This window comes from Pseudophryne corroboree, chromosome 12 (assembly GCF_028390025.1).
Source record: "Pseudophryne corroboree isolate aPseCor3 chromosome 12, aPseCor3.hap2, whole genome shotgun sequence".
Classification (NCBI taxonomy): Eukaryota; Metazoa; Chordata; class Amphibia; order Anura; family Myobatrachidae; genus Pseudophryne; species Pseudophryne corroboree.
This window is the reverse complement of record NC_086455.1, coordinates 121,532,636-122,109,351: the sequence shown is the minus strand read 5'-3', so window position 1 is coordinate 122,109,351 and position 576,716 is coordinate 121,532,636. Positions and strand designations below refer to the sequence as shown.

Genomic DNA, 576,716 nt, shown 5'->3' with positions numbered 1-576,716 from the left:
GGCTCCTGGGACTAGTAAGTATAAATACCTGGGGGGGCGGCTGTTTGCGGTGCAAGGGTAGTCCCGATGGGGGGGATTTCCGGCGGCGGTAGTGACGGATGGCAGCACATGCGCAGAAGGACATCAGGGTATTTTTTTACAAAACATACCCTGTTGATGCTGCGCAGAGGCATCGCAGGGACAGAGCTTTCTCACAAGCACTGTCCCTGCATGCAATAATTGATACATCCATGCAATATACTCAATTACCGCATTGCGAGTTTGGCTGATATCACCTGTCATCCGCATCATCAGATGCAGATGGTGATAAATCAGCCCCCAAGTCACATAAGCAGCAATAGAGAAGAGCAGCGGCACTTTCAGTTCTTGTTGATGTGCCACCAGACATTACAGTGATGGATTAAGACCACATGGACCCTGGGGCTAAAGATTATCAAAGCCTATTATGAGAAGCAGAGGAGACGTGACCACTGCTGTGTGGGTGTGTCCAGTGTTATGTGGGTGTGGTCAGTGATGTGGGCATGTACATATGTGGCACCCTTGGAAATTGTGTGCGCCCAGGCTTTAACAGTGAAAGAACAGTGTTTTTGTACTCTGGAGAGTGTTATGCTGGTACAGCAGGAGCAGGGCTGTTTCTAGCCAATTTGGCTCCCAGTGCGAGATTTAAAAATGCACCCCCCATGACATAAAAAATGTGCCTCCCCCCCCCCCCTCCTACACACACACACACCTGGATGGAAAAAAAAAATTTGCGCGCGCACCCTGCTCCAACAGATCACGACCACCACAGGAAAAAAAAATTCTACCATATTAAGCCCCACACCGCAATGCCCCCTGCACTATATTATGCTACACACCGCAATGCCCTTGATACATTAAATCCCCACACTACGGCAGGCAAGAGTCCCCATTTCACACATTACGGCAGGTGTCCCCATTTTACACATTGAGAGAGAGAATACTTACAGAGGCGATTACCGCTCTTCGGCCCGCCTCACCAGTTGCTCCTCGCGCTGGCCTTTCCCTCTTCCTAACTTGGATCCCCCTCTGTACTCCGCTGGGGGGGAGGAGTTTTGCGTAATTCCGTGAAACTCCGCCCCCCGAGCGAGTTACTCGGGGAGAAATACGAGGGGGAAGCAGGGAGCCACAGTTAGTGCCGCGGCGGGCGCCCAGTGCGGTTGCACTGCTCGCCTGCCCCAAGAAACGGCCCTGAGCAGGAGGTAAAGGATGGACCAGAGTCAGGTCACGTGTCCTTTACTGGTGCAGTGGGGAGAGCAAATTAGACAGAGAAGAGAGAGAGAGCAAGCAGAGCCTTGTGGGAAGAAGAGGGAGGAGTTGGAGAGAAGGCATTGTAGGAGATGGACGTGTTATGATGAGCAGAGTGGTAGAAGCTGAATCAGAGCAAAGCGGGTGGTCATGCAGGGTGGTGGAGAGCTAGAGCAGCTGGGTGCTTCCATGAGTGCGGAGAGCGGGCATGAGATGTCACAGCCGAGGACCAGACCTATGCAGAGGCGTGGGCGTCGTGGCCATTTTGAGAGGCTGAAAATCTCTGAGACAGGTCCATCCAGAGAGCGGAACAACCTGAGAGGTTTAGAGTGAGTAAACAAAGACTGTTAGTGTTGCGGACTGCAAGCGGGTGAGTGCTAGACCCAATTGTCCATTTGTCACACATACTGCTCACGACTGCGTGGAAAGAAGGGGTGCTACCAAACCCTTAATAGAACATCCCTGAGAATAGCTGCTGCTTGAACACAGTTACCAGGACAGAGACATTATTTGTGAAAGGAAGTTGCGAGAGACATTGAGTTGCTTTAAAGAATAAAAACTGAGTTATTTGCTCAAGGAAAGTTGAATTGCTAGAGATTCTGAGAAACCTTTGCTATTTACATTCTTTTTGCAAGACTAAAGAACAGTGACATGTCTGCAAAATAAAACCCAGGATTAATATTGCTTCACAAGTACCGTTACCTGTCCATTGCAATACTGTGGCACTGTAGGATCTCTGGGGGTAATACAGATTTGATCGTAGATGTGCTAAATTTAGCACATCTACGATCAGTAACTCTGACATGCAGGGGGGACGCCCAGCACAGGGCCGGTCCACCCCGCATGTCAGGCCCTACTCCCCCCCCCCCTTCTCCCGACTCAGGTACAAAAGCACCACATGGCGGCGATGCTTTTGTACCTGACAAGTAGCTCCCTGCCAGTGAAGCTCCTGACACGCAGCCACCTTGGCCCCCTCCAACAGTAAAGACACGCCTCCAATGTCCGGACCGCGCCCCAGCAACGGCACCCCCCCTCCCACCCCACAACCGCCTCTGCCTGACTGACAGGCAGAGGCGATCGCACCAGTGAAATGCTGATAGCATCTCACTGGCTGCACATGCGCAGTGCGCCCGCCATGCAGGCGTACTGCTTATAGTAATTCAGACTGCGATCTCTGCTGCGATCCAGTGTGAATTACCCCAGCTATCCCTTGTGCAACAAGGACATTACACCACAGCCCTATTGCAACACTATGGCACTGTCGGATCGAAGAGTTCAACACAAAATTGCCGGTGAAGAGTGTGACATTCTCATCAAAGATAGTTAGCAAAGTAGTGATTGTTAGTGAAACAGTATTCTTAATTATTTTCTTCATTGTCCTCATTATTGTCTTCTTTTCTTGGAAGATGCATTTATATGTTATTACATCAGTTAAACCACATTACAGAACATTGAGATGAGGGGGCAGCACAATATAGAACACACAGATGAGGGGGCAGCACAATATAGAACACACAGATGAGGGGGCAACACAATATAGAACACACAGATGAGGGGGCAGCACAATACAGAACATACAGATGAGGGGGCAGCACATTACAGAACATACAGATGAGGAGGTAGCACAATACAGAACATTCAGATGAAGGGGTAGCACAATACAGAACATACAGATGAAGGGGTAGCACAATACAGAACATACAGATGAGGGGGTAGCACAATACAGAACATACAGATGAGGGGGTAGCACAATACAGAACATACAGATGAGGAGGCAGCACAATACAGAACATACAGATGAGGGGGCAGCACAATACAGAACATACAGATGAGGGGGTAGCACAATACAGAACATACAGATGAGGAGGCAGCACAATACAGAACACACAGATGAGGGGGTAGCACAATACAGAACATGCAGATGAGGGGGCAGCACAATACAGAACATACAGATGAGGGGGTAGCACAATACAGAACATACAGATGAGGGGCAGCACAATACAGAACATACAGATGAGGAGGTAGCACAATACAGAACATACAGATGAGGGGGCAGCACAATACAGAACATTCAGGTGAAGGGGTAGCACAATATAGAACACACAGATGAGGGGGTAGCACAATACAGAACATTCAGGTGAAGGGGTAGCACAATACAGAACATACAGATGAGGAGGTAGCACAATACAGAACATTCAGATGAGGGGGCAGCACATTACAGAACATTCAGATGATGAGGTAGCACAATACAGAACATACAGATGAGGGGGCAGCACAATACAGAACATACAGATGAAGGGGTAGCACAATACTGAACACACAGATGAGGGGCAGCACAATACAGAACATACAGATGAGGGGGCAGCACAATACAGAACATACAGATGAGGAGGTAGCACAATACAGAACATACAGATGAGGAGGTAGCACAATACAGAACATACAGATGAGGAGGTAGCACATTACAGAACATTCAGATGATGAGGTAGCACAATACAGAACATACAGATGAGGGGGTAGCACAATACAGAACATACAGATGAGGGGGCAGCACATTACAGAACATGCAGATGAGGGGGTAGCACAATACAGAACATACAGATGAGGGGGTAGCACAATACAGCACATTACAGAACATGCAGATGAGGGGGCAGCACATTACAGAACATACAGATGATGGGGTAGCACATTACAGAACATACAGATGAGGGGGTAGCACATTACAGAACATACAGATGAGGGAGCAGCACAATACAGAACATACAGATGAAGGGATAGCACAATACAGAACATACAGATGATGAGGTAGCACAATACAGAACATACAGATGAGGGAGCAGCACAATACAGAACATACAGATGAGGAGGTAGCACAAAACAGAACATACAGATGAAGGGGTAGCACAATACAGAACATACAGATGAGGGGGTAGCACAATACAGAACATACAGATGATGAGGTAGCACAATACAGAACATACAGATGAGGGAGCAGCACAATACAGAACATACAGATGAGGAGGTAGCACAATACAGAACATACTGATGAGGGGGTAGCACAATACAGAACATACAGATGATGAGGTAGCACAATACAGAACATACAGATGAGGGAGCAGCACATTACAGAACATACAGATGAGGGGGTAGCACATTACACAACATACAGATGAAGGGGTAGCACAATACAGAACATACAGATGAAGGGGTAGCACAATACAGAACATACAGATGAAGGGGTAGCACAATACAGAACATACAGATGAGGGGGTAGCACAATACAGAACAACCAGATGAGGCGGTAGCACAATACAGAACATACAGATGAGGGGGTAGCACAATACAGAACATACAGATGAAGGGGTAGCACATTACAGAACACACAGATGAGGGGGCAGCACATTACAGAACACACAGATGAGGAGGTAGCACATTACAGAACATACAGATGAGGGGGTAGCACAATACAGAACATACAGATGAGGAGGTAGCACAATACAGAACATTCAGATGAAGGGGTAACACAATACAGAACATTCAGATGAGGGGGTAGCACAATACAGAACATACAGATGAGGGAGCAGCACATTACAGAACATACAGATGAGGAGGTAGCACAATACAGAACATTCAGATGAAGGGGTAACACAATACAGAACATTCAGATGAGGGAGCAGCACAATACAGAACACACAGATGAGGAGGTAACACAACACAGAACATACAGATGAAGGGGTAGCACAATACAGAACATACAGATGAGGGGGTAGCACAATACAGAACATACAGATGAAGGGGTAGCATATTACAGAACATACAGATGAGGGAGCAGCACATTACAGAACATGCAGATGAGGGGGTAGCACAATACAGAACATTCAGATGAGGTAGCACAATACAGAACATACAGATAAAGGGGTAACACAATACAGAACATACAGATGAGGGGGTAGCACAATACAGCACATTATAGAACATGCAGTTGAGGGGGCAGCACATTACAGAACATACAGATGAAGGGGTAGCACATTACAGAACATACAGATGAGGGGGTAGCACAATACAGAACATACAGATGAGGAGGTAGCACAATACAGAACATTCAGATGAAGGGGTAACACAATACAGAACATTCAGATGAGGGGGTAGCACAATACAGAACATACAGATGAGGGAGCAGCACAATACAGAACATACAGATGAGGAGGTAGCACAATACAGAACATTCAGATGAAGGGGTAACACAATACAGAACATACAGATGAAGGGGTAGCACAATACAGAACATACAGATGAGGGGGTAGCACAATACAGAACATACAGATGAAGGGGTAGCACATAACAGAACACACAGATGAGGGGGCAGCACATTACAGAACACACAGATGAGGAGGTAGCACATTACAGAACATACAGATGAGGGAGCAGCACATTACAGAACATACAGATGAAGGGGTAGCACAATACAGAACATACAGATGAGGGGGCAGCACAATACAGAACATACAGATGAGGGGGCAGCACAATACAGAACTTACAGATGAGGAGGTAGCACAATACAGAACATACAAATGAAGGAGTAGCACAATACAGAACATACAAATGAAGGAGTAGCACAATACAGAACATACAGATGAAGGGGTAGCACAATACTGAACATACAGATGAGGGGGTAGCACAATACAGAACATACAGATGAGGGGGCAGCACATTACAGAACATACAAATGAGGCGGCAGCACATTACAGGACATACAGATGAGGGGGCAGCACAATACAGAATATACAAATGATGGAGTAGCACAATACAGAACATTCAGATGAAGGGGTAGCACAATACAGAACATACAGATGAGGGGTAGCACAATACAGAACATACAGATGAAGGGGCAGCACATTACAGAACATACAGATGAAGGGGTAGCACAATACAGAACATTCAGATGAGGGGGCAGCACAATACTGAACATACAGATGAGGGGGCAGCACAATACAGAACATTCAGATGAAGGGATAGCACAATACAGAACATACAGATGAGGGGGCAGCACAATACAGAACCTTCAGATGAGGGGGCAGCACATTACAGGACATACAGATGAGAGGCAGCACATTACAGAACATGCAAATGAGGAGGCAGCACATTACAGGACATACAGATGAGGGGGCAGCACATTACAGAACACACAGATGAGGGGGTAGCACAATACAGAACATACAGATGAGGGGCAGCACAATACAGAACATACAGATGAGGGAGCAGCACAATACAGAACATACAGATGAGGAGGTAGCACAATACAGAACATTCAGATGAAGGGGTAACACAATACAGAACATACAGATGAAGGGGTATCACAATACAGAACATACAGATGAGGGGGTAGCACAATACAGAACATACAGATGAAGGGGTAGCACATTACAGAACACACAGATGAGGGGGCAGCACATTACAGAACACACAGATGAGGAGGTAGCACATTACAGAACATACAGATGAGGGAGCAGCACATTACAGAACATACAGATGAAGGGGTAGCACAATACAGAACATACAGATGAGGGGGCAGCACAATACAGAACATACAGATGAGGGGGCAGCACAATACAGAACATACAGATGAGGAGGTGGCACAATACAGAAAATACAAATGAAGGAGTAGCACAATACACAACATACAGATGAAGGGGTAGCACAATACTGAACATACAGATGAGGGGGTAGCACAATACAGAACATACAGATGAGGGGGCAGCACATTACAGAACATACAGATGAGGGGGCAGCACATTACAGGACATACAGATGAGGGGGCAGCACAATACAGAACATACAAATGAAGGAGTAGCACAATACAGAACATTCAGATGAGGGGGTAGCACAATACAGAACACACAGATGAAGGGGCAGCACATTACAGAACATACAGATGAAGGGGTAGCACAATACAGAACATTCAGATGAGGGGGCAGCACAATACAGAACATACAGATGAGGGGGCAGCACAATACAAAACATTCAGATGAAGGGATAGCACAATACAGAACATACAGATGAGGGGGCAGCACAATACAGAACCTTCAGATGAGGGGGCAGCACATTACAGGACATACAGATGAGGGGCAGCACATTACAGAACATGCAGATGAGGAGGCAACACATTACAGGACATACAGATGAGGGGGCAGCACATTACAGAACACAAAGATGAGGAGTTAGCACAATATAGAACAAACAGATGAGGGGGCAGCACAATATAGAACACACAGATGAGGGGGTAGCACAATACAGAACATACAGATGAAGGGGTAGCACAATACAGAACATTCAGATGAAGGGGTAGCACAATACAGAACATGCAGATGAAGGGGTAGCACAATATAGAACATACAAATGAGGGGGTAGCACAATACAGAACATACAGATGAAGGGGCAGCACAATACAGAACATACAGATGAAGGGGCAGCACAATACAGAACATACAAATGAGGGGGTAGCACAATACAGAACATACAGATGAAGGGGCAGCACAATACAGAACATACAGATGAGGGGTAGCACAATACAGAACATACAGATGAAGGGGCAGCACAATACAGAACATACAGATGATGAGGTAGCACAATACAGAACACACAGATGAGGGGGTAGCACAATACAGAACATTCAGATGAAGGGGTAGCACAATACAGAACACACAGATGATGAGGTAGCACAATACAGAACACACAGATGAGGGGGTAGCACAATACAGAACATACAAATGAAGGAGTAGCACAATACAGAACATTGAGATGAAGGGGTAGCACAATACAAAACATACAAACGAAGGGGTAGCACAATACAGAACATTCAGATGAGGGGGTAGCACAATACAGAACATTCAGATGAGGGGGTAGCACAATACAGAACATTCAGATGAGGGGGCAGTACAATACAGAATATACAGATGAAGGGGTAGCACAATACAGAACATACAGATGAGGGGGTAGCACAATACAGAACATACAGACGAGGGGGAAGCACAATACAGAACATAAAAACGAAGGGGTAGCACAATACAGAACATACAGATGAGGGGGTAGCACAATACAGAACATTCAGATGAGGGGGTAGCACAATACAGAACATACAGATGAAGGGGTAGCACAATACAGAACATACAGATGAGGGGGCAGCACAATACAGAACATACAAACGAAGGGGTAGCACAATACAGAACATTCAGATGAGGGGGTAGCACAATACAGAACATTCAGATGAGGGGGCAGTACAATACAGAACATTCAGATGAAGGGGTAGCACAATACAGAACATTCAGATGAGGGGGTAGCACAATACATAACATACAGATGAGGGGGCAGCACAATACAGAACATACAAACGAAGGGGTAGCACAATACAGAACATTCAGATGAGAGGGTAGCACAATACAGAACATTCAGATGAGGGGGCAGTACAATACAGAACATTCAGATGAAGGGGTAGCACAATACAGAACATTCAGATGAGGGGGCAGCACAATACAGAACATACAGATGAGGGGGCAGCACAATACAGAACACACAGATGAGGGGGCAGCACAATACAGAACACACAGATGAGGGGGTAGCACAATACAGAACATACAGATGAGGGGGTAGCACAATACAGAACATACAGATGAGGGGGTAGCACAATACAGAACATACAGATGAGGGGGTTGCACAATACAGAACATTCAAATGAAGGAGTAGCACAATACACAACATACAGATGAAGGGGTAGCACAATACTGAACATACAGATGAAGGGGTAGCACAATACAGAACATACAGATGAGGGGGCAGCACATTACAGAACATACAGATGAGGGGGCAGCACATTACAGGACATACAGATGAGGGGGCAGCACAATACAGAACATACAAATGAAGGAGTAGCACAATACAGAACATTCAGATGAGGGGGTAGCACAATACAGAACACACAGATGAAGGGGCAGCACATTACAGAACATACAGATGAAGGGGTAGCACAATACAGAACATTCAGATGAGGGGGCAGCACAATACAGAACATACAGATGAGGGGGCAGCACAATACAGAACATTCAGATGAAGGGATAGCACAATACAGAACATACAGATGAGGGGGTAGCACAATACAGAACCTTCAGATGAGGGGGCAGCACATTACAGGACATACAGATGAGGGGCAGCACATTACAGAACATGCAGATGAGGAGGCAGCACATTACAGGACATACAGATGAGGGGGCAGCACATTACAGAACACAAAGATGAGGAGGTAGCACAATATAGAACAAACAGATGAGGGGGCAGCACAATATAGAACACACAGATGAGGGGGTAGCACAATACAGAACATACAGATGAAGGGGTAGCACAATACAGAACATTCAGATGAAGGGGTAGCACAATACAGAACATGCAGATGAAGGGGTAGCACAATATAGAACATACAGATGAGGGGGTAGCACAATACAGAACATACAGATGAAGGGGCAGCACAATACAGAACATACAGATGAGGGGGTAGCACAATACAGAACATACAGATGAAGGGGCAGCACAATACAGAACATACAGATGAGGGGGTAGCACAATACAGAACATACAGATGAAGGGGCAGCACAATACAGAACATACAGATGAGGGGGTAGCACAATACAGAACATACAGATGAAGAGGTAGCACAATACAGAACATTCAGATGAAGGGGTAACACAATACAGAACATACAGATAAGGGGGTAGCACAATACAGAACATACAGATGAAGGGGTAGCACAATACAGAACATACAGATGAGGGGGTAGCACAATACAGAACAACCAGATGAGGAGGTAGCACAATACAGAACATACAGATGAAGGGGTAGCACAATACAGAACAACCAGATGAGGAGGTAGCACAATACAGAACATACAGATGAAGGGGTAGCACAATACAGAACATACAGATGAAGGGGTAGCACAATACAGAACAACCAGATGAGGAGGTAGCACAATACAGAACATACAGATGAAGGGGTAGCACAATACAGAACATACAGATGAGGGGGTAGCACAATACAGAACAACCAGATGAGGAGGTAGCACAATACAGAACATACAGATGAGGAGGTAGCACAATACAGAACATACAGATGAAGGGGTAACACAATACAGAACATACAGATGAGGGGCAGCACAATACTGAACACACAGATGAGGAGGTAGCACAATACAGAACATACAGATGAGGGGGTAGCACAATACAGAACATACAGATGAAGGGGTAGCACAATACAGAACATACAGATGAGGGGGTAGCACAATACAGAACATACAGATGAGGGGCAGCACAATACAGAACATACAGATGAGGGGGTAGCACAATACAGAACATACAGATAAAGGGGTAGCACAATACAGAACATACAGATGAAGGGGTAGCACAATACAGAACATACAGATGAGGGGGTAGCACAATACAGAACATACAGATGAGGGGGTAGCACAATACAGAACATACAGATGAGGGGTAGCACAATACAGAACATACAGATGAGGGGGTAGCACAATACAGAACATACAGATGATGAGGTAGCACAATACAGAACACACAGATGAGGGGGTAGCACAATACAGAACATTCAGATGAAGGGGTAGCACAATACAGAACACACAGATGATGAGGTAGCACAATACAGAACACACAGATGAGGGGGTAGCACAATACAGAACATACAAATGAAGGAGTAGCACAATACAGAACATTCAGATGAAGGGGTAGCACAATACAAAACATACAAACGAAGAGGTAGCACAATACAGAACATTCAGATGAGGGGGTAGCACAATACAGAACATTCAGATGAGGGGGCAGTACAATACAGAATATTCAGATGAAGGGGTAGCACAATACAGAACATACAGATGAGGGGGTAGCACAATACAGAACATACAGATGAGGGGGCAGCACAATACAGAACATAAAAACGAAGAGGTAGCACAATACAGAACATACAGATGAGGGGGTAGCACAATACAGAACATTCAGATGAGGGGGTAGCACAATACAGAACATACAGATGAAGGGGTAGCACAATACAGAACATACAGATGAGGGGGCAGCACAATACAGAACATACAAACGAAGGGGTAGCACAATACAGAACATTCAGATGAGGGGGCAGTACAATACAGAACATTCAGATGAGGGGGCAGTACAATACAGAACATTCAGATGAAGGGGTAGCACAATACAGAACATTCAGATGAGGGGGTAGCACAATACAGAACATACAGATGAGGGGGCAGCACAATACAGAACATACAAACGAAGGGGTAGCACAATACAGAACATTCAGATGAGGGGGTAGCACAATACAGAACATTCAGATGAGGGGGCAGTACAATTCAGAACATTCAGATGAAGGGGTAGCACAATACAGAACATTCAGATGAGGGGGTAGCACAATACAGAACATACAGATGAGGGGGCAGCACAATACAGAACACACAGATGAGGGGGCAGCACAATACAGAACACACAGATGAGGGGGTAGCACAATACAGAACATACAGATGAGGGGGTAGCACAATACAGAACATACAGATGAGGGGGTAGCACAATCCAGAACATACAGATGAGGGGGTAGCACAATACAGAACATTCAGATGAGGGGGCAGCACAATATAGAACACACAGATGAGGAGGTAGCACAATACAGAACATACAGATGATGGGGCAGTACAATACAGAACATTCAGATGAGGGGGTAGCACAATACAGAACATACAGATGAGGGGGTAGCACAATATAGAACATACAGATGAAGGGGTAGCACAATACAGAACATACAGATGAGGGGGTAGCACAATACAGAACATACAGATGAAGGGGTAGCACAATACAGAACATACAGATGAGGGGTAGCACAATACAGAACATACAGATGAGGGGGTAGCACAATACAGAACATACAGATGAAGGGGTAGCACAATACAGAACATACAGATGAAGGGGTAGCACAATACAGAACATACAGATGAGGGGGCAGCACAATACAGAACATTCAGATGAGAGGTAGCACAATACAGAACATACAGATGAGGAGGTAGCACAATACAGAACATACAAATGAAGGAGTAGCACAATACAGAACATACAGATGAGGGGGTAGCACAATACAGAACATACAAATGAAGGAGTAGCACAATACAGAACATACAGATGAGGGGGTAGCACAATACAGAACATACAGATGAGGGGGTAGCACAATACAGAACATACAGATGAGGGGGCAGCACAATACAGAACATTCAGATGAGGGGTAGCACAATACAGAACATACAGATGAGGGGGTAGCACAATACAGAACATACAGATGAGGGGGTAGAACAATACAGAACATACAGATGAGGGGGTAGCACAATACAGAACATACAGATGAGGGGGTAGCACAATACAGAACATACAGATGAGGGAGTAGCACAATACAGAACATACAGATGAGGGGGTAGCACAATACAGAACATACAAATGAAGGAGTAGCACAATACAGAACATACAGATGAGGGGGTAGCACAATACAGAACATACAGATGAGGGGGTAGAGCAATACAGAACATACAGATGAGGGGTAGCACAATACAGAACATACAGATGAGGGGGTAGCACAATACAGAACATACAGATGAGGGGTAGCACAATACAGAACACGCAGATGGGGGGTAGCACAATACAGAACATGCAGATGAGGGGGTAGCACAATACAGAACACGCAGATGAAGGGGTAGCACAATACAGAACACTCAGATGAGGGGGTAGCACAATACAGAACACGCAGATGAAGGGGTAGCACAATACAGAACATTCAGTTGAAGGGGTAACACAATACAGAACATTCAGATGAGGGGGTAGCACAATGCAGAACATACAGCTGAGGGGGTAGCACCAGGGCCGGATTAACAATGGGGCGGGTGGAGCTGCAGCTCCAGGCCCGCCCATGAAATTAGGCCCACAGGACTCCCTGCAGTGCTGTGAAGCCAGTATTGACAGGAGAAGAAAAATCCTGTCAACAGCAACAGCCCAGCTCTCCTCCCAGTTGCCCTACTCACCCTCTCACCCCACGATCAGCAGGAGATGTCAGTTCTACACACTGAGCAGTCTGAAGCTCTGCCCCCTGACTGTCTGAAGCTCCGCCCCCTGGTTGGCCGTAGCTCCGCCCCCTGGCTGTCTGAAACTCTGTCCCCTTTGCCTGAGGCTGTGACATGCCTCAGTTGGCTGAAGCCCATTCACGGCCCCTCCAGACCTCAGCCTCTGAGTTTAGTTAGCAGCAAGGCACTAATGGTGTGATAGTAATTGCTGCTGTGGGTGGAGGCTGGAGCACAGGAAGGAGGAAATACAGTTATCACTGGCTTTGCAGAAACCAGCAGGCATGCCCGAACTACCTTCCCACAGGTCAGTGTAAGATCTCGCCCCTGTCTATTTATTTGCATGTATCTGCCCCATAAAAAGGCATCAGTGCGCCCTGTGCAGCACACGCCCCCTGAGCGGCACCCTTAAATCTGTGCCCCATGGGGTGGGTGGGTGAAAGTGCCTTCTAAGGTGCAGAGGTTGTGGCAGCGAGTGAGCCGGGAGTAACTCCCACCCCCGCCGCCACTGCGGAGGCTTGGAGGCGCAGGGCTGCGAGGGTGTCGCCACTGATTCAGAGCAGATTCTGCAGCGAAACGCGTCAGTTGTTTGAATCAGGATCACCTTCATCAACTGGAAGCTGCACTTGCCACATCCGGACCTTAAGTGGACTTTCACAAAAATCTGCAGAAAAACAGGCGAACAATTTGCCAACTGGTGACACAGCCTTGCCACTCAGCATTGAGGACTCCGCAATCTGGTGAGGATACAGGATTCCAACGGTTCTACCCACTTAAAGGGACGCTATCCAGAGAACTCCCTCCTCCAGCGGTAACTAATGTGGTAATATTGCCATCAGGACTGTGCTATCAGCCCATATTTTACTTCATTTCATCACTTTTATTTATAGTCCACGTAAATTAAGGAACGGATACTATGATCGAGGCAGCTCCATGGTGATTCTGTTTGTCGATTCATTTTAATAATTTTTCTTATAGATACATTGTATGTATTTTTTATAAATAATTGTTCTTTTTCACCTTTAATCCATTCAACTCCACGTGTCTTAATCTCCACCACGATCATTGGATTTTTTATGTTGATTATAGCATTAATGTACAGCGCTGCTACTTTGTTTGTTGTTTATTGTTTCTAGTGTTTACAGGATTGACTAGACCTGTTCTATAGCAGCTGCTATAATTAGAACACCAGCCCACTTTGCGCCTGATTTTAACCTTGGTTAAAATCCCTTTCTTTACCCAGTGCATGAAACCTTTGGCAACGAGCATGACACCCAGTACATGAAATCCCTGGCAACAAGCATTACCCCCTGGCATCGAGCTTGACACCCAGCGCATGAAACCTCTGGCAACAAGCATAACACCCAGCGCATGAAACCTCTGGCAACAAGCATAACACCCAGCTCATGAAACCCCTGGCAACGAGCATAACACCCAGCTCATGAAACCCCTGGCAACGAGCATGACACCCAGTACATGAAATCCCTGGCAACAAGCATTACCCCCTGGCATCGAGCTTGACACCCAGCGCATGAAACCTCTGGCAACAAGCATAACACCCAGCGCATGAAACCTCTGGCAACAAGCATAACACCCAGCTCATGAAACCCCTGGCAACGAGCATGACACCCTGAGCATGAAAACCCCTGGCACCGTGCATGTAACCAAGATCATGAAACCCCTGACAGCGAGCAGGTAATTTACTTAATGTGTAATGGGCATTGCGGTGTGTGGCATAATATATAACGGGCATTGCGATGTGTGGAATAATGTATCACGGACATTGTATGTGGTATAATATCTCGGGCATTGTAGTGTATGGTATAATGTATAACGAGCATTGTGGTGTGTGTCATAATGTGTCACAGGCATGACAGTGTGTGGTATACTGTATCACGGGCATTGTATGTGGTATAATATCTCAGGGGCATTGTAGTGTGTGGTATAATGTATAACGGGAATTGTGATGCGTGGCGTAATGTGTCACAGGCCTTATGGTGTGTGTCATAATGTGTCACAGGCATGACGGTGTGTGGTATAATGTCTCAGGGACATTGCAGTGTGTGGCATAATTTATAACGGGCATTGCGGTGTGGCATAATGTGTCAAAGGCATTATTGTGTGGGCATAATGTCTAAGGGACTTTGCAGTGTGTGGCATAATGTATAAGGGGCATTACTATAAGGAGGAATAATAACAAATAATGTAAGGGGCATGAATCAGGATTATTATTTTTTCCTGCGGTCGCCAATGTCTCGTCGCGCAGGTTGCAAAACTGGGGTATAAGGTAGTCTTTTCCTGTAACACCATGCCACTTTCAGTGAAGCCACACCCATTTTAATGAAGCACCAACCCTTTTTTTGGCTTGGATGCGCGTAAATTCTTCACTTTGTTAGTGCCAATTATGAGGGGGGGGGGGGGGGGAGGCGCCAGAGAATTTTTTGTCTGGGGGGGATAAAAATTTCTAGTTACGCCACTGCGAGTGAGTATAGCTGGCTCTGCAACACGGTGTGTGACCACATTGTTTAAATACACACATACATACATAGACACACAATTGGAAGGGTACAGGAGTTTAAGGCACACAAGTGAAAAGGAGGTTGGACAGTATGGAAGGCGTTAGAAGCCCTCCCAACACCATATAGAGTACCTGAGCACCTCCTCTGCGCTGTGTGATGTTACACACCACTGCACCCAGCACAGAGGCAGAGTACCTTCTTACTGACTGAGACCTGTCACCTGATAGAGTTGAAACTGAGGTAAATAATCTGAATTCTAGTCATGTTTTTTTGTCATTATAATATGCGGCGTCTGGAGGGTAGATTAATGTATATTTATGCTGTATTTCTCATATGTTTTTATGTATATATATATATATGTATATATATGTATATGTATGCTGGGGTGTAAGGGACGGATGGGGTATGTCACCCAGGTGATGGAGAACAGGGTGGCTGGGAGTGAGCTGCGGCATATAGGTGACGTGGACCGCGGCTGGTCCTGCCTTGGCTCTGCTTCACTACAGTACAGGCTCGGTGTGTTTGTGCTGACACTGGAGTAGATGTAAGATTAGTCGTTATGGGGGAGAAGTGGTATCAGGGCATGTTATGCACCCTGACTCCGCTTCTCCCCCATGTATTACTGTGGAGATGTGTACTGCGCTCTCCACAGGATCTGTTCCCGCTCTGTGGGTGTCGTGGACACACAACAGTGGGAATAGCCTGGTGCGCCGGGATTCCAGCTGTCGGCATTGTCTGCATTTCACCGTCTGTATCCTAAACGCCAGGATCTGAACAACCGGCATTTTAACTGCATCCCATTCCTGCACGATCCATGTCAGAATAATACATCTCCCCCACTATCTCTGGAGCACACAGTATAAAGGGAGCCAGGAGGACAGAGGCGGGAGTAAAGACCAGAGAAGGGAGGCGGGGCTGTGCCTGGTGTGCCTTGTTTATCCAAGCATTCTTCCAGTGAGGTGTCTGAGCAAAGCCACTGCCAGTGCCCAATGCTAAAAAGTGTGAATTCCAATAATTTCCAATTATAGATAGACACGGTAGATATACTTGCAGTCTGATTTATTTAATTCCAGATCACAGGCAATAGTGTATGGCTGTGATGTCTTCTGTATTTTGTGGTGGTAGTTGGAGTTCTCTATTTGATATGGGACTCATTACAATGTTCTTTGTATTGTATGGAGGTCACTTGGATGCTCTCTGAATAATTTGAATGTCACTGTAATGTTCTCTGTATTATCTAGCAGTTACTGTGATGAGCTCTGTATTATATGGCATTGACTGCTATGCTCTCTAATTTATATGGCGGTCACTGCAATGATCTCTGCATTATTAATTTAATTAATTTACTGCTGTGGCTAGGTATGAGGGATGAACACTAATAGAAGGATCGAGATACCCATGGCACAGGCCACACCCCCTACATAGACGACACCTGCACATCACTAGTCATATTGCCACAGCGCTAGTCATATTGCGGAATGCAATAGGCCTTTCCTGATTTCCAGCTCCAGGCCCATATGGACCTTAATCTGGCACTGGGTAGCACAATACAGAACATACAGATGAGGGGGGTAATTCTGAGTTGATCGCAGCAGCAAGTTTGTTAGCAATTGGGCAAAACCACATGCACTGCAGGGGGGACAGATGTAACATGTGCAGAGAGAGTTAGATTTGGGTGTGGTGTATTCATACTGAAATCTAAATTGCAGTGTAAAAATAAAGCAGCCAGTATTTACCCTGCACAGAAACAAAATAACCCACCCAAATCTAACTATCTCTGCACATGTTATATCTGCCCCCCCCCCCCCCCCCCCTGCAGTGCCCAATTGCTAACAAACTTGATGCTGCGATCAACTCAGAATTACCCCCAAGGTCGGGAGCACAATACAGAACAGACAGATAATGGGGTAGCACATTACAGAACACACAGATTATTACTTGACCCCATTTACCTTCTTGAGATGTTTTGTGGTTAATATATTAAATAGCCTTTCTAGTAACATTATTATTACAATCATAACATGTATTCTATGCACCTGTGTGTTCATTTAAATACTGTATTTGTGCCTTTTTATGTTTTGTTTTGTTTATGAACAACCCTTTAGAATGAGCTACCACTGTGTCAGTGTTGGTCAACAGCAACAACTCAAACTAAGAAGCTTCTGTGTAATACATCTGGCGGGAGGAGGAATGAATAACAATTGGTCCACTGAGAGGTAGGGCAATTTAACTAAAAAAAATAAAATGTTATACAATTTTCTTCTGATTTTTTTGTCAGATCTTGAAAAGGGTATTTGTGTCTGTTATGTGGTCAGGGCATGATGGCGAGTGAGGGGTCTTTGTGTCTGTTATATGGTCAGGGCATGATGGGGAGTGAGGGGTATATAAGTGTCTGTTATATGATCAGGGCATGATGGCAAGTGAGGGGTATACAGTACGTGTGTCTGTTATGTGGTCAGGGCATGATGAAGAGTAAGTGGTATATGTGTCTCGGTTATGTGGTCAGGGCATGATGAAGAGTGAGGGGTATATGTGTGTGTTATGCACACCAGTGCCAGCAGGAATGTACTGGTGTCTGAACGGTGAGGGATGCAAAACAAATGAACTCACAGACAGACTGGGGAATATGACATTACATACACAGAAGGTGATAGGGTAACAAAATAAACACAAAGTGAACAGAGAAGCCCAAAGGCTAAGAAACTGGGTGTCTCCCTAGTATTAGGAATGCTCAGATGGAAAGAAGCGAGATGTAGTGATTTAATACGTAGAGAACCCGAAATGCTGTTGCTAAGGGCAACAGCAAAACCCTAAAGGGTTACCAACGGGTGTGGCAGTAAACTCCTTGGTCAGAGATGGAATAATAGACACAAGGAGAGTCTCCACAATCCTAGTCCTCACTTGCAGTGCACTGGTTCAGCTTACTGCCACTAAACTGACACCTGAACACCTTGCACAGTGAGAAAGGATTTTGGCAGGCAAGTCTGAGAATACAGCCGCAAACTTGCTAGGTTCACAGAGTAGCAAAAGAACCCCAGCAGGTTAAACGACTGACTCCAGTCTTACTGCTAGGTCTGGATTGGCAGAGTGTAATACCAAATCCCAAGGCCTATTTGCAGTAAGCAACAAACAAATACAAAGTTTACACAGTACTAGCTAGCTTTCAGGAACTGACTAACCAACAAAGATTCAGCAGCATCTGCCTAACCTGAGAAGAGGGTTTATATAGCAGGTGCTGTCCATGCCCCACTCAGACCTCACAGACTGTGAGCACAAAAACCAGCACCGGATCCCCTGCCGTGCACAGAGCCTGTAACCACTGCACAGCAAAAGACCCGAACCGGAGTATCAGCTACGCTCAGGTTACTCCGCTAGCACTTGTCTCCCGGTTGCCATGACGACGTGGCAGCACAGAGCAGGAGACCCTAACAGTACCCCCCCTCTGACGAGGGGTCAAAGAACCCCTACCACCGGGTTTATCGGGGAACTGCGAGAAGAAAGAGCGTAACAGTCTGGGGGCATGAAGATCACAACTACGCACCCACGACCGCTCCTCCGGGCCATACCCCTTCCAGTGCACCAAAAATGACAGCCGACCCCGAACTATCTTGGAGTCAAGAATCCTTTCAACAACAAACTCCCTCTGGCCACGTATCAGAAGAGGGGAAGGTCTTCCACTGGAAGAAGGATTACTAAATCGCCCATTTTAAAAGGGAACAATGAAATGTTTTATTGATACCCAAAGAACGGGGTAGATCTAACTGAAATGCCACCGGATTGATAACCCTAGTGATCTTATAAGGACCGATGAACCGGGGGCCTAACTTATGAGATGGCTGTCTCAACTTCAAATTCTTGGTAGACAACCAGACGAAGTCTCCTAATTTGAAGCTGCAGGGTCTTTTCCGCTTATCAAAAACCCTTTTGGTCACTAATGACACAGACACAAGGGCTTTCTTCACTTTCCTCCAAATACCTCTAAGGACCGAAACCACAGAGGAACCACCAGGCGTGGAGTCCAGGGGGTCAAAAGAATTGGCCTTAGGATGATGCCCATACACACAAAGGAAGGGAGAGATCCCTGTAGCAGAGTGAGCCGCGTTGTTATAGGCAAACTCCGCCATGGACAGATGAGCAACCCAGTCAGTCTGACACTTGGAGACATAACACCTGAGGAACTGCTCCAAGGACTGGTTCACCCTTTCAGTCTGCCCATTAGACTGCGGATGGTAGCCTGACGACAAGCTAACAGAAATCTGGAGATCGGAACAAAATGCCCTCCAGAATTTGACCACAAACTGGGATCCGCGGTCAGAGACCACATCAAGTGGCAACCCGTGGAGGCGCACAACATGCAGCATAAATAATTCAGACAGGCGTCTGGCCGATGGCAGCCCAACCAATGGAACGAAGTGCGCCATCTTCGAAAACCTGTCAACGACAACCCAGATGGCTGTCATCCCCGAGGATTTGGGCAAGTCCACCACAAAATCCATTGAAATGTGGGTCCATGGCTTAGATGGAATAGAGCAGGCCTGGCCAACCTGTGGCTCTCCAGATGTTGTGAAACTACACATCCCAGCATGCCCTGCCATAGTTTTAGCATTCCCTAATAGCAAAACTGTGGCAAGGCATGATGGGACTTGTAGTTGTACAACAGCTGGAGAGCCACAGGTTGGCCAGGCCTGGAATAGAGAGTGGATGTAATGGGCCAACAGGAACCCCTCTAGGAGTCTTATTTCGGGCACAGATGTCACATGCCCGGACCCACTGATCCACATCCCTAGCCACCGAGGGCCACCACACCGCCCTAGATAGCAACTCCTGAGTTCTGGCAATACCCGGGTGACCTCCTGACTTCTTGGCATGGAATTCCAGGAACACTCGCTGTCTTAACCTAGGAGGCACAAACAAAAGACCTACCGGAAGGTCTGGAGGAGCCTGCTCCTGTGCTCTAAGGACTAATGACAAGAGGTCCTGGGTAATGCCCACTTTAATACATGATGGGGACACAATGGGCAATGGCTCCTCGGTGGTCTCCTGGATTGGAGCAAAACTCAGCGAGAGCGCATCAGCCTTGATGTTTTTTGACCCAGGGCGATATGTTATCAAAAAATTAAAGCGAGCAAAAAACAAAGCCCATCGTGCCTGCCTGGCATTGAGGCGCTTCGCTGACTCTAAATATGCCAAATTCTTATGGTCGGTGAGAATTGAGACCACAAACTTAGCCCCCTCAAGCCAGTGTTTCCACTCCTCGAGTGCATCCTTAATAGCCAACAATTCCCGGTTACCCACGTCATAATTCATCTCGGCAGGCGAAAATTTACGGGAAAAGTAAGCACAGGGATGAAGGCGATTATCAGACACCCCCATCTGAGAGAGCACTGCCCCAATACCCATCTCAGAGGCATCCACCTCCACCACAAAAGGACGCTCTGGATCTGGGTGTCGCAGCACCTTGGCCGAGACAAATGCCCTTTTGAGACGGGCAAAAGCCGCTTTGGCCTCACAAGACCAGTGAGCAACATCCGCCCCTTTCTTAGTGAGTGCCACCAAGGGCGCCACTATAGACGAAAATCCAGCGATAAATCGTCTATAAAAATTTGCAAAGCCCAGAAAACGCTGAAGCGCCTTCAAACTAGTGGGCTGCACCCAATCCAGGACTGCCTGTACCTTGGAACCCTCCATTTGGAAACCTTCTGGGGAGATAATATATCCTAGAAATGCGATTTGCTGAACTTCAAATTCGCACTTCTCCAGCTTCGCCCCAAGCCGGTGGTCTCTGAGTTTCTGGAGGACTAAGCGTACATGCTTCCGATGTTCCTCCAGGGAATGGGAGAAGATTAGGATGTCATCTAAGTATACAACTAAGAATCTATCCAAATATTCCCTGAGCAGTGAGCACATCGTTCATGAAGTCCTGGAAGACTGCCGGGGCATTACAGAGCCCAAAAGGCATCACCAAATATTCATAATGCCCTGAGTGGGTATTAAAGGCAGTCTTCCATTCATCCCCCTCTCTTATTCGGATTAGATTGTACGCACGCGTAGGTCAATCTTAGAAAAAATGGTGGCAGTACGAAGCTGGTCAAACAAGACCGAAATGAGAGGCAGTGGGTATGAGTTTTTAATCGTGATACGGTTCAATTCCCTGAAGTCGATGCAGGGTCACAACGAACCGTCCTTTTTACCCACGAAGAAGAACCCCGACCCAACTGGAGACTATGAAGGTCTGATAAATCCCTTAGCCAAGTTCTCCTGAATGTACTCTGCTATAGCCTGAGTCTCAGGACATGACAGGGAGTACAAACTGCTCTTGGGAAGCTTAGCATTCGGCAACAAATCAATGGCACAGTCATAGGGGCGATGGGGAGGTAGTACCTCTGCAACTCTTTTGGAGCACACGTCCGCAAAATCTGCATAACATCCTGGAATTCCTGGCAAACTTAGCTGTGAAAGCCTGACTGGAAGGCTCAAGCAACTCCTGAAACAATCAGTACCCCAACTAAGAATCTCCCCAGAGACCCAGTCAAATTGAGGATTGTGGGCCCTTAACCAGGGTAACCCCAACACCAATGGGGCAAAAGTACAGACAGTCACATAAAAGGACAATTTTTCAGAGTGTGTGGCTCCAATAAACAAAGAAATCTGGCTAGTGCAAGGGGTAATTTTACCCTGGGATAATGGTTCCCCGTTTAACCCACAAATCTCAATTTCCGATGCCAAGGGTACTAAGGGAACAGAGTGTTTCAGGGCGAATTGGCGGTCCATAAAAACCCCATCGGCCCCACTGTCCACAAAGGCCTCAGTCTTGACAGTTTGACCGAGGATCTTCAAGGTCACCGGAATGATAAAAGTCTTCTTGGGAAATTCTGACTTCTGGCCTGACAGGATATTTCCCATCACCCTCAGGCCCTGAAGTTTTCCGGCTTTTCTGGGCATGATACTACCACATGACCTTTATTCCCACAGTACAAACATAACCCCTGCTGTCTCCTCCGCGTCTTCTCACGCGAGGAGAGGCGGGTAGCCCCAATCTGCATAGGCTCTTCGGAAAATTCCTCAGAGTCTGAGGTTCCCTTGGGAAAGAAGGAAACCTCGGTCTCCCTTTCAAGCCTGCGCTCTCTCAGCCGTCTATCCACCCGAATGGATAACTGCATGAGCTGATCCAAGCTATCAGGCAAGGGATATTGTACCAGTTGGTCTTTTAACTGGTTAGAAAGACCTCTTCGGTACTGGTGTCTCAGGGCTGGGTCATTCCACTGGGTATCATGGGCCAACCTCCGAAACTCCGTGCAATAAACCTCAACTGGCCTTCGCCCTTGCTTAAGGATCGAAATCTGAGCCTCGGCTGAGGCCGTCTTGTCAGGGTCATCATACAACATGCCCAGTGCCGTAAAAAAAGCATCAACATTTTTAAGCGATGGACAGTCAGGCTGCAACCCATATGCCCAGACCTGTGGGTCTCCTTGTAGCAAGGAAATCACTATGCCCACCCGCTGAATCTCCGACCCAGAAGACTGAGGCCTAAGCTGGAAATATAGCTTGCAGCTCTCCTTGAAACAAAAGAACTGCGAGCAATCTCCAGAAAAACGATCCGGGAGATTTACTTTCGGCTCCTTAACCCCTGAAGGTACTGCTGCTGCGGGAGCTCCGCCAGCGGCCTGTGAGGTGTGCATTTTTATGGACAAATCATTAAATTGTCGAGTCAGGACCTGCACCTGATCAACCACCTGTTGCAAAGTATTTTGAGGGGTATGCTCCATATTCCCACAAAATTTCAACAGGAGTATTTGACTGCTGAATATGTTATGCACACCAGTGCCAGCAGGAATGTACTGGTGTCTGAACGGTGAGGGATGCAAAACAAATGAACTCACAGACAGACTGGGGAATATGACATTACATACACAGAAGGTGATAGGGTAACAAAATAAACACAAAGTGAACAGAGAAGCCCAAAGGCTAAGAAACTGGGTGTCTCCCTAGTATTAGGAATGCTCAGATGGAAAGAAGTGAGATGTAGTGATTTAATACGTAGAGAACCCGAAATGCTGTTGCTAAGGGCAACAGCAAAACCCTAAAGGGTTACCAACGGGTGTGGCAGTAAACTCCTTGGTCAGAGATGGAATAATAGACACAAGGAGAGTCTCCACAATCCTAGTCCTCACTTGCAGTGCACTGGTTCAGCTTACTGCCACTAAACTGACACCTGAACACCTTGCACAGTGAGAAAGGATTTTGGCAGGCAAGTCTGAGAATACAACCGCAAACTTGCTAGGTTCACAGAGTAGCAAAAGAACCCCAGCAGGTTAAACGACTGACTCCAGTCTTACTGCTAGGTCTGGATTGGCAGAGTGTAATACCAAATCCCAAGGCCTATTTGCAGTAAGCAACAAACAAATACAAAGTTTACACAGTACTAGCTAGCTTTCAGGAACTGACTAACCAACAAAGATTCAGCAGCATCTGCCTAACCTGAGAAGAGGGTTTATATAGCAGGTGCTGTCCACGCCCCACTCAGACCTCACAGACTGTGAGCACAAAAACCAGCACCGGATCCCCTGCCGTGCACAGAGCCTGTAACCACTACACAGCAAAAGACCCGAACCGGAGTATCAGCTACGCTCAGGTTACTCCGCTAGCACTTGTCTCCCGGTTGCCATGACGACGTGGCAGCACAGAGCAGGAGACCCTAACAGTGTGTCTCTGTTATGTGGTATGGGCATGATGGAGAGTGAGGGGTATATGTGTGTCTGTTATGTGGGCAAGGCATGATGGCGAGTGAGGGGCATTTGTGTGTCTGTTATGTGGTCAGGGCATGATGAAGAGTGAGTGGTATATGTGTCTCTGTTATGTGGTCAGGGCATGATGAAGAGTGAGGGGTATATGTGTGTCTCTGTTATGTGGTCAGGGCATGATGGAGGGTGAGGGGTATATGTGTGTCTGTTATGTGGGCAAGGCATGATGGCGAGTGAGGGGCATTTGTGTGTCTGTTATGTGGTCAGGGCATGATGGTGAGTGAGGGGTATTTGTGTGTCTATTGTCTTGTCAGGGCATGATGGCTAGTAAGGGATATTTGTGTGTCTGTTGTGCGATCAGGGAATGATGGTGTATGAGGGGTATTTGTGTGTCTATTATATGGTTAGGGCATGATGGCGAGTGAGGGTTATCTGTGTATCTATTGTATGGTAAGGGCATGATGGCGAGTGAGGGATATTTCAGTGTATCAGTTACAGGGTCAGGGAGTGGTGGTGAGAGGAACTACACATGGTTAAATATGGGGTTAGGGAGTGGTGGTGAATGAGGGGTATTTCAGCATTTGAGGGATGGTATCTGTGAGTAGTAGTATTTGAGAGCTTCTGTATATAGCATTGATTGATGGGCGACAGGTATTCAAATGGGTGGTGGGTAAGGTAGTGTAGCACAGGCAGCAATACTTACACCTGTGCATGCACAAGGGTAGTGCCATATGGTCCTATCCCCATAGGTGACTACTGTCAGGCTGCCAAAATAGGATTTTAATTACCTGCCGGTAAATCCTTTTCTCGTAGTCCATAAGGAATATTGGGGAGACTTAGTATGATTGGGTATAGACGGGGTCCAAAGGAGCCGGTGCACAATTTCTTCACTGGGTGTGTTGGCTCCTCCCCTCTATGCCCCCTCCCACAGGCAGTTATAGGTAAAACAGTGCCCGAAGGAGAAAGGACATATATGAGAGAAGGAACATAATAACAATGGGCCTAATTCTGAGTTGATCGCAGCAGCAAATTTGTTAGCAGTTGGGAAAAACCATGTGCACTGCAGGGGGGACAGATATAACATGTGCAGAGAGAGTTAGATTTGGGTGGGGTGCATTCAAACTGAAATCTAAATTGCAGTGTAAAAATAAAGCAGCCAGTATTTACCCTGCACAGAAACAAAATAACCCACCCAAATCTAACTCTCTCTGCACATGTTATATCTGCCCCCCCTGCAGTGCGCATGGTTTTGCCCAATTGCTAACAAACTTGCTGCTGCGATCAACTCAGAATTACCCCCAATGAGTGGTGAGATTTATATACCAGCACACGACTAACATACAACAAACAGCAACAGCTGATCAGGTAACCACATAAAAGAGAACCTGCAGAAAAGTCAACGCACTGAGGCGGGCACCCAATATTCCTTATGGACTACGAGAAAAGGATTCACCAGTAGGTAATTAAAATCCTATTTTCTCTAGCATCCATAAGGGATATTGGGGAGACTTAGTATGATGGGGATGTCTCAAAACTTCCAGAACGGGAGGGAATGTGCGAAAACTGCTGCAGCACTGCCTGCCCAAACTGGGTATCCTCTTTGGCCAGGGTATCAAACTTGTAGAACTTAACAAAAGTGTTCTTCTCCAACCTGGTAGCAGCTCAACTTAGTTGCAAGGCCGAGACTCCATGGGCAGCCTCCCAGGAAGAGCCTACCAACCCTGAAGAGTGGGCCTTCAGAGACTTAGGAACAGGTCTTAGGAACAGGTAAGGCTGCCAACACATAGGCATGTTGGATAGTAAGCTTAAGCCAATGAGCAATGGACTGCTTCGAAGCAGGACAACCCTTTTTCTGCGCATCATAGAGCACGAACAAGGAATCCGTCTTTCTGATCCAAGCCGTTCACCTGATATAGACCTTCAAGGCTCGCACAGCATCCAATGTCTCCGGAGGAGCAGAAGTGCTCGAACTTGACGGAACCACAATAGGTTGATTCAAGTGGAAGGCAGAGACTACCTTTGGCAGGAACTGCTGCCTAGTCCAGAGCTCCGCTATGTCCTCGTAAAAGACCAAGTAGGGACTTTTACAGGATTAGGCCCCCAATTCTGAGACACGCCTAGCAGAAGCCAGAGCCAGTAACATCACCATCTTCCACGTGAGGTACTTGTCTTCTACCGTCGTCAGGGGTTCAAACCAGGAGGACTGTAGAAAATCCAACACCACATTTAAATCCCAGGGTGCCGTAGGTGGCACAAAAGAAGGTTGTAAGTGGTGTACACCCTTGCAGGAATGTCTGAACTTCTGGCATCACTGCCAATTTCTTCTGAAAGAAAATTGAGAGATCTGAAATCTGGACCTTAATGGAACCGAGACGTAAGCCCTTATCCACACCAGCCTGCATGAAACGTAAGAAACGTCCCAAGTGGAACTCTGCAGGTGGATACGTGCGTTCCTCGCACGAAGAGACATACCTTCTCCAGATAGGATAGTGTTTTGACGTCACAGGTTTCCTGGCCTGAACTATGGTAGAAATAATCTTTTAGGAAAGGCCCTTGTGTGCTAGGCTGTTCTGCTCAAACTCCATTACATCAAACGCAGTCGCCCTAAGTCTGGGTAGATGAATGGTCCCTGTTGAAGAAGATCACTTCTTAGTGGTAGAGGCCTAGGGTCTTTGACGAACATGTCCAGAAGATCCACGTACCACGCCCTCTGAGGCCAATCCGGAGCAATCAGAACTGCCTGGACTCCTTGATTTCTGATTCACTTGAGCACCCTTGGGAGCAACAGAATCAGAGGAAACAGGTAGACCAGCTGGTAAGGCCAAGGAGATGTCAGTGCATCCACTGCCCTTGCCTGAGGGTTCCTGGTTCGTGAGCAATACCAGTGACGCTTCTTGTTGAGTCGAGAAGCCATCATGTCTATCTGTGGACAGCCCCAGGGGTGGATGATCTGCTGGAACACCTGATTGTAGAGTCTCCACTCCCCCTGGGTGGAGATTGTGATGATGGAATGAAGATTGCAGACAATGCTCTTGCATTTCTTTCCGCCCAGAGGAGTATCTTTGACACCTCTCGCATGCAGGCTCTGCTTTTTGTCTGACTGAACTTGGATTGCGTGATCCGTGAGTAGAGGAGAGGCCTGAAGCAGAGCATTGTAGATCGCCTGAACTTCCAGAATGTTGATTGGAAGGAGGGCTTCATGGACTGACCACCTGCCCTGGAACTGTGCCCCTTGGGTGACAGCTCCCCATCCTTGCAGACTCGCATCCGTCGTGAGGAGGGTCCAATCCTGGATTCCAAAACTCTGGCCTTCTAGGAAATTGGAGGACTGCAGCCACCACAGTAGGGAAATCCTGGCCTGAGGTGACAGCTGAATCATCCGGTGCATCTGTAGATGTGATCTGGACCACTTGCTCAGGAGATCCAATTGAAATGTTCTGGCATGGAACCTCCCATATTGGATCACCTCGTATGAGGCGACCATCTTCCCCAACAATATGATGCAAAGATGGATGGACACTCGAGCAGGTCAGAGCACCATGCGGACCATCTCCTGAAGTGTTCTTGCTTTGTCCTCCGGGAGGAACACCTTCTGGGCCACCGTATCCAGTAACATCCCCAGGAACAGGAGCCACTGAGTTTGCTCCAGGTGGGACTTCTGTAGATTGAGAATCCACCCATGGCGTGAAAGAAGTTGGATAGTGTGGTCGATATGGAGCAATAAAAGCCCCCTGGACCTTGCTTTTATCAGAAGATCGTCCAAGTAAGGGACAACATTGACCCCCTGGACCCAGAGTTGGAACATCATCTCTGCCATCACCTTTGTGAATACCCTCGGAACTGTGGACAGGCTAAAGGGTAGTGCCTGGAACTGGTAGTGATCGTCCAGTAGGGCAAACCTCAGATAAGCCTGATGAGGTGGCCAAATTGCAATATGAAGGTAGGCGTCCTTGATATCTAAGGAAACCAGGAATTCCTGTTCTTCCAGGCCTGCAATCATTGCCCTCAGGGATTCCATTTTGAACTTGAAAACCTTTAGGTAAGGGTTCAAGGACTTTAGATTCAAAATGGGACTTATCTAACCGTCTGGCTTCGGTACCACAAACAGTTGGAGCAATAACCCCTGCCTCATTGTGTTATTCGTACTGGAACAATGACATGGGACTGGACCAACTTTCAGATGGCCTGTTACAACATAACTTGCGGATCCTCCAAAGCTGGCAAGCTTTATTTGAAAAATTGTTGGGGAGGAGCACCGTCGAACTCCAGCTTGTAGCCCTGAGATATTAGATCCCTTACCCAGGTATCCTGGCAGGAGCTTTCCCAGATGCGGCTGAAGTGACGCAGTCGAGCTACCACCTCCAGATCTCATCGGGGTGGGTGGGCACCGTCATACTGAGGACTTAGTAGAAGCAGAACTGGTGCTCTGTTCCTGAGAACCGGTGGTTGAAGGTCTTTTTGACTTACCTCTGGTGCCTCTATTTGCATTGGAGGCACCTCTAGCCCTAGATCAAAATCTGTTAGACCAAAAGGACTGAACAAACGGATCCGGGTAGGAACGCCTAGCCGGCAGGGCCCCAGAGGGGAGAAACGTGGATTTCCCAGCAGTGAAATCCATGTATCTAACTCAACCCCAAAGAGCCATTCCTAAGAAAAGGGGAGAGATTTCACACTGCGCTTGGATTCTGCATCCACTATCCACTGATGCAACCACAAAGCCCTGCGCGCCGACACTGCCATGGCAGAAGTCCTAGCATTAATATTGCCCATCTCGAGTGAGTCACACAGGATGCGTGCAGTGTCTTGAATATGCTTCAGGAGAGAGTCACCGTAGTGACCAGAGGCATTTTCCCGGAGAGGCCCTCCTGAATTTGAGAAGCCCACGTGTGAATGGCATGGGTCATCCAGCAACCCGCTATGACCGGTCTCTGTGATACACCAGCTGCCGTGTGGATAGACTTTAGGGTAGTCTCTATTTTTCTGTCCCCAGGGTTTTTTATGGTAAAGGAGCCCGGGGTAGGCAGCACCGCCCTTTTAGACTGTCGAGAGACTGATACATCAGCTCCTGGGGGTTCGTCACAGAATTTCCTACCTTCAGGAGCAAATGGGAGAGTGTGCAAAAACCTCTTTGAAACATAGGGTGACATGTAATAGGATGAGATTTTTAGACTTTTGAGACTTTTAGTCAAAAAACGGCCTAAATCGCCTGTTTGAGTAAATCGCAAATGTAAAAGGATGCAAATTGCACTCTAATTTGCATTTTTCCCAGAGAAAATTGCATATTTTCACCTGTCAATTTAATTTCGCACTTCAAATCGCATCCAAATATTTTCCCATTCAAAAGTATGCAACTCTCAAATGTAATAGGATGCAATTTTGTAAATCGCACTTAAAAATTGACTAGAAACCGCACACAAAACAGACCAGGTAGAGATAGGTGATTTGGAGTACTTCCACCATCCAAAAAAAACAAAGGGTTACATTTTGCACAGGTGAGACATACTTTCATCAGAAACACCCTTACAAATACCCCTACATCATCCAGGGCACCTGTGAGGGATTGAGCAATGGAGTTTTTGCAATCCGGAGTTGAGCTGTGTGTATATGATATTGCACGTTTGGAGGAGCTGCGGAGGAGGACGACACAGGCTGCGCACCAGATCCAGGTCCCCAGACCACTTCGTGCTTCATGTAGGTACCGTGCAAAGGTGTACCCGGACTCCCTCTCAGATCAAGAGGTAGTGGAGATGTTTCGGCTGAACCGCACAAACCTCTTGAGTTTATATGAGCAGGTGAGACATGATTTGGAGCCATATGGCTCTGCCAACTGTGCAGTGTCCGGGCTGCAAAAATTAATGTGTGCCCTGCACTTTTTTGCCACAGGCACCAATCAGTCTGTGGGCTCTTGGTCGCTGGGGGTTACAAAAGCCACTTTCTCAAGGCATTTAACTCAAGTGTTATATGCCTTGAAGAAGCTGTGGTGCACATATATATCACATTCCCAAGTTCTGAGTCCGAGTGGCAGGACTTCAGGTGGCATTCTATCGGCTCTCAGCATTCCCTAATGTGCTGGAGGCCATAGACTGCACCCACATTGGGATTCGGGCACCACATGTGAGGGGGTATGTCTTTGTCAATCGACATGGGCATCACTCCCTCAATGTGCAAGTGGTGTGTGATGCTAACCTTAGAATTCTCAGTGTGGTTGCAGGTTACCCAGGGTCTTGCCATGATGCCTATATCCTGCATCACTCATCCCTTTGGGAATGCTTCCAGCAGCACACCATGCCGGAGGGATGGCTACTTGGTAGGTACATTCAAGCTATCTTTTAATGTGTTTCCTAATATGTCCTTTTAAAAGTACTGTTTTAATGCCTAACAATGCAGCATGACCCTGACCCATAATGGTGTGCTTATTTGGTCAGCAACACACCTATTTGTGGCATGAAGTCAACTTACATTCATCTAATGATTGTGCTTATGTGTAGTAATAACTGACTGTTAGGGTCTGGTAATTAAGTATACCTTAGTGTGTAACAAATACCTGAAAACAACTGTTATTAATCATTTACAACCACAACTGGGGATTCAGGGTATGGGTGTCTACCATGGCTCATGACACCTCTGTGTAATCCACAAGGTCTTTCACAGCACCAATATAACAATGCACACATTGCCACCCGCAATGTTGTGGAATGTACCATATTAGTTCGGTGGTTATCCTTCCCCAGAAGCCAATTAAAAACTGGCACCATTGCCCTGACTAGGGCACAGTTTTCCTCATGGGAGAAACGCACATGGCAACTACTGGAAGTACATCCTGGCATAGGACCTTCCTCACCCTCCTCTGTGCCGCCTCATCCTCCTCCTCCTCAAACTGGCCCCCATCACCCTCCTCCTCCTGCCTGTCGACGTCACTAAGGAGAGGCTCCTCCAGCACTTCCTCCTGCTCCCTCTCAAAATCCTCCTCCTCTGTGTCAGTTTGCCTGCTTCCAGCACCAGCCTCCTCCTGCTCCTCATGCTGAGCCTGCTCCTCCAGTCTCCTCCCAGCCACTGCCCTCCTAGCCACCATGCTGCCTATCTCCATGCTGCTCTCTCTGCCTCTCTTGCTCACTCTCCTCTCCATCTTACACTCCTCCCAGCCTAACAAAGAGCAAAATGGCGCTGGAGCCCTTCATATAGGGTGTGTGATGCAGATTCCAGGGGACTTAGCTCGGCCAATAGGTGGGGTTCTTTGCTTGTAATGGTGGTGTTGTAAATCGCATTCTGGTTGGTCAGAAAAGTGCACATTACCAGGTCATAATATCGCGACAAATCGCATGACATCGCATGTTTCACTCCTGAATTCGCATCCTATTACATTTGCGATTTTGACAAAAAATGAACGCTTTCAAAACATGCGATCGGGGGCGATTTCGGAGTCTTACTAAAAATCTTATCCTATTACAGGTCACCCTTAATATTTTTTGTCTGGATTTTTCCAGGCTAATTTAAATAGGTCATCTAACTCTGCAGAATCAGGGAAAGTGACATTAGGCTTGTTTTGTGTAAAGAAAAACGACTGCTGTGATGCAGCATCCTCTAGAGGGAGCTTTAACACATCCTGTAGAGCCAGAATGAGGGGGTCAATACCCTGAGCAGAAGTGTAATCCCCACTAATGGGATCCAAGTCATCCCCATCCTCCTGTATTTCCTCATCTGAATCAGAGAGTAGAGCAGGTAAACCACGATTTTGTGGTCCGGAGCTAGAGAGGGGGGGCTGTGTAACATCTGCCCTGGCAGCTAAATCTGCAACAGCCTGTAGCTGAGTTTTCTGAACATTAGCAGCGAGTTGTGATGACATATCAGACATCATAGTCTTAAGAGCCCCTAACCAGGAGGGTTCTGGACCCTCTCCCCCAGCCCTCTCACTGAGTTGTGAAGATTGGCTGCATTGTTCACATGAAACAGATGATAAGGGATAGAATCTGGTGTGGCAGACACTGCATAACTTGTGTTTACCCATGTTTACAGTAATCACAATGACATACACACTGACAGTAATACTGATCAAGCCTGCCCTTACTGTATGTGAGAGGAGCCACACAGAGAGAGACACCAGCACACCCCTGCTGTACAGCCCCAGTGAGGCAGTCAGCTAACTATATAACACAGTGAAACACTAATGATTTTTGTCCTGTATGCAACACAGATTGTGTACAATAGCAGCTCTCCCCCTTTACTATACCCTGTACCAGTTTTCCAGCGTGTCTTGTGAGTCAGGAAGAGCTGTGTGTGCTTGCTGCTGCTGCATTAAGCAGAGGAAGGCGCCAAAATGCCTCTGGTGCCGCTCTGAGGTAGCTCCGCTCCCCCTTATGGCGCCGGAGTTACAGTGATTTTTAGAGTGGCAAAGTCTCCTATTCTGCTTAAAAACATCACACAAGTGCTAGTTTAAGCTATTCCAAGCTAGTTTACATGGGGGGCTCTAGCGGGTCCCCCCCAGGAGGGTCCCGTATGCCGTGCCCAAATTCAGCCGCACTGTGAACCAGGGGACCCCCTTAGCGGGGCCCCCAGTTTGTATTCACCACAGACATCACCTTCAGGCATATGTTAGAGGTGTGCGGCGTGCTGCGATTGCGACAGCTAAGACGCAGTGCCCCGCTGAACGAACAACCTCTTAGGACAGTGGTCCTGCAGTGGGGAAGTGGCTCTGATACCTCGCAAGGCCGGTGACCATCCCCCACTTACTCCCACTGTGTAAGTATGCTGCTGCCCAAACAGCATATCGAAAATAATAAAAGTTTAAAAGAAATTGAAGAAAACTCTCTGGAGCTGCAGAGATGTGCATCCTCTCCTGAGGGCACTTTTTTCTAAACTGCCTGTGGGAGGGTGCATAGAGGGAAGGAGCCAGCACACTCAGTGAGGAAATTTAAAGTGCACTGGCTCCTTTAGACCCCATCTATACCCCATTGTACTAAGTCTCCCTTACGGATGCTAGAGAAAATATGTATGTGGGGGTGGGGGCATACATATATATATATATATATATATATATATATATATATATATATATATATAAATGGACATTGACTTGGCTGAAGGTAGGTGGTAGCCATGCCCATCATGGTGCTAGTCACACACCCTGTACGGATCGTTCCCCAAAGCACTAGTCATGCCCTCCACATCATTGGTACTACCCCCATGACACTGATCAGACCCCTTATGGTGGCACACAATAGGCCCATCATAAATTTAAGCTCCAGACCCATGTGGGCCCTAATATGGCACTGGGTACATCGAACAAGCTACGAGGGAAATCATCTTAGGGAAAGGGTCTGGCACATAACCAAGAACACCTGTGATACCTCTTCCAAACACTTAGACACACCTGGCAACCCCGGGGTGTTACACATGCACTACACTATCAGCCCCACTGCTTCCCTAAATGCAGAAATGTAGAAAACTTGCACCATTTTGTGAGGGGATAAAATTACAGTTTCTAATAAAGCTTTATGGCCGAATGTGTGGCCAGCTGGTGATGGGCCCATTTTTATGGGTATGGGTCGTTGGGTCAACTCAACTTAGGTCGACAGTCATTAGGTCAACCACTGAAGGTCGACATGGGCACTTGGTCAACATGTACTAGTTCGACATCAGTTTTTGGACTTTTTTTGGTGTCGTTTTTTTCTTAAAGTGACGGGGAACCCCAATTAGTGCACCGTGTCCCCTTGCATGGCTCGCTTCGCTCACCATGCTTCGGGCAAGGGGGGTAATTCCGAATTGATCGCAGCAGGAATGTTTTTAGCAGTTGGGCAAAACCATGTGCACTGCAGGGGGGGGGCAGATATAACATGTGCAGAGAGAGTTAGATTTGGGTGGGTTATTTTGTTTCTGTGCAGGGTAAATACTGGCTGCTTTATTTTTACACTGCAATTTAGATTGCAGATTGAACACACCACACCCAAATCTAACTCTCTCTGCACATGTTATATCTGCCTCCCCTGCAGTGCACATGGTTTTGCCTAACTGCTAACCAAATTCCTGCTGCGATCAACTTGGAATTACCCCCAAGGTGCCTCGCTTCGCTTGGCATAGGTTACCGTTCCAATCGTAGTCCACGTGGATCGTCAAGTATGGGAAAATCCAAAAAATGTAAAAAAATATGAAAAACTCATGTCGACCTTTTGACCATGTCGACCTTCAGTGGTCGACCTAATGACCGTTGATCTAACCTGTGTCGACCTAACAACCGTATCCCCATTTTTATATGTAGCTTTTCATTAGCCCCATTGTTAATCTGGCCCTGAGCACATCACTGGGAATTGTATTACCCTCTTAAAGTGAATTGCCCTGAATAGAGAGGTAATTCTCCCTAAAGTTCACTTGCCCAGAAGATAGACAAAGTTGCATTGATTTTTTTTTTTTTTATTGAAAGTTGAAACCCTGAACACTGAAAGGTACTGAAGGTGCATGATGAGAAGAATGGTGCATATCAGGCTGCCACTGCCAGCATTTAAATACCGTGGCAATGTCAATTCCCACCCTTCGCCCACAATTGAATTCCACCTATATCTTACCCCATTCTCCAAATGACACCAATAGTCATGCTTACTTTTCATACCTACCCTTTACATCTTCTAAATGCTAGGTATAAAAAAGTATGATTTTAGTAGGAGCGTAGCTACCCCTTTGGGGGCCCCATAGCACAATTTCCACGATGCCTCCAGCGCACCCGCAAACCCCGCCCCCTCTCCCCGCACTGAACAGCAGAAGCGGCGCCCGTGGCCGGAACTTACCCACCAGCAACACTGCACACCCAGAAAAGTGCCAAATGCACGCTCGGGGGCCCCGCGATGCAAGGGGAGATTGGGACTCGTGGAACGGTCAGCTGCTGCCTGCCCTGCTGGGACGTCACGTCTTTGCCTCCTCCCCCAGACGTCTCTCAACAGAACAGCAGCACCGCATGAAGCAGTGACCAGTGTCTCTTCCACGACCTGGCTGCTGTGTGCTGTAGCATGACAGGGTGCAGGTGAGCTACAGGCCCTGCAGGCTTCTCGGGGCCCCGTAGCAGCCGCATCCCCTGCACCTATGGTAGCTACGCCAGTGGATTTTAGTTTTCTCTATTAAAAATTTACTATTTCCAAAGTAGATTTAAACTTATTCTGAAATAGCAGTACATTATTACATTTATTGGTCTTATACAGACAGAATGCACAGCGGTCTGTGACAGTGGAGTTGTGTATGGAGCAGGGCAAAAATACGCCATAGGGAAGTAAAAACAATTATATCCAGGTCCAGTTCTTTGTGTAGCATTTTCATTATTATTAAATAAACAGACAAGGGGCCTAATTCAGATTTGTACAAAACCAGATGGTGTGTGTATAAATCAGATTGTTGGGGGTCTGCACATGCAAAAGTCCTGCTTTGCACTTGTGCAGAATGAGTCCTGCGAGATCACTTGCAGTCCCCCCTTAGCCGCAGCATTATTGACAAACTGGCTTTTGGGGAGAGGAGTGTGAGCAGCAATCGGGTCTGTTTTACAAAGTGGGGGCTTGTCATTCCCATTTTGTAGGCTTGCTGGGCCCAGGATCTGCATCTTTGAACGCATTCATCCTGGACCCAGCTGATCGGTTCCGATGGACAGTCTAAATAAGCTACCACTCTGATGGTGATCCAATGCTGTGCCTTCGGACAGAGCATTCAGATTGCAGAAACATGCAGGAGGCGTCTATTACCTCAAGGCACCTCCTGCTGCATTAGCATTTTATTTATAGTATGGTATTGCAAAGTCACTTTGTATTTTGCTATTGGTAGAGGTCAGGGCCGGCTCTAACATTAGGCAGCTTTAGGCGGCTGCCTAGGGGCGCCAGTCACTTGAGGGCACCACTGAATTCATCTACCAAAAAATTAAAGTGTGTCTCTGTATGCGTGTTAGTAATCAACTTACAGATGGGTTTGAACACAATAAGAAGCATACAAATATATGTATGTGCGTAAATATTTATGTACACGCATACACAATTAAATGGACAGCCGACATCCCGAATGTTAGTATGCCGGGGAGGGTTAGGGTTAGGCTGTGGGGAGGGAGGGTTAGGGTAAGGTTAATTAATTTAATTCAAAATGTCGGTATTATAGTGGCATCCCGTACCCAGACCTACCGTATATACTCGATTATAAGCCGACTTTTTCAGCACGTTTTTTTGTGCTGAAAAAGCCACCTCGGCTTATAATCGAGTCAGCGTTAGGAGGGACACGGAGAGCGCAGCGCGCGGCTCTCCTGTGTCCCTCCTGCATCTCCGGCGGTGTGCGTGTTAAAGGAAGTGCACGAACCGGCACTTCCTTTAACACACGCCGCTGCCGCCGGAGACGCAGGAGGGACACAGGAGAGCCGCGCACTGCGCTCTCCGTGTCCCTCCTTCAGAAGACAGCGCGGGAGCGACGGAGGGTAAGTATCTAGCACTGTGGGGCATATCTGGCACTGTGGGGCACATCTGGCACTGTGGGGCATATCAGGCACATCTGGCACTGTGGGGCATATCTGGCACTGTGGGGCATATCTGGCACATCTAGCACTGTGGGGCATATCTGGCACTGTGGGGCATATCTAGCACTGTGGGGCATATCTGGCACTGTGGGGCATATCTAGCACTGTGGGGCATATCTGGCACATCTGGCACTGTGGGGCATATCTGGCACTTTGGGGCATATCTGGCACTGTGGGGCATATCTGGCACATCTGGCACTGTGGGGCATACCTGGCCTGTGGGGCATATCTGGCACTGTGGGGGCATATCTGGCACTGTGGGGGCATATCTGGCACTGTGGGGGCATATCTGGCAGTATGAGGGGATATCTGGCACTGAGGGCTGTGTACGGCTAGAGCTGCATTTCCCACCCTAGGCTTATACTCGAGTCAATAAGTTTTCCCAGGTTTTTGGGGTAAAATTAGGTGCCTCGGCTTATATTCGGGTCGACTTATACTCGAGTATATATGGTAATTAAATATCCACACAAGACCCCATATTCAGTATTATACATTATATAGAGTACAGATGGACTTTTAAAGTAAAAGTATATTGTGAACAAAGTCACTAAATTTTGTGACATGTTTATAATATATTTATCATTTTAAAAGTCCGTGAATGTTGTCCATTTTTTCTGTATATGTATAATGATGCAGCTCACCCCTGCCCACCTAGTGGCCACCTGCATCTCTCCACCAGGAGGTGGTCGTGGGTGGGGTTGTAGGTTAGGGGCACTAGGCTGAAGATTTGCCTAGGGTGCAGAGAGACCTTGCACCGTCCCTGGTAGAGGTTTTGGTAGCGGTATTCAAGCAATTAAAAAGGGTACAGGCATTGGTGCACTCAGGAGGGGTTTCTGATTGCCTGGAACTCAACTACCCCCCCCCCCCTTCCATCTCCACTTGATTAACCAAAATTGTTTTAGATGAAGACAGTTCTGTCTCCGTCTTTACACCAGTTGCAGACATCCGGAGCTGCTGCATATGCATGCAAACTCCTTGGACCCAGAAGCGGGTGGTAAAACAGTAGCAAGATAAAATGATCGACCTGCTGTCATGCTGACAGAGTGGCCGATTAGGTAAGCTATACACACTTACCAATCGGCATCTCAACATGTCGGTCTAAACATCACAGCTGGGCAGGCATTTGAATTTGCCCTCCTAACTGTGACATCATTGTTGGCGGTTCGTGCCACCTACATATGGGACAGTGGCCAGGTCAGCTGTACACACAGCTGTGCTGCCGTGCCGTCCTGATATGTCTGTCATATATCGGATGTACTCACTTGCTGATGCATTAAAGATATATTCTTTGTTGATTTAACGAACGAACATCTTTCTAGTGTATAACCATTTAAGTCTGACGGAAAGATGGAATCATTCCAGTTCTACAAGGAATGTAACAATAAATGCAAAAAAGAGATTAGAGCAGCTAAAATAGAAAACGAAAAACAAATCGCAAAGGAGAGTAAAACAAATCCAAAAAAGTTCTTTACGTATATAAATGGTAAAAGGTTGAAAAGGGAGAATATTGGGCCCTTAAAGGGTAAGCTGGATGTCTTGATTAATGATGATAGGGAAAAAGCAGATTTAATAAATTCTTTTCATCAGTATTCACGAAAGAAGACAGGTTGACAAGAATAGAGCATAACATAAATAATAATAATGACCCACTGCTTGGTACTTGCTTAATCGAGGGAGTAATCTGGGAGAGACTGAGTAAAATTAAGATAAATAAATCTCCTGGGCCGGATGGACTCCACCCCAGGGTTCTTATGGAACTCAACGTAGAGATATCGAAACCTCTATATTTGATCTTCATCGAGTCAATTAGATCAGGAATGATACCAAAGGACTGGCGTATAGCAGAGGTATTCCCAATATTTAAAAAGGGTATTAAAACGCTCCCCGGGTACTATAGACCGGTTAGCTTGACATCTATAGTGGGGAAAATACTAGAAGGTATATTAAGGGATAGCATTCTAGAGTACTTAGATACCTCTAACGTTATTACTAGGAATCAACATGGATTTGTGAAGGACAGGTCATGTCAAACTAACTTAATAAGCTTCTACGAGAAAGTGAGCGATAATATTGATAAGGGTCAAGCAGTGGATGTGATCTTTTTAGACTTCTTTAAGGCTTTCGACAAAGTTCCACACAGGAGACTAATCCTCAAACTAAGAGAGCTTGGGGTGGGAAATACTATCTGTACATGGGTGAGAAATTGGCTGTTTAATAGGGAACAGCGAGTGGGGGTTAATGGGATGTACTCTGAATGGGCTTCAGTACTCAGTGGAATACCGCAGGGCTCAGTACTCGGGCCATTGCTGTTTAATATATTCATTAATGACCTAGGTGAGGGACTGGAAAGCACAATGTCAATTTTTGCAGATGACACTAAATTATGTAGAATAATTAATTCAGACAAGGATGTTGAGTCTCTACAGAATGACTTAACTAGACTGGAGGCCTGGGCAGACAAATTGGAATGAGGTTCAATATAGACAAATGTAAAGTGATGCACCTTGGGACTAAGAACAATCAGGTAGCCTATAAACTAAATGGGGAAAATGTAGGGATAACGGTAGTTGAAAAGGATCTGGGTGTGCTCATCGATAATAAACTTGGTAGCAGTTTGCAATGTCAAAATGCAGCAGCAAAGGCTAATAAGGTGTTATCATGCATAAAGCGGGGTATGGAGACAAGGGATGAGAGTGTAATCCTGTAACTGTATAAATCATTGGTGCGACCACACCTGGAATATTGTGTACAGTTTTGGGCACCATATTATAAAAAAGATATCTTAGAACTCGAAAGGGTTCAGAGGCGAGCCACCAAACTGGTTAAGGGGTTTGAGGCATTGGACTATGAGGAAAGACTAAAAAGGCTTGATATGTTCACACTGGAAAAAAGGCGACTGAGAGGGGACATCATTAATATTTATAAATACATTAAGGGACAATACAAGGATCTATCAAACGATTTGTTTACCAAACAAACACTACATAGGACACGAGGACACCCACTGAGGTTAGAGGAGAAAAAATTCCATACCCAACGGAGAAAAGGATTCTTAACAGTAAGAGCAGTAAAGATTTGGAATTCTCTTCCAGAGAAGGTAGTAATGGTGGACACAATCAATAAGTTTAAAAATGGATTAGATAAATTCATAGCTGAAAAAAATATCCAGGGATACAGCATTTAACTAATATTTAAAAAAAAATAAAAAATAAAAACAATGTAATGTACAATAGGTTGAACTCGATGGACATTTGTCTTTTTTCAACCTCAACAACTATGTAACCAGCATAAGGATGTCTGAAGGCACCTGGAAAAACAATTTACATTGCCACATGCACGGACCATCAGGAAGACTCATTATACATGGGCCACTGCAGTAGTCATTTTATCCAAGGAAGCTTGTGTTATATCTGTTTCACTTGTAGTTTCCCCATTACTGTGACCTCTACTGTCAATCACATCCTCTTTCTCCAATTTCACTATGAATGATCAATCAATATATCTGCATTCTGGCTCAATACACCTTCATTACAGTTCTTGGTGACAGTGCTTGTCTTATCTCTTATTGCAATATATTGATTTGTTTTGTCCTATTTATTCTCCTAGTATTATATACTGGGTACTATTCAGTCTAACCTATCAACGTTCTCTGTGCCATATTCATGTTTGTACACACATGGTTTTCTAGGCTACGGAACAGCTAATGTTAGCAAGTGGAGCTACCACCGTGACATAAAAAGAGCCGCCCACCGGACCCATCACACGCTCATTCACAGCTGTGTATACATTCAGGGCCGGTTCTAGGGCTTTTTGCGCCCCGGGCGGGCAATAGGGGCGTGGCTTCATACAGGGGGCATGGTCAGTTACACCCCCTGTACAGTAGTAGCGGCGCTGAAATGATATGCGGTGCGCGATGACGTCATCGCGCACCGCACAGCAAAGGTCCTCTCCACGAAGGGAAACTAGACGCTACTCGTCTAGTTCCCTTCGTGGACAGGAACTTTGCTGTGCGGTGCGCGATGATGTCATCGCGCACCGCACAGTAAAGGTCCTCTCCACGAAGGGAAACTAGACGCTGCGCGTCTAGTTCCCTACACAGCGGGCAGCGGGACAGAGCGGGCAGCGGGGGGCACAGCAGCAGCGGATCTTGCCATGGTGCGGCGCCCTCCGGAAGGCGGCGCCCCGGGCAAAAGTCCTGCTTGCCCGTGGCAAGATCCGCTACTGTATACATTCACAGCCTATATGCAAGACAGAGGAACAACGCGTGTAAGGGTAGATCTACGCAGACTTGCCGTGGCAGTAGCGACACTGGTGCCATGTTTCTCGATGTACATGATCGCAGCTGAAGACAAATACACACCCCAAAAACGGCCAAGGCACGCCTGTGTTTTCTCCGCCACTCCCCATTACCTCCCCCAAACAGTCCCTTCCTGTCAGTTGCGATCGCAAAACATGCGCAGTCTGCTGATAATCGCTTCATTGCGAAAACATCGGCATCGCATACAAACATGAATTAGGGCCTCTGTGCACCAAACATGGCTGCTTCACATCGGTAACTGTGTTTCTGCATAGTGACATGTTCGGGTGATCCCAACCTCCAACAGAACTGGCAGCTGCCACAGTGATCGTAAATACTATCATTAATTAAACTAAAATGGAATATTTTAGAATTATGCATAATCAGATTTAGGGACTACAAGCTGCTCCACACACAGTAGATTTATTAGATTTACTATGACTTTCCTTCCTATTGCTATGTTGCTGTCTGTAGGGAGCATTGTTCATCACTGGGTACATATCTTTATGGACATTGGTGGACAGATAAAAAAAACAGAGAAAATGATTGGGTATCACGTGAATAGAAAATTTTAATTATTACACCCAATATAAGTGTAAATATGGAGAACGAGCCTCCGGTTTTCACCCACAGCATCCCCTTTTCCCATGAGTACAGAGTACAATTAACAGCGATGCACAAGGGGGTGGAGATGTATGTGGGTGGGTGTGGGGGTGCTATGGGGAGATGGGGGGGTTTGAATACCCAGAATCTGCCCTGATGGACTACTTTTTTTATTTTCTGTGACAGAAACACTCCTCTCTGACCCAATCACAGCTCCTCAAACTCTAGTTATAATAATGAGAAACAGAGGGCCCAGCTTGAGCCACAAGTCCCCATGCACTTGCGGTACCACCAAAAAGCTGCAAATCTGGGGCTGGAATAGACTGGAATGGGCTGTGAGGGGAGCGAGTTCAGCTGCAGTTGCTGGTGTTTCCACACCGATGCAACGGCAATTCGTTGCCCTCATATATAACTGAATTGATCCCAGACAGTTAGATCAGACAATGAGCACTTGATGATTAAGGGGCCTATTTATTAACATTATATTCACTAAAATAATGTGAAAAAATGTGTTTTCACACCCATTTCACATTATTTTAGTATCACTGAATGTATTAGCCCCTTCAGTGGTATGCCCGGAAAATATCCGGGGCCAGCTGAGCTGTGCAGACTGGCATCCCCGGAAATTTTCCAGGGCATGCCACTGCTCCCCCTCCCTCCTCCTAGCACTCGATCAGCCGGTGGATTTTGAAGAATAACGCGATCGCCCGCCAGCAAACACTACACAGGGGATGGCCATTGGTGGGTTATCCATCGATGGACACCATCGATAGATAACCTCGATGGTGTAAAACCATCTGGAATGGATCCATCAATAGTTTTACCCATCGGTGGTCATCCCTGCTTTACAGTATAAATGGGGGCGTGGCTTAGTGAGTGTCAGGGCGGAGCTAAGCTCCGTGCCCTGACACTGAGAAAAAAAATAATTCGGTAGCACTGAACCATCGAGGGCAGGAAACCATCTGGTATTCAACATTGGTCATAGACCATCAATGATTTTGAATAGTCGATGGCCATCCCCAGCTACCCCTGGGCAACGAGCATTCCCTGTGACAACGAGCGTGGATCCAAGCATAAAACCCCTGGCAAAAAGCATGACAGCGCATGAAACCCCTGGCAACGCGCAGGTAAAAAAAATAAAAAACCTGAGAAAAAGAAAAAGCTGTGCAGGAACCCGGGAGTGTGATCAGCTCTGTGTGTCCGATGGACACACAAGCTGATCACCATTTAAAAAAAAAAGTAAACAAAACCCCAAAACATACTTACCTGTCCCAGGAACTGGTTTCTGCTACTCCAGTGAGCGCTGCCAGGCTCCGGGACCTTTATATGCTGCGCTGTGACCTCTGTGCAGTAAAGTGACGCTGCAAAGCTGCAGCTCACTTTACAGCACTGGAGGTTACAGCACAGAAGGCGGCTCCTGGGACTGGTAAGTATAAATTGGGGATGGGGGGGCTTTTTGCGGCGCGGGGGCAGTCGCGATGGGGGGAGGATCCCGATGCTGCTAGCAACTAACGGCGGCTCATACGCAGCAGGACATCGGGGTATTTTTTACAAAAATACGGAGAGGAAACGCGGGTACAGAGCTTTCTCGCAAGTTCTGTCCCTGCATGTGATAATTGATACATCCATGCGATCAGAGGCGGATTGGCCATAGGGTTTACAGGGAAGATTCCCGGTGGGCCGACGCACCTGCGGGGCTTGTTTTGTTTGAGGACATGTGGTCCTTTTTATAGACATAATGAATAAGATGCAAAATAATTTGCATATATGAAAATTACTTTGCCGCGTAGCCTGTGATTGCAGATGATCTAGTGTATGCTCTGTCTGCCTGCTTGGCTGACGTATAAGATTGAGTTGAAAAAAGAACTCCGCTGCGCAATGAAATTGGAAACATGAACAAAAGCTGACGTATGCTGAGATAAATTATAAAGGAAAATAGTAAAATACCCTGTAGTGGATATCCGATAAAACAAGCACTTGTGGTGCGAGCGGTAACAATATGCAACATTTGTATCCAACAAGTAGAAACAATATTGTATCCTGGATATGAATGAATTGTTAGAATGTGGAGTAATTCATAAGTTTTAAACTGGTAACTGCAGTCCCATGAATGTATTAATGGAGCTCCTTTATGTAGAAATGCTCCGATGTCAGATAAAGTCAAAATTACCTCTCCCGTGGGCTGGTTTCAAACCGAGCATCCTCGGTTAGATTATCCTGCATTGCCCACCACGTAGCTGTCACTGGGAGGGAGTGCGCAAAGCTTGCACCGGGCGCAGTCCTACACGGAGACGCTGCTGGAGGTATGAAGGAGCCGCTATGGAGACTGAGTTGCCAATACTGCTCGGCAGGCCTCGATGACAGCTGCGGCGTGCAGAGAATAATATGCCACTGCAGGGGCTGCAAGGCCAATATCGGTCTCTTAGTATAGATGAAAGTGCTTGTCATGCAAAATGCTTGTTAGGCAGAGTGTAGAAGTCCAGTAGATAAAAAAGAATTGAGGAGTCCTAGACGGTTTCGTCACGCTCCACGTGAGAAAGTCATGTGGAGCGTGACAAAACCGGTTAGGACTCCTCAATAGTGACAGCTACGTGGTGGGCAATGCAGGATAATCTAACCGAGGACGCTCGGTTTGAAACCAGTCCACGGGAGAGGTAATTTTGACTTTATCTGACATCGGAGCATTTCTACATAAAGGAGCTCCATTAATACATTCATGGGACTGCAGTTACCAGTTTAAAACTTATGAATTACTCCACATTCTAACAATTCATTCATATCCAGGATACGATACTGTTTCTACTTGTTGGATACAAATGTTGCATATTGTTACTGCTCATACCACAAGTGCTTGTTTTATCTGATATCCAGTACAGGGTATTTTACTATTTTCCTTATAAGGTTTAAGTCCAGACTATATGTTTTATTGTATGAAATTTCATTTATTGTCATATTCATTTTTCTTTATAATTTATCTCAGCATACGTCAGCTTTTGTTCATGTGTCCAATTTCATTGCGCAGCTGAGTTCTTTTTTCAATCTAGTTTCCTTCAATTAGGCAAATACACAGTGCGTACACAGCAGCGCATTGAAATTGGGGAATTTTTTTCAATATTAATTTTTATTATTTTGTAGATGAACATAAATAAATGGGAATGAGGTACAGAATAGTAAAAAGGGGGGAGGGACGGGTTGGGGGGGGGGGGTACACAAACAGCTCGACAAGCACATTATTACATAAAGAAAAAAAAGAATAAGAGAATCCACTAACAATAGGTCCATATGGAGCTGAATTCATCCAACAATAACTGCAAATCAGTTGGTTGAACTAAGTGTCTCTGCGTCGTGTATCACACCTGGCGGGCGGTTATGCCAGTAGGTGGTCCATGAAAGCCAGTGAAGAAGAGGACAAGATGCAGTGGAGGCATAAGCCACCGCTGCGGTTTCGAATTCACAATGAGACTGTATAGTCTTTTCTATCACAGTTATATGGGGGACCCCGGGGGAGCACCATTGACGGGCGATTAGAAGTTTGGTGGTGATAAGTATGTGACCCAAGATATATTTATCGCCCGGCGATAGGTCGCCATAATAGAGGTGTAGAAGAGCTAGCTGTGGGTGTGGAGTTAAACGGTGGCCCAACACCAAGCTTATAAGGTGAAAAACAGAGTTCCAAAGTTGGGCAATCGTTGGGCACTCCCAGAAAACATGCAATAAGGTGCCAACATTACCACATTTGTGCCAACATAGATTAGACATGGAAGGGTGCATCGCATGCAAGCGGGAAGGGGTGAAATACAAACGGTGGAGGAGTTTATAATATAATTCCATATGTGAAATACATTTAGATATTTTAAAGCATATTTGGAAGATAGTCTCCCATTCCTCCTCCGAGACGGAGCATCTAAGATCCGTCTCCCATTTCAGTTGAAATGGAGCTTTCTGTAGCGGTTGAGGGTTGATAATATAATTATACCATTTAGTGATGCCTCCCCTGCCCTCCCCGGTATCAAGGAAATTCTGGACAAGCTTAGGCAATGGTGATATAACATGGGGGGAGCTGGAATTCCCGTGAAGCCAGTGCCTAAGTTGCAAATATTTATAAAATTCCCTATGCGGCAATGAAAACTTTTCTTGTATCTGAGCAAAAGAAAGCAGGGTGTTGTCCACCATTACATCATGGAGAGACAAAATTCCCCTGGATATCCAGGCATCGAATCTCAGATCGGGAATCAGGGAGGCTATGCCCGTCAGCGAAAGAGTCGAGGAGGGGAGGACAATACCCATCCCTCTAAGCGCTACTTCCAGCCAGGCCTTCCGAGTAGACTGGACCGTGAGGGATCTAGAGATTAACATTTTGCCCTCATTTTTCGGGAGCAGCAATATATCTGTCAGGGAGAGTGGGGAAACAGGTCCCTGTTCAAGGTGAACCCACGGTTTACGGACAGAGTGTGAGTACCAGGCACCTATTTGTGCAAGTCGGCTTGCTAATTGATAGGCATGTATATCAGGATAGGCCAGGCCCCCCTCTCGTTTGGGCCGAATCATCATTTTCCTAGCTAGTCTTGGTTTCCTACCTTTCCATACATAGGAACTAAATATAGCATTAAATTTGGATAGGAGATAGTTAGGCAGGAAAATGGGGATGGCCCGAAATAGATACATAAGCCTCGGAAGAACCGTCATCTTCAGTGCGGCTATTCGTCCTAACCATGATACATGTTGCATCATCCAATTGGAGACCAGGTTGGTGAATTTACGCAATAATGGGGGATAGTTTGCAGAGATCAAATCATCTATCTTCTGGGTGATATGAATCCCCAGATATTTGAGGCTTCTATCCTGCCAGGAATACGTATAAGAAGCTTTCAACGTGGATAAAAGGGGAGGTGGGAAGTATATAGGTAGCGCTTCCGTTTTGGTATTATTGAGTTTATAATAGGATACCGCAGAATAGTCGGTCAAGAGTGTGTGGAAAGCTCGCAGAGAGTTAGTAGGATCAGTAAGTGTTAAGAGGACATCGTCCGCAAAGAGACATATCTTATGCGATTGTCCTAAATAGTCCACGCCTTTAATTAGGGCCGTAGATCTGATTTTTTCAGCTAGAGGCTCTATCGCAAGAGCGAATACAAGCGGGGACAGGGGGCACCCTTGGCGTGTACCATTTGTGATCCAAAAGGAAGGAGAAAGGAGTCCATTCACACACACCCTTGCCGAGGGATTAGAGTATAAAGCTAAAATGGAGGTGAGAACTCTGCCATCAAGGCCAAACTTACGTAGCACAGCTTGAAGATATCCCCAGTGGAGGCGATCAAACGCCTTCTCCGTGTCCAACGAAAGCAATAATAAGGGGTCGTCTGAGGCGGAGAAGGCATCCATCACATTTATTACTCATCTAGTATTATCGGGGGACTGTCTACCGGGGACAAATCCCACCTGATCACAATGAACGAGAGAGGGAAGGAGAGGGTTGAGTCTGTTGGCCACTAGTTTTGCATAAATTTTGAGGTCAGTATTTAGTAGTGCAATGGGGCGATAGTTAGGCATCATAGCGGGGTTCTTCCCTGTCTTGGGGAAGGCAACTACACGAGCCTCCAACATCTCTACCGGAAAGTTCCCGACGGAGGAAGCGTGATTATATACTGAGTCTATAATCGGGGTGAGGGAGCTTTTGAAGCATTTATAAAATGTATTAATGAACCCGTCAGGGCCTGGCGCTTTATCCAACGGGAGTGAGTCAATCACTTGATCTATTTCCGTAATGGACCAGGGCTGGTTTAAAGTCTGTAGAGAGTCAGGGTCAAGTGAGGGGAGGCGCATGTCTTTCAAAAAGGCCGCAATAGAAGCTGGTGTGGGTTGTGGAATAGATGAGTCTTCTTTCAAGTTGTAAAGGGTGGAATAGTACGCGGCAAAGGCGTCAGCAATTGCAGACGGGTCTGTTAATTTGATGTTATTTAAATCGACAATCGATTTTACCTTCTCCTTAGCGGTCTTCCCCCTCAGCTTGCGGGCAAGCATTCTACCAGCTCTATCCCCTTGCATATAAAACTTTTGTCGCAATCGGAAAAGGTTTTTGTGGACTTCAGTTAGGGCCGAAATTGGGGAATTTTTTTTAATTTTTATTATATAGAACAATTTATTATGAGGCGCTTTCAGCAGTTTTTGTTTGTATAAGATTGAGTGAATAGTGATTGGGATACGGTTGCTGTAATAAGCAAGAAAATATCTTTCTAAAGAATGATATAGTTCCCTAAATTCTGAAGGTGTATCATATAATGGGCTCATAATATTTAATTTTATTTCTTTTTAACTTCCCCCTTGATGCTGGACATGCCCACTATCTGGAAAGTCTTGGGGGGGGGGGGGGGCTGCTGCCATGCCCATGGCTAGACCTTACACCTCTGGTGCTGTCCATGTGGGGCCACTAGTACAAATTTTTCCAGGGCCGCTTTTTGTTCCCAATCCGCCCCTGCATGCGATGTACTCAATTATCGCAGTGCGAGTTTGGCCGATATTATAACATCCACATCATCAGATGCGGATGGTGATAAATCGGCCCCTAAGTCTGAGCAGTAGTGAGTGACATACTGAGACTATATTGTTGTGGGCTCTAAGTCTGACAATACTCATTTTATATTAGGCACATTTAGCATTATTTTGCATTAGTAACAGGTATATATTGGGATATATTCCAGATTTTGCTAGAATAAAAGGCAGCGGGCACTGTTCATTTTTTGCCCTGCCCAAGTGAGAAACAGTAACCCATGGAAATGATATTTATGGGAAGTTTGGCATATACTTAGGACCTTGGCATGATACAGTAGGTCACTGTGGGCACATGAGAGAACACCAAAGACTCTTGTATACATTCTGTCACGGGAAGATCTATGTTTGGAAAATAAATTAAGTAGTACATGTCAAGCATTTCTCTGAATGGAAAGCTACAGTATAGAAGACAATATGAGGAACACCAGCAATTTACTGTCACTTAACAGTTAATGATTAACTTCAGACAGTCGTTAACAATCAAGTCTATTGAAGAGGTTTTCAACGGCCATTACAGAGGAGACATGACAGCAAATTGTTCAAGGGCTTTAACTGAGAAGTCGTCATGGTCACAGTATAACACCCTTGTGGCTCCTGGCTTGCACAGAAGTCTATTTAATTCACAAAGCGTCCTTTAAGCATAGTGGACTATGTAGAGGTATATTGACCTCTTCAGTCAATTAAACTTTTTATTAAAGTCTGAATCATAAGGCAATTCCATAATTATACTTAATATAACTGGGTTTTTTTTATCCTTCATAGGAATTAAATAACAGACTCCCCTTTCCACTCACTGCTGATATCTGGCAGAGGTGTACTATAATATGGAGAGGAGCAAAGGAAAGCGGGGAGAGAGGAAAGTGATTGCGGGAATTGTGGGGAGCTTAACCCCACCCCCTGCAGCGCAGCATGTTATCTGGCCCGCACCCCAGTGACCCGACCACAGGGGTCTATGTACTAGGTCTTAGAGAGATTGGTTGGTACTTTTTCTCTCTCCAAGGGTTAGTAAATATAGACCCCATAGTCCAGTAGTCAGAAGGGGTCTTGGAAGAAGTGGTTAGAGGAGCGAGTGATCTGTATATGACCATAGGCCAGCATTCTTCATACAATGTCATAGATGGCTAAATTATTGGTTGGCCGGGCCCTGCAGTACGAAAGAACCGGCATCAGGAATCGGTGTCCCACATGGAGTTCCGAGTCTCCCATGGTTCAGGAGAGGATGCCATCTTACATGGGGACTTGGGACAGGAAGGGAAGAGGTTCCAGGTTCAAGTAAAGTGCAGATGGAGTAAGGAAATTGCATTATACTTACCATATACTGAAAGCAATGTGCAGGAAGACGAAGGACTAATGTGATTGCCCAATGATGTTACCCTGCGCTGCGGAAAACGTACATTTTCCGTATATGGGGAGTGAACACTATGGGGGAAATTCAATTGTTTTTATGGGCGTCTAAACTAATGGGCACGTACCAGAGCAATTCAATTATGGCTCCAATCAGACGCCCATTAGCTACAGCAGACACATTTCAGCTCGAAGCCCCCAGAGGTGGCAAGCTGAAATGTGCAAAAAGTCATCTTTTTGGGTGCCCAAACTGCACTTTTTCCCGTTGCTCCCATTAGTTTAGTCGGGTTTTGCTGCTTTACACGGCTAAACCTTGTCTAATTGGGAGTGAGAAGCTAGATCATTAATAGATGCCCAAAACAGTTCAATTGTAACAATAGGCAGCCATTAATTATCGCTGCTTTACAAACCATTGAATCACCCACTCACCCCCATAATCACTAGAGATGTGTGCAAACCCCCTGTGTTTTGGTTTTTGTTCTAATTCATCATAGTGTTTTGGCAAAACTATTCTCAAGTGTTTTAGTTCAGTTTTGGTTATTGGTTAGGTAAAAAAAAAATACTATTAATTTGATAATTATTGATAAAAATAAAAAACAGCAAATTTTTGCAATAAAAAAAACAAACTTCAGATTTAAATTGAATTCTGAACCACAGGAAGATCTCAACCGGGACTCAGTTCAGATCAGATCTCCTCGGGAGATCTGACTTGGGTTTTTGGTTCGGTTCGGATACGCAAAATTTGGGTGGATTCAGATTTCTTGAGAACGGAACCACAGATTTCTAATAATGACACCAGAAACTGTGTGGGCACCCATATTTGAAAGAGGGGAACCACGCTTTCAAATCATGTGGCCCAATAGCAGCTATTGCTTGGTGATCATCTGACAATATTAGCCTGCGCTACAGAAAACTATGTTTTCAGTAATGGGGTGGGAGGGCCACCCAAGTGCTTTATCACGCCCATAATTACATTGGTAAATGTACAGTCACTCACATATGAAAGAGGGGAGTCATGTGGCACTATACGTCCCAGAGGGACATGATTTCCAGTTAATTCTGGCACTTGTAAATCTGCAAGCACCAATATGCTCCGACAGCTATAGGCATGCAGGCACTTGTAGTTCTTCAAGTGGTAGTATACCCAAGCAGTTCATTACTGCCAGAGCTTGCTGACACCAGTAGTGCAACACATTAAAAATATGATTTCTGCAGCGGGGTACACTGGTATTCCACAGGGAATAACATCGGGGTGTAGAGTAGGATCTTGATCTGCGGCACCAACAGGCTAAAAGCTTTGACTGTTCCCAAGATGCTCAGCGCCACCTCCTCTATAATCCCACCTCCGTGCACAGGGGCTCAGTTTGTAAATTGGTGCCTACAGTACAGGCAGCTAACAGGCAGGGCTGCTCCAGTACTTACCAATAAATCCCTTTCTCCGATTCCGTAGGGGGCACTGGAGTATACACAGTGGGGTATAGATTATAGACAGGTGATGAATGGAGCCTGGTGCTTTACATTTCTTTAGAATTGTAGTTGGCTCCTACCCCTCTGTACCCCAGCAGACTTCAGTTTCAATTAATGGACTGAAAAGCGAACAAGACTACAACCACCAAGATGCAGAAGACAATTAACTGCAACGCTCCAAGTTAAAACTGCAGTTAGGAGCAGCTCTGGGAGGGTGTCCAGTGTCCCCTATGGATTCGGAGAAAGGGATTTATTGGCAAGAACAAAAATCCTATTTTCTCCTTCATCCAATAGGGGACACGGGAGTATATACAGTGGGGACATCCCAAAGCTGACCTCCCGGGTGGGAAGGTGCTGAGAACCTGCAGATCCCTACGACCAAATCAAAACAGTGGTTGCAAGAGAAAGACAGAATTTGCAAAGGAAGCAAGACCATAGACGGCGACCAACGGACCGGCAAAATATCCAACACTCTGGATAACAGGGAAAGTCGAACATGGGACCTTCACTATTCAAAGAAGGAAGTAACACCACTTAGGCCAAAACCGTTGGCCCAAGAACATACCAAATGATGGACCGTGGAACGAGAAGCCACACAGTAAAAGCGACAATACCCAAAGCCCTACATCTGCCAGTCTAGAAAGGCCCCACAGAATATATAGAAGGAACAGACTCAGAACAAAAGGAAGGCCAACCCGCAATTACATAAAAGACAATAGCCAGATGGCGCCACCTGAAATGGGGCTGCTGGGGAGCAGGCCAGCTAGCTCCAAAGGTCAGAGAGAGCAGAAACAAGGAATCTGAGATGTGCATGCAAACAGTAAACGAGACCGACTGGAAAAGGTCAAACCACATCCGGAGACTGTGAAAATAAATAAATAGTCAGCTGACAAACAGAAAACACGATGGTTGTATGGAAGGCAGGAGCCAGCAGTAGTGAAACTGCTAGTAGGGTGTGAATCTTAGCCCGACCATTAAGAAAGGGAGAGCGATAGGAAGGACCACCAAGCTCTGAAGCTCACATGATACCTGTCTTCTAGGACAATAGTAGAGATTTATGAAGACTAAGGAGTCAAACACAACCTAGATGAATGAAGACAACCCAAGAGTGATAACTCATGATGGCCATAGAAGACATCAAAAGTGACTAGGCTTTAAAACCTACCAGAAGAACATATGAACTTGGTAGCAGGGCCAACTGATGACAAACAGGAGATGGATAAAGCAGCTATCTGCATCCTGAGCGAACTTTGGCGAAGACCAGCACATTACTCCTTCTGCTCTGACTTGAAATGTAGGAGGAAAACAGCCTCAGGGATAACCTGGTGCTGCAGGAACATAGGGGGTCATTCCGAGTTGTTCGCTCGTTGCCGATTTTCGCAACGGAGCGATTAAGGCAAAAATGCGCATGGTTCGCAGTGCGCATGCGGTTAGTATTTTAACACAAAACTTAGTAGATTTACTCACGCCCGAACGAAGATTTTTCATCGTTGAAGTGATCGAAATGTGATTGACAGGAAGTGGGTGTTTCTGGGCGGAAACTGGCCGTTTTCTGGGAGTGTGTGGAAAAACGCAGGCGTGCCAGGGAAAAACGCGGGAGTGTCTGGAGAAACGGGGGAGTGGCTGGCCGAACGCTGGGCGTGTGTGGGACGTCAAACCAGGAACGAAACGGACTGAACTGATCGCTATTTGTGAGTAAGTCTCGAGCTACTCAGAAACTGCTAAGAAATTTCTTTTCGCTATTCTGCTAATCTTTCGTTTGCAATTCTGCTAAGTGAAGATACACTCCCAGAGGGCGGCGGCCTAGCGTGTGCAATGCTGATAAAAGCAGCTAGCGAGCGAACAACTCTGAATCACCCCCATAGAGTTAACAGTCATCCTGGAAATGAAGACATTCCAGCCAATATGGTAACCAACCACAGGCTGTCCACAAGAGTGCAGAAAAATCTAGTGTCAATGACAGGTAAGACAAAACACGAGCTCTGAGGAATACTGCTGTGGTTAATGTGATATGTCGGAAAATCTAGGATTACCGGACACCAAAGAGAGTCTGTTGTATAATGAAAGAGATCTGTGTAATATCTATCAGTACAGATATGAGTGTGCTCTCGCACGGTCAAGAGTTTTTACTACAACCCAGAAACAGCATCAGTATGGCTTATTATTTAATCACTTAAATGTGATCTTGGGTGCTAATATCCCACCTAGCTCACATTGCAAATGTGATTAATGATAAATAGGCCCCAGTGGTGTGCTTCGCAGCCACACAGCCAGGCCACTTGTGAGGACAAATCTGTCACCTAACTGACCAGTCAGCGTTGGGTCAATCTGAAGTACAGGGTCAGAGAGTGCCAGCAGCACCCTGCTGTCCTGCTCTACTATCTGTGTTTGCTTGGGCTAGCTGGCAGCTAAAGACCTGAGTAGCATAGCCTCTGGGGACCAGTCACCAGATGCAGCTTTCCAATGCCCATCTGATGGCTGACTTATTTCCGGGTGTCTGCAGCTCTGCTTATGTGCATATCACTAGGTAAAATGACATGGATGGCAGGAGGATGCGGTTTCAACGGTGTGGTGTTAAAAGAACAAGGGTGGAGCTAAACTTAATAATGTTAAAAAATATAATAAAACTAAAAGCTAATCAAACCTAATTAGATAAGCTTGTTTTCAGCTTTACGAGTATCCAAATGTCCTTTTTAAAGGTTTGATGACACTTTTCTGTACAAGCATAACAGAAGGGAGAAACTGCATCTCATTAAAACACTTGTCACAGGGCAGATTGATTGTGTTCTTGTGCATAAAGTCAAGTGACGCAAGCTTTGATTTTCTGTCCTTAAACTGCTGGAATGCATTTGGAAAATGCAGCTCAAGGTATGACCAGGCGTGAAGTCATCTGTGCTGACAATTATCCGTGTGTCAGCAGCACAGTGCACTAAGGTAATGGACAAAATAATGGGGTGATACCCACAGCCCTATTATTTAACTATACAATGTGCTGCACTACCATTGTAGTCACTAGCTATAATGTGTGTGTATATATATTTGTAAAAAAAAAAAAAATAGTATATATATATATATATATATATATATATATATATAGTTCCAAATGCCGGCACTCACATCTATCAGTAATAATGGCCCAGGTGCCCTCCTCCGCCACCTTTGTGGTACATGTATCGTGAGTAGATTAGGCGGCACTCCTAGGACTTGGCATAGTCCAATAGAAATCAGGTGACTCGCACCATATGAATTATCAACGTTTCAGTTTTAATAAATAAAACTTTTGTCAGGATACAGAGCAATAAATGTGTCTTACCTTTATAGTAACAGGTAACCCCCCTTGAGACAAACACTACGTGAAAGCCGGCGGCCGGAACGGGAATTACGTCACACTACTGCGGCGGGCGCTCATCTGCGCTAGTCCCATCAGCTGCATTGCCAGGCAACAAAGAATACAAAAAATACATTCACAATCCCTCGTTGTAAGCATCAGAAGGAACGGCCAAGATACAATGCCACAGATTGAGTAGCAAAAAATATATACTGTTTCAATTCTCAACTATACGTGTGGCTGTAGTGTGTGTGGCAATATAATTACAAATACAGCACCTATTACATAAAGCTCAACACGTAGTACATCCGCATACAGGTGCTCAGATCCCCATTAAATATGTTATTTCACATAGCAGCAAGATTGTTATTTATTTTATCCGATGTCCCTGTGGCCTTTTTACGTGGGGAAAACCACATGTACATTAAAGAAAGACTGGCCACCCATAGAATGTCCATCAGACGGCTATTGCCGTTAGCAGTGGGACCCACCCGGGGTTGCCATGTACCCTGTGGGCATGCATGCAGCAGGGTAGTGTTTATGTAATGCCTCATACACCTGGGCTGCCGGCTGGTGCAATACTAGGTGTGACACCCTGTTACCAACTGCGCCCCATTGGCTGTACCACAGCAGTACAAAGACTATGCAATACCATGTTTTCTATCTAATAGTACCTGAAGCGATTATATTGTCCCCACTACACCATAGCCCCAGCAGCACCAGGCAGCCACCACGCTGTGTGTACAGCAGCAACCGGCTGAGCACACTGGAAACCCCACCCCCATGATGTCACCGCTGCCCCCAGCAGCACCAGGCAGCCACCACGCTGTGTATACAGCAGCAACCGGCTGAGCACACTGGAAACCCCACCCCCATGATGTCACCGCTGCCCCCAGCAGCACCAGGTAGCCACCATGCTGTGTGTACAGCTGCAGCCAGTGAAGCACACTGTAAAAACCCCGCCCCCGTGATGTGACCGCCGCCCCCAGCAGCACCAGGCAGCCACCATACTGTGTGTACAGCAGCAGCCAACGGAGCACACTGGAAACCCCGCCCCCGTGATGTCATCACTGTCCCCAGCGGCACCCAGCAGCCACCAGAGCACAGTGGAAGGCCCGACCCAGTAACGTCACCGGCCGCCACTGTCAAGCCATTGGCTGCGGCCGACATCCATTCCTCGCATCGCTGCTTCCGCACTGAGTTCTCCACCGGGATCTGGGCCAAGCATTGGTGGCACAATGCAACTCCGCTGCTGCCCTCCGCATGCCACACCCAGCAGCCACCGTCATCGTCCCCGGGGAGGGGATGGGGAGCCGGGCTGTAACCCGCAGGTAAGCAGCTGTCAGCAGCGTGACATATGGCTGCAGCCTGAGTATGTGGCCCAGTGGCTGTGTAACCTGTGGAAGGGGGGGGGAGAGGAGAGGAGGGAAGGGAGAGCGGCACTGTAACCCCCCCCCCCCCCCCCCCCCCCTCTTATGGAGCTGTCACCACCGCTGCATATGGCTGCAGCCTGTGTATCTGGCCCAGGGCTCATAATGATGAGGACCTGTGGGAGGGAGAATCACAGATCTGGGCAAATATATAAGAAATATATATTTAAAAAAAATCCAAGTAGAGTTCTGTTTAGGATCACAACTTTAGCAAGTCATATCAGTATAGTCACCATTATACATGATAGCTTTGATCTGTAGGGGTACATGAGCTAATGGGGGTAATTCCAAGTTGATTGCAGCAGGATTTTTGTTAGCAATTGGGCAAAACCATGTGCACTGCAGGGGAGGCAGATATATCATGTGCAGAACGAGTTAGATTTGGGTGGGTTATTTTGTTTCTGTGCAGGGTAAATACTGGCTGCTTTATTTTTACACTGCAAATTAGATTGCAGATTGAACACACCCCACCCAAATCTAACTCTCTCTGCACATGTTATATCTGCCTCCCCTGCAGTGCACATGGTTTTGGCCAATTGCTAAAACAAATCTTGCTGCGATCAACTTGGAATTACCCCCAATGTTCTAGATGGGTACTTTACAGATTTCATGGGTTTACACCTTTTAGCTACTTCCTGCAGAGTACTACATGAGATGCTACATGATTACGGGCTTAATTCAGATCTGATAGCTGGGCTACGTTTTTTGCTGTCCTGCAATCAGATAGTCGCCCCTTACAGGGTGAGTGTATTTTCGCTGTGCAATCGCATGTGTAGCAGAGCTGCTAAAAATCAGTTTATGCAGTCTCTGCGCAGCCCAGGACTCACTCTTCCAGTGCGACTGATTCCTGCTGATCGGGGCCTGAGCCGACGTCAGATACCCTCCCTGAAAACGCTTGAGCCCACCTGCGCTTTTCCGGACACTCCCTGAAAACGGTCAGTTGCTACCCACAAATGGACTCTTCCTGTCAATCACCTTACGAACGCCATGCGAATGGATCCTTCGCACCATCACGTTGCTAACCACCGATGCCCATTGTAGTCATCTGACGCGTCTGCGCATTGTGTCTCAGATGCATGCGCAGTACGGATCTGATCACCTGCTGTGCAAAAATGCACAGAAGCGATCAGATCTGAATTAGGGGACAAATTCAGAAAGGATTGTAAAAATTACAAATTAGCAAAAATTGCGAGCAAAAGCAAAATTGCGAAAGCACGCCCAAACGGAAAAACTGCAACACTAATTTAATTTAACAAAAAGCAGGTGGCCTTGTGAAATGTGCAAATATTGCGAAAACCATCCTAGTAATCGCAATTTTTGCGTACATGTTTCTGATGTTGCATTTTTTGCTAACAACAGTGTTTTTCCCTTAAAAATTGCACAACCAACTTTCCTGCACCCAAATTAAAGAAACTACTCAACAATTGTAAATCAATTTAATCATCACTTAATTGGTCAAATGATCTTGTGATAATTTAGCAATTGTTATCTTAAAGACACCATAGTGTTTTTCTTCAAACATTGACTAATGCCCATAACTGTGTTCAAATATATTCAACTAGAGAGAGTGTGAATTCTAGCCTCTAAACCCTACACAACAGCAATTATTGGTATATGTTTTAACAAACACACTTTTTTTGGAGTCAAAATATTTTAATTCGGAAACAGTAACATTTTTATTTAAAAAAAATAGTGTTTTTTTGATTGTGAAGTGGTCAAACATTACATATTATTGTTTCTTTGCTTCTATTTGCATACCTTACTTTAAGGAATTATGTGTAAATATTTGTTTCAATAAGTATACAAATGGAGCAGAATTTGCAAAACTTGAAAATATCAAATAGTGTGGTTGTCAAACCTCGATTGTTAGTAAGTGTAAACACAAATCGGTTAGTAACATATATTTTCACAATCAACATGTGTTACAGAGTTAAACAATACCTTACATGTTTCTAAAGGGCCCTACACATATAAAGATCCGCCGCCGAGGTGCCTGACGGCGGAGACGGCCGACGGGCAACCCGGTGGTGAGGGAACAGTGACGGGGGGAGTGAAGTTCCTTCACTCCCCCCGTCACCCGGCACCATAGAAGCGCAGGCAAATATCATCCATATTGGCCTGCATGCACAGGTGAAGGGGCACCAGCGATGAACGATCGCGGGGCCGCGTATCGTTCATCGCTTGAGCCTCCACACTCAAAGATATAATCGTTATCTCGTTCAATAATGAACGAGATCGTTCATATCCTTCAGTCAGATCGACGAGTGTGTAAGGCCTATAAGTTCCAATACAGCTGAATGAAGTGATTTGTGGTCTGAGGCGTGAACTTCTTCAGCTGGGTGTAATGAAGCAATGATTGCAGTATACAGGCAGTCTACAACTGAGGTCAGCTTGTGCAATTTTTGAGGTAGACCTGTAGTCACTCAGAAACTGCACATCAGAAATGTGCGATCTGTTGTAAAAATTGCATATGCATCACCCACCGACCATCAGCATATGCCCTTAACACGCCCCTGATCGTAGTTTTTGCGAGTCCAGCCCTTTAGTACGGGGCGCCTACTTTTCATAGTGCATACGCAGTTTTTGCTAAGTCTCAGAAATTGCGGGTTTTTTCTCAGTTTTTGCTATTTAAGTTGCAGAATTTGCGTTTTTATGCTTTTTTTTTTGCTAATTTTGCTGATTTGCGATCCTTGCTGAATTAGGCCCTAAGTTTTGCTAACAACACTGTAACAGGAACAACTGTGGTTGGATTTCCTATTATTTACATTGCACCTTGTACAAACTCAGGGCCTGGTGCATGTGTGTACTGTAAGTAAAACAAAAAAGTACACAACTGGGCAAAACCATGCTGCACACAGTTCAATGTGCAGAGAGACTTCGATTTGGGTGGTGTGTGTTCATACAGAAATCAAACTTCAAATGTATAAATAAAGCTGTCTAACATTTGTGGGCTACATGCAAAAGCAGCCTGTATTTACCCTGCACAGAAACAATAAAACCCACCCAAATCTAAATCCCTCTGCACATGTTACATCTGCCCCACCAGCAGTGCAACGTAGTTTTGCCCAGTTGCTTGATATTTTGCTTTACTTACAAACATAACTGTAGGAGAAGACCTGAAATACTATGGGCCTGATTCATGTTTGTGAAGAATCAACATACATAAGTGGGTTATAATGCCCCATAATATTTTCATTATCAGTGCACAAAGGTAATCTTCTATTTGTAACCTACTTAAGGGTATGTGTGCTACCTCTGAATGTCGTGCCTCCACCTAAGTATCATTGAACAAGCTTAAATCGGCTGGGCCTACCAGGGGAAACCCAGATACTTTGAAATAACCTCTTGGAATACTAAGGAATTTGTGGTGTGGATGACACACTACACCAAATTTATGAAGTCACTTACTCCCCCGTATCCTGCTTAGCAATGGGTACTTTTATTTTCTCAGGCAGGGATTAAACAACTTAAGTTGACAATTCACATACAGTATATTGGAAACAATATCACAGAAGAACTGAATTTACCACACACACACACTCTTAAAATATTACCAAGACTGTAGAAATATTACTATAATGATACTTATACTACATTTTTAGTTGTAACATTCACTGTAAAAAGAGTTACACTTATGACCTTTATATATGTTTATATATGCATATATAATTGTCCTTGGTAGTAGCAACTAAACTAAGATGCTCTAGATGCCATATAATTTATGTTGGTAAGGGAAGGCTTATCTGGGATGAATATGCAAATCCTTGTCCTCCAGGAAAATAAGTAATCCTTAACTTCAAGTAATGATGCTGTTTATATTACCCTGGTCGTCATTTGTAATGGAATACGAGTAGATGCTGTACCTCTCCTTTAGAGTAGCTTTCCTGCTTTATATTTACTGTCGCACTAGTTCTCCTTTCCTACTTAATCACTTGTCTGGCATGGTTGCATCAGATGTGACCACACCAGCAAGTGCTCTATCCAGGCTTGGACTGGCCCACAGGGGTACAGGAGAAACCACCGGTGGGCCCCACTGCCTGGGGGCCCACCTCCTCCTCTAAGAGTCAGGTTCCAGACTGTGCACTTGAATTATATATTATACATACTGTATGTTGGAGAAAGAGAGATGCAGATGCACACTCTTAGCATCTCTCTTCCTCCAGCATAGTACAGGTTGAGTATCCCATATCCAAATATTCCGAATTACGGATTTTTTTTTCGTGAGAGTGAGATAGTGAAATCTTTGTTTTCTGAAGCTCAATGTCCACAAACTTTGTTTAATACACAAAGTTATTAAAAAATATTGTATTAAATGACCTTCAGGCTGTGTGTACAAGGTGTATATGAAACATAAATGAATTGTGTGAATGTACACACTGTTTAATGCACAAAGTTATTAAAAATATTGGCTAGAATTACCCTCAGGCTTTGTGTATAAGGTGTATATGAAACATAAATGCATTCTGTGCTCAGACTTAGGTCCCATCACCATAATATCTCATTATGGTATGCAATTATTCCAAAATACGGAAAAATCCCATATCCAAAATACTTCTGGTCCCGAGCATTTTGGATAAGGGATACTCTACCTGTATTAGAAGCCTCAGCATAATAGCACCTCTTGGTATCTTTAGTAATAAGATGTGCAGTCCAGGTCCCCCCCCCCCCCCCTTTTTTCACATACTGTATGTTACCTTCTACTGCACAGGACTATGGTGTATTTTCTACAGTGCATTGCTGTTATTAATCTGGTACATGATCATGTATGCAGAAGCCTAATTGACTGTATATATTTATGAAGGGGCCCAGATGTTGCACTATCTAATGGTTAGTCAAACCAATGTGGTGGCAGGCCACACCCCCTCTGCAGACTGGCCACACCCCTAAACAGGGGGCCCTACATGCCCCAGTCCGACACTGGCCTCTAAAACAACAGCAATGGCTGCGCTGTGTGTCAGCAGTTATAAAAAAGAGAGAGGAAACGTGTAATATATAGATGTTGTAATTTAATAATAAAAATACAAGTAAAAATTTACATTAAAACAATTCTGGCACACCTATATCTGACTCAGGTGATCACTGGCTAATTTAGCCGTATGATAGAGAATGGCTAAAAATAAGGACGTTCATATTCCACAGTTCAAGAGGAAAAGAGATTAAGTGTCGTGCAATTCCAAATAATTATCTCATAGACGTCACCATATGAGTGGTTGTGAGCATATAATACCTCTTCCGAATGGGCTGGTGTAGAATAGCCGAGCGTCCCCGGCTAAACACTCCTGCGTTGCCCAGTGTACTGCACAGTGGAGAGGGAATCTGGATGCTGCCTGTTAATAGACACTCGCCACAGTGGAGAGGTAAACGGCAGCCTCCTGCAGCGGTAAAAGCTGTTCCACGGTTGTCACCTAGTCGCAGCGGTGAGGTAAGCAGCAGTCTGCTAAGACGGTGAGCCGGTCAGTGGTGGCGATGGCGAGACCAGTATGGATTGCACGAGAGTGTATCACCTGGACCAGGTGTGCATAGAGGCGGAGTCCTGACACGTTTCATCACGATCACGTGACTATCACGTGACTTTGATAAAGTAACGTGATCGTGATGAAACGCGTCAGGACTCCGCCTCTGTGTGTGCCAGAATTGTTTTAATGTCAATTTTTACTTGTATTTTTATCATTAAATTACAACATCTATATATTACACGTTTGCTCTCTCTTTTATATAACTGCTGACACACAGCACAGCCATTGTTGTTGTTTTAGTTTGTCTATCCATTCCTCACATAGTGGTCACGGCAAGCGCGGTGTCTCAGCAGTTTCTAATTGTTGCTCATTGGATTTAATTCATTTATTAGTGAGGCGCTGTATAAGTAGTGTTTTTGTTTTCGACACTGGCCTCTATCTGCCCTGGTCGCACAGGATGCAACCAGTCAGATAGAGAGTGTTTGCAGCTGCAGAGAGGAGTAACTTTCCTCTGCTGCTGCACTCAGAGGGACTGGAAGGAAGTAGCATTTTCTGGGTAATTTGGCTTCTAAGTGATGACAGTGTTATTAACAGGGGCACAATGTTGGTACAATATAACACACACCATATAAACACCCATACATATTAATAATGGCTCACTGCTTTTGTTGTGCCAATATTAACTTACTGTAGCTGGAGATTGTAATGCCTGTGTCTTCTAATACCATTACTATGTAATAATCACCTTCAACTTAGCGATCGGTAGTGTCATGAGAATGAGCCCCACTGGATAGGTGAACAGTGCATCCAGAAAGTATTCACAGCGCTTCACTTTTTACACATTTTGTTATTTCATTTTTCCCTCAAAATTCTACACATAATACCCCATAATGACAATGTTAAAAGTTTTTTTTAGATTTGAGATGCAAATTTATTAAAAATAAAAAACTAAGAAATCACATGTACATAAGTATTCACAGCCTTTGCTCAATACTTTGTTGATGCACCTTTAGCAGCGATTACAGCCTCAAATCTTTTTGAATATGATGCAACAAGCTTGGCACACCTATCTTTGGCCAGTGTCGCCCATTCCTCTTTGCAGTACCTCTTAAGCTCCATCAGGTTCGATGGGAAGCGTCAGTGCACAGCCATAAAGTCTGGGCTCTGGCTGGGCCACTCAAGGACATTCACAGAGTTGTCCTGAAGCCACTCCTTTGATATCTTCGCTGTGTGCCTACGGTCGTTGTCCTGCTGGAAGATGAACCGTCGCCCTAGTCTGAGGTCAAGAGTGCTCTGGAGCAGGTTTTCATTCAGGGTGTCTCCGTGCATCGCTGCATTCTATCCTGACTAGTCTCCCAGTTCCTGCCACTGAAAAACATCCCCACAGCATGATGCTGCTACAAACATGCTTCACTGTAGGGATGGTATTGGCCTGGAAATGAGCGGTGCCTGGTTTCCTCCAAACATGACGCCTGTCATCAGGGGCGGATTGGGAACAAAAAGCGGCCCTGGAAAAATTTGTACTAGTGGCCCCACATGGACAGCACCAGAGGTGTAAGGTCTAGCCATGGGCATGGCAGCAGCGTACTATTCCACCCTTTACAACTTGAAAGAAGACTCATCTATTCCACAACCCACACCAGCTTCTATTGCGGCCTTTTTGAAAGACATGCGCCTCCCCTCACTTGACCCTGACTCTCTACAGACTCTAAACCAGCCCTGGTCCATTACGGAAATAGATCAAGTGATTGACTCACTCCCGTTGGATAAAGCGTCAGGCCCTGACGGGTTCATTAATAAATTTTATAAATGCTTCAAAAGCTCCCTCACCCCGATTCTAGACTCAGTATATAATCACGCTTCCTCCGTCGGGAACTTTCCGGTAGAGATGTTGGAGGCTCGTGTAGTTGCCTTCCCCAAGCCAGGGAAGAACCCCGCTATGATGCCTAACTATCGCCCCATTGCACTACTAAATACTGACCTCAAAATTTATGCAAAACTAGTGGCCAACAGACTCAACCCTCTCCTTCCCTCTCTCGTTCATTGTGATCAGGTGGGATTTGTCCCCGGTAGACAGTTCCCCGATAATACTAGATGAGTAAGAAATGTGATGGATGCCTTCTCCGCCTCAGACGACCCCTTATTATTGCTTTCGTTAGACGCGGAGAAGGCGTTTGATCGCCTCCACTAGGGATATCTTCAAGCTGTGCTACGTAAGTTTGGCCTTGATGGCAGAGTTCTCACCTCCATTTTAGCTTTATACTCTAATCCCTCGGCAAGGGGGTGTGTGAATGGACTCCTTTCTCCTTCCTTTTGGATCACAAATGGTACACGCCAAGAGTGCCCCCTATCCCCGCTTGTATTCGCTCTTGCGATAGAGCCTCTAGCTGAAAAAATCAGATCTACGGCCCTAATTAAAGGCGTGGACTATTTAGGACAATCGCATAAGATATGTCTCTTTGCGGACGATGTCCTCTTAACACTTACTGATCCTACTAACTCTCTGCGAGCTTTCCACACACTCTTGGGCGACTACTCTGCGGTATCCTATTATAAACTCAATAATACCAAAACGGAAGCGCTACCTATAAACTTCCCACCTCCCCTTTTATCCACGTTGAAAGCTTCTTATACGTATTCCTGGCAGGATAGAAGCCTCAAATATCTGGGGATTCATATCACCCAGAAGATAGATGATTTGATCTTTGCAAACTATCCCCCATTATTGCGTAAATTCACCAACCTGGTCTCCGATTGGATGATGCAACATGTATCATGGTTAGGATGAATAGCCGCACTGAAGATGACGGTTCTTCCGAGGCTTATGTATCTATTTCGGGCAATCCCCATTTTCCTGCCTAACTATCTCCTATCCAAATTTAATGCTATATTTAGCTTCTATGTATGGAAAGGTAGGAAACCGAGACTAGCTAGGAAAATGATGATCCGGCCCAAACGAGAGGGGGACCTGGCCTATCCTGATATACATGCCTATCAATTAGCGTGCCGACTTGCACAAATAGGTGCCTGGTACTCACACTCTGTCCATAAACCGTGGGTTCACCTTGAACAGGGACTTGTTTCCCCACTCCCCCTGACAGATATTTCTCTGACGTCCTAGTGGATGCTGGGAACTCCGAAAGGACCATGGGGAATAGCGGGCTCCGAAGGAGGCTGGGCACTCTAGAAAGATTTATGACTACCTGGTGTGCACTGGCTCCTCCCACTATGACCCTCCTCCAAGCCTCAGTTAGATCTTGTGCCCGGCCGAGGTTGGATGCACACTAGGGGCTCTCCTGAGCCCTTAGAAAGAAAGTATAGATTTAGGTTTTTTATTTTCAGTGAGACCTGCTGGCAACAGGCTCACTGCAGCGAGGGACTAAGGGGAGAAGAAGCGAACTCGCCTGCTTGCAGCCGGATTGGGCTTCTTAGGCTACTGGACACCATTAGCTCCAGAGGGATCGACCGCAGGCCCAGTCCTTGATGTTCGGTCCCGGAGCCGCGCCGCCGTCCCCCTTACAGAGCCAGAAGCAAGAAGAGGTCCGGAAAAACGGCGGCAGAAGACATCAGTCTTCACCAAGGTAGCGCACAGCACTGCAGCTGTGCGCCATTGCTCCTCATACACACTTCACACTCCGGTCACTGAGGGTGCAGGGCGCTTGGGGGGGGCGCCCTGAGCAGCAATAAAAATACCTTGGCTGGCAAAAATACCACAATATATAGCCCCAGAGGCTATATATGTGGTAAATACCCCTGCCAGAATCCAGAAAAAAGCGGGAGAATAGGCCGCGGAAAAGGGGCGGAGCTATCTCCCTCAGACACACTGGCGCCATTTTCTCTTCACAGTGCAGCTGGAAGAAAGCTCCCCAGGCTCTCCCCTGTAGTTTTCAGGCTCAAAGGGTTAAAAAGAGAGGGGGGGCACTAAATTTAGGCGCAATATTGTATATACAAGCAGCTATGGGGGAAAATTCACTCAGTTATAGTGTTAATCCCCACATTATATAGCGCTCTGGTGTGTGCTGGCATACTCTCTCTCTGTCTCCCCAAAGGGCTTCGTGGGTCCTGTCCTCAATCAGAGCATTCCCTATGTGTGTGCGGTGTGTCGGTACAGCTGTGTCGACATGTTTGAGGAGGAGGCTTATATAGTGACGGAGCAGATGCCGATAAATGTGATGTCGCCCCCTGTGGGGCCGACACCAGAGTGGATGGTTAGGTAAAAGGTATTAACCGCAGTGTCAACTCCTTACATAAAAGGGTGGATGACGTAACAGCTGTGGGACAGCCGGCTTCTCAGCCCGTGCCTGCCCAGGCGTCTCAAAGGCCATCAGGGGCTCAAAAACGCCCGCTCATTCAGATGGCAGACACAGATGTCGACACGGAGTCTGACTCCAGTGTCGACAAGGTTGAGACATATACACAATCCACTAGGAACATCCGTGACTTGATCCCGGCAATAAAAAATGTGTTACACATTTCTGAAATTAACCTCCAAAAATGGGTTTTTATGTTTGGGGAGATAAAGCAGGCAGTGTTTTGTTCCCCCATCAGATGAATGAATGAAGTGTGTGAAAAGCGTGGGTTCCCCCTAATAAAAAGTTACTGATGGCGTACCTTTTCCCGCCAGAGGATAAGTTACGCTGGGAGATATCCCCTAGGGTGGATAAGGCGCTCACACGGTTGTCAAAATAGGTGGCACTGCCGTTTTAGGAACGGCCACTTTTGAAGGTACCTGTTGATAAAAAGCAGGAGGCTATCCTGAAGTCTGTATTTACACACTCAGGTACTAGACTGAAACCTGCAGAGCGTGCTGCTGCAGCGTGGTCGGTGACCCTGTCAAACATACTAGTTTGCTAACTTGAGAACATATTAAAGACGTCGTCTTATATATGAGGGATGCACAGAGGGATATTTTGCCGGCTGGCATCCAAAATGAATGTAATGTCCATTCTGTCAGGAGGGTATTAGAGACCTGTCACTGGACAGGTGATGCTGACCTTAAATGGCGCATAGAGATTCTGCCTTATAAGGGTGAGGAATTATTTGGGGATGGTCTCTGGGACCTCGTATCCACAGCAACAGCTGGGAAGAAATATTTTTACCTCAGTTTTCCTCACAGACTAAGAAAGCACTGTATTATCAGGTACAGTCCTTTCGGCTTCAGAAAAGCAAGCGGGTCAAAGGCGCTTCCTTTCTGTACAGAGACAAGGGAAGAGGGAAAAAGCTGCACCAGTCAGCCTGTTCCCAGAATCATAATTCTTCTCTCGCTTCCTCTGAGTCCACAGCATGACGCGGGGGCTCCACAGGTGTAGCCAGGTACGGTGGGGGGCCGTCTCAAAAATTTCAGCGATCAGTGGGCTCGCTCACAGGTGGATCCCTGTTTCATTCAAGTAGTCTTCAGGGGTACAAGCTGGAATTCGAGATGTCTTCCCCCCGCCGTTTCCTCAAATATGCCTTGCCGACAACTCCCTCAGGCAGGGAGGCTGTGCTAGAGGCAATTAATAAGCTGTATTCCCAGCAGGTAATACTTAAGGTGCCCCTACTCCAACAAGGACGGGGTTACTATTCCACACGGTTGGGGTACCGAAACCGCATGGTTCGGTGTGACCCGTTTTTATATTTAAAATCCTTGAACACATACATAAAAAATTCAAGTTCAAGATGGAATCGCTCAGGGCGGTTATTGCAAGCCTGGACGAGGGGGATTACATGGTATCCCGGGACATCAAGGATGCTTACCTGCATGTCCCTATTTACTATCCTCGCCAGGAGTACCTCAGATTTGTGGTACAGGATTACCATTACCAAGTCCAGACTCTGCCGTTTGGACTGTACATGGCACCGAGGGTGTTACCATGGTAATGGCCGGAATGATGATACTCCTTCGAAAAAGGGGAGTTTTAATTATCCCGTACTTGGACAATCTCCTTATAAGGGCGAGGTCCAAGGAGCAGTTGCTAGTCGGGGTAGCACTATTTTGGAAAGTGCTACAACAGCACGGTTGGATTCTAAACAGTCCAGAGTCACAGCTGGTTCCTACGACACGTCTACTGTTCCTGGGGATGGTTCTGGACACAGACCAGAAATAAGTGTTTCTCCCGGAGGAGAAAGCCAAGGAGCTGTCATCTCTAGTCAGAGACCTCCTGAAGCCAAAACAGTTATCGGTGCATCATTGCACGCGAGTCCTGGGAAAAATGATAGCTTCCTACGAAGCAATCCCATTCGGCAGGTTCCATGCAAGAACTTTTCAGGGGGACCTGTTCGACAAGTGGTCCGGGTCGCATCTTCAGATGCATTAGGCTGATAACCCTGTCTCCAAGGACCAGGGTATCTCTACTGTAGTGGCTGCAGAGTGCCCATCTTCAAGAGGGCCGCAGGTTCGACATACAGGACTAGGTCCTAGTGACCATGGATGCCAGCCTTTGAGGCTGGGGGGCAGTCACACAGGGAAGAAACTTCCAGGGACTTTGGTCAAGTCAGGTGACTTCCCTACATAAATATTCTGGAACAGAGGGCCATTTACAATGCCCTGAGTCAGGCAAGGCCTCTGCTTCAAAACCAGCCGGTCCTGATCCAATCAGGCAAAATCACGGCAGTCGCCCATGTAAACCAACAGGGCGGCACAAGAAGCAGGATGGCGATGGCAGAAGCCACAAGGATTCTCCGATGGGCGGAAAATCATGTGTTAGCACTGTCAGCAGTGTTCATTCCCGGAGTGGACAACTGGGAAGCAGATCTTCTCAGCAGACACAAAAAGCTATAAAAGATATTGCGCCAGGTCAAGGGACCTTCAGGCGATAGCTGTGGACGCTCTGGTAACACCGTGGGTGTACCAGTCGGTTTATGTGTTCCCCCCTCTGCCTCTCATACCAAAGGTACTGAGAATAATAAGAAGGCGAGGAGTAAGAACGATACTCGTGGTTCCGGATTGGCCAAGAAGAGCCTGGTACCCAGAACTTCAAGAAATTATATCAGAGGACCCATGGCCTCTGCCACTCAGACAGGACCTGCTGCAGCAGGGGCCCTGTCTGTTCCAAGACTTACCACGGCTACGTTTTGATGGCATGGCGGTTGAACGCCGGATCCTAAAGGAAAAGGGCATTCCGGAGGAAGTCATTCCTACGCTGATTCAAGCTAGGAAAGATGTAACTGCAAAACATTATCACCGCATATGGCGGAAATATGTTGCTTGGTGTGAGGCCACAAAAGGCCCCAACAGAGGAATTTCAACTAGGTCGATTTCTGCATTTCCTACAAGCAGGAGTGTCTATGGGCCTAAATTAGGCTCCATTAAGATACAGATCTCGGCTCTGTCGATTTTCTTCCAGAAAGAATTAGCTTCAGTACCTGAAGTTCAGACATTGTGGAAAGGAGTGCTGCATATTCAGCCCCCGGTTGTGCCTCCAGTGGCACCTTGGGATCTCAACGTGGTGTTGAGTTTCTTAAAATCACATTGGTTTGAACCACTAAAAACCGTGGATCTAAAATATCTCACGCGGAAAGTGGGCATGTTATTGGCCTTGGCTTCGGCCAGGCGTGTATCAGAATTGGCGGCTTTGTCATATAAAAGTCCTTATCTGATTTTCCATATGGATAGGGCAGAATTGAGGACTCGTCCCCAGTTTCTCCCTAAGGTGGTATCAGTTTTTCACTTGAACCAACCTATTGTGGTGCCTGCGGCTACTAGGGACTTGGAGGATTCAAAGTTACTGGACGTAGTCAGGGCCTTGAAAAAATTATGTTTCCAGGACGGCTAGAGTCAAGAAAATTGACTCGCTATTTATCCTGTATGCACCCAACAGGCTGGGTGCTCCTGCTTCTAAGCAGACTATCGCTCGCTGGATCTGTGACACGATTCAGCAGGCGCATTCTGCGGCTGGACTGCCGCATCTTAAATCAGTGAAAGCCCATTCCACAGGGAAGGTGGGCTCATCTTGGGCGGCTGCCCGAGGGGTCTCGGCTTTACAACTTTGCCGAGCTGTTTCTTGGTCAGGGGCAAACACGTTTGCAAAATTCTACAAATTTGATACCCTGGCTGAGGAGGACCTTGAGTTCTCTCATTCGGTGCTGCAGAGTCATCCGCACTCTCCCGCCCGTTTGGGAGCTTTGGTATAATTCCCATGGTCCTTTCGGAGTTCCCAGCATCCACTAGGACGTCAGAGAAAATAAGATTTTACTCACCGGTAAATCTATTTCTCGTAGTCCGTAGTGGATGCTGGGCGCCCATCCCAAGTGCGGATTGTCTGCAATACTTGTAAATAGTTATTGCTAACTAAAGGGTTATTGTTGAGCCATCTGTTGAGAGGCTCAGTTGTTTTCATACTGTCAAACTGGATATAGTATCACGAGTTGTACGGTGTGATTGGTGTGGCTGGTATGAGTCTTACCCGGGATTCAAAATCCTTCCTTATTATGTCAGCTCGTCCGGGCACAGTGTCCTAACTGAGGCTTGGAGGAGGGTCATAGTGGGAGGAGCCAGTGCACACCAGGTAGTCATAAATCTTTCTAGAGTGCCCAGCCTCCTTCGGAGCCCGCTATTCCCCATGGTCCTTTTGGAGTTCCCAGCATCCACTAAGGACTACGAGAAATAGATTTACCGGTGAGTAAAATCTTATTATTGCTGCTCCCGAAAAATGAGGGCAAAATGTTAATCTCTAGATCCCTCACGGTCCAGTCTACTCGGAAGGCCTGGCTGGAAGTAGCGCTTAGAGGGATGGGTATTGTCCTCCCCTCCTCAACTCTTTTTCGCTGACGGGCATAGCCTCCCTGATTCCCGATCTGAGATTCGATGCCTGGATATCCAGGGGAATTTTGTCTCTCCATGATGTAATGGTGGACAACACCCTGCTTTCTTTTGCTCAGATACAAGAAAAGTTTTCATTGCCGCATAGGGAATTTTATAAATATTTGCAACTTAGGCACTGGCTTCACGGGAATTCCAGCTCCCCCCATGTTATATCACCATTGCCTAAGCTTGTCCAGAATTTCCTTGATACCGGGGAGGGCAGGGGAGGCATCACTAAATGGTTTAATTATATTATCAACCCTCAACCGCTACAGAAAGCTCCATTTGAACTGAAATGGGAGACGGATCTTAGATGCTCCGTCTCGGAGGAGGAATGGGAGACGATCTTCCAAACATGCTTTAAAATATCTAAATGTATTTCACATATGGAATTATATTATAAACTCCTCCACCGTTTGTATTTCACCCCTTCCCGCTTGCATGCGATGCACCCTTCCACGTCTAATCTATGTTGGCGCAACTGTGGTAATGTTGGCACCTTATTGCATGTTTTCTGGGAGTGCCCAACGATTGCCCAACTTTGGAACTCTGTTTTTCACCTTATAAGCTTCGTGTTGGGCCACCGTTTAACTCCACACACACGGCTAGCTCTTCTACACCTCTATTATGGCGACCTATCGCCGGGTGATAAATATATCTTGGGTCACATACTTATCACCACCAAACTTCTAATCGCCCGTCAATGGCGCTCCCCCGGGGTCCCCCATATAATTGTGATAGAAAAGACTATACAGTCTCATTGTGAATTCGAAACCGCAGCGATGGCTTATGCCTCCACTGCATCTTGTCCTCTTCTTCGCTGGCTTTCATGGACCAACTACTGGCATAACCGCCCGCCAGGTGTGATACACGACGCAGAGACACTTAGTTCAACCAACTGATTTGCAGTTATTGTTGGATAAATTCAGCTCCATATGGACCTATTGTTAGTGGATTCTCTTATTCTTTTTTTCTTTATGTAATAATGTGCTTGTCGAGCTGTTTGTGTACCCCCCCCCCCCCCCCCCCAATCCGTCCCTCCTCCCTTTTTTCTATTCTGTACCCCATTCCCATTTATTTTTGTTCATCTACAAAATAATAAAAATTAATATTGAAAAAAATTCCCCAATTTCAATGCGCTGCTGTGTACGCACTGTGTATTTGCCTAATTGAAGGAAACTAGATTGAAAAAAGAACTCAGCTGCGCAATGAAATTGGAAACATGAACAAAAGCGGACGTATGCTGAGATAAATTATAAAGAAAAATTAATATGACAATAAAAGAAATTTCATACAATAAAACATATAGTCTGGACTTAAACCTTATAATGAAAATAGTAAAATACCCTGTACTGGATATCAGATAAAACAAGCACTTGTGGTATGAGCAGTAACAATATGCAACATTTGTATCCAACAAGTAGAAACAGTATCGTATCCTGGATATGAATGAATTGTTAGAATGTGGAGTAATTCATAAGTTTTAAACTGGTAACTGCAGTCCCATGAATGTATTAATGGAGCTCCTTTATGTAGAAATGCTCCGATGTCAGATAAAGTCAAAATTACCTCTCCCGTGGGCTGGTTTCAAACCGAGCGTCCTCGGTTAGATTATCCTGCATTGCCCACCATGTAGCTGTCACTATTGAGGAGTCCTAACCGGTTTCGTCACGCTCCTTGTGACTTTTTCACGTGGGGCGTGACGAAACCGGTTAGGACTCCTCAATTCTTTTTTATCTACTGGACTTCTACACTCTGCCTAACAAGCATTTTGCATGACAAGCACTTTCATCTATACTAAGAGACCGATATTGGCCTTGCAGCCCCTGCAGTGGCATATTATTCTCTGCACGCCGCAGCTGACATCGAGGCCTGCCGAGCAGTATTGGCAACTCAGTCTCCATAGCGGCTCCTTCATACCTCCAGCAGCGTCTCCATATAGGACTGCGCCCGGTGCAAGCTTTGCACTCTCCCTCCCAGTGACAGCTACGTGGTGAGCAACGCAGGATAATCTAACCGAGGACGCTCGGTTTGAAACCAGCCCACGGGAGAGGTAATTTTGACTTTATCTGACATCGGAGCATTTCTACATAAAGGAGCTCCATTAATACATTCATGGGACTGCAGTTACCAGTTTAAAACTTATGAATTACTCCACATTCTAACAATTCATTCATATCCAGGATACGATATTGTTTCTACTTGTTGGATACAAATGTTGCATATTGTTACCGCTCACACCAGAAGTGCTTGTTTTATCGGATATCCACTACAGCAGTGGTTTCCAAACTTTTTGGAATCACGGCGCCCTAGAATATCAGAATATTTTTCACGGCACCCCATGGCCAAAAATTTCTTATTGAGAAATTTTGAAAGAAATATTACATTAAGTAGATCGCGTTTATGTCATCCTTAGGGTCAGTTGTGTTGTGAGGGACAAGATTTGCTTCTGTTTGGCCACATATTTTATGACTGGCAGCCACCAGCACTGGTTTTGCCTATTATATTGACCATGAATAATTTGAATTGGTCCTGGACCACCAACCCAGGGCACCCCTGCAAGTGTCCCGAGGCACCCCAGGGAGCCTCGGCACACAGTTTGGGAACCTCTGCACTACAGGGTATTTTACTATTTTCCTTTATAATTTATCTCCGCATACGTCAGCTTTTGTTCATGTTTCCAATTTCATTGCGCAGCGGAGTTCTTTTTTCAACTCAATCTTATACGTCAGCCAAGCAGGCAGACAGAGCATACACTAGATCATCTGCAATCACAGGCTACGTGGCAAAGTCATTTTCATATATGCAAATTATTTTGCATCTTATTCATTATGTCTATAAAAAGGACCACATGTCCTCAAACAAAACAGGCCCCGCAGGTGCGTCGGCCCACCGGGAATCTTCCCTGTAAACCCTAAGGCCAATCCGCCTCTGCCTGGCATTCACGCCAAAGAGTTCAATCTTTGTCTCATCAGACCAGAGAATTTTGTTTCTCATGGTCTGAGAGTCCTTCAGGTGCATTTTGGTAGACTCCAGATGGGCTGCCATGTGCTTTTTTACTAAGGAGTGACTTTCGTCTGGCCACTCTACCATACAGGCCTGACTGGTGGATTGCTGCAGAGATGGTTGTCCTTTTGGAAGGTTCTCCTCTCTCCACAGAGCAATGCTGTAGCTCTGACAGAGTGACCATTGAGTTCTTGGTCACCTCCCTGACTAGGGCCCTTCTCTCTCGATCGCTCAGTTTAGACGGCCAACCAGCTCTAGAAAGAGTCCTGGTGGTTCCAAATTTATTCCATTTATGGATGATGGGGGCAACTGTGCTCATTGGTACCTTCAAAGCAGCAGATATTTTTCTGTACCCATCCCCAGATTTGTGCCTCGAGACAATTCTGTCTCGGAGGTCTACAGACAATTCCTTGACTTCATGCTTGGTTTGTGCTCAGACATGCACTGTCAAGTGTGGGACCTTATATAGACAGGTGCGCGCCTTTCCAAATCCTGTCCAATCAACTGAATTTACCACAGGTGGACTCCAATTAGGCTGTAGGAACATCTCAAGGATGATCAGTGGAAACAGGATGCACCTGAGCTCATGGCAAAGGCTTTGAATACTTTACAGTACTTTGAATACAGTACATGTGATTTCTTAGTTTTTTTTATTTTTAATAAATATCCAAAAACCTAAAAAAAAAAACCACCCCAAAAAATAAAAAACTTTTTTCACATTGTCATTACGGGGTATTGTGTGTAGAATTTTGAGGGGAAAAATTAATTTATTCCATTTTGGAATAAGTCTGTAACATAAAATGTTGAAAATTTTAAGCGCTGTGAATACTTTCCGGATGCACTGTATGTGGGCTCACTGGCAGACTAGCAGGTTTCTTCTATACATTATCATTCATGTTCTTTTCTCTTAACAGTGCAGCTTTGAAGTCTTGTTTTAGTGCTGCAGGTTTGCAATATGATGTTAATAAAAAAAAATCAATTATTTTACTAAGTTCTGTGCTAAAAAAAAATAGACAGATTTAAATGGACATGTACGTAAGCTGAGGGGTGGAGCAATATGGCAGTTACTGGAGAACTGCACGGTAACAACCAAGGTTACACATTACAGTCAATCAAGGGATACATGTTAGAACACAGTGGCCCTAATGTAGCTGTGATTTGCAGGCAATGGTGAGATTTTGATATAGCCGCTAGTTTTGAAGTGGCTCGAATCAAAACCAGGGGTTGGGTTTGAGACTTAGGGGGATATCCTATTAGCCCAGGTAAAACATCAGGTGTGAAAAACATGTTTTTTGCAATTTTTCCCGAAGTTTCACCAATTTTTATTTTTTTTATTTTTTACAGGCTATCCTGATTGATCACCTGTAAAAAAAAAAAATGCCCTTTCTCCCGAAAACACACAGGTTCAGTGAAACCTGTGTTTTTTCGGTAGAAACAGCCCTGTTTTCGCACGAAAACGTGGCTGTGTCCGGGGATTTGGTTTCGCCTGCCTGAGGCAGGCGAAAAAAATCCCTGATGACCGTGGACAACCTGCAGTGTCCCATTCCCGCTGCAGTAGCAGCAGCACGCTGGGACTACAGGCATGGCACCGCGGCCTGGAAGCTGCCACTCGGCAAGGTGACCCCTTGCGGGGAAGCTGGGGCAGTTCCGTGACCCGTATCCCCCCCTCTCCCCACCAGCGGTCACATGACAGGGGAGCACCCATGTGACCCGGGGGAGCTGGAGGAGCAGCGCTGCACCGGGAGCTGTCAGTAGCCGACACCCAGGGCAGCAACAGGTAACCCCCAATAAGCCACCGCTCGTGCTGACTTATCGGGGATAATAGGGTATCCTCACAGAGGACTGACCGAGATACTGGACAAAGCAACCATCTTAACTGTGTTGTGCTGCTTTCATTAATAGGTGAAAGACAAAGACTTAGGGGGAAATGTACTAAGCAATGAAAAGAGTGGAGAAGTGAGCCTGCGGAGAAGTTGCCAATGGCAACCAATTAGCATTAAAGTAGCATTTATAATTTACAAACTATACATTTATACAGAGCACCTGATTGGTTGCCATGGGCAACTTCTCCACTGGCTCACTTCTCCACTTTTATTACTGCTTAGTACATCTACCCCTTATTATGATAACCAGGGGCGGATCCAGGACAAAATGACAGGGGGGGCACCATGACAGGCAAAAAAGTGTGGGTATTATTTTTTCCGCACATAAAGTAAGAACGCCCCTGGAAAAGTAGTCCTGGCCTTGCAACAAGGGTATAACCTCTCAAGAAAGGTTGTGGCCTCAAAGGGAATGCAGTATCCATATAACGTGGAAGAATGTGGTGCCATGAAGTTGCAGAGGATGATAGGACAGAGAAAGTGATTGGGAGATAGTGAAGCAGGGGAGAGGCAGTGGACGATGGGGATAGATAGTGGGAGATGGAAAGGCAGTGGGTGATAGTAAGAGGCAGTGGGTAAACCATGGAATGGGTGACAAGGGGAGGCAGTGGGTGATGCCAGGTGAAATCAGTGGGTGATGTAGAGGATGATGGTGAGAGGCAGTGGGTGACAGGGAAAGATAGTAGGAAATGGAGAAGCAGTAGGTGAGGGAAAGAGGCAGTGAGTGGCAGGAAAGGGGGATGGGGAAAGGAAGTAGGAGACAGAGAGAGGCAGAGGGTGACAGTGAGAGGCAATGGGTGAGGGTAGGGAGTGACAGGGAGAGGCAGGGAGTGACAGGGAGATTGTGGATGACTGGGTAGGTAGTGGGTGACAGAGAGGCAGAGGTGACATGGAAGCAGTGGGTAACAGGGAGAAAGTGGATGACAGGCAGATAGTGGGTGGCAGAGTGAGGCAGGGGTGAAAGGGAAAGGAAGATAGTGAAAGGGAGGCAGAGAGTGACATGGCGGCTGAAGGTGACAGTGAGTGATGGTATAGGGTGACAGAGAAAGGCAGAGAGTGACAAGGAGATAGTGGGTGACAGGAAGAGGCAGGGGTGACAGGCAGATAGTGGATGACTGGGGAGCCAGCTGGTTACGTGGGTGGCAGAGGTGATAGTGAAAGAAAGAGGGTGACAGGGAGATAGTGGGTAACATGGAGGCAGTGGGTGATAGAGAAGCAAGGGTGACAGAGATGCAGAGGGTGACAGTGAGATAGTGGGTGACTGGGGAGGTACTGGGTGACATGGAGGGAGTGGATGACAGGGAGATAGTGGGTGACAAAGAGAGAAAGCGAGAGAGACTGAGGGTTACAGGGAGATAGTGGGTGACAGAGACTGAGGCTGACAGGGCGATAGTGGGTGACAGAGACTGAGGGTGACAGAGAGAGATACTGATGGTGACAGGGAGATAGTGGGTGACAGAGAGAGACTGAGGGTGACAGAGAGAGATACTGATGGTGACAGGGAGATAGTGGGTGACAGAGAGAGACTGACGACAATTCCCGTGGCCTGAGCAGTAAGGATAGCGGTAGTTGAGACAGCCGGGGACGACCGGCTCTCAGAACTATGCACAACATCAAGACACTGCTCACTGCAGGGGGAGTCTCTGACCTAATTAAGGTAGCCCATTCCATGTGAGGGCTAAGTGGTGACCGAACACACAAGCGGAACAAGCAGCAATTCCAACTGGGGCTCCATACGGGCAGAGCGGCAACTCATTCATATATGTGATAATAGCGGGACTGCTAACTGGTGCTGTATGTTGATCAGCTGGTAATACAAAGTATATTTATAGCCCATATTTACAGATTTACAGCTCATTCCACCCAGCCGGAGAGCCGTTGTGATAAGATACAAAGTGTCTGGACATCCACACAGTTGTTACATTCGTAAGACTGACACTCTGCAATATAGTTACAATTTGGCAACAAGTTTGTGCTAAAACTATGTGCTAACATTTGTGCTAAAACTATGAATTGGATATATTGAAGTGATGAATATATTCAGATATAATCAATTCCTTTTATAATTTGTTGTAATGTATTTGTATGTGTTTTTTAAACTGTGATAAAGCACAAATAATTCTATTGAAAACCACTGACATTTCTACTTTTTAGTACTATTATAATTCAATATTACACTGCGTGATCTTTTTTGGGTAGTAATTTAGAGACTGAGGGTGACAGGGAATAAGTGGGTGACAGAGAGAGAGACTGAGGGTGGCAGGGAATAAGTGGGTGACAGAAAGAGAGACTGAGGGTGGCAGGGAGTAAGTGGTTGACAGAGAGAGAGAGAGACTGAGGGTGGCAGGGAGTAAGTGGGTGACAGAGAGAGAGACTGAAGGTGGCAGGGAGTAAGTGGTTGACAGAGAGAGAGAGAGACTGAGGGTGGCAGGGAGTAAGTGGGTGACAGAGAGAGAGACTGAGGGTGGCAGGGAGTAAGTGGGTGACAGAGAGAGAGAGACTGAGGGTGGCAGGGAGTAAGTGGGTGACAGAGAGAGAAACTGAGGGTGACAGGGAGTAAGTGGGTGACAGAGAGAGACTGAGGGTGACAGGGAGTAAGTGGGTGACAGAGAGACTGAGGGTGATATGGAGAAAGTGGGTGACAGAGAGACTGAGGGTGATAGGGAGAAAGTGGGTGACAGAGAGAGAGAGAGAGAGAGAGAGACTGAGGGTGACAGGGAGAAAGTGGGTGACAGAGAGAGAGACTGAGGGTGATAGGGAGTAAGTGGGTGACAGAGAGAGAGAGACTGAGGGTGGCAGGGAGTAAGTGGGTGACAGAGAGAGACTGAGGGTGACAGGGAGAAAGTGGGTGACAGAGAGAGAGAGACTGAGGGTGACAGGGAGTAAGTGGGTGCCAGAGAGAGAGACTGAGTGTGACAGGGAGTAAGTGGTGACAGAGAGAGAGACTGAGGGTGACAGGGAGTAAGTGGTGACAGAGAGAGAGACTGAGGGTGACAGGAAGAAAGTGGGTGACAGAGAGAGAGACTGAGGGTGACAGGAAGAAAGTGGGTGACAGAGAGAGAGACTGAGGGTGACAGGGAGTAAGTGGGTGACAGAGAGAGAGACTGAGGGTGGCAGGGAGTAAGTGGGTGACAGAGAGAGAGACTGAGGGTGGCAGGGAGTAAGTGGGTGACAGAGAGAGAGACTGAGGGTGACAGGGAGTAAGTGGGTGACAGAGAGAGAGACTGAGGGTGGCAGGGAGTAAGTGGGTGACAGAGAGAGAGACTGAGGGTGGCAGGGAGTAAGTGGGTGACAGAGAGAGAGACTGAGGGTGACAGGGAGTAAGTGGGTGACAGAGAGAGACTGAGGGTGACAAGGAGTAAGTGGGTGACAGAGAGACTGAGGGTGATATGGAGAAAGTGGGTGACAGAGAGAGAGACTGAGGGTGACAGGGAGTAAGTGGGTGACAGAGAGACTGAGGGTGATAGGGAGAAAGTGGGTGACAGAGAGAGAGACTGAGGGTGACAGGGAGTAAGTGGGTGACAGAGAGAGACTGAGGGTGACAGGGAGTAAGTGGGTGACAGAGAGACTGAGGGTGATATGGAGAAAGTGGGTGACAGAGAGACTGAGGGTGATAGGGAGAAAGTGGGTGACAGAGAGAGAGAGAGAGAGAGAGAGAGAGAGAGACTGAGGGTGACAGGGAGAAAGTGGGTGACAGAGAGAGAGACTGAGGGTGATAGGGAGTAAGTGGGTGACAGAGAGAGAGACTGAGGGTGGCAGGGAGTAAGTGGGTGACAGAGAGAGACTGAGGGTGACAGGGAGAAAGTGGGTGACAGAGAGAGAGAGACTGAGGGTGACAGGGAGTAAGTGGGTGACAGAGAGAGAGACTGAGGGTGACAGGGAGTAAGTGGGTGACAGAGAGAGAGACTGAGTGTGACAGGGAGTAAGTGGTGACAGAGAGAGAGACTGAGGGTGACAGGGAGTAAGTGGTGACAGAGAGAGAGACTGAGGGTGACAGGAAGAAAGTGGGTGACAGAGAGAGAGACTGAGGGTGACAGGAAGAAAGTGGGTGACAGAGAGAGAGACTGAGGGTGACAGGGAGTAAGTGGTGACAGGGAGTAAGTGGGTGACAGAGAGAGAGACTGAGGGTGGCAGGGAGTAAGTGGGTGACAGAGAGAGAGACTGAGGGTGGCAGGGAGTAAGTGGGTGACAGAGAGAGAGACTGAGGGTGACAGGGAGTAAGTGGGTGACAGAGAGAGAGACTGAGGGTGGCAGGGAGTAAGTGGGTGACAGAGAGAGAGACTGAGGGTGGCAGGGAGTAAGTGGGTGACAGAGAGAGAGACTGAGGGTGACAGGGAGTAAGTGGGTGACAGAGAGAGACTGAGGGTGACAAGGAGTAAGTGGGTGACAGAGAGACTGAGGGTGATATGGAGAAAGTGGGTGACAGAGAGAGAGACTGAGGGTGACAGGGAGTAAGTGGGTGACAGAGAGACTGAGGGTGATAGGGAGAAAGTGGGTGACAGAGAGAGAGAGAGAGAGAGACTGAGGGTGACAGGGAGAAAGTGGGTGACAGAGAGAGAGACTGAGGGTGATAGGGAGTAAGTGGGTGACAGAGAGAGAGACTGAGGGTGGCAGGGAGTAAGTGGGTGACAGAGAGAGACTGAGGGTGACAGGGAGAAAGTGGGTGACAGAGAGAGAGAGACTGAGGGTGACAGGGAGTAAGTGGGTGACAGAGAGAGAGACTGAGTGTGACAGGGAGTAAGTGGTGACAGAGAGAGAGACTGAGGGTGACAGGGAGTAAGTGGTGACAGAGAGAGAGACTGAGGGTGACAGGAAGAAAGTGGGTGACAGAGAGAGAGACTGAGGGTGACAGGAAGAAAGTGGGTGACAGAGAGAGAGACTGAGGGTGACAGGAAGAAAGTGGGTGACAGAGAGAGAGACTGAGGGTGACAGGGAGTAAGTGGTGACAGGGAGTAAGTGGGTGACAGAGAGAGAGACTGAGGGTGGCAGGGAGTAAGTGGGTGACAGAGAGAGAGACTGAGGGTGGCAGGGAGTAAGTGGGTGACAGAGAGAGAGACTGAGGGTGACAGGGAGAAGGTGGGTGACAGAGAGAGAGACTGAGGGTTACAGGGAGAAAGTGGGTGACTGGGGAGCCAGCTGGTTACGTGGGTGGCAGAGGTGATAGTGAAAGAAAGAGGGTGACAGGGAGATAGTGGGTAACATGGAGGCAGTGGGTGATAGAGAAGCAAGGGTGACAGATGCAGAGGGTGACAGTGAGATAGTGGGTGACTGGGGAGGTACTGGGTGACATGGAGGGAGTGGATGACAGGGAGATAGTGGGTGACAAAGAGAGAAAGCGAGAGAGACTGAGGGTTACAGGGAGATAGTGGGTGACAGAGAGACTGAGGCTGACAGGGCGATAGTGGGTGACAGAGACTGAGGGTGACAGAGAGAGATACTGATGGTGACAGGGAGATAGTGGGTGACAGAGAGAGACTGAGGGTGACAGAGAGATACTGATGGTGACAGGGAGATAGTGGGTGACAGAGAGAGACTGACGACAATTCCCGTGGCCTGAGTAGTAAGGATAGCGGTAGTTGAGACAGCCGGGGACGACCGGCTCTCAGAACTATGTACAACATCAAGACACTGCTCACTGCAGGGGGAGTCTCTGACCTAATTAAGGTAGCCCATTCCGTGTGAGGGCTAAGTGGTGACCGAACACACAAGCGGAACAAGCAGCAATTCCAACTGGGGCTCCATACGGGCAGAGCGGCAACTCATTCATATATGTGATAATAGCGGGACTGCTAACTGGTGCTGTATGTTGATCAGCTGGTAATACAAAGTATATTTATAGCCCATATTTACTGATTTACAGCTCATTCCACCCAGCCGGAGAGCCGTTGTGATAAGATACAAAGTGTCTGGACATCCACACAGTTGTTACATTCGTAAGACTGACACTCTGCAATATAGTTACAATTTGGCAACAAGTTTGTGCTAAAACTATGTGGTAACATTTGTGCTAAAACTATGAATTGGATATATTGAAGTGATGAATATATTCAGATATAATCAATTCCTTTTATAATTTGTTGTAATGTATTTGTATGTGTTTTTTAAACTGTGATAAAGCATAAATTATTCTATTGAAAACCACTGACATTTCTACTTTTTAATACTATTATAATTCAATATTACACTGCGTGATCTTTTTTGGGTGGTAATTTAGAGACTGAGGGTGACAGGGAATAAGTGGGTGACAGAGAGAGAGACTGAGGGTGGCAGGGAATAAGTGGGTGACAGAGAGAGAGACTGAGGGTGGCAGGGAGCAAGTGGTTGACAGAGAGAGAGAGACTGAGGGTGGCAGGGAGTAAGTGGGTGACAGAGAGAGAGACTGAGGGTGGCAGGGAGTAAGTGGGTGACAGAGAGAGAGACTGAGGGTGGCAGGGAGTAAGTGGGTGACAGAGAGAGAGACTGAGGGTGACAGGGAGTAAGTGGGTGACAGAGAGAGACTGAGGGTGACAAGGAGTAAGTGGGTGACAGAGAGACTGAGGGTGATATGGAGAAAGTGGGTGACAGAGAGAGAGACTGAGGGTGACAGGGAGTAAGTGGGTGACAGAGAGAGACTGAGGGTGACAAGGAGTAAGTGGGTGACAGAGAGACTGAGGGTGATATGGAGAAAGTGGGTGACAGAGAGAGAGACTGAGGGTGACAGGGAGTAAGTGGGTGACAGAGAGACTGAGGGTGATAGGGAGAAAGTGGGTGACAGAGAGAGAGAGAGAGAGACTGAGGGTGACAGGGAGAAAGTGGGTGACAGAGAGAGACTGAGGGTGACGGGGAGTAAGTGGGTGACAGAGAGAGAGACTGAGGGTGGCAGGGAGTAAGTGGGTGACAGAGAGAGAGACTGAGGGTGGCAGGGAGTAAGTGGGTGACAGAGAGAGAGACTGAGGGTGGCAGGGAGTAAGTGGGTGACAGAGAGAGAGACTGAGGGTGACGGAGTAAGTGGGTGACAGAGAGAGACTGAGGGTGACAAGGAGTAAGTGGGTGACAGAGACTGAGGGTGATAGGGAGAAAGTGGGTGACAGAGAGAGACTGAGGGTGACAGGGAGAAAGTGGGTGACAGAGAGAGAGAGACTGAGTGTGACAGGGAGTAAGTGGTGACAGAGAGAGAGACTGAGGGTGACAGGGAGTAAGTGGTGACAGAGAGAGAGACTGAGGGTGACAGGAAGAAAGTGGGTGACAGAGAGAGAGACTGAGGGTGACAGACAGAAAGTGGGTGACAGAGAGAGAGACTGAGGGTGACAGGGAGTAAGTGGTGACAGAGAGAGAAACTGAGGGTGACAGGGAGTAAGTGGGTGACAGAGAGAGAGACTGAGGGTGGCAGGGAGTAAGTGGGTGACAGAGAGAGAGACTGAGGGTGGCAGGGAGTAAGTGGGTGACAGAGAGAGAGACTGAGGGTGACAGGGAGTAAGTGGGTGACAGAGAGAGAGACTGAGGGTGGCAGGGAGTAAGTGGGTGACAGAGAGAGAGAGACTGAGGGTGGCAGGGAGTAAGTGGGTGACAGAGAGAGAGACTGAGGGTGACAGGGAGTAAGTGGGTGACAGAGAGAGACTGAGGGTGACAAGGAGTAAGTGGGTGACAGAGAGACTGAGGGTGATATGGAGAAAGTGGGTGACAGAGAGAGAGACTGAGGGTGACAGGGAGTAAGTGGGTGACAGGGAGACTGAGGGTGATAGGGAGAAAGTGGGTGACAGAGAGAGAGACTGAGGGTGACAGGGAGAAAGTGGGTGACAGAGAGAGAGACTGAGGGTGACAGGGAGAAAGTGGGTGACTGGGGAGCCAGCTGGTTACGTGGGTGGCAGAGGTGATAGTGAAAGAAAGAGGGTGACAGGGAGATAGTGGGTAACATGGAGGCAGTGGGTGATAGAGCAGCAAGGGTGACAGATGCAGAGGGTGACAGTGAGATAGTGGGTGACTGGGGAGGTACTGGGTGACATGGAGGGAGTGGATGACAGGGAGATAGTGGGTGACAAAGAGAGAAAGCGAGAGAGACTGAGGGTTACAGGGAGATAGTGGGTGACAGAGAGACTGAGGCTGACAGGGCGATAGTGGGTGACAGAGACTGAGGGTGACAGAGAGAGATACTGATGGTGACAGGGAGATAGTGGGTGACAGAGAGAGACTGAGGGTGACAGAGAGAGATACTGATGGTGACAGGGAGATAGTGGGTGACAGAGAGAGACTGACGACAATTCCCGTGGCCTGAGCAGTAAGGATAGCGGTAGTTGAGACAGCCGGGGACGACCGGCTCTCAGAACTATGTACAACATCAAGACACTGCTCACTGCAGGGGGAGTCTCTGACCTAATTAAGGTAGCCCATTCCGTGTGAGGGCTAAGTGGTGACCGAACACACAAGCGGAACAAGCAGCAATTCCAACTGGGGCTCCATACGGGCAGAGCGGCAACTCATTCATATATGTGATAATAGCGGGACTGCTAACTGGTGCTGTATGTTGATCAGCTGGTAATACAAAGTATATTTATAGCCCATATTTACTGATTTACAGCTCATTCCACCCAGCCGGAGAGCCGTTGTGATAAGATACAAAGGGGTAAATTTACTAAGATTCGTAATTTCCGAAAAAAGGTCAAAGTTCAATCACGAATGACATCGACAGTGTAAAACTGCAACTTTTTGAATTGATTACGATGGATTTACTAAGCTGTCGTATTCGGGTTTTTCTTTTCTTCCGATGTCGATGTCATTCGTTTTTTTTTACCTATTTTTACGGCAGTGATTAGCAAAACACTGCCGTTTTTTTTTTACAATCAATCTCGGCCGGATCTGTGTGATCCGTGCTGGGGTTCTTATTTTTTTTTTTTTTAATTAAACAATGTAAAATCCCAAAAAAAAAATGTGTGGGGTCCCCCCTCCTAAGCATAACCAGCCTCGGGCTCTTTGAGCCGATCCTGGTTGCAGAAATATGGGGACAAAATTGACAGGGGTTCCCCCATATTTAAGCAACCAGCATCGGGCTCTGCGCCTGGTCCTGGTTCCAAAAATACGGGGGACAAAAAGAGTAGGGGTCCCCCGTATTTTTAAAACCAGCACCGGGCTCCACTAGCTGGACAGATAATGCCACAGCCGGGGGTCACTTTTATACAGTGCCCTGCGGCCGTGGCATCAAAAATCCAACTAGTCACCCCTGGCCGGGGTACCCTGGGGGAGTGGGGACCCCTTCAATCAAGGGGTCCCCCCCCCCCCAGCCACCCAAGGGCCAGGGGTGAAGCCCGAGGCTGTCCCCCCCCCATCCAATGGGCTGCGGATGGGGAGGCTGATAGCCATTTGTGATAATGAAAAGATATTGTTTTTAGTAGCAGTACTACAAGTCCCAGCAAGCCTCCCCCGCATGCTGGTACTTGGAGAACCACAAGTACCAGCATGCGGCGGAAAAACGGGCCCGCTGGTACCTGTAGTACTACCACTAAAAAAATACCCAAAAAAACACAAGACACACACACCGTGAAAGTATAATTTTATTACATACATACACACATACATACATACTTACCTTATGTTCTCACGCAGGTCGGTCCTCTTCTCCAGTAGAATCCAAGGGCTACCTGTTGAAGAAATTCTACTCACCAGATCCAGTGGTCCAGGCTCCTCGGCAAATCCAGGGATAATCCACGTACTTGAATAAAACAAAAAAACGGTTGCCCGACCTCGAACTGAAAGGTGACCCATGTTTGCACATGGGTCACCTTTCCACGAATGCCAGAAACCCACTTTGCCTTCTGACTAAGTGGGTTTCTTCAGCCAATCAGGGAGTGCCACGTTGTAGCACTCTCCTGATCAGCTGTGTGCTCCTGTCCTCACTGACAGGCAGCACACGGCAGTGTTACAATGTAGCGCCTATGCGCTACATTGTAACCAATGATGGGAACTTTCTGCCCTGCGGTTGACCTAAAGTGACGTCACCGCTGAGCAGAAAGTTCCCAGCATTGGTTACAATGGAGCGCATAGGCGCTACATTGTAACACTGCCGTGTGCCGCCTGTCAGTGAGGACAGCAGCACACAGCTGATCAGGAGAGTGCTACAACGTGGCACTCCCTGATTGGCTGAAGAAACCCACTTAGACAGAAGTCAAAGTGGGTTTCTGGCATTCGTGGGAAGGTGACCCATGTGCAAACATGGGTCCCCTTTCAGTTCGTGGTCGGGACACCGTTTTTTTTTATTTATTCAAGTACGTGGATTAACCCTGGATTTGCCGAGGAGCCTGGACCCATGGATCTGGTGAGTAGAATTTCTTCAACAGGTAGCCCTTGGATTCTACTGGAGAAGAGGACCGACCTGCGTGAGAACATAAGGTAAGTATGTATGTATGTGTGTATGTATGTAATAAAATTATACTTTCACGGTGTGTGTGTCTTGTGTTTTTTTGGGTATTTTTTTAGTGGTAGTACTACAGGTACCAGCGGGCCCGTTTTTCCGCCGCATGCTGGTACTTGTGGTTCTCCAAGTACCAGCATGCGGGGGAGGCTTGCTGGGACTTGTAGTACTGCTACTAAAAACAATATCTTTTCATTATCACAAATGGCTATCAGCCTCCCCATCCGCAGCCCATTGGATGGGGGGGACAGCCTCGGGCTTCACCCCTGGCCCTTGGGTGGCTGGGGGGGGGGGGACCCCTTGATTGAAGGGGTCCCCACTCCCCCAGGGTACCCCGGCCAGGGGTGACTAGTTGGATTTTTGATGCCACGGCCGCAGGGCGCTGTATAAAAGTGACCCCCGGCTGTGGCATTATCTGTCCAGCTAGTGGAGCCCGGTGCTGGTTTTAAAAATACGGGGGACCCCTACTCTTTTTGTCCCCCGTATTTTTGGGACCAGGACCAGGCGCAGAGCCCGATGCTGGTTGCTTAAATATGGGGGAACCCCTGTCATTTTTTTCCCCATATTTCTGCAACCAGGATCGGCTCAAAGAGCCCGAGGCTGGTTATGCTTAGGAGGGGGGACCCCACGCAATTTTTTTGGCAAAAATAAGCACTTTCCCACCCCTTCCCACTGATATACATGCACGGATCTCATGGATCCCTGCATGCATCTCAAATCACGGGAAAAAAAAGCAGGTCTGTTTTTTTTAGGACTTTTTTACGAGTTGTAATTTTTCACGGCAGTGTTTTGTGTTTTTTTGCTTTGCACTTCTTAGTAAATGACCGAGATTCATATCTAAACAGGCGTAATTTGACCGATGGTGTATTCATTCGTAATTTTTTACCTGAACTAGCAAAAAATTACGAATGCCCTCATCACTGCCGTGATTAGTGTTTAGTAAATGACCGAGATTAACCGAGATGACACTTTGAAGAAAAAACGGCATCTCGGTCAAAATCGGGAGCTTAGTAAATATACCCCAAAGTGTCTGGACATCCACACAGTTGTTACATTCGTAAGACTGACACTCTGCAATATAGTTACAATTTGGCAACAAGTTTGTGCTAAAACTATGTGGTAACATTTGTGCTAAAACTATGAATTGGATATATTGAAGTGATGAATATATTCAGATCTAATCAATTCCTTTTATAATTTGTTGTAATGTATTTGTATGTGTTTTTTAAACTGTGATAAAGCATAAATTATTCTATTGAAAACCACTGACATTTCTACTTTTTAATACTATTATAATTCAATATTACACTGCGTGATCTTTTTTGGGTGGTAATTTAGAGACTGAGGGTGACAGGGAATAAGTGGGTGACAGAGAGAGAGACTGAGGGTGGCAGGGAATAAGTGGGTGACAGAGAGAGAGACTGAGGGTGGCAGGGAGCAAGTGGTTGACAGAGAGAGAGAGACTGAGGGTGGCAGGGAGTAAGTGGGTGACAGAGAGAGAGACTGAGGGTGGCAGGGAGTAAGTGGGTGACAGAGAGAGAGACTGAGGGTGGCAGGGAGTAAGTGGGTGACAGAGAGAGAGACTGAGGGTGACAGGGAGTAAGTGGGTGACAGAGAGAGACTGAGGGTGACAAGGAGTAAGTGGGTGACAGAGAGACTGAGGGTGATATGGAGAAAGTGGGTGACAGAGAGAGAGACTGAGGGTGACAGGGAGTAAGTGGGTGACAGAGAGACTGAGGGTGATAGGGAGAAAGTGGGTGACAGAGAGAGAGAGAGAGAGAGACTGAGGGTGACAGGGAGAAAGTGGGTGACAGAGAGAGACTGAGGGTGACAGGGAGTAAGTGGGTGACAGAGAGACTGAGGGTGATAGGGAGAAAGTGGGTGACAGAGAGAGAGAGAGAGAGACTGAGGGTGACAGGGAGAAAGTGGGTGACAGAGAGAGACTGAGGGTGACAGGGAGTAAGTGGGTGACAGAGAGACTGAGGGTGATAGGGAGAAAGTGGGTGACAGAGAGAGAGAGAGAGAGAGAGAGAGAGAGAGAGACTGAGGGTGACAGGGAGAAAGTGGGTGACAGAGAGAGAGACTGAGGGTGGCAGGGAGTAAGTGGGTGACAGAGAGAGAGACTGAGGGTGGCAGGGAGTAAGTGGGTGACAGAGAGAGAGACTGAGGGTGGCAGGGAGTAAGTGGGTGACAGAGAGAGAGACTGAGGGTGACGGAGTAAGTGGGTGACAGAGAGAGACTGAGGGTGACAAGGAGTAAGTGGGTGACAGAGACTGAGGGTGATAGGGAGAAAGTGGGTGACAGAGAGAGACTGAGGGTGACAGGGAGAAAGTGGGTGACAGAGAGAGAGAGACTGAGTGTGACAGGGAGTAAGTGGTGACAGAGAGAGAGACTGAGGGTGACAGGGAGTAAGTGGTGACAGAGAGAGAGACTGAGGGTGACAGGAAGAAAGTGGGTGACAGAGAGAGAGACTGAGGGTGACAGGAAGAAAGTGGGTGACAGAGAGAGAGACTGAGGGTGACAGGGAGTAAGTGGGTGACAGAGAGAGAGACTGAGGGTGGCAGGGAGTAAGTTGGTGACAGAGAGAGAGACTGAGGGTGACAGGGAGTAAGTGGGTGACAGAGAGAGAGACTGAGGGTGGCAGGGAGTAAGTGGGTGACAGAGAGAGAGACTGAGGGTGGCAGGGAGTAAGTGGGTGACAGAGAGAGAGACTGAGGGTGACAGGGAGTAAGTGGGTGACAGAGAGAGACTGAGGGTGACAAGGAGTAAGTGGGTGACAGAGAGACTGAGGGTGATATGGAGAAAGTGGGTGACAGAGAGAGAGACTGAGGGTGACAGGGAGTAAGTGGGTGACAGGGAGACTGAGGGTGATAGGGAGAAAGTGGGTGACAGAGAGAGAGACTGAGGGTGACAGGGAGAAAGTGGGTGACAGAGAGAGAGACTGAGGGTGACAGGGAGAAAGTGGGTGACTGGGGAGCCAGCTGGTTACGTGGGTGGCAGAGGTGATAGTGAAAGAAAGAGGGTGACAGGGAGATAGTGGGTAACATGGAGGCAGTGGGTGATAGAGAAGCAAGGGTGACAGATGCAGAGGGTGACAGTGAGATAGTGGGTGACTGGGGAGGTACTGGGTGACATGGAGGGAGTGGATGACAGGGAGATAGTGGGTGACAAAGAGAGAAAGCGAGAGAGACTGAGGGTTACAGGGAGATAGTGGGTGACAGAGAGACTGAGGCTGACAGGGCGATAGTGGGTGACAGAGACTGAGGGTGACAGAGAGAGATACTGATGGTGACAGGGAGATAGTGGGTGACAGAGAGAGACTGAGGGTGACAGAGAGAGATACTGATGGTGACAGGGAGATAGTGGGTGACAGAGAGAGACTGACGACAATTCCCGTGGCCTGAGCAGTAAGGATAGCGGTAGTTGAGACAGCCGGGGACGACCGGCTCTCAGAACTATGTACAACATCAAGACACTGCTCACTGCAGGGGGAGTCTCTGACCTAATTAAGGTAGCCCATTCCATGTGAGGGCTAAGTGGTGACCGAACACACAAGCGGAACAAGCAGCAATTCCAACTGGGGCTCCATACGGGCAGAGCGGCAACTCATTCATATATGTGATAATAGCGGGACTGCTAACTGGTGCTGTATGTTGATCAGCTGGTAATACAAAGTATATTTATAGCCCATATTTACTGATTTACAGCTCATTCCACCCAGCCGGAGAGCCGTTGTGATAAGATACAAAGTGTCTGGACATCCACACAGTTGTTACATTCGTAAGACTGACACTCTGCAATATAGTTACAATTTGGCAACAAGTTTGTGCTAAAACTATGTGGTAACATTTGTGCTAAAACTATGAATTGGATATATTGAAGTGATGAATATATTCAGATATAATCAATTCCTTTTATAATTTGTTGTAATGTATTTGTATGTGTTTTTTAAACTGTGATAAAGCATAAATTATTCTATTGAAAACCACTGACATTTCTACTTTTTAATACTATTATAATTCAATATTACACTGCGTGATCTTTTTTGGGTGGTAATTTAGAGACTGAGGGTGACAGGGAATAAGTGGGTGACAGAGAGAGAGACTGAGGGTGGCAGGGAATAAGTGGGTGACAGAGAGAGAGACTGAGGGTGGCAGGGAGCAAGTGGTTGACAGAGAGAGAGAGACTGAGGGTGGCAGGGAGTAAGTGGGTGACAGAGAGAGAGACTGAGGGTGGCAGGGAGTAAGTGGGTGACAGAGAGAGAGACTGAGGGTGGCAGGGAGTAAGTGGGTGACAGAGAGAGAGACTGAGGGTGACAGGGAGTAAGTGGGTGACAGAGAGAGACTGAGGGTGACAAGGAGTAAGTGGGTGACAGAGAGACTGAGGGTGATATGGAGAAAGTGGGTGACAGAGAGAGAGACTGAGGGTGACAGGGAGTAAGTGGGTGACAGAGAGACTGAGGGTGATAGGGAGAAAGTGGGTGACAGAGAGAGAGAGAGAGAGACTGAGGGTGACAGGGAGAAAGTGGGTGACAGAGAGAGACTGAGGGTGACGGGGAGTAAGTGGGTGACAGAGAGAGAGACTGAGGGTGGCAGGGAGTAAGTGGGTGACAGAGAGAGAGACTGAGGGTGGCAGGGAGTAAGTGGGTGACAGAGAGAGAGACTGAGGGTGGCAGGGAGTAAGTGGGTGACAGAGAGAGAGACTGAGGGTGACGGAGTAAGTGGGTGACAGAGAGAGACTGAGGGTGACAAGGAGTAAGTGGGTGACAGAGACTGAGGGTGATAGGGAGAAAGTGGGTGACAGAGAGAGACTGAGGGTGACAGGGAGAAAGTGGGTGACAGAGAGAGAGAGACTGAGTGTGACAGGGAGTAAGTGGTGACAGAGAGAGAGACTGAGGGTGACAGGAAGAAAGTGGGTGACAGAGAGAGAGACTGAGGGTGACAGGAAGAAAGTGGGTGACAGAGAGAGAGACTGAGGGTGACAGGGAGTAAGTGGTGACAGAGAGAGAAACTGAGGGTGACAGGGAGTAAGTGGGTGACAGAGAGAGAGACTGAGGGTGGCAGGGAGTAAGTGGGTGACAGAGAGAGAGACTGAGGGTGGCAGGGAGTAAGTGGGTGACAGAGAGAGAGACTGAGGGTGACAGGGAGTAAGTGGGTGACAGAGAGAGAGACTGAGGGTGGCAGGGAGTAAGTGGGTGACAGAGAGAGAGACTGAGGGTGACAAGGAGTAAGTGGGTGACAGAGAGACTGAGGGTGATAGGGAGAAAGTGGGTGACAGAGAGAGAGACTGAGGGTGACAGGGAGTAAGTGGGTGACAGAGAGACTGAGGGAGACAGGGAGAAAGTGGGTGACAGAGAGAGAGAGACTGAGGGTGACAGGGAGAAAGTGGGTGACAGAGAGAGAGAGAGAGAGAGAGACTGAGGGTGACAGGGAGTAAGTGGGTGACAGAGAGAGACTGAGTGTGACAGGGAGTAAGTGGTGACAGAGAGAGAGACTGAGGGTGACAGGAAGAAAGTGGGTGACAGAGAGAGAGACTGAGGGTGACAGGGAGTAAGTGGTGACAGAGAGAGAGACTGAGGGTGACAGGGAGTAAGTGGTGACAGAGAGAGAGACTGAGGGTGACAGGGAGTAAGTGGGTGACAGAGAGAGAGACTGAGGGTGGCAGGGAGTAAGTGGGTGACAGAGAGAGAGACTGAGGGTGGCAGGGAGTAAGTGGGTGACAGAGAGAGAGACTGAGGGTGACGGAGTAAGTGGGTGACAGAGAGAGACTGAGGGTGACAAGGAGTAAGTGGGTGACAGAGACTGAGGGTGATAGGGAGAAAGTGGGTGACAGAGAGAGACTGAGGGTGACAGGGAGAAAGTGGGTGACAGAGAGAGAGAGACTGAGTGTGACAGGGAGTAAGTGGTGACAGAGAGAGAGACTGAGGGTGACAGGGAGTAAGTGGTGACAGAGAGAGAAACCGAGGGTTACAGGGAGTAAGTGGGTGACAGAGAGAGAGACTGAGGGTGGCAGGGAGTAAGTGGGTGACAGAGAGAGAGACTGAGGGTGGCAGGGAGTAAGTGGGTGACAGAGAGAGAGACTGAGGGTGACAGGGAGTAAGTGGGTGACAGAGAGAGAGACTGAGGGTGGCAGGGAGTAAGTGGGTGACAGAGAGAGAGACTGAGGGTGGCAGGGAGTAAGTGGGTGACAGAGAGAGAGACTGAGGGTGACAGGGAGTAAGTGGGTGACAGAGAGAGACTGAGGGTGACAAGGAGTAAGTGGGTGACAGAGAGACTGAGGGTGATATGGAGAAAGTGGGTGACAGAGAGAGAGACTGAGGGTGACAGGGAGTAAGTGGGTGACAGGGAGACTGAGGGTGATAGGGAGAAAGTGGGTGACAGAGAGAGAGACTGAGGGTGACAGGGAGAAAGTGGGTGACAGAGAGAGAGACTGAGGGTGACAGGGAGAAAGTGGGTGACTGGGGAGCCAGCTGGTTACGTGGGTGGCAGAGGTGATAGTGAAAGAAAGAGGGTGACAGGGAGATAGTGGGTAACATGGAGGCAGTGGGTGATAGAGAAGCAAGGGTGACAGATGCAGAGGGTGACAGTAAGATAGTGGGTGACTGGGGAGGTACTGGGTGACATGGAGGGAGTGGATGACAGGGAGATAGTGGGTGACAAAGAGAGAAAGCGAGAGAGACTGAGGGTTACAGGGAGATAGTGGGTGACAGAGAGACTGAGGCTGACAGGGCGATAGTGGGTGACAGAGACTGAGGGTGACAGAGAGAGATACTGATGGTGACAGGGAGATAGTGGGTGACAGAGAGAGACTGAGGGTGACAGAGAGAGATACTGATGGTGACAGGGAGATAGTGGGTGACAGAGAGAGACTGACGACAATTCCCGTGGCCTGAGCAGTAAGGATAGCGGTAGTTGAGACAGCCGGGGACGACCGGCTCTCAGAACTATGTACAACATCAAGACACTGCTCACTGCAGGGGGAGTCTCTGACCTAATTAAGGTAGCCCATTCCGTGTGAGGGCTAAGTGGTGACCGAACACACAAGCGGAACAAGCAGCAATTCCAACTGGGGCTCCATACGGGCAGAGCGGCAACTCATTCATATATGTGATAATAGCGGGACTGCTAACTGGTGCTGTATGTTGATCAGCTGGTAATACAAAGTATATTTATAGCCCATATTTACTGATTTACAGCTCATTCCACCCAGCCGGAGAGCCGTTGTGATAAGATACAAAGTGTCTGGACATCCACACAGTTGTTACATTCGTAAGACTGACACTCTGCAATATAGTTACAATTTGGCAACAAGTTTGTGCTAAAACTATGTGCTAACATTTGTGCTAAAACTATGAATTGGATATATTGAAGTGATGAATATATTCAGATATAATCAATTCCTTTTATAATTTGTTGTAATGTATTTGTATGTGTTTTTTAAACTGTGATAAAGCATAAATTATTCTATTGAAAACCACTGACATTTCTACTTTTTAATAGAGATGAGCGGGTTCGGTTTCTCTGAATCCGAACCCGCACGAACTTCATGTTTTTTTTCACGGGTCCGAGCGACTCGGATCTTCCCGCCTTGCTCGGTTAACCCGAGCGCGCCCGAACGTCATCATGACGCTGTCGGATTCTCGCGAGACTCGGATTCTATATAAGGAGCCGCGCGTCGCCGCCATTTTCACACGTGCATTGAGATTGATAGGGAGAGGACGTGGCTGGCGTCCTCTCCATTTAGATTAGGAGAGAGAGAGAGAGATTGACCTGAGGCTGATACTGTAGAAGAGAGTGCAGAGTTTAGTGACTGACCACAGTGACCACCAGCAGTGCAGTTGTTTTATTTAATATATCCGTTCTCTGCCTGAAAAAAACGATACACACAGTGACTCAGTCACATACCATATCTGTGTGCACTGCTCAGCCCAGTGTGCTGCATGCCTGCATCATCTATGTATATATTATATATCTGACTGTGCTCAGCTCACACAGCTTATAATTGTGGGGGAGACTGGGGAGCACTGCAGTGCCAGTTATAGGTTATAGCAGGAGCCAGGAGTACAAGACAGTCACATACCATATCTGTGTGCACTGCTCAGCCCAGTGTGCTGCATCATCTATGTATATATTATATATCTGACTGTGCTCAGCTCACACAGCTTATAATTGTGGGGGAGACTGGGGAGCACTGCAGTGCCAGTTATAGGTTATAGCAGGAGCCAGGAGTACATATTATATTAAAATTAAACAGTGCACACTTTTGCTGCAGGAGTGCCACTGCCAGTGTGACTGACCAGTGACCTGACCACACTGACCACCAGTATAGTTAGTAGTATACTATATTGTGATTGCCTGAAAAAGTTAAACACTCGTCGTGTGACTTCACTTGTGTGGTGTTTTTTTTTTTATTCTATAAAAAACTCATTCTGCTGACAGACAGTGTCCAGCAGGTCCGTCATTATATAATATATATACCTGTCCGGCTGCAGTAGTGATATATATATATTTTTTATATCATTATTTATCATCCAGTCGCAGCAGACACAGTACGGTAGTTCACGGCTGTAGCTACCTCTGTGTCGGCACTCGGCAGTCCATCCATAATTGTATACCACCTACCCGTGTTTTTTTTTTCTTTCTTCTTTATACATACATACTACTACATCTCTTTATCAACCAGTCTATATTAGCAGCAGACACAGTACAGTACGGTAGTTCACGGCTGTGGCTACCTCTGTGTCGGCACTCGGCAGTCCGTCCATAATTGTATACCACCTAACCGTGTTTTTTTTTTCTTTCTTCTTTATACATACATACTACGACATCTCTTTATCAACCAGTCTATATTAGCAGCAGACACAGTACAGTACGGTAGTTCACGGCTGTGGCTACCTCTGTGTCGGCACTCGGCAGTCCGTCCATAATTGTATACCACCTAACCGTGGTTTTTTTTTCTTTCTTCTTCATACATACATACTACGACATCTCTTTATCAACCAGTCTATATTAGCAGCAGACACAGTACAGTACGGTAGTTCACGGCTGTGGCTACCTCTGTGTCGGCACTCAGCAGTCCGTCCATAATTGTATACCACCTAACCGTGGTTTTTTTTCTTTCTTCTTTATACATACATACTACGACATCTCTTTATCAACCAGTCTATATTAGCAGCAGACACAGTACAGTACGGTAGTTCACGGCTGTGGCTACCTCTGTGTCGGCACTCGGCAGTCCGTCCATAATTGTATACCACCTAACCGTGGTTTTTTTTTCTTTCTTCTTCATACATACATACTACGACATCTCTTTATCAACCAGTCTATATTAGCAGCAGACACAGTACAGTACGGTAGTTCACGGCTGTGGCTACCTCTGTGTCGGCACTCGGCAGTCCATCCATAATTGTATACCACCTAACCGTGGTTTTTTTTTCTTTCTTCTTCATACATACATACATACTACGACATCTCTTTATCAACCAGTCTATATTAGCAGCAGACACAGTACGGTAGTTCACGGCTGTAGCTACCTCTGTGTCGGCACTCGGCAGTCCGTCCATAATTGTATACTAGTATCCATCCATCTCCATTGTTTACCTGAGGTGCCTTTTAGTTGTGCCTATTAAAATATGGAGAACAAAAATGTTGAGGTTCCAAAATTAGGGAAAGATCAAGATCCACTTCCACCTCGTGCTGAAGCTGCTGCCACTAGTCATGGCCGAGACGATGAAATGCCAGCAACGTCGTCTGCCAAGGCCGATGCCCAATGTCATAGTACAGAGCATGTCAAATCCAAAACACCAAATATCAGTAAAAAAAGGACTCCAAAACCTAAAATAAAATTGTCGGAGGAGAAGCGTAAACTTGCCAATATGCCATTTACCACACGGAGTGGCAAGGAACGGCTGAGGCCCTGGCCTATGTTCATGGCTAGTGGTTCAGCTTCACATGAGGATGGAGGCACTCAGCCTCTCGCTAGAAAAATGAAAAGACTCAAGCTGGCAAAAGCAGTAGCACCACAAAGAACTGTGCGTTCTTCGAAATCCCAAATCCACAAGGAGAGTCCAATTGTGTCGGTTGCGATGCCTGACCTTCCCAACACTGGACGTGAAGAGCATGCGCCTTCCACCATTTGCACGCCCCCTGCAAGTGCTGGAAGGAGCACCCGCAGTCCAGTTCCTGATAGTCAGATTGAAGATGTCAGTGTTGAAGTACACCAGGATGAGGAGGATATGGGTGTTGCTGGCGCTGGGGAGGAAATTGACCAGGAGGATTCTGATGGTGAGGTGGTTTGTTTAAGTCAGGCACCCGGGGAGACACCTGTTGTCCGTGGGAGGAATATGGCCATTGACATGCCTGGTGAAAATACCAAAAAAATCAGCTCTTCGGTGTGGAACTATTTCAACAGAAATGCGGACAACAGGTGTCAAGCCGTGTGTTCCCTTTGTCAAGCTGTAATAAGTAGGGGTAAGGACGTTAACCACCTCGGAACATCCTCCCTTATACGTCACCTGCAGCGCATTCATAATAAGTCAGTGACAAGTTCAAAAACTTTGGGTGACAGCGGAAGCAGTCCACTGACCAGTAAATCCCTTCCTCTTGTAACCAAGCTCACGCAAACCACCCCACCAACTCCCTCAGTGTCAATTTCCTCCTTCCCCAGGAATGCCAATAGTCCTGCAGGCAATGTCACTGGCAATTCTGACGAGTCCTCTCCTGCCTGGGATTCCTCCGATGCATCCTTGCGTGTAACGCCTACTGCTGCTGGCGCTGCTGTTGTTGCTGCTGGGAGTCGATGGTCATCCCAGAGGGGAAGTCGTAAGCCCACTTGTACTACTTCCAGTAAGCAATTGACTGTTCAACAGTCCTTTGCGAGGAAGATGAAATATCACAGCAGTCATCCTGCTGCAAAGCGGATAACTGAGGCCTTGACAACTATGTTGGTGTTAGACGTGCGTCCGGTATCCGCCGTTAGTTCACAGGGAACTAGACAATTTATTGAGGCAGTGTGCCCCCGTTACCAAATACCATCTAGGTTCCACTTCTCTAGGCAGGCGATACCGAGAATGTACACGGACGTCAGAAAAAGACTCACCAGTGTCCTAAAAAATGCAGTTGTACCCAATGTCCACTTAACCACGGACATGTGGACAAGTGGAGCAGGGCAGGGTCAGGACTATATGACTGTGACAGCCCACTGGGTAGATGTATGGACTCCCGCCGCAAGAACAGCAGCGGCGGCACCAGTAGCAGCATCTCGCAAACGCCAACTCTTTCCTAGGCAGGCTACGCTTTGTATCACCGGTTTCCAGAATACGCACACAGCTGAAAACCTCTTACGGCAACTGAGGAAGATCATCGCGGAATGGCTTACCCCAATTGGACTCTCCTGTGGATTTGTGGCATCGGACAACGCCAGCAATATTGTGTGTGCATTAAATATGGGCAAATTCCAGCACGTCCCATGTTTTGCACATACCTTGAATTTGGTGGTGCAGAATTATTTAAAAAACGACAGGGGCGTGCAAGAGATGCTGTCGGTGGCCAGAAAAATTGCGGGACACTTTCGGCGTACAGGCACCACGTACAGAAGACTGGAGCACCACCAAAAACTACTGAACCTGCCCTGCCATCATCTGAAGCAAGAAGTGGTAACGAGGTGGAATTCAACCCTCTATATGCTTCAGAGGTTGGAGGAGCAGCAAAAGGCCATTCAAGCCTATACAATTGAGCACGATATAGGAGGTGGAATGCACCTGTCTCAAGCGCAGTGGAGAATGATTTCAACGTTGTGCAAGGTTCTGATGCCCTTTGAACTTGCCACACGTGAAGTCAGTTCAGACACTGCCAGCCTGAGTCAGGTCATTCCCCTCATCAGGCTTTTGCAGAAGAAGCTGGAGACATTGAAGGAGGAGCTAACACGGAGCGATTCCGCTAGGCATGTGGGACTTGTGGATGGAGCCCTTAATTCGCTTAACAAGGATTCACGGGTGGTCAATCTGTTGAAATCAGAGCACTACATTTTGGCCACCGTGCTCGATCCTAGATTTAAAGCCTACCTTGGATCTCTCTTTCCGGCAGACACAAGTCTGCTGGGGTTGAAAGACCTGCTGGTGAGAAAATTGTCAAGTCAAGCGGAACGCGACCTGTCAACATCTCCTCCTTCACATTCTCCCGCAACTGGGGGCGCGAGGAAAAGGCTCAGAATTCCGAGCCCACCCGCTGGCGGTGATGCAGGGCAGTCTGGAGCGACTGCTGATGCTGACATCTGGTCCGGACTGAAGGACCTGACAACGATTACGGACATGTCGTCTACTGTCACTGCATATGATTCTCTCACCATTGAAAGAATGGTGGAGGATTATATGAGTGACCGCATCCAAGTAGGCACGTCACACAGTCCATACTTATACTGGCAGGAAAAAGAGGCAATTTGGAGGCCATTGCACAAACTGGCTTTATTCTACCTAAGTTGCCCTCCCACAAGTGTGTACTCCGAAAGAGTGTTTAGTGCCGCCGCTCACCTTGTCAGCAATCGGCGTACGAGGTTGCATCCAGAAAATGTGGAGAAGATGATGTTCATTAAAATGAATTATAATCAATTCCTCCGCGGAGACATTGACCAGCAGCAATTGCCTCCACAAAGTACACAGGGAGCTGAGATGGTGGATTCCAGTGGGGACGAATTGATAATCTGTGAGGAGGGGGATGTACACGGTGATATATCGGAGGGTGATGATGAGGTGGACATCTTGCCTCTGTAGAGCCAGTTTGTGCAAGGAGAGATTAATTGCTTCTTTTTTGGGGGGGTCCAAACCAACCCGTCATATCAGTCACAGTCGTGTGGCAGACCCTGTCACTGAAATGATGGGTTGGTTAAAGTGTGCATGTCCTGTTTTGTTTATACAACATAAGGGTGGGTGGGAGGGCCCAAGGACAATTCCATCTTGCACCTCTTTTTTCTTTTATTTTTCTTTGCGTCATGTGCTGTTTGGGGAGGGTTTTTTGGAAGGGACATCCTGCGTGACACTGCAGTGCCACTCCTAAATGGGCCCGGTGTTTGTGTCGGCCACTAGGGTCGCTAATCTTACTCACACAGTCAGCTACCTCATTGCGCCTCTTTTTTTCTTTGCGTCATGTGCTGATTGGGGAGGGTTTTTTGGAAGGGACATCCTGCGTGACACTGAGGTGCCACTCCTAAATGGGCCCGGTGTTTGTGTCGGCCACTAGGGTCGCTAATCTTACTCACACAGTCAGCTACCTCATTGCGCCTCTTTTTTTCTTTGCGTCATGTGCTGATTGGGGAGGGTTTTTTGGAAGGGACATCCTGCGTGACACTGCAGTGCCACTCCTAAATGGGCCCGGTGTTTGTGTCGGCCACTAGGGTCGCTAATCTTACTCACACAGTCAGCTACCGCATTGCGCCTCTTTTTTTTCTTTGCGTCATGTGCTGATTGGGGAGGGTTTTTTGGAAGGGACATCCTGCGTGACACTGCAGTGCCACTCCTAAATGGGCCCGGTGTTTGTGTCGGCCACTAGGGTCGCTAATCTTACTCACACAGTCAGCTACCTCATTGCGCCTCTTTTTTTCTTTGCGTCATGTGCTGATTGGGGAGGGTTTTTTGGAAGGGACATCCTGCGTGACACTGCAGTGCCACTCCTAAATGGGCCCGGTGTTTGTGTCGGCCACTAGGGTCGCTAATCTTACTCACACAGTCAGCTACCTCATTGCGCCTCTTTTTTTCTTTGCGTCATGTGCTGATTGTGGAGGGTTTTTTGGAAGGGACATCCTGCGTGACACTGCAGTGCCACTCCTAAATGGGCCCGGTGTTTGTGTCGGCCACTAGGGTCGCTTATCTTACTCACACAGTCAGCTACCTCATTGCGCCTCTTTTTTTCTTTGCGTCATGTGCTGATTGGGGAGGGTTTTTTGGAAGGGACATCCTGCGTGACACTGCAGTGCCACTCCTAAATGGGCCCGGTGTTTGTGTCGGCCACTAGGGTCGCTAATCTTACTCACACAGTCAGCTACCTCATTGCGCCTCTTTTTTTCTTTGCGTCATGTGCTGATTGGGGAGGGTTTTTTGGAAGGGACATCCTGCGTGACACTGCAGTGCCACTCCTAAATGGGCCCGGTGTTTGTGTCGGCCACTAGGGTCTCTAATCTTACTCACACAGTCAGCTACCTCATTGCGCCTCTTTTTTTCTTTGCGTCATGTGCTGATTGGGGAGGGTTTTTTGGAAGGGACATCCTGCGTGACACTGCAGTGCCACTCCTAAATGGGCCCGGTGTTTGTGTCGGCCACTAGGGTCGCTAATCTTACTCACACAGTCAGCTACCTCATTGCGCCTCTTTTTTTCTTTGCGTCATGTGCTGATTGGGGAGGGTTTTTTGGAAGGGACATCCTGCGTGACACTGCAGTGCCACTCCTAAATGGGCCCGGTGTTTGTGTCGGCCACTAGGGTCGCTAATCTTACTCACACAGTCAGCTACCTCATTGCGCCTCTTTTTTTCTTTGCGTCATGTGCTGATTGGGGAGGGTTTTTTGGAAGGGACATCCTGCGTGACACTGCAGTGCCACTCCTAGATGGGCCAGGTGTTTGTGTCGGCCACTAGTGTCGCTTAGCTTAGTCATCCAGCGACCTTGGTGCAAATTTTAGGACTAAAAATAATATTGTGAGGTGTGAGGTATTCAGAATAGACTGAAAATGAGTGGAAATTATGGTTTTTGAGGTTAATAATAATATGGGATCAAAATGACCCCCAAATTCTATGATTTAAGCTGTTTTTTAGTGTTTTTTTTAAAAAACACCCGAATCCAAAACACACCCGAATCCGACAAAAAAAATTCGGTGAGGTTTTGCCAAAACGCGGTCGAACCCAAAACACGGCCGCGGAACCGAACCCAAAACCAAAACACAAAACCCGAAAAATTTCAGGCGCTCATCTCTACTTTTTAATACTATTATAATTCAATATTACACTGCGTGATCTTTTTTGGGTGGTAATTTAGAGACTGAGGGTGGCAGGGAATAAGTGGGTGACAGAGAGAGACTGAGGGTGGCAGGGAGTAAGTGGGTGACAGAGAGAGAGACTGAGGGTGGCAGGGAGTAAGTGGGTGACAGAGAGAGAGACTGAGGGTGGCAGGGAGTAAGTGGGTGACAGAGAGAGAGACTGAGAGTGGCAGGGAGTAAGTGGGTGACAGAGAGAGAGACTGAGGGTGACAGAGAGAGAGGCCGAGGGTGACAGGGAGTAAGTGGGTGACAGAGAGAGACTGAGGGTGACAAGGAGTAAGTGGGTGACAGAGAGACTGAGGGTGATATGGAGAAAGTGGGTGACAGAGAGAGAGACTGAGAGTGACAGGGAGTAAGTGGGTGACAGAGAGACTGAGGGTGACAGGGAGAAAGTGGGTGACAGAGAGAGACTGAGGGTGACAGGGAGTAAGTGGGTGACAGAGAGAGAGACTGAGGGTGACAGGGAGTAAGTGGGTGACAGAGAGAGAGACTGAGGGTGGCAGGGAGTAAATGGGTGACAGAGAGAGACTGAGGGTGGCAGGGAGTAAGTGGGTGACAGAGAGAGAGACTGAGGGTGGCATGGAGTAAGTGGGTGACAGAGAGAGAGACTGAGGGTGACAGGGAGTAAGTGGGTGACAGAGAAAGACTGAGGGTGACAAGGAGTAAGTGGGTGACAGAGAGACTGAGGGTGATAGGGAGAAAGTGGGTGACAGAGAGAGAGACTGAGGGTGACAGGGAGTAAGTGGGTGACAGAGAGACTGAGGGTGACAGGGAGAAAGTGGGTGACAGAGAGAGAGACTGAGGGTGACAGGGAGAAAGTGGGTGACAGAGAGAGAGAGAGAGAGAGAGAGACTGAGGGTGACAGGGAGTAAGTGGGTGACAGAGAGAGACTGAGTGTGACAGGGAGTAAGTGGTGACAGAGAGAGAGACTGAGGGTGACAGGAAGAAAGTGGGTGACAGAGAGAGAGACTGAGGGTGACAGGGAGTAAGTGGTGACAGAGAGAGAGACTGAGGGTGACAGGGAGAAAGTTGGTGACAGAGAGAGACTCTGAGGGTGACAGGGAGTAAGTGGTGACAGAGAGAGAGACTGAGGGTGACAGGGAGTAAGTGGGTGACAGAGAGAGAGACTGAGGGTGGCAGGGAGTAAGTGGGTGACAGAGAGAGAGACTGAGGGTGATAGGGAGAAAGTGGGTGACAGAGAGAGACTGAGGGTGACAGGGAGAAAGTGGGTGACAGAGAGAGAGAGACTGAGGGTGGCAGGGAGTAAGTGGGTGACAGAGAGAGAGACTGAGGGTGACAGGGAGTAAGTGGGTGACAGAGAGAGAGACTGAGGGTGGCAGGGAGTAAGTGGGTGACAGAGAGAGAGACTGAGGGTGGCAGGGAGTAAGTGGGTGACAGAGAGAGAGACTGAGGGTGGCAGGGAGTAAGTGGGTGACAGAGAGAGAGACTGAGGGTGACAGGGAGTAAGTGGGTGACAGAGAGAGACTGAGGGTGACAAGGAGTAAGTGGGTGACAGAGAGACTGAGGGTGATATGGAGAAAGTGGGTGACAGAGAGAGAGACTGAGGGTGACAGGGAGTAAGTGGGTGACAGGGAGACTGAGGGTGATAGGGAGAAAGTGGGTGACAGAGAGAGAGACTGAGGGTGACAGGGAGAAAGTGGGTGACAGAGAGAGAGACTGAGGGTGACAGGGAGAAAGTGGGTGACTGGGGAGCCAGCTGGTTACGTGGGTGGCAGAGGTGATAGTGAAAGAAAGAGGGTGACAGGGAGATAGTGGGTAACATGGAGGCAGTGGGTGATAGAGAAGCAAGGGTGACAGATGCAGAGGGTGACAGTGAGATAGTGGGTGACTGGGGAGGTACTGGGTGACATGGAGGGAGTGGATGACAGGGAGATAGTGGGTGACAAAGAGAGAAAGCGAGAGAGACTGAGGGTTACAGGGAGATAGTGGGTGACAGAGAGACTGAGGCTGACAGGGCGATAGTGGGTGACAGAGACTGAGGGTGACAGAGAGAGATACTGATGGTGACAGGGAGATAGTGGGTGACAGAGAGAGACTGAGGGTGACAGAGAGAGATACTGATGGTGACAGGGAGATAGTGGGTGACAGAGAGAGACTGACGACAATTCCCGTGGCCTGAGCAGTAAGGATAGCGGTAGTTGAGACAGCCGGGGACGACCGGCTCTCAGAACTATGTACAACATCAAGACACTGCTCACTGCAGGGGGAGTCTCTGACCTAATTAAGGTAGCCCATTCCGTGTGAGGGCTAAGTGGTGACCGAACACACAAGCGGAACAAGCAGCAATTCCAACTGGGGCTCCATACGGGCAGAGCGGCAACTCATTCATATATGTGATAATAGCGGGACTGCTAACTGGTGCTGTATGTTGATCAGCTGGTAATACAAAGTATATTTATAGCCCATATTTACTGATTTACAGCTCATTCCACCCAGCCGGAGAGCCGTTGTGATAAGATACAAAGTGTCTGGACATCCACACAGTTGTTACATTCGTAAGACTGACACTCTGCAATATAGTTACAATTTGGCAACAAGTTTGTGCTAAAACTATGTGCTAACATTTGTGCTAAAACTATGAATTGGATATATTGAAGTGATGAATATATTCAGATATAATCAATTCCTTTTATAATTTGTTGTAATGTATTTGTATGTGTTTTTTAAACTGTGATAAAGCATAAATTATTCTATTGAAAACCACTGACATTTCTACTTTTTAATAGAGATGAGCGGGTTCGGTTTCTCTGAATCCGAACCCGCACGAACTTCATGTTTTTTTTCACGGGTCCGAGCTGTCGGATTCTCGCGAGACTCGGATTCTATATAAGGAGCCGCGCGTCGCCGCCATTTTCACACGTGCATTGAGATTGATAGGGAGAGGACGTGGCTGGCGTCCTCTCCATTTAGATTAGGAGAGAGAGAGAGAGATTGACCTGAGGCTGATACTGTAGAAGAGAGTGCAGAGTTTAGTGACTGACCACAGTGACCACCAGCAGTGCAGTTGTTTTATTTAATATATCCGTTCTCTGCCTGAAAAAAACGGTACACACAGTGACTCAGTCACATACCATATCTGTGTGCACTGCTCAGCCCAGTGTGCTGCATGCCTGCATCATCTATGTATATATTATATATCTGACTGTGCTCAGCTCACACAGCTTATAATTGTGGGGGAGACTGGGGAGCACTGCAGTGCCAGTTATAGGTTATAGCAGGAGCCAGGAGTACATATTATATTAAAATTAAACAGTGCACACTTTTGCTGCAGGAGTGCCACTGCCAGTGTGACTGACCAGTGACCTGACCACACTGACCACCAGTATAGTTAGTAGTATACTATATTGTGATTGCCTGAAAAAGTTAAACACTCGTCGTGTGACTTCACTTGTGTGGTGTTTTTTTTTTTATTCTATAAAAAACTCATTCTGCTGACAGACAGTGTCCAGCAGGTCCGTCATTATATAATATATATACCTGTCCGGCTGCAGTAGTTATATATATATATTTTTTATATCATTATTTATCATCCAGTCGCAGCAGACACAGTACGGTAGTTCACGGCTGTAGCTACCTCTGTGTCGGCACTCCATCCATAATTGTATACCACCTACCCGTGTTTTTTTTTTCTTTCTTCTTTATACATACATACTACTACATCTCTTTATCAACCAGTCTATATTAGCAGCAGACACAGTACAGTACGGTAGTTCATGGCTGTGGCTACCTCTGTGTCGGCACTCGGCAGTCCGTCCATAATTGTATACCACCTAACCGTGGTTTTTTTTTCTTTCTTCTTTATACATACATACTACGACATCTCTTTATCAACCAGTCTACATTAGCAGCAGACACAGTACAGTACGGTAGTTCACGGCTGTGGCTACCTCTGTGTCGGCACTCGGCAGTCCGTCCATAATTGTATACCACCTAACCGTGGTTTTTTTTTCTTTCTTCTTCATACATACTACGACATCTCTTTATCAACCAGTCTATATTAGCAGCAGACACAGTACAGTACGGTAGTTCACGGCTGTGGCTACCTCTGTGTCGGCACTCGGCAGTCCGTCCATAATTGTATACCACCTAACCGTGGTTTTTTTTTCTTTCTTCTTTATACATACATACTACTACATCTCTTTATCAACCAGTCTATATTAGCAGCAGACACAGTACAGTACGGTAGTTCACGGCTGTGGCTACCTCTGTGTCGGCACTCGGCAGTCCGTCCATAATTGTATACCACCTAACCGTGGTTTTTTTTTCTTTCTTCTTCATACATACATACTACGACATCTCTTTATCAACCAGTCTATATTAGCAGCAGACACAGTACAGTACGGTAGTTCACGGCTGTGGCTACCTCTGTGTCGGCACTCGGCAGTCCGTCCATAATTGTATACCACCTACCCGTGGTTTTTTTTTCTTTCTTCTTTATACATACATACTACTACATCTCTTTATCAACCAGTCTATATTAGCAGCAGACACAGTACAGTACGGTAGTTCACGGCTGTGGCTACCTCTGTGTCGGCACTCGGCAGTCCGTCCATAATTGTATACCACCTAACCGTGGTTTTTTTTTCTTTCTTCTTCATACATACATACTACGACATCTCTTTATCAACCAGTCTATATTAGCAGCAGACACAGTACGGTAGTTCACGGCTGTAGCTACCTCTGTGTCGGCACTCGGCAGTCCGTCCATAATTGTATACTAGTATCCATCCATCTCCATTGTTTACCTGAGGTGCCTTTTAGTTGTGCCTATTAAAATATGGAGAACAAAAATGTTGAGGTTCCAAAATTAGGGAAAGATCAAGATCCACTTCCACCTCGTGCTGAAGCTGCTGCCACTAGTCATGGCCGAGACGATGAAATGCCAGCAACGTCGTCTGCCAAGGCCGATGCCCAATGTCATAGTACAGAGCATGTCAAATCCAAAACACCAAATATCAGTAAAAAAAGGACTCCAAAACCTAAAATAAAATTGTCGGAGGAGAAGCGTAAACTTGCCAATATGCCATTTACCACACGGAGTGGCAAGGAACGGCTGAGGCCCTGGTCTATGTTCATGGCTAGTGGTTCAGCTTCACATGAGGATGGAGGCACTCAGCCTCTCGCTAGAAAAATGAAAAGACTCAAGCTGGCAAAAGCAGTAGCACCGCAAAGAACTGTGCGTTCTTCGAAATCCCAAATCCACAAGGAGAGTCCAATTGTGTCGGTTGCGATGCCTGACCTTCCCAACACTGGACGTGAAGAGCATGCGCCTTCCATCATTTGCACGCCCCCTGCAAGTGCTGGAAGGAGCACCCGCAGTCCAGTTCCTGATAGTCAGATTGAAGATGTCAGTGTTGAAGTACACCAGGATGAGGAGGATATGGGTGTTGCTGGCGCTGGGGAGGAAATTGACCAGGAGGATTCTGATGGTGAGGTGGTTTGTTTAAGTCAGGCACCCGGGGAGACACCTGTTGTCCGTGGGAGGAATATGGCCGTTGACATGCCTGGTGAAAATACCAAAAAAATCAGCTCTTCGGTGTGGAACTATTTCAACAGAAATGCGGACAACAGGTGTCAAGCCGTGTGTTCCCTTTGTCAAGCTGTAATAAGTAGGGGTAAGGACGTTAACCACCTCGGAACATCCTCCCTTATACGTCACCTGCAGCGCATTCATAATAAGTCAGTGACAAGTTCAAAAACTTTGGGTGACAGCGGAAGCAGTCCACTGACCAGTAAATCCCTTCCTCTTGTAACCAAGCTCATGCAAACCACCCCACCAACTCCCTCAGTGTCAATTTCCTCCTTCCCCAGGAATGCCAATAGTCCTGCAGGCAATGTCACTGGCAATTCTGACGAGTCCTCTCCTGCCTGGGATTCCTCCGATGCATCCTTGCGTGTAACGCCTACTGCTGCTGGCGCTGCTGTTGTTGCTGCTGGGAGTCGATGGTCATCCCAGAGGGGAAGTCGTAAGCCCACTTGTACTACTTCCAGTAAGCAATTGACTGTTCAACAGTCCTTTGCGAGGAAGATGAAATATCACAGCAGTCATCCTGCTGCAAAGCGGATAACTGAGGCCTTGACAACTATGTTGGTGTTAGACGTGCGTCCGGTATCCGCCGTTAGTTCACAGGGAACTAGACAATTTATTGAGGCAGTGTGCCCCCGTTACCAAATACCATCTAGGTTCCACTTCTCTAGGCAGGCGATACCGAGAATGTACACGGACGTCAGAAAAAGACTCACCAGTGTCCTAAAAAATGCAGTTGTACCCAATGTCCACTTAACCACGGACATGTGGACAAGTGGAGCAGGGCAGGGTCAGGACTATATGACTGTGACAGCCCACTGGGTAGATGTATGGACTCCCGCCGCAAGAACAGCAGCGGCGGCACCAGTAGCAGCATCTCGCAAACGCCAACTCTTTCCTAGGCAGGCTACGCTTTGTATCACCGGTTTCCAGAATACGCACACAGCTGAAAACCTCTTACGGCAACTGAGGAAGATCATCGCGGAATGGCTTACCCCAATTGGACTCTCCTGTGGATTTGTGGCATCGGACAACGCCAGCAATATTGTGTGTGCATTAAATATGGGCAAATTCCAGCACGTCCCATGTTTTGCACATACCTTGAATTTGGTGGTGCAGAATTATTTAAAAAACGACAGGGGCGTGCAAGAGATGCTGTCGGTGGCCAGAAAAATTGCGGGACACTTTCGGCGTACAGGCACCACGTACAGAAGACTGGAGCACCACCAAAAACTACTGAACCTGCCCTGCCATCATCTGAAGCAAGAAGTGGTAACGAGGTGGAATTCAACCCTCTATATGCTTCAGAGGTTGGAGGAGCAGCAAAAGGCCATTCAAGCCTATACAATTGAGCACGATATAGGAGGTGGAATGCACCTGTCTCAAGCGCAGTGGAGAATGATTTCAACGTTGTGCAAGGTTCTGATGCCCTTTGAACTTGCCACACGTGAAGTCAGTTCAGACACTGCCAGCCTGAGTCAGGTCATTCCCCTCATCAGGCTTTTGCAGAAGAAGCTGGAGACATTGAAGGAGGAGCTAACACGGAGCGATTCCGCTAGGCATGTGGGACTTGTGGATGGAGCCCTTAATTCGCTTAACAAGGATTCACGGGTGGTCAATCTGTTGAAATCAGAGCACTACATTTTGGCCACCGTGCTCGATCCTAGATTTAAAGCCTACCTTGGATCTCTCTTTCCGGCAGACACAAGTCTGCTGGGGTTGAAAGACCTGCTGGTGAGAAAATTGTCAAGTCAAGCGGAACGCGACCTGTCAACATCTCCTCCTTCACATTCTCCCGCAACTGGGGGTGCGAGGAAAAGGCTCAGAATTCCGAGCCCACCCGCTGGCGGTGATGCAGGGCAGTCTGGAGCGACTGCTGATGCTGACATCTGGTCCGGACTGAAGGACCTGACAACGATTACGGACATGTCGTCTACTGTCACTGCATATGATTCTCTCACCATTGAAAGAATGGTGGAGGATTATATGAGTGACCGCATCCAAGTAGGCACGTCACACAGTCCATACTTATACTGGCAGGAAAAAGAGGCAATTTGGAGGCCATTGCACAAACTGGCTTTATTCTACCTAAGTTGCCCTCCCACAAGTGTGTACTCCGAAAGAGTGTTTAGTGCCGCCGCTCACCTTGTCAGCAATCGGCGTACGAGGTTACATCCAGAAAATGTGGAGAAGATGATGTTCATTAAAATGAATTATAATCAATTCCTCCGCGGAGACATTGACCAGCAGCAATTGCCTCCACAAAGTACACAGGGAGCTGAGATGGTGGATTCCAGTGGGGACGAATTGATAATCTGTGAGGAGGGGGATGTACACGGTGATATATCGGAGGGTGATGATGAGGTGGACATCTTCCCTCTGTAGAGCCAGTTTGTGCAAGGAGAGATTAATTGCTTCTTTTTTGGGGGGGGTCCAAACCAACCCGTCATATCAGTCACAGTCGTGTGGCAGACCCTGTCACTGAAATGATGGGTTGGTTAAAGTGTGCATGTCCTGTTTTGTTTATACAACATAAGGGTGGGTGGGAGGGCCCAAGGACAATTCCATCTTGCACCTCTTTTTTCTTTTATTTTTCTTTGCGTCATGTGCTGTTTGGGGAGGGTTTTTTGGAAGGGACATCCTGCGTGACACTGCAGTGCCACTCCTAAATGGGCCCGGTGTTTGTGTCGGCCACTAGGGTCGCTAATCTTACTCACACAGTCAGCTACCTCATTGCGCCTCTTTTTTTCTTTGCGTCATGTGCTGATTGGGGAGGGTTTTTTGGAAGGGACATCCTGCGTGACACTGCAGTGCCGCTCCTAAATGGGCCCGGTGTTTGTGTCGGCCACTAGGGTCGCTAATCTTACTCACACAGTCAGCTACCTCATTGCGCCTCTTTTTTTCTTTGCGTCATGTGCTGATTGGGGAGGGTTTTTTGGAAGGGACATCCTGCGTGACACTGCAGTGCCACTCCTAAATGGGCCCGGTGTTTGTGTCGGCCACTAGGGTCGCTAATCTTACTCACACAGTCAGCTACCTCATTGCGCCTCTTTTTTTCTTTGCGTCATGTGCTGATTGGGGAGGGTTTTTTGGAAGGGACATCCTGCGTGACACTGCAGTGCCACTCCTAAATGGGCCCGGTGTTTGTGTCGGCCACTAGGGTCGCTAATCTTACTCACACAGTCAGCTACCTCATTGCGCCTCTTTTTTTCTTTGCGTCATGTGCTGATTGGGGAGGGTTTTTTGGAAGGGACATCCTGCGTGACACTGCAGTGCCACTCCTAAATGGGCCCGGTGTTTGTGTCGGCCACTAGGGTCGCTAATCTTACTCACACAGTCAGCTACCTCATTGCGCCTCTTTTTTTCTTTGCGTCATGTGCTGATTGGGGAGGGTTTTTTGGAAGGGACATCCTGCGTGACACTGCAGTGCCACTCCTAAATGGGCCCGGTGTTTGTGTCGGCCACTAGGGTCGCTAATCTTACTCACACAGTCAGCTACCTCATTGCGCCTCTTTTTTTCTTTGCGTCATGTGCTGATTGGGGAGGGTTTTTTGGAAGGGACATCCTGCGTGACACTGCAGTGCCACTCCTAAATGGGCCCGGTGTTTGTGTCGGCCACTAGGGTCGCTAATCTTACTCACACAGTCAGCTACCTCATTGCGCCTCTTTTTTTCTTTGCGTCATGTGCTGATTGGGGAGGGTTTTTTGGAAGGGACATCCTGCGTGACACTGCAGTGCCACTCCTAAATGGGCCCGGTGTTTGTGTCGGCCACTAGGGTCGCTTATCTTACTCACACAGTCAGCTACCTCATTGCGCCTCTTTTTTTCTTTGCGTCATGTGCTGATTGGGGAGGGTTTTTTGGAAGGGACATCCTGCGTGACACTGCAGTGCCACTCCTAGATGGGCCAGGTGTTTGTGTCGGCCACTAGTGTCGCTTAGCTTAGTCTTCCAGCGACCTTGGTGCAAATTTTAGGACTAAAAATAATATTGTGAGGTGTGAGGTATTCAGAATAGACTGAAAATGAGTGGAAATTATGGTTTTTGAGGTTAATAATAATATGGGATCAAAATGACCCCCAAATTCTATGATTTAAGCTGTTTTTTAGTGTTTTTTTAAAAAAACACCCGAATCCAAAACACACCCGAATCCGACAAAAAAAATTCGGTGAGGTTTTGCCAAAACGCGGTCGAACCCAAAACACGGCCGCGGAACCGAACCCAAAACCAAAACCCGAAAAATTTCAGGCGCTCATCTCTACTTTTTAATACTATTATAATTCAATATTACACTGCGTGATCTTTTTTGGGTGGTAATTTAGAGACTGAGGGTGGCAGGGAGTAAGTGGGTGACAGAGAGAGAGACTGAGGGTGGCAGGGAGTAAGTGGGTGACAGAGAGAGAGACTGAGGGTGGCAGGGAGTAAGTGGGTGACAGAGAGAGAGACTGAGGGTGGCAGGGAGTAAGTGGGTGACAGAGAGAGAGACTGAGGGTGGCAGGGAGTAAGTGGGTGACAGAGAGAGAGACTGAGGGTGACAGAGAGAGAGGCCGAGGGTGACAGGGAGTAAGTGGGTGACAGAGAGAGACTGAGGGTGACAGGGAGAAAGTGGGTGACAGGGAGAGACTGAGGGCGACAGGGAGTAAGTGGGTGACAGAGAGAGAGAGACTGAGGGTGACAGGGAGTAAGTGGGTGACAGAGAGAGAGACTGAGGGTGGCAGGGAGTAAATGGGTGACAGAGAGAGAGACTGAGGGTGGCAGGGAGTAAGTGGGTGACAGAGAGAGAGACTGAGGGTGGCAGGGAGTAAGTGGGTGACAGAGAGAGAGACTGAGGGTGACAGGGAGTAAGTGGGTGACAGAGAGACTGAGGGTGACAGGGAGAAAGTGGGTGACAGAGAGAGAGACTGAGGGTGACAGGGAGAAAGTGGGTGACAGAGAGAGAGAGAGAGAGAGACTGAGGGTGACAGGGAGTAAGTGGGTGACAGAGAGAGACTGAGTGTGACAGGGAGTAAGTGGTGACAGAGAGAGAGACTGAGGGTGACAGGAAGAAAGTGGGTGACAGAGAGAGAGACTGAGGGTGACAGGGAGTAAGTGGTGACAGAGAGAGAGACTGAGGGTGACAGGGAGTAAGTGGTGACAGAGAGAGAGACTGAGGGTGACAGGGAGAAAGTTGGTGACAGAGAGAGAGACTCTGAGGGTGACAGGGAGTAAGTGGTGACAGAGAGAGAGACTGAGGGTGACAGGGAGTAAGTGGTGACAGAGAGAGAGACTGAGGGTGACAGGGAGTAAGTGGTGACAGAGAGAGAGACTGAGGGTGACAGGGAGTAAGTGGTGACAGAGAGAGAGACTGAGGGTGACAGGAAGAAAGTGGGTGACAGAGAGAGAGACTGAGGGTGACAGGGAGAAAGTGGGTGACAGAGAGAGAGAGACTGAGGGTGACAGGGAGAAAGTGGGTGACAGAGAGAGAGAGACTGAGGGTGACAGGGAGAAAGTGGGTGACAGAGAGAGAGAGAGAGACTGAGGGTGACAGGGAGAAAGTGGGTGACAGAGAGAGAGAGAGAGACTGAGGGTGACAGGGAGTAAGTGGTGACAGAGAGAGAGACTAAGGGTGACAGGAAGAAAGTGGGTGACAGAGAGAGAGACTGAGGGTGACAGGGAGTAAGTGGTGACAGAGAGAGAGACTGAGGGTGACAGGGAGTAAGTGGTGACAGAGAGAGAGACTGAGGGTGACAGGGAGAAAGTTGGTGACAGAGAGAGAGACTCTGAGGGTGACAGGGAGTAAGTGGTGACAGAGAGAGAGACTGAGGGTGACAGGGAGTAAGTGGTGACAGAGAGAGAGACTGAGGGTGACAGGGAGTAAGTGGTGACAGAGAGAGAGACTGAGGGTGACAGGAAGAAAGTGGGTGACAGAGAGAGAGACTGAGGGTGACAGGGAGAAAGTGGGTGACAGAGAGAGAGAGACTGAGGGTGACAGGGAGAAAGTGGGTGACAGAGAGAGAGAGACTGAGGGTGACAGGGAGAAAGTGGGTGACAGAGAGAGAGAGAGAGACTGAGGGTGACAGGGAGTAAGTGGTGACAGAGAGAGAGACTAAGGGTGACAGGGAGTAAGTGGGTGACAGAGAGAGAGACTGAGGGTGACAGGGAGTAAGTGGGTGACTGTGGAGTGGATGACAGAGAGGCGGCAGCAGCAGTCTCCTTACTTCAACCTCTGACTGACCTTTTTGCTGTCTCTAAGTTCAACCCCACCCGCTCCACACCCAGCACTGCGACTCTGCTCCTCACAGCACCTCCTCCCCAGCCCTCAGCAGCAGCAGACCTCCGTCCTCATCCACTCTCCTCATCAGCAGCCTCTTAACTTTCACATCTTGGCCCTTCTCCCTGCACAGAAGCACTGATACTCCCCAATCCCAGACTAATTAAAGCAAGGCCAGGGCATCATCTTCTGATTCAGGTCAGTGCTCACCTGGTGGCCTGCTGAGTGCTCACCTCGTGGCCTGCTGGGCATACGGATCGTGGCACCGGCATTGTCGTGATCATGGTGGTGGCTGACCTGGCTGGAAGTCCCTGCTGCAGCGCTGCGCTGCGCTGTCCCTCAGCAGCACTTGGTCCACCTCCTCCGGGCCCCATGTGATGACTGGGCTGAGCTGTCACTTGCAGAATGGCATCCGCGTTGTGGCTGCTGAGCTCCTCTGCACTGCACTGCACATCACGTGTGCACTGTGCAGGTAGCCAATCTAGATCAAGCCTAGCCCAGCAAGCAGAATGCTGGAGGCAGAGCTGCTGAAAACGGAGGGCTGACAGCAGCCTAAAGTAATGAAGCTGTCCGCAGTATAACAAAAAAAAATATCTCTAAATGACAGGGGGGGGGGGGGGGGGCACGTGCCTTGGTGCCCCCCCCCCCCCCCCCCCTTCCTGTATCCGCCACTGATGATAACTAAAGCAGTGAAGAGTAGAGAAATTGTCTATAGCAACCAGATTCTACCTTTTAGTTTATGGAATGTACTTAATAAATGCTGTTAAGTACATTCTTTTCACTGCTTGATACATCACCCTTTCTGCCCTTTGTCTCCTCTCAGTTCCCAATACTGCATGTGGCAGTTAGCTTTTGACTATAAAGATGGAGATTTATCAAACCTTCTATAGAGGCCAACTGAAGGTGTTGTCCATAACAACCAGATTCCAGTGTTACTGTAATTTTTAATGAATGTACTAGATGATAGCTAGAGTCTGATTGGCCACTATGAGGGCAATGCCCCGCTTGTCCTCCGTAGAAGATTTGATAAATCTCCCCGAAGACCAAGGCTGGCCAAACCGGTCCTCGAGATCTACCAACAGTTCATGTTTTCCAGGCCTCCTGGAGATTTGTAGAATTGTCAGTTAGGAGTGAATGCAGCACATCTTAATTAGTAATGACTACACCTGTGCACCAGCTAGGTGGTCTGGAAAATGTGAACTGTTGGTAGATCTCAAGGACTGATTTGGCCAGCCCTGCCGTAGACTGTTTAAGGACTGCAATGTATAGAACACGGAGAACGTCTGCCTGAGAGGCTAGACTGGTAACTTGGCCAGATGAGGGCTCAGCGCTGGCCTGTGGCACATAATAATAGGAATGGACAGGTGGTGCAATTTACAAAACACCTAGCAATTTCTGAAGTTCAGTCTCATTACAAAGAAGTATTGCACTTAGGGGTACATTTACTAAGAAGTGATAAGAGCGGAGAAGTGAGCCAGTGGAGAAGTTACCCATGGCAACCAATCAGCACTGAAGTAACATCTATAATTTGCATACTATAAAATGATACAGAGCTGCTGATTGGTTGATGGGGAAATATCTCCACTGGCTCACTTCTCCGCTCTTATCACTGCTTAGTAAATGTACCCTTCAGTCTGCAGAAGCAAGCTCAGTATCAGCACAATTATGATAGTCTGAAGAGTATATTCAGTGTGTGCTCTGCCTGCGATATAATACACACACAAACACAGAATGAAAGAATGTCAGCTGGTGTCCATAATACGTGTCCCTATGGCCTTATATCAGACTTCACCTATAAGGCCACGTTTCGGCAAAACTGGTGCATTAAATATACAATTATAGGTCAAAGTACAAATAGAATTAGCGCCGTCTTAACAGCAATGTAAGCCCTGAGCAAAGCCATGCACTGCGGCCCCTGCTGTCAGCACTCTGGCTCCAGCCATCCTCCAATCAGCATGCTGACAGCCATTCAAGGTGTACACACGGTGAGATAAATCTGTAACATTTTGACAATATAATCAAAATCTTAAGGAAAGTTAGCGCACATCTCAAGGCAGAGCTGGCCCTAACCAATATGATGCCTTAGGCAAGATTTTGGCTGGTGCCCCAGAGCACCACCGCTAGTTCCGCCTCTGACCCTGCGCCCCTTTCCCAGCACCCCTCATCCATAGCAGTGCTTATTTTGGTGTTCCTACCCCCTATATTTCAAATAGGAACAGTGCACACATCTCAAAAAGGGGCGTGTTCTTGCTGGGAAGTGGCATGGCCACACAATAGTGCCCCCAATTCAAATTACGCCACACAGTAGTGCAACTTTATTCATATCATGCGATAGTGTCCCTTATTCTCGTTACATCACACAGTAGTACCACTTTACCTTATAAATTTTACTCCACAGTAGTGCCCCTTATTCACATTACATCACACTGAATTGCTCCTTATTCACATTACACCACACCATATTGCTCTTTATTCACATTACTTCAGTGACGTGCGGTGGGGTGAGGCAGGGCCTTTCCTGTTATACTAACATTTGTGCCAGAGTTTTTACTGTATAAAGTATATGAAAAATACAAATAATATGTTTGAAATATCTTCTTTGCATTATTCTAATCATTTTTATAACCAAAACTCCGGAGTAAAAAGTCTATGGCAGGGGATGCAGTGCCTCACCTGGCTATCTTTTCCACACATCTCTGATCAAAACTCACCAAATTTCCAGGAGTTTGTACTGCTGCCCCAGTGTATAATGCCCAGATGTACGCTTTGGCTCATATATTGTGTGTAAATCTGGCTCTGGCGCTAGCCAGTGCCTCCTGAGCCATTTAGCTCACCGCACGTCCATGCATTACACCACACAGTAGTGCCATTTCTATACGTTACGCCAGAGTGGGGCACCTTATACACATAATGCCACAAATTAGTAATGCATTTTTACACATAATACCACACAGTAATGTCCCTTACACATATGACACACATTATTAATGTCCTTATAAACATAATGCCAACCTTTATTAATGCCCTTATACACATAATGTCCCTTACACATATGCCGCACATTAATGCATTTATACACATGACTCACATAATGCCCCTTCCACATATGCCGAACACTACTGGACAAACAACCCACCCACACACAGCACTCACATGGCTGCTAACACTGTGACCTCTGCCTCTGCTTGAATACAGATGTGTCCTCATACATCTTGCCTCAATACGCCATGCAGCAGGAGATCAGGAGATGCCTGGCTTGAGTCATCTGGCAGCTCTGCTAAAGTTGGGTTCCTTTTTTGATGCAAAAATGCATCTTATTTGCATTGCTATGTGGCTAGGATGCACAAGCAATGTCTGCTGATTAAAATGATATGCAGCATGCCTATATTGTGTGTGCGACTGTGGCTGTATCTGCATACGAAATGCTACATTACAGTGATTTCCAGGAATATACTGTAACATAGCATTTCGCATGCAGATACAGCCGCAGTCACACACAGAATAAAGGCATGCCGCATATCATTGTAATCAGCAAAAGCTGCTTTTGCCTCTAGGCATACTAAATGCCCTAGGCATCTGCCCAGTTTGCCTATGTCTAGGATCCGCTCTGTCTCAAAGTGTTATGACGCTTGCGATACCGATTCAATCTCGATGCGCACTCCCGTGGGGTCGGTATCGCAAGGCTAGATAGACTGTGCAGGCAAGTCAATCTTGACTATCTAGTGTACTATCTAGCACAAAGTATAGTCAAAATTGGCACTTAGTCAAAATTGTACATAGACAAAATTAAAAGTACAGATGGTCAAAATCTGTGCCATCTGGGCTCTGGGGGAGTTCAAGGGAAACGCATAGTCAAAATCGGGCATAGCACCTTCACTGTCTGGCTGCAGGCTGAGAGGCAGGTAGAGAATGCCGCCTGGTTTGTGTGATGTGTGACCATCAGCATACCCTGCTGGAAGGCCCCTAGAAGTGTGGGGCCATGGCAGCTGCCCAGTGTGCCAGCCAGTGGTCCAGCCCTATATTTCTACACCTGCATGCGTCATATGGGCAGAAGTGTTGGTGTAGCTCCTCCCCCTTACCTCCCAGTGTATGCAAATGAGTCTCTCTCCTTTCATTGCAGGTAATTACAACGGCCCCATGCAATTTTGGTCTATATAGAAAATTCATACTACAGTGCAAATATATTATATTGGGTAATTACACCAATAATATTTACATCAGCAGTTATTATTGTATACTAGGATGATACTTTATTTCAACTTTCTAAATTGTTGGTAATCTGCTATCAGTGTTTATGCTAGTGGAGTTTTCTTGCATCCTCTGTAACTGGGGGTGGGGTGATAGGCCTTGATTGGAATTATTGGACACACATGGATAGAATCCATTCTTAAGGAGAGGTGCTGGGCTGATCAGGGTTGTTTAAAAGGGTTAAGAAATATTATACAAAACAACCCCTGTCACTTGGTGATGTCAATCTCCCTTGTCCTGAAGACTACTCTCTAGCCTCCAATTATAGATATGCTCTGGATTGGATAGGGAATGGTGACAACTTTGTTAATTGAGCTTTGGAACAAGCTTTCTCACCTCAACATACTTTGGTACATATATTGCATTTCGCCAATGACCCTCCTCAACATGACCGACCCCACAATCCATAGTTATATGCTCCATGTACGGCTTGGCGTATACTTAGGAAATGCTTAGGCCTTCCCCTGACGGATTCCTTATTTCAGCCTCTGTTGTGTAACCCACAATTTCAGGGTGGAAAATATAATGAGATTGAGATTCGTGGTTGGCATCTCCATGGCCTTTCTTTACTATATACATTTTTGAATGTGGAATGCTCAGCGATCTTGACTCTATCTCAACTAAAAGAAAAATGCCCCACTCTTCATTTTCCTCTTTTTGCCTATTTCCAAGTCTGCAGCTTTATTACTAACAAATTATTGTGACTACGCTCCCCTGATCTCACTTTTCCCGTAGATGGCCTGGTGCGGCGGTGCCCAGGAGCCCCATATAACACTTCTTTAATTTATTTTCATACTAGACGGAGGTTGGATCTATCTAATCTCACAACTGGGATGGCCAAATGGACCGACACCCTCCCTGACACTGATCTTCCAACAGTGATTCTGTGGCGTAGCTTGCTAAATAAACAATTAGTTTCATCTTTCTATGCAGAGATGCACTTCAAAATACTACATAGAGCATATTACACCCCCAGACTCCGGTTTCTTACTGGAGTATCTGATAATTCTCTATGTTTTAAATGCAATTCTCCTGAAGCCGATATTATCCATTGTCTCAGGGCGTGCTCAGTGGTACAAACATTCTGGACTGCAGTCCAAACATACATTAATGTGGAACTTCATATTTCTTTTAATATTACTATGGTTTGGGCTTTTTGGAACTATATAAATGCTCAGGATCCCCCATATTCCAAAGGGACAAAATTATTGCTTGCCCGTGTGGCCGCTGCCGCTAAGAAAACAATCTTATCCCAATGGATACACTCGGAACCGATACCCCTTTCCCTTATGTTACCACGTTTAACCTACCTCTATCAAATGGATTGGGTAGATTGTTCCCTAGACGTAGAGTCCCGTTCCCCGAAATTCTTTGCCATTTGGTTACCCTACCTGCTCACGCTGCCCACTGCCACCAAGGACCATGTGCGCAAAGTAGTTAGATTAACAACATGGTATAATACGGAATCTCTCACCCTAGGCTCACCACCCTTTTAAATTTTAAATTGTCTGACCGATATTACATCTTAATAATTGAACTGTATGGTTGATGGCCCTCATAACCCTGTTTATGATATTCCAAACTTTTTGTTTTGCTCTTCTTTTGACGATTTCTGTACATTGCAGTGGTTAATGTTCTTTTAAGCATTATGACTTACGACTGGTACTTTTACTGTGTATTCCTTCTCAATAAATACATATTAAAAAAAAAATATATATTATACAAAGGACTTAAACAGGACGGAAACAGACAAACATTACAGCAAAGAAACAGACATGCAGCATGCCTTTCAGCCTTATGCAAACTCATCTTTCCATTTAAACGTATGTACATATGTTTCTCTCTCACATCCTCATGCAGTCTAGGAACAGTTGTTATATCATGATTTGCTTGCGACTTAATACCTGGGTTTGCAATCTTTGCTTAGCTATGTATAGTCAATAAAAGCATGCTGGCCTGGTGTTTCCATACTCACAAAATACTCACTTTCACCTATAACCAACTAAACTTTTGCCACACTGGTAGCCTTTATTCATTTACCAAGAATTCCTTTAGATGCAATCTACAGTCAGCTGTGCTGATCAAATTTGCCTTCACATACGTAAATTATTCATAATACTAAGTGTTTGTAAATGAACAGCTAAACAACACCAGTAAACAGGTATTTGAATGTTTACATTTAAATATTTCAACATTTTAAACTCCAAGCCTAAAGAACTGCTCTTTTATCTGAAATGAACCATGTACCACAAATTAATTTTCTTCATAGTACTCCATAGTGTTTTCTCTAAAACAATAACATCCTTCATTCTCCCTGCTACTCGCCCCTCTGTACACATTGCTGGCTCAATTATTCACTCCCCTCTAACACTCATGAGATTTTTACTTAACTCTCTACTATGACAATAACATCCACAACTGGACAACATAAAAAACATTCACAAACCTCTAACTTTATTTATCTCTCTCTCCTGCTGCTTTTAGCTGGTGACATTTCCTCAAATCCGGGACCCAATCACTTGCCCCACTCACACCCACCTGATTCGCAGCAAAATAGAAATTCAGCCAAACTCAAACATCACGTCTCCTTGCACCCTCCAAATCACTAAAATGTGCCTTATGGAATGCATGCTCCGTTTGTAACAAATTAACATCCATACATGACCTCTTCATATCTAACAACTTCAATCTGCTTGCTGTAACAGAAACATGGCTCACACAATCAGACACGGCCTCCCCTGCAACACTGTCACACGGTGGTCTCAACTTCACACACACCTCCAGGTCTGGTAACAGTAAAGGAGGTGGGGTTGGATTGTTACTTTCCCAATCTTTCACATACACAGTTCTACCACAAGTACCATCACTCACATCATTTGAAGTACATTCCATCAGGATATACACTCCTTTCTCTCGGCGTGTTGCAGCTATCTATCGCCCACCTGGGTAACCCAAACAATTTCTGGAAGATTTTTCTGCCTGGCTCCCTCACTTCCTATCCTCTGACATCTCCACCATCTCCATCATCATGGGTGATTTCAATATTGCTATTAATAGTCCAAAATCTGCTGCTCATGCCTCCAAACTACTCTCTCTAACCTTCTCGCTTGGCCTCTCCCAATGGACTGACTCCTCTACTCATCAGGAAGGCCACTGCCTTGATCTAGTATATACCAGACTATGCTCAGTTTCTGAATTCACTAACACCACTTTCCCTATCTCAGATCACAACCTTATCACCTGAATGCTCTCCACCATTACTTCAAACTCAGAAGCATTGAAGTCCTCTAATCATCCTCAAACCCGCAGAAATATTAACACAATTAATTTTCAAGGACTGTCCACCTCTCGGCAACAACTGCTCTTACCTATTTCTGCATTTACTACTCCTGAGACTGGTGTATCACACCTGAACCAGACTCTAGAAATAGCCCTTGACCAAGTGGCTCCAGCTACCCATCACATTCCACGTAGGTCAAGATGTCAACCATGGCACTCTAAATTAACAAGACACCTACAAAAACTCTCAGGCAAAGCTGAACATCAGTGGCGTAAATATCATATTCCTAGCGACTTTCCCACATACAGTATAAGACTCTCTACCACTCTTATCGTAATGCCCTGGACTCTGCCAAACAAACATATTTCCAAACTCTCATCTCTGCTCAAACCTCTAACCCCAAATGACTTTTTAATACATTTAAATCACTTCTGAACCTTCCCTCACCCAACCCACCAGCCGCTATCAAAGCGCAAGATCTTGCTTCCTATTTCAAGGACAAGATTGATGAGATCCAAGATGAATTGGTATGCTCTTCCTCAGCCATGACCTGCTCAAATCTCTACCTGAACCCTCTGGCACCTCCTCCTCATTTCATCCCACAAGTGTAGATGAAGTTTCCACACTCTTCTCAGCCTGCTACTCTACTACCTCTCCTCTTGAGCCTATACCCTCACAAGTAAATGTCTGTCTCCTGTGCTCATCCCAACCTTAACATCTGTAATCTCTCTACTGGTATCTTTCCTTCACTGTTCAAGCATGGACTGAATACTCCCATTCTGAAAAAACAAAATTGTGACCCTAACACTCTCTCATACTACCGTCCCATCTCTCAGTTGCCATGCCTCTCCAAGCTACTTGACACTTGCCTACACTCGCCTCACACACTTAAATCATACAATTTATTTGACCCACTTCAGTCAGGCTTTCGTTCCCAGCACTCCACAGAGACAGCACTGACTAAAGTAGTGAATGATCTGGTCACTGAAAAGTCCAAAGGCCATTACTCACTTCTTATTCTTCTAGATCTCTCTGCTGCTTTTGACACTGTTGACCATTTTCTTCTCATACAAACACTACAATCCCTAGGTCTTAAAGACACAGTCCTCTCTTGGTTCCTATCCTACCTATCTAATCGCTCCTTCAGTGTTCACTTCCCTGAATCCACCTCTTCTTCGCTATCTCTTTCAGTTGGAGTATCACAAGGGTTGGTCTTAGGTACTCTGCTTTTCTCAATCTAGACCTCATCTCTTGGGAAACTAATCAGCTCTTTAGGATTTCAGTATCACCTGTACACAGATGATACTCTAATCTACCTATCCTCCCCAGATTTGTCACCATCTGTATTGGTCAGGGTCACTGAATGCCTTTCTGCTGTTTCATCTTGGATGTCATCTTGCCACATCAAACTTATATTTCCTCCAGCCAGTAGTAGTTACCAACCTGATATCTCTATCACTGTTGAGAACTCAACAATCAATCCTACCCCTCAAGCTCGCTGCCTGGGTATTATACTTGACTCAGAACTGTCCTTTGCTCCGCACATTCAATCTGTCTCAAAATCATGTTACCTGCATCTAAAAACATATCCAAAATAGGACCATACCTTACACAAGACCCTGCAAAAACTCTAATCCATGCTCTCATTATCTCCCGCATTGATTATTGCAACAGTCTTCTTACTGGTCTTACCAAAAAGAGACTCTCACCACTACAATCCATTCTGAATGCAGCTATGAGGCTAAGCTTCCTTGCTAGACGTTCATCGTTTGCAGATCGACTGTCAGTCCCTCCATTGGTTACCTGTATTCTACAGTATTCAATATAAAATACTTTTACTCACACATAAGGCCATTAACCATACTACACCAATATACATCTCTTCTCTCATCTCAAAATATCTCCCAAACCGACCTCTCCACTCTTCACAAGATCTACGTCTCTCATCCACACTCATTACTTGCTCGCATGCACATTTGCAGGACTTTCTTTGGGCTGCACCCAACTCTGTGGAATGCCCTACCACGCACAATAAGACTCTCCCCTAGTCTCCAAACCTTCAAGCGTTGCCTGAAAACTCACCTCTTCAGGCATGCTTGTAACATTCCAGAACCGCTCACTCAACCTTCATAAGCTTTCCTATCCGATTATATCCCCACTGTACAGTCCGCACATATCCTCCACATATTTTCTCTTTCTTCACTTTCCCTTCTTTCTGACCATGGTTCATCATTGCTGTGATGTGATATCATGCAACCCACCTAGAACCTTTGCAATCCGGTGGACAAATATGCAATAGATCGTGCCTTTCCTTGTGTATCAATGCCTATTTCCCTATAGATTGTAAGCTTGCGAGCAGGGCCCTCCTACCTCTATGACTGTTTGATTATTACCCAGTTTTGTTTTATCATTGTGTCCAATTGTAAAGCGCAACGTAATTTGCTGCGCTATATAAGAAACTGTTTATAAATAATAAGGAACATCGACAATGGATGCACACTCACCAACATACAGGGAGCATTACAACATTCAATTTTCCATATCTTGGATACATTGTAGCAGGTATATAATCTGTCCAGTTTTAATAATATGTAGCTGTCAACATTTAAATGCAAATGTATCTGCCATTCTACACGTCAGATGTTGTGAACTGGGGCTCTATTTGAAAATGCATTGGAAAATAGGCTCTCCACTGCTTCATTCCATGCATCAAAGGGTTAACATAGGTCAGCACTTACTGCCATCCTCAGACTTCTATGAGGACTACAGAATTAGGCAATTCTCTAGGTAACACCATCTTAATATGGTGACACCTATAGCATACCTCCCAACATGACCCTCTCCAGGAGGGACACAGTGCTCTGCTCCTGGACTTTTCTCTTAATATATGATTGCCATCACCTGTATTGAACAGGTGAATGGATAATAAAGGTGTTTCACCACAGGTGAGGGCAATCATGCATTAAAAGGGTATTCAAGCAGCAGATCATTCTGTCCCTCCTGGAGAGGGTCATGTTGGGAGGTATGCCTATAGCCAGCAATGAGGAAAGGCAAGGCCGGAGAGACTGCAATTGATTCCTGTCATGTTAAATAACTATGTATGTGTCTATTGTCCATGCACACTTGATATTAGTCTTCAGGCTGCCAGTAACCGAGAAGAGGACATCATGGACAAGGAATGTAACAAGAAGGTAAGTCTTGATGCTCACAGGTATTACCAGAATATGCATCATTAGAAGAAGGCATATAGTGGGAGCCAGTTCAGCACAATTTTCTGAAAAATGGGCTTGCAAAATAAACCCCTTAACCACTTGCAATGCCTAGAACAGGCATTCCCAACCTCAGTCCTCAAAGAAAAAAATGTATTTTGGTGTGAGGAAAAAAGAAGACTCTATACTGGGGTCACTCTTAACTATAATAGGAAAAAGAATCCAGAACGGTATCAATGTTGATCAGTCTAAAATCTACTATTTATTAAATATGCATTAAAATAAAAGGAACAACACATACACATAAAGAAATTCATGCATATCTAATAAATAGTAGATTTTAGACTGATCGACATTGATACCGCTCTGGATTCTTTTTCCTATTATAGTTAAAAGTGACCCCAGTATAGAGTCTTCTTTTTTCCTTGCACCAAAATCCTGTGAGGAGACCTGGAAAACATGAACTGTTGGGGTTACTTGAGGATCAATGCTGGGAACCACTGCACTAGATCAGTGGTTCTCAAACTCAGTCATTAGAGTCCAGGGTTTAAGGATATCCACCCAGATGGTTAATATCTCAAACTCGGTCCTCAGGACCCCACACAGTGCATGTTTTGCAGGTCTCCTCACAGAATCGCAAGTGAATTAGCTCCACCTGTAGGCTTTTTAAAATGTGTCAGTGAGTAATTAATATACCTGTGCACCTGCTGGGTTACCTGCAAAACATGCACTGTGTGGGGTCTGAGGACCGAGTTTGAGAACCTGTGATCAAGGCTTATCATACTATCCCTTTAAACAGGGATGCTCATGGATTATACAGATTCTGATTAAAGCCAGGTGAAATGCAGGCTCAAAGTCAACCAGCCATTAACCACTTTCCTGGCATGGTCGCATCAGATGCGACCATGCCTGCAAGTGCTCTATCTGACCTGGTCGCACAGGATGCGACCAGTCAGATAGAGTGTGTTAGCAGCGGCAGGGAAGATAAACTTCCCTCCGCTGCTGCTGTCAGAGGGACCGGAAGGTCCCTCTGCCTCCCCGCACTCTCCCCATGTGTCTGCCGTGCTGCCAATCACTGCTGATCAGTCAGCACGGCAGTATCCCCCTCCAGCGGCTGCAGACAATGGCAGCCGCTGGGGAGAGTAAATGAACCCTCCCAAGCCACCCTCAGACCCCCCCTGTATACCTTCAGGCTGTCCCGGCTTTCAAAATGAAAGCCGCGATGGTCGCAATGTTCCCGATCGATGTTTCAATGTTTGAAAAAATTAAAAACAAGAAATTAAAAAAATATTTTTTTTCCTTTTTTTTTTTACTAAAATCATTTGGAATAGGGTTAAAATCATGTTCTTCACCTAATTCACTCATTAAAAAAAACCCGACAATTTCGGAGCAGTTTTCGGCTACATAAATAGAAAGTTAAGTGGTTAAAGGGATAGTATGGTAAGCTAATGGGCCCTATACACATACCGATCCGCCACCGAGCTACCCGATGGCGGATACGGCCGACCCGGCGGCGGGGGGGGGGGGGGGGGGAGTGAAGTTTCTTCACTCCCCCCGTCACCCAGCTCCATAGCACTGCAGGCTAATATGGACAATCTCGTCCATATTGGCCTGCATGTATAAGCGACGGGGCACCAACAATTAACGAGCGCGGCCCGCGCATCGTTAATAGTTGGTGCCTACACACAGAATGATATGAACGAGTTCTCGTTAATTTATGAACGAGAACATTCGTATCGTTCTGTTTTATCTGCCAGTGTGTAGGGCCCATTAGTTAAAGCACATTGACTGAGGTACTATTTAATTCACCTGTGCTTAAAACTGTGGATTGCCTTAATAAAACCTGGACTGTAATAGCAGGATTTAAAAAAATAATAAAAATAAAAAAATGCTCGAAAACATGGGGGTAACTCAGCAAATTGAAGCCTCTAAGATAATATTTTATTTCTGCTGTTTACAGCTTCTCTCAGTTGAGGCAAACTTGGGCTGCATAATAATGCTGACGCAATGATATTCTGTGAAAAGCATTTGGAAGTTATTTTTAACACTGTTGCTTCTAAGAGGACTCCCTCTAGTGGTTACTTGGGACATCTATAAAAATTACATATTAGCAAAATAAAAAAAAGGAACAACATTTTTTGCAAATACCAGCACTTTTGCAAATATAGGGCCTGATTCGCACGCACTGCCGATGTCAGACGTATTAAGTGATTTACTGAAAATGTATTGGGTTTTCTGGGCATGGACAGGGTAGTGGCTTAGTGCAGTGGTTCCCAACCTCGGTCCTCAACTACCCCCAACAGTTCATATTTTCCAGGTCTCCTCACAGGATTGCAAGTGAAATAATTTGCTCCACCTGTGGGTCTTTAAAAATGTGTCAGTGAGTAATGAATACACCTGTTCAACTGCTAGGTGACCTGGAAAACATGAACTGTTGGGGGTACTTGAGGATCGAGGATGGGAACCACCGGCTTAGTGGATGCATGGAGAAGTCCATCTTAAAGGCATGTTATGGTAGTGCATGCTTGCCTACCTGACCCTCTCCATGAGGGAGAAAATGCTCCGCTCCTGGACTTTCCTGGTAATGTATGATTGCCATCACCTGTGGTGAGCTAGTTAATTGATAAGAAAGGTGTTTCACCACAGGTGATGGCAATCATACATTACCAGGAAAAGTCCAGGAACAGAGCATTTTCTCCCTCATGGAGAGGGTCAGGTAGGCAAGTATGTAGTAGTGTCGCAGGTGTGTTCCCAGCCATGTTAACATGGTTAATGTATAAACACCCACAGCTGTGTGTGCAGAACATTTTCACTTCATGGACCAATGACTAGAATGCAACATACACAAGAGGCTACATATTGTAACAAACTCTGACACTTGTCCTGTACAAGTCTTGGTGAAGAACAAAGTGGAGGGTATTGTTCAGATAACATTGTGCATGGTTTCTGTATGTTTCATTGCATACATTAAGCCAATGGTTTAAATTCTGTTTGCAGCAGCAATATTCCTTACTTCATTATGGGAATAGATTGTGATATTCGCTGGACGGCGTTTTCTTTCCCCTGTGATCACACAATAAGCTGTCAGCGTTCCCTCATTCAATAGGAAACATGGCACAATAGGATAAGATTAGGGTCTGTGGTCAGTGGTGGTTGTCTATCTGCTCCCTGCGTGGTTCCCTGCCCCAAACAGGAAATGCAGATATGCCCCTTATCTGTGCTCCCTGCCCTTCCTCCAAATGCTGAACAGTCCATCATTCCATTACATAAACTTCAGGGACAGTGCCTGGGAATGTCCTTGTTTTTCAATGTTAACCAACTGTATAAAATATATATATATATATATATATATAAAGGTAAAAAAGCTGCGCATTCAACACACTTTCCTTTAAAATACTTTAAGTCCTTGGTTGATATCCTAGGTCCCGTTTTCTATGCGATGTACGCTGCCGCTTCCTCCTTTAGGGAATAGAGCCACTAATCCCAAGGTGCATGTAGTAAAAGAAGAATGGAGGGCGCAGGTATAAATACACAGGTTCACAATTCCATTTATTTAGAACATATGCTCACATACATCTTGGTTTAAAACGGTGCACTCAGTCCTCCGGTCTATCCAGCATCGGACCCGCTTTCTCCCGTCGATGAATCTCCTTCTACCGCAGGGATCACGGATACCGTCTGCTCTGCCACCGGGACCAGGATCAAATTCAGACCATCTGTCCTTTGCTCCACAGGCGACGCCCAACGCGTTTCGTCAATGGACTTCGTCAGGGGGTCCATTGACAAAACGCGTTGGGCGTGGCCTGTGGAGCAAAGGACAGATGGTCTGAATTTGATCCTGGTCCCGGTGGCAGAGCAGACGGTATCCGTGATCCCTGCGGTAGAAGGAGATTCATCGACGGGAGAAAGCGGGTCCGATGCTGGATAGACCGGAGGACTGAGTGCACCGTTTTAAACCAAGATGTATGTGAGCATATGTTCTAAATAAATGGAATTGTGAACCTGTGTATTTATACCTGCGCCCTCCATTCTTCTTTTTATATATATATATATATATATATATATATTATGCTTATACAGTAATGTGTAGAAGACATACGTACAAAATACCAAAAAGCAGGGACGTGCGGTGAGCTAAATGGCTTAGGAGGCACTAGCTAGCACCAGAGACAGATTTAAATGCAATATATGAGCCAAAGGGTACATCTGGGCATTATACACAGGTGCAGCATTATAAACCCCTGGAAATTTCGTGAGTTTTAATCTGAGAGGTGAGGAAAAGATTGCAAGGTGAGGCACTTTTTACTGCAGAGTTTTGGCTATAAAAATGATTAGAATAATGCAAAGAAGATAGTTCAAACATATGCTTTGTATTTTACATATACTTTATACAATCAAAACTCTGGTGCAAACGTAAGTATGACAGGAAAGGCCTGCCTCACCTCACCGCACTGCCAAAAAGTTATACATGAAAACGTCATGAATGCTATTATTGTGCTCCACTGGCCACTGAGACAGTATTGTGTATGACAGGCTCAGATCCACCAGCAGGTCCCTATTATGAAGTGTTAGCAACTATGTAGAGCACAGGTTCTCAAACTCAGTCCTCGGGACCCCACACAGTGCATGTTTTGCAGGTAACCCAGCAGGTGCACAGGTGTATTCATTACTGACATTTTAAAAGGTCCACATGTGGAGCTAATTATTTAACCTGCAATTCTGTGAGGAGACCTGCAAAACATGCACTGTGTGGGGTCCTGAGTACTGAGTTTGAGAACCTGTGATGTAGAGAGACATAACTTTTCTCATCCATAATAGGCAACTACTTTCAGGCTTCGCGAGAGAGAAGATACTCGTCTTTTGGTGAAGACAACAGTGTCTTGTGCTCTAATGTACATATAGGGGTATATTCAATTGAGGTCGGATCCATTCTGACATGCACTGGTTGGAATGGATCCGACAAGGGCTATTCAATGCCCATCTCAATTCGACTTTAAAAAATTAAATTGAGATGAGGGACCGGAGAGGGGGGAGACCAGCGGGGAGACGGGGGACAGCCGCGGGCACACGGGGAACAGCAGCGCTGCAGGAGGATGTGGCACAGCCGCCAAACCTCATGGCAGCGTCCACCCAGCGGGACCTCACTTGCTGGAGCCGGGTGCACACTGCCGTGAGTGGCGGCTGTGCCACATCCTCCCGCAGCGCTGTGCTGTAGCACTGCTGTCCCCCGTCTGCCCGCGGCTCTCCCCCCTCTCAGGTCCCTCATCTCAGTCCGACTTTTTTTTTTTTTTTAAGTAGGACTGAGATGGTCGGAAACGGGGCCAAAACCTGTCGGATTTGGCCCCGTTTCCCTTAGAAGCACATGAATCGGCAGCTATACCGCCGATTCACATACTATTCGACAAGTCGAATTCCCCGACTTGTTGAATAAAAAAGCTGGAGACTGAGTAGGTCGGAACCCCTTCCGACCTGAAAAAGTAGTCACTAGACTAGAGCCCTGACGAAGCTCTAATATACAGTGAAATGCGCATAGGGATTAGTCGCGCGCCGTCGATCTGAATGGAAATGTTATTATTAATGTATCAGAATTATTATTCCACCGCTGCACCTGGCAACCTTACCTTTGTGACTAATATTGCATGCATATTAAAGTCTCAGCCACAAGCGATATGGCACTGTGAGACTTTAATAATACATATCGCAGACAGCACTTGCTACTCTACCTGTGGCAGTGAATACAGCAGTTCCCAGATTGCCTATAGTCTATACATATGTGAATAATGTGGCGCACAATGTTTATAATAGCATATGATATGCATAATCGTATATTATAAGACATATTATTTGGACTTTCAAAAGGATAAACTCGAACAATATATCTATTAAGTGTAAACACATTATTCCATTGGCGGACAAATAATGCACAAGTGGTAGGGAATATACTGCAATCAAGCAATGTCACATGTACCTATATACATATGAAGGACCTTATATAAAAGAGACCACCATTATATTTCTCTATATATGACAAAAGGTTATTATTAAGACAATCACTAAATCCTAACTGGGAATTATTTGGCCATATTACTACTATATACGCATGAAATATAATATTGGAGCATAGGTTATACACAGCCAAATAAACATACTCCCAGGAAATCATACATTGGAGAGACTGCAGATCTCCAATGGTATGAGGGCACAGTCTTAATATAGTAAGACACTTTGTCTATTAAAGCAACAAATGTTTCACTTTAATATCCTGTTTAACACAGAATGACATCATATGTATCATTCAGTAATGATTGTAACACTCAATAGAGTAGACACATAGATCAAGGTGGGAATTATTATCCTCATTAAGCAATACAATGTTTAAATTCAATCAAGATATTGTTTAGTATTAATTAAATTAGGTTGCGACAGGTTCATAAAGTAACCTAATATTGACTAGCGATTGTTGCATCATTATAGATCATATACATCCTAATCATATCGTTCCAAGTAATATATGAGTGGTATATAATTCATGCGCACAATATATACAATCTGAAAATAACAGGCGACACACGGCGTTGTTTTTAATACTTTATTATTTTGCACTAGGACAAAATAAAACTTTTTCTTTTTTGTCCATTTTTCTAATTCACGTCCAACTATCTTATTTTTTTATATTTCACTGTTCATGGCCCTATAAAGGGGTCTTAATACTTCATGTGGGATACTAATAAAGTTGATATATTCCATATGGGTATTGGTGTATACTACAAATTGAGTGTCAACTCATATATATATATATATATATATATATATATATATATATATATATATATATATATATATAAAAAGAAGTATAATGACACGAATATAATACCAAAAAATGTTGGTGTTAGTGGAAGTGAGTGCACCCAGAGAAACTGGTCCCTGTTTCTTGTCCTTTTCTCGTATATGTTTTAGGATCAGTGGGTAGCACCAGTCTAGAGCTTTGTATTTGTATGATATACAGTTATTTAGAGACTACATCCCTGGAATAGTTATTTATTAATAAAGTCTGGTGCGGGACTTCCTTGTTTCTTTTCAAATTAGAAAAAAGTGCCCTCAGGAGAGGATGCACATTTCTGAGCTCCAGAGAGTTTTCTTAAATTTCTTCTTAATGTTTGTTATTTTCGGTATGCTGTTTGGGCAACAGCATACCTGCACCGTGGGAGTTAGGGGGGAAAAGGGGGGTGAGGGTCACCGGCCTAGCGAGGTGCAGAGCCGCTTCTCTGCTGCAGGACCACCGTCCTGAGGGGTTGTTGTTCAGCGGGGCACTGCGCCTTGGCTACCACAACTGCAGCACACCCCTAACACGTCGTCTGTGGTGAGTACAAACCAGGGGCCCTGCTAGCGTGGTCCCCCAGTTCAAAGTGCGGCTGAACATGGGCAAGGCGTAAGGGACCCTCCTGGGGGAGTCCCACTAGGTTCCCCCATGTAGACTGGCTGACAATAGCTTGAACTAGCACTTGTGTTACGTTTTTGAGCAAACGGGAGACAATGTCAGTATAAATATTCACTATAGCTCCGGCGCCATTGGAGGGGGCAGAGCTACCTCAGAGTGGGACCAGTGGCATTTTGGCACCTTCCTCTGCTTAATGCAGCCACAGACAGCACACACAGCGCTTCCTGCCTTACAAGCCATGCTGGAACACTGGTACAGGGTGTAGTAGGCAAAGGGGGAGAGCCGCTATTGTACACTATCTGGGTCCTCTACAGGACAGACATTATTAGTGTTTACTGTGATGTAATCAGCTGTTAGCCTCACTGGGGCTGTACAGCTAGGGGTGTGCTGGTGTCGTCCTCTCTGGGTGTCTTCTCTCACATACAGTAAGGGCAGGCTTGAGAATATTACTGTCTGTGTGTATGTGTATGTTATTGTGCTTACTGTAAAACATGGGTAAACACAAGCTGTGCAGTGTATGTCACACTAGATTCTCTCCAGTATCTTCTGATTCTGTTTCTTGTGAACAATGCAGCCAATCTTCACAAATCAGTGGAGGGGCTGGAGGAGAGTGTCCAGAGCCCACATGGCTAGGGTCTCTGAAAAATATGATGTCTGATATGTCATCCCAGCTCACTGCTAATGTTCAAAAAAACTCAGCTACTACAACAGGCTGTTGCAGATGTAGCTGCTAGGGCAAATGTTACACAGCACCCGCCCCCGCCCCCCTCCTCTCATGCAGGACCACAAAAGCGTGGTTTGCCTGCTCTATCTGACACAGATGAGGATATACAGGAGGATGGGGAGGACTTGGAACCCATTAGTGGGGATACAGATTCTGCTCAGGGTTTTGAAACCCCTAATTCTGGCTATATGGGACGTTTTAAAGCTCCCTCTAGGGGACACTGCGTCACAGCAATAGTTTTTCTTTACACTAAACAAGCCTAATATCAATTTCCCTGATTCTGCAGAGTTAGATGACCTATTCAAGTTGGCCTGGAAAAATCCAGACAAAAAAATCCAAGTGTCCAAAAAGTTTTTGCGCACTTTCCCATTTGCTCCTGAAGGTAGGAAATTTTGGGAGGAACCCCCAGGGGTTGATGTATCAGTCTCTCAACTGTCCAAAAAGGCGGTGATGCCTGCCCCAGGCTCCTTTACTATAAAGGACCCTTCGGATAGGAAAATAGAAGCTACACTCACATTTACATAGCAGCAGGAGTCTCGCAACGGCCGGTCATTGCGGGTTGCTGGATGACACATGCCATTCATTCATGGGCCACTCAAAGTCTGGAGGGCCTCTTTGGGGCTATGCCTCTGGTCACTATGGTGACTCTCCTAAAGCACATTCAGGACACTAAACGCATCCTCTGTGATTCCCTCAAGGAAATGGGGAACATCAATGCTAGGACCTCTGCCATGGTAGTGTTAGCGCGCCGGGCCTTGTGGTTGCGTCAGTGGATAGCGGATGCGGAATCCAAATGCAGTGTGGAATCCCTCCCCTTTTCAGGGGAATGGCTCTTTGGGGTTGAATTGGATACATGGATTGCCAAAGTTACAGCTGGGAAATCAGCGTTTCTCCCCTCTGGGGCCCCGCCGGCGAGACGCTCCTACCGGGGGCCGTCTGTACAGTCCTTTCGGTCTCACAGATTTTGATCTAAGGCCTGATGTGCCTCCAATGCGACTAGAGGCACCAGAGGTAAGTCAAGAAAGCTTGCAAGCACCGGCTGTCCGAAACAGACCACCAGTTCTGCTTCCACTAAGGTCTCAGCATGACAGTGCCCGCCCACTTTGAGGGGATCTCGAGGTGGGAGCTTGACTACGTCACTTCAGCCGCATCTGGGAGGCTTCCTGCCAGGATACCTGGGTCTGGGATCTCGTTTCTCAAGGCTACTAGCTGGAGTTCGACAGTGCTCCTCCCCAACGATTTTTCAAATCAAGCTTACCAGCTTTGGAAGATATGCGGGTTACGTTGCAACAGGCCATCCCCACGTCATTGTTCCAGTACCAATACCACAACGAGGCAAGGGTTATTACTTCAACCTGTTTGTGGTTCTGAAACCGGATGTTTCAGTAAGACCCATTTTGAATCTAAAGTCCTTCAATTCTTACCTGAAGGCGTTCAAGTTCAAAATGGAATCCTTCCGAGAAGTGATTGTGGGCCTGGAAGAACAGGAATTCATGATTTCCTTGGATATCAAGGACGCCTACCTCCATATTCCAATTTGGCCACCTCTTCAGGCATACCTGGGGTTTGCCCTGCTGGACGATCACTACCAATTCCAGGCACTGCCCTTCGGCCAGTCCACAGCTCTGATGGTGTTCACAAAGGTGATGGCGGAGATGATGTTCCATCTCCGGGTCTTGGGAGTCAATAATGTTGCTTACCTGGACGATCTTCTGATCAAAGCAAGATCCAGGGAGCTTTTGTTGCTCTATATCGACCACACTATTCAACTTCTGCCATGCCGTGGGTTGATCCTCAACTTACAGAAGTCCCACCTGGAGCCAACTCAGTAGCTCCTGTTCCTGCGGATGTTGCTGGATACTGTGGCCCAGAAGGTGTTCCTACCAGAGGACAAGGTGAGGACACTTCAGGAGATGATCCGCATGGTGCTTTGACCTACTCGAGTGTCCATCCATCTTTGCATAAGATTGTTAGGAAAGATGGTCACCTCATACGAGGCCAGGACTTTTCAGCTGGATCTCCTGAGCAAATGGTCCGGATCACATCTTCAGATGCACCGGATGATACGGCTGTCGCCTAAGGCCAGGATTTCCCTCCTGTGGTGGCTGCAATCCTCCAATCTCCTGGAAGGCCGGAGTTTCGGGATTCAGGATTGGATCATCCTCACAATGGATGCGAGTCTGAGAGGATGGGGAGCGATCACCCAAGGGGCGCAGTTCCAGGGCAGGTGGTCAGCCCATGAAGCCCTCCTTCCGATCAACATTCTGGAACTTCGGGTGATTTACAATGCTCTGCTTCAGGCCTCTCCTCTGCTCAAGGATCACGCAATCCAAGCACAGTCTGACAACGCCACAGCGGTGGCGTACATCAATCAGCAAGGAGTAACAAAAAGCAGAGCCTGCATGCGAGAAGTGTAAAAAATACTCCTCTGGGTGGAAAGAAATGCAAGAGCAATGTTGGCAATCTTCATTCCGGGTGTGGACAACTGGGAAGCGGACTTCCTGAGTCGTCACAATCTCCACCATCAGGTGTTCCAACAGATCGTCCACCGGTGGGGCTGCCCGCAGATAGACAAGATGGCTACTCGTTTCAACAATAAGTTTCACTGGTATTGCTGACGAACCAGGGACCCTCAGGCGAGGGCAGTAGATGCAGTGACGTCGCCTTGGCCTTACCGGCTGGTCTACCCATTTCCTCCTATTCCGTTGCTCCCAAGAGTGCTCAAGCACATACGAAATCAGGGAGTCCAGGCAATTCTGATTGCCCCGGATTGGCCTCGGAAGGCGTGGTACGTGGATCTTCTGGACATGTCCGTCGAAGACCCTTGGCCTCTACCTTTCAGAAGAGATCTTCTTCAACAAGGACCGTTCATCTACCCAGACTTACAGCGACTTCATTTGACGACCTGGAGGTTGAGCGGAACATCCTAGCTCACAAGGGCTTTTCCAAAAAGGTACTTGCTACCATGGTTCAGGCCAGGAAGCTTGAGACGTCAAACACTATCATCATATCTGGAGAAGATAAGTCTCTTGGTGTGAGGAACGCACGTATCCGCCTGCAGAGTTCCACTAGGGACGTTTCTGATGTTTCCTGCAGGCTGGTGTGAATAAAGGCTTACGTCTGGGATCCATTAAGGTCCAGATTTCAGCTCTCTACATTTTCTTTTAGAAGAAATTGGCAGTGTTGCCAGAAGTTCAGACCTTCTTGCAGGGGGTACTTCACATACAATCTCCTTTTGTGCCGCCTATGGCACCCTGGGATTTGAATGTAGTGGTGGAATTTCTACAGTCCTCCTCGTTTGAACCTCTGATGACGGTAGAAGACAAGTACCTCACGTGGAAGACTATGATGTTACTGGACCTGGCTTTTGCTCGACGTGTCTCAGAATTGGGGACCTTATCGTGTAAAAGTTCGTACCTGGTCTTTTACGAGCAGTTCCAGCCGAAGGTTGTCTCAGTGTTTCACCTGAATCAACAAATTGTGGTTCCGTCCAGTTCTGATACTTCTGCTCCTCCAGAAGCATTGGATGCTGTGCGTGCCTTGAAAATCTATGTCATCTTAACAGCTCGGATTCCTTGTTCGCGCTCTATGATGCGCAGAAAAAAAGGTTGTCCTGCTTCGAAGCAGTCCATTGCTCATTGGATTAGGCTTACTATCCAACAGGCCTATGTGTCGGCAGCCTTACCTTTTCCTAAGTCTCTAAAGGCCCACTCTACAAGATCAGTGGGCTCTTCCTGGGCGGCTGCTTGTGGAGTCTCGGCCTTACAACTATGCCGAGCGGCTACCTGGTCGGGGAAGAACACCTTTGTGAAGATCTACAAATTTGATACCCTGGCCAAATTGGATACCCAGTTTGGGCAGGCGGTGCTGCAGCAGACTCCGCACATTCCCACCCATTCTGGAAGCTTTGGGACGTCCCCATTGTACTACTGTAGATTCCCCAATATCCCTTATGGATTCTAGACAAAATAAGATTTTAATTATCTACCGGTAAATCCTTTTCTCGTAGTCCATAAGGGATATTGGGCGCCCGCCTCAGTGCGTTAACTTTTTTGCTGGTTCTCTTTTCTGTAGTTACCTGTTCAGCTGTTGTTGTTTCCAGACGTTGCTGGTCATTGTATGTTAGTGGTGTGCTGGTTTATAAATCTCACCACTCTTTGTTGTCGTTTCCTTCTCTCATATATGTCCTTTCTCCTTCGGGCACGTTTTTACCTATAACTGCCTGTGGGAGAGGGCATAGAGGGGAAGAGCCAACACACCCAGTGAAGAAATTTAAAGTGCACCGGCTCCTTTGGACCCCATCTATACCCATCATATTAGATTCCCCAATATCCCTTATGAACTACGAGAAAAGGATTTACCGGTAGGTGATTAAAAAGTGTTTTATTTACCTACCGGTAAACCCTTTTCTTGTAGTCCGTAGAGGATACTGGGGTTCCATTAAGTACCATGGGGTATAGACTGGTCCACTTGGAGCCATGAGCACTTTAAGAATTTGATAGAGTGGGCTGGCTCCTCCCTCTATGCCCCACCCACCAGACTCAGTCTAGGAAACTGTGCCCCTGGAGACGGACATACTTTGAGAGAAGGATATAAAGGATAGTGTTGAGATTCCGAACCAGCACACACAAACCAGAGGAAAGCTATGCTAACCAAACTTTAAACAGGAACAGCAACAGCTGAACCAACAATATTTAACCAAATAACAGTGCAGGAAGAATGAAGCACCGGGCGGGCGCCCAGTATCCACTACGGATTGCGAGAAAAGGATTTACCGGTAGGTAATTAAAATCCTATTTTCTCTTATGTCCTAGAGTATACTGGGGTTCCATTTAGTACCATGGGGATGTACCAAAGCTCCTAAACTGGGTGGGAGAGTGCTGAGGTTCCTGCAGAACTGATTGACCAAACTGAAGGTCCTCAGAGGCCAAAGTATCGAACTTGTAGAACTTAGCAAACATGTTTGAATCAGACCAAGGAGCCGCTTGGCAGAGCTGTAAAGCAGAGACACCCTGGGCAGCCGCCCAGGAAGAACCCACCGACCTAGTACAGTGGGCCTGTACAGATTTAGGAACCGGCAAACCTGCCGTGGAATTAGCATGCTGGATAGTGAGCCTGATCCAGCATGCAATAGACTGCTTTGAAGCAGGACACCCAATTTTATTGGGATCATAGAGAAAGAACAGCAAGTCGGATTTCCTGTGACGAGATGTCCTCTTTACGTATACCTTCAAAGCCCTCACAACATCCAAAAACTTTGAAGTAGCAGAGGTGACTGTGACAACTGGGACCACAATAGGTTGGTTGATGTGAAACGCAGACACCACTTTAGGAAGAATTGCTGATGAGTTCTGAGTTCAGCTCTGTCCGCATGGAAAATTAAAGAGGGGCTTTAGTAAGATAAGGCTCCCAGCTCCGACACACGTCTTGCTGAAGCCAAGGCCAACAGTGTGACGGTCTTCCACGTAAGATATTTTACGTCCACCTCCTGTAACGGTTCAAACCAGTCCGATTGGAGGAAATGCAGCACTAAGTTGAGATCCCAAGGTGCCATGGGGGGCACAAAGGGAGGTTGGATGTGCAGAACAACTTTTAAGAACGTCTGGACCTCCGGGAGAGGAGCCAATTGTCTTTGAAAGAAAATGGACAAGGCCGAAATCTAGACTTTTATGGAGCCAAGGCATAGACCCACATCCACACCTGCCTGCAGAAAAAAACAGGAAACGTCCCAGATGAAATTCCACCGCAGAATAATTTCTGCTCTTACACCAAGAGACGTAGTTCTTCCAAATACGATGGTAATGTTTAGACGTTACTCCCTTCCTGGCTTGGATCATAGTCGGGATAACTTTGTTAGGAATCCCACTTCTGGCTAGAATCAGCCATTCAACTTCCATGCCGTCAAACGTAGCCACGGTAAGTCCTGATGGACGAACGGGCCCTGTTGCAGAAGATTCTCGCGAAGAGGTAGAGGCCACGGATCTTCGAGGAGCATCTCGATAAGGTCCGCGTACCAGGCCCTTCTTGGCCAGTCCGTAGCAATGAGTATTGGTTGAACCTTTTCCCTTTTTATTCTTTTTAGAATTCTTGGGATCAGAGGAAGTGGAGGAAACATGTACACCATCTGACCCATGGAGTCGTCAGAGCATCTACCTACACAGCCTGTGGGTCTCTCGACCTGGAACAATACCGTCTGAGCTTCTTGTTGAGACGAGAGGCCATCATGTCGATTTGTGGATATCCCCATCGACGTGTCAAGCACCTGAACACTTCCGGGTGAAGGCCCTACTCCCCTGGGTGCAGGTTGTGTCTGCTGAGGAAGTCTGCTTCCCAGTTGTCGGCTGTCTTCATTCCGGGAGTAGACAACGCCACAGTGTTTTTTTCTGCCCAGAGGAGAATTCTTGACACCTGACATTGCTGTTCTGCTTTTCATTCCGCCCTGTCAGTTTATGTATGTCACTGTCGTCACATTGTCTGACTGGACCTGAATGTCCCGATTGTGAAGATGATTTGAGGCCTGCAGAAGGGCGTTGTATATGGCCGTGAGTTCCAGAATGTTGATTGGAAGAATGACTTCCTGACTTCACCATGTTCCTTGAAACTGCACCCCTGGGTGACTGCTCCCCAACCTCTGAGGCTTGCGTCAGTGGTTAACAGAATCCAGTCCTGAATTCCGAACCTCCGACGAGGTGAGAAATCTGTAGCCACCACAGAAGGAAGATCCTGGCTTTTGGCAACAGACGGATCCTCTGGTGCATGTGAAGATGCAATCCAGACCATTTGTCCAAGATATTGAGCTGGAAGGGTCTTGCGTGAAACTTTCTGTATTGAAGCTCCTCGTAAGAGGCCACTATTTTCCCAGTAGGGGAATGTATAGATGCACCGATATCCGGGTTGGCTTCAGGACATCCCGAACCATTGACTGGATTACCAAAGCCTTTTCCAGCGGAAGGAACACTTTCCGCGACTCCGTGTTCAGTATCATTCCCATGAATAGGAGCCTCCGTGTTGGCTCTAGGTGAGATTTCGGAAGGTTCAGAATCCACCCGTGATCCTGGAGAAGTTTGGTTGAGAGGCCAATGCTGTCTAGCAACCTCTCCCTGGATGGCGCCTTTATCAGAAGATTGTTCATGTATGGATTATATTCACTCCCTGTCTGCAGAGTATAAACATAATCTCTGCCATCACTTTAGTGAACACCCTCTGTGCCGTGGAGAGACCAAATGGCAGGGCCTGGAACTGGTAGTGACAGTCCTGCAGTGCAAACCATAGATAAGCTTGATGAGGCGGCCAGATCGGAATGTGAAGGTACGCATCCTTGATATCCAGAGACACTAGGAATTCCCCTTCCTCCAAACCTGAGATCACTGCTCTCAGAGACTCCATCATGAACTTGAACACTCTTAAGAACGGGTTCAAGGACTTGAGGTTCAGAATCGGCCGTACCAAACTGTCCTGTTTCGGTACTACAAACAAGTTGGAATAGTACCCCTTGTTGTGCAGATGAGGTGGAACTGGAACAATGACTTGAGTCTGTACCAGTTTTTAGATGGCATGCTGTAAAGTTATACTTGCCTCTTGTGAAACTGGTAAACCTGATGTGAAGAATCGGTGAGGTGGGAACTCTTGGAACTCTCTAGTAGCCGTGGGAAATAAGATCTATGACCCAGGGATCCCGGCACAAACTTAACCAGATGTGACTGAAGAATTTTAGCCGGGCTCCCACCTGACAGCCCTCCAGGCATCGCGGTCCACCGTCATGCTGAACGCTTTGAGGAAGAAGAGCCTGAGTTCTGTTCCTGAGCACCTGCAGTTGCTGGTTTGCGTGGTTTATCTCTTGCGCCTCTGGAGGCCGCAGAAGCACCTCTGGATTTGACCTTAAACTTGACTGTCCGAAAGGACTGTAAATTTGAAGCTGAAAAAGCTTTCCTGGCTGGGGGAGCTGCGGAAGGAAGATACGTAGACTTACCCACAGTAGCCTTGGAGATCCATTTGTCTAGTTCATCTCCAAACAAGGCCTCTCCTCTGAATGGTAGGCCTTCCATGCCTTTCCTGGAGTCCGCATCAGCAGTACATTGGCGTAGCCACAAGCCCCTGCGTGCTGACACTGCCATAGTGGTGGTGCGTGCATTAGGCAAACTTCTCTCTTTTATGGCTTCCACCATAAAGTTCGCAGAGTCCTGTATATGCTGCAGGAGTAAACATCCCCCCTAGACACGGAATCTAACGCCTCAATTAGGTTACATGACCATTTAGCAATGGCTTTTGTGATCCACGCACATGCAACAGTGGGTCTCTGGGCCACCCCAGCAGCTGTGTACAATGATTTGAGTGTAGTCTCAAGTTTACAATCAGCCGTGTCTTTTAGGGAGGCTGCACCAGGGACAGACAATACAATTTTTCATGACAGCCTATAGACTGATGCTACCACTATCGGTGGATTTTCACATTTTTTTCCTATCCTCCAGAGGAAAAGGAAAAGAGGAGAGCAACCTTTTAGGGGTTTGAAATTTCTTATCAGGATTAACCCACGGCTCTTCAAACAGGGTATTCAATTCCTTTGACGCAGGAAAAGTGACTGAGGACTTTTTTTTTTTTACATTAAAATAAGATTCCTCATACTCCTCTGACACCTTATCAGGAATTTGCAGAACATCTCTGATAGCCTCTATTCCCTGTGACAGAGTAGCATCCGCCTCCTCCAAATCCACCTTGCCCTCCTCCATGTCTGACCCGTCAGCGTCAGACTGCAGGATATGGGCCAGAGATCGTTTTTGCGGACAAATGGGAGGGGATTGAGACGCTGGTTTGGGGACTGAGTATTCATAAACTCATCCACAATCTGTCTGAAGTATTGCGTCTCTTTCTCATTGAATTAACCCACTCCGGCTCAGCCCCGCTATTCTGGGAAGGTGCACTGCCCGAGTACACAGTAGTGAGCCCCCTGGTGAAGAGGAACACTCCACTGTACAAGAAACACACTCTCTGCCTGACAATGTAAATGTGACCGCACACACAGGAAAAGGTTAAGCACAATTAACCCACAAAGAGCGCTTTAGGGAAACACTGAGTTATTTGGAGCCAGCCCCCACCGCGCCCTTATCGAAAGGCCAAACTTAGCCGGGCCACAGACTAAGTACCCTGATAGGGGACTTAGTACACTAATAATTGCTCACCCCCCTGCTATGACACCCAGGTACCGCTGAGGTAATCTGGAGCCTCTTTGGAGTAGCTGCACGTCCCGGTCAGTCAGTGTCTGTGTCCACGGCCGAGGGAAAATAGCGCTGGTGAGCTGCTGGATACGCTCATAGTGAAGGCACCGCCCCTTCAATGACGCGCAGTCTTCCCGCTTTTTTTATATATACTGGCTGAGGTAATCTGATGCTTAAAATGGAGAGAAAACCGTTTTAATGCTGTTTTTGCTAGTGTGGGTACTGTGTACTGAGACACAGCTGTGTACAGTGTCTGGAGACGCATTCCGCCCCGGTTAGAAGCTGTACATCTCCGTACCCTCATGCGGCCATAATGGCCGGCGCCCCACTAACTGGGACGCCGGCATAGTACTCACCACTCTTCATTCTTTTGGCACTGTTAGGGGTGGCGGCGTGCTGCTGGAATGTACGCCCGGCGTGGTGGGACTTGCGACTAGTTCCCTCAGGAGCCATTCCCCCCCCCCCCCCTTAGTCCCACAAAGCAGGCAGGCTGGTGCCAATCAGCCCTGCCTGAAAATAACAAACATATAAAATAACTGCAGAAAACTCTTCAGGAGCTTCCATAAGCGTGACCGGATCCTCCGGGCACATTTTCTAAACTGAGTCTGGTGGGAGGGGCTTAGAGGGAGGAGCCACCCCACACTATCAAATTCTTGAAGTACCCATGGCTCCTAGTGGACCCATACCCCATGGTACTAAATGGAACCCCAGTATCCTCTAGGACGTAAGAGAAATCCTATTATCGCACCCATAGTAATCAGGTTTAGCTGTGTAACGGGTTGGGCTCCCACGCTACCACAGGGATAGCGAGCTGAAATGATTATACCACGCACGTCAGCAAAAACAGAATGGGTGTGGAAGGGGGTGAAAATAATTGAATACCGTCCATAATGTCAATTCTGCAAAAAAACATCACCATGTCTGGTAAGTAATTAAATGTACCATGGCAGAAGATATAATCTAGAACCAAATAGTACTCCGCCTTTTAATATGCTGGTGTTACAGTTATAAGCCACGTTTTGTTGTGTAAGTGTAACATGGCAGATGCGTAATGGTTACGCGTGGGCAGGATGAACACTATGGGCCGGATTCAAATGTTAGCCTGTCCCTCCTGCGAGCGCCGGTGGTATTCTAAGGTTACTTCAGATGGGCACAACAGCTTCATTTCAGTTTGCTACCCCAGGAGATAGCAAGCTGAAAACGAGTTTTATGGTAAGAACTTACCTTTGTTAAAACTCTTTCTGCGAGGTACACTGGGCTCCACAAGGAATGGACGATGGGGTGTAGAGTAGGATCTTGATCCGAGGCACCAACAGGCTCAAAGCTTTGACTGTTCCCAGAATGCATAGCGCCGCCTCCTATATCACCCCGCCTCCCTGCACAGGATCTCAGTTTTTAGTTAACCAGTCCAATGCAGTAGCAGGAAAAGAGACAACGGTTAGTAGCCACAACACCGCATTCTCGCGACAGGAGACGTGTCAGCGGCTAATGCCATACCAACCCAAAGAAGCTAAGTGCGTCAGGGTGGGCGCCTTGTGGAGCCCAGTGTACCTCGCAGAAAGTTTTAACAAAGGTAAGTTCTTACCATAAAACTCGTTTTCTGCAGCGGGGTACACTGGGCTCCACAAGGAATGGACAATGGGGATGTCCTAAAGCAGTTCCTTATAGGAGGAGACGCACTGTAGCAGGCACAAGAACCCGGCGTCCAAAGGAAGCATCCTGGGAAGCGGCAGTATCGAAGGCATAGAACCTTATGAACGTGTTCACAGAGGATCACGTAGCCGCCTTGCACAATTGTTCAAGGGTCGCACCACGTTGGGCCGCCCAAGAAGGTCCAACAGACCGAGTAGAATGGGCCTTAATGTGATCAGGAGCAGAGAGACCAGCCTTCACATAAGCATGTGCAATCACCATTCTAATCCATCTGGCCAGAGATTGCTTGCGAGCAGGCCAGCCACGTTTGTGAAACCCAAACACAACAAAAAGAGAATCCGATTTCCTAATAGGAGCAGTTCTCGTCACATAGATACGGAGAGCCCGTACCACACGCAAAGACCGCTCTTTGGGAGACAGATCAGGAGAAACAAGTGCCAGAACTACAATCTCCTGATTAAGGTGGAACGAAGAAACCACCTTAGGTAGATAGCCGGGACGAGTCCTAAGAACAGCCCGGTCACGGTGAAATATCAGATATGGGGAACTACAGGACAATGCACCCAAAACCAACACTCTTCTAGCTGAAGCAATAGCCAGCAGAACCACCACCTTAAGGGAAAGCCACTTAAGGTCAGCTGAACCAAGAGGTTCAAACGAAGACTCTTGTAACGCCTCCAAAACCACGGACAAGTCCCAAGGAGCCACAGGCGGGACATAGGGAGGTTGGATACGCAACACGCCCTGAGTAAAGGTATGCACATCAGGTAAGGTCGCAATTTTTCTCTGAAACCACACAGACAAGGCAGATATTTGAACCTTGAGGGAGGCCAGACGCAGGCCTAAGTCCAGGCCCTGCTGAAGAAAAGCTAACAACCGGGCTATACTAAACTTGGAAGCGTCATAATCGTTAGATGCGCACCAAAGTAAGAATGCCAGACCCTATAGTAAATCCGAGCCGAAGCCGGTTTCCGGGCCCGCAACATAGTTTGAATGACCGTCTCAGAAAACCCTTTAGCCCTTAAGACGAAAGCTTCAAGAGCCACGTTGTCAAAGACAGCCGGGCTAGGTCCTGGTAGACACAGGGGCCCTGAACGATGAGGCCTGGGCGTTGTGGAAGTAGAAATGGACGCTCCGATGATAGGCCTTGCAGGTCTGAGAACCAGTGCCGTCTGGGCCACGCTGGAGCTATGAGAAGCAGAATTCCTTTTTCTTGCTTGAACTTCCGAATTACCCTGGGCAGGAGTGACACCGGAGGGAACACGTACGGCAGCCGAAACCTCCACGGTACCGCCAGCGCATCGACAAATGCTGCTTGAGGATCCCTTGTCCTTGCTCCAAAGACCGGAACCTTGTGATTGTGTCGAGACGCCATCAGATCTACGTCTGGAAGGCCCCACCTTTCCACTAGGAGTTGAAAACCTTCTGGATGGAGGCCCCACTCGCCGGCATGCACGTCCTGACGACTGAGAAAGTCCACTTCCCAATTCAGGACTCCCGGAATGAATATTGCCGATATGGCCGGTAGATGGCGTTCTGCCCACTGTAGAATCCGTGAGAATTCCTTCATTGCTAGGCAGCTTCGAGTGCCGCCTTAATGATTTATGTAATCCACTGTGGTGGCGTTGTTCGACTGTACTTGAACAGGACGGTTCTGAATTAAATGCTGGGCTAGGTTCAAGGCATTAAAGACCACCCGCAACTCCAGAATATTGATCGAGAGGAGGGACTCCTCCTTGGTCCACCGCCCCTGAAGGGAGTGTTGCCCCAGCACCGCGCCCCAACCTCTTAGACTGGCATCTGTTGTCAACAGGACCCAGTCGGATATCCAGAACGGATGGCCCCTGCACACTTGTTGGTCCCGGAGCCACCAGAGCAGCTACAGACGGACCTCCGGAGTCAATGAGATCATTTGGGACCTGATCCGATGAGGCAGGCCGTCCCATTTGGATAGAATCAGCGTCTGGAGAGGGCGAGAGTGAAATTGAGCGTACTCCACCATGTCGAATGCTGACACCATGAGGTCCAGCACCTGCATCGCCGAATGTATCGACACTTGCAGACGAGATAGGAAGCAACGAATCCTGTCCTGAAGTTTCAGGACTTTCTCCTGAGACAGGAACAACCGCTGGTTGTGAGTGTCCAATAGTGCTCCCAGATGCACCATGCTCTGAGCAAGGATCAGGGATGACTTCTTCCAGTTGATGAGCCACCCGTGGGCTTGCAGAAACCGGACTGTCACATCTAGATGACGCAGGAGAAGTTCTGGGGAATTTGCCAGGATTAACAAGTCATCCAAATACGGCAGTATCCTAACCCCTGGACGGCGGAGTACCACCGTCATCACTGTCATGACTTTTGTAAAGACTCGCGGAGCCGTTGTTAAACCAAAAGGTAACGCCTGAACTGGTAATGGCAGTTGCCAATCGCAAATCTCAGGTATTGCTGATGAGACACTGCTATAGGAACATGCAGGTAAGCATCCTGTATATCCAGGGAGACCATGACGTCCCCAGGTTCCAAGGCCAGAGCTATAGAGCGAAGGGTTTCCATCCGGAACTTGGAAACCTTCACAAACCTGTTCAATGCCTTGAGGTTGAGAATGGGCCGAGAGGAACCATTCGGTTTCGGGACTAGAAACAGCGGAGAATAGTACCCCCGGCCCCTCTGCGCAAGAGGCACCTGTACTACGACTCCTGTATCCAGGAGGGTCTGTACCACCGAATGTAGAGTGTTTGCCTTTGTCTTGTCCAACATCAGTCTGGCAAAATCGATGAGGGGGTTGGTTTTTGAAGGCTATGGCGTAACCTCGTGTGACGACTTCCCGTACCCAGGCATCTGAAGTGGTCTTCAACCATTCCTGGGTATACCCTAGAAGCCGGCCCCCAACCCTGGGTTTCCCCAGAGGGAGGCCCGCCCCATCATGCGGCAGGCTTATCTGTCTTGGAAGCTGGCTGACGGGCTGCCCAGGCTCTTTTGGGCTTAGGCTTACCAGGTTTGGAAGTGCGGGCCTGCTTGTTGTACGCCTGACCTTTTGCTTTACCTGAAGAACGAAAGGGGCGAAAGGAAGTACTTTTAGCCTTCGACACAGAAGGAGCAGTACTTGGCAGACGGGCAGTTTTGGCAGTAGCTAAGTCAGCCACAATCTAATTTAAATCCTCCCCAAACAGAATATTTCCCTTAAAAGGGAGTACCTCCAGGGTTTTTCTAGAGTCCGGATCCACAAACCAGGATCTCAGCCACAATATCTGACGAGCCTGGACTGATGTAGTAGAGGCCTTGGCTGCCAGGATACCGGCATCGGAAGCCGCCTCTTTAATATAACGAGAAGCTGTGACAATATAAGACAAGCATTGTCTAGCATGGTCAGAGGAGATTTCAGCATCTAACTCCAAGGCCCATGCTTCAATGGCCTCTGCAGACCAAGTAGCTGCAATAGTGGGCCTTTGTGCAGCACCCGTGAGGGTGTAAATCGCTTTCACACAACCCTCCACACGTTTATCCATAGGCTCTTTTAGAGACGTGACGGTGGTGACCGGTAGAGCTGAGGAAACCACCATCCTAGCCACATGCGAGTCCACAGGAGGAGCCAGCATCTTCTTTTGAGGCACAAACTTTGTACCCGGGTTTTCCCAGGGTTCCTGACGTATATCAATTAGGTGGTCAGAGTGAGGTAAAACTTGTTTAATCACCTTCTGACGCTTGAACCTATCTGGTTTCTTAGGAGGAACGGATGGCTCGGGATCATCCGTAATCTGTAAAATTAACTTAATAGCCTCCAAGAGATCAGGAACATCCACATGTGAACCACCCTCCCCATCAGCAGTACCTGAGTCAGAACCTGTGGGGTCACTGTAAGTGCCGTCTTCATCTGACGAGGTGTCGAAGACAGCAGTGGATTGTGAGGTGACAAGCGCTTGCTTAGAGGACCCCTTGGACATAGGCGAGCGACGGTCAGACTTTTTAGTAGTTTAGTACTGGTTCAACTTCTTTATTTGAGCAGATAAATCGTCCGCCCACGGCGGGTTAGCTGCAGGGACCACAATCGGTTGTACCGGCATTGGGGGTCCCATAGGGGGTGTTAGTTTATGAACTAGCATATGCAGAAGCGTAGAAAAAGCGGCCCACGGCGGGTCATTATTTGCCCCCGTCCCACTGGGGGGCAAGGAGCCCCCAGAAGCAGAGCCCAAAGCTGCTATATTCTCCTCATAGGTATCTGCGGCTTCAGCAACACTGGCAGTGTGTTCAGCCCCAGAACCGTTACCCTCAGAAGCAGACATGATATAACTTGCAGTATCAGGTAACACGGTATAATTTGTCAGCAGCACGATACCTCTAGCCCAAACCCCTGCGCAGTGTAGTCAGCACCAGCAGAGATAAAGGAGAGATATGGTGACTAAATCACAGAGAAAAATACGTAAAACAGTATATCTTTGTGAAAATCCTATATTAGATAAAACCTGACGCACCAAGCCCCCTCAGGTTATAGAATATAGGGATAGAAGGTTGAGTGAAAGACACGAAATGGACACCACTCAGCTATCAAATGCACACACAAATAGTAATAACCTCTGCATTGTACAAACTGTGACTAACAATAATACTGCACTGGACTAGCATATATATATATATATATATATATATATATATATATAATGCAGAACGACCCGGCACTCCCAAGTCCTTGTTAAATTAATCGCTGCTCATGGTGCCTTCCCTCAGGGCTTCTCAGCCAGTAATATAAACTAACAGATCGGGCGGCACTCAGAGACTTGGAATCAGTAGTCAAAGTGCAGTGACTTTATTGTCATCATCAAATCTACGTTTCGGGGTCGCAGCCTGACGATGGGGCTGCGACCCCGAAACGTAGATTTGATGATGACAATAAAGTCACTGCACTTTGACTACTGATTCCAAGTCTCTGAGTGCCGCCCGATCTGTTCGTTTATATATATATATAGCTATGTAGTCAATAGATATAACAGTACACAGTAAGAACTGGATGTATATCACAGGGTAATTGTACTAGGAAACCCTGACTAAATGCACTCTCTCTTAATTAACACTGACTAAAAAAGGCAGGTAGAATACTTAAGTGTCTTGTAAAGTCACAGCACTGACAACCAGGTGGCTTTACATAGGAGGATTTGCCCAAGCATTCCCAGGAACAGTGAGCTGAGGGATAATGGCGCCGCAGACACTGCCAGGGAGTGAGGGAGAGACAGATATGCAGCTCCAGGGCGGAAACATTTGCAGAAAATGGCGCCCTGGGGCTGAGGGAGGGGCTTCAGGTCCAAGCTCTATCCCCCTGCTGGCAAAACCACCGGGTACTGCGGGCTCTAATAAAATGGTATATAGAGAAAACCTGACCTGTCCCATGCCCTAGTGATCTAGTGGGATCGCTTGTACTGCCAGTGTCCACCGCCAGCGCGCGCGGCCCGCCTCCCACTGACCGCGCCGGATCGCGATAAAGACAGGGTCCCGCAAGCGGGACCCACTTACCACCTCCCGAAGCGCGGCCACGCGATCCCGGAGAGCCCCCATCGTGTGTGCCTGACAAGAAGAAAACCGGAGCCTCCAGCTGTAGTTACCCGGCAACCAGGGCTCGGGAGTGTACAGCGCCGCTGGGGAGAGCCGGAGCAGCAGCCGTGAATGTCCACTGACATGTAACACTGCTGCTGCCCTTGAAGTCTTCACTTTTTTCCTCAGAAAAAAAGCTCTTCTTAGGGCTGCCTGGAGCAGCCCCTCTGTTAAGTGCCTGCTACTGCAGCACCAACTACAAAACTGAGATCCTGTGCAAGGAGGTGGGGTGATATAGGAGGCGGCGCTATGCATTCTGGGAACAGTCAAAGCTTTGAGCCTGTTGGTGCCTCGGATCAAGATCCTACTCTACACACCCCATTGTCCATTTCTTGTGGAGCCCAGTGTACCCCGCAGCAGAAATGCGTGTAAAGAGACTCGTTTGGGCGCCCAAACGTCTCTCTTCACGATCGCACCCCTTACTTTAGTCGGGTTTAGGCGCTTGACGCACCTAAACTAGACTGTGAGCGCGAGCAGCGCAATAGTGGGGCACCTTTGAATAACGCCGCTCTATCTCTCGTCACTTTAGAATGGGGAGAATTAAATGTTATCCCACCGGCAGCCACTAAATGGCCCCCAAACAGAGATATTAAATTGCAGCTCTGCCGGCATCTGCATTTCAGCTTGCACCTCACCGGGGGTTACAAGCCGAAATGCGCAAAAAGTGACCCATTTGGGAGGACAAACTTTTCCATGAACGTATCCAGTACTTTCGTCAGGTTTAGATGCTTTACGCGGCTAAACCTGACACTAATGGGCGTGATCAGCGCAAAATAATTGTTTTTTTTAATTGCGCCCTGTGATTTCCCGGCACTTTAGACCGGAGATCAGGTGTACAAAACAATTGAATTCCGCCCGAAGAATGCCTCTTTCAAACTGAAAAACTAAGAAGAGTAAGACAAACCTTTAGATGTTACCATGGAGTAATCTATAAACAAAAAGTACTACACTTTCTATGTTACCGTATGGTATACATTATTCCCATTTTATTAATTTGTTATGGCGTAGTATAGCTGTTATACAGTATCTACATTCAAATTAAATTGAGAGGTACCAAACATATTTAAAGCAAGGGCTTCTACACAAGTATAGGTCATACATAAGCCCAGTGGTCCCCAAACGCGGGCACTTCAACAGTCCAAGTTTTAGGGATATCCCTGCTTGTGCACAGATGGTATAATCAAACTGACGGAGGTACTAATTAAGTCATCTCTATTGGGGTGCCTTGAGGACTGTATTTGGGGACCACTGCATTAAACAAATATCACAGAATGGTCAGTAACATACTACCCTGTGTTGCCTGTAATGATGACTAGAGGAGACCTGTGATTCCTAACCCCCTTCGCAGCTGGGATTTGCGCAAACCTGTGCTGAAGCCATTTGTTTACATTTCCAACATCAATTTCAATGAATTTTTATTATGCAGTAGCTACACAAATTATACCATGTTTTGTTTTCCCCAGAATACTTTGTACTTTAAGAACATACCATCAGTCTTTTTTGCTCAAACTCAAATTAAATTTACCTAAAATTTGCAATAACTTTTTTAAATTGAAATTTAAAAAACTGAACTAAAAGCAAATGTGATTTTTTTTAAATATATAAACACAACATATACATATTTTGCAGTTCTTGCTACAACATTAATCCTATGTATTCACAGAAAAACTGCAGCTTTGATTTGATTTGAGAGCTATGTGTAGGAATTTTATCGCAGTCCAACAAGGCCTATAATGTTTTATACCAGAAAACCTACACTAAATGTGGTGAACTTTTTTTTATTTAACACAATATAAAGAGAGATCTGGCCTTAAGATACCAAACCAGAGCATGTGTGATTTCTCTGTGGTGACAATCCTCCCATCACCAGAGCATGTGTGATTTCTCTGTGGTGACAATCCTCCCATCACCAGAGCATGTGTGATTTCTCTGAGGTGACAATCCTCCCATCACCAGAGCATGTGTGATTTCTCTGTGGTGACAATCCTCCCATCACCAGAGCATGTGTGATTTCTCTGTGGTGACAATCCTCCCATCACCAGAGCATGTGTGATTTCTCTGTGGTGACAATCCTCCCATCACCAGAGCATGTGTGATTTCTCTGTGGTGACAATCCTCCCATCACCAGAGCATGTGTGATTTCTCTGTGGTGACAATAATCTCATCACCAGAGCGTGTGCAATTACTCAATGGTGACAATGCTCCCCCATCACCAGCGCATGTGTGATTCCCCCTGGATGACAATCCTCCCATCACCAGAGCATGTGTGATTTCTCTGTGGTGACAATAATCCCATCACCAGAGCATGTGTGATTTCTCTGTGGTGACAATCCTCCCATCACCAGAGCATGTATGATTTCTCTGAGGTGACAATCCTCCCATCACCAGAGCATGTGTGATTTCTCTGTGGTGACAATCCTCCCATCACCAGAGCATGTGTGATTTCTCTGTGGTGACAATCCTCCCATCACCAGAGCATGTGTGATTTCTCTGTGGTGACAATCCTCCCATCACCAGAGCATGTGTGATTTCTCTGTGGTGACAATAATCTCATCACCAGAGCGTGTGCAATTACTCAATGGTGACAATGCTCCCCCATCACCAGCGCATGTGTGATTCCCCCTGGATGACAATCCTCCCATCACCAGAGCATGTGTGATTTCTCTGTGGTGACAATAATCCCATCACCAGAGCATGTGTGATTTCTCTGTGGTGACAATCCTCCCATCACCAGAGCATGTGTGATTTCTCTAGGGTGACAATACTACCATCACCAGAGCATGTATGATTTCTCTGTGGTGACAATCCTCCCATCACCAGAGCATGTGTGATTTCTCTGTGGTGACAATCCTCCCATCACCAGAGCATGTGTGATTTCTCTGTGGTGACAATCCTCCCATCACCAGAGCATGTGTGATTTCTCTGTGGTGACAATCCTCCCATCACCAGAGCATGTGTGATTTCTCTGTGGTGACAATCCTCCCATCACCAGAGCATGTGTGATTTCTCTGTGGTGACAATCCTCCCATCATCAGAGCATGTGTGATTTCTCTAGGGTGACAATACTACCATCACCAGAGCATGTGTGATTTCTCTGTGGTGACAATCCTCCCATCACCAGAGCATGTGTGATTTCTCTGTGGTGACAATCCTCCCATCACCAGAGCATGTGTGATTTCTCTGTGGTGACAATCCTCCCATCACCAGAGCATGTGTGATTTCTCTGTGGTGACAATCCTCCCATCACCAGCATGTGTGATTTCTCTGTGGTGACAATAATCTCATCACCAGAGCGTGTGCAATTACTCCATGGTGACAATGCTCCCCCATCACCAGCGCATGTGTGATTCCCCCTGGATGACAATGGTCCTATCACCAGAGCATGTGCGATTACTCTGGGGTGACGATGCTTCTATCACCAGAGCATGTGTGATAATTCCCCCCATCACCAGAACACTCACTGCATGAACAGATAAAATGTGTGATTAAAGCTTTGCATAGTCTTAAGGGGTGTACTCACGGAGCGATATTCTAAGCAATCTGACCAGATTGCTTAGAATTTAAGCATTATCGCTCCGTGTGTACCCCCTACAGCGATAGCGATGCGCAGCCCCGCGCATCGCTATCGCTGGTGCTAGATTGGCCTGCATGCAGGCCAATCTAGCGGGTCGCTCACTTCACCCGCTGGGTGAAATGAGCGCCCCCCCCCCCCCCCCCCCCGCACGCTCAGCACACATCGCGCTGTGCTGAGCGGGGGGAGAGATGTGTGCTGAGCGGTTCGCTCAGCACACATCTTTCCCACAGCGGCCCGTCTATATGGGCCTTTAGAATTATCCCTTTGTTTGAGGATTGAGCAATCTTGTACTACACCTCTCATTTACTGTCCAAGTATAAAGGGGACATAGTCCCGCGGTAACATCTGCTAACCAGAAACTTTCCCTTCCCAGCTTTGTTGGGTCACTATACACCACTACAAAAACACAAACTGGATTAGCAACAAAAAAAACAGGAGTGTTTTATTTGAGGTTGAAGTCAAGAGGCATCTACTCCCAAAGTGGATATAAGTAAAACAGTGTACAACGTCTGTAATAAAAGGATATATTTGTTACATCATCTTTATCATAGTTGATTCTTCTGAATAAATCTGTATTGAACAAAATAGGATAAAAGGTACACTTCTTTACTGCATCTTTAGGAATGTAGAGATCTAAATTTCCAGAATTTTTTTTTTATTCCATTCTTTTACTATAAAACTAAACTGTCTGCGGAGTTTCTTTTGTTTGTGTATTGTTCTGCTTTAAATCAGTAGTTTAATAAGCATTAGAAAAGATGCATCTCTGTTCAGTGTTTCTGACAAAGTAGAAAGGGTGAAGACATAAATAAGGCTTTAATTTTGGCAAAATATAATTACAATGCCTTCCACTACTTCCAGAATGGAGTAATCCCTTGGTGACTTCATCCTGTGGAGAGATAGGAGATTGGATTATTTATTAAAAGCGTGCAAAGTAATTGTAATAATCCACATGCCAACATTCAAGATCTACCAATCAGTAGAGAGCTTTCAAAAAATGCAAGCTGCACTACTGAAAGCAAACCTCTCAGTGGATGTTGTGTGCTACATTGGGTTTAGGCAACATGGCCCTCCACAGATGCTATGCCAGCGAGTCCTGCCAGCCTTGATATTGTATTCTCCATGTGCTTTGTTAGCGGATTTATACAGGACAAGATACACGCTCATCAACAAATGTCCAGGGTTTATTTTTAGTCAAACAATTAAAATCCAATTGTGAATTAAATTTAAATAAATTTAGTAGAAACAAACACAGCATTGGCAACAATGGGGTAACACCATCCTCAGATGGCGATAGCTGGGGGAGGGCTTAATAATGGGGATGTGGCTGGAGTTGGGAATGGAGGGATCGCAGAAGATATGGGAGATATCACACTCTAAATATATGCGCTTACTTCCTGAAAACAGGTCTTTTGTCAGGGAATAAGCCACAAATATATAATGATAAACAGGAGTAAGTGTACGGAGCTCGGTACAAACTCCTTGCACCAATGATTATGTCCAATGCCCCAATAAATCAGTCAGCCCCTGCACCCCCCCACCTACCAAATACGGAGTTTATGCTGATCTAATATCACACCCAGCATTACACATTACAATTTGCTCCCTGACCAATTTTATTTGTTCAGGGATTCAGACAATCACCATATACATCATCTAGATTACCACTGACAGAAATGATACTTTGGTAAACAATGATAAAACCTGCGCACAAAGATTTTCTTTTTGTTCTGTAAAAACAATACCTTTCATACCTATTATCTGAAGGTTTTCTCGTCCCTTTGTGAGCTGCTGGTTTACTGCCTGCAGACACTGCTGTAATTGCGTCACATTCTGGCTTAAACTTGGAAACATCTTCTCTTTCCTTTCCTGCTCCACCTGGAGTAAAGACAGGAGTGTAAGGCTGGCAGATCACTTGCATTCACATTTACAAGTGGAACCTGGAAAACTGGTAAATAATGATCCTTATGAGAACCACAACCAGGAGACAATTTTGTGATTGGAAGTATTTTACACCCTAATGATAAGACCAATCATCATAACATCAGCGCCCTACATTTTACTTATCCAATAAAAACCTTTATCTGTGTGGTTTTGTTTGTGCTGCGGTGATATCTGGGCTTACTGTACTAAGGGGTACATTTACTAAGGAGTGATAAGAATGGAGAAGTGAGCCAGTGGAGAAATTTCCCCATCAACCAATCAGCAGCTCTGTATCATTTTATAGTATGCGAATTCTAGATGTTGCTTCAGTGCTGATTGGTTGCCATGGGCAACTTCTCCACTGGCTCACTTCTCCAATCTTATCACTAAATGTAAATGTACCCCTTAGTTAATAGGAATTTAATAAATACCGGTAATTCCTTTTCTCCTAGTCCGTAGTGGATACTGGGGTCTTGTACTTTAGTACCATGGGGTATAGATCGGGTCCACTGAAGCCTGGCACTTCAAAACTTTTATAGTGTGTGTCTGTGTGTGCTGGCTACTCCCCTCTATGCCCCTCCTACCAGACTTAGTCTAGGAAAACTGTGCCCGAGGAGACAGACATAATATGAGAGAAGAACAATACAACAGTGGTGAGGCAACAAGCCAACACACAACCATGAACGAAAGGAGGGCGCTAACAGAACAGAGGATAACAACACCAATCTAACCCGGATAGCACGGCTATCCCAACAACATAATGGGACCGCAACGTTGGTCCAACTAAATACTTACACAGGTAAGTAGGAACGAAGCACTGAAGCGGGCGCCCAGTATCCACTACAGACTAGGAGAAAAGGAATTACCGGTAGGTATTAAATTCCTATTTTCTCTTACATCCTAGTGGATACTGGGGTCTCGTACTTTAGTACCATGGGGAAGTCCCAAAGCTCGTAAACAGGCGGGAGAGTGCCGAGACCACTGTAAAACCGCCTGACCAAACTGAAAGTCATCCTTGGCCAAGGTATCGAACCTATAGAATTTAACAAATGTTTTCGATCCAGACCAAGTTGTAGCATGGCACAATTGTAGGGCCGATACACCCCGGGCAGCCGCCCAGGAAGAGCCGACCGACCTCGTCGAGTGGGCTTCAATAGACGTCAGCAAACGCAGAGCCGCCGAAGTATAGGCCTGTTGAATGGTGAACCGGAGCCAACGAGCAATAGATCACTTAGAAGCTGACTGACTAATCTTGGAGGCATCATAAAGGACAAACAGCAAGTCAGAATCCCGATGACGGGCCATCCTTCTGACATAAATCTTCACAGCCCTGACCACATCCAAGAACTCAGGACCCACGGAAGCGTCAGATAACACCGGAACTACAATAGGCTGATTCACATGAAAAGCTGACACCACTTTAGGCAAAAGTTAAGGACGAATCCTAAGTTCCGCCCTGTCTTCATGAAAAATCAAATAAGGGCTCTTACAGGATAAGGCTCCTAATTCAGAGACACGCCTGGCAGATGCCAATGCCAATGACATTACCGTCTTCCAAAATTTAAACTCCACCCTATGTAAGGGTTCAAACCAATTCGACTGGAGAAAGGAAAGAACCACACTGAGGTCCCATGGAGCCGTAGGAGGTACAAATGGCGGCTGCATATGAAGAACACCCTTCAGGAAACTCTGTGCTTCTGGTAACATGGTAAGTTGTTTCTTAAAGAAAATAGAGAGCGCCGAAATCTGAACTTTGATGGAAGCTAAACGTAGGCCCATATCCACTCCCGCTTGCAGGAAAAGTAGAAAACGGCCAATTCTAAAATCCACAGGAGAAACCTTTCTACTTTCACACCAGGAAACATACTTTTTCCAGACACGATGATGATGTTTAGACGCAACTATCTTCCTGGCCTGGACCATGGTGAAAATAACCCCGGAAAGAAGACCCCTTCTCGCTAGAATCTCCCTCTCAACTTACAGCGGCTACGTTTGACGGCTTGGAAGTCTGGATAGACGAACGGACCTTGCTGAAGAAGATTGTCTTGGAGTGGTAAAGGCCAGGGATCCTCCAGAAACATGGCCAGGAGGTCAGAGTACCACGCCCGTCAAAGCCAATCCGGGGCAATTAGAATTGCCTGAACGCTTTCTCTTCTTAGCCTTTTTAGTACCGTTGGCATCAGCGGTAGATGAGGGAACAGGTACACAAACTGGTATATCCACGGTGTCGTCAGTGCGTCCACTGCTACAGCCTGCGGGTCCATCGTTCTGGAACCGTAACGGCATAGCTTCTTGTTGAGACGGGAAGCCATCAGATCTGTCTGCGGACAGCCCCACCGGCGAATCAACTGTTGAAACACCTGGGGATGTAGGCCCCATTCCCCCGGATGGAGGTCGTGCCTGCCTCCTGGAATGAATATGGCTGAGCTGGCCCTTGCGTTGGCCTCTGCACAGAAGAGTATTTTTGAAACATCTCTCATCGCCGCTCTGCTTCTTGTTCCCCCTTGTCGGTTTATGTACGCCACCAACGTGGCGTTTGTCTGATTGAACCTGGATCGCCTGACCCTTCAGGAGATGGGAGGCTTGCAGAAGAGTATTATAAATTGCCCTGAGTTCCAGGATGTTTATCGGTAAAGCCAACTCCTGAACTGACCATAACCCTTCGAACTGGGCCCCTTAGGTCACCGCTCCACAACCCCGAAGGCTGGCATCCATTGTTAGTAGAATCCACAAGTGGATATTGAAGCCACCATAATAGAGAAATCTGTGGTATCGGAGATAGGGACACTTCCTGATGCATATAGAGGTGAGAACCCGACCATTTGTCTATCAGATCCAGTTGAAATGGCCGGGCACGAAACCTGCTGTATTGGATTGCCTTATAAGCAGCCACCATCTTGCCCAGTAAGCGGATGCAAAGATGTATGGAGACCCTAAGAAGACTGAGCTCCGAACGGACCATAGCTTGGATAGTCAACGCCTTCTCCATCGGGAGAAACACCTTTTAAGATACTGTATCAAGTATCATTCCAAAGAATTGAAGATGCAGGGTCAGTTCCAGGTGAGATATCTGAAAATTTAGGATCCATCCATGATCCGTGAGTATGCTGATCGATGCTGTGCAGAAGACGCTCCCTGGGCACAGCCTTTATTAGGAGATCGCCCACATAGGGGACTATGTTCACTCCCATCATGCGCAGCTGCAGCATCATCTCTGCCATGACCTTGGTAAAGACCCTGGAAGATGTGGATAATCCAAAGTGTAAGGCCTGAAACTGGAAATGGTTGTCTAAGATGGCGAACCAGAGGTAAGCCAGATGAGGGTGCCACATGGGAATGTGAAGGTAAGCATCCTTGATATCCAAAGACACCAGGTACTCCCCCTCCTCCAGAGCGGACACCACCGCCCGCAGGGACTCCATCTTGAATTTGAACACCGCAGATACGGTTTTAGAGACTTTAGGTTCAAGATGGGGCGCACTGAACCATCTGGTTCGGGAATGACAAAGACTGGAGTAAAAACCCCGGTTGCGTAATGGAGGTACAGGAACTACCACCCCTGTCTGAAAAAGTTTTTGAATAGCCTCTAACAAGGTAACTTTTGCTGCGGGTAAAGCTGGTAAGCCAGACTTGAAAAACTTGTGAGGAGGGAGTGCTTGAAATTCCAGCCAGTATCCGTGGGAAATGAGGTACCTCACCCAAGGATCCCGGAAGGACTCCGCCCACACGTGGGCAAAGTGTTGAAGGCGAGCACCTACCTGAAAGTCGTCTTGTCGCTGGGGCCAACAGTCACACGGAAGGCTTAGCGGCAGGAGGTCCGGTGGTCTGGTCCGGGGAGACAGCAGGTGCAGGTTTACGGGACTTACCACAAGATCCTCTGGAAGTGGTGGAGACCCCTCGGCCCCTGCCTCTGAACCTTGCCACACAAAAGGACTGCAAGGAGGGTCCGGTGTAAGAACGTCTAGCAGGTGGCACAGCTGACGGCAGATAGGTAGACTTACCCATCGTTGCTTGGGAAATCCACTTGTTTAATTTGTCTCCAAACAAGGCATCACCTGTAAAGGGAAGGTTTTCTACACCCTTTTTGGAATCGGCGTCTGCCGCCCATTGACGTAACCACAAAGCTGCGTGCTGAGATAGCCATAGCAGTAGTGCGGCCATTTATCTTACACAACTCCTTAATAGCCTCGCTCATAAAATTTGCAGCATCCCTTATATGTTGCAGCAGAGTAACGACCTCATCCCGGGGTAGAGTCTAAACCATCAATAACATTATCAGACCACTTTACTACAGCCCTGGAGATCCGCCCGCAAACTATTGTGGGGCGTTTTGCTGCGCCTGCTGCCGTATAAATTGCCTTGAGCTTGTCTCAATTTTATGGCCAGCTGGTTTCCCAGGAACAGGCAGTACCAATTTCTTAGACAGTCTGGATACAGATGTATCAACCAACGGGGTTTTTTCCCAGACCTTCCTATCCTCAGCTGGAAGGGGAAAGGTAGATAAAAACCTCTGAGGAATTTAAATTTTTTTTATCGGGGTTTAACTAAGCCACCCTGGCCAGGGAGTTTAACTCTTTAGACACCAGAACGGCAGCTGAACTCTTAGGTCTACCATTAAAGTATAACTCCTCATCTGGTTCCGCCTCCTGATCTGGTGTGTGTGAGGATCTCTCTTACAGCAAAAATGAGAGCCTCCACCCTAGGGGACAGAGAGCTGTACTTGTCCATATCATCGTCCACATCTGGCTAATCAGAATCAGAATGGAAAACCTGTGGCAGTGAGCGTTTATGTGAAGCCACTAGTGGGGGCTGAGAAGCCTGCTTGGAATCTGCTGCTTTAGCCACACAATCAATGGAGTGTTTTAACACCTGTCTCTCCCTTTTAGCTGCTGCCAATTCAGAATTTACATTATGAATCATCCTCTTAAAGCTATCTAACCAGTCAGGTGCCTGTGAGCTGGGCTCTTGAGGAGATAAGGAACATTGCTCACACGAGTGACCTCACTGAAGACAGGGTAGAATTACAAGCAGCACACATAACCATGTCCACAGATATTATACAGGAAACTATAGCGCAGTCTCTTGACCAACACCCCACAGACCCTAGAGAGCTCCTGTAATGACACTGAGGAGCGGACGCAGCACACAGAACACAGCAGCACAAAGTGTGGGAATAAGTGTATGTGATATAAGTGCAGCAAAGCTACCGCGCTCCCCCCTCCCCTGTCTATGACCCCCAGGTACCAGCTTCAACAGTCTGTAACAGTGTGGGTCCTGGAGGAGCAGCGTGCATGCAGCCTTGATGATCCGCAGTAGCAGGAAATGCGCTTTCCCGTCACTGGTCCCGCTCCGGGAAGCCCCGCCCCTTGCATTGGCGCGCGGTCCCTCAGAAAGATTATACTGGCCACACTAGTAAAACACATGAGAAGTGCATTAAACAGCCCACACAAAGCCTTAAAGACAGTGAACACTGCAGGGCAACAGCCCTGAGCCAGTTCGTTTGCGGCGGGCACCGCAGCTCCGGGCCCGTGACCGTCGCGTGACATGCCGCCTAACTGCACCAGGGACCCGGTGTAACACTCACCGCACCTGGGTCTTCGGCATCTGTTAGAGGGCGACGGCTAGCTGCTGGCGTGGGCATACATACTGACTATGAGAGATCAGCACCTCAGGAGCTCAGTGTCCTGTCAGCTGGGATTACGAACCATTAACCCTCAGGAGGTTGGTTCAGTCACCCCTCTAAGTCCCACGAAGCAGGGAGTCTGTTTTCCAAGCAGAGCTACCTGAAAATAATAAACTAAATTAAATTTAAAGAAAAATCTCTGGAGCTCCAGAGAAGTGCACCCGGCTCCTCGGGCACATTTTTCTAAACTGAGTCTGGTAGTAGGGGCATAGAGGGGAGGTGCCAGCACACACATACACACACTAAAAGTTTTAAAGTGCCAGGCTCCAGTGGACCCAATCTATACCCCACGGTACTAAAGTACAAGACCCCAGTATCCACTAGGACGTAAGAGAAATAGAGGCTATTTTCAGCACTAGAGCTGCAACTGCATCAAAGCTCTGTCCCCAGGGAACTTACTGAATACCAGCGTACATTATTGGCTCCTTTGGTAAAAAGACCATTACTTACCAGGACAATAGTTTTTGCTCTGTAACCACTGTGCATGTTCTTTTGTTTTAAATAAATTTGTCTTTATCGGTTTCTAATAATAAACATACATCAGATACACATGGCTTTGAAATAAAAACAGGTATTATTTTCCATTTCTTATCTGAAACTTCTAAAATACACCAGCACTGCAGTGCAGGAGAAACTGGGTGTCATGGTTACACAAATGACATCACCAAAATGGCCGATGGCTGGTACAGACAAGTACAGACTTAATTTGTTTGTTGTTTACATCACTCCTTAGCCGAAGCTGCTGTGTTAGCCATGCTCGTCATTAAGCAGCGCTAAAAGCAAAAACGTTAACATTTATTTTATGAACCAGGAATTATCGTCTTAAAAATTTTATGCATCTTCAATGAAAAGTCACATTAAGTACTGGTGTACCGTTATCCTTATTCAAAAACATCTGCTAAAAAGGAAACGCCATTTCAGTCAACAGCAAATTTACAGACATTGCTGATAAATCTGATCTAGCAAAGTCACATGTGTGTTTGCCTATACCCACCAATCTGCATAGAGCATTTCTGTTACCTAGAAGACCGTAGTCACACCCAGCGCTTGTGCTCCTCCCTTTCCCCATTTCAGTATAATGTAATAGAGATATACTACCCTCCTATACAGTATGTGACAAATTGTGGTAGCATGCTGGACACATGAGGCTAAATAGATATACTTCTGTTGCATTACAGCTTTGAAATGTAAATGTCCAAACATGACTTTAGCGAGATGGTTGATTCTAGGTCAATCCATATTTTGTGCTTAATGAGTGATACTGTATCTCCGGTATTATCGCCATGGACTCACCCCATCTGGAGAGATGCCGCTGTTTTCTATGACATTACTATCACTCGAGCCTTTCAGTATTTCTAGCTGAATAAGGTCCAGAGATTTCTGAGCCTGGAGAGAGGCAAGTATAGAAGAACAGGACTGAAAAACTGTTTTGTGGAAGCATTCAATAGGTTACAACTATACACATTCTAATCAAAAGAAGTAGCTGTACTAATATTATCAACGTAATCTGGATAATAGGTCATCAGTACAAAGGTCAACAGTCAATACAACCACTATTAGTTAACGTGCATTAGGTTGAAATGGACAAAAGGTCGACATTGTCAAAAGATTGACCTGACAATGGTTGACATTAGTTACTTACCATGTTATTTTTTCATTTTCAACTTTTTCATACTTTACCATCATCGTGGACTACGAGTGGGAATACTAACTTTCCCGCAGCAAGGGGACGTGGAGCACTAATTGTGGTTCCTGGTTATTTTACAGAGAAACGGCAGATAAAAAACCCCAAAGAAAAACAACCTCATCTCAACCTTTTCCTGTGTCGACCTGGTGCATGGCGACCTTTTGGGGTCGACCTAGATACTGTCAACCTTTTTCAGGTCAACCCAATGATCCACACCCATTATCAACAATCAGGGAAACCTATTGCTCACGGTTCTAGAAGTCATCCACTCAAATAGGTCCTCTCTTATATGTGGATCGGGTCCACTACGATATGCCGGCGGTCGGGCCCCCGGCGACCAGCATACTGGCGCCGGGAGCCCGACCGCCGGCATACCGACAGCGTGGCGAGCACAAATGAGCCCCTTGCAGGCTCGCCGCGCTCGCCACGCTACGGGCACGGTGGCGCGCCACGCTATTTTATTCTCCCTCCAGGGGGGTCGTGGACCCCCACGAGGGAGAATAAGTGTCGGTATGCCGGCTGTCGGGATCCCAGCGCCGGTATACTGTGCGCCGGGATCCCGTCAGTCGGCATACTGAAGACCACCCATGTGGATCCTCCCCCCAATAACATTCATTTAGCTTATGTCCACCCCACCGATCCAAAGATGGCTCTTTTATTGGTCTCCAACTGAGCGTATGCAAAGCTTCCCGCACCTCACAACGTCCTATGACAAATCATTCTGTATGTTACTCAGCCACATTTTCTAAAAACCGGATGGTCTATCAAATGCATTCAAACTCCAGGTGTTGCTGTCCATCAGACCCCACTGCTAGCAATATCTGGAGAACCATGATAGCATAGTACAGACACTCTGGGATCTGGTAACGGCAAGAGAAGTGTCAAATACACCACAGGTAGAATATAGCACACCCATCCAAAAATAAATAAAACCATGAAATAAAAATAAGAAGTGTAATGCAGCCAAACACTTTGCATACTGCACAAGAGTGGAATATCAATGTCTGGGCCAGTTCAGACATCCACAATCTCTGGCTTAGCAATGAAGCTATGACTCTCCCACCTTGCCGAGATATATGCAGTTTACTAACTGCGATTCCATCAGTAACAAAGCAAAAATAGGATTTTAATTACCTACCAGTAAATCCTTTTCTCGTAGTCCGTAGTCGATACTGGGAATCCATTCAGTACCATGGGGTTTAGACTGGTCCACTAGGAGCCTTGGGCACTTTAAGAATTTGATAGTGTGCGCTGGCTCCTCCCTCTATGCCCCTCCCACCAGCCTCAATCTAGGAAACTGTGCCCGAGGAGAGGGACATACTTTGAGAGAAGGATGGATAAAGAAAGTGGTGAGATTACGAACCATGCTTAGCCATGCTAACCAAACTTGAAACCATGAACAGCAACAGCTGAACCAACCAGAATACTTAATTAAGTAACTGTGCAGGAAGAAAGAAGCACCGGGCGGGTGCCCAGTATCCCCTACAGACTACGAGAAAAGGATTTATCGATAGGTAATTAAAATCCTATTTTCTCTTACGTCCTTGGGGATACTGGGAATCCATTTAATACCATGGGGAAGTACCAAAGCTCCCAAACCGGGTGGGAGAGTGCTGAGGTCCCTGCAGAACTGATTGACCAAACTGAAGGTCCTCCGAGGCCAAAGTATCGAACCTGTAAAACTTTGCAAACGTGTTCGAACCTGGCCAAGTAGCTGCTCGGCAGAGCTGTAATGCCGAGACACCCCAGGCAGCCGCACAAGAAGAACCCACCGACCTAGTAGAATGGGCCTGTACAGATTTTGGAACCGGCAATCCTGCCGTAGAATAAGCATGCTGGATAGTGAGCCTGATCCAGTGTGCAATAGACTGCTTTGAGGCAGAACACCCAATTTTATTGGGATCATAGAGAACGAACAGTGAGTCGGAAATTCCTGTGACGAGCTGTTCTCTTTACATACACCTTCAAAGCCCTCACAACATCCAAAGACTTTGAAGTAGCAGAGGTGTCTGTCACAGCTGGAACCACAATAGCTTGGTTGATGTGAAACGTGGACACCACCTTAGGAAGAAATTGCTGCCGAGTTCTGAGTTCAGCTCTGTTCTCATGGAAAATTAAGTAGGGACTCTTGTGAGACAATGCCCCTAGCTCCGACACACGTCTTGCTGAAGCCAAGGCCAACAGTGTGACGGTCTTCCACTTAAGGTACTTTACGTCAACCTTCTGTAATGGTTCAAACCAGTCCCATTGGAGAAACTACGGCACCAAATTGAGATCCCAAAGTGCGGTGGGAGGCACAAAGGGAGGCTGGATGTGCAGAACACCTTTCAAGAACATCTGGACATCAGGGAGAGAAGCCAATTGTTTCTGAAATTAAATAGACAAGGCCGAAATCTGGACTTTAATGAAGCCTAGGTGAAGGCGCACATCCACTCCCGACTGCAGAAAAAGCAGTCTCACACCAAGAGACATACTTCTTCCATATATGGTGGTAATGTTTAGACGTTACCCCCTTCCTGGCTTGGATCATAGTCGGGATGACCTTGTCAGGAATCCCTCTCCTGGCCAGAATCAGCCGTTCAACTTCCATGCCGTTAAACGTAGCCGCGGTAAGTCTTGATAGATGAACGGGCCCTGTTGCAGAAGATCCTCGTGAAGAGGTAGAGGCCGCGGATCTTCTCGAGATGTTTATCGACCCTTCGAGTCCAGTCCGGAGCAATGAGGATTGCTTGAACCTTTTCCCTGTTTATTCTCTTTGGAATTCTTGGGATCAGAGGAAGTGGAGGAAATACATGCACTGGCTGGGAGACCCACGGAGTTGTCAGAGCATCTACTGCCACTGCTTATGGGTCTCTCGACCTGGAACAATACCGCTTGAGCTTCTTGTTGAGTCGAGAGGCCATCATGTCGATCTGTGGATATCCCCACCGACGTGTCAACTACCGGAACACATCCGGGTGGAGGCCCCACTCCACCGGGTGCAGGTCGTGTCTGCTGAGGAGGTCTGCTTCCCAGTTGTCTACTCTAGGAATGAAGACCCCCGACAATGCCACGGCGTGTTTTTCCACCCAGAGGAGAATACTTGAAACCTCTGACATTGCTACTCTGCTTTTCGTTCCGCCCTGTCGGTTTATTTATGTTACCACCGTTACATTGTCCGACTGGACTTGAATGGCCTGATTCCGAAGCAAAGATGAAGCCTGCAGAAGGGAGTTGTAGATTGCCCTGAGTTCCAAAATGTTTATTGGAAGGACGACTTCCCGACTTGACCATCTTCCTTGAAACTGCACCCCCTGGGTGACTGCTCCCCAACCTCTGAGGCTTGTTTTTAGCAGCATCCAAGTCTAACTCACGAACCTGCGACCCCCGACAAGGTGAGAAGTCTGTAGCCACCACAGAAGGGAGATCCTGGCTCTTGGCGACAGACAGATCCTCTGGTGCATGTGAAGATGCGAATCGGACCATTTGTCCAACAGATCCAGCTGTAAGGGCCTCGAATGAAACCTTCCGCACTTAAGCGCCTTGTAAGAGGCCACCATTTTCCCCAGAAGGCGAATGCACAGATGCACCGAGATCCGGGTTGGCTTCAGGACAGCCCGAACCATCGACTGGATTACCATAGCCTTCTCCAAGGGAAGGAACACTCACTGAGACTATGTGTCCAGTATCATTCCCAGGAAAGGAAGCCTCTGCGTTGGTTCCAGGTGAGATTTTGTTAAGTTCAGAATCCACCCATGATCCAAGAGTAGGCTGGTTGAGAGGCCAATGCTGTCTAACAACCGCTCCCTGGACGGTGCCTTTATCAGAAGATCGTCCAGGTACGGAATTATGTTCACTCCCTGTTTTCGGAGTAGAAACATCAGCTCTGACATCACTTTGGTGAACACTCTCGGTGCCGTGGAGAGACTAAATGGCAGGGCCTGGAACTGGTAGTGACAGTCCTGCAATGCAAACCGTAGATAAGCCTGATGAGGCGGCCAGATCGAAATGTGAAGTTACGCATCCTTGATATCTAGAGACACTAGGAATTCCCCCTCCTCCAGACCTGAGATCACCGCTCTCAAAGACTCCATCTTGAATTTGAACACTCATAAGTACGGGTTCAAAGACTTGAGGTTCAAAATTGGTCTTACCGAACCGTCCGTTTTCGGTACTACAAACAAGTTGGAATAATACCCCTTGTTTTGCAGATGAGGTGGAACTGGAACAATGACCTGAGTCTGTACCAGTTTTTGAATTGCGTCCTGTAAAGTTATACATGCCTCTGGTAAGCCTGATTTGAAGAATCTGTGTGGTGGGAGCTCCTGAAACTCCAGTCTGTAGCCCTGGGAAATAAGATCTATGACCTAGGGATCCTGGCATGAACTTGTCCAGATGTGACAGAAAATTTTTAGTCGGGCTCCCACCCGCCAGTCTTCCAGGCATCGCGGTCCATAGTGTTCACTCTAGGCTGTTTTAGCAGGGCGCCGCGACATGCCCGTTTTTTAGCAGGCAAAACTCGCCCTGCCCCTTTTGCGGCGCCCTGCTAGAACAGCCGCCCGCTTCCAGCCCTCCCGGCGTGTATAGATGCCGTGCGCATGTGCGCGGCATCCATTCACGCATTGGGAGAGAGCTGGGGGAAGCCCAGCACCGACGGAGGTGCTGGGCACGCCCCCAAGAGTGACGTCGCCGGCCACAAACGCTCTCTATAGTAGCGTCTGTGGGCCGCACCGCCCCCTAAAATGACGTAGGCGTGGCAACGCCCCCTAATTTGCGTGGCCGCGCCCCCGGAGTCCAGCTCCATGCCCCTTTTCACTCCTAGAGTGAACACTAAGTCCACAGTCATGCTGAAGACTTTGAGGAAGCAGCGCTTGAGCTCTGTTACAGAGAACTGGCAGTTGCTGGTTTTGCGTGGCTTACCTCTAGTGGCTGTAGAAGAACCTCTGGTTTTGCCCCTAAACTTGGCCGTCTGAAAGGACTGTAAATTTTAACCTGAGTAAGCCTTCCTGGCTGGGGGAGCTGCGGAAGGAAGATGTGTGTACTAAACCGCAGTAGCTTTGGAGATCCATTTGTCTAGTTCATCTCCAAATAAGGCCTCTCCTGTGAAGGGTAGGCCTTCCACGCCATTCCTGGAGTCTGCGTCAGCAGTCCACTGGCGTAGACATAAGCCCCTGCGCGCTGACACTGTCATAGTAGTGGTGCGTGCATTAAGCAAAACTATTTCTTTTATGGCTTCCATCATAACGTTCGCAGAGTCCTGTATATGTTGCAGGAGTAAAATAATCTCCACTTAAGGCAAGGTATCTAACCCCTCAATTAGGTTACCCGACCATCTGGCAATGGCCTTAATAATCCACCCACATTCTATAGTGGGTCTCTGGGCCACCCCAGCAGCTGTATACTAGGATTTGAGTGCGTTCTCAATTCTACGAACAATTTTTCATTACAGCCTGGATACTGATGCATCCACTATCGGTGGATTTTCCCATTTTTTCCCCCTATCCTCAGGAGGAAAAGGAAAAGATAATAGCAACCTTTTAGGGATTTGAAATTTCCTATCAGGATTAACCCACGGTTCTTCAAACAGGGTATTTAGTTCCTTTGACACAGGAAAAGTGTCCGAGGATTTCTTTTTTATATTAAAATAAGATTCCTCACTCTCCTCTGTCACCTTATCAGGGATATGCAGAACTTCTCTGATAGCCTCTATTTCCTGTGACAGAGAAGCCTCCCCCACCTCTGAGTCCACCTCCCCCTCCATCATCAGAGTCAGACTGCAGGATATGGGCCAAAATACGTTTTTGCGGACAAATGACAGGGGACTGAGATGCTGGTTTGGATACTGAGTTTCTTTTCATAAACTCAGTCATCGATTGTCTTAAGTATTGTGTCTCTTTCTCATTGCGGGACAATTTATTAGAAATATTGGAAATCATTCCCTTAATGGAGTCCAGCTAAGCTGGCCTGCCCCGCTAGCCTGGGAAGGTACACTGCACTGAGTACACTGTAGTGAACCCCCTGGGGAAGAGGAACACTATGCCTTACATGAAACACACTCTTTGCCTGACATACTGTGACAGTACACATACACACACAAGAAAAGGTTAAATGCATAATTAACCCACAAAGAGCCCTTCCAGGGAGACACAGAGATAGTATGGAGCTAGCACACGGCGCCCTTACCACTAATGCCAAGCTTAGCCGGGTTGCAGACTAAGTACCTAGATTAGGGACTCCGTACACTAATAATCGCTCTCCCCCTGCTATGACCCCCTGGTACCGCTGAGGCAATTTGGAGTCTCTCCGGAGGAGCTGCGCGTCCCTGTCAGTCAGCATCTGTGTCTGCTGCAGAGGTAAAACGGCGCTGGTGAGCGGCTGGATCCGCTCATAGTAAAGCCCTGCCCCTTCAATGGCGCGCGGTCTTCACGCTCTTTTTTTATACTGGCGAGGTCATTTTGTGCCTAAAATGGAGTCAGTCCCCTTTTAAGTCTCTAAATTGGGACCGACTCAGTTCGCCCCCTTAGAAGCTGTGTGTCTGCACTGTGTACTGAATCTGGAGACTCAGTCGCCCCATATAGAAACCGTGCGTCTCCGTACCCTCATGTCGCCATAATGGCCGGCGACCCACTAACTAGGACGCCGACTTAGTACTCACCACTCTTCTATCTTCTGGCTCTGTTAGGGGTGGCGGCGTGCTGTGGGAATGTACGCTCGCCGTGGTGGGGCTTGCGAATAGTTCCATCAGGAGCTAGTGTCCTGTCAGCGGGGAATGGGACCATAAACTCTTCAAGAGGTTGGGCCATTCCCCCGCTTAAGTCCCACGAAGCAGGCAGGCTGGCGTCATCCAGTCCTGCCTGAAAACAAGAAACAGATAAAATAAATGCAGAAAACTCTTCAGGAGCTTCCAGTGACGTGACCGGCTCCTCCGGGCACATTTTCTAAACGGAGTCTGGTAGGAGGGGAGTAGAGGGTGGAGCCAACGCATACTATCAAATTCTTAAAGTGACCAAGGCTCCTAGTGGACCCATCTATACCCCATGGTACAAAATGGATTCCCAATATCCCCAAGGACGTAAGAGAAAAATTCTTGGTGTTTCAGTAAAAGAATAAACCACATTGTATTCTGTGCAAAATGCAGCGTGATGTTCCAGCCCGTGGGGGTGATTCAGACCTGATCGTAGATGTGCTAAATTTAGCACATCTAAGATCAGATTCTCTGACATGCAGGGGAACACCCCTTCCACCCCCCACGGCGATGCTTTCGCACCTGCCAAGTTCTGGAGCGCAGCGGCTTCGCGTGATGTCACACAGCCGCCACGGCCTGCCCCAGCAACGATACGGACACGCCGCGCATTTCACTGGGTGCGTGCGCACTGCTCAAAGGGCTTCAGGCTGCAACGGCAGCGATCGGGTCTGAATTAGGCCCCAAGTTACATAGTGTGGTCTAAAGAAAAACACTGACAAGCAACAATAAACAATTGCAAAGAAGAAACAAAACAGCCCTGGCACATGGAGGGGAATGGAGGTGGCATACTAATAAGAAACTAAGTGGAACTAACGTTACACCAGGCAGACAAGGAACGCCGCTCAGAGACAGAACACCCAGCACATATGCGCACCATTGCTCTAAGCAGCAGCAGGTATACATTGTACTACACTGTGAGGAGGAGGCAGCACATAACTGGCAGTAGGGATGGTGTAATGGTTAGCATTACTGTCGCACAGCACTAAGGTCATGGGTTCGAGTCCCACCATGGCCCTAATTGTGTGGAGTTTGTATATTCTCCCCGTACTTGCATGGGCTTCACGGGTGCTCCAATTTACTCCCACACATTAATTGGCGCCCAACAAAATTAACCCTAGCTCGCAAGTGTGTGCATGTACATGTGTTAGAGAATATAGATTGTAAGCTCCTCTGGGCTAGGAACTAATGTGAATGGCCAAATACTCTCTACAAAGCGCTGCGGAATATGTGTGGGCTATATAAATAGCTGGTAATAGCATTCAGGTTCTCAATGGAAATTGCAGTTCAACAAGACTGATGTGGCATTTATTACACGTGCTTCCTTCAGTTCCACTAGACTACATAAAGATGACATTTCATACCTCATGCAAGTCACTTGCCATTTTCTGCCTCTGCTTCTGTTCCCCCTCCAGCTTCTGCAATGTTTCATTCAGTTGAGTCTTCAGCTATTGGTATTAGAGAAGAATACAAATTTTTTTTTTAAATTCTATACAAATAATTTTTTTTCCGATATTGGAATGTCAACAAGAACCATATAGATTAATAGTGAAAAAATCCTCACCATACACACAGTATATAGATTTTGTTAATAGAGTATTGAGCAATTGGGTGGCGGGGAGTAAGACATCCTGCAGAACAGTCACATTCCTGGACACAACATGCATGACTGGCTTTTTTTTTTTTAATGAAACTTTGTATCTGTATTAGAGACCTCTTCCATAGATCTGACCATCTAACTAACTGCTAGTTACAGCTGCTGTTCCATCACAGGGAGCTTCTCTTTAGGTTGCACCTGGGCAGTCAGATCTGGGTTTGGCTCAAACTACGTAGTGTGATTGGCTGACTGGGAGATCGGAATATAATCCAGCAAATCACAGTACAGAGAGGGACCAAACTGCCAAAGTCATACACACATTATATACACACACACTAGAAGTATCTCCAAGCCACCATAGGTCTCCCATAGCTTAAAGCAACGTGATAAACAGTTATATTTTCAATACAACAACATAATATCAATAAGCAATTGCTCTTTTTGTCTTACTGGGTTTAAGCTTTTCCTCCCTAGCAGTAAGAAGGCGGCTTCTCTGAGATGCCCACTGCATCTGGCCAAGCCCACTCTGATATGACCATGTCCTCAGAATGTAGCAGCCACTCCCCTCCCGCAATTCCTGATGTTACTGTACATTCAGAAAGGGCACACGCTTGGCTTTCTGACTGCTTCCACAGCTTTACAGATTGGGTAACTTGAATGCACACTTCTTAAAATGCATTTATTTGTAAGTAAAACCATTATCAGCCGTCTCTGCTGATACAGGCTGCTTGTCGTCTATAAAAACTGGTTATAATGTCTGGTACATACAGAATACGTATAGGTCTGATAAAGTTTGAGGAGAGTGATAATCATGGTACTATATATTTCTGCTAAATATGGCTGAGTGCAGTGAGCAACATCTGAATGTTTCTTATAAAGGAAAAAGCTGCACTGAATTTCTTACCAAGGTAATATACAAATTAACTTTCGCTAATACAAATAAAAATACTTCACGTTTAGGTCCACTTCACATGATTAGACGTCAATAAGTTTGAGTTGCATGCACGCACATTCCAGGGTGGTAAATAGAACTACTTTTTCTATCTTGCATATCCCTGTTTAATGCAGGTCCTGTTTTTCCCTTCTGTAGCTGTGAAGCACTGTCGCAACTACAAATCTACGATAACAGGATTTTACTTCTTTCATTACATCAGAAACCGTTCATGGGCCAAAATATATACAATCTTTGACATATGTATAGGAATGTGTCACTTATCCATAAGATAAGACATAACAGCATGTTAGTCTAGCCCAACAATTTCGAAGTCCCTTTCCAGCATAAAACAGGATTAATGCATGCAACGTGATTCTCATTTAGGTGAAGTAAGGAAGGAAAGCCCGATACCGTAAAATGACATATAAAGATAAAGAAGCAGAGGCTGAAAGCCTGGCAGAGGGATATAGCTCCATATTACACCTGACAGGAAAGAGTAGCAGACAGGTAGCAGTGGGTGCTCTAGGTACACAGAAGAGAGACAGCTTCTTACCAAGGTCAGCTCTTCATTCTGCCTTATTGCCTCTGAATATGAACCGTCAAGCTTTCTTTGCAATTCAGTCAACAGATCTTTCAGCTGAAACGAAGTTCAGAGTTTTTACAGAAGCCGTCCTACCATAGGTACAGAAGGATTGGCGACATGCCGCCTTAATAGCCTCTGCCAGTCAGCACATAAACAGCCCATCTGAGGATCACATAGGGCCCAGTAGGATTACTGCAGAGCTATAGCACTAGCTCCTGGATGGAATAAGCGATCGCCACCAACATAATGGCAAATAACGCTTTCACTTAAGAAACGGTAGCCATGATGTAGGTACGAAAAAGACACACCTGCAAAGTATGCTGAGTATTAATGCAACAAAATACATAACACAAAGGGTTGGGGCAGACACCTGAACAAATACCTTTCCGTGTTGTCTTAGGGGTAGATTTACTAAAGCTTCTAAAACAAGACAAGTGAAGGTGATGCACATAGCAGCCAATCAGATTCTACTTATTTATTTGTCTATTGCAGTGTTCCCCAACCTCAATCCTCAAGGCACACTGTGGGGTAAATTTACTAAAGCTTCTAAAACAGAGCATTGGTGAGGTTGTCCATAGCAACCAATCAGATGAAGTCTATCATTTTCTAAAAGGCAATTGAGGAATGATAGGCAGCATCTGATAGTTTGCTATGGGCAACATCACCAATTCGCTGTTTTAGAAGCTTTATTAAATTTACCGCTAACAGTCCAGGTTATAGTGATAGCCTTGCTTTAGCACAGATGGTTAAATCAAAATAACTGAGGTACTAGTTAATTCACCTGTGCTTAAGTATGGCTATCCTTAAAACCTGGACTGTTAGTGTGCCTAGAGGACTGTGGTTGGGAACCCCTGGTCTGATTGCATTCTAAAAAACGATATACAGAATCTGGTTGCTATGGGCAACACCTCTTAGACGTTTTAGTAAATCTACCCCTTAATGAGAAATGCTGCAAATCCGACTGCAGTACAGGTCACTATATCAATATACAGTTTGCTATCTACCTACCTCTCGTACTTCAGACACATAAGTGGCTCTTTCCAGCTCTGCCTTTTCCAGCTCTGTTTCTATATGTTCCTTCTCTTTTAGGAGCTGATCATAATAAAAATAGAACAATGATGAATACATAAGGTCAGAACGCACTCTTCCTTTCTATGCAAATATGCTCATGGTAAAGCACACAAAGCATACACGGTATAGGGGTAATGCACTCCGTACTGTAAATAAGAAGCGTATTATAAAGCTCCATGTCTGTAGTAAAGCTTGGGGCTATAAGATTAGCGGTTTTATATCAGCCACAGATTTCCGAGCAGACTCCTAACATGCATAAGGGTTTACAGTAAGGGGTGCATTATCCCTTATACTACACGGGTGTCTCTGTCCAACGCTGAAGTGTTGACATCCGAAAATGTATACATATATTCTGTACAGACCATTATGTGTTGTATTCTATTGTATCATCTGCAAAGTGCAAGCTAATACCATGCTAATCGCAGGCGCAGAATATTAAAAGTGTAGAATGAAATGTTTGTTGAAAGCAAAATCACTGAACTAATTTCAATACTCCTCCTCTAATTATCGCATTGCTTCATCAAAGTGGCAGAAAAGCAGGTCTACGCCATAATTTGCAGCTGGACACCGTGAGCATGTGCTCCTTGCTGCTAGCCAGTGCACACTTCTGTTCTCCGTGCACCCATGCATACATTAGGCCCACTGTACATAGTAGTTTGGGAGATGTGTGTGTATAGATGCTATGTGGCTGATGTGATCATGCAAACAGCCATTCAAAACCATATGTGGTTTACATACCGCCCGTCGGGATCCCGGCTGTCTCAATACCGACACCAGTATCCCGACTGCGGTACTATACCGCCACCGGAATACCAGCGAGGTAGGCAATTCCCCCTCTATGGGTGTCCCCAACATCCATGGAGGGAGAATAGAACCTGTGGCCAGTAAAGCTCCCCACCAAGCCAGCGTTGTGGCGAGTGCAAGCCCTGCCGGCATACTGGTGCACGGGATGCCAATGTCGGTGTTCTGACATTCGGCATCCCGTGCGGTGGTATCACAGACCGATCCCATTCAAAACAATGACAATGCCAACAAGAAGAGGAAGACGGCTAACAAAGGGCAACTCCGAGCCCTGCCCAACACACCTCAACAATTTCAACACCTGAAAGGAGGACTCAAGTCTACATTAACAGGTCGCATCCTAGCTGGTTTATATAAAAATATATATAAAGCCACTTTGTCATGACTGGTTTGTTTACACATATACAGACTTACACATTTCATCGTAGTGCAGCATATGAATAATGGACTGCTTTAAAACACACCCTGGGGACGTGTGACATACAGTAGGTTTTGTACTGCATTACATGCCAGCAGGAAATGTGGCTGGAAACTTACATTTTCAGATTCCTTGTTTCGTCTTTTCAGTTTATCCAACTCCTGTTCCAGTAAGTGAACTTTAGATATTACCTGGATTCAAAATATAGACACATACATTTAATTAGGAAAGCAAAGAAGGCACAATTACCTACCAAAAAAACAACAACATTTAAATAGCGCCTCTGAAACTAATATTCTATGTACAAACACTTCCAGAAAATAACTCCTCCTCCTCCAGGAGAAATGTAGAGCGCACACCGGCTAGATCAGACAAAGGGTGGAAGGCTTTGCAGTGGGTAATATTCGCACTTGATTACCAAGGTTGTGAAATTCATGTAGAACTAGTATGGGATTTCTACGCTTACAGTAAATCCTATTCTCTATATCCAATGTAGGACAATGGAGGATGGAGCCACCATAATGACTGACACTTTAAATATCATCCCCACTCTGCTATATCCCCACCAATCAGTGAAGTCCATTATTTTCTAAACAGAACCCACAGAACGGAACCAGCGAGAACCAAACTAATAGAGACACAACAACTGACTCCACCTTACAGATGTGTCCTCATACACTATTATAGCAGTTGTGCCACACAGACTAGTCCATGGCCTGTGCGACTCCGCTTGCGTCAACCCACTTCGTCATGACTTGTTTGCTGGAATGTGCATTTTATTAGCAATGTGATACAGTAAAACCACGTCACAAGACTAGTGATTAATCAGATATGCGACATTTCTGTAGCAAAGGAGTCCGAATCTGCATAGAAAGTGCTACAATGCAGCGCCAAGTTCTGTTGTACCGCATCAGCAACTTTGTACATATTTAAAGCTAACTCCTGTGCTGTTAAAGTGGCAGCCCGATGTCTCTGGTACAGACAGAGCGGTGTTTTGATGCATCTGCGGTGCAAATAAAGGCACAAATTTACAGAGAAAGTGGCTTAGCCTGGTTTACTCACACCACGAGTCTCATACCTCATGGCATATTGAGGCTAGATGTATAAGGACACATCTGTACCTTACATATTGTACACATCTGGTACGCATACTTAGCAGGAGAGAACTTATATTAGTATTGCACTAATTGGGTAAAGGCATAAAACATCTCATGGCAAATTTTGTTTCCATTTTATTCTGCCTGTTTTCCTCTGCATAATGCACTGGAAATAAAACTTAACGCTATCACTATGTAACCAAAATAAAGCCGTATTTGCCCTAACACAAAGCCATGCTGAATGTAAGGTACACAAAGCACTTAGAAATGGATTCTCTGCATAACAGACAGACATGTAGTTTGGTCACAGAGGAATAACGCGTGTACGGTTACAATGGGGGTTGCATGATATAGAAGGACATATAGTTCTAAGAGATATGCAATATTGGATCAAATTGTATTTTAGGTTTGTTCACACATCGGTCCCTTATTAAGCTTTAAGGTACACAGTTCATAAATTCACCTATATATTAACGGGAGGCATTTGATATGCCGGCTGTCAGGATCCCGGTGCTCAGCATATCGGCGCCGGCATACCGACAACTATTCTCCCTTTTGGGGTATCCACGACACCCCTGCAGGGTGAATAAATAAAGTGCCGCACGTACCGCGCCACCACGCCCGCAGCATGGCGAGCGCAGTGAGCCCCCAAGGGGCTCTTTTGCGCTCGCCCTGCTGCCGGCATGCCAGCGGTCGGGATCCCGACATAACATAGTAGACCCATATTAACATCACATTCTAAGAAAAATATGTTACGTAAAGCATAACAGCATTTTAAGATGCCTTATCAGTATAATCTGTCTAAACCAGTGGTTCCAAACTGGGTGCCTCTGTGCCCTCAGCTGGTGGTCCAGGACCAATTCAAATTATTTATGATCAATGTAACAGGCAAAACCAGTGCTTGTGGCTTCCAATCATAAGATATGTGGACAAACAGATGTGAATCCTGTCCCTCCCACATAACTGACCCCAGGAATGACATATAAACACAATGTACTTAATTGAATATTCTTATCTGAATTTCTCGATAAAAAAAACTTTTGGCCTATGGGTGCTATATATATATATTTATTTTTTATTTTTTATTTTAGAGATGTGCGGGTTCGGTTTTACTTGGAGCTCGAAACGGCATCTTATTAGATCACGGATGTCACGAGTATGTATATATATATATATATATATATATATATATATATATATATGTTGCGATTGGCTGGCACTCTAAACTAACACCAACTCCCACGGTGCACGCAAAAGGAGATTTAAACAGCAAACAAATCAGGGCACTCGTGGTGTATAACTCCAAAAGAACAACTCTGTAAACAGAAAGACTTGCTTTGACTTGCAACGTTTCGGGCTTTAATTGCCCGTCGTCAGGCAGAAGAGACAAACAAGAATACAGAAAAAAGTTTACCTTTTAAGTCCTGCAGAGACCGGGCCGTTCGCGCCGGTCCACCACGCTCCCCCGCTGTCTTTCTGTTTACAGAGTTGTTCTTTTGGAGTTATACACCACGAGTGCCCCGATTTGTTTGCTATATATATATATATATATATATATATATATATATATATATATATATATATATATATATAAGACTCAGATTGGTCGGCACTCCGTGTTAACAGAGTCAACTGCCCCGGTGCCCTCCTATATAAATTGTACAGTCACTATGGTCCCTAGGGAGAGTTGGCACACTCCCAAACAATAAAAGAACCAGGCGGCACTCTGGGGACTTGATGCAAAAGATGTGAAGATTTAGTGAAAAAAATCACATACAAGATTTAGTGAAAAAAAAATCACAGCATACAGCCTTGACAAAAGCGTCCTGCGCGGCGCTGAAACGTTGGCAAAGCTATGCCACTTTGATATGTGATTTTTTTTCACTAAATCTTCACATCTTTTGCATCAAGTCCCCAGAGTGCCGCCTGGTTCTTTTATTGTTTGGGAGTGTGCCAACTCTCCCTAGGGACCATAGTGACTATATATATATATATATATATATATATATATATACACACACATTATATATATATATATATATATATATATATATATATATATACACATATATACACACACACACACACACACACATACATACACACACTGCATCTGCCACGACTGTGGAGGGTGCACTCTCGCCGAGAATCAGTCCATAAAGTATGTTCGTAGTTCAACTTCTTTAATAAAGTTCAAGAATAGTTTTTAAGTCGACGTTTCGGTCCAATTATGGGCCTTTCTCAAGACATGCAATTCATAATGTCTACAAAATAGTAAAATGTCTAAAACAGAAAACGAGTGTTATCCTCTGGTGTAAAGTCTATTTAACTATCTGATGTTTCTATCCATGGTATGCACCTGTTATTCATCCTAAGGTGGTGGTCTCATTTGACCTTTTTGTATATTAGTCACTCGTTTTCTGTTTTGGGGGCCTGGGAGGCACTGGTGAAGGTAGAGCATGTGACCATATATTTTAATGTATTGTATTCTTATGGCATTATTTTACTATTTTGTAGACATCATGAATTGCTTGTCTTGAGAAAGGCCCATATTTGGACCGAAGCGTAGACTTAAAAACGGCACTATTCTTGAACTTTATTAAAGAAGTTGAACTACGAACATACTTTATGGACTGATTATTGGCGAGAGTGCACCCTCCACAGTCGTGGTAGATGCAGTGTATTTGTGTGGCCCTACAAGGACACTGGTAGCACCCGCATTTCTATTCAGTTGAATTGATGTGAGTGCAGGGCTCTCTGTGGAGATAGATAGATAGATAGATAGATAGATAGATAGATAGATAGATAGATAGATAGATAGATAAAGATAGACAGATAGATATAAAATTAGCCTTTGCTTACTGGCCGAGTTTAGTACATTCAAAGTCACAGGTGGCCAGCTTCCAGACACGGGTAACTTTGGATAATGAGGCCGTTGAACATGATGGGAGCGCATGTATAAGCTGGGATAACTTCTCCCACTGTAGGGTATCATTTTAAAGTTGTTTATTGCGCCAATGAGATAGTCAACTATTGTAACTGCATGCAATCACTTTATGGTGACCTTGCCTGTCCATACTGTCCTGTGTCAGCTCACTGTGCTCTTATCAAGTATGGAGATAATCACTATTAAGTGATTAAGATGTTGTTTCTTAGTACATGAGGCAACTATGCCAAATACAGCAGCAAAAACTAGAAACGTATTAAGATGCCCTACATAGAGCAGATGTTATCGGAAGTTAGAACCTGTAGACATAGCACTGTAAAGCTCCCTACAAAACAGATTTTGGAGACCACAAATCTCAGAGACATATTCCCCATGGTTGGAGCTTAACCAGAAAATTCCTTGGCTGTGGTACATGTGTGAGGGATGGGTGCAGGGGAGGCTTTGTGTAGATTAGGAAGAGGTACAGAAGTGTCCCCCCACTCTACCAACCTCTCTCTGCTCATCCTGAGACTCCTCCAGTTTCAGCTTCCACCGTCCCTCCTCTTCTTCTACGCTGCGCTGCAGCCTCTGCAGAATTCCTTCCGTTTCCGCAAGCACAGATTTGTACTTTTCACACTCCATCTTCAGCATAATGTGGACTTCCTCCCCTTCCTTCAACTTCTGCTCCAGTACCTAGGAAAGGAAGATTTTCTGCCTCATTAACACGGACACAGTGATGTTGTGTCGCTCAGGTGAATTGAAGGGATTTCCAAATCTTGGTGGTAATACAAGGATCTTCAGCAGGACTATTTCATTACAGAACACGGACTTGTTCCACGTTGTGGGGAACATTCGGTACCAATAACTATGGAGTAGGCCAGTAAACAGGGAGAGACTAAGCGGTCTATTTACGAAGCCTTGGAGAGAGATAAAGTATCAGCCAATTAGCTCCTAACTGCCAAGTTACAGCCTGCATTTTAAAAATGTCAGAAGCTGATTGGTTGGTACTTTATCAATCTCCAAGGCTTAGGAAATAGACTAGTAAGACCGCCCCTCACCTTCACTTCCGCATCTCCTTTTTCATTCAAACAAACTTTTGCCAGCTTCTCAAATTCCTGAATCCATTCACCGTGATCCTAGGGGAGAGAACAAAATGTTTATTTCACAATTTAAAGCAATATTGTGACCATTACTGTGGAAAAAAAAGACACAATTCTTCTGAGAAAAAGGAAAGAACTCCCATCCCTGACTTATACCCCTTTCACATCGCACTAAAAACCCGGTATCGACACGGCATATTGCCGTGTCGAAACGGGTCCGTGTGCGATGTGAAAGGTCCTTTGGTAAATTAGCGGGTCGCCTGACCCGGTAATTCAACCCGGTAAAAAAGAAGGGTTATTACCGGGTTGATTACCGGGTCAGGCGCAGTGTGAATGGGAGCCGTTCCAATGCGATACGGCTCCCATTCACAGCAGAGGCGGCGCAGGAGATGAGCTCATCTCCCGGCGCCGCCTCCACCCCCGCCCCTGCTGCTGCTGCGCCCTCCGCTGCTATGGCAACCGACCCGGTATATTGCCGGGTCGGAAAGCCAGCAACGGAGCGCAAATGCCGGATCCCACCCGGTAAGTAGACGTTTCTCTTACCGGGTAGGATCCGGCATTTGCGATCTGAATGCAGCATAGGGTAATACACAATTGGCCATAAGATTTTTGCGCAGGATTAATGCACTCTTTTTCCTATTGCTGCGGCTACGTACGCTCCAGATTCTCACGCTACCCAATTGAAAATAACTGGACACAAAAAGTCTTAAGGACGAAACGCGTTGGGATTCCTCCTACTGACCTCACAATATCTTAGATAAGTTACCGGTATGCTCTTTTTATCTTGAATTTTTTACTTAATATGTGTTTTTAATTGCTAAAAAAATTATTTTTTACATTTATCTTAAACTCTGTAACACTAATAAATATGTATTTTTATTTTTAATTATTTAGTACTCCTCATCTATTTATATAGTTTTTTGAGACATCCCCTGTCAAAGTATGACACCATTGGTCCCTTGAACCCTTATTCCCAATCTCTATATACGTTCACAGTATCCTACCAACACTGTATATTTACAGAAAGTTGGGAGTGTCATTGTCATCTAAAAATTATAGTGTTATATCATCACAAGTGGTGCTGCATTTCTCTGTTTTTCACACACATACATATAATATATATATATATATATATATATATATATATCCATCTATATATATATATATATATATATATCTATCTATATCTCTCTTTTATATATATATATATATATATATATATATATGAGATATATATATGAGATATATATATATATATATGAGATATATATATATACACACACACACACACACACACATCTATATATATATATATATATATATAGAACAGACAGTAGAGGCACTCTCCAGAATTCATAAAGATGCAAAAAGGTGAATTTATTTATACGTTACACAATACACTCGAATGGTATTCCTTGATATGTCCTCAAGCGCTTTCGGCCCACAGAGGGCCTTCCTCAGGAGGCAGTATGTAATAATTCCATCAGAACATAAGACCAAACACAGGGTCTACCCGGATATCCAGCAGTAAGCTGGGTTATGCCTGACAGGCTCTATATACACCAGTGATCAATTAGAATTTGGCGCTAAACACGCCCCTAATATGACCTCATATCAAATGCGACATAATTATACAAACTAACATCTAAAGCAATCAGTACAAAATAAATACCAAAATTTCCCAACCAAGAAGGGGTAATGCAGGACACACTTATACTTAGCGGCCAGGCTCCATGTGACACAAGTGGGCAAAGCCCGTCCGTTGTAAACACTAATAGCGGACATTCCCCGTCCACAGCTGCTGAGTACAGACGGACCGCAGTGACGTGCGTAACTAGGCAACAAGCCGCACTTCCTGTCTGTGAAACGCACGTGTCACAAAGACGGAAGTAAAGCTGGAACGCATATCGGAACTCTCTTAGACAGAATAAAGACATCCAGTCTGTCAAATCCAAGTAAATTCTGAATTAATTCACTCCAATACGGAATCTATATTAAATAACATGGGACCTAGCCAGTTTAGTGTGTACCTCATTCCCCGGTGTAAAGAGCCAATCAGCTGCAGTTAAAAACCCCAAAGTTAAAGATAATAAACACACAATATACAAACCATAAGGGAATATACAAAAAATACACAAAAGAATTTAGTATTGATCAGACCATACAATGGGTACCCACTATTGCTGTATTATCTCTATGCAAAACTTGATATATAAATAAATAAATAGGATACCTCTTCATACAAAGATGAAGAAAATCTTATGATCCAATTAGTGGGTAACCCCAGTCGACCAATATTAAATCAAAAAAAACAAAAGAAACAGCCTTAGCTATAAAATATCATAATCACCACATATCCAGACAATAAAAATTCCTACATATGTATATACATATACCTATAGGTGTCGGTCAGAGCATATCACTACCCCTAATCAAAGATATTTTTTTAAAACAAACATCTATACGGGAAGATATGTATCAAAAGTGCTATTGCACAATCTATATCCACCATAGTCAACGTAGAAAAAAATTAAGAGGGTTAGATTCATTAAGTCCATAGGGGGACACTGAACCCAGTCTGTGGATCCACCTCGCTTCCAACTTCTTTAATAGGAGTGATCGATCCCCACCCCTCTTAGGAACCGGAACCCAGTCAATGATCCGGCACTTCAAGGACGCCACTTGATGTCCTAATGTTAGGAAATGTTGGGCCACCGGTTTGTCAGTCTGTCCTGTCAACAATGCCTTGTGAATTGAACTCCGATGGTTCGCCATCCTCTCCCTAAAGGTGCATGTGGTCATTCCCACATAGGGGAGGCCACAAGGGCAGAGGAGCATGTAAATTACATGATCGAGTCGGCAATGCAGCCGAAATCTAATATTAATCATTTTCCCACTTCGGGGATGCGGAAATTTATCTCCAGCCAACATGGAACGACATGTCACGCATCCAAGACATTTTACACAACCCTTCTTTTGTGGTTGCAGCCAACCACTTTCTTCCTTGGTGAGTCGCTTCGCTGGGTGCATGAGGAGCTGTTTCAGACTACGGCCACGTCTGTATGCCATCATGGGCGGTTGTTCAAACAGTCCCTTTAATTTAGGGTCAGACTTCAATATTGGCCAATGTCGTCTTAATGATGATCCAATGTTGGTGGATTTACCATCAAATTGTGTAACGTATATCATACGTGCCTCCTTCGGTGGTGCAGACCTTATGCATTTTGTTCGTGCCCTCATCAAGCAGGTATCAATAGTACTCTTTTTGTACCCCCTTTCCAAAAAGCGGCTCTTCATCTCCAGAATCTGTGTTTCAGCTTTTACTGGATCAGTATTGTTCCTCAATACCCGCATGAACTGGGAGATGGGTAAGCTTGATTTTAATGCCGGTGGGTGGTTACTTGTTGCGTGTAAGATCGTATTCCGATCCGTCTCCTTTCTGAATAGGGTGGTTCCTAATTTATTCCCCTTACGAAAGATTGTGAGGTCCAAAAAATTGATAGAATCCCCACTAATCTGACCAGTGAAGCGTACTGTGGATTCTAAACTGTTTAAGTGTTCCAACATACAGTTAAATTCAAACTCAGTGCCGTCCCATAGCATAAATATATCGTCTATAAAACGCTTATAATAAATGATTTTACTGCCATATGTAGGTAAGATATTAATCATCTCATATTGATGCATAAAAATGCCTGCATAGATAGGGGCCACATTGGAACCCATAGCAGTTCCTGAGCACTGTATGAAATAATCATTTTGGTACATGAAATGATTATTCAGCAAAATCAATTCCAAGAATTCCAATAACCCCTCAATGGGGATTGACAAAGTCCCTACTGTAATAAGTAGCTCCCTTACTGCTTCAAGACCCAGATCATGGGGAATTATAGTATATAATGATGACACATCAAGTGTCGCCAACAGAGTTCCTTCGTCTAGGTCACCAAGTTCCATGATTTTAATAAGGAAATCCCCAGTGTCTTTTAAGTAGCTAGGGATAAATGGGGTCAGTTCCTGTAAAAAAGAGTCTACAAACATCGCTAATGGTTGTAAGAGAGACCCTCTGGCTGATATAATCGGCCTTCCCGGGGGGCTGATCAAGGACTTATGAATCTTGGGTAGAGTGTATAGTATAGGACAGATGGGCTGTTCAACCTTCAAAAAAAGGGATATCTGTTCAGTCAGCCACCCCTGGCTGACCGATCTATCAACCAGAGAGTCAACCTTCTTTTTAATAAATGGCATCGGATTGGTATCACATTTAGTATAAGTATTCACATCGGATAACTGGCGCCTGACCTCAGCATCATAGCTCTGAAAATTCTGAATGACTACGGCCCCACCTTTATCGGCGGGCCTGATGACGATACTATCATTGTTACGTAGATCATTCAGAGCCTTGCGTTGCTCAGGCGTCAGATTCCCAAATGTTCTATCAGGCATGTTATTGAAATCGTTCTCAGTCATTCTCAGGAACGTCCGTATGCTAGCGCTACAGGTCGGTGGATCAAAGCTACTAGGTTTCTTCAGAACAGCAGATCTAGTTGTCCCTATCTCAAGATTCCCTGTTTTGTCACTGAAAAACTCTCTCAACCTTAGCTTCCGGCCAAATTTATATTGGTCGACTGCCAGGTTAAAGTCATCATGTCTGGCTGTTGGCACAAAAGATAAACCGAGAGCCAAGAGGGAGGTCTCATTAGTAGTGAGATTATAATCAGAGAGATTAAAAATATTGGTTAAACTTTCTTCCTTCTCCCGCTTCTCTTTAAAACCGCCTCTTCTTGGGTGGGGTCTTCTATTTCTACTCGGTTTTTTGCTGCCGCCACCGGTCTGCCTCTGCCTAAAAAACCACTTGGAGGTCTAGATCCCAGGGAATCTGAATCTGAAGCTGAGTGGGATGTCGATGAGTCTGCACCCGGTTGGTATCTATTACGGAAAGGTCTATTTTGTCTAAACCGTCTAGAATTACCTGTTCCACCCGTTAACCATCTGTATACCTGATGGGTAGCATAGTCATGATTCACCGCCTGTAGCTTTTTCCTTTTAAATGTTACCAATTCGTCTTTAAACGTATCAACCTGTGTTTGAATCTTTTCACACCAGGTATCGGTTTTATCCGATTTCAAAGTCTGGTGATGGGTTTTTTCAAATTTGACAATTTCTTCACGAATTTTCACCAACTCCAAACCAACCTCTTCAATAACTAATAAGATGAGATCGAGTGAGCACTTATTTAATACTCCACACCATTTGGTGCAAAAAGCAGCGTTGGTTCTACCAATGGTGGGAGTATTGCTCACCCGAAATCCTCGTGGTATTTTTTTGGAGCGGTGATATTCTGAAAGGAACTGGCCATGGAGCGTAAGCTCAACCTCCCGACGTTTCAAACGAGTAATTCTATGGAATAAATCAATGGACTTCTCAGCAGGTAATGATTTAAATTCAAGGTGATCAAAATACACTTTTTCTGCGTCATCATCTGTTAATGAAACTACTTGATTTTCAGCTGCTAAGAGGAGGCCTTCATCAAAAGAAGGAGTACCTGATTGGGTCATTCTCAATAACCTAACAACATATGGTGGCTAAGGGGACTAGACTCTGAAGTATAGCCCCAAAACACCTAGATCTTTTACAGACAAAATACAATCACATATCTCAAAGCAAAGAGCCTGAGCATACTATGGGACGACACTGAATCTTCTGACCGACACCTACAAAAAAAGTGTATATAAATACACAAAACATCAAAAAAAGCAAAATTAGACCATAAACATAATTAAAATTGTTAAAATTGGGGAAAGAGATAACTGCCGTAGAGCCCACTCATACGGCTCAAGATATCCCAACAGGTAAACTTGAAAATGAGAAAAAAATCAGGTGATGGGTGTCCAACCAGAAACCAGTTTTATAGAAAAAATTTTGGATATATATATATATATATATATATATATACATACACACACAGATTGAGTATCCCATATCCAAATATTCCGAAATACGGAATATTCCGAAATACGGACTTTTTTGAGTGAGAGTGAGATATTAAAACCTTTGTTTTTTGATGGCTCAATGTACACAAACTTTGTTTAATACACAAATGTATTAATAATATTGTATTAAATGACCTTCAGGCTGTGTGTATAAGGTGTATATGAAACAAATGAATTGTGTGAATGTAGACACACTTTGTTTAATGCACAAAGTTATAAAAAATATTGTCTGAAATGACCTTCAGGCTGTGTATGTAAGGTGTATATGAAACATAAGTGCATTCTGTGCTTAGACTTAGGTCCCATCACCATGATATCTCTTTATGGTATGCAATTATTCCAAAATACAGAAAAATCCGATATCCAAAATACCTCTGGTCCCAAGCATTTTGGATAAGGGATACTCAACCTGTATATATATATATATATATATATATATATATATATATATATATATATATATATATATATTTATTTATTTCCTCTCTCTCTCTCTATATATATATATATATATATATATATATATATATATATATATATATATATATATATATATATATATATATATATATATATACACACTGCTCAAAAAATAAAGGGAGCACTTAACACAATGTCAATCACACTTCTGTGAAATCAAACTGTCCACTTAGGAAGCAACACTGATTGACAATCAATTTCACATGCTGTTGTGCAAATGAAATAGACAACTGGTGGAAATTATAGGCAATTAGCAAGACACCCCCAATAAAGGAGCTGTTCTGCAGCTGGTGACCACAGACCACTTCTCAGCTCCTATGCTTTCTGGCTGATGTTTTGGTCACTTTTGAAAGCTGGCAGTGCTTTCACTCTAGTGGTAGCATGAGACGGAGTCTACAACCCACACAAGTGGCTCAGGCAGTGCAGCTCATCCAGGATGGCACATCAATGCGAGCTGTGGCAAGAAGGTTTGCTGTGTCTGTCAGCGTAGTGTCCAGAGCATGGAGGCGCTACCAGGAGACTGGCCAGTACATCAGGAGACGTGGAGGAGGCCAACAACCCAGCAGCAGGACCGCTACCTCTGCCTTTGTGCAAGGAGGAACAGGAGGAGCACTGCCACAGCCCTGCAAAATGACCTCCAGCAAGCCACACAAATGTGCATGTGTCTACTCAAACGACCAGAAACAGACTCCATGAGGGTGGTATGAGGACCCGACGTCCACAGGTGGGGGTTGTGCTTACAGCCCAACACCGTGCAGGACGTTTGGCATTTGCCAGAGAACACCAAGATTGGCAAATTCGCCACTGGCGCCCTGTGCTCTTCACAGATGAAAGCAGGTTCTCACTGAGCACATGTGACAGACGTGACAGAGTCTGGAGACGCCAAGGAGAATGTTCTGCTGCCTGCAACATCCTCCAGCATGACCGGTTTGGCAGTGGTTCAGTAATGGTGTGGGGTGGCATTTCTTTGGGGGGCCGCACAGCCCCCCATGTGCTCGCCAGAGGTAGCCTGACTGCCATTAGGTACCGAGATGAGATACTCAGACCCCTTGTGAGACCATATGCTGGTGCGGTTGGCCCTGGGTTCCTCCTAATGCAAGACAATGCTAGACCTCATGTGGCTGGAGTGTGCCAGCAGTTCCTGCAAGACGAAGGCATTGATGCTATGGACTGGCCTGCCCGTTCCCCAGACCTGAATCCAATTGAGCACATCTGGGACATCATGTTTCGCTCCATCCACCAACGCCACGTTGCACCACAGACTGTCCAGGAGTTTACGGATGCTTTAGTCCAGGTCTGGGAGGAGATCCCTCAGGAGACCATCCGTCACCTCATCAAGGGCATGCCCAGGCGTTGTAGGGAGGTCATACAGGCACGTGGAGGCCACACACACTACTGAGCCTCATTTTGACTTGTTTTAAGGACGTTACAGCAAAGTTGGATCAGCCTGTAGTGTTTTTCCACTTTAATTTTGAGTGTGACTCCAAATCCAGACCTCCATGGGTTAATAAATTTGATTTCCATTGATAATTTTTGTGTGATTTTGTTGTCAGCATATTCAACTATGTAAAGAACAAAGTATTTAATAAGAATATTTCATTAATTCAGATCTAGTATGTGTTATTTTAGTGTTCCCTTTATTTTTTTGAGCAGTGTATATACGCATATATACACACACACACACACACACACACACACACACACACACCGACCCAATCGGCAGCACTCCGGTCAAAGAAACTTCACTTGAGGCTGGCTCATAAGCAACGTTTCAGCGTCTTTTATTGACGCTTTTGTCAAGCAGCATACATGTATGCTGCTTGACAAAAGCGTCAATAAAAGAAGGGAATCTGAACAGTGATCATCCAGAGGCTCATCCATAGGCCTGCAGAAAATCCACAGAACAACTAACTAGGATAATAGGATTTTGGTACTTACCAGGTAAATCCTTTTCTTTGAATCCATAGGGGGCACTGGAGTACTCTTGGGATATGGACGGGCGTAGCCGAACAAAGGCACTGAATATTCAAATTTAGGACTCTCCCCCCCCTCCATATCCCCGAGTACCTCAGTGTACGACCTCAGTGTTTTTTACTGAGCGAACAGGAACGATATAGAGAGGTTGACAATGGAGAATACCTATAACATAACGGACAACACAATGTTGACCCATAACCTTACTGTCAACTAAACAGTTGACACCATAACCGATAGAACTTTATAATTTGAACCAATCGGTGAAAATGTGTTACCATAAGCTCCTCTGAGCTTAATATCAATCAAGTAAAACTTGTTACCCTAAGCTCCCTTGAGCTTAAAACAACCCAGGTAAAACTGCTCTGGGTGGGCGTCCAGTGCCCCCTATGGATTCAAAGAAAAGGATTTACCTGGTAAGTACCAAAATCCTATTTTCTTTATCATCCACTAGGGGTCACTGGAGTACTCTTGGGACGTACCAAAGCTTCCCTCGTGGGCGGGAGAGCTGTTTGATACTTGTAACAGTAGGCAGCCCAAAGCTAGATGCTGATGGCGCCACCATTTATAACGTGTAAACGTGCACAAACATGGTGCACATGAAGGCTATATAGCCGCGTTTTAGACACTCCACGACCCACTGGGTCTGACATTCCCACAGAACCTGTGGGATGAGCTATTACTGACGTAGGCGATTGTAACTTAGCCTTAAGGTAAACCTGACTTGTAGTCATTATTATTACCCAACTGGATAATGTCTGCTAAGAAACTGGCTAACCCCAGTTGGCAGTATCATAGAGAACAAACAACGTATTCATATCACGTACTGTTGACGTCCGGGACATATATAAACGCGTAATGCGTGTACCACATTCAGAATTCTAAAATGTGCTGTCCACACAGGAACCCCTATTGGTATATTGATGTGAAGAATACGAAAGCGTGATTCGTCCGAAGATCTGCTTTGTCATGAGAAAACTCAAATACGGTGCCTTGGAATACAAGGCACCCAAATATGAAAACAAAACCCTTGCCGAAGCCAAGGCTATAAGAAAATTGTTTTCCAAAGTGAGAAACTTAATTCCCATTTGTTGAAAGGGTTCAAAATATGAAAACTGTAAGAAAACTGAACCCAACCTCAAGTCGCCTGGCGCTGTAGGTGGGATAAATAGTCTCTGAACTTTGATGACACCTTGTAGAAAGATGTGTACAGACGCAAATAGAGGCAAACGTCTTTGAAAATAAGTTTACCACACAGATACCTGCACTCTTAGTGCAGATTAACGCAGTTTTCCATGCCACCCCGTTTAACAGAATACGGGTAACTTGAAGGATGATGTTGGAAACTTCCAAGGTTTACAACCTATGTAAGCACACGAAATTTTGTAATAATGAGCTGCCTTAAGCGGCTTACTAGCTCGTAACATGGTTGGTATAACCGATACTGTAATGCTCTATTTCGTAATAATGAGCTGCCTTAAGCGGCTTACTAGCTCGTAACATGGTTAGTATAACCGATACTGTAATGCTCTATTTCTTAAGAGGGCGGTCTGAACCCTCACCCCGTCAGCCGCAGCTGCGGTACATAGATAATAGGTACCTAGGTAACTATGGGTAAACGAACGTTCCCTGATGTAACAGGTTGGACTTATTATGAGCGGGCCAAGATCGTGTGCCAGTATTCCTTTAAAATTCGAGAAGCAAACTTCTCCGAAACCCATGAGATACCACCAGTATGTTGTGACGAACTGTCTTATGATCCGTTTTGGCAACGGAGAGAGCAGTGGAAAATGGTAGAGCCAGATACCCGATGCTGAATGACCACACGAATGTGAGAGACTCCACCGCCACTGCCCTTGTGATCTGTTTTGTACCCATACTGATCTTTTCTAATTGTGGCGAGATGCCATCCTGTATACTTGAGGGTAACCCCCTTCTGTGGACTCACATATGACACACCTGTGGATTTAATGTCCAGTTTTCAGGATCCAAATCCTGACGGGTGAGATCCTCTGTCTAACAGATGTCCACTCACGGAATGATCTCTTGACATTTTCACATAATGGTGTTCTGAGCCATTGAGGATTTGAGTCACATGCCGCATTGCCATGCGGCTTCTTGGTTCTCATGCCGCATTGCCATGCGGCTTCTTGGTTCTCACTGGTTGTTGTGTATGCAACTGCCGTTGCCTTGTTTGACTGCTTAAGGCCAGCGTGAGGCAGGCATCAAAAATTTACATGAAACTCACGGTTGTTCCCCTCCACGGAAATCTTTAGTAAAAGGCGAAAGATTTATTCGTTCTGAAGAGAAACCAGAGTATATCCCTGGTCAGACTGAAAGCGAATCATGTATTGCATTGTAAAATGCACAGAGTTCTAGGACATTTATCGACCGCAATCTGTCGTGTTTTAGAACCTTTGTCGCTGATTTTAACTACAAATCCTGACCCTCTGCGACTGTAGTCCAGAGTATATGCACCCTTGTTCCTCTGTGGGAAACGCGAGTGAAGGGTGGCGAACTAAATTGAAAACACATCTTTATTCTTAATAGGTGAATACACCAATGTACCGCTAGTGTGCGTGTTTTGCACTAATTACTAGATGTACATTTGTTCTTGCTGGTGTAGTAGGTAAAAGTCTTTGATTTACCGTATTTATAATCTTACCTAGGAATTGACATCGTTTAGACGGAATTAGATGCGATTGTTTTCGAACTTGATCTGCTACCGCAGTATACCTTAGTAGCGCAAGTTAGAGGAACTTTGTTGAGACAGAGTTCTTATGTGAGATGAGCTATCATCCCAACATCACTTTGGTAAATACCCAAAGCGATAAGCAACGGTAGACATGAAATGGTTAATGGTTGTGGCGATTTGCAAACGCTAGAACCTGTGATGAACAAACCGGACTGGGTAAATACGCATTGTGAAGATCAAATGCAATTATGCAAATTTTGTGGCTCCAATAAGCAAATACTAACCGCAGAAAATCCATTTTCTAACTGTAGTAAATGACTTGCTGACTGATATTGCGACAGAGCTGTTTGGTTTTGCTCAAACAGAAGGGAATAAGTAACTTTGACTCTGTTGGCGTACTACTGCCTGGTTTATAAACCAGCAAAGACTAAATGACAACCTGCCAACCGTTCGACAGAGACAGTTTTGTACTTTAAGCTGTAAATAGCTGAGACATGTATGAGTTGAAGTCCTGAAACCTCGCAAATGTAACATGTAAAGACACGCTTCCCCAATTGTAAAAGAGGTCATCAAACCACTGGCTTGCTGACTGTAACGTCATGTCGTCAACGTCAGCGTGACTGTTTCTTATAAAGGGATAAAACGCCGTTACAAGTATGCGCTAATGGCTGAATAGCCTAAAGGGATAAAATGCCGTTACAAGTAGATCAAATGTATGAGCAAACAAGCTCTGGCATTGTCGCGCTTAACTAGCGACCATGAAAATAACCGGCGTTAGCAGAAGCTTTACAGATATGCTCTGCAGCTTATTTTAACAGTGATCGGCATGGTTTCATACATAGATTCTAGTGACCCACATGTATCTGTGGTTTTTATAATGTTTGACAGAAACACATATGTACCCTTCTCACTTGTAGTTATCGGTGTGAGATTTGACATAGAATCGTGCATTAAATTATAAGACCAGTGAAATAAACACTCTGGTACCCAAAGGAAAATTGGCCCTTTGGAAAGACTGTCTTTTGTTAACGCTGGCGGAGTCATTCCGAGACTCCGATTACCGCTGTTTTAATTTGAATTGCCAATGTTAACAATTTTAGTCTGCACTAGAGCCTTATTCGCTATGTAGACAGACATCATAATAGGCAACAAACAGACACTTGCACGACTTAATAAAGTTATTATATGGCATATATATCAATATATATATGTTATTGCTGAACAGCATATTTATTAGGAAACTAAAGTGTTCTTTATGTGAAAAGCAGTTCACATGGGCATGAAACCCGAACCAAATTCCTACTAACACCCCTGCGCCTTCTGGTGGCTTAAAGATGTAGGGCAGGAATGTTCTAGAATCATCCTGAACTAAAAATTCCCACTAACACCCCTGCGCCTCCTTGTGGAGTAAAGGTGTATGGCCGGAATGTTCAGGAATTATAAGCTGGAAAAACAGCAATGATTAAAAATGGCCCTTATGCTTTCACTGAAAATCACAGTACAGGCAGTGTTAATATAGGCTTAATAGCCTTTTATACAGGTAATATATGCTTAATAGCGTATATGTTATTACAGGTCTATTATACAGTAAACCCATACACTTAGTTAACTTCCAGTTACTCTAAATCCAGCCTGCAGTGTATATATTATATTGCAGCCTTAACCCATTCACTGCTTAATAAACTGAACAGCCTTTTTGTTAACCCATGCTGCCTCTGCTGCTATGGGCATTTACTCCCCCCTCACCCCCCCTGCAGCTGCGCTGCTTGTGAGGTAACTTCTATCCTATGTTACCTGCAGCGGATTGGAGCGGGTGCAGGGAGAGCGTATCAGCCCCTTGTGTCCCGCGATTTCCCCCTGTTCAGCCGTAGTGCTGTCCCCTCTTACACCGCAATAGCTAGCAGAGGGGTGCCGGGGAGCCGGATAGCAGCGGGGGACGGATGTAGGAGGCCAGCGGCAGCAGCCTGTCTGTCCGCGGCTGGCTGTATAGCGGACAGCGGGAGCCGGCCGGAAGATCGTGGGGCGCCGGATATGAGCGGCGTCGCTGGCTCTCTGCAGAGTAGCTGGCTCGGGCGGCGCTTTGTACAGCGGTGGCCGGGTACCAGCGTTGGGAGAGCGGCCGGCGTCTGATTGACGTGCGGCCGCTCGGAGCTGTGTAATCTCAGTTACCACCCCCTAGCTATACTGCAGTGTCCAGCTTAGCGATGGGAGAGCGGCCGCCGTCTGTGATTGACGTGCGGCCGCTCGGAGCTGTGTCCTCGCTGGGAGAGCGGCCGGCGTCTGTGATTGACGTGCGGCCGCTCTGCTGCTTGGAACGGGTGCAGGGACATAATTCAGCGGGGCATGAGCGGCGGCTGTAATCAGCTGTGGGCAACAGAAAAAAGAAACACTTTCCCCACACTGCAGGGCGGCAGCGTGAGCTGACCGCCCTGACCCCACCATACCTTGTGCTGCAAGCTCCGTCCAGCTTGAGACGGGCTTCTGATGCTGGCTGTGACGGACTTCTAAGCTCTGTCCAGCTTTCAGATCATCATCTTGGCTGTGCTATCCTGGCTGTGACGGAGCTTCTTCTGTAAGCTCCGTGCAGCCTGCAGGAGACAGCTGCCTGTGGCTGTGAGGGTGCTCTTTGTGAGGACCGACACGCCATGCGCTGCCTTGCAGCGCCTGTGGCTGTGAGGGTGCTCTTTGTGAGGACCGACACGCCATACGCTGCCTTGCAGCGGCACCATCCCGGACCCCTGTTTTTCAAGAAACTGGGGAAGGGAAGTGTAAAATAAAAAGAAAAATAAAATCTCAAATGTGGGCTCTTCCCACAAGCCTTGATGTTCGTGCTGTGAGCACCGAAAAAACACTGAGGTCGTACACTGAGGTACTCGGGGATATGGAGGGGGGGGAGAGTCCTAAATTTGAATATTCAGTGCCTTTGTTCGGCTACGCCCGTCCATATCCCAAGAGTACTCCAGTGACCCCTAGTGGATGATAAAGAAACCACCGGAGTCACAAACGGAAAGGCCCGAAGGACTATTGCCCAGGTGAACCCGGAACCTGGAATCAACCAAAAGCAATAAGTCCAAGCCAGTGCAAGGACCCGCCCTGTCCGTAGGGAACAGTAGCAAGAGGAAAAAGGTCCACCAGGGGAGCCAGCGCAGCTGCCCTGTGTCCAATGGGTCAAAAGGAGCCGAGTGGAGGACCCTAGGAACCTGGGACACGTCCCCCAGAGAAACTGGGTGTATCAACAAAAGCCAAACAGGAAGACATGCCTGATAAAGGATCAGATGACTGAGAATTGATCCTGCTGACATTGAAAAACGGACTGACAAAGCCTAGACCCTTCTTCAAGAAGATGATCTTTGTAGACCCATGTCCACAACTGGCTCGGGAAAAACCAGCAGGCCTGAAAACCTGAATGAACAGGGAGCAAAACCTTTGGGAAATTCTTAAATAATAAAGGATCACCAAAGGCCTGACAACGTCAGGCCGAAGCAGTCTCCCAGGCTCTTTGGAAAATCCCTTGACTGTAGGACGGTGGTCACCAGAGCCATCCCATAAAAGAGAGACAGTTTTGACCAGGATGCCGACCAAGGCCCTGAGAACGAAGTGTCGGTCTCAGAAAAAGGCTCAGTGGCGCAGCAATAGAAAAGAAGGCCAACAGAAAGGCTCCGGAGATCCAGACAGCCCAGCCGATGAGGCAGATCCAGAGACAAATCGAAACGTCCTCTATCTGCTTGAACCTATGGATGCCTACAGAGGGATGGCTACTATGGGGGTCACTCAGACCTGGTCGCACGCAGGCGTTTTTTGCACTGCTGCGACCATGTAATCATCGCCTACAGAGGAGGGGGTAATCGCTGTGCAGGGGTGCAATCGGCTGTGCAGTGAGCCGCACAAACAAAAGTTTGTGCAGTTTCTGTAAAGCCCAGGACTTACTCACCCGCTGCGACGATCCGGGCTGATGCTGACGTCAGGAACACTCCTCCCGAATGGCTGGGCACGCCTGCCTTTTTACGGACACTCCCTGAAAACAGTGAGTTGCCGCCCACCTTCATCCTGTCAATCTTCTTGCGATCGCCGGTGGGATCGCTTTCTTTGTAAGTTCTGTCGCTGCTCGGCGATCCCCGTCACCGGCAGCCGATGCGCTGTTCAGACCCAATCGCACGGCTGCGAAAAAAGGCATCATGCGAACAGGTCTGAATGACCCCCCTGTGTGAGAGACGAACGGGGAGAAACTCATGTAAGTCATCGATGCAATTACAAGAATAGGTGCAGGATCTCAGCATGGGAACTGGAACTCGGCACCCAGCATCTGCGAGACCGCATCACGTCCATTCTAGAAAGGTCCAGACAGCCGACAAGCAGTTGAAACCTTTCCGTGTGCGGATCCCCTAGAAAAGAGACTAAGCCAAGCGCTCAAAGAGTCTAGAGCCCCAGCCTTGGAAGGGGAGCTGGCGAACCAGAGGCGTCCTGCGTCCGTGGTACCTGTGACCATAGGAAACTTCTGCCCCAGCGCTGAGGACTGGCATCAGAGGTGATCAAGTCCCAGTCTTGAATACCGAAGGGCAGGGACGGTAGTCCAGGCCGTACTTGAGACACTATCCTGTAAAAGAGTGGAGAATCCCTTGTGAGGTGACCAGGATCCTGAATTGTATATGCCAATAAAACCTGGTCCAAGCTTAGAGGACAAGGGAGGAACTGAACAGATTCCCTCCTGTGAAACATGGCTACTACGGAGCTCAGGGTCCACATGTAGGTCATGGATGAACACTCTCTAAGGACTGAGGATAGCCCGAAGTCTGGACAGCAGGGCTCGCAACCAGTCGTACGGGAGAAAGATCTACTGGACAGTTAAACTCTGTAACGTAGCCTATCTTGTGAAGGTGTGAAGACAAGTCTGCTCCTCGAGCTTCTAGTCCCTAGGCTGAAGAGGCTCCACCATCTCCTGAATGTATGCTATCAAACACTCTGGAAACTGAGCGCAGAGAAGGAGGTCGACCAAATGTGGTGACATCCCTGTGATGCAGATGTGCAGCCACAACCAAACACGGATGTCGTTGGCCTGAACAGCCATGTCTTACAAGGTAGTAATGTACCTGTAAGCCAAATGGAGAACATAAAGACAAGCAAACAGCCAAAACTGCATCCTAAATGCTTTGGGATGCCATATAACCTCCTGGTGCCCAGACCTGCAGTAAGGGGCACAGCAACTCCCCACAGAACTGGGGGAACTGAAGACCCAGTCAACAACTGGAAATGGAGAATAAGACGATAGGTGCCGTGCACTGTAGAACCTGACACAGGGATGCTGCAAAAAAACCCTGTAAAAGAATGTGGAGTCGGGACAATGACTCTGGAATACGAGAGGGAGTCCACTGACTCCTGATAAACTTCAGCCTGTCCGCGATCCCACGGAAAACATAAGCTGAAAACCACTGAGGGGGACTTTGCCCTAAAATTTAAAGTGAAGCCCTGAGAGACTCCCTCTCTGACCCAAGTGTCCAATGTGGCCCCAATCCGCTGCGGAGACGTAGGTCTCCATTCCTGGGAACCCCCAGAGGAAGACCTGTCAGTCACATGGTAGGGCTGTAAGCTGGTCTGGTAGCTGGATGTCCGGTTACCCAGGGCGCTCAAGCACAGGGCTGTAAACCACCTGGCTGGAGCTAGCTACCTGAAAAAAACCTGACTCTTAATCTTGCCATACAGGCGGAAGAAGTTCAGGACCGAGCTGGTGCGGCTAAAGCAGAAACATTGTTATGGAAGTGTCAAAGTCAGAAAAATGTCTCAATGCACGTTGCCATATTTGCACCGCACACTGGTCCGCGCTGCGCGTGCGTACGCTCTCCCGTGGAAGCGCATACCCGCAATAGCGTGCACACGCAGGCGCGGTATGCGTATTTACGGTAGAGTTTATGTGGTCGTAGCGTGCGACTCATTCGTTACATATTTTCACAATTAATGTAGTTTATAGATCATGGTCCCTTTGATAGATTCTGAAAGTTTGGTTAAAATACAATGTCCCAGAGCTGAGGAATCCCTCTTTATATCGTACGAAGGGTCTAACAGGAATCATATAGCAGTGTTTGGTACCCATCGGAAGAGTATTTAATTAGCAATATTCCGGTGTTGGTTTGGAGCGTATTAATCGCTCGTGCGAATAGTTATGGACATAAGAAGTTTATGTCCATTTCTATTATTTACACATACTCAGGTATGCGGCGGGAAACCCAGTTTCCCACCCACCTGAGCTGTTGGAAATCGTCACAGCCCACCTGTATGAATCACCCTATGACCTTTTGTTATGATGCAGGGCCGAATTCCTTCGGCCAATGGACAATGGGATTGTAGGACCAGGAGATTGCATTGTGTGTAGGGCATAAATAGGCAGGCCGACCACATCCAGCTCTCACTCTCTCATCAACGGTTATCTGCTGATAGCCGGGAGCTGGATATCGAGGCGCAGGCGATCATACCCTTTGTGCGTAAGTTTCTCTCCGTAATCATTGTCTTTCTGTGAGCCAATTTCTCTCCATCTCTCTCTCTCTCTCTCTCTCTCTCTCTCTCCTCTTTTCTCTTATATCTCTCATAGTATTATAGTATTGTACTGTATTGCATTTAGGTCAGTGTAGTATTGTCTTTTTGTATTTATTGTTTAGTTCTGTGGTTAGGAAGTCTCTGTTATATTGTAGTGTATCATTTGTACTGTTATCCCCTTTTACAAGTATATTAGATATAATACAGTTAATAGGCTTTGGAACCTAAACCAGTATCTGTGCATTTTCTATAGTGTTAAGTGTTCACTTGAGCGTCGGTGACGCTCAAGCAGCTTTGTAGTTAGTCAGGTTACACAAGGTTGCATTTACACCCTGTACTCACATTAAGGTATTCAATGTATTTCAATGGTATAAGGTTTTAACATAAAGGTATAGTGTTGTGAGCGTCTGCATCGCTGGTGACCTCCTCGTGGTCTCGAGCGTATGCTACGCCATAGCGAATCATTCCCCTAGACATAGCCAATAACGTGTCCTGTGATCACTGGGCCGTGAGCGAACGTGACGCTTGAGCGTCTCGCCTACGGCTGAGCGATCGCTACGCCAATAGCGTACCATTACGGTACTTCTTAAGTAAACAGCGTACAGTGTTCTTAGCTTCATAAAGGGTTGTTTATACGACAAGGAATTTAGCATTGTCAATTGGGGGCCTCGTCCTATACTTCTCACATCTGCACTAGGTAGATCAGCAGACATTATCCCCCAGCAAAGGGTGGGAGATTGTCTCATAGTGCTGACGGGATAAGCGTCTGCTTCGCTTAGATAAAGAGTGCTGAAGGAACCCGGTAACCGGAAGTAAGAACAAAACGCTTGTGTCTTTTAAAACTGTTTATTTTTCTTTTGTCTTGCGTACGCACGCATATATCTGCATTTCTGTTTCATTTTCGTATATCACTATTCCTGTTTGCCAATTTTATAGTTGATAGAAAGTGCTAAAAAGAGATTTGCTGTTATTTCATAGTAGAGGTAATAGTTAAAGTATAGAACAAACACACGGTTTGTCTGAGATACAAGGCAGTCAGTGTGGATTGCGGTAGATGATCAGGGATCATTTACATTGATAAAAATATATTGTGTTACGGTGGATCTTTATATTGCGTACACGTGTCGCTAACAAAGACTAGCGTACGCAATCCAAAGGCAGACGCACGCAGCGTTCATTACGCAACGCAGCGTCCGGTTACGCCCACGTAGCTCAAGCTGTGATAAAGTGAGGTAACGCAAAGGCGATAATTAACGCACAGCGGTAGATAACGCGACGCGGTAAATAACGCAAATCTATTTTTGACAAAAAAAATCTGAAATTTAGTTTAACAGATCCTGCTCCTAATTGGTAACACTTTTGGCCTAAAGACAATTTCTGCGCAGAAATAGATATAGAAACAAAAGTGTACATGTGTTGAGTGAGTGTGTTTTGTATACAAAAGTTTATATAACTTTAAGGTGGAACCAAAAGGAAAGCCGGGTACTCGTCAAGGGACATACGTGTAAGTGACATATACGGTGGCTAGGGAGGCATCCCTGGTTAAATAATATTTGAGCATTAGAGTATAGCGGACCATAAGGAACAAGACCAGGAGGTCATAAGGAACAAGACCAGGAGGTCGTAAGGTAAAAGGTCCGCTATAAAAGTCCAGTGGCACAACGCCTGGGGTGTTGGTGCAGAACCCATATAGGCCATAAGCTCTTGCTGAAGGAATCGCGGCCGGAAACATCGATTCCATTGGTCTTTCAGTACATGACAAGTAGTGCTCGTGTACTGAACGATTGGACCGCACGTAATTGTGTGCAGTAGTTAGTAATCTGACCTAATACCATTAGAGTAAAGTGGTCACAAACGCTATTTGTACATTCTGACGTGATTTGTGTAATTTTTTATTTTTGGAAGGGAAGTTCGCTGGTCACTCAGGAACTATCTAACAACCCCACCTTTACTGGAAAGAGTAAGTGTCCTGCGGGTAACCCTCATATGTTCCAGTAAACTGAAGGTTCCATAGGGGCCCTGTATCGAGTACGCCAGCACCACGTCGGTGTGATCAGGTCGTATTGGTCGAGGTGGGCGAGTGAGTGGGGTACTCGGTAAACCGCCACCGCCGGCCTACTGTGGAGTAATTTGGTTGTCTGTAAAGGCTTGCTGAAAACCTTGATACAGAGATCCAAGGAGGACTAAGCAACACCTGCAGACTATGGGGGCCAGTTGCTCAGGTAGGGGGCGATCAACCCTGGTTCAAGTTGATTCTGTGAACCGACCAGTTGGGTCGGCACGATATGTAATGTGTGAAAAATACGGTAGTCACACAGAGGTTTTATGTGATGAATGGGAGAGAATGACAGTACAAGACAGGGACAAATTCCCAAGAATAGGTAGCTTCAGTCCAGAAGTGTTACAAAATTTAAGGAGGAGGATATGTCTCGTAAAATCAGCAAAGAGACGAATTCAGCATCATGATTATTTACAGTTATGGCACCAGGAAGGTGAGATACAGAGAGGTTTGGCTCTGGCGGCAGGATCTGGGGCAGTCAGGAAGTTGATTGCCACAGCTCCTCCCCCACCATACATTGCAGGAGAGAAGTTGATTGCGGAGAGAAACGCACTGGGTTGTAAAACACAAACTCTTAGTAACACTGTAAATGTTAATGATGTTAACCAAATAACTCATGCAAGTATTAACCCGTGCAAGTTGTACCCTGTTGTGAACCTTCCTCAGGAGTGTGATCAAGAAAACGATTCAGCAACAATTTCAGCTCTCTCTCTTGCGGCCACCATAGCAGAGACCACAGTAGGCACAGCGACACCCACGAGATTAGTGAAAGCCCCTAGCGGAGGGATAGGTGAGGTCGTGTCAACGGGTAAGTACGGCACCATGCACTACACTGAAACAATTGTACCACAACAAGCAGTAGAATCTACACAGGAAGAGGCTGTTAGAATTGCTCCTGTAAGGGTAATAGCAGTTCCCAATGGAAAAACAGATGTGTCTGGAGCCACTCCCATAAGGAACATTGCCATGTACACTCCATTTTCCAGAATGGAATTAAGAACAATAGTGTCCGAATTTCCTGACCCCAGGAAGGATTTAGTTGCTAGCCAAAAATACATCAGGGATTTAGGTAACACTGTAGAACCCAACAACAAGGATTGGCAGATACTGCTAAGAGCTTGTTTACCTTCCAATGTTGATGCAACTCAATTTTTAGCTGATTGTGCATTGGATAAAGATGTACCGCTTACAGACGTGTACAACAAGGATAATGTAAAAAGGATAAATTTACAGCTAAAAGAGTATTTCCCAGCCGTTGTTAAATGGAATAAAATATTTTCCATTAAGCAAAAGGAGTCCGAAACGGCAACAGAATATTTTCACCGGGCACTATTAGAAATGGCAAAGTACACTGGTATAGAAGACATTAAGACCAACCCAAACCATCGAGAAGTAGCAGTATCTGTACTGATGGATGGTTTGAAAGAAACATTAAAAGCTAGGGTACAGACCACGCAGCCATGTTGGCGAGGTCTGTCAGTGTCCACCTTGAGAGAGGCTGCTATTGATCACGACAGAAATATCACTAGGCACAGGGAGTCGCAAAGTGATAAGTTGATGTCCGTAAGTATACAGGCGCTGACCACAAGGCAGCCTGCGTATGTACCACCGAATCCTGTGGGTAAGGCAAGTGTAATAACATGTTTTTCTTGTAACAGACCGGGACACTTTGCACGAGAATGTAGAACAAAGAATGTACAAAGATCTTTTCAACCCCCTAGACAACAACACAACACACGACATTGGGAGCAGGGTCCACAGAGGCGGAGTTTTGAGCCACATACAGGGGAAACAAAAAGATATCCCCCGAACAGAGATTGGCATGCCTCTGGTAGTTCCCAGCTAACTCCCCCACAAGTAGTTGCTGCCAATGGGATTCAGGGAGGTCAGCATACCCAATAGGGGTGTGGCCATACCTGTAATCTGCAGCCACTTAAGTTGATTGCCAGTCTTGGAAGCGAACCAGAGATTGCAATCAATGTAGCTGGTAAAACTTTAAACTTTCTTGTAGACACAGGGGCGGCCAAGTCAGTGATAAATTCGACAGTGGGCATGAGAACCACTGGTAGGACAATTCCAGCCATGGGAGTAACAGGAGTAGTCCAGCACTACCCTGTTAGCAAACCAGCCGAGATTACAATAGGGCCTTTGCATACCAAGCATTCCTTTTTGCTGGCTGCATCTGCACCAACTAATCTCCTGGGTAGAGACTTACTATGTAAAATGGGTTGCGTCATTTATTGTACTCCTGAAGGTGTATTCTTGGACATCCCTGAGAATCACGCTCAGGAAGTACGAGACATGTTAGACTCCCCATCAAAATTAATGTCACATTCCATTATGACAAATAGGAATCCATCCCAAGTAGAAGAGATGACATCTCAGATACCAGAGTCGCTTTGGACAAAAGATGGACAGGACACTGGATTAATGGCAAATGTAGCTCCAGTAGTTGTGCAAGTAAAAGATGGTAGGATAGCTCCAAAAATCCCACAGTATCCTCTGAAGCCAGAGGTGGAGTTAGGAGTTTTTCCCGTAATAGAGCGCTTGCTACAACAGGGCATTCTAGTAAGAACGTCCAGCACAGCAAATAGTCCCATCTTCCCTGTTAAAAAGAGTGGGGGGAGGGGTTACAGGCTAGTGCAGGATCTAAGGGGGATTAACAAAATAGTTGAGAGTCAGTTCCCCGTAGTGCCTAATCCAGCTGTCATCCTAATGCAAATTCCTCCCACTGCCAAATTTTTCACTGTTATTGACCTCTGCTCCGCTTTCTTTTCGGTACCTCTGCACCCTGACAGCCAATATTTGTTTGCATTCACATACAGAGGAGTCCAATACACGTGGACTCGGTTACCCCAAGGTTTCATAGATAGTCCAAGTATATTTTCTCAGGCTTTGCATGATTGTTTACAGTCTTTCCAACCGGAAAGTGGATCAGTGTTGATACAGTACGTGGATGATCTACTACTGTGTTCTGATTCATTGGAGGCATCCCTGAAGGATACGAAACAGCTCCTGTTTCATCTTTCAGACACAGGTCACAAGGTCTCCAAAGACAAGTTGCAATTATGCCAAGCTAAGGTAAAATACTTGGGACACTGTCTAACACAAGGACTGAGACACCTGACCGCTGATAGAATCCAAGCCATTAGAGACATGACACTGCCACAAACCCAGCAACAGATCAGGACGTTTTTAGGAATGTGTGGGTATTGCCGTAATTGGATCCCAGGGTTTTCCATATTGGCGCTACCTTTGCAGGAAATGGTCTCCTCAAACAAACCTGATCGGATTTCGCATACAGACGAATCCGAAACAGCATTTGAGAGACTCAAACAGTGCCTAACGCAGGCACCAGCACTAGGTATGCCAGACTATGGGAAACCCTTTGAACTATACGGAACAGAAAGTGCTGGGTGCGCAGCAGGTGTACTAACACAAAAACACGGTGATGCCAGCAGGCCAATTGCATACTACAGCGCTCAGCTAGACACGGTAGCGCGATCCCTCCCCACATGCTTGCGTAGCGTTGCGGCGATAGCATTGCTAGTGACAAAAAGCGAAGATGTCGTGCTAGGCCACAACCTCACAATCCATACACCGCATGCGGTATCTGCCTTATTGAATTCTGCCCAAACCAGACACGTCTCATCAGCAAGGTTTACAAGATGGGAATTGGCATTAATGGCCCCCGTAAACATCACCATAAGGAGATGCAGTGCATTAAACCCTGCGACATTTCTCCCAGGTGTGCCTGGTCAGGCACAAAGGGTGGGAGGTGAGAGTGATGGGGAAGGAGGATTTAATGCAAAGGAAGATGCACATGATTGTATGGAATATTTGACCCAAAATTTTACCGCAAGGCCTGACATCAGTGACAATCCACTAGAAGATGCAGAACTCACGTTCTACACGGACGGTAGTTGTCACAGACAGTCAGACTCGGGAGACTTGTGTACTGGATACGCAGTCGTAGATGACCAAGACACCATAGAAGCGGAACCGCTAGGCCCACCTCACTCAGCCCAGGTTGCTGAACTGGTCGCCCTAACCAGAGCATGTGAATTGGCTAAGGGCAAATCAGCCAATATCTACACCGATTCTAGATACGCGTTCGGGGTAGTCCATGATTTCGGAGCGCTATGGCGGCTCAGAAATTTCATGACGGCGGCTGGTACACCGATAGCGCATGCAGCTCACATAAAAAGGCTTCTAACAGCGATACAGGAACCCGACAGAGTGGCTGTTATCAAATGTAAAGCACATACATATAGTCAAGACCCAGTATCCCTTGGTAACAGCCGAGCAGACGAAGCCGCAAAGCTTGCAGCTGCTACCCCCACACGGACAGACACCACACAGTTGATGGTATTTAATACCATCAACACACAGAAGTTGTGTGAGATGCAGAATTTGTGTTCCACACAGGAAAGAGCAGTCTGGAAGGCAAAGGGATATGGCCAGGAGTCCTCAGGGCTCTGGACGGATGGACATGGTAAACCAGTGGCCCCCAGGGCATACCTTCCATGTCTGGCTGAAGCAGCTCACGGGCTGACTCATCTAGGCAAGGAGGGGATGTGCAAATTGGTAAGAGCATACTGGTGCGCCCCAGGATTCTCCTCTCATGCGGGTAAAAGAGCAATGTCATGCCTTACCTGTCTGAGAAAGAATATTGGAAAGGCAATACCTACAGAACCATCCCATATCCCACCTGCCGGCGGCCCTTTCCAAGTAATACAAATTGACTTCATTCAATTACCCCCATGTAGAAATTTGAAATATGTACTTGTTTGTATAGATGTTTTCTCGAATTGGGTCGAAGCTTTTCCAGCAGCTACAAATACCGCTATGTTTACAGCTAAGAAAATTGTGCAGGAATTTGTATGTAGATATGGTATCCCTAGAATCATTGAAAGTGATAGGGGTACCCATTTTACCGGTGATGTCTTTCAAGGAATGTGTAAATTGATGGGAATTGATAGCAAGCTGCACACTCCGTACCGTCCACAGGCGAGTGCGAAGGTCGAAAGAGTGAACAGCACTATTAAAAATAAATTGAGTAAAGTAATGGCAGAGACAGGATTGGCGTGGCCAGAAGCTTTACCCATTGTTTTGTATAGCATCAGAACCACTCCCAGGTCCCCTCTTAATCTGTCTCCTTTTGAAATTCTGTTTGGTCGACAACCGCATGTCATGATTAACCCTCAGGATGATTTGAAATGTAACAATGAAGTAACTGTAAAATACTTGATTAACATGAGTAAACAGTTGAGGAATCAAAATGATAATCTGAAGTTGGTGATTCCTGATTTACCAGATAGTAATTGTCATGACATTGAACCTGGGGATTATGTAATGATACGAAATTTTCTACGCTCAGGTTGTCTTATTGATAGATGGGAAGGACCATACCAGGTCTTATTGACTAGCACCACAGCATTGAAGGTTGCTGAGAGAGAGACTTGGGTCCATTCATCCCACTGCAAGAAGGTTGCTGATCCAGAGAAGTCCCGTGATAAGGAACAGACGGTAGAGGTTGTATCACTAGAGTGTCTGTTCCAGGAGGACTGAGGCGGCACCTGAGCCTTGAAGATCGAAAGCAGCTGTCGACTCCCCTCTCCCTTTTATTGTTTTCTCCACTCCCCATCCCCTCTCCCTTAAAATTTCTTTTTCCCCCTTCTCATTCTTCTCTATTTCCTCCTCAAAGATGGACTTGCCCCAAGAGACTGTGATCCGGATTTTGATGTTAACCATGATGTTGACCAGAGCAGTCTGTTCCGGCGAGAGTACCATAGAGGTCGAGAGAGGTTCTGGAATGGGTTCCGATTATGATGATGGAGGCGTAGTTTTCCAAGATCAACCAAACCAACAAGCAAAGGCGAGTATCAGAAAACGATCCGATAGAAGAAATTGTGATGGATTGTTAGCTGAAGAAAATTGTATCTGTAGGCTCTGTGATAATCTGGTTGAAGATGGATGCATAAAGAAATGCCAATCTAGTTTTAATATCCATATGGACCGGCATCCATTGAGTGACTATCACTCCTTAGTGGGTAACGTGTTAAACCAAACAGATTGTTGGGTATGCTCTCAAGTACCTCAGGGTCACAGCAAATCAGGGCTAGTACCATTTCCTTTAACGTTAGGGGAGGTACTTGAGCTAAGTGGTGGGAGACCGGTGGACCGGAGGTTTAACATCTCCAGCCCTCCTAGTTTGAAGCTCCACCAATACCATGTGGATAGGTCCCTCATATGTTTTAACATCTCCAATCCCAGAAAACCGGGAAATTGGGAAGTGTCATGGAGCAACCTTACCATGACCTTTTCACATAGAGCAGATAGAATGCCTACAGATACAGAGCTCGTACGCCACATAGCCAGTAGAGGAAAATCTTTTCGGTATCGATATACCTTAGGAAATAGGATTACTAGAGTTGGAGAGGTATCACCAGGATACTGTGCACATATCGTACAAACCGATACGTGCATTAGGCAGATGGAAGAATTAGGGTCAGGAGATTTCACCTGGAAGGTTTGTAACATGGTCATGTCCTTCTCCGTCCCATATGTTCTCCCCGATGATGCATATTTCATATGCGGGAGAAAGGCGTACAAGTGGCTTGCCCCAAACTCTGAAGGATTGTGTTATATTGGAAAAGTATTGCCTGAAGTGATGACTGTTACACATGACAAAATGAAGGACATACACCGTGGTGCCCAAGCTCCTTATACTCACACTCATTACGAGCACCGAGTTAAAAGACAACTGTCAGAAAGGTTAGAGCATCCGGCCTCTGATCTTATCCATGAATCCACCGGGATTCAGGTTCTGGTAGCGTTAGATTTCACTCGCACCGCTCGAGGTGTGATGAATTATAGATACATTTCCGCACTCGCCAATTTGTTAGATAATATCACTGAAATGTATGATGACACGTTTAGATACACTGGAAGAGAACTTCAAGCTTACAAAACAGAACTAGTTCAGCATAGGATGGTTCTTAATTATCTTACAGCAGTAACAGGCGGATATTGTGTTACATTGGCAACACAGTACGGCATAAAGTGTTGCACGTATATCACAAATAGCACCGAGGATCCGGTAGAGGTCATAGACCAAAAGATGGACGATATTCTGCAATTAAAGTGGGAATTTCGTCGAAAACACAATCTCACCCTTGCTGCTGTAGGTAATGAGCTGACTGGTTGGGTGTCATGGTTGAACCCGCGAAATTGGTTCTCCGGTTTAGGAGACTGGGCTCAAGGAGTCATAATGGATGTTGGAAAGTTTCTACTATGTATCTTGGGTGTCGTTATATCGATTGGATTGATATTTAGATGCGGGCAGGCTTTAATGAGGTGCAAACAAAGTACAAAAGTGATGAGCTTGAGGAGCGAGGAAACCGTAATTAACCTGGATTTGATTTATGACCCAATGATAGAAACCAGAATGTGATGAAAATGCGATTATACGGTCCGTTTCTTTCACCTGTTTTTTCTGCTTTTCTCCAAGATACAAAGACCCCCTTGGACGAGGAAGCTGACGAGACGAGATGTATACAGACAACGGATTGACCAAAGAAGAAGATTTGACAACTTTAAATATGGACACTTGATGAACTTTGCCATGGATCCCCAGTTTCCCTAGTACTTTTAAACTCACGCTAGCCCAACATTTTTTGTAAATCTGATGGCTCAGACAAAGCTATTTGCTCATGCCCAAGGAGCAATACAGCGCAAAGAAGACGACTCTCAACAGATACCGAAAACAACTTCGACGACAGATGTACATTTCCCTGACATAGAATATCATTGCATTTTTCGTAAGTGTTCTTTATCTTCATCTCTACAACCCCCAGGTAACGACACACATAGACGATAGGGAATACAGGCACAGATAGCAGCAACCACATACCTCCCCCATTCATGTATCATCAACTAAAATGTGCATCCCCATTTTGTTACAACCACAGCCGAAATGAGCTCGGTAGAGTTTGACAGCCCATCCACAGACCTGTACCACAGGACAAGAAGGAATTCAAATATATACTTCGCAATACCTCGAAGCTTGATTTACCACACGTACGGCACGATGATACATGACCCTCCAAACATGGACTCATACACACATGCTTCTACTTTCTCACTAGGTCATACCCTCTTCACACCTACTCCACTCTTCTCCCCTACCCAACCATGGAAATCAATTAACCCCTGACTTACATTTTTCTCCTTAAATGTTTTGTGGCAGTTATTTTTGACTGCCAAAGGGTGGACTGTCAAAGTCAGAAAAATGTCTCAATGCACGTTGCCATATTTGCACCGCACACTGGTCCGCGCTGCGCGTGCGTACGCTCTCCCGTGGAAGCGCATACCCGCAATAGCGTGCACACGCAGGCGCGGTATGCGTATTTACGGTAGAGTTTATGTGGTCGTAGCGTGCGACTCATTCGTTACATATTTTCACAATTAATGTAGTTTATAGATCATGGTCCCTTTGATAGATTCTGAAAGTTTGGTTAAAATACAATGTCCCAGAGCTGAGGAATCCCTCTTTATATCGTACGAAGGGTCTAACAGGAATCATATAGCAGTGTTTGGTACCCATCGGAAGAGTATTTAATTAGCAATATTCCGGTGTTGGTTTGGAGCGTATTAATCACTCGTGCGAATAGTTATGGACATAAGAAGTTTATGTCCATTTCTATTATTTACACATACTCAGGTATGCGGCGGGAAACCCAGTTTCCCACCCACCTGAGCTGTTGGAAATCGTCACAGCCCACCTGTATGAATCACCCTATGACCTTTTGTTATGATGCAGGGCCGAATTCCTTCGGCCAATGGACAATGGGATTGTAGGACCAGGAGATTGCATTGTGTGTAGGGCATAAATAGGCAGGCCGACCACATCCAGCTCTCACTCTCTCATCAACGGTTATCTGCTGATAGCCGGGAGCTGGATATCGAGGCGCAGGCGATCATACCCTTTGTGCGTAAGTTTCTCTCCGTAATCATTGTCTTTCTGTGAGCCAATTTCTCTCCATCTCTCTCTCTCTCTCTCTCTCTCTCTCTCTCTCCTCTTTTCTCTTATATCTCTCATAGTATTATAGTATTGTACTGTATTGCATTTAGGTCAGTGTAGTATTGTCTTTTTGTATTTATTGTTTAGTTCTGTGGTTAGGAAGTCTCTGTTATATTGTAGTGTATCATTTGTACTGTTATCCCCTTTTACAAGTATATTAGATATAATACAGTTAATAGGCTTTGGAACCTAAACCAGTATCTGTGCATTTTCTATAGTGTTAAGTGTTCACTTGAGCGTCGGTGACGCTCAAGCAGCTTTGTAGTTAGTCAGGTTACACAAGGTTGCATTTACACCCTGTACTCACATTAAGGTATTCAATGTATTTCAATGGTATAAGGTTTTAACATAAAGGTATAGTGTTGTGAGCGTCTGCATCGCTGGTGACCTCCTCGTGGTCTCGAGCGTATGCTACGCCATAGCGAATCATTCCCCTAGACATAGCCAATAACGTGTCCTGTGATCACTGGGCCGTGAGCGAACGTGACGCTTGAGCGTCTCGCCTACGGCTGAGCGATCGCTACGCCAATAGCGTACCATTACGGTACTTCTTAAGTAAACAGCGTACAGTGTTCTTAGCTTCATAAAGGGTTGTTTATACGACAAGGAATTTAGCATTGTCAGAAGCTGCCAGCGTGGAAACCATATTGTCCAGATCCTGTTGCAAGAGTATTTTCTCCTGCTCTGCAGGTAGCGCAAGGAGGAACCATCCAAGTTTTGGTAGGGGTGGAGTCCATATGCCAGGAATGGAGGCACAAGGTGCTCCCGGTCACTACCATGGAAGCCAACCCCCCTCCAGTGTCCAAAACCTTACAGCACCTGGTATGCCCAGGTGGTCTCACATCCAACCACCAACCAGGCCAAACACTGCTTAGCTTTCAAAAACAGATGAGATTGGGCATGCATAGTGTGGTGTAGCTGTAGGGCCTGGTTGAACTCACCAAGTAGGTGAATAACTTTCTAGACGTAAACCCAGAATGAGAAACTCTGTCTTACTGGCCTCAGACATAAGTAGCGCCCGTGTTACCACTCAGCTACAAATGTCCCCAACTACCTAGGCCCTTTAAAAGAGGGAGTGGAATAGACATAAAACCTGGAAGGACAGCCTGTGTTTATGAGAGGACCAGAGCAGTGCTTCCTGAAACCTTGAAAGGAGTGGGCAAGGTCTGTACCCTATGTTAGAATTTCCACTGACTCAGGTCTGGGGTCCCTACTTCTGTCTGAGAAGAGCAGTCCTCAGAAAATATGGCTGATTTCCGTCCAGTGGATTTCTGAGGGACCAAGCGTAGAAAAAAAGCTCAACCGAAGCCATGAGTAGTCCCATGCACTGGGCACAACAGAAGGAGTAGTCCATCCCCACCCTTCGGGAGGAGTACCGGTGCAGAAGCATCCTGGCTGGCCTAGCTGTATCATGCCACAGCTGTACAGAGGTGGTTCAGCAAGTATCGTGAGAAGAACTGCCTCCACAGCAGCCACCCCCTCCCCCCGTACAATATACACAGGGCCAACGCGAGTGTCAGCCCCATGGCTGTGGGGAGGGGGGCTGTGGAGGGGCCAGGTGAGTAATTAGCTGCACCCATACCTATGCATGTTAGCCCAAGCCGGTCTCTGAGAGGAGATTGCGAGGCACTAACATCCCTGGTAACTGGCATCTGAAGACATACAACATAGTGCCAAGTGTCAGACACTAGAGAAACAACAGAGTGCATGACAAATTAGAAGTACAAGAGAGTAAAGCATACCTCAACAACAGTTAATGGGGTAGCGGCAGGATATCCATAGGTTATGTACAAATGGATAATAACTTTTAGACCCTGGGTAATTTCCACCCAAGCACGGGAGTACATACAAACGCCCCACCATCTGAAAGTGCACAGGCACACAGAACTCTCAATGCACAAATAGTGGGCAATTATACTCAACTGTCCAGCTATACATAGAAGGAAGGAGTGACGCAAGGACCAGGAGCAAGGTACAGGGGCGATAGTGCCCAAACCTCCCTCTCCTTTTGTGCTGGTATAGCAATGTGGTAAAAATCCAACAACACAGCACTCCTGCTAACACAGTGATTGTAACCTACAGCAACCTGGTATTCCCAGGTGGTCTCCCATCCAAGAATTAACCAGGCCCAACACTGCTTACCTTCCAATAACAGCTGAGATTGGGCATGTGCCGTGTAGTGTAGCTGTAGTAAGTATCAGGTGCAGGACACAAAATGAGAGGGAGGAAAAGTAATCCTGAAGCAAGCCTCAGGGGCGCGGGAGGGGCTACAGGCTAGGCTTCCCTAACCGCCAGGTGCAAAAACCTTTAGGGACCCAGCTCTGACCTGTGGCAAATGCCCTGGTGGTTTAGTGGAAAAAAGGCAAAGTTTACCCGGGCCTTCACTGCACCTGCCGTCACCGTCTCCCACTAGTGTGGGTGATCACCGCCATGTAGTGGCTCAATGCAAACAGGAAGCCGGTCTTACTCACCGTCCTGGCTCCGTTTGCAGCTGTGGGTGCTCCAGAGGTGTGCGCCGTCATCCTGGAGGTCCGTGGCAGAACTCACCGACCCGGTCGCTGGTGCTGTTGCCAGGGGCACCAGGTGTCAGAGCGGGTGCGCGGGCGCTTGCAGTGTCCGCCCGCACCGCTGCTCATGTTGTGGTTTAAAAGAAAATAAATAAAAGGAAGTAAATCAGGGCTCATATAAATCCCCTTCTTTTAAAAGGTGCCTGCTCCTGCCTGGCATCAAAGAAAACACTGGTGGGCCTTGGGTCGGAGGCGGGATATAGGGGACAGGGAGGTTGAGGCATGCTGGGAAGAAGAAAGTAACTCTTTGGTGCCTCCCTCACTACCTATCAAGCCTATACCTAGTGTAATGACTCCTGTGCCCCCTAGTGGACGAAAAAGAAAATGAGATTTCACGGACAACTGAACTCTTCTGCTGATGTACCTGCCTAGAATTTACTATGCTTAGAAAGCCAGACATTTTATGGGGGCGGAGTCAGTATTATTGAAAATACAACCAAAGCAAAGCAGCCCCCTGCTGTAAAGTGAGGGCTGGTAATATTTAGATTTCTGTTTTCACCAGCAATATACCCACTGTGTAGGGTGGCAAATCCCAGGATCGGGATCGGCGAAATCCCGAGATTTGGGCCCAAAAATGCCGGGATTTGTATCCCGGGATTAGAGCCTCCAATCCCGGGATTCATACATTGCGCATGTGCGGGAGGGTGGGTGTAAGTAATACTACCTAGTATTAGGCGGGCGGCAGCCATGGACACACGCTGAACACGATTGGCACTTCAAATGTAGAGCTGGCGGACCGGCAGCCAATCAGGGAAGCTGCAGCGGCAGCCAATCAGGGAAGCTGCAGCGGCAGCCAATCAGGAGTGACTGCTGCAGCCGCTTCCCTGATTGGCTGCCGGTCCGCCAGATCTGGTTGGCTGGTGGCCAGCGCTTCATTTGAAATGCCGCCGCGTTCAGTGTGTTCATGGCTGCCGCCCACCTAATAGTAAGTAGTATTACTTACACCTACCCTCCCTCCGTGCAGTGCTCTCTAACAGCCTCCCTCCCACGCCGCTACCTACACCAAACCCTCCCTCCCTCACCGCTACCTACACCCTCCCTCCCGCACCGCTACCTACACCCTTCTCCACAGCCCTTCACTGATCCCTCCTGCAATCCCAGGAATCCCGGGATTGACCGTTTTTCAATCCCGAATCCCGGGATTGAAAAAACGGCCCGGGATTGGCCTCCCTACCACTGTGCCTTGCTTGAACTATACTATGGTCCAATATGGCCAATAAGGTCTCCAGATAAAACCACAAAGCAGTGGAGCCCACACTAGTGCTGAAAATAGTCTTTTCAGTCTATTAGGTAGTGTGGGTTCTCAAAAGTCTAATAATAGTTATATCAGTAGGATTAGGTCCGGTTTTATTTAACAGTACCCTTTGGGTACCAGTCTCAAGTATCTCTGGAGTAACAGACTCTGATGTGCTTCTGGTACCAGCATATTCCCTACAATATCGCTAATATATTTAAAGCAGCAATTAGTTGTAAGACAAAACAAACGTAGCGGCTATATGGTCAGAAACGTTGTCTGGAGTAGACCAATGGACTGCCTATTCAGTTTGGGGCAATTTAAGTCCTTATATGATACACTCACTGTGCTTCTGTGTAATTTACACCCGACACAACAGGGTGAGAACTTATCCAATGTAAGACACGGGTGAATGAGAACCTAATTATTTCCCGGTGGATCTCTTACCAAACTAGCAGAAACAGAGACATCTGGGAATATCTTCTGCAGGATTTCCCGAGCTTCCGTTTCCCCCGTGCGCAGGGCTTGCTGCTTCTCCTAGGGAAAAGAAAGGATCTCCGTTATGTACTGCATTACCACAATAAGTGAGAGATCACGTTTGTGGACGTACATGGGAGGGGATTAACTACACAGAGATGTTATGTTATGTGGGGTGGGAAAATCAAACATACATTAGCTGGGTACGACTAATTACATATCAACATGCACATGGACTATCTAATCAACACAGAGTAACATCTCCATAAGAGGTCAGTCCATTCACTCTGGCACTCCAGATTAACGATGCAAGAGATTATTTGCATTCTTAATTGGATATGGTTACATAAACAGAAGTTTAGACATAAACAAACGCTGCCAATTTTCTAGAAAGTTTTCATCGCAATGGTACAGAACTCTGCGGTCAATCTTTTAACTTCCAATATCACCTCTATGCTGATGACACTCAAATCTACCTTTTCTCCCCTGATCTCTCCCCGGCTCTCCTCACTCGTACCTCCAACTGTCTCTCTGCTATCTCTTCCTTGATGTCCCAGCGCTTTCTAAAACTCTACAGGTCCAAGAATGAGCTGATCATCTTCCTTCCCCCCTGCATAACCTCACCGCCCACAATCTCATTATCCATTGATGGCACAACTATCTCCTCTAGCCCCCAAGTACGCTGTCTTGGCGTAATCCTTGACTCCTCCCTCTCACAAACCTGTAATTTTCATCTCAAAAACATTTCCAGGATCAGACCCTCTCTCACCCAGGATGCCACCAAGATCATTACCCACTCATGGATTATTTCCAGACTGGATTACTGTAATCTCCTCCTAACTGGCCTTCCTGACAATTACCTCTCTCCACTCCAATCTATCCTCAATGCTGCAGTTCGGCTCATCTTCCTCACCAAACGCACTATGTCCACCCCCCCTCTCCTACAAGCCCTTCACTGGCTTCCCTTCCAGAATCCAACTCAAACTTTTCACTCAATTACAAAACCCTCACCCACTGAGGGCGTCTGGCACTGATCAAAATGGTTGCTGTCAGAATCAACACAAATAAGAGATAAGACAGGCTGTCTCCTAACACAGAGGGATGTGGCAGTCTGGGCACTGAAAACATGATGCTTGGATCAGAGTGAGAAGTGTCAGAATCAGCAATGCTATGTTAGCACTCCTGAAGAACACAGGAAGTCTCCTTCATTACCACTGTATTTCAGACTATTCGTGCACAAGTTCTCCAACACTCACAAATCATATGAAGTATAACTTGTAGAAATTCTAAAATGAGTCAGTGAGTAATGAGTACACCTGTGCTCCTGCTGGGTGTCCTGGGAAATGAGTCAGTGAGCAATGAGTACACCTGTGCTTCTGCTGGGTGTCCTGGGAAATCATTCAGTGAGTAATGAATACACCTATGCCCCTGCTGGGTGTCCTGGAAAATGTGTCAGTGATACCCCTTTCACACCAGCACCTCTGAACACGGGTTATTGGCACATGAATGCGCATAACCCGTGTTCATGTGCGTTATGAAAAGGTGCCGGGGTTGAAAACCGGGTCCAGTGAAAGAGGTATGAGTAATCAGTACATCTGCTAGGTGACCTGGGAATTGTGTCAGCGAGTAACGAGTACACCTGTGCACCTGCTAGGTAAGTAATGAGTACACCTGTGCTTGTGCTAAGTGATCTGAAAGATGTGAGCTGTTTGGGTCCAAAGGACCGAGCGGAGAACCACTGTATTGGAGAATGTAACACAATTGTTTTATGAAATTTAGCACCTACAAATTCTAATATTATTGTATAAGCTGTAGTGGTTATTGTCAGCAGCCAACTGATTTCAGATGCATATACTACGCCCAGCAAGAAACCCAAATATTAAAATGAAAAATGATTAGCACAAAAGTTATTAAAGTTAAAAAAGCTAGCAAATAAAGGGAATGAAGTCATGTTCCTGGCTGTTGGGATCCCGGCGGTCAGGATACAGACGCCGGAATCCCGACATCCAGTGACATACCGGCAGTCAGCATCCCGACCACCTCCCAGACTCCCCACTCAGATGGTGGTACACGCTACCACCTGAGGGGTAGAAGAACCTAAGGTTACCACCTGGCCCAAAGCATGGTGAACATAGTGAGCCCGAGAGAGGACACGCTGTGCTCGCCACCGGTATTCCGGCTGTCGGGAACCCGGCTTCTGTCTCCTGACCACTGGAATCCCGACTGCCGAGATATCCTACTGAACCCAAATAAAGAGTGTTTAGAGTTTGAGATCATATTTCATGAACAAGACAATCGGATAGCAAAAGTACTCCTTGTAGCAAATGATAACTATAGTAGACAGCACTGAAGGAGATGAACGCCATTATCAGTCACCAATAATTTATAATCCCATGGGGGACATTAGGCTCTGGGGCTATAAAGCCTCCTATAAACACTGATACTTTACATACAGCACTGAAAAGTTCTCAAGCTCCTTCCTTTTCCGGATGACCGTACTGCAGGACAGTTTGTTGCGGCTTGTTTTTTAGACATTTTATTTTTTACAGTGCCTAATGTACTTGAATTTTTAAAAAGCAGCAATGTGTCTGGGATTCCCAGTTTGATTATAATTTTCTAGAAATCCAATCTGGACCGTACTTAGAATCTGGTCTTTCTGGGTCTTCTGTTCAACATTCAACAGAAAAGGACAATTCTCCCAAAAGTGTCTATTTGCAATTTGCATGGTTCCACTCAAGGGCCTTTTAAAACAAGCTCATCTAACAAAAGGAGAAAGTCACAACATCGCGTGTCTACAGTATATATATATACACATACATACATACACACACATATATAAAAATAAATGAGCATCGGCTATTTGGTAAAGCAATCTTTGTATTGTGAAAAAAATGGTCACATAAGGCCAACGTTTTGGGTCCCGTAGCCCCTTTGTCAAGACGCCTTGACAAAGGGGCTACGGGCCCCGAAACGTTGGCCTTACGTGACCATTTTTCTCACAATACAAAGATAGTTGTTTTACCAAATCCCGGAGTGCCTCTGCCTATTTGCTTATATACACCATTATTCACTGCGTAAGGCACCTGGATTTATTCTAGATCTGCAGGGAGTACCGGACATCCTACTACATACATACACCACACACATATATATATATATATATATATATATATATATATTTTTTTTTTTTTTATTATTATTATTATTTTTTTTATTAAAAAACCCAATGGTCTCTGTTCTAGCGTCAGACGATAGCTTCACTAGGGGCCTCCGTTAGTCAAATGGAGTTGGACAGTCTGACGAAAGTTGACTGTCAGCAGACTTGATCACTGCTGGCTCCAGAGTCTGTGGTCTACAGCAGCTAGAAAGCAAAACTTCTGATAAAGGTTTTTTATTTAAGACCAGTGTATAATGGCAGAGTTCAAGATCTCCTTCATACATCAGATAAGCACCAAATACTCACTTGCAATGGGGAAAACCAGCATGGTCATCAATGGGCTGAACAAAATGTTCAATCAATATCAGCCATGCTTGTATCAGGGGTGGAAGACGGGGAGGCTGATTGGTTTGCAGGACATGCTTACTGAGGCAGAGAGTAGTCCAGAGACCAAGACATAATCCAACAGAATTAAAATCCATGGCATACAATGTGAGGGCGCATTCTGCTACAGCACTTTGGTTATTGGCACGGTATGGGGCTTTGGTGGAGCAGCTATGTGGTCATACTGTTACAAATCCAGCGTGTCTGTGGCTGAAGGGGTGGTGGTCATTATGTCAACATGAGTTAGGTCGACATGATCACTAGGTTGACATGGTCATTAGGTCAACATGGAAAATGGTCAACGTGAATTGTTCTTAATTTTTATTTTTTGACCTTTTTCATACTTAACGATCCACGTGGACTACAACTGGGAATGGGCCAAAGCGACCCATGCGAGGGGATGCGGTGCACTAATTGGGGTCCCGGTCACTGTACAAAGAAAGCAACACCAAAAAAAGTTACAAAACTCATGTTGACCTTTTTCCATGTCGACCTAATAAACCACACCCGGCTGAGAAAGCCAGTTTTAAAACCTGATGTTTCTACTTAAGTTAAATTCTTCTCTTTGAGTCTCATTGCGTACCAACCAAGTTGCACTCACATTCTCAGATTTTACACTGCTGTAGTTAAATCAGGAAAATCTATCCCCCATTCTCTTCTTTTATTCTGTTACTGATCTGCACAGCTTGGTTAGAAAAATGTGTCCTGCAGGATGAGAATATGGAAAAGGAAGGAGTTCAAGAGGTTTGGACTATTTAAAGTTTCAATGATCTATAGGGGGACTTAATCTGCAGGGTCCAGGGCACCCCAAAAGATTTAGAGAAAAAAGGATTTTATTTACATACAAAAAAAATCTATTAGTTCCTATTGGTCTAAAATAAAGACCGTTTTATTTTAAGGGACAGTACTATATATAGATCTCCTACACACGTACCCAGATGCAAAAAGTAAAATATTTAGTGTCAATGGAGCAGGATAAAGGGGGAAGGGTGTGTGTGTGTGTGTGTGTGTGTGTGTGTGAGAGTGTGTGTGTGTGTGTGCGCGCGCGTGTGTGGGGGGGGGGGGGGTATTAAATTAGCCACACGTTTTACCATAATATCACAGAGCTATTCAATTACTGCCTGTAGTAAGCACTGAGGGTGCAATTAACACAGATTTCTGCTTATACCTCAGGAGGTTGGGACAGAAATCTACGTGAACCTTGGGGCTTTCCAGAGGCTTACTGTACGCAGTAGCTGCATAGCTCGGGGCACTTATCCCGGAATCTGTGCCTTACCGCGCATTAGCTACAAGGCTTACCACAGAATATGGGTCTTACAGCGGGCAGTAACTGAATAGCTCGGGGCACTTATCCCGGAATCTGTGCCTTACCGCGCATTAGCTACAAGGCTTACCGCAGAATATGGGTGTTACAGCGGGCAGTAACTGAATAGCTCGGTGCACTTATGCCGGAATCTGTGCCTTACCGCGCATTAGCTACAAGGCTTACCGCAGAATATGGGTCTTACAGCGGGCAGTAACTGAATAGCTCGGGGCACTTATCCCGGAATCTGTGCCTTACCGCGCATTAGCTACAAGGCTTACCACAGAATATGGGTTTTACAGCGGGCAGTAACTGAATAGCTCGGGGCACTTATCCCGGAATCTGTGCCTTACTGCTCATTAGCTACAAGGCTTACCGCAGAATATGGGTCTTACAGCGGGCAGTAACTGAATAGCTCGGGGCACTTATGCCGGAATCTGCGCCTTACCGCGCATTAGCTACAAGGCTTACCACAGAATATGGGTCTTACAGCGGGCAGTAACTGAATAGCTCGGGGCACTTATCCCGGAATCTGTGCCTTACCGCGCATTAGCTACAAGGCTTACCGCAGAATATGGGTCTTACAGTGGGCAGTAACTGAATAGCTCGGGGCACTTATCCCGGAATCTGTGCCTTACCGCGCATTAGCTACAAGGCTTACCGCAGAATATGGGTCTTACAGCGGGCAGTAACTGAATAGCTCGGGGCACTTATGCCGGAATCTGCGCCTTACCGCGCATTAGCTACAAGGCTTACCACAGAATATGGGTCTTACAGCGGGCAGTAACTGAATAGCTCGGGGCACTTATCCCGGAATCTGTGCCTTACCGCGCATTAGCTACAAGGCTTACCGCAGAATATGGGTCTTACAGCGGGCAGTAACTGAATAGCTCGGGGCACTTATGCCGGAATCTGCGCCTTACCGCGCATTAGCTACAAGGCTTACCACAGAATATGGGTTTTACAGTGGGCAGTAACTGAATAGCTCGGGGCACTTATCCCGGAATCTGTGCCTTACCGCGCATTAGCTACAAGGCTTACCGCAGAATATGGGTCTTACAGCGGGCAGTAACTGAATAGCTCGGGGCACTTATGCCGGAATCTGCGCCTTACTGCGCATTAGCTGTGGGGCTTACATTAAGATGTGGGGCTTACAGCGGGCAATAACTGAATAGCTCAGGGCACGTATGCCGGAATCTGCGCATTAGCTTTGAGGCTTACATTAAGATGTGGGGCTTACAGCGGGCAGTAACTGAATAGCTCAGGGCACGTATGCCGGAATCTGCGCATTAGCTTTGAGGCTTACATTAAGATGTGGGGCTTACAGCGGGCAGTAACTGAATAGCTCAGGGCACGTATGCCGGAATCTGCGCATTAGCTTTGAGGCTTACATTAAGATGTGGGGCTTACAGCGGGCAGTAACTGAATAGCTCAGGGCACGTATGCCGGAATCTGCGCATTAGCTTTGAGGCTTACATTAAGATGTGGGGCTTACAGCTGGCAGTAACTGAATAGCTCAGGGCACGTATGCCGGAATCTGCGCATTAGCTGCGAGGCTTACATTAAGATGTGGGGCTTACATCGGCCAGTAACTGAATAGCTCGGGGCGCTTAACCTGGGAGCTAAAAGCCTGCAGCTACCTAAATTTTCCCCTAATGGCCGACTTTGTGACTGTTCATCTTTAATGCAGTGTAGTCCCTGACTACCAAGATTATGGATTTGATCAACTGACATTGGACACATTTTACCTTAGAAGCCATGGAAGAGACTTTCACCAATATCATTCACACTGCTCTATTACGCACAGAGGACAATTTACCACAAGGCAACCAAGGCAGCTGCTTAGGGCCCTGTGGGACTCAGGGGGCCCTGTGGGTCCCAGGGAGGGCGCCGATAAGGCTGTATGGAGGTGCATTTCTAGTGGACCACCGTCAAAAATGACAGAGCATTGGGCTGGCTGAATACTCTTATAATTGGGTATGGGGACCTGCTACATTCAGTCAGGGCAGCACAGATCTAAAATGCAGCGACTGTGTGGTGTAATAATGGAAATTAGAGGTGAGGGGATGTGGTGCAATCAGTGAAGGGGGAAAAGAATATATTGGAATAGAATATAAGGCGGAAAACAACCAATAATGTAAGAGGCATAAATCAGGAATGTAAATATGGTGCTATTTATTGTTTGAGGAAGGGGGGCCCTAAATCAGTATCTTTGCTTAGGGCCCCGTGACTTCTAAATCCACCTCTGGTTACACACAATCCTTGCATTCATCCTGTTAAAAAAAAAACAACAACAATATTGACTGTACTTGGGATCGCCTGCTGGTTTACAGATGTCGGCACTTCTGTGTACCATGACACGGAGGTTAATCAGCAGTCTTATCTATCTGGTTTAATAATATGTAAAGACCTACAGTATGGTTGATTATGAAGAGAATTTTATTTTATTTTTTTAAACTGTGTTTTGCGCATCTGTACATCAGTTCCATTTCTTTACTGATTGCAGGACTGTCCTGAGTGCAGTATTGGCTCAGGTATATCTAACCTGCAGTCCTGAGAACAAGCATATCATTTACAGCACCACAGACCCAAGTAATCTGTAGCAACAGCCTATGGTAAGCCGACATTCACAGCCGCCTGCAGGATAATCACAGCATTCTGCATGCTAAAAGCAACCACTGATTCCCCGCATGGCACCTCCCCTGGGTGCTGGAAGAGAGTTCTATACCATTTTACACACTGTACCACTCAGCAAAAACAGATGCTCAGTGTTATTAAAAAAAAAAAAAGGGGGTGGGGGGTTAATTCAAGAGATCTTCCTTTAGTTGAACTTGCATACAAATTATATGAACAGACTGGCATGCCCATGGGTGAAAACAGGGGGGGGGGGGGGGGGGGGAGAACAAAATGAACACAGTATCAAGAGAGAAGACAGGAATCAAGTGCAAAGGAGAACATATAGTTATGATTTGAAGTGTCTTGTACTATAGCCAATCAGGGCTTCATTGTGTATTAATGGCACTTGTGATGTGGTAGTGTGAACGCATTGCACAAATGTGTGTCCACTACTTCACCACAGGCGTGTACCCATAAAGAGTGTACAACTGCTCCCCCTGTAGCTTTAACTAGGTATCCATGTCGTGACCTCTAAATGCTGATCCTTCCATCATAGTACAACACTTCACATCAAAGTAGGTGCAGATATCCGCTGGCCAAGGGCATCAACTAAACACTAAAGTACATGTGCGATGGTTGTAGAGACAACCAATGAGACTGCCGACTCACCAGGCTGGTCATTGAAAGTCTTTCTTTTTTTTGTATGTTTGAGACTTTCAGTATGATTGTAATGATATAGCAGCAGTATGTTCTAGGAGTAGGACGCCCAAGTGTATTAAGCACTCAGTAAGAAATCAGTTTAACACCCTTAGCAGTCAGAGGTCAGCATCAAACTTATTTTGCAATACATGAAGATAGACTGAATCCTTATATCGACCATGTGATATATTCTTTTTTATTTTATGGATTTAAGCAATCATTTTTTTCAATAAAAATGCTTGTATGTAAAATTGTGGACAGTTTAGCCGTAACACAAACATTCACTAATTTTAGTTCTTGGCAGTATCAGCATCCAGCAAGTTCTGCCACCTTCCTAGATACCGAGTCAGCAGTTGGAGCAGCAGTGTACCGGTACAATTAACTATGTCCCCACCGGCAGCATTACAACCTTGGCTGTCTTGTTGACTCTCTCTTGTAGCATTTTTTCAGTTGATGCCAATGCCTCCATTGCTTTCCAGTTTTTCTCCCGAAGGTCCTAATTGTTTTTAGAAAGAGTTATTTCAGTCGACCCATATACTAAAACGTCTTCATAGCTAAATCAATAAATTTGCTTTTGAAGGCAATTGACTGGCAAGCGACTGTTTTATTTATGGTCGTCCCCAAAACCATCAGAATTAACCAGTTTGTTACACACTGGGCTGGGAATGTTACTACCTTGTGGACAACCATACCAAATCAATTTTTCTTGAATTACGCTAAAACAATGGGAGTACTAACATTGGAAGCTTTGTGTTTTAATTCAATTTAAGCTGATTTTTGGGTTTTATATTCTGTACTTTACAGTGCTATTATTGGGGATGGATTTGCTAACAATGGTGGGATGGCCCAAGTGTAAAAAAGAGAAAGTTCTTAGGAAGAAAGAGCAGAAACCAATCCACCAAAGGAAGAAAAAAAAAGGGGGGGGGGGGGCCAGAACTCACAACATACAACACAGCGCAAATGTCTAAAAAGCACAATAGCAAAAAGGAGAGTTATGGTAAACTTACCATTGTTAACGCTCTTTCTGCGAGGTACATTGGTTCCACAGGAAAACCTCGGGGTGTAGAGTGGATCTTGATCCAGAGGCACCAACAGGCTAAAGCTTTAGGCTGTCCCAGGATGCATTGGGGATTCCTCTATAAGCCCCGCCTCCAGGCACTGAAAGCTCAGTTTCGTTAACCAGTCTAATGTAGGAGCAGGTAAGAGAGAAGGCAGATGTTAGTCACATAGAACCACATTCTCACGACAGGGGAAGGTACCAGCGGCTAATGCCATACATACCCATAGAAGCAAGTAACGTCAGGGTGGGGGCACTGTGGAACCAATGGACCTCGCAGAAAAAGCGTTAACAATGGTAAGACTACCATAACTCTCCTTTTCTGCAGCAGGATACATTGGTTTCCACAGGAAAACATTGGGGATATCCTAAAGCAGAGGGGACGCACCTTAGCGTGTATGAGAACCCCACATCCAAATGAAGCATCCTGAGAGGCGGAAATCTCAAAGGAACAAAACCTAATAAACGTGGTCACTGAGGACCACGTAGCCACCTTGCACAATTATTCTGCGGACACAACACGGTGGGACGCCCAAGAAGGTCCAACAGACGGAGTAGAATGGGCTTTAATAGCAGCAGGAGCTGGGAGTCCAGCCTGCACATGAACTTGTTGCAATCACCATTCTAATCCATCTGGCCAAGGTTTGCTTATTCGCAGGACAGCCACATTTGTGGAGACCAAACAGTACAATAAGGGAATCTGCCCTCCTGATAGAGGCAGTCCTCTCCACATAAATACGGGGGGACCCTTACCACATCCAAAGAACGCTCTTTGGAAGACAAGTCTGAAGAGATAAAAGCTGGAACCACAATCACTTGGTTAAGGTGAAAAGATGACACCACCTTAGGCAAATAACCCAGTCGAGTTCGTAGAACTGCCCGGTCACTGTGGGAAATCAAATCGGGTGGACGACAGGACAAGGTGCCCAAGTCTAACACCCGTCTGCCCTAGGACATAGGCCACCAAGAACAGGACTTTGGCCGTGAGCCATTTAAAGCCCGCTGACTCAAGAGGTTCATTGGAGACTCTTGCAGGGCTTTCAGTACAACAGTCAATCCCATGGAGCCACAGGAGGGACATAGGGAGGCTGAATCCTAAGTACGCCCTGGGTGAAAGTATGAACGTCAGGTACAGACGGAATTTTTCTCTGATACCATACGACAAGGCAGATATGTGAACCTTGAGGGAGGCCAGGCGGAGACTTAAGTCAAGGCCTTGTTGCAGAAAAGCCAGATTCTGGAAGTTCTGAACGTAAAGACATCATAATACTTATCAGCACACCAGGTGAAGTAAGAATTCCAGAACTTGTATTAAATCCGGGCATATGCCGGTTTGCGGGCCTACATATAGTTCGGATAACCGCCTCGGAAATCCTTTGGCCCTCAGGAGTGATGCTTCAAGAGACACGCCGTCAAGGCCAGTTTGGCCAAGTCTGGGTAGAGACAAGATCCCTGTACGAGGAGGTCCGGGAGCTGAGGAAGAAGGGGATGCTTCGTCAGTAGACCCTACAGGTCTGCGAACCATTGCCGTCGAGGACACGCTGGAGCGACTAGAAGTAGTATTCTTCCTTCTTGATTGAACTTCTGTAGTATCCTGGGCAGGAGACACTGGAGGGAACACATAGGGCAGACGAAAGTTCATGGAATCGCCAATGCATCCATGAACGCTGCTTGAGGATCCCTGGTCATTGACCTGCAGACTGGAACCTTGTAATTGTGTCGAGATGCCATGAGGTCTACGTCAGCTAGACACCACCTGTCCACTAGGAGTCGAAAAACTTCTGGATGAAGACTCCACTCTCCAGCGTGCACGTCCTGGCGACTGATGAAGTCTGTTTCCCAGTTCAAGACACCCGGAATAAACACTGCTGATATGGCTAGCACATGGCGTTCAGCACAACAAAGGATTTTTGACACTTGCTGCCCTGATGGTTTATGTATGCCACCGTAGTGGCATACATAAACCATCTGATCATACTTGAACAGGCCTGTTAGAGGTAGGCGAGAAATAGTGCATTGAACACTGCCCTCAACTCCAGAATATTTATTGGAAGAAGCTATTCCTCCTTGATCCAACTACCTTAAAAAGAGTGTTGCTCCAACCCCGCTCCCCCATCCTCTCAGACTGGCGTCCGTTGTCAGCAGAACCCAGTCGGGGACCCAGAAGGGACGGCCCCTGCTCTTGCTCTTCCTGGATTCACCAAATTAGTGACAGGCGAACCTCCGGAGTCAAAGAGATCATGTGAAATCTGATCCAATGAGGCAGGCCGTCCCATTTGGACAGGAGTAACCTGTGTAGTGTATGTAGTGTACTCTACCATGTTGAAGGCCGATACCATCAGGCCAATTACTTGCACCACCAAGTGTACAGACACTCTAGGACAACTAAGGAAGCATCTTATCCTGTCCTGAATCTTCAGGACTTTTTGTGGAGACAGAAATAGTCTGACTGTGTATTGGCCTTGGCTGCCAATACACCCGCCTCAGAGGACACCTCCTGAACGTATCAGGTGGTGGTGGTATTGTGAGACAGGTATTGTCCGGCATTGTCAGATATATCCTCGGGCAGCTGTTCCTTGAATGCCTGAACCTACGCCTCAATTGCAGCCAAGGAAGCAGCTATAGAAGGTCTATGAATGGCTCCAGTAAGGCAGTATACAGACTTCAGGCATCACTCCACACGCTTATCTGTTGGTTCATTCAGTGAGGTGACAGTGGTGACAAGCAGAGTCACCACAAGGCAGGTGACGTGAGTTTCCTTTTGTTACATAACTCTGCAAGGAGAGGATAGCGAGCCAAGGCCTGTTTTGGCAGATAGAATTACCTCTCGGGGTTCCCATCTAATGCCCACAAAATTATCAGAATGGGTAAATATAGTTTTAACCACCTTGTGCTGTTTAAACTTTTCATTTTTCTTTGCCACAGTAGTGGAATCCTCCTCTCTGAAGGAAATGCTTATTAGCATCCACTAAGGTAGTAACATCAATATCAAAGACTGATTCAGTTGCTGCAGTTGGTAAGACAATTTTTTTCCGCCCATGGTGGATTAACCATAGGGACAATATGAGGTGCAGTGGTCCCATAGGGGGCGCTATGCTTTTTAACAGAGTACCCAGTAGGTTGGTGTACGTAGCCCAGAGTGCTCCATTGCAGGAGCTGCGGACTGACTGGGAGGCTTATGACATTTAGTACACAGACCGTCATATAACACTTCCCCCTCTGGTAAATCCCTGGAGCATGCTCTGCTGATGCAGGAGCTTCCACTGATTTACTGCCCTGTTAGATAATATGTGAGAATGCAACAACAGAGCGACTAAGTACGATATTGCCAGACAAACTACAGCACCTGCGAATACATCCGGTACTATGTGACCGAGTACACAGTAGAATATACGTATTGGATAAATACTGTGGCGCACTATATTGGCAGACCCAGATGCACCTAGCCTCTTAGGTGCAGAATATGGGGCCTAATTCAGGGGTGTAGTATGGCTGACCGGCGGTCAGGAGACCGCCGGTCAGCATACCGACGCCGGGATCCCGGCAGCATACCGACGCCGGGATCCCGGCGGGGAAGGGTGAGTGCAGCAAGCCCCTTGCAGGCTCGCTGCGCTCGCCACACTGTGGGCTCGGTAGCGACCTGCGGTCACCACGGGTTCTATTCCCACTCTATGGGTGTCATGGACACCCACGAGTGGAAATAGTCCCTGTTGGTCGGCATGCCGACCATCGGGATAGCGAGGGGTCAGGATGCTGGAGGAGGTCATGTGACTGTCGGTCTCCCGACCGCGGGTCACATGAATACCACCCCTAATTCAGACTTAGTCGCACACAGGCGGTTTTTTGCATTGCTGCGAACAGGTAATCGCCACCTACAGGGGAGGGGCTTAGCGCTGTGTAGGGGTGCGAGCGACTGTGCAGAGAGCTGCACAAACAAAAGTTTGTGCAGTTTCTGCACAGCCCAGGACTTACTCAGCCACTGCGACGATCCGGGCCGCTGGTGACATCAGGAACCCTCCTCCGGAACGGGTGGACACGCCTGCGTTTTTTCCAACACTCCCAGGAAACGGAGTTGCCGCCCAGGAACGCCTTCTGCCTGACAATCTTCTTAACAAAAAGAAGATATTTTCTCAAGTAAGCGCAAACACATACATGTGATAATGTTCTTTTTCTCCTACTTCAATGATAGAGAAGATAGTACCACGAATTTGACTTCAAATATATGGAGGGATTTTCAGGCAGTATTGGTTTCTTTATACTGCCACAGTCAGTAGAAGAAATTGGATCTCAAAATAGAAAGAGACTTCATAGTGCAATAATGTCAAAAATTAAAATCAAGGTATTTATTAACAATTATGCACTCACAATATATACATTAAATAGCAGCATGTAACCATAAAAATGGTAAAAGGTTCTCAGTCTGGGGACACAGCAGATAACACGGACACCCCCTAAATGTAACAGGTCCGGACTATTTCACAGAGAGGGACCGTTTGCAGCTCACCCGACCAGACCAACGTAACAGCTCACACAGCCTGAAGCTTTTCGGACATCCAGGTCCTTCGTCAGAGGCATAGTGAGCAATCAAGCACAGAGGGATTAAATAGCCCATCAATTTAACAACATAAGGAACAGGTGTTTCCAACATTAACATTCTTTTGCGTTTATCCGGAACCGGAAGTGGCGTATCGCACCGTCCAGCGGAAGCGGAAATTATCTCTTTGCGTGTCACCTTTGCATATCATCTTGCAGAAGCTGAAATGACGAAACCAGAAATAGCGTCTCGCACCGTTCAGCGGAAGTGACCTCTTTGCATGTCACTTTTGCGTATCATCTTACAGAAGCGGAACTGACGAGTTTTGCGTGTCATGGTGCGTTCCACGAGTTCCGTTCCAGGAAATACCGTTTCACAACAATTCTTCTAATAAATAGAATATTAATAGACATCGAGTCTTTTCCAATACATTGTCCAATAAGTTGTCCATTGGTCTACATTAGTTGTTGATAAAACATAGAATGAAAAAAATATATTATATCAATAAATTAATAAAAACAGCAAATATCTATAAAAACCACTTCAACTCAAATTCTATATTTAGCCCTTTAGGGGTCAACGTTTTCAATTTAAAAATCCATTGCATTTCTGCTTTGGCTAATCTAACGTCTATATCCTTACTTCTCCATGTAGGGTTAATAGTTTGAATTCCCCAAAAAGATTTTATAAATTTCGGATTACAATTGTGACAATTTTTAAAATGTGAGGAAACGGAATAGGTTAGGAGTCCTTTTTTAATATTATAGATATGTTCAGCTAATCTTGTTTTTAGGTTCCTCGAAGTTTTACCAATATAAATAAAACCACATTCACATTGTAAGGCATATATAACGTTTTTAGAGTTACATGTGATAAAATCTCTGATTTGATAAGTGGTATCATTCACTATAAAATCTTTAATTTTACTGGCACCTTTTGTGTTGCGACACATTAAACATAGTCCACATCTGTGGAAACCATGACTCCGAGTACTGGACCTATTAGAAATATTTAAAGCACTATGGACCAATTTATCTTTAATATTCGCTGATCTGCGATAAATGAAGGACGGTTTCTTCGGTATCATAGACCCAATAATCGGGTCCTCTCTTAATATATCCCAATGTTTCCTAAAAACAGTTTCTATTTCTTTATGTTGGGAATTAAAACCACATATAAAGGACCATTGATGTTTATTGGACGTTTTTTCATTCGATTTTGATGTTAAGAGAGAGCTACGTTGGAGCTTGCTAGCTCTATCTTGTAACTCTACAATAATATCCTTCTTATAGCCTTTATCTATAAAGTGTTGACCCATTTCATTCATTTGATCATCACATATGTTTTTCTGTACAATTCCGTTTCACACGTAAAAACTGACTAACAGGTACACTGTCCAGCCAATTAGTATGATGTTGGCTGGACTTTTCAATGTAGCTATTGGAATCAGTGGCTTTCCTAAATACTTTCGAGTGTAATTGGCCGTCTTTGGTGTATAAAACTAAATATAAAAAAAGATATTTCATGATGACTAATAGAAAAAGTTAATTTAATATTAAAATCATTGGAATTTAATTCATCACAAAAAGTTTTTAATTCATCTGTAGTGCCTCTCCAGATAAATAAAACGTCATCAATGAAACGTTTCCAGGACACCAGGCCCGCCCCCAGCATGTCATCTTTCCAGATGGTGAGATCTCCCCAGTATGGCATATATAAATTGGCATAGCTGGGGGCGAACCTGGTGCCCATGGCGGTGCCAATCTGTTGAATATAATAGACCCCTTCAAAGTAAAAATATTTATTTGTTAAAATGAATTTAATGGCTTTAATAATAAATAATTTAATATCATTCGCAAGGTCAGATTTTTCTAAAAAGTATTCCACAGCTAAAATACCTTTCTCCATATCAATAATGGTATATAATGTTGATACATCACAACTGGCCAAACAATAGTTATCTTTCCATTCTAATTGATCTATAATCTTAAGGACATCTGTAGTGTCCTTTAAAAAGGCTTTTGTGGTTCTAACTAGTGGTTAAAGATAAAAATCCACTACCGCCGACAAATTCGAAGTGACACTATTGGTCCCAGATATGATAGGTCTTCCCGGAGGGTGGAGGGGGTCCTTATGGATTCCATAAGGACCCCCTCCACCCTCCGGGAAGACCTATCATATCTGGGACCAATAGTGTCACTTCAAATTTGTCGGCGGTAGTGGATTTTTATCTTTAACCACTAGTTAGAACCACAAAAGCCTTTTTAAAGGACACTACAGATGTCCTTAAGATTATAGATCAATTAGAATGGAAAGATAACTATTGTTTGGCCAGTTGTGATGTATCAACATTATATACCATTATTGATATGGAGAAAGGTATTTTAGCTGTGGAATACTTTTTAGAAAAATCTGACCTTGCGAATGATATTAAATTATTTATTATTAAAGCCATTAAATTCATTTTAACAAATAATTATTTTTACTTTGAAGGGGTCTATTATATTCAACAGATTGGCACCGCCATGGGCACCAGGTTCGCCCCCAGTTATGCCAATTTATATATGGCATACTGGGAAGATCTCACCATCTGGAAAGATGACATGCTGGGGGCGGGCCTGGTGTCCTGGAAACGTTTCATTGATGACGTTTTATTTATCTGGAGAGGCACTACAGATGAATTAAAAACTTTTTGTGATGAATTAAATTCCAATGATTTTAATATTAAATTAACTTTTTCTATTAGTCATCATGAAATATCTTTTTTAGATTTAGTTTTATACACCAAAGACGGCCAATGACACTCGAAAGTATTTAGGAAAGCCACTGATTCCAATAGCTACATTGAAAAGTCCAGCCAACATCATACTAATTGGCTGGACAGTGTACCTTTTAGTCAGTTTTTACATGTGAAACGGAATTGTACAGAAAAACATATATGTGATGATCAAATGAATGAAATGGGTCAACACTTTATAGATAAAGGCTATAAGAAGGATATTATTGTAGAGTTACAAGATAGAGCTAGCAAGCTCCAACGTAGCTCTCTCAACATCAAAATCGAATGAAAAAACGTCCAATAAACATCAATGGTCCTTTATATGTGGTTTTAATTCCCAACATAAAGAAATAGAAATTGTTTTTAGGAAACATTGGGATATATTGAGAGGACCCGATTATTGGGTCTATGATACCGAAGAAACCGTCCTTCATTTATCGCAGATCAGCGAATATTAAAGATAAATTGGTCCATAGTGCTTTAAATATTTCTAATAGGTCCAGTACTCGGAGTCATGGTTTCCACAGATGTGGACTATGTTTAATGTGTCGCAACACAAAAGGTGCCAGTAAAATTAAAGATTTTATAGTGAATGATATCACTTATCAAACCAGAGATTTTTTCACATGTAACTCTAAAAACGTTATATATGCCTTACAATGTGAATGTGGTTTTATTTATATTGGTAAAACTTCGAGGAACCTAAAAACAAGATTAGCTGAACATATCTATAATATTAAAAAAGGACTCCTAACCCATTCCGTTTCCTCACATTTTAAAAATTGTCACAATTGTAATCCGAAATTTATAAAATCTTTTTGGGGAATTCAAACTATTAACCCTACATGGAGAAGTAAGGATTAGACGTTAGATTAGCCAAAGCAGAAATGCAATGGATTTTTAGATTGAAAATGTTGACCCCTAAAGGGCTAAATATAGAATTTGAGTTGAAGTGGTTTTTATAGATATTTGCTGTTTTTATTAATTTATTGATATAATATATTTTTTTCATTCTATGTTTTATCAACAACTAATGTGGACCAATGGACAACTTATTGGACAATGTATTGGAAAAGACTCGATGTCTATTAATATTCTATTTATTAGAAGAATTGTTGTGAAACGGTATTTCCTGGAACGGAACTCGTGGAACGCACCATGACACGCAAAACTCGTCAGTTCCGCTTCTGTAAGATGATACGCAAAAGTGACATGCAAAGAGGTCACCTCCGCTTCCGCTGAACGGTGCGAGACGCTATTTCCGGTTTCGTCATTTCAGCTTCTGCAAGATGATACGCAAAGGTGACACGCAAAGAGATAATTTCCGCTTCCGCTGGACGGTGCGATACGCCACTTCCGGTTCCGGATAAACGCAAAAGAATGTTAATGTTGGAAACACCTGTTCCTTATGTTGTTAAATTGATGGGCTATTTAATCCCTCTGTGCTTGATTGCTCACTATGCCTCTGACGAAGGACCTGGATGTCCGAAAAGCTTCAGGCTGTGTGAGCTGTTACGTTGGTCTGGTCGGGTGAGCTGCAAACGGTCCCTCTCTGTGAAATAGTCCGGACCTGTTACATTTAGCGGGTGTCCGTGTTATCTGCTGTGTCCCCAGACTGAGAACCTTTTACCATTTTTATGGTTACATGCTGCTATTTAATTTATATATTGTGAGTGCATAATTGTTAATAAATACCTTGATTTTAATTTTTGACATTATTGCACTATGAAGTCTCTTTCTATTTTGAGATCCAATTTCTTCTACTGACTGTGGCAGTATAAAGAAACCAATACTGCCTGAAAATCCCTCCATATATTTGAAGTCAAATTCGTGGTACTATCTTCTCTATCATTGAAGGAGGAGAAAAAGAACATTATCACATGTATGTGTTTGCGCTTACTTGAGAAAATATCTTCTTTTTGTTATACATGTTATTGGGATTGGTGTGAAGAATCCCCTTTTCTCATAGCTGCACCACTGTTTGTTTTTGCGCAATCAGGAAAATTACCAGTTTATTGACAATCTTCTTGCGATCGCCCCTGTGATCGCGTTCGTCGTAGAAACAGTCGCTGGTTGGCGACCCTATTGTACGGCTGAAAAAAAATGCAGCATGCGAACGGGTCTGAATGACCCCCATAGTGACAGTTATATCTGGAAAGCACAGAGTGAAACCACACAGCAGATACAGGCACACAGTAACAGGCAATGCAGATATTATTCTCACAACAAAGCTGCACTGAACTAGTGTGTGTAATATATATATATATATATATATATATATATATATATATATATATATATATATATATATATATATATATTTATATATATATATATTCAAAAAAACAGCACGGTCCTAGACCGGAGGTATATATCAGAATACTCGCACAATATATTCTGTAACAGGTACACTTTTTCTTAACTAAAGCTGTCTGTATAAAGACATGTAGAATACTCAAGTGTTTGTAAAGTCATAGCGCTGTATACAGGCGGCGAGACCAGTAGTAGCTATGCTCAGAAGATGGCACCCAGTGTCTGTCAGAGAATGAGAGAGAATGTGAGGCAGCTCCAGGATGGGAGATCTATGTGGAGATGGCGCCCTGTGCCGGGGGAAGGGCTACAGGTCAAGCACCTGTTCCCCTATGCTGGACTTCTACCGCCGGTACTACACAGCCTTATTAAATGGAGCATTAGTACACCCAACCTGTACTCTTACACCCTGGCGGTCTAGTGGGGTCCCTGCTCGGTGACCGTGCCCACGCTAGCGCCGCGACCCGTCCCCCTAGGCCGCAGACGGAACTCAATTTAATGGCGGGTCCCACCTGGGGACCCTCTTACCCCCTCCCTGTAGCAGCCATGCGAACCAGGAGAGTAGTCTGCGACTGTGTACCTAAGCCGGAGTGTCTCCGCCGCAAGTACCCAGGCACAGAGCAGCGGGAGTGGAGTAAGAGACGCCGTTTCGAAGGTGATGTAGCTGCAGCGCTGAAGTGTCACCCTGACATACAGCGCTGACAGCCCAGTTGAAGAGATCTTCTTAGAAAAGCTTTTTCAGGGCTGCCCAGTGCAGCCCTCCCTGCTAGGTGACCTGCTGCTGCAGGCACCAACTCAAAACTGAGCTCACAGTGCCTGGAGGGAGGGTTTATAGAGGAGGCCCCAATTCATCCTGGGCCAGCCTAAAGCTTTAGCCTGTTGGTGCCTCTGGATCAAGATCCACTCTACACCCCGATGTTTTCCTGTGGAAACCAATGTATCCTGCTGCAGAAATAATAATAATCATCATCATAATAATAAAAAAAGTTACCCAATAACCCCTGCAGCCAGCCACAAGCAATATTTGAGGGGGCCACCGCTGAAGCCCCAAGACATACATTGGCAATAGACACATAAGAAAATAAGAATTTACTTACCGATAATTCTATTTCTCGGAGTCCGTAGTGGATGCTGGGGTTCCTGAAAGGACCATGGGGAATAGCGGCTCCGCAGGAGACAGGGCACAAAAAAGTAAAGCTTTACTAGGTCAGGTGGTGTGCACTGGCTCCTCCCCCTATGACCCTCCTCCAGACTCCAGTTAGGTACTGTGCCCGGACGAGCATACACAATAAGGGAGGCATTTTGAATCCCGGGTAAGACTCATACCAGCCACACCAATCACACCGTACAACTTGTGATCTAAACCCAGTTAACAGTATGACAACAGAAAGGGCCTCTTAAAGATGGCTCCTTAACAATAACCCGAATTAGTTAACAATAACTATGTACAAGTATTGCAGATAATCCGCACTTGGGATGGGCGCCCAGCATCCACTACGGACTCCGAGAAATAGAATTATCGGTAAGTAAATTCTTATTTTCTCTATCGTCCTAAGTGGATGCTGGGGTTCCTGAAAGGACCATGGGGATTATACCAAAGCTCCCAAACGGGCGGGAGAGTGCGGATGACTCTGCAGCACCGAATGAGAGAACTCCAGGTCCTCCTTTGCCAGGGTATCAAATTTGTAAAATTTTACAAACGTGTTCTCCCCCGACCACGTAGCTGCTCGGCAGAGTTGTAATGCCGAGACCCCTCGGGCAGCCGCCCAAGATGAGCCCACCTTCCTTGTGGAGTGGGCTTTTACAGTTTTAGGCTGTGGCAGGCCTGCCACAGAATGTGCAAGTTGAATTGTGTTACAAATCCAACGAGCAATCGACTGCTTAGAAGCAGGTGCGCCCAACTTGTTGGGTGCATACAATATAAACAGCGAGTCAGATTTTCTGACTCCAGCCGTCCTTGCAATGTATATTTTTAAGGCTCTGACAACGTCCAACAACTTGGAGTCCTCCAAGTCGCTAGTGGCCGCAGGCACCACAATAGGTTGGTTCAGATGAAATGCTGATACCACTTTAGGGAGAAAATGCGGACGAGTCCGCAGTTCTGCCCTATCCGAATGGAAGATTAGATAAGGACTTTTATAAGATAAAGCCGCCAATTCAGATACTCTCCTGGCAGAGGCCAGGGCTAGTAACATAGTCACTTTCAATGTGAGATATTTCAAATCCACCTTTTTCAATGGTTCAAACCAATGGGATTTGAGGAAATCTAAAACTACATTTAGATCCCACGGTGCCACCGGAGGCACCACAGGAGGCTGTATATGCAGTACTCCCTTGACAAAAGTCTGGACCTCAGGGACAGAGGCCAATTCTTTTTGGAAGAATATTGACAGGGCCGAAATTTGAACCTTAATGGATCCCAATTTGAGACCCATAGATAATCCTGATTGCAGGAAATGTAGGAAACGACCCAGTTGGAATTCCTCCGTCGGAACCTTCCGATCCTCGCACCACGCTACATATTTTCGCCAAATGCGGTGATAATGTTTCACGGTGACTTCCTTCCGTGCCTTAATCAAGGTAGGAATGACTTCTTCTGGAATGCCTTTCCCTTTTAGGATCTGGCGTTCAACCGCCATGCCGTCAAACGCAGCCGCGGTAAGTCTTGAAAAAGACAGGGACCCTGCTGTAGCAGGTCCCTTCTCAGAGGTAGAGGCCACGGTTCGTCCGTGAGCATCTCTTGAAGTTCCGGATACCAAGTCCTTCTCGGCCAATCCGGAACCACTAGTATTGTTCTTACTCTTCTTTGCCGTATGATCTTCAATACCTTTGGTATGAGCGGCAGAGGAGGAAACACATACACTGACTGGTACACCCAAGGAGTTACCAGTGCGTCCACAGCTATTGCCTGTGGATCTCTTGACCTGGCGCAATATTTGTCCAGTTTCTTGTTGAGGCGAGACGCCATCATGTCTACAATTGGTCTTTCCCAACGGTCTATTAACATGTTGAAGACTTCTGGATGTAGACCCCACTCTCCCGGATGAAGATCGTGTCTGCTGAGGAAGTCTGCTTCCCAGTTGTCCACGCCCGGGATGAACACTGCTGACAGTGCTATCACGTGATTCTCCGCCCAGCGAAGAATCTTGGCAGCTTCTGCCATTGCACTCCTGCTTCTTGTGCCGCCCTGCCTGTTTACATGGGCGACCGCCGTGATGTTGTCCGACTGAATCAACACCGGCTTTCCTTGCAGGAGAAGTTCCGCCTGGCTTAGAGCATTGTAGATTGCTCTTAGTTCCAGAATGTTTATGTGAAGAGACTTTTCCAGACTCGTCCATACTCCCTGGAAGTTTCTTCCTTGTGTGACTGCTCCCCAGCCTCTCAGGCTGGCGTCCGTGGTCACCAGGATCCAATCCTGAATGCCGAATCTGCGGCCTTCTAATAGGTGAGCCTTCTGCAACCACCACAGAAGTGACACCCTTGTCTTTGGTGACAGGGTTATTCGCAGGTGCATCTGCAGATGCGACCCTGACCATTTGTCCAACAGATCCCTTTGGAATATTCTTGCATGGAATCTGCCGAATGGAATTGCTTCGTAAGAAGCCACCATTTTTCCCAGGACTCTTGTGCATTGATGTACTGACACTTTTCCTGGTTTTAGGAGGTTCCTGACCAGATCGGATAACTCCTTGGCTTTTTCCTCTGGAAGGAAAACCTTTTTCTGAACCGTGTCCAGAATCATTCCTAGGAACAGCAGACGAGTTGTCGGGATTAAATGGGATTTTGGAATATTCAGAATCCACCCGTGTTGTCTTAGCACCTCTTGAGATAGTGCTAAAGCTGTCTCCAGCTGTTCTCTGGACCTTGCCCTTATTAGGAGATCGTCCAAGTATGGGATAACTAATACGCCTTTTCTTCGAAGAAGAATCATCATCTCGGCCATTACCTTGGTAAAGACCCGAGGCGCCGTGGACAATCCGAACGGCAGCGTCTGAAACTGATAGTGACAGTTTTGAACAATGAACCTGAGGTACCCCTGGTGTGCGGGGTAAATCGGAACGTGTAGATACGCATCCTTGATGTCCAAGGATACCATAAAGTCCCCTTCTTCCAGGTTCGCTATCACTGCTCTGAGTGACTCCATCTTGAACTTGAACTTTTTTATGTAGAGGTTCAAGGACTTCAGATTTAGAATAGGCCTTACCGAGCCATCCGGCTTCGGTACCACAAATAGAGTGGAATAATACCCCTTTCCTTGTTGTAATAGGGGTACTTTGACTATCACCTGCTGAGCGTACAGCTTGTGAATGGCTTCCAACACCCTCTCCCTTTCGGAAGAGACGGTTGGTAAGGCAGACTTCAGGAAACGATGAGGAGGATCCGTCTCTAATTCCAACCTGTACCCCTGAGATATTATCTGCAGGATCCAGGGGTCTACCTGCGAGTGAGCCCACTGCGCGCTGTAATTTTTGAGACGGCCCCCCACTGTCCCCGAGTCCGCTTGAGAGGCCCCAGCGTCATGCTGAGGTTTTTGCAGGAGCCGGGGAGGGCTTCTGTTCCTGGGAAGGAGCTGCCTGTTGGTGTCTCTTCCCTCTTCCTCTGCCTCGTGGCAGGTACGACAAGCCCTTTGCTCTCTTATTTTTGTAGGAGCGAAAAGGCTGCGGTTGAAAGGTCGGTGCCTTTCTCTGTTGGGGAGTGACTTGAGGTAAAAAAGTGGATTTCCCGGCAGTAGCCGTGGCCACCAAGTCTGATAGACCAACTCCAAATAACTCCTCCCCTTTATACGGCAAAACCTCCATGTGACGTTTTGAATCCGCATCGCCTGTCCACTGTCGTGTCCATAAGGCTCTTCTGGCTGAAATGGACATAGCACTCACCCGAGATGCCAGTGTGCAAATATCCCTCTGTGCATCACGCATATAGATAAATGCATCCTTTATTTGTTCTAACGACAGTAAAACATTGTCCCTATCTAGGGTATCAATATTTTCAATCAGGGATTCTGACCAAACTACTCCAGCACTGCACATCCAGGCAGTTGCTATAGCTGGTCGTAGTATAACACCTGCATGTGTGTATATATTCTTTTGAATAACTTCCATCTTTCTATCTGATGGATCCTTAAGTGCGGCCGTCTCAGGAGAGGGTAACGCCACTTGTTTGGATAAGCGTGTGAGCGCCTTGTCCACCTTAGGGGGTGTTTCCCAGCGCGCCCTAACCTCTGGCGGGAAAGGGTATAATGCCAATAACTTTTTTGAAATTATCAACTTTTTATCAGGAGCAACCCACGCTTCATCACACACGTCATTTAATTCTTCTGATTCAGGAAAAACTGTTTGTAGTTTTTTCACACCATACATAATACCCTGTTTTACGGTATCTGTAGTATCAGCTAAATGTAACGTCTCCTTCATTGCCAAAATCATATAACGTGTGGCCCTACTGGAAAATACGTTTGAATTTCTACCGTCGTCACTGGAATCAGTGCCCGTGTCTGGGTCTGTGTCGACCGACTGAGGCAAAGGGCGTTTTACAGCCCCTGACGGTGTTTGAGGCGCCTGGACAGGCATTAATTGATTGTCCGGCCGCCTCATGTCCTCAACTGACTGTTTAAGGGAAGATAAACCATCACGTAATTCCACAAATAAAGGCATCCATTCTGGTGTCGACCCCCTGGGGGGTGACATCTGCATATTTGGCAATTGCTCCGCCTCCACACCAATATCGTCCTCATACATGTCGACACCACGTACCGACACACACCGCAAACTCACAGGGAATGCTCTAATGAAGACAGGACCCACTAGCCCTTTTGGGGAGACAGAGGGAGAGTCTGCCAGCACACACCACAAAGCGCTATATATATAAGGGATATCCTTATATTAAGTGCTCCCTTATAGCTGCTTTAATATATATATATATAGCCATTAATGTGCCCCCCCTCTCTGTTTTACCCTGTTTCTGTAGTGCAGTGCAGGGGAGAGACCTGGAAGCCGTTCTGACCAGCGGAGCTGTGACAGAAAATGGCGCCGTGTGCTGAGGAGATAGGCCCCGCCCCTTTTTCGGCGGGTTCTTCTCCCGCTATTTTTCCAGTCAGGCAGGGGTTAAATATCTCCATATAGCCCCTATGGGCTATATGTGAGGTATTTTTAGCCTTGTATAAGGTTTATATTTGCCTCTCAGAGCGCCCCCCCCCAGCGCTCTGCACCCTCAGTGACTGCCCAGTGAAGTGTGCTGAGAGGAAAATGGCGCACAGCTGCAGTGCTGTGCGCTACCTTATGAAGACTGAGGAGTCTTCAGCCGCCGGTTTCCGGACCTCTTCACGCTTCAGCATCTGCAAGGGGGTCGGCGGCGCGGCTCCGGGACCGGACTCCACGGCTGGGCCTGTGTTCGATCCCTCTGGAGCTAATGGTGTCCAGTAGCCAAGCAGCAAATCCACTCTGCATGCAGGTGAGTTTACTACTTTCCCCCTAAGTCCCACGTTGCAGTGATCCTGTTGCCAGCAGGACTCACTGTAAAGAAAAAAACCTAAACTAAACTTTCTCTAAGCAGCTCTTTAGGAGAGCCACCTAGATTGCACCCTTCTCGTTCGGGCACAAAATCTAACTGGAGTCTGGAGGAGGGTCATAGGGGGAGGAGCCAGTGCACACCACCTGACCTAGTAAAGCTTTACTTTTTTGTGCCCTGTCTCCTGCGGAGCCGCTATTCCCCATGGTCCTTTCAGGAACCCCAGCATCCACTTAGGACGATAGAGAAATTTAGTTTATCCCATAAATATAAACGAAGCACAAAATGATGGCTGTAATTTGTTCAGTGGGGTGAATTCTGCATGTATTGCCTAACATGACAGCTTGTGCTCATAAAAACATTCTGTACAGATGTGGCCTCATACATCTAGCCCTAATACGCCACACAGCGTGAGATGCCTGGCGTGAGGACCCATATAACCCTGCTAGTGTTGGGCATCTTTTTTTTGTTTTTGTTTTTGTAAATGCGTCTTCGTCGCAATGTGATGAGACTAGGACACACCAGGAGACTGTGCAGATTCATTTCATATGCGACAACTGTACATTGTGTGTGTCAGAGTCTGTGTTCGAGGCATAACTGAACTTGGCACGGAATAAAGCAGTGGCCGCCATATTTTAGCATGACGTATACAGATTCAGAGACTCAGGCGCACACAAATATACTCCTGGTGCGTTCTAATGGCATCGTGCTGGCTGTGACTAAGAAGCATTTTTAACACAAAAGATGCAAAATAAAAGCAGCTCTACACAGCAGAGTGTTATAGAACCTGGTGAGCTGAGAGGGGCTGTTTGGCGCGACTACAGCAATGATGTATGAGGACATCTGTAGTCACAGAGGGGTAGCGATCAGGGGAACACCATGAAAATGTCTTCACTTTAGTCAATGCCTTTAGGCTGTTGATTGCTATTTCTCATAAAGATCTGGGGAGTGGCTGACCACAGGAAGCCGGAGAGACTGAGGCAGGGAAAAGCCCTGCAAGACCTATGTAATAATATAGTGCCAATATCTTCAGCACAAATGTTCTGTATTGGACAGTACCCAGATAAATCTGTAAGAGTAGCCTGCCCTAACCTGTCCAAATGTCAGATCTCAATCCTTGTTACAGGTTACTGTATCTATGGGGCATCTGCTCTTTTTATGAGATTTTCTAGTACATTTATTAATGAAACCTTACACTTACTGGAGACACAAGCTTCCCTGTCCCGTATTACCAGAAGGCAGCCAATAAGATGGCTATAAAGAGGCCATGTCAGAGGCATAAACACAGCACTATTATATATAGCATGGGTCTTCAACCTGCGGCCCTCCAGCTGCTGTGGAACTGCACATTCCAGCAAGCCCTGCCACAGTTTTGCTATTAAGGCATGCTAAACCTAAGCAGGGCAAGCTGGGATGTTTAGTTTCACATGGTTGAAGACCCATGACATATAGGATGCTCGATGAACATCTCAGGCTGAAGGTCACCATGTTTCTTTTTTTGGTTTCTTTTCTGTAGCTGATGACTTTCAGTTTGGGATTTCAAATAAAACACATATTGAATCAATATATGTCCCAACAATACAGGTTATGAAAACTCTATGGGGAAGATCAAAAAGCCCAATACAGGTTGAGTATCCCATATCCAAATATCCGATATACGGAATATTCCGAAATACGGACTTTTTTGAGCGAGAGTGAGATCGTGAAACTTTTGTTTTCTGATGGCTCAATGTACACAAACTTTGTTTAATACACACAGTTATTAAAAAATAAGAATTTACTTACCGATAATTCTATTTCTCGGAGTCCGTAGTGGATGCTGGGGTTCCTGAAAGGACCATGGGGAATAGCGGCTCCGCAGGAGACAGGGCACAAAAGTAAAGCTTTTACAGGTCAGGTGGTGTGTACTGGCTCCTCCCCCCATGACCCTCCTCCAGACTCCAGTTAGGTACTGTGCCCGGACGAGCGTACACAATAAGGGAGGATTTTGAATCCCGGGTAAGACTCATACCAGCCACACCAATCACACCGTACAACTTGTGATCTAAACCCAGTTAACAGTATGATAACAGAGGAGCCTCTGAAAGATGGCTTCCTAAACAATAACCCGAATTAGTTAACAATAACTATGTACAAGTATTGCAGATAATCCGCACTTGGGATGGGCGCCCAGCATCCACTACGGACTCCGAGAAATAGAATTATCGGTAAGTAAATTCTTATTTTCTCTATCGTCCTAAGTGGATGCTGGGGTTCCTGAAAGGACCATGGGGATTATACCAAAGCTCCCAAACGGGCGGGAGAGTGCGGATGACTCTGCAGCACCGAATGAGAGAACTCCAGGTCCTCCTTTGCCAGGGTATCAAATTTGTAAAAATTTACAAACGTGTTCTCCCCTGACCACGTAGCTGCTCGGCAGAGTTGTAATGCCGAGACCCCTCGGGCAGCCGCCCAAGATGAGCCCACCTTCCTTGCGGAATGGGCCTTAACAGATTTAGGCTGTGGCAGGCCTGCCACAGAATGTACAAGTTGAATTTTGTTACAAATCCAACGAGCAATCGACTGCTTAGAAGCAGGTGCACCCAACTTGTTGGGTGCATACAGTATAAACAGCGAGTCAGATTTTCTGACTCCAGCCGTCCTTTAAATGTATATTTTTAAGGCTCTGACAACGTCCAACAACTTGGAGTCCTTCAAGTCGTCTGTAGCCGCAGGCACTACAATAGGCTGGTTCAGGTGAAACGCTGATACCACCTTAGGGAGAAAATGCGGACGCGTCCGCAGCTCTGCCCTATGTCGAATGGAAAATTAAATAAGGGCTTTTATAAGACAAAGCCGCCAGTTCAGATACTCTCCCGGCCGAAGCCAGGGCCAGTAACATAGTCACTTTCCATGTGAGATATTTCAAATCCACATTCTTTAGTGGTTCAAACCAATTGGATTTGAGGAAATCTAAAACTACATTTAGATCCCACGGTGCCACCTTAGGCACCACAGGAGGCTGTATATGCAGTACTCCTTTGATAAAAATCTGGACCTCAGGGACTGAGGCCAATTCTTTTTGGAAGAATATTGATAGGGCCGAAATTTGAACCTTAATAGATCCCAATTTGAGACCCATAGACAATCCTGATTGCAGGAAATGTAGGAAAACGACCCAGTTGAAATTCCTCCATCGGAGCACTCCGCTGCTCGCACCACGCAACATATTTTCGCCAAATACGGCGATAATGCTTCGCGGTGACTTCCTTCCTTGCCTTTATCAAGGTAGGAATGACTTCTTCTGGAATGCCTTTTCCTTTTAGGATCTGGCATTCAAACGCCATGCCGTCAAACGCAGCCGCGGTAAGTCTTGAAAAAGACAAGGACCCTGCTGAAGCAGGTCCCTTCTCAGAAGTAGAGGCCACGGATCGTCCGTGACCATCTCTTGAAGTTCCGGGTACCAAGTCCTTCTTGGCCAATCCGGAGCCACTAGTCTTACTCCTCTTTGCCGTATAATCCTCAATACCTTTGGTATGAGAGGCAGAGGAGGAAACACATATACCGACTGGTACACCCAAGGTGTTACCAGCGCGTCCACAGCTATTGCCTGCGGATCTCTTGACCTGGCTCAATACCTGTCCAGTGTTTTGTTGAGGCGAGACGCCATCATGTCCACCATTGGTTTTACCCAACGGTTTAATAGCATGTGGAAAACTTCTGGATGAAGTCCCCACTCTCCCGGGTGAAGGTCGTGTCTGCTGAGGAAGTCTGCTTCCCAGTTGTCCACGCCCGGGATGAATACTGCTGACAGTGCTAACACGTGATTCTCCGCCCAGCGAAGGATCCTGGCAGCTTCTGCCATTGCCCTCCTGCTTCTTGTGCCGCCCTGTCTGTTTACATGGGCGACTGCCGTGATGTTGTCCGACTGGATCAACACCGGTCTTCCTTGAAGCAGAGGTTCCGCCTGGCTTAGAGCATTGTAGATTGCTCTTAGTTCCAGAATGCTTATGTGAAGAGACTTTTTCAGGCTCGACCACACTCCCTGGAAATTTCTTCCCTGTGTGACTGCTCCCCAGCCTCTCAGGCTGGCATCCGTGGTCACCAGGATCCAATCCTGCATGCCGAATCTGCGGCCCTCCAATAGATGAGCCTCCTGCAACCACCACAGAAGGGATACCCTTGTCCTCGGCGACAGGGTTATCCGCAGGTGCATCTGAAGATGCGACCCTGACCATTTGTCCAACAGATCCCTTTGCATGGAATCTGCCGAAAGGGATTGCTTCGTAAGAAGCTACCATTTTTTCCCAGGACTCTTGTGCATTGATGTACAGACACCTTTCCTGGTTTTAGGAGGTTCCTGACCAGGTCAGATAACTCCTTGGCTTTTTCTTCGGGAAGAAAAACCTTTTTCTGAACTGTGTCCAGAATCATCCCCAGGAACAGCAGACGAGTTGTCGGCATTAATTGGGATTTTGGAATATTCAGAATCCATCCGTGCTGCTTTAGCACCTCTTGAGATAGTGCTAAACCCATCTCTAGCTGTTCTCTGGACCTTGCCCTTATTAGGAGATCGTCCAAGTATGGGATAATTAATACGCCTTTTCTTCGAAGAAGAAATATTATCTCGGCCATTACCTTTGTAAAGACCCGAGGTGCCGTGGACAAACCAAACGGCAGCGTCTGAAACTGATAGTGACAGTTTTGTACAACGAACCTGAGGTACCCCTGGTGTGAGGGGTAATTGGAACGTGGAGATACGCATCCTTGATGTCCAAGGATACCATAAAGTCCCCTTCTTCCAGGTTCGCTATCACTGCTCTGAGTGACTCCATCTTGAACTTGAACTTCTTTATGTACAGGTTCAAGGACTTCAGATTTAGAATAGGCCTTACCGAGCCATCCGGCTTCGGTACCACAAAAAGAGTGGAATAATACCCCTTCCCTTGTTGTAGAAGAGGTACCTTGACTATCACCTGCTGAGAATACAGCTTGTGAATGGCTTCCAAAACCGTCTCCCTTTCTGAGGGGGACGTTGGTAAAGCAGACTTCAGGAAACGGCGAGGTGGCTCTGTCTCTAATTTCAACCTGTACCCCTGAGATATTATCTGCAGGATCCAGGGATTTACGTGCGAGTGAGCCCACTGCGCGCTGTAATTCTTGAGACGACCGCCTACCGCCCCCGAGTCCGCTTGCGAAGCCCCAGCGTCATGCTGAGGCTTTTGTAGAAGCCGGGGAGGGCTTCTGTTCCTGGGAAGGAGCTGCCTGTTGCTGTCTCTTCCCTCGTCCTCTGCCTCGTGGCAGATATGAATAGCCCTTTGCTCTCTTATTTTTAAAGGAACGAAAGGGCTGCGGTTGAAAGGTCGGTGCCTTTTTCTGTTGGGGAGTGACTTGAGGTAGAAAGGTGGATTTCCCGGCCGTAGCCGTGGCCACCAAATCCGATAGACCGACCCCAAATAACTCCTCTACGCATCGCCTGTCCACTGTCGTGTCCATAAAGCTCTTCTGGCCGAAATGGACATAGCACTTACCCGTGATGCCAGTGTGCAGATATCTCTCTGTGCATCACGCATATAAAGAAATGCATCCTTTATTTGTTCTAACGACAGTAAAATATTGTCCCTGTCCAGGGTATCAATATTTTCGATCAGGGACTCTGACCAAACTACCCCAGCACTGCACATCCAGGCAGTCGCAATAGCTGGTCGTAGTATAACACCTGCATGTGTGTATATACCTTTTTGGATATTTTCCATCCTCCTATCTGATGGATCTTTAAGTGCGGCCGTCTCAGGAGAGGGTAACGCCACTTGTTTTGATAAGCGTGTTAGCGCTTTGTCCACCCTAGGAGGTGTTTCCCAGCGCTCCCTAACCTCTGGCGGGAAAGGGTATAAAGCCAATAACTTCTTTGAAATTAGCAGTTTTTTATCGGGGCACCCCACGCTTCATCACACACGTCATTTAATTCTTCTGATTCGGTAAAAACTACTGGTAGTTTTTTCACACCCCACATAATACCCTGTTTAGTGGTACCTGTAGTATCAGCTAAATGTAACGCCTCCTTCATTGCCAAAATCATATAACGTGTGGCCCTACTGGAAAATACGGTTGATTCGTCACCTTCACCACCGGAATCAGTGCCTGTGTCTGGGTCTGTGTCGACCGACTGAGGCAAGGGGCGTTTTACAGCCCCTGACGGTGTTTGAGGCGCCTGGACAGGCACTAATTGAGTGTCCGGCCGCCTCATGTCGGCAAACGACTGCTTAAGCGAGTTGACGCTATCCCGTAATTCCACAAATAAAGGCATCCATTCTGGTGTCGACCCCCTAGGAGGTGACATCCTCATATTTGGCAATTGCTCCGCCTCCACACCAATAACGTCCTCATACATGTCGACACACACGTACCGACACACAGCAGACACACAGGGAATGCTCTATACGAAGACAGGACCCACTAGCCCTTTGGGGAGACAGAGGGAGAGTCTGCCAGCACACACCAAAAAGCGCTATATATGACAGGGATAGCCTTATGATTAAGTGCTCCCTTATAGCTGCTTTTATATTAATATATTGCCATTTATTTTGCCCCCCCTCTCTGTTATACCCTGTTTCTGTAGTGCAGTGCAGGGGAGAGACCTGGGTGCCTTCCTGACCAGCGGAGCTGTGACAGAAAATGGCGCCGTGTGCTGAGGAGATAGGCCCCGCCCCTTTTTCGGCGGGCTCGTCTCCCGCTATTTAGTACATTTAGGCAGGGGTAAATATCTCCATATAGCCTCTGGGGCTATATGTGAGGTATTTTTAGCCTTTTTAAAGGTTTTCATTTGCCTCCCAGGGCGCCCCCCCCCCAGCGCCCTGCACCCTCAGTGACTGCCGTGTGAAGTGTGCTGAGAGGAAAATGGCGCACAGCTGCAGTGCTGTGCGCTACCTTAAGAAGACTGCAGGAGTCTTCAGCCGCCGATTCTGGACCTCTTCTTGCTTCAGCATCTGTGAGGGGGCCGGCGGCGTGGCTCCGGTGACCATCCAGGCTGTACCTGTGATCGTCCCTCTGGAGCTTCATGTCCAGTAGCCAAGAAGCCAATCCATCCTGCACGCAGGTGAGTTCACTTCTTCTCCCCTCTGTCCCTCGTTGCAGTGATCCTGTTGCCAGCAGGAATCACTGTAAAATAAAAAACCTAAGCTAAACTCTCTAAGCAGCTCTTTATGAGAGCCACCTAGAATTGCACCCTTCTCGGCCGGGCACAAAAATCTAACTGGAGTCTGGAGGAGGGTCATGGGGGGAGGAGCCAGTACACACCACCTGACCTGTAAAAGCTTTACTTTTGTGCCCTGTCTCCTGCGGAGCCGCTATTCCCCATGGTCCTTTCAGGAACCCCAGCATCCACTTAGGACGATAGAGAAATATTGTATTAAATGACCTTCAGACTGTGTATATAAGGTGTATATGAAACATAAATGAATTGTGTGAATGTAGACACACTTTGTTTAATGCACAAAGTTATAAAAAATATTGGCTAAAATTACCTTCAGGCTGTGTGTATAAGGTGTATATGTAACATAAATGCATTCTGTGTTTAGATTTAGGTCCCATCACCATGATATCTCATTATGGTATGCAATTATTCCAAAATACGGAAAAATCCGATATCCAAAATACCTCTGGTCCCAAGCATTTTGGATAAGGGATACTCAACCTGTAGCAGAAAAAAATAAAAAAATAAAATAAAAAAAGTTTCCCAATAACCACTGCGGCCAGTCACAAGCAGCATAGGAGGGTGGCACCGCTGAGACACACATTGGCAATAGACACATAAGAAATTTAGTAAACCCCATATAAATAAAGCACAGAATTACCGCTACAGTTTGATCAGCCGGGTGACTTCTAAAGTGGAGTCATAGAGTTGTCCACATTGACCAATTGGTTTCACACTATCATTTTTAAAGTACATTCTATAAAATGATAACTAGAATCTGACAGGTTGCTATGGGCAACTTCTCCACCTATTCACTATAGAACCTTTGATACATCTCTCCTACAGAGGTAAGTTAGTTTATTTCTATTCCAGTTTTTGGTAACTGCTCAATGATTAATGGTCTCTGTTGAGCCATTTTTAGTATGACTTAGGACCGCACGCTAATATATGTAGCAGGAGTAGCTGTACACAGCTACACAATAGCACTTACATTAGACACGCACTACTGACTGCATGAGGCTCAAGCATAGCACAAGTAAAATATATAGTACATTAAACAAAAATAAAAATGTGACATTATGAAAGAACCAGCTCTTACATTGTTTTTCTTCCTTTGTTGCTCTACCGCAGATTTCTGAGATTCCACCTCCCCTAGCAGATCACTTATATATCTGTCTTTTTCTGCAAGCCTGAAAACATACATGTGGGTTAGATGCAATCCCAGAATTCATATTTAGAGACAATGGTTATTGCCAGAAGATGCTTATTATCAGGGTTAAAAAGTGCTTAACCATTTAATATAGGATTTTAAATACCTACCGGTAAATCCTTTTCTCGTAATAAGAGATATTGGGGACAGATTTAGTACGATGGGGTATAGATGGGTCCAAAGGAGCCAGTGCACTTGAAATTTCTTCAACTGGGTGTGCTGGCTCCTCCCCTATATGCCTCCTCCCACAGGCAGTTATAGGTAAACAATGCCCAAAGGAGAAAGGACATACTTGAGAGAAGGAACATAACAATAAGTGTGGTGAGATTTACACACCAGCACACCATAACATAACCTGGTCAGCAACGGATGGCAACAGAAAACAGCAACAGCTGAACTGTAACATATAACCTGGAGAAACGTCACCGCACACATATACAGACATACCTTCTCCTGATATGATGACAGTGTTTTGACGTCACAGGTTTTCTGGCTTGCACCATAGTGGCAATTACTTTTTTGGAAAGCCCTTTGTGAGCTAGGATGTTGCACTCAACTTCCATGCCGTCAAACGAAGCCGCCGGAAGTCCGGGTAGACGAACGGTCCTTGCTAAAGAAGATCCTTTCTTAGCGGCAGAGGCCAAGGTTCTTCTACGGACATGTCCAGAAGAGTTGCGTACCACGCCCTTAGGGGCCAATCCGGCGCAATCAGGATTGCTTGTACTCTGTGATATCTGATCCGCTGGAGCACCTTTGGGATCAACGGAATCGGAGGAAATAGGTAGAACAGCCAGTAAGGCCAAGGCGACGTCAGCGCATCCACTGCACTCGCCTGAAGGTTTCTGGTTCGCGAGCAGTAGCAGCGAAGAGTCTTGTTGAGGCAAGACGCCATCATGTCGATCTGTGGGTATCCCCACCTGTCAACAATCTGTTGAAACACCTGAGGGTGTAATCCCCACTACCCCGGATGGAGGTCGTGGCGACTCAGGAAGTCCGCTTCCCAGTTGTCCACACCTGGAATGAAAATTGCGGACAGCGCTTTTGCATTTTTTTCTGCCCAGGGAAGTATTTTTGACACTTCTCGCATGGAGGCCCTGCTTTTTGTCCCTCCCTGTCGATTGATGTATGCCACTGCCGTGGCGTTGTCTGACTGAACCTGGATTGCCTGATCCCTGAGTAGAGGGGAGGCCTGAATCAGAGCATTGTAGATAGCCCGAAGTTCCAGAATGTTGATCGGAATTAGGGCCTCTTGGGCAGACCACCTGCCCTGGAACTGCGCCCCCTGGGTGACAGCTCCCCATCCTCTCAGGCTCGCATCCGCCGTGAGGAGGATCCTATCCTGAATCCCGAAACGTCAACCTTCCAGCAGGTTGGAAGACTGCAACCACCACAGGAGTGAAATCCTAGCCTGGGGTGAAAGCTGAATCATCTGGTGCATCTGAAGATGTGAACCGGACCACTTGTTCAGGATGTCCAATTGGAAGGGTCTGGCATGGAACCTTCCGAACTGTATCGCCTCGTACGAAGCCACCATTTTCCCCAACAATTTTACACAAAGATGAATGGAAACTCGAGCAGGTCGGAGAACCATGCGAACCATCTCTTGAAGTGTTCTCAACTTGTCATGCCAAAGTCTTTGTGGAAGCTGAACTGGTGCTCTGTTCCTGAGAGCCAGCAATGGCTGGTTTCTTAGGCTTACCTCTGGAGCCTCTAGCTGCATTGGAGGCACCCTGGGCTCTAGATCGAAATCTGGAGGACCGAAAGGACTGCGTAGATGGTCCCGGGTAGGTACGCCTAGCAGGCGGAGCCCCTGAAGGGAGAAATGTGGATTTCCCATCAGTAGCTTTGGAGATCCATGTGTTCAATTCACCTCCGAAGAGCCATTCACCTGTGAAGGGAAGAGATTCCACATTACGTTTGGAGTCAGCGTCTTCAATCCACTGACGCAACCATATGGCTCTACGTGCAGACACAGCCGTAGCAGTGGTTCTAGCATTTATAATGCCAATCTCTTTAAGGGAGTCACAGAGGACTCTTGCCGTATCCTGAATGTATTTTAGGAAAGTTACAGTAGTAACCAAGGTCATATCACCTGAAAGACTGAGACGTCTACTGCTGGAGATTCTTCCCAGCATTACCTGCCTTCAGGGCCAAATGGGAAGGTATTTAAAAACCTTTTGGACACCTGATATTTTTTATCTGTATTTTTCCAAGCTAATTTAAATAAATCATCCAATTATTTAGAATCAGGGAATGTGACAGACAGTGTGTCTTGTGGGAGGAAAAAGGACTGCTGATTAGTAGCACCCTCCAGGGGGAGCTTTAACACATCCCGTATAGCCAATATGAGAGGTTCGATACCCTGTGTTGAGGTGGACTCCCCACTAATGGGATCCCCATCCACCTGTACATCATCATCAGAATCTGATAGGATTGCAGGCAAAGCACGTTTTTGTGTACCTGTAGTAGACAGCAGGGGACAGGAAGCATCAGCCTTGGCAGTTAGGCTAGCCACTACTTGTTGCAGTTATTGTGTTTTATTGGCATTGGCAGTAAGCTGAGATGACATATCAGACATCATCGTTTTTATAGCCCCCAGCCAGGAAGGCTCTGGACTCTCCCCTATGTTGTTATCAGAATTTTGTGATGACTGACTACACTGTTCACAGGATATGGAGCCCGATGAACTAGGGGAGAATCTGGCATTACATACATTGCATGACTTCTGTTTCACCATAATGAAAGGCAGAAACAATACACATACAACACAGACTGAATCCAATACAAGCCTGCCCTATTGCATGTGAGAGGAGACACAGAAGAGAGGACACGAGCGCACCCAACGCTGTACAGCCCCAGTGAGACTGTCAGTGTTTTATGTAGTAACATAACAGTGATACTGCTGTACAGAGAATTCCCCAGAGGAATGTAAACTCTGCACTAATAGTGACACTCCCCCTCTACACCCGGTACCAGTGATCCTGTGACCGTTTTGAGGAGGCGGCTGCTGCTTGCATATGCAGGGGAAGGCACAAAACTGCCACTGAGCCCGCTCTGATGTAGCTCCGCCCCCACTATGGCACCGGAGCTACTAGTAAGTTTTATACTGGCAATGTCTCCACAGGCTGTGTAGCCTCACATAAATGCTTGGTACAACAACCCTCCAGCTAGTCTCACGCAGGGGCACCCGTGGGTCCCCACCAGGAAGGACCCGTACGCCTCACCCAAGCTTCTGCCGCACAATGAACCGGCGGGGCCCCAGGTTTGTACTCACCACGATGATCACCTTCAGGCTCTGTTAGGGGTATGCGGAAAGCTGCGGCTGCGAAAGCTAAGGTGCAGTGCCCCGCTGAACAAACAGCCCCTCAGGACAGTGGTCCTGCAGCAAATAAGTAAAAAAGTTTAAATGAAATTGAAGAAAAAAAACTCTGGAGCTTGCAGAGTGTGCATCCCTCCTGAAGGCACTTTTTTCTAAACTGCCTTTGGGACGGGGCATAGAGGGGAGGAGCCAGCACACCCAGTTGAAGAAATTTAAAGTGCACTGGCTCCTTTGGACCCGTCTATACCCCATCGTACTAAATCTGTCCCCAATATCCCTTATGGATGCTAGATAAATAAGTATTACTTTTCACAGGATTATTTTTCTTCGATAACCCTTCCTGCTCCCCACAAACAGAACCGCAAAGGTCCTGTGACCAGGGTGACTGTAGTACTGCCCTTTGCACAAATACTTCTAGGATCAGTGTGGAAGTAGTCCGCAACCAAGTAACAGCTGATGGAACGGACTGGATGACATTAAGTGTATTCGTAAAATTGCAGTTGTAGGGTTGGGGGGGGGGGGGGGGGTGCTTCTTGGAAAACGATCACTAATATGTGGAGTTATTGTGGTACTTCTTGCCTCCAAACTGGCAATGAGTTTTTAATGATCTTCTGTATTTAACCCCAGTTTCTGTACACAAAGCAAATTTTCACTTCATGACCTGTTGTAAGCAAGAGAAACCAAAGTAATTTATCCGTATCAGATATTTATATGCCCAATCCTTATGTAGTGGTTTGTTTCTTGCTGGATCAATGTGATACATTCCAGTAATTGAACTACAGTACCTTGCATATAGGTATTACTTAGAGCCATGTTTGTTTGTTTCTTTCTATAACACTATTATTTAGCACATGAGATTTTTTTTTCTTTTTTCACAAATTATTTTTATTGAATACCAACACAAAAATGTATCATATAACAAACTGCAAATCAGCAAGCACACGGGAATTTTAATGCACTGTATAATAACAGTTACTGTATCTGTGAAATAATAACATTATCTTTTCTAAAATAATGACAATTCATTAATTTAAACATGAGCTGTTTCCAGAGGTTTTCTGATGAATCAGCCATACAATCTGCTTCATCTGTGTAGGATAGAGATGAGACTGTCACTCACTGCCAGACTCCCGTAATCTCTCCTCTGCCAGCCAATGCCCTCCACAGATCACTCTATTGGCCGATTGAACCTGTGATCATGTGACCGCTGTCATACTAGCCCTAAATTCAAATAGCCTTGTCTATTTATTCAGCTCTGGCAGTTTCACTGCAGGAGTACTAGACTCACCTCCTGTGGTTCTCAGCCTTCAGTCTGTCTGTAGCCTATGTCCTGACCTGACTTGCCCCCCGTTGCACTCTCAGTCTGCTCCTCTGTAACAAGTCTGTCATGACTTCCTGGTTCTGACTCCTGCATTGCCTCTGACCTGTTATCATCTATTGCCTGGTAGTGTCCTGCTGGCTTGGAAACAGATCTAAGCTTGCCCAACCTTGCTCTTTGCAAATACCAGCCTGTTGCACTCTGAAACCAAACAGAGGGCCGTGACCTGCGCACCGGACGCAGCAAAGTCCTAATCCACTTGTAGATGTCCCTGACCAAGACCACCGGTGAATTAGAATATGCACCTCTGCTCCAGATAGCATCAATTCTTGCTTAAGTACAGCATTCTTAAGAGTCATCTGAGAAATTGTCCAAAACCCTCTTTAAGAACGCTCACCTTATCTTGCATTTTGCCCTTTTCACTGGCAGAATTTGGCATTAAGGGTTCACAATTTAAATTCCACAAAAAGGCAAATCTATAAATACAGTGAAAAATGGTCCTGTACAGAACAACCGAACAAAAGCAAAATGCGTCGGGTAATGACACCTCTGCCATGAAACTCGGTCGCATGAAATGCCATCAGAACTAAGCTTGACAAATATCTCCTCCGTCATCTCAATGTAGAACTGCAGCAATACATTTTATACATATTTATGTTAACAAGTATGTACGGTTTCACACTGAATAGATTGTAAACATGCTTCAAAATATTCCCTTACTGTACATCACCTCGGACCTATTTGTAGGACACAGAAGAAAAATCCCAGTCAACCTAAAGATTTAGGCAGAACGAATATATCTCTTCGATTCTCCTCCAAAGCTTGAAAAAGCCATCTCACAATAAAAGACTGTCCGCTGCTCAGGCAGCCATAGGCACTGCGTGACCCACCAGACCAGGAAAGTGCAGTTGAGTTATTGGTTTGTTTTTTTAATAATCCTTTAAAGGACCGATAATATGTTTACCAGGTCTTACGCGCAAAACAAAAATGTATTCTTAAAGGGATAAAGACACCTATATAATGCCGCTTTGGGCATAGGAGATAATATACTTACGCTTTTAATAATTCTTCGTTTTGAGCAACTGAGGAAACCTGAAATAAGAGCAACAGGTCACTGCAACGTAATCAACTTTATTACACTTCATTTTTCTTTCCATTCTCGCTCATCTACCAATAAACATTTTCTTTGGCAATTATTGTTTTATAACAAGAAATATAATATAATTGATCCACAAGTTGTCTGCAGTGCTGTGCATTGATTAGCAAATAGAATAAGATAAAGGGGGGTGGGGGAGCAGTAGGGGAGATGCCGCACTGATGGAGTATGATGGAAGCTGATAGGAGGTGGGGATAGGAAATAAAACATCACTAAACAAGCCTGTACTCAGGGTAGGAGAACAGACAGTGTCAGAACTGCCAGTGGGAAAAGGGTAGACAAAGGAACAAGGTGCACTAGTGACCAGGATAGAGAACAAGGGCCCTGCCTCTAAAGGATTACCATTGACAAGGTAGGGGAGTAACAAGGAGGGTGAGGTGTGTGGTACTAGTGACTTATGAGTGCTGATTGGCGTTTACAAAGCAATGAGCATTAAAAGCTTCTCTGAAGGTGAGCAAACTGGCAGAAAGTCTTATAAATAATTTCTGACATTGCAATAATGTTATTTTCTCAAACGTTTACAAAAAGGAGATTTATGGTAGACTTACCATAGTTAAATCTCTTTCTGCGAGGTACACTGCGTCCCACAGGGAATACATCGGGGTGTAGAGATGGTGCCTCTAGATCAAGATCCAACAGGCTAAAGCTTTAGACTGTCCCAAAATGCCTTGCGGGGCCTCCTCTATAACCCCGCCTCCAGGCACTGTGAGCTCAGTTTTGTTAGGCAGATGTTAGTCACATAGAAACACGTTCTCATGACAGGTGAAGGGACTAGCGGCTAATGCCATACAAACCCAAAGAAGCTAAGTGCGTCAGGGTGGGCGCCCTGCGGAACCCAGTGTACCTCACAGAAAGAGATTTAACAATAGTCTACCATAAATCTCCTTTTCTGCAGCGGGGTACACTGTGTTCCACAGGGAATACATCAGGGATGTCCTAAAGCAGTTCCTCAAGGATACCTCAGTTCCTAAAGCATACCTGCACCTTAGCGGGTATGAGAACCCGGCGTCCAAAGGAAGCATCCTGAGAGGCGGAAGTATAAAAGGCATAGAGCCTAATAAACGTGTTCACTGAGGACCACGTAGCCGCCTTGCAAAACTGTTCTGCGGAGGCGCCACGACGGGCCGCCCAAGAGGGACCAACAGACTTAGTAGAATGGGCTTTAATAGCAGCAAGAGCTGGGAGACCAGCCTGCGCATAAGCTTGTGCAATCACCATTCTAATCCATCTGGCCAAGGTTTGCTTATTTGCAGGTCAGTCACGTTTGTGAAAACCAAACAGTACAAAGAGTGTATCTGACCTCCTGATAGGGGCAGTCCTCTCCACATATATACGGCAAGCCCGTACCACATCCAAAGACCGTTCTTTGGAGGACAATTCAGAAGCTATGCAGGCTGGAACCAATCTCTTGATTAAGGGGAAAAGATGACACCACCTTAGGTAAATAACCAGGGCGAGTTCTAAGAACTGCTCGGTCACAATGAAATATTAAAAATGGTGGACGACAGGACAACGCGCCTAAATCCGACACCATTCTAGCAGAGGCAATAGCCAGCAGAAACAGGACCTTGGCTGTGAGCAATTTAAGGTCCACTGACTCAAGAGGTCCAAATGGAGACTTGCAGGGCATTCAAGACAACAGACAAATTCCATTGAGCCACAGGAGGGACATAGGGAGGCTGAATGTGCAGTACCCCCTGAGTGAATGTATGAACGTCAGGTATAGACGCAATTTTTCTTTGAAACCACACCGACAAGGCAGATATGTGAACCTTGACAGTGGCCAGACAAAGTCCTAAATCCAGGCCTTGTTGCAAAAAAGCCATAAGGCTGGAAGTACTAAACTTGTAAGCATCAGGATTCTTAGCAGCACACCAGGTGAAGTAAGAATTCCAGACTCTATAATAAATCCGTGCAGAAGCCGGTTTGCGGGCCTTCAGCATAGTTTGGATTACCGCCTCGGAGAATCCTTTGGCCCTCAGGAGTGAAGCTTCAATAGCCACACCGTCAAAGCCAGCCTGGCCAGGTCCGGGTAGAGACAAGGGCCCTGAACGAGGAGGTCTGGGGGTTGCAGAAGTAGAAAAGGACGCTCTATCGATAGACCCTGCAGGTCTGAGAACCAATGCCGCCTGGGCCACGCTGGAGCTATCAGAAGTAGTATTCCTCCTTCTTGCTTGAACTTATTACCCTGGGCAGAAGTGACACTGGAGGGAACACGTAGGGCAGCCGAAAGTTCCATGGAATTGCCAGTGCGTCCATGAACGCTGCTTGAGGATCCCTTGTTCTTGATACGAAGACCAGAACTTTGTGATTATGTCGCCATCAGGTCTACATCTGGTAGACCCCACTTGTCCACTAGGAGTTAAAAGACTTCCTGATGAAGACTCCACTCTCCAGCGTGCACATCCTGACAACTGAGGAAATCGGCTTCCCAGTTGAGGACTCCCGGAATGAACACTGCCGATATTGCCTGCAGATGGCATTCCACCCAACAAAGGATTTTTGACACTTCCATCATTGCCATGCGGCTTCGAGTGCCACCTTGATGATTTATGTATGCCACTGTAGTGGCACTGTCTGATTGTACTTGAACGGGCCTGTTCTGTATCAGATGCATGGCAAGAGTCAAAGCACTGAACACTGCCCGCAATTCCAGAATGTTCATCGGAAGTAGAGATTCCTCCTTGGTCCACCGACCCTGGAGAGCGTGCTGCTCTAGCACCGTGCCCCATTTCAGCAAACTGGCGTCCGTAGTCAGTAGGACCCAGATGGGGATCCAGAAGGGACGGCCCCTGCTCAATTATTGGTCCTGTAGCCACCAGCTCAGCGACAGACGAACTTCCGGAGTCAAGGAGATCATTTGAGACCTGATCTGATGAGGCAGGCCGTCCCACTTGGAAAGGATTAACTTCTGCAGAGGGCGGGAATGAAATGGAGCGTACTCCACCATGTCAAAAGCTGACACCATGAGGCCTAGTACTTGTAGCGCCGAGTGTATCGACACACTTGGTCGAGAGAGGAAGTATCTGATCCAGTCCTGAAGTTTCAGGACTTTCTCTGGAGACAGAGACAGTTTTTAGCTGTGTGTCCAGCAGTGCCCCCAGGTGCACCATGCTCCGAGCAGGGACCAGCGAGGACTTCTTCCAGTTGACTAGCCACCCAGGAAGCATACTGTGAGTTGCAAATGACTGAGGAGGACATCTTGGGAGTTCGCCAGGATCAGCAAGTTGTCCAGATATGGCAGGATCCTGATTCCCTGACTACGTAGATGAGCAGTCATCACGGCCATAACCTTGGTGAAGATCCAAAGGGCTGTGGCCAGTCCAAAAGGCAGAGCCTGGAACTGATAGTGAAGGTTGCCAATAGCAAACCGCAGATATTGCTGATGCGATATGGCAATAGGTATATGCAGATAAGCATCTTGTATATCCAGGGACATCATATAATCTCCGGGTTCCATGGCCAGTATAATCGAAAGCAGTATTTCCATATGGAACTTGGACACTCTCACAAATTTGTTCAGTGATTTCAGGTCGAGTATAGGCCAGAAAGACCCATTGGGTTTCGGGACTAGAAACAGGGGCGAGTAGTATGCTCCGCCACTCTGGGACAGGGGTACTGGCACCACCACTCTTGTATCCAGGAGAGAATGCACAACCAGGTGTAGCGCTTGCGCCTTCAACGGATCGGAAGAAATAACCATTGTGCAGAACTGGCGAGGGGGGCGTCTCTTGAAAGAGACAACATACCTGCGAGAGACTACTTCTCGCACCCATGCGTCTGAAGTGGTCTTTAACCAGACCTGGGTGAACTGCAGAAGTTGGCCTCCCACCCTGGGATACCCGCCCCGTCATGCCGCAGGCTTGTCTTGTTTGGAAGCAGGCTGACGGGCAGCCCAGGATTGTTTTGCCTTGGGCTTTGTGGTTTTGGGAGCACAAGACAGTCTCGGGTATGCCTGACCTTTTGCTTTCCCTTGAAGTCGAAAGGAACGAAAAGTGGTACTCTTTGCCTTCTGTGCAGAAGGATTAGTATTCGGGAGAAATGCAGTCTTAGCAGCCGCTAAGTCAGTAACAATCTTATTCAGATCTTCCCCAAATAGGATGTCTCCTTTAAAAGAGAGTACCTCCAAGGTCTTTTTAGAGTCCAGGTCCACCTTCTATGACCTTAACCACAGAATTCGTCGAACCAGGATGGACATAGTCGTCGCCTTGGCGGCCATTACACCTGCCTCAGAGGACGCCTCCTGAATATATTGGGAGGCAGTGGTAATATGAGACAGATATTGTCTGTCAGTGTCAGATATATCCTGAGGCAGCTCATCTTCTATTGCCTGAACCCATGCTTCAATTCCTTTTGCAGCCCAGGAGACTGCTATAGTGGGTCTATGTACAGCACCTGTAAGGATGTAAATAGACTTCAGGCATCCTTCCATACGCTTATCTGTCAGTTCCTTCAGTGAGGTGACAGGGGTGACAGGCAGAGTAGATGATACCACAAGACGGGTGACATGGGAATCCACCGGCGGTGAATTTTCCCACTTGTTACACAACTCAGCAGGGAGAGGATAACGAGCTAGCATCTTTTTAAACAGGGAGAATTTATTTTCTGGTGAAGACCAGGGTTCCTGACGTATATCTACTAAATGGTCAGAATGCGGTAAGACTACTTTAGCTACTTTCTGACGTTTAAACTTATCAGGTTTCTTAGACGCAGTAGTGGGATCTACATCATCATCGATTTGTAGAATTAGCTTGATAGCCTCCACTAGGTCAGGGACATCAACCTGAGTTGTAGATTCCTCATCAGAAGCAGCTGTATCAGTGTTTGACGGGTCAGTATATTCCCCATCCTCATCAGACGAATCATCTGAGATATTAGTGGATTGTGAGGAGGAAGCGGCCCGCTTAGATGACCCCTTGACACCAGAGTGACGTGCGGTAGGTTTAATTGCTGCAACTGGGTAGACAAAGTATCCGCCCAAGGCAGATTTACCATAGGGACAAATTGTGAATTCAATGGCACAGGAGGTCCCATAGGGGGCGCAAGGCGTGTCACAAGCATATTTAGCATAGCTGAGAATGCCGCCCAAGGTGGCTCCTGATTGGCTACAGGAGCTGCGGGCTGACTGGGAGATGTATAGCACATATTACACAGACCATCATACAAAACTTCCCCCTCAGGCAAATCCTTGGCGCATGCGCTGCATGAGGCAGGAGCATCTGCGGATTTCCCGCCCTTTGTGTTAGACATTATGATGAATGTAACCGTAGAGCGTATGAGTACGATACAGTCAGACAAATATAATACCTGCAAATAAATCCCCTATTTATGGGACAGCATGCACAGTACACAAACAGAGAATAAATGCGGTACGATGTGACTGGGTACACAGTAGAATAGCAGCCACGCGATCCAGGAGAGCGTCTGCGGTGGTGTGCCTAGAAACCGGAGCGCCTCCGCCGCAAGTAACCAGGAACAGAGCCAGCAGGAGTATGCGACGCCGCTGGGGAGGTGATGGAGCAGCAGCACAGTATGTCACATTGACATGTAAGTGCTGCAGCCCTTGAAGTCTTCTATAAAGCTTTTTCAGGGCTGCCTAGCGCAGCCCCCCTGTTAAGTGACCTGCTTCATGCAGGCCCCAACTCTAAAACGGAGCTCACAGTGCTGGAGGTGGGGTTATAGAGGAGGCCCCACAATGCATCATGGGACAGTCTAAAGCTTTAGCCTGTTGGTGCCTCTGGATCGAGATCCATCTCTACACCCCGATGTATTCCCTGTGGAACACAGTGTACCCCGCTGCAGAAATAAAATTTCTGAGGGAGAGGACTCATCATTTGTAAGGATACAAAATCAAAACAGCACATAAAAGAGAATAGAAACACAGATGGCGATGAAAATGTGCGAAGGGCCCTCCTTGTAAGAGCATACAATCTAGAGGGAGAGGGCTGAGCTGAGATAATCAGTGCCAGTGGGACAGGAGCCGATAGAACGTGCAGAGGAGCATTATCAGGTGAGGAAAGGATAGACTACACAAAGACTGGGGTTTTAAGATAGTGCATGAAAGACTGAAGATTGGGGAGTGCATGGTCAGCAAGATAAGGGTTTACATGAGTGAGGAGCAGCACAGAAGAAATCATGGAGGTGGAAGTAAGGTAATTACCAGGAAGGAGAAAAGCGTAGGTCACAGGCAAAATTTATTATCCATCTTTGGACATCCCTAGTTCTTATGTAGTTCTCACTGTCAATATCTACGGACAACATTCTCTGCAGGACAATTCTATAACATTGTTGATACCTGTTTTAGCTGTTGATCGTGTTTTCTTTGTAATTCACAGGCCTGAATTTTCAAAATCTCATTTTCTTTTTTCAAACCCTATTAATTAACAAATTGACAAGTCAGCGTTGCCCCTGGTACTATGGCTGCACCCATGCCGCTGCTGCAGAACCCACAGGTTACCGTTAGTTCCTCAGTTGTGTCAGCCACGTTGGTCTCTCGCTCCAGTAACGAAGCCTCCATGCTCTTAATCTTCTCTTCTTGCTGCTCTACTCTACACAACAAAGATTTAAACAAAGACATGTTTACTCAGCCATTCAAATGAGTATAAAGTACCACTGACTACTGCTTTCTTCAGCAATAGATTAGAGGGACATTAACATCAAGATTTTGTTTCCTTTATATTACATATACAGTAAGGAGGCATCATTTGCTACTTAATGTAGATATAAAAGTGCCCAAAAGTTCTGTTGTGTTAGAAACAATCACGGTAAATCTACAACTATTGTATCAGTAGCTCTTCTTACTCCGTCTCTACAGATTGTAACGTTTCACTGCAAAGCAATAATTGGTTGGGTGATGGGCCACAAACAGGTTTATTGGCCCTAGGGCTGGGTTTTCCAAAGACTGTCCTCAAGGCATCTCAACAGTCCAGGTTTTATGGATATCCTTGCTTGTGCACAAATGGTATACTCAAGCTGACTGAGGTACTGATTAAGTCAGATGTGCCTGGATATCCTTAAAACCTGTACTGTTGGGGTGCCTTGAGGACAGCACTAGGGAGCCACTGCCCTAGGGGGGAAGATTGGTTAAACAAAGATAGCGACACATGGGATGTTTACGAACACAGTGGGACCTATGGACACTGGTGGGAGTGGGGATTGTGTCACTGGTTATCTATCATCATTAGGGGGTAATAATTCCATTGAGTATCTATTGATGCTGTTGGACCTATTGACACTAGAGGGAAGGAGGAAATCTTACAATGGGGGAGGAACGGACGGGGGGGAATATGGACTTGGGGAGTGCAAAACACTACCCTAGGCTTCTTTCTTTTAATAAAATAGTTCAAATATATATTAGAACATGTTCTAAACTTAATTTAAGGGGAAAAAAAATAAGAATTTACTTACCGGTAATTCTATTTCTCGTAGTCCGTAGTGGATGCTGGGGACTCCGTAAGGACCATGGGGAATAGCGGGCTCCGCAGGAGACTGGGCACTCTAAAGAAAGATTTAGTACTATCTGGTGTGCACTGGCTCCTCCCTCTATGCCCCTCCTCCAGACCTCAGTTAAGGAAACTGTGCCCGGAAGAGCTGACATTACAAGGAAAGGATTTTGGAATCCCGGGTAAGACTCATACCAGCCACACCGTGTAACTTGTGATAAACTTACCCAGTTAACAGTATGAATAACCAACAGAGCATCAACCAATGGATGCCAACATAACATAACCCTTTATTAAGCAATAACTATATACACGTATTGCAGAAAGTCCGCACTTGGGACGGGCGCCCAGCATCCACTACAGACTACAAGAAATAGAATTACCGGTAAGTAAAATCTTATTTTCTCTAACATCCTAGTGGATGCTGGGGACTCCGTAAGGACCATGGGGATTATACCAAAGCTCCCAAACGGGCGGGAGAGTGCGGATGACTCTGCAGCACCGAATGGGCAAACACCAAGTCCTCCTCAGCCAGTGTATCAAACTTGTAGAACTTTGCAAATGTGTTTGAACCCGACCAAGTAGCAGCTCGGCAAAGCTGTAATGCCGAGACCCCTCGGGCAGCCGCCCAAGAAGAGCCCACCTTCCTTGTGGAATGGGCTTTTACTGATTTTGGATGCGGCAATCCAGCCGCAGAATGAGCCTGCTGAATCGTGTTACAGATCCAGCGAGCAATGGTTTGCTTTGAAGCAGGAGCACCCAGCTTGTTGGATGCATACAGGATAAACGAGTCAGTCTTCCGGACTCCCGCCTTCCTGGCAACATAGATCTTCAAAGCCCTGACTACATCAAGCAACTTGGAATCCTCCAAGTCACGAGTAGCCGCAGGCACCACAATGGGTTGGTTCAGATGAAAAGATGACACCACCTTTGGCAGAAACTGCAGACGAGTTCGCAATTCTGCCCTGTCCATATGGAAAACCAGATAGGAGCTTTTACATGACAAAGCCGCCAATTCTGACACACGCCTAGCTGAGGCTAGGGCCAACAGCATGACCACTTTCCACGTGAGATACTTTAGCTCCACCGTCTTAAGTGGCTCAAACCAGTGGGATTCCAGGAAAGCCAAGATCACGTTAAGATCCCAAGGTGCCACTGGTGGCACAAAAGGAGGCTGAATATGCAGCACTCCCTTAACAAACGTCTGAACCTCAGGCAGTGAAGCCAGTTCTTTTTGAAAGAAAATGGATAGGGCCGAAATCTGGACCTTTATGGACCCTAATTTTAGGCCCATAGTCACACCTGACTGTAGGAAGTGCAGGAATCGACCCAGCTGGAATTCCTCTGTAGGGGCCTTCCTGGCCTCACACCAAGCAACATATTTTCGCCATATACGGTGATAATGTTTTGCTGTCACGTCCTTCCTAGCCTTTATAAGCGTAGGAATAACTGCTTCCGGAATGCCCTTTTCTGCTAGGATCCGGTGTTCAACCGCCATGCCGTCAAACGCAGCCGTGGTAAGTCTTGGAACAGACAGGGCCCTTGTTGTAACAGGTCCTGTCTGAGAGGCAGAGGCCATGGGTCCTCTGTGAGCATTTCTTGCAATTCCGGGTACCAAGTCCTTCTTGGCCAATCCGGAACAATGAGTATTGTTCTCACTCCTCTTTTTCTTACAATTCTCAGCACCTTTGGTATGAGAGGAAGAGGAGGAAACACGTAGACCGACTGGAACACCCACGGTGTTACTAGTGCGTCCACAGCTATCGCCTGAGGGTCCCTTGACCTGGCGCAATATCTTTTTAGCTTTTTGTTGAGAAGGGACGCCATCACGTCCACCTGTGGCAGTTCCCATCGATTTGCAATCTGCGTGAAGACTTCTTGATGAAGTCCCCACTCTCCCGGGTGGAGGTCGAGTCTGCTGAGGAAGTCTACTTCCCAGTTGTCCACTCCCGGAATGAACACTGCTGACAGTGCTAGTACGTGATTCTCCACCCACCGAAGAATCCCAGTGGCTTCTGCCATTGCCACCCTGCTTCTTGTGCCGCCCTGGCGGTTTACATGGGCCACTGCCGTGATGTTGTCTGACTGAATCAGCACTGGTTGGTTTCGAAGAAGAGGCTCTGCTTGACTCAGGGCGTTGTATATGGCCCTTAGTTCCAGGATATTGATGTGCAGACAAGTCTCCTGACTTGACCACAACCCTTGGAAGTTTCTTCCTTGAGTGACTGCCCCCCACCCTCGGAGGCTTGCATCCGTGGTCACCAGGACCCAGTCCTGTATGCTGAATCTGCGGCCCTCGAGGAGGTGAGCACCTTGTAGCCACCACAGAAGAGACACCCTGGCACTGGGGGACAGGGTGATCATCTGATGCATCTGAAGATGCGATCCGGACCACTTGTCCAGCAGATCCCACTGAAAGATCCTCGCATGGAACCTGCCTAAGGGAATGGCTTCGTATGACGCCACCATCTTTCCCAGGACTCGCGTGCAGCGATGCACCGACACCTGTTTTGGCTTTAGGAGGTCTCTGACCAGAGTCACGAGCTCCTGAGCCTTCTCCTCCGGGAGAAACACCTTCTTCTGGTCTGTGTCCAGAATCATGCCCAGGAAGGGCAGACGCGTCGCAGGAATCAGCTGCGACTTTGGAATGTTCAGAATCCAGCCGTGCTGACGCAACACTTCCTGAGAGCGTGCTACGCTGATCAGCAACTGCTCCCTGGACCTCGCCTTTATGAGGAGATCGTCCAAGTATGGGATAATTGTAACCCCTTGCTTCCGAAGGAGCACCATCATTTCCGCCATCACTTTGGTAAAAACTCTCGGTGCCGTGGACAGGCCAAACGGCAACGTCTGGAATTGGTAATGACAGTCCCGTACCACAAACCTGAGGTACTCCTGATGAGGCGGATAAATGGGGACGTGCAAGTAAGCATCCTTGATGTCCAGAGACACCATAAAATCCCCTTCCTCCAGGCTTGCAATGACCGCTCTGAGCGATTCCATTTTGAACTTGAATTTCTTCAGATAAATGTTCAGGGATTTTACATTTAAAATGGGTCTGACCGAACCGTCCGGTTTCGGTACCACAAACATAGTGGAATAGTAGCCCCTTCCCCTTTGAAGGGGGAGGACCTCTACCACCACCTGCTGGAGAAAAAGTTTGTGAATTGCCTCCAACACTATCTCCCTTTCCATGGGGGAAGTTGGTAAGGCCGATTTTAGGTAACGGTGAGGGGCCATCACCTCGAATTCCAGCCTGTATCCCTGAGACACAATTTGTATAGCCCAAGGATCCTGTGAGCGAACCCACTGGTGGCTGAAAAGTTGGAGACGCGCCCCCACGGCTCCTGGCTCCGCCTGTGGAGCCCCAGCGTCATGCGGTGGATTTAGTGGAAGCCGGGGAAGACTTTTGTTCCTGGGAACTAACTGCATGGTGCAGCTTTTTTCCTCTACCCCTGCCTCTGGCAAGAAAGGACGCACCTCTGACCTTCTTGCTCCTCTGAGAACGAAAGGACTGCATTTGGTAATACGGTGCTTTCTTAGGTTGTGGAGGGACATAAGGCAAGAAATTTGACTTCCCAGCCGTAGCTGTGGAAACTAGGTCCGAGAGACCGTCCCCAAACAATTCCTCACCCTTATAAGGTAAAACCTCCATGTTTTTTAAAGTCGGTATCCCCTGTCCATTGCCGAGTCCATAAGACCCTTCCGGCAGGGCCACCTTCTTGGACAAGCGTGTCAACGCCTTGTCTACCCTAGGGGAGGATTCCCAGCGTAACCTGTCCGTTGGCGGGAAAGGATACGCCATAAGTAATCTCTTGGAAACTATCACCTTCCTGTCAGGGGAATCCCACGCTTTTTCACATAATTCATTTAATTCATGTGAAGGGGGAAAGGTCACTTCATGCTTTTTCTCCCCATACATATAAATCCTCTTGTCAGGGACAGGATTTTCCTCAGAAATGTGTAATACATCCTTCATTGCTACAATCATGTAGCGGATGGCTTTAGTCATTTTAGGCTGCAACTTTGCCTCATCGTCATCGACACTGGAGTCAGATTCCGTGTCGACATCTGTGTCAACTATCTGGGATAGTGTGCGCTTTTGAGACCCTGACGGCCTCTGCGCTGTAGGATCAGGCATGGGTTGAGACCCTGACTGTCCCCCGGTTACAGTTTTATCCAATCTGTTATGCAAGGAGTTTACATTATCATTTAACACCTTCCACATACCCATCCAATCAGGTGTCGGCACCGTCGGCGGCGACACCACACTAAGCTGCACTTGTTCTGCCTCCACGTATCCTTCCTCATCAAACATGTCGACACAGGTTTCGTACCGACACACCGCACACACACAGGGAATGCTCTGACTGAGGACAGGACCCCACAAAGGCTTTTGGGGAGACAGAGAGAGAGTATGCCAGCACACACCCCAGCGCTATATAACCCAGGGATTACACGGTACCTTAGTGTTTACCCTGTAGCTGCTGTTAATATATATATATATATATATATATATATATATATATATATATATATATATATATATATATATATATATATATATATATATATATATATATATACTGCGCCTAAATTTATGTGCCCCCCCCTCTCTTTTTTACCCTTTAATACACCTGTATACTGCAGGGGAGAGCCTGGGGAGCGTCCTTCCAGCGGAGCTGTGAAGAGAAAATGGCGCTGGTGTGCTGAGGAAGAAGGCCCCGCCCCCTCAGCGGCGGGCTTCTGTCCCGCTTTAATGTGTAAAAAATGGCGGGGGCTCGGGAATATATACAGTCCCAGACTGTATATATGCCTCTTTTTGCCAAAAAGGTACTTAATTGCTGCCCAGGGCGCCCCCCCCCCTGCGCCCTACACCCTACAGTGACCGGAGTGTGCGGTGTGCTGTGGGAGCAATGGCGCACAGCTGCAGTGCTGTGCGCTACCTTAAGTGAAGACAGGAGTCTTCAGCCGCCGATTTCGATGTCTTCTTGCTTCTGTTCTTCTGGCTCTGCGAGGGGGACGGCGGCGCGGCTCCGGGAACGGACGATCAAGGTTAGGTACCTGTGTTCGATCCCTCTGGAGCTAATGGTGTCCAGTAGCCTAAGAAGCGCTACCTAGCTGCCGTGAGTAGGTTTACTTCTCTCCCCTCAGTCCCTCGTAGCAGAGAGTCTGTTGCCAGCAGAAGCTCTCTGAAAATAAAAAACCTAACAAAATACTTTCTTTTCTAGCAAGCTCAGGAGAGCCCACTAGGAGCACCCAGCTCGGCCGGGCACAGATTCTAACGGAGGTCTGGAGGAGGGGCATAGAGGGAGGAGCCAGTGCACACCAGATAGTACTAAATCTTTCTTTAGAGTGCCCAGTCTCCTGCGGAGCCCGCTATTCCCCATGGTCCTTACGGAGTCCCCAGCATCCACTAGGACGTTAGAGAAAGGAACATTTCTTATTGTTTTTGGGCAATACAAAAAAATAGCCAGTTAAGTGGTTAAAGTTGCTTTCCACCTAAGTGGTAGAAAATGTAAGTCAGCAATGTTACAATGGGTGCAGAGGGTAAGAATAAGTACAGATGTAGCCATGCGCCCGTGATACAACATGCCGCATCGCAGTGAGATGAGCAAGGCTACATCTGTAGCTTTTGCATGGATTCCTGCACCTTATCTGAAGTTTTTATTGTTCCCCTCAGGCAAAAGGAGTACATGAAGCAGCCCCTGAGGAACTGGGGAGGGGGAAGGACCATATTAGTAATGTTAGTAAATTGAGCCTTGTAAGTCACACACAGGGGAATACTCACATCCTTTGAAGATCTTGCACTCCTGTCGACGTGGAGTTTTGCTATGAAAGAAAAATATAAAATTACGGTTCTCATGATTATTTATGAAACAGAACTATTTTTTAGAAAGAGAAGATATTAAAAGGAAGCAGATCAGAAAAGGCCATGAGATTAATAGATAAAACCACCCAGGCACCCCTCTACTTAATCAGCCATATGCTGCACCTGCATTAGCTTTTGCTGGACTTCTTCAATATGGATTTTCAGCTGTTTACTTTCTTTCTGTAGATCCTTTCAAAGCAAGAATACACACACAAATAATTATTACAAGCCATACAGATAGGGATAAAACATGCTTAACAATAAAGATTAGAAAGTCACCTCAATTTGTCTTTCCTTTTCTAGAATCGCTTTCTCACGTTCATTAAACCGTTCTTCTGTCAGCTTTAATGTCTCTTCCCTGCCCTTCAACCTAAACATAGAGGAAGGAAAGTTTGCACTTCTATGCTAGATTACAGGACAGTGTAACCATATTGACTTCCACGCTGCTAGCAGAATACTAGGGTTACATCTGCAACTCTTAGCTGCGTAGCTGAAAGCAATTACAATGCATGTCACATGATCTGCAACCAATGGCTTCCACTGCTACCAGCTGAGCGGTCTAAAAATGTAGTAGTACCCGTTCACACTGGAATCTATTAATTACACAAAATCGCATTGTGTGCTAAATGTGTATACGAAGTGCGTCGTAGGTTTTTTTTGTTTTCACAACTAGCTCCATTGTGCTTTGTATACAGATTCAGACTCGGTCTCACAAAATATACAAGTGTGGCATATGAAACGGTGCAGTCTCATTAAGCTGGCACTGCTATTAAGATGAACATTCGAGCAAAAAAAGGCATTACACCATTGGCACAGCTTACTCGCACCAAGCATCTAGCGCCACGCGATGTATTCAGGCTAGGTGTTTGAGAGTACATTTGTACTCCCAGTCACGTCCCATCTAAATAAGATGAGGGATATCTGACCCATTTTGGAATTAGAGACTTGTCAAAGTCCAGTGCAAACACAAATTAGCCCAGCCACAATGTTTACTTGTCTGACATGGCTACACAGAGAGAGCTGTTAACAACGGAGTCAGACTGCACTAAGTGTAACCGCAGGCCACACAGGGGGAGGAGACGACCTTTACGTTTGCCTACTCTGGCCACAGCACCCTCTACACCAGGCCAGGTCAACATGTGGCTCTCCAGCTGTTGTGAAACTACAAGTCCCAGCATGCCCTTCTATACTTTTGCTATTAGGAAATGCTATAACTGTGGCAGAGCATGCTGGGATGTATAGTTTCACAACAGCTGGAGAGCCACAGGTTGGCCAGGCCTGCTCCACACCCTGAGGTTAGCAGTGCCCCCCGGGTAGAATGAATGAGAAATGACGAGAAACCATTTGGGTGGTGCTCAGACGCACATTATCATTTTTTTCTGTATAATAAGCAAAGATTAATTACTTTACTATAACTTAGTCACAAAACAGTGGGCATGTCTGGAAGAGATGCATCAATGTGGATCTTAAATACTCTGTGCTGTGACTAGTTTAAGAGTATTTATAAAATGGATTATCGCAGCAACATTCATTCTAAGAGGCAGATCAGATACAAAATAATATAGTAAACACTTAAAAACCCATGGTGATGTATTTACCAAGTGCCATAAAGTGGGGAGTGCGATGTCTCCTTAGAAAACATTATAAAAGGCCTCACTAACCAGTCACATTTGTTTCTATATATTTACAAGTGCAGTGCGACCCACGTGACGCATCTCTTCATATAGAAGCATTAGGGTAATACAGGTTGAGTATCCCTTATCCAAAATGCTTGGGACCAGAGGTATTTTGGATATCGGATTTTTCCGTATTTTGGAATAATTGCATACCATAATGAGATATCATGGCAATGGGACCTAAATCTAAGCACAGAATGCATTTATGTTTTATATGCACCTTATACACACAGCCTGAAGGTAATTTTAGCCAATATTTTTTATAACTTTGTGCATTAAACAAAGTGTGTCTACATTCACACAATTCATTTATGTTTCATATACACCTTATATACACAGTCTGAAGGTCATTTAATACAATATTTTTAATAACTGTGTGTATTAAACAAAGTTTGTGTACATTGAGCCATCAGAAAACAAAAGTTTCACTATCTCACTCTCGCTCAAAAAAGTCCGTATTTCGGAATATTCCGTATTTCGGATATTTGGATATGGGATACTCAACCTGTAGTACACGGATATTCTGTCTCCTGAGAAATCTTACAACGTAATTAAACTGCAATTTTTCACATTTACAAATATATAGAAACATAGAATGTGACAGCAGATGATAACCACTTGGCCCACCTAGTCTGCCCCTTTTTTTTTTTTTTTACCTCAAACCTTGTTTGATCCTTATTTCTTTGTACGGATATCCTTACGTCTATCCCATGCATGTTTAAATTGCTCTCCTGTCTTAGCCTCTCCCACCTCTGATGGGAGGTTATTCCACTTGTCCACTACCCTTTCTGTGAAGTAATTTTACCTCAAATTTCCCCTGAACCTACCTCCCTCCAGTTTCCATGCATGTCCTCGTGTCCTATTACTTCTCTTCATTTGAAGAATGTTTTCCTCCAACACTTTGTTAAAACCCTTGAAATATTTGAGTTTCTATCATGTCCCCCCCCTTTCCCTTCTCTGCTCCTAACTAGACACATATGAAACATTACAAATGACTGGAGGCCTATGTCACGTAATGGCCACACATAGTTATAATCTTCGGTTTTACACAAATAATATCGCCCTGTGGTTGCATTATAAGGGTTACTCTAGTCTACACCATCTTACAGAAAAGACATAGCCACTGAGTAGTACATACTGATTCTGAAGCTCTTGAACTTGTGCAATACTGGAGACCTAAAAAAGATACACAATTATAAAGCATAGAGCAAATATGTACAGTAAAAACATCTGACAAATATGACACCTGGGACAGAAGCTGTAAATATTACATTTCACTTACAGGTAATTCTAATAAAATCACAACAAAGAGCTTTAAATCAGACAACAGCTCTCAAACTCCCCCCAAAAACTCTAGTTAATGTATAATATACATATTATATATATATATTTGTGAACTATATAACCTGCTGACATTACCTGCTGTACGGATGCCCTTTACGGATAAGGACAGAAATAAAATATGGATCAGTACATTTTAAATGCACTAATGAAATACCCTGAGCACAGTAAGGAAACACAAAGTCATAATGACTGCCAACATGAGTGACTCTCCTTAAAGTGCAGTGTGGTAATAAAAGGCGATACTGCTTAGAACAGCACCCTTCTGGCTGAAGTATTTACCGCCAAAATGAATTTCAAACATTTGTCTTATAAACAGGTTTACATTATCTGTAGAACATAGCAAACGTGTTACCTGTTCAGCCTTCTCAAGCTGGCTATTTCCTAAAGCTTCCTTTAGTGCTTCAATTTCTTTAGTCAATGCCTTGACAACAACAAGAACAAGACAGATGGGAGACAATACCACAACACAATGGCAAACATAACAAAATGGACGTACTGGATCCTGCAAGCATCGGCTTTACCCATAGCTTACAGTTTTGCATCACAATGGATATGGATCACACAATGTGCAAACAGTGAAATGCCATGATTTGCTGGTCATGAATCTATTGTACTCAATAGACTGATTTACAGGCCCGTGAAGGGCAAATTGGCTAAAATACTTCAGTGGAGCAGGCATCTGACTTGATGAGAACCACAGATGCCCCATCCGCATAACTACAGCTACAAATAGGGGACTACTGGAAGTGTTCCAGTGCAAACTGAAAGCAATGTAAACTTTCTATTTATCAATCTATTTATATTTCAATCAGGTAAGTGGTATTTACTTGACACTATTTCCATTGAAGAGGTGGATTCAAAATGCATTTTAACCACTTAACTGGAATGGTCAGATCACGTGACCGCGCCGCCCCACTGTGTCCCCCAATATTTTTATGAGGGAATCCATTCTCCAGATGAGCATAATATTATATTGAAATATTTAAAAATAAATAAATAAATACTTCTTAAACTGTATCAAAATTTTTAAAAATGAGAAAACTATATGAACGGTTTTGAAGGGAAAAATCGTCAGTTAAGTGGTTAATACTTGAACAATATAAAACAATCTAAATAATAATACAGGTTGAGTATCCCTTATCCAAAATGCTTGGGACCGGAAGAATTTTGGATATCGGATTTTTCCGTATTTTGGAATAATTGCATACCATAATGAGATATCATGGCGATTGGACCTAAATCTAAGCACAGAATGCATTTATGTTTCATATACACCTTATACACACAGCCTGAAGGTAATTTTAGCCAATATTTTTAATAACTTTGTGCATTAAACAAAGTGTGTACACATTCAAACACTTCATTTATGTTTCATATATACCTTGTACACACAGCCTGAAGGTCATTTAATACAATATTTTTAATAACTTTGTGTATTAAACAAAGTTTGTGGACATTGAGCTTCAGAAAACAAAGGTTTCACTTTCTCACTTTCACACAAAAAATTCCGTAATTCGGAATATTCCGTATTTCGGAATATTTGGATATGGGATACTCAACCTGTAGTAATAACAATAAAATAATATTATATAATTTACTTTAATCTGGCACCTACAGAGAACATAATACCTGTACAGTATTTTCCTCATTGCTGGCCCGCAGCCGCTCAGCGTAAAGCATGTCTTCCACAGACCTTATTTTGCCATCCTTCTCATGGATACTAAAAATAGATTATATTTTAAAACCATTTCAATTCAATATTTCATAGAACAACATTTAAAAAACATGTAAATAAATATTTTTTTTTTTGTTTAATTACCCGTTCACACAAAGCCAAGAACCCGAGTTATTGCCAGGGCAAGCCAGTGCGAGCCAGATCCAGGCGCAGGGTTAAAGGGTCAACCCGTGTCTTGCATCCTGGCTGCGGTGTGAAAGACAGACCCGGGTCATGCCTAGAAGGCTGCCAATAAGCAGGTTTAGGAGCATTTGGAGAGGACGTAATCTCCAAGCGTCCTGTGTGAGCAGTGACGACACAGGTCTCTGTTCAGTGTGAAAGGGGTAAGTATAGCTGAGGCCCTGGCTCCGACCTGCCAGGTCAGCGCTGGGGCTTTAATGTGAAAGGGGTATAAATGTCCTTTTCACAGCCTACTTGTTATGGTGCCTAAACATTACCACTCTGGCTGCAAATTGGTTCCTTTTAGGCCTCACTTAGCTGTAAATCATAGCGTGCACCACGTCAAAAAGACTACTGGCACTCCTCATCATCATAGGTCCTTCTCAACATTAATCAGAATGGTCGAAAAAAACTGCAGGGAAAAGGACAGCACCTGACCATGAGAGCGATCATCTTGTGATTACTTCCTGTGCCCAATGCGCCCAATTGCCTAACAGTCATCTCACACCTAAATAGCCAATCAAATCAGGCTTTAAAAGTAGTGTATTAGGTCTTAAATTGTCTGACTCATCAGACTTGTTGTGATCCTAGAACCTACATAAATCCTGTAAGCTGATCTTCACTTATAAACCTCTGTGGCCCAGGAAAGCACTGTCAGGGTTTTAAAAGATGACTGTGAAACGATGGTTCAGTATTTCATTACTAACGTGCTAACTTTTATTTTGCTTTGTTTTTTAACAACTTAACTGATTATTTTTCCCTCCAAAAAAAACGCTCAGAAATGGACAGTTTTTTTAATGAGTGAATTAGGTGTAGAACATGAATTAACCCTAATGCAAAATGATTTTAGGTAAAATAAAAATAAATGAACCCCAAACATCGAAACATCGGTCGGGAACATCACGACCATCGGAATATTGGTAACATTGCGATTTTACTTTTTATAGCCCAGACAGCCACCAGGTACACAGGTGGAGGGCTTGGTGGGTTATTTTACACTTCCTCAGTGGCTGCTATTGTCTGCAGCCGGTCCCTCTGACAGCAGCAGCGGAGGGAAATTTTTCTTCCCTGCCGTTGCAAACACCATTTATCTGACTGGTCACATCCTGTGCCACCAGGTCAGATAAAACACTGCTTGGTGTGGTGGCATCTGATGCGACCATGCCAGGCAAGTGGTTAAAAATGAACTAGGTTACTAATACTTAATGAGCAAGACCATTAAGAATAAACAGTTTCAAATGCTGACAACCCAATTAACAATCAATGGTTCCATGAAGAACTTACAGTAAGCAAAAGGAAAAAGGAGACTAAGGAGGACATTTACGAAGCAGTGATAAGAGCAGAAAAGTGAGCCAGTGGAGAAATTGCCCCATCAACCAATCAGCAGTTCTGTATCATTTTATAGTATGCAAATTATAAATGTTACTTCAGTGCTGATTGGTTGCCATGGGCAACTTCTCCACTGGCTCACTTCTCCGATCTTATTACTGCTTAGTAAATGTCCCCCTTATATATATATATATATATATAAGAATGAACACCTGGGTGCAACACTGATGTATGAACATATAACTCTGTGATCATTTATACCATATAAAAAAGGGACAACTATTCCCCTATCTGACCCTGCCTTTCTCGCCTTACAGATATCTGGAAAACACATTACAGACCACAGAGCAGCAAACCAGCGCTCTATGCTGCACAAGAACCAATCAAGAATCATGATCTCGCATTAGCAGTAACTTACACATGTTTTAGATCCTCCACAACAGACGTAAGGGCTACCTAAAAATGAATAGATACAATAAATGACAGTAATCTTTTCAAATAAGAATAACCAACAAAAAAAAAAAATATATATATATATATATATATATATATATGAGTTATGGTAGACTTACCATTGTTAATGCTTTCTTCAAAGCACATTGGGTTCCACAGGGAAACATCGGGGTGTAGATCCAGAGGCAGCAACAAGTAAAGCTTTAGCTGCCCCAGGATGCACAGGGACCTCCTCTATAACCCCACCCTCAGGCACTGTGAGCTCAGTTTTGTTAACCAGTCCAATGCAAGAAGCAGGTAAGAGAGAAGACAGATGTCAGTCACATAACACCACAATCTCACGACAGGAGAACGTACCGGTGGCTAATGCCATACAAACCCAAAGAAGCTAGGTGCATCAGGTTGGGCGCCCTGTGGAACCCAATGTACTTCGCAGAGAGAGAGACTTAACAATGGTAAGTCTACCATAACTCTCCTTTTCTACAGCAGGGTACACTGGTTTCTACAGGGAAGCATCGGGGATGTCCTAAACCAGTTCCACTAGGGAGGGGACTCGCCTGAGCGGATATGAGAATCTGGCGTCCAAAGGAAGCATCCTGGGAGGCAAAGGTATCAAAGCCATAGAACCTTAGAAACGTGTTCACTGAGGACCACGTAGCTGCCTTGCACAATTGTTCTGCGGACGGGCCACGGCAGGCCACCCAAGAAGGACCAACAGAGCGGGTAGAATGCGCCTTAATCACAGCAGGAGCCAGAAGACCAATCTGCACATAAGCATGTGCAATCACCATTCTAATCCATCTTGCCAAAGTTCGCTTATTCGCAGGCCAGCCACGTTTGTGGAATCCAAACAGGACAAATAGTGTATCAGACCGGCTAATAGATGCGGTCCTGTCCACACAGACACGGAGAGCCCTTACCACATCTAAAGATCATTTTTTAGCAGACAAGCCCGAAGAGATAAAGGCCAGAACCACAATCTCTTGGTTAAGGTGAAAACCACCTTAGATAACTAACCAGGCCGGGTTCGGAGAACTGTCCTGTCACGGTGGAAAACCAGAAAGGGCAGACGACAGGACAGAGTGCCTAAGTCCGAGACCCCTCTTGCATAGGCAATAGCCAACAAGTACAGGACCTTGGTCGTGAGCCATTTGAAGTCCACCGATTCAAGAGGTTCGAAGGGAGACTCTTGAAGGGCTTTCAATACTACAGACAGGTCCCATGGAGCCACAGGAGGGACCTAGGGAGGCTGAATATTGAGAACACCCTGAATGAACGTATGTACATCAGGTATAGAGGCAATCTAGCGCTGAAACCACACAGACAAGGCAGATATGTGAACCTTGAGGGAGGCAAGACGAAGACCTAAGTCCAAGCCTCTTTGCAGAAAAGCCAGAATTCTGGAAGTGCTGAATTAATAGGTGTCATAATTCTTATTAGCACACCAGGTGAAGTAAGAATGACAAACTCTGTAAGAAATCCGGGCAGACGCCGGTTTGCGGGCCTTCAGCATAGTCTGAATAACAGCCTCAGAAAACCCTTTGGCCCTTGGGAGTGATACTTCAAGAGCCACGCCGTCAAAGCCAGTCTGCCTAGGTCCGGGTAGAGACAAGGGCCCTGTACTAGGAGGTCTTGACGCTGAGGAAGAAGGGGGCGATCTGTCGATAGACCTTGCAGGTCTGAGAACCAATACAGTCTGGGCCATGCTGGAGCGACAAAAACTAGTATTCCTCCTTCTTGCTTGAACTTCTGCAGTACCCTGGGCAGGAGTGACACTGGAGGGAATATGTAAGGCAGCTAAAAGTTCCACGGAACTGCCAATGCATCCACAAACGCTACCTGAGGATCCCTGGCTCACGAAGACCAGAACCTTGTGATTGTGTCAAGACGCCAAGAGTTCCACGTTTGGCAGACCCCATCTGTCTACCAGGAGTTGGAATACTTCGGGATGAAGGCTGGCTCCACTCTCCTGAATGGACATCCTGGCGACTGAGGAAGTCCACTTCCCAGTTCATGAAACTCGGAATGAACACTGCCGATATGGCTGGTAGATAGCGTTCCACTCAACAAATGATTTTGGACACTTCCAACATTGCCATGCAGCTTCGAGTGCCACCACGCTGGTTTATGTATGCCACTGTGGTGGCGTTGTCTGACTATACCTGAACAGGCCTGTTCCGTACCAAAGGCAGGGCAAGAGACAGTGCATTGAACACTGCCCTGATTGGAAGGAGTGATTCTTCCTTGGTCCAACGATCCTGAAACGAGTGTTGCTCCAACACCGCTCCCCATCCTGGTGTCCGTTGCCAGTAGGACCCAGTTGGGGATCCAGAAGGGATGGCCCCTGCTCAATTGCTGGTCCCGGAGCAACCAGGACACCAACAGACGAACCTCCAGAGTCAAAGAGGCCATTTGGTACCTGATCCGATGAGGTAGGCCGTCCCACTTGGAAAAGATCAACTGTTGCAGAGGACGAGAGTAAATTGAGCGTACTCTACCATGTTGAATGGCGACACCATCAGGCCAAGGACTCGTATCGCCGAGTGTATCGACATTCTGGTGCGACGAATGAAGTGTCTTATCCTGTCCTGAAGTTTCAGGACCTTGTCCGGGGCCAAGAACAGTCTCTGACTGTGAGTGTCCAGTAGAGTCCCTAGGTGCACCATGCTCTGAGCTAGAACCAGGGAGTACTTTTCCAATTTACCAGCCACCAGTGGGCTCGCAGGAAGGTCTGATAGCAACTAAAATTATCAGAATGGGGTAATACAGTTTTAACTACCTTCTGCTGTTTAAACTGGTCAGTATTCTTTGTCACATTAGTGGAATCCTCATCCTCCATGATTTGAAGGATATGCTTAAGAGCAACTACTAGGGGAGGGACATCTATTAATAAGGGAGATTCCAGTGGCAGACAGGACCGTATGCTCCCCCTCCTCTTCAGATGAGACATCAGAGAGGTTTGTAAGACTGTGAGGAGGAAGCAGCCTGCTTAGAGGAACCAGGGACACGCGAGTGGCCCGAGGTATAGTTCTGTCTAACCAGAGACTGGTTTAGTTGTTGCAGTTGGTTAGACAAATTTTACGCCCAAGGGGGAGTTTACCATAGGGACAATTTGTGGAGGTAGGGGGGCGCAAGGCGCTACACCAGAGTACCTAACAGGGTAGTGAATGCTGCCCATGGTGGCTCCTGACTAAGTGCAGGGGCTGCGGACTGACTGGGAGGTGCATGACAGCAGTACAGAGACCATCATGTAATAATTCCTCCTCTCATAAATCCGCAGAGTATGCACTGCATGTTGCAGGAGCTTCCGCAGATTTGCTGCCCTTTTTGTTAGACATTGTACAATGTAAACAATTGGACTCAGTGATCGCAAAAACGCGCTATGGCACGTATTTTACCCAGAAACGGCTACCTGGGACTCACGTTTAGAAGATGAGCGGGTCCCACAGGGCGTGCTCATCTGGATCTGTGTTGGATCGTACTAGCTAGTCAGCAGCACACAGGAGGTGACTGGCTGTTTCCTCAGCCAATCACCTCCTGTAGTCTCCAGCCAATCGCAGCCTACGATTTGAATCCTCCTTCCTGCACGCTGACCTGGGCTTCGCCGCCAGAACATGAATCTGTGCTGCAGCGCTGGCAGACTGGCCCCGGCACAGCTCCACCTCCTTCCCGCTACACGCTGACCCTGCACATGAATCTGCGCGCCAGCACCAAGAGACTGGCCCCGCTCACTCGGCACAGCGCCCTCCTCCGCAACGGTGAGTACCGCTCCGCATCTGCCATGTGCCCCCAGCCCAGTGTCCCATCTTTCCCCCCAGTGGAATGTGTTCCCGGGCTGCAAGATGCTGTGTGTGTGGTGGTGGATGGGCTTGCTGTCTGGGGGGGGGCTGACTGGAGGTCTGGGGGGGAGCGCGGACGACAGGCAGTCACAGTGATTACGGCAATGTGTCTTGGCGCTCTACCTGGTGCAATGTGTCTCGGCGCTCTACCTGGTGCAATGTGTATAATGTGCTCTGCCTGGCGCAATGTGTATAAGTGCTCTACCTGGCGCAAAGTGTAGATCGTGCTCTATGTGGCGCAATATGTATAACATGCTCTACCTGGCGCAGTGTGTATAGGAGGTTCTACCTGGTGCAATGTGTATAAGCTGCACTACTGTGTGGTGCAATTTGAATTGCCACTATTATGTGGCCACGCCCCTAAATTTGCCATCCTCTGGCATGTAGGAAGGCGAGCACCAATTCACTTTCTGTCTTAGGGCACCATAATGTCTAGTTACAGCTTTGGTGCAGTGTCATGTATGCTACACAGCCCAGCAGCATTGTCACCCACCTCCTTCCCCTTTCAACACTTTGTAGTGTCCAAATCAAGTCTGTGTTTTTAGATTTGAATAATTAATAAGATTAATAAAAACCTTAATTCCGATGGGACCCAGAAAAGGACAGGTAGGACCCCAATTTTTAAATGTGAGGGGTCCCCGGGACCCACTTTTTTTTTTGACTCAGCGTGATCACTGGGACTCACACAGTATGATTATATAGCTAGACAAAGAATAACCTGTGAAATAAAGAGACCGGGTATGACGTGACTGTAACACAGAAGTAATATACTTATATAGGGATATAGATAAACTCTGTGTACAACTATATTGCTTGACCCAAACGCACCTAGCCCAGGGTATAGAATATAGGGAGTTACAGCTGGGAAATACTGAAAGTGAAACCACATAGCAGAATAGGCACACGGTCACAAGCAATGTAGAAATTATATCACAATAATGCTGCACTGGACTAGTATATATATATATATATATATGTATTTATCACAGCGCGGTCCCAAGACCGGAGGGTATAGCAGAATACTCGTACAATATACTCTGCAATGTACACCTTTTCTCAACTAACGCTGTCTCTAAGACATGTAGGATACTCAAGTGAACGGAAAGACACAGTGCTGTACACAGGCGGCTTTACATGGGAGACCTTACCCAGCAATAGCGGAGACCTGCTGCTGCTCTGCTGTAAGATGGCGCCCAGAGTTTCTGTGAGGGAATGAGGCAGCTCCAGGGTGGAAAATCTTCAGGGGAGGGCCTACAGGTCAAGTGCCACCTCCCCTATGCTAGTCTTCCACCCCTGGTACTATGGAGCCTTATCAAACAGGTGTTGGTAAACCTGACCTGTGCTCCAAATACCCTGATGGTCTAGTGGGGTGCCTGCCCAGTGACCGTGTCCATGCCAGCACCACGGTCTGCCTCCTCTGACCGCGGACGGATCGCGATTTAATGGTAGGTCCCGCCTAGGAGACCCTCTAACCTCCTCCCCGTAGCAGCCACGCGATCCAGGAGAGCTGTCTGCGACCGTGCCCAAGTCGGGACGTCTTCGCCACGGGTAATCGGGAACAAAGCCAGCGGGTGTGTGTGGCGCCACTTAGGAGGTGATGGTGCTGCAGCACTGACTTACAGTGCTGCCAGCCCAGTAGAAAAGTAACATTTCTCTCAAAGATGAAAAGCTTTCAGGGCTGCTCAGCACAGCCCCCCCCTGTTCAGTGACCTGCTGCTGCAAGTGCCAACTCAAAACTGAGCTTGCAGTGCCTGGAGGTGGGTTTATAGAGGAGGCCCCTATATGCATCCAGGGACAGCTAATGCTTTACCTGTTGGTGCCTCTGGATCCAGATCCACACACTCATATTATATGCAGTGGGGATCGAAAGTTTGGGCACCCCAGGAAAAATTCATTTTAATGTGCAAAAAGAAGCCAAGGAAAGATGGAAAAATCTCCAAAAGGCATCAAATTACATATTAGACATTCTTATAACATGTCAAAAAAAGTTTGATTTTATTTCCATCACACTATCAAAAGAACAGAAAACAAAAATGGCGTCTGCAAAAGTTTGGGCACCCTGCAGAGTTAATACCTTGTACTGCCCCCTTTGGACAGCTGAGACCTGGCAGTGTCATGGATTGTTCTCAATCATCTGGAAAGACCAGGTGATGCCAATCTCAAAGGTTTTAAAAGCCCAGACTCATCTGACCTTGCTCCAACAATCAGCACCATGGGTTCCTCTAAGCCAGGCATTCCCAACCGCGGTCCTCAAGGCACACCAACAGTGCAGGTTTTAGTGATATCCAGCCTTCAGCACAGGTGACTTAATTAGTAGCTGAGCTGTTTTGATTTAACCATCTGTGCTGCAGCCTGGATATCACTAAAATCTGCACTGTTGGTGTGCCTTGAGGACCGTGGTTGGGAATGCCTGCTCTAAGCAGTTGTGTATAACACTGAAACTGAGAATAGTTGACGCTCACAAAGCAGGAGAAGGCTATAAGAAGAAAACAAAGCGTTATCAGATGCCCATATCCTCTGTTCGGAATGTAATTAAGAAATGGCAATCATCAGGAACAGTGAAAGTTAAAGCAAGATCTGGAAGACCAAGAAAAATATCAGACAGAACAGCTCGCATGATTGTGAGAAAAGCAAGTCAAAATCCACGTTTGACTGCACGATCCCTCCAGGAAGATCTGGCAGACACTGGAGTTGTGGTACACTATTCCACTATAAAGAGATACTTGTACAAATATGGTCTTCATGGAAGAGTCATCAGAAGAAAACCTCTTCTACGTCCTCACCACAAAAATCAGCGTTTGAAGTTTGCAAATGAACATATACACAAGCCTGATGCATTTTGGAATAAAGTTCTGTGGACCGATGAGGTTAAAATAGAACTTTTTGGCCGTAATGAGCAAAGGTACACTTGGAGAAGGAAGGGCACAGAATTTAATGAAAAGAACCTCTGTCCAACTGTTAAGCATGGGGGTGGATCAATCATGCTTTGGGGTTGTATTGCAGCCAGTGGCACAGGGAACATTTCACGAGTAGAAGGAAAAATGGATTCAATAAGATTCCAGCAAATTTTGGATGCTAACTTGATGCCATCTGTGAAAAAGCTGAAGTTAAAGAGAGGCTGGCTTCTACAAATGGATAATGATCCTAAACACCCCTCAAAATCCACGGTGGTTTACATCAAGAGGCGTAAACTGAAGGTTTTGCCATGGCCTTCACAATCTCCTGACCTCAACATAATTGAAAATCTATGGATAGACCTTAAAAGAGCAGTGCGTCACAGACAGCCCAGGAATCTCAAAGAACTGGCAGACTTTTGTAAGGAAGAATGGGCGAAGATACCTCAAACAAGAATTGAAAGACTCTTGGCTGGCTACAAAAAGCGTTTACAAGCTGTGATACTTGCCAAAGGGGGCAGTACAAGGTATTAACTCTGCAGGGTGCCCAAACTTTTGCAGACGCCATTTTTTGTTTTCTGTTCTTTTGAAAGTGTTAATGATGGAAATAAAATCAAACTTTTTTTGACATGTTATAAGAATGTCTAATCTGTAATTTGATGCCTTTTGGAGATTTTTCCATCTTTGCTTGGCTTCTTTTTGCACATTAAAATGAATTTTTGCCTGGGGTGCCCAAACTTTCAATCCCCACTGCGTATATATAAATATATATATATACACACACACACACACACACACACATATACATATACACATACTCATACACACACGGTTGCAAGAAAAAGTATGTGAACCTTTTGGAATTTCCTGGATTTGTGCATAAATTGGTCATAAAATGTGTTCTGATCTTCATCTAAGTCACAATAGACAAACACTATGCTGAAACTAATAACACACAAACAATAATATGTTCTCATGTTTTTATTGAACACACCATATAAACATTCACAGTGCAGAGTGGACAAAGTATGTGAACCCTTGGATTTAATAACTGGTTGACCCTCCTTTGGCAGCAATAACCTCAACCAAACGTTTCCTATAGTTGCATATCAGACCTGCACAACGGTCAAGGGGAATTTTGACCATTCCTCTTTACAAAACTGTTTCAGTTCAGCAATATTCTTGGATTGTCTGGTGTGAATCGCTCTCTTGAGGTCATGCCACAGCATCTCAATCGGGTTGAGGTCAGGACTCTGACTGGACCACCCAAGAAGGCGTATTTTCTTCTGTTGAAGCCATTCTGTTGTTGATCTATTTCTGTGCTTTGGGTCGTTGTCCTGTTGCATCACCCATCTTCTGTTGAGCTTCAATTGATGGACAGATGGCCTTAAGTTCTCCTGCAAAATGTCTTGATAAACTTTGGAATTCATTTTTCCGTCGATGATAGCAATCTGTCCAGGCCCTGAGGCAGCAAAGCAGCCCCAAACCATGATGCCCCCTCCACCATACTTCACAGTTGGGATGAGGTTTTGATGTTGGTGTGCTGAGCCTTTTTTTCTCCACACATAGTGTTGTGTGTCCCTTCCAAACAACTCAACTTTGGTTTCATCTGTCCACAGAATATTTTGCCAGTAGCGCTGTGGAACATTCAGGATGGTCTTTTTCAAACATTCAATCGTGTAGCAATGGTTTTTTTTGGACAGCAGTAGCTTCCTCCGTGGTATCCTCCCATGAACTCCATTCTTGTTCAGTGTTTTATGTATGGTAGATTCGTCAACAGAGATGTTAGCAGGTGCCAGAGATTTCTGTAAGTCTTTAGCTGACACTCTAGGATTCTTCTTCACCTCATTGAGCATTCTGCGGTATGCTGTTGCAGTCATCTTTACAGGACACCCACTCTTAGGGAGAGTAACAACAGTGCTGAACTTTCTCCAATTATAGACAATCTGTCTTACCGAGGACTGATTAACATCACGGCTTTTAGAGATACTTTTGTAACCCTTTCCAGCTTTATGCAAGTCAACAATTCTTAATCGTAGGTCTGCTGAGAGCTCTTTTCTGCGAGGCATAGTTCACATCAGGCAATGCTGCTTGAGAATTGCAAACTCAAAACTGGTCTGTTTTTTATAGGGCGGAGCAGCTTTAACCAACACCTCCAATCTCGTCTCATTGATTGGACTCCAGGTCGGCTGACTCCTGACTCAAATTAGCTCTTGGAGAAGTCATTAGCCTAGGGGTTCACATACTTTCTCCACCATGCACTGCGAATGTTTACATGGTGTGTTCAATAAAAACATGAGAACACAATTGTTTGTGTGGTTTTAGTTTCAGCAGACTGTGTTTGTCTATTGTTGTGACTTAGATGAAGATCAGAACACATTTTATGACCAAATCCAGGAAATTCCAAAGGGTTCACATACTTTTTCATGATAGATATATATATATACACACACTCACTCAAGTACAGGTGAAGCTTTAGATTCCATAAACACATTTGTGTTCTGCAGGTGGTCAGATAGGGTTAGATTATAAACAGGAGCCAACTTCCTTTAAGGGTTCTGCTTTGCTTAATACAGTATTTGAATTATTTTTCATAGGAAGAACATTTCTGACACAAAAAGATGGTAGTTCTAGAACATAATGATGGTGGAGATCCTGTGCAATGTGCTTCTGGAATAGTCACAATAGCACACTTCACTCATTTTATCTCATATCTTACTGTAATAATCTGCAATGTGCAGCACATCTCAGAACATTGGTCTGTCCCCTCTGGCTCCTCTACTGGTTACCACACCATCTAGCAGTGCTGGGGCAATGCACAGTAACACTTGTATGGTAGCTCCCACCTTGAGATTATGTAATCTGAACAAAGAGTTCAAGTTTACGGTACTGGGAGAGCCACGAAATTGGGTAATGTTAAGAAGTTTATACTTAAAAGAACTGTAAGCACATTTTAGATATTCTCCTCTGTTTGTTAAATGTAAATATTAAGTGATGATTGTATACAAATTTTTTAATAGGAATTTGCCTAGTTTCTATGAAGGTCTGGTTTCAGTACTCACAATTCAGAACAGCTACCATTCTTTTATTTTTCTACCCCAATCAAGTTTATTGTGGTTGATGCTCATCTCACAATGCAGTAGTTTGTAATAATTGTAATAATGCAGTAGTTTGGTATATGTGCAACATCATTAGGGTGATGGTATTAGGTCAACGGACTTATTGCTAGGTCTAGAAAGGACCAAAACCATGACAAAGAGAAATCTAGAAAGCAAAGTAGTAAAAAACAAACCCTGAGTTTGCTCCCTGCTTGAACATTGAAATAACATACAACTGTACATATGACATTCACATATGCTAGGCACATTTAAGAAAATACAACTTCTGAGGCATTATAAGCCACACATTACCTGGTCTTTGTGATGGGCCTTAAGATTCTGCACATCCATTCTCAAAGTCGCATTTTCATCCCTTAGTGTCTAGAAAAGACATCACTTTACGTTGAGCTCATGTAAGCATAAGAAATCCGCACAAGAAGTTTGCAGAACTCTATGCTGCAAAAGGAATCCCCCAAGTAGCTTTATTTCATTTAATATGTAATTACAAATAAAAAAAGAACCCAATCCCTCTAAAATGTAACGCAGTTCAGCAACATACTTATGTAAAAGCGTCTACTGATGAAATGCTACATTAGCTATTCTACGTTTATAAAAATGGTAGCAGACCTCACATTATCAGCTAGCCATGGTCAATCAGATTGGTCCAATATTGTACCATGTGGGGCCTCATCCTTTAGTCAAAAGCCAACTGAATCTTAACAAAACAGAATACCTGATCGGGCAACGTCTGCAATAGCATGCAACACTGTTCCCTTGCAACCGGTAACTCTTCTGATCCCGGCATTCAGCCCAACCCGAAAAAAGACTGGATCTGTGCAATTTAGCCCTTAATGACTGTTGCCACATTGACTTTACATTATCCTTACTATATACTGCAACATGCTACTCCAAATTATCAAAACATGTGTTTCATAGCAGACAGCACCAGATACAGTTTTATACTCTATTTTAGAGTTGGTTTATTGGCAGTCAGCGATACCCGATGTGCAGGTTAGTGAACGGAGACAAGAGGCAGTCTCTGTAGGGCTAAGGAAAGAAACTTACCCTCAATGCTTCTTCTTTGTTTGCAACTTCTATGAGTCCGGTCTCCAACAACTCCTCAACCGTTTTGATTTTTTCGTCTTTCTCTTGCATGCTACAAAAGGGAAAATACGCCCTTCCTTACACCAAACATTTCCATCACATGTAACCACATCAGCATAACTTTCATTAGGGCAACACCAAAAAGAAGCAGACAAACGGTTTACATTATTAACAATTTTGTACACGGAGGTTAGAGAATAAAAATCAACGACCAGTTTATCCAACACACTACTGCTGTGCACACGATTTACATGGGGAACCCCTCCTTCATATATGCTTATAATCACACGCCAACCCTTGCTAGCACATAGGATAGAACAGTCATGCATGCCTTCAAGTTACCTCTTCTCCATCTGTCCAAGCATATCTTTATTTGTCTAAAGGGGAAAGAAAAAAAAAAGAAAAAAAGCAGTTAGCAAATGTTACAGATACGCCAATAACACAAGGAAATATCAAAACAGGAAAATAACCTCACCTGATCAAGAAAATGTTCCTGGAACTTCTGAACCTGCAGCTGTAACTCACTGTTCAGATTCTGTAGGGACTGAAACAAATTAGACGATCAGACGAATCCAGGGTTCTCCAGCTTTTACTTCTAAGATTCTTGAACAGGAGAATTTACTGAGACACCCATCTGAAAAAAATGATGGCCAACGCTCCTCTTTGCCTACTACTGTTCCTTATTAATATCAAATATACATTTTTAGAAACATATAGACAGGTTTCACTCTGATTCCTCAACACACCTTTAAAATGGCAGGAAACAAGAGAAGTAAATGTTACCCAAATGCACAATACTTATAAGCTGCAACCAGTAGAGCAAGCGACAACCGTACTGCATTAGTCCTACAAGAGGCAACCGCGGGGCCCAAGCCCTACAAGAGGCAACCGCGGGGCCCAAGCCCTACAAGAGGCAACCGCGGGGCCCAAGCCCTACAAGAGGCAACCGCGGGGCCCAAGCCCTACAAGAGGCAACCGCACTGCCCAAGCCCTACAAGAGGCAACCGCACTGCCCAAGCCCTACAAGAGGCAACTGTACTGCCCAAGCTCTACAACCAGCAGCCAGTAAGCAAGCCATAACCTTAGCACAAAAGTGCAGTGGACAACCCTCCAAGCAGGGAACACAAGATCACATTGACCTAAACATCTTCATAACAAGGGCATGAATAGAAAATCAGAAACAGTTGAGTGAGCATAAAGAAAAATACATTAAAGGCCAAAATTATTATATTCCTCATTACTTGCTGCACAAAGAGTTATGGACAACATAGGTAATGAAAGTCTACAGCTGAATCTAATGATTCTAATTTTCAAACCAGCATATTATATCACTGGAATCTACAGGGAAGGTGGAGCAGCCTAGTTTATCCACTAACAAGTGTAGGAAAATGCCTGTGGCTTCAAATAAATGTCTCATTTTGGGGTTGCTGTGATACGGTCATTAGGTTGACCACTATTGGTCGACATGCGTTAGGTCGACAGGTCAAAAGGTCGACAAGAGTAGTTCACTTCTAAATTTTTGGACTTTTTTATACTTTACGATCCACGTGGACTACAATTGTGAACGGTAACCTTGCCCGAAGCATGGCGAGCGTAGCGAGCCATGCGAGGGGACACGGTGCGCTAATTAGGGTTCCCCGTCACTTTACGAAGAAAACGACACAAACAAAAATAAAAAATAAAAACATGTTGACTTTTTGACCTGTCGACCTAGTACATGTTGACCTAATGACCCTGGCGACCAATAGTGGTTGACCCATACCCGCTGTGTGGGATGTGGATATTCTCATCTCGCTGTACCCACTACACAAATATCACAATATCACAGTATTATTCATTACATAATCTGTCAGTTTAACTTGTTATAATAGAGGCAAGGTGCCTAAACTGTATTGCCGAAAGCAAGCCTTATAAGTAGAAACACATCAATAACTCCTGATGTCCTCAATGAACCAGAAACTGAAAATTAAGCCAAATACTTAAGGGGGGTACTCATGGAGAGATCCATGCTTAAAAGCTAAGCAATCTGACTAGATTGCTTAGATTTTAAGCACAGATCACTCGTGTGTACCCCCCTCAGCGATAGCGATGTGCAGCCCCGCGCATCGCTGTCGCTGGTGCTAGATTGGCCTGCATGCAGGCCAATCTAGCACATGGCTCATTTCACCCGCTGGGTGAAATGAGCGCCCCCTCCCCCCGCACGCTCAGCACACATCGCGCTGTGCTGAGCGGTTCGCTCAGCACACATCTCTCCCGTGTATATTGGCCTTTAGAGATGACACAAGACCATTGCCGTACGCCCTCTTTGTACCATCATCCCTTATACCACACCCCCCACTCTTTCCACCAGGTAAATGCTCTGCACTCATATATATATATATATATATATAATATATATATATATATATATAAACTCCATTACGTCATACTCTTCATAATTTCGGCATTGCGCCATGTTTAAGGCTTGCAGTACGAAGAGAGAGAATGCTATATTACAGGTTTCATTTTATTAACCCACGTCTGACATAGAAAATGGAAACAATAGTTTGCACAGACATTAGAGTGTACCGGTCGCCTATGTACAGGAGAAGACTGAATGATAACTCATGGGAATACAGCATAGAAAGGAGGAATATTTTGTCCCTTACTTTGTGTTCCTCAATGTTACCGGTCACCTTCACAAGCTCAGCCTCAAGTCTCCGTTCCAGAGCTCTGATCTGCTCCTCTTTTTCCACAACACTGAAAGAGAAGTCATCATTTAACAGCGGCCTATTCTTTAGCCGTTACTGGAGCCATAGACTGACCAATGTCATTGTCATAACATTTTCATTGACAAAGTAATATTCATGCACACTGCTAAGAGATCTTACACCCAACAAAGCCATTAACTCTGTTACTGAATATTAGACACCAGCAAAGCTATTATAAAAACAGAATTCATATATTTATTTTAGTTGTGATGGCAACTTCCTTTACTTGTTTGAAGTCTATAGATCATTTCTGGCTGCTAACAGCAGATCCTTCAGTCTACTAAAGCCTGCCTGTCTCCTACACACAGTGGAGGCAGCAAATATGGACAAATAGTCTTAAGAATTCACGGTCTATCCAGTAAATTCAATAATCCCATTTCTCCAGCATATTAGCTGGGGATTGCGAAATTGACGTTTTCTCCATATCTAAGTGCAGCTTAAAGTCTGGTGAAATCACTGACTTCTGTGACTCTTCAGCTGTCACAGAAAAACGTCTAGCCCCCATAGTATATTATGGAGTCTACTACCAACCGTAATTTATATAAAAGGAGAGAAGAGAACTTCTCCCCCTTTTTCAAACAAACTTAACGAGATCTCTTGGTGGCATTATACATAATTACCCTTACCATCATGCAGTCAGCTCACTAGTCTATTCATCCCTCTGTGTCCCATGATGTTGTACTCCCCTGGCACCTCACCAGTGGTGCACGCAGGGGGGGTTCAGAGTACCTGGAGCCCCCGAAGACATTGTATTTCACATATTTTTTACAATGCTCTAAAAGGTCACTGAAGGGGAGAGCATCAGGTTTCCACAGGAAATTAATTTTTTGCAAAACTTACAATATGCAATACTTAAAAAAAAAAAAAAAAAAAAAAAGGAGATTTATGGTAGACTTACCATGGTTACTCTACTATGGACCATGGTCCTATAGATTGTAAGCTTGCGAGCAGGGCCTTCCTACCTCTGTCTGTTTTTACCCAATTTTGTTTTATTACTGTAGTTCTAATTGTAAAACGCAACGGAATATGCTGTGCTATATAAGAAACTGTTAATAATAATAATGGTTAAAGCTCTTTCTGCTAGGTACACTGGGTTCCACAGGAAATACATTGGGGTGTAGAGATGGATCGTGATCCAGAGGCACCAACAGGCTAAAGCTTTAGACTGTCCCAGGATGCATTGCAAGGCCTCCTCTATAACCCTGCCTCCAGGCACTGTGAGCTCAGATTTGTTAACCAGTCCAATGCAAAAGCAGGTAAAAGAGAAGGCAAATGTTAGTCACATAGAAACACGTTCTCACGACAGGAAAAGGGACTAACGGCTTTTGCCATACAAATCCAAAGAAGCCAAGTGCGTCAGGGTGGGCGCCCTGTGGAACCCAGTGTACCTCGCAGAAAGAGATTGAACCATGGTAAGCCTACCATAAATCTCATTTTCTGCAGCGTGGTACACTGTGTTCCACAGGGAATACATCGGGATGTCCTAAAGTAGTTCCTCGAGGGAGGGGACGCACCTTCGCGGGTATGAGAACCCGGCGTCCAACGGAAGCATCCTGGGAGGTGGAAGTATTAAAGGCATAGAACCTAATAAACGTGTTCACTGAGGACCACATAGCCCCTTGCACAATTGTTCTGCGAACGCGCCACGACAGGCCGCCAAAGAGGGTCCAACAGACCGAGTAGAATGGGCTTTAATAGCAGCAATCACCATTCTAATCCACCTGGCCAAAGTTTGCTTATTCACAGGCCAGCCACGTTTGTGGAAACCAAACAGTACAAAGAGGGTATCTGACCTCCTGATAGAGGCAGTCCTCTCCACATATATACGGAGAGCCCGTACCACATCCAAAGACCGCTCTTTGGAGGACAATTCAGAAGATATGAAGGCTGGAACCACAATCTCTTGGTTAAGGTGAAAAGAGGACATCACCATAGGTAAATAACCAGGGCGAGTTCTAAGAACTGCTCGATCACGATGAAATATCAAAAATAAAGGGGGGACAGGACAAAGCGCCTAAGTCTGACACCCATCTAGCAGAGGCCAGCAGAAACAGGACCTTGGTTGTGAGCCATTTAAGGTCCACTGATTCAAGAGGTTCAAATGGAGACTCTTGCAGGGCATTCTGGACAACAGACAGATCCCATGGAGCCACAGGAAGGACATAGGTAGGCTGAATCCGTAAGACACCCTGAGTGAATGTATGAACGTCAGGTATAGACGCAATTTTTCTCTGAAACCACACCGACAAGGCAGATATGTAAACCTTGAGGGAGGCCAGGCGAAGTCCTAAATACAGGCCTTGTTGCAAAAAAGCCAGAAGTCTGGAAGTACTAAACTTGGAAGCATAGTAATTCTTAGCAGCACACCAGGTGAAGTAAGAATTCCAAACCCTATAATAAATCCGTGCAGAAGCCGGTTTGCGGGCCTTTAGTACAGTTTGGATAACTGCCTCGGAGAATCCTTTGGCCCTCAGAAGTGAAGCTTCAAGAGCCACACCGTCAAAGCCAGTCTGACCCAGTCCGGGTAGACACAAGGGCCTTGAACGAGGAGGTCCGGGCGTTGAGGAAATAGAAGAGGATGCTCTATCGATAGACCCTGCAGGTCTGAGAAACAATGCAGTCTGGGCAACGCTGGAGCGACTGGAAGTAGTATTCCTCCTCCTTGCTTGAACTTCCGTAGTACCCTGGGCAGAAGTGACACTGGAGGGAAAACGTAGGGCAGCCGAAAGTTCCATGGAATTGCCAGTGCGTTCACGAATGCTGCTTGAAAATCCCTTGTTCTTGATCCGAAGACCAGAACTTTGTGATAGTGTTGGGACGCTATCAGGTCTACATCTGGTAGACACCACTTGTCCACTAAGAGTTGAAAGACTTCCTCATGAAGACTCCACTCTCCGGCGTGTACGTCCTGACGACTGAGGAATCAGCTTCCCAGTTGAGGACTCCCAGAATGAACAGTGCTGATATTGCTGACAGATGGCGTTCCGCCCAATGAAGGATTTTTGACACATCCATCATTGCCATGCGGCTTCCAGTGCCGCCTTGATGGTTTATGTATGCCACCGTGGTGGCGTTGTCTGATTGTACTTGAACGGGCCTGTTCTATATCAGAGGCAGGGCAAGAGTCAAAGCATTGAACACTGCCCACAATTCCAGAATGTTTATCAGGAGGAGAGATTCCTCCTTGGTCCACCGACCCAGGAGAGTGTGTTGCTCCAGCACCGCGCCCAAACCTCTCAGACTGGCGTATGTAGTCAGTAGGACCCAGCTGGGGATCCAGAAGGGACGGACCCCACTCAACTGCTTGTCCTGTAGCCACCAGCTCAGTGAAAAACAAACCTACAGAGTCAAGGATATAATTTGAGACCTGATCCGATGAGGCAGGCCATCCCACTTGGAAAGGATTAATCTCTGTAGAGGGCAGGAATTAAATGGAGCGTACTCCACCATGTCGAAAGCCAACACCATGAGGCCTAGTACTTGCATCGCCGAGTGTATTGACACACTTGGGCGAAAGAGGAAGTATCTGTTCCTGTCCTGAAGTTTCAGGATTTTCTCTGGAGACAGACTTTTTCTGGCTGTGTGTGTCCAGCAGTGCCTCCAGGTGTACCATGCTCCGAGCAGGGACCAGTGAGGACTTCTTCCAGTTGAGGAGCCACCCGTGGGCTTGTAGGAAGCGTACCGTCAGTTGCAAATGACTGAGGAGGACATCTTTGGAGTTCGCCAGGATCAGCAAGTCGTCCAGATACGTCAGGATCCTGATTCCCTGACGACATAGATGAGCCGTCATCATGGCCATAACCTTGGTGAAGATCCGAGGGGCCGTAGCCAGTCCAAACGGCACAGCCTGGAACAGATAGTGAAGGTTGCCAATAGCAAACCGCAGATATTGCTGATGCGATATGGCAATAGGTATATATGTAGGTAAGCATCTTGTATATCCAGGGATACCATATAATCTCTAGGTTCCATGGCCAGTACAATCGAGCGCAGCGTTTCCTTACAGCACTTGGGAACACTCACAAATTTGTTCAGTGATTTGAGGTTGAGTATAGGCCGGAAAGACCCATTCGGTTTCGGGACTAAAAACAGGGTCGAGTAGTATCCTCTGCCTCTCTGGGACAGGGGTACCGGCACAACCGCTTCTGTATCCAGGAGGGAACGCACAACCAGGTGTAGAGCTTGCGCCTTCAACGGATCTGAAGGAACAACCGTCGTGCAGAACTGGCTAGGGGGACGTCTCTTGAAAGACTGAGTACCCATGAGAGATGACATCTCGCACCCATGCGTCTAAAGTGGTCTCTAACCAGACCTGGGTGAAGCACAAAAGTCGGCCATCATACAGCAGGCTTGTCTTGTTTGGAAGCAGGCTGACGGGCAGCACAGGACTGTTTTGTTTTGGGCTTAGTGGTTTTAGGAGCACGAGCTTGTCTCGGGTATGCCTGACCTTTTGCTTTCCCTTGAGAACGAAAAGTGGTACTATTTGCCTTCTGTACAGAAGGATTAGTATTCGGGAGAAATGCAGTCTTAGCAGCCGCTAAGTCAGTCACAATCTTATTCAGATCTTCCCCAAACAGGATGTCTCCCTTAAAAGGGAGTACCTCCAAGGTCTTTTGGAGTCCAGGTCCATCTTCCATGACCTCAACCAAAGAATTCGGCGAGTCAGGATGGACGTAGTTGACGCCTTGGCCGCCATTACACCTGCCTCAGAGGACACCTTTTGAATGTATTGGGAGGCGGTGGTAATTTGAGACAGTTATTGTCTGGCAGTGTCAGATATATCTTGAAGCATGGGTTCAGGCAATAGAGGATGAGCTGCCTTAATTCCTTTTGCGGTCCAAGAGGCTGCTATAGTGGGTCTATGTACAGCACCAGTAAGGAAGTAAATAGACTTCAGGCATCCCTCTACACACTTATCTGTCAGTTCCTTTAGTGAGGTGACAGGCAGAGTAGATGACACCACAGGACGGGTGACATGGAAATCCACCAACGGTGAATTTTCCCACATGTTATACAATTCAGCAGGGAGAGGGTAACGAGCTAGCATCTTTTTAAACCGGGAGAATTTTTCCCTGGAGAAGACCAGGGTTCCTGACGTATGTCTACTAAATGGTCAGAACGCGGTAAGACTACTTTAGTTACCTTCTGACTTTTAAACTTATCAGGATTCTTAGATGCAGTAGTGGGATCTACATCATCATCGATTTGTAGAATCAGCTTAATAGCCTCCACTAGGTCAGGGACATCAACCTGAGTTGTAGAAGAAACAGTATCCGTGTCTGACGGATCAGTATACTCCCCATCCTCCTCCGAAGTATCATCTGAGATATTAGTGGATTGTGAGGAGGAAGCGGCCCACTTAATGATTTTTGTCTAAGCAGAGATTAATTCAATTGTTGTGTCTGGGTAGACCGAGCATCTGCCCAGGGCGAATTTACCACAGGGACAATATGTGGCTGCAATGGAACAGGAGGTCCCATAGGGGGCGTAAGGCGTGTCACAAGCATATTAAGCATAGTAGAGAATGCTGCCCAAGGTGGCTCCTGATTGGCTACAGGAGCAGCGGGCTGACTGGGAGGTGTATGGCACATATTACACAGACCATCCTTCAAAACTTTGGCACATGCGCTGCATGATGCAGGAGGGTCCGCGGATTTCCTGCTCTTTGTGGAAGACAATATAGTGAATGTAGCCCTACAGCGTAAGAGTAGGATACAGCCAGACAAATACAATACCTGCAAATAAATCCCTTATTTATGTGACAGTGTATACAGGACACAAACAGAGAATAAATGCGATATGAGGTGACTGAAATACACAGAAGAATACACTTAACTGTAAATACTGCGCAGCACTATATATTAGACCCTAACGCACCTAGTCCCCTAGGGTACAGAATACAGTGATAGTTATAGTTGGAATACACTGAAAGTGAAATCCACACAGCAGATGCAGACACTCACAGTGACAATGCAGATAATTAATGTAGTCAGACGATAAAACTGCACTGGACTAATTATATATATATATATATATATATATATATATATATATATATATATATATATATATATATATATATATCTATCTATCTATATCTATAAAACAATGCGCGGCCTGAGACCGGATGATATATCAGAATACTCGTACAATATAATCTGGTAGAGGTACACTTGTTCTTAACTAATGCCGTCTTGAAATGACATGTAGAATACTTAAATGTCTGTAAAATCACAGTGCTGATGAATCCGGCGGATTTACAGAAGGAGACCTTGCCCTGCAGACCCGGAGACCAGTCGCAGCTACTGTGAGAAGATGGTGCCCAGAGTCTCAGTCAGGGAGTGAGGGAGAGAGTGAGGCAGCTCCAGGGCGGGAACACCAGCAGTAGATGGCACCCGGAGCTGGGGGCGGGGCTACAGGTCAAGCACCTTTTCCCCTATGCTGGTCCTCACCACCGGGTACTATGGAGCCTTATTAAAGTGGATATTTTACGATCCGACCTGTGCTCACATGCCCTGGTGGATATAGTGGGGTCCCTGCTCTGTCACAGTGTCCACGCCAGCGTCGCGGTTCGTCTCCTGAAACTACGACCGGAACGTGATTTAATGGCGGGTCCTGCCTGGGGGACACTCTTACCTCCTCGCTTAGTAGCAGTCACGCGATCCAGGAGAGCGTCTGCAGTGGTGTGCCTAGGAACCGGAGCGCCTCAGCCGCAAGTACCCGGGAACAGAGCCAGCGGGAGTATGCGACACCACTGGGGAGGTGATGGAGCCACAGCACAGTATGTCACACTGACATGTAAGTGCTGCAGCCCTTTAAGTCTTCTAAAAAGCTTTTTCAGGGCTGCCTAGCGCAGCCCCCCTTTTAAGTGACCTGCTTCATGCAGGCACCAACTCTAAAACTGAGCTCACAGTGCCTGGAGGCGGGGTTATAGAGGAGGCCCCGCAATGCATCGGGACAGTCTAAAGCTTTAGCATGTTGGTGCCTCTGGATCAAGATCCATCTCTACACCTCGATGTATTCCCTGTGGAACACAGTGTATCCCGCTGCAGAAAACATGAATATTCTGTTTCTAAAGAAAATCTGCACTACTGATAGCTGCCTGTAGAGGTCACCATTTTCACAAGATTCAGAAGTGCAAATGTGAGCTATGTATATACCCACATGCAAGAAATCACACTTTTGTTTCCTCTAACTTACAGGCGTATTCAGGTGAATGACCAGTTCTGTAGTAAACTACGTATTTGCATCTAACTTAGTAAATAACTCCCACAGTGTTGCTTTAATTTAGCACACAGCTAAGCTGTAAATGTAAATAATAAGAATTTACTTACCGATAATTCTATTTCTCGGAGTCCGTAGTGGATGCTGGGGTTCCTGAAAGGACCATGGGGAATAGCGGCTCCGCAGGAGACAGGGCACAAAAAGTAAAGCTTTAGGATCAGGTGGTGTGCACTGGCTCCTCCCCCTATGACCCTCCTCCAAGCCTCAGTTAGGATACTGTGCCCGGACGAGCGTACACAATAAGGAAGGATTTATGAATCCCGGGTAAGACTCATACCAGCCACACCAATCACACTGTACAACCTGTGATCTGAACCCAGTTAACAGTATGATAACAGCGGAGCCTCTGAAAGATGGCTCACAACAATAATAACCCGATTTTTGTAACTATGTACAAGTATTGCAGATAATTCGCACTTGGGATGGGCGCCCAGCATCCACTACGGACTCCGAGAAATAGAATTATCGGTAAGTAAATTCTTATTTTCTCTATCGTCCTAGTGGATGCTGGGGTTCCTGAAAGGACCATGGGGATTATACCAAAGCTCCCAAACGGGCGGGAGAGTGCGGATGACTCTGCAGCACCGAATGAGAGAACTCCAGGTCCTCCTTAGCCAGGTTATCAAATTTGTAGGATTTTACAAACGTGTTTGCCCCTGACTAAATAGCCGCTCGGCAAAGTTGTAAAGCCGAGACCCCTCGGGCAGCCGCCCAAGATGAGCCCACCTTCCTTGTGGAATGGGCATTTACATATTTTGGCTGTGGCAGGCCTGCCACAGAATGTGCAAGCTGAATTGTATTACACATCCAACTAGCAAAAGTCTGCTTAGAAGCAAGAGCACCCAGTTTGTTGGGTGCATACAGGATAACAGCAAGTCAGTTTTCCTGACTCCAGCCGTCCTGGAACCTATATTTTCAGGGCCCTGACCACATCTAGCAACTTGGAGTCCTCCAAGTCCCTAGTAGGCGCAAGACACCACAATAAGCTGGTTCAGGTGAAACACTGACACCACCTTAGGGAGAGAACTGGGGACGAGTCCGCAGCTCTGCCCTGTCCGAATGGACAAACAGATATGGGCTTTTTTGAGAAAAAAACCACCAATTTGACACTCGCCTGGTCCAGGCCAGGTCCAAGAGCATGTTCACTTTTCATGTGAGATGCTTCAAATCCACAGATTTGACTGGTTTTAAACCAATGTGTTTTGAGGAATCCCAGAACTACGTTGAGATCCCACAGTGCCACTGGAGGCACAAAAGGGGGTTGTATATGCAATACTCCCTTGACAAACTTCTGGACTTCAGGAACTGAAGCCAATTCTTTCTGGAAGAAAAATCGACAGGGCCGAAATTTGAACCTTAATGGACCCCAATTTGAGGCCCATAGACACTCCTGTTTGCAGGAAATGCAGGAATCGACCGAGTTGAAATTTCTTCGTGGGGCCTTCCTGGCCTCACACCACGCAACATATTTTCGCCACATGTGGTGATAATGTTGTGCGGTCACCTCCTTTCTGGCTTTGACCAGGGTAGGAATGACCTCTTCCTGAATGCCTTTTCCCTTAGGATCCGGCGTTCCACCGCCATGCCGTCAAACGCAGCTGCGGTAAGTCTTGGAACAGACATGGTACTTGCTGAAACAAGTCCCTTCTTAGCGGCAGAGGCCATAAGTCCTCTGTGAGCATCTCTTGAAGTTCCGGGTACCAAGTCCTTCTTGGCCAATCCGGAGCCATGAGTATAGTTCTTACTCCTCTACGTCTTATAATTCTCAGTACCTTAGGTATGAAAAGCAGAGGATGGAACACATACACCGACTGGTACACCCACGGTGTTACCAGAACGTCCACAGCTATTGCCTGAGGGTCTCTTAACCTGGCGCAATACCTGTCCCGTTTTTTGTTCAGACGGGACGCCATCATGTCCACCTTTGGTAATTCCCAACGGTTTACAATCATGTGGAAAACTTCCTCATGAAGTTCCCACTCTGCCGGGTGGAGGTCGTGCCTACTGAGGAAGTCTGCTTCCCAGTTTCCATTCCCGGAATGAAACACTGCTGACAGTGCTATCACATGATTTTCCGCCCAGCGAAAAGTCCTTGCAGTTTTTGCCACTGCCCTCCTGCTTCTTGTGCCGCCCTGTCTATTTACGTGGGCGACTGCCGTGATGTTTTATCCCACTGGATCAATACCGGCTGACCTTGAAGCAGAGGTCTTGCTAAGCTTAGAGCATTATAAATTTACCCTTAGCTATATTTATGTGGAGAAAAGTCTCCAGACTTGATCACACTCCCTGGAAATTTTTTCCTTGTGTGACTGCTCCCCAGCCTCTCGGGCTGGCCTCCGTGGTCACCAACATCCAAAACTGAATGCCGAATCTGCGGCCCTCTAGAAGATGAGCACTCTGTAACCACCACAGGAGAGACACCCTTGTCCTTGGATATAGGGTTATCCGCTGATGCATCTGAAGATGCGATCCGGACCATTTGTCCAGCAGATCCCACTGAAAAGTTCTTGCATGAAATCTGCCGACTGGAATTGCTTCGAAGGAAGTCACCATTTTTTTACCATGGCCCTTGTGCAATGATGCACTGATTTTAGGAGGTTCCTGACTAGCTCGGATAACTCCCTGGCTTTCTCTTCCGGGAGAAACACCTTTTTCTGGACTGTGTCCAGAATCATCCCTAAGCACAGGAGACTTGTTGTCGGGATCATGCTACTCCGACCTCCAACTGTTCCCTGGACTTTGCCCTTATCAGGAGATCGTCCAAGTAAGGGATAATTAAGACGCCTTTTCTTCGAAGAAGAACCATCATTTCGGCCATTACCTTGGTAAAGACCCGGGGTGCCGTGGACAATCCAAACGGCATCGTCTGAAACTGATAGTGACAGTTCTGTACCACGAACCTGAGGTACCCTTAGTGATAAGGGCAAATTTGGGACATGGAGGTAAGCATCCCTGATGTCTCGGGACACCATATAGTCCCCTTCTTCCCGGTTCGTTATCACTGCTCTGAGTGACTCCATCTTGATTTGAACCTTTGTAAGTGTTCAAATTTTTTTAGATTTAGAATAGGTCTCACCTAGCCTTCTGGCTTCAGTACCACAATATAGTGTGGAATAATACCCCTTTTCTTGTTGTAGGAGGGGTAATTTAATTATCACCTGCTGGGAATACAGCTCGTGAATTGTTTCCCATACTGCCTCCTTGTCGGAGGGAGACCTTGGTAAAGCAGACCTCAGGAGCCTGCGCAGGGGAAACGTCTCGACATTCCAATCTGTACCCCTGGGATACTACTTGTAGGATCCAGGGGTCCTGTACGGTCTCAGCGTCATGCTGAGAGCTTGTCAGAAGCGGTGGAACGCTTCTGTTCCTGGGAATGGGCTGCCTGCTGCAGTCTTCTTCCCTTTCCTCTATCCCTGGGCAGATATGACTCTTATAGGGACGAAAGGACTGAAGCTGAAAAGACGGTGTCTTTTTCTGCAGAGATGTGACTTAGGGTAAAAAACGGTGGATTTTCCAGCAGTTGCCGTGGCCACCAGGTCCGATGGACCGACCCCAAATAACTCCTCTTCCTTTATACGGCAATACACCTTTGTGCCGTTTGGAATCTGCATCACCTGACCACTGTCGTGTCCATAAACATCTTCTGGCAGATATGGACATCGCACTTACTCTTGATGCCAGAGTGCAAATATCCCTCTGTGCATCTCGCATATATTTAAATGCATCCTTTAAATGCTCTATAGTCAATAAAATACTGTCCCTGTCAAGGGTATCAATATTTTTAGTCAGGGAATCCGACCAAGCCACCCCAGCTCTGCACATCCAGGCTGAGGCGATCGCTGGTCGCAGTATAACACCAGTATGTGTGTATATACTTTTTATGATATTTTCCAGCCTCCTGTCAGCTGGCTCCTTGAGGACGGCCCTATCTATAGACGGTACCGCCACTTGTTCTGATAAGCGTGTAAGCGCCTTATCCACCCTAAGGGGTGTTTCCCAACGCGCCCTAACTTCTGGCGGGAAAGGGTATACCGCCCATATTTTCTATCGGGGGGAACCCACGCATCATCACACACTTCATTTAATTTATCTGATTCAGGAAAAACTACGGTAGTTTTTTCACATCCCACATAATACCCTCTTTTGTGTACTTGTAGTATCAGAAATATGTAACACCTCCTTCATTGCCCTTAACGTGTGGCCCTAATAAGGAATACGTTTGTTTATTCACCGTCGACACTGGATTCAGTGTCCCTGTCTGTGTCTGTGTCGACCGACTAAAGTAAACGGGCGTTTTAAAACCCCTGACGGTGTTTTTGAGACGTCTGGACCGGTACTAATTTTTTGTCGGCCGTCTCATGTCGTCAACCGACCTTGCCGCGTGTTGACATTATCACGTAATTCCCTAAATAAGCCATCCATTCCGGTGTCGACTCCCTAGAGAGTGACATCACCATTACAGGCAATTGCTCCGCCTCCTCACCAACATCGTCCTCATACATGTCGACACACACGTACCGACACACAGCACACACACAGGGAATGCTCTGATAGAGGACAGGACCTACTAGCCCTTTGGAGAGACAGAGGGAGAGTTTGCCAGCACACACCAAAAACGCTATAATTATATAGGGACAACCTTATATAAGTGTTTTCCCTTATAGCATCTTTTTTATATATTTCTAACGCCAAATTAGTGCCCCCCCTCTCTGTTTTAACCCTGTTTCTGTAGTGCAGTGCAGGGGAGAGCCTGGGAGCCTTCCCTCCAGCCTTTCTGTGAGGGAAAATGGCGCTGTGTGCTGAGGAGATAGGCCCCGCCCCTTTTTCAGCGACCTCGTCTCCCGCTCTTAACGGATTCTGGCAGGGGTTAAATATCTCCATATAGCCCCCGGAGGCTATATGTGAGGTATTTTTAGCCAAAATAGGTATTCATTTGCCTCCCAGGGCGCCCCCCTCCCAGCGCCCTGCACCCTCAGTGACTGCGTGTGAAGTGTGCTGAGAGGAAAATGGCGCACAGCTGCAGTGCTGTGCGCTACCTTAAGAAGACTGAGGAGTCTTCATGCCGCCGATTCTGGACCTTCTTCTTGTTTCAGCATCTGCAAGGGGGCCGGCGGCGAGGCTCCGGTGACCATCCAGGCTGTACCTGTGATCGTCCCTCTGGAGCTAATGTCCAGTAGCCAAAGAAGCCAATCCATCCTGCACGCAGGTGAGTTCACTTCTTCTCCCCTAAGTCCCTCGTTGCAGTGATCCTGTTGCCAGCAGGACTCACTGTAAAATAAAAAACCTATGCTAAACTTTCTCTAAGCAGCTCTTTAGGAGAGCCACCTAGATTGCACCCTTCTCGGCCGGGCACAAAAATCTAACTAACTGAGGCTTGGAGGAGGGTCATAGGGGGAGGAGCCAGTGCACACCACCTGATCCTAAAGCTTTACTTTTTGTGCCCTGTCTCCTGCGGAGCCGCTATTCCCCATGGTCCTTTCAGGAACCCCAGCATCCACTAGGACGATAGAGAAATTAAAAATACATCTTTAGATTCAAGGTTTAGAGTGATAACCATGTTAGAGAGAAAGAGTAAGAATTGTGGGGGTAATTCCAAGTTGATCGCAGCAGGAACTTTGTTAGCAGTTGGGCAAAACCATGTGCACTGCAGGGGAGGCAGATATAACATGTGCAGAGAGTTATATTTGGGTGTGGTGTGTTCAATCTGCAATCTAAATTGCAGTGTAAAAATAAAGCAGCCAGTATTTACCCTGCACAGAAACAATATAACTCACCCAAATCTTACGCTCTCTGCAAATGTTATATCTGCTCCCCCTGCAGTGCACATAGTTTTGCACAATTGCTAACAAACTTGCTGCTGCGATCAACTCAGAATTAACCCCTTAGTGTCAAACTCAGACCCACGTGAAATTCACAACAGTGACTTCAAGAGTATTATGTGTGGTTTATTGGGCACTGGGAATTCAGTAACTCTGTTTTTAGAGTTAATAAGGGACATAATGTTTAGGCTGTTTATACAATATCATATAAATAAAATTAATTGGTCTGTTTGTCTTAATAAAATAGAAAAAACTGCGCTGCAGCCGGGAATTTTAATGTTTGAGCTGCTCTGAAATAATATATCAAAGTTAAAATTAGAAAGCAGGGCGCTTGAAATAATGTAAATAATGTATCTGTTATGTATGTGTTGCAACTATTGTTGCAGAGTGTTTTTATTAGTGCAATACCTGTTAAAAAAAGAAGAGGTTAGGTTAACATAACAGATACATTATTTCAGCACTCTGCTTTCTCATTTTAACATTGGTCTGTCTGTTTGTCCGGTTATCCATTTCGACACCCCTGCACCGATTGGGAAGAAACCAACACGAGGGACCCTGGCTAGGTTTTAGGGGGGTTGGAATGCGCCAGGAAGAACCTTGACACGGAGAGCATGTTCTGGGTCTTCCAATGTATGGTGTATTTGGGGTGACAGTGTACCTATAGCGCTTCACATGGGTGTAAGCTAGCCTTTCAATACATAGATGGGGTACCCTACCCAACTTCAATGAATACAGAAATACGTAGGTTGAGTACTGAATGTGGCGCTACCCAATTGCTGACATAGGATATTGTAGTCAAATATGTAAACAAATGCACACTTTAATAATCTAAATACCATAAAACTAATAAAATATCACACCACGAGGGACCCTGGCTAGGTTTTAGGGGGGTTGGAATGCGCCAGGAAGAACCTTGACACGGAGAGCATGTTCTGGGTCTTCCAATGTATGGTGTATTTGGGGTGACAGTGTACCTATAGCGCTTCACATGGGTGTAAGCTAGCCTTTCAATACATAGATGGGGTACCCTACCCAACTTCAATGAATACAGAAATACGTAGGTTGAGTACTGAATGTGGCGCTACCCAATTGCTGACATAGGATATTGTAGTCAAATATGTAAACAAATGCACACTTTAATAATCTAAATACCATAAAACTAATAAAATATCACACCAGGCATTATGTGATAATAAGGAAGGAGTCCTACCGAGGATATACGTAGGGGAGCTGCAGGTGATAATTTATGCAGGGAAGTCCGGACTTGCCCTGCATTTGCTCCCAGATCTTAAAGTCCTGGGTATCAGTGCTACTGGCGACACCCAAAAAGACAAAAACACTGGGCAGCCACCTCATGGGTGAGCCGCTAAGCTGATAATTATTTTTAAAATGTTGGCAGTTACATCCAACTCATTGATAACTTAATAACTTGAACATTTAAACACGGGCAACACCAGGTACTTCAGCAACTTGTCTGAAACACAATGGCTTATACTCTGCTACACATGAAATGTAAATTTACTGGTAAACTTTGTCAATTATGTGGCTGTCACAAGTTACACTTTTTTTCTAATGGAACATTCATTTTAGAGTCAAGAACGTTCCATGATGGAGTCATCAATTAGGCGGAAGACACTGGATTAGGTGTATCTTTTGTTTATGCAAGTGCAAGAATATTCTACAGATATATCTGACAATTACTGCCTCAAACGTAATATTAAATAGTCAGTGTTACAGCTGATATATGCTTTGTTACCTTTTCTCCAGCTGTTCCAGAACAGCAGCAGCCTGCAACAGAACCGATAACAATGTTTAACAACCTTCACATAGTTTGTGATTTTTATTGGAATTCATACAAGCAGAACAGACACCATAAAAGCTGAAGGGTGTACCAGCCCAATTAACACTAACAAGCTGAAGTATAACCATTAAGATTTGAATGCTCAATATGAGCTCGTATGGAACACAATAAAAAGGAATATTTTTTTGACCCAGGAAATTCATGGTCCCAAACTCTAGAGACCAGGCCAGCAGCCCCTATGTGTAGGGACCAACCAAATTCCTGCATGCAGAGTCACAACAGAGGCAGAGCTCCACAATTGTAGGGGGAATCGAGCAGGGGCGGGTGGTGGTTACACAATCAGAGCGGTGAGGCAGGATTGTCTACCTGCCTGCCAGCCTAGAGCAACACTTTCCCTGTGCACAGCACTGTTCTCAGGAAGAAATATTAATACATAAATATTTAGGACCGGATAACTTCTAGTCCTTAATTTTAGCTTAAACCTCTATTTATAGCATCTTACCTGTTCATTCTGAGTCACCTGAAATTTCTGTAGTTCAGATTTCAATGATACATTCTCTCTCTGTAGCGTCTACAAGAACAAAAACCCATCAATCTCATGCAAGGATGTTGTGGAGGCATTATATACACATACTTCCAATAGTAACAATAACACCCAACACCATCTGCACTAATATGGAAACATTTCTCCTGTCAGTATAAGAAATCCAACAATAAAATAGATAAGGGAACTATTTATGGCTGGTGAGGCTTGTACAACCTACAGGCACTTTCACACACTGATTAATGGCTAGACACTGTATAAAAGCATCTGCGCTCAAAGATTATCAATCCGTTTGGTCAGGGCGCCTGTTGTTCATATCTCAAAGTGGGTTGAGAACCTTACTCACAACAGTCTTGGGGGGACAATTCAATCCAAAAGAGGTGTTTCCGCGACCTCGGCTGGGCACGTATCAGCCAGTGACATACTTCTGACACTGCAAATTTTCCTGCGCACCTTTATGTGGTGCCATGGTAAACCTGTGATGTGCAATTCAGAAAGGCAAACATCACCTGTAATTGAATCGCCCCCTTGGATTGCTACACTAACACCTGTTGTGGTGTGATGAATGAAGTACAATGGGGAGTAGAAGAATACCTTCCTGCCAGCAGGCAGATTTACATACTATGGGACATAGTAGAAAACCTTCCGGACAGCAGGAAAAATTAAACAGCTCCGATCCAATAACAATCCCCAATAGCAGACAAACTGGATGGCAAAAGGACGTTGGCCAATGTGAGGTCTAGCTTTAAGAGCAATTAGACTAGGTAACAGCAATTCATTAATATTACATCAAAGCACTTCATTTGGGTTCAAAGATTTGCTGCAGTGCAGTGCCCATTTTGCCACAGTACTGTAATTGGCGTCACTGCTGACTCTGGGCGACCTTTTCAAATTAAAATTTAATTTATTCATCCCCATAAGAATCCAAATGAAGTTCAAAGAAAGTTTACATCAAATGGCCTATTTGTTAATACACTGTGGATCTGATTCAGCGTTGCGTTAAAAAGAGGATGGATCATGCTATTTTTAGAACTGCACATGATGCGTCGCTGAGTGCACATTCTACGGGCGATTTGGAGTCTCGCACATTTGTATAGTACCTCCACTTGCGACTGAATAGGCATTTGCACGTGGGCTTACTGAGTGTACATTCAGATCGGCTGGCTATGCGGAGTTACGCGAATGCAGAAATCTGTCTGATTTCAGATGCATGGGTTCTGGCTGGTGCAAGTGTGCCCTGATAATTACAATGGGTATGTAACCAAGCCTGTGGACAGTGCTGGTGCGATTGTATAAAGGTGTGTGACTTAGCAAATATCCGCACTGTGGGGGTAATTCCAAGATGATCGCAGCAGGAAAAAAATTTTTAGCAGTTGGGCAAAACCATGTGCACTGCAGGGGAGGCAGATATAACATGTGCAGAGAGAGTTAGATTTGGGTGTGGTGAGTTAAATCTGCAATCTAAATTGCAGTGTAAAAATAAAGCAGCCAGTATTTACCCTGCACAGAAACAATATAACCCACCCAAATCTAACTCTCTCTGCACATGTTATATCTGCCTCCCCTGCAGTGCACATGGTTTTGCCCAACTGCTAAAAAATGTCCTGCTGCGATCAACTTGGAATTACCTCCTGTGTTCTGTGCACGCAGTGCAAGTGTAATTACGGCCGACTTGCATTTAACTCTGCCCATTGGGCGTGTAAACACAACTTTAATTTTCTGTACTTCCCATTAGGTAAGTAACGCACAGTGAACACCGTGAGTTATCAGTAGGTGTGTTATTTGCAGGGACTGGCTTAAAAGTAGTCACTTCATAATAGATAATGACGACTAGAATGTAGTACAGCAAGGTACCCATCAAAATTCTCTTAAGGGTTTGCAGATATACGAGTCCAGTGCGTTAAGCCTAGGCCACGCTGACAATGAAACTTGTCAATCTCTCTCTACCCCTCTATTAAATACCAACACAAAGCGTTCCACATGTAGCCACCCCTGGGTGGACTATAATACTTCAGGTCCTAGCAGAACATCTGACACGGAAATATCAAGTTTGCATCAGGTAAAGGATGAAGGGAAAGTAGCACTGCTAGGATATAGAATATATACACATAAACATATATATATATATAATTATATATATATATATATATATATACACACATACATATACACACACACACATATATACACACATACATATATATACACACACACACATATATATATATATACACATACTTATACATATATATATATATATATATATACACACACATACACACAAAAAATTATGTGCATAAAAATATGATGTGCAACAAAATTGCTTTGTCAGACAAAACATAAAACTAGGTCTATGAGGTTGACAACATATGGTCGGTGTACAAATGTACAAAAGGTTGGCAGATAAAAAGTTGACATGGCAAAAAGGTTGACACAAAAATGGTCAACACAAGTTTTTGGGGATCTTATATATTCCAGGTTATGTGACCACCATCAGTATACACGTGTACCCCTGCCAGCTCGATTCACTCGCCACGGCAGGGCAGCTCACTGTACTTTCACAGGTAACTAAACCCAATCATAGTCCATGTGGATAGTAAATCAAACAAGTATTGGGAAACACGTGAATAAAACCCCAATCACATGTGTCAACCATTGTAATGGCAACATTTTGTACCTGTCGACCGTATGGTGTCGACCTATTGTCTGTCTATTTAGACAGTGTAGATCTATCATCCAGATAACGGTGAGCACGGCATAAAAGTAATTCACTATACTTTAAAATGATGAAGATAAATGAGAAAAATAAATTCCAATGCATCACATATAAAATCATAAAATGCAATTCTCCTGAAGGAGCTGGAATGTCCCCATCACATTCAGCATTCAGTCTGATGCGTACAAGTATCAGTCTCACATTGTGTGCTCAGGAATAGTTACATAATTGCAGTTTTTCTCCCAGGAACATTTCTCTGTACATATAATTCTTTCTAGTGCTTAGAGTCCAAGGGGTTAAGGATTCCTACTCCACAATATCAATCAGTGTTTAAAGATTAAAAGGTTTTCCCTCTTAGGCGTCAGGTTTTTAATTTACATTGATCGCCAGGGATAATAAAAACTCCCAAGTATTTATCCATAATCAGGTTTATGGGAACAAATGATCAGTTTATCCGAAAAAGGCTGCTCTAACCTCTTGCAATCACACAGGGGTAGCACCATACAATTTGTCTATGATCCTGGATCACTGCTAGGTTATAGTGCTTCTCATAATGATGAGGACTTACTCACACCCCAATGAATATGGGTGGTCATACCGAGTTGATCGCTCGCTAGCAGTTTTTAGCAGCCAGGCAAACGCTATGCCGCCGCCCACTGGGAGTGTATTTTAGCTTAGCAGAAGTGCAAACAAATGGATCGCAGAGCGGCTACAAATTAATTTTGTGCAGTTTCAGAGTAGCTCAAAACCTACTCAGCGCTTGCGATCACTTCAGACTGTTCAGTTCCTGTTTTGACGTCACAAACCCGCCCAGCGTTCGGCCAGCCACGCCTGCGTTTTTCCGAACACTCCCTGAAAACGGTCAGTTGACACCCAGAAACGCCCACTTCATGTCAATCACACTGCAGCCACCAGTGCGACTGAAATATGCTTTGCTAGACCCTGTGCAAAACTACATCGTTCGTTGTGCTTGTACGACGCGCGTGGGCATTGCGCCACATACGCAGAACAGCCGTTTTTTAGCCTGCTCGCTGCACTGCGAACTGCAGCTAGTGATCAACTCGGAATGACCACCATAATGTGGAGATGAAATGAGCACTAAAGTCATCTTCTCTGTGAAAAGTCAAAATCTAGTGGCATTGTGTGACACAGCCAACAGTGCAATGAAGAAAAAAGAATATAATAAATTACTGCCAAAAAAGTAGTGTCTGATGCGTCATTAAACTTATTCAGAAAAAAAGGGGGTAGAAGAGTATGGTCAGTGTGTACGCTGTGCATTCATTCATCTGCTTGTAATCAGTGGAGATAGAGCCTCAAACAACAGACAACCAATTTCAAAGGGGTCTTACAAAGTAGTGTAGAAGAATTCCCACGTGGCATGATGAGCTGCCTGGCCAATGTAGCAGCACATGTGTGTTTAGAAGTGACGGTGTTCACATTGACGTGGTAGATGGGACTGCATTTTTCACCAAACATGTGCTGAGAACGTCACTTTTGACTATCAGTATTCTCAGTGCTTACAGTGTACACCTGCATGGTACTACAAGTTTCAGCAAGGTAGTACCTCTAATTATCTTTAAAATAAGGGAGTGCACTTTCGAACCAGGCGTCATAATAAATGCTATTGTAAAAAAATGGCGTTAATAAAAAAAAAGAAAGAAAAAAAAAGGAAAAAAAAAAAGAAAATAATCCGTCATTGGATTTTACCTTTAGTTCCTCTTCGGTGTTTGCAAAATTGGCTTGTTCAAGTGCAACTACTTCCTTCACCCGTTTTATCTCCTGGTCCTTTTCTGCAATGCTGCAAGCACAACAGAACACCCCATTACTGGCACAGCCCTCATACACCATTAGTACTACCCTGGAATCATACGAAGCTCTGGTAATATTTGCTGCACACCAGCTTAATGAAGATATGGCAGATCTTCAGAACTGAAAATGGCAGCAAGATACTCCATAATTCTCACTTTAGATAAGTCCAGACTGCCGTATAATACTGAACACATGAAATACACATGATCTATAGCCGAAATGATTTTAATGACAACTGCAGTTATACTTTATAACAATATGCAATTCGGATTACTTTTTTTTAATGTGACCGATTGTAACTGGCTGAAAAGGCAGACTTAACTTTAATCCTTATGCAAACACCATACACCTGCAGTAACTCATAGTAACCAGATATATTTTTCATCAAGTTTTAAATACAGCGATTATCTGTCTGGTTGCTACGGGCAACAAGCTTTGGCTGCCAGGTCAATACGTTAATTAATAGTCTTTACGTGCTCAAGTTTTTATCAGTAGTTCTTCCAATTAGAAGTGAATTTTGGAATAATCACTGACCAACATGAGGACCGACAAAGACACGTGACAGCACGCAGCATGGATTGTAAGTTCTCTATATCTACATAATCATAGCACAGTAGCTGCATCAGTAAATGAAATCTATACGAGTGCCAGCAACAAACTTTTAAGCACTGTGGCTAATGAGATTTCGTTTTCAGCGGATCTCCTATCGCATTGGCTGCTAGCACCTCAACAGTATAGGAAGGAGCAGCTTGTGGTGTGCTGTTGGCTGCAGAGAACACTGGATGTCACACCACTTTTCCGCCAAAATCCCAGGTCTGACCCAGGATTTGGAATACATTTCCAAGCCGGGTTAGACCCCGTTGCATCTGCGGCTCCTGCACATGGGTACAGTCTGTCTTCTACCGGGGCTTGGAGATGACCATCTCCAAGTAACGGGAAATGTTGCACTCCCATCTTTTATTCGAACCCAAGGGCGTTGCCTTGGTCTCAGTCCACACCTTGTCATTGATGCCGTTCCAGGTTATGCTGGTGGCAAGCCAGGCACTCTGGCACTGCGTCCATTCATCTTCACCGGCAATGCAGACAGCGTGCTGCCCAACCTCCCGACTGCCTGCAAGACACTGCGGTTGGGAGGTATGGGCATTTCCCGTGCTGAAAATGCATATCAAATCAGATGCAAGCTACCAGAAATGCCGGGTCACTGGTTCCGGGATCTTTTCTGGGAGAAGTTTCCACTGAGCCATGACACGGATTGAGCCGGCAATAACCCAGGATTTTAAGGCAGTGGAAAAGGGGTATAAGTTGCATTATGATCAGAGGTAGGAGCAGCCGGTGATTTAGAATACAGCCAAGCCGTCCACGTGTACTGTCTGTCTATGAGTACTGGCTCTAAGTATTGTTCAACGCGTCTGCCTACGTAACCGTAAGCTTTTTCTGGGACCTTAGCGCTAATGTTACCATTTTATACAGAACCTCAGAGACTGTTCTATCCGAATCTGGAGCTAAATATACCATACTATTGCAATTACACTGACTGACAAACGGAATGGACCTGACCTCATTGTGGCACAAAGTACAATCATCCTATTAGGGATTTATGATTATATTTACAAAACAGGACCTTCTGCAGGGGTTACCAAGAGGGTGGAACCTATTAAGTTAGCAGTACTTTTTTTTTTTTTTTTTTTAGCTTGAGTGATTATAGGTCAATGCTATCTATGTTTTTATTAAACATAAAATTATATTTTTAACAATATCCCTATTTAAGTGCTCCATTCAGAATGTAGTTTCATTATTTCCTAACTTGTTTTGTTATCTTCGTAGAGACACCTGGGAAAAGCCTGCTCAAGAAGGACAATAACAAAGCAGGATCACATTTGCCTGTCCCCCAGCATGTCATAGTGGAGCATATGGAGAATATTGGAGCAGTAAAGAAGGCTGAAAGCAATGACATGAAGGGAAGCGCCAGAGACGACCTCTCTCCAACACAAAGTTATTACTACGCCAGACAGCTGCAGTTATTCCAGTTCTGGTCCAGGACACCAGGAATTGTGACGGCAAGAGATGAGTGCCACAAGGTGTCCCAAATTTGCAAATCACACACAATGAGCCTCTACTAAAAGAGAAGTAGAAGCCTTAACTTTTAAGTTAGTTATCCAATCAGCTCACGCTATAAATACCGTAACTAAAGAAAAAGAATAAAATCAGTGAGAACGATGTTAATTTCCATTGTAGAAAAATGATAACTGTTAACAGCCATTGTTTAAATGTCTGAGGTCCGTTCTTGCTCGCACACAGGAAATTGTGTCATTGGCAAGGAATTTGTAGAACTATTATTTTTACTCTTACAGACCAACTTGAACGTGTTTGGTAACTGCTTGAAATGGGATCCGGTCTCTAGGTTGACAGTAACTAGGTCGACACTATCTAGGTCAACCACTATTGGTCGACAGGGTCTCTAGGTTGACATGTTCTAGGTCGATGGGTCAAAAGGTCGACATGAGTTTTTCACAATTTTTTTTCTTTTATTTTGAACCTTTTCATACTTAACGATCCACGTGGATTACGATTGGAACGGTAATCTGCCGAAGCATCTGCCCGAAGCATGCCAAGCGAAGCGAGCCATGCAAGGGGACACGGTGCACTAATTGGGGTTCCCGGTCACTGTACGAAGAAAACTACACCAAAAAAAAAACCATACAAAACTCATGTCGACCTTTGACCTATCGACCTAAAGACCCTGTCAACCAATAGTGGTCGACCTAGGCACTGTCGACCTAGTTACTATCTACCTTCCATACCACACCCGCATGAAACGGTGTACAACTTCTGCAGGTGACAGTGACTGGAGAAATGCCCTGTAATGTGCAGGAAGCCGCAACACTAAACATTTTCATTTCCAAACAGCCAGAATTTCCTGCTAGAATAAACATACCTTTTCTGCAGTTTTTCAACAAGGACCGACGCAGATGCCTGGAAGATAAAGACATGGTGTAAACACTGCCAAACAACCGACACATAAGAGTGCCAGTAAGCATACATGATGTAACACTTACTTAAAAAGGAAAAAATAAACACAGACAGAAAATGTTTTGTAAGTTTAAACAAAAAGTCCTGCTGTACCAAATCTAGGGTTCTGGGTCAGGTTTTGGCCAAATACTAAATGCAGGACCTGTTTACTGATTAGGGAGCTACTACTTCAAAATTCTAGTATTGTTCCACCATCGGCTACCAGCAGAAGACTCAGCTGCCCTAAAAATGTCCAACTACACCTGCAGCAAAAGAACTGAGCAACAGCGGAGCGGCTGTTCATATAGCATTAAGCACTACTATCGCCTACGTTGGGGAAGGCTGGCTATCTGAAACGTGTTAGTGTGGGGAGAGCCATTCTTTAACCAGACAATAATACACATGTATGTTTCTCTTGTGCTGAGGCTAGAGTCTGCAGGAAAGGTAGATGCTAGAATCAAGTGGGCTAAGGGACCTTTTCCGTAAGGGGAGGAGCCACTACACTATGGGGAGGAGCTAGGCCAGCAGGATAGTTCCTCTACTATCCCCGCCACCAACTATTACCTTTAGTAATCAGGTGGCTAGCGAAGCGAAGCGGAGCGGAGCGAGCCACCGAGCCCGAAGCGTGGCGAGCGTACTTTTCGGGTACCCTGTTCGCCCGTAGCTCCTCCCCCTGGTGACGTGTCTCCTCCCCTAGATACGTCAGAAGGTCCCTTCTCCCACTCCGAAATAGAATCAACCCTGCAGGAAAGGTTCGCTGTAAGGCAGTGACACCTTAAATCTCAACGTTTCTTACCTGGGTTTGTACTTGTGCAATATATTTCTGAATCTGAATGTTCAGCGACTCGTTCTGTTTCCTTAAATCCTGCAATGAAAACAATGTAAGTTGTTTGATTAAATGGGATCCTACAGTCGTACATTATATAAGATGCTGATGCTGGATGTGGCTTGTGGAATGAAGAGTATTTTTAGGGAAGGACATTTGTGGGGGGGTTTTGGTTTGTTGAATATGATTTAACTAGGCCACAGCAGTTACTGAACTCATTCTGCAAGATTGGTTCCACACTGGATGGAATGGGTGACTGGGTAACCAATCAGAGGGCTAAAAGGATGACAGCAGCACATATTTCAGCACAGCCAAGTCCCAAGCGCAGTGTAGGCAAGTGTGATGTGTGTGCTGCTCACATAGCTCCCAACATTGGTCTAATCTGAGGCCCTAACAATAGTGGCGTGGTAATGTGAATCTCCTGTCACACAGGGACACTAGAAAATATATCCAACCTTTTGTGCACGCGTTTCTCAATTGCGATGCAACATTTAATTATGTCATTATATTGTGTTACATATGTTTAACGTTAGTTATGCCTCTCATATGGTTGGCTATGAAATGTACAATATTTTGTAGACATAAACCACAATTGTTTTCTCCAGTACCACTACTTACTAAAAGAGGAAAGCATACTGCTGGGTATAACTACATGTGTAGTATGTAAGGGGACCACCTCGCATAAACCCCAACACCACAGAATGGCTTTGGGGGGGGGGGGGGCGATATGGAAATTATGGGACCAGCAGAGCTCTGCAAGCATGCTTTACACCTCTCTGCAACCTGTACGTTACCATACAGTGAGAACTGAAGAAAATGGTGAGGTGTTTAATGTATCTTTAGGGACTAAACACGTGGTGACCTCACCCAGTAGACTTATGTGTTGATTTTTCTGACCTTCACCACTGCCAAATAAAACCCTGTATAGATTCAAATGCATGATATGCAGGAGCCAGACAGCCCGTGTGCATAAAAGAAAAATCACCGCTGGGCCTTCCACCTTCTCCAAGTCATTGCTATTGATGTGAACGGAATATATATACGATTTACCGGCGGGCGGTATGCCGGCTGTCCACATCCTGACAGCAGCATCCCGCCCAACAGAATGCTGGCAGCGGGGTGAGCATAAAGAGAATCCTTGTGGGCTCGGTGGCTCGCTGCACTTGCCACGGGATCTATTCCCACTCTATGGGTGATGTGGACACCACGAGTGGGAATAGTCCTGTTTTGCCGGAATTCCGGCGTCGCTATCCTGACCGCTGGGATCCCGACAGCCGGCAAATTGAAGGGATCCCGATGTGAAAAGATGCCGAATTTCCCCGACACCTGGAACCGTAGTTCTACTTTAATTTGTCCACTGAGAACACTGCCTACATGGGGCAAGAGTCAGCACAAGGACTCGGCAGTCAGTGATGGGACACATGCCGCCGTCCGAGCCATTCTCTGCAGCCCCCCATCACTGTGAGCATGGTTTGTTGTAGCTCCTAACACTTCCTTCTAAATAAAGACTGTCTTTAGAGAACTTTTTTGCCTTAACTTATTATGAAGATTATTGATAATGTTCAGCCCTTTAAGGGCTAGATGATGTGGACCCTGCAGAAAACCTGGATGCGCCTATCGCAACTACAGAGTATGGCACACAACATTAATGTTACCCTACCTTCAGCTCCTCTCCGCTGTTTGTGAAATTAGCATGTTTAAGTGCCAAAGATTCCTCCATCTGTTTCATCTCCTTATCCTTCTCTGCAATACTAAACACACATGAAGGAAGGTTACATTTATAATACAGCAGATCTCCGCTTGTGGAGCTCCCTGAGACTTGGGGCAATCTGCTTCTGAGAGCTGCCCACTGTATGACAAGCAACCAGGTAACAAAACCACTAAAGCAGAAAGTGCTGGATCTTACAGAACAATGCGGCACAGGACACAGGGCTGCCCGACAGCAAATTACAGGGAAATTAACTACTATGATACACAGCGATTAACGCTTGGGGAGATATAAAGTACCCGCCAATCAGCTGCTAAATGCTTTGTTACAGGCTGTTTTTGAAAAATGACAGTAGCTGATTGGGCAGAAGTAAACCTCTCTCTACTTTCTCGCTCTCCTGGCTTTGATACATATGCTCCAAAGAGTATTCACTGTAAACCTAACATACACGTCCATCCTAAACAAGTGGTATCTTACAAAATGTACTCATGTATATAAAACGTCACATAACAGGGTTACGATTTTCACATTGGTGTGGGAACATTATCTAACGCAGACAGGATCTCGCAGCACACGACATGTCTAACAATTGGCCAGGGCGCAGGAACAAGGAGAGTCTAGCAGGCATCACTTCAACTCAATCTCTTAAAATCTGCAGCATTTGGGAGGCAACACATTGAGAATCTGGAGAGAGGCACCGATCAGCCTGAATGCAGGAGCCGTGACATCTTTATAGGCCTATTTGTACTACGTATTTCCTGTTAATAAAACAAAAACCGAGTTTTGGGTGAAATTATCTTTCACTATAACCCCCCTAGAGCCAGATATTGTCTGTAAATGTCAATGTAAGAATAGTTAAATCATAACATTCAAGTTCCATAATGTTTAACCAAGAAGAACGAGCCACAAACCACTACAAACCAAAATACAGCATTACACCACTCCCTGAGAGAGCAACATATCCTCTTTATATGGCTTCACCTTCCGCTTCCATAGGGCTCACCTATACACACTGCAATGTTCTCTTACACGGATTCTGTGCTCATTTGTTATTAGAACTGTGTAATGCTGCTGACGTAATATATCTGCTTTACCATGTTGGAACTACTATAGAAAGCATACATACTACTACCAACGTCTTTATTCCAAAGTAAAGGCCATTCCAAATTCATCAAATTATTGTTCATACTATAAGAATGAAAAAATAAAACAAACACCCTAATAGTGGCGATACACATGGTTTTTAACCTGCATTAAAGGGAAGTCTTGCACATAAAGGAAGCAGTTTAGCAGATTGAATGCATTTTCATAAGAACCCACAAAACCAGTAGATTCTGGTGAATTAATGGGCTGCACCTTATTATTGAAAGCCCCCACTCATTCTTAAGCTGGTCACCTATGTTGCTCTATATCCACATTGAAGTCGGAAAATCTACTGGATATCGTATTTTCTTATATTACTTAGAAATGTGGTGACAGGAAGACTGAACTACCTGTGCCGCCATCTTCCACTAGCACCATTAGAGCGGGAGGATATCTGGGTGCTTGGTCATGGCACAGAACACTTAAGCGTGTCACCAAATCAGACAACGATCCCATCAGTCAGGACCTCTTTAGCAATAACAGGCTGTGGAGCCCAATCATTACGGTTTATCAATAGGCAATTTACTCAATGAATTACAGGTGAGAACATACCTCAACCTGACACAAAGACACTTAAGACTTACGCTTTATGCAGTTCATCCACTCTCACCGAAGCAGAAGACTGGAAGAGAGAAAGCACACAGGCGTGTAAGCGGTATGGATCACTACTGTACATCCTACTTTCAGGAAGATCTGAAGGGACAACTAAAAACATCTGATGATCACAGCAAAGGTTTGGAGCAATTACTGCGACACTCAACTAGAGGTAGATGTGTTCTGAAACAGATACTCCTAGAAATGAGGCACTACCAGTCCCAGTGCAGGAGACATGGAAATAAGACTGAAAACGTCTTGCTATCAGAAAGGGGAATGTAAAACTCATATTGAGGAACAAAAGAAATAAGCTTTAAAGCACGGTCACTAAGCTCTATAATGGTATTGGTTATATACACCAATTGTTACAATACTTAGGGGTCATTAGACTAATTTTCATTTTAACTTCTAATCACCTACCCAAATCTGCTCCTATGTTAATTAAGTTAATTGGTGGTCTCTTTACCTGGGCCTGCATCTGGGAATGGTATTTCTGAATTTGAACATTCAGTGCTTCATTTTGCTTCAACAGATCCTAGCAAAAGGAGAGAAAACAAGAATGACTTGTGCTGCATAGAGACAAGGTTCCATATGTAATCAGTCTCCCTGACCAGCTCAGCCTATTAGAAATGAACGTATAAAGTAATAAGGCTCAAATGCAGGGTTCCCAATATGACCCACTATTGCAGTGATTTTCAACCTTTTTTAACTCACGGCACACCGAATAATATTTTAAAATTGCCAAGGCACACCATCAGTTCTCCATGGAAAAAAAAAAACACACACACACATTGGCCCTCGCAGTAAAAAAAATCCACACATACAGTACACTGGCCTACACAGGAAAATATATTACATTGCTCTCCACATAAATCCTATTAAATTATTTACATTGTTCCTCCCCATAAATACTTTTGCTCCCCACATAAATCCTTTTGCTCCCCACAGGAAAAATAAGATAATTATTATTAGCCCCTATCTGTCAGCTGTCCTCCTCCCTGTCCTTCAGTTGCGGGGGTTGTTCATAGTGGACAGCGAATGCTGAGCAGCGGGCGGTTGGTCAGGAGTGGATGTGGTGGACAGGGAAAGTTTTGTATCTGGGTGGGAACTGGAAGATGTGTATGCAGGCATGTTGGCTGGCTGGGTGGTGAGACGTGGTGGCTGTGACCTGTGATGTCACACTGCCGCGTCTTCAAGGCATAGGTCACGACTGATCCTCTAAGAAGAGCCCGTGCCAACATATTGCTCTGAAGATGCAGGAAGCGGCTCTGACTCCGCGGCACACCTTGCAACTGGTCGCGGCACACTAGTGTGCCACGGCACACTGGTTCAAAAAGCCTGCACTATTGAAAGGCATTACTTTTACATACACATACTCTGAAGCTGTCACACTATACTAGGTGATTCTTCACACAGTCGTAAGGGTGCACCCCTACACGCCCGTTGTGCGTGGAATCTTTGTATTTTATGCAACAGGCTACGCCCCCTGAACCCCTGCACGCCCTTAGGCTGTGCTATATTTGTATTATATGGAGTATTACCTGCAATCATAATTGTGTTAGTGGTTAAAATAAGAATTTACTTACCGATAATTCTATTTCTCGTAGTCCGTAGTGGATGCTGGGAACTCCGTAAGGACCATGGGAATAGCGGCTCCGCAGGAGACTGGACACAAAAAGAAAGCTTTAGGACTACCTGGTGTGCACTGGCTCCTCCCCCTATGACCCTCCTCCAAGCCTCAGTTAGGATACTGTGCCCGGACGAGCGTACACAATAAGGAAGGATTTTGAATCCCAGGTAAGACTCATACCAGCCACACCAATCACACCGTACAACTTGTGATACAAAACCCAGTTAACAGCATGATAACAGAGGAGCCTCTGAATAGATGGCTCACAACAAGAACCCGATTAGTTAACAATAACTATGTACAAGTATTGCAGACAATCCGCACTTGGGATGGGCGCCCAGCATCCACTACGGACTACGAGAAATAGAATTATCGGTAAGTAAATTCTTATTTTCTCTGACGTCCTAGTGGATGCTGGGAACTCCGTAAGGACCATGGGGATTATACCAAAGCTCCCAAACGGGCGGGAGAGTGCGGATGACTCTGCAGCACCGAATGAGAAAACTCAAGGTCCTCCTCAGCCAGAGTGTCAAATTTGTAAAATTTTACAAAGGTATTTGACCCTGACCAAGTAGCAGCTCGGCAAAGTTGTAAAGCCGAGACCCCTCGGGCAGCCGACCAGGATGAGCCCACCTTCCTTGTGGAGTGGGCTTTTACAGATTTTGGCTGTGGCAGGCCTGCCACAGAATGCGCAAGCTGAATTGTATTACAAATCCAGCGAGCAATAGTCTGCTTAGAAGCAGGAGCACCCAGCTTGTTGGGTGCGTACAGGATAAACAGCGAGTCAGATTTTCTGACTCCAGCCGTCCTGGAAATATATATTTTCAGGGCCCTGACAACGTCGAGCAACTTGGAGTCCTCCAAGTCCCTAGTAGCCGCAGGCACCACAATAGGCTGGTTCAGGGGAAACGCTGACACCACCTTAGGGAGAAACTGAGGACGAGTCCTCAATTCCGCCCTGTCCGAATGGAAAATCAGATAAGGGCTTTTACAGGATAAAGCCGCCAATTCCGACACGCGCCTGGCCGAAGCCAGGGCCAACAGCATGATCACTTTCCACGTGAGATATTTTAAATCCACAGATTTAAGTGGTTCAAACCAATGTGATTTTAGGAACCCCAAAACTACATTGAGATCCCAAGGTGCCACTGGAGGCACAAAAGGAGGCTGTATATGCAGCACCCCCTTGACAAACGTCTGAACTTCAGGAACTGAAGCCAGTTCTTTCTGGAAGAAAATCGACAGGGCCGAAATCTGAACCTTAATGGATCCCAATTTGAGGCCCATAGACACTCCTGTTTGCAGGAAATGCAGGAATCGACCCAGTTGAAATTCCTCCGTCGGGGCCTTCCTGGCCTCGCACCACGCAACATATTTTCGCCAAATACGGTGATAATGCTTTGCGGTTACATCCTTTCTGGCTTTTATCAAAGTAGGGATGACTTCTTCTGGAATGCCTTTTTCCTTCAGGATCCGGCGTTCAACCGCCATGCCGTCAAACGAAGCCGCGGTAAGTCTTGGAACAGACAGGGTCCCTGCTGGAGCAGGTCCCTTCTTAGAGGTAGAGGCCACGGGTCCTCTGTGAGCATCTCTTGAAGTTCCGGGTACCAAGTCCTTCTTGGCCAATCCGGAGCCACGAGTATAGTTATTACTCCTCTCCGTCTTATAATTCTCAGTACCTTGGGTATGAGCGGCAGAGGAGGGAACACATAAACCGACTGGTACACCCACGGCGTTACCAGGGCGTCCACAGCTATCGCCTGAGGGTCCCTTGACCTGGCGCAATAACTTTTTAGTTTTTTGTTGAGGCGGGACGCCATCATGTCCACCTTTGGTTTTTCCCAACGGCTTACAATCATGTGGAAAACCTCCGGGTGAAGTCCCCACTCTCCCGGGTGGAGGTCGTGTCTGCTGAGGAAGTCTGCTTCCCAGTTGTCCACTCCCGGAATAAACACTGCTGACAGTGCGATCACATGATTTTCCGCCCATCGGAGAATCCTTGCAGCTTCTGCCATTGCCCTCCTGCTTCTTGTGCCGCCCTGTCTGTTTACGTGGGCGACCGCCGTGATGTTGTCCGACTGGATCAACACCGGCTGGTCCTGAAGCAGAGGTCTCGCTTGGCTTAGGGCATTGTAAATGGCCCTTAGCTCCAGGATATTTATGTGAAGTGAGGTCTCCAGGTTTGACCACACTCCCTGGAAATTTCTTCCCTGTGTGACTGCTCCCCAGCCTCGAAAGCTGGCATCCGTGGTCACCAGGACCCAGTCCTGAATGCCGAATCTGCGGCCCTCTAAAAGATGGGCACTCTGCAACCACCACAGGAGAGACACCCTTGTCCTTGGTGACAGGGTTATCCTCTGATGCATCTGAAGATGCGATCCGGACCATTTGTCCAGCAGGTCCCACTGGAAAGTTCTTGCGTGGAATCTGCCGAATGGAATTGCTTCGTAAGAAGCCACCATTTTTCCCAGGACCCTTGTGCATTGATGCACCGATACTTGACCTGGTTTTAGGAGGATTCTGACTAGATCGGATAACTCCCTGGCTTTCTCCTCCGGGAGAAATACCTTTTTCTGGACTGTGTCCAGAATCATCCCTAGGAACAGAAGACGTGTCGTCGGGATCAGCTGCGATTTTGGAATATTGAGAATCCAACCGTGCTGTCGTAACACTTCTTGAGATAGTGCTACCCCGACTACCAACTGTTCCCTGGATCTCGCCCTTATCAGGAGATCGTCCAAGTACGGGATAATTAAAACTCCCTTCCTTCGAAGGAGTATCATCATTTCGGAGATTACCTTGGTAAAGACCCGCGGTGCCGTGGACAATCCAAACGGCAGCGTTTGGAACTGATAGTGGCAGTTCTGTACCACAAACCTGAGGTACCCTTGGTGAGAAGGGTAAATTGGGACATGCAGGTAAGCATCCTTGATGTCCAGAGACACCATATAATCCCCTTCCTCCAGGCTCGAGATAACCGCTCTGGGTGACTCCATCTTGAATTTGAACTTCTTTATGTAAGTGTTCAATGACTTTAGATTTAAAATGGGTCTCACCGAGCCGTCCGGCTTCGGTACCACAAACATTGTGGAATAATACCCCTTTCCTTGTTGCAGGAGGGGTACCTTTGCTTCTGGCTCTGTAAGGGGGCCGGCGGCGCGGCTCTGGGACCGGACTCAGAGGCAGGGCCTGTGTTCGATCCCTCTGGAGCTAATGGTGTCCAGTAGCCTAAGAAGCCCAAGCTGGCTGCAAGCAGGCAGGTTCGCTTCTTCTCCCCTTAGTCCCTCGATGCAGTGAGCCTGTTGCCAGCAGGTCTCGCTGAAAATAAAAAAACCTAAAACTAACTTTTTTCTAAGAAGCTCAGGAGAGCCCCCCTAGATTGCACCCTGCTCGGTCGGGCACAAAAATCTAACTGAGGCTTGGAGGAGGGTCATAGGGGGAGGAGCCAGTGCACACCAGGTAGTCCTAAAGCTTTCTTTTTGTGCCCAGTCTCCTGCGGAGCCGCTATTCCCATGGTCCTTACGGAGTTCCCAGCATCCACTAGGACCGTCAGAGAAATATTGCATGGCCAAAGGGCGTGCACGATCAAGGGGGCGCAGCTCCTTGCAACTGCGTGAATAGTGGCCACAGGCCATGATGAATCACATAGTGTAGTACAGTCCCTGGGTTGTGATGCAGAAAGGCAGTCCCTGCTGCAGGCCCAGCCAGCGTTGTAAAATGAGTTTGTAGTGTATGCATGATAAAGTCCCAGATTAGTAGCAGCAATGCACTGTAGAGAATACACCCTAGTCCTGTGCAGTATAATGTATCATAGGTATAGTTGCACAATGTAGAACCTGATCATTAGGAGAAGGGGCTTGCCGTTAGCAGTGGGACCCACCCGGGGTTGCCGTGTACCCTGTGGGCATGCATGCAGCAGGGTAGTGTTTATATAATGCCTCACACACCTGGGCTGCCGGCTGGTGCAATACTATGTGTGACACCCTGTTAACAACTGCGCCCCATTGGCTATACCACAGCAGTACAAAGACTATGCAATACCATTGCTATCCAATAGTACCTGAAGCATGATATTGTTCCCACTACACCATAGCCCCAGCAGCACCATGCAGCCACCACGCTGTGTGTACAGCAGCAGCCGGAGCACACTGGAAACCCCGCCTCCGTGACGTCACCGCTGACCCCAGCGGCACCTGACGGCCACCACGCTGTGTGTACAGCAGCAGCAAAAAGAGCACATAGGAAGGGCCGACCCCGTGACGTCACCGGCCGCCGCTGTCAAGCCCTTGGTTGCGGCCGGTGGCCGTCCCTCGCGTCGCTGCTTCCGCGCTGTGTGTTCCACCGGGATCTGGGCAACTCCGCTGCAGCACGGTGCAACTCCGCTGCCGCCCTCCGCATTCCACACCCAGCAGCCGCCGGCATCGTCCCCGGAGAGGGGATGGGGAGCCGTGCTGTAACCCACAGGTAAGGAGCTGTCAGCAGCGCGGCATATGGCTGCAGCCTGTGTATGTGGCCCAGTGGTCGTGTAACCTGTGGAAGGGGGAGGGGAGGGGAGGGAAGGGAGAGCCGCGCTGTAACCCCCCGCTTATGGAGCGGTCACCACTGCGGCATATGGCTACAGCCTGTGTATCTGGCCTAGGGCTAGTAATGATGTGGACCTGTGGGGGGGGGGGAGGGGGTTCTAGCTCACAGTGATCTGTGATTCAGAGGGGCAGACCCTGCTAGAGCCCCGCCCAGCATTATACACTGAGTCACAGATCTGGGCAAATATATAAGAGATGGGTAACACTGTATCTGGCCTTTATGCCATTTTATCGGTCACTGCTCTGAGCAGCTGAACAACCCCCATGCTTCCAATTTAGAGAGAGATAAAGTTGAGAGATAAACTTCCGACCAATTAGCTCCTAACTGCATTTATCAAACCCAGCCTGTAATATGGAAGTTAGGAGCTAATTGGCTGGTACTTTCTCTCTCCACGGATTAAGTCCATCTCCTCCCCCTTTGTGCTCTATACAACTACAGCAGTCAGTATTATGCAGATCATCCAAATAACTAAACACTAGGGTGATCAAACAGTACACACCCTAAATACAGCATGTACAACGCACTGGCCCTGGCCAACTTAAATGCTTAAACAGCCTCATGAAATATTAAATGTTACATATAAAAATAAACTGAAAAGATCCAACAAACTTAATGAGAAAAAAGAAAAATAAACCTAGCATACACTAATTTATGCTAACTCCGCAGTCAGCTGTCACAGCCCAGTGTAATTTAAGCAGAATAGTTTACATTTACAGACAACAGAGTGACTCATTCCAGCTCAGGGACTGATGACTACGGGAGATTTAATCCATCAAGTGGATTAAGGCACGTTGAAGACAGTGTGACAACGACATAAAGGAATAATCATATACACAGAGTAGTAAACTGCAAGCTGGTGCACGCTAACAAAGCCGTTCTGCAGACTGGAACCACAAAACCGCGGCCATTCCAACCAAACACCCACCGTATCAGGACTCAATATGCACATATGCCATATAAACTCTGTAACAATTCCAGTCTGTCAAACATATCAATGTCACTGAGCTGTCCTCCAATACATGATACCAGATTGTCCACTTATGCAGGTGGGACGTTGTAGATCAGGGCTATCCAAATGGCTGCTCATGCCCCAAAGTGGTCTCAAGGGGTTAATATTGACGGTGTTTATAAGCAAATACTTGAACATGAATCTATGTGAGATGAAGCATAGGAACACAACTCCTACAAGATTATATCTAGCAAATGAAATTCTAATAAAATAATATATATATATATATATATATATATATATATATATATATAGACAGAGGGTGCGGTAGTAAAAAGCAATCAATGGTGCCAAACAATACCAAAGCTGGGTGGTAATATAAAAAGTATACACAATTTATTGCAATAGAACACACTAAAACAATACCGAGTGTAAAAGCATAAAAGCTAATACAAACATTGTTGACTCGTAAAAAAGAGCAACATTCGACATAAAAGGTGCGTGGATAAAAAAAATTAACAATAGCGTTCAAAAGTAAAAGAGAGGAGTATAATATCTTAGCTTTTAGTGAGTGAGGTTAGATCAAGGCAGTACCCAACGCGTTTCGTCCTATCTGGACTTCATCAAGGGGTATACACACACACATAAATAAATATATATATATATATATATATATATATACATACACACACACACATATACATATATATATATATATATACACACACAAATATATATATATATATATATATATATATATATATATATATATATATATATATATATATATACACACACATATATATACATACATATATACATACACACACACACATACACATCCATCCCCCCCCCTCCCCCTCCCCCTCCCAGGAGGTCAATATAGTTATGTAATGCCACTCGCAGACGCACGTTTTACATTAGCTATAAATATGGAGGGCATAAAGATGACTGGATGGGGCTCCCTAGGCCAGTTAGATAAAGTGAATAGGCATGGTCATGTAAACGGAACATTCCATGAACACTTGCAATGACGCCACCACTCCACTTGGGTGACCTCACACGTCTCTATCATCAATACACTCACTGTAACCACCACAACACTTTGAGGGGAATACACACAAGGAATAAAAACGTTGCCTGTAGGCGACTCGCTGACCCTTTATATAACTGCAGTACACACAGCCGAGCGTCCTGACAGACAGTACCTGCACCTGCATTTGTAGGCTGCCATCCTGCCCAGCATCCATAAGCTGCATGATTCGCTGCTCCAGCTGCTGGTTGGTCACTATGGTGTCTGTGAGTTTGCTGTGGAAACTCTGCACTTCAGCCTCCTTGGAGATCAGCTTTGTCTGTAGATCTGCGGAGGAAACAGACAATGCTTGGCATAACCAGTACATCATAGCAGATACACGAGGGGGATGTTTTATTATATTTCTACAGCACAAATGTCTTAATAAATATGAGACGGAAACAGAAACACAAACCTGAAGCAGAGAATGGGAGTACCAACCTTGTTGGGTCATTTCTAGATCGGACATCCTTTTTCTTAGGTATTTTTCTACTTCTTCCCATCTCCTCTCTGCTTCTTGCATCTGACCCTAGAACACAAACCAGAGATGAAATCTACCTCTAAGGATGCTTTCTTACCAAAAGTAGTAGATAGATAGATAGATAGATAGATAGATAGATAGATAGATAGATAGATAGATAGATAGATAGTCCTGCACCTTTAGTCCTACCGCCATCTGCTCCTGGTTCTTTTTCTGCAGCTCCTCTTCTGCCAAGCTGCTGGTTTTCTCATTCAATTCTTTGACGAGCCTGGCATAATCCTGGCGAAGCTTGATAAGATCATTGGATTGTCTGCCAAAAAGAGAGCAAAAACGTAACTGTAATATATTTGGCCACCTTTATGAAACCTGTTCCACATGCAACTGTGTAAGGAAAGTTGTGTTGCTCTTCCAACTCAAAGTGCACCGGTTATTTTGCTAGTAAGATAATAAAAGTAATTCTAATTGGTTGTCACGGTCAGCACCACCTCCTTTTTAGTTGCTGTGGAACTGTTTTCAAACAAGTCACCCACTGTGCAGTATATCTTATGATGCTAACACCAAACAGCAGGGGAGATTTATCAAACCTTGTAGAGAAATAAAGCACCAACAAAATCAGCTCCTGTCATTTTTCAAACAGCCTGTAGAATAATTAAATGATGATTGGTTGGTACTTTCTCTCCTAGCTCTGACAAATCTCCCCATAGTCATTTATTCTACTAGTAATAAAGGATATTGGGGTCTATATACTAAGCTTTGGGTGGACATAGGGGTCGATTCAATTCAGCAACAGTTGAATAGCGCTGGGAATTAGCTCCAGACGCTATTCAATTCAGCTAAAGTTGGAGAATGCCCGTTCTCGCGGACTTAACAGGTTGTTTTGTTGAGAGAACTGGCATTCTCCGACTTAACTACCCGCGGCGATAATGATTCCCGACAGAATCAGCCTTGCGCCGGCTGCGCGGCAGCACTTTTGTCGGTTTTCTTCTCTCTCTCCCCAGGGCTGAGAGAAGAATTTCCGACAATTGAGGGTAGCTAGTCGCTGTATTGAATAGTGCCGGGAGCTAATGCCCGGCGCTATTCAACTGTTGGTGAACTGAATCGACCCCATAGAGTGGACGGAGATAAAGCACCAACCAATCAGTTCCTAGCTGCCATGTTACAGGCTGGGTCTGAAATAGGATAGGAGCTGACTGGCTGGTACTTCATCTCCATCCAAGGCTTAGTAAACAGACCCCATTATTTTAAAAAATGCCGTTTTCTTCAAGGCTTAATTTTTCGAGTGTCAGGTTTTCTATCTGACATTTAAGTTGATCACAAACCTAAAAATTCAGTCAAACCCAGCCACAAAACCTTATGTAGCTGGGGACCAGCCTTCCCTATTATGTGTCTCCTGCGCTGCTCAGTTCGGTCACGTGCTCCCGCCAGCAGTTTGTTGGTGGCCAACATGTTGCCTGTCTTTAGACCACCTGCAGTGTTGTACAGTGGCATCATCCTGGCCCCCGGTTTTCATTTTGCAGACAAGCAGCATGTAGGACCCTTGACCACTCACTGCTGCAGAGCGCAAAAGGTGAGTAGTGGTGGCTGTGGGGAAAACATCTGGGGAGGAGTGTGCCTAAACCCAGACACAAGGTCAGTAATGTTTTTGGACCAGTTTTCACTTAGGATATTCCATATTTGAGATCCATTGCACCCACTCCGTTAATGTCCAGAAAAGCACAATTCCAGAGGCAGATAGAGCAGCCAATATAATGAGACATTTGTAGTCAATAAAAAATAATTTTCAATAGGCACCCGCCATTTGAAAAAGCTGTCCTGGTGACAGCGAAATGCGTCCCCTGGAGTGTTATCCAACTGAAGCGTGTGTGCCTGTGCCTGCGGGGAGCCTATGAGCGCTGCCTCACCGCCACATCTATTTCACTGTACATGAAGGAATTAGAAGTCCGCATCAGAAGTTTGACATGAGAAACACTTCTGCAGATCTACTTGTTTAAGCAGCGGGATATCACAGCGGAGCCACCGACGCATCCATGTAGAGACTCTGTTTATTGCTGCCAGAGCACGGAACACTCCTACTAACCAGCAGCTGCTATAAATCTATAACCCTCGTTTCATACACCATTTTGGGGAGGCCAGATGCTGGAAAGAGAGGACTGCTCCATATTTTGAGCCAACAATTTGAGGTCACAAGCTGTGACTAGATCTGATCACATTTAGCGGTGAGATGCTTAGTAAGGCTCTAAGGGGGTCATTCCGACCTGATCGCACGCTGTTGTTTTTCGCAGCGCAGCGATCAGGTCACTACTGCACATGCACCGCAATGCGCAGGCGCGTGGTACGGGTACAAAGCGGATCGTTGCTGGGCGATGGTTTTAATGAAGAATCCATTTGCACAGCCGATCGCAAGAAGATTGACAGGAAGGGGGCGTTTATGGGTGTCAACTGACCGTCTTCAGGGAGTGGTTGGAAAAACGCAGGCGTGTCCAAGTGTTTGCAGGGCGGGTGTCTGACGTCAATTCCGGGAACGGACAGGCTGAAGAGATCACAAGCGCTGATCAGAAACTGCACAAACTGTTTTTGTACCTCTCGGCTGCACAGGCGTTCGCACACTTGCAAAGCTAAAATACACTCCCCCAGTGGGTGGCGACTATGCGTTTGCATGGCTGCAAAAAGTAGGTAGCGAGCGATAAAATCGGAATGACCCCCTAAGAGCCCCCTCTTTCATTACTTACACAGAACACCTCTCAGGGAGTCTTGCTTAAGGTGTTAAATATGTATAGTATTATTCTTCAGATTGTTATAAACTGAAGGAATAACATTGTTAATACTCTACATCCATCATTTCGTGTATACAAGCTTTGGCAAGTGTAATTGTTACTTTTCAATTCTAGACTCCCAGGGGTCCAGCTTTTATAGTGATTTGTTTAGTTATATGCTTTAATAAATACATCTTTTATACACATACTTATGTGCTTTGGTTTCCAGAGTATTCCACCTGCGCTTAGCAATGTTTCTATTATGTGCTTTTCTTAAGGGGATTGACATTTCCCTAGTGCCCATAGCAGCAGGTGTGTTATACCTGACTTTTGGGTGCTTAGTGATATATACATTTGCTTCTTGTAACACAGAACATAAGCCTGCAAGTAGATGCACTTTGGCCACCTATGGCCTTGTGAGCACAGGGCAGGCTGCGCTGGTCATGACGGAGCCGCACTAGAACAATGGGAAGCGATAGTTCCTACTATTTATACAAACGCTATGCACTAAAGACAGAAAGGCAGATCTTCCATACAAAAGCAGAAGGACATACTTGCTTTCCATCTGGTTGGTGGCGGAGCTCACAGCATCTCTTAGAATACCATTCTCCTGCTTCAGGTGAGCGAGCTGGCTCTCTAACTGCTCGCGGACCTGCTGAAACTAAACAAACATGACACATTAATACCGTTCATGTGAACAGCTACAATACTTTTATGCATGTGTTCAAGGACCGTTCTATTTACAGAAACTCCACTACAAGCCACCGCTATAGAACACCATACTGCACATCACACAGGTCAACAAACACCAATGTACACATTCATAGACTGAAAACGCAAATGTGAAATGTCTAAATATTGTAGAGACATAAAATATCAGTGGCCCAGTTACAGCTAAAGGAATTTCTACAAAGCATTAAACAAGGGGGATTGGGAGGCGGGGGTGGGATAAACTAATAGAAACAAATACTTATAGTTGATCGTTGCCAACGAAACCATTGTATGATTTTCCTTGCACAAAACTAAATGGCAAAATAGGGGCATGCTCTTTAAAGCTGTTGTACATAAAAATGACTATTATCTTTACACCAGCATTCAGTACGCAAGCTGCACAACTGTAACTAAAATATTGCAAGTATATTTTAAGGGGCCCAGACATTTACAATCGTTTGCGCCAATTTGCCATTCCCCCGACGGCAAAATCCAACATGTTGAAAAATCTTAATTCAACGATTCCGACCCAAAAATAAAATAAAGTCTTTAAGTTTAACATGCTGTATTGCGCATATTCCCAGAAGGATTGCCGATCAATATAGTCTACCGATTGGCAAATGGATCGGTATTAGTGCATCAGGGAGTTTCCAGATAGAAGTATGGCCTGCATAACTCTGGAAGATACAGGTAATGTTACATTAACATAACATAGTGTCTCTTTAAAGATTTATGTGAAGTTAGAAGCTCATTGCTGAATTTAAGTTATTCTACAACCTCAGGAATTGTTTTATGCAAATCAGGGGCAGAACCATAGCAACATTTTGAATGGGCCCCCTCCCCCGTCCTTAATGACAGACACCTCTCTCCGCAGCAGTATTTTCACTGCCACAACAGTTAGCAACTATAAATGCACCAATAATAAGAAGGTTTTCGTTTATTTCCCTGTGTAAAAACTATGTATCACCTTTACTCTACTACGTCTTGGCTCCTTCCCCCTTTATAAGTACTTTATGCTCAGGTGACACATATTACCATGTCCAGTTACAAAGCCCATCTGATTGGCCTGGTCTATGACTTGGCACATGGAGAAGTTTATTTAAAGGGAGGACACAGGTTATATATAGATGTGTATCTATATACACACACGCAGGCTGAAGGATGTCTCAGGGCACCATCTGCTCCCAGCTTACATTCTGCTTTGGTATTGGAAGGAAGCAGAGCGACAGTTCTATCCAAAGCTATAAATGAAAGATCTGTGAAGTTATTTCAAGCAGTAGCAGAGTTAGCCCTGGCAACAATAAGGAGTAGATGGCGAGGCATTGTAGATAAATCAGCACAAGTATGACATGGAAACGTCTGGCATGAGGGCAATGAGCTAGACTATTAGATATCAGGGACGGATATCTAATGGGGATTTGCTGGAGAGATTCCCCGGCAAGTTTTACATTTTCAGGAATTTATTTTACAATTTGTATAATAAAAGGTTAGCTCTGAAACTTACTTTAATTTGAATTTAATTGCAGCACACAGTGCATTTTAAGCCTTATTCTCCAGGATTTTACTCCAATTTTACACATTGTTAAACACTCAAATATGATGTAACTGTAGTGCCATGTTGTAGTTCGTAAACTATAACCTTAAGCCCCATACACACTAGACTCTAAAGTAAAAGATCTCGCTCAGAAGGGCCAATCTGAGGGAGATCATTTACAATCTCATCCAGTGTGAACACTCAATGTTAACGATGCGCGTTCCCGCACATCGTTAACGACCCCCTCCCTCGTCTGAACATGTACAGACAAGGGAGGTCCTCGTAAACGACAGCCATGCTACAGATGCACTTTATTCAGGGTTACACGATCAGTATATTCTGAACACATATAGAAACTACATACTGTATGCTCACATAAGGGTCAATCCAAACACCTGCAAAGGGGGACGAGCTGTTGCAGCAGTGTATAAAGGCCATCAGCGGCACTGCAATTCGCCCCGACGACATGATTTCACCCTGTATTAGTGGGTTTTTGTGCAATGTCCCCCTCCCGGCACAATCTCACCATGGATTAGTGGGTTTTTGTGCATAGCCCCGCTGACGGCCCAATCTCACCATGGATTAGTGGGTTTTTGTACATAGCTCTGCTGACGGCCCAATCTCACCCAGGATTAGTGGGTTTTTGTGCAATGTCCCCCTCCCGGCACAATCTCACCCAGGATTAGTGGGTTTTTGTGCAATGTCCCCCTCCCGGCACAATCTCACCATGGATTAGAGGGTTTTTGTGCATAGCCCCGCTGACGGCACCAATCTCACCATGGATTAGTGGGTTTTTGTGCATAGCTCCGCTGACGGCCCAATCTCACCATGGATTAGTGGGTTTTTGTGCAATGCCCCCCTCACGGCCCAATCTCACCATGGATTAGTGGGTTTTTGTGCATAGCCTCCCTCACGGACCAATCTCACCCAGGATTAGTGGGTTTTTGTGCAATGCCCCCCTCACGGCCCAATCTCACCATGGATTAGTGGGTTTTTGTGCAATGTCCCCCTCCCGGCCCAATCTCACCATGGATTAGTGGGTTTTTGTGCATAGCTCCGCTGACGGCCCAATCTCACCATGGATTAGTGGGTTTTTGTGCATATCCCCGCTGACGGCCCAATCTCACCCAGGATTAGTGGGTTTTTGTACATAGCTCCGCTGACGGCCCAATCTCACCATGGATTAGTGGGTTTTTGTGCATAGCCCCCCTCACGGACCAATCTCACCCAGGATTAGTGGGTTTTTGCGCATAGCTCCGCTGACGTCCCAATCTCACCATGGATTAGTGGATTTTTGTGCAATGCCCCCCTCTCGGCCCAATCTCACCCAGGATTAGTGGATTTTTGTGCAATGCCCCCCTCACGGCCCAATCTCACCCAGGATTAGTGGGTTTTTGCGCATAGCCCCGCTGACGGCCCAATCTCACCATGGATTAGTGGATTTTTGTGCATCGCCCCCCTCGGGGACTGATCTCAACCTGGAAGCACAGATTTTTGTGCATAGTCCCCCTCACGGCCTAATCTCACCCTGGATTAGTGTACACAACCATGGTCTGCGTACAAAAACCCTGCAAATCTGGCAATACCGTAAGTCTTACGCTTTGCTCAACTCATGGGTAACTGGACTAACCCCATAAAACAATGGCCTTAACGTGATTGTAGAAACCGTAACCAAAATTTTTTATATTTTCAGTATGTTATATGATCCCCCACAAGTGTGAACAGGGTACGTTTTTTCAAGCCAGAAGAGCACTATTACATCAAGATTACAGACGTGTAATATACATGTTTAACCACCTGTGAAAGCATGTACAGACACCTGTTTACACGTCAAAACTCAACAATGGATGTGTAACACAAAAGAGAAACCTGTGGCACACCTATTGCTGCACTACAAATTCCAGCATTTCCCAACAGACAAATGCACCTTAACCCCAACAGGACATCCAGCCAAGCAGATGGTTAATGCATAGAATGACTGCTTTAATCTGTTCCCTCGCTTCCTTACTTTAAGCTGCATTTGCTGGGCGTCCTGGAAACTGCTGTGTATCTTGCTTTGGAAAGCCCCGTGCTCCTTCTCCAGCAAGCTGATCCTCTCCCGTGCTTTTACTTCAACCAAGTTTGATTTCTGCTTTTCTGATAAAAGCTCCTTCAATAAAAACAAATATACTATAATGTTAGATCCTCAATTGTCACAAGAGAGGCTGTAATTACTAAACTAAGGTCATCAAATGGAAACCATGGTATTCACTATTATGGCGGTAACAACACTATAATCTATTCATCTATAGACAAAAAACAGTTAATATTTCTGTCACATAAAACATCTATACACATAGGGAAGACTCCAATAGCGGTGAGATTCTGCGGCTGGGCCTTAATTTAACTCAAGCTGACAGGAAAACCTTTGCGGGTCTCTATTCACATTCCATAGAGGGTTTCCTAGCGTAATAACTTGCTATGTGGCAGCTGAACATCACGCCAGGTTTTGTTAGTACTCCCTTACGACGTTAAAAGAAGAATGTGCAACTGTCAGCGAACGCATGTATTTTTTTTACTAACATTTGTTACTTCCAATTGGACATAACCTGTGTAGACGAGATTACATTTATAACTGAACATGAAGGTTCTGCGAACACAGCACTTATGACTATATTCTAATTCAGTCACCCGTGCTAAAGCATGGATATCCTTAAAACTTGGAGTGTAACGGCGGAGTTTGGAAAACTCTAGTGACCATACCCTTCATAATCCTCACAGATGCAGCACTGAAAGGAATTTACAGTTTAACGCTGCAACAAGTCAGTCATTTTATTACTTTCTCAACACACATCTTCAGTTCGCAGCGCGGGGATGTAGCTCCCAGAGTTATCTGCCCAGAAGCTATTCAATTGACTGCATCACACCCGCTACTTAACCTGGGAGGTACACTTTACTGCAACTAATGCCCGGCCTTAATTGCTGGGTTAAGAACTGGGCATAATGCTGTCACTGCACACAGTAAGGCCATAACTAGACCTAGATAACATGGATTTCTGCTTGCACACTCAGAAGAGTGAGCAGAATTTTGCTTCTCGTGGGTTTACAGTGGGAGCTATTGAATAGCACTTCACCCAGAAGCTACGTCCTTGCGATGCAGGGCATTAGCAAAACAAAAACATAAGAGGGCCCTACTAGTGAGCTGGGAATCTATGTGTTAGCCATCAAACAGGACATCACCATGACACAAATACTGCAGATACAAATAATCAGCAACAGTAAATTCCTCCTACTGCAACACACGTATAGCAGAGTCTACCCCATCACATCACTAACTGTGTCCTGAGAAACTCACACCCTGCATTGCAAATATATCAAATATTGCAGTGTAGTACCAATATTACCCTCCTAATGGTAAGAGATCATTCAGGATCACTGGGCCTTAAAGACAGGATGATGTCTGGACAAAGGGCAACTTATGTTGCCAGACAGGCCTTTGTGCACTCAGGGGGTAATTCAGACCAGGATCGCTAAGCTGCGTTTTCATACAGCAGGCGATCAGGTCTAAACTAAGCATGCACCGCAATGCGCAGGCGCGTTGCACTGATACAAAGCGGATCGCGATGGGTTTGTGTGAAGGATCCATTTGCACGTGCGTTCGCAAGGAGATTGGCAGGAAGAAGGCGTTTGTGGGTGGCAACTGACCGTTTTCTGGGAGTGTTTGGAAAAACGCAGGCGTATCCAGACGTTTGCAGGGAGGGTTCCTGACGTCAATTCCGGTCCCGGACAGGCTGAAGTGGTCGCAGCGGCTGAGTAAGTCCTGGGCTGCGCAGAGACTGCAGAAGATCTGTTTGTACAGCTCTGCCACACATGCGATCACACACTTGCACAGCTAAAATACACTCCCCCCTGTAGAAGGAGACTGTCTGTTCGCAGCGGTGCAAAAAACGCCTGCTAGTGATCAGGTCTGAATTAGGCCCTTAGCCCTTTTATTGTACAAATCATGCATAATGATTCCCAAGACTCCCACGCCCCCCTTGCACCACACACGTTGGTCATGACCAAGGAGAGGCTACCTGTGTAAGCTGCCTACACTGCTCCTTCACAAGAGCGGATTCATCTCTGGCAGCAGAAAGCAACTTTTCCTTTTCCTCCAACTGGATTAATGCAGCAGAATCTCCCTTGTAAGCCTAGGAATAAGAATTACAACAGAATATATTCAAGTGCTTCATACAAACATTCATTATGAAACGCATATGAAAGCATTACACATTCAAGCTAGATAAAGCTCCCATTTTCAGACGGAAACACATACAGTATGTCGGTCACCTGTATGAGGGCAGGACAATGCCATCACCACTATACAGACATGGCTGTAATGTTTAAAAGCATTTTAACCGCGTCAGAAATAGAACTTTAACATGATCGGAACGTAACGGAATTAAAGTTATACTGCAACTTAAAATGTTTTAACTGAAATTACAGCAGAATCGGCACTGTCCCGTCTATATGTATAGATTGTCGGCAGCAGAGTGTCAACAAACGGACTACGTCCCATTAAAGCAAGCTGACATTTTTAGCTACATGCTGCAAATCCAGTCATAAGTGAAAACAGTAAAGGTTACTTGTGAAATGTAACGTCTGCAACGATGTCACATGTTTATAGTCTCATAAATGTGCCTAATTGTCTGTACTGTAAATGAACAAAGCCCCAGCACACCCTAACCCTGCTCATTAGATATGCATTCATAAAGGCGCTATCTGCAGTCCGGCTGGTAAGGGGAAACAGGAAAGGCCCACTTCCTGCATTCATTTTATTTTTCTCATAAAATACTATTCAGTTCATCGTTCGTTACGTCTTCCACAACCATGTGACTACATTTGGCCAAAACATGTCTAAAATGGCGCTTTATGCTAACTTGTACAAGTACAAAGCAAACTAAACCTATGAAAATAATGCAGTGTATATTTATGAATCATACTGTAATGTGTCCCCATTTGTCAAGTGTTTGATTTAATTAGCAACACAAGACAGGAAGGCATCAACAGAATACAGTTTATGTGAACTGTGACAAGAGGCCACCTATGGGGCACTGACAAGCTCTCCTAAATGTGTATACTACGAAATGGACACTAGTGCAGTCTGTACAACTCCAGTCATGAAGAAACTCATTTGGAGTTTTCTTTCCTTTCCGCTACTCTTGCCAACAATGCAGCGACAATAGGCCAACAATGTATTCTGCGGAGTCTATTGTGAAACTTCCTACAGAAACTGGCACAAGCTGGAGTTCATCCAATATAAAGGGAAACCCACCCACACTGAGCACTTCAAGTGTTATTTATTCAGGAAACACCAAGAAGTCATCTCTGGCGGCAGTTAGCTGACAGCAGAACTGAGCAAACAGAGACCAACACTGCAACATAAGACAGCCTGCTAGAGAAATATATACATAGAGAATACCCGGCCAATGTACTAAGCCTTAAGGAGTGATAAAGTGGAGAGAGGTAAAGTACCAAAAAATCAGCTCCTGTCCGTCATTTTTGAAACACAGCCTGTAACACGGCAACTAGGAACTGATCGGCTGATACTTTCTCTCTTTCTCCACGGCTTAGTGCATCGCTCCCTAAGACATTAAAGTACACTGAAGCTTCACTTGCTTTAACCACCAAGATAAAAGTCATGGTCCTTGTCCAATATGGATCTTCATTTAAACCCTGTGATACATGCGCAATTTGTATACAGCAGTTAGGGTTAGGCTGCAGAAGGGGACGATTAGGGTTAGGAACTAGGGGGAGGGGAGGGTTAGGAACTAGGGGGAGGGGAGGTTTAGGGTTAGGAACTAGGGGGAGGGGAGGTTTAGGGTTAGGAACTAGGGGGAGGGGAGGTTTAGGGTTAGGAACTAGGGGGAGGGGAGGTTTAGGAACTAGGGGGAGGGGAGGTTTAGGAACTAGGGGGAGGGGAGGTTTAGGGTTAGGAACTAGGGGGAGGGGAGGTTTAGGGTTAGGAACTAGGGGGAGGGGAGGTTTAGGGTTAGGAACTAGGGGGAGGGGAGGTTTAGGGTTAGGAACTAGGGGGAGGGGGGGTTTAGGTCTCGGAAGGGGAGGTTTAGGCCGCGGAAGGGGAGGGTTAGGCCGCGGAAGGGGAGGGTTAGGCCGCGGAAGGGGAGGGTTAGGCCGCGGAAGGGGTGGGAGGTGTTATGGTAATTACCTAACCACCGGGATGATGCTGTCAGTATACGGACAGCCGGCATCCCGACTGCAGGGATCCCGTACCCAACGCCTCAATACGTATCATTGTACCTTATGTACCATGTCTTGTACAGAACTGGATTTCTTTTTCAGCATCTCCACCACAGACATCGCCTCATCTTCTGAGATCATCATATTCCTCATGGACACTAAGAAATCCTTAAATTTCACTTCGGCATTTTCTAAGAGAAAAAACAGGTCTCCAGCAGGTAAATATAATAGGGGCAGTATTTTCTCCAGCAGGTAAATATAATAGGGGCAGTATTTTCTCCAGCAGGTAAATATAATAGGGGCAGTATTTTCTCCAGCAGGTAAATATAATAGGGGCAGTATTTTCTCCAGCAGGTAAATATAATAGGGGCAGTATTTTCTCCAGCAGGTAAATATAATAGGGGCAGTATTTTCTCCAGCAGGTAAATATAATAGGGGCAGTATTTTCTCCAGCAGGTAAATATAATAGGGGCAGTATTTTCTCCAGCAGGTAAATATAATAGGGGCAGTATTTTCTCCAGCAGGTAAATATAATAGGGGCAGTATTTTGTACTTCAGCTAAATCTAACTAGCAATATGTGAAACCACTGAGCAGGCAACACAAGAATATAATCAGTGACGCACGATACCCGACTGGTTCCTTTCTAAAACCGCATCCCGCAGCTCATTTACCTTCTTCACACAAAATGACGCTTAGAAAAATGATTTGAGTCGATGATAACTCCTGAAAGTCTTTAAATTTAAATTAGTTATTTGGTCTGTACTCATGTAGGGGGATGGTGTTACCCTGTCCACCCTATTCTTTTGATGAAAGGACTATACAATAAGTATACCTGTAAGGAGATGCTAGCATTCTCTCAATGCTATATCATACCTGTGTAGGCAGACGCAACTATTATAAAGTCATAGAATTAAATTATTTTTAAATTCCAATTCTGGACACCCCATTGTTCCATTTGCACAGAAGGCTATTATTTAATCCATATAATAAAACGTACTGCTGGAAAAAAAGAGTCAGCATGACAACGAGCGCATGCCTGCTCTACCTAAAGTGCACAGTGTCTGCCAGAGTCAGGACTTCATTAAAAAGGAAAAGGAAACATGGGGGCAGATGTATTAACCTGGAGAAGGCATAAGGAAGTGATAACCAGTGTTATGTGCAAGGTGATAAACAAACCAGCCAATCAGCTCCAATATGTAAATGAACAGTTAGGAGCTGATTCGCTGATGCATTTATCACCTTGCACTTATCACTAGTTTATCACTTCCTTATGCTGTCTCTAGGCTTAATACATCTGCCCCATGGAACCCTCCCCACTTCCACACAAATGTATCCCCAGCAGCACACTTATTGTACAGTAAGTTGCTTTGCCAAGACATATGCAGGCACTGGTTACCGGACAGGCACTGTGTATGTCAGGCTTCACGTGTACCTCCCCGAGTCAGTGCCGGTGAAAGACTGGCCCGGGAAGATAATGAGACAAAGTAAAGGACAAAGGGAGATGACAGAGAAGGGGGGGGGGGTGTAAGGTTGGGGGGGGGGGGGGGCACGCAGGACAGAGAAGGGTAGGGTGGGGCATATAGAGAAAGTGTAGCGGAAAAGTCTGTCTATTGTGCAATCAAATCGTATCCTGATTGGTTGGTTCAGTGTAGTATATTACTTCTCACAGGATAGCTCACATGATGATATCACCACCCACTGGAATTGGTCCAGAGTTAAAAGTGTTAATTAGAATTTCTAGCAGGGAGGGAAGTTCCTTTCTGCTCTGTATAAGCAGCACCATACAGTACAGTCGGTATCAGTATCAATCAGTGGTAACAGCTCTTTTAAGAGCCACTATTGAGCAATACACACCACTAAGATATTGCTTTGTTACTGCACTATGGGCCTGATTCAGGTTTGTAAGCAGAGCAAAAACGCACATCTGGCCAGAACCATGTTGCACAGCAGGTGGGACAGATGTAACGTGTGCTGAGAGAGTTACATTTGGGTGGGGTGAGTCCAAACTGAAATCTAAATAGCAGTGTAAAAATAAAGCTGTCTAATATTTGTGGGCTACATGCAAAATCAGCCAGTATTTACCCTGCTCAGAAAAAATATAACCCACTCAAATCTAAATCTCTCTGCTCGTTACATCTGCCCCACCTGCAGTGCAATATGGTTGTGCAGAGATGTGTGCTTTTTTGCTTTGCTTACAAACCTGAATCATGCCCTATGTCCATACCTGCTAAATTTCATGCTCCCTCTCTAACTCATCCCACCGCATAATGAGCAAGTGCTCAGCCTACTACCCTGTAGTCAGGAGGTAACAGCAACTCATCAGTAAAGAGGTGCTGCAGAATCTGTACCCACCACCCGGAAGAAAATGCTTGTAGGAGCCTGGCAGTGGTATCAACGGTTCTTACAACTGGGGCAAAGCAGCATCATTGGCGCAGTGAGTAATGCAGGTTAGTGATAGTAAAGGTGGGTACACACTAGAGCGACAGGGATTCGTTCTGACGTCGGAACGAATCCCCGTCAGCCCCAGACCGTGTGTACAGACTGGGGCCATGCTAATGAAGGTCGGAACAAACATGTTCCGTCCTTCATTAGCATAATACAGGACTCTAGCAACAGCGCTTGGTTTTATGTGCAGCACATAGTACCAAACGTCCATCGCTAGCATCCGCGGGAGCGCACAATCCACCGTACACACTGAGTGATATAGGTACGAAACGGCATACAGTGCAGACATCGCTGCAGTGTGCACCAAGCTTTAGAGGAACCTACCACCAATCTGTAAAACCAACTCCGACAGACTGGGTGGGAGAATAAGCCCAGTCACTACAAGTTTATGAAAGACACATAGCGGGTCATTCTGAGTTGATCGCTAGCTGTCGTTGTTCGCAGCGATCAGGCTAAAAATCCGCAATTCTGCGATGTACTTTCACAAAAAACTGCAGTTTCACACAAGGTCGAGCGACTCTTTTCTGTTGCTCTGTTGATCGGCGAGTGATTGACAGAAAATGGGTGTTTCTGGGTGGTAACTAGCCGTTTTCCGGGAGTGTGCTTAAAAACGCAGGCGTGTCAGGTAAAAACGCAGGAGTGCCAGGGGAAACGGGGGAGTGTAAGGTAAAAACGCAGCAGTGCCTGGGGAAACAGGGTAGTGGCTGGCCGAACGCAGGGCGTGTTTGCGACGTCAAAACAGGAACTAAACAGACTGAAGTGAACGCAAGGAAGGAGTAGGTCTGGAGCTACTCTGAAACTGCTTGAAAATATTTTGCCGCCGCTCTGCGATCCTTTCGGTCGCACTTCTGCTAAGCTAAGATACACTCCCAGAGGGCGGCGGCTTAGCGTTTGCACTGCTGCTAAAAACAGCTAGCGAGCGATCAACTCGGAATGAGGGCCATAGCACAGTTTCTACACTGCCCAACACAGAAAAGAAAAATACATGCTTAAGATAATCAATTAACAAAATAATTAGATAAGATGCAAAAAAGACACACAAAATGAAATAAGAATGTACTTACCGATAATTCTATTTCTCATAGTCCGTAGTGGATGCTGGGGACTCCGTAAGGACCATGGGGAATAGCGGCTCCGCAGGAGACTGGGCACATCTAAAGAAAAGCTTTAGGACTAACTGGTGTGCACTGGCTCCTCCCCCTATGACCCTCCTCCAAGCCTCAGTTAGGATACTGTGCCCGGACGAGCGTACACAATAAGGAAGGATTTTGAATCCCGGGTAAGACTCATACCAGCCACACCAATCACACCGTATAACTTGTTAACTTGTTAACAGTATGATAACAGAGGAGCCTCTGAAAAGATGGCTCCCAACAATAATAACCCGATTTTTGTAACAATAACTATGTACAAGTATTGCAGACAATCCGCACTTGGGATGGGCGCCCAGCATCCACTACGGACTATGAGAAATAGAATTATCGGTAAGTAAATTCTTATTTTCTCTAACGTCCTAAGTGGATGCTGGGGACTCCGTAAGGACCATGGGGATTATACCAAAGCTCTCAAACAGGCGGGAGAGTGCGGATGACTCTGCAGCACCGAATGAGAGAACTCCAGGTCCTCCTCAGCCAGGGTATCAAATTTGTAGACTTTCGCAAACGTGTTTGCCCCTGACCAAGTAGCTGCTCGGCAAAGTTGTAAAGCCGAGACCCCTCGGGCAGCCGCCCAAGATGAGCCCACTTTCCTTGTGGAACGGGCTTTTACAGATTTTAGCTGTGGCAGGCCTGCCACAGAATGTGCAAGCTGAATTGTACTACAAATCCAACGAGCAATAGTCTGCTTAGAAGCAGGAGCACCCAGCTTGTTGGGTGCATACAGGATAAACAGCGAGTCAGATTTCCTGACTCCAGCCGTCCTGGAAACATATTTTCAGGGCCCTGACAACATCCAGCAACTTGGATTCCTCCAAGTCCCTAGTAGCCGCAGGCACCACAATAGGTTGGTTCAGGTGAAAACGCTGGAACCACCTTAGGGAGAAACTGAGGACGAGTCCTCAATTCCGCCCTGTCCGAATGGAAAATCAGATAAGGGCTTTTACAGGATAAAGCCGCCAATTCTGACACGCGCCTGGCCCAGGCCAGGGCCAACAGCATGACCACTTTCCATGTGAGATATTTTAACTCCACAGATTTAAGTGGTTCAAAACAATGTGACTTTTGGAACCCAAACTACATTGAGATCCCAAATTGCCACTGGAGGCACAAAAGGAGGCTGTATATGCAGTACCCCTTTTACAAACGTCTAAACTTCAGGGACTGAAGCTAGTTCTTTTTTGGAAGAAAATTGACAGGGCCGAAATCTGAACCTTAATGGACCCCAATTTCAGGCCCATAGGCACTCCTGTTTGCAGGAAATGTAGGAATCGACCCAGTTGAATTTCCTCCGTCGGGCCTTACTGGCCTCGCACTACGCAACATATTTTCGCCAATTGCGGTGATAATGTTTTTGCGGTTACATCCTTCCTGGCTTTAGATCAGGATATGGATGACTTCATCCGGAATGCCTTTGTTCCTTCAGGATCCGGTGTTCAACCGGCATGCCGTCAAACGCAGCCGCGGTAAGTCTTGGAACAGACAGGGTCCTTGCTGGAGCAGGTCCCTTCTTAGAGGTAGAGGCCACGGATCCTCCGTGAGCATCTCTTGAAGTTCCGGTTACCAAGTCCTTCTTGGCCAATCCGGAGCCACGAATATAGTGCTTTCTCCTCTCCATCTTATCAATCTCAGTACCTTGGGTATGAGAGGCAGAGGAGGGAACACATACACTGACTGGTACACCCACGGTGTTACCAGAGCGTCTACAACTATTGCCTGAGGGTCTCTTGACCTGGCGCAATACCTGTCGAGTTTTTTAATCATGTGGACGACTTCTGGGTGAAGTCCCCGCTCTCCCGGGTGGAGGTCGTGCTGAGGAAGTCTGCTTCCCAGTTGTCCACTCCCGGAATGAATACTGTTGACAGTGCTATCACATGATTTTCCGCCCAGCGAAGAATCCCTGCAGCTTCTGCCATTGCCCTCCTGCTTCTTGTGCCACCCTGTCTGTTTACGTGGGTGACTGCCATGATGTTGTCCGACTGGATCAACACCGGCTGACCTTGAAGCAGAGGTCTTGCTAAGCTTAGAGCATTGTAAATGGCCCTTAGCTTCAGGATATTTATGTGAAGTGATGTATCCAGGCTTGACCCTAAGCCCTGGATATTCCTTCCCTGTGTGACTGCTCCCCAGCCTCGCAGGCTGGCATCCGTGGTCACCAGGACCCAGTCCTGAATGCCGAATCTGCGGCCCTCTAGAAGATGAGCACTCTGCAACCACCACAGGATGGATACCCTTGTCCTTGGTGACAGGGTTATCCGCTGATGCATCTGAAAATGCGACCCGGACCATTTGTCCAGTAGGTTCCACTGGAAAGTTCTTGCGTGGAATCTAACGAATGGGATTGCTTCGTAGGAAGCCACCATTTTTACCCAGAACCCTTGTGCATTGATGCACTGAGACTTGGTTCGGTTTTAGGAGGTTCCTGACTAGCTCGGATAACTCCCTGGCTTTCTCTTCCGGGAGAAACACCTTTTTTCTGGACTGTGTCCAGGAACATCCCTAGGAAACAGAAGACAAGTCGTCGGAACCAGCTGCGATTTTGGAATATTGAGAATCCAATCGTGCTGCCGCAACACTACCTGAGATAGTGCTACACCGACTTCCAACTGTTCCCTGGATCTTACCCTTATCAGGGAATCGTCCAAGTAAGGGATAACTAAAATTCCCTTCCTTCGAAGGGATATCATTTCGGCCATTACCTTGGTAAAGACCCGGGGTGCCGTGGACCATCCCTACGGCAGCGTCTGAACTGATAGTGACAGTTCTGTACCATAACCTGAGGTACCCTTGGTGAGAAGGGTAAATTTTGACATGAAGGTAAGCATCCTTGATGTCCCGAGACATCATGTAGTCCCCTTCTTCCAGGTTCGCAATCACTGCTCTGAGTGACTCAATCTTGAATTTGAACCTCTGTATGTAAGTGTTCAAAGATTTTAGATTTAGAATCGGTCTCACCGAGCCGTCTGGCTTCGGTACCACAATAGTGTGGAATAATACCCCGTTCCCTGTTGCAGGAGGGGTACCTTGATTATCACCTGCTGGGAATACAGCTTGTGAATGGCTTCCAAAACTGCCTCCCTGTCAGAGGGAGACGTCGGTAAAGCTGACTTTTGGAAACGGCGAGGGGGAGACGTCTCGAATTCCAATATGTACCCTTGAGATATTACCAGAAGGATCCAGGGGTCTACTTGCGAGTGAGCCCACCGCGCACTGAAATTCATTGAGAACGGGTCCCCACCGTGCTTGAGCTTGTAAGGCCCTAGCGTCATACTGAGGGCTTGGCAGAGGCGGGATCTGTTCCTGGGAACTGGCTAATCTCTTCAGCCTTTTTCCTCTCCCTCTGTCACGAGCAGAAAAGAGGAACCTTTTGTCCGCTTGCCAACAAAAGACTGCGCCTGATAATACGGCGTCTTATTTTGAGAGGCGACCTGGGGTACAAACGTGGATTTCCCAGTTGTTGCCGTGGCCATCAGGTCTAAAAGACCGACCCCAAATGTCCCCTTTCAAAGGCAATACTTCCAAATGCCGTTTGGAATCCGCATTACCTGACCATTTTACTGGTAGAATTGGACAACGCACTTATACTTGATGCCAGTCGGCAAATATTCCGCTGTGCATCATGCATATATAGAAATGCATCTTTTAAATGCTCTATAGGCAATAATATACTATCCTTATCTAGGATATCAATATTTCCAGTCAGGGAATCCGACCATGCCAACCCAGCACTGCACCTCCAGGCTGAGGCGATTGCTGGTCGCAGTATAACACCAGTATGTGTGTGAATACATTTTTGGATACCCTCCTGCTTTCTATCAGCAGGATCCTTAAGGGCGGCCATCTCATGAGTGGGTAGAGCCCTTGTTCTTACAAGCGTGTGAGCGCCTTATCCCCCCTAGGGGGTGTTTCCCAACGCACCCTAACCTCTGGCGGGAAAGGGTATACAGCTAATACTTTTTAAGAAATTATCAATTGTTATCGGGGGGAAACCCACGCATCATCACACACCTCATTTTATTTCTCAGATTCAGGAAAACTACAGGTAGTTTTTCCCTCACCGAACATAATACCCCTTTTTGGTGGTACTCGTATTATCAGAAATGTATAAAACATTTTCCATTGTCTCAATCATGTAACGTGTGGCCCTACTGGAAATCACGGTTGTCTCTTCACCGTCGACACAGGAGTCAGTATCCGTGTCGGCGTCTGTATCTGCCATCTGAGGTAACGGGCGCTTTAGAGCCCCTGACGGCCTATGAGACGTCTGGACAGGCACAAGCTGAGTAGCCGGCTGTCTCATGTCAACCACTGTTTTTTTATACAGAGCTGACACTGTCACGTAATTTTCAACAGTACATCCACTCAGGTGTCGACCCCCTAGGTGGTGACATCACTGTTACAGACACTCTGCTCCGTCTCCACATCATTTTTCTCCTCATACATGTCGACACAAACGTACCGACACACAGCACACACACAGGGAATGCTCTGATAGAGGACAGGACCCCACTAGCCCTTTGGGGAGACAGAGGGAGAGTATGCCAGCACACACCAGAGCGCTATATATATATATATATATATATATATATATATATATATATATATATATATATATATATATATACAGGGATAACCTTATATAAGTGTTTTTCCCCTTATAGCTGCTGTATGTTTTAATACTGCGCCTAATTAGTGCCCCCCTCTCTTTTTTTTTAACCCTTTCTGTAGTGTAGTGACTGCAGGGAAGAGCCAGGGAGCTTCCCTCCAACTGAGCTGTGAGGGAAAATGGCGCCAGTGTGCTGAGGAGATAGGCTCCGCACCCTTTCCGGCGGCCTTATCTCCCGTTTTTCTGTATATTCTGGCAGGGGTTAAATGCATCCATATAGCCCAGGAGCTATATGTGATGTATTTTTTGCCATGTAAGGTATTTTTATCATGTTTTATTGCGTCTCAGGGCGCCCCCCCCAGTGCCCTGCACCCTCAGTGACCGGAGTATGAAGTGTGCTGAGAGCAATGGCGCACAGCTGCAGTGCTGTGTACTACCTTATTGAAGACAGGAACGTCTTCTGCCGCCGATTTTTCCGGACCTCTTCGCTCTTCTGGCTCTGTAAGGGGGCCGGCGGCGCGGCTCCGGGACCCATCCAGGCTGGGCCTGTGATCGTCCCTCTGGAGCTAATGTCCAGTAGCCAAGAAGCCCAATCCACTTTAGTGAGTTCGCTTCTTCTCCCCTTAGTCCCTCGATGCAGTGAGCCTGTTGCCAGCAGGTCTCACTGAAAATAACAAACCTAAACTAAAACTTTCACTAAGAAGCTCAGGAGAGCCCCTAGTGTGCACCCTTCTCGTCGGGCACAGAAATCTAACTGAGGCTTGGAGGAGGGTCATAGGGGGAGGAGCCAGTGCACACCAGTTAGTCCTAAAGCTTTTCTTTAGATGTGCCCAGTCTCCTGCGGAGCCGCTATTCCCCATGGTCCTTACGGAGTCCCCAGCATCCACTTAGGACGTTAGAGAAATGAAGCTTATAGTTACCTTTGCGCTCGCCTTTATCCGGAACGATCTTCCCCTTCTTGCCCCCAGTCTTCTGCACAGTCTCTGTAGTCTTTGCTTTCTCCACGTTCATACTTTCCTTCTTTTCCACCACGCCGGGGTCGGAGTTATCCATCAGAGGGATGTACACAGTGGGATGAATTAGCGGCTCGTCCACCAGCGCTGAAACTAAAGACACAATTTGGCTAAAAAAAGCGACTTGAGAACAGTTTCCCCCCAAATAGACCAGGTGACTTCTCAGCTAAGTACAGCACTATGTACAACACAGAATAAGTATACTCCTCATGTCAGTTTCAGGTAAGGTGAGCTGCAAAACAGTGACAAAGCTGCCAGCAGTCCCGCAGCAGTAATTCCTGGTCTCCCACAGAAGTGAAGGCATTTTACTAAGATACTTTAAAAAAGGCAGAAACTATTAACTCTGTTAACACCCTTTCTTCCCAATCTCCTCTATTGTTACGTACGGTTCTCAATTTTTTGCTTCTTCTTCGGAGCAGTCTTTTTTACGGACACAGACTCCTGGGGCTTCACCTCGGCAAGCGGAATGACCGTTTCCACCTTCTTGGAAGGTACTACCTGCTCATTTTTCGGCTCTGGATTAATAGGGGAGTCATCTGTTCAACATAAAATAGTTTTTGTTCAATCTGTTTGCAAGCATTAATCATATATATATATATATATATATATTTTAACAATAAGATTACTTGTAAAAGGACAATCTGGCTTCTGAATTACTGAACCCACTCCTTTTGCTTGGGAAAGAGTAAAGCCATTCAGGTATTGCTCTATAATAATGATCAAAATTGGAGTTTCTGGAACTTTTAACGAGAATAAGGCACATGAACCACCCTGAGCCAGCTACCAGTATCTGCATATCCACATTCAAGTGCTCTGCGTTAGTGCTAACATGGAATTTGCTCCAAACACAATGAGGTCAGTGAAGAGACGCCAATTACCTCCTGAATACAGGTAAAACGGCTAGTTAATAAACGCTACCTCCTATGGTACATTAATATGAAAACTATTCTTATATTAACATTAATATGAAATATTCCTATGAAGCAAATTGTAGGAATCAATTCTATACAAAAAGTGTCTCTCTAACTATAAGCAATCACAGAGAAAATGATGGCATTTACATTACACAGTTTTATCAGTGAATTAGATAGCCACTTACACCAATAATCTTTTGCACTTCCAGACACAAGTAACACCGGGAGCTGCATCATTTGTATATTTATTGATTTATTAACCAAATTTGCCCATTAACTGCCAGAATGATGAGAGTCCACATTAATTGTGATCAGACAGCATGTAGTGCAAAACTGACATGCTCAAACTAGTCTCCTAATCCTACCAGGGTCATGTAGGTGCAAACACATAGTCCCATAATCCTACCAAGAGTCATGTAGGTGCAAACACACAGTCCCATAATCTTACCAAGAGTCATGTAGGTGCAAACACACAGTCCCGTTATCTTACCAAGAGTCATGTAGGTGCAAACACACAATCCCGTTATTTTACCAAGCGTCATGTAGGTGCAAACACATAGTCCCATAATCTTACCAAGCGTCATGTAGGTGCAAACACACAGTCCCATAATCTTACCAAGAGTCATGTAGGTGCAAACACATAGTCCCATAATCTTACCAAGCGTCATGTAGGTGCAAACACACAGTCCCATAATCTTACCAAGAGTCATGTAGGTGCAAACACATAGTCCCATAATCTTACCAAGCGTCATGTAGGTGCAAACACACAGTCCCACATGCTACTCAGAATTGTCCGGCTGCACACTCACAGAGGGTCATTTAGGTGCAGTTGTTATTCCTGCTCCTGTTTCAATGATTTGCCTATGAAATTGCGATTATAGGCTAATATGGGCAGAAGCTAACCCGTGCAAAAGGACGCCCGCTGTGATTTCCTCTTTTGCGTACAGCGCAACATGATTGCTGAAACTTCGGTATCATCGTTGCACATTGGGTCACCACGCAGAGACTCTGAAGACGCACAGACTGAGGTGCTCTCCCGGGATGAATAGGTCTCTCCAGCAGCTAGTGTGATCGCAGCCGCTAATATACGCGCGCCCAGAAAACCATGACACGCCAGCACTCATATGACCAATCCCCGTTACCACCCCCAAACGGCAACTTCTTGTCACTCACTTTGCAACTAAAATCTTGCTGCAACCGCACTCGCGAATCACTCACTGCGGCTCATACGCATGCACAGTGCATAAACATCGATTCATATGCATACAACCAGCGCTTTGTGTCCACAACTGAATGACCCCCACAGTCCCTTAATCCTACCCAGTGTCACCTAGGTGCAAACAGTGACTGAAAACACAATTCTGCATCAACAATATAATGCAAATATATGCTCTCAAGCAAAATACAATTGCTCGCCATCAGTTAAACATAATATTACTGTAAAACAAATATAGTCCCACAGACACAAATACAACAACATTGTCACACACACCCACACAATGTCCATGACAGATGCACAAACTTCTGTCTGTGACATTTAAATGGGAGAAAATATTTTTTGTTGGGAGCATTAGTTAAACATTTGCAAGCTAAACACAGGACTACGCAGCATCGCATACACAGCAAAGGGAATCATTTCTGAAAACAATGTTTCATTTTCAAAAAAAGCTTTTTTTTTTTTTTTTTTTTTTTTTTTTTAAACACTAAAATCCTCCTCGACTGCAATATCCGCTGCTTACTATCATTTATTATGTTTCCTGGAACACAAGAACAATTTCCAAATAAAAAAAGGGTCTTCCTTTTAAAGTGCTAAAAGGTAAAGCAACAATAAAATAAAAAAAAAGACACAAGAACTGCAAACCCCATTCCCTAGTTACCCCTAAAGACATCACACGTGCAGTATATTTACAAACAAACAACTCTCAGCCGATTCCCTGGATAACTTTGCTGCCTACAGTATGTAGCAGTCTCTATTCTAAAGAGGTTCAAGGAAGTTTGGGGGATTTTCACATTCCTCGTAGTCTGCTGTTCCTCCCCGTAAACCGCCATAATGTACTCATGAGCACGGACTTTTGAGTCAGGAAAAACATTAAGCAGTTTTGGAAATCTGGGTGCATATATATTAAAGCTTGGAGAGAGATGAAGGGGCAGATGTACTAAGGCTTGAAGAGTGATAAAGTACTGGATGGTACTTTCTCTCTCTCTCTAAGGGCGGTATCCTATTAGGTTTGGTGATTTACCTACCGGTAATAACAGGCTTTTTCACCCGTTAATGCCATCAGACTATCCAATTACAGGCGTTTTTACTGTGTGGTAACTTACCAGACAACACATGGGATCCTGATAACATTCCGGACCCACGTGTTACCGTCCGATAATGGGTCTCCTGGGGCTGGTTATCGGGGATTCTGCTTCACAAAGCAAAATCCCTGATAAATGCAAGTTTACGGGGCTAATTGGATAGCCCCAGGGAAAACCTTTAGCTGCGGTAACTCATTACAGCTAATAGGGTACCGACCTTTGTAATGGTTATGAATTAGAGATACATATATATACACCTCCTATGTATCATCGTGCTTATCCCTCTGGTGAAAGGATAAAACGCATTGGGATACGTGGACGCCTTCCTTACTTGGAACCTACCTTGGACCCATTTCTTCGCTCAATGTTAGACACGCTGCTTACTTCCTGTTTTTCTTGATTTTCTCTGACTAAATTAATCCGTGGTTTGCCTATTACACTGATGGCCTGCTTTACAGTATCTGATTCAGATCACTCCATTTGGATGAGGGGGAACTGATTTAGCAATTAACAAGATTGTCTACTGAAGCACCAGATACACATATAAGTATAATTTTAGAATATCTTTGGATGTGTCCTCATACATCTAGCCGCAGTACGCCATGCAGTACGAGACGCCTGTGAGTGAGCCGCCACGTCCCGTGCAACTCTGCTAATGTCGGGGGTCTTTTTTTGCCTAAAATGCGTTTTCGTTGCAATGTGACTAGAATGCATTGTAATTGATAAATGACACTTGTATATTGTGTGTGGCGGACTCTGGATATGGAGCACAACGGAACTTGCACTGGAAAAAGCTGTGGCTGCTACATTGTAGCACTTTGTATACAGATTCAGATACTCAGTCGCAGACAGACACGCAAGTGTCACATATCACATTACTCAGCAGTGTCTCCTGGTGCATTCTAGACATATCGCCATTAAGACAAAAAGAAGCACCCAACGCTAGCAGAGTCTCACAGGACCTGGCACACCAAAAGGGTCTGCTTAGCGTGACTGCAGCATTGATATACGAGAACACATCTGAATTAGGTTATGGTTTTTTTTTATAGCTTTATTCACTTTCAACAGCGAATTCATCTGAAATTCATTTTGTCTCCTAGTTTTTCTTAATATATATATATATATATATATATATATATATATATATATATATATATACACACTTCAGTGTATAATCTCCACCCCCCCCCCCCTCCCCCACTGCTCCCTGATTGGCCTTGATAGAAGTCTGAAGCTGAAAGCGTTGCTGTGACATCACTGGCCACACCCCTGCTTATGAATTAGCCAATCTACACCGTGCGTTCTAAAAAGCAAGTCTGCAAAGTCTGTCAGTCACTGCTGGATTGTTCAGAGAAGCTCCTTCTGTCCTAATATGGAAACCAAATGCAGGGGTGGCATATAGTATATAGATAAGTATAAAAGCTCCAGGTATATCATGTATAGCATTCAGCTCAGTAATGGGTTTGTCTATGAAATACATTAATGGACAATTGTGGTTTTAATAGTTTTTCTAATTATATTAACCAATGTTTTAAGGATGATAATAATAATAATAATAATAATAATAATAATAATAAAAAAAGATAAATACCTCGTCCGTTTTTCTGCTTTTTCTGTCCTTGCTTTTTCTTGGAGCCAGCAGCTTCAGGTGGCGGAGTTGGCTGTTTTGTTACAGGAACAGTTTCCGGTTTCTTTACGGGAATCTTTGTACCATTGACTTCTTTGCCAACATGCTCCTCCACCGCCGGCTTTGGCTGCTTCTTGTCCTTCTTCTTGCGCTCTCGGACATTGGTAGTAGTCTCTGCTTGAATTACAGGAGCTGGAACAACATGCTCTTCTTCACTGGACAGAGCATCTCCCAAATCAAAGTCACGCGTGGCTGCCTCGGAGTCGGACTCATGAAGGTTACCGTTCTGCGATTCCTTTTTCTTGTTCTTCTTCTTGTCAGTTTTCTTTTTGTCAACCTTAATGAAGGGAAGCTTCTGGTCTTTCTTCTGCTTCTCAAGGATCTCGTCATAGGACGTCTCCTTCATGGAGAGCCAGAACAGGAGGAAGATGACCAAAACGATCACAAGTGGGAAGAGGATTGTAAAATACATTGACTCATAGAACTCCATTGTGCTTTCTTATTGTTGTGCAGTATGTGTCTTCCTAAGAGATTGAACGATGAAAAGAGAAGACTTTTTTTTAGCACCCCTTTGTAAAACTGGGGAGAAATGTAGAGACAATAATGCTGACAGCAATTTTTTTTCTTTTAAATACATATTCAGGAATAATATACACATAAAAACACACATGTGCAGTATGTACATGTAGCACACACATACATATATACAGTAAATACACTAAGTATGTGTGTTTGTGTGTAACAGCGCCATTTGGTGATAGGATAAACAGGGCAAACTCAAACATTTCACTGCTTTAAAGCAGGTGCCCCTGACAAAGGTGACATTAAAGCACTGAAATGCTGTACCATTATTGGCTGCTGCAGTGTAGGTGCGCCTATGGGAAAACACCAGGATAAGTATTTTTCTATTTGGAAGAGTGACAGATTAATTACTTTATATACACTTGGCTATCTATTCACATATATTTTATCATTATAATGAAATTGTTTGTAGCCAATAAAGATTTGCTTAAATTGAAGGGAACCAACAATTCATGAACGAAAGCTTCATAAAAACCTTAAAGTGCTAGTGAATATCACCAGTCACTGTTTTCTAGAAACGTATTTGCATTTAGATAAACATTTATATTTGTTGAAATATACTATATGTATCTATTTGTGCTATTTTAGGTAAGTGGCAGCAATTGCCAATACTAGTTCAGTTTACAGATGTATGCTGGGTAAGTGGCATAGTGATGGTGGGCAGTCAGACTAGTACACAGTGACCATCAGCTTCAGAAAGTAGAAGCCTAATTAAAAAAAAACACTCATGAGTTCCCTCTGTGTTTTCAAGGATACTCTCTGGTCCTTTCATCCACATCTTATAAGACTTGAGGCCAAATGTAATAGCCCACGATTCTAGCGCGAGTCTTTAGATTTAAAGTCGTAATTAGCGTTAGAGACTACCTGGTTGTGCCTCTACGTGTTATAACTATCTTGCCAGAATATCACCAGCTCCCTCAAATCCCAAACTATTAGATTTGGCCCTTTGAACACGCCAAATTTCAATGACAAGAACATTTTCAAACAACAGATTACAAGAGGCAGGATATCAGTGAGGCTTCGATTACAGCTGCTGAGTTGTTCCAGTTTCTGCAGCCAGAAGTGAACTGTTTGCTGCCGACTAGAAGTTCAATATATTGAAATCCAGAACTCTTCCTGTGTGGGTGTTACTGGCTGCCTTACCAGCGTTTTATGCAGCACCAACCCCAATCCTTCATATGCAAGGTTGTCCCAAAGTTGAAGGGCAATGCCAAGCACTTATCAGTCTAGATCTGAGCAAGAGAACAAGCGGAGCTGCGAAAACACTGGAGCTGATTTAGCTAAGCCTATTTAACAAAGGATAACAAGTTTATGCTGCACTGCACATGAACCCAACAGGCCGGTGGGGGGGTTATATGAAAGAATGGCAGTGACAGGGAAGCAGATTTCCTTGGCCATGTCACCCAGTGAAGTCACTGTAGTGCACTCTCTTTTTACCACATGCGTAGGACAGAGGCCAGGGCTGGCAATGCACCAACTCACATTACAACAGGGATGACTGAAATGAATTCAAACTTTTGCATACAGCTTTGTGCAGTTGTCAGGGGGAATTCCTGCAGGGGTTTACAAGCACTCACCCCTGTGTTTAAAAGTCAATTCAAGCTTTTCACTATAAAATACAATTCTCACCTGATCAACATAATTACTTTCCTATTTCACAGTATACATATGCTCCTGTATGCGAATGATCAAAGTCGGTGTGCGGTGTGAAAGGGCCATGGTCGAATTCCTGGGACCCGTTCACTACAATAGGCAGAGGCGGCGCGGAGATGAGCTCATCTCCCAGCCGCGGCTCCGTTCCCCGCCGCTATCGCAACCGACCCGGCAAATTGCCGGGACTGTATGCCTTGCGTTAGGGTCCAATGCCGGATCCCACCCGGGAAGGACCCGTTTCCAATTCCCAAGTGGGATCCGGCATTGGCGGAGTGAAAGGGGTATTAGTGGCTTCTTCACACGATTGTCTTTGTATCAATGGAATCATTTTACCTCTTCCAAGCGCAGCCCTAGGGCAGGGATCGACAAACAGGTATTTTGACCAAAGGTTAGAAGCCCCCTCTGCTCTAACCAAGGAGTCAATCTCCCTATGGTGCAAACACTCAGGGGTACATTTACTAAGATGGGAGATCTATTTAAGATGGGATGTTGCCCATAGCAACCAATCGGATTCCAGGTATTATCTTCCAGAAAGTGATAGATAAATGAGAAGTACAATCTGATTGGTTGCTATGGGCAACATCCCATCTTATATAGAAATCCCATTTTAGTAAATTTGCACTCAGTATGGTTTATTTCCAGCTCCAGCTAGATAGGGGCAGGAAAGTTAGCGTGCAGTTGTTCAATAGTTGTCCTCAATCTATAAACACAGACACTCAACTAACTCTACAAGTTGGCCCTAGTGTCTCGTTTTAAGCTGGATTACACATGGAGATACAAACAGGATGGTCTTAAATACTTTGTGCAGCTGTAAGCATTTTAATGCTGTAAAGGGTTGCAGGAATCTCCAACCCCTTGAATGACAGACTGCTAGTCAAGCACTAATCATAGAGGACTAGGCAGAACCAGAATGAAGCTGACTGAGGTATTATAAATCGCATGATTTTGCTATAAAGCATAAATTTCACCATTGCATTTCCATGTGACTGGGTGCTAGCAGGGTTTGTCCAGTGACGGGTCGTACAGAGAGGATCTAGTCACTGTTGTGTTCCCAGCTGCTCTATCCAGGCTCTGCCAAGCTCCTACTGCCTTCTAAAAGCAAAATGAGGGGAAAATAAAGTGTGTGCTTGTAAAAACCAATGAGCAGCAACTCAGCCGTCATGAAATCCTCTCTCTCTCTCTCTCTCTCTCTCTCTCTCTTCACTTGATTAACCTGATCCAATCAGACTATTTGCTGAACACCATAATCTCAGCACTTGAAATGCCCTCTAGGTAAATACTTTTCATTCTTCTGCTGCCGTTCTAGCTGACATATGCTCCTACATTTTAAAGGGACTGTCTAGTGAACCTGAAGGACCACTAAACTCTCCAAATGAAATTTTGAGATATCAACCATGAAAGTAAAACACACCGTGTAAGAGGACATCTTCTAACTATTAAAAAGTAAAGAATAACCTCACAACTACATTATAGCGACAGCTGAGCCTCACTCCATTCCTTTAGGATAATCTCTTGAATCTGATACTGGTGAAAAAGCCACAGTCATTTGAGTTGCAGTGACATCACTGTCCCACCTGTGTATATAAATCAACCTATCCACACAGTGCTTACCTGCAAATCAAGCTTATCAAACAGTCAGTCACACACTGCCTGCTCAATTAGACAATAACAGCCTTCATAAAAATGGCATCCTGCAGCAGAAGCTCTTAATAGAAAATGATGCGGCCATATTTAGTACAGGTTGAGTATCCCATATCCAAATATCCGAAATACGGAATATTCCGAAATACGGACTTTTTTGAGGGAGAGTGAGATAGTGAAACTTTTGTTTTTTGATGGCTCAATGTACACAAACCTTGTTTAATACACAAAGTTATTAAAAATATTGTATTAAATGACCTTCAGGCTGTGTGTATAATAAGAATTTACTTACCGATAATTCTATTTCTCGGAGTCCGTAGTGGATGCTGGGGTTCCTGAAAGGACCATGGGGAATAGCGGCTCCGCAGGAGACAGGGCACAAAAAAGTAAAGCTTTTACCAGATCAGGTGGTGTGCACTGGCTCCTCCCCCTATGACCCTCCTCCAGACTCCAGTTAGGTACTGTGCCCGGACGAGCGTACACAATAAGGGAGGCAATTTGAATCCCGGGTAAGACTCATACCAGCCACACCAATCACACCGTACAACTTGTGATCTAAACCCAGTTAACAGTATGATAACAGAAAGAGCCTCTTAAAGATGGCTCCTTAACAATATAACCCGAATTTGTTAACAATAACTATGTACAGTATTGCAGATAATCCGCACTTGGGATGGGCGCCCAGCATCCACTACGGACTCCGAGAAATAGAATTATCGGTAAGTAAATTCTTATTTTCTCTATCGTCCTAAGTGGATGCTGGGGTTCCTGAAAGGACCATGGGGATTATACCAAAGCTCCCAAACGGGCGGGAGAGTGCGGATGACTCTGCAGCACCGAATGAGAGAATTCCAAGTCCTCTTTTGCCAGGGTATCAAATTTGTAGAATTTTACAAACGTGTTTTCCCCCGACCACGTAGCTGCTCGGCAGAATTGTAATGCCGAGACCCCTCGGGCAGCCGCCCAAGATGAGCCCACCTTCCTTGTGGAATGGGCCTTAACAGATTTAGGCTGTGGCAGGCCTGCCACAGAATGAGCAAGTTGAATTGTGTTACAAATCCAACGAGCAATCGTCTGCTTAGAAGCAGGGGCACCCAACTTGTTGGGTGCATATAGTATCAACAGCGAGTCAGATTTTCTGACTTCAGCCGTCCTTGAAATGTATATTTTTAAGGCTCTGACAACGTCCAACAACTTGGAGTCCTCCAAGTCGCCAGTGGCCGCAGGCACCACAATAGGTTGGTTCAGGTGAAACGCTGATACCACCTTAGGGAGAAAATGCGGACGAGTCCTCAGTTCTGCCCTATCCGAATGGAAGATTAGATAAGGGCTTTTATAAGATAAAGCCGCCAATTCAGATACTCTCCTGGCGGAAGCCAGGGCCAGTAACATAGTCACTTTCCATGTGAGATATTTAAAATCCACCTTTTTCAATGGTTCAAACCAATGGGATTTGAGGAAATCTAAAACTACATTTAGATCCCACGGTGCCACCGGAGGCACCACAGGAGGCTGTATATGCAGTACTCCTTTAACAAAAGTCTGTACCTCAGGAACTGAGGCCAATTCTTTTTGGAAGAATATTGACAGGGCCGAAATTTGAACCTTAATAGATCTCAATTTGAGACCCATAGACAATCCTGATTGTAGGAAATGTAGGAAACGACCCAGTTGAAATTCCTCCGTCGGAACACTCCGATCCTCGCACCACGCGACATATTTTCGCCAAATGCGGTGATAATGTTTCGCGGTGACTTCCTTCCTTGCCTTAATCAAGGTAGGAATGACTTCTTCTGGAATGCCTTTCCCTTTTAGGATCTGGCGTTCAACCGCCATGCCGTCAAACGCAGCCGCGGTAAGTCTTGAAAGAGACAGGGACCCTGTTGTAGCAGGTCCCTTCTCAGAAGTAGAGGGCACGGGTCGTCCGTGACCAACTCTTGAAGTTCCGGGTACCAAGTCCTTCTTGGCCAATCCGGAGCCACTAGTATTGTTCTTACTCCTCCTCACCGTATAATCTTCAATACCTTTGGTATGAGAGGCAGAGGAGGAAACACATATACTGATTTGTACACCCAAGGTGTTACCAGTGCGTCCACAGCTATTGCCTGTGGATCTCTTGACCTGGCGCAATACTTGTCCAGTTTCTTGTTGAGGCGAGACGCCATCATGTCTACCATTGGTCTTTCCCAACAGTTTATTAGCATGTGGAAGACTTCTGGATGAAGACCCCCCTCTCCCGGGTGAATATCGTGTCTGCTGAGGAAGTCTGCTTCCCAGTTGTCCACGCCCGGGAAGAACACTGCTGACAGTGCTATTACGTGATTCTCCGCCCAGCGAAGAATCTTGGCAGCTTCTGCCATTGCACTCCTGCTTCTTGTGCCGCCCTGTCTGTTTACATGGGCGACCGCCGTGATGTTGTCCGACTGAATCAACACCGGTTTTCCTTGCAGGAGTGGTTCCGCCTGGCTTAGAGCATTTTAGATTGCTCTTAGTACCAGAATGTTTATGTGAAGAGACTTTTCCAGGTTCGTCCATACCCCCTGGAAGTTTCTTCCTTGTGTGACTGCTCCCCAACCTCTCAGGCTGGCGTCCGTGGTCACCAGGATCAAATCCTGTATGCCGAATCTGCGGCCCTCCAATAGATGAGCCTTTTGCAACCACCACAGAAGATATACCCTTGTCCTTGGCGACAGGGTTATTCGCAGGTGCATCTGAGGATGCGACCCTGACCATTTGTCCAACAGATCCCTTTGGAAAATTCTTGCATGGAATCTGCCGAATGGAATTGCTTCGTAAAAAGCCACCATTTTTCCCAGGACTCTTGTGCATTGATGTACAGACACCTTTCCTGGTTTTAGGAGGTTCCTGACAGGTCGGATAACTCCTTGGCTTTTTCCTCGGGAAGAAAAACCTTTTTCTGAACCGTGTCCAGAATCATCCCTAGGAACAGCAGACGTATCGTCGGAAAACAGCTGCGATTCTTGGAATATTTAGAATCCAGTCGTGCCGTCGAAGAACTACTTTAGATAGTGCTCTTCCGACCTCCAACTGTTCTCTGGAACTTGCCCTTTTTAGGTCGTGCAAGTAAGGGATAATTTAGATGCCTTTTTTCTTTGAAGAAACATCTTTTCGGCCATTACCTTGGTAAAAAGGCCCGGGGTGCCGTGGATAATTCAAACGGCATCGTCTGAAACTGATATTGACAGTTCTGTACCACGAACCAGAGGTACCCTTGATGAGAAGGACAAAATTTGGACATGGAGGTAATCCTTGATGTCCAGGGACACCATATAGTCCCCTTTTTTCCGGTTCGCTATCACTGCTCTGAGTGACTTTATCTCGATTTGAACCTTTTATGTAAGTGTTCAAAACATTTTAGATTTAGACTATGTGTCACCAAGCCGTCTGGCTTCAGTACCACAATATAGTGTGGAAAAATAAATAAGAATTTACTTACCGATAATTCTATTTCTCGGAGTCCGTAGTGGATGCTGGGGTTCCTGAAAGGACCATGGGGAATAGCGGCTCCGCAGGAGACAGGGCACAAAAAAGTAAAGCTTTTACCAGATCAGGTGGTGTGCACTGGCTCCTCCCCCTATGACCCTCCTCCAGACTCCAGTTAGGTACTGTGCCCGGACGAGCGTACACAATAAGGGAGGCAATTTGAATCCCGGGTAAGACTCATACCAGCCACACCAATCACACCGTACAACTTGTGATCTAAACCCAGTTAACAGTATGATAACAGAAAGAGCCTCTTAAAGATGGCTCCTTAACAATATAACCCGAATTTGTTAACAATAACTATGTACAGTATTGCAGATAATCCGCACTTGGGATGGGCGCCCAGCATCCACTACGGACTCCGAGAAATAGAATTATCGGTAAGTAAATTCTTATTTTCTCTATCGTCCTAAGTGGATGCTGGGGTTCCTGAAAGGACCATGGGGATTATACCAAAGCTCCCAAACGGGCGGGAGAGTGCGGATGACTCTGCAGCACCGAATGAGAGAATTCCAAGTCCTCTTTTGCCAGGGTATCAAATTTGTAGAATTTTACAAACGTGTTTTCCCCCGACCACGTAGCTGCTCGACAGAATTGTAATGCCGAGACCCCTCGGGCAGCCGCCCAAGATGAGCCCACCTTCCTTGTGGAATGGGCCTTAACAGATTTAGGCTGTGGCAGGCCTGCCACAGAATGAGCAAGTTGAATTGTGTTACAAATCCAACGAGCAATCGTCTGCTTAGAAGCAGGGGCACCCAACTTGTTGGGTGCATATAGTATCAACAGCGAGTCAGATTTTCTGACTTCAGCCGTCCTTGAAATGTATATTTTTAAGGCTCTGACAACGTCCAACAACTTGGAGTCCTCCAAGTCGCCAGTGGCCGCAGGCACCACAATAGGTTGGTTCAGGTGAAACGCTGATACCACCTTAGGGAGAAAATGCGGACGAGTCCTCAGTTCTGCCCTATCCGAATGGAAGATTAGATAAGGGCTTTTATAAGATAAAGCCGCCAATTCAGATACTCTCCTGGCGGAAGCCAGGGCCAGTAACATAGTCACTTTCCATGTGAGATATTTAAAATCCACCTTTTTCAATGGTTCAAACCAATGGGATTTGAGGAAATCTAAAACTACATTTAGATCCCACGGTGCCACCGGAGGCACCACAGGAGGCTGTATATGCAGTACTCCTTTAACAAAAGTCTGTACCTCAGGAACTGAGGCCAATTCTTTTTGGAAGAATATTGACAGGGCCGAAATTTGAACCTTAATAGATCTCAATTTGAGACCCATAGACAATCCTGATTGTAGGAAATGTAGGAAACGACCCAGTTGAAATTCCTCCGTCGGAACACTCCGATCCTCGCACCACGCGACATATTTTCGCCAAATGCGGTGATAATGTTTCGCGGTGACTTCCTTCCTTGCCTTAATCAAGGTAGGAATGACTTCTTCTGGAATGCCTTTCCCTTTTAGGATCTGGCGTTCAACCGCCATGCCGTCAAACGCAGCCGCGGTAAGTCTTGAAAGAGACAGGGACCCTGTTGTAGCAGGTCCCTTCTCAGAAGTAGAGGGCACGGGTCGTCCGTGACCAACTCTTGAAGTTCCGGGTACCAAGTCCTTCTTGGCCAATCCGGAGCCACTAGTATTGTTCTTACTCCTCCTCACCGTATAATCTTCAATACCTTTGGTATGAGAGGCAGAGGAGGAAACACATATACTGATTTGTACACCCAAGGTGTTACCAGTGCGTCCACAGCTATTGCCTGTGGATCTCTTGACCTGGCGCAATACTTGTCCAGTTTCTTGTTGAGGCGAGACGCCATCATGTCTACCATTGGTCTTTCCCAACAGTTTATTAGCATGTGGAAGACTTCTGGATGAAGACCCCCCTCTCCCGGGTGAATATCGTGTCTGCTGAGGAAGTCTGCTTCCCAGTTGTCCACGCCCGGGAAGAACACTGCTGACAGTGCTATTACGTGATTCTCCGCCCAGCGAAGAATCTTGGCAGCTTCTGCCATTGCACTCCTGCTTCTTGTGCCGCCCTGTCTGTTTACATGGGCGACCGCCGTGATGTTGTCCGACTGAATCAACACCGGTTTTCCTTGCAGGAGTGGTTCCGCCTGGCTTAGAGCATTTTAGATTGCTCTTAGTACCAGAATGTTTATGTGAAGAGACTTTTCCAGGTTCGTCCATACCCCCTGGAAGTTTCTTCCTTGTGTGACTGCTCCCCAACCCCTCAGGCTGGCGTCCGTGGTCACCAGGATCAAATCCTGTATGCCGAATCTGCGGCCCTCCAATAGATGAGCCTTTTGCAACCACCACAGAAGATATACCCTTGTCCTTGGCGACAGGGTTATTCGCAGGTGCATCTGAGGATGCGACCCTGACCATTTGTCCAACAGATCCCTTTGGAAAATTCTTGCATGGAATCTGCCGAATGGAATTGCTTCGTAAAAAGCCACCATTTTTCCCAGGACTCTTGTGCATTGATGTACAGACACCTTTCCTGGTTTTAGGAGGTTCCTGACAGGTCGGATAACTCCTTGGCTTTTTCCTCGGGAAGAAAAACCTTTTTCTGAACCGTGTCCAGAATCATCCCTAGGAACAGCAGACGTATCGTCGGAAAACAGCTGCGATTCTTGGAATATTTAGAATCCAGTCGTGCCGTCGAAGAACTACTTTAGATAGTGCTCTTCCGACCTCCAACTGTTCTCTGGAACTTGCCCTTTTTAGGTCGTGCAAGTAAGGGATAATTTAGATGCCTTTTTTCTTTGAAGAAACATCTTTTCGGCCATTACCTTGGTAAAAAGGCCCGGGGTGCCGTGGATAATTCAAACGGCATCGTCTGAAACTGATATTGACAGTTCTGTACCACGAACCAGAGGTACCCTTGATGAGAAGGACAAAATTTGGACATGGAGGTAATCCTTGATGTCCAGGGACACCATATAGTCCCCTTTTTTCCGGTTCGCTATCACTGCTCTGAGTGACTTTATCTCGATTTGAACCTTTTATGTAAGTGTTCAAAACATTTTAGATTTAGACTATGTGTCACCAAGCCGTCTGGCTTCAGTACCACAATATAGTGTGGAAAAATAATACCCTTTTCCTTGTCGTAGGAGGGGTACTTTGATTATCACCTGCTGGATATACAGCTTGTGAATTGTTTCCAATGCTGCCTCCCTGTCGGAGGGAGCCGTTGGTAAAGCAGACTTCAGGAACCTGCGAGGAGAAGATGTCTCGACTCCCCAATCTTTACCCCTGGGATAATACTCGTACGATCTAGGGGTCAACTTGCGAGTGATCCCACTGCGCCCTGAGACTCTTGAGACTACCCCCCCACCTTGAGTCCGCTTGCACGGCCCCAGCGTCATGCTGAGGACTTGGCAGACACGGTGGAGGGCTTCTTTTCCTGGGAAAGGGCTGCCTGCTGCAGTCTACTTCCCTTACCTCTATGTCTGGGCAGATATGACTGGCCTTTTGCCTGCATGCCCTCATGGGAAAGGAAAGATTGAGGCTGAAAAGACGGTGTCTTTTTTAGCTGAGATGTAACTTGGGGTAAAAAAGGTTGGATTTCCCAGCTGTTGCTGTGGTCCCCAGGTCCGATGGACCGACCCCCAAATAACTCCTTCCCTTTATACAGCAATACTTCCATCTGCCGTATGGGATCTGTATCACCTGACCACTGTCGTGTCCCTGACATCTTCTGGGAGATATGGACAACGCACTTATCTTGATGCCAGAGAGCAAATATCCCTCTGTGCATCTCACATACATATATATAGAATGCATCCTATTAAATGCTCTACATGAATAAAATATTTTCAGTCAGGGAATCCGACCAAGCCAACCCAGCACTGCATCTCCAGGCTGATGGCGATCGCTGGTCGCAGTATAACCACCGTATGTGTGTATATACTTTTTAGGATATTTTTCCAGCTTCCTATCAGCTGGCTCCTTGAGGGCGGCCGTATCTGGAGACGGTAACGCCACTTGATAAGCGTGTGAGCGCCTTATCACCCTAAGGGGTGTTTCCCAACGTACCCTAATTTCTGGCGGGAAAGGGTATAACGCCAATATTTGCTATCGGGGTAACCCTACGCATCATCACACACTTCATTTTATTTTATCTGATTCAGGAAAAACTACAGGTAGTTTTTTCCACTCCCACATAATACCCTTTCTTGTGGTACTTGTAGTATCAGAAACACGTAACACCTCCTTCATTGCCCTTAACGTGTGGCCCTAATGAGAAATACGTTTGTTTATTCACCGTCGACACTGTATTCAGTGTCCGTGTCTGTGTCTGTGTCGACCGACTGAGGTAAATGGGCGTTTTTAAAACCCCTGACGGTGTTTCTGAGACGCCTGGACCGGTCCTAATAGATTGTCGGCCGTCTCATGTCGTCAACCGACCTTGCAGCGTGTTGACATTCTCACGTAATTCTCTAAATAAGCCATCCATTCCGGTGTCGACTCCCTAGAGAGTGACATCACCATTACAGGCAATTTCTCCGCCTCCTCACCAACATCGTCCTCATACATGTCGACACACACGTACCGACACACAGCACACACACCGGGAATGCTCTGACAGAGGACAGGACCCACTAGCCCTTTGGGGAGACAGAGGGAGAGTCTGCCAGCACACACCAAAAACGCTATAATTATATAGGGACAACCTTATATAAGTGTTTCTCCCTTATAGCATCTTTTATATATATACAATATCGCCAAAATCAGTGCCCCCCCTCTCTGTTTTAACCCTGTTTCTGTAGTGCAGTGCAGGGGAGAGCCTGGGAGCCTTCTCTCCAGCTTTTCTGTGAGAGAAAATGGCGCTGTGTGCTGAGGAGATAGGCCCCGCCCCTTTTACGGCGGGCTCGTCTCCCGCTATTTTTGAAGTTAGGCAGGGGTTAAATATCTCCATATAGCCTCTGTGGGCTATATGTGAGGTATTTTTTTTTGCCTCTAATAAGGTTTTTATTTGCCTCTCAGAGCGCCCCCCCCAGCGCTCTGCACCCTCAGTGACTGTTGTGTGAAGTGTGCTGAGAGGAAAATGGCGCACAGCTGCAGTGCTGTGCGCTACCTTTATGAAGACTCAGGAGTCTTCAGCCGCCGATTTTGGACCTCTTCTCTCTTCAGCGTCTGCAAGGGGGCCGGCGGCGCGGCTCCGGTGACCATCCAGGCTGTACCTGTGATCGTCCCTCTGGAGCTAGTGTCCAGTAGCCAAGCAGCAAATCCACTCTGCACGCAGGTGAGTTCACTACTTCTCCCCTAAGTCCCTCGTTGCAGTGATCCTGTTGCCAGCAGGACTCACTGTAAAGTAAAAAACCTAAGCTAAACTTTCTCTAAGCAGCTCTTTAGGAGAGCCACCTAGATTGCACCCTTCTCGTTCGGGCACAAAATCTAACTGGAGTCTGGAGGAGGGTCATAGGGGGAGGAGCCAGTGCACACCACCTGATCTGGTAAAAGCTTTACTTTTTTGTGCCCTGTCTCCTGCGGAGCCGCTATTCCCCATGGTCCTTTCAGGAACCCCAGCATCCACTTAGGACGATAGAGAAATACCCTTTTCCTTGTCGTAGGAGGGGTACTTTGATTATCACCTGCTGGATATACAGCTTGTGAATTGTTTCCAATGCTGCCTCCCTGTCGGAGGGAGCCGTTGGTAAAGCAGACTTCAGGAACCTGCGAGGAGAAGATGTCTCGACTCTCCAATCTTTACCCCTGGGATAATACTCGTACGATCTAGGGGTCAACTTGCGAGTGATCCCACTGCGCCCTGAGACTCTTGAGACTACCCCCCCACCTTGAGTCCGCTTGCACGGCCCCAGCGTCATGCTGAGGACTTGGCAGACGCGGTGGAGGGCTTCTTTTCCTGGGAAAGGGCTGCCTGCTGCAGTCTACTTCCCTTACCTCTATGTCTGGGCAGATATGACTGGCCTTTTGCCTGCATGCCCTCATGGGAAAGGAAAGATTGAGGCTGAAAAGACGGTGTCTTTTTTAGCTGAGATGTAACTTGGGGTAAAAAAGGTTGGATTTCCCAGCTGTTGCTGTGGTCCCCAGGTCCGATGGACCGACCCCCAAATAACTCCTTCCCTTTATACAGCAATACTTCCATCTGCCGTATGGGATCTGTATCACCTGACCACTGTCGTGTCCCTGACATCTTCTGGGAGATATGGACAACGCACTTATCTTGATGCCAGAGAGCAAATATCCCTCTGTGCATCTCACATACATATATATAGAATGCATCCTATTAAATGCTCTACATGAATAAAATATTTTCAGTCAGGGAATCCGACCAAGCCAACCCAGCACTGCATCTCCAGGCTGATGGCGATCGCTGGTCGCAGTATAACCACCGTATGTGTGTATATACTTTTTAGGATATTTTTCCAGCTTCCTATCAGCTGGCTCCTTGAGGGCGGCCGTATCTGGAGACGGTAACGCCACTTGATAAGCGTGTGAGCGCCTTATCACCCTAAGGGGTGTTTCCCAACGTACCCTAATTTCTGGCGGGAAAGGGTATAACGCCAATATTTGCTATCGGGGTAACCCTACGCATCATCACACACTTCATTTTATTTTATCTGATTCAGGAAAAACTACAGGTAGTTTTTTCACTCCCACATAATACCCTTTCTTGTGGTACTTGTAGTATCAGAAACACGTAACACCTCCTTCATTGCCCTTAACGTGTGGCCCTAATGAGAAATACGTTTGTTTATTCACCGTCGACACTGTATTCAGTGTCCGTGTCTGTGTCTGTGTCGACCGACTGAGGTAAATGGGCGTTTTTAAAACCCCTGACGGTGTTTCTGAGACGCCTGGACCGGTCCTAATAGATTGTCGGCCGTCTCATGTCGTCAACCGACCTTGCAGCGTGTTGACATTCTCACGTAATTCTCTAAATAAGCCATCCATTCCGGTGTCGACTCCCTAGAGAGTGACATCACCATTACAGGCAATTTCTCCGCCTCCTCACCAACATCGTCCTCATACATGTCGACACACACGTACCGACACACAGCACACACACCGGGAATGCTCTGACAGAGGACAGGACCCACTAGCCCTTTGGGGAGACAGAGGGAGAGTCTGCCAGCACACACCAAAAACGCTATAATTATATAGGGACAACCTTATATAAGTGTTTCTCCCTTATAGCATCTTTTATATATATACAATATCGCCAAAATCAGTGCCCCCCCTCTCTGTTTTAACCCTGTTTCTGTAGTGCAGTGCAGGGGAGAGCCTGGGAGCCTTCTCTCCAGCTTTTCTGTGAGAGAAAATGGCGCTGTGTGCCGAGGAGATAGGCCCCGCCCCTTTTTCGGCGGGCTCGTCTCCCGCTATTTTTGAAGTTAGGCAGGGGTTAAATATCTCCATATAGCCTCTGTGGGCTATATGTGAGGTATTTTTTGCCTCTAATAAGGTTTTTATTTGCCTCTCAGAGCGCCCCCCCCAGCGCTCTGCACCCTCAGTGACTGTTGTGTGAAGTGTGCTGAGAGGAAAATGGCGCACAGCTGCAGTGCTGTGCGCTACCTTTATGAAGACTCAGGAGTCTTCAGCCGCCGATTTTGGACCTCTTCTCTCTTCAGCGTCTGCAAGGGGGCCGGCGGCGCGGCTCCGGTGACCATCCAGGCTGTACCTGTGATCGTCCCTCTGGAGCTAGTGTCCAGTAGCCAAGCAGCAAATCCACTCTGCACGCAGGTGAGTTCACTACTTCTCCCCTAAGTCCCTCGTTGCAGTGATCCTGTTGCCAGCAGGACTCACTGTAAAGTAAAAAACCTAAGCTAAACTTTCTCTAAGCAGCTCTTTAGGAGAGCCACCTAGATTGCACCCTTCTCGTTCGGGCACAAAATCTAACTGGAGTCTGGAGGAGGGTCATAGGGGGAGGAGCCAGTGCACACCACCTGATCTGGTAAAAGCTTTACTTTTTTGTGCCCTGTCTCCTGCGGAGCCGCTATTCCCCATGGTCCTTTCAGGAACCCCAGCATCCACTTAGGACGATAGAGAAAAGGTGTATAAGAAACATAAATGAATTGTGTGAATGTACACACACTTTGTTTAATGCACAAAGTTATAAAAAATATTGGCTAAAATGACCTTCAGGCTGTGTGTATAAGGTGTTTATGAAACAAATACATTCTGAGCTTAGACTTGGGTCCCATCACCATGATATCTCATTATGGTATGCAATTATTCCAAAATACGGAAAAATCCCATATCCAAAATACCTCTGGTCCCATGGATTTTGGATAAGGGATACTCAACCTGTATAGACAGTTATTTTACATATATTTATCAGCTCTCTAAAGTACATACTTTGGTCTATAGCAATACGAATCGTAACAGAGTTGAAGAAATTAGGACTCACGACAGGAAGGTTCATGGTGAAGCATTGTCCTTGTAATTATAACAGGCACTCAACTTTAACATTCACACATATAAGTCTGGACAAACAGGCGCATTAATTAGACAGACAGGTGAAAGTAAATATGCCAGCACTATAGTGCTAATGTTCGGTCTGCTGCAATCTGCTATGCTTCTCTGGCACAGCTAATATCATGTCCCTGGCACTAAGGAGACTCTGGCGAACGCGCTGGCCACTATTTGGCTTCAGTGCCCAGAGCACCAGGTGTACGAGTGTTTTAAACCTTTTCTGTCCTTCAGTGAGGAGTTCCTGCTGAATCTGTGAAACCCAGAAAACCCATAGTTCCAAACCTCCACTGCTACAGCATGCTGCTTAGGCCTTGCTTAGTCTCCCGTGGAGTGAGCTGATCCCACAGGAATGTGGGTAATTCATGTGACAGGCAACCCCTCTCACCACAGAATATACATCAATGTCAGTGACAGAGCACGGCTCTTACATTGAGAAGCTAAATTATTATTGATAAACATACTTTGATTTTTTTTTTCCTCGATAGACAGGAAAGAAAACGCTGCTGTGTTATATCAGTATAGCACATGTAGAAACTGCTTTAAAATAGATGATTAACACTCAATGGTGGCGGCACCTGGTCAGCATTCCAAAACAAACATATTAGGATGTACAGCTATGGGATTTTTATCTGGATTGCTTCGGATTTTACTTTTTACAGTGAAAGGGGTTGGGGGGGTTTTTGTAACTTGGAGCTCCATGCCACCAACAACATTTAAGAAGTTACTTCAGTTTTGCATGATGACCATAAAATCCACCACCTCTTAAGGCCCATATAGACGGGCCGATGTGGGAGAGATGTGTGCTGAGCGAACCGCTCAGCACACATCTCTCCCGCCGCTCAGCACAGCGCGATGTGTGCTGAGCGTGCGGGGAGAGACGGGGGGGGGGGGGGCACTCACTTCGCCCAGCACCAATCTAGCACCAGCGATAGCGATGCGCGGGGCTGTGCATCACTATCGCTGTAGGGGGTACACACGGAGCGATCATGCTGAAATTCTAAGCAATCTAGTCAGATTGCTTAGAATATCGCTCCGTGAGTACCCCCCTTAACACTATAAGCTCCTTAGAGAAAACACCTCCTGACCAATGTAGGCGTGTATGAGATAATGACGTTCTGCACTTTGTCTCAGCATTATTACCTTAAAACAAGAACTTTTCCCACCATTCCCCTGCTCAGGGGAGTGTGAGAAAATAAACAAAAGTAAATTTGCTCTGATAATTGTCAAATACTTTGTAATTTAATTGCAAAAATTATGGAGATGACTAAGTGGGAGATTCAATTGTTATCACCCACGGCTACCACTAGGGGGCACAAAACGGAGCACACAGACATATATCTTATTGCTGCCTCCTGAGGCAGTAAGAAGAAATGTACAACAAGTCCATGGATTAGGCGCCCAAACGACACTAACCAGGACTTTAGACGAGATTAGCCATCATTCACGGCTAAAACGCTTCTATTTGGGAGCATAATCGGAACAATTGAAATGCTCCAATAGGCTCCCATTACTGTGGGTATCTGAAAAAATATATATATTCATTTGCTCCCTTATCTGTGATTTCATTGTGTGCGGCCAAATTCCTGGCACGTCTTGCTAAACTGAATCCACCCCCTGGTGTCATAATCCACCTGTTTGTGCCCGCACACACTCACTCTAATAAAGACACCTGCCTTCCCTGACTAGCCTGGAGCTCAATATCATAACAGGAAGCCACACATCTAAGGCCCATATAGACGGGCCGATGCGGGAGGGATGTGTGCTGAGCGAACCGCTCAGCACACATCTCTCCCGCCGCTCATCACAGCGCGATCTGTGCTGAGCATGTGGGGGAGACGGGGGGGCCGCTCACTTCACCCAGCGGGTGAAGTGAGCGACCCGCTAGATTGGCCTGCATGCAGGCCAATCTAGCACCAGCGATAGCGATGCGCGGGGATGCGCATCGCTATCGCTATAGGGGGTACACACAGAGCGATAATGCTTAAATTCTAAGCAATCTAGTCAGATTGCTTAGAATATCGCTCCGTGAGTACCACCCTTAAAGACTACCATTAAAAACGCATGGGGATAAAAGTCTGGAAACAGGACGAAAACAGTGGTTAAGAAGGCCAACTTGTCTAAACAACCGTTTTGTAGAGTATGGGAGCAAATGGGCGATTGCCATTTATTCCTATACACTGCCAGATTTTTGTTTCAACCAGTCAACTAGCTGTAATGATAATCTTCAAATGTGTGGCAATGGTCAGATTGGGAGGTCGGGATCTGGTGTGTTGCACACGGTACCTCATTTCCGACTCCTCGATCCCCTTGAAGAAAACTGAAGACATCACACATTGGGGTCGATTCAATTCACTGACAGTTGAATAGCGCTGGGAGTTTGCTCCCGTCGCTGTTCAATACAGCGACGAGTGACCCTCAATTGTCAGGAATTCTTCTCTCAACCCCGGGGGATGAGAGAAGAAACCAGACAAAAGTGCTGACGCGCGGCCGGCGCGAGGCTGATTCTGTCGGGAATCAGCCTCGCGCCGGGGAGTTAATTCGGAGAATGCCCGTTCTCCCGACAAAACAACCTGCTTAGTCGACGAGAACGGGCCATAGCCGACTTAACTGGAGCTGAATTGTATAGCGTCGGGAGCTAACTCAAGGCGCTATTCAACTGTCGCTGAATAGAATTGACCCCATTGGGACAGATGTATTAATCCTGGAGAAGTGATAAAGCAGTGATAAGTGCAAGGAAATAACGCAGCAGCCAATCATTACGGATTTGAAAAAGGACAGTTAAGAGCTGATTGGCTGGTGCATTATCACCATGCACTTATCACTTCTCTTATCACTTCTCTTTCCCTTCTCCAGGCTTACTACATCTGCCCCATTGTGCTATAATAGCTCAGTGCGTATACTTGCACACCAATCCAATAACCGATCTATCAGGTCAGAGCATAAATCGAATGTGCAGAATGTATATTAGCGTGTACCCAGCTAAAATAAGATTTTAAACCTACCGGTAAATCTTTTTCTCCTAGTCCGTAGAGGATGCTGGGGACTCCGTAAGGACCATGGGGACAGACGGGATCTGCAGGAGACATGGGCACTAAAAAGAACTTTAGATATGCCCCTCCTCCAGACCTCAGTTAGAGAAACTGTGCCCAGAGCAGACGGACAGTACGAGGAAAGGATTTTTGTTAATCTAAGGGCAAGATTCATACCAACCCACACCATCCACACCGTATAACTTGGAATATATACGAACCCATTAACAGTATGCAACAAAACAGCATCAGCCCGAGACTGATCAAAACTGTAACATAACCCTTATGTAAGCAAAAACTATATACAAGCCTTGCAGATGTATTCCGCACTGGGACTGGCGCCTAGCATCCTCTACGGACTAGGAGAAAAAGATTTACCAGTAGGTTTAAAATCTTATTTTCTCTTATGTCCTAGAGGATGCTGGGGACTCCGTAAGGACCATGGGGATTATACCAAAGCTCCCAAACGGGCGGGAGAATGCGGATGACTCTGCAGCACCGATTGAGCAAACATGAGGTCCTCCTCAGCCAGGGTATCAAACCTGTAGAACTTTGCAAAGGTGTTTGAACCCGACCAAGTAGCAGCTCGGCACAGCTGTAAAGCCGAGACCCCTCGGACAGCCGCCCAAGAAGAGCCCACCTTCCTAGTGGAATGGGCCTTTACCGATTTTGGTAACGGCAATCCAGTCGTAGAATGAGCCTGCTGAATCGTGTTACAGATCCAGCGAGCAATAGTCTGCTTCGAAGCAGGAGCGCCAACCTTGTCAGCTGCATACAGGACAAACAGTGCCTCTGTTTTTCTAAACCGAGCCGTTCTGGCCACATAAATTTTCAATGCCCTGACCACATCAAGGGACTCGGAATCCTCCAAGTCTCGCATATACACAGGCACCACAATAGGTTGGTTCATATGAAAAGATGAAACCACCGTGGGCAAGAATGAGGACGAGTCCGCAATTACGCTCTATCTACATGGAAAACCAGATAGGGGCTTATGTGAGATAAATCCGCCAACTCCGACACTCGCCTAGCCGATGCCAAGGCTAACAACATGACCACTTTCCAAGTGAGATACTTTAATTCCACCATTTTAAGTGGTTCAAACCAGTGAGACTTAAGGAACCGCAACACCACGTTAAGGTCCCAGGGTGCCAATGGAGGTACAAAAGGAGGCTGGATATGCAGCACTTCTTTGACAAAAGTCTGTACTTCTGGGAGAGAAGCCAATTCCTTCTGAAAGAAAATGGATAAGGCCGAAATCTGAACCTTAATGGAGCCTAATTTTAGGCCCAAATTCACTCCAGTCTGTAGGAAGTGAAGGAAACGGTCCAGATGGAATTCTTCCGGAGGAGCATTCCTGGACTCTCACCAAGAAACATACTTCCGCCATATACGGTGATAATGTTTAGCGGTCACGTCCTTCCTAGCCTTTATCAGAGTAGGAATGACCTCATCCGGAATGCCCTTTTCCGCTAGGATCCGGCGTTCAACCGCCATGCCGTCAAATGCAGCCGCGGTAAGTCTTGGAACAGACAGGGCCCCTGTTGTAACAGGTCCTTTCTTAGAGGAAGAGGCCACGGATCTTCTGTGAGTATTTCCTGCAGATCCGGATACCAGGCCCTTCGCGGCCAATCTGGAACAATGAGAATTGTCTGTACTCCTCTTCTTCTTATGATTTTTAATACCTTGGGGAAGAGAGGAAGAGGAGGAAACACATAGACCGACTGGAACACCCACGTGTTCTTGACCTGGCGCAATACCTCTGTAGTTTCTTGTTGAGGCGTGACGCCATCATGTCTATTTGAGGCAGTCCCCATTGACTTGCAATCTCTGCGAAGACTTCCTGATGAAGTCCCCTCTCCTGGATGTAGATCGTGTCTGCTGAGGAAGTCTGCTTCCCAGTTGTCCACTCCCGGAATGAACACTGCTGTCAGAGTGCTTACATGATTTTCCGCCCAGCGAAGAATCCTGGTGGCTTCCGCCATTGCCACTCTGCTCTTTGTTCCGCCTTGGCGGTTTACATGAGCCACTGCGGTGATGTTGTCTGACTGAATCAGAACCGGTAGGTCGCGAAGCAAATTCTCCGCTTGACGAAGGGCGTTGTATATGGCCCTCAATTCCAGGACGTTGATGTGAAGACAGGCCTCCTGGTTTGACCAGAGACCTTGGAAGTTTCTTTCCTGTGTGACTGCTCCCCAACCTCGGAGGCTCGCGTCCGTGGTTACCAGAATCCAGTCCTGAATGCCAAACCTGCGACCCTCTAGAAGGTGAGCACTCTGTAACCACCCCAGAAGAGATACCCTGGCCCTGGGGGACAGGGTGATCATCTGATGAATCTGTAGATGTGACCCGGACCACTTGTCCAGAAGGTCCCATTGGAAAGTCCTCGCATGGAACCTGCCGAAGGGAATGGCCTCGTAAGACGACACCATCTTCCCCAGAACTCGAATGCAGTGATGCACCGACACCGTTTTTGGCTTCAGTAGGTCCCTGACCAGAGTCATGAGTTCTTGGGCCTTTTCTATCGGAAGATAAACCCTTTTCTGGTCCATATCCAGAATCATGCCTAAGAAAGGCAAACGAGTCGTTGGCACCAACTGTGACTTCGGGATATTGAGAATCCAGCCGTGCTGTTGCAACACCTTCAGTGAAAGTGATACGCTGTTCAGCAACTGTTCTCGTGATCTCGTTTTTATTAGGAGATCGTCCAAGTACGGGATAATTGTGACACCCTGCTTGCGCAGGAGCACCATCATTTCCGCCATTACCTTGGTGAAAATCCTCGGGGCCGTGGAAAGCCCAAACGGCAACGTCTGAAATTGGTAATGACAAAACTGTACCGCAAATCTCTGGAACGCCTGATGAGGTGGGTATATGGGAACATGAAGGTATGCATCCTTTATGTCCAGGGACACCATATAATCCCCCCCTTCCAGGCTGGCTATGACCGCTCTGAGCGATTCCATCTTGAACTTGAACCTTTTTAAATATAGGTTTAAGGATTTCAAATTTAAAATGGGTCTGACCGAACCGTCCGGTTTCGGGACTACAAACAGGGTTAATACCCCATCCCTTGTTGAAGCAGGGGAACTTTGACCACCACTTGTTGAAGACACAATTTTTGAATTGCATTTAAAACTATCTCCCTCTCTGGGGGAGAAGCTGGTCGGGCCGATTTGAAAAACCGGCGAGGAAGCACCTCTTCGAATTCCAGCTTGTAACCCTAGGAAACAATATCTATTGTCCAGGGATCCACCTGTGAGTGAACCCAGATGTGGCTGTAAAGTCGAAGACGTGCCCCCACTGGGGCGGACTCCCGCAGCGGAGCCCCAGCGTCATGCGGTGGATTTTGTAGAGGCCGGGGAGGACTTCTGCTCCTGGGAACTAGTTGTGGTTGGCAGCTTTTTCCCCCTGCCCTTACCTCTGGCAAGAAAGGACGATCCCCGTACTCTCTTGTTTTTATGCGACCGAAAGGACTGCATCTGATAATGTGGCGCTTTCTTAGGCTGTGAGGAAACATAAGGCAAAAAAGTTGATTTACTTGCCGTGGCTGTGGAAACTAGGTCCGAGAGACCTTCCCCAAACAATTCCTCACCCTGGTAAGGTAAAACCTCCATATGCCTCTTCGAGTCGGCATCATCCGTCCATTGTCGGGTCCATAGGACTCGTGTAGCAGAAATCGACATAGCATTGACTCTAGAACCCAGTAGGCCAATGTCTCTTTGAGCATCTGTCATATATAAGACAGCATCTTTAATATGACCCAGGGTCAATAAAATGGTGTCCTTATCCAGGGTATCAATATCCGCCGATAAGGTCTCTGTCCATGCTGCTACAGTGCTACAAACCCAAGCCGACGCTATCGCCGGTCTGAGTAAGGTACCAGAATGTGTGTAAATGGACTTCAAGGTAATCTCCTGCTTGCGATCAGCAGGATCCCTGAGGGTTGCCGTATCTTGAGATGGCAGCGCTACCTTTTTGGATAAGCGTGTCAAAGCTTTGTCCACCCTTGGGGAGTATTCCCACCGTATCCTCTCCTTAATCGGGAAAGGATACGCCATAAGAATCCTCTTGGGAATCTGCAGTTTCTTGTCTGGAGATTCCTAAGCCTTTTCACATAACTTGTTTAGCTCGTGAGATGGGGGAAAGGTTACCTCAGGTTTCTTTTCCTTATACATGCGCACCCTCGTGTCAGGGACAGAGGGTTAATCTGTGATATGCAACACATCCTTTATTGCAATAATCATATAATGAATACTTTTAGCCAATTTTGGCTGTAACTTTGCATCATCGTAGTCGACACTGGAGTCAGAATCCGTGTCGGTATCAGTGTCTACTATTTGGGATAGTGGGCGCTTTTGAGACCCAGACGGTCCCTGCGACATAGTGGCAGGCAGGTCTCGACTCCCTGTACACTGCCTGGACTCAGCTTTGTCCAACCTTTTGTGCAATAAATTCACATTAGCACTTAAAACATTCCACATATCCAACCAGCCAGGTGTCGGTGTTGCCGAAGGAGACACCACACTCATTTGCTCCACCTCCTCCCTAGGAGAGCCTTCGACCTCAGACATGCCGACACACACGTACCGACACACCACACACTCAGGGATTCTCTAATCTGGAGACAGTTCCCCCACAAGGCCCCTAGGAGAGACAGAGAGAGAGTATGCCAGCACACACCCAGCGCCAATGACCCAGGAAAAGAAAACATTTATTTACCCAGATAGCGCTATTAATACAGTATATAAATATACACTGCTCAAAAAAAATAAAGGGAACACTAAAATAACACATCCTAGATCTGAATGAATGAAATATTCTTATTAAATACTTTGTTCTTTACATAGTTGAATGTGCGGACAACAAAATCGCACAAAAATTATCAATGGAAATCAAATTTAATAACCCATGGAGGTCTGGATTTGGAGTCACCCTCAAAATTAAAGTGGAAAAACACACTACAGGCTGATTCAACTTTGATGTAATGTCCTTAAAACAAGTCAAAATAAGGCTCAGTAGTGTGTGTGGCCTCCACGTGTCTGTATGACCTCCCTACAACCCACACAAGTGGCTCACGTAGTGCAGCTCATCCAGGATGGCACATCAATGCGAGCTGTGGCAAGAAGGTTTGCTGTGTCTGTCAGCGTAGTGTCCAGAGCATGGAGGCGCTACCAGTAGACAGGCCAGTACATCAGGAGACGTAGAGGAGGCCAACAACCCAGCAGCAGTACCGCTACCTCCGCCTTTATGCAAGGAGGAACAGGAGGAGCACTGCCAGAGCCCTGCAAAATGACCTCCAGCAAGCCACAAATGTGCATGTGTCTACTCAAACGATTAGAAACAGACTCCATGAGGGCCCTGGCGGGGGATCTCAATATACGGTGCAGAGTGTGTGTATGTGTGTGTGTATATATATATATATATATATATATATATATATATATATATATATATATATATATATATATATATATATATACAGTTTTGTTAGACCGGAGGTTTAAATTGCTGCCCAGGGCGCCCCCCCTGCACCCTTACAGTGCCTGCCATGTGTGTGTTGTGCGGGAGCAATGGCGTGCAGCGTTACCTCAGTGAAGATCCGAAGTCTTCTGCCGCCTCTGAAGTCTTCTTTCTTCTCATACTCACCCAGCTTCTATCTTCCGGCTCTGTGAGGAGGACGGCGGCGCGGCTCCGGGACGAACAGCTAGGAGAGACCTGCGTTCCGACTCCCTCTGGAGCTATGGGTGTCCAGTAGCCTAAGAAGCAAAGCCTAGCATTTAAGTAGGTCTGCTTCTCTCCCCTCAGTCCCTCGATGCAGGGAGCCCGTTGCCAGCAGGCTCCCTGAAAATAAAAAACCTAACAAAATTTCTTTCTTTCAGGAAACTCAGGAGAGCTCCCTGTAATGCACCCAGTCTCCTCTGGGCACAGTATCAAACTGAGGTCCGGAGGAGGGGCATAGAGGGAGGAGCCAGTGCACACCCATATCTAAAGTTCTTTTTAGTGCCCATGTCTCCTGTGGAGCCCGTCTATCCCCATGGTCCTTACGGAGTCCCCAGCATCCTCTAGGACGTAAGAGAAATGATATTTAGCTATGTAACATGCAAGCAGCTAACAGTAGCAAAACTAATGTGCTGCTATACTTGCCAATATATTAGCTGTTTTACAATTAGTAGATTTACTAATGAGCAAATCGACCTGTAAATCAGTAAAAAACAAAGAATGTTTATCAAAATTTCTGCAAATCTCCCTTTAGCAGACGCCCTCCTAAAACTAGTTGCAGCGAGAATGTTATTGCATGAAGTTTCCTCAGAGAGCCGAGTGTCTACTGCGGCTTCCCAAAATAAGACGTTGAATAAAATTCTGCTGAGTAATGGAGTATAATTATGCACGCTACATTTCAGGCTAAGCCTTTTTTCTGAAGACGTGTGAGGCCACGCTCCAGAGCTTCAGAAGATGTTGTATCATTGTAAGAACATCACTTCTGTCCAGTATAGGACTTCCTTTCTAAGGAAAATGACCTCATGGCACAAAAACAAACCTAACCTGGCAGTTTACGGATATATACAGGGAGAGAGAAAACGTTCCCTTTTATTTATCTGAGAAGCCAAATTGCTTTGTTTAGTGAGCATGAGATACACAGTGTAGCACAGTTACTACCTACTCTAAATAAATAAATTATATATATTATATACATACATATACACATACACACATTTTCTTTATTACCGATGTACTGTAGATGCATGACTTCTCATAAGGAATGTTGTGGACTTTAATGTTTAAAAAGCAGCATTTGTGTAGTTTAGTGCACTATTCCAAACACTGCTTTTACTGCGATTTGTCTGCATATTTTAATAGTAGTATATTGGACCCAACGAGTATCTTTATCTATCTCCGACCCACCACCCCCATCCTTACCCTGGCCGTACTTACCTGTGGTCACTTTTCAACATCTCCGGCAGTGTGTGGTGCGCTCCTTGGCTCCCACTGCGCATGTCAGAGACAGAACAGACCATACTATTATTATTATACAGCTAGACCAGAGGTTCCCAAACTTTCTGGAATCACGGTGCCCTAGAGCATATTTTTTCAGGGCGCTCCTAGGCCAAAAGTTTTATTTATTAATTTAATACAAATGATATTAAGTAAATTGTGCTCGTCATCCTTAGGTTTTGGTATGTGGAGGTGGACATCCGACTGTCCACATGTTTCATGATTTGCAGCCACCAGAACTGGTTTTGACCATAAATAATCTGATTTGGTCATGGACCACCAACCCGAAGCACCCCTGCAAGAGCCTTGCTGTACCCCAGGGTGCCTAGGAACACAGTTTGGGAACCACTGAGATAATAAGAATTTACTCACCGGTAATTCTGTTTCTCGTAGTCCGTAGTGGATGCTGGGAACTCCGTAAGGACCATGGGGAATAGCGGGCTCCGAAGGAGGCTGGGCACTCTAGAAAGATCTTAGACTACCTGGTGTGCACTGGCTCCTCCCACTATGACCCTCCTCCAAGCCTCAGTTAGGTACTGTGCCCGGACGAGCGTACACAATAAGGAAGGATTTTGAATCCCGGTTAAGACTCATACCAGCCACACCAATCACACCGTACAACTCGTGATATGAAACACAGTTAACAGTATGAAACAATAGAGCCTCTCAACAGATGGCTCAACAATAACCCGATTTAGTTAACAATAACTATGTACAAGTATTGCAGATAGACCGCACTTGGGATGGGCGCCCAGCATCCACTACGGACTACGAGAAACAGAATTACCGGTGAGTAAATTCTTATTTTCTCTAACGTCCTAGTGGATGCTGGGAACTCCGTAAGGACCATGGGGATTATACCAAAGCTCCCAAACGGGCGGGAGAGTGCGGATGACTCTGCAGCACCGAATGAGAGAACTCCAGGTCCTCCTCAGCCAGGGTATCAAATTTATAGAATTTTGCAAACGTGTTTGCCCCTGACCAAGTAGCTGCTCGGCAAAGTTGTAAAGCCGAGATCCCTCGGGCAGCCGCCCAAGATGAGCCCACCTTCCTTGTGGAATGGGCATTGACAGATTTAGGCTGTGGCAGGCCTGCCACAGTATGTGCAAGCTGAATTGTACTACAAATCCAACGAGCAATAGTCTGCTTAGAAGCAGGAGCACCCAGCTTGTTGGGTGCATATAGGATAAACAGCGAGTCAGATTTTCTGACTCCAGCCGTCCTGGAAACATATATTTTCAGGGCCCTGACAACGTCTAGCAACTTGGAGTCCTCCAAATCCTTAGTAGCCGCAGGCACCACAATAGGCTGGTTCAGGTGAAACGCTGACACCACCTTAGGGAGAAACTGGGGACGAGTCCTCAATTCTGCCCTATCCATATGAAAAATCAGATAAGGGCTTTTACATGATAAAGCCGCCAATTCTGACACTCGCCTGGCTGATGCCAGGGCCAATAACATGACCACTTTCCACGTGAGATATTTCAGATCCACGGTTTTTAGTGGCTCAAACCAATGTGATTTCAAGAAATTCAACATCACGTTGAGATCCCACGGTGCCACAGGAGGCACAAATGGGGGCTGAATATGCAGCACTCCTTTCACAAATGTCTGAACTTCAGGTACTGAAGCTAGTTCCTTTTGAAAGAAAATCGACAGAGCCGAGATCTGTACTTTAATGGAGCCTAGTTTTAGGCCCATATTCACTCCTGCTTGCAGGAAATGCAGAAATCGACCCAGTTGAAATTCCTCTGTTGGGGCCTTTTTGGCCTCGCACCATGCAACATATTTCCGCCATATGCGGTGATAATGTTTTGCCGTAACATCTTTCCTGGCTTTAATAAGCGTAGGAATGACTTCCTCCGGAATGCCCTTTTCCTTCAGGATCCGGCGTTCAACCGCCATGCCGTCAAACGCAGCCGCGGTAAGTCTTGGAACAGACAGGGGCCCTGCTGTAGCAGGTCCTGTCTGAGCGGCAGGGACCAAGGGTCCTCTGAGATCATCTCTTGAAGTTCCGGGTACCACGCTCTTCTTGGCCAATCCGGAACCACGAGAATTGTGTTTACTCCTCGCTTTCTTATTATTCTCAGTACCTTTGGTATGAGAGGTAGAGGAGGGAACACATACACTGACCGGTACACCCACGGTGTCACTAGGGTGTCCACCGCTATCGCCTGAGGGTCTCTTGACCTGGCGCAATACTTCTCTAGTTTTTTGTTTATGCGGGACGCCATCATGTCCACCTGACATGATTTACAATCATTTGGAAGACTTCTGGATGAAGTCCCCACTCTCCCGGGTGGAGGTCGTGCCTGCTGAGAAAGTCTGCTTCCCAGTTGTCCACTCCCGGGATGAACACTGCTGACAGTGCTAGTACATGATTCTCCGCCCATCGGAGAATTTTTGTGGCTTCTGCCATCGCCGTCCTGCTTCTTGTGCCGCCCTGTCGATTCACATGGGCGACTGCCGTGATGTTGTCTGACTGGATCAGCACCGGCTGGTGTAGGAGCAGGGATTTTGCTTGACTTAGGGCATTGTAAATGGCCCTTAGTTCCAGAATATTTATGTGAAAGGCAGTCTCCTGACTTGACCATAGTCCCTGGAAATTTCTTCCCTTTGTGACTGCCCCCCAGCCTCGTAGGCTGGCATCCGTGGTCACCAGGACCCAGTCCTGTATGCCGAATCTGCGGCCCTCCAGAAGATGAGCACTGTTCAGCCACCACAGAAGAGACACCCTGGTTCGTGGAGACAGGGTTATTAAACGATGCATCTGAAGATGCGATCCGGACCACTTGTCCAACAGGTTCCACTGAAAGATTCTGGCATGGAACCTGCCGAATGGAATTGCTTCGTAGGAAGCTACCATCTTTCCCAGGACTCGCGTGCAGTGATGCACCGATACCTGTTTTGGTTTTAGGAGGTCTCTGACTAGAGAAGACAACTCCCTGGCTTTCTCCTCCGGGAGAAACACTTTTTTCTGGGCCGTGTCCAGAATCATTCCCAGGAACATTAGACGTGTCGTGGGGACCAGCTGTGACTTTGGGATATTCAGAATCCAACCGTGCTGGCTCAGCACTTCCTGAGATAGTGCTACTCCCACTAACAACTGTTCCTTGGATCGTGCCTTTATTAGGAGATCGTCCAAATATGGGATAATTAAAACTCCCTTTTTTCGAAGGAGTATCATCATTTCCGCCATAACCTTGGTAAATACCCTCGGTGCCGTGGAGAGTCCAAACGGCAGCGTCTGGAATTGGTAATGGCAATCCTGTACCACAAATCTGAGGTACTCCTGGTGAGAATTGTAAATGGGGACATGTAGGTAAGCATCCTTGATGTCCAGGGATACCATGTAATCCCCCTCGTCCAGGCTTGCAATAACCGCCCTGAGCGATTCCATCTTGAACTTGAATTTTTTTATGTATGTGTTCAAGGACTTCAAATTTAGAATGGGTCTCACCGAACCGTCCGGTTTCGGTACCACAAATAGTGTGGAATAGTAACCCCGGCCTTGTTGGAGTAGGGGTACCTTGATTATCACCTGCTGGGAATACAGCTTGTGAATTGCCGCTAGCACTGCCTCCCTGTCTGAGGGAGCAATCGGCAAGGCGGATTTTAGGAAACGGCGGGGTGGAATCGCCTCGAATTCCAGCCTGTATCCTTGAGATACTATTTGAAGGATCCAGGGATCCACCTGTGAGCGAACCCACTGATCGCTGAAATTCCTGAGGCGGGCCCCCACCGTACCCGGCTCCGCTAGTGAAGCCCCACCGTCATGCGGCGGACTTGGAAGAGGAAGCGGGGGAGGACTTTTGTTCCTGGGAACCTGCTGTTTGCTGCAGCCTTTTTCCCCTGCCTCTGCCTCTTGACAGAAAAGACCCTCCTTTTCCCCGCTTATTTTTCTGGGATCGAAAGGACTGAACCTGATAAAATGGCACCTTCTTAGGCTGCGAGGGAACATGGGGTAAAAATGCTGACTTCCCAGACGTTGCTGTGGAAACTAGGTCGGAGAGACCATCCCCAAATAATTCCTCCCCTTTATAAGGCAAAACTTCCATGTGCCTTTTGGAATCTGCATCTCCAGTCCACTGGCGAGTCCATAAACATCTCCTAGCAGAGATAGATAGTGCACTTACTTTAGATGCCAGCCGGCAGATTTCCCTCTGTGCATCTCTCATGTATAAGACTGAGTCTTTTATATGGTCAATTGTTAACAGGATCGTGTCTCTGTCTAGTGTGTCAATACTTTCTGACAGGCTATCTGACCATGCAGCGGCAGCACTGCACATCCAAGCTGACGCAATTGCTGGTCTGAGTATAATGCCTGAGTGTGTATATACAGACTTCAGGATCGCCTCCTGCTTTCTATCAGCAGGTTCCTTGAGGGCGGCCGTATCCTGGGACGGTAGTGCCACCTTTTTTGACAAACGTGTGAGCGCTTTATCCACCCTCGGGGGTGTTTCCCAACGTAACCTATCCTCTGGCGGGAAAGGGAACGCCATTAGTAATTTCTTAGGAATCACCAATTTCTTATCAGGGGAAGCCCACGCTTCTTCACACACTTCATTTAATTCATCTGACGGGGGAAAAACTACAGGTAGTTTTTTCTCCCCAAACATAATACCCTTTTTTGTGGTACCTGGATGTAAATCAGAAATATTTGACACCTCTTTCATTGCCTCAATCATGCAGCGAATGGCCTTAACGGGCATTAAATTTGACTCATCGTCGTCGACACTGGCGTCAGTATCCGTGTCGACATCTACTTGTGCCACCTGAGATAACGGGCGTTTTAGAGCCCCTGATGACTTTTGAGACCCTTGGACCGGCACGAGCTGAAGACTCGGCTGTCCCACAGTCGGCATGTCGTCAAATTTTTTATGTAAGGAGTCTATACGTGCACTCATTTCTTGCCATAATACCATCCACTCAGGTGTCTGCCCCGCAGGGGGTGACATCTCTGCTAAAGGCATCTGCTCTCCCTCCACATCATTATCTTCCTCAAACATGTCGACACAGCCGTACCGACACACTCCACACACACAGGGAATGCTCAAATAGAGGACAGGACCCACAAAAGCCCTTTGGGGGGACAGAGTAAGAGTATGCCAGCACACACCAGAGCGCTATATATATACAGGGACTAACTGAGTTATGTCCCTAATAGCTGCTTATACTGTATACAATGCCAATTTAGTGCCCCCCCTCTCTTTTTCCCTCTTACTGTATTGTAGAAATGCAGGGAAGAGCCAGGGAGCTTCCTTCCAGCCGAGCTGTGAGGGAAAAATGGTGCCAGTGTGCTGAGGAGATAGGCTCCGCCCCTTTTTCGCAGCCTATTCTCCCGCTTATTTTGGGATTCTGGCAGGGGTATTTACCTCATATATAGCCCCAGGGGCTATATATTGAGGTATTTTAGCCAGCCAAGGTGTTTTTATTGCTGCCTCAGAGCGCCCCCCCCCCAGCGCTCTGCACCCTCAGTGACCGGAGTGTGAAGTGTGTATGAGGAGCAATGGCGCACAGCTGCAGTGCTGTGCGCTACCTTGGTGAAGACAGGACGTCTTCATGCCGCCGATTTTCCGGACCATCTTCCTGCTTATGGCTCTGTAAGGGGGACGGCGGCGCGGCTCCGGGACCGAACATCAAGGCTGGGCCTGCGGTCGATCCCTCTGGAGCTAATGGTGTCCAGTAGCCTAAGAAGCCCAATCCGGCTGCAAGCAGGCGAGTTCGCTTCTTCTCCCCTTAGTCCCTCGCTGCAGTGAGCCTGTTGCCAGCAGGTCTCACTGAAAAAAACAAATTCTAAGACTATAACTTTCTAAGAGCTCAGGAGAGCCCCTAGTGTGCATCCAACCTCGGCCGGGCACGAAATCTAACTGAGGCTTGGAGGAGGGTCATAGTGGGAGGAGCCAGTGCACACCAGGTAGTCTAAGATCTTTCTAGAGTGCCCAGCCTCCTTCGGAGCCCGCTATTCCCCATGGTCCTTACGGAGTTCCCAGCATCCACTAGGACGTTAGAGAAAGACATATTTCACCTTTAAGTTTGACTGTCATAATACCACTCCTGACTATATTATATAGGTAAGACTATTTGCACATTTAAAGAACGGATGGCGAACCACAGACTTTCAATACGCCAAGCCCTGGAAGGAACGGATTCTGAGCAGCCAGTGGCCAGACATTTTAAACTTCATAATCACAGTTTAGCAACTTTGCGCTACAAAATGATTGACCAGGTTCCCCCCAACATTAGAGGTGGCGACAGGGGACGCAAACTACTTCAACTGGAATCCACTTGGATTCACAAACTGAATACAATTGCCCCTATGGGTTTAAATGAGCAGCATAATTTAAATTGTTTCCTTTAATCATGATTATTTACATACAGGTTGTCATAACATTGAGCATGCCCTCTTGACAGGGAACTAGTGACTTTTCATAACCACTATAAGTATTGATCATGCCTTTGCTCCAATTATACTGATGAGGCCAACACTGTGCTGCACTGTCATAGTGCTGAGAGTCTGCATATTACATAACCATATGCAGTCTATTTACTCCATGCACCAATGCAGTGACGCATAAATGGCACACTAATCTTTTTCCAATGTTTATCCTGTGCATGCCCCAGGTCTGTATCTGTTGGTGATGGTATCACACTTTGTTTATTTTGTAGTCATGGTTACGGCTTGCTCGGACAGGGCGCCGTGAGACGCACGTCGCGGGACTATGACGTCACCGGCCCGGCGCCCTGCACGAGACACACATCGCTAGATGCACAGGGTGTTCTTCTATAAAAGGTAAGAAATGTTCTTTGTAAGATTGTTCTGACGAAAGTTTAGTAAATAAACTGAAACGTTAACAGCAACGCATGGTGTTTGTCACCTATATTTACTACGATCAATAAGTCCTTGGAGTGCCGCCGTTCACATGCTATACACTACTCGCTGCAAGGCGTTTTAGGAGGGCACCGAGGCGAATACCACTGAGGAATACTGAGTGCCAGCTCTTCTGCATATATATATATATATATATATATATATATATATATATATATATATATATATATATATATATATATATATACACACACACACACACACACACATATGTATATTATATATTTATATTTTATTTTTTTGCGCGATCTGGTCTCTAGGTCGACATGAGTTTTTCAACAATTTTTTTATTTTTTTTTACTTTTTCATACTCAACGATCCACGTGGACTACGAATGAGAATAGTAACCTGTAGGCACCTTGCCCGAAGCATGGCGAGCAAAGTGAGCAATGAGAGGGGACACGGTGCACTAACTGGGGTTCCCGGTCACTTTACGGAGAAAACGACACCAAAAAAAAAAACATCAAAAGCTCATGTCGACCTAGAGACCCAGTCGACCTAGTTACTGTCGACTTTCCATACCACACCCATATTCCACACAGTTGGGATTAAGAGGATTTAGAATCTTCATATTCTGCTCTGTCCACCACTTTTACTTTTTCTGGTATATATAATAAATATATATATATATATATATATATATATATATATATATATATATACACACACACACACACACACATACATATACACACATTTTCTTTATTACCCATGTACTGTAGATGCATGACTTCTCATAAGGAATGTTGTGGACTTTAATGTTTAAAAAGCAGCATTTGTGTAGTTTAGTGCACTATTCCAAACACTGCTTTTACTGCGATTTGTCTGCATATTTTAATAGTAGTATATTGGACCCAACGAGTATCTTTATCTATCTCCGACCCACCACCCCCATCCTTACCCTGGCCGTACTTACCTGTGGTCACTTTTCAACATCTCCGGCAGTGTGTGGTGCGCTCCTTGGCTCCCACTGCGCATGTCAGAGACAGAACAGACCATACTATTATTATTATACAGCTAGACCAGAGGTTCCCAAACTTTCTGGAATCACGGTGCCCTAGAGCATATTTTTTCAGGGCGCTCCTAGGCCAAAAGTTTTATTTATTAATTTAATACAAATGATATTAAGTAAATTGTGCTCGTCATCCTTAGGTTTTGGTATGTGGTGGTGGACATCCGACTGTCCACATGTTTCATGATTTGCAGCCACCAGAACTGGTTTTGACCATAAATAATCTGATTTGGTCATGGACCACCAACCCGAAGCACCCCTGCAAGAGCCTTGCTGTACCCCAGGGTGCCTAGGAACACAGTTTGGGAACCACTATGATAGACATATTTCACCTTTAAGTTTGACTGTCATAATACCACTCCTGACTTAAGTAACTTTAAATAGATGATGATTACAGTACGAGTCTTCAAGCTGTGTATTGAGAACAATGCATGTTTTGGCTAAAGTGTGTATTTTAGAAAAGGAATTCCTTTAGAGCTTCCAAGGTCAATGCTTGAAGACAGTGTCTTCCCATAATTAGCACAATAGGCAAGTGCCACGGACTTCAAGGTAATCGCACACGACTAGACAAGAGGATAAACTTAGCCATGATCTGTTTATTTCCAGACATCCCACACACAGCTGGTTATAAAAGGGAAATGACCCTATAATTGTGCACTCTATGAAGATGAGCAAAGGTCCAATAAACACATTAACATGTTCAAAATGCTGACCGCCCTATTTTATCCTACGCTTAACTGTATCACGTTCATTATGAGTGCAGACATTCTAAACGTGAACATGATAAATACATACCTTTAGAGGAGTAAATGAATTAGCTTTTCTTCGTAGATTTAGAAAATAAGAATTTACTTACCGATAATTCTATTTCTCATAGTCCGTAGTGGATGCTAGGGACTCCGTAAGGAGCATGGGGAATAGCGGCTCCGCAGGAGACTGGGCACATCTAAAGAAAGCTTTAGGACTATCTGGTGTGCACTGGCTCCTCCCCCTATGACCCTCCTCCAAGCCTCAGTTAGGATACTGTGCCCGGACGAGCGTACACAATAAGGAAGGATTTTGAATCCCGGGTAAGACTCATACCAGCCACACCAATCACACCGTATAACCTGTGATCTGAACCCAGTTAACAGCATGATAACAGAGAAGCCTCTGAAAGATGGCTCACAACAATAATAACCCGATTTTTGTAACAATAACTATGAACAAGTGTTGCAGACAATCCGCACTTGGGATGGGCGCCCAGCATCCACTACGGACTATGAGAAATAGAATTATCGATAAGTAAATTCTTATTTTGTCTAACGTCCTAAGTGGATGCTGGGGACTCCGTAAGGACCATGGGGATTATACCAAAGCTCCCAAACGGGCGGGAGAGTGCGGATGACTCTGCAGCACCAAATGAGAGAACTCCAGGTCCTCCTCAGCCAGGGTATCAATTTTGTAGAATTTTACAAACGTATTTGCTCCTGACCAAGTAGCTGCTCGGCAAAGTTGTAAAGCCGAGACCCCTCGGGCAGCCGCCCAAGATGAGCCCACCTTCCTTGTGGAGTGGGCATTTACAGATTTTTGGCTGTGGCAGGCCTGCCACAGAATGTGCAAGCTGAATTGTACTACAAATCCAACGAGCAATAGTCTGCTTAGAAGCAGGAGCACCCAGCTTGTTGGGTGCACACCGGATAAACAGCGAGTCAGATGTCCTGACTCCAGCCGTCCTGGTAAACATATATTTTCAGGGCACTGACAACGTCTAGCAACTTGGAGGCCTCCAAGTCCCTAGTAGCCGCAGGCACCACCAATAGGTTGGTTCAGGTGAGACGCTGAAACCACCTTGGGGAGAAACTGAGGACGAGTCCTCAATTCCGCCCTGTCCGAATGGAAAATCAGATAAGGGCTTTTTCAGGATAAAGCCGCCAATTCTGACACGCGCCTGGCCCAGGCCAGGGCCAACAGCATGACCACTTTCTATGTGAGATATTTTAACTCCACAGATTTAAGTGGTTCAAACCAATGTGACTTTTGGAACCCAAAACTACATTGAGATCCCAAAGTGCCACTGGAGGCACAAAAGGAGGCTGTATATGCAGTACCCCTTTTACAACGTCTGAACTTCAGGGACTGAAGCTAGTTCTTTTTGGAAGAAAATTGACAGGGCCGAAATTTGAACCTTAATGGACCCCAATTTCAGGCCCATAGACACTCCTGTTTGCAGGAAATGTAGGAATCGACCCAGTTGAATTTCCTCCGTCGGGCCTTACTGGCCTCGCACCACGCAACATATTTACGCCAATTGCGGTGATAATGTTTTTGCGGTTACATCCTTCCTGGCTTTGATCAGGATAGGGATGACTTCATCCGGAATGCCTTTTTTCCTTCAGGATCCGGCGTTCAACCGCCATGCCGTCAAACGCAGCCGCGGTAAGTCTTGGAACAGACAGGGTCCTTGCTGGAGCAGGTCCCTTCTTAGAGGTAGAGGCCACGGATCCTCCGTGAGCATCTCTTGAAGTTCCGGTTACCAAGTCCTTCTTGGCCAATCCGGAACCACGAATATAGTGCTTACTCCTCTCCATCTTATCAATCTCAGTACCTTGGGTATGAGAGGCAGAGGAGGGAACACATACCCTGACTGGTACACCCACGGTGTTACCAGAGCGTCTACAGCTTATTGCCTGAGGGTCCCTGGACCTGGCGCAATACCTGTCGAGTTTTTAATCATGTGGAAGACTTCTGGGTGAAGTCCCCACTCTCCCGGGTGGAGGTCGTGCTGAGGAAGTCTGCTTCCCAGTTGTCCACTGCCGGAATAAATACTGCTGACAGTGCTATCACATGATTTTCCGCCCAGCGAAGAATCCTTGCAGCTTCTGCCATTGCCCTCCTGCTTCTTGTGCCACCCTGTCTGTTTACGTGGGTGACTGCCGTGATGTTGTCCGACTGGATCAACACCGGCTGACCTTGAAGCAGAGGTCTTGCTAAGCTTAGAGCATTGTAAATGTCCCTTAGCTTCAGGATATTTATGTGAAGTGATGTCTCCAGGCTTGACCACAAGCCCTGGATATTCCTTCCCTGTGTGACTGCTCCCCAGCCTCGCAGGCTGGCATCCGTGGTCACCAGGACCCAGTCCTGAATGCCTAATCTGCGGCCCTCTAGAAGATGAGCACTCTGCAACCACCACAGGAGGGACACCCTTGTCCTTGGTGACAGGGTTATCCGCTGATGCATCTGAAGATGCGATCCGGACCATTTGTCCAGCAGGTCCCACTGGAAAGTTCTTGCGTGGAATCTGCCGAATGGGATTGATAATTGCCAAATGCGGTGATAATGTTTTGCGGTTACATCCTTCCTGGCTTTGATCAGGATAGGGATGACCTCATCCGGAATGCCTTTTTTTCCTTCAGGATCCGGCGTTTAACCGCCATGCCGTCAAATGCAGTCGCGGTAAGTCTTGGAACAGACAGGGTCCTTGCTGAAGCAGGTCCCTTCTTAGAGGTAGAGGCCACGGATCCTCCGTGAGCATCTTTTGAAGTTCCGGTTACCAAGTCCTTCTAGGGCAATCCGGAGCCATGAATATAGTGCTTACTCCTCTCCATCTTATCAATCTCAGTACCTTGGGTATGAGAGGCAGATGAGGGAACACATACACTGACTGGTACACCCACGGTGTTACCAGAGCGTCTACAGCTATTGCCTGAGGGTCCCTTGACCTGGCGCAATACCTGTCGAGTTTTTCCCAACGGTTTATAATCATGTGGAAGATTTCTGGGTGAAGTCCCCACTCTCCCGGGTGGAGGTCGTGTCTGCTGAGGAAGTCTGCTTCCCAGTTGTCCACTCCCGGAATTGCTGACAGTGCTATCACATGATTTTCCGCCACCATTTTACCCAGAACCCTTGTGCATTGATGCACTGAGACTTGGCTCGGTTTTAGGAGGTTCCTGACTAGCTCGGATAACTCCCTGGCTTTCTCCTCAGGGAGAAACACCTTTTTCTGGACTGTGTCCAGGATCATCCCTAGGAACAGAAGACACGTCGTCGGAACCAGGTGCGATTTTGGAATATTGAGAATCCAATCGTGCTGCCGCAACACTACCTGAGATAGTGCTACACCGACCTCCAACTGTTCCCTGGATCTTACCCTTATCAGGGAATTGTCCAAGGAAGGGATAACTAAAATTCACTTCCTTCGAAGGAATATCATCATTTCGGCCATTACCTTGGTAAAGACCCGGGGAGCCGTGTACCATCCATACGGCAGCGTCTGAACTGATAGTGACAGTTCTGTACCATAAACCTGAGGTACCCTTGGTGAGAAGGGCAAATTTTGACATGAAGGTAAGCATCCTTGATGTCCCGAGACATCATGTAGTCCCCTTCTTCCAGGTTCGCAATCACTGCTCTGAGTGACTCAATCTTGAATTTGAACCTCTGTACGTAAGTGTTCAAAGATTTTAGATTTAGAATCGGTCTCGCCGAGCCGTCCGGCTTCGGTACCACAACAGTGTGGAATAATACCCCGTTCCCTGTTGCAGGAGGGGTATCTTGATTATCACCTGCTGGGAATACAGCTTGTGAATGGCTTCCAAAACTGTCTCCCTGTCAGAAGGAGACATCGGTAAAGCCGACTTTAGGAAACGGCGAGGGGGAGACGTCTCGAATTCTAATTTGTACCCCTGAGATATCACCTGAAGGATCCAGGGGTCTACTTGCAAGTGAGCCCACTGCGCGCTGAAATTCATTGAGATGGGCCCCCCACCGTGCCTGATTCTGCTTGTAAAGCCCCAGCGTATACTGAGGGCTTGGCAGAGGCGGGAGAGGGTTTCTGTTCCTGGGAACTGGCTGATTTCTGCAGCCTTTTTCCTCTCCCTCTGTCACGGGGCAGAAATGAGGAACCTTTTGCCCGCTTGTCCACGAAAAGACTGCGCCTGATAATACGGCGTCTTCTCATGTTGAGAGGCGACCTGGGGTACAAACGTGGAATTCCCAGCTGTTGCCGTGGCCACCAGGTCTGAAAGACCGACCCCAAATAACTCCTCCCTTAATAAAGCAATACTTCCAAATGCCGTTTGGAATACGCATCACCTGACCACTGACGTGTCCATAACCCTCTACTGGTAGAAATGGACAACGCGCTTAGACTTGATGCCAGTCGGCAAATATTCCGCTGTGCATCACGCATATATAAAAATGCATCTTTTAAATGCTCTATAGGCAAAAATATACTGTCCCTATCTAGGGTATCAATATTTTCAGTCAGGGAATCCGACCACGCCAACCCAGCACTGCACATCCAGGCTGAGGCGATTGCTGGTCGCAGTATAACACCAGTATGTGTGTAAATACCTTTTAGGATACCCTCCTGCTTTCTATCAGCAGGATCCTTAAGGGCGGCCATCTCAGGCGAAGGTAGAGCCCTTACAAGCGTGTGAGCGCTTTATCCCCCCTAGGGGGTGTTTCCCAACGCACCCTAACCTCTGGCGGGAAAGGATATAATGCCAATAACATTTTAGAAATTATCCGTTGTTATCGGGGGAAACCCACGCATCATCACACACCTCATTTAATTTCTCAGATTCAGGAAAACTACAGGTAGTTTTTCCTCACCGAACATAATACCCCTTTTTTTGGTGGTACTCGTATTATCAGAAATGTGTAAAACATTTTTCATTGCCTCAATCATGTAACGTGTGGCCCTACTGGAAGTCACATTCGTCTCTTCACCGTCGACACTGGAGTCAGTATCCGTGTCGGCGTCTATATCTGCCATCTGAGGTAACGGGCGCTTTAGAGCCCCTGACGGCCTATGAGACGTCTGGACAGGCACAAGCTGAGTAGCCGGCTGTCTCATGTCAACCACTGTCTTTTATACAGAGCTGACACTGTCACGTAATTCCTTCCAACAGTTCATCCACTCAGGTGTCGACCCCCTAGGGGGTGACATCACTATTACAGGCAATCTGCTCCGTCTCCACATCATTTTTCTCCTCATACATGTCGACACAAAAGTACCGACATACAGCACACACACAGGGAATGCTCTGATAGAGGACAGGACCCCACTAGCCCTTTGGGGAGACAGAGGGAGAGTTTGCCAGCACACACCAGAGCGCTATATATATATATATATATATATACAGGGATAACCTTATATAAGTGTTTTTCCCCTTATAGCTGCTGTATAGTTAATACTGCGCCTAATTAGTGCCCCCCTCTCTTTTTTAACCCTTTCTGTAGTGTAGTGACTGCAGGGGAGAGACAGGGAGCTTCCCTCCAACGGAGCTGTGAGGGAAAATGGCGCCAGTGTGCTGAGGAGATAGGCTCCGCCCCTTTTTCGCGGACTTTTCTCCTGCTTTTTTATGGATTCTGGCAGGGGTTAAATGCATCCATATAGCCCAGGAGCTATAAGTGATGCATTTTTATGCCATCCAAGGTGTTTTTATTGCGTCTCAGGGCGCCCCCCCCCAGCGCCCTGCACCCTCAGTGACCGAAGTGTGAAGTGTGCTGAGAGCAATGGCGCACAGCTGCAGTGCTGTGCGCTACCTTGTTGAAGACAGGACGTCTTCTGCCGCCGATTTTCCGGACCTCTTCTGCCTTCTGGCTCTGTAAGGGGGCCGGCGGCGCGGCTCTGGGACCCATCCAAGCTGGGCCTGTGATCGTCCCTCTGGAGCTAATGTCCAGTAGCCTAAGAAGCCCAATCCACTCTGCACGCAGGTGAGTTCGCTTCTTCTCCCCTTAGTCCCTCGATGCAGTGAGCCTGTTGCCAGCAGGTCTCACTGAAAATAAAAAACCTAAACTAAAACTTTCACTAAGAAGCTCAGGAGAGCCCCTAGTGTGCACCCTTCTCGTTCGGGCACAGAGATCTAACTGAGGCTTGGAGGAGGGTCATAGGGGGAGGAGCCAGTGCACGCCAGATAGTCCTAAAGCTTTCTTTAGATGTGCCCAGTCTCCTGCGGAGCCGCTATTCCCCATGGTCCTTACGGAGTCCCCAGCATCCACTTAGGACGTTAGAGAAATAAAACATTATGCACAAAAAAAGATCACAAACATCCAATTTCCTCTTGTGAAGGATGTCTGACACCCCCCCCCCCCCACTTCATATATAAAAAGGGGGGTACACACGTAGAGATGTGTGCTTGAACTCTGAGCAATCTGACTAGATTGCTTAGTAAGTAAGCACACATCGCTCTATGGGGGTCATTCCGAGTTGTTCGCTCGCTAGCAGTTTTTAGCAGCCGTGCAAACTCTATGCCCCCGCCCACTGGGAGTGTATTTTAGCTTAGCAGAAGTGCGAACGAAAGGATAGCAGAGTGGCTACAAAATTATTTTGTGCAGTTTCAGAGCAGCTTCAGACCTACTCAGCCCTTGCCATCACTTCAGACTATTCAGTACCTGTTTTGACGTCATGAACACGCCCTGCGTTCGCCCAGCCACGCCTGCGTTTTTCCTGGCACGCCTGCGTTTTTTTCGAACACTCCCTGAAAACGGTCAGCTGACACCCAGAAACGCCCACTTCATGTCAATCACTCTGCGGTCAGCAGTGCCAGTGAAAAGCTTCGCTAGACCTTGTGTGAAACTACACCGGTCGTTGTAATAGTACAACGTGCATGCGCATTGCGCTGCATGCGCAGAAGTGCCTTTTTTTGCCTGATCGCTGCGCTGCGACCGAAAGCAGCTAGCGATCAACTCAGAATGACCCCCTATGTGTACAGCCCATAGCGACAGCATGCATGCCAAATCTAGTCAGATCGCTCACTTCACCGCTGGGTGAAGTGAGCTTTTTGGGGGGGGGGGGTTTCCCTCTCGCTCAGCACACATCTCTGGGAGAAATCTGTACGTGTGTACAGCTGTGTAAAGCTGGGTACACTCTAGACAATTTTTTTGAACATTTGGACGATTTTCAACTGATTAGAACAACAAATTGTTCACATCGTCCAGCATGTACACACTATTTACGCTCCTGTGGGTCGTTGGTCGCATCTTCAGGTCTGTCTGAAGATATCAAGTTTTTTTCCGCATATGGTGCAGTGTGTAAACACTACCGGATATATACATATATATCGTTAACGACCAAACTATCTAATGATGCACAATATATCGTTAGGTTGTTTATAAAATTGCACAGTGTGTATGCTCTATATAGTTTGTCCGGGACTTCAAGGGAGATTGGGACAATCTCAAAAATGAAAGCATTTTTTTTTTTTCAAACTGGCTCTAGTACTTGAGATAATGGATGCCATCAATTAACAGTGAACTTAGCCATAATGCATGCATATAGGAATCTACCGGAACATTCTAGAAGATGAGACACTAGAATATATTAGGTGTTCAGCCCGTGATCATTGTAAAATAACCCCCTACATATATAAATGATTGGCCGCTGTCAGTTGAGCGGTTTGCATAGTCTTGAAAAAGAAGAGGGAAGAGATCAATGCAAGAAGAAGGAAGAGAGCAATGCAACGTTTTAAATGAAACTGCAAAATAAATAAATCAGGCCTCTTGCTTGTCCGTGAGGTTAGCAGTTATCTCGATTATCTTCCAATTCAACAGTATGATATAACTATTGGACAATAAAGTGTACAACATTACCAATGTACACAAATAGAACTAGCCCAATTTGTTTTTATAGATCAAAAATGAAAACACAGACATGACAAATCACTCACAAAACTGGGAATATCCCAATCTTCCTACAAAATAGCTCACATTTCTGCAGTCACGCTAGGAAGCTGAAAATAAACAAATGGTTTCCCACTGTCAGATTGGCTGCCCGGCGTTCCTCAACAGAGTTACAATCGTTAAATCTGATGCATGTAAGAAATGATAGACAGGCGATGCATTACCCACTAAGGCCCTCATTCCGAGTCGTTCGCTCGGTATTTTTCATCGCATCGCATGCGCAATATTCGCACTGCGACTGCGCCAAGTAATTTTACAATGGAGATAGTATTTTTACTCACGGCTTTTTCATCGCTCCGGCGATCGTAGTGTGATTGACAGGAAATGGGTGTTACTGGGCGGAAACAGGCCGTTTTATGGGCGTGCGGGAAAAAACGCTACCGTTTCTGGAAAAAACGCAGGAGTGGCCGGGGAAACGGGGGAGTGTCTGGGCGAACGCTGGGTGTGTTTGTGACGTCAAACCAGGAACGACAAGCACTGAACTGATCGCAGATGCCGAGTAAGTGTGGAGCTACTCTGAAACTGCTAAGTAGTTTGTAATCGCAATATTGCGAATACATCGTTCGCAATTTTAAGATGCTAAGATACACTCCCAGTAGGCGGCGGCTTAGCGTGAGCAACTCTGCTAAAATCGCCTTGCGAGCGATCAACTCGGAATGAGGGCCTAAGTTCATGAATAAATATCTAGGTCTATATATAATTAAATTGGATAGAAAAGTCTTCAAGCATGGATTGTTTTATTTAAATACATAGAAATTAGACCCAAGCTCCAAGTATCTGCTTACCCAATTAATGCAGTATTATTTAATAACTTATATAATACAATTGACACCCCATGCACAGTAGCACAACACTATTTCCTGTTCTCCAGGCGTAATGCAGTGTTTCAAGCATTGCAGCATAGTGTTGAGTTACTGTGCATCAGAATCAGATTCTGATTCACAGTAACTCAACACTGCCATAATGCTTGAAGCACTGCATTACGCCTGGAGAACAGGAAAAGTTTGCTATAATTAGCAGGGTTAAGCTGGATTTAGCACATGCAAACATCGAGTGTGCTGGTCAGTTCAATCATCAGGCAACAGGTTACTGGATATAAATACTGCAATTCTGAAACCAGAAGCGTTAGTGTTAGGCTGCATAGAGACTGCGAGGCTCTTGGTGATCAGAGCTCATCCTGCACGTGGAAGAGGACTATCTTCTTGGGAAACGTACCCAAAAAACTCAGCGACAAATGTTGGACTATGCTTCAGTAACATTTCACACAGACAACAAATGTAGGATGAATGGTTCATCGCTTTCTTATACTAACCATGTATTTCACGGTTGTACTTTGATCACTACAGTTCATTCCCCAAACCTCACATCACTGACTTGGACCAATACATTGTTTGTCCTATCATAAGCAACGGTCACTACAGCAAATATTTCTGCAATTCCTTTTAGGAGACAAACAGAAAAAGTCCATTCTTCCGTCTTGTCATATAGAGCAGAGCGTAAAATCCATTTACCTAGAAACCAAAATGGCATTACCTAGTCCAGCGATTTCCAACCTGTGGTACGAGTACCCCCGGGGGTGCACTGCGGACTGCTCGGGGGTACATAAAAACAAAACCAGTAATTGCAGAAGTCTCCAGCATTCCCCCGGCTCATGCGCTGTCGCGCTTGGCGGACATTGGTCAGTCCTGAAAGTGTGGCGCCAAACACTGCCTCCATTTCCCGGCCTGCTAGGAGCGTGACTGTAATGTAATCGCTCACCCACGGCTGGCACAGAGAGGACCCCGGGGCCTGGCTGGGCATGTTGTATAGGTCGCAGTGTCCCCTGTCACCGCTGCATCTTGTTTTCTTTTTGCTGATGGGGGGCAGGAAGGAACCAGGGCAGCAGGAGTCAGGACTCAGAGGTAATATAAATCCCTCAGCATTGTGAATTCTGTGGAATTGAAGAGTATATATATATTTTTCATCAAGTTACTGGAACTAACTCTGAAAAGAAACTACTTTCTGTTTGACTCTCGCTGGTATGTCCAGCAACAAGGCTGTGCGATGGGGTCTTGCGTGGCCCCGGCATTCGCAAATAGCTATATGTTCGAAGTGGAGCAACAGGCTTTTTTTGAAGACACTGATGTTGCGGACAAGATCTTGTTCTTTGTCCGCTACATCGATGATCTGTTCCTGATTTGGCTAGGAACAGAATCCGAGTTTAATGACCTGATGTTAAAGGTTAATTCGATGGACAACACGATCAAATTCACTTACTGTACCAGTACTCAGCAGGTGAACTATTTGGATGTACAGATTTCTGTAACAGAAGGTCACATACATACCTCACTATTTAAGAAGAGCACAGACCGCAATACTATTCTGCATGCGAGCAGCCAACACCCGGCCTCCACCAAGAAGGGACTTCCATTTTCGCAGTTCTTGCGGATACATCGGATCTCAGATGATCCAACAAACACCGTAAAGGAGATAGACACGATGACTCGCCAGTTTCTGACCAGAGGATATAATTTAGATGATCTAGTGGAAGCCAAGAGGAGGGTCCTGGAAATTCCACGAACAAATACTCTGACTCCCGCAAAGTCTAAGAAGAAAACGAGCAGTATGGACATTATTCCATTCGTCCAGCAATACAACAATGCCAGTCCGATGATCCCGAAGGTTGCCAAAAACTTGTGGCCTATCGTGACCTCGGATCCGGATCTGAAGATGCTCAATAAATCTAGATTGATGCCTAGTTTTACTAGAAATAGAAACCTCAAGGACTGGCTAGTGAAAAATTACGTTTCTACCATTTCAGTAGGTGGACCACACACCTTTCTGTCTAGGAAACCAGGATGCTATCGCTGCACGGGATGTACCACCTGCAGTTTTATGGAATATGGGGATTCGTTCGCCCACCCTCATTCGGGGGAACGTATCGCCATACGCCATATTCTGTCCTGTAGTAGTACTCACGTTATATACATCATCCGTTGCCCGTGTGGTCTCCTTTACGTGGGCAAAACCACAAGACAATTTAAAGAGCGTATGGCGTTACATAGGTCCGCCATACGACAGGCACTTGAGGGTGGTAAGAGTGGCACGAACCAGCCTGTAGCGAGACATTTTAAGTTGTTTAATCATGGTCTCGCCACTCTCAGATATAAAAATAAGAATTTACTTACCGATAATTCTATTTCTCGGAGTCCGTAGTGGATGCTGGGGTTCCTGAAAGGACCATGGGGAATAGCGGCTCCGCAGGAGACAGGGCACAAAAAAGTAAAGCTTTTACCAGATCAGGTGGTGTGCACTGGCTCCTCCCCCTATGACCCTCCTCCAGACTCCAGTTAGGTACTGTGCCCGGACGAGCGTACACAATAAGGGAGGCAATTTGAATCCCGGGTAAGACTCATACCAGCCACACCAATCACACCGTACAACTTGTGATCTAAACCCAGTTAACAGTATGATAACAGAAAGAGCCTCTTAAAGATGGCTCCTTAACAATATAACCCGAATTTGTTAACAATAACTATGTACAGTATTGCAGATAATCCGCACTTGGGATGGGCGCCCAGCATCCACTACGGACTCCGAGAAATAGAATTATCGGTAAGTAAATTCTTATTTTCTCTATCGTCCTAAGTGGATGCTGGGGTTCCTGAAAGGACCATGGGGATTATACCAAAGCTCCCAAACGGGCGGGAGAGTGCGGATGACTCTGCAGCACCGAATGAGAGAATTCCAAGTCCTCTTTTGCCAGGGTATCAAATTTGTAGAATTTTACAAACGTGTTTTCCCCCGACCACGTAGCTGCTCGACAGAATTGTAATGCCGAGACCCCTCGGGCAGCCGCCCAAGATGAGCCCACCTTCCTTGTGGAATGGGCCTTAACAGATTTAGGCTGTGGCAGGCCTGCCACAGAATGAGCAAGTTGAATTGTGTTACAAATCCAACGAGCAATCGTCTGCTTAGAAGCAGGGGCACCCAACTTGTTGGGTGCATATAGTATCAACAGCGAGTCAGATTTTCTGACTTCAGCCGTCCTTGAAATGTATATTTTTAAGGCTCTGACAACGTCCAACAACTTGGAGTCCTCCAAGTCGCCAGTGGCCGCAGGCACCACAATAGGTTGGTTCAGGTGAAACGCTGATACCACCTTAGGGAGAAAATGCGGACGAGTCCTCAGTTCTGCCCTATCCGAATGGAAGATTAGATAAGGGCTTTTATAAGATAAAGCCGCCAATTCAGATACTCTCCTGGCGGAAGCCAGGGCCAGTAACATAGTCACTTTCCATGTGAGATATTTAAAATCCACTTTTTTCAATGGTTCAAACCAATGGGATTTGAGGAAATCTAAAACTACATTTAGATCCCACGGTGCCACCGGAGGCACCACAGGAGGCTGTATATGCAGTACTCCTTTAACAAAAGTCTGTACCTCAGGAACTGAGGCCAATTCTTTTTGGAAGAATATTGACAGGGCCGAAATTTGAACCTTAATAGATCTCAATTTGAGACCCATAGACAATCCTGATTGTAGGAAATGTAGGAAACGACCCAGTTGAAATTCCTCCGTCGGAACACTCCGATCCTCGCACCACGCGACATATTTTCGCCAAATGCGGTGATAATGTTTCGCGGTGACTTCCTTCCTTGCCTTAATCAAGGTAGGAATGACTTCTTCTGGAATGCCTTTCCCTTTTAGGATCTGGCGTTCAACCGCCATGCCGTCAAACGCAGCCGCGGTAAGTCTTGAAAGAGACAGGGACCCTGTTGTAGCAGGTCCCTTCTCAGAAGTAGAGGGCACGGGTCGTCCGTGACCAACTCTTGAAGTTCCGGGTACCAAGTCCTTCTTGGCCAATCCGGAGCCACTAGTATTGTTCTTACTCCTCCTCACCGTATAATCTTCAATACCTTTGGTATGAGAGGCAGAGGAGGAAACACATATACTGATTTGTACACCCAAGGTGTTACCAGTGCGTCCACAGCTATTGCCTGTGGATCTCTTGACCTGGCGCAATACTTGTCCAGTTTCTTGTTGAGGCGAGACGCCATCATGTCTACCATTGGTCTTTCCCAACAGTTTATTAGCATGTGGAAGACTTCTGGATGAAGACCCCCCTCTCCCGGGTGAATATCGTGTCTGCTGAGGAAGTCTGCTTCCCAGTTGTCCACGCCCGGGAAGAACACTGCTGACAGTGCTATTACGTGATTCTCCGCCCAGCGAAGAATCTTGGCAGCTTCTGCCATTGCACTCCTGCTTCTTGTGCCGCCCTGTCTGTTTACATGGGCGACCGCCGTGATGTTGTCCGACTGAATCAACACCGGTTTTCCTTGCAGGAGTGGTTCCGCCTGGCTTAGAGCATTTTAGATTGCTCTTAGTACCAGAATGTTTATGTGAAGAGACTTTTCCAGGTTCGTCCATACCCCCTGGAAGTTTCTTCCTTGTGTGACTGCTCCCCAACCTCTCAGGCTGGCGTCCGTGGTCACCAGGATCAAATCCTGTATGCCGAATCTGCGGCCCTCCAATAGATGAGCCTTTTGCAACCACCACAGAAGATATACCCTTGTCCTTGGCGACAGGGTTATTCGCAGGTGCATCTGAGGATGCGACCCTGACCATTTGTCCAACAGATCCCTTTGGAAAATTCTTGCATGGAATCTGCCGAATGGAATTGCTTCGTAAAAAGCCACCATTTTTCCCAGGACTCTTGTGCATTGATGTACAGACACCTTTCCTGGTTTTAGGAGGTTCCTGACAGGTCGGATAACTCCTTGGCTTTTTCCTCGGGAAGAAAAACCTTTTTCTGAACCGTGTCCAGAATCATCCCTAGGAACAGCAGACGTATCGTCGGAAAACAGCTGCGATTCTTGGAATATTTAGAATCCAGTCGTGCCGTCGAAGAACTACTTTAGATAGTGCTCTTCCGACCTCCAACTGTTCTCTGGAACTTGCCCTTTTTAGGTCGTGCAAGTAAGGGATAATTTAGATGCCTTTTTTCTTTGAAGAAACATCTTTTCGGCCATTACCTTGGTAAAAAGGCCCGGGGTGCCGTGGATAATTCAAACGGCATCGTCTGAAACTGATATTGACAGTTCTGTACCACGAACCAGAGGTACCCTTGATGAGAAGGACAAAATTTGGACATGGAGGTAATCCTTGATGTCCAGGGACACCATATAGTCCCCTTTTTTCCGGTTCGCTATCACTGCTCTGAGTGACTTTATCTCGATTTGAACCTTTTATGTAAGTGTTCAAAACATTTTAGATTTAGACTATGTGTCACCAAGCCGTCTGGCTTCAGTACCACAATATAGTGTGGAAAAATAATACCCTTTTCCTTGTCGTAGGAGGGGTACTTTGATTATCACCTGCTGGATATACAGCTTGTGAATTGTTTCCAATGCTGCCTCCCTGTCGGAGGGAGCCGTTGGTAAAGCAGACTTCAGGAACCTGCGAGGAGAAGATGTCTCGACTCTCCAATCTTTACCCCTGGGATAATACTCGTACGATCTAGGGGTCAACTTGCGAGTGATCCCACTGCGCCCTGAGACTCTTGAGACTACCCCCCCACCTTGAGTCCGCTTGCACGGCCCCAGCGTCATGCTGAGGACTTGGCAGACGCGGTGGAGGGCTTCTTTTCCTGGGAAAGGGCTGCCTGCTGCAGTCTACTTCCCTTACCTCTATGTCTGGGCAGATATGACTGGCCTTTTGCCTGCATGCCCTCATGGGAAAGGAAAGATTGAGGCTGAAAAGACGGTGTCTTTTTTAGCTGAGATGTAACTTGGGGTAAAAAAGGTTGGATTTCCCAGCTGTTGCTGTGGTCCCCAGGTCCGATGGACCGACCCCCAAATAACTCCTTCCCTTTATACAGCAATACTTCCATCTGCCGTATGGGATCTGTATCACCTGACTACTGTCGTGTCCCTGACATCTTCTGGGAGATATGGACAACGCACTTATCTTGATGCCAGAGAGCAAATATCCCTCTGTGCATCTCACATACATATATATAGAATGCATCCTATTAAATGCTCTACATGAATAAAATATTTTCAGTCAGGGAATCCGACCAAGCCAACCCAGCACTGCATCTCCAGGCTGATGGCGATCGCTGGTCGCAGTATAACCACCGTATGTGTGTATATACTTTTTAGGATATTTTTCCAGCTTCCTATCAGCTGGCTCCTTGAGGGCGGCCGTATCTGGAGACGGTAACGCCACTTGATAAGCGTGTGAGCGCCTTATCACCCTAAGGGGTGTTTTCTGGCGGGAAAGGGTATAACGCCAATATTTGCTATCGGGGTAACCCTACGCATCATCACACACTTCATTTTATTTTATCTGATTCAGGAAAAACTACAGGTAGTTTTTTCCACTCCCACATAATACCCTTTCTTGTGGTACTTGTAGTATCAGAAACACGTAACACCTCCTTCATTGCCCTTAACGTGTGGCCCTAATGAGAAATACGTTTGTTTATTCACCGTCGACACTGTATTCAGTGTCCGTGTCTGTGTCTGTGTCGACCGACTGAGGTAAATGGGCGTTTTTAAAACCCCTGACGGTGTTTCTGAGACGCCTGGACCGGTCCTAATAGATTGTCGGCCGTCTCATGTCGTCAACCGACCTTGCAGCGTGTTGACATTCTCACGTAATTCTCTAAATAAGCCATCCATTCCGGTGTCGACTCCCTAGAGAGTGACATCACCATTACAGGCAATTTCTCCGCCTCCTCACCAACATCGTCCTCATACATGTCGACACACACGTACCGACACACAGCACACACACCGGGAATGCTCTGACAGAGGACAGGACCCACTAGCCCTTTGGGGAGACAGAGGGAGAGTCTGCCAGCACACACCAAAAACGCTATAATTATATAGGGACAACCTTATATAAGTGTTTCTCCCTTATAGCATCTTTTATATATATACAATATCGCCAAAATCAGTGCCCCCCCTCTCTGTTTTAACCCTGTTTCTGTAGTGCAGTGCAGGGGAGAGCCTGGGAGCCTTCTCTCCAGCTTTTCTGTGAGAGAAAATGGCGCTGTGTGCTGAGGAGATAGGCCCCGCCCCTTTTACGGCGGGCTCGTCTCCCGCTATTTTTGAAGTTAGGCAGGGGTTAAATATCTCCATATAGCCTCTGTGGGCTATATGTGAGGTATTTTTTTGCCTCTAATAAGGTTTTTATTTGCCTCTCAGAGCGCCCCCCCCAGCGCTCTGCACCCTCAGTGACTGTTGTGTGAAGTGTGCTGAGAGGAAAATGGCGCACAGCTGCAGTGCTGTGCGCTACCTTTATGAAGACTCAGGAGTCTTCAGCCGCCGATTTTGGACCTCTTCTCTCTTCAGCGTCTGCAAGGGGGCCGGCGGCGCGGCTCCGGTGACCATCCAGGCTGTACCTGTGATCGTCCCTCTGGAGCTAGTGTCCAGTAGCCAAGCAGCAAATCCACTCTGCACGCAGGTGAGTTCACTACTTCTCCCCTAAGTCCCTCGTTGCAGTGATCCTGTTGCCAGCAGGACTCACTGTAAAGTAAAAAACCTAAGCTAAACTTTCTCTAAGCAGCTCTTTAGGAGAGCCACCTAGATTGCACCCTTCTCGTTCGGGCACAAAATCTAACTGGAGTCTGGAGGAGGGTCATAGGGGGAGGAGCCAGTGCACACCACCTGATCTGGTAAAAGCTTTACTTTTTTGTGCCCTGTCTCCTGCGGAGCCGCTATTCCCCATGGTCCTTTCAGGAACCCCAGCATCCACTTAGGACGATAGAGAAATTATAGATACTGTCCCTAAAAATCTCCGTGGGGGTGACAGGGGTAGGGCTCTGCTGCAGAAAGAGGCCAGGTGGATTTTTCGTTTGAGTACGATCACTCCAAAAGGTCTCAATGAGCACCTCCCCCTGAATTGTTTTTTGTAAGGGCGTATGTCCTTGTTTTCTATGCTTTATTAAATTCTATATGTCCTGCAATACTCAGTTTTAGCTCAGTGTGCCTGCGTTGCCATCTTTTCATGATATGTACATTACTGTCACATCAGTATATAACTTGTCTTTTGACATAGTATATTTTCTCAGTGTGGGGACCCCTCTCCGGGTAACCTGACAATTTTTATTTAATATTCTTGTTAGATGGGCAAGGAACAAGCGGGAGCGCTGATGCACGGCATTCACTCATGCTTTCACTATTATTGTTATTCCGTTCCCTAGCAACCGCCAGACGCGGCCGGGCGCACAGGAAGTGCGTAGCGCCGGAGGGTGTTGTCGTAGGACCCGGCGCCGACGGCGATGGCAGGGACACACGAGGTGGGGTGAGTGGCTATATATTGTCTGTTTTATGTTATGTTTGTATCCTGATGACGTTATTAAATTAACGAAACGTTGATTGAACATTCTTGACCGCCGTGTCATTTATTGCGGATATAAGTCCTATGAGTGCCACCATTTGTGACTATATATATATATATATATATATATATATATATATATATATATATATATATATATTTATATTATATATATATATATATATGTATATATATTATATCTCTATATATAAACGAGATTTATGGTAAGAACTTCCTGTTGTTAAATCTCTTTCTGCGAGGTACGCTGGGCTCCACAGGGAATAACATTGGGGTGTAGAGTAGGATCTTGATCCGAGGCACCAACAGGCTCAAAGCTTTGACTGTTACCAAGATGCATAGCGACGCCTCCTCTAAAACCCCGCCTCCCTGCACAGGAGCTCAGTTTTTGTCAACCAGTCCAATATGCAGTAGGTGGTAAAAGAATGGAAAAAAATATATTAATAAATTAATATATTTTCAGGCGCTTTGACAGGGCTGGTTTTCCAAGCGACTGTTAGGATGGGGTGATAGTCAGTCACCCTGTAAAGCAAAGCAAAAAATGGTTAAAAAAAAAAAAAAAAAAACCAGCGCTAACCAGGTTCTTAATACTGAATACTGTATGTAAATGTAATCAATCAACAATAATAAAACATTAAAAAGCATATATGTCAGATAAAACCAAAATGAAAGCCTCAATGCCAGTCTCTTGACCACAATATTTTTCTATGGATATCTAAATCAGCCAATGGAAAATGTAGCTGATGCAGGGATATCCAGGTGATAATTACCAGATTCCAAGTGGTGAAATGCCAGGTATTCCACCTAGCGAGGTAAATGTACTTCTGTCCTACTCCAGTATCAATGGTGGTTCTCCCCTTTTATTAAACATCCACAATGATGGATTCTGGGTGGGTCAGAGCTCTATCGACCACTGTTGATAATCCCAAGCACTGATGTCCGCAGAGGTGAATTTCAGATGGATGGCAGTTCTGTGGACCGCTGCAGACGGCCTTTGCTAAAGCTGCCAAACTGACAGCGAAACGCATTAGTTGCCAGTCTATGACCAGCCAGGACATCGCCAGGCCAGCAATTGGGACCGTCTGCAGCGGTATCAAATCCTTGATACTTCCCTCATCGCCATGCGGCTTCAAGTGCCGCCTTGATGATTTATGTACGCCACTGTGGTGGCGTTGTCCGACTGTACCTGAACAGGCCTGTTCTGAATTAGATGCTGGGCCAGGTTCAGCGCGTTAAACACCGCCCGCAGTTCCAGAATGTTTATTGGGAGGCGAGATTCGGATCGCGGACTTAGAGGCTGACTTGGCTTCACTGACTCTTCGCCATCAGCGTTTCCCCAAACGCAAACTATACCTAAAGATATTTGCCCTGAAAGGGCAATTGTCACAAATCCTCACCAAGAAAACGATCAAGTCACTCTTATGGATCCGCCAGAAATTTTACGAAAAGTCAAACAAGGCAGATACCTTGTTAGCCCGTCGACTGCGCGAGAAATGCACGCTCAATCGGATACTGGCTTTGAGGTGCCCTGATGGATCCACAACGTGTGACCCTAAACTGATGGCTTCCCTTTTCCAAGATTATTATGCTTCCCTCTATAACCTCCCCTCCGAGGTCTCTACCGCTCCACACCATGTGTCAGCTATCCAACAGTATCTTTCCTCTTGTCATTTACCGACACTCTCTACAGCAGATCTTAAGACACTCAACGTTCCTATTACTCACGAGGAAATCCTTACTACAATTGGGCAACTTCGCCGCTCTTCCGCCCCGGGTCCTGATGGGTATACTGCCATATATTATAAAAAAAATTCCCAAGCCCTTCTTCCTATGTTACACTCACTCTTCAATTCATTGATGGAGGGGAGCTCCCTCGATGCAGCCACCACCAGAGCCAATATTATAGTTATTGCCAAACCTGATCGTGATCCTCTGGAAATGAAAAACTATAGGCCCATCTCATTGTTAAACACAGATCTCAAGCTATTCGCTAAAATCCTGGCAAACCGACTCGCCCCGTATCTCCCCACATTAATTCACCCGGAGCAAGTGGGCTTCATCCCCAATCGTCAAGCTGCAGACAATACACGGCGCCTTATTGATCTCATACACCTCTCCCATAGGGACTCCATTCCAACTCTGGTGGTGGCTCTTGATGCGGAAAATGCCTTTGATAGGGTAGCCTGGCCCTTCATACAGCAAGCCCTACAGGCTGTAGGAATTCATGGTCCATTCTATAATGCCATCACATCGCTTTATTTTAACCCCTCAGCGTCTATCCTGGTTAACGGTCTTTCCTCCCCGCCACTATCTATTAGAAATGGCACCCGACAGGGATGTCCACTTTCCCCCCTACTTTTTGCCCTGATAATGGAACCGTTGGCGGCGAAAATCCGACTGAACTCCAACATCTCAGGTATCTTGGTAGGCAACCATAAATATAATATTGCACTATATGCAGATGATGTCATTTTGACTCTGACCGACCCACACACTTCCCTACAACACCTCTTTGAGGAGATCCAAACATATAGCTCCATCTCGAACTATAAACTTAATGCAGACAAAACAGAGGTTCTAGATCTACATATCACTCCACGGGATCTTAGACTTTTACGCTCCTCCCATTCCTTTAAATGTCAAAGTACTAAACTCAAATATTTAGGCATTTACCTAACCAAATCCTATTCATCGTTATATGCTGCCAATTTCCCACGTTTAATATATTCACTAAAATCCGATCTCACCGCATGGAATAAATTATTATTTCTTGGTTTGGTCGCATCGCGGCAGTCAAAATGAACCTATTGCCGCAGTTATTGTACTTATGGCAAACCCTGCCTATTCACATTCCCATTAAGATACTGAAGAACCTTCAGCGAGATATATCTAACTTCATCTGGGCAGGGAAAAAACCCAGAGTCAAGATACGGCTGCTCCAACAGCACCGCTCAGAGGGCGGCCTTGGTGTTCCAGACCTTATTCGTTACTACCGTGCCACGCATTTGGCCTCTTGTGTTCTCTGGCACTCACCTCCGGCACAGAGAACGTGGACTTTTCTCGAGGCGCATTCTCTCCATATGTTTTCATCCTCAACCCTGTTATGGTGCCTATCCCGCTCCCGACCCACCTCTAATCTTCTCTTGCCAACAGTGCGCTTTTCCTTGTCAATATGGGATTTTTGTACTCGCTTCTATCAACTCCGTTCTCACAACCCCTACTTAACTCCTCTATGGAACAATGCGCAATTCCCTCCAGGCAATAATCACTCTGCATTCCACCATTGAACCGCGCACAATATTCTTTTTCTACAGGACGTAGCTCCTCTTTCCTCATTCCCATCTTTTGCGAATCTACAATCCCGCTTTTCGCTCCCCCACTCGGTATTCTATCAGTTTTTGCAAATTAGACATTTCTATGGAACTCTCACTAAACCCACCCATCCTGTTATTGCTACCCCCCTGGAGATATGGTGTCGCGGATCTCACTCAACGAAGGGACTGCTCTCTCGCCTTTACCGGGTGTTACTGACACACAATGTCCCCCCTAAGGAGAGTCACGAACTGGCCTGGGAAAAAGAGGTGGGAGAGACCTTGACCGTTGAGGACTGGGAGGACATTAGACAAGAAATTACCAAAAGCTCTATCTCAGTTCGAATCGCTGAAAATTCATATAAACTGTACTACCGCTGGTATCTGGTTCCTACTAGACTACATACTATCTATCCCACATGCTCGGATGAGTGCTGGAGACTATGTGGGTGCCGGGGGACCCTGCTGCATGTTTGGTGGTCTTGTCCATCGATCCGCCAATATTGGAGACAAATCCATAAATTGGTTTTAGAGGTTACACATATAACTGTCCCTGACTCGCCTCTTTATTCGCTACTTTCCCGTCCCATTCCTGACACCTCACGCCACCAACGAACCCTAATCAAACACATTTTGAATACGGCTAAATGTCAAATAGCGTCTAATTGGAAATCCGTGACCCCTCCCACTTTGACCGCTACTATTAATGCAATTTGGTTCACATATAAGCTAGAGCGAATTACTGCTGCCCTCCGTGACTCCCCAGTATCCTTCACTGAGACATGGACACCTTGGACCCTACACTTTAATGCTGAACCGCCATTGACAACTATTTAATATTTAATCTATACTATATTTATGCCACAAACTTACTATTATACATGGCTCTGACTGGCCGACCTCCCTCTCTCTTCCCTTCCCCTATTCTTTATAATCCCCTCCTTCCACTGTTCTCTCTTTTCTACCCTGTATCCTTCTCCATTATGTACCTTGTTTCTTTTTCTTCCCTTTTTTACTTTAATTGATATTTGTAACAGTTTATGTATCCTGTTTACACGGAGGCATGTTTGATATCTGCTAATTGATACGTCTATTGAGCGCCCCCCCTCCTTATCATAATATCCCATTATTTTTTTTCATATGCCTTTTACTGTTTACAATGGTTTATTTGTCTGTTTATATGCTTATATAATCAATAAAACGTTATTTAAAAAAAAAAACAACGTTTTTTTATGATTATGAGGTAAAAACCGACCTGTGCCCTTGCCCTGGTGGTTTAGTGGAGTCCCTGCTCGACCACAGTGTCCGGCCGTGCCGGACCACGATTTCCGCGGTATCTGCCTAGGGGACCCACTTACCTCCTTCCTGAGTGCGGCCACGCGATCCAGGAGAACTTCGGCGAGTGTGTGATTAACGGGGAGCAAACCGGAGCCTCCGCTGTAAGTACCCGGCAACCAGGGCGCGGGAGTATACAGCGCCGCTGAGGGAGGTGATGGATCTGCAGCAGGAGATGTCTGCCTGACATCTATCACTGCTGTAGCCCTTGCAGTCTTCTATCTTCACTTAAAAAGCTCTTCTCAGGGCTACTGGAGCAGCCCACCTGTTGTATACCTGCTTACTGCATGGCACCAACTACAAAACTGAGCTCCTGTGCACGGAGGCGGAGTTATAGAGGAGGCGGCACTATGCATCTTGGGAACAGTCAAAGCTTTGAGCCTGTTGGTGCCTCGGATCAAGAGCCTACTATACACCCCGATGTTATTCCCTGTGGAGCCCAGTGTACCCCGCAGCAGAACAATATATACATACATATACACACACACCTAACAAAAACAAACTTTTCGGGGGAGGTCGGATAGGCGGGGGGGGGGGGGATTTATGAGACGAGGGGGTACTCATAAATGGAAAGCCTAATCAAGGGGTACGGGAGAGAGAAAAAAAAGTTGGGAACCGCTGATCTAGTCTGCAACACAGTCGACGTGCATTTTCCATATTAGTTCTACTTTCACAATGTCCATACACTCCGAGACTGTGATGTGAATAAGCGGCCATTAGCATAAGCAGCCATTCGCACAAGCAGCCACATATTGGAGCATGATTGCAAGTCAACAACTAATCTCAATCAAAGTGTTACTGGGATTTACCAGATGACCACCGGGTCTGACTGTAAATGTGCAAAAGGTGCTGTCAGATCAGACTGTGCATCAATATGGATCTGCAACCGAGTACAACAAAGCAATTTGTGCTACTTGCATTCCTGATTTTTAGGTGTTGTAACCAAATATCAGATTTTGCCACCACTGGTCATATTAGCAAAAGCAGGGTGACTGAGAATGTGATGAAACAATTAACTATATTGCACTGAAGCAGGTTGCTGCCTGCCTAGCCCTTCCCTGGAAATACCTTCTAAGCAAGCTACGCCTGACCATTTAGTTCCAGTTTCCCTCCCCACGCCCTCCGCTGCATTCCCTGCAGTACATTCACATTCCATGTACGTTTTACTCTAATGAAAAATGTTTGTGTAATTTTCTTCTTTACAGTGAAGGTCACAGATGACTCAGGAGCTTCCGTCTACCATTCTAATAAAATAAAAAATAAAAAGATGCTTAAAAATTGGTGGGACAGAGAACTCCTGCAGTGTGCTGAACTTTAGCTGAATGAGCAGGAGCTTTTGCCATAGGGTGAGATCTCAGGGCTGCTCTCTGGACTTACTGTGTGGTATGACAATGGTTACCACACTACCATCAATTACATATAACCAAAGTTTAGAACTGGCTTATGACACTTTGATCCCATTAAGCACTGAACACTTGAAATGGAAAATATAAAAAAAAAACCCTTGAAATAAAGAAAACATTTGATATGCGTTCCCTCTGTACCTTTCCTACAGCATATGAGGGTTATGTCTAGAATCAAGTTGGAGAAAGGATCTCTGATGTCACCAGGGGGAGGATCTGCTGGCTCGCTCGCTCCGCTCGACAACGGATTACTAAAGGGAGTAGTTGGTGGCGTAGATAGTGACCCAACTATCCCACTGGCCTAGCTCCTCCCCCTGGTGATGTGTCGCCTCCCCTGACATCAGAGGTCATTTAGCCCACTTGATTCTAGCAACTGCAAGCATATGAGGGTTAGGTGCCGATTCACCATACGTGCAGGGAAAGAGCAGGGCAGATATGCCGGGGGCCACGCATAGCGGCCAAGCGAGTCCCGCTGAACGTAAAGCAGAGTTGGTGGAAACGGGACTGTATGTTAAATGTGCGGTCAGTTTGGCAGCATTTGGTAAGCAAATGACAATTCTGGAGGAATAGAGAGGGTCAGGTGTACAAGACAACAGAGACCCACGGGAGATGAGCTTGCATCGTGACACACTACATATACCGCCGGGATCCCGAGCGCCGGTCACATGACCGGATCCCTGTCCGATCATTCCACCTTCCTGTACAGTCAAATCTGTCTGGGCAGCCTAGAGAGCCAGGTCAATCATCAAGAGGTAAAATGTGCAAAGGCTGTCCTAATCCGTATGTTCAATTACTCAACCTGTTCAGATTATGGGGTCTATTTACTAAGCCTCTGACAGAGTTAAAGTACCAACCAATCAGCTCCTATCTGCCATATTACAGGCTGTGTTTGAAAAATTACAGGAGCTGATTGGTTGGTACTTTGTCTCTCTCATCGGCTTAGTAAACAGACCTCTATGACACTTGCCCAAAATTAAAATAGATTCTAATTCCTGCATTCCCAGGGGGAGTGGGGGTTTAAATCTTTCAGGATGTAAAACACAAAAAAATAATAAGATTTTAAACCTACCTGTAAATCTTTTTCTCCTAGTCCGTAAAGGATGCTGGGGACTCCGTAAGGACCATGGGGTATAGACGGGCTCCGCAGGAGACATTGGCACTATAAAGAAACTTTAGAATGGGCGTGCACTGGCTCCTCCCTCTATGCCCCTCCTCCAGACCTCAGTTAGAGAACTGTGCCCAGAGGAGACGGAAAGTACGAGGAAAGGATTTTTGTTAATCTAAGGGCAAGATTCATACCAGCCCACACCATCCACACCGTTTAACCTGGAATATACGCAACCAGTTAACAGTATGAACAAAACAGTATCAGGCAAAGACTGATTTCAACTGTAACATAACCCTTATGTAAGCAATTACTATATACAAGCCTTGCAGAAAATAGTCCGCACTGGGACGGGCGCCCAGCATCCTCTACGGACTAGGAGAAAAATATTTACCGGTAGGGTTCAAATCTTATTTTCTCTTACGTCCTAGAGGATGCTGGGGACTCCGTAAAGACCATGGGGTTTATACCAAAGCTCCAGACCGGGCGGGAGAGTGCGGATGACTCTGCAGCACCGACAGAGCAAACGCAAGGTCCTCATCAGCCAGGGCATCATACTTATAAAACTTTGCAAAAGTGTTTGAACCCGACCAGGTAGCTGCTCGGCAAAGCTGTAAAGCCGAGAAGCCTCGGGCAGCCGCCCAAGAAGAGCCCACCTTCCTAGTGGAATGGACCTTTACCGAATTTGGTAACTGCAATCCAGCCGTAGAATGCGCCTGCTGAATCGTGTTACAGATCCAGCGAGCAATAGTCTGCTTTGAAGCAGGAGCGCCAAGTTTGTTGGCTGCATACAGGACAAACAGTGCCTCTGTTTTCCTAATCCGAGCCGTCCTGGCTACATAGATTTTTAAGGCCCTGACTACATCCTGGGACTTGGAGGCCTCCAAGTCACCCGTAGCCACAGGCACCACAATAGGCTGGTTCATATGAAATGATGAAACCACCTTGGACAAAAATTGAGGACGAGCCCTCAACTCCGCTCTATCCATATGGAAAATCAGATAGGGGCTCTTGTGAGACAAGGCCGCCAAATCATACACCCGCCTCGCAGATGCCAAGGCCAACAACATGACCACCTTCCAAGTGAGAAATTTTAATTCAACCGTCTGAAGCGGTTCAAACCAGTGAGAGTTTAGGAACCGTAACACCATGTTAAGGTCCCATGGTGCAACTGGGGAGCACAAAAGGAGGCTGGATGTGCAGCACTCCCTTTACAAAAGTCTGGACTTCTGGGAGAGAAGCCAATTCCTTCTGAAAGAAAATAGATAGGGCCGAAATCTGCACCTTAATGGAGCCTAACTTCAGGCCCATATCCACTCCTGTCTGTAGAAAGTGGAGAAAACGGCCCAGATGGAAATCTTCCATAGGAGCATTCTTGGCTTCACACCAAGATACATACTTCCTCCAGATACGGTGATAATGTTTCGCCGTCACCTCCTTCCTAGCCTTTATCAGCGTAGGGATGATTTCTTCCGGAATACCTTTCCCAGCTAGGATTCGGTGTTCAACCGCCATGCCGTCAAACTTAACCGCGGTAAGTCTTGGAACACGCAGGGCCCCTGCTGGAACAGGTCCTCCCTGAGAGGAAGAGGCCACGGATCTTCTGTGAGCATTTCCTGAAGATCTGAATACCAGGACCTTCGAGACCAATCTGGAACAATGAGTATTGTCTGCACTCTTTTTCGTCTTATGATTCTCAATATTTTTGAGATGAGAGGAAGAGGAGGGAACACATAGACCGACTGAAACACCCATGGTGTCACCAGGGCGTCCACCGCTACTGCCTGAGGGTCCCTTGACCTGGCACAATACCTCCGAAGCTTCTTGTTGAGGCGTGACGCCATCATGTCTACTTGAGGAAGTCCCCAATGACTTGTTATCTCTGCAAAAACTTCTTGATGAAGTCCCCACTCTCCTGGATGGAGATCGTGTCTGCTGAGGAAGTCTGCTTCCCAGTTGTCCACTCCCGGAATGAAGACTGTTGACAGAGCGCTTACGTGATTTTCCGCCCAGCAAAGAATCCTGGTGGCTTCCGCCATTGCCACTCTGCTCCTTGTCCCGCCTTGGCGGTTTACATGAGCCACGGCTGTGACGTTGTCTGATTGAATCAGAACCGGTAGGTCGCGAAGAAGATTCTCCGCTTGTCGTAGGCCGTTGTATATGGCCCTCAATTCCAGTACGTTGATGTGTAGACAAGCCTCCTAGCTTGACCATAGTCCCTGAAAATTCCTTCCTTGTGTGACTGCTCCCCATCCTCGGAGGCTCGCGTCCGTGGTTATCAGAACCCAGTCTTGAATGCCGAACCTGCGACCCTCTAGAAGGTGAGCACTCTGCAGCCACCACAGGAGAGACACCCTGGCCCTGGGGGACAGGCTTATCTTCTGATGTATTTGTAGATGGGACCCGGACCACTTGTCCAGAAGGTCCCACTGAAATGTCCTCGCATGGAACCTGCCGAAGGGGATGGCCTCGTAGGCTGCCACCATTTTTCCCAGAACTCGAGTGCATTGATGAACAGACACTCTTTTTGGTTTTAGCAGGTCTCTGACCATGTTCTGGAGGTCCTGGGCTTTTTCCATTGGGAGAAAAACCCTCATCTGTTCCGTGTCCACAATCATACCTAGGAATGATAGACGAGTCGTTGGAATCAACTGTGACTTTGGCAGATTTAGAATCCAACCGTGCTGTTGCAGCACTCTCAGGGAGAGCAACACGCTTTTCAGCAATTGATCTCTCGATCTCGCTTTTATCAGGAGATCGTCCAAGTATGGGATAATTGTGACTCCCTGCCTGCGCAGGAGCACCATCATCTCCGCCGTCACCTTGGTGAAAATCCTCGGGGCCGTGGAAAGCCCAAACGGCAACGTCTGAAACTGGTAATGACAGTCCTGTACAGCGAATCTCAGGTACTCCTGATGAGAAGTATATATGGGGACATGAAGGTATGCATCCTTTATGTCTAGTGACACCATAAAATCCCCCCCTTCCAGGCTGGAGATCACTGCCCGGAGCGATTCCATCTTGAATTTGAACTTTTTCAAGTACAGGTTTAGGGATTTTAGATTTAAAATGGGTCTGACCGAGCCATCCGGTTTCGGGACCACGAACAGTGTTGAATAGTACCCTTTCCCCTGTTGAACTAGGGGAACCTTGATAATCACTTGCTGTTGACACAGCTTTTGAATTGCAGCTAACACTATTTACCTCTCTGGGGAGCAGCTGGCAAGGCAGACTTGAAAAATCGGCGAGGAGGCACCTCTTCGGATTCCAGTTTGTAGCCTTGGGACACAATTTCCAGCGCCCAAGGATCCACGTCTGACAGAACCCAGACCTGGCTGAAGAGTCGAAGACGTGCCCCCACCGGTGCGGACTCCCTCAGTGGAGCCCCAGCGTCATGCGGTGGATTTAGTGGAAGCCAGGGAGGACTTCTGCTCCTGGGAACTAGCCGTAGCAGGCATTCTTTTCCCTCTACCCTTACCTCTGGCGAGGAAGGATGAGCCCCGACCTCTTCTGGACTTATGCGACCGAAAGGACTGCAACTGATATTGTGGAGTTTTCTTTTGCTGTGGGGGAACAAAAGGCAAAAAAGTAGATTTACCCGCGGTAGCTGTGGAAACCAGGTCCGCGAGACCTTCACCAAATAAAACCTCACCCTTGTAAGGTAAAACCTCCATATGCCTCTTTGAGTCGGCATCACCTGTCCATTGGCAGGTCCACAGGGCTCGCCTAGCCGAAATCGCCATGGCGTTGGCTCTCGAACCTAGCAGCCCAACGTCTCCCTGAGCGTCTCTCATATATAAGATTGCGTCTTTAATGTGACTTAAGGTCAATAGAATGGTATCCCTATCTAGGGTATCAATGTCAGCTGACAAAGTATCTGTCCAAGCTGCAACTGCGCTACAAACCCATGCCGATGCTATTGCCGACCTGAGTAAAGCACCCGTATGTGCATAAATAGATTTTAAGGTAGTTTCCTGTCTGCGATCAGCAGGATCCTTGAGGGCTGCTGTGTCTGGAGACGGTAGCGCCACCTTCTTGGACAAGCGCGTTAAAGCCTTGTCCACCCTGGGCGAGGATTCCCACCGTACCCTGTCCCGTGCAGGAAAAGGATACGCCATAAGAATCCTCTTGGGAATCTGCAGTTTATTATCTGGAGTTTCCCAAGCTTTTTCAAATAACTCGTTTAGCTCATGAGATGGGGGAAAGGTTACCTCAGGTTTCTTTTCCTTAAACATGTGCACCCTCGTGTCAGGGACAGAGGGGTCATCTGTGATATGCAAAACATCTTTTATTGCAATAATCATATAATGAATACTTTTGGCCACCCTTGGGTGTAACCTTGCATCATCGTAGTCGACACTGGAGTCAGAATCCGTGTCAGTATCAGTGTCTGCTCTTTGGGATAGAGGACGTTTTTGGGACCCTGAAGGGCCCTGTGACACAGCTAAAGCCATGGATTGACTACCTGCTTTTTCCCTGGACTCTGCTTTGTCCATCCTTTTATGGAATAAAAAAAAGTCACATTTGCATTTAAAACATTCCACATGTCCAACCAATCAAGTGTCGGCGTTGCCGACGGAGACACCACAATCATCTGCTCCACCTCCTCCTTAGATGAGCCTTCCGCTACAGACATGCCGACACACACGTACCGACACCCCCACACACACAGGGATATATTTATATGGAGACAGTTCCCCAATAAGGCCCTTTGGAGAGACAGAGAGAGAGTATGCCAGCACACACCCAGCGCCAACTCACACTGGAAACAAAATTCACAGATAAATAGCGCTTTTAGAAATAATTATCTGTATAAAAATAAGAATTTACATACCGATAATTCTATTTCTCGTAGTCCGTAGTGGATGCTGGGAACTCCGTAAGGACCATGGGGAATAGCGGCTCCGCAGGAGACTGGGCACAAATAGAAAGCTTTAGTACTACCTGGTGTGCACTGGCTCCTCCCCCCATGACCCTCCTCCAAGCCTCAGTTAGGATACTGTGCCCGGACGAGCGAACACAATAAGGAAGGATTTTGAATCCCGGGTAAGACTCATACCAGCCACACCAATCACACCGTATAACTTGTGATCTGAACCCAGTTAACAGTATGATAACAGAGGAGCCTCTAGAAAAGATGGCTCACTACAACAATAACCCGATTTAGTTAACAATAACTATGTACAAGTATTGCAGACAATCCGCACTTGGGATGGGCGCCCAGCATCCACTACGGACTACGAGAAATAGAATTATCGGTAAGTAAATTCTTATTTTCTCTAACGTCCTAGTGGATGCTGGGAACTCCGTAAGGACCATGGGGATTATACCAAAGCTCCCAAACGGGCGGGAGAGTGCGGATGACTCTGCAGCACCGAATGAGAGAACTCCAGGTCCTCCTCAGCCAGGGTATCAAATTTGTAGAATTTAGCAAACGTGTTTGACCCTGACCAAGTAGCTGCTCGGCAAAGTTGTAAAGCCGAGACCCCTCGGGCAGCCGCCCAAGATGAGCCCACTTTCCTTGTGGAATGGGCTTTTACAGATTTAGGCTGTGGCAGGCCTGCCACAGAATGAGCAAGCTGAATTGTACTACAAATCCAACGAGCAATAGTCTGCTTAGAAGCAGGAGCACCCAGCTTGTTGGGTGCATACAGGATAAACAGCGAGTCAGATTTTCTGACTCCAGCCGTCCTGGAAACATATATTTTCAGGGCCCTGACTACGTCCAGCAACTTGGAGTCCTCCAAGTCCCTAGTAGCCGCAGGTACCACAATAGGCTGGTTCAGGTGAAACGCTGAACCCACCTTAGGGAGAAATTGAGGACGAGTCCTCAATTCTGCCCTATCCGTATGAAAAATTAGGTAAGGGCTTTTATAGGATAAAGCCGCCAATTCTGACACGCGCCTGGCTGACGCCAGGGCCAACAGCATTACCACTTTCCATGTGAGATATTTTAAGTCCACAGTGGTGAGTGGTTCAAACCAATGTGATTTTAGGAACCCCAAAACCACATTGAGATCCCAAGGTGCCACTGGAGGCACAAAAGTAGGCTGTATATGCAGCACCCCTTTGACAAACGTCTGAACTTTAGGAACTGAAGCCAGTTCTTTTTGGAAGAAGATCGACAGGGCCGAAATTTGAACCTTAATGGACCCTAATTTTAGGCCCATAGACAGTCCTGTTTGCAGGAAATGCAGGAACCGACCCAGTTGAAATTCCTCTGTAGGGGCCTTCCTGGCCTCGCACCACGCAACATATTTACGCCAAATACGGTGATAATACTGCACGGTTACATCCTTCCTGGCTTTGATCAGGGTAGGGATGACTTCATCCGGAATGCCTTTTTCCTTCAGGATCCGGCGTTCAACCGCCATGCCGTCAAACGCAGCCGCGGTAAGTCTTGGAACAGACAAGGCCCCTGCTGGAGCAGGTCCTTTCTTAGAGGTAGAGGCCACGGGTCTTCCGTGAGCATCTCTTGAAGTTCCGGGTACCAAGTCCTTCTTGGCCAATCCGGAACCACGAGTATCGTTCTTACTCCTCTCCTTCTTATGATTCTCAGTACTTTTGGTATGAGAGGCAGAGGAGGGAACACATACACTGACTGGTACACCCACGGTGTCACCAGAGCGTCCACCGCTATTGCCTGAGGGTCCCTTGACCTGGCGCAATATCTGTCTAGTTTTTTGTTTAGACGTGACGCCATCATGTCCACCTTTGGTTTTTCCCAACGGTTTACAATCAGGTGGAAGACTTCTGGGTGAAGTCCCCACTCTCCCGGGTGAAGGTCGTGTCTGCTGAGGAAGTCTGCTTCCCAGTTGTCCACTCCCGGAATGAACACTGCTGACAGAGCTATCACATGATTTTCCGCCCAGCGAAGAATCCTTGCAGCTTCTGCCATTGCCCTCCTGCTTCTCGTGCCGCCCTGTCTGTTTACGTGGGCGACTGACGTGATGTTGTCCGATTGGATCAATACCGCCTGACCCTGAAGCAGGGGTTTCGCTTGACTTAGGGCATTGTAAATGGCCCTTAGTTCCAGAATGTTTATATGAAGAGATGTTTCCATGCTTGACCACAAGCCCTGGAAATTTTTTCCCTGTGTGACTGCCCCCCAGCCTCTCAGGCTGGCGTCCGTGGTCACCAGGACCCAATCCTGAATGCCAAATCTGCGGCCCTCTAGTAGATGAGCACTCTGCAGCCACCACAGAAGAGACACCCTTGTCCTTGTCGACAGGGTTATCCGCTGATGCATCTGAAGATGCGATCCGGACCATTTGTCCAGTAGATCCCACTGAAAAGTTCTTGCATGGAATCTTCCGAATGGAATTGCTTCGTAAGAAGCCACCATTTTTCCCAGGACCCTCGTGCACTGATGCACTGACACCTGGCCTGGTTTTAGGAGGTTCCCGACTAGCTCGGATAACTCCCTGGCCTTCTCCTCCGGGAGAAACACCTTTTTCTGGACTGTGTCCAGAATCATTCCTAGGAACAGTAGACGTGTCGTTGGAATCAGCTGCGATTTTGGAATATTTAGGATCCACCCGTGCTGACGTAACACTACCTGAGATAGTGCTACTCCGACTTCTAACTGTTCCCTGGGCCTTGCCCTTATCAGGAGATCGTCCAAGTAAGGGATAATTAAGATGCCTTTTCTTCGAAGAAGAATCATAATTTCGGCCATTACCTTGGTAAAGACCCGAGGTGCCGTGGACAACCCAAACGGCAGCGTCTGAAACTGATAATGACAGTTTTGTACTACAAACCTGAGGTACCCTTGGTGAGACGGGTAGATTGGGACGTGGAGATAAGCATCCTTGATGTCCAGAGACACCATATAGTCCCCTTCTTCCAGGTTTGCTATCACCGCTCTGAGTGATTCCATCTTGAATTTGAACCTCTTTATGTAAGTGTTCAGGGATTTCAGATTTAAAATTGGTCTCACCGAGCCGTCCGGCTTCGGTACCACAAACAGCGTGGAATAATACCCCTTTCCCTGTTGTAGGAGGGGTACCTTGATTATCACCTGCTGGGAATACAGCTTGTGAATGGCTTCCAAAACTGCCTCCCTGTCGGAGGGAGACTTTGGTAGAGCAGACTTCAGGAACCGGCGAGGGGGAAACGCCTCGAATTCCAGTTTGTACCCCTGCGATACCACCTGTAGAATCCAGGGGTCCACTTGCGAGTGAGCCCACTGCGCGTTGAAATTCTTGAGACGGGCCCCCACCATGTCTGAGTCTGCTTGTAAAGCCCCAGCGTCATGCTGAAGACTTGGCAGAAGCAGGGGAGGGCTTCTGCTCCTGGGAAGCGGCTGCATGGTGCAGTCTTTTTCCCCTTCCTCTGCCCCGGGGCAGGAAGGAATGGTCTTTAGCTCGCTTGTACTTATGGGAACGAAAGGACTGAGTTTGAAAAGACGGTGTCTTTTTCTGCTGATGTGAAGTGACCTGGGGTAAAAAGGTGGATTTTCCAGCCGTTGCCACCAGGTCCGATAGACCAGCCCCAAATAACTCCTCCCCTTTATACGGCAATACTTCCATATGTCGTTTGGAATCCGCATCGCCTGACCACTGTCGCGTCCATAACGCTCTTCTGGCAGAAATGGACATGGCACTTACTCTTGATGCCAGGGTGCAAATATCCCTCTGTGCATCACGCATATATAGTAATGCATCCTTCAAATGCTCTATAGTTAACAGTATATTGTCCCTATCCAGGGTATCAATATTTTCAGTCAGGGAATCCGACCACGTGACGCCAGCACTGCACATCCAGGCTGAAGCGATTGCTGGTCGCAGTATAACACCAGTATGTGTGTATATACTTTTAAGAATATTTTCCAGCCTTCTATCTGCTGGTTCTTTGAGGGTGGCCGTATCAGGAGACGGTAACGCTACTTGTTTAGATAAACGTGTGAGCGCCTTATCTACCCTAGGGGGTGTTTCCCAACGTGTCCTAACCTCTAACGGGAAAGGATATAGTGACAATAATTTTTTAGAAATTAGCAGTTTTTTGTCGGGGGAAACCCACGCTTTATCACACACCTCATTTAACTCATCTGACTCAGGGAAAACTATTGGTAGTTTTTTCACACCCCACATAATACCCTTCTTTGTGGTACTTGTAGTGTCAGAAATGTTCAATGCTTCCTTCATTGCCGTGATCATGTAACGTGTGGCCCTACTGGACATTACGTTTGTCTCCTCACCGTCGACACTAGACTCAGTATCTGTGTCTGGGTCTGTGTCGACCAACTGAGGTAACGGGCGTTTTAGGGCCCCTGACGGTGTCTGAGACGCCTGGACAGGCACTAATTGATTTGCCGGCTGTCTCATGTCATCAACCGTTCTTTGCAAAGTGCTGACATTATCACTTAATTCTTTAAATACGATCATCCAGTCAGGTGTCGACTCCCTAGGAGGTGACATCACTAACCCAGGCAATTGCTCCGCCTCCACATCATTTTCCTCCTCATACATGTCGACACACGTACCGACACACAGCACACACACCGGGAATGCTCTGATAGAGGACAGGACCCCACAAGCCCTTTGGAGAGACAGAGGGAGAGTCTGCCAGCACACACCAAGCGCTATATATATATATACAGGGATAACCTTATATAAGTGTTATTCCCTTATAGCTGCTGTTTATATAGTTTTTAGCTGCCAATAGTGCCCCCCCTTCTCTTTTTTACCCTGATTCAGTAGCAAGTCTGCAGGGGAGAGTCAGGGGCGCTTGTGTGCTGAGGAGATAGGCTCCGCCCCTTCACGACGTCCTTATCTCCCGCTTTTTCTGTAAAAAATGGCAGGGGTTAAAATACATCCATATAGCCCAAGAGCTATATGTGATGTATTCTTTTAGCCAACCTAAGGTATTATCTGTTATATTGCGTCTCAGGGCGCTCCCCCCCAGCGCCCTGCACCCTCAGTGACCGGAGTGTGAAGTGTGCTGAGAGCAATGACGCACAGCTGCGGTGCTGTGCGCTACCTTAGTCTGAAGACAGGATCGTCTTCTGCCGCCGATTTCACCGGACCTCTTCGCTCTTCTGGCTCTGTAAGGGGGCCGGCGGCGCGGCTCCGGGACCCATCCAGGCTGAACCTGTGATCGTCCCTCTGGAGCTAATGTCCAGTAGCCTAAGAAACCCGATCCACTCTGCACGCAGGTGAGTCCGTTTCTTCTCCCCTTAGTCCCACGATGCAGTGAGCCTGTTGCCAGCAGGACTCACTGAAAATAAAAAACCTAAAATATACTTTTATTCTAAGCAGCTCAGGAGAGCCACCTAGCCTGCACCCTTCTCGTTCGGGCACAAAAATCTAACTGGGGCTTGGAGGAGGGTCATAGGGGGAGGAGCCAGTGCACACCACCTGATCCTAAAGCTTTTATTCTTGTGCCCTGTCTCCTGTGGAGCCGCTATTCCCCATGGTCCTTACGGAGTCCCAGCATCCACTAGGACGTCAGAGAAATTGGTAGTGACAATCCTGTACTGCAAATCTCAGAAACGCCTGGTGAGGGGGGGAAATCGGAACATGAACGTACGCATCCTTTATGTCCAGGGACACCATCCAATCCCCTCCCTCCAAGCTGGCGATGACCATTCTGAGCGATTCCATTTTGAACTTGAACCTCTTCAAGAACAGGTTCAGGGATTTTAGATTTAGAATGGGTCTGACCGAACCGTCCGGTTTCGGTACCACAAACAGGTATGAATAATAACCCTCTCCTTGCTGGAGATGAGGAACCTTGATTATCACCTGTTGAATGTACAATTTGTGAATTGCCGCTAACACTAGCTCCCTCTCTGACGGGGAAGCCGGCAGAGCCGATTTGAAAAACCGGCAAGGGGGCATGTCTTCGAATTCCAGTCTGTATCCCTGGGCAACAATCTCTATTGCCCAGGGATCCACCTGTGATTTAACCCAGACGTGGCTGAAAAGACGAAGACGTGCCCCCACTTGATCTGACCCCCCCCCTCCCCCGGAAAGCCCCAGCGTCATGCTGTGGACTTTGCGGAAGTAGGGGAGGACTTCTGCTCCTGGGAACTAGCTGAGTGCAGCTTTTTTCCCTTGCCTTTACCTCTGGCAACGAAGGACGATCCTCGTACCTTCTTGTTTTTATTGGGACGAAAGGACTGCATTGATAATGTGGTACCTTCTTAGAATGCTGCGGGGGAACATAAGGTAAAAAATTCGATTTACCGGCCGTAGCAGTAGTGACTAGGTCCGAGAGGCCTTCTCCAAACAACTCCTCCCCCTTGTAAGACAATGGCTCCATATGCCGCTATGAGTCGGCGTCTCCTGTCCACTGTCGGGTCCACAAGAGCCGCCTAGCAGAAATAGACATAGCATTTATTCTAGTGCTTGGTAAACAAATTTCTCTCTGAGCATCCCTCATATACAAGGCAGCATCTCTGATATGCTCCATGGTCATTAGAATGGTATCCCTATCTAAGGTGTCCATCTCCGTAGATAAGGAGTCTGCCCATGCCCTGACAGCACTACAAACCCAGGCCGACGCCATGGCCGGCCTAACTATAGTTCCTGAATGTGTGTAAATGTGCTTCATGGTAATTTCCTGCTTGCGATCAGCAGGATCCTTGAGGGAAGCAGTATCCGGAGAAGGCAGTGCCACCTTCTTGGATAAGCGTGTCAGCGCCTTGTCTAGGCGCAGATTCCCATCGTATCCGATCAGTCTGTGGAAAAGGATACGCCATGAGAATCCTTTTGGGAACATGGAGTCTCCTATCCGGAGATTCCCAAGCCTTTTCGCATAATTCGCTTAGCTCAAATGAGGACGGAAACGTGACCTCAGGCTTTTTCCCTTTATACATGTGAACCCTCGTGTCAGGGACAAGGGGTTCCTCCGTGATATGCAAAACCTCTTTTATGGCAATAAACATGTACCTAATACCTTTTGCCACCTTCGGCTGTAATTGTGCATCCTCATAGTAGATACTAGAGTCAGTATCTGTGTCGGTATCTGTGTCAGCGACCTGGGGCGCTTTTGAGACCCTGAAGGTCCTGGCACCACAGGGACAGGCACGGACTGGCTACCTGACTGATCCCTAGCTTCAGCCTGGTCTAATCTTTTATGCAGGAGATTTACATTTGCATTCAAGACATTCAGCATATCCACCCAGTCCGGTGTCGGCGACCTGACATTCAAGCACTCCCCCTCCACATTAAGTGAGCCTTCCTCATCAAACATGTCGACACACACGTACCGACACACTGCACACACCCAGGGAAACTTTTTCTGAAGACAGTATCCCCTGAGAGGCCCTTTGGAGAGACAGAGAGAGTATGCCAGCACACACCCCAGCGCAACAACCTGGATACCAACACAGAATGCTTTTCCCCAGCAGCGCTGTATTATACTTTATCCGCCAATTATGTGCCCCCCCCCCCCCTCTCTTTTTAAACTCCCTTCACCGTGTGTAAGCAGGGGAGAGTCGGGAGAGCTTCCTCTCAGCGTTCTGTGGAGAGAGAAATGGCGCTGGTGAGTGCTGAGGGAGAAGCCCCGCCCCCTCGGCGGCGGGCTTCTGTCCCGCTCAAAATCGTGTAAAATGGCTCAATTATATACATGTACAGTGCCCAGCTGTACATGTATATACCTATTTGCCATCTAAGAGGTGTTATTATTGCTGCCCAGGGCGCCCCCCCCCCCCTGCGCCCTGCACCCATACAGTGACCGGAGTGTGTGAGGTGATGTGGAGCAATGACGCACAGCTGCAGTGCTGTGCGTTACCTCTGTGAAGCTGAAGGCTTCTGACGCCTGAGACGTCTTCTTGCTTCTGTTCTTCAGGCTCTGTGAGGAGAACAGCGGCGTGGCTCCGGGGGTGGACGCCCAGGACGAATCTGTGTTCACCCCCTCTGAAGCTAATGGTGTCCAGTAGCCGAGGAAGCAGATCCTATCAGTTAAGTAGGTCTGCCCCTCTCTCCTCAGTCCCTCGATGCAGGGAGCCTGTTGCCAGCAGTGCTCCCTGTGAAAAAAGTAAAAATCCAAACAAAAATGCTTTCTGTAGCAAAGAACTCAAGAGAGCTCCCTGCAGTGCGCCCTTCATCCTCTGGGCACAGTGTAAAACTGAGGTCTGGAGGAGGGACATAGAGGGAGGAGCCAGTGCACACCCAGAATCCAAAGCTTTCTTAAAGTGCCCTATCTCCTGCGGAGCCCGTCTATTCCCCATGGTCCTTACGGAGTCCCCAGCATTCTCTAGGACGTTAGAGAAAACAATTCTATAACTACTTCACAAGTGCACGTATATGGGAAACGGTCATTAGGTCGACCACTATTGGTCGACATGCATTAGGTCGACATGGAAAAAGGTCGACATGCATTTTTCTTTTTAAAAAATTTTTACTTTTTCATACTTTACGATCCACGTGGACTACGACTGGGAATAGTAACCTGTGCCGAGCGCAGCATTAACAGAGCGAGGCACCTTGCCCGAAGCATGACGAGCGAAGCGAGCCATGCGAGGGGACACGGGGCACTAATTGGGGTTCCTCGTCATCTTTATGATGAAAACTACACCAAAAAAAGAGGTAAAAAACTCATGTCGACCTAATGACTGTCGACCTATTTCAGGTGTTGACCAATAGTGGTCGACCTAATGCATGTTGACCCAATGACCCATACCCCACGTATATTGACAAGCGAGAGATACAGAAATCTTCAAAACATGCAAGTAATGGGACTGATTCAAAGGGCGGAATTCAACTGTTTTCAGCGCCAGCAGTCAGTAGAGGGTGTCCAGAGGAGCTATTCAATTGTTTCTCTGTTCGGGCACAATCAGATGCTGCCGCCAGCTATTCAGTTTGCTATCCCCTGAGATGGCGATCTGAAATAAACGAAAAAGTGACCCGTTTGGGCACTCACATCATGCCCTTTACTTTGGTCGGGTTTAGCTGCTTCACAAGGCTGAACCCGACCTCTCTGGATGAGATATGTGCCCGCTCCCCCACACACACCTCCCGTCACTTTAAATCAGGCGCGATAAACAACTGAATTCTGCCATAAGTTGGAAACCAAGCAAAAAGTTCAAGTAATTTCATATGCATGTTGCAATGCACATTTACGGTTTTCGCAAGCAGGATAAATACTAGCTGCTATTGCATATAGCCCATAAATATTGGACATCTTTATTTTTACACTGCATTTGAAATATACAACTTCAGGTTTGAATGGCATGGGGTGGATCGTTTAAGCCCCATACACACAGGGAGAGATGTGTGCTGAGTGAGGGGGGGTCACTCATTTCCCCCATTGGTGAAATGAGGGACCTGCTAGATTGGCCTGCATGCAGTCACAATCTAGTAACAGCGACACGCGGGGCCACGCATCGCTATGGGGCATACACACGGAGAGATCCGTGCTTCATCTGACTAGATCGCTTAGAATTTAAGCACGGATCTCTTCGTGTGTACCCCCCTTTAGAGTTTCTCCTAATGGAATAATTTTTATCCTTCCAAGAAAACGTGGCTTTTATTTTTCCTATGCTCTTAAATAGCTGTTTATGTCACAATATGGCCAACGTTAATATTAAATGAAATCATTGATTCTCTATTGCATTCATCGCAGGTATCGTCTAGATTAGACAGACAGACAGACATAGTATGTCTGTGAGAGAAAACGGACATACATTATTTACACTTATGTCATGAAACACAAGCTAATGAGCTCGGTGGCCAGTCAGCTGACCAGAGCCACAGAGTTTTTCTACCAGTTTCATCTTTACGTGGCAAAATAGAAAAAGGCAAACTGTATGAGCTACTCAAAACAATCAGCGTAGGCCAGGGGATTTCAACTACACGTCCCTCGAGCTGTTGTGGAACTACACATCCCAGCATGCCCTGCCACTATTAGGAAATGCTAAAACTGTGGCGGTGCATGCTGGGATAAGTACTTACACAGCAGATGGAAGGCCACATGTTGAATACCCCTGGCATAATCAAAATAGATCAAAAATTATCAGGCGTGGTGAAAAATGCTATGTGTGTGTTTAACACAAGATCTCTCAGTCTATTCTCTCTATTACCAGATATGGACAATTTGGTCATAATGTGTGTGACCTAATCAGATACAGAACCAAGCACCTAACATCCACAAATAGCTTCCAAGTGTAGATAGCTCAAAAATGGCTTCCTTTGCGGGCATCATGTTTGTATAACTCGTTAGAAAGAAAGAAAAAAAGCCCCCGGTGGGTGGTAATAATGGTCATGGAATGCAACTGTATTACTCCAACTGTGAGCAGGGGCGTTTCTACAGAGAAGGGGGCCCGTGTGCATCTCCGGGTGGGGCCCCTCCTCTGTACGGCGCGGTAGACTCCGGCATTGTGCCGGAGTCTACTGCGCATGGGCAGGTCTCCGGAAACATGGCGCCCGCCATGATCCGGAGACCAATTTGGCTACTGCGCTTGCGCGGCAGCCATTTTGGCGCCAATTTCCACTGCAGCTCCCGGCGCTGGACTCCGGAAAGGTAAGTATTAAAATGGGTGCAATGGGTGCGGTGTGGGCCCCCCATGGACCCAGGAGCCCGTGTGCACCGCACCCATTATAGAAACGCCAATGACTGTGAGAAACAATCTTATAGCGTCAATCTGACCAAGATAAAATTAAAATGTTCTAAAAGTGATAGGGGCACATGTACTAAGCTCTGACGAGAGATAAAGTAGAGAGAGATAAACCATCAGCCAGTCAGCTCCTGTCACTTTTCAAGCACTTAGGAGCTGATTGGTTGGTTGGTAGTTCTCCCTCTCCAGTTTATCACTCTCCAAGGTTTGATACATCTCCCCGATACTATCACATACACACACCTAGGGCCACATGTAATGACGCCCAAATTCGATGGCCGTGCGGGATGCCGGCCGAACTCCGACTTTTTTTGCCTTTTTAATGATTGCCCCTTTAGAAAAACGTCTGAGTTCGGCCGACATCCCGCAGCCTGCAGTGTAGAAATAAAGCAGCCAGTATTTACCCTGCACAGAAACAAAATAACCCACCCAAATCTAACTATCTGCACATGTGACATCTGCCTCCCCTGCAGTACAACATGGTTTTGCCCAATTTCTTACTTTTTTGGTTTGCTTACAACTCTAAATGGATTCAGTATGTATTGCCGACGGTCAGGAGACCGACACCAGAATCCCAGTGGCGAGCGCAGCGAGACCCTTCGCCACGCATGGGGCCCAGTGGTGACCTTCGGTCACCACACTATTACATTCCACCTCGGCTGGAGGCGTGTACCACCGAGTGGGAATACGGGGCTGTGTCAGGATTCCGGGGGCTGGCATTTCCCCCGCTGTCGGGATTCCGTTGCCAGCCTCCTGAACGCCGGTATCCCGGCAGCCGGCAAACTGACTACATCCCCTCTACATAACCCCCACAATATGAAAATACAGGTATACCTCTGAAACCACAGTGAAGCCTATATGTAAAAGTCAAACAATATGCAGCCATATCTGTACTGGCGAAATACATGCTCTACATAATCTGTAAGCAATGTGACCTAGTGAACACGCTGCACAGATCACAATGGTTCACGCATCAGCACACTTCCAGGGCAGCAGATAACGTTTTACATCAGCCAGGTTTAACAGATCACTTACAATATGAATGGGCCAGATTTTCGAGTAAATAGTAGGCGAGACCCAGTGTTACATACATCACAGTGAAAATACACTGAGATAACCATTTATTTGCCATTTTATTTGCCTAACTCTGATTACTAATCCATAACCAGTTTTGTAAAAACAGGACACAGGAAGCTTTCAAGATAGCACCCCATTAAATTGTTCCATCTCAGTTCAAAGCAGTGGCTTCAAACACTGCAAGAAAAATCTCCCTCAAGTGTATGTACATATGTGAGCAAACACAGGATTTACAATACAGCAGGTAGGGAACAGGGAACGCTCAGTGATGCATATGTAGAGGATGCCTGAGGTGTAACATTCATAGGTTTGACATGTGATCCCTATAAGCCCCTTACAGGACAGACAATGACTAACAGAATAAATAATATCTTCACTCCTCTCGTTTGTTTCAAAGTGACGTAGTGTGTCCGCAAAAAGAAAGTGCACAACGTAATTCTATTTCAAAGGCACTTTAAAATGCTCTTGCACCAGAGTATGTATTATACACACACACACAAGTCAATGTAATTGCAAGAAAATGCCAGGAAAGTGGAATCGAATAGAAAACAACAGGTAGACTATTACCTTCTGTACTTTAGACCCAGCAGATACAGAACATGAGAGACACTCCTCTAGGTGCGCCACACCTGGGAGTGTCAAAAAGGTAAAAGATTGTTAGATAATGCAAGAAACAAACAGATCACCCTAGCCACCTTTATAGTGTTTTATACTAGTACAGGATAAAAAATAAAAAACAGTACAGTGCCCCACTGGAAGGTCAGCAAGATGTCCTTGTGCATACGGCACAGGTTTCAGTGCAGTTTGACCTCTACTGTATAACACATTCAGAGAAGTACTTGACTGCAAAGGCTAGCTGCAGACAAAATGGCACATACAGTGCATATAGAACTGTAGTAAAACAGGACCTTGTCAGCGCTTCAATAACTTCTGAAGTGTTTCTCACTCCTTGGCGTCTGATAGTGCGTGTCCCGGATTCACCACCCCAGACCGAGTACATCACCACCGCCAGGCACTGCTTCACTCTGACTTCCGTGTGATCATGAAGCAGTGCCTGGCGGTGGTGACGCACACCATCTGGGGTGGTGAATCCGGAACACGCACTATCAGACGCTTTTTGAATTGTTGTTCACACACAGTTCTCACTACCTCCGCCGAAGTGACTTCGCGCCAAGGAGTGAGAAACACTTCAGAAGTTACTGAAGCGCTGACAAGGTCCTGTTTTACTACTGTTCTATATGCACTGTTGTTGGTGAAGGTTTGAGGGGGCCTTTTTGTGAAACATTGAACCAGGGTCGGCAGTTGATTTGTGCACACCAAAAAAAAATCACCTGTTTTGCATTCAAAATGACACATACAGTAGAGGGACATTCATTTCTAAAACGTTTTGAGCGGTTCATCCAAGCGGTTTACAACAGGGTAAGAAGAAGTCACAGAAATACTGCAGAACATGATTTAAGGACACCTACAAAACACCCATAATGAACGGTTATCTGTGTTCTGTTCCTATACACTTCACTCATGATACAGAAGTACATGGAATACAACAGCGTCATGGGAATTAATGTTTGACAGATTATTACCTACATCATAAACATAGCTGCTATATATTTTATCATCTAGTTCCAATCTAACCTCTTCAGCAAACATTATATAGTGTAACAGGTCAGTAACAGCCCTGTCTGAAAGTGACTGAGTGAACTAGCCAAGTCAGACTATATACATTGTAACTACTAAATGCCCTAATAATGGAGGATAGTTTGGTAAGAGGATTTTACAGGTTGTGGTGTAATATTTAAAAGGGATCTAAATGTACTGCCTGGGTAAATAACACATAAAACCAATGAGAGACTCACAGGGCGCACATAACTAAATGCCAGTGCGTTAGGCTGGGTACACACAGAGCGGTATCAGGAGCATTTACCGTTTCATTTCATAATGACAAATCGTCTACATCTTCTAGTGTATACACAATTGCGCGCGTCTGCGGGTCACACAAGACAACTGTCTGGTCAGCCGCGCTGCACGGTCAATCAGACAATATCGTAGTCTCGGCCACTCAGTGTAATGAAGGATGGAACGAGGTATCGTTCCGTCATTCATTACGTTGCGTAGTGTGTACAGCCAATAAGTAAAAACTTATTTTCCTACAACGCTTAACTTTCAAAACTTACAAATGTGTACAGGTAATTGTTAAAGACTCTGACATGTTACTCTTGTGTGCCGCGCCTGATCAGTCAGCCTGTAAGGAAGGAGTATTAATGACCAATTCAGTTCATACAGAGGCCTTAAATAAAACGGCCTTCAATGTTATGTTAGACTGCAATCAAAAAAAAAAATGTATACTCAAATAAAGCAGAAATATTATATTCTGTGTAAAAACATGTCTACAGATGAGCAAGAAGTCCCACCAACAAGCCTTAGGTGGGACAGTGCGTTTGGCAGAAGTGCTAAGCTCTGGGGACACTGTATTCGAGATTCTTTTGTGGGATTCCACACTGGATTGGTATATGCACTTTTCACAGACCTTGACTAGTCTATGACTAAGGGGCCCATTTACCAATGATCGCATCTGCAATGCAATTCTGGGCGCTAATATCCCGCCCAGATCGCATTGCATGATGTGATCACACTGGGTGCATTTATCAGCCGGCACAGGCAGGGCAGGAGCTCCGAAAGGAGTCCATCCCTACGATGTGTCAAGCATGGTCTCAGGCCCTCTGCACATGCGCAGTCATCGTGACCACCATGCACAGGGGCCATTTAGTTCCAGCAGGGTTCCTGTCGGAACTATATCCCGCGATGTGTAGCCCATAGGCAACCTTTAGATTGTTTTAGGAGCGGGGGCCAATATGGGGAATGCAAAGCATTCCCAATATTGATACATCTGGCAGTATTGCATCCCCCATAGAAACCTATGGGGAATGCAGCTGTGGGCAGCAATGGACGGAATGCAGCAGGTATTGATACCTCCTTCTTACATTGCAGTAATGCATAATATTTGCTGCTGGCCCCCGAAAACAGGTGTTTTCGGGGACATAGCTGCAAATATTGGGGCAGATTTATTAACCTGGAGAAGGCATAAGGAAGTGATAAACCAGTGATAAATGCAAGGTGAAAAACACCAGCCAATCAGCTCCCATATGTAAATTAACAGTTAGGAGCCGATTGGCTGGTGCCTTTATCACCTTGCACTTAACACTGCTTTATCACTTCCTTATGCCTTCTCCAGGTTAATACATCTACCCCATTGTTTGATAAATGTCCCTTATAGCTGGGTTGTTGATGGTCCATTCATTCTGCTCTGCAGTGTGTGGTGTGGATGGCTGTAGTACTGGGAATACTAAAGGCCAGCAAACATGCAAAATAGTGTGACCCGGGACCTGATACTGAGCTGGGAGTAAAACAAAAAGAACTTTGCATCTGGGCAAAATACACATCTAAATTGCAATGTAAAAAACCGCTGTATTTGTGCACTACATGCAAAAGCAGCCAGTATTTACCCTGCATGGAAAAAAACAAACGTATTTGAACTCCTTACATTGCAACGTGGTTTTCCAGGTGCAAACTCACTTGTTATCATTGCTTTACACCCAACTCAGAACGAGGCACCAAGGGCCTTATTCAGGTTTGTTATACCCCTTTCACAACACACAAATAACCTGGTATTGGCTCGGCATATTGCTGGGTCGACACGGGTCAGCGTGTGGTGTGAAAGCGCCATGGTGGAATTCCCGGGTCGCCTGACCCGGTAATTCAACCAGGGAATAAAGCAGTGTTGTTCCCAGGTTGAATACCGGGTCAGTGGCAGCGTAATGCGATGCGACCTGGGACCCATTCACTAGATAGGAAGAGGCAGCACGGAGATGAGATCATCAACCCAACGCCAACGCCTTCGCACCCGCTGCCATGGCAACCCGCCTGGCATATTTCCACGTCAGGGAAGCCAGCTCTAGCGTCCAATGCTGGATCCCACTCGGGAAGGACCCGTTTCCAATTCCTGGGTGGGATCCGGCATTTGCGGTGTGAAAGGGGTATAAGTAAACCCAAAAAACACAGTAATGGGCAAAACAATTTGCACTGCAGGTGTGGCAGATATAACATGTGCAGAGAGAGGCAAGGTGTGTACACACGGTGAGATCCTTGCTATGTCCAATTTTGACTATGCGATTTCCCTTGAACTCCCCCAGAGACCAGATAGACAAAATCGTACATAGACAAAATCTGTACTAAGTGCCAATTTTGACTATACTTCGTACTAGATAGTACACTAGTCAAGATTGACTTGCCTGCACAGTCTGTCTAGCCTTACGATACTGACCCCACGAAAGCGCGCCTCGGGATCGAATCTGTATCGCAAGCTGCCTAACACCTTGAGATATGCACTAACTTTTCATAAGATTTTGACTATATAGTCAAAATATTACATATTTATCTCACCATGTGTACACACCTTCAGATTTGGGTGGGGTGTGTTCAAATTGAAATCTAAATTGCAGTGTAAATATAAAGCAGCCAGTATTTACCATGTACAGAAACAAAATAACCCATCCAAATCTAAAGGGCTCCATAGAATAGAACGATAATGCCCGATTTCAGCCAATTTTGGGCCGATATATCGGGTGAAATCGGGCATTTTGGAGGTGTTTCTGATGCGATCCAATGCGCGTTCCCGTGAGGGTCGGATCGGCTACCCTAGATCGTTAGTGCTGCACTGGTGATATGTCGGTTCCCGCAGGCATGGCTGGGATCGCATACGATATATCGCATGCAAAATGTACCAAATCGTTTGGAATCGTATGGAACCACTCCCGGGAAGCTCCTCGGAGAGTTCAAGGGAAAATCGCCTCCGACTTCAGCCTCAGACATATCGTTCTAGTGTATGGGGCCCTTAACTCTCTCTGCACGTTATATCTGCCGCCCCCGGCAGTGCAACATGGTTTTGCCCATTGGTGTGCTTTTTTTGGTTTGCTAACAACTCTGAATAACCCCCCAAATGCAGAACACAATATCTTAATAGCTGTGAAAATGTCACTAATCTCCACGTGACTCTGTCTCTTCCTATGCATATGTGCGGCAATGTTTTGTTTCTAAGTAAAGGGCCCTACACATATAAAGATCCGCCGCAGCGGGGGGGCAGTGACAGAGGGAGTGAAGTTTCTTCACTCCCCCCGTCATCCGGCTCCATTGAAGTGCAGGCAAATATGGACGAGATCGTTCATATCTTTGAGGAATATCGGCCAATGTGTAGGGCCTATAAGTCTATGTTTTATGTTTTTCAACTGTGCTTACTTATTATTTATGTGTGATTTATTTTCTGTTAGTTAAAACCTGTTTAGTATAGGGCCAACTAGTTCCTTAAGGTTATAAAACATTGCAGAATAAAGAGGCAGATGTATTAAGCCTGGAGAAGTGATAAAGCAGTGATAAGTGCAAGGTGATAACGCACCAGCCAATCATCTCCTGTCAATTTACATATTGGAGCTGATCGGCTGGTGCGTTATCACCTTGCACTTATCACTGCTTTATCACTTCTCCAGGCTTAATACATCTGTCCCAAAGTTATGTACTGTACAGAGGTAAATTAGCTGTTCCAGACCAGGTGTTAACAGTTAAAAAAAAAAACTACTGTTTCAAAACAGAAGGAAATTAAATTCCTTTTATTTCATTATACCAAGTAAGGTATTAATCAAATAAATCCTATTACAGAGGAACTAACCGTCCTTTAAAGTTCTGTTTTATAGAATACCAAATACTAACGTCTTTAAGTAAGAACGTGAAACTAACTTGAAAGACAGGAACAACTGAAAAGCTGACAGGAAGGAGGATTGTGATGCAATTATGACCACCCCCTGCCTTCCCAACCTTACAAATCAGTGTCAGAACTTACAGTGCAAACTTCACGTGGGTCTGGGAACCTCCGGCACTCCAGCTGGCTGCGCACCCTGTGCAATCTGCCTAAGGCTGCCTAGACCTTCATTAGATCATGACAGCAATGGTTTATGACCTGCAATGATCTAATGATTACAGATGCCGTCTAAATCATACTGAACTTATAAAACATAAGCATAGCCCATATAAAAACGTCATAGTAACTCAAGCTTCATTTGAACTTAAACTGTTTACTACATATTCTCAGAAGACTCAATAAGAAAATAGTTGGATAAAATTTTAGGCAGTTGCTGAACCAAACCTCGATCTTATTATCTTTCCATGACTGAACAGGTAAGTAACGCAATATGCTGCAAGGCAGAAATACGGCATTCCCTGCTGAGGACCTGCACCCTCAGGAGTAAAGCCATGCAAGTCTACAGGTCTGTTAAAAAAAAAAAAAAAAATGTGATAAATGGTCATTCAAATGGTGTCTACCTGCTGCAATCCTAGTTACAGTATTTTACATTATAACAGAAAGGTCCATAAACCAAGAATACTGTGGAAACATATCAAAGAAAAAACTGAAGAACGTCATCCACATCTTAACACAGCGCCACTTCAAATTAAAACAAGACTCAAATGGGACAAAACCTGTTTGTCCATTTAAAAAGTAAAAACTTGCTTCACACATTATCTACTTATAGTTCTACTTAAAAATCCTAAGAATTTTACTTGGGGCTTAGTGGACAGGAGCCCTTTGCAGTTTATTTCAGCATTGTTTTGGGATGTGGCATTTCTGTGTATCACTATATCATATCCTGCACAGGCCCCACAACCAGTGGAACGCCAGGAGAGCTCATGGGACAGTTTATGGCTGATTACTAACCTAGTCACAATAGGTCTGAATGAGTCGGGTCAATGACTATATGCCGAATAGGCACAGACCCAACTGGGCATTACCTGCAGCTTAATGATATGCCAAATGTTACAAGCCACAGCCAGCAAGTCCCAGTGCACAACTCCTTGCCTAGGGCACCACTATATGACCAGACATGGGAGGGCCATTAGTTGGTAATCCTTTGCCACTACTATATGACCAAACTTGGGGCACCATTCCTTACCTAGACATTGAGCCTCCTAAGGCACTACTAGATGTACAGACATGGGTCCCACAAAGCCACCACTCCTTGCCCAAACATGGGTTCCTCTAATACATCACTATATGACCAAGCAAGGTGGCACCACACCTTGTGCAGACTTGGGTCCTCCTATGCCATCACTATATGACCAGGCAAGGGGGCACCACACCTTGGGCAGACACGGGTACTCTTATGCCATCACTATATGATCAGGGAAGGGGGCACCACACCTTGGGCAGACATGGGTACTCCTATGCCATCACTATATGATCAGGCAAGGGGGCACCACACCTTGGGCAGACATGGGTACTCCTATGCCATCACTATGTGACCAGGCAAAGGGGCATCATACCTGCCCAGACAGGGCTCCAGCGACCAGATAAGAAGAGGTAAGAGCACCGTGGTGACATTATTATAGATTGCAGGCTTGCAGCCATGATACCAAGCTGGGGGCAGCACGTTATCCTGCTACAGGCGGTGTCCGGTTCCCATCCATGGGGCGGCCTGCACAGTGATTGGAGATGGGTGTGCACAGGGGGAATCATCCTGCCTCACTCCCACATGGCTCTCAGCTGCCTGAGATACGCGAGAGATCTCCGCCTCCACCCCTGCCGGAAAGGGTTACGAGTTCCCGGTATAAGGTGGAACACAGGAGGCAGCGCTCTCAGGCCTCTGTAAAGCAGCTATCGGGCCGCCTCATCTCACTCTCACACCCGAGGCCTGGCCGGGCCCGCCGCTCACCTGCTCTGAGCCGCCGCCGTTACACTCCCCTCGGCCTCCTGGGCGCTGGATGTACGGCCGGTCCCCCTGGTCTCATTCAGATCCCGACACTGGAGGAGGAGGAGGGCAGGGAGAGACGGAGGGAGGAGCCGGGCCCGTTGTAGCCGCACGTCAGTTCAGCCGGCCCCCTTCACCCAGTCACCACCAGCAGGCGGTCGGGCCAAGGAGCACAGTGATGTGATGTGAGTGCTGCAATCTCAGCTGCTCCTGCCAAGTGCACAGGGACTGAGGTGCCCGGGGGGCAGGAGAGTCCTCATCATGTACCTGGTGCTGCTCTGCCATGCTCTCTATACTGTAGACGTATTTGGTCCTGTATGTACCATATTAATACCCTAATATTCATCCTGCTGCAATCCCAGATGCTACTTCCAACTGTGCACAGGGACTGAGGTGCCCGAGCAGAAGCATCCTAATAATGGGGGTAATTCAGACCTAATCGCTAGGCTGCGTTTTCGTACAGCGGGCGATCAGACCTAAACTGCGTATGCACCGCAATGCGCAGGGCCGCAGGCGTGTTGCACAGGTACAAAGCGGATCGCCGTTTAGGGATGGGTTTTTGCGAGGAATCCATTCGCACGGGCGTTCGCAAGGAGATTGACAGGAAGAAGGCGTTTTTGGGTGGCAACTGACCGTTTTCAGGGAGTGGTTGGAAAAACGCAGGCGTGTCCAAGCGTTTGCAGGGATGGTTCCAATTCCAGTCCTGGACAGGCTGAAGTGATCGCAGCGGCTGAGTAAGTCCTGGGCTGCGCATAGACTGTACAAGATCTGTTCATACAGCTCTGCTACACATGCGTTCGCACACTTGCACAGCTAAAATACACTCCCATGTAGGCGGCAACTATCTGTTCGCAGCAGTGCAAAAATCGCCTGCTAGCGATCAGGTCTGAATTAGGCCCTATGTGCCTGGTGCTGCTCTTCCTTGATCTATACCAGGTATGGGGAACCTTTGGCCCTTCAGGTGTTGTAAAACTACACATCCCAGCATGCCCTGCAACAGTTTTTGCATGGCCAAATAGCAAAACTGTAGCAAGGCATGCTGGTATGTGTAGTTCAACAACAGCTGGAGGGCCGAAGGTTCCCCATCCCTGATCTGTACAGATATATTGGGGCTAGCTAGCCCTGCAGAAGTGCAGAAATTGCTATTTGTCGATTTTCGCACTTCTGCTCATGCGCGTATGGCACGAGGTCTTAAACTGTGATCGAACAAATCGCAGTTTAAGAGCTGGCGGGGGGGCGGTGACGGGGCGTTTTGTGGGCGTTGATGCACCAATTGGGAGGCGCGGTTCATACAATGCAGGCGTGTCTGGGTCGTTTGCGGGGTGGGCCGCCGCGGCTGCATGACAGTCGCAGCCACTGCGACCTAAAAGATGGATACCCTCTGACTGTGTAGGCAGGAGGCAACCCTAATCATGTGAGCAGTGATGAGCTGGCATGTTAGCGGGGATGGGCAGGATCCGGCTTGCGGGGCGGACTTGCCATGTGCTGGGCGTCGCCACACATGTTAGAGAAAAGGGTTGTAGTTGTGCGATTTGTCACACAGCTACAACCCATGCAGAGCTGTCTTAACAGCAGTGTAGGCCCCTCCAGTGTTAGGGGTGGGGTGCTATTAGTGGCAGCTTTGATGTCCCGCGTGCGGTAGGGGGTGTTCTATCTTCCGCTCAGTATGTAGGACCTGAAGCAGTAATTTCTGCTAATTACTCCTTTACTGCACAGATGGGGCTAAACTGTAGAAGGGGGCATTGGGCTGAATTAAGAAGCCCTGGTACATGACTTCCAGGGTGGTAGGGGGTGTTTAATACCCAGGGGAGGGGTGTATAGTGGAGTGGGCTTAATATTCATCATTTTCTGGTGGGAGTGCAGCTTGATTGACTGCAGATATCTCAAGTTCCTGAAAATAGATTTCTTAGCTTTTAATATTATAAGGAACTGGAGAGTCCCACCTTTCAGGAGGTTCTGGGGTCTTAGGGATCAGAGCTCAGGAGCCAGAGCAATTCACCAACGAAAATATAAACTATATATTAGGCGTGTGGAGCTGGAGCAGGGACCAGCTGCCTGAAGGCTGATATCTCCGGTTCTGGGCATAGTAGAGACAAGCTGCCAGTATCCACCAAAAGTGGAGAGTCACAGCTTTTGGAGTATACCCTCATAAAAACTCTAAGTCAGACAGAACCTGAGATATCTGGCTGGCAAGAGCAATTAACAGGCTTGGATGGGGACCACTGCTTTCAAGTCGGATATCTCCGGTTCCCCAGGGCCGATTTTCAAATATCTGCTACCCCTGGAAAGAGGGGACCCTCAGCTATCAGCCTAGGACCCTTATACTCCTGGGGCCCTTGGGCAAGAGCCCATTGAGCCCATACGAAAAGATGGCCATGAGCCCATGCTGCATCAGGCCCATTGTCCTTGACTGCTTTATGTACCAGTAATACACTAATAGTCTCTGTGCATATGAAGTTGTAGAAGCCAAGCCAGGCCGGAAGCCTGTGGTCAGACCTGCAAGAGGCAGGAAGGACTGAGACTTTTGCAGGGTTGGACTAGCCCACAGGAGTACAGGGGAAACTCCCGGTGGGCCCCCACCGCCTTCTCTAGGGATCAGGGTCCAGACTGTGCACTTGAATTCTACATTATATATGTTACCTTATACTACACGAGATGACTATGATGTGTTTTCTATTGTGTATTGCTGTTATTAATCTGATAAATGATCATGCATGCACAAGCAGTATTTACTATATAAAGTTGTCAAGGGCTCCAGCCCATGAATTCTTTAATGGTTAGCCAAGCATATGTGGTGGCTGGCCACACACCCTCTGTAGAGTGGCCACACCCCTAAATATGGGGGCCCTACCACTGCATTCCCCTGGTAGGCCCTTCATGCCCCAGTCTGACACTGGACTTTTGTGTTGCAGACTAGCTGCCCTGTTAGGGGGCAATAAGTGAGCTGGTGCCCTGAGTGAGGCTGTTTTTTGTTTTTATTTCGTTATACAAGGGGTGGGGAACCTTTTTACTACCAAGGGCCATTTGGATATTTATAAAATCCTTCGGCGGCCATACAAAAACTATCAACTTAAAAATGAGTCTGCCCCCAGTAGTTATACCCCGAGTAGTTATGCCCATTAGTGGTACTGGGTGCGCGCATGTGCGCCAAACAATGGGACGTGATACACATATGCCTCCAATAGTGCAGTGCCAGATACACAAATGCCCCACAGTGCCAGATACACATTGAACCACGGTACCAGATACACATTGCCACACTGTGCTGCTCACCACTGCTGCTGTGTGTCAGGAGAGGAGACCGCAGCGTGCGCCTCTCCTGCCCCTTAGAGCTCTGTCAGGCGGCGGCGTGTCTCAGCTGTCAGGGGTCAGGGCAGGGAGGAGATCGCAGCTATGTTGGGCGGTGGCGGGTTATAGGACCTCAAACCAGCTACCGGTTCCTGAGCCAATCAGAGCTCGCGGATTGGCAGCGGCAGCTCCTGATTGGCTGCCGGTCCACGAGCTCTGATTGGCTCATTGATGCAAACGCTCCTGTAGTGGTGCAAGTAGAATATCAGGAATCAGCGTTCAGTGGCATCGCACTTACCAGCATGCTGGTGCGTGGGCCTCCGCAGGGCACGTCCCCAGCTTGATGCTGCATGTGTACCCTGTCCCTAGTGCACAGAACCCACTACCTCTGTGCACCCCTGAATTCCATCTGGCGTGTACCCTGCTGTGTTTCTGACATCTGTACTGCATGGGCGCCGCCATGACACTTGCGCTCAGCTGACTCGATTACATCCAGTCCTGCGCTGTGTGTGCACACATGACTCAATCATCCAATGCCTGCTGACCAGGGGGTATAAAGCCAGAACACCGGCTCAGTATCATTGCCTTGAACGACGCGTCGCATCCAGTGTATAGTGTCTCCTGAGACTTCCTTGTGTCAGCTCTTCCGTGGAACTACAGACACCAGCCATCCAGCCCGGCTACAGCTCCTTCCACAGTCTGCTACCACTACTACTTGCAGTAAGAGACTCTTACCAGGTACTGCCTTTCCATACTCATCTCTGTGTTGTTACTCTGCATCAGCACTGTGCTATTCCACCTGCACTAAAGCATCCAGCTTAAAGTTTCCTACTGTCTCCTGCAAATAGCCAAGCCTGGCACTGTGGTTATTGGGGGTCATTCCGAGCTGATCGCTAGCTGCCGTTGTTTGCAACGCAGCGATCAGGCTAAAAATCTTCATTTCTGCGCATGCGTATGGCCCGCAGTGCGCAGGCGCGACGTACTTTCACAAAAAAACTATGCAGTTTTGCACAAGGTCGAGCGACTCTTTTCAGTCGCTCTGCTGATCAGTGAGTGATTGACATGAATGGGGCGTTTCTGGGAGGTAGCTGACCGTTTTCCGGGAGTGTGCTAAAAAACGCAGGCATGTCAGATGAAAACGCAGGCATGCCTGGGGAAACGGAGGAGTGGCTGGCTGAACGCAGGGCGTGTATGTGACGTCAAAACAGGAACTAAACAGTCTGAAGTGATGGCAAGGTAGGATTAGGTCTGCAGCTACTCAGAAACTGCATGAAAATATTTTGGAGCAGTTCTGTGAACCTTTTGGTCGCACTTCTGCTAAGCTAAGATACACTCCCAGAGGGTGGTGGCTTAGCGTTTGCATTGCTACTAAAAGCAGCTAGCGAGCGATCAACTCGGAATGAGGGCCATTGTGCATTGCTAACTGTGTGATCCGGTTACAAATTCCTATCGGTATCCAGGGCCTGGGCAGCAATTTGAGTACCTTATGGCAATAAACCTACATATATACAGTCAGGAACTATATATATGTAAATCCCCCGCCATTTTCTATCGCTGAAAGCGGGACAGAAGCCCGCTGCTGAGGGGGCGGGGCCTTCTTCCTCAGCACACCAGCGCCATTTTTCTTCACAGCTCCGCTGGAAGGACGCTCCCCAGGCTCTCCCCTGCAGTATCCTGGTAGCAGAAGGGTAAAAAGAGAGGGGGGGGCACATAAATTTAGGCGCAAAAGTTATATTTCAGCAGCTATTGGGTAATCAGTGTATCCCTGAGTTATATAGCGCTGTGGTGTGTGCTGGCATACTCTTTCTCTGTCTCCCCAAAGACCTTTGTGGGGTCCTGTCCTCAGTCTGAGCATTCCCTGTGTGTGTGCTGTGTGTCGGTACAGCTGTGTCGACATGTTTGATGAGGAGGGTTACGTGGAGGCGGAGCAAGTGCAGATAAATGTGGTGGTGCCGACACCTGATTGGATGGATATGTGGAAGGTCTTAAATGACAATGTAAAATCTTTACATAAAAGGTTTGATGACGTTGCAGCCGGGGGACAGCCGGGCCCTCAACCCGGGCCTGCCCAGGCGCCTCAGAGGCCGTCAGGGTCTCAGAAACGCCCACTATCTCAGTTGGTTGACACGGATGCCGACACGGAGTCTGACTCCAGTGTCGACGTGGATGAGGCACAATTACAGCCTAAAATGACCGAGGCCATCCGATACATGATTATTGCAATGAAAAATGTTTTACACATTTCAGAGGATGACCCTGTCCCTGACAAGAGGGTACATATGTTCGGGGAGAAAAATCAGGCAGTGACTTTTCCCCCGTCTCATGAATTAAATGAGTTATGTGAAGAAGTGTGGTCTTCCCCTGATAAGAAAGTGGTAATTCCCAAAAGATTACTAATGGCGTACCCTTTCCCGCCCACGGATAGGTTACGTTGGGAATCCTCCCCTAGGGTGGACAAGGCGCTGACGCGCTTATCTAAAAGGGTAGCCCTGCCGTCTCAGGATACGGCCGCCCTTAAGGAGCCTGCGGATAGGAAGCAGGAGGGTATCTTGAAGTCAGTGTATACACACTCTGGTACTCTACTGAGACCGGCTATTGCTTCAGCCTGGATGTGCAGTGCTTTAGCAGCATGGACAGATACGCTGTCAGAGGGGTTAGATACCCTGGACAGGGATACTGTATTGCTAACCCTTGGCCATATTAAAGACGTCTTCTTATATAAATGGGATGCCCAGAGGGACATTTGCCTGCTGGGCTCTAGAATAAATGCAATGTCCTTTTCTGCCAGGAGGGTCTTATGGACTCGGCAATGGACAGGGGATGCCGACTCTAAAAAACACATGGAGGTTTTGTTTTATAAGGGTGAGGAATTGTTTGGGGACGGTCTCTCGGACCTCGTATCCACAGCAACAGCTGGAAAGTCGACTTTCTTGCCACAGGTTTCCTCACAACCTAAGAAAGCACCGTATTACCAAATGCAGTCCTTTCGTTCTCAAAAAAGCAGGAAAGTCAGAGGGGCATCCTTTCTTGCCAGAGGCAGGGGTAGAGGAAAAAAGCTGCACCATGCAGCCAGTTCCCAGGAATAAAATTCCTCCTCGGCTTCCACTAAGTCCACCACATGACGCTGGGGCTCCACAGGCGGAGCCAGGAGCAGTGGGGGCGCGTCTCCGAAACTTCAGCGATCAGTGGGTTTGCTCACAGGTGGATCCTTGGGCTAAACAGATTGTATCTCAGGGATACAAGCTGGAGTTCGAAGTGACCCCCTCTCACCGTTATCTAAAATCAGCCTTGCCGGCTTCTCCCACGGAGAGGGAGGTAGTCCTGGCGGCAATTCACAAGCTGTATCTCCAGCAAGTGATAATAATGGTACCCCCCTTCAGCAGGGAAAGGGTTACTATTCCACACTGTTTGTGGTACCGAAACCGGACGGTTCGGTAAGACCCATTCTGAATTTAAAATCCTTGAACATTTATATGAAAACGTTCAAGTTCAAAATGGAATCGCTCAGAGCGGTCATTGCAAGCCTGGAAGAGGGGGATTTTATGGTATCTTTGGACATCAAGGATGCGAACTTGCATGTCCCCATTTATCCGCCTCACCAGGAGTAACTCAGATTTGTGGTACAGGACTGTCATTACCAATTCCAGACGTTGCCGTTTGGTCTGTCCACGGCTCCGAGAGTATTTACCAAGGTAATGGCGGAAATGATGGTACTCCTTCGGAAGCAGGGAGTTACAGTTATCCCGTACTTGGACGATCTCCTCATAAAGGCGAGGTCCAGGGAGCAGTTGTTGCTCAGCATAGCACTCTCTCAGGATGTTAGGCGCCGGGGTCCGCTCGTCGGTGCGGCCCGGCGCCTAGCAACCAGGGACGCCATGCGCGTACAGCCGCCGGCTCCCTGGCAACGCTAGACGCCGGGCGCACGGAGCCGCTCTGACCCTAGCAACGGGGACGCCACGTTCGGGCCGCGTTCCCCGTTGCTGGGTCTGTTCTAATTATTTTATGGTGTGCTGGCCGTGCAGCTTGCAAGCTGCACGGCATTCATTGTGATTACCCAGTCTGGCTCCTGATTGGGGAGCTCTCTGTTATAAGCACCCTTTGGACTTCCCACAGACGCCGGTGATAGCTTCCTGTTTGCCTGTGTCAGTTGCAGAGAGTTCCAGTCTTGCTCAATCCGGTTGTTCCTGTCCTCAGTGGTCCTGTACTCGGAAAGTTGTCATCATTCCTGGAGTCTGACCGAGCACCTTTAACATCCTGTGGTGTTCGTGAGTCGCGGCGCAGCCGTGTGTTGCGGCTTGTCCGCTTACTGTTTATTATTTAGTATATTTGTGTTCTGGAGCTTTTGCGGAGGATTCCGCTCCCACAGATCCACTCTGATATCCAGCGGTGCTGGATAGGAGTAATGGATCGGGGGATCCTTGGTTGTCCTTTTCCCTGGCGGCTAGTCCGCACATACCTTTGGTTTAAGTTAGTTAGCTTGTAACCCCTGGCCTGGTTGCTTAGTCAGAGGGCCCCTTGTTATCACCCTGTCTCGGATTTCCCTTTGTCTCCCATTAAGACCTGAGGGGGCATCGGGGTTGGGCAGACATAATCCGCCCTTCGAACGCGGCTGCCATGGGCTCAAGCAACCATAGTCTCGCAGGGGATTTCTGATAACACGGGCGAGACAACGGAGTTAGGGCGCCAGGGGTTACTAGGCTCTCCTGCTCCCACTACCAGCAGATCTTCCCTGTACTCAGACCTCTGCCATAAGATCTCCTCTGGTCTGGAGTTCGGCAATCATAACACAGGAAGTGTTGCAACAGCACGGCTGGATTCTGAATATGCCAAAGTCGCAGCTGATTCCTACGACGCGTCTGCCCTTCCTGGGTATGAATCTGGACACAGAACAGAAGAAGGTGTTCTCCCGGAGGAGAAGGCTCAGGAGTTGGTGATGCTGGTCAGGGACTTCCTGAAACCAAAACAGGTGTCGGTGCATCACTGCACGCGGATCTTGGGAAAGATGGTAGCATCATACGAAGCCAATCCCTTTGGCAGATTCCATGCCAGGATCTTTCAGTGGGATATTTTGGACATGTGGTCCGGATCGCATCTTCAGATGCATCGGATGATCACCCTGTCTCCGAGGGCCAGGGTGTCTCTTTTGTGGTGGCTGCAGAGTGCTCATCTTCTCGAGGGCCGCAGGTTCGGCATACAGGACTGGGTCCTGGTGACCACGGATGCAAGCCTCCGCGGATGGGGTGCAGTCACTCAGGGAAGAAACTTCCAAGGGCTGTGGTCAAGTCAGGAGACTTGTCTTCTCATAAACATACTGGAATTAAGGGCCATATACAACGCCCTGAGTCAAGCGGAGCCCCTGCTTCGAGGTCAACCAGTGCTGATTCAGTCAGACAACATCACGGCGGTCGCCCATGTAAACCACCAGGGCGGCACAAGAAGCAGAGTGGCAATGGCGGAAGCCACAAGGATTCTGCGTTGGGCGGAGAATCACGTGCAAGCACTGTCAGCAGTGTTCATTCCGGGAGTGGACAACTGGGAAGCAGACTTCCTAAGCAGGCACGACCTCCACCCGGGAGAGTGGGGACTTCATCAAGAAGTCTTCGAGCAGATTGCACATCGGTGGGAATGGCCACAGGTGGACGTGATGGCATCCCGCCTAAACAAAAAGCTTAAAAGATATTGCGCCAGGTCAAGGGACCCTCAGGCGATAGCTGTGGACGCACTGGTAACACCGTGGGTGTTCCAGTCGGTCTATGTGTTTCCTCCTCTTCCTCTCATACCCAAGGTGCTGAGAATAGTAAGAAAAAGAGGAGTGAGAAAAATTCTCATTGTTCCGGATTGGCCAAGAAGGACTTGGTACCCAGAGCTACAAGAGATGATCACAGAGGACCCATAGCCTCTGCCTCTCAGACAGGACCTTTTGCAACAGGGGCCCTGTCTGTTCCAAGACTTACCGCGGCTGCGTTTGACGGCATGGCGGTTGAACGCCGGATCCTAGCGGAAAAGGGTATCCCGGATGAAGTAATTCCTACGCTGATAAGAGCTAGGAAGGATGTGACAGCTAAGCATTATCACCGTATATGGCGAAAATATGTTGCTTGGTGTGAGGTCAGTAATGCCCCTACTGAGGAATTCCAGCTGGGTCGATTTCTGCACTTCCTACAGTCAGGTGTGACTATGGGCTTCAAATTAGGGTCCATAAAGGTCCAGATCTCGGCCCTATCCATTTTCTTTCAAAAGGAACTGGCTTCACTGCCTGAGGTTCAGACGTTTGTAAAGGGAGTGCTGCATATTCAGCCTCCTTTTGTGCCACCAGTGGCACCTTGGGATCTTAACGTTGTGTTGGATTTCCTGAAATCCCACTGGTTTGAGCCACTTAAGACCGTGGAGCTAAAATATCTCGCGTGGAAAGTGGTCATGCTGTTGGCCTTAGCGTCGGCTAGGCGGGTGTCAGAATTGGCGGCTTTGTCATGTAAAAGCCCCTATCTGATCTTCCATATGGACAGAGCAGAATTGCGGACTCGTCCCCAATTTCTCCCTAAGGTGGTATCATCGTTTCATTTGAACCAACCTATTGTGGTGCCTGCGGTTACTCGGGACTTGGAGGATTCCAAGTTGCTAGACGTAGTCCGGGCTTTGAAAATATATGTTTCCAGAATGGCTGGAGTCAGGAAGACTGACTCGCTGTTTATTCTGTATGCACCCAACAAGCTGGGTGCTCCTGCTTCGAAGCAGACTATTGCTCGCTGGATCTGTAGCACGATCCAGCTTGCTCACTCTGCGGCTGGATTGCCGCATCAAAAATCGGTGAAAGCCCATTCCACAAGGAAGGTGGGCTCTTCTTGGGCGGCTGCCCGAGGGGTCTCGGCATTACAGCTTTGCCGAGCTGCTACTTGGTCGGGTTCAAACACATTTGCTAAGTTCTACAAGTTTGATACCCTGGCTGAGGAGGACCTTGTGTTTGCTCATTCAGTGCTGCAGAGTCATCCGCACTCTCCTGCCCGTTTGGGAGCTTTGGTATAATCCCCATGGTCCTTACGGAGTCCCCAGCATCCACTAGGACGTCAGAGAAAATAAGAATTTACTCACCAGTAATTCTATTTCTCGTAGTCCGTAGTGGATGCTGGGCGCCCGTCCCAAGTGCGGACTTCTTCTGCAATACGTGTATATAGTTATTGCTTAATAAGGGGTTATTGTTATGAGCCATCCGTTGAATGAGGCTCAGTTGTTGTTAATACTGTTAACTGGGTATGGTTATCACAAGTTGTACGGTGTGATTGGTGTGGCTGGTATGAGTCTTACCCTGGATTCCAAATCCTTTCCTTGTAGTGTCAGCTCTTCCGGGCACAGTTTCCTTAACTGAGGTCTGGAGGAGGGGCATAGAGGGAGGAGCCAGTGCACACCAGATAGTACCTAATCTTTTCTTTAGAGTGCCCAGTCTCCTGCGGAGCCCGTCTATTCCCCATGGTCCTTACGGAGTCCCCAGCATCCACTACGGACTATGATAAATAGAATTACCGGTGAGTAAATTCTTATTATTTGACTTTTTATCTAAAGACTTTGTCCGCTTCCACGCTGAGATTCACCTGTATTTGCCATTGCTCCAGTAATCGTTATATTTTCTGTGTGCTGTCAATAAAACCTCATTGCACACATGCGCAGGAACTTATTACAGCCTCATTTCCTCCACCGCACCACCACTGACCCACTAGTGCCACTCCAGGAACAGACACAGACCTGACATTGAATTTTCTTAGTGGTACTGATAGTAAAAATGGGCATGGGTACGTGTCATGAGGGAGCATGGTCACACAAAACTAGGGGAGTGGCTACATGACAATAGGGGCATGGCCACATTATGCCACGCACCCTAATGCCCCTTACACATTATACCAACCACTGTAATGCCCATTACACATTATGCCACACACCGTAATGCCCCTTACACGTTATGCCAACCACTGTAATGCCCATTACACATTATGCCACACACCATAATGCTTATTACACATTATGCCACACACCGTAATGCCCATTACACATTATGCCACACAACGTTAGGCTTATAACATATTATACCACACACCATAATGCCTATTACATTTTACATTTTATACCACACAAAAAAATGCCCCTTACAAATTATGCCCCACAGTAAGGCTTCTATTTACTTGCTGCCAGGGGTTTCATGGCAAAAGATGCAGCTTTCTGCATCTTCTCCTTGTGGCGCCAGCGTTCCCCGGCACGTCTGGGTAACGCTATACATGCAGTGGCATAATTATACATTTTGTGCCCCCCCCTCCCCATGGCATTTTAGTGCTGCTTACACGCATAATTCTCCCCTGTAGTACCGGTTGTACACAAAATGCCCCCTGCAGTGCCGCTTACACACATAACGCCTCTAGTAGGACTTACCGCCCAACATGCTCGTCTCCAGGGGTTTATTGCTTATTGGCAAGTGTTACATGTTCATTGGCAGAGGTTGCATGCTCATTGCGGACAGAGACCCTGCACCCAGCGGTGTGCTGGTGGTACGTATTTCTTAATGGTACTCCATACCACTCTACTTTCAGCACTGTGCCTCTGCCTGATTGCCAGGCAGAGGCATTCACGGGCGGCGATGCGCATTGCGGTGGCATTGTGGGAAAACGGGGACAGGGTGGCGCTGTTTTCGGGGGGCCATGTGACGTCATACATGGCCACTGCATGCAGAAAATGGCGGCGACCCTACTGCCTTCGCGGGTTTCACTTATTCAACGATAAGATCGCAATTGGAGTGAGATGGCATCGCTGGCAGTCATTGGCATGCTAGGCGGCCTTGCCCTGTGCTGGGCGGCCTCCAGCATACGAGTGATAGCAATTGCAGTTTTGCTTTTTGGGCAAAACTGCAACTGAAGCTGAATAAGGCCCTAAATACCCTAGATTGTTAGAACATGTTTGATCTAATTATATGTGAATAAACATGGAAGTCACATTAATGGTGCAGATATCTTAATAAAAAAAGATTGTAGAATAATATATCCAGGGCCAGCAACAGATGTCTTGGGGCCCAGTACAGTGATATCTCTGGGGCCCCCTCAGAGCAACGGAATTTGCTGCGCTATATAATAAACTGTTATTAAATATATTTATTTATCTACAGTATACAGATATATAAATATGTATTGAGAATACTGATTTTCATACACTTTAAATGAAGCCGCTGCGGCCGCTATACTTAATCCACAACCTACTGACTTTTTACACCGTTAGCGTACAGAGTCCCGTACAGAGTACGGACTTTGCGTACAAACGCAGCGCTGGCTATACAAAGTACACACAGCGCGTACACACCCAATGATACACCGTGAACCCTTAATAGCTATGCAATGCGATAATAATACACTTTAAACCTTAGCAGGGAAAGGAAGACACAACACCAGATTGTAATTAAACTACTGGGTTCCGACACCACAGCGTATTATTACTGAAAGGGGGTTACAATAACAAAGCAATACAATACAAAAGAATAATGGCTACAGTCAATGATACATACTTGTTTGGATTTCGCCGAACGCTACCCAGTCTGGTCCTCGGTCATCTAGATAGATAACTTTGTGAGTCTTGTGCGACCAGGCCTGCAGCAGGCATCTTTTATACAATCTTCCAAAACTTAACACAATGGATACTGTAATCTCTTTGTCCATTGGACACAGGGATGGTCATTTACAGTACAGGAGAGGTCATAGGTCGGTTTGAATAGGTGGGCGATGTCTGTTCAAGATGCACTTGTGGGAGGTCTCCTCTGGGTTCCCGCCGCATACTTAATGTACAGTAAATACAGTTTATATCTATATTCTGCTCCTGCACATAACTATTCACAGGAACATGCGATCTTCCTCAAACCAACACCGGAATATTACCCTTACAATACCGTACAGCTGGATACCAAACACCACCTTATAACCTTGTTCTGTCCCCTCCTATCCTATAAAGGTGAATCCCTTTGTTCTGTTACCATTTAAACTGTTGTAACTTACTGATGTGGTGCAGAGAGACTATGTGTACATTGTGCACTATTTGGATTAAATATGTAATGTGTTTTGATAGCTTTCCATGCGTTCACAAACTCTACCGTAAATACTCATACCACGCGCTAATGTGCAGGACCGCAGGAGTGACCATATGCAGATTGCGGATATGTGCATGCACGGCAGACCAAATACATGCGCGGAGGCCATCTGTGTGTAGTTTGTACGTGATGTGTGTACTGCAATATTTTTCGACTTTGACAGTATATATCTCCTTCCTCCCCCACACACACCACGGTATGTCTCTCCCCAATAACTCCATGATGATTCCCTGCTCACATCCCTGCCGGACACTAAGTTGCATATACTTGGGTCCCTGCTGATCCTTAGGGCCCGGTACAGGTGCCCCCTTTGACTCCCCTCTGTTGCCGGCCCTGAATAAATCCTTTATATGTAGAAGCGTTCAACAGTGGGTATGATCCATGCAATGATGGAACCTCACCCAGGATGAAAAATAAAGCATAAAAAGATGTTGTACTGCAATATTTTTTTGACTTTGACAGTCCACCCTTTGGCAGTCACCAAAACTGCCACTATCTAATCAATAAACAGAAAAATATCTACACAATATCTACAGAAGTTTGGATCGTCGAGGGAGAGTTGTAGGTGGGAAATATATAACCTAGTGGGATAGTAAAAAGCATGTATGTATGACTCCATGTCTGAGGGGCATGTATCATCGTGCCGTATATGTAATAAGCTTCAAGGTATTGCAAAGCATACATTAAATCCTTCTCATCCCGTATTAAGGGTCTGTAAATGGGCCAACAAACACTACCATGCCCTTTTCGGCTTCTTGTTCCAACCAATGGAGTGCACATTTAGTTGATGATACATGGAGGGGGAAACATATGTGAGTGCTAGTATATGTGGATATCACCTGTCGACTATGTGTGCCATTAACTGGAGGTTGCAGAGATGAAGATAAGACACATATATAAAATACATTCACATAAACATTTTGGGTAGGTCTGATGTCTTTTCCGGATGGATGTATCTGGGCAGAGGGGGAAACAAAATAAAAACGGGTGAAAGAAACAGGCCATGAAATTCATTTGCAATCCTTACCATAACACTGTCTCTATGGATGGGTCATAAATTAAATCTGTTGCTATAACAGCGCCCTCGCTCCTTAGATTTATCAGATTTGTGCCGTGCTTGCGCCGCATTAGAATTCGAACACACCTAAATATCGAACCAATAATTATGACGACTCCCAGGATACAAAGGAGAAACTTCCCTACACTCATAATGACATTCTGAGCCCACTCTCCTAAACCTGAGAACCATGTGCGTGGGTTCAATCATGAGACCCAGCCGGTCAGTTCATTACTCACAGTCGCTAAGGTAAGGTTGTGCTTCCTCCCGAACTCCCACTTCACCTGCAAGATATCGTCCATCTTTTGATCGATGATCTTCGTGGGGTCGTCAGTGCTGTTTGTAATATACGTACAGCACTTCACACCATATTGAGTTGCCAGAGTAAAACAGTACCCACCTGTCACGGCTGTGACATAATTAAGGACCATCCTGTGCTGAATCAGTTCCTTCTTGTAAGCTTGTAACTCCCTTCCCGTATACCTGAAGGTGTCGTCATACATCTCAGTGATATTATCTATCAAGTTCGCTAGCGCATGAATATACCTATAATTTATAGTTCCTCTGGCAGTACGGGTGATGTCTAATGCGAGAAGGAAGTGAATCCCGGTGGATTCGTGGATCAAATCAGAGGCTGCGTGCTCTGCCCTATCTATGAGGTGTCTCTTGATGATGTGTTCATAGTGAGTATGAGTATAAGGAGCCTGAGCACTGCGGTGAACGTCTTTCATCTTATCATGGGTTATGATCATGACCTATGGCAGTACTCTCCCAATATAACACAATCCCTCTGAGCTCGGGGCAAAGCCACTTATACGCCTTCCTCCCACATATGAAATAGGCATCATCTGGGAGAACATAGGGGACAAAATATAAAATTACCATATTACAAATTTTCCAAGTAAAGAAACCAATCCCTAGTTCTCCCATCTGCTCAGTACAAGTATCGGGCTGGATGATATGAGCACAATACCCTGGCAATACTTTTCCAACCCACATGGTCTTGCTTCCACGGGTATACCTATACCGGAAATACCTTCCACTTTTGCCTATTTGGCGTACAAGTTCAGAGTCTATGGGTATGCTATCAGCTCTGTGTGAAAAGGTCATTGTCTGGTTATTCCACGTCACTTCCCAATATCCCGGTTTTCAGTAATTGGAAATATTAAAACACAATAAGGACCTGTCTACATGATACTGGTGGAGCTTCAAACTAGGGGGCCTAGAGATATTGAATTTCTTGTCCACCGGTCTCCCACCCCGTAATTCGAGTACCTCATCTATTGCTAAGGGTATGGTACTAATCCTGACTTGCTCTGACCTAGAGGTACCTGTGAGCACACCCAACATTCTGTCTGGTTTAAGACCTTACCCACTAGTGAGTGGTAATCACTCAACGGATGACGGTCCATGTCGATATTAAGGTTGGACTGACAACTCTGGATGCACCCATCCTCGACTATATTCTCACAATTCCTACAAATACAATATTCATCATACAATAACCCCTCACAGTGCCTCCGAGCTCCCTGACTACCAGAGCGCTTACTGATGCCAGCCTTTACTAAAGTGATGTGCTGATCATGAGATCCTACAAATTCATACTTGCCATCAGAACCCATTCCAGATCCCTGCTCGACCTCTCTGGGACCCTCACTAAAACAAACTGTCTTTATCAAAACCAGAATTACTAACAGAACCCGAAACGCAAAGGAAAAATGCAGGGGGAGGTGAAAAAAAGAAAGTGGTACGACAACCGTTCTAGGTCTTTTTACTCTCTGTGCTCAGATGCCTTTCAACAGTCCTGCCTCTCAACTTTCCCGGAACAGACACTCCAGTGATACGAGATTCTATACACTCTGCTCTTTGTCACGAGTTCTCTCCGGGTCAGCGACCTTCTTGCAGTGGGACGAGTGGACCCAAGTCTCTCTTTTGGTGACCTTCAATGCTGTCGTGCTGGTTAACAAGACTTGGTATGGTTCTTCCCACCTGTCTATGAGACAACCTGAGCGTAAGAAATTTCGAATCATCACATAATCCCCAGACTCAATGTCATGACAATTACTGTTCAGTAGGTCAGGAATCACCAGCTTTAAATTTCTTTGTTGATTTCTCAGCTGCTGGCTCATCCCAACCAAATATTTCACAGTCACTTCATTATTACATTTCAAATCATCCTGGGGGTCTATCATTACATGAGGTTGTCGACCAAAAAGAATTTTGAAGGGTGATAGGTTAAGGGGAGACCTGGGAGTGGTTCTGATGCTGTACAACACTAGTGGCAAAGCTTCTGGCCACAACAATCCAGTTTCAGCCAATAATTTGCTCAGCTTGTTCTTAATAGTGCTGTTCACTCTCTCCACCTTTGCACTCGCCTGTGGACGGTACAGAGTATGCAGCTTGCGATTAATTCCCATCAGTTTGCACATGACCTGAAAGACTGCACCTGTAAAATGGGTACCCCTGTCACTTTCAATTATCCTAGGAATACACACAAATTCCTGCACAATTTTCATTGCAGTGAACGTAGCAGTATTTGTGGCAGCAGGGAACGCTTCTACCCAGTTGGAAAATACATCAATACAAACTAACACATATTTTAAATTCCTACAGGGTGGTAACTGTATGAAATAGATTTGTATTACCTGAAAAGGTCCGTCTGTCGGAGGTAAATGGGATGGCTCTGTTGGTATTGACTTGCCAATATTCTTCCTCAAGCAAGTAAAGCATGTCATTGCTCTCTTACCCGCATGAGAAGAGAATCCTGGCATACACCAGTAGGCTCTTACCAGCTTGCACATACCCTCTTTGCCCAGATGAGTCAGACCGTGTGCCGCCTCAGCTAAGCTTGGAAGATATGCTCTGGGGGCCACCGGCTTACCTTGTTCACCTGTCCACAGTCCTGAGGATTCCTAGCCATACCCCTTTGACCTCCAGACCACCTTTTCCTGTAAAGAACACAAATCTTGCATTTCAATTAATTGTTGTGTGTTGATCGTGTTAAATGTCATCAGTGATGTTTGTTTGTATGGGGGTGCTGGCTGCTGATTTAGCAGCTTTGTCTGCCCGGCTGTTACCAAGTGAAATTGGGTCTTGGTTGTAAGTATGTGCTTTGCACTTGATAACAGCCACTCTGTCTGGTTCCTGTATCGCTGTTAGAAGCCTTTTTATGTGGGACGCATGCGCTACAGGTGTGCCAGCTGGCGTCATGAAATTTCTGAGGCGCCATAGGGCCCCGAAATCATGCACTACTCCAAAGGCGTACCTGGAATCCGTGTATATATTAGCTGACTTACCCTTGGCCAATTCACACGCTCTGGTTAGGGCGACCAACTCAGCAACTTGTGCTGAGTAAGGTGGGCCCAGGGTTTCAGCTTCTATGATACCTCTGTCGTCTACAACTGCATATCCAGTACACAGGTCTCCCGATTCTGTCTGTCTGTGGCAAATACCGTCAGTGTAGAAGGTAAAGTCCACTCCTTCCAGTGGGTTGTCACTAATGTCAGGTCTCGCAGTAAAAGTTTGGTTCAGGTATTCCATACAATCATGTGTATCGGTTTCTGCACTAAATCCTCCTTCACCATTATTCTCATCCTCCACCCTTTGTTCCTGTCCAGGCACACTTGGCAAGTAAGTTGCAGGATTTAGTGAGCTGCATCTCTTAATGGTGATGTTTACCGGGGCCATCAGTGATAATTCCCACTTTGTAAACCGAGCAGATGAGACATGTCTGGTTTGGGCTGAGTACAGTAAGGCTGATACTGCATGAGGTGTATGAATGGTCAGGTCATGTCCTAACACTACGTCCTCGCTTTTACTTACCAGCAAAGCAATCGCTGCAACACTTCGCAAGCAAGTGGGGAGAGACCGCGCTACAGTGTTCAACTGTGCACTGTAGTATGCTACTGGTCTGCTGGCATCACCATGTCTCTGAGTTAAAACGCCTGCCGCACACCCTGCACTTTCTGTACCGTACAATTCAAAGTGCTTCTCATAATCTGGCATACCTAATGCAGGTGCCTGTGATAGGGTCTGTTTGAGTCTCTCAAATGCCAGTTCGGACTCATCTGTGTGCGAGATCCGTTCTGGTTTGTTTGAAGAGACCATTTCTTGCAAAGGTAAAGCCAGTATAGAGAACCCTGGAATCCAGTTTCGACAGTACCCACAAATTCCAAGGAAAGTGCGGATCTGTTGCTACGTTTGTGGCAGAGTTATGTCGCGAATTGCCTGTATTCTATCAGCAGTGAGGTGTCTAAGTCCTTGAGTCAAGCAATGTCCCAAATATTTTACCCTGGTCTGGCACAACTGCAACTTATCCTTTGAAACCTTGTGTCCCATTTGGGAAAGATGAAACAGAAGCTGTTTCGTGTCTTTCAAGGACGATTCAAGTGAGTCAGAACACAACAATAAGTCATCGACATACTGTATTAGCACTGATCCACTCTCAGGTTGAAAGGATTGTAAACAGTCATGCAAAGACTGGGAGAAAATACTTGGGCTGTCAGAATGAAGAGGGACAGAAAAGAAAGCAGAACAGAGGTCAATGACAGTGAAAAATTTTGCAGTAGAGGGAATTTGCATGAGGATGACAGCTGGATTGGGCACTACGGGGAATTAGCTCTCAACTATCTTGTTTATCCCCCTTAGATCCTGCACTAGCCTGTAACCCCTCCCCCCACTCTCTTTCACAGGGAAGATGGGACTATTGGCGGTGCTGGACGTCCTGACTAGGATGCCCTGCTGTAGCAGCCGCTCTATGACAGGGTACACTCCTAATTCTACCTCTGGCTTCAGAGGATACTGAGGGATTTTTGGAGCTATCCTACCATCTTTTACTTGTACTACTACTGGAGCTACATTTGCCATCAATCCAGTGTCTTGTCCATCTTTGGTCCAAAGGGAACCCGGTATTTGTGAGATCATTCCCTCTACCTTTGATGGACACTTGTCTATAACAGCAGAATGCAACATTAGCCTTTGAGGGGTGTCTAATATATCTTGCACTTCTTGAGCATGGTTCTCAGGTATATCCAAGAAGACACCCTCAGGAATACAATATATGACACACCGCATTTTACACAATAGGTCTCTGCCGAGTAGATTAGTCGGAGCCGATGCAGCCAGCAGGAAAGAATGTTTGGTTTGCAAGGGCCCTATCGTAATCTCTGCAGGTCTACTCAAAGGATATTGTTGCACAGTTCCTGTTACTCCCATTGCCGAAATTGTTTTACCCGTGGTCTTTATACCTGATGTGGAATTCAACACTGACCTGGCCGACCCTGTATCTACAAGGAAAGGTAATGGTACACCAGCTACATCAACCGTTACCTCAGGTTCACTACCAAGGCTAGCCATCAACTTCACTGGCTGCAGACTACAGGTGTGGCCCAACCCCTATTGTGTGTTGAGACCCTCCCGCAGCGCATTGGCAGCTACAATATGTGAGGATGGTTGCTGAGAATTTTCGGAGGCCTGCCAGTCTCTCCTTGGGGGGTACCTCCTTGTTTCCCCTGCTTGTGGCTTGTAATTTCTCCTAAGTGGTCCCTGATCCCAATTATGTGCATTGTAGTGTGGTTCATATCCTGGTCTAGGGGGTCGGTATACATTATGTGTACCTTTATTCCTACATTCCCTCGAGTAATGTCCTACCTTTTGACAAGTATAGCATGTTACTACAGGGGTCTGGTGTTTCGGCTGATATGGCTTTTTTGTAAGTGCGTCTATACTTACTGTCATCAGCTTTTCCCCCTGAGACTCCCTGTGCTTACTGATGTTCCTATCGTGCTCGATAGCGGACTCTCTCAATGCAGCCACCGAGATACCTCTCCAGTTTGGTAGTGAGGTCTGCACTCTTGTTCTCAGTGCCTCCTTCAACCTGTCCATTAATACAGTAACAGCTACTTCCCTGTGATGTGCATTGTCTTTAATGTCCTCGATCCCAGTGTATCTAGCCATTTCCTGCAGTGCTCGATGGAAATATTCGGATGCCATTTCACCTTCTTTTTGTCTTAAGAAGAAAATGTTATTCCATTTGACAACAGTAGGGAAATACACTCCTAGTTGCAGATTGATTTGCTTTACGTTCTCCTGATTGTATTCATCAGTGAGAGGTACTTCTGCATCTAACTTACTGTCTGCTATAAATTTTGTGATGTCAATATTTGAGGGTAAACACACTCGTAGCACTGTTCGCCAATCTTTATTTGTAGGCTCATGGGCGTTACCTAACTCTTTAATGAATCTCTGGCATCCGACTAGATCTTTCCTGGGATCGGGAAATTCAGACATAATTGACTTTAACTCTGCCCGGGACCAGGGACAATGCATGGCAATGTTCCTGATGGGAGTTACTCCCTGATTGTCAGTTTTCCCGTTGGGGACTGCAATTACCCTGACAGGATTTAATTCAATTACATCCTTCTGGTTTGATTCTACAATGTGGGGAGCTATTGTCTCTGCATAATGTATGGTACAGTACTTACCTGTGGACACGACCTCACTTATCCCTCCGCTAATGGGCCTTGCTACAACTCTGGTTGGTTGGGCCGGTCCCACCCGAGTGTCCTGTATGGTGGCTGCTAGAGAGAGTGCCGATATCGTGCTGGGCTCATCTTCCTGCTCGCAGTCCTGGGGAAAATTTAAAACGGGATACAACTGGCAAGGGTTAGCATAGTACATTTATCAATTACTCTCCCATCCTGTACCAATGTACCATTGTCTGTAGCCACTTTCTCTCCCACAATATATGATGGTGGTGGTTCGGTCGCCATTGTTTTCCCGCTAGGTTTGGAACCTGCTACGCGAGCTAATTCCCTTTGCACATCCCCCTCCTGTTGCCATAAATTTAAACAATCTGTATGTCTAATCCTTTGTTTTCTGGATTTTATCAGACATATCCTTATCCTTAAGTTCTGCAATACCTCAAGGTTCAAAGCTGCCCACCCTAGGGAATGGTACCCTATCTTTGTTAGTCATACGTACCCATTCAGACAAAAAGTCTTCAGTGTGTGAACCATATTTTCCACACATAACAAACCTCGCTGACCCCTTGGGCCGCGGCTCTTCAACCTGAACCCTGGCTACAAAACGTCCACCGCTTTTGCAATTGGATCCCATTGCGGACTTTTTCCCTTTTTACGCAATCCCCAATGCACAATACGAATAGACGGTGAAAGTTCTTAGAGCGCTTTCACCCACTCCTTCTCCACTGAGTACCACGACTCACTCCAATAGTGACCACCGCGTACCCAGCGAGGTCCCTATCTGGTTTCTATTTACTGGAAGTGTTAGGAGTGACTTACCTATTCCAGTGAATATACACCGCTGGAGATTTTCCTGAGAGAGACCAGCGAAAACTCCCTATACACTTATACACAAATCACGCTTGCGTATGCTCTACACGGCACTATTGATACCGTGGTTCCACGCAAAAGCTTGTAAAAGGGGTATCAAGTTGCACTGTATATATCGCACCCACAAACGCGCGGTCCAATCGCACAGCGTATAGGTACTTGTTACCTATCTGCCGTACGACCACGGGTCAATGTACAAACTGCGACCCTCAGCCCGGAGCGTAAAAAGGTTTTATTTAAACTAAATGTTGGAAACCGAGCAATTTGTGCTATTGTAACGTGGCTACTGTTCCGCCCCCAAACTAAACAATGCTATTGTGTAATTTGTACTTAGCGGTCGTACCCTTACGCATGTTGCGTAAACACGCGACCGTGTGTATGTCTTTACGTTGCGTACGCAGTCCCGTACTTTGTCCGAGACACGTGTACAAAAACCGTACGTCCGCAATAGTACAAATCCCACACTTCTATAAATGTAAGTGATATTACCTATAATCATTTACTTAACACAACACAGTTGTCTTCTGTATAAACCTTTACAACTAGGCCAGGTTGCGTATGTGTCTTACACTTACTTCCTTAAATATTTATTTTATTTTTAACTTTATAGCACCAAATATCTCCGGTTTTCACATAGTTCTAAAATGAATCTAGCAATAATCAATAATTCAAATGGTATGATTCAGATTGGATAGCCATCTTGCAGAACATACATTGATATAAACACATACATAACGATAATATTATATATATGTACCATTCAGTGATCTCCTGAGACTCATTTACCCATTAAGTGCTTCTAATTTGCAAATGAATGCTATGTGCTATTGGCTGCCTGTAAATGTGTGGGTGGGGGGGGGGGTGTTTCCACTGCTAGGAAAAAGCAGTTACGCAGGTTAATTTGCATTTCAATGGCTATCTTATAGCAAGAGTTAACTGAATCTTAGAGGTAAAAGAAAAAAAAACTTTTTTTTATATCTGTGTGTACTTCTTACATCATGTATTCATCTTACTATTAACTTTTCACTAGGCCCAGCTGAAACTATTTGTAATTGACTATGGCATGGGTTAAATAAATGCATTGGTAACTCAAATGGTGATTTATTTATTTTTGACCAAGGAGAGCTGATTATTCCGGGCAGTGAAAATCAGCAATTTAGAAAAATGACCTTCCCAACATGGCCGCTGCTCCTCCCCCTTCCACATCCATGAGGGTTACACAAAATGGTGGACAGGCCATGTGGTTAGTCCAAAATGGAGGACAGACCATGCGGCTTCCTTTGTCACAAAGAAATCACACACCATGCAAGCCCCTGAAGTTATTTTAGGCCTGAGTTTAAAAAAACACTATATCAAGACTATTGCAGCAACTTTTAAAATGTACTTTTAACCCTACTTAACAGATAAGCAATCCAATCTGAATCAAACACAATATGACTAATTTGAACCTTGTTTTGCAACAATAAAAATACATTTTAGCATCTTAAATATTATGAGAAACGAATTGTCCCTTAAATTTCATATCAGCATCTTACTAATAACACAACACAATACACACGGATATGATTTTTTCATCAGCTTCTCAATGCGTCCATTGGAGCCGGTCAATTTCAGCCGCGTTTGTAATGTACAGTGCATTATTAAGAACGTGATATCGCAGACCAGAGCCCCCAATTGATAATGTCGATATTATCTTAAACCATAAAGCTATACCTTATAACACACTTTTACCATGGAGCCGCTACGGCCACTAAACTTAATATTCACTCTATATACCTTTTACGCTATTTGCGTAATGAGTCCCGTACCACGTACGGACTCTGCGTACAAATGCCGCGCTGAGGGTACAAAGTACACGTAGCGCGTACACACTCAATTGATACACCTTAAACCTTATACAGATAATCAATACAATAATGAATATACTTTAAACATTATGCAACAATGCAGTGTGATGCTATTACACTTTAAACCTTATGCAGCAATGCAGTGCAATGATATTACACTTTGCACCTTATGCAGCGCTTACGGTACAAAGTACCCGCAGCGCGTACACACCTTATTAATACACTTTTGAATCTTATACAGCATACCTCCCAACTTGACAGTTTCCTAAAGAGGGACACACGCGCGGCGGAGCCAACACGCGCTCCGAAAAAGGGACGTGGCCTAAGAAAAGGGGCGTGGCTTCACGGGAGAACCCGCGATCGCGAGCCATGCTAAGCAGGGCAGCGAGACACAGAGACTCCCAACTGCCCCCCTCACCGCGGGACACTGCGGCCCGCGGGTGGGACAGTCCCCAAAAAACTGGACTGTCCCGCGGGACAGTTGGGAGGTATGATACAGTTAGGCAATGTAATACACTTTAAACCCTAGCAGGGAAAAGAGGACACAACACCGATTTGTAGTTTAACACTGGGTTCCGACACCACAGAGTAATATATCTGAAAGGGGGTTAACAATACAATTATGCACTACAATACAACAGTAAATGGCTACAGTCAATGTACATACGTGAGAATATTCGCTTGCGCTTACTGGTCCAGTCCTCCGTTAATCAAATAGATAACATTTGTGAGTCTTTTGTGTGTCCAAGCCTGCTGCAGGCTCTCTTTATTCACTTCATCCAAAACATAACACAATGGATACTGTAATCCCGTTATCCATTGGACACAGGGATGGTCATTTACAGTACAGGAAAGGTCATAGGTCTGTTTGAATAGGTGGGCGATGTCTTTCTTAACTGCTCTTGTGGGTGGTCTCCTCTGGATTCCCCCCGCATACATAATATACAGTAAATACAGTTTATATCTATATTCTATTTCTGCACATAACTATCAGCAGGAACATGCGATCTTCCGCAGACCAACACCGGAATGTTTCCCTTAAAATACCCTACAGCTGGATAACAAACATCACCTTATAACCTTAGTCTGTCCCCTCTTATCCTGCAAAGGTGAATCCCTTTGTTCTGCAACCATTTAAACAGCTATAACTTTCTGATGTGTTGTAAGGAGACTATGTGTACATTGTGCACTATTTGGATTAAATATGTAATGTGTTTTGATAGCTCTCCATGCGTTCACAAACTCCGCCGTAAATACTCATACCACGCGCAGGACCGCGGGAGCGACCATACGCAAATTGCGAGTATGTGCACTCACGGGAGAACAAGTACACGCGCAGAGGCCATCTGTGTGTGGTTTGTACGTGATGTGTGTACTGCAATATTTTCCGACTTTGACAGTAGGGAGAGGCGGACAGCTATATATGTATAATATGTGTGTGTAGAGTGTTGTACTTTAACCTAGTGTGTGTGAGCAGTGCAGTGTAACCCTGAGTGTGTGTGTTGGAGCAGTGCAGTGTAAGTGTGTGTGTGTGTGTGTGTGTGTGTGTGTGTGTGTGTGTGTGTGTGTGTGTGTTGAAGCAGTGCAGTGTAACCCTTTGTGTATGTGTGTTGGAGCAGTGCAGTGTCACCCTGTGTGTATGAGTGTTGGAGTAGTGCAGTGTAACTGTGTGTGTGTGTGCATGTGCTGGCGCAGTTCAGTGTGTGTCTGCTGGAGCAGTGCAGTGTAACCCTGTGTGTGTACTGGAGCAGTGCAGTGTAACCCTGTATGTGTATGTTGGAGCAGTGCAGTGCAACCCTGTGTGTATGTGTGTTGGAGCAGTGCAGTGTAACCCTGTGTGTATGTGTGCTGGAGCAGTGCAGTGTAACCCTGTGTGTATGTGTGTTGGAGCGGTGCAGTGTAACCCTGTGTGTATGTGTGCTGGAGCAGTGCAGTGTAAACCTGTATGTGTGTTGGAGCAGTGCAGTGTAACCCTGTGTGTATGTGTGCTGGAGCAGTGCAGTGTAACCCTGTGTGTATGTGTGTTGGAGCAGTGCAGTGTAACCCTGTTTCTCTGACGTCCTAGTGGATGCTGGGGACTCCGTAAGGACCATGGGGAATAGACGGCACCGCAGGAGACTGGGCACATCTAAAGAAAGATTTAGGACTATCTGGTGTGCACTGGCTCCTCCCCCTATGACCCTCCTCCAGTTAGATTTCTGTGCCCGGCCGAGCTGGATGCACAATAGGGGCTCTCCTGAGCTCCTAGAAAGAAAGTATAGTTTAGGTTTTTTATTTTACAGTGAGACCTGCTGGCAACAGGCTCACTGCAACGAGGGACTAAGGGGAGAAGATGCGAACCTACCTAAGTGGTGGTAGCTTGGGCTTCTTAGGCTACTAGACACCATTAGCTCCAGAGGGATCGCACACAGGACCCGACCTCGTCGTCCGTTCCCGGAGCCGCGCCGCCGTCCCCCTTACAGAGCCAGAAGCAAGAAGGTCCGGAAAATCGGCGGCTGAAGACTTCTGTCTTCTCCAAGGTAGCGCACAGCACTGCAGCTGTGCGCCATTGCTCCTCATGCACACCACACACTGCGGTCACTGATGGGTGCAGGGCGCTGGGGGGGGGGGGGCGCCCTGAGCAGCAATAAATAACACCTTGGCTGGCAAACTGACACCATATATAGCCCCAGGGGCTATATAGGTGTAAATTAACCCCTGCCAGAATTATTAAAATAGCGGGAGAAAGCCCGCCAAGAAAGGGGCGGAGCCATCTCCCTCAGCACACTGGCGCCATTTTCCCTCACAGCTCCGCTGGAAGGATCGTTCCCTGGCTCTCCCCTGCAGTCCTGCACTACAGAAAGGGTTAAAAAAGAGAGGGGGGGCACAAAATTAGGCGCAGTATAGTAATATAATGCAGCTATAAGGGAAAACACTCTTTATAGGTGATATCCCTGTGGTATATAGCGCTCTGGTGTGTGCTGGCATACTCTCCCTCTGTCTCCCCAAAGGGCTTTGTGGGGTCCTGTCCTCTGTCAGAGCATTCCCTGTGTGTGTGCTGTGTGTCGGTACTGCTGTGTCGACATGTATGATGAGGAAAATGACGTGGAGGCGGAGCAAATGCCTGTGAATGTGATGTCACCCCCTGCGGGGTCGACACCTGTGTGGATGGACTTATGGAAGGAATTACGTGACAGTGTCAACTCCTTACATAAAAGGTTTGACGACATAGGACAGCCGGCTACTCAGCTTGTGCCTGTTCCAGCGTCTCAAATGTCATCAGGGGCTTTAAAACGCCCGCTACCTCAGATGACAGATACAGATGTCGACACGGATACCGACTCCAGTGTCGACGACGATGAGACTAGTGTACCCTCCAATAGGTCCACCCGTTACATGATTGAGGCAATGAAAAATGTATTACACATTTCTGATAATACCCCAAGTACCACAAAAAAGGGTATTATGTTTGGTGAGAAAAAACTACCAGTTGTTTTTCCTGTATCTGAGGAATTAAATGAGGTGTGTGAGGAAGCGTGGACTTCCCCCGATAAGAAATTGATAATTTCTAAACGGTTATTGGCAGCGTACCCTTTCCCGCCAGAGGATAGGTCACGTTGGGAAACACCCCCTAGGGTAGATAAAGCGCTGACACGCTTATCAAAAAAGGTGGCACTACCGTCTCCGGATACGGCCGCCCTAAAGGTACCTGCTGATAGAAAGCAGGAAACTACCCTTAAAGCTACACACACGGGCATTACATTGAGACCAGCTATTGCATCGGCATGGATGTGCAGTGCTGCAGCTGCGTGGTCAGATTCCCTGTCGGATAAATACTATGGATAGGGACAATATTTTGCTGACGATAGAGCATATAAAAGACGCTGTCTTATACATGCGTGATGCACAGAGGGATATTTGCCGGCTGGCATCAAAAATAAGCGCTATGTCTATTGCCGCCAGGCGGGGGTTATGGACTCGGCAATGGTCAGGCGATGCCGACCCGAAACGGCACATGGAAGTTTTGCCCTATAAGGGGGTGGAACTGTTTGGGGATGGTCTTTCAAACCTTGTTTCCACAGCTACTGCTGGGAAATCGACTTTTTTGCCACAGGCTACCCCACAGCAAAAGAAAGCACCGTATTATCAGGTACAGTCCTTTCGGCCCCAGAAAAGCAAGAGGGCTAGAGGCTCATCCTTTCTGCCGAGAGGCAAAGGTAGAGGGAAAAAGCTGCAGCACACAGCTAGTTCCCAAGAGCAGAAGTCCTCCCCTGCGTCCGGTAAGTCCACAGCATGACGCTGGGGCTGCTCAGGCGGACCCGGGTATGGTGGGAGCCCGTCTCAGAAATTTAATCGCACAGTGGGCTCTCTCACAGGTGGATCCCTGGGTCCTTCAAGTAGTATCTCAGGGGTACAGGCTGGAATTCGAGACGTCTCCCCCCCCCCCCCCCCCCCCCCGCCGTTTCCTAAAATCTGCCTTACCGGCAACTCCCTCTGCCAGGGAGGCAGTGTTGGTGGCTATTCAAAAACTGTATTCACAGCAAGTGATTGTCAAGGTACCCCTCCTTCAACAAGGAAAGGGTTACTATTCCACAATGTTTGTGGTACCGAAACCGGACGGTTCGGTGAGACCCATCTTGAATTTAAAATCCTTGAACACATATCAAAAGATTCAAGTTCAAGATGGAATCGCTCAGGGCGGTTATTGCGAGCCTGGACGAGGGGGATTACATGGTCTCCCTGGACATCAAGGATGCGTACCTGCATGTCCCCATTTACCCTCCTCACCAGGAGTACCTCAGATTTGTGGTACAGGACTGTCACTATCAGTTCCAGACGCTGCCGTTGGGTTATCCACGGCACCGAGGGTCTTTACCAAGGTAATGGCCGAAATGATGATACTCCTTCGCAAGAAGGGAGTTTTAATTATCCCGTACTTGGACGATCTCCTGATAAAGGCGAGGTCCAAGGAACAGTTGGTAGTGGGGGTAGCACTTTCTCGGGAAGTGCTGCAACAGCACGGCTGGATTCTCAATATTCCAAAGTCACAGCTGGTACCGACGACACGTCTTCTGTTCCTGGGAATGATTCTGGACACAGACCAGGAAAAAGTGTTTCTTCCAGTGGAAAAAGCCGAGGAGTTGTCATCTCTAGTCAGAAACCTCCTAAAACCGGGACAGGTGTCGGTACATCAATGCACACGAGTCCTGGGAAAAATGGTAGCTTCGTACGAAGCAATTCCATTCGGAAGGTTCCACGCAAGGTCTTTCCAGTGGGACCTGTTGGACAAATGGTCCGGGTCCCATCTCCAGATGCAGCAGCGGATAACCCGGTCGGCAAGGACCAGGGTGTCGCTGCTGTGGTGGCTGCAGAGGGCTCATCTACTAGAGGGCCGCAGATTCGGAATACAGGACTGGGTCCTGGTGACCACGGATGCCAGCCTTCGGGGCTGGGGTGCAGTCACACAGGGAAGAAATTTCCAAGGACTGTGGTCAAATCAGGAGATTTCACTTCACATAAATATTCTGGAGCTAAGAGCCATTTACAATGCTCTAAGCCAAGCAAGGCCCCTGCTTCAAAACCAGCCGGTACTGATCCAATAACATCACGGCGGTCGCCTATGTAAACAAACAGGGCGGCACAAGAAGCAGGAGGGCAATGGCAGAAGCCACAAGGATTCTCCGTTGGGCGGAAAATCACGTGTTCGCACTGGCAGCAGTGTTCATTCCGGGAGCGGACAACTGGGAAGCAGACTTCCTCAGCAGGCACGACCTCCACCCGGGAGAATGGGGACTTCATCCAGAAGTCTTCCAAATGCTGGTAAACCGTTGGGAAAGACCACAGGTGGACATGATGGCGTCCCGCCTCAACAAAAAGCTACAAAGATATTGCGCCAGGTCAAGGGACCCTCAGGCGATCGCTGTGGACGCTCTAGTAACACCGTGGGGGTACCAGTCGGTTTATGTGTTCTCTCCTCTTCCTCTCATACCCAAGGTACTGAGGATAATAAGAAAAAGGCATTCTGGAGGAAGTCATTCCTAACCTGATCAAAGCCAGGAAGGATGTCACTGCAAAAACATTATCACCGCTTTTGGCGGTAATATGTTGCTTGGTGTGAGGCCAGGAAGGCCCCTACGGAGGAATTTCAACTGGGTCGATTCCTGCATTTCCTGCAAGCAGGGGTGACATTGGGCCTCAAATTGGGGTCCATTAGGGTCCAGATTTCGGCTCTGTCGATTTTCTTCCAGAAAGAACTGGCTTCACTGCCTGAAGTTCAGACGTTGTAAAGGGAGTGCTGCATATTCAGCCCCCCTTTTGTGCCCCCAGTGGCACCTTGGGATCTCAATGTGGTTTTGGAGTTCCTGAAATCACATTGGTTTGAGCCACTTAAAACCGTGGATTTGAAATATCTCACATGGAAGTGGTCATGTGGTTGGCTCTGGCTTCGGCCAGGCGTGTGTCAGAATTGGCGGCTTTGTCATGTAAAAGCCCTTATCTGATGTTCCATATGGATAGGGTAGAGTTGAGGACTCATCCTCAGTTTCTCCCGAAGGTGGTATCAGCTTTTCACTTGAACCAACCTATTGTGGTGCCTGCGGCTACTAGGGACTTGGAGGATTCCAAGTTACTGGACGTAGTCAGGGCCCTGAAAATGTATGTTTCCAGGACGGCTGGAGTCAGGAAAACTGACTCGCTGTTTATCCTGTATGCACCCAACAAGCTGGGTGCTCCTGCTTCTAAGCAGACTATTGTGCGCTGGATTGTAGCACTATTCAGCTTGCGCATTCTGCGGTGGGACTACCGCAGCCTAAATCTGTAAAAGCCCATTCCACAAGGAAGGTGGGCTCATCTTGGGCGGCTGCCCGAGGGGTCTCGGCTTTACAACTTTGCCGAGCTGCTACTTGGTCAGGGGCAAACACGTTTGCTAAATTCTACAAATTTGATACCCTGGCTGAGGAGGACCTTGAGTTCTCTCATTCGGTGCTGCAGAGTCATCCGCACTCTCCCGCCCATTTGGGAGTTTTGGTATAATCCCCATGGTCCTTACGGAGTCCCCAGCATCCACTAGGACGTCAGAGAAAATAAGAATTTACTCACCGGTAATTCTATTTCTCGTAGTCCGTAGTGGATGCTGGGCGCCCATCCCAAGTGCGGATTGTCTGCAATACTTGTAAATAGTTATTGTTACACAAATCGGGTTGTTATGGCGAGCCATCTGTTCAGAGGCTCCGTTGTTATCATACTGTTAACCGGGGTTCATATCACGAGTTGTACGGTGTGATTGGTGTGGCTGGTATGAGTCTTACCCGGGATTCAAAATCCTTCCTTATTGTGTCAGCTCTTCCGGGCACAGTATCCTAACTGAGGCTTGGAGGAGGGTCATAGGGGGAGGAGCCAGTGCACACCAGATAGTCCTAAATCTTTCTTTAGATGTGCCCAGTCTCCTGCGGAGCCGTCTATTCCCCATGGTCCTTACGGAGTCCCCAGCATCCACTACGGACTACGAGAAATAGAATTACCGGTGAGTAAATTCTTATTTTGTGTTAGAGCAGTGCAGTGCAACCCTGTGTGTATGTGTGTTGGAGCAGTGCAGTGTAACCCTGTGTGTATGTGTGTTGGAACGGTGCAGTGTAACCCTGTGTGTATGTGTGTTGGAGCGGTGCAGTGTAACCCTGTGTGTATGTGTGTTGGAGCGGTGCAGTGTAACCCTGTGTGTATGTGTGTTGGAGCGGTGCAGTGTAACCCTGTGTCTATGTGTGCTGGAGCAGTGCAGTGTAACCCTGTATGTGTGTTGGAGCGGTGCAGTGTAACCCTGTGTGTATGTGTGTTGGAGCGGTGCAGTGTAACCCTGTGTGTATGTGTGTTGGAGCGGTGCAGTGTAACCCTGTGTCTATGTGTGCTGGAGCAGTGCAGTGTAACCCTGTGTGTATGTGTGTTGGAGCGGTGCAGTGTAACCCTGTGTGTATGTGTGTTGGAGCAGTGCAGTGTATCCCTGTGTATATGTGTGCTGGAGCAGTGCAGTGTAACCCTGTGTGTATGTGTGTTGGAGCAGTTCAGTGTAACCCTGTTTGTGTGTTAGAGCAGTGCAGTGTAACCCTGTGTGTATGTGTGTTGGAGCGGTTCAGTGTAACCCTATGTGTGTGCTGGTGAAGTGCAGTGCAACCCAGTGTGTGTGTGTACTGAAGCAGTGCAGCGTAAACCGGTGGTGTGTGTGTGTGTGTGTGTGTGTGTGTGTGTGTGTGTGTGTGTGTGTGTGTGTTGGAGTACCCGGGGTGGGTATTAAATTTGTATGTACAGTATAGGAGGGATGTATTTAATCACAGTGTATTGGGGTATGTGTATATACAGGGGCATGTATATATGTTTATTTGGGTGGTATGTGTATATTCAGGGGCTGTGTATATATGTACCGCACTGTGTATTGATGTACGGGACGATGTATTTCTGTATATTGGGAGGGGGGACGACGACAAATGACTGCCTTGCCCCGGGTGACAGAAACCCTAGTTTCGGCCCTGCAGAAGAACTGTTTTTATTTTGTTTTTGTCTTTTGTTTTTTTGGCTTATCTGCTATTGTCATTGTCAGAGACGGTTTTGTTTGTGTCCCCGGAGGGGGCGCTAGTGGGTCAGTGGAGGTAGGTGGAATGAAGTGAGGAGGCTGTACTGGGTTTCTGCGCATGTGCACAATGTAGATTTATTAATAACAGAAAAGTCCAGATAATAATGCAGCAGAAAGTAAACAAACGAATGCAATGGAAATGACAATGGTAACGGCAATGGTAATGGCAATGGAATAGTATGGTTTGAAACTGAAAGTCTATGGCAGAGTTTGTAGCATGGAAATGAAACCGGAATGGTTAAAACGTGGAGCCAGCAGAGATAGGAATAGTAGTAGCAAACCTGGTAGCAATGCAGGAGACGTGGTGTTAATGTCCACTGTGCTGGTGGAAAGCACAATCAGCTTGCAGGCTGAATCACAGGTGAGTTGTTAGAATGCACCTGGATAGGGAGTCTCTACTGCTGATGGCTGGAGCACACTGCAGGTGTGGAAGGTGTGAAGCCAGAAAGGTATTGCTGTGGTGCTGGTGCTTGTAGTTCCACGGAGTAGCAGATACAGGAGAATATCCAGGAACACGGAGACACAGGGGAGTATCCAGGAACACGGAGGATCAGGTGAATATCCAGGAACACGGAGGAACAGGATAACAGGTCCAAACACACGAGTCGCAGGAGTGACACAAAGTTCAGGACAACCTCTGACTCACCCAGCAGCTCCTGATATACCCCCTGACCGGCAGGCATTGGCTGGAGTGAGACAAGGGGGTGCGGCCAAGCTCCGGATTGGCCGCCGCACTTACACTGGGGAATACTGTCATGGCGGCGCCCATGCCGCGGCCCGGCAGGGACGCGGCGCACTCACACGCCCGTTGACTCCAGAGGCGCCTCCAGGCCCGCGGCGACATCCATGAGCAGGGCGACAGGTGACAGCAACATGCAGTGACCCCAGACGGAGTCCGCTCCGGCGGACCGACATAACAGTGGTGAGTCGATTCCTGACAGTACCCCCTCCTTTATGGGTGGGCACCGAACACCCACGTGGCTTGGAAGGATGAGACCTGTGGAAAACACGGACCAACCTGGGAGCGTGGACATCAGCAGAGTTCACCCAACTCCTCTCCTCAGGACCATAACCGGCCCAGTCGATGAGATATTGCAGACGACCATACCGGTGACGGGAGTCCAGGATCTTCTCTATCTCGAACTCTATGCCCCGCTGAGTTGGAATGCTGGGGCCAACTGGAAGAGCTCTTTGGAAGCGATTCAGGACTAATGGTCTGAGGAGAGAGACATGGAAAGCATTAGGAATACGCAAAGAAGAGGGTAACTTGAGCTTGTATGCCACAGGATTTAGAACTCTTTCGATGGAGAAAGGACCGATGAAGCGTGGTGCAAACTTCATCGAAGGCACTTTAAGACGAAGATTCCGGGTTGACAGCCAGACTTTATCCCCAGGTTTCAAGCTGGGAACTGCACGTCTCTTGCGGTCGGCAAAGAATTTGTACCGAGCAGAAGCCTTTTTGAGTGAAGTATGAATCTTCCTCCAGATGGTTGAGAACTGACTGAGGACAGTAGTGGCAGCAGGAACATCGATGCTAGGAAGGTCTTGAAAATCAGGAACTCGTGGATGTTGCCCATAAACAGCGAAGAACGGAGTGGTTTCAGTAGCTGTGTGGTAGCGGAAATTGTGAGCGAATTCGGCCCACGGGAGCAAATCCACCCAGTCATCTTGGGAAGATGATACGTACAGTCTCAGGAAAGTTTCCAACTCCTGGTTTACCCTCTCTGTCTGCCCATTCGTCTGAGGATGATATGCTGACGAGAACTTGAGATGGACCTGCATGGCAGAACAGAGAGCTCTCCAAAACCTTGCCACAAACTGGACTCCACGGTCAGATATTATTTCAGTGGGTAGTCCATGTAAACGGAAAATCTCCCGCAGGAAGATTTGAGCCAGTTTTGGAGCTGAAGGAAGTCCTTGGAGTGGAACAAAATGAGCCATTTTGGTGAATCTGTCGACCACTACCCAGATGGTGTTGTATCCTTGGGAGGAGGGAAGGTCAGAGACGAAATCCATCGACAGATGTGACCAAGGACGGCTGGGGATGGATAATGGCTGTAGTTGACCTGCTGGAGACTGACGAGGAGTCTTGTGCTGCACACATTTAGGACAAGACGCTACAAAGTCCTTGATGTCAACTTTCATTTTTGGCCACCAATATGTCCCGGAGAGAAATTTAAAAGTCTTTAGGACACCAGGATGCCCAGTAAACTTAGACTGATGGGCCCAAGACAGCAACTTAGAACGGAGTTCAGGAGCAACAAAAATCTTACCAGGAGGCGGAGCTGGAGAAACTTGTGATGAGGCAAATGCCACAGGATCCAGGATGGAGCGTGGTGCTGAATCGGACATCTCGTCCTCGGATTCCATGGATCGAGACAGGGCATCTGCTTTGGTATTCTGAGAACCTGGGCGGAAATGGAGCTTAAAATTAAAACGGGAGAAGAACATAGCCCATCGGGACTGGCGAGGATTAAGGCACTGAGCTGCCTTCAGATAGAGCAGGTTTTTATGATCCGTATAGATGTTAAATGGAAACTTCGCCCCTTCCAGGAGATACCTCCATTCCTCAAGGGCCAGTTTAATCGCCAGAAGCTCTTGATCTCCGATGGAATAATTAACTTCAGCAGGAAGAAATTTGCGGGAAAAGAATCCACAGGGATGGATCTTCCCGTCAGCTCCTATCTGAGAGAGAACAGCTCCCACTCCTACTGTGGAGGCATCCACCTCCAACTCGAATGGCTTCTTAACATCAGGTTGTAGCAAGACTGGTGCGGTCATAAAAGCCATCTTGATTTTCTGAAACGCAGCCAGGGCATCTTCTGACCAGTTGGAATGATCTGCCCCTTTTCGAGTTAAGCTGGTAATAGGAGCAATGAGAGTTGAAAAGCCTCGGATGAATTTCCTATAATAATTGGCGAAGCCCAGGAATCGTTGAATTGACTTGAGAGTATTCGGAATGGACCAATTGGCAATGGCTTCCAATTTTGCCGGGTCCATCTGAAGATCCGATCCAGAAATTATATACCCCAGGAAGGGTACGGAGGCAACTTCGAAGGTGCACTTGGACAACTTGCCGTAGAGACGATTCTCACGAAGACGTCGGAGAACTTCACGGACTTGGAGACGATGAGAGGAGAGGTCTTGAGAGAAGATGAGGATATCGTCCAGGTAAACTACGAGATATTTGTACAGAACGTCACGGAAGATTTCATTAACAAAGTGCTGGAACACTGCTGGGGCATTGCTCAACCCGAATGGCATTACCAGGTACTCGTAATGGCCATCCCGAGTATTGAAAGCCGTCTTCCATTCATCACCGCTGCGGATTCTGATGAGATTATAGGCACCGCGGAGATCTAACTTGGTGAAGATGCGGGCTCCTTTGACCCTATCAAATAACTCGGTAATAAGAGGTAACGGGTAGCTGTTCTTAATGGTAATGTCATTAAGTCCCCGGTAGTCAATACATGGACGTAGTCCTCCATCTTTCTTTTTAACAAAAAAGAAACCTGCCCCAGCAGGTGATGATGAGGGACGGATGAATCCTTTCTGTAGATTTTCTTGGATGTATTTACTCATCGCTTCGGTTTCAGGAACAGATAACGGGTAGGTGCGCCCCCTAGGTGGTTTTTTGCCAGGAACAAGGTCGATGGGGCAATCCCACTCTCTATGGGGCGGTAGAACATCAGCGGCCTTTTCGCTGAAGACGTCAGCGAAGTCTTGGTAGGCCGTAGGAAGAGTAGACGGGGTCTTGATTTCAGAAGTCTTGACAGGAACAACTTGGGCTAAACAAGACTGACGGCAATGTGACCCCCAAGCAGTTAGTTGTAATGTAGACCAGTCAATCTGTGGGTTATGTAGCTGGAGCCAGGGCATACCTAACACAATCTCCTGAGTTGCCTGTGGAATAACTAAAAACTTAATTAACTCAGAATGTAGGAACCCAACCCCCAGTATCACTGGCCTGGTTTGTTGAGTGATATACCCCTTAGAGATACGGCTACCATCTACTGCCGTAATGTAGACGGGACATGAAAGTTCACAGACCGGCAGATGAAACTAATCTACCGCAGCTTGAGTGATGAAATTCCCCGCTGCACCACAGTCTACCAACGCAGTTGCAGATTGGAGTCCAGCCGCCGTCTCTAAGGTCACAGGAAGAATGAGATCTTGGGTAGAAAGAGCTTGCTTGAAAGATCCCAACTTGACTCCTCCCTTACAAGTCAGGATCTGGCGTTTCCCGAACGCACTGGACAAGAACTTATTTGGTGGCCTACTGCCGCACAGTAAAGACACAGTCTCTCACGGAGTCTCCTTGACCGCTCCTCAGCAGTTAAGCGGGACCTATTAATTTGCATAGGCTCATCAGAAGGTGGAGGCTGCAACTGTACAGGAGGTACCATTCTTGGTTTGCGACACTCAGCACGAGCACGCTCATTGTTGCGTTCGCGGATGCGAGAGTCCAACTTGATACATAGGGAGATTAGCTCGGGTAATTGCTCAGGAATATCACGAGTTGCCAGTTCATCTTTTATCCTCTCTGAGAGTCCATGCCAGAAGGCTGCTACTAAGGCTTGGTTATTCCACTGGATCTCTGCGGCTAGCGTCTGGAACTGGATGACGTATTGACCCATACTGCGAGTCCCTTGACGGAGCTGGAGAAGATCTGCGGAGGCTGAAGTTGCACGACCCGGTTCATCGAAGATGCGTCTGAAGATGGAAACAAACTCGGCATAGTTGTTCATCAACGGGTCGGCACGTTCCCACAGAGGAGACACCCAGCTCAGGGCTGATCCAGAGAGCAGTGAGATGATATAAGCAACCTTGGATCTTGGCGTGGGAAAATTATGAGGTAAAAGTTCAAACTGGACTTCACACTGGTTGAGGAACCCACGGCATAACTTCGGACTGCCATCATACCTGCTAGGCACAGGCAAGTGCAAACGAGATACAGGAGCAGATGCAGCCGGAGAAGAAGAAGAACCCCCAACACTGGCATGTGCAGGGGTAACAGGAACTGGAGGTGCAGGCGCACTTAGCAGAGATTGTTGTAACGTATCAATCCGGGAAGACATCCCTTGCAGAAACTGGAATATCTGCTGCTGCACAACCTCTTGTCCATCCAAACGGGAGACCAGATTTTTTAAGGCCCCTGACCCCACACTCTGACCACCGTCCGAGTCCATCGGTCCTGAACTTACTGTCAGAGACGGTTTTGTTTGTGTCCCCGGAGGGGGCGCTAGTGGGTCAGTGGAGGTAGGTGGAATGAAGTGAGGAGGCTGTACTGGGTTTCTGCGCATGTGCACAATGTAGATTTATTAATAACAGAAAAGTCCAGATAATAATGCAGCAGAAAGTAAACAAACGAATGCAATGGAAATGACAATGGTAACGGCAATGGTAATGGCAATGGAATAGTATGGTTTGAAACTGAAAGTCTATGGCAGAGTTTGTAGCATGGAAATGAAACCGGAATGGTTAAAACGTGGAGCCAGCAGAGATAGGAATAGTAGTAGCAAACCTGGTAGCAATGCAGGAGACGTGGTGTTAATGTCCACTGTGCTGGTGGAAAGCACAATCAGCTTGCAGGCTGAATCACAGGTGAGTTGTTAGAATGCACCTGGATAGGGAGTCTCTACTGCTGATGGCTGGAGCACACTGCAGGTGTGGAAGGTGTGAAGCCAGAAAGGTATTGCTGTGGTGCTGGTGCTTGTAGTTCCACGGAGTAGCAGATACAGGAGAATATCCAGGAACACGGAGACACAGGGGAGTATCCAGGAACACGGAGGATCAGGTGAATATCCAGGAACACGGAGGAACAGGATAACAGGTCCAAACACACGAGTCGCAGGAGTGACACAAAGTTCAGGACAACCTCTGACTCACCCAGCAGCTCCTGATATACCCCCTGACCGGCAGGCATTGGCTGGAGTGAGACAAGGGGGTGCGGCCAAGCTCCGGATTGGCCGCCGCACTTACACTGGGGAATACTGTCATGGCGGCGCCCATGCCGCGGCCCGGCAGGGACGCGGCGCACTCACACGCCCGTTGACTCCAGAGGCGCCTCCAGGCCCGCGGCGACATCCATGAGCAGGGCGACAGGTGACAGCAACATGCAGTGACCCCAGACGGAGTCCGCTCCGGCGGACCGACATAACAGTGGTGAGTCGATTCCTGACAGTCATATCCGAACCATTTCTTCTGATCCTATCTATTTTACTGTTTAAAATATAGCTGCTATTTTAAAAAATAAATACATATATATTCATTAATCCACTCACTGTTTTCATTAAACTATTATCCAGTAGCGCCAAAGGGTTTTTTCACAGCCTGTAACATAGCAGTTAGGAGCTGATTGCTGATTGGCTGGTACTTTTTCTCTCTCCATTTTATCACTCCCCGAGCGATGATTCAACTAGCTCAGTGTGATATCCTCATCTCCTTCACAGAATTAAATAGCAAATCTAATCAATCATCTGTCAGTATATGTCATTTCGCTATACACAACATACCTGCCTAAATAATGCTTCCTCTCAGTATGTCTCATCCCCCCACCAATCCTACGTAATTGTCCCACGTGTACTATCTATCTATCTATCGTGCTCCTCCTAGGATGCGGGCAGGGGTGCCAGCGCAGTATGCACGCATGAAAAGGGGCCGTGGCTGGCCGAGGAAGGGTAGCGATCCCGTCAGCTTCACCATTGAGGGCGGTCTGGCCCCCTCAAGTTCACAAATGTGGGTGTGCCCCAGCCAACTGCTTCATTAATGAGGACATGCGCTGAGCTTCCCCATAGCTCTCCATTTAATGTAAATATTCACATAGCGGCAGCAGAGTAGCAGGCAGGCTGTTTTAGCAGGGCACTGCTAATGGGGCAGGGCGCATTTTGCCCTTTAAAAATCGGGCAGGGCGTGGCGACCTGCTAAAACAGCCTAGTGTGAACACTAATATATCGCCTTTCACTGATGGAATATGTTCTCTGGTTCACCTTCCAGATAGTGGTCACACCACCACATCAGTACCTGTTTGCGTAACAGTAGTTCCGGCTGTACAAGACTGTACTGCAATAAACTTAAGCACATGGTTATGTCTATCTGCCTGGTGTGTCTCCAACACTTCTATTTTTGCTGGTCTGTGCTAATAACTGGGTACGCCACAAAATAGTACACACATATCAGTACAACCCCTAGAGCAGGGGTCAGGGAACTTTTTTACCTTTTACCCCAAAATACATTTAGATACGCCGACGTTACCCCCTAGATTTGAATTGAAAGAAGTCATATTATTGTGCATATACATACCTCCCAACTTTGTGTTCTTGCAAAGAGGGACACATGCACGGCGAAGCCGCGCGCGTTCCCGAAAGGGGGCGTGTCCTAATAAAAGGGAGCGTGGCTTCTCTGAGGACCCGTGATCGCGAGCCACGCCCCCCATTTCCGTCACTGAGGGGGCATGCCCAGCGCTCTGTAAGCCGCTGGCATGCCCCCTCTCCCTCTGACTCCCCTGAATAGACGCTGTGCGCATGCGCACAGCGTCTGTTCACCGCTGCTCTGCTAAGCAGGGTAGCGACAGACAGAGACTCCCAACTGCCCCCCCCCCCCCACCGCAGGACACTGCAGCCCGCGGGTGGGACAGCGGGACAGTCCCCAAAAAACGGGACTGTCCCGCGAAAATCGGGACAGTTGGGAGGTATGCATATATACTGGTTATCACTGTTTATACGGCATTTCCGAGAGAGAGAGAGAGAGAGAGAGAGAGAGAGAGAGAGAGAGTGTGTGTGTGTGTGTGTGTGTGTGTGTGTGTGTGTGTGTATGGGTTAATTAACACTTTCTCCCCAAAACACCAGAATGAATGTAAGAAAGATGGATGAGGGGGGGGGGGGGACACACACGACTTTTAGGCAGACTTGCCTACTCTCCCGGAATGGCCGGGAGGCTCCCGAAAATCGGGTGACCCTCCTGGCCCCCCGGAAGAGCAGGCAAGTCTCCCGGTCACAGGGGACCCCTCTGTCCGGCCGCCCACTTAGCGAGTAAAGTGGGCGGTCCGGGCAGGTGATGACGCGATTCTTGTTGAATCGCGTCATCATAGCCACGCCCCCTGCTGTATAATGCCTGCAATAGCGGCATTACACAGCGGGGGGGGGGGGCTTACACGGGACGATCCCGTAGTCACCCCCCCGGCCCGCCTTTGACACGCCCCCGGCCCGCCTACGCCACGCCTCCGGTCCGCTCCCCTCTGCACTTACAGCGCAGCCGGACCCCCTGCCGCACCGACCTGGCTGCTCTCTCCCGGAGAGAGCAGCCAAAAAGTCGGTAAGTATGCTTTTAGGAGACAGATGGTCGCATCGTCACCTCAGTAATGTCAGTAGGAATTTCCCACTGTTATGTGGGCCACTGTCTGATCCTGCGGAACTCCGTCAGCGGTCAGCCACAGATCACTTCAAGTTCTGTGTGTGGGTTGGCGGGCCACGGGCCGGAGGACAGGACAGCGCAGGATGGGCAGACGTGAGGGAGAGCGGTGTGACGTCAGCACGTCACTCTGCGGCCAGGAACACAGCACAGGGCGGCCAGGAGCTGACGTCACACCACGCTCCCTCCTGCCCTGCGCTGTGCAGGGCAGGAGGGAGCGTGGTGTGACGTCAGCACGTCACATCGTGAGCCGGACGGTGCTGGACAGGGCTGTGTCTCAGCAGCGCAACCGTCCATTACCCCCAGGAATTTCATTTTTACCGCATGTGGGGTAATTTACCACTGTTCCCTGACCACTGCCCTAGAGTATCTATATTATTTTCACGGCACCCCTAGGCCAAAAATGTCTTATTTAGAAATTCCAAAAAAATATTAAAATAAGTAAATTGTGTTTATATTAGAGATGAGCGGGTTCGGTTTCTCTGAATCCGAACCCGCCAGAACTTCATGTTTTTTTTCACGGGTCCGAGCGACTCGGATCTTCCCGCCTTGCTCGGTTAACCCGAGCGCGCCCGAACGTCATCATGACGCTGTCGGATTCTCGCGAGGCTCGGATTCTATCGCGAGACTCGGATTCTATATAAGGAGCCGCGCGTCGCCGCCATTTTCACACATGCATTGAGATTGATAGGGAGAGGACGTGGCTGGCGTCCTCTCCGTTTAGAATTAGAATAGATTAGAGAGACACTTGATTTACTAATTTTGGGGAGCATTAGGAGTACTCAGTAGTGTACAGTGCAGAGTTTTGCTGATCGTGACCAGTGACCACCACTTTTATTTATAATCCGTTCTCTGCCTGAAAAAAGCGATACACAGCACACAGTGACTCAGTCACATACCATATCTGTGTGCACTGCTCAGGCTCAGGCCAGTGTGCTGCATCATCTATTATCTATATATAATATTATATATATCTGTCTGACTGCTCAGCTCACACAGCTTATAATTGTGGGGGAGACTGGGGAGCACTACTGCAGTGCCAGTTATAGGTTATAGCAGGAGCCAGGAGTACATAATATAATCCGTTCTCTGCCTGAAAAAAGCGATACACAGCACACAGTGACTCAGTCACATACCATATCTGTGTGCACTGCTCAGGCTCAGGCCAGTGTGCTGCATCATCTATTATCTATATATAATATTATATATCTGTCTGACTGCTCAGCTCACACAGCTTATAATTGTGGGGGAGACTGGGGAGCACTACTGCAGTGCCAGTTATAGGTTATAGCAGGAGCCAGGAGTACATAATATTATATTAAAATTAAACAGTGCACACTTTTGCTGCAGGAGTGCCACTGCCAGTGTGACTAGTGACCAGTGACCTGACCACCGGTATATAATATTAGTAGTATACTATCTCTTTATCAACCAGTCTATATTAGCAGCAGACACAGTACAGTGCGGTAGTTCACGGCTGTGGCTACCTCTGTGTCGGCACTCGGCAGCCCGTCCATAATTGTATATACCAGTGACCTAACCGTGGTTTTTTTTTCTTTCTTTATACATACATACTAGTTACGAGTATACTATCTCTTTATCAACCAGTCTATATATTAGCAGCAGACACAGTACAGTGCGGTAGTTCACGGCTGTGGCTACCTCTGTGTCGGCACTCGGCAGCCCGTCCATAATTGTATATACCACCTAACCGTGGTTTTTTTTTCTTTCTTTATACATACATACTAGTTACGAGTATACTATCTCTTTATCAACCAGTCTATATATTAGCAGCAGACACAGTACAGTGCGGTAGTTCACGGCTGTGGCTACCTCTGTGTCGGCACTCGGCAGCCCGTCCATAATTGTATATACCACCTAACCGTGGTTTTTTTTTCTTTCTTTATACATACATACTAGTTACGAGTATACTATCTCTTTATCAACCAGTCTATATATTAGCAGCAGACACAGTACAGTGCGGTAGTTCACGGCTGTGGCTACCTCTGTGTCGGCACTCGGCAGCCCGTCCATAATTGTATACTAGTATCCAATCCATCCATCTCCATTGTTTACCTGAGGTGCCTTTTAGTTGTGCCTATTAAAATATGGAGAACAAAAATGTTGAGGTTCCAAAATTAGGGAAAGATCAAGATCCACTTCCACCTCGTGCTGAAGCTGCTGCCACTAGTCATGGCCGAGACGATGAAATGCCAGCAACGTCGTCTGCCAAGGCCGATGCCCAATGGCATAGTACAGAGCATGTCAAAACCAAAACACCAAATATCAGTAAAAAAAGGACTCCAAAACCTAAAATAAAATTGTCGGAGGAGAAGCGTAAACTTGCCAATATGCCATTTACCACACGGAGTGGCAAGGAACGGCTGAGGCCCTGGCCTATGTTCATGGCTAGTGGTTCAGCTTCACATGAGGATGGAAGCACTCAGCCTCTCGCTAGAAAACTGAAAAGACTCAAGCTGGCAAAAGCACCGCAAAGAACTGTGCGTTCTTTGAAATCCCAAATCCACAAGGAGAGTCCAATTGTGTCGGTTGCGATGCCTGACCTTCCCAACACTGGACGTGAAGAGCATGCGCCTTCCACCATTTGCACGCCCCCTGCAAGTGCTGGAAGGAGCACCCGCAGTCCAGTTCCTGATAGTCAGATTGAAGATGTCAGTGTTGAAGTACACCAGGATGAGGAGGATATGGGTGTTGCTGGCGCTGGGGAGGAAATTGACCAGGAGGATTCTGATGGTGAGGTGGTTTGTTTAAGTCAGGCACCCGGGGAGACACCTGTTGTCCGTGGGAGGAATATGGCCGTTGACATGCCAGGTGAAAATACCAAAAAAATCAGCTCTTCGGTGTGGAGGTATTTCACCAGAAATGCGGACAACAGGTGTCAAGCCGTGTGTTCCCTTTGTCAAGCTGTAATAAGTAGGGGTAAGGACGTTAACCACCTCGGAACATCCTCCCTTATACGTCACCTGCAGCGCATTCATAATAAGTCAGTGACAAGTTCAAAAACTTTGGGTGACAGCGGAAGCAGTCCACTGACCAGTAAATCCCTTCCTCTTGTAACCAAGCTCACGCAAACCACCCCACCAACTCCCTCAGTGTCAATTTCCTCCTTCCCCAGGAATGCCAATAGTCCTGCAGGCCATGTCACTGGCAATTCTGACGAGTCCTCTCCTGCCTGGGATTCCTCCGATGCATCCTTGCGTGTAACGCCTACTGCTGCTGGCGCTGCTGTTGTTGCCGCTGGGAGTCGATGGTCATCCCAGAGGGGAAGTCGTAAGCCCACTTGTACTACTTCCAGTAAGCAATTGACTGTTCAACAGTCCTTTGCGAGGAAGATGAAATATCACAGCAGTCATCCTACTGCAAAGCGGATAACTGAGTCCTTGACAACTATGTTGGTGTTAGACGTGCGTCCGGTATCCGCCGTTAGTTCACAGGGAACTAGACAATTTATTGAGGCAGTGTGCCCCCGTAACCAAATACCATCTAGGTTCCACTTCTCTAGGCAGGCGATACCGAGAATGTACACGGACGTCAGAAAAAGACTCACCAGTGTCCTAAAAAATGCAGTTGTACCCAATGTCCACTTAACCACGGACATGTGGACAAGTGGAGCAGGGCAGGGTCAGGACTATATGACTGTGACAGCCCACTGGGTAGATGTATGGACTCCCGCCGCAAGAACAGCAGCGGCGGCACCAGTAGCAGCATCTCGCAAACGCCAACTCTTTCCTAGGCAGGCTACGCTTTGTATCACCGCTTTCCAGAATACGCACACAGCTGAAAACCTCTTACGGCAACTGAGGAAGATCATCGCGGAATGGCTTACCCCAATTGGACTCTCCTGTGGATTTGTGGCATCGGACAACGCCAGCAATATTGTGTGTGCATTAAATATGGGCAAATTCCAGCACGTCCCATGTTTTGCACATACCTTGAATTTGGTGGTGCAGAATCTTTTAAAAAACGACAGGGGCGTGCAAGAGATGCTGTCGGTGGCCAGAAAAATTGCGGGACACTTTCGGCGTACAGGCACCACGTACAGAAGACTGGAGCACCACCAAAAACTACTGAACCTGCCCTGCCATCATCTGAAGCAAGAAGTGGTAACGAGGTGGAATTCAACCCTCTATATGCTTCAGAGGTTGGAGGAGCAGCAAAAGGCCATTCAAGCCTATACAATTGAGCACGATATAGGAGGTGGAATGCACCTGTCTCAAGTGCAGTGGAGAATGATTTCAACGTTGTGCAAGGTTCTGATGCCCTTTGAACTTGCCACACGTGAAGTCAGTTCAGACACTGCCAGCCTGAGTCAGGTCATTCCCCTCATCAGGCTTTTGCAGAAGAAGCTGGAGGCATTGAAGGAGGAGCTAACACGGAGCGATTCCGCTAGGCATGTGGGACTTGTGGATGCAGCCCTTAATTCGCTTAACAAGGATTCACGGGTGGTCAATCTGTTGAAATCAGAGCACTACATTTTGGCCACCGTGCTCGATCCTAGATTTAAAGCCTACCTTGGATCTCTCTTTCCGGCAGACACAGGTCTGCTGGGGTTGAAAGACCTGCTGGTGACAAAATTGTCAAGTCAAGCGGAACGCGACCTGTCAACATCTCCTCCTTCACATTCTCCCGCAACTGGGGGTGCGAGGAAAAGGCTCAGAATTCCGAGCCCACCCGCTGGCGGTGATGCAGGGCAGTCTGGAGCGACTGCTGATGCTGACATCTGGTCCGGACTGAAGGACCTGACAACGATTACGGACATGTCGTCTACTGTCACTGCATATGATTCTCTCAACATTGATAGAATGGTGGAGGATTATATGAGTGACCGCATCCAAGTAGGCACGTCACACAGTCCGTACTTATACTGGCAGGAAAAAGAGGCAATTTGGAGGCCCTTGCACAAACTGGCTTTATTCTACCTAAGTTGCCCTCCCACAAGTGTGTACTCCGAAAGAGTGTTTAGTGCCGCCGCTCACCTTGTCAGCAATCGGCGTACGAGGTTACATCCAGAAAATGTGGAGAAGATGATGTTCATTAAAATGAATTATAATCAATTCCTCCGCGGAGACATTGACCAGCAGCAATTGCCTCCACAAAGTACACAGGGAGCTGAGATGGTGGATTCCAGTGGGGACGAATTGATAATCTGTGAGGAGGGGGATGTACACGGTGATATATCGGAGGGTGAAGATGAGGTGGACATCTTGCCTCTGTAGAGCCAGTTTGTGCAAGGAGAGATTAATTGCTTCTTTTTTGGGGGGGGTCCAAACCAACCCGTCATATCAGTCACAGTCGTGTGGCAGACCCTGTCACTGAAATGATGGGTTGGTTAAAGTGTGCATGTCCTGTTTTGTTTATACAACATAAGGGTGGGTGGGAGGGCCCAAGGACAATTCCATCTTGCACCTCTTTTTTCTTTTCTTTTTCTTTGCATCATGTGCAGATTGGGGAGGGTTTTGTGGAAGGGACATCCTGCGTGACACTGCAGTGCCACTCCTAGATGGGCCCGGTGTTTGTGTCGGCCACTAGGGTCGCTAATCTTACTCACACAGCTACCTCATTGCGCCTCTTTTTTTCTTTGCGTCATGTGCTGTTTGGGGAGGGTTTTTTGGAAGGGCCATCCTGCGTGACACTGCAGTGCCACTCCTAGATGGGCCCGGTGTTTGTGTCGGCCACTAGGGTCGCTAATCTTACTCACACAGCTACCTCATTGCGCCTCTTTTTTTCTTTGCGTCATGTGCTGTTTGGGGAGGGTTTTTTGGAAGGGACATCCTGCGTGACACTGCAGTGCCACTCCTAGATGGGCCCGGTGTTTGTGTCGGCCACTAGGGTCGCTTATCTTACTCACACAGCGACCTCGGTGCAAATTTTAGGACTAAAAATAATATTGTGAGGTGTGAGGTATTCAGAATAGACTGAAAATGAGTGTAAATTATGGTTTTTGAGGTTAATAATACTTTGGGATCAAAATGACCCCCAAATTCTATGATTTAAGCTGTTTTTTAGTGTTTTTGGAAAAAAACACCCGAATCCAAAACACACCCGAATCCGACAAAAAAAATTCGGTGAGGTTTTGCCAAAACGCGTTCGAACCCAAAACACGGCCGCGGAACCGAACCCAAAACCAAAACACAAAACCCGAAAAATTTCAGGCGCTCATCTCTAGTTTATATGTCATTCCTAGGGTCAGTTATGTGGTGACGGACACGATTCACTTCTGTTTGTCCACATATTTTATGATTGCCAGCCACCAGCACTGGTTTTGTCTACTACATTGTCCGTAACTAATGTGAATTGGTTCTGGGCAACCAACCCTGGACACCCCTGTAAGTGTCCTGAGGAAACCCCAGGGTGCCACGGCACACAGGGCCTAATTCAGACCTGATAGCTCCTCTGCGAATTTGCTGAGGTTTGCAAATGGATAGTCGCCGCCCAGACAGAGTGAAAAAACCGCCCCATGCAGGTCTGTGTATGCCGTGCAAAAAGTTTTGCAAACGCCGGCCAGCTGCAAATCCGTACGCAACTCACTCACCATCAAATGTTTTTTTCCAGTCTGTGCAGTCTGTACAGAGCCCAAGACTTACTCCTACAGTGCAAAAGTAACAGGCTGATCGGACTAGAGCTGACGTCACACACACGTCCTGAAAATGCTGCGTTTTTCCTGACACTCCCAGAGAACAGCCAGTTACCACCCCCCACACGTCCGCTTCCGGTCAATCAGCCTGCATTCGCCTAGCAAGCAAAAAAGACGCAGGCTTTTTTTTAGCAGTCTGGCCTCGCGCCTGCGTATTGCGATCCATACACATGCGCAGTCAACCGATAATCGCCTGCTGTGTGATTTCGCACAACAGCAATCAGATCTGAATTAGGCCCACAGTTTGAGAACCACTGGTTTACAGTATGTTGTAATAAGTAACTCTTGTGGCTAGTCTGCCACCTGCTGGAAGAATATTAATAGTGCATATATATTAATTGTGTGTGCAGTTTCACAGCAACGTAAAAATAACTAGATTAGTAATTGTATGTTCTACAATGCGTTTATCTATCGTTTACTGTATCCCGACAGTTCACTGTATCCCAAAAGTGTTAGAAAGAATTCATTTCCCACCACGTCAGACCTTTGCTGGCGTCAATGTGGCCAAAGAGGGACTTTCTTACATATATGGTGGACATGCCCTTGTATAAGCCACTATTGGAAGGAAATACAGAAGTTAATAAAAAATATTACTGATTTTGATGTGCCCCCTTCACCTCTATATTCACTTTTAGCTAGACCTATCGCCCACCTCCCACGCCCCACACATAAATTGATCACCCTTATACTCAATACCGCTAAGTGCCAAATTGCGGCAAACTGGAAGTCAATCACTCCATATCCCTTACCCGCCACTATTAACACTATCTGGTCAACCTACAGACTGGAACGAATCTCTTCAGTTATTCATGATACGCCTAGTCAATTTGTCCGTATCTCGTCACCTTGGACCGCTTATCATGAGGCCGAACCCCCTCTGGCAACCATTTAATTTCACCTTGCGTTACTGATGCGCAGACACCTCGACTGGCTACTTTTCTCCTCCTCTTTTCCTCCATTCCTCTGTCCCTCTCTTCCTATTGTCAAAGTCGAAAAATATCCTGATACATATGCCTTGTACTAACCCCTCATGCACATGCCCGTTGCACGTGCACACGCTCTGCCGTGCGTGCACATATCCACAATTTGCGTAAGGTCGCTCCGGCGATCACGCGCGGTGTATGCGCATTTACGGTAGAGTTTGTAAGCGTCTAGCGTGCGACTCGATCATAGCATATTTAACCCATATAGTGTGTTTTGTAGTAAATATTCCCCTAGACAATGTCAGCAAGTATGTTTAGTTTAAACTGTTCCTGGACAGAGGGATTCCTCTTTGCATGATAGGAAGGGTCAGATAAAGGTTGAAAGGTGGTGTCTAGTATCCAGCTGTAGGATATTTTAAGGGTAACATTTCGGTGTTGGTTAGGAAAGGATCGCTCGCTCCTGCGTATAGTTATGTGCAAAAGTAGTTTATGAACATATATTGTATTTGCTGTAAATTACACATGCGGCGGGAATACTGAGGATACCTCCCACCAGAGCAGTTGGAGAAAGACACAGCCCACCTGTTCAAATCCACCTATGACCTTTGCGATAATGTGGAGACACATTCCTGTGTCCAATGAACAATGAGATTGCAGGGACCATTGTATTGTGAATGTATGTTGTGTATATAAAGACCACCATTGCCTGGCCAGACACTCACTCTCTCTGAAGGCTTTCTCTCTGAATGCTGAGGGCTGGATCCAGGACGCCCTTGCGAATCATCCCCACGTATGTATATTTCTCTGTAGCCATTTTGTTATCCATTTTGTTCGCCATTTGTTCTCATTGTGTTCTCATTCTGTTCGTTCTTGTTTGCGATTGTTCGCTATTGTTCATGTATATTCTGTTATTCTGTTTAGATTTCCCTGTTAGTTTGTAGTGTATAAATTGTATTGTGTTTCCCCTTTTTCTCTAAACAATCCACGGCAGTGTTAGAACTGCTGCGGTTTTAAATCCAAACCAGGTCTTGTGTTTTCACTGTTTATTGCAAAGGGCTTTTCTTAGTGACTCAATTGCTCAAACACCATACACATTGTTTAGAAGGTTCAAATCGTTACATCTTTTCGGTACTTGGTTATTAAGGTTTAAAGTATAAGTATCTTCTCACTGTGTCTTATTAGCAAGGTTTGAAAGGTTATCCACTGTGTGTGCGCCCGCTGTGTGTAATCCGTACACTCAGCGCAGCGTGTGTACGCCAAGTGCGTACCACGTGCGGGACTCTGTACGCAAATAGCGTACAAAGTGCGTAGCACGTGCACGTGGTCTAGCGGCCATAACGGCTCCACGGTATTAGTATATAGCTTCATGTTTAAAGGTAATATTTGACATTATCACTATATTCCTTCACTCCTCCATTTCTCTTTCCCCCTTCCCTCTCTTAATTTTTCTGCCTCTTTTCTTCCTTCTTCCCTTGTTCTATCTATTCTTCTATTCCCTGTATTGTACTTTCTAATGGTTTCATCTACAATTTCCATTTCTTTATTATGCGCCTCTCTGATTATCAATCTGATTGTTCTTCCCCATATAATAAAAATTGTTAAAAAATTTTTCAATGTTTTGGTATGTTACACCTTTTTTGATCTCCATTGTTGTCTTTAAAGCCCTCGCTCCAATCTCCTGTTGTTTACATTATCATGTATAATACTCTGTTTATAGAGAGATCGAGTCTGATTGGTGTAACTTTTTTCTGTTTTGCTCAATAAAATTTTCTTTAGAAAAAAAGAAAGAAAAAGAATTCATTATGGCAAATGAATTTAGGGCAGAAAAAAAATTGATAAGGGTTTCGCTACAATTTTCAAACCAATGGGAAAAAGTGTACGCCCCCCACTCAGTGCTTTTTCTATGGAAGAAAGTCACGACTGACACGTTATTCCTCAATAACCTGACCACTTATCAAAATTCTATGACGTTATTGCACTTCTACATCACACACCATATTGAATGACACCTGAACCAACACAATCGGGGCTGTCATTTGCGGAGTAGTTGTTCTTACCAAAAAAATAGATTCACCAATAATTTATTACAATTATTTATGCAGTACTAGAATATTAAAGGGGGAATTAAATTGCGGGTTGGAAATTTTGCTATTCAGTTAGGGGACAGAGAACGGGAAGAAACCACAGTGTCTTTTATCTCACACCTGCAGAGCTGATTCTTCTTAAAATCACACATTTTTGGAAAAATCACCAGGACTTGCTCTGGGACCCCAGCAGCACCCCCCCCCCCCCCCCCCCCCCCGAACTACAACTCCCAGCAGCCCTTCCACCTCTCAGCATCCCCCGGAGCTACCAGCAGCACCCTCTCCAGTGGCAAGATGGAGTGGAGACCACTGGGAGGCCTGGAAAGCACCGCACACTCGCACAGGTGAGTATTTTTCTTTCTATTTATACTTGTGACCATTTTTTTAAAATTGGATACCGCCTGTATCGTGAGTTCACATACCCACATTAATTTAATATTGGGCATGAGGTACGTCAGGTTTATTATCTCACTAAACCTCACGTTCAGTTGATTTCTCCCCAAGTATTTTGAGCAATAAGATACACGGGTTGGTGATCGGGTGACCAGCCGGTCACCTTACCAACGCCGGCATACCGGCTGTTAGATGGCAGGTGTGGGGGGGGGGGCGGTGGCGAGTGCAACAATGGCACACAGCGAGCTCGGTGTCTCGCTGCACTTGCCACAGGTTCTATTCCCACTCTATGGGTGTCGTGGACACCCACGAGTGGGAATAGTCCCTGTTGGTCAGCATGCCATCCGGCGGGCTATTCACGGTTTGGTATTCCAGTATTGTGAGTCGGTATTGTGGCCGGCGGTCGGGACTGCATCCCAAATATACAATAATACCAATATACCAATACAGGAACCAAGGGCATAGCTACTATAGGTGCAGGGAGTGCAGCTGCTATGGGTCCCAGAGCTGAGAGGGCCCACCTTTCCTGTCACAGTTACATGTGTTACATTTTCCCCCATTTGGTGGTTAGGGTTAACAGTGGTGGAAAAAGATTTGGGGGTGCTCATAGATAATATGCTTAATAACAGTACACAAAGTCAAAATGCAGCAAAGAAGGCAAGTAAAGTCCTTGTGTGCATAAAACGGGATATTGAGTCAAGGGACGCGGATGTAATCCTGCCTCTGTATAAATCATTGGTACGTCCGCATCTGGAATATTGTGTTCAGTTTTTGGCACCATATTATAAAAAAGATATCGGGGAGCTCGAAAGAGTTCAAAGGTGAACTACTAAACTGATAAAAGGGTTAGAGACACTGGAGTATGAGGAAAGGCTTTCTGTGTTAAATTTGTATTCCCCTGAAAAGAGGAGACTACGAGGAGACATTATTAATATCTTCAAATATGTAGAGGGTCAATACAAAGAGTTAGCAGGGGATTTGTTTATTAATAAAACTCTGTATAAGACACGTGGGCACTCACTGAGGCTAGAGGAGAGAAAATTCCGTACACAACGTAGGAAAGGGTTCTTCACTGTAAGGGCAATAAGGATTTGGAACTCCCTACCGGAGAAGGTAATAATGGCAGACTCTGTAAATGCATTTAAAAAACGGATTGGACATTTTTCTAGCTGAAAAAGGCATCCAAGGCTATAGCATTTAATATTTCTGCAGTGGGGTACACTGGTATTTCACAGGGAATAATATCGGGGGGTGTAGAGTATGATCTTGGTCCGAGGCACCAACAGGCTAAAAGTTTTGACTGTTCCCAAGATGCTCAGCGCTGCCTCCTCTATAACCCTGCCTCCATGCACAGGAGCTCAGTTTGTATGTTGGTGCCTGCAGTGCAGGCAGCTAACAGGCAGGGCTGCTCCAGCAGCCCTAAGAAGAGCTATTTTAAAGAAGATAGAAGACTTCAAGGGCTGCAGCAGAGGCACTCTAGTGCTAGATATCATTCTGATATCTCCTGCTGCAGATCCATCACCTCCCACAGCGGCGCTGTATACTCCCGCGTCCCTGGTGTGTACTTACAGCAGAGGCTCCGGTCCTTCACCCAGGGCACACACACTAACCGAAGTTCTCCGGGATCGCGTGGCCGCACTCAGGGAGGAGGAAAGAGGGTCCGCCAGGCGGGACCCGCTGGAAATCGCGATCCGCCGTGGCCATTAAGAGGCGGGCCGAGCGCACTGGCGTGGATGCTGTGGCAGTACAGGGACCCCACTAAACCACCAGGGCAAGGGCACAGGTCGGATTAGGCTATAATCCATTTTATTAAGGCCCGCAGCACCCGGTGGTGAAGTCCAGCAAGTGGATACGGCTCTGGCCTGTAGCCCCTCCCCCCGCCCTTGGGCGCCATTTAGAGTAAATGTGTAAATGTCAGTGCTTGGGCGCCATTACACACAGCTGCGCTGATTCTGGGACTGCTGGGTGATGCCTCCTCTGTAAAGCCGCCTGCATCATCAGCGCTGTGCATTTACAGGCCACTTAAGCATTCTACATGTCGTTTAGACAGTGTTAGTTAAGAACAAGTGCATACTTCAGGGTTATTTAGTACAAGTACCCTGTGATATTCATCCAGTTTTTACTGTGCATTGATATATCTGTTTATATACATAGCTGTACTCAGTAATAGTATTGCTAGTCCAGTGCAGTTTTATTGTTTGTCATAATTCCTGCATTGTACATGTGACTGTGTGTGTGTGCATATAGCTGCTGGGTGATCTCTACTCCGTGTATCTCACTCCTACTGCTATCCCTATATTCTGTAACCTGAGGAGGCTCTGTGCGTCAGCTTTATTAGATAATATAGGTATTTCACAGGATATACGTATTTTGTATTTTTCTCTGTGTTTTTCAGTCACATTTTACCTCAGAAATCCTCTGTTTGTGCTTTTACACTGCACGGGGAGTTTGTGTTAGGTATTTTATCTGCTGATATTTTACTGTGTCGCCCGTGGTTTACGCTTTCATATCATGTCAGCTACAGGGGGCGATGGGTCTGGGGCCGATTCCGCCGTGCGCAGTTATGACGTCCCAGATACATTTGAGGATAACATGGCTGAGGAGAGTTCAGGTTTTGGGGGTTCTGTACCCCCCAGTCAGTTTGTAACAACGGGGGCTCATCAGGGCCCGCCTTGGGCTGCCTTTTCTAATTTACTGACTACGCTGGTAACTAGACTCGTGCCCCCTATGGGACCTCCTGTGCCTTTATCAGCCTTATATGGTCCCTGCGGTTAATCCGCCATGGACAGATGCTCTGTCCACTCAGTTACAGCAATTGAATAACTCTTTGGATAAACGTATTCCTGACCCTCGCCCGCCTAAGACTAAACTTAGGAAGTCCTCTAAGTGGGCTGTTACTTCCTCTTAGTCCACGCATGTTCCGGATACCTCGTCCGATGAAGATGGCGTTCCTGATCTATTAGAGGCTATCAGGCTCATTCTTCAGATTGATGATGATCCTGAGACTGCTACTACATCTAAGAAACCGGACAGGTTCAAACGTCAGAAGGTTACTAAATTGGTTTTACCTCATTCTGACCACTTGGTTGACATACGTCAGGAATCCTGGGAGAACCCATGAAAGAAATTCACCCTGCACAAGAAGATGCTATCCCTTTGCGGCAGAATTGAGTAAAAATTGGGACATGCCACCGCTGGTGGATTCGCAAATTGCTCGGCTGGTGGGGTCATCTGCTCTGCCTGTCACTACCGTCACTTCTCTCAAGGAGCCGACGGACAAGCACGTGGAGAGCTGCTTAAAAGCCATCTATACCCTCGCAGGGGCTGCGCATAGGCCCACCATTGCGGCTACTTGGCCCGCAGAAGCTATTGAGGCGTGGGCTCAGGAGATAGAGGCTGAGTTTCCATCCAATTTTTCTGAACATGCCAGACAAGTTCTCTCTTATATTGTCACGGCATCTCATTACATTAAAGAAGCAGCTTTAGATGCAGGTGTTCTGCTGACCAAGGCTGCTACGATATCCATTTTGGCTCGCCGTATTCTCTGGTTGCGGTCCTGGTCGGTGGACTTGGACTCTAAGCAAACTCTGGAGGTGCTCCCGTTTAAAGGAAACATCCTCTTTGGTGAGGATCTCAACAAGATTGCCGCTGACTTGGCATCTGCTAAGACTGCATGTCTACCTAGTACTACTCCTTCGGCCCCGAAGGCTAAAAGTACTTCCTTTCGTTACTTTTGCCCTCCGGGAAAAGCAAAGGGTCAGGCATACCTGAAACAGTCTCGCACTTCCGAAACCACCAAGCCCAAGCCTAAACGTGCCTGGGCTGCCTGTCAGCCGGCTTCCAAATCTGACAAGCCTGCGGCATGACTGGCGAGCCTCCCACTGGGGGATCCCATGGTGGGAGGCCGACTTCTACAGTTCACCCAGGTATGGTTGAAGACCACTTCAGATGCTTGGGTGCGGGAAGTCGTCACTCACGGATACGCTATATCCTTCAAGACACATCCCCCTCCTCGCAGTTGCCTGATGGACATCCGTTTGGATCAGGTGAAGGCAACAACTCTCCGTTTAGTGGTACAATCCCTCCTGGTAGTACCGGTGCCTCTGGCTCAGAGGGGCAGGGGGTACTATTCAACGCTGTTCCTAGTCCCCAAACCGAATGGTTCCTCCCGGCCCATTCTCAACCTCAAATCTTTGAACAAGTTTGTGAGGGTCTCTAAGTTTCAGAATGTTCATGTACAGTCAGACAACGCCACCACGGTGGCGTACATAAATCATCAAGGTGGCACTCAAAGCCGCATGGCAATGTTGGAAGTGTCAAAGATTCTTCAATGGGCGGAACGCCATCTGCCAGCCAAGTCGGCAGTGTTCATTCTGGAGGGTCCTCAACTGGGAAGCGGACTTCCTCAGTTGTCAGGACGTACACGCCGGAGAGTAGAGCCTTCATCCAGAAGTATTTCAACTCCTAGTGGACAAGTGGGTCCTACCAGATGTAGACCTGATGGCGTCACGACACAATCACAAGGTTCCGGTCTTCCGAGCAAGAACAAGGGATCCTCAAGCGGCATTCGTGGACGCACTGGCAATTCCATGGAACTTTCGGCTGCCGTACGTGTTCCCCCCAGTGTCACTCCTGCCCGGAGTGGTGAGGAAGTTCAAGCAAGAAGGAGGAATCCTTCTTCTAATAGCTCCAGCGTGGCCCAGATGGCATTGGTTCTCAGACCTACAGGGTCTCTCTCTAGAGCGTCCTCTTCTGCTTCAGCACCGACCAGACCAAGAACTCCTCGTTCAGGGCCCTTGTGTTTACCAGGATTTGGCCCGACTGGCTTTGACGGCGTGGCTCTTAAAGCTTCCGTACGGAGGGCCAAAGGATTTTCTGAGGCGGTCATTCAAACTATGTTGAAGGCCCGTAAGCCGGCTTCTGCTCGGATTTACCATAGGGTCTGGAATTCTTACTTTGCTTGGTGCGCATCTAACAATCATGACATTTACAAGTTTAGTATGGCCAAACTTTTGGCCTTCCTACAACAGGGCCTGGACTTGGGCCTTCGGCTGGCCTCCCTCAAGGTTCATATTTCTGCCTTGTTGGTATGGTTTCAGAGAAAAATTGCGACTCTGCCTGATGTTCATACCTTCACTCATGGTGTTTTACGGATTCAACCTCCCTATGTCCCACCTGTGGCTACTTGGGATTTGTCGGTGGTTCTGGAGGCTTTGCAAGAGTCTCCGTTTGAACCTCTTGAATCTGCGGACCTTAAGTGGCTTTCCCTCAAGGTCTTGTTTCTGCTGGCTATTGCCTCTGTTAGACGGGTATCAGATTTGGGTGCCTTGTCTTGTAGGTCCCCCTATCTGATTTTTCACCGTGACCGGGCAGTTCTTCGATCGCGCCCTGGTTATCTACCTAAGGTGGTGTCTCCTTTCCACCTTAACCAGGAGATTGTGGTTCCGGCCTTTGTCTCTCCGGATTTATCCTCTAAAGAGCGGCCTTTGGATGTGGTATGGGCTCTCCGTATCTATGTGAAGAGGACAGCCTCTGTTAGGAAGTCTGATTCTCTCTTTGTACTGTTTGGTTTTCACAAACGTGGCTGGCCTGCTAACAAGCAGACCTTGGCTAGATGGATTAGAATGGTGATTGCACATGCTTATGTACAGGTTGGCCTTCCAGCTCCTACTACCATCAAAGCCCATTCTACTTTATCTGTTGGACCTTCTTGGGCGGCCCGCCGTGGTGCGACCCTTGAACAATTGTGCAAGGCGGCTACGTGGTCCTCAGTTAACACGTTCATAAGGTTCTATGCCTTTGATACTTCCGCCTCCAAGGATGCTTCCTTTGAACGCCGGGTTCTTGTGCCTGCTAGAGTGCGTCCCCTCCCAAAAGGAACTGCTTTAGGACATCCCCGATGTTATTCCCTGTGGAATACCAGTGTACCCCGCTGCAGAAAAGGAGATTTATGGTAAGAACTTACCCTTGTTAAATCTCTTTCTGCGAGGTACACTGGATTCCACAGGGCGCCCACCCTGACGCACTTAGCTTCTTTGGGTTGGTATGGCATTAGCTGCTGATACCTCCTCCTGTCGTGAGAATGTGGTATACGTGGCTACTAACGGCTGTCGTCTCTTTTGCCTGCTACTGCATTGGACTGGTTAACGAAACTGAGCTCCTGTGCAGGCTAAAAGCTTTGACTGTTGAGCTTTGCCACGCTGAGCATCTTGGGAACAGTCAAAGCTTTTAGCCTGTTAGTGCCTCGGATCAAGATCCTACTCTACACCCCCCTATGTTATTTCCTGTGGAATCCAGTGTACCTCGCAGAAAGAGATTTAACAAGGGTAAGTTCTTACCATAAATCTCCTTATTGACATTATGTATATGGGAGTGCTACGAAATATAGGTACGTAAATAGGTATTGTCAATAGGTACGAAACCATTTTTTTGGTTGGTGCATTATAATGTGCACTGCTTAATATGGATCCAGGTTGATCTCGATGGGCATTTTGCCTTTTTTCAACCTCACTAACTATGTATACATAGGGGCCCTTACATAGTTTTGCCTTGGGGCCTACAGTACATCTAGTTACACCCCGTTACTGCTAATTGTAATGTAGTATTACATGAACTGGAGGGCATTATAATATTATATACTATGAACTGAGACAGGGACAATATCATAATGTGAATTGGCGGTACTGTGTAGCAGGAACGTGCAGTCAGGGGAGGAAGGGGAGGCAGTGCCTTTCCTGTCATAATGTTTAAAATAATACAAAGAAGATATTTATAACACATATTCTGTACCATATAAATCTTATTTGCATTATTCTTATCATTTTGGCTGTGTAAATGCAGGCAGCTGTGGATGGGAGGCAGCGGGAGCAGTGCCTCCGGCTGACAATAATAAAGTGCCTGAGGCGGGGGGGGGGGAAAGGCCATTCCAAAAAGTGAGGAGTAGAGGCAGCTCTTACGGGGGGTACTCACGGAGCGATCGTTGCTAAAAATCTAAGCAATCTGACTAGATTGCTTAGATTTTATGCAGCGATCACTCCGTGTGTACCCCCCACAGCGATAGCGTTGCGCAGCCCCGCGCATCGCTATCGCTGGTGCTAGATTGGCCTGCATGCAGGCCAATCTAGCAGGTCGCTTACTTCATCCGCTGGGTGAAATGAGTGGCCCCCCCATCTCCCCCCGCATGCTCAGCACACATCGCACTGTGCTGAGTGGGGGGAGAGATGTGTGCTGAGCGAACCGCTCAGCACACATCTCTCCCCAAATTGGCCCGTGAATACGGCCCTTAACTCTGCCTCAATGACAGGGCTGTTCCCTCAGTCTATATACAAAGCACGCCCCTGCCCCTCTCTGGCTCTCCCCTCTGTCTATCATTCTGACAATACCCCTCTCCTCCAATCACCTCTCCCATACACGGAGAGGAGGTCTCAGAGGATCTGGCTTTGAATGTGGGGGACTAGCATGTTACACGAGGCTCCACTCTCCTGTAACCTAAACAACACAGACACAGTACATTCAGTTTTGTGTTGAAGCTGCAGCAGTGCAGCTTATCCCTCGGCCAGTGTGATGAGTTGCAGCCAGCTGGTCACGTAACATCAGCCCAGCCTGAGGCAGAGGCACCCAACCTGCCAGAGCAGGATCTGGCGACACCCCCTACCCCTCTAATCACAGCTCCTTTCCTGGACAGCACTCAGTCTGTTGGAGATGGACCCTGCAGATGGAGACTCTGGCAAGTGAATGCAATTTGGATGTAATACATGGGTTAGCTGGCACATTTGTGTGACAGAGCCAGTAGTCTAGTGGTTAGGCACATTGTTTGCTAAGACAGAGGTCCTAGGTGCAATCTCCACTTAGGGTTGCAATTATATTTATTTAACAGATGATGATTTTTAGGATTCTACTATTTTAACCATAACTATCTGCATAGGCGTGCACAGAACATTTTATTAGGGGGTGCACCGTCGGAGGGGTGTTTAGTACCACCTACTGGGCGCCTCTAGCACCGCCTATTGGGTATGTCTAGCACCGCCTATTGGCACTCAAAGCAATATAAACATATGCCCCCATAGTGCCAGATACACATATGCCCCCAGCGGCAGGGACGTGCAGTCAGGGGAGGCAGAGCCTCCCCTGTAATACTGCTCGTCATACTCCAGAGTTTGGACTATATCACTATAAAAATTATTACAATAATACAAAGATATTTATAACTTATTAGCATCTTTGTATTCTAGCAATCATTTTTATAGTTACAACTTGCTAGATTTTACAGGGCTCCCTTGAATGGCTGGGATAGAAGAGAGTTGAGGCAACAACAGCTCAGCCTCAGCTCACATAGGCCCTCATTCCGAGTTGTTCACTCGCTAGCTGCTTTTAGCAGCCGTGCAAATGCTAAGCCGCCGCCCTCATTCCGAGTTGTTCACTCGCTAGCTGCTTTTAGCAGCCGTGCAAATGCTAAGCCGCCGCCCTCTGGGAGTGTATGTTAGCTTTGCAGAAGTGCGAACGAAAGGATCGCAGAGCGCCTACAAAAAATAAGATTTTAAACCTACCGGTAAATCTTTTTCTCGTAGTCCGTAGAGGATGCTGGGGACTCCGTAAGGACCATGGGGATAGACGGGCTCCGCAGGAGACATGGGCACTTTAAGAAAGACTTTAGGTCTGGGTGTGCACTGGCTCCTCCCTCTATGCCCCTCCTCCAGACCTCAGTTAGAGAAACTGTGCCCAGAGGAGACGGACAGTACGAGGAAAGGATTTTTGTTAATCCAGGGGCAAGATTCGTACCAGCCACACCAATCACACCGTATAACTTGTGATATACTCTCCAGTTAACAGTATGAAAACAACATAGCATCAGTCCAAGACCGATGAAAACTATAACATAACCCTTATGTAAGCAAAACTATATACAAGTCTTGCAGAATTAGTCCGCACTTGGGACGGGCGCCCAGCATCCTCTACGGACTACGAGAAAAAGATTTACCGGTAGGTTTAAAATCTTATTTTCTCTTACGTCCTAGAGGATGCTGGGGACTCCGTAAGGACCATGGGGATTATACCAAAGCTCCCAAACGGGCGGAAGAGTGCGGATGACTCTGCAGCACCGATTGAGCAAACAGGAGGTCCTCCTCAGACAGGGTCTCAAACTTATAGAACTTTGCAACGATGTTTGAACCCGACCAAGTAGCAGCTCGGCACAGCTGTAGTGCCGAGACCCCTCGGGCAGCCGCCCAAGACGAGCCCACCTTCCTAGTGGAATGGGCCTTGACCGATTTTGGTAACGGCAATCCTGCCGTAGAATGTGCCTGCTGAATCGTGTTACAGATCCAGCGAGCAATAGTTTGCTTTGAAGCAGGGCACCAACCTGGTTGGCTGCATACAGGACAAACAGTGCTTCTGTTTTTCTGACTCTAGCCGTTCTGGCCACGTACATTTTCAAAGCCCTGACCACAGCAAGGGACTCGGAATCCTCCAAGTCACGTGTAGCCACAGGCACCACAATAGGTTGGTTCATATGAAAAGATGACACCACGTTAGGCAAGAATTGAGGACGAGTCCGCAATTCCGCTCTATCCATATGGAAAACCAGATAGGGGGTTTTATGAGACAAAGCCGCCAATTCTGACACATGCCTAGCCGAAGCCAAGGCTAATAACATGACCACCTTTCAAGTGAGATATTTTAACTCCACCGTTTTAAGTGGTTCAAACCAGTGCGACTTAAGGAAACTCAACACCACGTTAAGGTCCCAAGGCGCCACCGGAGGTACAAAAGGAGGCTGAATATGCAGCACTCCCTTCACAAAAGCATGTACTTCTTGGAGAGAAGACAATTCTTTTTGAAAGAAAATGGATAAGGCCGAAATCTGAACCTTAATGGAACCTAATTTTAGGCCCAAATTCACTCCAGTTTGTAGGAAGTGAAGGAAACGGCCCAGATGGAATTCTTCCGTAGGAGCATTCCTGGCCTCCCAAGAAACATATTTCCGCCATATACGGTGCTAACGTTTAGAAGTCACGTCCTTCCTAGCCTTTATCAGCGTAGGAATGACCTCATCCGACATGCCTTTCCTGCTAGGATCCGGAGTTTAACCGCCATGCCGTCAAACGCAGCCGTGGAAAGTCTTGGAACAGACAGGGCCCCTGTTGCAACAGGTCCTGTCCTAGAGGAAGAGGCCACGGATCTTCTGTGAGCATTTCCTGCAGATCCGGATACCAGGTCCTTCGTGGCCAATCTGGAACAATGAGAATTGTTCTCGCTTCTCTCTTTCTTATTATTTTCAACACCTTGTGTATGAGAGGAAGAGGAGGAAATACCCAGACCGACTGGAACACCCACGGTGTCACTAGGGCGTCTACAGCTACCGCCTGAGGATCTTTTGATCTGGCGCAATACCTCTGTAGCTTTTTATTGAGGCGGGACGCCATCATGTCTATCTGGGGTAATCCCCACTGACTTGCAATCTGTGCGAAGACTTCCAGATGAAGTCCCCACTCTCCTGGATGCAGGTCGTGTCTGATGAGGAAGTCTGCTTCCCAGTTGTCCACTCACGGAATGAACACTGCTGACAGTGCGCTTACATGAATTTCCGCCCAGCGAAGAATTCTGGTGGCTTCCGCCATTGCCACTCTGCTCCATGTGCCGCCTTGGCGGTTTACATGAGCCACTGCGGTGATGTTGTCTGACTGGATCAGAATTGGTTGGACGCGCAGTAATGACTCTGCTTGACGTAGGGCGTTGTATATGGCCCTCAGTTCCAGGATGTTGATGTGAAGACAAGTCTCTTGACTTGACCAAAGACCTTGGAAGTTTCTTCCCTGTGTGACTGCTCCCCAACCTCTGAGGCTCGCGTCCGTGGTCACCAGGATCCAGTCCTGAATGCCGAACCTGCAGCCTTCTAGAAGGTGAGCACCCTGCAGCCACCACAGGAGAGATCCCTAGGGAACAGGGAGATCAACTGATGTATCTGTAGATGTGACCCGGACCACTTGTCCAGTAGGTCCCACTGGAAAGTCCTCACATGGAGTCTGCCGAAGGGAATGGTCTCGTTTGATGCCACCATCTTTCCCAGGACTCGAGTGCAGTGATGCACTGACACCTGTTTTGGTTTCAATAGGTTCCTGACTAGAGTCATGAGTTCCTGAGCTTTTTCTATCGGAAGATAAACTCTTTTCTGGTCTGTATCCAGAATCATGGCCAAGAAAGTCAGACGAGTCGTCGGAACCAACTGCGACTTCGGGATATTGAGAATCCAGACGTGTTTCTGTAACACCTTCAGTGAAAGTGATACGCTGTTCAGTAACTGCTCTCTTGATCTCGTTTTTATGAGGAGATCGTCCAAGTACGGGATAATTGTGACACCTTGCTTGTGCAGGAGCACCATCATTTCCGCCATTACCTTAGTGAAAATCCTCGGGGCCGTGGAAAGCCCAAACGGCAACGTCTGAAATTGGTAATGACAATCCTGTACCGCAAATCTCAGGTACGCCTGATGAGGTGGATAAATGGGAACATGAAGGTATGCATCCTTTATGTCCAGAGATACCATAAAATCCCCCCCTTCTAGGCTGGCGATGACTGCTCTTAGCGATTCCATCTTGATCTTGAACCTTTTCAATTATAGGTTCAGGGATTTTTACATTTAATATGGGTCTGACCGAACCGTCCGGTTTCGGGACTACAAACAGGGTTGAGTAATATCCCCTTCCTTGTTAAAGCAGGGGAACCTTGACCACCACCTGTTGAAGATACAATTTGTGAATTGCATTTAACACTATCTCCCCTTCCTGGGGAGAAGCTGGCAGGGCCGATTTGAAAAACCGGCGAGGAGGCACCTCTTCGAATTCCAGCTTGTAACCCTGAGAAACAATTTCTATTGCCCAGGGATTCAACTGCGAGTGAACCCAGATGTGGTTGAGAATTCGAAGACGTGCCCCCACTGGGGCGGACTCCTTTAGCGGAGCCCCAGCGTCCTGCGGTGGATTTTGCAGAGGCCGGGGAAGACTTCTGTTCCTGGGAACTAGCTGTGTTGTGCAGCTTTTTTCCTCTGCCCTTACCTCTGGCAAGAAAGGACGCACCTCGTACTTTCTTGTTTCTTTGTGATCGAAAGGACTGCATTTGGAAATGTGGTGCTTTCTTAGGCTGTAAGGGAATATAAGGCAAAACATTTAGATTTACCAGCTGTAGCTGTGGAGACCAGGTCCGAGAGACCTTCCCCAAACAATTCCTCACCCCTGTAAGGTAAAACCTCCATATGCCTCTTTGAGTCGGCATCACCTGTCCATTGCCGGGTCCCTAGGACTCGTCTAGCAGAAGTCGACATAGCGTCTTTGAGCCTCTCTCATATATAAGACAGCATCTTTTATATGCCCTAGGGTCAATAAAATGGTATCCTTATCTAGGGTCTCAATATCCGCTGATAAAGTATCTGTCCATGCTGCTACAGCGCTACAAACCCAGGCCGACGCAATTGCCGGTCTGAGTAAGGTACCAGAATGTGTGCAAATGGACTTCAAGGTAATCTCCTGCTTGCGGTCAGCAGGATCCCTGAGGGTAGCCGTATCTTGGGATGGCCGCGCTACCTTTTTGGATAAGCATGTCAATGCTTTTTCCACCCTAGGGGAGGATTCTCACCGTATCCTGTCCGTTGGCGGGAAAGGATACGCCATAAGAATCCTTTTGGGAATCTGCAGTTTTTTGTCTGGAGATTCCCAAGCTTTTTCACATAATTCGTTCAACTCATGTGAGGGGGGAAAGGTTACCTCAGGTTTCTTTCCCTTATACATGTGAACCCTCGTGTCCGGGACAGGGGGTTCCTCTGTGATATGCAAAACATCTTTTATTGCCATAATCATATATGGAACACTTTTAGCCAATTTTGGCTGTAATTTTGCATCATCGTAGTCGACACTGGAGTCAGAATCCGTGTCGGTATCTGTATCTATTATTTGGGATAGTGTGCGCTTTTGAGACCCCGAAGGTCCCTGCGACATAGGGACAGACATGGGTTGACTCCCTGGCTGTCAGCTCTAATCTTTTGTGCAGTAAATTTACATTAGCACTTAAAACATTCCACATATCCATCCAGTCAGGTGTCGGCGTTGCCGACGGAGACACCACATTCATTTGCTCCCCGTCTTCTCTAGGAGAGCCTTTTACCTCAGACATGTCGACACACGCGTACCGACACACCACACACTCAGGGAATCCTCTTATCTGAAGACAGTTCCCCCACAAGGCCCTTTGGAGAGACAGAGAGAGAGAGTATGCCAGCACACACCCCAGCACTATATGACCCAGGAAAAAACACAATAAATATATGTTTACCCAGTAGCGCTGTGTATTATATATATATGCGCCTAATTATGTGCCCCCCCCACCCCTCTATTATGTGCCCCCCCCCCCTCTTCTTTAAAACCCTCTTTCACTGTGGCATAAGCAGGAGAGACTCCGGGGAGCTTCCTCTCAGCTGTGCTGTGGAGAAAATGGCGCTGGTGAGTGCTGAGGGAGAAGCCCCGCCCCCTCAGCGGCGGGCTTCTGTCCCGCTCAAATACACTAAAATTGGCGGGGGCTCATATGTATACAGTGGCCAGCTGTATACATATATACTTTTGCCAAATATGCTGCCCAGGGCACCCCCCCTGCGCCCTGCACCCTTACAGTGACTGCCGTGTGTGAGGTGTATGGGAGCAATGGCGCACAGCTTCACCGCCGTGCGTTACCTCAGTGAAGACCATGAAGTCTTCTGCCACCTCTGAAGTCTTCTTTTCTTCTCATACTCACCCGGCTTCTATCTTCCGGCTCTGCGAGGAGGACGGCGGCGCGGCTCTGGGACGGACGGCGAGGGTGAGACCTGCGTACCGATCCCTCTGGAGCTAATGGTGTCCAGTAGCCTAAGAAGCAGAGCCTTGAAACTCACAGAAGTAGGTCTGCTTCTCTCTCCTCAGTCCCTCGATGCAGGGAGTCTGTTGCCAGCAGGCTCCCTGAAAATAAAAAACCTAACAAAATACTTTCTGACAGTAAACTCAGGAGAGCTCCCTGTAATGCACGCAGTCTCCTCTGGGCACAGTATCAAACTGAGGTCTGGTGAAGGGGCATAGAGGGAGGAGCCAGTGCACACCCAGACCTAAAGTCTTTCTTAAAGTGCCCATGTCTCTTGCGGAGCCCGTCTATCCCCATGGTCCTTACGGAGTCCCCAGCATCCTCTAGGATGTAAGAGAAAAAAAGATTGTGCAGTTTCTGAGCAGCTCCAGACCAACTCAGCGCTTGCGATCACTTCAGACTATTTAGTTCCTGTTTTGACGTCATGAACACGCCCTGCGTTTCCCCAGGCACGCCTGCGTTTCCCCAGGCACGCCTGCAGTTGTATCTGACACGCCTGCGTTTTTCCACACACTCCCAGAAAACGGTCAAGTTACCGCCCAGAAACGCCTACTTCATGTCAGTCACTCTGCGGCCAGCAGTGCGACTGAAAAGCTTCGCTAGACCTTGTGTGAAACTACTTCGGCTGTTGTGAAAGTATGTCGCGTGTGCACATCGCGCCGCTTGCACATGCGCAGAAGTGCTGCTTTTTTGACTAAACGCTGCGCTGCGAACGAAAACAGCTAGCGAACAATTCGAAATGACCACCATAGTTTGACATTGCCTGTCACAGTGTGCAGAGTGGGGCGGGGCCACACTGTGACCAATAATACTGCTTAGAAAAAGAGCAATGTGAGGCATGCCTCAGCGTTGGGGTGCGTGCCTTTAATTATGATGCACAAATCCACGCTGATGCTATAAGAAATTGCCGGAGGGACACAGTGAGTTCCCCTGCTGTGTTACCAGCCCCGCACACCGGAAGGAGGTGAGAGCACCCAGCATAGATACCCTGTCCGTGTTCCAGGGGAGAGGTCCGCAGACCCGAGTCCCCTGCCTGCCGCCAGCCACCGAGCTCAGAGTCTCCTTTTCCGGCTTGTCCTGGCGCTGCTGTCCGGTCTTCCGTCTTCCTCCGCTCACGCTTGGAGTCTCTGAAGCCCCCTCCTCGTCCTCTGCCTGTGGCTCCTGAGATGGAAGATAAACCAGCGGGCAAGTGACAGGGGAGAAATGGCTGCTGAGACCCACCTACATTGGTACTACCAGCGAAAGATGGGGGAGAGAAGAAAAGCAGGTATCCAGCGGATGTGGGGCAATGTGTGGGCTCAGCTCCCTCTCATTACATTAGATGGGATTGCTTATATTGTGTGTGTGTGTGTGTGTGTGTGTGTGTGTGTGTGTGTGTACTTTTCTGTGCATTCTCATTTAGTGTGTCATTATTATTATAAGTACAGTGCCTTTTTTTTAAATACAATATACATTACATGTAATTTTTGTTTGGTGTTTTGTATTTTTTATATATTAATATTCACATTCATTCACAACAGTGCCTCCCCAGTCATTGACCTCACCGCACGTCACTGCCCAGCGGTGCCCCTTACTCAATATCCCCAGCGGTACCAGATACACATATGCCCCCAGCGGTGCCAGATACACATATGCCCTCAGCGGTGCCAGATACATATGCCCCAAGCGGTGCCAGATACATATGCCCCCAGCGGTGACAGATACACATATGCCCCCAGCGGTGACAGATACACATATGCCCCCAGCGGTGACAGATACACATATGCCCCCAGCGGTGACAGATACACATATGCCCCCAGCGGTGACAGATACACATATGCCCCCAGCGGTGACAGATACACATATGCCCCCAGTGGTGCCAGATACCCATGCCCCTAGCGGTGCCAGATACACAAATGCCCTCAGCTGTGCCAGATACATATACCCCCAGTGGTGCCAGATACCCATGCCCCTAGTGGTGCCAGATACACAAATGCCCTCAGCTGTGCCAGATACATATGCCCCCAGCGATGCCAGATACATATATGCCCCATTTATGCTCACCCTCCTGCTGCCAGTGCCGCCGATTCCCGTCTCTGACGCTGAGGGGAGGCGAGCGCACCGCGCGTCTCTCCTGCACCTCACTTCACAGAGTCCCTGTCTCCGGCGGCCATTTGAAATATAGCGCCGACTTGTGAGCCAATCAAAGCTCACGGGCTGGCAGCCAATCAAGAGCCGGTCCGCGAGCTCTGATTGGCTGACAGCCAGAGACATTTTAAATGACTGCCGGAAATGGGGAAACAGTGAGGGGCAGGAGAGACGCGCGCAGGAGTCTCCTCCCTTCAGCGTCAAGAGACGGGAATCGGCGGCAGCAGCAGGCGTGTGTGCGTGGTGATGCCGGACATTAGGGGGTGCTTAAGCGCATCAGGCACCCCCCGTGCGCACGCCTATGCCTATCTACTATAGGCATCAGTTAGATTGAATGCGGAGGACATGGTTTTGATTCCCAAGTTGGGTGAAATGTTTCTATTTATTTAACAGTGTTGTTTTCTATGACCTTTAACCACTTAACTGATGATTTATTTCCCGCAAAACTGCTCTGAAATTGTTGGGGTTTTTTATGATTGAATTAGGTGAAGAACAGTAATTTAACCCTATCCAAAATGATTTTTTAAAATATTTTTTTCCAAACATCAATCAGGAACATCGCGACTATCGCGACTTTAGTTTTTAGGTCCCGGAGAGCTGCCAGGTACACAGGAGGGGTCTTGAGGGGTTGTTTTACCCTTACCAGTGGCTGCTATTATCTGCAGCCGCTGGAGGGGGGGATCCTGCCATGTTGATCGATCAGCAGTGATCGGCAGCACGGCAGACACAGGGGGAAAGTGCAGGGAGGCAGAGGGACCTTCCGGTCCCTCTGACAGCAGCAGCGGAGGGAAGTTTCTCTTCCCTGCCACTGCTAACACTCTCTATCTGACTGGTCACATCCTGTGCGACCAGGTCAGATAGAGCACTTGCAGGCATGGTCACATCTGATGCGACCATGCCAGGCAAGTGGTTAAGATTCCTAACACAACTGGTATGTTACAAGCAGTTTGGTGGCCTAATGGTTAGGTGCTCTGCTTTAGAATGAGGTTGTGGGTTTGATCCTATGCTAGGGTGTACATTTTTTTAATTCTGAATTGATTATTAAAATATAGCCTATTATGTCTCTAAGACATTATGCATTATATTATTTTCTGCTGTGAAGGATTTCTGACAACCCTAGATACGCTCCTGGGTGGCGCTGCATTGGAGGCTGTTTGTGCTTCATGTCCCTAGGGGCAGAGGATGATATGTAGGGGAGCCCCATCAGAGCACAGCCTGGGTAGAGAATGACAAGCATGGACATTGAGCATAATTTGGCCGGTTCCCTACCTCCGTATGAGTACATAGTACATAGTTGGTGAGGTTGAAAAAAGACAAATGTCCATCGAGTTCAACCTGTATTATAAAATTAAATAAGATTTTACTCACCAGTAAATCTATTTCTCGTAGTCCGTAGTGGATGCTAGGACTCCGTAAGGACCATGGGGAATAGCGGCTCCACAGGAGACTGGGCACAACTAAAGAAAGCTTTAGGACTACCTGGTGTGCACTGGCTCCTCCCACTATGACCCTCCTCCAGACCTCAGTTAGGATACTGTGCCCGGAAGAGCTGACACAATAGGAAAAGGATTTTGAATCCCGGGTAAGACTCATACCAGCCACACCAATCACACCGTATAACTCGTGATATTATACCCAGTTAACAGTATGAAATATAACTGAGCCTCACTACAGATGGCTCATAACAACAACCCTTTAGTTAGGCAATAACTATATACAAGTATTGCAGACAATCCGCACTTGGGATGGGCGCCCAGCATCCACTACGGACTACGAGAAATAGATTTACCGGTGAGTAAAATCTTATTTTCTCTGACGTCCTAAGTGGATGCTGGGACTCCGTAAGGACCATGGGGATTATACCAAAGCTCCCAAACGGGCGGGAGAGTGCGGATGACTCTGCAGCACCGAATGGGCAAACTCTAGGTCCTCCTCAGCCAGGGTGTCAAACTTGTAGAATTTAGCAAATGTGTTTGACCCCGACCAAGTAGCTGCTCGGCAAAGTTGTAAAGCCGAGACCCCTCGGGCAGCCGCCCAAGAAGAGCCCCCTTCCTCGTGGAATGGGCTTTCACTGATTTAGGATGCGGCAGTCCAGCCGCAGAATGTGCAAGTTGAATCGTACTACAGATCCAGCGAGCAATAGTCTGCTTTGAAGCAGGAGCACCCAGCTTGTTGGGTGCATACAGGATAAATAGCGAGTCAGTTTTCCTGACTCCAGCCGTCCTGGAAACATATAGTTTCAGGGCCCTGACTACGTCCAGTAACTTGGAGTCCTCCAAGTCCCACATAGCCGCAGGCACCACAATAGGTTGGTTCACATGAAAAGCTGAAACCACCTTAGGAAGGAATTGGGAACGAGTCCTCAATTCCGCCCCATCCATATGAAAATCAGATAAGGGCTTTTGCATGACAAAGCCGCCAATTCTGATACACGCCTGGCCGACGCCAAGGCCAACAGCATGACCACTTTCCACGTGAGGTATTTTAGCTCTACGGATTTAAGTGGCTCAACCCAATGCGACTTCAGGAAATCCAACACCACGTTGAGATCCCACGGTGCCACTAGAGGCACAAACGGGGGCTGAATATGCAGCACTCCCTTAACAAAAGTCTGAACTTCAGGCAGTGAAGCCAGTTCTTTTTTGGAAGAAAATGTACAGAGCCGAAATCTGGACCTTAATGGAACCCAATTTTAGGCCCGTAGTCACTCCTGACTGTAGGAAGTGCAGAAATCGACCCAGTGGAAATTCCTCCGTTGGGGCCTTCCTGGCCTCACACTAAGCAACATATTTTTGCCATATTCGGTGATAATATTTTGCGATCACATCTTTCCTAACCTTAATCAGCGTAGGAATGACTTCCTCCGGAATGCCTTTTTCCTTTAGGATCCGGTGTTCAACTGCCATGCCGTCAAACACAGCCGTGGTAAGCCTTGGAACAGGCAGGGCCCCTGCTGCAGCAGGTCCTGTCTGACCGGTAGAGGCCATGGGTCCTCTGAGATCATTTCTTGAAATTCTGGGTACCAAGCTCTTCTTGGCCAATCCGGAACCATGAGTATAGTTCTTACTCCTCTCCTTCTTAGTATTCTCAGTACCTTGGGTATGAGAGGCAAAGGAAGGAACACATACACCGACTGGTACACCCACGGTGTTACCAGAGCGTCCACAGCTATCGCCTGAGGGTCCCTTGACCTGGCGCAATATCTTTTTAGCTTTTTGTTGAGGCGGGACGCCATCATGTCCACCTGTGGCGTTTCCCAATGGTTTACAATCATTTTGAAGACTTCTGGATGAAGTCCCCACTCTCCCGGGTGGAGGTCGTGCTTGCTGAGAAAGTCTGCTTCCCAGTTGTCCACTCCGGGAATGAACACTGCGGACAGTGCTAACACATGATTTTCCGCCCATCTGAAAATCCTTGTGGCTTCTGCCATCACCATCCTGCTTCTTGTGCCGCCCTGCTGGTTTACATGGGCGACCGCCGTGATGTTGTCTGACTGGATCAGCACCGGCTGGTGTTGAAGCAGGGGTCTAGCCTGACTTAGGGCATTGTGAATGGCCCTTAGTCCTAGAATATCTATGTGTAGGAAAGTCTCGTGACTTGACCACAGTCCCTGGAAGTTTCTTCCCTGTGTGACTGCCCCCCAGCCTCGAAGGCTGGCATCCGTGGTCACCAGGACCCAGTCCTGTATGCCGAATCTGCGGCCCTCTAGAAGATGAGCACTCTGCAGCCACCACAACAGCGACACCCTGGCCCTTGGAGACAGGGTTATCAGCCAATGCATCTGAAGATGCGACCCGGACCACTTGTCCAACAGATCCCACTGGAAGATCCTTGCATGGAACCTGCCGAATGGAATTTCTTCATAAGAAGCTACCATCTCTCCCAGGACTCGCGTGCATTGATGCACCGACACCTGTATTTGTATTAGGAGGTCTCTGACTAGAGAGGACAACTCCTTGGCCTTCTCCTCCGGGAGAAACCCTTTTTCCTGTTCTGTGTCCAGAACCATACCCAGGAACAGTAGACACGTCGTAGGAACCAGCTGCGACTTTGGACTATTCAGAATCCAGCCGTGCTGTTGTAGCACTTCCCGAGATAGTGCTACTCCGACGAACAACTGCTCCCTGGACCTCGCCTTTATAAGGAGATCGTCCAAGTACGGGATAATTATAACTCCCTTTTTTCGAAGGAGTATCATCATTTCGGCCATTACCTTGGTAAATACCCTCGGTGCCGGGGACAGACCAACGGCAACGTCTGGAATTGGTAATGACAGTCCTGTACCACAATTTTGAGGTACTCCTGGTGAGGAGGGTAAATGGGGACATGCAGGTAAGCATCCTTGATGTCCAGTGATACCATGTAATCCCCTTCGTCCAGGCTTGCAGTAACCGCCCTGAGCGATTCCATTTTGAACTTGAACCTTCGTATATAAGTGTTCAAGGATTTCAATTTTAGAATGGGTCTCACCGACCCGTCTGGTTTCGGTACCACAAACATTGTGGAATAGTAACCCCGGCCTTGTAGAAGGAGGGGTACCTTGATTTTCACCTGCTGGAAGTACAGCTTGTGAATAGCCGCCAGTACTACCTCTCCTCGAAGGTAGCAGGCAAGGCTGATTTGAGGTAACGGCGAGGGGGAGTCGCCTCGAACTCCAGCTTGTATCCCTGTGATACTACTTGCAGAACCCAGGGATCCACCTGTGAGCGAGCCCACTGGTCGCTGAAGTTCCCGAGACGCGCCCCTACCGCACCTGGCTCCACCTGTGGAGCCCCCGCGTCATGCGGTGGACTCAGAGGAAGCGGGGGAAGATTTTTGATCCTGGGAACTGGCTGTCTGGTGCAGCTTTTTCCCTCTTCCCTTGTCTCTGTGCAGAAAGGAAGCGCCTTTGACCCGCTTGCTTTTCTGAAGCCGAAAGGACTGTACCTTATAATACGGTGCTTTCTTAGGCTGTGAGGAAACTTGAGGTAAATGTTTTCCTTCCCAGCAGTTGCTGTGGATACGAGGTCCCAGAGACCATCCCCAAACAAGTCCTCACCCTTATAAGGCAGAATCTTCATGTGCCTTCTAAAGTCAGCATCGCCTGTCCACTGCCAGGTCCCTAATACCCTCCTGGCAGAATGGACATTGCATTAATTCTGGATGCCAGCCGGCAAATATCCCTCTGTGCATCCCTCATATATAAGACGACATCTTTAATATGCACTATGGTTAGCAAATAGTATCCCTGTCCTGACAGGGTAATAGACCACGCTGCAGCAGCACTATTCATGCTGAGGCAATTTTAGGTCTCAGTATAGTACCTGAGTGTGTATATACAGACTTCAGGATAGCCTCCTGCTTTTTATCAGCAGGCTCCGTCAAAGTGGCCGTATCCTAAGACGGCAGTGCCACCTTTTTTGACAAACGTGTGAGCGCCTTATCCACCCTAAGGGATATTCTCCCAACGTGACCTATCCTCTGGCGGGAAAGGGTACGCCATCAGTAACTTTTTAGAAATTACCAGTTTCTTATCGGGAGAACCCACGCTTCTTCACACACTTCATTCACTCATCTGATGGGGGAACAAAACACTGTCTGCTTTTTCTCCCCAAACATAAAACCCTTTTTTTTGTGGTATCTGGGTTAATGTCAGAAATGTGTAACACATTTTTCATTGCCGAGATCATGCAACGGATGTTCCCAGTGGATTGTGTATATGTCTCAACCTCGTCGACACTGGAGTCATACTCCGTGTCGACATCTGTGTCTGCCATCTGAGGTAGCGGGCGTTTTTGAGCCCCTGATGGCCTTTGAGACGCCTGGGCAGGCGCGGGCTGAGAAGCCGGCTGTCCCATAGCTGTTACGTCATCCAGCCTTTTATGTAAGGAGTTGACACTGTCGGTTAATACCTTCCACCTATCCATCCACTCTGGTGTCGGCCCCCCAGGGGGCGACATCACATTTATCGGCATCTGCTCCGCCTCCACATAACCTTCCTCCTCAAACATGTCGACACAGCCATACCGACACACCGCACACACACAGGGAATGCTCTGACTGAGGACAGGACCCCACAAAGTCCTTTGGGGAGACAGAGAGAGAGTATGCCAGCACACACCAGAGCTATATATAATGCAGGGATTAACACTATAACTGAGTGATTTTTTTCCCCAATAGCTGCTTGTATATACAATATTGCGCCTAAATTTAGTGCCCCCCCTCTCTTTTTAACCCTTTGAGCCTGAAAACTACAGGGGAGAGCCTGGGGGAGCTGTCTTCCAGCTGCACTGTTAAGAAAAAATGGCGCCAGTGTGCTGAGGGAGATAGCACCGCCCCTTTTTCGGCGGACTTTCTCCCGCTTTTTATGGATCTCTGGCAGGGGTATTTTACACATATATAGCCTATATGACTATATATTGTGTAGATTTGCCAGCCAAGGTGTTTAATATTGCTGCTCAGGGCGCCCCCCCCCAGCGCCCTGCACCCATCAGTGACCGGAGTGTGAGGTGTGCATGAGGAGCAATGGCGCACAGCTGCAGTGCTGTGCGCTACCTTGGTGAAGACCGAAGTCTTCTGCCGCCGATTTTCAGGACCATCTTTATGCTTCTGGCTTTGTAAGGGGGACAGCGGCGCGGCTCCGGGACCGAACGATCGAGGTCGGGTCCTGTGTTCGATCCCTCTGGAGCTAATGGTGTCCAGTAGCCTAAGAAGCCCAAACTATCTCCAGTCAGGTAGGTTCGCTTCTTCTCCCCTTAGTCCCTCGTAGCAGTGAGTCTGTTGCCAGCAGATCTCACTGAAAATAAAAAACTTAAAATATACTTTCTTTCTAGGAGCTCAGGAGAGCCCCTAGTGTGCATCCAGCTCAGCCGGGCACAAGATTCTAACTGAGGTCTGGAGGAGGGTCATAGTGGGAGGAGCCAGTGCACACCAGGTAGTCCTAAAGCTTTCTTTAGTTGTGCCCAGTCTCCTGCGGAGCCGCTATTCCCCATGGTCCTTACGGAGTCCCAGCATCCACTTAGGACGTCAGAGAAAATATCATTAAGATGCTGTAACCTTGGATATTTCTATCAGTTAGGAATTTACCTAATCCATTTTTAAACTTATTTAGTGAGTCAACCATTACTACCTCCTCTAGTAGAGAATTCCAATTCCTTACTGCTCTTACTGTAAAGAACCCTTTCCTCCGTTGTGTATAAAAAAAAAATCTTCTAACCTCAGGGGGTATCCTCGTGTCCTGTATAGAGTTTTTTTTTATAAACAGATCATCTGATAAATCCTTGTATTGTTCTTAATGTATTTATAAACATTAAGGGACAATACAAGGATTTATCAGATGATCTGTTTACCTTGATACGGAAAAGTGGGTGTCTCCTCCTCTGCAGCACCATCTTCCCAGTGACAACTTTGGGACGATGGCGCCGCACAGTGAAAGTAGAGACTCTGGAGTTTTTGCTCTCTATTGCACATGTGCCATATTCCTAAATATCACTAAGAAGGTGTGGTACCGTACATGTAGTAAATCCGACTGATACTAGCCAGTGCCTTCCCAGCCATCGACCTCACCGCACGTCACTGCTGTGTAGCACAATGGATGGGATATTGTTGCTACTTATGTCGCAAAGTACCAATTATCTGTACCTTGCACATGCACAGGACAAGTTTGCGTTTAAAAAGAGCAAAAACAGGTGTGAAAACAGGTCCAGCAATGTAGGAAGCAGGACAACAGCACTGTCAGTGATTGACAGTCTGCTGCTGTTTGTGAAGTGGGTAGGGGCGGCGACAGACTCTGATTCCCAATATGCAGGTGTGTTGCCACTGTTTAGGGGGAAGGAAGAGGCAGGGCCATCTTTCCGTATGGGCTCAATGGGTACTTGCCCAAGGGCCCCAGGAATATAAGGGGAACCAGCAGTGGCGGATTTAGGGGGGGGGGGGCACTCGGGCCCGTGCCCCCCCTGTCATTTGTGACCTCCCCCCCCGTGCTGCCGCCGCCGCCGCATAGGGAGATGACGGGCGCCCGCTGAGATTGTGTTACCAGCGGGCGCCCGTCTCCCTGCACAGCGGCAGCCGGAGGCAGGAGCTCAGTACTGAGCTCCGGCTTCCGGCGCTGTCACTGTGCGCTATGGGAGAGACGTCAGTCATGACGTCTCTCTCATAGTGCTGATGAGTGACTGAGGAGCGGACGCCAGAAGGAGGAGGACTGCAGCGGCGCGGGAACGGGGCTCGGTAAGTATGTATTTTTCTTCCTTAATGCATCTACTGGGGGCTAACTATGGGGGACATTACTACTGGGGGGCATCAACAAGGGGCATTACTACTGGGGGGTCAAACTACTGGGGGCATTATAACTGGGGCATCTACTGGGGGCATCACTACTGAGGGGTCATCTATTGGGGGCAGCTACTGGGGGCCATATTTACTGGGGGCCATCTACTGGGGGCATTACTACAGGGGGGTCATCTATTGGGGCAAACTCGTAGGGGGGCATTATTACTGGGGGGGTCATCTATTGGGGGCAGCTACTGGGGCATTATTACTGGGGGGCATCTACTGGGGGCATTACTACTGGGGGGTCATCTATTGGGGGCAGCTACTGGGGGACATTTTTCCTGGGGGGCATCTACTGGGGGCATTATTACTGGGGGGCATCTACTGGGGGCATTACTACTGGCGGGTCGTCTATTGGGGGCAAACTCCTAAGGGGCATTACTACTGGAGGACATTATTACTAGGGGGCATCTACTGGGGGCAAACTGCTGGGGGACATTATTACTGGGGGGGCATCTACTGGGGGCAAACTACTGGGGGACTATTACTGGGGGCCAACTACAAAGGTGCTAACTACTGGCGGTGTAACTACAGGGGCATTACTACTGGCGGCTTAACTACAGGGGCATTACTACTTGGGGGCTAAACTAAAGGGGGGGGGTAAACTACTGGGGTCATGACTGCAGGGGAATTACCACTGGGGGCATAATGACTGGGGGCATTACTACTGGGGGCAATACGGGCATTGCATAAGGGGCACCACTACTATGGGGTCTATATAAGGGGCACTACCAGTACAGTGGACATTGTATAAGAAGCGCCAGCTCACATGCACCGAAGCCGCACGCAAATGTACTTGCCCCTTCCATGGTGCCCCCCCCCCCTATCATTTTCTTCTGGATCCGCCCCTGGGAACCAGAGATATTCGACTTCAAAGCAGTGGTCCCCATTCGAGCCTGTTAATTGCTCTTACTATTCAGATATGTTCTGCCTGACTAAATGCTTTTCTGATGGTATCTGCCGAAAGCTGGGATTCTCCCCTTTCGGTGGTCACTGGCAGCTTTTCTCTACTATGCGCAGAACCAGAGATATCAGCCTTCCAGCAGCCTGTCCCTGCTCCACCCCTGGTATGCAGTTTTATATTTTCATCGGTGGATTGCTCTGGCTCCTGAACTCTGATCCCCAAGTCCCCAGTACCAGCTGGAAGGTGGGACTCTCTAGTTTTTTATCCCATTGAAAGTTATGAAATCTATTTCCAGGAACTGGAGATATCTGCAGTCAAGCAAGCTGCCCTCCCACTGGAAAATAATGAATATTAATCCCACTCCACTATCCACCCCTCCCCTGCGTATTAAACACCCCCTACCACCATGGAAGTCATGTACCAGGTCCTCCTCATTCAGCCCATTGTCCCCTTCTACAGTTTAGTGTTTTCCCTCTTGGCCATCTCTGCAGTAAAGGAGTAATAATGCCACTGTATAGGTCATTGGTACGTAGGGTTGCCATCACTCCCTGATTTCCTGGATTCTCCAGGATTTGGTGGCAAGCCTCCAGGAGGCTTTTCCCTTCACCCAGATTCCTGGATTCTCCAGGAATAAGGGGACCCTGGGAGCACCAGCAGTGCTCCTTGGTAGCCGAGGAACTCCGTGCACTACAGTGACTGTCTCGCAAGATGATGACATCAAATCTCGCGAGACTGTATTCAGCCCAGACTGAGCCGAAGCTGCCATCAGCAGCTCTTCCTCAGCGTTTCCCCGGGCTGCACCTGCGGACTGCAGACTGAGCCAAAGCTGCCGTGATGCTGCCATCTGCAGCTCTTCCTCAGCGTTTCACCCCGGCTGTGGTGACGAAGTAACACCGGCCCGGCTCATGTGAGAAGAGCAACAAGAGCTGACGGTTTGGTTGGGATTGGGGGGGGGGGGGGGGGGTAGATCTCCAGGAATCGATGATGCATGAGGTGGCAACCCTATTGGTACGGCCTCATCTAGAATACTGTGTTTAATTCTGGAGGCCATATCTTCAAAAGGATATTACTACATTAGAGACTGTACAAAGAAGGGCAACTAAAATGGTGCATGGCCTACATCACATAAACATACCCAGAAAGACAAAAAATCTCATTATGTATCGTATGGAGCAGAGAAGGGAAAGGGGGGACAAGATAGAAACTTTCAAATATATCAAGGGTTTTAACAAAGTCCAGGAGGGAAACATTCTTCAAATGAAGAGAAGCAATAGGATACAAGTGTTATGTCCTGATGTACATCTCTTTATTTCAATGAATCATACAGTATGAAGATTATGTATTTTATTTCTTATTGGTAAGTAATACTTGCATGGTTATAGAAAGACATCAACTCCACATGCTGCTCTCCTCCTTACTCTCCTTCTACTTCCTGATCACATGTTCATCTGTGCAGCCAGATTCTTAAGGGTACACTACCTCATCTAGCTAATGCGCATAAACTATTTACATAGGTACTACTACAAGATCATGCATTGAGAATGGAGGGAGGTAAGTACAGGGGAAATCTGAGGAAAAATTACTTCACAGAAACGGTAGTGGACAAGTGGAATAGCCTCCCATCAGAGGTGGTAGAGGCTAAGACAGTAGAGCAATTTAAACATACATGGGATAGACATAAGGATATCCGTACAAAGAAATGAGGATCAAATAAGATTTGAGATAAAAATATGGTAAAAAAAAAAAAGGGGGGGGGGGGGGCAGACTAGATGGGCCAAGTGGTTCTTATCTGCTGTCAAATTCTCTGTTTCTATGTAATTAACAGAAATTACTGCTCCAGGTCCTACATGCTGAGCGGAAGATAGAACACTCCCTACCACCCGTGGGACATCAAAGTTGCCGCTAGTAACACCCCCCACCCCTACCGCTGGTAGATGGGTAGGGGCTCCAGTGCATTGCTTTGCCCAGGGGCCTACCCTGCTCTTAAGACGGCCCTGGGAAGAGGCCCAGGGATCTCCGTCACTGGACAGAGATTTTGTGGCCCCTGAGACTGGCAGCTTGCACATCCCCATGGGTGCCGCAAGCCGCCTGATGGCGAGTGATCCGATGCTCCGTCCTAGGATGTAGGTCGGATCACTACTGTAGCAGGAGACATCTAGTTGTAATAGATGCCTCCTAGTGCATTACCATACAGAGCTATCACTGCTGCTTCCAAGGAAGTGATAGCAACTCCATCCACATCTGAATTAGCTACAATGTGTATTGGCAGCCCTACAATGTGATATAACGTGAACTATATTTTCCTACAGATTGTAAGCTTGCGAGCAGGGTCTTCCTACCTCTATGTCTGTCTGATATACCCCAGTTTTGTTCTATTACTGTTGTTCCAATTGCATACCTCCCAACATGACCCTCTCCAGGAGGGACAGAATGTTCTGCTTCTGGACATCCCTCTTAATTTATGATTGTCTGCACCTATGTTGAACAGGTTAATGGATAAGAAAGGTGTTTCAGCACAGGTGATGGCAATCATAAATTAAGAGGAAAGTCCAGGAGCAGACTGTCCCTCCTGGAGAGGATCATATTGGGAGGTATGCAATTGTAAAGCACAACGGAATATGCTGTGCTATGTAAGAAAACTGTTAATTAATTAATACATAAATAAATAAATAATTAACTAAGCCACTACTATGGTTCATAAAATAAACCAGGACACTACTATGAGGCATAAAATAAACTAGGACACTACTATGGGGCAAAAAATAAACCAGGACACTACTATGGGGCATAACATTAACAAGGACACTACTATGGAGCATAAAATTAACAACCGCTGCACAGAGGAGACACCAGAAGAAGAGAATTTTGTCCCTCCTGGAGAGGGTAATGTTGGGAGGTATGTAAATGGGACATTTAAAAGCATGGCTAAAAAGCACAGATATCAGCTCATAACAAAAGTCGCATGAAGGCATAGACAAACCAACACATTAAAAGTCATTTAAATGTGGATACTGGAACAAAATCCAAAAAATAGGATTTTAATGACCTACCGGAAAATCCTTTTCTCGTAGTCCATAGAGGATGCTGGGGTTCCATTTAGTACCATGGGGTATAGACGGATCCTTTGGGAGCTACTGGCACTTTAAGATTTTAACAGTGTGGGCTGTCTCCTCCCTCTATGCCCCTCCTACCAGACTCTGTCTAGAAACTGTGCCCGAGGAGACGGACATACTTTGAGAGAAGGAAATACAGATAGTGGTGAGATTCACACCAGCTCACACCGAATCGAAAAAACCATGCTGACCAGCATGCAACATGGAGAAACCATGCTAACCAGAATGCACCATGAAGAAATCATGCAAAACCGCATAAAACATGAAAAAAACGTGTCAACCATCAGGTAACATGAAGAAACCATGCTAACCAGCAGGCAACATGAAGAAATCATGCCAACCAGGATGAAACATGAAGAAATCATGCCAATCATCATGCAACACGAAGAAAACATGTTATCTAGCATGAAACAGGAAGCTACCATGCCAATCCGCATGTAACCTGAAGAAACCATGCTAACCATGCATGAAAGAGGAACAGCAACAGCTGAACCAATACTTAACCAAGTAGCAGGGCCGGTGCAAGGTTTCTCGACACCCTAGACAAAACTTTAGCCTGCCCCCCCCCCCCCCTCCCCCCGTTCCCCTTCCACATGCCGACACAGTGGTACGTGGTGGATGCCGTATATACAGGAGTCTGCAAATGTGAGGGTGGGGGCTAGCGGGCAACTTGCACGAGTCTGCAATCGCAGGGGAGGGCAACATGTGGGAGTCTGCAATCGCTGGGGGTGTGTGGGGGGGGAGGGGATGCGGACAACATGCCAGAGTCTGCGAATGGGCGAGGTGCGGACACTATGTCCGATTCTGCAATCGCTTGGGCGGGGGCTGCGGGCAACAGGCGGGAATTTGCATTCGCGAGGGGGGGGGGGATTTGTGTTTTGCGGGCAACATGCCCAATTCTACAATCGCAGTATGTTGGGAGGGGGGGTGCGGGCAACAAGCGGGAGTTTGCAATTGCAAGGGAGGGAAAAGGAAACATCACAGAGTCTGCAATAGAAGGGAGGGTTGCGAGCAACATGCCTGATTCTACAATCGCGGTGTGGGGAGGGGGGGGGGGCATTTGTGGGCAACATGTGGGAGTCTGCAATCACGGGGGAGGGATACCTGAGTCTGCCATCCAGGGGAGGGGGGAGACTGAAACATCCCAGAATCTGCAGTCGCGCCGGGGTGTGGGGGGCAGATTTGGTGGTGCATGCTACATGCCCCCAACTCTGCAATCGTGGGGGTGTTGCGGGCAACAAGCTGGAGCCTTCAATCGGGGGGTGGAGGATTATTGGCGATTGGACATCTTGCCCGAGAACGCAATTCTCAGGGGGGGTGAGGGAGAGAATCATGCCCGGTCCACAATCGTGGGGGGTGCAGGCATCATGCCCGAGTCCGCAATTCGCGCAGTGTGTGTGGGGGGGGGGGTGTTGTGTCGGGTATCATGCCCGTTTTCACAATCATGGGGAGATGCAGGCATCATGGCCAAGTCTGCAATTCGTGAGGAGGCAGGTGCAGGCATCATGCCTGAGCCTGCAATTCGTGGAGGGGTGTGGGCATCATGCCCGAGTGTCCGCAATTCGTGGGTGAAGGGGTTGCATGGGCATCCAGGGACAAAGACAGGATTTGTGTGGAAGGGTTTCCGTGGGATATATATATAATATACATCATGTATATAGTAGTCGTTGTGCGGGGCATCATTACCGAGTCCACAATTGCGGGGGAGAAGGGGTGCGGCCATCATGCCCGAGTCCGCAATTTGCAGGGCAGGAGTGCGGGCATCATGCGGGGGTTGCAGGCAGGGCCGGTACTAGGGTGTTCAGCGCCCTCCTGCAAACTATACATTTTGCGCCCTCCTACAAATACAGATGTGGCCACTCTCATCCTACCAGCAAGCAGCCACATTGCGCTGATGACTAGCCACGGCAAGCTGCGTCCCATTCGTAGGAGTGTACACACCATGCGATCCTAATGATCGCGCGTGCATGCACACCCACAGGCACGCTTATTGTGGAAAACAAGTTGCATTTGCCACAATTAGCCTTTAAGCTGAGGCGGGACACATCTGTATGTCTGCTTCACACTGTCCCTTCACTATGTTTCATAGGGGTCTATTCATGATGCAGTGTAAACAGTGGAGAAGTGAGCCAGTGGAGAAGTTGCCTATGGCAACCAATCAGTGTTGAGGTAACATTTATAATGTGTATTCTATAAAACTATATAAGCTAATTGGTTGCCTTGGGCAACTTCTTCACTGACTTACTTCTCCACACTTTTCACTGCTTCATGAATAGACCCACAGAAATGTGAAAAGAGAGAGAGAGGGTGATCAGGAGAGGGTTAGAGTCGGAGGGTGACAGGAAAGTCAGTAGGTAACAGGGAGAGGGTGACAGGAGAGAGAGCGGACGGGAAAAGGGTAACGGCAGGGAGAGGCAGTGGGAGAAGGGCAGAGAGTGAAGCTAGGGACAGGCAGTGACCAGTGAGTGGAGGAAGGTGACAAGCAGAGGGTGACATGGAGAGGGTGAGAGTCACTGGGTGATATGGAGAGGGTGAGGGTCACTGGGTCACAAGCGAGAGAGGTGATGGGGAAATGGTGAGAATCAGCTGCCAACAGGAAGAGTTTAACAGAAGAGAGGTGACGGGGTGAAGGTAATACCCCTTTTACACCGCCAGCATATAACACGGGTTATTGCACATGAAGGTGCATAACCCGTGTTGCTGGCTGGTCTAAAAGGTTCGAGTTGGAATAATCCGGGTCGAGTGACCCAGTATTCCAACTCGTGTGGTTTGCAGGGTTGAACACGTGTTCAACCCGGCAAACTGTGCAGTGTAAACGGGAGCCGGGTCGCATCGCCCCGGCTTCCCGTTTACAGTGAATGCGCGACCCCCGCCGAGTCACTGGCAACGTCACCAACCCGGCAATATGCCGGGTTGGTGAGTGCAGTGGGAAAGGGGGCTGATGCAGGGCGCAGCCGGGTAGCACCAGTGTCAGGCTCCCGGCTGCGACCCGCGCTGTTGGTCTAAAAGCGGTATAAAAGTCAGTGAGTGATAGGGAGGGGTTGTCAGGAGAGAGGTGACGGGCGGGGAGAGGCAGTGGGTGATAGGCAGTGGGAAAGTGCATTCATTAAAAAATAAAATAAGAATTTACTCACCGGTAATTCTATTTCTCGTAGTCCGTAGTGGATGCTGGGACTCCGTAAGGACCATGGGGAATAGCGGCTCCGCAGGAGACTGGGCACAACTATAAAGAAAGCTTTAGGTCTAACTGGTGTGCACTGGCTCCTCCCACTATGACCCTCCTCCAGACTTCAGTTAGGATACTGTGCCCGGAAGAGCTGACACAAGAAGGAAGGATTTTGAATCCCAGGTAAGACTCATACCAGCCACACCAATCACACCGTATAACTCGTGATACAATACCCAGTTAACAGTATGATAACAACTGAGCCTCTCAACAGATGGCTCAACAATAACCCTGTAGGTAAGCAACAACTATATACAAGTATTGCAGACAATCCGCACTTGGGATGGGCGCCCAGCATCCACTACGGACTATGAAAAAACAGAATTACCGGTGAGTAAATTCTTATTTTCTCTGACGTCCTAAGTGGATGCTGGGACTCCGTAAGGACCGTGGGGATTATACCAAAGCTCCCAAACGGCGGGAGAGTGCGGATGACTCTGCAGCACCGAATGGGCAAACTCTAGGTCCTCCTCAGCCAGGGTGTCAAACTTGTAGAATTTTGCAAATGTGTTTGACCCCGACCAAGTAGCTGCTCGGCAAAGTTGTATAGCCGAGACCCCTCGGGCAGCCGCCCAAGAAGAGCCCACCTTCCTCGTGAAATGGGCTTTCACTGATTTAGGATGCGGCAGTCCAGCAGCAGAATGTGCAAGCTGAATCGTACTACAGATCCAGCGAGCAATAGTCTGCTTTGAAGCAGGTGCACCCAACTTGTTTGGTGCATACAGGATAAATAGCGAGTCTGTCTTTCTGACTCCAGCTGTCCTGGAAACATATATTTTCAGGGCCCTGACTACGTCCAACAACTTGGAAGCCTCCAAGTCTTTTGTAGCCGCAGGCACCACGATAGGTTGGTTCAGATGAAACGCTGATACCACTTTAGGGAGAAACTGGGGACGAGTCCTCAATTCTGCCCTATCCATATGGAAAATCAGATAAGGGCTTTTACATGACAAAGCCGCCAATTCTGATACACGCCTGGCCGAAGCCAAGGCCAACAACATGACCACTTTCCACGTGAGATATTTCAAATCCACGGTTTTAAGTGGCTCAAACCAATGTGACTTTAGGAAATCCAACACCACGTTGAGATCCCAAGGTGCCACTGGAGGCACAAAAGGGGGCTGAATATGCAGCACTCCCTTAACAAAAGTCTGAACTTCAGGTAGTGAAGCCAGTTCTCTCTGGAAGAAAATCGATAGAGCCGAAATCTGGACCTTAATGGAACCCAATTTAAGGCCCATAGTCACCCCTGACTGTAGAAAGTGCAGGAAACGGCCCAGCTGAAATTCCTCCGTTGGGGCCTTCCTAGCCTCACACCACGCAACATATTTTCGCCATATGCGGTGATAATGGTTTGCGGTTACTTCTTTCCTAGCCTTAATCAGCGTAGGAATGACTTCCTCCGGAATGCCCTTTTCCTTCAGGATCCGGTGTTCAACCGCCATGCCGTCAAACGCAGCCGCGGTAAGTCTTGGAACAGACAGGGCCCCTGCAGCAGCAGGTCCTGTCTGAGCGGTAGAGGCCATGGGTCCTCTGAGATCATTTCTTGAAGTTCCGGGTACCAAGCCCTTCTTGGCCAATCCGGAACAATGAGTATAGTTCTTACTCCTCTTCTCCGTATTATCCTCAGTACCTTTGGTATGAGAGGAAGAGGAGGGAACACATAAACCGACCTGTACACCCACGGTGTCACTAGAGCGTCCACCGCTATCGCCTGCGGGTCTCTTGACCTGGCGCAATACTTTTCTAGCTTTCTGTTTAGGCGGGACGCCATCATGTCCACCTGTGGCCTTTCCCAACGGTTTACAATCATTTGGAAGACTTCTGGATGAAGTCCCCACTCTCCCGGGTGGAGGTCGTGCCTGCTGAGGAAGTCTGCTTCCCAGTTGTCCACTCCCGGAATGAACACTGCTGACAGTGCTAACACGTGATTTTCCGCCCATCGGAGAATCCTTGTGGCTTCTGCCATCGCCGTCCTGCTTCTCGTGCCGCCCTGTCGGTTTACATGGGCGACCGCCGTGATGTTGTCTGACTGGATCAGTACCGGCTGGTTTTGAAGCAGGGGTTTTGCCTGACTTAGGGCATTGTAAATGGCCCTTAGTTCCAGAATATTTATGTGCAGGGAAGTCTCCTGACTTGACCATAGTCCTTGGAAGTTTCTTCCCTGTGTGACTGCCCCCCAGCCTCGAAGGCTGGCATCCATGGTCACCAGGACCCAGTCCTGTATGCCGAATCTGCGGCCCTCTTCAAGATGAGCACTCTGCAGCCACCACAGCAGAGACACCCTTGTCCTTGGAGACAGGGTTATCAGACGATGCATCTGAAGATGCGATCCGGACCACTTGTCCAACAGGTCCCACTGAAAGGTTCTTGCATGAAACCTGCCGAATGGAATCGCTTCGTAGGAAGCTACCTTTTTTCCCAGGACTCGCGTGCATTGATGCACCGACACCTGTTTTGGTTTTAGGAGGCCTCTGACTAGAGATGACAGCTCCTTGGCCTTCTCCTCCGGGAGAAACACTTTTCTCTGTTCTGTGTCCAGAACCATCCCCAGGAACAGTAGACGTGTCGTAGGGACCAGCTGTGACTTTGGAATGTTTAGAATCCAGCCGTGCTGTTGTAGCACTTCCCGGGATAGTGCTACCCCGACCAACAACTGCTCTCTGGACCTTGCCTTTATCAGGAGATCGTCCAAGTACGGGATAATTAAAACTCCCTTCTTTCGAAGGAGTATCATCATTTCGGCCATTACCTTGGTAAAGACCCTCGGAGCCGTGGATAGACCGAACGGCAACGTCTGGAATTGGTAATGACAATCCTGTACCACAAATCTGAGGTACTCCTGGTGAGGATGGTAAATGGGGACATGCAGGTAAGCATCCTTGATATCCAGTGATACCATGTAATCCCCCTCGTCCAGGCTTGCAATAACCGCCCTGAGCGATTCCATCTTTAACTTGAATTTTTTTATATATGTGTTCAAGGATTTAAAATTTAAAATGGGTCTCACCGAACCGTCCGGTTTCGGTACCACAAACATTGTGGAATAGTAACCCCTTCCTTGTTGAAGTAGGGGCACCTTTACTATCACTTGTTGTGAATACAGCTTGTGAATTGCCTGTAACACTGCCTCCCTGCCTGAGGGAGTGGTTGGCAAGGCAGATTTGAGGAAATGGCGGGGGGGAGACGTCTCGAATTCCAGCTTGTACCCCTGAGATACTACTTGAAGGATCCAGGGATCCACCTGTGAGCGAGCCCACTGATTGCTGAAATATTTGAGACGGGCCCCCACCATACCTGGGTCCGCCTGTGAAGCCCCAGCGTCATGCTGTGGACTTAGAGGAAGCGGGGGAGGACTTTTGCTCCTGGGAACTGGCTGTATGCTGCAGCTTCTTTCCCCTACCTCTGCCTCTGGGCAGAAAGGACGCGCCTTTAACCCGCTTGCCCCTATTGGGCCGAAAGGACTGTACCTGATAATACGGTGCTTTCTTTGGTTGTGAGGGAACATGGGGTAAAAATGTAGACTTCCCAGCTGTTGCTGTGGAAACGAGGTCCGAGAGACCATCCCCGAACAACTCCTCACCCTCATAAGGCAGAACTTCCATGTGTCGTTTGGAATCTGCATCTCCTGTCCACTGCCGAGTCCATAACCCTCTCCTGGCAGAAATGGACATTGCACTAATTTTGGATGCCAGCCGGCAAATATCCCTCTGTGCATCCCTCATGTATAAAAGTGCGTCTTTTATATGCTCTACGTTTAGCAATATAGTGTCCCTGTCTAGGGTATCTATATTTTCTGACAGGGAATCTGACCACGCAGCAGCAGCACTGCACATCCAGGCTAAAGCAATAGCCGGTCTCAGTATAACACCTGTGTGTGTATATATAGATTTCAGGATAGCCTCTTGCTTTCTATCAGCAGATTCCTTCAGGGCGGCCGTATCCGGAGACGGTAGTGCCACCTTCTTTGACAAGCGTGTGAGCGCTTTATCCACCCTAGGGGATGTTTCCCAGCGTGACCTATCCTCTGGCGGGAAAGGGTATGCCATTAGTAACCTCTTAGAAATTACCAGCTTTTTATCAGGGGAAGCCCACGCTTCTTCACACACTTCATTTAACTCTTCAGATGGAGGAAAAGCTACTGGTAGTTTTTTCTCTCCAAACATAATACCCTTTTTTGTGGTACCGGGGGTAACATCAGAAATGTGCAACACATTTTTCATTGCCTCAATCATGTAACGTGTGGCCCTACTGGAAGTTACATTAGTCTCATCGTCGTCGACACTGGAGTCAGTATCCGTGTCGACATCTGTGTCTGTCATCTGAGGTAGCGGGCGTTTTAGAGCCCCTGATGACTTTTGAGACGCCTGGGCAGGCACAGGCTGAGAAGCCGGCTGTCCCACATTAGGTATGTCGTCAAACCTTTTATGCAAGGAGTCGACACTGTCGCGTAATTCCTTCCACAGCACCATCCACTCAGGTGTCGACCCCGCAGGGGGTGACATCACGTTTACAGGCATTTGCTCCGCCTCCACATAAGCCTCCTCATCAAACATGTCGACACAGCCGTACCGACACCCCGCAAACACACAGGGAATGCTCTGACAGAGGACAGGACCCCACAAAGCCCTTTGGGGAGACAGAGAGAGAGTATGCCAGCACACACCAGAGCGCTATATAACACAGGGATCCCACTATAAATGAGTGTTTTCCCTTATAGCTGCTTTTTTATATATCATATATATATATATCTATACTGCGCCTAAATTTAGTGCCCCCCCTCTCTTTTTTACCCTTCTGTAGTGTTCAGACTGCAGGGGACAGCCAGGGAGCTTCCTTCCAGCGGAGCTGTGAGGGAAAAATGGCGCCAGTGTGCTGAGGGAGATGGCCCCGCCCCTTTTTCGGCTGACTTTCTCCCGCTTTTTCTGGAATTGGTTAATTTTACATCTATATAGCCTCTAGGACTATATATGATGTAGATTTGCCAGCCAAGGTGTCATATATTGCCCTCAGGGCGCCCCCCCCCCCCCCCCCAGCGCCCTGCACCCATCAGTGACCGGAGTCTGAGGTGTACATGAGGAGCAATGGCGCACAGCTGCAGTGCTGTGCGATACCTTGGTGAAGACCGAAGTCTTCTGCCGCCGATTTTCCGGACCTCTTCGTTGCTTCTGGCTCTGTAAGGGGGACGGCGGCGCGGCTCCAGGAACGAACACCAAGGTCGGGTCCTGCGGTCGATCCCTCTGGAGCTAATGGTGTCCAGTAGCCTAAGAAGCCCAAACTACCACCTGTTAGGTAGGTTCGCTTCTTCTCCCCTTAGTCCCTCACTGCAGTGAGTCTGTTGCCAGCAGATCTCACTGTAAAATAAAAAACCTAAATATACTTTCTTTCTAGGAGCTCAGGAGAGCCCCTAGTGTGCATCCAGCTCAGCCGGGCAGAAGATTCTAACTGAAGTCTGGAGGAGGGTCATAGTGGGAGGAGCCAGTGCACACCAGTTAGACCTAAAGCTTTCTTTATAGTTGTGCCCAGTCTCCTGCGGAGCCGCTATTCCCCATGGTCCTTACGGAGTCCCAGCATCCACTTAGGACGTCAGAGAAAAACACATTAATATGCCACTCCCCCCACACAAATTTTTAATATACCCCCCTCCCCTGCACACATTAATATACCGTCCCCCCCTCCCCTGCACACATTACCATCCCCCCTCCCCTGCACACATTAATATACCGTCCCCCCCTCCCCTGCACACATTAATATACCCCCCTCCCCAGCACACATTAATATACCCCCCTCCCCAGCACACATTAATATACCCCCCCCCCCTCCCCAGCATACATTAATATACCCCCCCCCCTCCCCAGCACACATTAATATACCACCCACCCTCTCCTGCACATATTAATATACCACCCACCCTTCCCTGCACACATTAATATACCACCCACCCTCCCCAGCACACATTAAGATACCACCCACCCTCTCCTGCACATATTAAGATACCACCCACCCTCTCCTGCACATATTAATATACCACCCTCCCCAGCACACATTAATATACCCCCCTCCCCAGCACACATTAATATACCACCCACCTTCTCCTGCACATATTAATATACCACCCACCCTCCCCTGCACACATTAATATACCCCCTCCCCAGCACACATTAATATACCACACACCCTCCCCTGCACATATTAATAAACCCCCCTCCCCTGCACACATTAATAAACCCCCCTCCCCTGCACACATTAATATACCACCCACCCTCTCCTGCACATATTAATATACCACCCACCCTCCCCTGCACACATTAATAAACCCCCCTCCCCTGCACACATTAATAAACCCCCCTCCCCTGCACACATTAATATACCACCCACCCTCTCCTGCACATATTAATATACCACCCACCCTCTCCTGCACATATTAATATACCACCCACCCTCCCCTGCACACATTAATAAACCCCCCTCCCCTGCACACATTAATAAACCCCCCTCCCCTGCACACATTAATATACCACCCACCCTCTCCTGCACATATTAATATACCACCCACCCTCCCCTACACACATTAATATACCCCCCCTCCCCTGCACACATTAATAAACCCCCCCTCCCCTGCACACATTAATAAACCCCCCTCCCCTGCACACATTAATATACCCCCCTCCCCAGCACACATTAATATACCACCCACCCTCTCCTGCACATATTAATATACCACCCACCCTCTCCTACACACATTAATATACCCCCCTCCCCAGCACACATTAATATACCACCCACCCTCCCCTGCACACATTAATAAACCCCCCCTCCCCTGCACACATTAATATACCACCCACCCTCCCCTGCACACATTAATATACCCCCCTCCCCTGCACACATTAATATACTCTCCCTCCCCACATTAATATACCCCCCTCCCCTGCACACATTAATATACCCCCCTCCCCTGCACACATTAATATACCCCCCCTCCACTGCACACATTAATATACCCCCCTCCCCTGCACACATTAATATACCTCCAAACCTCCCCTCCCAGCACACACTAATATACCACCCCCTCCCCAGCACACGGTAAATTTATCACTTTCCCTCTTGTATGAGCAGCAGAATGTACCCGAGTCTGTGCTCCCCCGTATAGTATGGCTGGCTGCAAGACCTGCTGGGCTGCTGCTCCTCACGTCTGAAGGTTCCTCCAGTGCAGTCACATGTGCACCAAGTGACTTCCTGTTCCTGTCCATGCAGGAAGTAAGCTCAGGCAGCAGAGCATTGGGAGGTAGCTTCCCGGCTTCTGTGTGAGCACACTACAGCATGTGGCTTTTGATCATCTTCAGCATGTTGTGCCGCCCTCCAGTGGCCGGCGCTCATAGGCAGCTGCCTAAAGCTGCCTAGTGGTAGCGCCGGCCCTGCCATGTAGCAACGCAGGAAAACGAAGCACTGGGCGGGCGCCCAGCATCCTCTACGGACTACAAGAAAAGGATTTACCGGTAGGTAATTAAAATCCTATTTTCTCTTTCGTCCTAGAGGATGCTGGGGTTCCATTTAGTACCATGGGGATGTACCAAAGCTCCCAGTACGAGAGGGAGAGTGCTGAGGATCCTGCAGAATGGAGTGACCAAACTATATGTCCTCAGAGGCCAAAGTATCGAACTTGTAGAAGTTCAGCAAACGTGTTCGACCCCGACCAAGCAGCTGGTTGGCAAAGCTGCAAAGCCGAGACACCCCGGGCAGCTGCCCAGGAACAACCCACTGTACGAGTAGAGTGGGCCTTAACAGATCTTGGACACGGCAGGCCTGCCGTAGAATAAGCATGCTGGATTATAAACCCGATCCAGCGAGCAAATGTCTGCTTAGAAGCAGGACACCCAACCATGTTGGGACCATAAAGGACAAACAGAGAGTCCGACTACCTGTGACGAGAAGTCCTCTTCACAGAAACTTTCAACGCCCTCACAACATCCAAGGTCTGTGAGGTAACTGAGAAGTCAGTAGCCACTTGCACCACAATAGGTTGGTGATATGAAAAACCGACACAACCCTTGGAAGAAATTGATGACGCGTTTTGAGCTCAGCTCCATCTTCATGGAGAAACAAGTAGGGGCTCTTGCATGACAATGCCCCTAAATTCGACAACCGCTGAGCAGGTGCCAATGCCAACAGTGAGACCACCTTCCAAGTTAGAAACTCGACATCCACCTCCTGTAAAGGCTCGAACCAATCCGACTGCAGGAACTGCAGCACCACATTAAGATCCCAAGGTGCCGTAGGAGGCACAAAGGGTGGCTGGATGTGCAGAATCCCTATCAAGAAAGTCTGAATCTCAGGGAGAGCAGCCAATTGTTTCTGGAAGAAAATGGACAAGGACAAAATATGGACCTTTATGGAGCCCAAGCGTAGGCCCACAACCACACCTGCTTGCAGAAAGAGGAGTAACCGTCCTAGTTGAAACTCCACCGTAGGAAACTTCTTGGATTCACACCAAGACATGTACGTTTTCCAAATGCGATGGTAATGTTTAGACGTTACCCCCTTCCTAGGCTGTATCAGGGTAGGAATGACTTTCTTCGGAATGCCCTTCCGAGCTAAGATCTGGGGGTAAATTTACTAAAATGGGAGTTCTGTTTAAAATGGGATGTTGCCTATAGCAACCAATCTGATTTTACTTCTCATTTATTTAGCTCCTTCTAGCAGATAATACCTGGAATCTGATTGGTTTCCATGGGCAACATCCCATCTTAAATAGAACTCCCATCTTAGTAAATTTACCCCCAGATCTTAGCCGTCAAACGTAGCAGTGGTAAGTCTTGATAAGCGAACGGCCCCTGTTGCAGAAGGTCCTCGTGAAGAGGAAGATGCCTTGGATCTTCCAGCCATAACTCCAGAAGATCCGTGTACCAAGCACTTCTTGGTCAGTCCGGAGCAATGAGGATCACCTGAACTCTTGTTCTGTTTTTTAGCTTGAGAATCCATGGGATGAGTGGAAGTGGAGGGAACACATACACTGACTGGGACACACACGGAGTTATCAGGGCGTCCACCGCAACTGCTTGTGGGGCTCGTGACCTGGAACAGTATCTCCAAAGCTTCTCGTTGAGGCGAGAGGCCATCATGTCCATCTGAGGTACACACCATCGGCTTGTTACCTCTGCGAATACCTCCGGGTGGAGGCCCCATTCTCCTGGATGGAGATTGTGTCAGCTGAGGAAGTCTGCTTCCCAGTTGTCCACTCTCGGAATGAAGACTGCTGACAGCGCCCGCGCATGCTTCTCTGCCCAGATGAGGATTCTTGTCACCTCTGACATTGCAGCGCTGCTCTTCATTTCGCCCTGCCTGTTTATGCAGGACACCGCTGTGACGTTGTCCCACTGAACCTGAACGGCTTGATCTCGCAGAAGATGTGCCGCTTGTAGAAGGTCGTTGTACATGGCCTTCAGATCCAGAATGTTTATTGGAAGGAGAGATACCTGAACTGACCGCTTTCCTTGGAAGTTTTCCCCCTGAGCGACTGCTTCCCAACCCCTGAGACTTGCATCTGTGGTTAGATGAATCCAATTCTGAATCCCGAACCTGCGGCCCTCGAGTAGGTGAGACGTTTGCAGCCACCAGAGGAGTGAAATTCTGGCTTTCGGCAACAGGCGTATCCGCTGGTGCATGTGAAAATGAGATCCTGATCATAAGACCAGGAGATCCAGTGGGAAAGACCATGCAAGGAATCTTCCATACTGTTGAGCCTCTTAGTAGGCAACCAACTTCCTCAGAAGGTGAGTCCACTGATGAACCAATACCCGGACAGGCATCAGGACATCCTGCAGTCCATTGGTGTAGCCACCGTCCCCTGCATGTCGAAACTGCCAGAGCAGTGGTCCCTGCGTTATGCAGGTCAATCTCCTTCATGGCGTCTCGCCGTGAAGCCTGTAGAATCCTGTATGTGACACAGAAACAAGTACAAGTCACTTCTACACATAGAATCTAAATCATCAAGTAAGGAGCCTGACCACGTTACAATAGCCCCAGAGGTGTACGCAAAAGTGGGTCTCTGAGTCACACCTGCAGCAGTGTACAGTATTAGAGATTAGTCTCAATAGGTGATCAGCCTTTATGGAGGTTGTACCAGGGACAGGTAAGACAACCATATTTGCCAACTTAGACACTCTATAGCAGGTTTTTCAACCAGTGTGCCGTGACCAGTTGCAAGGTGTGCCGTGGAGCCAGAGCAGCTTCCTGCACCTTCAGAGTGAACTGTTGGCCCGGGCTCTTCTTAGAAGATCAGTCGTGCTCTGGCCGTGACCTATACCTTGAAGACGCTACACAGTGGGAAGGCATTCATTATATACATATAATAATATTGCTCATCCCTAATAGCCTCAAACATATGTTGGAGCCCTCATATATATGCATTATATGGGCAAGTGTACGCTTTCAAGGGTACGGAGATGGAGTGAGAGGCACAGCAGTGGGATTTGAAACCCCACTTTTCTCAAAACTGCGGCTTCTACCCAGTATGGGATATATTGGAAGCAATATATTCTTAAAGTACACCTTATGGAAGCCACCCCAGGGGAATCTGCCACGAAGCCTGAGATGTGTACAGTTTTGAGCATAGTATAGACTCCCCAGGAGAAGATACACATTCTGCAGTACAGGACAAAGTCCCTTAAACATGGTAAAGTGGATTATACATACACAGGAAAATGTCAACACAGTCCCCCCCCCCCCCAAATATCTTCAGAGAGTCACAGAGCACAAGAAGCCAGCCACAGCGCGCCCTTATAGGCTTTTATAAAGATAAAACCCCCGCTGACTAGCGTAACCTTAACAGGGTAGCTAGTACATAATATCCCTCCCCTCTTTTATAACACCTTTTACCTCAGTGTAGTTATGTGAAGGACAGCGTTCCCTGTCATCGTGTGTCTGCAGGGAGAAAATGGCACTGGTTAGTGCTGGATCCGCTCTGAGGAGAAGCTCCGCACCCTGTAATGGCGCGTCTTCCCGCACTTAGAGATTATACTGGCCTGAGGTAATTTTTGCAGCAAACAGTGGGTTAGACTTTGAAAGCTATGTTTGACCAGTGTAGGGTATCGCGCTGGCCCAGGACGCCCCTCACAGCGCCGTACACAGTGTGCCGCTGAGCCTTCCGGAATGCAGCCTGTCAGAGCTACGCTCCCACCATTGTGCCGCCATTCCCGCCGGGGACCCGCTTACCGGGACTCCGGCGTCAGATTCACCACTCTTCTTTCTTCTGGTTCTGTTAGGGGGTGGCAGCATGCTGCGGGAGTGAGCGGTTGCCTCGGGCGGCTAACAATCATCACCCTCAGGAGCTCAGTGTCCTGTCAGTGGAGATGGGGCCATTAACCTCAAGGGTTGGATCCTACTCCCCCCTCAAGTCCCATGAAGCAGGGAGGCTGTTGCCAGCAGCCTGCCTGTAAAATAACAAAACTCTAGAAAACAATAAAACTAAGAAAACTCCTAGGAGCTCCCCTGGTTGTGACCGGCTCCTCCGGGCACATTTTCTAAACTGAGTCTGGTAGGAGGAGCATAGAGGGAGTAGCCAGCCCACACTGTTAAACTCTTAAAGTGCCTGTGGCTCCCAATGGACCCGACTATACCCCATGGTACTAAATGGTACCCCAGTATCCTCTATGACGTAAGAGAAAATGTAGGTATACAGTAAAATAACTCCTGGTTAGCAAGGCTAACCTGGCATTCTTAATATAAATCTGCAATTTGTTCTGGCACATAAACAGTTTGCTACCGCTTCTAGCACGATGATGGAGTTCTGCAAAACCAAAGTAATAGCCCCAGAAACAGTACAAAGAATCATGTCAGTCAAGGAGCATGATACTTTCATTACCTTCCCTGCTTAGCTGATTCACATTGCTGGCTTTTATTTTCAACTAGAGTGGTGTTTGGATTGACCCTGAGCTGCAGCTCTGCCCAGGTGAAGCTAGCAAGTAATCTGCTCTGTGTGTAACCATTGCAATGGTGCAATCCTGCCTACCTGTGCAACCAAGGTTTGAAATGATGCATCATGGGAGTTTTATTCATTGTGAGTGAATTCATGCTGGGTTTAGAAGACTTGTAAAATGGATGGAGAATCTTCCCTGGAGAGATACTTAGATCAATGTGAAGCTGAGGTAAATGTTGCATATTATATTTAGATACAGAAAATAATACTTACAACCAGCTATTTCATATGTATGGTGCTTAGCAGGTAATGTGGATGTTATCTCAGGCAGTAGGGGAAGGTTATGTTGTTGTAGCAGCATGATTCCTTACAATAGAATTACATCCAATTAGATTGTATGATTAAGTGTCATGGTCAAGATTTTCTAAAAATAAATATATAAACACGTATGATATGCTAGCGCAGGGAATCCCGGCAATCGTGCCTAAACCTCAATTTGCGGGGATACTTACAGTCAGGATGGCGCCTGTAGAGATTCCGGCACCGGGATCTTACTACTCATTCGGAGTTCTGTTGGGTGTAGGGATTTCGACTGCCAGGATCTTGATCACACCATATAAATATATTAATGAAATATATAAATATAATAATAAAAAAACAAAACGTATCCCGTATCCAAATATTCCGAAATAGGGAATTTTTTGAGTGAGATAGTTAAATCTTTGTTTTCTGATGGCACAATGTAAACAATCTTTGTTTAATACAAAGTTATTAAAAATATTGTATTAAATGACCTTCAAGATGTGTGTATAAGGTGTAAATGAAACAAATGACTTGTGTGAATGTACACACACACTTTTTTTTAATGCACAATGCTAAAATTACCTTCAGACTGCGTGTATAAGGTGTAAGTGAAACAAGTGTATTCTGTGCTTAGACTTGGGTCCCATTTCCATGAGATCTCATTATGGTATGCAATTATTCCAAAATACCTCTGGTCCCAAGCATTTTGGATAAGGGATACTATGTGTGTGTGTGTGTAAAAAATAAATGTGTGTGTTCAAAACATGTGACTGTTTCAGTTCTTAAAAGCAACTGTATCTGTATAGTATCATCAACTGTTCTATATTAAGCATGTACTGACCAATTTCTGTGAAATATCCTGCATTAGGCCGTTAATACATAGGCATACCTCCCACCATGACACCTCTCCAGGAGGGACAAAATGCTCTGTTCCTGGACTTCCCCCTTAAGGTATGATTGTCATCACCTGTGGTGAAACACTTTTCTCATCCATTAACTAGTTCTACACAGGTGATGGTAATCAAATGAAGAGGCAAGTGCTGGAGCAGAGCATTTTGCCTGAAATGGGTCATGTTGGGGAGGTATGCGTAGAAAACTGCAGTTGCAACATAATCATTTGGTTACATTTTTAGAAATGGGTGCTGGGGGGATTTATCCAAGCATGAAGAGAATAAAGTGCAGAGATAAAGCACTAAGTAATCAGCTTCTAACTCTCACTTTACAGGCTGTGTTTGAAAACTGACAGTTTGGAGCTGATAGTTTAGTGTTTTTTTTTCTCTCTCCAAGTTTTGATGAATACCCCCCATAGTGAGGTTGTTGTATGGTTGGCTCCATCCATGTGTATACATGTAGTCATTTCTAGACACGGAAATTAAGTAATGACCAAAATTACTTAATATAAATTAATTTTTTCATGATTAGATTTGTTTTCTAAAGTGCTCCCATTGTGCGTGAGAGACCTACAGGTGTAGATTTATGGGTCAGACCTCGATATCCAGACAGGAGCACAACACCCCGAAGCACAACATTATCATTCACCACCAATTTTATTACAGGTATTGCAAAACTCCCAAAACATCTACAGATAATATGGCAGCTAATTACATGTGCTAAACACCTTTTTAGTAACAAAAGAAATAAAAATGTAGTAAAATGTTCTCAGCAATACTTATGAATGTAGAAAACTGGAAGAATGTGTAGAATATATTACACAATACTTACCTGTAAGCTAGATCTTCAAATGGATAAAACTTTCAGTTGCAGAACTCCATGGGCAGGACTGCACCAGTAACCTACATGTAACGTGGGTGTCATGGACACCCACGAGTGGGAATAGCCCCTGTTAGCTGGGATTCCGGCTGTCGGCATTGTCAATGACCGGGATTCCGGCATCTGTATCCTGACTGCTGGAATCCCGACTGCCGGCAGTGTAACCGCATCTCCATGTAACATATACATTACGTCACTGCTGGCTATTCCCCCATTTGGGCTGGTCTGCAGGGCCGTCTTTTCGTATGGGCTCAATGGGCTCTTTCCCAAGGGCCCCACGAGTATAAGGGCCCTAGGCTGATAGCTGAGGTTCCCCTCTTTCCAGGGGTACCAGATTTTTGAAAATCGGACCTGGGGAACCAGAGATATCTTACTTCAAAGCAGTGGTCCCTATCTAAACTTGTTAATTGCTCTTCCCAGACAGATAACTCAGGTTCTTTCTTACTTTGAGTTTGTCTGAGGGAATAATCCAAATGCTGGGACTCTCCCCTTTCGGTTGACACTGTCCGCCTGTCTCAACCTTGCCCAGAACCAGAGATATCAGCCTTCCAGCAGCCGGTCCCTGCTATAGCTCCACACGCCTGGGATGCGGTTTTATATATTTATCTAAGGATTGCTCTGGCTCCTGAACTCTTATCCCCAAGTCCCCTGTACCTCCTGAAAGGTGGGACTTTCTAGTTTGTTTTTTTTATCCCACTGAAAACTAAGTAATCTTTATCCAGGAACTGGAGATGGCTACAGTCAGGCAAGCTGTCCTCCCACTGGAAAAATAGGATTTTAATACCTACCGGTAAATCCTTTTCTCCTAGTCCGTAGAGGATGCTGGGGACTCCAAAAGGACCATGGGATTTATATGGGATCCGCAGGAGACATGGGCACAGTATAAGACTTTGAATGGGTGTGAACTGGCTCCTCCCTCTATGCCCCTCCTCCAGACCTCAGTTATAGGAACTGTGCCCAGGGAGACGGACATTTCGAGGAAAAGGATTTTTGTTAACCAAGGGTGAGAAATACACCAGCTCACACCACAACACACCGTACAACATGGCTTTCATGCAATACCAGTTAACAGTCTGAACTAAAAACAGCAACAAGCTGAATATAACCGATACACAACCGTCGTGTAACAGAAAACAATGATTATCAATACAACTGCAAATAACAGTCCGCACTGGGACGGGCGCCCAGCATCCTGTGCGGACTAGGAGAAAAGGATTTACCGGTAGGTATTAAAATCCTATTTTCTCTTACATCCTAGAGGATGCTGGGGACTCCCAAAGGGCCATGGGGTCTATACCAAAGCTGATATCCCATGGGTTAATCTGAGCACCAATAGATTGAAAGGTTTGTTGCCTAATGTGGTGTTGATCCACCACCTGTATAGATGTCTAACAGTGGTGTCACCATAGGCATTTTAATGCAGCGGATTAGACAAGAGTGTATAGTCTGCTGAGTTGATAGGAAATTAGTGATGACCAACAGATAGTGGTTTAAGTCATGAAGAGGTGGTGTTGAGACACAGCAAGTTTGTGGGAAAGTACACCTGTAAAACTTGGGAGGATCGTTCTGTTAGTTCTAATGAAAGAAGAAAAAAGGGAAATAAGGTTGAAGATTAAGGAAATGTTCCTGCTGCTTTCCAACCAAGTTTACTGCACCTGGTGTTCTTTGGCAGTCTCTCAAACAAGTACTGACCAGGCCTTCCAGAGCACAGATGTGCAGGAGTGTAAGGAAAGAAAATAATAGCAATAAATGCCAATATGGCATTATTTGCTATTATTTTCTTTCCTTACACTCCTGCACATCTGTGCCCATGTGCTCTCTCATCCAGTTCTTCTCACCACGGTGGTGGTGACCAATTTCTGCGGAAGCCCCAGCTCTGGACAGCAGAAGCACATCTCTGTTTACTAGGAATAAGTACTCACTCATCCAACTGTTTACGGCCATACTCCACAGGAGACGCCTACTCTCGTCTGATCTTGGAAGCTAAGCTCTGGAAGGCCTGGTCAGTACTTGTTTGGGAGACTGCCAAGGAACACCAGGTGCAGTAAACTTGGTTGGAAAGCAGCAGGAACATTCCCTTACTTTTCAACCTTATTTTCCTTTTTTCTTCTTTCATTAGAACTAACAGAACGATCCTCCCAAGTTTTAGTGGGTTTACATTGAAAATTACTTCTCATTTATTTAGCACCTTCTAGCAGATAATACCTGGAATCTGATTGGTTTCCATGGGCAACATCCCATCTTAAATAGAACTCCCATCTTAGTAAATTTACCCCCAGATCTTAGCCGTCAAACGTAGCAGTGGTAAGTCTTGATAAGCGAACGGCCCCTGTTGCAGAAGGTCCTCGTGAAGAGGAAGATGCCTTGGATCTTCCAGCAGTAACTCCAGAAGATCCGTGTACCAAGCACTTCTTGGTCAGTCAGTCCGGAGCAATGAGGATCACCTGAACTCTTGTTCTGTTTATTAGCTTGAGAATCCATGGGATGAGTGGAAGTGGAGGGAACACATACACTGACTGGGACACCCACGGAGTTATCAGGGCGTCCACCGCAACTGCTTGTGGGGCTCGTGACCTGGAACAGTATCTCCAAAGCTTCTCGTTGAGGCGAGAGGCCATCATGTCTATCTGAGGTACACCTTGTTACCTCTGCGAATACCTCCGGGTGGAGGCCCCATTCTCCTGGATGGAGATTGTGTCAGCTGAGGGAGTCTGCTTCCCAGTTGTCCACTCCCGGAATGAAGACTGCTGACAGCACCCGCGCATGCTTCTCTGCCCAGATGAGGATTCTTGTCACCTCTGACATTGCAGCCCTGCTCTTCATTTCGCCCTGCCCGTTTATGCAGGACACCGCTGTGACGTTGTCCCACTGAACCTGAACGGCTTGATCTCGCAGAAGATGTGCCGCTTGTAGAAGGTCGTTGTACACGGCCTTCAGATCCAGAATGTTTATTGGAAGGAGAGATACCTGAACTGACCGCTTTCCTTGGAAGTTTTCCCCCTGAGCGACTGCTTCCCAACCCCTGAGACTTGCATCTGTGGTTAGATTAATCCAATTCTGAATCCCGAACCTGCGGCCCTCGAGTAGGTGAGATGTTTGCAGCCACCAGAGGAGTGAAATTCTGGCTTTCGGCAACAGGCGTATCCGCTGGTGCATGTGAAAATGAGATCCTAATCATAAGACCAGGAGATCCAGTGGGAAAGACCATGCAAGGAATCTTCCATACTGTTGAGCCTCTTAGTAGGCAACCAACTTCCTCAGAAGGCGAGTGCACTGATGAACCAATACCCGGACAGGCATCAGGACATCCTGCAGTCCATTGGTGTAGCCACCGTCCCCTGCATGTCGAAACTGCCAGAGCAGTGGTCCCTGCGTTATGCAGGTCAATCTCCTTCATGGCGGCTCGCCGTGAAGCCTGTAGAATCCTGTATGTGACACAGAAATAAGTACAAGTCACTTCTACACATAGAATCTAAATCATTAAGTAAGGAGCCTGACCACGTTACAATAGCCCCAGAGGTGTACGCAAAAGTGGGTCTCTGAGTCACACCTGCAGCAGTGTACAGTATTAGAGATTAGTCTCAATAGGTGATCAGCCTTTATGGATGTTGTACCAGGGACAGGTAAGACAACCATATTTGACAACTTAGACACTCTATAGCAGGTTTTTCAACCAGTGTGCCGTGACCAGTTGCAAGGTGTGCCGTGGAGCCAGAGCAGCTTCCTGCACCTTCAGAGTGAACTGTTGGCCCAGGCTCTTCTTAGAAGATCAGTCGTGCTCTGGCCGTGACCTATACCTTGAAGGCGGTGTGATATCATAGGTCACGGCCGCCGCGTATCACCACCCAGTCAACCCACCCGCCTGCATACACATCTTCCAGTTCTCACCTGCATACACAGCTTTCCTTGCCCATCCACATCCACACCTGCCCGACCGCCCGCTGCTCAGTATTCGCAGCAATCCACTATGAACAACCCCCACCACTGAGGGACAGGGAGGAGGACAGCTGACCGGTAGGGGCTAATATTTTGTAATTTTATTTCTCCTGTGGGGAACAAAAGGATTTCAATAGGATTTATGTGGGGAAAATAAGGATTTATGGATTTATGGGGAGAACAATGTGAATAATTCATGTGCGGAGCAATAGGATTTATGTGGGGAGCAATGGGATTGATTTCTGTGGGGAGCAATAGGATTTATGTAGGGAGCAACATGATTTATGTGGGGAGCAATGTGATTGTTTTTTCTGTGTAGGCCAATGTATGTGTGGAATTTTATTTACTGTGAGGGCCAATGTGTGGGTTTTTTTTTCCTGTGGGGAACTGATGGTGTGCCTTGGGAATTTTAAAATATTGTTCGGTGTGCCGCGAGTAAAAAAAAATTAAAAAGGTTGAAAATCACTGCTCTATAGGGATGTGGATAATAAATCTGGGTGTACTCAGGTTTTCCCAAATAAGGAGTTCAACGCCCTACACAGTGGGAAGGCATTCATTATATACATATAATAATATTGCTCATCCCTAATAGCCTCAAACATATGTTGGAGCCCTCATATATATGCATTATATGGGCAAGTGTACGCTTTCAAGGGTACGGAGATGGGGTGAGATGCACAGCAGTGGTATTTGAAACCCCACTTTTCTCAAAACTGCGGCTTCTACCCAGTATGGGATATATTGGAAGCAATATATTCTTAAAGTACACCTTATGGAAGCCACCCCAGGGGAATCTGCCACGAAGCCTGAGATGTGTACAGTTTTGAGCATAGTATAGACTCCCCAGGAGAAGATACACATTCTGCAGTACAGGACAAAGTCCCTTAAACATGGTAAAGTAGATTACACATACACAGGAAAATGTCAACACAGTACCCCCCCCCCCCCCCCCCCAAATATCTTCAGAGAGTCACAGAGCACAAGAAGCTAGCCACAGCGCGCCCTTATAGGCTTTTATAAAGATAAAAACCCCGCTGACTAGTGTAACCTTAACAGGGTAGCTAGTACATAATATCAATCCCCCCTTTTAAAACACCTTTTACCTCAGTGTAGTTATGTGAAGGACAGCGTTCCCTGTCAGCGTGTGTCTGCAGGGAGAATATGGCACTGGTTAGTGCTGGATCCGCTCTGAGGAGAAGCTCCGCCCCCTGTAATGGCGCGTTTTCCCGCACTTAGAGATTATACTGGCCTGAGGTAATTTTTGCAGTAAACAGTGGGTTAGACTTTGAAAGCTATGTTTGACCAGTGTAGGGTATCGCGCTGGCCCAGGACGCCCCTCACAGCGCCGTACACAGTGTGCCGCTGAGCCTTCCGGAACGCAGCCTGTCAGAGCTACGTTCCCACCATTGTGCCACCATTCCCACCGGGGACCCGCTTACCGGGACTCCGGCATCAGATTCACCACTCTTCTTTCTTCTGGTTCTGTTAGGGGGTGGCAGCATGCTGCGGGAGTGAGCGGTTGCCTCGGGCGGCTAACAATCATCACCCTCAGGAGCTCAGTGTCCTGTCAGTGGAGATAGGGGCCATTAACCTCAAGGGTTGGATCCTACTCCCCCCTCAAGTCCCATGAAGCAGGGAGGCTGTTGCCAGCAGCCTGCCTGTAAAATAACAAAACTCTAGAAAACAATAAAACTAAGAAAACTCCTAGGAGCTCCCCTGGTTGTGACCGGCTCCTCCGGGCATATTTTCTAAACTGAGTCTGGTAGGAGGAGCATAGAGGGAGTAGCCAGCCCACACTGTTAAACTCTTAAAGTGCCTGTGGCTCCCAATGGACCCGACTATACCCCATGGTACTAAATGGAACCCCAGCATCCTCTATGACGTAAGAGAAAATGTACGTATACAGTAAAATAATAACTCCTGGTTAGCAAGGCTAACCTGGCATTCTTAATATAAATCTGCAATTTGTTCTGGCACATAAACAGTTTGCTACCACTTCTAGCACCATGATGGAGTTCTGCAAAACCAAAGTAATAGCCCCAGAAACAGTACAAAGAATCATGTCAGTCAAGGAGCATGACACTTTCATTACCTTCCCTGCTTAGCTGATTCACATTGCTGGCTTTTATTTTCAACTAGAGTGGTGTTTGGATTGACCCTGAGGTGCAGCTCTGCCCAGGTGAAGCTAGCAAGTAATCTGCTCTGTGTGTAACCATTGCAATGGTGCAATCCTGCCTACCTGTGCAACCAAGGTTTGAAATGATGCATCATGGGAGTTTTATTCATTGTGAGTGAATTCATGCTGGGTTTAGAAGACTTGTAAAATGGATGGAGAATCTTCCCTGGAGAGATACTTAGATCAATGTGAAGCTGAGGTAAATGTTGCATATTATATTTAGATACAGAAAATAATACTTACAACCAGCTATTTCATATGTACGGTGCTTAGCAGGTAATGTGGATGTTATCTCAGGCAGTAGGGGAAGGTTATGTTGTTGTAGCAGCATGATTCCTTACAATAGAATTACATCCAATTAGATTGTATGATTAAGTGTCATGGTCAAGATTTTCTAAAAATAAATATATAAACACGTATGATATGCTAGCGCAGGGAATCCCGGCAATCGTGCCTAAACTAGAGATGAGCGGGTTCGGTTTCTTTGAATCCGAACCCGCACGAACTTCACTTTTTTTTCCACGGGTCCGAGCGACTCGGATCTTCCCGCCTTGCTCGGTTAACCCGAGCGCGCCCGAACGTCATCATGACGCTGTCGGATTCTCGCGAGACTCGGATTCTATATAAGGAGCCGCGCGTCGCCGCCATTTTCACTCGTGCATTGAGATTGATAGGGAGAGGACGTGTCTGGCGTCCCTCTCCATTAGAATAGAGATAGATAGATTAGATAGAGAGAGATTGTGCAGAGTCGCAGACAGAGTTAGTTTACCACAGTCAGTGACCAGTGCAGTTGCTAGTTAACTTTTATTTAATATAATATATCCGTTCACTTCTCTCTGCTATATCCGTTCTCTGCCTGAAAAAAAAAACGATACACAGCACAGTCAGTCACACAGTGTGACTCAGTCTGTGTGCACTCAGCTCAGCCCAGTGTGCTGCACAGTCATCAATGTATAAATTAAAAGCTTATAATTAATTGTGGGGGAGACTGGGGAGCACTGCAGGTTGTTAGCAGGAGCCAGGAGTACAATTATATTAATTAACAGTGCACACTTTTGCTGCAGGAGTGGTGACCAGTGCCTGACCACCAGTATAGTATTGTTGTATACTACTAATATCTCTTTAAATATCAACCAGTCTATATTAGCAGCAGACACAGTACAGTGCGGTAGTTCACGGCTGTGGCTACCTCTGTGTCGGCACACGGCAGGCAGTCCGTCCGACCAGAATTGTATTATTTATTATTATATACCTACCACCTAACCGTGGTTTTTTTTTCATTCTTTATACCGTCATAGTGTCATCCTAATTGTTACGAGTATACTACTATCTCTTTATCAACCAGTGTACAGTGCGGTAGTTCACGGCTGTGGCTACCTCTGTGTCGGCACACGGCAGGCAGTCCGTCCGACCAGAATTGTATTATTTATTATTATATACCTACCACCTAACCGTGGTTTTTTTTTCATTCTTTATACCGTCATAGTGTCATCCTAATTGTTACGAGTATACTACTATCTCTTTATCAACCAGTGTACAGTGCGGTAGTTCACGGCTGTGGCTACCTCTGTGTCGGCACACGGCAGGCAGTCCGTCCGACCAGAATTGTATTATTTATTATTATATACCTACCACCTAACCGTGGTTTTTTTTTCATTCTTTATACCGTCATAGTGTCATCCTAATTGTTACGAGTATACTACTATCTCTTTATCAACCAGTGTACAGTGCGGTAGTTCACGGCTGTGGCTACCTCTGTGTCGGCACACGGCAGGCAGTCCGTCCGACCAGAATTGTATTATTTATTATTATATACCTACCACCTAACCGTGGTTTTTTTTTCATTCTTTATACCGTCATAGTGTCATCCTAATTGTTACGAGTATACTACTATCTCTTTATCAACCAGTGTACAGTGCGGTAGTTCACGGCTGTGGCTACCTCTGTGTCGGCACACGGCAGGCAGTCCGTCCGACCAGAATTGTATTATTTATTATTATATACCTACCACCTAACCGTGGTTTTTTTTTCATTCTTTATACCGTCATAGTGTCATCCTAATTGTTACGAGTATACTACTATCTCTTTATCAACCAGTGTACAGTGCGGTAGTTCACGGCTGTGGCTACCTCTGTGTCGGCACACGGCAGGCAGTCCGTCCGACCAGAATTGTATTATTTATTATTATATACCTACCACCTAACCGTGGTTTTTTTTTTCATTCTTTATACCGTCATAGTGTCATCCTAATTGTTACGAGTATACTACTATCTCTTTATCAACCAGTGTACAGTGCGGTAGTTCACGGCTGTGGCTACCTCTGTGTCGGCACACGGCAGGCAGTCCGTCCGACCAGAATTGTATTATTTATTATTATATACCTACCACCTAACCGTGGTTTTTTTTTCATTCTTTATACCGTCATAGTGTCATCCTAATTGTTACGAGTATACTACTATCTCTTTATCAACCAGTGTACAGTGCGGTAGTTCACGGCTGTGGCTACCTCTGTGTCGGCACACGGCAGGCAGTCCGTCCGACCAGAATTGTATTATTTATTATTATATACCTACCACCTAACCGTGGTTTTTTTTTCATTCTTTATACCGTCATAGTGTCATCCTAATTGTTACGAGTATACTACTATCTCTTTATCAACCAGTGTACAGTGCGGTAGTTCACGGCTGTGGCTACCTCTGTGTCGGCACACGGCAGGCAGTCCGTCCGACCAGAATTGTATTATTTATTATTATATACCTACCACCTAACCGTGGTTTTTTTTTTCATTCTTTATACCGTCATAGTGTCATCCTAATTGTTACGAGTATACTACTATCTCTTTATCAACCAGTGTACAGTGCGGTAGTTCACGGCTGTGGCTACCTCTGTGTCGGCACACGGCAGGCAGTCCGTCCGACCAGAATTGTATTATTTATTATTATATACCTACCACCTAACCGTGGTTTTTTTTTCATTCTTTATACCGTCATAGTGTCATCCTAATTGTTACGAGTATACTACTATCTCTTTATCAACCAGTGTACAGTGCGGTAGTTCACGGCTGTGGCTACCTCTGTGTCGGCACACGGCAGGCAGTCCGTCCGACCAGAATTGTATTATTTATTATTATATACCTACCACCTAACCGTGGTTTTTTTTTCATTCTTTATACCGTCATAGTGTCATCCTAATTGTTACGAGTATACTACTATCTCTTTATCAACCAGTGTACAGTGCGGTAGTTCACGGCTGTGGCTACCTCTGTGTCGGCACACGGCAGGCAGTCCGTCCGACCAGAATTGTATTATTTATTATTATATACCTACCACCTAACCGTGGTTTTTTTTTCATTCTTTATACCGTCATAGTGTCATCCTAATTGTTACGAGTATACTACTATCTCTTTATCAACCAGTGTACAGTGCGGTAGTTCACGGCTGTGGCTACCTCTGTGTCGGCACACGGCAGGCAGTCCGTCCGACCAGAATTGTATTATTTATTATTATATACCTACCACCTAACCGTGGTTTTTTTTTCATTCTTTATACCGTCATAGTGTCATCCTAATTGTTACGAGTATACTACTATCTCTTTATCAACCAGTGTACAGTGCGGTAGTTCACGGCTGTGGCTACCTCTGTGTCGGCACACGGCAGGCAGTCCGTCCGACCAGAATTGTATTATTTATTATTATATACCTACCACCTAACCGTGGTTTTTTTTTCATTCTTTATACCGTCATAGTGTCATCCTAATTGTTACGAGTATACTACTATCTCTTTATCAACCAGTGTACAGTGCGGTAGTTCACGGCTGTGGCTACCTCTGTGTCGGCACACGGCAGGCAGTCCGTCCGACCAGAATTGTATTATTTATTATTATATACCTACCACCTAACCGTGGTTTTTTTTTCATTCTTTATACCGTCATAGTGTCATCCTAATTGTTACGAGTATACTACTATCTCTTTATCAACCAGTGTACAGTGCGGTAGTTCACGGCTGTGGCTACCTCTGTGTCGGCACACGGCAGGCAGTCCGTCCGACCAGAATTGTATTATTTATTATTATATACCTACCACCTAACCGTGGTTTTTTTTTCATTCTTTATACCGTCATAGTGTCATCCTAATTGTTACGAGTATACTACTATCTCTTTATCAACCAGTGTACAGTGCGGTAGTTCACGGCTGTGGCTGCCTCTGTGTCGGCACACGGCAGGCAGTCCGTCCGACCAGAATTGTATTATTTATTATTATATACCTACCACCTAACCGTGGTTTTTTTTTCATTCTTTATACCGTCATAGTGTCATCCTAATTGTTACGAGTATACTACTATCTCTTTATCAACCAGTGTACAGTGCGGTAGTTCACGGCTGTGGCTGCCTCTGTGTCGGCACACGGCAGGCAGTCCATCCGACCAGAATTGTATTATTTATTATTATATACCTACCACCTAACCGTGGTTTTTTTTTCATTCTTTATACCGTCATAGTGTCATCCTAATTGTTACGAGTATACTACTATCTCTTTATCAACCAGTGTACAGTGCGGTAGTTCACGGCTGTGGCTGCCTCTGTGTCGGCACACGGCAGGCAGTCCGTCCGACCAGAATTGTATTATTTATTATTATATACCTACCACCTAACCGTGGTTTTTTTTTCATTCTTTATACCGTCATAGTGTCATCCTAATTGTTACGAGTATACTACTATCTCTTTATCAACCAGTGTACAGTGCGGTAGTTCACGGCTGTGGCTACCTCTGTGTCGGCACACGGCAGGCAGTCCGTCCGACCAGAATTGTATTATTTATTATTATATACCTACCACCTAACCGTGGTTTTTTTTTCATTCTTTATACCGTCATAGTGTCATCCTAATTGTTACGAGTATACTACTATCTCTTTATCAACCAGTGTACAGTGCGGTAGTTCACGGCTGTGGCTACCTCTGTGTCGGCACACGGCAGGCAGTCCGTCCGACCAGAATTGTATTATTTATTATTATATACCTACCACCTAACCGTGGTTTTTTTTTCATTCTTTATACCGTCATAGTGTCATCCTAATTGTTACGAGTATACTACTATCTCTTTATCAACCAGTGTACAGTGCGGTAGTTCACGGCTGTGGCTACCTCTGTGTCGGCACACGGCAGGCAGTCCGTCCGACCAGAATTGTATTATTTATTATTATATACCTACCACCTAACCGTGGTTTTTTTTTCATTCTTTATACCGTCATAGTGTCATCCTAATTGTTACGAGTATACTACTATCTCTTTATCAACCAGTGTACAGTGCGGTAGTTCACGGCTGTGGCTACCTCTGTGTCGGCACACGGCAGGCAGTCCGTCCGACCAGAATTGTATTATTTATTATTATATACCTACCACCTAACCGTGGTTTTTTTTTCATTCTTTATACCGTCATAGTGTCATCCTAATTGTTACGAGTATACTACTATCTCTTTATCAACCAGTGTACAGTGCGGTTTTTTTATACCGTGGTTTTTTTATACCGTGGTTTTTTTATACCGTGGTTTTTTTTATACCGTGGTTTTTTTATACCGTGGTTTTTTTATACCGTGGTTTTTATACCGTGGTTTTTTTATACCGTGGTTTTTTTATGCCGTGGTTTTTTTATACCGTGGTTTTTTTATACCACCTAACCGTGGCAGTCCGTCCATAATTGTATATATAGTATACTAGTATCCAATCCATCCATCTCCATTGTTTACCTGAGGTGCCTTTTAGTTCTGCCTATAAAATATGGAGAACAAAAAAGTTGAGGTTCCAAAATTAGGGAAAGATCAAGATCCACTTCCACCTCGTGCTGAAGCTGCTGCCACTAGTCATGGCCGAGACGATGAAATGCCAGCAACGTCGTCTGCCAAGGCCGATGCCCAATGTCATAGTACAGAGCATGTCAAATCCAAAACACCAAATATCAGAAAAAAAAAGACTCCAAAACCTAAAATAAAATTGTCGGAGGAGAAGCGTAAACTTGCCAATATGCCATTTACCACACGGAGTGGCAAGGAACGGCTGAGGCCCTGGCCTATGTTCATGGCTAGTGGTTCAGCTTCACATGAGGATGGAAGCACTCAGCCTCTCGCTAGAAAAATGAAACGACTCAAGCTGGCAAAAGCACAGCAAAGAACTGTGCGTTCTTCGAAATCCCAAATCCACAAGGAGAGTCCAATTGTGTCGGTTGCGATGCCTGACCTTCCCAACACTGGATGTGAAGAGCATGCGCCTTCCACCATTTGCACGCCCCCTGCAAGTGCTGGAAGGAGCACCCGCAGTCCAGTTCCTGATAGTGAGATTGAAGATGTCAGTGTTGAAGTCCACCAGGATGCGGAGGATATGGGTGTTGCTGGCGCTGGGGAGGAAATTGACCAGGAGGATTCTGATGGTGAGGTGGTTTGTTTAAGTCAGGCACCCGGGGAGACACCTGTTGTCCGTGGGAGGAATATGGCCGTTGACATGCCAGGAGAAAATACCAAAAAAATCAGCTCTTCGGTGTGGAGGTATTTCACCAGAAATGCGGACAACAGGTGTCAAGCCGTGTGCTCCCTTTGTCAAGCTGTAATAAGTAGGGGTAAGGACGTTAACCACCTCGGAACATCCTCCCTTATACGTCACCTGCAGCGCATTCATAATAAGTCAGTGACAAGTTCAAAAACTTTGGGTGACAGCGGAAGCACTCCACTGACCAGTAAATCCCTTCCTCTTGTAACCAAGCTCACGCAAACCACCCCACCAACTCCCTCAGTGTCAATTTCCTCCTTCCCCAGGAATGCCAATAGTCCTGCAGGCCATGTCACTGGCAATTCTGACGAGTCCTCTCCTGCCTGGGATTCCTCCGATGCATCCTTGCGTGTAACGCCTACTGCTGCTGGCGCTGCTGTTGTTGCTGCTGGGAGTCGATGGTCATCCCAGAGGGGAAGTCGTAAGACCACTTTTACTACTTCCACCAAGCAATTGACTGTCCAACAGTCATTTGCGAGGAAGATTAAATATCACAGCAGTCATCCTACTGCAAAGCGGATAACTGAGGCCTTGACATCCTGGGTGGTGAGAAACGTGGTTCCGGTATCCATCATTACTGCAGAGCCAACTAGAGACTTGTTGGAGGTACTGTGTCCCCGGTACCAAATACCATCTAGGTTCCATTTCTCTAGGGTTGCGATACCGAAAATGTACACAGACCTCAGAAAAAGAGTCACCAGTGTCCTAAAAAATGCAGCTGTACCCAATGTCCACTTAACCACGGACATGTGGACAAGTGGAGCAGGGCAGGGTCAGGACTATATGACTGTGACAGCCCACTGGGTAGATGTATGGACTCCCGCCGCAAGAACAGCAGCGGCGGCACCAGTAGCAGCATCTCGCAAACGCCAACTCGTTCCTAGGCAGGCTACGCTTTGTATCACCGGTTTCCAGAATACGCACACAGCTGAAAACCTCTTACGGCAACTGAGGAAGATCATCGCGGAATGGCTTACCCCAATTGGACTCTCCTGTGGATTTGTGGCATCGGACAACGCCAGCAATATTGTGCGTGCATTACATCTGGGCAAATTCCAGCACGTCCCATGTTTTGCACATACCTTGAATTTGGTGGTGCAGAATTTTTTAAAAAACGACAGGGGCGTGCAAGAGATGCTGGCGGTGGCCAGAAAAATTGCGGGACACTTTCGGCGTACAGGCAGCACGTACAGAAGACTGGAGCACCACCAAAAACGCCTGAACCTGCCCTGCCATCATCTGAAGCAGGAGGTGGTAACGAGGTGGAATTCAACCCTCTATATGCTTCAGAGGTTGGAGGAGCAGCAAAAGGCCATTCAAGCCTATACAACTGACCACGATATAGGAGGTGGAATGCACCTGTCTCAAGCGCAGTGGAGAATGATTTCAACGTTGTGCAAAGTTCTGATGCCCTTTGAACTTGCCACACGTGAAGTCAGTTCAGACACTGCCAGCCTGAGTCAGGTCATTCCCCTCATCAGGCTTTTGCAGAAGAAGCTGGAGACATTGAAGGAGGAGCTAAGACAGAGCGATTCCGCTAGGCATGTGGGACTTGTGGATGGAGCCCTTAATTCGCTTAACAAGGATTCACGGGTGGTCAATCTGTTGAAATCAGAGCACTACATTTTGGCCACCGTGCTCGATCCTAGATTTAAAACCTACCTTGGATCTCTCTTTCCGGCGCACACAAGTCTGCTGGGTTTAAAAGACCTGCTGGTGAGAAAATTGTCAAGTCAAGCGGAACGCGACCTGTCAACATCTCCTCCTTCACATTCTCCCGCAACTGGGGGTGCGAGGAAAAGGCTCAGAATTCCGAGCCCACCCGCTGGCGGTGATGCAGGGCAGTCTGGAGCGACTGCTGATGCTGACATCTGGTCCGGACTGAAGGACCTGACAACCATTACGGACATGTCGTCTACTGTCACTGCATATGATTCTATCACCATTGATAGAATGGTGGAGGATTATATGAGTGACCGCATCCAAGTAGGCACGTCACACAGTCCGTACTTATACTGGCAGGAAAAAGAGGCAATTTGGAGGCCCTTGCACAAACTGGCTTTATTCTACCTAAGTTGCCCTCCCACAAGTGTGTACTCCGAAAGAGTGTTTAGTGCCGCCGCTCACCTTGTCAGCAATCGGCGTACGAGGTTACATCCAGAAAATGTGGAGAAGATGATGTTCATTAAAATGAATTATAATCAATTCCTCCGCGGAGACATTGACCAGCAGCAATTGCCTCCACAAAGTACACAGGGAGCTGACATGGTGGATTCCAGTGGGGACGAATTGATAATCTGTGAGGAGGGGGATGTACACGGTGATATATCGGAGGATGATGATGAGGTGGACATCTTGCCTCTGTAGAGCCAGTTTGTGCAAGGAGAGATTAATTGCTTCTTTTTGGGTGGGGGTCCAAACCAACCCGTCATTTCAGTCACAGTCGTGTGGCAGACCCTGTCACTGAAATGATGGGTTGGTTAAAGTGTGCATGTCCTGTTTTGTTTAGTTACAACATAAGGGTGGGTGGGAAGGGCCCAAGGACAATTCCATCTTGCACCTCTTTTTTCTTTTATTTTTCTTTGCGTCATGTGCTGTTTGGGGAGGGTTTTTTGGAAGGGACATCCTGCGTGACACTGCAGTGCCACTCCTAGATGGGCCCGGTGTTTGTGTCGGCCACTAGGGTCGCTTATCTTTCTCACACAGTCAGCTACCTCATTGCGCCTCTTTTTTTCTTTGCGTCATGTGCTGTTTGGGGAGGGTTTTTTGGAAGGGACATCCTGCGTGACACTGCAGTGCCACTCCTAGATGGGCACGGTGTTTGTGTCGGCCACTAGGGTCGCTTATCTTTCTCACACACACAGTCAGCTACCTCATTGTGCCTCTTTTTTTCTTTGCGTCATGTGCTGTTTGGGGAGGGTTTTTTGGAAGGGACATCCTGCGTGACACTGCAGTGCCACTCCTAGATGGGCCCGGTGTTTGTGTCGGCCACTAGGGTCGCTTATCTTTCTCACACACACAGTCAGCTACCTCATTGTGCCTCTTTTTTTCTTTGCGTCATGTGCTGTTTGGGGAGGGTTTTTTGGAAGGGACATCCTGCGTGACACTGCAGTGCCACTCCTAGATGGGCCCGGTGTTTGTGTCGGCCACTAGGGTCGCTTATCTTTCTCACACAGTCAGCTACCTCATTGCGCCTCTTTTTTTCTTTGCGTCATGTGCTGTTTGGGGAGGGTTTTTTGGAAGGGACATCCTGCGTGACACTGCAGTGCCACTCCTAGATGGGCCCGGTGTTTGTGTCGGCCACTAGGGTCGCTTATCTTTCTCACACAGTCAGCTACCTCATTGCGCCTCTTTTTTTCTTTGCGTCATGTGCTGTTTGGGGAGGGTTTTTTGGAAGGGACATCCTGCGTGACACTGCAGTGCCACTCCTAGATGGGCACGGTGTTTGTGTCGGCCACTAGGGTCGCTTATCTTTCTCACACACACAGTCAGCTACCTCATTGTGCCTCTTTTTTTCTTTGCGTCATGTGCTGTTTGGGGAGGGTTTTTTGGAAGGGACATCCTGCGTGACACTGCAGTGCCACTCCTAGATGGGCACGGTGTTTGTGTCGGCCACTAGGGTCGCTTATCTTACTCACACAGCGACCTCGGTGCAAATTTTAGGACTAAAAATAATATTGTGAGGTGTGAGGTGTTCAGAATAGGCTGAAAATGAGTGGAAATTATGTTTTTTGAGGTTAATAATACTTTGGGATTAAAATTACCCCCAAATTCTATGATTTAAGCTGTTTTTTAGTGTTTTTTGAAAAAAACACCCGAATCCAAAACACACCCGAATCCGACAAAAAAAACCCGGTGAGGTTTTGCCAAAACGCGGTCGAACCCAAAACACGGCCGCGGAACCGAACCCAAAACCAAAACACAAAACCCGAAAAATTTCCGGCGCTCATCACTAGCCTAAACCTCAATTTGCGGGGATACTTACAGTCAGGATGGTGCCTGTAGAGATTCCGGCATCGGGATCTTCCTACCCATTCAGAGTTCTGATGGGTGTAGGGATTTCGACTGCCAGGATCTTGATCACACCATATAAATATAATAATGAAATATATAATATAATAATAATAATTTTTTTTTTGTTAAACGTATCCCGTATCCAAATATTCCGAAATACGGATTTTTTTGAGTGAGATTGTGCCATCAGAAAACAAAGATTTCACTATGTAAACAATCTTTGTTTAATACACAAAGTTATTAAAAATATTGTATTAAATGACCTTCAAGATGTGTGTATAAGGTGTAAATGAAACATAAATGAATTGTGTGAATGTACACACACACTTTTTTTTTAATGCACAATGCTAAAATTACCTTCAGATTGTGTGTATAAGGTGTAAGTGAAACAAATGTATTCTGTGCTTAGACTTGGGTCCCATTTCCAAGATATCTCATTATGGTATGCAATTATTCCAAAATACCTATGGTCACAAGCGTTTTGGATAAGGGATACTCAACGTGTGTGTGTGTGTGTGTGTGTGTGTGTGTGTGTGTGTGTGTGTGTGTGTGTGAATAAAAAATAAATGTGTGTGTGTTCAAAACATGTGACTGTTCCAGTTCTTAAAAGCAACTGTATCTGTATAGTATCATCATCAAATGTTCTATATTAAGCATGTACTGACCAATTTCTGTGAAATATCCTGCATTAGGCAGTTAATACATAGGCATACCTCCCACCATGACACCTCTCCAGGAGGGACAAAATGCTCTGTTCCTGGACTTCCCCCTTAAGGTATGATTGTCATCACCTGTGGTGAAACACTTTTCTCATCCATTAACTAGTTCTACACAGGTGATGGTAATCAAATGAAGAGGCAAGTGCTGGAGCAGAGCATTTTGCCTGAAATGGGTCATGTTGGGGAGGTATGCGTAGAAAACTGCAGTTGCAACATAATCATTTGGTTAAAAAAAAAATGTAGAAATAGGTGCTGGGGGGATTTATCCAAGCATGAAGAGAATAAAGTGCAGAGATAAAGCACTAAGTAATCAGCTTCTAACTCTCACTTTACAGGCTGTGTTTGAAAACTGACAGTTTGGAGCTGATAGTTTAGTGTTTTTTTTCTCTCTCCACTTTCTCTCTCCAAGTTTTGATAAATACCCCCCATAGTGAGGTTGTTGTATGGTTGGCTCCATCCATGTGTATACATGTAGTCATTTCTAGACACGGACATTAAGTAATGACCCAAATTACTTAATATAAATTAATTTTTTCATGCTTAGATTTGTTTTCTAAAGTGCTCCCATTGTGCGTGAGAGACCTACAGGTGTATATTTATGGGTCAGACTTCGATATCCAGACAGGAGCACAACACCCCGAAGCACAACATTATCATTCACCACCAATTTTATTGCAGGTATTGCAAAACTCCCAAAACATCTACAGATAATATGGCGCTAATTACATGTGCTAAACACCTTTTTAGAAACAAAATAAATAAAAATGTAGTGAAATGTTCTCAGCAATACTTATGAATGTAGAAAACTGGAAGAATGTGTAGAATATATTACACAATACTTACCTGTAAGCTAGATCTTCAAATGGATAAAACTTTCAGTTGCAGGACTGCACCAGTAACCTACATGTAACGTGGGTGTCATGGACACCCACGAGTGGGAATAGCCCCTGTTAGCTGGGATTCCGGCTGTCTGCATTGTCAATGACCGGGATTCCGGCATTTGTATCCTGACTGCTGGAATCCCGACTGCCGGCAGTGTAACCGCATCTCCATGTAACATATACATTACGTCACTGCTGGCTATGCCCCCATTTGGGCTGGTCTGCAGGGCCGTCTTTACATATGGGCTCAATGGGCTCTTTCCCAAGGGCCCCACGAGTATAAGGGCCCTAGGCTGATAGCTGAGGTTCCCCTCTTTCCAGGGGTACCAGATTTTTGAAAATCGGACCTGGGGAACCAGAGATATCTTACTTCAAAGCAGTGGTCCCTATCTAAACCTGTTAATTGCTCTTCCCAGACAGATAACTCAGGTTCTGTCTTACTTTGAGTTTGTCTGAGGGAATAATCCAAATGCTGGGACTCTCCCCTCTCGGTTGACACTGTCAGCCTGTCTCAACCTTGCCAAGAACCAGAGATATCCGCCTTCCAGCAGCCGGTCCCTGCTCAAGCTCCACACGCCTGGGATGCGGTTTTATATATTTATCTAAGGATTGCTCTGGCTCCTGAACTCTTATCCCCAAGTCCCCAGTACCTCCTGAAAGGTGGGACTTTCTAGTTTTTTTTTTTTTATCCCACTGAAAACTAAGTAATCTTTATCCAGGAACTGGAGATGGCTACAGTCAGGCAAGCTGTCCTCCCACTGGAAAAATAGGATTTTAATACCTACCGGTAAATCCTTTTCTCCTAGTCTGTAGAGTATGCTGGGGACTCCAAAAGGACCATGGGGTATAGATGGGATCCGCAGGAGACATGGGCACACTATAAGACTTTGAATGGGTGTGAACTGGCTCCTTCCTCTATGCCCCTCCTCCAGACTTCAGTTATAGGAACTGTGCCCAGGGAGACGGACATTTCGAGGAAAAGGATTTTTGTTAACCAAGGGTGAGAAATACACCAGCTCACACCACAACACACCGTACAACATGGCTTTCATGCAATACCAGTTAACAGTCTGAACTAAAAACAGCAACAAGCTGAATATAACCGATACACAACCGTCGTGTAACAGAAAACAATGATTATCAATACAACTGCAAATAACAGTCCGCACTGGGACGGGCGCCCAGCATCCTCTGCGGACTAGGAGAAAAGGATTTACCGGTAGGTATTAAAATCCTATTTTCTCTTACATCCTAGAGGATGCTGGGGACTCCAAAAGGACCATGGGGTCTATACCAAAGCTGATATCCCGTGGGTTAATCTGAGCACCAATAGATTGAAAGGTTTGTTGCCTAATGTGGTGTTGATCCACCTTCTGTATAGATGTCTAACAGTGGTGTCACCATAGGCATTTTAATGCAGCGGATTAGACAAGAGTGTATAGTCTGCTGAGTTGATAGGAAATTAGTGATGACCAACAGATAGTGGTTTAAGTCATGAAGAGGTGGTGTTGAGACGCCGCAAGTTTGTGGGAAAGTACACCTGTAAAACTTGGGAGGATCGTTCTGTTCGTTTTAATGAAAGAAGACAAAAGGGAAATAAGGTTGAAGATTAAGGGAATGTTCCTGCTGCTTTCCAACCGAGTTTACTGCACCTGGTGTTCCTTGGCAGTCTCCCAAACAAGTACTGACCAGGCCTTCCAGAGCACAGATGTGCAGGAGTGTAAGGAAAGAAAATAATAGCAATAAAGGCCAATATGGCATTATTTGCTATTATTTTCTTTCCTTACACTCCTGCACATCTGTGCCCATGTGCTCTCTCATCCAGTTCTTCTCACCACGGTGGTGGTGACCAATTTCTGCGGAAGCCCCAGCTCTGGACAGCAGAATCACATCTCTGTTTACTAGGAATAAGTACTCACTCATCCACCTGTTTACGGCCATACTCCACAGGAGATGCCTACTCTCGTCTGATCTTGGAAGCTAAGCTCTGGAAGGCCTGGTCAGTACTTGTTTGGGAGACTGCCAAGGAACACCAGGTGCAGTAAACTTGGTTGGAAAGCAGCAGGAACATTCCCTTACTCTTCAACCTTATTTCCCTTTTTTCTTCTTTCATTAGAACTAACAGAACGATCCTCCCAAGTTTTACAGGTGTACTTTCCCACAAACTTGCTGTGTCTCAACACCACCTCTTCATGACTTAAACCACTATCTGTTGGTCATCACTAATTTCCTACCAACTCAGCAGATTATACACTCTTGTCTAATCCGCTGCATTAAAATGCCTATGGTGACACCACTGTTAGACATCTATACAGAAGGTGGATCAACACCACATTAGGCAACAAACCTTTCAATCTATTGGTGCTCAGATTAACCCACGGGATATCACCTTAGGAGACTTTGGCTATCCACTCATTGTCAGTGGACATATGTTAAGCCACTCCTGTGACTATATATAATACATTTTCACCTTGGCAGTATTTACTGTTAATTAATCTTATACAATTCTGGTATTAATATTTTTATTTAAAAATACTTGATATTGATTGTCACACTTTATCTTATATGATCCTAAATAGAGGTTTATTTTTATTGTCTAATTTTTTCATAAAGAGTGCCCCAGCACAGAGTCTTTCTTTTTTCCTCCTTAATTTTCAATGTAAACCCACTAACTCTGGGAGCACCACCGATGGCATATTTACACATCAGTGTTACATTTCCGATGTCAGTCACGGACACATTTCCTCATAATAAGGTCTTGTCTGTTATTATTTACCAGTGCGGAACATCCTCTTTTTTTTTTTCTTTTTGCGTCTATACCAAAGCTCCAGACTGGGCGGGAGAGTGCGGACGACTCTGCAGCACCGATTGAGCAAACATGAGGTCCTCATCAGCCAGGGTATCAAACTTATAGAGCTTGGCAAAAGTGTTTGAACCTGACCATGTAGCTGCTCGGCAAAGTTGAAGCGCCGAGACTCCTCGGCAGCCGCCCAAGATGAGCCCACCTTCCTGGTAGAATGGGCTTTCACTGACTTCGGCAACGGCAGTCCAGCCATAGAATGAGCATGCTGAATCGTATTACAGATCCAGCGTGCAATAGTCTGCTTGGAAGCAGGAGCCCCAATTTTGTTGGGAGCATATAGGACAAACAGAGCCTCTGATTTCCTAATTTGAGCTGTTCTGGCGACATAAATTCTCAAAGCTCTTACGACATCGAGAGATTTTGGCACCGCCACGGCCTCCGTAGCCACAGGCACAACAATAGGTTGGTTTATGTGAAACGAAGAAACCACCTTCGGCAGAAATTGTTGACGAGTCCTCAATTCCGCTCTATCCACATGGAAGATCAAATAGGGGCTCTTGTGAGACAAAGCCGCCAATTCCGACACCCGTCTTGCGGACGCCAAGGCCAAAAGCATGACCACTTTCCAAGTGAGAAATTTCAACTCAACCTTTCGCAAAGGTTCAAACCAGTGAGAGATAAGAAATTGCAACACCACGTCAAGGTGCCACGGGTGGCACAAACGGAGGATGGATGTGCAGCACTCCCTTCACGAAAGTCTGAACCTCTGGAAGGGCGGCCAATTCTTTTTGAAAGAAAATAGATAAAGCCGAAATCTGCACTTTAATGGAACATAATTTCAGGCCTGCCTCCACGCCTGCCTGCAAAAAATGGAGGAAACGACCCAGCTGAAACTCCTCCGTAGGAGCTTTCTTGGCTTCACACCAAGACGCATACTTTCTCCAAATACGGTGATAATGCTTCGCTGTGACCTCCTTTCTAGCCCTAAGGAGAGTGGGGATGACTTCCCTGGAAATACCCTTACGAGCTAGGATTTGGCGTTCAACCTCCATGCCGTAAAACACAGCCGCGGTAAGTCCTGGAAGACGCACGGCCCCTGCAGTAACAGATCTTCTTGAGAGGAAGAGGCCAGGGATCTTCTATGAGCAATTCCTGAAGATCCAGATACCAGGCCCTCCGTGGCCAATCTGGAACGATGAGTACCACCTGAACCCTTGTTCTTCTTATGATCCTCAACACTTCTGGAATGAGTGGAAGTGGAGGGAACACATGTACCGACTGAAACACCCACGGAGTTAGCAGGGCATCCACTGCACTGGCTTGAGGGTCCCTTGACCTGGAACAATATCTCGGAAGCTTCTTGTTGAGGCGAGACGCCATCATGTCTATTTGAGGAATTCCCCAACGAATTGTCACCTCTGCAAAAACCTCTTGATGAAGACCCCACTCTCCTGGATGGAGATCGTGTCTGCTGAGGAAGTCTGCTTCCCAGTCGTCCACGCCCGGAAGGAAGACCGCTGACAGAGCGCTCACATGCTTTTCTGCCCAGCGGAGAACTTTTGTGGTCTCCGCCATCGCCGCTCTGCGTTCCACCCTGGCGGTTTATGTACGCCACCGCTGTTACGTTGTCCGACTGAATCAGGACAGGTAGACCTCGAAGAAAGCGTTCCGCTTGCAGAAGGCCGTTGTAAATTGCTCTTAATTCCAGAACGTTTATGTGCAGACAAGCTTCCTGGCTTGACCATTTTCCCTGGAAATTTCTTCCTTGTGTGACTGCTCCCGAGCCTCGGAGACTTGCATCCGTGGTCAGCAGGACCCAATCCTGGATCCCGAATCTGCGTCCCTCTAGGAGGTGAGAACTTTGAAGCCACCACAGGAGATATATTCTGGTCCTGGAAGATAAACTTATTTTCCGGTGCATGTGCAGGTGAGACCCGGACCAATTGTCCAACAGGTCCCACTGAAATACCCGGGCATGAAACCTGCCAAACGGAATGGCTTCGTAAGCTGCAACCATCTTGCCCAGCACCTGAGTGCATTGATGAATCGATACCCGTGCCGGTTTCAGAATCTCCTTGACCATGGTCTGGATTTCCAGAGCTTTTTCCGCTGGGAGAAATACTTTCTGCAGTTCTGTGTCCAGGATCATGCCCAGGAAAGACAGCCGAGTTGTCGGAATCAACTGTGATTTTGGCAAATTTAGAATCCAACCATGTTGTTGCAGAATCGTCGGGGAGAGTGCCACGTTTCTTAGCAACTGCTCCTTTGATCTCGCCTTTAGCAGGAGATCGTCCAAGTACGGGATAATTGTGACCCCCTGCTTGCGTAGGAGTACCATCATTTCCTCCATTACTTTGGTGAAGACCCTCGGGGCCGTGGAAAGACCAAACGGCAATGTCTGAAATTGGTAATGACAATCCTGCACCGCAAACCTCAGGAAAGCTTGATGTGGAGGATATATTGGGACAAGTAAGTAGGCATCTTTTATGTCGACTGATGCCATAAAATCCCCCCCTTCCAGACTGGAGATCACTGCTCGAAGAGATTCCATCTTGAACTTGAAAGTTTTCAAATACAGATTGAGGGATTTTAGGTTCAGGATTGGTCTGACTGAGCCGTCTGGCATCGGTACGACAAAGAGGCTCGAATAAAACCCTTCTCCCCGTTGACGCAGCTTTTGTATCGCAGCACTCACTACTTCCATATCTGGAATAGAAACTGGCAAGGCTGATTTGAAAAGTCGGTAGGGGGGGCACCTCCTGAAACTCCAAATTGTACCCTTGGGACACTATGGCTAACACCCAAGGATCCAGGCCCGAGTGAAACCAGACTTGACTGAAGAGTCGGAGACGCGCCCCCCACTGGTACGGACTCCCGTAGAGGAGCCCCAGCATCATGCGGTGGACTTGGCAGAAGCCGGGAAGGACTTCTGGTCCTGGGAGCCTGGCACAGCAGGCGACCTTTTCCTCCTTCCTCTACCTTTTAGAGGCAAGGAAGGACGACCCTCTTCCTTTTTTGTATTTATTAGGCCGAAAGGACTGCATCTGATAATGGGGTGTCTTTTTCTGTTGTGCAGGAAGAAAAGATGACTTACCCGCTGTAGCGGTAGACACCAGGTCAGCGAGACCGTCGCCAAACAAGACACTACCTTTATATGGGAGAGCTTCCATAGCTTTCTTAGAGTCGGCATCAGCATTCCATTGATGAATCCACAGTGCTCTCCTGGCCGAGACTGCCATGGCATTGGCCCTTGATCCCAAGAGGCCAATATCCCTCGCCGCATCCCTCGCCGCAACCGAGAGTCAAAAGAATGTTATCCCTATCCATGGTATCCATGTCAGATGCCAAATTATCTGCCCACTTAACAATAGCACTACTCACCCATGCCGACGCCACGGCAGGTCTGAGCAGTGCACCCGTAGTGACATAAATGGATTTTAAGGTCGTTTCCTGCTTACGATCCGCAGGGTCCTTAAGGGCAGCAGTGTCAGGAGAAGCGTCCCCTTCTTGGACAGTCGTGATAGAGCCTTGTCCACATTGGGAGTTGACTCCCACTTTTCCCTGTCGTCAGAGGGGAAAGGATATGCCATCAGAATTCTCTTGGGAATCTGCCACCTTTTAGCAGGAGATTCCCAAGCTTTTTCACAAAGAGTGTTCAGTTCATGAGAGGGGGGGAAACTTCACCTCAGGCTTTTTTCCCTTATACAAACAAACCCTTGTATCTGGAACAGCAGGTACTTCAGAAATATGTAAAACATCTTTAATTGCCACAATCATGTACTGAATACTCAATTTTGGACAGTCGTGATAGAGCCTTGTCCACATTGGGAGTTGACTCCCACTTTTCCCTGTCGTCAGAGGGGAAAGGATATGCCATCAGAATTCTCTTGGGAATCTGCCACCTTTTAGCAGGAGATTCCCAAGCTTTTTCACAAAGAGTGTTCAGTTCATGAGAGGGGGGGAAACTTCACCTCAGGCTTTTTTCCCTTATACAAACAAACCCTTGTATCTGGAACAGCAGGTACTTCAGAAATATGTAAAACATCTTTAATTGCCACAATCATGTACTGAATACTCAATTTTGGATGTAAACTGGCCTCAATATAGTCGACACTGGAATCAGTATCCGCCATCTGGGTAAATGAACGCTTTTGTGACCCTGAGGGGGCCTTTACCTGAGACAAGGCGTCCTCCATGGATTTTCTCCACGTCTGTGTCTGAGAATCAGATTTATCCAGTCTTTTAGGCAATAACGCCACATTTGCATTCAGTGTACTCAACATATTCACCCAATCAACAGTTGGCGGTGCCGACAGAGTCACTCCTAACTCCTTATCTGTGCCCCCAGCAACTTCCTCCGGAGAGGAGCACTCAGCCTCAGACATGTCGACACACCCGTACCGACACGCACAAACACACTGGCTATAGGGGACAGACCCACAGGGAAGCCTGTTAGAGAAACACAGAGGGAGTTTACCAGCTCACACCCCAGCGCCTATTCCAGTACTGAGATCAAATATCAGATGTCTGCGCTGTTTATAAAAAGGGTTAATAGCACCAAATTACTGTAACCCCAAGCCCTCCCCCCCCCCCCCCCCCTGTTTTGCTCCCTGTTACTTGTTCAGGAGAGTAGAGGTCCGGGCCAGCGTCTCTGCAGCCTGTGAAGAGAAAATGGCGCTGGTAAGCTGTGAGGGCTAAGCCACGCCCCCTCACCGGTGCGCTGTAGTCCCGCTCAAAATTCAAATATTTATACTTGCGGGTGCTATATTTAGTGCCTAGGCACTTATAATATATATATTTGTGCCAGTTTTATCCTCCAGTAATCATACTGCCCAGGGCGCCCCCCCTGCACCCTGCAAGTGCCGTCTGAAGTGTGCGTGGGAGCATGGCGCGCAGCGCGACCGCTGCGTGGTACCTCGTTACTGAAGTCTTCTGCTGTCACTGAGGTCTTCTGTACTTCTTTATACTCACCCGGCTTCTTTCTTCTGGCTTCTGTGAGGGGGTTGACGGCGCGGCTTCGGGAACAAGCAGCTAGTTGCACCAAGTGATCGAACCCTCTGGAGCTTATGGTGTCCAGTAGCCTAAGAAGCAGAGCCTTTGAACTCAGAAGAAGTAGGTCTGCTTCTCTCCCCTCGCTCCCACGAAGCAGGGAGCCTGTAGCCAGCAGGTCTCCCTGAAAATAAAAAACCTAACATAAAGTCTTTTCAGAGAAACTCAGGAGAGCTCCCCTAGTGTGTGTCCAGTCTCTCTAGGCACAGAATCTAACGGAGGTCTGGAGGAGGGGCATAGAGGGAGGAGGCAGTTCACATCCATTCAAAGTATTATAGTGTGCCCATGTCTCCTGCGGATCTCGTCTATACCCCATGGTCCTTTTGGAGTCCCCAGCATCCTCTAGGACGTAAGAGAAATTATTAATATTAAGCCCACTCCACTATCCACCCCTCCCCTGTGTATTATTCACCCCCTACCACCATGGAAGTCATGTACCAGGGCCCCTTCATTCAGCCCAATGCCCCCTTCTACAGTATAGTGTTCTGCCTCCCGTCCCATCTCCCACCATCTGTGCAGTAAAGGAGTAATTATCAGAAATTACTGGTCCAGGTCCTACATGCTGAGAAGAAGATAAAACACCCCCTACCACCTGCGGGACATCAAAACTGACGCTGATAGCACCCCCCCGCTACTACCGCTGGAGAATGAGTAGGGGCCCCAGTGCGCTGATTTGCCCAGGGGCCTACACTGCTGTTAAGACGGCCCTGCTGGTCCATATGCCTTCAGTACCACAATTAATTACCTGCAACCCCCCTCCCAATAAATAATTTCATTTGGTTCTCGATCAGCATCCCGTGGCACGTAGTTTAGGAAACACCGCCATAAAAGTATTCTAACTATGAATAATCTACATATTGGTGTAGGTTTTCCAAATAGTTTCACTTTTATGTGAGGATCTTGTCTTAGGTTTCCAACATAGGGGGTCATTCTCACCTGATCGCTCGCTGCAGTTCGTCGCAGCGATCAGGTCAGAACTGCGCATGCGCTGGCACCGCAGTGCGCCGGCGCATGGCTGATGGCTGTCGTTGCCTGGCGATCGCCTCTGCCTGATTGACAGGCAGAGGCGGTCACTGGGCAGAAGGGGGCGGCACGGCCGCCAGTTTGTGGGTGCTGTCCGGCCAATGCAGGCGTGGGGGCAGGCCACAGCGGCTGCGTGATGACACACTCAGCCGCTGTGACCCGGGCAGCGACGAGTAACTCCCGGCCAGCCGCAGGAGCTGCACTGGCTGGGAATTACTCTTCAAGTACAAAAGCATTGCACTTTTGTACTTGTGCAAGGGGGGGGGAGGTGCTGGCCTGACATGCGAGGCGAACTAGCCCTGTGCTGGACGTCCCCCCGCATGTCTGTGTTCCTGATCGTAGCTGTGCTAAATTTAGCACAGCTACGATCAAGTCGGAATCACCCCCATGGTCAGCATTGGTAGCCAAGGCACCGAACATGGCAGGTTGAGGCCAACTCCAATCAGAGTTGTATTAACGTCTGGGTTCCAGGCATAGCTGCCATATACAGATGATAATTAGCACAAATGTGTGGGGGCTTTAAGAGACAAGTCAACAAACAAATTTATTTTTATTTTTTGTTGTATATTATATTCTGTTATACCGTATAACAGAATATAATTGTGCATTTTTTTTCTTTTCTTACTTTGTCATAGTTTGCTACAGGTGTCCTGCTGCATTGGTCTGTGTGCTGGGGATAACAGTGACATTAAGATTGGTTCGTAATGCAGACAACTGCTTGTCTGGTGTCTTGTAATGCCTATCTGAGGTTATTGAAATCTCTATGGAGTTGGATGGGTATTAGCAGTTGTGTATAATGGGTTGGTGGTGGTAGTAGTAGGATATGCAGAGTTAGATGTGTTGGTGGCAGTAGAGTATGATGGGTTGGCAGTAGTAGGGTATGCTGAGTTGGATGGGTTGGTGACAGTAGGGTATGCAAAGCTGGATGGGTTGGTAGCAGAGTAGGATGTGTTGGTGGCAGTAGCATATGCCGAGTTGGATGGGTTGGTGGCAGTAGGGCAGAGGTTCTCAAGTGTGGTCCTCAAGGCACCCAAACGGTCCAGGCTTTAAGTATGTCTATGCTTGCCCTCAAATGACTGAATTAGTACCTCAGTCAATTACTGCAGATTTAACATTCTGCGCTGAGCCATGGATATTCTTAAAACCTGGACCGTTGTGGTGCCTTGAGGGCCACGTTTGAGAACCTCTGCAGTAGGGTATGCTGAGTTCGATGTGTTGGTGGCAGAAAGGTATGTCGAGTTTCATGTATGATCTTTTTTAGAAATGTATCTAAAACCATCAGATAACTGCATCACTAAGACCGGAGAGTCCTATCATTACTCTCAATTGGTAGAGCAAACCAGATTACTTCAGGGCAGAGAAAATTTTTTTTTTTCAAATTCTCCTCTTTTCACAGGGCCTGATTCAGAGGTCAATGCAAAAAGCACAGCAGTTGCATCTTTGGACACAGCAGCTGTTCAAACATATGCTAATGTCATTCATAGACATAACAGGTCAGCCTTGCAGCACAGCCGATGTATAGCTGACCATCCCATATGCCCATGGCAGGAACTGTCAACAATGATGTCACGGCTGCGTGAGCAAATTCAAATGCCCGCCCAGTTGTGATATTTTTCCCAATATATCGAGCAGCCGGTAAGTGTGTATACAGTACCTACCAAACTGGCTGCTCTGTAGGAAGATCCAATGGCTACCGGATCTGTTGGCATAGTGTGTACCCAGTGTTAGTTTGGGCTATGAAAACCCCTATTGCTGATTTGACATAAGAAACTTGCTTGTTAGCCAAGTAATGGAAAGTGAAAAAGAATAAGATCCCTCCTGGATCCCACCCACATTATTAGAGAGGCAGGGATTTTATGATTCGATACCTGGCAAAATTCTCCCTGCACTTGCCACTGCCTGCCTGAATCTCCTGTGGGAGGGAGGTCCCAAAGTGGGCCGGTATGGCCAGATGTTTGACATCTTTTTCTGAATTCTTGCAGAAATGTGGTACAATGACGTTATCACATTGTACCCCCAAATTTGAAAGTCTGCTTTAAATTGATGTTTTTTCCATGGTCACCTAAAAAGAGCACAACTATATAATTAAAGGGAGGGTTAGAATTAGGGTTAAAATATTTCCCAAAATCTATGAGGTTAGAAAGTTGGGATGCCGTTGTCTACATTCTGACTGTTGGGATCCTGCGCAGTGCGCTATTGATACAAACCCCATATAAATAATTTCTGGCCTCTGTACTGTAGCTGTATGGACCACCCTCATCTGACTGAGATCATTTTAAAAACTCCATGTTAAAGACTAAATCATACGGGGTCAGGATACAGACGCTGGAATACCGGCAGCGAGTGCAGCATGTCCCCTCGCTGGCCTTTGGTTGTCACAGGGTTATATTCCCCCTTGGGTGGTGGCGTGGACCACCACCCAAGTGGGGATTCCAGCCTGGGGTCAGGATTTCGACTCTCTGTATTTCACCGGGTGTCAGGATTTCCTGACAGACGGAATCATGACAGCCGGAAAATTGACTCCCTCCCCTTCATTCATGCATGGCTCATGTATGTTTATATATGCTATTAAGGGGGCAGTTCAATTGTTTGAATTAGCTCCTGTCTAAAGTGGCCAGGAGCCATTGTTTGAGAGACCAGCCCCAGTCTCTCGCACTGGATTAGCTGCGTAAAGCAGCTTCTCCTGGGTGTGATGCAGCTACGGTGTTGACCGTACACTGGGTATCCCGATTCAATAGTCGTTAAACATTTCAACAAACCATGCCTTGTGGATCAACCAAAGAGCAAACTAAAATATTTCTATGACCCCACGCAGGACATCTGGCTATGCTAAGATAAATAATCCCTCTCTCAAGTGGTCCACATTCTTCACTGAGATATTTTAGCAAAACCACAATCTGTAAACACCAGCTATGCTACATGCATTTATCATCTAAAAGAAAATTATGCCCTAATAGCAATTACTTTCCTTGATGAGAAGTCTGCTATATCATACATTGCTGCTAATAACACCTTTTTTAAAGGACTACACTTAGTGACTAGTGAATTAAAAAGCACTTTTGTTGTTTATGGCAATGTGCAATGAGCTTCGGATTGAGTTGAGGTGTTCTGGCATTAACACTGAGTAAAGAAAAAAAAGTGTTTCTATTGTTCTACACCACAACTGATTCCTAATTTTATGTCTTCTTGAAGCTGTATATATCTCAACCTTTCTCTAACCCAGGATGCACTTGACTCTACGTCTCAACTGTACACTCCTATGACGCCATATGATGACCTAAATATACAACCACTCCCTGGTACTTCATATACATCGGGTTTGGATCAATCCAAAGACCTTTCAGCAGACTTCTCTTCAGTTGACCTCAGTTTTCTGCCTGATGACCTCAATCCAGATCATGAAGACAAAGATGACTACCAAGGACATCAATACTCGTCTCAGATGCAGGACAGTGGCATTTGCATGGATACTTCTGTCCTATCTCAGCCATTCACCCCCTCAGAAAACAGGGATGCTTCTAATCTCTGCCCTATGCCCATTACCCCTATGACCCCAATGACTCCCATGACCCCTGTTGCTGAGATGTCTGGAATAATTCCTCAATTACAGTAAGTCACTATACAAATTGTCGTGGGAGGGCACGTATGATAAAACACAAAGGAAAGAAGAGTTAACTGTAGCAACTAAATAGCTGCTTCATTTCAGTTTCTAAATTGCGCTAGGAGGATAGTTATAGGTAGCATAACCTTGGTTTCTGATGGCCCTAGTATGGTGCCACCTGAGATCAGTCTCATGGATGGAACCATCCTATGTGACCTTGATGGCTACTATGCCTATAAAGGTCCAAGCATGTATTGCCAAGAGATTGACAGGAAATTCTGGGAATTACAGCTCCACAAGAAGTTTTTTTTTGTGTGTAGTTGACCCAATAATCCTCTCCACCTCTGGCTGGCACTACCCAATAGCTCCAGCAGCTGTCATTAACTAGTTTTAAGCTTCTAGAACAGGGATGGGGAACCTTCGGCCCTCCAGCTGTTGTTGAACTATACATCCCAGCATGCTTTGCAACAGTTTTAGCATGGCCAAATAGCAAAATTGTAGCAAGGCATGCTGGTATGTGTAGTTCAACAACACCTGAAGGGCCGAAGGTTCCCCATCCCTGTTGGTCAGAATTCCACTGTGCAAGCAACTCTATATAAGCTGGTTTCCACTTACATTATGTTTAGCTATGGCCAGCAAACTCAGAAATCTGAGAAATTTAGAAGTTTGCCTGTGGGAACATAAGCCACATTCAGATAACATTGGATCCTGGAACCCTGCTCCTTCCTCTGGAAAGGGGGCCTAGGTTGTGATGAGGGATCCAGTCTGAACCATCTAGCCCTGCAGTATACAATTCTGCCACAACTCATAAGCGGTGGAATCTGTGGTGGTGAGTATCGCAAGGACAGCTGTTTTTCAGAGTGCAGTGGAGCAATGTTGAATTGCTCCAGTATTTACGTATCTACTGTCTCAAATCATGGCGAGTTGATTACTTTATTATTGGGGACTCCCCGATAATGAATAGGCCCGTCAGTATCTTAATCTAGCTGCATATGGGCCAATGCAGTAAGCCAGGCAAAGCAACAGGGTTTGTTTCAAACATGTGGGGCATCAAATTTAATGAAACTGGACATTCATTAGCTCGAGCCCAGTAGCCAATCACTTTGAGGCGTGTTAGTTCTGTACCTCCAATACATAGTCTTCATTGATACATAGTCTTCATTGATGTAGGCCATGGTCATGGCCTAATTAGTCTTCATTGATGCCTTCATCCCTGATACCAAGCTTATTGTGCCACGTTTCCTAGCAGCCTATGTTTTCCCAGTGTGGGACTTTTGTTTTTGTGCCTATAATCTCTTCAGCGGACCAAAATGTTACTCATTATGACCCAAATGTACTGTAATACTTAAATCTAAATGTGAAAATATGGATATAATATATTTCTATGTATTCTAACCGAGACTTTTAACGTTGGCTATCCCTTTTGAATGAAATGATTGCATACACATTTTAAATGCAAACGTGTTTTACTCTCTTTTTGGTTTGTCCAGAAACATTGTGTCCACAGTGAATCTAGCCTGTAAACTTGACTTAAAGAAAATTGCCTTGCATGCCAGAAATGCAGAATACAACCCGAAGGTAGGATTCTCACTCCAGCACGCACTGCATGTATGTATGTAATATTTATGCAAAAATGCCTAACCATTGTTCATCCTGTCTTTAGAGATTTGCAGCAGTTATCATGAGAATCCGGGAACCCAGGACAACAGCACTTATATTCAGCTCTGGGAAAATGGTCTGTACTGGGGCAAAGAGGTAGGGCTAATATACTGTATATCTTATATTTGTATGATACAGATCATACATTAAATTTACTGTTAAACAGGTTGTGACTCTCAGCCTGTATTTCATGGCTTTCCCATTAGATGGAAATCCAACATTTATTTGTATATACCATAAAAGGGACCACATATGTGTCCTCATAAACCTAGAGAGGCATGGCGCGACTTAGACGCTCCACCAACGAAAGCAATTATCTGACCTTCATGGTTTTTACTACATTAGGCATCTCGGCATTGTAGCTGCATACAAAGTTACACATAACGGCTACATCCAGCGCCGTGTCCAGGATACCTGTGCTTTGTAACTTTTGCAGCATTAAACCCCTCTGTTGGGCCTGATGCTACCCCAAATCATACCTACCTACATGCTAGGGTAATAAATAGGTCTTGCTTTTTTTGTCTGATAAAATCCAGGTTGCTGGGCTAGGAAAGAGATGTGCAGCAAAGGCAGGCTTCCACAGAGGGTGATGTTCACTGCACTAGACCAATGATGCTGCACTATGAGGGGGCACAGACTTGGTACCCTGCTCTGTTTACCAGGCGTTGTGTTCTCTGTGACCAAGGACAGCAGTCCAGATCTCACTCCTGCACTAGCTGGCCTGGCCATGCAGGAGCAATTAATATACTGAAGTCACGCGTACATGGCCAAACCGTCTGTTTTCAGAACCATGCTGTATGTAACGTTCACAGCTGGTAGGTCTGGGCACTCTGCTGACATATAATCATGGACAACACTAACTGACTGGTGTACAACCAATTATATATGATATTCTCCTAGATTTCCGTAGCCACTATGACCTGTTCTATCAGAACAGGGGGCTCTCAGTAGCTGCCATGTGTTGTGTAGCACTGAATCAGTATCCTATAGATATTGGGTGACTTGCACCCCCCCCCCTGAGTCGGGGGGTCTGTACAGCACACCCTGTTGGCTCCCCTTTTGAAAGTGGGGGATTGTAAAGAAATGCGTACACTGTGGTCCTGCAGTGAATAGTGTGTTTTGTCCCCAAACCCCCTCCCCCCCCCCCCCCCCCCCCGAAAAAAAAAAAAGTGATTTGAAATTAATTTACACTTTTAAGGTATTTGAAAGGGCCCTACACACTCAGCGACCTGCGGCCAAGGTGACGAGGGTAGTAAATGTTGTTTCCACTCCCCACGGGCGACCTGGTGCAGGTGACGAGAGTAGTGAACGTTTTTTCCACTCCCCACGTCACCTGGCCCCATTCCCAAACATGCAGGTCATCCATATCGACCTGCATGTTCAAACGACGGGAGACCAACGATGAACGAGCGCGGGGACGCGCATTGTTCATGGTGGAAGCATGATGAATGATTTATCGTTCATATCTTTCAAAAAAATCGACCAGTGTGTAGTGCCCTTTAGAAAAATACTGTGTGTTCCTATACAAACTGGGAATTTTTGCCCAGCGTGTATGCACAGCGACAATTGTGAACATCTAGTGCCAGATTAAGGTCCACATGGGCCTGGAGCTGAAATTGCTGAAGGGCCTATTGTGTGCCCGCACAGGGGTGTGACCAGTGCTGTGGTGGCGTGACTAGTGATGTGGGGGTGCGACCTGTTCTGTGGGGTGGCATCCAGGGGTGTCCTTATGTGTCTTTATGTGCCTATGTCTGTATGTGCTCCTCTATGTCCAAATGTGTTACTCTATTTCTGTATGTGCTCCTCTATGTCCAAATGTGTTACTCTATTTCTGTATATGCTCCTCTATGTCCGTATGTACTTGTAGTGCCTATATGTGCTCTGCTATATCTTTATGTGCCTATATCTGTATGTGCTCCTATATGTTCGTATGTGCCTATATACGTATGTGCTTCTGTATGTACTTTTGTGTCTGTAGTATACCTATATGTGCTCTGCTATGTCTTTATGTGTCTATGTCTGAATGTGCTCCTGTATGTCCGTATGTACCTGTGTCTATATGTCCGTATGTGAATATGTCTACATGTGCCCCGCTATTGGTTGGGTATGGGATCCCAACAGTGAGGATGCCGGCGGTCAAAATACTGACACGTCTTGGTAAGTAAACTAACTCTACCCTTTACCCTCTCCCTAACCCTCTCCTCATGCAGTCTAACCCTAACCTTCCCCTTGCACAGCCAAATTCTAACCTCCCCCACCCGCAGCCTAACACTAACCTTCACCCTAGTGCCTAACCCTAACCTCCCCTGCCATACTTACTATATATTAGTGAGAGAGAGAGGGGGAGAGAATGGGGGAGAGAGGGGGGTTAGACAGAGAGAGAAGGGGGTTAGACACAGAGAGAGAAGGGGTGTAGAGAGAGAGAAGGGGTGTAGAGAGAGAGAGGGGTGTAGAGAGAGAGAGAGAGAAAGGGTGGAGAGAGAGAGGGTGGAGAAGTGGGAGAGAAAAAGGGTAAATACAGAGAGACACACAGAGTGAAGGGGGAGACACAAAGGGAGAAGGGGTAGGCAAAGAGAAAGAAGGGGGAGACAGAGAGAGAGGAAAGGGGGAGAGAGAGAGACGCACACAGAGGGGGAAGAGGGAGACAGAGAGGAGGTGAGAGGGAGAGAGAAAGAGGGGGAGTGACAGAGAGAAGGGGATGAGACACAGAGGGAGAAAGGAGAGACACACCGAGAAGGGGGAGACAGAGAGAGAGAAGGGGGGAGATAGAGAGAGGAGAGAGGGGATGAGGAGAGAGAGTAGGGGGGAGACAGAGACAGAGATTGAAAGAGAAAGAAGGGGGAGACATTGAGAGAGAGATGGGTTAAGATACAGAGAGAGATGTGAGAGAGAGCGATGAGGGGGAGAGGAGAGAGAGAGAAGGGGGAAACAGAGAGAAAGAAAAAGGGGGGAAACATGGAGAGAGAGATGGGGGAGACAGAGGAAAGGGAGAAGTGGGAGACGGAGAGGGGGGAGAAGTGGTAGAGATAGAAAGGGGGAGAGAGGGGTGATGAGAGAGAGGGAAGATTGAGAAGGGGGATACAGAGAGAGAGAGAGAGAGAAGGGGATACATATATAGAGAGACATGGGGAGACACACAGGGAGAGAATGGGGAGCAGAGAGAATAGGGAGAAGTGGGAAACAGCGAAAGGGGGGAGAAGTGCTAGAGATAGAAAGGGGTAGATAGAAAGGGGATGAGAGGAGAGAGAAATGGGGGACAGAGAGAATGGGAGGAGACACAGAGGGAGAAGGGAGAGACACACAGAGATTAGGGAGAGAGAGAGAGAGAGAGAGAGAGAGAGAAGGGGAAGACAGAGAGAGGGTGAGAGGGAGAGGAGAGAGCGAGAAGGGGGAGACACAGAGAAAGAAAGAGAAAGAAAGAAGGGGGAAACATGGAGAGAAAGAAGGGGGAGACACAGAGAAGAGGGAGAAGTGGGAAACAGATGGGGGAGAAGTGCTAGAGATAGAAAGGGGTAGAGAGGGGTGATGAGAGAGAAGGGGGATAGACAGAGAGAGAAAAGGGGGATACATAGAGAGAGAAGTGGGGAGACACACAGGGAGATAAGGGGGAGATAGAAAGAAGGGGGAAACAGAGAGAGACAGAGATAGAAGGGGGAGACACACAAAGAAAGAAGGGGGAGACCCACACGGGGAGAGAAGGGGGAGACCCACACGGGGAGATACAGGGGCTACAGAGAGATAGAGAAAGAGAAGGGGGGATACAGAGCGAGAGAGAAGGGGAGAGGGGGGAGACACAGAGAAGGGGGAGACAGAGTAAATGAAGGGGGTAGACAGAGAGAAGGGAGGGACAGTGAGGGAGAGAAGGGGGGAGACAGTGAGAGAGAAGGGGGGAGACCCACAGAAAGAGGAGAGAGAGAGGGGGGGAGGAGAGAGAGAGAGTGAAAAAAAGAAAAGGAAGGGGGCAGGGTAATGGGTTGAGACAGGCATCCCCTAACCCCGTACAGGTGGCACTTTGCTAACACGTGACTAGGCATCCCTTCCCTCTCCCTGTTATCAGTACTTTGCACCTTTGATAACAGCGGGTCCCCATCAGTGGCGCTGGCAGCATCGGCTCCCCGTCATTTGCACAGGTAGCAGTGGGTCCCGGCCATTTGCGGCGGCAGCAGCGGCTCTCCGTATTTGCGCAGGCAGCAGCGAGTCCCGGTCACATGCGCCGGCAGCAGCGGGTCCCGGTCATTCGGATCTTGCGGCTTTGAGCCGTGGCCAAAAGCACATGGCAGCGTCCAAGCGGAGGGAGAAGAAACATAAGTGGAGGGGAGAGGCCTGACCGCTTCAGCCCGCGGCCAGCCTCTTAGCACTTCAGTGCATCCGCACAGAGAAGCCATTCAACTGTACCGCACTACTGAAGAAGTGCGTGTGGAGTCGGACAGCAGGTGGGGTGGAGGGGTGAGGGACATAGTGGGCGGAGCTTCGGACGGCTACTGACAGTGGTGACAGTATGAAAACATAATTTTTTTGCTTGTCACCGATGTCTACCAGCACCATCTGGGCCTATGTTCATGGGGGGGGGGGCCTGGAGCTGCAGCTCCACCCGCCCCATTGTTAATCCGGCCCTGTAAACATCGCTGGCAGGATAATAGCTCAGTGCATACACACTGAGCTATGTTCCCTGTGCCCAGCGATGTTCACGGGGGAGGATGAAGCACTTTCCACAGTAGGAGACTGTAGAAAGTGCTTCACTCTGCTGTTCAAACAACCCGACGGACGGTGGCGGACACACACAAACACACACACATACGTTTGGACTGGACCACAGGGGCACAGGGGAAACCACTGGTGGGCCCTACTGCCTGGGGCCCCACCTCCTGCTCTAAGGATCAGGTTCCAGACTGTGCACTTAACGTCTACATTAGACATATGTTACCTGATACTGGACTATGGTGTATTTTCTACAGTGCATTGCTGTTATGAATATGTTATTAATCTGGTACATTATCATGCATGCAGCAGCTGAATTTACTGTATATATTTCTGAAGCGGCCCAGACATTGCACTCTTTAATGGTTTGTCAAACCAATGTGGTGGCAGGCCACACCCCCTCTGCAGACTGGCCACACCCCTAACACAGGCCCCTACCACTGCATTCCCCCGGTGGGCCCTATATGCCCCAGTCTGACACTGTGTGTTGTGTGTGTGTGTGTGTGTGTGTGTGTGTGTGTGTGTGTGTGTGTGTGTGTGTGTATATATATATATATATATATATATATATATATATATATATATATAATGAAACAAAGAGGAGGTATTAGTCTGAAGGCTGAGAGTCTGCCCTGCACTTTGTTTATAGGAGCACTGAGCAGCCATCCCCCTCAGCCAGTGGATCGAAGTGGATTATTTATAGAACTGAAACTGGGAAAGGTCACTTCCATGGGGCAGTATCTATCGTTTGCATTAGGGCTAATTGATAAGTCACAGCTTGTACTCATAAACTACACTTTACAAGACACTACTGCCATTTGTAAACTAAACTGAAAGGAACAGTAAGACATCCCTACATTCCATTCCAGCTACAGCAGTACTTATCTATGGGACAGTCGTACAAAGCAATGGACTGACTCCTCTGAGGTACTCTGGCTCCTCTACTATTACATACTTTAGAGCAGGGGTGGCCAACCCGTCAGTGACAGAGCCAAAAAAACTTGTTAGGTACGTCAAAGAGCCGACATTGAGCTGATGGCGCACATGCAAAAATAGAATGTGGCCTTGTGCCAGCTAGACCACGCCCCTGGTATAAAATACATTGAAAAAGCCAGAACAGAAAATATTTTTTTTTAAGCCAGATCCATTGAAAAAGCCACTTTCACATAAAATAATTGAAAACACCAGATTCACATAATAAACTTCATCTCCCCCATGTGTCACTCCAGTCAACACCCTCCTGTCACTCCAGCCAACTGCCCCATGTGTCACTCCTGCTAGCACCCTCCTATGTCCAGCCGGCTCCCCTGTGTCTCTCCAGCCAGCTCTGCCATGTGTCACTCTAGCCCACCCTCATGTATCACTACAGCCCCCCCATCAACTCGTGCCATTGCAGCAGCCCCTAATGTGTCCTCTGTTTGCTGGTGGGTGTCTCACCTCTAGTATCCGACTCCTTCAGTTTTCAATCCCTGTAGTGCTGCTGCGTGTCTGGCTGGAGTGCAGCGGTTTCTGTATCTGTTGTGGTCACATGATTTAGAGTGTTGGGAGCCACATTTGAATAAAGAAAGAGGCACATGCGGCTCAAGAGCCACAGGTTGGCCACCGCTGCTTTAGAGCTTTAATATGAGACAAGCAGGACTTTTCCCGGAGTTACCCGGTTGATAGTGTGAGATGTAGTACTTGTTTTTTTTTTTTGTTTTTTTTCTAATTGCATTATATTTTGATCCAATTTGGGAAAGCTATATACATTTTTAACAGCAGTTTTAACAGTCTGTATGAATTAGTCACTGTTTGACACTGAGCTGAGGCATCGGTTTGTCCAATAAATGTATTTTAATTCAGTGCTTTCTGGTTTGCCCTTGTAATGTATGTGTGTCATTTATGGGATAGAGGTGCTTCAAACTAGTGCAGCTAATCTGAATGTTGCACATATGCACAGCTGCTTTTTGCAAACAGTATGGAACCCTGGTTCAGGTTGTAAGTGTTTAAAAACTAAATTATGTCAAGCAGTGTGGCTTTATCCTTGTTTTAGGAGCCTATTCTTTTGTGTATTTGTGTATGAACTGTATACAGTTACATTTTTATGCAGTTTATATGTTTGAACACATTGCCTTGTTATAGTATGACCTACAATATGTAATGGGCTAATTTGTCTCATGGGGACTATATCCAAGCACAAATTGACCAATTATCTGACAGTGTATGGCAATGTCAGATAATTGGTCGTCCTGCCCTGGTGAATTTAATCTCATACGTGAGATGACAGGTTATTCCGCAATAGCATGTATATAGAATAATCAGGTCACTTTTGCACTAGTAGTGATATTTAGAGGTGGTGTTTTTGTGTGACAGTGAGGAGCAGTCCCGGCTGGCAGCGAGGAAGTACGCGCGTGTTGTACAGAAGCTGGGGTTTCCTGCTAAATTCCTTGACTTTAAAATTCAGAACATGGTGGGAAGCTGTGATGTGAAATTCCCAATACGCCTGGAAGGTTTGGTCCTGACTCATCAGCAGTTTAGTAGGTAAAATACCCTTTAATAAACTACTTTATCACCAATTTAAATATTGTATGTTAGAACTGGGTCTATTTGGGCTTTATAAACTATTGTCTAATAAGTAATAATCCAGTTGATAATAATCCAGTTATTTTGCATGTACAAAAAAATGGCAAAACCTTGAGGTTTAAATTTGAAAAAAAAAACTTCCAGCCTGTGGAAATGGGGACTGACCTTCAGGTGCTAAAGGGGGGTACTCAATCTGACTAGCTTGCTTAGATTTTAAAGCAGGATCTCTCCGTGTGTACCCCTCACAGTGATAGCGATGCGCAGCCCCGCGCATCGCTATCGCTGCTGCTAGATTGGCCTGCATGCAGGCCAATCTAGCGAGTCGCTCACTTCACCCGCTGGGTGAAATAAGCGGCCCGCTCCCCCCGCACGCTCAGCACACATCACGCTGTGCTGAGCGGCGGGAGAGATGTGTGCTGAACGGTTCGCTCAGCACACATCTCTCACATCGGCCAGTGAGTACACTGTTGCTCATACAATTGTGCTGCATCTGGTAAGGGTTTTGCCTTGCACCTTTAGTAGGGGTCACCCTCTGCTTGCTGAGAAGTGAATGTTACCTTTCCCCAGGGGATTGGGGAAAAGAGCTGTATTCTGTATGGCTGCTTGCTGTCTGTGAAAACATATTTCAGAGATGGAAGTGGGTAACTTAAAACTCTGAGCTGGGAGCACGCGATGTGATTGGACAAGTACTAGGGAATATGTAATGAGGTGCTGCATTCACGCAACTCTGCACACCTATTGGAGGCTCGTGTCCAACACTGGTAAATGGCTTGGAGTATACAGTAACTGTGTAAACTCCATGGGAGGGGCACGGTATATTTCAGTTCAGGAAAAAGCACCTGGTAAAGGGGTTAGCAGTTGATTTGCCGACGGACACAATACAGACAGTCATAATCCTGACAGCCGTTGACCGACAGTCAAAATACAGACATGGTCAAAATACTGACATTCATCATGCCGACATGTTCAAAATGGCGAAATAGCCAGAATACCGACTTTTCAAATGCCGACATGCATTTTTCACAAATTTTTGCCCCAAAACAGACCTGTTCCTACTTTACCATCCCAGTGGACCTGGAGGTGGAATATAATAGTGCCTGAAGCATGGTGAGCAAACTTAGATGGTGTCCATGTCAACATTGACAAAAAACAAACCGAAAAACTCATGTCTGTATTTTGAACATGTCGGCATTTTGAACATGTCGGCATAATGGATGTCTGTATTTTGACCATATCTGTATTTTAACTGTTGGCCAGTGGCTGTCAGGATGATAACTGTCGGTATTGTGTCCGTCAGTAAATCATACCCAGTAAAGGTGTGGGGACTGTGCCAACATGGGCATCAAGTTGTGAGCATTTATAAGAATGACCAACTCTGTCCAGTTAATCTTTATTTGTAAAGTGCCAAGGAATATCCCGGAGCTATATAAGTGGGTGTGGATTATTGCATCGACAGTTTCTAGGTCGACAATGTTTGAGTCGACCACTATAGGTCGACAAGCACTAGGTCGTCAGGGTTGGAAAGTCGACAGGGGTTCTAGGTCGACAGTTCAAAAGGTCGACATGAGTTTTTCATGGGTTTTTTGTGTCGTTTTCTCCATACAGTGACCGGGAAGTCCAGTTAGTGCACCGTGGCCCCTCGCATGGCTCGCTTCGCTCGCCATGCTTCGGGCAAGGTGCCTCACTCCGCTACTGCTTCGCTCGGCACAGATTACCATTCCAATCGTAGTCCACGTGGATCGTTAAGTATGTAAAAGTTCCAAAAAAAGTGTGAAAAAGTCATGCCGACCTAGAAACCATGTTGACCTAGTGACTGTCGACCTAAACATTGTCGCCCTTCAGATCGGATCCCATATAAGTAGCTGTTACCCAACAAGACAGCAGCAAAGATGTAGGTTACTTCCTTTCAAGTTCTGAAGGGGGCATGAAATAATGGTGCATGGGAATAACTGAACAGGGCCAAATGTGAGTGTATCTAACACTGCATCTGGGTGTGAACTAGAAATGTGCAAATATACACTTTACCTACAACACGTCTCAGACCATTTTAATGCATGTGGCCAGAATTGTCCACTCTACAAAATGTAATCAGAATGTCGACACTAAGGATGTCAACACATGAAATTAGGGTTTGGTTGAAACCGTCTATAATATTGTATCAGGATGCTGAATGGCAGCATTTTATATCACACCCCCAGTCTACAGCTCATTACAGTATTCGTGCCATGGTGCCAACTGGATTGAAGATGGGCCGGCACAGACCAACAGGCAAAAAAGAAGTCTGGTACATTCTAAAGCAAGTGATGCCAAGTGTCATGATTGTCTTGTTTCTCACTGAAACATGCACTTTGTGTGATATAAATATAAATATATATATATATATATATATATATATATATATATATAAAATAATATAATTAATTTTTTTTTCTTTTTTTTTCTCTTCTATAGTATTTAGTATGTGCAACTTTTACGTGTTTTTGTGTGCTTACAGTTATGAACCTGAATTGTTTCCAGGACTTATTTACAGGATGGTGAAACCAAGGATTGTGCTGCTCATATTTGTGTCCGGAAAGGTTGTATTAACGGGTAAGTTGGTATATTCAGCGCTCTGGTGACTTCACCCATTGATCACTGCCCTCAAACTTAAAAAAAAAAAAAAGGATATATACAGATGCGTTCATTACTAGCAGATATGGTTTGGAATTGTATCTCGTGTCCTTAGCTCAAGTCTGAGAAAATTACCTTTCCTTCAGTGCTCTACCCCACTGTACAAAATGCCCTTATCGGTGAACTACATTGTGACAGGTGGTCTTTCTGCCCGTTCATCCCAGAACTATACTTCTAGTAGAATACCTGCCCAAATTTTGTGTGGCAGTCCAGACTTTTGTGAAGAAGTGGAGGGGTAGGTGGATCTGAATTTAGTCATATTTATGCTTTTGGAGTGTTGGGAGAAGTGTTTACCTATTCAAGGACCAAACCACACTCTCATGCACTGTCATCTGTGCTCCATGTTTTTACAGTATGACAATGAACTACCTTGGTGAAGGAGTTTAAATTCTGTAGCAGCTGATTGTATCAATCCGTAAAGAGTCGAGAAGTTGCCCATAACTTTGTTTTATCAAGCCCATTCTATAAAATGATACTGAGGTGCATACTGATTGGTTGCCATGGGCAACTTCTCCACTGGTCCACTTCAGCATTCTTTTCACTGCTTGATACATCAACCCCCTATAATATTTTCTGTATATCTCTATCAAGCTGGGACAGCAGGCGACATACTGTATTGCTTTTATTGTGAGGTGATTATTTTGGATGAAATTTGTTACTTTGCCACCAGCCTATAATGGTAATCCTGGTACTGAAGTGGACCACAGCATCCTCTACGGACTAGGAGAAAAGGATTTACCGGTAGGTATTAAAATCCTATTTTCTCATACGTCCTAGAGGATGCTGGGGTCCACTTCAGTACCATGATTACCATTATAGGCTGGGTTTGAAAAACGACAGTTAGGAGCTGACTGGCTGGTCCTTTATCACCTTCCACTTTATCACTTCACCGAGCTTAATAAATCTGCCCCAGAGTTCCTTATCCAGGTTAACCAATCCACCACCTTTGTCAGCTGGTTTCAAAACAATACTTTTATCTTCTTTGAATTCTGTAAAGAGGGGTTCTCACGGAGCGATATTTGATTATAATTTGAGCATTAACGCTCCGTGTGTACCCCCTACAGCGATAGCGATGCGCAGCCCCGCGCATCGCTATAGCTGGTGATAGATTGGCCTGCATGCAGGCCAATCTAGCGGGTCGCTCACTTCACCCGCTGGGTGAAATGAGCGCCCCACACGCTCAGCACAGATTGCGCTGTGCTGAGTGGCGGGAGAGATGTGTGCTGAGCGGTTCGCTCAGCACACATTTCTCCCGCATCGGCCCGTCTATATGGGCCTTTAGTGCTTCCTTCTCAGATTATGTTAGATTGAATTTTTGCTTTTCTTTTCCAGTCATTTTTCTAATGTCGTCCTCTACAAGTCTTTGAAAAGTCTCTATGTGTGCTCCTTTGAAATGAGCAAGGAAAAATTTTGAAGTTGATTTTAGTGTTGGTTGGGTATATTTTTTTTCTTCTTGTGACTGTTCCTCTCGAATACTTTCCTCTTGTGAAAAGAATTTCATAATGCAAAGTTTTCTTACAAATCTTTGGGTATCAATATAGAGGTCAAACTGGTTAGCATTTGAATGGGGACAGAACTTTAAACCTTTTATTTAGAAGCGATATTTGCTGTTCTGTGAGGGTTTTTTTGCTCAAATTGTATATTCCTTCATTATTCTGTGTTGATGAGGTTGTGTTTATTTTCGTCTTTGCCTTTCCACCTCGGATTCCCCTTCTCCTGGGGAAAATTAGATTATTATTTTTTTTTTTTTAATATATTATTTTTTTGGTGTGTTTATTCTGGCAACTTGAAGGTCCTGGTAATTCCTGTGGCTTCTCTTTTTCTATAAGCAATTCTAAAAAATCTTCATGATCATAATCGTCGTCTTCTACCGTGTAGGCTCGTTTCCTGGGTCTTGTTCCATTTTTTATTTCCTCAGCAAAATTCCGTGATTCAATATTCTGCGTGAGTGTTAATGCTTGCGTACAATTTATATTCTCCTCTACCCTCCCTTTCTCTGACGTCCTAGTGGATGCTGGGAACTCCGTAAGGACCATGGGGAATAGACGGGCTCCGCAGGAGACTGGGCACTCTTAAAAGAAAGATTAGGTACTATATCTGGTGTGCACTGGCTCCTCCCTCTATGCCCCTCCTCCAGACCTCAGTTAGAATCTGTGCCCGGCCAGAGCTGGATGCACTTAGTGGGCTCTCCTGAGCTCACTAGAAAAGAAAGTATTTGTCAGGTTTTTTATTTTCAGTGAGATCTGCTGGCAACAGACTCACTGCTACGAGGGACTGAGGGGAGAGAAGCAAACCTACCTGCTTGCAGCTAGCTTGTGCTTCTAAGGCTACTGGACACCATTAGCTCCAGAGGGATCGAACACTGGGCCCGACCTCGATCGTCCGTTCCCGGAGCCGCGCCGCCGTCCCCCTTGCAGAGCCAGAAGACGGAAGATAAAGATGAAAAACGGCTGCTGAAGACTCCTGTCTTCATTAAGGTAGCGCACAGCACTGCAGCTGTGCGCCATTGCTCCCATAGCACACCACACACTCCGGTCACTGTTGGGTGCAGGGCGCTGGGGGGGGGGCCCTGGGCAGCAATTAGTTTACCTTTTGGCACAAATAGCACATAATACAGTGTATAACACTGTTTATGTGCAAAGCCCCCCGCCATTAACATTATAAAAAGCGGGAGAAGCCTGCCGCTAAAGGGGCGGGGCTATCTTCCTCAGCACAGCCAGCGCCATTTTCTCTTCACAGCTCCGCTGGAAGGACGCTCCCCAGGCTCTCCCCTGCAGTATCCAGTACAACAAGGGTAAAAAAGAGAGGGGGGGCACATAAATTTAGGCGCAAATTGGTCTTAATAAGCAGCTATTGGGAAAAATCACTCAGTATAGTGATAATCCCTGTGTTATATAGCGCTGTGGTGTGTGCTGGCATACTCTCTCTCTGTCTCCCCAAAGGACTTTGTGGGGTCCTGTCCTCAGTCAGAGCATTCCCTGTGTGTGTGCGGTGTATCGGTACGGCTGTGTCGACATGTTTGATGTGAAGGGCTACGTGGAGGCGGAGCAGGAGCCGATAAGTGTGATGTCGCCCCCTACGGGGCCGACACCGGAGTGGATGGATATGTGAAGGTATTAACCGACAGTGTCAACTCTTTACATAAAAGGTTTGATGACGTAACAGCCTTGGGACAGCCGGCATCTCAGCCCGCGCCTGCCCAGGCGTCTCAGAGGCCATCAGGGGCTCAAAAACGCCCGCTAGCTCAGATGGCAGACACAGATGTCGACACGGAGTCTGACTCCAGTGTAGACGAGGATGAGACAAATGTACAGTCCACAAGGGCCATCCGATGCATGATTACGGCAATGAAAAATGTGTTGCACATTTCTGACATTAACCCGGTTACCACTAAAAAGGGTATTATGTTTGGGGAGAAAAAGCAGCCAGTGACTTTTCCCCCATCTGATGAATTAAATGAATTGTGTGAAGAAGCGTGGTGTTCCCCTGATAAGAAACTAGTGATTTCTAAGAGGTTACTGATGGCGTACCCTTTCCCGCCAACGGATAGGTTACGCTGGGAGACATCCCCTAGGGTGGACAAGGCGCTCACACGATTATCTAAAAGGGTGGCACTGCCGTCTCAGGATACGGCCGCCCTAAAGGAGCCTGCAGATAGAAAGCAGGAGGCTATCCTGAAGTCTGTATATACACACTCAGGTACTATACTGAGACCTGCTATTGCTTCAGCATGAATGTGTAGTGCTGCAGCAGCATGGTCTCAACATTCCACATTGTTTGTGGTACCGAAACCAGACGGTTCGGTGAGACCCATTCTAAATTTGAAATCCTTGAACACTTATGTAAGGAAGTTCAAGTTCAAAATGGAATCGCTCAGGGCGGTTATTGCAAGCCTGGAAGAGGGGGATTTTATGGTGTCGCTGGACATCAAGGACGCTTATCTGCATGTCCCCATTTACCCACCTCACCAGGAGTACCTCAGGTTTGTGGTACAGGACTGTCATTACCAATTCGAGACGTTGCCGTTTGATCTGTCCACGGCACCGAGGGTATTTACCAAGGTAATGGCCGAAATGATGATACTCCTTCGGAAGAAGGGAGTTATAATTATCCCGTACTTGGACGATCTCCTTATAAAGGCGAGGTCCAAGGAGCAGTTGTTAGTCAACGTAGCACTATCTCGGGAAGTGCTGCAACAGCACGGCTGGATTCTGAATATCCCAAAGTCGCAGCTGATTCCTGCGACGCATCTGCTGTTCTGGGCATGATTCTGGACAAGTGGTCCGGATCGCATCTTCAGATGCATCGGCTGATCACCCTGTCCCCGAGGGCCAGGGTGTCTCTGCTGTGGTGGCTGCAGAAGGCTCATCTTCTCGAGGGCCGCAGATTCGGCATACAGGACTGGGTCCTGGTGACCACGGATGCAAGCCTCCGAGGTTGGGGGGCAGTCACTCAGGGAAGGAACTTCCAAGGACTGTGGTCAAGTCGGGAGACTTCCCTTCACATAAATATTCTGGAACTAAGGGCCATTTACAACGCCCTGAGTCAAGCAGAACCCCTGCTTCAAAACCAACCGGTGCTGATTCAGTCAGACAACATCACGGCGGTCGCCCATGTAAACCGACAGGGCGGCACAAGAAGCAGGATGGCGATGGCAGAAGCCACAAGGATTCTCCGATGGGCAGAGAATCACGTGCTAGCACTGTCAGCAGTGTTCATTCTGGGAGTGGACAACTGGGAAGCAGACTTCCTCAGCAGGCACGACCTCCACCCGGGAGAGTGGGGACTTCATCAGGAAGTCTTCACGCTGATTGTAAATCGTTGGGAACGGCCACAGGTAGACATGATGGCGTCCCGTCTCAACAAAAAGCTAAAAAAAATATTGCGCCAGGTCAAGGGACCCTCAGGCGATAGCTGTGGACGCACTAGTGACACCGTGGGGGTACCAGTCGGTTTATGTATTCCCTCCTCTTCCTCTCATATCCAAGGTACTGAGGATTGTAAGAAAGAGAGGAGTAAGAACTATACTCATCGTTCCGGATTGGCCAAGAAGAACTTGGTACCCAGAACTACAAGAAATGATCTCAGAGGACCCATGGCCTCTGCCTCTCAGACAGGACCTGTTAAAACATGGGCCCTGTCTTTTCCAAGACTTACCGCGGCTGCATTTGACGGCATGGCGGTTGAACGCCGGATCCTAACGGAAAAGGGCATTCCAGATGAAGTGATTCCTACGCTGATAAAGGCTATGAAAGACGTGACAGCACAACATTATCACCGTATATGGCGAAAATATGTTGCTTGGTGTGAGGCCAGGAAGGCCCCTACGGAAGAATTCCAGCTGGGTCGATTCCTGCACTTCCTACAGTCAGGAGTGACTATGGGCCTAAAATTAGGATCCATAAAGGTCCAGATTTCGGCCCTATCTATTTTCTTTCAAAAAGAACTGGCTTCACTGCCTGAAGTTCAGACGTTTGTTAAGGGAGTGCTGCATATTCAGCCCCCTTTTGTGCCTCCAGTGGCACCTTGGGATCTTAACGTTGTGTTGGATTTCCTGAAATCCCACTGGTTTGAGCCACTTAAGACCGTGGAGCTAAAATATCTCACGTGGAAAGTGGTCATGCTATTGGCCTTAGCTGCGGCTAGGCGTGTGTCAGAATTGGCGGCTTTGTCGTGTACAAGCCCTTATCTATATGGACAGGGCAGAATTGAGGACTCGTCCCCAATTTCTCCCTAAGGTGGTATCAGCGTTTCATTTGAACCAACCTATTGTGGTGCCTGTTGCTACTAGGGACTTGGAGGACTCCAAGTTACTAGATGTAGTCAGGGCTTTGAAAATATATATAGCCAGGACAGCTGGAGTCAGGAAAACTGACTCGCTGTTTATCCTGCATGCGCCCAACAAGTTGGGTTCTCCTGCTACAAAGCAAACTATTGCGCGCTGGATCTGTAGCACGATTCAGCAAGCTCATTCTGCGGCAGGATTACCGCATCCTAAATCAGTAAAAGCCCATTCCACAAGGAAGGTGGGCTCTTCTTGGGCGGCTGCCCAAGGGGTCTCGGCTTTACAGCTTTGCCGAGCTGCTACTTGGTCGGGTTCAAACACATTTGCTAAGTTCTACAAGTTTGATACCGTGGCTGAGGAGGACCTTGCCTTTGCTCATTCGGTGCTGCAGAGTCATCCGCACTCTCCCGCCTGTTTGGGAGTTTTGGTATAATCCCCATGGTCCTTACGGAGTTCCCAGCATCCACTAGGATGTCAGAGAAAATAAGAATTTACTCACCGGTAATTCTATTTCTCGTAGTCCGTAGTGGATGCTGGGCGCCCGTCCCAAGTGCGGACTCTCTGCAATACATGTATATAGTTATTGCTTAACTAAAGGGTTATTGTTATGAGCCATCTGTTACTGAGGCTCAGTTGTTGATCATACTGTTAACTGGGTATGGTTATCACGAGTTGTACAGTGTGATTGGTGTGGCTGGTATGAGTCTTACTCTGGATTCCAAATCCTTTCCTGGTAATGTCAGCTTTTCCGGGCACAGTTTCCCTAACTGAGGTCTGGAGGAGGGGCATAGAGGGAGGAGCCAGTGCACACCAGATATAGTACCTAATCTTTCTTTTAAGAGTGCCCAGTCTCCTGCGGAGCCCGTCTATTCCCCATGGTCCTTACGGAGTTCCCAGCATCCACTACGGACTACGAGAAATAGAATTACCAGTGAGTAAATTCTTATTTTTTCCCTATCTATAGCACTTCCCAAGTGTATTACTTATATTAGATCTGGTTGCTTATTTCTTAGATGGTGGGTATTTTTACCTTTGATTCTGCCCGCCTTGTAAAACGTTCTACAGTAAATCGGTCATGTGATAGTACATGTCTTTTAATTAGCAATCGTTGCCTTATAAGTTGCTGCATCCATGATTACAGGGGAAGGTGACCCCTCACATTGGGGTAAGAATATTTACAGCAATATCACAGAATACAGAATAGTCGATGGAGATTATTCATTGTGATAATTACATTTTTTTCTAAAATATTTAATCCTCCTATTACACACATTTAAAGTACCACCTCTATTCAGCCCAATAGAAATTCTAATCTTTCTCTCCTCATATTCACCAAATATCTCACTCTTGGTATTTCCACATCTGAAACATCTCTAAGATCGGGCCCTTTCTCACCCCTGATACTACCAAAACACTACGCATTTACTCATTTTCCGCCTCCACTATTGTAATCTCCCGTTCTCTGGCCTCCCCTCTCTCAACTTTCCCCCCATTTTAACCTATGAATGCTGCTGCCTGTCTCCTTTTCCTCTCTAACTGCTCTCCTCTTACCCCGCATCTAACTTCATTGGCTCCCAATCCAGTTAAAACTCCTGATCCTGACTTAAAAAACACTCTAACAAATACACCCTCATACATGTTTCCGCATTCCCTCCCTCCTGTCCCTTACACTCTTTCTTTGATTGCCGGCTCAACTGATTACCTCTGTGGCTGGGCCGGTTCTAGCCCTTTTTGCACCCTGGGTGGGAAATAGGGGCGTGGCTTCATACAGGGGGCGTGGCCAGTTACGCCCCCTGTACAGTAGAGTAGCGCCGCTGAAATGCTGAGCGGTGCGCACTGCACAGCAAAGGTCCTCTCCACGAAGAGAAACTAGATGCGTAGCGTCTAGTTCCCTTCACAGGGGGACACAGCCGGGGGACACAGCGGGCAGCGGGGGGCACAGCAGTAGCGGATCTTGCCATGGTGCGGCGCCCTCCGGAAGGCGGCACCTCGGGCAAAATTCCTACTTCTTGCCCGTGGCAAGATCCGCTACTGCTCCCTGGGTACCTCCACTAATGCATGTCTGCATGTCTCCAAGACTAAAAACACACCTATTCATCAGAGCCTACCATCAAGTCTCCTAATTCTACACTACTCCCTCCTTCCCTCTCCTATGCTTCTCCCTAGATCACCATCCAACTGTTCTCCCCTCCACTGAGCATTAAGCTCGCCTGGGCATGGCACGCCTTTCTCATATTTCATCCCACTATATTTGCTTCCAGTTCCCCTTGTCTCATTTCCTACCTTTCAGTGACTCTGCCTCTGTATGCTCACCCTCCACTGGGCACAGGCTCACCATGTACTGGACTGCTCCCTCATCAACTCCTACTTCTGGTTATAAATCTGTACTGTTCCACAGTTATTTCAACTGGTCATAGTCATGTCGTGTGTGTGTGTTAATTTTTCCTGTACTGTGGAAACTGTGGCACTTTAAGAATAATAAAGATAAGATAATAAAAATAATTATAAAATATTGATGCACATGTAGGATATTATCAGTATGAAGAATGATTTCTTACATTTTTTTAATTTTATTTTTTTAATTCTATGGGTGCATTCATATATTATGTAATTTCAAATTTTACATTTTTGGTTAATAAAATGCAGAATTGTTTTGGGGGAAAATTACTGTTTCAGGCAAGCACCAAAACCATAGAGTGTTCTCCAGTATAATGTAAAGTAACACTCCTGGTCTGGATAAAACAAAACAAAAAAAAAAACATTAATACATTGTAACAAAACTATTCCAAAAAATATTGACTATCTGTACATAATTGTGGACTATAAGATTTCTTCTTCTTTTTAATCTACATAAAACGTAGGATAAATCGTACCCTCAAAATATCTTTTTGCCTTCTCATCTCTTTTGTAGGTGCAAAAGAACGGTCGGAAATCTATGATGCTTTTGAAAATATATATCCTATACTGAAGGGTTTTAAGAAAACAACATAATGCAGACACCAAAAAAGACTCATCTTGTGCGTATAATATTTTTAATGTAAATAGTTCTAAAAAAAAAAAAAGTTTACAATTGGTTTTTGCATTAACTTTATATGTGTGGCCTTTGATTTAAGCATTTCCTTCCCGAATTTACACATTTATGTCAGATGAAAAAAACATGTTGTACTGTGGGTGTACATACATCGAAACTGTCCAGATTTTCGCAGGACAGTCACATTTTTGGGGGCACAAGAACAATAGAGATAAAGTGCTTATGGTCACTAATGAAATGAGTAGGTCACTGCAATCCACATATTAAATGAACACGTACATTTAATATAACAATAAATAAAAAACAACAAAACATTTTTTTTTTGGGGGGGGGGGGGGGGGGGGAGTAGTGGTTGGGAGGCTCCCTGTCACTCGCTGCCCTGTCTATTAATGAGCGATGGGGTCCTGAGCATGCTCCCACAGTGA

The 576,716-nt window shown here is 46.6% G+C and overlaps 2 protein-coding genes, 1 non-coding gene and 2 pseudogenes across 16 annotated transcripts; 3 read left to right on the top strand and 2 right to left on the bottom strand.

Annotated features, from left to right (window-relative positions):
- Positions 1-151,867: 151,867 nt before the first annotated feature.
- On the bottom strand, positions 151,868-429,025 carry KTN1 (kinectin 1). 13 transcript variants are annotated; one of them, XM_063947961.1, is made up of 46 exons: positions 428,858-429,025; positions 345,505-346,064; positions 341,085-341,234; positions 340,606-340,791; positions 331,540-331,670; positions 329,316-329,429; positions 327,269-327,409; positions 323,570-323,676; positions 320,440-320,572; positions 320,223-320,310; positions 319,918-320,069; positions 312,013-312,081; positions 311,537-311,574; positions 309,762-309,852; positions 308,072-308,140; positions 307,202-307,239; positions 304,165-304,255; positions 299,700-299,768; positions 299,153-299,184; positions 284,192-284,282; positions 282,019-282,087; positions 281,886-281,920; positions 281,505-281,595; positions 280,752-280,820; positions 270,574-270,611; positions 268,562-268,652; positions 267,285-267,353; positions 266,727-266,764; positions 264,192-264,282; positions 264,036-264,101; positions 263,832-263,872; positions 257,056-257,146; positions 256,894-256,971; positions 250,497-250,534; positions 244,695-244,785; positions 219,632-219,733; positions 211,049-211,138; positions 177,948-178,025; positions 177,400-177,582; positions 172,986-173,057; positions 171,585-171,668; positions 170,547-170,630; positions 168,845-168,910; positions 160,348-160,440; positions 153,203-153,326; positions 151,868-152,337 (listed from the first exon to the last, which is right to left on the bottom strand). In XM_063947961.1, exons 2-46 carry the CDS (start codon positions 346,028-346,030, stop codon positions 152,333-152,335), a joined length of 4,293 nt encoding a protein of 1,430 aa, XP_063804031.1. In that variant the 5' UTR covers positions 346,031-346,064; positions 428,858-429,025; the 3' UTR covers positions 151,868-152,332. The 13 variants fall into 13 exon arrangements, with proteins under 13 accessions (XP_063804031.1, XP_063804028.1, XP_063804029.1 ...); XM_063947958.1 differs by having other exon boundaries at positions 168,827-168,910; positions 428,858-429,024; XM_063947959.1 differs by having other exon boundaries at positions 168,827-168,910; positions 319,924-320,069; positions 428,858-429,024.
- LOC134981567 (U5 spliceosomal RNA) lies at positions 188,643-188,756 on the bottom strand. Its single transcript, XR_010190695.1, has one exon. It is a non-coding gene; the product is annotated as a U5 spliceosomal RNA (small nuclear RNA).
- Positions 429,026-527,082: 98,057 nt separating the features above from the next.
- Positions 527,083-527,201, top strand: LOC134981782 (5S ribosomal RNA; annotated as a pseudogene).
- A 4,070-nt stretch (positions 527,202-531,271) lies between these two features.
- Positions 531,272-576,515, top strand: TBPL2 (TATA-box binding protein like 2). Of its 2 annotated transcripts, none has more exons than XM_063947246.1 (7): positions 531,272-531,461; positions 555,509-555,894; positions 557,377-557,464; positions 557,550-557,641; positions 564,596-564,763; positions 567,323-567,394; positions 576,172-576,515. In XM_063947246.1, exons 1-7 carry the CDS (start codon positions 531,411-531,413, stop codon positions 576,197-576,199), a joined length of 885 nt encoding a protein of 294 aa, XP_063803316.1. In that variant the 5' UTR covers positions 531,272-531,410; the 3' UTR covers positions 576,200-576,515. The 2 variants fall into 2 exon arrangements, with proteins under 2 accessions (XP_063803316.1, XP_063803315.1); XM_063947245.1 differs by having other exon boundaries at positions 567,300-567,394; positions 576,172-576,513.
- LOC134981814 (5S ribosomal RNA) lies at positions 545,340-545,458 on the top strand (annotated as a pseudogene).
- Positions 576,516-576,716: the final 201 nt, after the last annotated feature.

Bases quoted from the DNA above. Each gene is read 5' to 3' on its own strand.
- KTN1 (XM_063947958.1), bottom strand. From the start codon at position 346,030: ATGGAGTTCTATGAGTCAATGTATTTTACAATCCTCTTCCCACTTGTG. The intron at 329,430-331,539 runs GTACAATGATAC...TCTTATTCCTAG, and splicing joins TACAAGACATGGTACATAAG to GCTTACAAGGGAGATTCTGC. The intron at 211,139-219,631 runs GTGGGGACATAG...TCTTTTCCCTAG, and splicing joins CCAAGGTTGTAATGCTGCCG to GAGAAGCAGCAAGCCCTGCG.
- TBPL2 (XM_063947245.1), top strand. From the start codon at position 531,411: ATGGATGGAGAATCTTCCCTGGAGAGATACTTAGATCAATGTGAAGCT. The intron at 555,895-557,376 runs GTAAGTCACTAT...TGGTTTGTCCAG, and splicing joins GGAATAATTCCTCAATTACA to AAACATTGTGTCCACAGTGA. The intron at 557,465-557,549 runs GTAGGATTCTCA...TCCTGTCTTTAG, and splicing joins ATGCAGAATACAACCCGAAG to AGATTTGCAGCAGTTATCAT.